The 576,716-nt window shown below is 45.5% G+C and overlaps 2 protein-coding genes and 2 long non-coding RNA genes across 6 annotated transcripts; 3 read left to right on the forward strand and 1 right to left on the reverse strand.

The window, feature by feature from the left end:
• Positions 1-112,398: 112,398 nt before the first annotated feature.
• Positions 112,399-114,779, reverse strand: LOC125515345. 2 transcript variants are annotated; one of them, XR_007286970.1, is made up of 3 exons: positions 114,212-114,779; positions 113,412-113,476; positions 112,399-112,690 (listed from the first exon to the last, which is right to left on the reverse strand). It is a non-coding gene; the product is annotated as an uncharacterized LOC125515345 (long non-coding RNA). The 2 variants fall into 2 exon arrangements; XR_007286969.1 differs by having other exon boundaries at positions 113,412-114,779.
• Positions 114,780-480,750: 365,971 nt separating this feature from the next.
• Positions 480,751-481,637, forward strand: LOC125514580 (dirigent protein 1-like). Its single transcript, XM_048679915.1, has one exon. The coding sequence runs from the start codon at positions 480,796-480,798 to the stop codon at positions 481,474-481,476; it is 681 nt and encodes a 226-aa protein (XP_048535872.1). The 5' UTR covers positions 480,751-480,795; the 3' UTR covers positions 481,477-481,637.
• Positions 481,638-505,227: 23,590 nt separating this feature from the next.
• LOC125512103 lies at positions 505,228-505,788 on the forward strand. Its single transcript, XR_007285213.1, has 2 exons — positions 505,228-505,368; positions 505,470-505,788. It is a non-coding gene; the product is annotated as an uncharacterized LOC125512103 (long non-coding RNA).
• A 48,228-nt stretch (positions 505,789-554,016) lies between these two features.
• LOC125513591 lies at positions 554,017-556,480 on the forward strand. Of its 2 annotated transcripts, XM_048678730.1 has the most exons (5): positions 554,033-554,907; positions 555,037-555,113; positions 555,192-555,252; positions 555,352-555,577; positions 555,666-556,480. In XM_048678730.1, exons 1-5 carry the CDS (start codon positions 554,520-554,522, stop codon positions 556,345-556,347), a joined length of 1,434 nt encoding a protein of 477 aa, XP_048534687.1. In that variant the 5' UTR covers positions 554,033-554,519; the 3' UTR covers positions 556,348-556,480. The 2 variants fall into 2 exon arrangements, with proteins under 2 accessions (XP_048534686.1, XP_048534687.1); XM_048678729.1 differs by having other exon boundaries at positions 554,017-554,907; positions 555,192-555,577.
• Positions 556,481-576,716: the final 20,236 nt, after the last annotated feature.

The following is a 576,716-nucleotide window of genomic DNA, read 5'->3' on the forward strand; positions in this document are numbered from 1 at the left end:
CTACATGTGAAGCGGAGTACATAGCTGCTTTGGAAGCAACAAATGAAGGAGCCTGGATGAAGGAGTTCATATCCGATCTAGGTGTAGTTACCTAGTGCATCGGTGAAGGAAATACGCCCTAGAGGCAATAATAAAGTTATTATTTATTTCCTTATTTCATGATAAATGTTTATTATTCATGCCATAATTGTATTAACCGGAAACATAATACATGTGTGAATACATAGACAAACATAGTGTCACTAGTATGCCTGTACTTGACTAGCTCGTTAATCAAAGATGGTTAAGTTTCCTAACCATAGACATGAGTTGTCATTTGATTAATGAGATCACATCATTAGGAGAATGATGTGATTGACTTTACCCATTCCGTTAGCTTAGCACTTGATCGTTTAGTATGTTGATGTTGCTTTATTCATGACTTATACATGTTCCTACGACTATGAGATTGTGCAACTCCCATTTACCGGAGGAACACTTTGTGTTCTAACAAATGTCACAACGTAACTGGGTGATTATAAAGGTGCTCTACAGGTGTCTCCGAAGGTACTTGTTGAGTTGGCGTATTTCGAGATTAGGATTTGTCACTCCGATTATCGGAGAGGTATCTCTGGGCCCACTCGGTAATACACATCACTATAAGCCTTGCAAGCATTGTAACTAATGAGTTAGTTGCAGGATGATGTATTATGGAACGAGTAAAGAGACTTTCCGGTAACGAGATTGAACTAGGTATTGAGATACCGACGATCGAATCTCGGGCAAGTAACATATCGATGACAAAGGGAACAACGTATGTTGTTATGCGGTTTGACTGATAAAGATCTTCGTTGAATATGTGGGAGCCAGTATGAGCATCCAAGTTCCGCTATTGGTTATTGACCGGAAACGTGTCTCGGTTATTTCTACATAGTTCTCGACCGCGTAGGGTCCGCACGCTTAAAGTTCAGTGACGATCGGTATTATGAGTTTATGTGATTTGATGTACTGAAGGTAGTTCGGAGTCTTGGATGAGATCGGGGACATGACAAGGAGTCTCGAAATGGTCGAGACGTAAAGATCGATATATTGGAAGGTTATTGTCGGTGTCAAAACCGGCGGATCTCGGGTAGGGGGTCCCGAACTGTGCGTCTAAGGCGGATGGTAACAGGAAGCAGGGGACACGATGTTTACCCAGGTTCGGGCCCTCTTGATGGAGGTAATACCATACGTCCTGCTTGATTGTTCTTGATGATATGAGTATTACAAGAGTTGATCTACCACAAGATCGTAGAGGCTAACCCTAGAAGCTAGCCTATGGTATGATTGTCTGTCGTCCTACGGACTAAACCCTCCGGTTTATATAGACACCGGAGGGGGCTAGGGTTACACAAGGTCGGTTACAAGGAAGGAGATATACACATCCGTATTGCCTAGCTTGCCTTCCACACCAAGGAGAGTCCCATCCGGACATGGGATGAAGTCTTCAATCTTGTATCTTCATACTCCAACAGTCCGGCCAAAGGATATAGTCTGGCGTGCAATATTGTCTTCGGCATTGCAAGGCGGGTTCTTCTCCAAATACTTCATGGAAGATTTTTGAACACAAGGATAGTGTCTGGTTCTGTAAAACAAGTTCCACACCCCACCGTAGAGAGAATAATATTTCCATAAAATCTAATCTGTTGACACGTTTTGGCAGCACAACATCACGTCACGGCCCGGTCCTTATTAGAACAGTTTTTCTCAACCAGCGTTGCGCATATTGCGAGGCGGTTTTTTTGTCACGTCTTGTCAAAGCAGAGATCGTGTCCCCCTTATTACGGGATTCTCATCAATACGGACGTGGGTAACCCAACCGTGCCTGTTGGTATGACTCCTAGATCTTAGGCAAGTCCAAAACGGCCACGAGGAGGACGCTTGATATTCACCCTCTTTATAAAGAGGATGAGGCTTTTTCTTTTTTCCCTCTCGTGCTCAATCAAATCCTTCCCCCGCCTCGAGTTCTAACACCCAAAGCTCAGGTCAGGCGCTTCGGACCTTCAACTATGTCCGGATCCAACCTTCAAGGTCGGTGGATGCCTTCCTCTGTCACAGAGGAGGACATCAAGAAGCTGAGAGAGGCCAGATATCTGACTGCCGAAATTTCACATAGGCTGCCTGCCTGAGGGCAGGTCATCCCTACTCCCGAACCCACCAGGAGTGTCGTGTTCATCTCCCACTTCCTCCGAGGACTAGGCCTTGCTCTGGATCCCTTTGTTAGGGGTCTTATGTTCTATTATGGGCTGGATTTCCATGATCTGGCCCCGGAATCCCTTCTTCACATCTCGTCATTTATTGTCGCATGTGAGGCCTTCCTCCGTAGTACCCCTCACTTCGGCCTATGCTCAAGACCTTCTATGTGAAGCCGAAGATGATCGAGGGGCGGCACGCAGGTTGCGGAGGTGCCTTAATAAGAAAAATCGCTGATGCTCCATGGCCAGAGGGTTCCTTCCTAGAGGTGTCCAGCTTGTGGCAGTGGGTGTGGTTTTACATCACAACTCCCCGAAGTGCCAAGTGGGCAGCCGCCCCCACCTTTCGCTCGGCCCCCCCATCGCAACTGATATCATGGATCAGCAGGGGGCTGAGCTGGGGTCCAGCAAAGGACGTGCCAATATTACAGAGCCGTATTCTAGATCTCTTTGAGAGAGATTTCAGTCTGGTTATGGTAATGCAAGTTATGCTAGTTCGTCGAGTCCAACCTTGCAAACATCGGCCCCTACGTATGTGGGAATTCAACCCGGAAGGACCGCGAGCTATTCAGCATTTCCTCAGCATGACGCTCGAAGAGATGTACAAATCGTTCTTCGGACCCCAAATAGAGTGTCCGGACACCACCGAGGATGTGGGTTTGAGCTGCAATCGCCCTACTACCCAAGTAAGCAATTCCATGGCCGAACCCGCTGTCCTTTTGTTTATCATGGCATCATTCTAAAGAGTCGCTCTTTGACCAGGATTGGATAATAATGGCGAAGATGATCAGGTGTTCGGCGCCCCTTCCTGAGGGCTTGGATAATCCGGTACTGGAGAAGATGCTCGAGCCGACGCCTTATCTAGTGCCCTCAAAGGACGATGAAGGGGGGAATAAAGAGGGTGAAAGAGGGCCTCACTCGCTACACATTCCAACCGGGGGAATGAGAGCCTCTGCGATGGAGGATAACCAGGGGGAGGAATATGACATTCTCTCTCCCCGGGGAAGGAAGAGGACTGCTGATACGTCTCCAACGTATCTATAATTTTTGAATGCTCCATGCTATATTATCTACTGTTTTGGGCAATATTGGGATTTATTATCCACTTTTATATTACTTTTGGGACTAACCTATTATCCGGAGGCCCAGCCCGGATTTGCTGTTTTATGCCTATTTCAGTGTTTCGAAGAAAAGGAATATCAAACGGAGTCAAAACAGAACGAAATCAACTGGAGAAGTTATTTTTGGAAGGAAACCTACCGGATAGACTTGGACCCTACGTCAGAAGATGAAGGAGGAGCTCACGAGGGTAGGAGGCGCGCCCACCCCCCTGGGGCGCGCCTCCCTGCCTTGTGCCCCCCCCCTTCGGTCCACCGATGTACTCCTTTCACCCATATATACCCACGTATCCAAAAACTTCCACAACACACAATAGATCGGGAGTTCCGCCGCCAGAATCCTCCGTAGCCACCGAAAACCAATCTAGACCCATTCCGGCACCCTGCCGAAGGGGGAATCCTTCTCCGGTGGCCATCTTCATCATCCCGGTGCTCTCCATGACGAGGAGGGAGTAGTTCTCCCTCGGGGCTGAGGGTATGTACCAGTAGCTATGTGTTTGATCTCTCTCTCTCTCGTGTTCTTGATTTGGCACGATCTTGATGTATCGCGAGCTTTGCTATTATAGTTGGATCTTATGTTTCTCCTCCCCCTCTTCTCTCTTGTAATGAATTGAGTTTCCCCTTTGAAGTAATCTTATCGGATTGAGTCTTTAAAGATTTGAGAACACTTGCTGTATGTCTTGCCATGGATATCTGTGGTGACAATGGGATATCACATGATTCACTTGATGTATGTTTTGGTGATCAACTTGCGGGTTCCGCCCACGAACCTATGCATAGGGGCTGGCACATGTTTTCGTCGTGATTCTCCGGTAGGAACTTTGGGGCACTCTTTGAGGTCCTTTGTGTTGGTTGAATAGATGAATCTGAGATTGTGTGATGCATATCGTATAATCATGCCCACGGATACTTGAGGTGACATTGGAGTATCTAGGTGACATTAGGGTTTTGGTTGATTTGTATCTTAAGTTGTTATTCTAGTACGAACTCTAGGGCTGTTTGTGACATTTATAGGAATAGCCCAACGGATTGATTGGAAAGAATAACTTTGAGGTGGTTTCGTACCCTACCATAATCTCTTCATTCGTTCTCTGCTATTAGTGACTTTGGAGTGACTCTTTGTTGCATGTTGAGGGATAGTTTTATGATCCAATTATGTTAGTATTGTTGAGGGAACTTACACTAGCGGAAGTATGAACCCTAGGCCTTGTTTCAACGCATTGCAATACCGTTTACGCTCACTTTTATCACTTGCTACCTTGCTGTTTTTATAATTTCAGATTACAAATACCTTTATCTACTATCCATATACCACTTGTTTCACCATCTCTTCGCTGAACTAGTGCACCTATACAATTTACCATTGTATTGGGTGTGTTGGGGACACAAGAGACTCTTTGTTATTTGGTTGCAGGGTTACTTGAGAGAGACCATCTTCATCCTATGCCTCCTACGGATTGATAAACCTTAGGTCATCCACTTGAGGGAAATTTGCTACTTTCCTACAAACCTCTGCACTTGGAGGCCCAACAATGTCCACAAGAAGAAGGTTGTGTAGTAGACATGAACTACCTCTGAAGATCCGAAAACTAAGGTTTCCAAACGGGAGAACAAATCTTCGCTAGAGGGTCCTGCCTCGGAGGGTATTCTTGCCACACAATGTCTGTGCGGGGATCAGCCCTCTACCGAGCTGTAAGTAAACAAAAAGTACTTAATAGTGAAAATATCCTACCTTACTTCCGAAGACAATAACCGATGCTTATAAATTGTAGTCCGGATCATAGCCCTTCTTGACAGAGTTCGTCTTCGGGGGATCTTCTTCCGGAGATGATGGAGAGCGAAACGCCTCCCCCTGACACCCCGCCTTATGAGGCGGGCGACCCTGAAGTGTCGTCGCGGAGGGTATCTGCGGATCCGCCAAGGCCAGAGGATAACCCTTTGGCCACACCCAGAATCCCCAGTACCCGGCTCTTAAGGAGAGCAGCAACAAGAGTCTGGAACAGTAGAGTGTGCGGTCGGACGCACTGAAGGATCTTCTGGGGCAAGCGGCCATCTCGGAAGCGCAACATACGCTGATGGGTACGGTAATTGAAAGGATTTCATCCACTGAAAATGGATTGCACGAAGCCTTTATGAGTCTGCTGAAAGGCTTTGAGGTACGTGAAATAGTGTATGTTTTTAATAGTACCGCACACGTTAGGTGTGCCCTATGCATATAGTAGCCCCTTAGACTCTGGTTGTCGTCGAGAACAGCGGCAACCCGAGGATCATATTCCCAGGTAATAACCCGACTGACTTTATGTGTAGGCGGCTGAGGCTCCGGTGGCTAGCCGAACTGATGGGTTTACCGAGCTAAAGAGGCAACTTGATGCGGCCGATGCCGATATCGTGCTTGTCAACCAGCGGCTTGACGAGGCACAGGGTAAGTGATTTCTCTGGTGATCGTCACATAATAAGAGGAGCATGATGCCGGTATCTTTAATATGTTGTGACTGCAGATGGAGCTGCCATCATGGAGACCCTTCGGGCGGAGCTTGCCTGAGCCAAGGAACAAGCAAGGAGTAGCAATGCGGCCGCTCTAAAGGCGGCCAAAGAGTCGAGGGACGAACAGGCTGCGCATTGCGAGAGCAAGGAAAGAATGGCCAAAATGGCTCAAGAGTTAAAAGATGTCGTTGACCTTTACCAGCTTCTTAAAGAAGAAAGCCGAGCGAGGGCGATGGGCCTGGAGAAGGCCCTGGTAGCTGCCAAGGAAGGCTTCTCCAAAATTAGAGCAACGAAGGAGGAGCTGCATCAAGCTACAGACATCGTGTCTGGGAAGCCCTTCTTGTTGCGGACTAAATTCGGAGATCTGAAGTATGCTCCTCTTGACCGACTATGGAGTTCTACAGACGCCTACGTGGATTTGGTTGCAAGTGCTGCTGATGTGACCGGTTACTTCAAGGATCAGAAAGATCACGAAGTGGAAAAGCTGTTCTGGTCACAGTTTCATGCTCCAGTCCGCCCGCTGCTGTTGAATGAGCGAATGGTCGAGTGGGCCGAGCTCCATAGGTTGTTCGGACTTGCCATGAGGTCCGTTGTGGATCATCTATGGCCGGGAGGGCCAAGGCCGAGTAGCTATTTTAGTTTAGTGCAACAATTCCTTGGTGCTGTGCCACACATCGATGCTATGAAGAGATCAGCGTGCATAGAGGGTGCGTGGATGGCCTTTGCCCGTGTCAAGACATACTGGGCGGAGATGGAGGCCACCACTGTTGCGACACAGGGTTCGGCCGTAGGCCGTGTGGCTGCCGACCACTAGTTTGAAGAAGTTCTTGAAGGCGCTCGTTCGATAGAGGCTCAGTGCTCGAAGAATATTATGTTCTAGTGACATGAACTTCCATTGTAAAAATAATGTTTTATTGAGTTATCAAGGCTGTATTTATACTTTTGCCCGAAGGTAATATGATGCCTCCTGTGCGGCCGTTTATGTATATATGTATATAACCTGAAAGTTTGCAGTCGTCGGACATAAGTCCCTTGAAAATTAGCCCGAAAAGCGTCCTCGAGCTCCTCCCAACTTCCAATTCAGTTTTCGGGGAGGCTTTTGAGCCAGTGCCGAGCTGGCCCTTTAAGCTTGAGGGGCAAGTATTTAATGGCATGGAGATCGTCACCGCGAGCCATATGAATATGGAGGATAAAGTCCTCGATCCAGACTCCAGGGTCTGTGGTCCTGTCGTACGCCTCTATGTTCATTGGTTTGAATCCTTTTGGGAATTCGTGATCCAGCACCTCATCGATGAAACATAGGGGTGTGCGGCACCCCTGTATTGGGATATGCCATGGTGTTCGGACGGTTGTAGTATTCGGTTTTGATTTTGTGCCGGAGTGCGCATCCTAGATCCATAGATGGATCTGGTCGCGCCGGATTTTTGGTGCAAGTTCTCACGTAGATCGTTTGTTGACTTATGTGCGACTTTGTTAGCCGCTCTATCGTGGTCATAAGGTGGTTGATCTGGACGGTTGGCCGTATCATTTTTTGGCTGTGTGGGCTCTAAGGCCTCATCATCGAATTCAGGTAATAGCTTGCGCTTTGGATAGCTATTTGTGTGGTAACTTCCACCATACTTTGTTTCATTGTCGAGCACTTTGTTCCACCTGCTGTTGAGCGTATCTTGTGCGGCCTTAAGCCTTTGCTTCTGCTTCTTCAGGCTCCTCGCTGTGGCAATAAGCCTTCTGCGGAGGTTCTCTTGCTCCAAGTGCGTTTCCGGGATGATGTGTGCATCTTCGTTCGGACTGGTTTCCTCCCCAGACGGGGTTTGATGAGGTTTATCCTTGGCGTCGCCATGTTCGGACGCCGGATCCGCACTATGTTCACCGTTTGCATCTTGATCGTGCTCTGCCACCGGGGCGGTGCAGTCGTTGTTTCTTCTAGAGTCGACTGGACTGTTATTTCCTCTTGTGCTGTTATCGCTGTTTTTGCTATGGCAGGACTTAGAGCGGCGCCGCTGACATTGGCGCTTGGTTTGCTTGGAGGGGGCATCCTCCGCTATCTCTTAGCCATTGGCCTCTTTGGGTGTATCCACCATGTATATGTCATGTGATGAAGTGGTTGTTCGGCACCCTGTGGGCGCTGGTTCCTGTTCGGCTCCTGCATCTTCATTCATGCCGTCGATGTCTTCGGAGTCGAAGTTAAGCATGTCAGTTAAGTCGTCGACAGTGGCTACCAAGTGGGTGGTGGGTGGGCAGCGAATTTCTTCATCGTACGCATCCCATTCTAGCTGAACGTCGTTTGGCCAAGGTTCTCCTGACAGGGAGAGAGACCTTAATGTATTTAGCAGATTGCTGAAAGGCGAGTGCTGAAAGATATCCGCGGAGGTGAACTCCATGATCGGCGCCCAGTCGAGTTCGACGGGCACGGATGTAAGCGGCTCGGAGTCCGTGGACGGAGATGAATCTAGTGGTTCGGCGACACGGCTCTCGTAAGGGGTAAAGTCAGCATCCGGCTCTATCGCCGCTGAGAGCGCGGCCTCCGTGGCGGGGTCTATCCCTCCGCTCTCGGATGGCACGATTTGCTCCGGATTGATGGCCGGAGTAGTTGCAGATACGATCTCCCGAATACTGTCTGACGCGATAGAGTTATGTGATGCTCGTCGTGACAGTGCAGCGCACCTGACACAGGCTCGAATCCGTCGAAGATCAAGTTACCGCGGATGTCGGCATTGTAGTTCAAGTTTCTGAATCTGACCTAATGACCAGGGGCGTATCTCTCGGTCTGCTCCAGATGGCCAAGCGAGTTGGCCCGCAGTGCGGAGTCGCCGAATACAAGGATCTTTCCGGGGAGGAAAACCTCTCCCTGGACCGCATCGCTACCGATGATCGAAGGAGCCATGAAGCCTTATGGTGGCGACACAGTGGAACTCTTAATGAAAGCACCAATGGTATCGTCATAGTCCAACTAATTCGAGCACTCTCGATGATGATGAGTCTGGCGCGCAGTATTGTCTTCGGCATTGCAAGGCGGGTTCTTCTCCAAATACTTCATGGAAGATTTTTGAACACAAGGATTGTGTCCGGTTCTGCAAAACAAGTTCCACACCCCACCGTAGAGAGAATAATATTTCCATCAATCTAATATGCTGACACGTTTTGGCAGCACAACATCACGTCACATCCCGGTCCTTATCTGAACCGTTTTTCTCAACCAGCGATGCGCATATTGCGAGGCGGTTTTTCTGTCACGTCTTGTCAAAGCAGAGATCGTGTCCCCCTTATTACGGGATTCTCATCAAGACGGACATGGGTAACCCAACCGTGCCTGTTGGTATGACTCCTAGATCTTAGGCAAGTCCAAAACGGCCAAGAGGAGGACGCTTGATATTCACCCTCTTTATAAAGAGGACGAGGCTTTTTCTTTTTTCCCTCTCGTGCTCAATCGAATCCTTCCCCCGCCTCGAGTTCTAACACCCAAAGCTCAGGTCAGGCGCTTCGGACCTTCAACTATGTCCGGATCCAACCTTCAAGGTCGGTGGATGCCTTCCTCTGTCACAGAGGAGGACATCAAGAAGCTAAGAGAGGCCAGATATCTGACCATTGAAATTTCGCATAGGCTGCCTGCTGATAACCCACAAGTATAGGGGATCGCAACAGTTTTCGAGGGTAGAGTATTCAACCCAAATTTATTGATTCGACACAAGGGGAGCCAAAGAATATTCTCAAGTATTAGCAGCTGAGTTGTCAATTCAACCACACCTGGAAACTTAGTATTTGCAGCAAAGTGTTTAGTAGCAAAGTAATATGATAGTGGTGGTAGCGGTAACAAAAGTAAAGACAGCAAAACTATTGTTTTTGGTATTTTGTAGTGATTGGAACAGTAGCAGCAGAAAAGTAAATAAGCGAGAACCAGTATATGGAAAACTCATAGGCACCGGATCTGTAGGGGATATTACCGCTGGCGTAAACCGGCCTATCTAGGCCGGGTCAACTTCATCAGTAGTTCAAGAGTGCTAAAGCCCAAGAAGACAGACGAGGGCCTAAGGCCCGTGGTCGGTTTTAGATTTGTAGTTGTAAACCGGCATTTGTATATAAACTTGTATTGTAAGTTAGGAATAAGGAGAGACCAACCCGGATACGAATATGGACCGGTGTTGGGACTCTATGAACCGACGGGCGTCACCCGTGTATATAAGGAGACGACCCGGCGGCGGTTCAAAGACAGACAACAACTCGAGACATAGGCAAAGCTTGTTTGCTCCCTAGTCATTGAAACACCATCAATTCCATCCCAACTAGACGTAGGCTTTTACCTTCATCGAAGGGGCCGAACTAGTATAAACTCTCTTGCGTCCCTGTGTCCGCTTTAACCCCTTCAAGCTAACCCGTCGTGATGGCTCCACGACTAAGTCCTTTCTCTAGGACATCTGCCGTGACGAAACCACGACAGTTGGCGCCCACCGTGGGGCTATCGCATGCTGGTTTCAGGTTCTTGGAGGGCCGCTTTGAAGGACTCGAGGGCTACGCTATAGGCCGGATGACTAAGAGTCGTCGCGGCAAGCTCTACATCGACGACGCAGGCTGGGGCCCTGAGGCCGGCTCAGTTGAGTACGGGTACCGGGTCCCCTTTGGTGGCATTCACGTTTTCATTAGCAAGATCAGTGAACCGGGCCCTGAGCCGGACATCTGCACCGAGCTCGTCGAGACGGCTCAGCGTGCGCGATCCGCCCGGGTTAAACCGGCCATGAACGTGCCTTCGTGGGAGTCATCCATGGAGGAAGTTATGAGGATGGATTGGAATCTCGCGGCAAGACCGTTGTTTGTTCCGATGACGAGTCATCGACCGGAGAAACCGAATCTCTTTATTAGCTACAAGATGGCCAGATTGGGGGCTGTTCTGATGGCGACAGTATTCCGGACCCCTCTGATCTGCCCAACCGAGTTGGAATATTCATGGCCGACACACAAGCAACGCTTCATTCTTCGATCGCTGCAGCAACAACCTCCGGTTCAGTAGCGGCGACGGCTGCCGGGGCAGGAGGCCCCGTGCGCCCGCCGGCTCAAGTTCTATCAGAGCTATTTGATGCATTGGCTGTGCTTATGGCGGAAGCTAATCCGGCGGATCAGGACGTCCACAACGCGGAGATTGCAAAGATAAAGGAACAGATCACCCAGGCCAAGGCGGATCTGGCAGCTGAGGACACCAGGATGGCCACAGAGCGGGCCGCTCTAGACGCACAAGCCTACAGGCTCATGTCGGACCAGAGCGTGTCGCAGGAAGTCATAAGGAGGAAGTACCGATCCCGTTTGCCTCCGGTTTTCGAGGCCAGAGACCTTTTCAACACCCCAGGAGCAGGAACCAGTAATCCGCTAGAGGGAAACTGGGCGGAAGCTCCTTGGACCAGAGCACCGGTTCAGCCTCGTCGGATGGACCCGCCTCGTCAAAACACCGTTATACCTCAGGCTGTTTTAACACCTCTGGGTCACTACTCCAACCCAATGGACAATCTTGTTGCCGCTGCTGCACGGCTGGAGGCCATTCCAATTGAAGGTGACTCGCCGCAGGCAGTAGAGACGCGACGGGTCAAGGAGCTTTTGAGGACAGCTTTGGTCCAACAAGAAGCATACTCGTACAGCCGCGACCGGATCCACTCAACCCCCCGTCCAAGCCGGAGCTACAGCAGACATATGGATGAACCGGCAGTGTCTAGTAATGAACGACGTGGAGCACCCCGTGGCAACAACCCGGCGGGTGATGCTGATAACGCTCAGGAAGTGGTGGACCGGGCCCGAGCGCGCAGGGAGGCCGAGTTAGCCGCACAGCATCAGGCTCGGCAGCTCACGCCGGTTCGTCCAACTATCTCGATCGTACCTGGTGTTACTTCTAGTTCTTTGGGGGTGCCTTGCCTTATCCCCCCTTTACGCAATGTGCGCCTTCCCAAGGATTTCAAACGCCCGCGCAAAGTACCAAATTACATGGCGGATCAACCTCCAGAGACATGGGTGGAGAGCTATGAGATGGCCATGGAGATGCTTGATGTGGATGACGCGGCGTGTGCGAAATACTTCACCATGATGCTTGAATGAACGGCCCGTACTTGGTTAAAAAGCTTGCCGGCTAATTCTATCAGTTCATGGGCCCAATTACGAGCCCGGTTTATCAGCAATTTCAAGGATACATGTAAACAGCCTATGCCGATAGTGGACTTAGCTGCCTGCGTCCAGGAGGAAGGAGAATCGACGACTCATTGGGTGCGCCGGGTTTCACAAGTGTTGCATTCATCAGACCGCATCAACGCTGACACCGCTGTATTAACCCTAGAAGGCAACTGCCGGTTTGGGCCCCTAAAGCTGAAGTTGGGACGGATGAAGCGTCATTGCACTGACATGGGGACCCTCATGGCTTCTTTGGTAAAGTATGCTGATTTTGATAGTACCAAGGATCCCGAGTCTGATGATGACAAGGCAGGGAAGGGAAAGAGGAACAGCAACTCCAAAGGTCAGCAGCATCACTGGGCAGGCAATGGTGGTGGAGGCAAGTGTAAAGAGGATGGTAACATGGACTTTGTGGCTAATACGAACACGCAGGACAATGGCCAGCGACGCAAGGGTAAACCGAAAAATCGCAATGGGGCACCCAACCCTAACCCGGACCGCCTAAACTATCTACTGAGCCAGCCCTGTCCAAGACATGGGACGAAGGAGGCGCTAGCAAACCACATTTGGAAGGATTGCTTCATTATGCAGGAGTTCAAGAATTCTAATGCTTTCCGGTATGATCACGGCTCCGGCTGTGGCTCAGGGTCCGGGCCGGGTTACGGTGGAGGAAATTCCGGTTCAGGATTTAACGGTAATCCGGGAGGACATAATAATCAAAATAGTCAGAACAACTAGGGTGGCTACAACCAACAGCAGCAACAGTCCGGTTACCAGAGCAACCCAAAGCAGTTGAACAGTGGGCAGCACCATGTCTTTACCACTAGCCTGGATAAGCGAGACCGGAAGGTTCAGAGGCGGGCGGTCAACTCTGTTGAACCGGCCGTGCCCCGTTATCTACGCTGGTCTGAACAGCCAATCATATGGAGCAGAGAGGATCACCCTCCCCAGGTTGATAATCCGGGTCAGTTGGCTCTGGTGGTGGCGCCTCAGGTGGGAGGTTACAAGTTCACCAAAGTGCTCATTGATGGGGGGAGCAGCATTAATACCTTGTACTATGAGACCTTCCGTCGTATGGGACTAACAGATAAAAATCTCAAACTGTCTAATACGGTGTTCCACGGTGTAGTACCTGGCAAATCAGCATATCATGTTGGTAAGATAGCTCTGGAAGTGGCCTTTGGGGATGATCATGATTCCAGGTCGAAGACATTGACGTTTGAAGTGGTGAAAATCCAAAGTCCATATGACGCCCTGTTTGGGCGACCGACCTACGCCAAGTTTATGGCATGGACCTGTTATGTGTATTTGCAGCTCAAGATGCCGGGTCACAAGGGGACAATAACGGTTCACGGAAGCCGTAAAATCGCTTTGTCGTGCGAGGAAGGAGATGCGGCCTATGCAGAGTCGGTTTGTGCCACCGAGGAGCTGAAGTATTATAAGGACAATGTTGATCCTGCGGACATGACTCCATTAAAGAAACCAACTACGGAGCATGATCCGGCCCTGAAGTTCAAATCGGCAGCAAAAACTAAGCTTGTTGACTTCATACCTAGTGATTCGTCCAAGCAGTTTAGCATCAGTGCCAACTTGGATCCGAAATAGGAAAGCGCACTCATTGAGTTCATCCATGAGAATCGGGACATTTTTGCATGGAAGCCCTTTGACATGCCAGGTCTACCGAGGCAACTCGCTGAGCACACCCTTAATGTGGATCCTAAATACAAACCGGTGAAACAGTTCCTCCGCCGGTTTAACGAAGAAAGACTCAAGGCGATTGGAGAAGAGGTAGCCAGGCTCTTAGCAGCTGGCTTTATTGTTGAAGTTTTTCACCCTAAGTGGCTTGCCAATCCGGTGCTGGTCCTTAAGAAAAACGGCACCTGGCGCATGTGTGTGGATTACACAGATCTTAACAAGGCTTGTCCAGCAGATCCTTTTGCCCTCCCCCGTATTGATCAAATTATTGATGCTACGGCGGGTTGTGAGTCTTTAAGTTTTTTGGATGCATATTCTGGCTATCATCAGATCAAAATGGCAGTTAAGGACCAGGAGAAGACGGCATTCATAACTCCCTTTGGAGCCTTCTGCTATGTGTCTATGCCCTTTGGGCTCAAGAGTCCCCAGGCAACTTATCAACGGTGTGTGCAAAATTGTCTTCACAAACAGATTGGCCGTAATGTACATTCTTACGTGGATGATATCATGGTTAAATCCAGGGAGAAGGAGACTCTGATTGATGATTTGAAAGAAACCTTTGATAACCTGAGGACATACAAGATGATGCTTAATCCGGACAAGTGCGTCTTTGGTGTACCGGCGGGCAAGTTATTGGGTTTTCTGGTGTCCAATAGGGGAATCTATACCTATACTAATTACAGACTCCCAAGAAATTCCCATGTTAATTAGATTTTATGGGCCGTTAATCTGGCGGGACCGAATAATTACAGACTCCCAAGAAATTCCCATGTTAATTAGATTTTATAGGCCGTTAATCTGGTGGGACCGAATTAGAGCGGTGTAGATTAATTATAATACCCTTGGCAAAAAAAGCACTCCAAAGGCCCACATATTGCTTTCACCGTCATATGAATAGAAGTAAAAACCTCTTAACTCAACTTATCCACGACTGCACGTCTAATTTGAAAGAGAAACTGCTAACTCAATCTATCTATAACTAACCCCTCAAAAAAAAACTCCACGGCCTCTTCCAATCTTTTACGGATGGAAATTGCTTCTCTCTCTTCTGCCATGGAGTCCATCGTGCTCCCATAGGATTTCTATCGTCTCTATCAAGCTGAAGCAAGCAGGTTGGGGTATGGATTCGGTGTGCCCAAAGATCTTATTCCATCGGAAAACTGTTTTTCTCATCTCGATCAAGTTCTTCCTACCACAATAATTGCAGGTCGTCTCTCTCAAGCGGAAGTAAGTAGGTTGGGGCATGGATCAGGTGCGCCCAAAGATCTTATGCCATCCAAACTGTTTTCCTCATCTCGATCAGGTTCTTTCTCCTATAAATTGAGGTTGCGTCTACCATTGCCGATGGATTTTCCACCCAGAGCTGCTATGTAGGCGTACAAGGTACAACCAAACACACCTCCTCCGCAAGCTCGATAATATAAGCCAGTTTGCTTGCTGATTACCAATGTTGCAGGGCTCAGTATCAAATATTAATCCAATGTTGGAGCATGCCCAACCTCGACGATACAGCCAGGTGCTGCTTTCGGCATACAATGCTAGCTTGATTACTTTCCAGCCGATTGGTGTTGAGAGGAGACGAAAATATATGGCTTAATTCGTGCATGTACAGAAGTGCAGGTTATTGGATCGATTCCACGGGAAGACACATGTATATGCAGCTAATCCCTTCGTTTCGCTCAGTAAAGTACATGCACAAGAGGTCACAATTTTTTTTGCCATGGAGTCGGATGTGTTTGGTTCGGTCAAACCAGCCTGTACGTGTGCGTAGTCTACAAGTACAACGAGGGAGAAATCAGTTGTGTATCTTTGGTTACCACTTGAAGGAGTTGTCGACAAAGGCCATGCAGACGATACAGCCAGGTGCTGTGTCTCGGCGATATAGATGTACAAGGCTAGCTCGATTACTTCGCAGCCGATTAGTGTTGGGACGAGACAAAAATATATGGCCGAATTCATGCATGTATAGAAGCACAGGCTGCTGGATCGATTCCATGGGGAGATACATCTATATGAAGTTAATCCCTTTGATCAGCTCAGTAAAGTACACGCACTAGAGGTCACAATACTATTTGCCATAGAGTGGGGCGTTCCAGGTTTAGTCAAACCAGTCTGTATGTGTGTGTACTCTACAAGTACAACCAGAGAGAACTCAGATTTGTATCTTTGGTTACCACTTGAATGAGTTGTCGAAAAATTAAGGCCATGCAAAAAAGAACGAGTTGAAAGGCATATGTATATGTATTATGTCCAGACTCCATCTTAATCAATCACGTTTTAGTTATCCCAAGGATAAAGCTGTATATGCCTATTATTTACGGGTTTATGTAGCCTGCATCTATGACTGATTTTATTCCTGAAGGTGTTTGCATGCTATATGCACAGTGATTAGATTTTGAAATTTCAAAGTTTATTTTGATCAGTGTCAGAATAAATGGTACCTCGACCATGGAGTGCTCCGGCAACCAGAGGTTTGTTATATTGCACCAGTATTTTGATATTTTTTACTGAAAGAAATGTTTGCATTATTTTTTCTGATTTATTTGCTGATAGACTGGAGCTATATTTGCTTTTGGACTGAAGTGCATGCATATACATCATCTGAAATAGTTTTAATTATTTGCTTTTGCCTTCTATATGCATGTAAAATGCACGGCTTTTGGGTAATGTTTCGTAGGGATGCATTGACTAATTGCCGCTTGATTAGGAGATGGTTATAAACTCAATTATGTGTTGACATGTTTTTGTTAGTACCACTATTAGTTTTTGAATGGGGAAACTTAGTTTTGTTTTCATGGCCCTAGCCCACACATAGTTCCTTAAGCAGAGCTTGTTTTCCTCCTTCCTTTTGATCTTACATCACATGAATCATGTCAATAAATTCTTATGCCTTCCTTAATTTCATGGGGGATAATATAATTGATATTATTGTAAGGTGGATTTTACCAATTTCGCCAGTTAGAGATGATACGCACGAACATGTTACCGTTGCAGGCTCCTCTTCTGCGTAGCAAACTTGATGTAGCACTATAATTATGAGATAATAAGATTCTCAACATACTTCTACTCCTGTGTGCCCCAGTAAGATTTCTTTAACCAAAGATAACAATTAGAAAATCACATTGGTTGTATTTCCTTAGTTATCTCAGACGTGAGTGAGGAGCTCATCTGACATATGCCAGTATTTTCATTTAGGTAGCACACTAATTTTCTATTAAAGGCATCGTGTTGTATCGCTACTGATTCTGAGATTTCTAAATACCTCCCTTTCTTCTTGGCTCGATGGAACCTTTTCCACAACTAAACATAATTTCTTTATGCGGTTTCGAAGGCACTATTGTGATGTTTCTTTTACATTGTTAACGTACAATACGATATTATTTCACTTTCATCCTCGAATAATTTACTATAGTTTCTAGGGAGTCCATCTGTTCATTGTGTTTATAGGGTTTGTCAATCATGTAAATCGTTTTTGCCTTCTTCTGGCCGGCTCAAATTTTCCTTATTTTTTATGCTATGAAAGTTCAACACACTGCTAGATGTTTGATCATCATCATCATAGCGACAAAAGTCCAATTAGTTACCACGGGCTTAAAAAATATCATATTTTAAGTAGATTATTTATAAACATTTTCGTCATGCATAGTCACCATTAACAATAGTTTAATTTCAAACAATAAAACAATAGTTAAATTTGATGATTGATATTAAAAAATGTTGAAAAACAATTATGTAGTTATGATATTACAAAACTATTCTTCGGGAAAATTTTACAATACACTTGGCCATTTTGAAAAAAGATATATAAACAGTTGATGCTTTGGACAAGTTTACAAGCACGTTTTATATGTGCCAACCATTAATTACAAGATGCTGCATAGAAACTCTATTGTTCTAAAGTTTATAAGACTAAAAATTGCATTATATATCATTCAAGATATATTAACATACATGCCAAATATTTGGGGAAATGGAAAAAAATTGCTTAACAGTCAGGAATTTGTGTTGTTTAAGCATATTTTAAATAGTTACATGTATAAAAGGTCGCACCATACGCATAAGAAAATCAGAAGTGTATTAGGCGGTTCTACATCGTTCCCAGATGAGACCAACAAACATATGATTAGGGTAATTTTTCATGCATGATTTGTCTTCATTTAGTAACTTTATTAAATAATGTGATACTATGTTATCAAAAAATATTAGCAGTGGCATTAGATGATGATTCCATCTAACATATATGCATACATTCTATGTAATTATCTGTGTTTCTGAAGGTATATCCTTGACAAAAATGACCAGTATAGTAGTTAATTTCAGAAAATGAGAACTTTTTTCATAATATAGATTGAAAGAAAAAAATTTACATAACTGCCCCATGCGTATGAATGGGACTCCCTAGAAATTACCACATTAATCAGATAATTAGAGCCGTTCATCCGATGGGACTGAGTTATTACGTTGCAGATTGTAAGAGAATTCTTTTCCTATAATGGCTCGATATTCTAGAGTTGAAACCGCCCTAACTCATCGCGCTTTAGACTATGTTTTCCAGATATTTTTTAATTAGTCACTTAAGGTTAATTATGCAGTTGTCACCTAAGAAAATAATAAAGAGGCAAATAAATTGTGTATACTATAAATATTGGCAGTTCTTTTTTTTACAGAACTTGCAAGTCCTTTTTGCATTAGGGAAACTACTTTTGAGTTCTTTTTACTAAATGAAGCAGCGGCTAGCACACTAAGATAAACCACTTGATCCTCCTTTACCAAAGTCGAACTGGTAAAAAGGCAACAACCTGTTTTTTGATAAATCTCAAAGTTCAAGTAAAATCAATCAGATTTTTTCTTCAAAAAGGATTTTGTAGCCCTGGCGTCTGCATTGATTGACGAACATGTCCACTTTAACGTGATAGGTCAAATACATGAATGACATATTCTTAATTACATACTTAATAAATTCTTATGATCAATGGAAAATAAAAATGATAAAAGATATGTCAATCCATCTAATCCAGTTATTTTTTGCATTACTATGCTATGATGGCTAACATAAATTGGCATTAGGGGAGAGTTAATTAAGTACCAATCACTATTTAATACAGTTCTGCAAACTATTTGAACAACAAAAACATAATTATTCAATAGTTATTTAGATCAAATGGTTGAACTATATTTGTGGTAAACATGTTCAAAAAAGGCAAAAGGGCATTTCAACATGATATATGGAAAGTACCAAGAATATTAAAATTATTAAACCACTAGCCCGTGCAAGTGCACGGGTTCACGACTAGTTGAGGCTAATCCGGAGAAGATCACAACTATCACCTCCCTGGCTAAACCGAAGTGTATCAATGATGTTCAACGCCTGGCGGGCCGGATTGCCGCGTTAAGCCGGTTTATCAGTCGTCTTGGTGAGAAAGCAATCCCTTTGTATCAGATGTTGAAGAAGACGGATCAGTTTGTCTAGAGTTCTGCTGCTGATGAGGCATTTGAGGACTTAAAGCGGCAATTGGCCAATCCTCCTGTGCTCACCGCTCCCATTGACAAGGAGCCGTTACTGCTATATGTTGCTGCTAATGCTCGGGCGGTCAGCGTGGCTATTGTGGTGGAGTGAAAGGAGGCAGGTAAGGAGCATCCGGTTCAACGTCCAGTCTATTATATCAGCGAGGTACTCATTAAGTCCAAGAAAAGGTATCCGCATTGGCAGAAGCTCGTGTATGGAGTTTTTATGGCAAGCCGGAAGCTTAAACAATACTTCCAAGGGCACCCAATTACGGTGGTTAGTTCTGCTCCTTTGGGGGATATCATCCAGAACCGGGAAGCAACTGGCCGGATTGCCAAGTGGGCTATAGAGCTTGGGCTGCACAGTTTGAAGTATGTGCCTCGGACGGCGGTTAAGTCTCAAGCAATTGTTGATTTCATCAATGATTGGATGGAAATGCAAGCACCTGAAGAAAAGCCGGATCACACATATTGGACCATCCATTTTGACGGATCCAGGCAATTGGAAGGCTCGGGGGCTGGAGTCGTATTAACTTCCCCACGAGGTGATAAGTTTTGTTACGTTCTCCGCTAATGTTCCCTTGTACTAACAATGCAGCTGAGTATGAAGCCTTGCTCCATGGTCTCCGGATGCCTAAAGAGATGAATCTAAGTCGAGTTAAGTGTTTCGGTGACTCGGACCTCGTGGCTCAGCAAGTGTCTGGCACTTGGGACTCCAAGGACCCACTCATGGCAGCATATCGTTGTGAGGTGGATATTGTTGCAGGTCATTTTAAAGGCTATCAGGTGGACCACGTGGACTGGCGGAAAAATGAAGCGGCGGGCACTTTAAGCCGGCTGGGCTCTCAGCGCAAACCAGTCCCGCCCAATGTTTTTCTGGATGTGCTGCACAACCCGTCGGTCAAGATCCCTGGTGAAGCGGATTTGGCTATTCCTGATCCGTAGGCTCAATTGGTGGCAGCTCTTCACGTTATTCCGGATTGGACGCTTCCTTACCTGGCGTACAAGAACCGGGGCGAGTTACCAGAGGATGAGACTCTGGCCCGACAGATAATCCGGCGATCCAAGTCCATGACTATTATCAACGGCGAGTTGCATCATTGTAGTGTGTCAGGGGCGTTTCAACGTAGTGTGTCTCCTGAAGAAGGCCGTGAAATTTTGCGTGAGATCCACGAAGGAGATTGTGGTCACCACGCCGGTTCAAAATCTCTGGTGGCTAAAGCGTTTCGCCATGGCTTCTATTGGTTAACTGCTCATGCTGATGTGGAGGATCTGGTCAGACGATGTGATGGTTGCCAAAAGTTTTCAAGACGTGCTCATGTACCGGCTCAAGAATTGAGAATGATTCCAATTACTTGGCCGTTTGCGACTCGGGGCTGGATATGGTTGGGCCTTTCAAAAGGTCCAAAGATAAGAAGACCCACCTCCTGGTGGCGGTTGACAAGTTTACAAAGTGGGTGGAGGCAGAACCTGTTAGCAAGTGTGATGCAGCCACGATGGTTCAGTTCATCAAAAAGTGATTTTCCGGTTTGGCTTTCCACACAGTATCATCACAGATAATGGTACCAATTTGTCCAAAGGTGCCATGAAGGAGTTCTGCGAATGGGAGCACATCCGGCTCGACGTTTCATCGGTGGCACATCCACAGTCCAATGGTCAAGCAGAAAGGGCTAATCAAGAGATCTTGAGAGGCATCAAGCCCCGGCTTATGGTTCCTTTGCAGAGAACACTGGGTTGTTGGGTAGAAGAGTTACCATCTGTGTTATGGAGCATCAATACTACACCCAATAGATCAACAGGATACACACTGTTCTTCATGGTTTACGTAGCGGAGGCGGTTCTCCCTAGTGATATCCGTCATGATTCACCCTGTGTGGCGGCTTATGTTGAAGCGGACAATGAGACAGCACGGCAAGACGCTTTGGACATGTTGGATGAAGAATGTGACATAGCAGCTGCTCGCTCGGCGATTTACCAACATGATCTTCGTCGTTATCACAGTCGCCGAGTCAGAACCAGAACCTTTCAGGAAGGAGATTTAGTGCTTCGGCTCATCCAAGATCAGACTGATATGCATAAGCTATCCCCACCTTGGGAGGGGCCTTTCGTGGTCAGCAAGAATCTGCACAACGGGTCATACTATCTGATCGATATTCGAGAGCATAAGGACTCACGTACATCAGAGGAGGAGACCAACAGGCCGTGGAACATAGCTCATCTTCGGCCTTACTATACCTGAGCCATTGGCTCTACTTATGTACATATTACGATGATGTATATATTATGATTAAATATAATAAACTGGAACCTCAGCTAAAGCGGGGTATCTGTTCTTTTACATCATGTGTGGTTACACGGAGTTGTTCTAAAGCGGCCTCCGGTTTACCCCTTGAGTTAGCTTTTTAAAAGCATCATGTTATATCACTTGGGGGTTTGGTCATGTCCGAACCAATACAATACCTCTTGATAGGCGAGAGCCACCAGATCACTTGGGGACTTGGTCACGTCTGAACCAGTCATGCCTCTTGATCGGCCTAAGGCCACAGAATCACTTGGGGGCTTGGTCGAACCCGAACCATTGCCATGCCACTTGATCGGCATAAATGCCATGGTTTCATTTGGGGACCTGGCTGACTAGAACTATAGTTACACCTATCGGGAGCTTGGTTGTGTTCGGCCATGGTAACGCCATTTGATCAGGTCAAAAAACCTTTTTTTTGCAAACGGTTTTGTCATTGCCTTTGCTTCACACTTTTCTTTGAAAGGTATTTCTTTCTTTTTATTGCGTTTTTAAACCGACAAAGTTTTCAACCGGTTCACACTGTCAATTGACGGAACATGGTTCATTTCAACCCGGAGACTATTTGCCCGATTTGATCTTTTTGTTAACATCCTCTTATGGAGTAACACGGTGTTTATTATAACCCGACACGGTTTACATGGTAAACCGGTGTCATATATATATGGGAGCTGCTATCTCCTCCAACAGTGTGGGTTTATAAAACTCCGTTTCAAGATTGGCCAAGCCAACTTCACGCTCAACAGTGGCAGGTATTATGTATCTCAAAAATTTGGTCATATACTTAAAAAAAATCGGATGTTTTGATTTCATGTATGCAGACATCATATTCCGCCTGACGGTACAACCGCGGTGGCACTTGAAGATTTTTTATTGCAGAAAGTACTTTGGAAAGTTCATCACCCAAAGGAAGAGCAAGTGGCAGCGATTATGCACGAAGCCATATCAACATCAAAAGTATCAGCTAGCCTATTACAAGGCAACACGGTGCCCACAATAAGATCATTGTTTTTCGCAAAGGAGAAGCAGTTTTAAACTGACTTCCAGTTCAAGCTTGGTCACCAGCCTGGCCTGATGGTTGTGGGTCATCCTGCGCCGCTTCAGCTTCAGTTTCTCTACCCAGCGGCTGGAAATCAATAGTTGTCTAGTCGATTCCCATTAATGCTTGAAAAACAGCTTCATCATGGATCAGCAACGACGGGTCAATATCGGGAGCGTAAGTATGCTTATGGATTGGAGGGATAAGATTTTCCCCTTCATGAATTGGTGCAGCTATTCGCTTGTTTTGATTGTCATATTGGGCTTGATAATGAGAAAAGTCTGCCTCTTCAGCCAATTGACAAGCTAGCGGACGCACCTCCCGGTTTATTGGTCGCAGATCCGCTTCACCAAAATCTGACCCATCTTCCTTCAAGCTGGGATAGCCCTGAGCCGCTTCAATAGGATCAAAATCTGGAACCCAAGCTTTTGCCCGGATTAAGGCATTGATCGCACCGGTTCGAGCAGCAGATTTCTTCAGCTCTTCAACCCGGGCAGGAGCACCGACAGTTTCATCAGAGTGTCCTGAATCAAGGTGGGCGCCGGCTTGTTGTGAGATGCAGTACAGATGATCCGCTGTGCACCAGTGTACAGTTGTTCGACCAACGTATAGGCGGCTTTCAATTTCTTCCGCACATCTGACCCCAAGTGACCAATGCGGGTCCCTGAAATATGATAAAGGGTTAACAAACCGGTAGCTCTGTAAGACGGCAGAATCAGTTCAGAAGTCAAACTGGCTTACCAAAGATAGTAGTGGTCATGGCATGCACATGCCGCTTTATGCTGGTCAGTTCATCCGCCACCAGTTTTAGTGCAGCCTTGGCATCTTCTGCTCGTTTGATTAAAGCGGATTTTTCAGTGGCCCAATCCGCCCGCTTCTTCTTGAAGTTCTCCTTAAGCTGTTCCATGGCGCTTAAAGCGCTGGTTAATTCCTCTTTTGCTTTGGAGGTTTCAGCTTGTTGGGATTTCAGATTATCTTGGAGATCGGCGACTTGGCTTTCTTTCGTCTTCAGCTCAGCCTGCATGCAGACAGTTATATGATTCAGCAAAATGGTACAAGGATTGAAGTACCAACCACATAACAAGTTATGCACTTGGCACTTGGGGGCTAATGCATATTTGATCTTCATCTTTCAATTGCTTACAAAGTCCCAAGATCAATACAAGTATTCAACTTGGCACTTGGGGGCTAATGGCTATTTGCTCGTATATATTCTGATGCGGCAATCTCAAAGTCCCGGTTTAACTACGCTAAGTTGAACCGGCCCTTGGGGGCTACATCAGCGAATTTCAAAGCATTAAGATTTATAATAGTAAGTCCCGGTTTGAAAGAAGATTACAAACCAGCCTTTGGGGGCTAGGAGAGTCAGCAAGAATTGAAGCATACAAGCAGGAAATAGCATATGGAAGTTACCTCATATTTATCTTTCATCATGTTAACCAGACCAGCTTCATAGTCACGACTGGTATACAGCCGGTTCAGGTAGCCGGAATGGATATCTTGGGCGTTCAGAGCAGCGTAAGTCGCCAGATCAGCATTCCACTTGCCTTTGCCAAAGGCAGCAAATTCTTCCTTGGCAGAATGTTTGGACAAAGCGACAGGATTGCTTGGCTCTGTATGGCCAGTGCCAGTAATGACAACCTCATCATCCTTGGTATCGCCGGTTTGCACTGGGGCTGTTGGCTTGTTAGTAGGCTTTGTTGGACCGGTGGATTTCTCAATCTGGATGGAGCTTGTGGGCTGATTGACAGGATTTGAGGTATCAATAGGTCTCTCTTCAGCAATAAGATCGTCGTCTTGCTGCGGTGGATCATTGGGTATATCCTCAGGAATAGCCGCTTCAAGATCTGGTGTTTTGCCCGGTTCAAGGACGGCATCCTATTCGGCCGCTTTGTCCAGGCGAGCCTTCTTGCTTGGCCTAGGCTTGGCCCTGAAAGGAATAACAAAATCAAATATAGCATATGTTCCAAGGCGATGTGCTGCAAATATTATGATAAGTATAGTTTACCCAAGCACTGTTTTGAGCGGTGGCAGCTGAGTAGCCGATGACTCGCCAGAGGATGAGTGGGAAGCAACCTGGTAATCGGAGTCAGATGGATTAAGAGGTTGACGAAAGCAGCCCGCTTTAGGACAAGCACTGACAAGCAAATTAGAGACCTCTGAACGGCGTTTCCGAACTGGACTGTTCGGTAAACCGGCGGAGGTAACTACCTGGCCGCTGTGCCGGGTTGTGCGACGAGCTTCATGCTGTTGGGTCTTCATAAGAAATTTGGGATCCAAATAAGCAAGAGGATGAGAAAATTTAACTTTCCGATTTGCTTGACGGATTTTTAGTGAAGGCAAAGGTTCTGAATCGGAAGAGAGAATAATTACCTCTGCAGCATCAGCATGGCTGGCTTCGGCATCATCCTGACAAATATCATCATCAATAAGACGCATGAAAAATAAGCCAAGTGAGTCAAGCCCTACCTCAAGGTCCGGATTATCCACATCATCATCAGGGGCCGGATTAGAGGATGCAGTGGTTCTTTTCCTTGGGACAGTCTTCTTCACAGCTTTAGTCTTTTGCCGGGTTGCCCTTTCCGGTTTGTCTGGTTTTTCTGGTTTCTCCTGCGGCAGTTTCTTGCTCCAAAACGGATCATTGCCCTGGTTACACAGACACTGATAGTAAAACAATGACAAGATATATCAACAGCAGATTCAGCAAAAAGAAAAATCAAACTCTTACAGCTGGCGGTTTGTTGGTGGCATAGAAGGGAAGCAGGCCGGTTTTAGCACAGATGTGTTCCGGTTCATTCACCATCTTATTCACAACCTCTGTGATTTCTTCATCGGTGAGCTGGATGTTGGAATGTCGCAGTGGATCAACAACACTGCCAGTATACTCGCACATCAATCCGGAGCGCTGACTAAGGGGCAGTATGCTCCATGATATCCAACAGCGGGTGAGATCAACCCCTGTTAAACCGTTGGCCATAAAGGCTCTGAGCTTCGACAGTTGAGGAGCATAATTGCTTCTCTCTTGGGCAGTCAACCTTTGCGAAAAGGGGTGTGTATTGCTGAGTCGCTCCGGACGAAAGCCAGGCAAGGGATTTTCACCAGCAGGGGAGGTGTCTTTGCAATAGAACCATGTTTGATTCCACTCTTTGGGGTGGCTGTGCAGTTTGGCGTGAGGGTATGTGACCTCTTTCCTTTTCTGAATCGCCACGCCACCCAACTCCGTATTGGAGCCGTCAGTAAACTCAGTACGGCGGTTTAGATGGAAACAGTCTCTGAACAATTCCACTGTGGGCTCCTCTTGAAAGAACGCCTCACAGAGCACTTGGAAGTGACACATGTTTGTAACAAAGTTGGGGCCAGTATCTTGTGGATGGAGTTGAAAATCGGCTAAAACGTCCCGGTAAAATTTAGAACCGGGCGGCTTAAAGCCCCAGGCTAAGTGATCTACGAAAACGATGACCTCTCCTTCTTGAGGTGTGGGAGGGCATTCTTTGCCAGGAGCCCTCCAATGGATGGTATCTTTGCTGCCTAAAGCACCGATCAGGACTAAATCGTCCAGTTGAGCCTCTGTGATGCGAGAAGGAACCCAGTTGCACTCATATACTTGCTTGGCCATGATGAAATCTACAAGGTAGATGATCCTGGTTCAAAAATGCATTGATTAAGGTACATTGGTATGTGCAATGTTAAACCGGAGACAGATCTATCTAAACCGGAGTTTTATGAAGCAAGAACAACTAGCGGTTCAACAAGGGGACTAATGGTATATACCGGTTTGGCAATTTTTTCTACAAAGTTAAACCGCCTGATCTAAGCATTGAAACAGCTGAGATTGCGGATGGATAAGTATGCAGAAACAGATTTCACAAGATTTCTCTACAGTGTTGGATCTGAAGCAAGTTCAGAAAATAAGAAAAATATTCAAAAGCTTAAAGCAGAACAGTATTGAATCAATGGGCAGAAATATATGTGAGATCTATGGTCTTGGGCATGAAACTAAAGGCGGATACTAAAAGCTACCGCTACACAGTGGAGGGGTTCACAGATGCATCCAGGAGCTAGTATATGAACACGAACAGGTGATGAACACTACAATAACACCAAACCCTAGAACAGATCTGTGTTGAGAAGAGCAGAAGGCTTAACAGAGTTGAGGAAGACGCGGAAGGTTGTCGCGGTGCTCTGGTGCGTTCAGGTTGATGCAGCGGCCAAGGTTGGTGCAGAAGTTGACGGCGGCGGCGGAGTTCCGAGGCTGGCGACGCGAGGAAGACGAAGAAGAAAGGCACGAAGGGGAGAAAAGAAATGATCCTTCGGTCCTATTTATAATGCAAAAGGACATGTGTCAGGTGCAACAATCAAGGGGCCATGAAACGGAGCTGTCACCTCGATTTCCGCAGATCTATTAAACAAGGAAGCATAATGGATAAGCTTGGTTATGACAGGTGACGTCACTCCAGTTTACAGCAATCAGAGAAGATGACATCATGGCGGTTTACCAATTTATGAGAAGATTTTGAAGATGAAGTTTTTGCTAAAGGATTGACATGAACCCGTTCAAATCAATCTGGGGCCTAATGTTGGGGATATTACCGCTGGGCGTAAACCGGCCTATCTGGGCCGGGTCAACTTCATCAGTAGTTCAAGAGTGCAAAAGCCCAAGAAGACAGACGAGGGCCTAAGGCCCGTGGTCGGTTTTAGATTTGTAGCTGTAAACCGACATTTGCATATAAACTTGTATTGTAAGTTAGGAATAAGGAGAGACCAACCCGGATACGAATATGGACCGGTGTTGGGACTATGTGAACCGACGGGCGTCACCCGTGTATATAAGGGGACGACCCGGCGGCGGTTCAAAGACAGACAACAACCTGAGACATAGGCGAAGCTTGTTTTCTCCCTAGTCATCGAAACCCCATCAATTCCATCCCAACTAGATGTAGGCTTTTACCTTCATCGAAGGGGCCGAACTAGTATAAACTCTCTTGCATCCCTGTGTCCGCTTTAACCCCTTCAAGCTAACCCGTCGCGATGGCTCCACGACTAAGTCCTTTCTCTAGGACATCTGCCGTGACGAAACCACGGTAGGATTAGTGATGGATAATTATGCCGGATGCGGTTCATCATGTAACAGTCATAACATAGGGTGACACAGAACTAGCTCCAATTCGTCAATGTAATGTAGGCATGTATTCCGTATATAGTCATACGTGCTTATGGAAAAGAACTTGCATGACATCTTTTGTCCTACCCTCCCGTGGCAGCGGGGTCCTATTGGAAACTAAGGGATATTAACGCCTCCTTTTAATAGAGAACCGGAACAAAGCATTAGCACATAGTGAATACATGAACTCCTCAAACTATGGTCATCACCAGGAGTGGTCCCGATTATTGTCACTTCGGGGTTGCCGGATCATAACGCATAGTAGGTGACTATAGACTTGCAAGATAGGATCAAGAACTCACATATATTCATGGAAACATAATAGGTTCGGATCTGAAATCATGGCACTCGGGCCCTAGTGACAAGCATTAAGCATAGCAAAGTCATAGCAACATCAATCTCAGAACATAATGGATACTAGGGATCAAACCCTAACAAAACTAATTCGATTACATGATAAATCTCATCCAACCCATCACCATCCAGCAAGCCTACGATGGAATTACTCGCGCACGGCCGTGAGCATCATGAAATTGGTGATGGAGGATGGTTGATGATGACGACGGTGACGAATCCCCCTCTCCGGAGCCCCGAACGGACTCCAGATCAGCCCTCCCGAGAGGTTTTAGGGCTTGGCGGCGGCTCCGTATCGTAAAACGCGATGATTTCTTCTCTCTGATTTTTTCTCTCCGAAAGCAAATATATAGAGTTGGAGTTGGCGTCGGAGGGTCTCCAGGGGGCCCACAAGGTAGGGGGCGCGCCCTAGGGGGGGGCACCCCCACCCTTGTGAGAAGGGTGTGGGCCCCCTGGTCTTCATATTTGGCGAGGATTTTTTTCTAAGACCTCCCATGGAGTTTCAGGTCATTCCGAGAATATTTGTTTTCTGCACATAAAACAACATCATGGTAATTCTGCTGAAAACAACGTCAGTCCGGGTTAGTTCCATTCAAATCATACAAGATAGAGTCCAAAACAAGGGCAAAATTGTTTGGAAAAGTAGATACGACGGAGACGTATCACCTGCCCGAGGGCAGGTCATCCCTACTCCCGAAACCACCGGGAACGTCGTGTTCATCTCCCACTTCCTCCGAGGACTAGGCCTCGCTCTAGATCCCTTTGTTAGGGGTCTTATGTTCTATTATGGGCTGGATTTCCATGATCTGGCCCCGGATTCCCTTCTTCGCATCTCGTCATTTATTGTCGTATGTGAGGCCTTCCTCCGCATTACCCCTCACTTCGGCCTGTGGCTCAAGACCTTCCATGTGAAGCCGAAGATGATCGAGGGGCGGCACACAGAGTGTGGAGGTGCCTTAATAAGCAAAATCGCTGATGCTCCATGGCCAGAGGGTTCCTTCACAGAGGTGTCTAGATTGTGGCAGCGGGAATGGTTTACATCACAGCTCCCCGAAGTGCAAAGTGGGTAGCCGCCCCCACCTTTTGGTCGGGCCCCCCATCGCAACTGATGTCATGGATCAGCAGGGGGCTGAGCTGGGGTCTAGCAAAGGACGTGCCAATATTGCAGAGCCATATCTGTGATCTCTTTGAGAGAGATTTCAGTCTGGTTATGGTAATGCAAGTTATGCTAGTTCATCGAGTGTAGCCTTGCAAACATTGGCCCCTCCGTATGAGGGAATTCAACCCGAAAGGACCGCGAGCTATTCAGCATTTCCTCGGCATGACGCTCGAAGAGATGTACAAATCGTTCTTCGGACCCCAAATAGAGTGTCCGGACACCACCGAGGATTTGGGTTTGAGCTGCAACCACCCTGCTACCCAAGTAAGTAATCCCATGGCTGAACCCGCTATCCTTTTGTTTATCATGGCATCATTCTAAAGAGTCGCTCTTTGACCAGGACTGGATAACAAAGGCGAAGATGATCAGGTGTTCGGCCCCCCTTCCTGAGGGTTTGGACAATCCGGTACTGGAGAAGATGCTCGAGCTAGCGCCTTATCTAGTGCCCTCAAAGGAAGATGAAGGGGGGAATAAAGAGGGCGAAAGTGGGCCTCACTCGCTACTCATTCCAACTCGGGAATGAGCGCCTCCGCGAGGGAGGATAACCAGGGGGAAGAATCTGACATTCTCTCCCCCCGGGGAAGGAAGAGGACTACGTCTGAAGATCCGGAAACTAAGGTTTCCAAACGGGAGAAGAAATCTTCGCCAGAGGGTCCTGCCTCGGAGGGTATTCTTGCCGCACAATGTCCGCGCGGGGATCAGCCCTCTGCCGAGCTGTAAGTAATCAAAAAGTACTTAATAGTGAAAATATCCTACCTTACTTCCGAAGACAATAACCGATGCTTATAAATTGTAGTCCGGATCGTAGCCCTAATCGACAGAGTTCGTCTTCGGGGGATCTTCTTCCGGAGATGATGGAGACCGAAACGCCTCCCCCTGACACCCCGCCTTATGAGGCGGGCGACCCTGAAGTGTCGTCACGGAGGGTATCTCCGGATCCACCAAGGCCAGAGGATAACCCTTTGGCTACCCAGAATATCCAGTATCCGACTCCTAAGGAGAGTGGCAGCAAGAGTCCGGAACCGTACAGTGTGCGGTCAGACGCACTGAAGGATCTTCTTGGGCAAGCGGCCGTCTCGGAAGCGCATCGTACGCTGATGGGTACGGTAATTGAAGGGATTTCATCGGCTGAAAACCGATTGCATGAAGCCTTTATGAGTCTGTTGAAAGGCTTTGAGGTACGTGAAATAGTGTATGTTTTTGATAATACCGCACACGTTAGGTGTGCCCTATGCAGATAGTAGCCCCTGAGACTCTGGTTGTCGTCGAGAACAGGGACAACCCAAGGATAAAATTCCCAGGTAATAACCCAACTGCCTTTATGTGCAGGCGGCTGAGGCTCCGGTGGCTAGCCGAACTGATGGGTTTACCGAGCTAAAGCGGCAACTTGATGCAGCCGATGCCGATATCGTGCTTGTCAACCAGTGGCTTGATGAGGCACAGGGTAAGTGATTTCTCTATTGATCGTCACATAGTAAGAGGAGCATGATGACAGTATCTTTAATATGTTGTGACTGCAGATGGAGCTGCCATCTTGGAGACCCTTCGGGCGGAGCTTGCCCGAGCCAAGGAACAAGCAAGGAGTAGCAATGTGGCCGCTCTAAAGGCGGCCGAAGAGTTGAGGGCCGAACAGGCCGCGCATTGCAAGAGCAAGGAAAGAATGGCCAAAATGGCTGTAGAGTTAAAAGATGTTGCTGACCGTTACCAGCTTCTTGAAGAAGAAAGCCGAGCGAGGGCGACTGACCTGGAGAAGGCCCTGGTAGCTGCCAAGGAAGCCCGCTCCAAAATTAGAGCGATGAAGGAGGAGCTGCATCAAGCTACAGATATCGTGTCTGGGTGGCCCTTCTTGTTGCGGACTAAATTCGAAGATCCGAAGTATGCTCCTCTTGACCGACTATGGAGTTCTGCGGACGCCTACGTGGATTTGGCTGCAAGTGCTACTGATGCGGCCGAGTACTCCAAGGATCAGAAAGATCACGAAGTGGAAAAGCCGTTCTAGTCACAGTTTCATGCTCCAGTCCGTCCGCTACTGTTGAATGAGCGAATGGCCGAGTAGGCCGAGCTCCATAGGTTGTCCGAACTTGCCATGAGGTCCGTTGTGGATCATCTGTGGCTAGGAGGGCCAAGGCCGAATAGCTATTTTAGTTTAGTGAAACAATTCCTTGGTCCTGTGTCGCGCATCGATGCTATGAAGAGATCGGCGTGCAGAGAGGGTGTGCGGATGGGCTTTGCCCATGTCAAGACATAATGGGCGGAGATGGAGGCCACCACTTTTGCGACACAGGGTTCGGCCGTAGGCCGAGTGGCTGCCGAGCACTACTTTGAAGAAGTTCTTGAAGGCTCTCTTTCGATAGAGGCTCAGTGCTCAAAGAATATTATGTTCTAGTCACATGTACTTCCATTGTAAAAACAATGTTTTATTGAGTTATCAAGGCTGTATTTATACTTTTGCCCGAAAGTACTATGATGCCTCCTGTGCGGCCGTTTATGTATATATGTATATAACCTGAAAGTTTGTAGTCGTCGGCTTCCTCCCCACGCATATAATGCGGGGGTGTTCGCAGAAAACGTGAATCTACATTTGATCCAACGTCTTGGTCCATTAAGGAGGTGGTAGCGCAGCGAATGAGGCAATCAGACTATATTGCTTTAACACTTTCACTTAGCCATAGGAGTTTGACGGTGGGGCTACTATATAGACCCTGGTACTTCTGCGCGCTCGTCCGAATATGGGGCGCGTACGTACATGACCGGGAAACGGCCCTTCGTTAATGCGGAGGAATCCCGAAGATTCCGCTGAGTCATTGAGTGGTTGACCAGTCTCTCGCTATATTATGACAGTCAGTTTTCGGCTTTCTCTACTGAGGTGCTCATCCGGATGAACCAGGGCACAGTCGCAGTAGTTCTCCTAGTGCTACCTTAGCCGATATAACGGAACGTAAGGTACCAAAATGTGGGAGCTGGGCAAACCCAACATTTGACCAAAGACATGATTCAGAGCTGATGCACATAGGGACAAACTCGCGACGCCGAACACTCCCTAAGGTGTTCGGTCTTTATAACATGTACCGGGCTAAACAATGCCCTTAATAATAAACCCCAAGTGTCCAGCTACGTGCAATATCCTGACGTGGCCACATGCCAATAACGTCAGCAGCCTTCTCAGTTGTGTGGAGTATCCGGAGGATGTGAGAAACAAGAGACAGTAAAAAAGGTTTACGCAGGGTCTTAATCTAAAAAGAAACCTTTGGGCGGGTCCCTGCTGCACGTCTGCGCATGTGTCTCCGTTGTGCCGTGTCCTGGACGGGTGTAGCACGATTGTCATCTATAAAAGGAAAGAACTTAGGTGAAAGTTACCGTGCCAAAAAAAAGAATTGGTTATTATCAATGAATTATCAAAATTCAAGACAAGTCAAGTTGAGCTGGGCTGGCCCTGATTACACGCGGGAAGCCCCTGGTATCGTCTATGAGGGTTTGATCATCAAACCAATCTCATGTATATGTGGTGGAGTGCCGGACTCGTCTAACTGTGTCCGTGGTCTTGACGACCTGTCATTTTTTCTGGTTGGTGAGGCCGTCTAGTTCGCGGCTGTTAAAGCTACCGCATCCTCTTCCGCACGTAAAAAACGTTCGGTATTTCCAATAACTGTGATGATGCCACATGGACCGGGCATCTTAAGCTTGAGAAAAGCATAATGCTGTATTGCACTAAAACGAGCGAAAACCGTTTTTCCGAGTAGTGCTTGATAACCACTTCGGAATGGAGCGACGTGGAAAGTTAACCTTTCGCTTCGGAAGTTATTTGGAGAACGGAATACAACCTCTAGCAGTAGAGAGCCCGTACAGCGGGCCTCTTGGCCTGGTATTACTCCCTTGAAGGTAGTATTACTGTGGCTTATTTGTGTCCGGTCTATCCCCATTTTACGGACTGTGTCCCGATATACCAGATTTAGATCACTGCTGCCGTCCATGAGGACTCGTGTGAAATGGTACACGTTTATTATTGGGTCTAACACCAAGGCCACCAGTCCTTCATGTCGGATACTTGTCACGTGATCCCTGCAATCAAAAGTGATCGGGCGGGCCAACCAGGGGTTGAACCTAGGGGTGACGGGCTCTATGGCGCGTGTGTCTCGGAGTGCATGCTTGCTTCTCCTCTTCGTCACATGGATCACGTTTACCGTTTTAACCTCTGGTGTGAACTTTTTCTGTCCTCCAGTGTTTTGCTGGCGAGGTTCATCCTCGTCTTCGCTTGGTGTCTCTTCCCCTTTGTGTTCGGTGTTTAGCTTACCGGCCTGCTTGAAGACCCAACATTCTCTGTGGGTGTGATTTGCAGGTTTGTCGGGGGTGCCGTGAATCTGACAGAGCTTGTCAAGAATCTTGTTTAGGCCGGATGGTCCTTCTCTGCTGCCTTTGAAAGGCTTTTTCCGCTGACCTGGTCGAGAGCCCCTGAATCCGGCGTTTACCACCGTATTATCTGCGCTACCTTCTTTATTTTGACGCTTGTTTTTGTTGTGTCGTGGTTTTCCATTGCCATCCCTGACTTCGGATGTGCTTGGGTCGCTGGTGCTGCTATGGGCTAACCAGTTGTCTTCGCCCGCTCAAAAGCGGGTCATGAGGCTTGTTAGGGCTGCCATTGTTCTCGGTTTTTCTTGGCCGAGGTGTCTGGCAAGCCATTCGTCTCGAACATTGTGTTTAAAAGCTGCAAAGGCTTCGGCGTCCGGACAGTCGACGATTTTGTTCTTCTTGGTGAGGAACCTGTTCCAAAGCTTTTGGGCGGACTCTCCGGACTGTTGGATTATATGACTTAAATCGTCTGCATCCGGAGGTCGGACATAAGTCCCTTGAAAATTATCCCGAAAAGCGTCCTCGAGCTCCTCCCAACTTCCAATTGAGTTTTCGGGGAGGCTTTTGAGCCAGTGCCGAGCTGGCCCTTTAAGCTTGACGGGCAAGTATTTAATGGCATGGAGATCGTCTCCGCGAGCCATATGAATATGGAGGATAAAGTACTCGATCCAGACTCCAGGGTCTGTGGTCCCGTCGTATGCCTCTATGTTCACTGGTTTGAATCCTTCTAGGAATTCATGATCCAGCACCTTATCGGTGAAACATAGGGGGTGTGTGGCACCCCTGTATTGGGATATGCGATGGTGTTCGGACGGTTGTAGTATTCGGTTTTGATTTTGTGCCGGAGCGCGCTTCCTAGATCCATAGATGGATCTGGTCGTGCCGGATTTTTGGCGCAAGTTCTCACGTAGATCGTGTGTTGATGTATGTGCGACTTTGTTAGCCGCTCTATCGCGGTCACAAGGTGGTGGATCCGGTTGATTGGCCGTATCATTTTTCGGCTGTGTGGGCTCTAAGGCCTCATCGTCGAATTCAGGTAATAGCTTGCGCTTTGAACAACTATTTGTGTGGTAACTTCCACCTTACTTTGTTTCGTTGTCGAGCACTTTGTTCCACCTGCTGTTGAGTGTATCTTGTGCGTCCTTAAGCCTTTGCTTCTGCTTCTTCAGGCTCCTCGCTGTGGCAATAAGCCTTCTGTGGAGGTTCTCTTGCTCCAGTGCGTTTCCGGGATGATGTGTGCATCTTCGTCCGGACTATTTTCCTCCCCAGACGGGGTTTGATGAGGTTTATCCTTGGCGTCGCCGTGCTCGGATGCCGGATCCGCACTATGTTCGCCCTTTGCATCTTGATCGTGCTCTGCCACCGGGGCGGTGCAGTCGTCGTTTCTTCTGGAGTCGACTGGACTATTATTTCCTCTTGCGTTGTTATCGCTATTTTTGCTATGGCGGGACTTAGAGTGGCGCCGCTGACGTCGGCGCTTGGGTTGCTTGGAGGGGGCATCCTGCGCTGTCTCTTCGCCATTGCCCTCTTTGGGTGTATCCACCATGTATATGTCATGTGATGAATTGGTTGTCCGGCGCCCTGTGGGCGCTGGTTCCTGTTCATCTCCTGCATCTTTGTTCATGTCGTTGACGTCTTCGGAGTCGAAGTTAAGCATGTCGGTTAAGTCGTCGACAGTGGCTACCAAGTAGGTGGTGGGTGGGCAGCGAATTTCTTTGTCGTCCGCATCCCATTCTAGCCGAACATAGTTCGGACAAGGTTCTCCTGACAGGGAGAGAGACCTTAATGTATTTAGCAGATCGCTGAAAGGCGAGTGCTGAAAGATATCCGGGGAGGTGAACTCCATGATCGGCGCCCAGACGAGTTCGACCGGCACGGATGTAAGCGGCTCAGAGTCCGTGGCCAGAGATGAATCCAGTGGTTCGGCGACACGGCTCTCGTAAGGGGTAAAGTCACCATCCGGATCTATCGACGCTGAGAGCGCGGCCTCCGTGGCGGGGACTATCCCTCCGCTCTCAGATGGCGCGATTTTCTCCGGATTGACGGCCGGAGTAGTTGCAGATTGGATCTCCCGACTACTATCTGACAATAGAGTTATGTCATGCTCGTCGTGACAGTGCGGCGCACCTGACACAGGCTCGACTCCGTCGATTATCAAGTCTCCGCGGATGTCGGCAGTGTAGTTCAAATTTCCGAATCTGACCTGATGGCCAGGGGTGTAGCTCTCGGTCTGCTCCATATGGCCAAGCGAATTGGCCCGCAGTGCGGAGTCGCCGAATACAAGGATCTGTCTGGGGAGGAAAACCTCACCCTGGACCGCATCGCTACCGACGATCGAAGGAGCCATCAAGCCTTATGGTGGCGACACAGTGGAACTCTCAATGAAAGCACCAATGTCGGTGTCAAAACCGGCGGATCTCGGGTAGGGGTTCCCGAACTGTGCGTCTAAGGCGGATGGTAACAGGAAGCAGGGGACACGATGTTTACCCAGGTTCGGGCCCTCTTGATGGAGCTAATACCCTACGTCCTTCTTGATTGTTCTTGATGATATGAGTATTACAAGAGTTGATCTACCACGAGATCGTAGAGGCTAACCCTAGAAGCTAGCCTATAGTATGATTGTCTATTGTCCTACGGACTAAACCCTCCGGATTATATAGACACCGGAGGGGCTAGGGTTACACAAGGTCGGTTACAAGGGAGGAGATATACACATCCGTATTGCCTAGCTTGCCTTCCACGCCAAGGAGAGTCCCATCCGGACATGGGACGAAGTCTTCAATCTTGTATCTTCATAGTCCAACAGTCCGGCCAAAGGATATAGTCCGGCTGTCCAGAGACCCCCTAATCCAGGACTCCCTCAGTTATATTCGGACACCGGAAGGGTTTCGGGGGTTACCTAATAAATACCGGAGTACCGGGGGTTACCGGACCCCCCTGTGGGCTTTATGGGCTTGCATGGGCCTTAGCGGAAATAGAGGGCAGCAAGGGAAGTGTGGGGCGCGCCCCCCAAGGCCCAAACTGAATTGGTTTAAGGCAAGGGGGGCCGGGCCCCTCTTTCCTTCTCCTCCTCTCCCTTTCCTTACTCTCTCCTACTAGGACTAGGAAAGAGGGGGCAAACCTACTTGGAGTAGGATTGCCCCCCCCCCTTGGGCGCGCCTCTCCCATTGGCCGGCCCTCTCCTCCTCCCCTCCTTTATATACAGGGGTAGGGGGCACCCCAAAGACACAACAATTGATCATTGATCTCTTAGCTGTGTGCGGTGCCCCCCTCCACCATAATCCACCTCGATCATATCGTAGCGGTGCTTAGGCGAAGCCCTGCGTTGGTAGCATCATCATCACCGTCACCACGCTGTCATGCCGACGAAACTCTCCCGTGAAGATTTGCTGGATCAAAGCTCGCGGGACATCATCGAGTTGAACGTGTGCAGAACTCGGAGGTGCCATGCGTTCGGTACTTGGATCGGTCGGATCGTGAAGACGTACGACTACATCAACCGCGTTGTGCAAACGCTTCTGCATTCGGTCTATGAAGGTATGTGAACACACTCTCCCCTCTCGTTGCTATGCATCACCATGATCCTGTGTGTGCATACGAATTTTTTTGAAATTACTACGTTCCCCAACATTGGCATCCGAGCCAGGTTTTATGCGTAGATGTTATATGGACGAGTAGAACACAAGTGATTTGTGGGCGATACAAGTCATACTGCTTACCAGCATGTCATACTTTGGTTCGGCGGTATTGTTGGATGAAGCGGCCCGGGCCGACATTATGCGTACGCTTACGCGAGACTGGTTCTACCGATGTGCTTTGCACACAGGTGGCTGGCAGGTGTCAGTTTCTCCAACTTTAGTTGAACCATGTGTGGCTACGCCCGGTCCTTGAGAAGGTTAAAACAACATTAACTTGACGAACTATCGTTGTGGTTTTGATGCATAGGTAAGAACTATTCTGCTCAGCCCATAAGAGCCACATAAAACTTGCAACAACAAAGTAGAGGATGTCTAACTTGTTTTTGCAGGGTATGTTGTGATGTGATATGGTCAAGACATGATGCTATATTTATTATATGAGATGATCATGTTTTGTAACAGAGTTATCGGCAACTGGCAGGAGCCATATGGTTGTCGCTTTATAGTATGCAATGCAGCCGCCCTGTAATTGCTTTACTTTATAACTAAGCGGTAGCGATAGTCATAGAAGCAATAGTTGGCGAGACGACAACGATGCTATGATGGAGATCAAGGTGTCGCGCCGGTGACGATGGTGATCATGACGGTGCTTCGGAGATGGAGGTCACAAGCACAAGATGATGATGGCCATATCATATCACTTATATTGATTGCATGTGATGTTTATCCTTTATGCATCTTATTTTGCTTTGATTGATGGTAGCATTACAAGATGATCTCTCACTAAATTTCCACATAAAAGTGTTCTCCCTGAGTATGCACCGTTGCCAAAGTTCGTGGTGCCGAGACACCACGTGATGATCGGGTATGATAAGCTCTACGTTCATCTACAATGGGTGCAAGCCAGTTTTGCACACGCAGAATACTCGGGTTAAACTTGACGAGCCTAGCATGTGCAGATATGGCCTTGGAACACTGAGACCGAAAGGTTGAGCATGAATCATATAGTAGATATGATCAACATAGTGATGTTCACCATCAAAATCTACTCCATCTCACATGATGATCGGTTATGGTTTAGTTGATATGGATCACGCGATCACTTAGATGATAAGAGAGATATCTATCTAAGTGGGAGTTCTTAAGTAATATGATTATTTGAACTTTAATTTATCATGAACTTAGTCCTGACAGTATTTGCATATCTATGTTGTAGATCAGTTGCTCGCGTATAGCTTCCCCATTTTTATTTATGATATGTTCCTAGAGAAAAGTATATTGAAAAATGATAGTAGCAATGATGCGGATTGGATCCGTGATCTGAGGATTATCCTCGTTGCTGCACAGAAGAATTATGTCCTTGATGCACCACTAGGTGACGGACCTATTGCAGGAGCACATGCAGACGTTATGAACATTTGGCAAAGCTCTGTATGATGACTACTTAATAGTTTAGTGCACCATGCTTTATGGCATAGAACCGGGACTTCAAAACGTTTTGAACACCACAGAACATATAAGATGTTCTAATAGTTGAAACTTGTATTTCATACTCATGCCCGTGTCAAGAGGTATGAGACCTCTGATAGTACTTTGCCTACAAGATGGAGGTGAATAGCTCAGCTAGTAAGCATGTGCTCAGAATGCCTGAGTACTACAATCACTTGAATGAAGTGGGAGTTAATCTTCCATATAAGATAGTGATTGACAGAGTTCTCTAGTCACTATCACCAAGGTACTAGAACTTCGTGATGAACTATAATATGCAAGGGATAACGGAAACGATTCCCAAGCTCTTCGTGATGCTGAAATCGACGACGGAAAAAATCAAGAAAAACATCAAGTGTTGATGGTTGACAAGACCACTAGTTTCAAGAAAAGGACAAAGGGAAGAAAGGAGAACTTCAATAAAAATGGCAAGCAAGTTGCTGCTCAAGTGAAGAAGCCCAAGTCTAGACCTAAGCCTGAGACTAAGTGCTTCTACTGCAAAGGAACTGGTCACTAGAAGTAGACCTAACCCTAGATACTTGGCGGATAAGAAGGATGGAAAAATGAACAAAGGTATATTTGATATACATGTTATTGATGTGTACTTTACTAGTGTTTATAGCAACCCTTCGGTATTTGATACTAGTTCTGTTGCTTAGAGTAGTAAACTTGAAACGGGGGTTGCAGAATGAACAGAGACTAGTTAAGGGCGAAGTAACGATATGTGTTGGAAGTAGTTGCAAGAATGATATGATCATCATCGCATACTCCCTATACTTTCGGGATTAGTGTTGAACCTAAATAAGTGTTATTTGGTGTTTGCGTTGAGCATGAATATGATTTGATCATGTTTATTGCAATACGGCTATTCATTTAAGTTAAAGAATAATTGTTATTCTGTTTACATGAATAAAACCTTCTATGGTTATACACCCAATGAAAATGGTTTGTTGAATCTTGATTGTAGTGATACACATATTCATAATATTGAAGCCAAAAGATGCATAGTTAATAATTATAGTGCAACTTATTTGTGGCACTGTCGTTTAGGTCATATTGGTGTAAAGCGCATGAAGAAAATCCATGCTGATGAGCTTTTGGAATCACATGATTATGAATCAGTTGATGCTTGCGAACCATGCCTCATGGGCAAAGATGACTAAGACTCCGTTCTCCAGAACAATGGAGCAAGCAACTGACTTATTGGATATAATACATACTGATGTATGACGTCCAATGAGTGTTGAGGCTCGCGGCGGGTATCGTTATTTTCCGACCTTCACAGATTATTTGAGCAGATATGGGTATATCTACTTGAAGAAACATAAGTCTGAAACATTTGAAAAGTTCAAATAATTTCAGAGTGAAGTGGAAAATCATCGTAACAAGAAAATAAAGTTTCTACGATCTGATCGCAGAGGTGAATATTTGAGTTACGAGCTTGGTCTTCAATTAAAACAATGTGGAATAGTTTCACAAACTCATGCCACCTGGAACACCACAGCGTTATGGTGTGTCTGAACGTCATAACCATACTATATTTGATATAGTGCAATCTATGATGTCTCTTACCGATTTACCACTATCATTTTGGGGTTATGCATTAGAGACAGCTGCATTCACATTAAAAAGGGAACCATCTAAATCCGTTGAGACGACACTGTATGAACTATGGTTTAGCAAGAAACCTAAGCTGTCGTTTCTTAAAGTTTGGGGTTGCGATGCTTATGTGAAAAAGTTTCATCTTGATAAGCTCAAACCCAAGTCGGAGAAGTGCGTCTTCATAGGATACCCAAAAGAAAATGTTGGGTACACCTTCTATCACAGATTCGAAGGCATGATATTTGTTGCTGAGAATGGATCCTTTCTAGAGAAGGAGTTTCTCTCGAAATAAGTGAGTGGGAGGAAAGTAGAACTTGATGAGGTAACTGTACCTGCTCCCTTATTGGAAAGTAGTTCATCACAGAAATCTGTTTTTGTGACTCTTACATCAATTAGTGAGGAAGCTAATGATGATGATCATGTAACTTCAGATCAAGTTACTACCGAACCTCGTAGGTCAACCAGAGTGAGATCTGCACCAGATTGGTACGGTAATCCTGTTCTGGAGGTCATGTTAATTGACCATGACGAACCTACGAACTATGAGGAAGCGATGATGAGCCCAGATTTCGCCAAATGGCTTGAGGCCATGAAATCTGAGATGAGATCCATGTATGAGAACAAAGTGTGGACTTTGGTTGACTTGCCCGATGATCGGCAAGCCATAGAAAATAAATGGATCTTCAAGAGGAAGACAAATGCTGATAGTAGTGTTACTATCTACAAAGATAGACTTGTCGAAAATAGGGTTTTGACAAAGTTCAAGGTGTTGACTACGATGAGATTTTCTCACTCGTAGCGATGCTTAAGTCTGTCCGAATTATGTTAGCAAATTGCCACATTTTATGAAATATGGCAAATGGATGTCAAAACTACATTCCTTAATGGATTTATTAAAGAAGAGTTGTATATGATGCAACCAAAAGGTTTTGTCGATCCTAAAGGTCCTAACAAAATGTGCAAGCTCCGGCGATCCACCTATGGACTGGTGCAAGCATCTCAGAGTTGGAATATATGCTTTGATGAGTTGATCAAAGCATATAGTTTTATACCAACTTGTGGTGAAGCCTGTATTTACAAGAAAGTGAGTGGGAGCACTACAGCATTTTTGATAAATATATGTGAATGACATATTGTTGGTCGGAAATAATGTAGAATTTTGTGGAAAGCATAAAGGAGTATTTGAAAGGAGTTTTTTAAATAAAGACCTCGGTGAAGCTACTTACATATTGAGCATCAAGATCTATAGAGATAGATCAAGACGCTTGATAAGTTTTTTCAATGAGTACATACCTTGACAAGATTTTGAAGTAGTTCAAAATGGAATAGTCAAAGAAAGAGTTCTTACCTGTGTTACAAGGTGTGAAATTGAGTAAGAGTCAAAGCCCGACCATGGCAGAAGATAGAAAGATAATGAAAGTCATTCCCGATGCCTCAGCCATAGTTTCTATAACGTATGCCATGTTGTGTACCACATCTATTGTATACCCTACACTGATTTGAGCAAGGGAGTACAATAGTGATCTAGGAGTAGATCACTGGACAACGGTCGAAATTATCCTTAGTGGAATAAGGATATGTTTCTCGATTATAGAGGTGACAAAAGGTTCATCGTAAAGGGTTACGTCGATGCAAATTTTGACACTGATCCAGATGACTCTAAGCCTCAATCTGGATACATTTTGAAAGTGGGAAAAATTAGCTAGAGTAGCTACGTGCAGAGCATTGTTGACATAGAAATTTGCAAAATACATATGGATCTGAATGTGGTAGGCCCATACACTACAGGAATCCAGCCAGTTCTTTGTCGTCTGCTTTTGGGTAGCTGATGGCAAAGAGCTTCTTTGCCGTCTGCTAGCTGACGGCAAAGAGCTGGCAGATGACAAAGTAGCTGATTCTAGTAGTGATAGACTAAACTTCTCTCACAAGCAAAACATGATCACACCTTAGTACTCTTTGGGTGTTAATCACATAGCGATGTGAACTAGATTATTGACTCTAGTAAAGCCTTTGGGTGTTGGTCACATGACGATGTGAACTATGGGTGTTAATCACATGGTGATGTGAACTATTGGTGTTAAATCACATGGCGATGTGAACTAGATTACTGACTCTAGTGCAAGTGGGAGACTGAAGGAAATATGCCCTAGAGGCAATAATAAAGTTATTATTTATTTCCTTATTTCATGATAAATGTTTATTATTCATGCCAGAATTGTATTAACCAGAAACATAATACATGTGTGAATACATAGACAAACATAGTGTCACTAGTATGCCTCTACTTGACTAGCTCGTTAATCAAAGATGGTTAAGTTTCCTAACCATAGGCCTGAGTTGTCATTTGATTAACGGGTTCACATCATTAGGAGAATGATGTGATTGACTTGACCCATTCCGTTAGCTTAGCACTTGATCGTTTAGTATGTTGTTCTTGCTTTCTTCATGACTTATACATGTTCCTGTGACTATGAGATTATGGAAATCCCGTTTACCGGAGGAACACTTTGTGTGCTACCAAACGTCAGAACGTAATTGGGTGATTATAAAGGTGCACTACAAGTGTCTCCGAAGGTACTTGTTGAGTTGCTGTATTTCGAGATTAGGATTTTTCACTCCGATTGTCGGAGAGGTATCTCTGGGCCCACTCGGTAATACACATCACTATAAGCCTTGCAAGCATTGTAACTAATGAGTTAGTTGCAGGATGATGTATTACGGAACGAGTAAAGAGACTTGCCGGTAACGAGATTGAACTAGGTATTGAGATACCGCTGATCGAATCTCGGGCAAGTAACATACACCGATGACAAAGGGAACAACGTATGTTGTTATGCGGTTTGACCGATAAAGATCTTCGTAGTATATGTGGGAGACAATATGAGCATCCAGGTTCCGCTATTGGTTGTTGACCAGAAATGTGTCTCGGTCATGTCTACATAGTTCTCGAACCCGTAGGGTCCGCACGCTTAAAGTTCGGTGATGATCGGTATTATGAGTTTATGTGATTTGATGTACCGAAGGTAGTTCGGAGTCCCGGATGAGATCGGGGACATGACGAGGAGTCTCGAAATGGTTGAGACGTAAAGATTGATATATTGGAAGGTTATATTCGGACATTGGAAGGGTTCTGGGGGTTACCAGATAAATACCGGAGTACGGGGGTTACCGGAACCCCCCGGGGGCTTAATGGGCTTACATGAGCCTTGGTGGAAATAGAGGGCAGCAAGGGAATTGTGCGGCACGCCCCCCCAAGGCCCAAACCGAATTGGTTTAGGTTAAGGGGGGCTGGGCCCCTCTTTCCTTCTCCTCCTCTCCCTTTCCTTCCCCACTCCTACTAGGACTAGGAAAGAGGGGGCAAACCTACTTGGAGTAGGATTGCCCCCCCCCTTGGGCGCGCCTCTCCCCTTGGCTGGCCCTCTCCTCCTCCCCTCCTTTATATACAGGGGTCGGGGGCACCCCAAAGACACAACAATTGATCATTGATCTCTTAGTCGTGTGCGGTGCCCCCCTCCACCATAATCCACCTCGATCATATCGTAGCAGTGCTTAGGCGAAGCCCTGCGTTGGTAGCTTCATCATCACCGTCACCATGCCGTCGTGCTGGAGAAACTCTCCTATGAAGCTTTGCTGGATCAGAGCTCGCGGGACTTCATCGAGTTGAACGTGTGTAGAACTCGGAGGTGCCATGCGTTCGGTACTTGGATCGGTCGGATCGTGAAGACGTACGACTACATCAACCGCGTTGTGCTAACGCTTCCGCATTCGGTCTACGAGAATACGTGGACACACTCTCCCCTCTCGTTGCTATGCATCACCATGATCCTGTGTGTGCGTAGGATTTTTTTTGAAATTACTACGTTCCCCAACAATCGGGTCCAATGAAAATCTTTTGTGACAATACTGGAGCAATTGCCTTGGCGAAGGAATCCAGATTTCAGAAGAGAACCAAACACATCAAGAGATGCTTCAATTCCATCCATGATTAGGTCAAGGAGGGAGACATAGAGATTTTCCAAATACATACGGATCTAAATGTTGCAGACCCATTGACTAAGCCTCTTCCACGAGCAAAACATGATCAGCACCAAGACTCCATGGGTGTTAGAACCATTACTATGTAATCTAGATTATTGACTCTAGTGCAAGTGGGAGACTAAAGGAAATATGCCCTAGAGGCAATAATAAAGTTTTTATTTATATTTCCTTATATCATGATAAATGTTTATTATTCATGCTAGAATTGTATTAACCGGAAACTTAGTACATGCGTGAGTACATAGAGAAAAAAGAGTGTCCCTAGTATGCGTCGACTAGCTCGTTAATCAAAAATGGTTATGTTTCCTGATCATAGACATGTGCTGTCATTTGATGAACGGGATCACATCATTAGATAATGATGTGATGGACAAGACCCATCCATTAGCTTAGCATTATGATCGTTTAGTTTTATTGCTATTGCTTTCTTCATGACTTATACATATTCCTCTGACAATGAGATTATGCAACTCCCGAATACCGGAGGAACACCTTGTGTGCTATCAAACATCACAACGTAACTGGGTGATTATAAAGATGCTCTACAGGTGTCTCCGAAGGTGTTTGTTGAGTTGGCATAGATCAAGATTAGGATTTGTCACTCGGTGTATCGGAGAGGTATCTCTGGGCCCTCTCAGTAATGCACATCACTATAAGCCTTGCAAGCAATGTGACTAATGAGTTAGTTACGAGATGATGCATTATAGAACGATTAAAGAGACTTGCCGGTAACAAGATTGAACTAGGTATGATGATACCGACGATCGAATCTCGGGCAAGTAACATACCGATGACAAACGGAATGACGTATGTTGTTACGCGGTTTGATCGATAAAGATCTTCATAGAATATGTAGGAACCAATATGAGCATCCTAGTTCCACTATTGGTTATTGACCGAAGATATGTCTTATCATGTATACATAGTTCTCAAACCCGTAGCGTCCGCACGCTTAACATTCAATGATGATTTGTATTATGAGTTATGTGTTTTGGTGACCGAAGTTTGTTCGGAGTCCTGGATGAGATCACGGACATGAGGAGGAGTCTCAAAATGGTCGATAGGTAAAGATTCATATATTGGAAGGTAGTATTCTGAGATCGGAATGGTTCCGAGTGATTCGGGCATTTTACCATAAAACCGAGGGGTTACTGGAACCCCCCGGGGAAGTGTTGGGCCAACATGGACCTAAGGTAGAGAGAGGGAAGCCCGTGGGGGGGGGGCGCCCCCCCTCCTAGGGAGTCCAGATAGGACAAGGAGGAGGGGGCACTACCTCCCCCCCTTCCTTTCCCTCTCCCTCTTGTTCCTTTTCCCTCCGGCGGAGAAAGGAAAGGGGGCTACTTGGACTAGGAGTCCAAGTAGGACACCCCCCATGGCGCGCCCCTCCTGGCCGCCGGCCTCCTCCTCCCCTCCTTTATATACGTGGGCGGGGGGCACCCCATTGGCACACCAAGAATTGTCTTAGCCGTGTGTGGTGCCCCCTCCATAGTTTACTCCTCCGGTCATAGCGTCGTAGTGCTTAGGCGAAGTCCTGCACGGATCACATCACCATCATTGTCACCACGCCATCGTGCTGATGGAACTCTCCCTCGACCCTCTGCTGGATCTAGAGTTCGAGGGACGTCATCGAGCTGAACGTGTGCTAAACACGGAGATGTCGTACGTTCGGTACTTGGATCGGTTGGATCGTGAAAACGTTCGACTACATCAACCGTGTTAAACTAACGCTTCTGCTTTCGGTCTACAAGGCTACATGGACCCACTCTCTGATACGTCTCCAACGTATCTATATTTTTTGATTGTTCCATGCTGTTTTATTATCAATCATGGATGTTTTATAATCATTTTATAGTCATTTTATATCATTTTTGGTACTAACCTGTTGAGATAGTGCCAAGTGCCAGTTGCTGTTTTTTCCATGTTTTTTACATCACAGGAAATCAATATCAAACGGAGTCCAAATGCCATGAAACTTCACAACAAATTTTTTGGGGCCAAAAGGAAGAAGTTGGGCCCTGGTTGCACCTAGGGGTAGTCCCGAGGAGGGGACAACCCACCAGGGCGTGCCAGGAGGCCCTGGCACGCCCTCGTGGGTTGTGCCCACGTCGGGTGCCCCATGGACCGCCTCTTTACTCTATAAATACCCCCAAAATCCCAAAACCCTAGGGGAGTTGACGAAATATTCATCTAGCCGCCGCAGAGTCCAGAACTGCCAGATCCAATCTAGACACCATCTCGGATGGGGTTCACCGCCTCCATTGGTGCCTCTCCGATGATGCGTGAGTAGGTCTTTGTAGACCTTCGGGTCCGTAGTTGGTAGCTAGATGGCTTCATCTCTCTCTATCTCTCTCTCTTGATTTTCAATACAATCGTCTCTTGGAGATCCATATGATGCAACTCTTTTACGGTGTGTTTGTTGGGATCCAATGAACTTTGAGTTTATGATCAGATCTATTTTTTATATCCATGAACGTATTTGAGTTTATTTGATCTCTTTTATGCATTCTCTCTTATAGCCTCATATTTCTTCTCCGATATTTGGGTTTTGTTTGTCCAACTTGATCTATTTATCTTGCAATGGGAAGACGTGCCCTGTAGTGGGTTCGATCTTACGGTGCTTGATCCCACTGATAGAAAGGGAACCAACACGTTGATACGTCTCCAACATATCTATAATTTTTTATTGTTCCATGCTATTATATTATCTGTTTTGGATGTTAATGGGCTTATTTATACACTTTTATATTATTTTGGGACTAACCTACTAACCCAAGGCCTAGTGCAAATTGCTGTTTTTTGCCTATTTCAGTGTTTCGCAGAAAAGCAATATCAAATGGAATCCAAACGGAATAAAACCTTCGTGAGAGTTATTTTTGGAACAAACGTGATCCAGGGGACTTGGAGTGGACGTCAAGAAACCAACAAGGAGGACACGAGGCAGGGGGCGCGCCCTCCACCCTCGTGGGCCCCTCGTGGCTCTACCGACCTACTTCTTCCTCCTATATTTATATTCATATACCCCGAAAACATCCAGGAGCACCACGAAACCGTATTGCCATCGCCGCAACCTTCTGTATCCAAGAGATCCCATCTTGGGGCCTTTTCCGGAGCTTCGACGGAGGGGGAATCGATCACGGAGGGCTTCTACATCAACACCATAGCCTCTCCGATGATGTGTGAGTAGTTTACCTCAGACCTTCGGGTCCATAGTTATTAGCTAGATGGCTTCTTCTCTCTCTTTGGATCTCAATACAATGTTCTCCTCGATCTTCTTGGAGATCTATTTGATGTAACTCTTTTTATGGTGCGTTTATCGAGATCTGGTGAATTGTGGGTTTATGATCAAGTTTAGCTATGAACAATATTTGATTCTTCTCTAGAATATTTTATGTATGATTGGTTATCTTTGCAAGTCTCTTCGAATTATCAGTTTGGTTTGGCCTACTAGATTGATCTTTCTTGCAATGGGAGAAGTGCTTAGCTTTGGGTTCAATCTTGCGGTGTCCTTTCCCAGTGACAGCAGGGGCAGCAAGGCACATATTGTATTGTTACCATCGAGGATAAAAAGATGGGGTTTATATCATATTGCTTGAGTTTATCCCTCTACATCATGTCATCTTGCCTAATGCATTACTCCGCTCTTATGAACTTAATACTCTAGATGCATGATGGATAGCGGTCAATGTGTGGAGTAATAGTAGTAGATGCAGAATCGTTTCCGTCTACTTGTCGCGGACATGATGCCTATTGAGGGAGTCCTGGATTAGGGGGTCTTCGGACAGCCAGATTATATCCTTTTGTCGGACTGTTGGACTATGAAGATACAAGATTGAAGACTTCGTCCCGTGTCCGAATGGGACTCTACTTGGCGTGGAAGGCAAGCTAGGCAATACGGATATGGATATCTCCTCCTTTGTATCCGACCTTGTGTAAACCTAACCCTCTCCGGTGTCTATATAAATCGAAGGGTTTTAGTCCGTAGGACACAACAACTACAACATACAATCATACCATAGGCTAGCTTCTAGGGTTTAGCCTCTCTGATCTCGTGGTAGATCTACTCATGTACTACCCATATCATCAATATTAATCAAGCAGGACGTAGGGTTTTACCTCCATCAAGAGGGTCCGAACCTGGGTAAAACATCGAGTCCCCTGCCTCCTGTTACCATCCGCCTTAGACGCACAGTTCGGGACCCCCTACCCGAGATCCGCCGGTTTTGACACCGACATTGGTGCTTTCATTGAGAGTTCCTCTGTGTCGTAGCCGTTAGGCTTGATGGCTCCTACTATCATCGATAGCGATGCAGTCCAGGGTGAGACTTTTCTCCCCGGACAGATCTTCGTCTTCGGCGGCTTTGCACTGCGGGCCAATTCGCTTGGCCATCTGGAGCAGATTGAAAGTTACGCCACTGGCCACCAGGTCAGATTTGGAAGCTTAAACTACACGGGCAATATCCGTGGAGACTTGATCTTTGACGGATTCGAGCCTGTGCCTTGTGCGTCACGCGGTCACGATGACTACGATTTAGCTCTACCAACGGACAGTGTTCAGGAGATCGCACAGGCAGCCGCTCCGACCCTCAATTCGGAGCCAATTGCGCCGTCCATGGACGGGTGGATAGACCCCGCCACGGAGGCCTTACCCTCAACGGCGATCGAGCCAAACATCGACCTTACCTTGCACAAGAGTCGTGTTGTTAAATTGCCAGATCCTTCTCCGGCCACGGACTCCGAACCGCCTGCGCCCGTTCCCATCAAATCCGATTGGACGCCGATCATGGAGTTTACCTCTGCAGATATTTTTCAGCACTCGCGATTTGGTGACATACTAAACTCATTAAGGTCTCTCTTCTTGTTAGGAGGATCCTGGCCGAACTATGTCCGGCAGGACTGGGATGCGGACGACAAAGAAATTCGCGGCCCACCCACCACCCACTTAGTAGCCACTATCGATGACTTAACCGACATGCTCGACTTTGACTCCGAAGACATCGATGGTATGGACGACGATGCGGGAGACGAAGAGGATCCACTGCCCACAGGGCACTGGACAGCCACCTCATCATACGATATATACATGGTGGATACACCCAAAGAAGGCAATGGCGACGAGATAGCGGAGGATGACCCCTCCAAGAAGCAACCCAAGCGCCGACGTCAGCGGTGCCGCTCGAAGTCCCGCCAAAGCAAAAGTGGTGATACCGGCACAGGAGATAATAACACTCCGGATAGTGCCGAAGACAACAACAATCCCCTCCAGCAAGATTTAGAGCAGGAGGATGGAGGAGCCAGCCCTCCTGAGAGAGAGGCAGATGGAGAGGAGGAGGATGATAATTACATGCCCCCCTCCGAAGATGAGGCAAGCCTCGGCGACGACAAATTCGCTATGCCAGAGGATCCCGTCGAACAAGAGCGCTTCAAACGCCGGCTTATAGCCATGGCAAATAGCCTTAAGAAAAAGCAGCAGCAGCTTCAAGCTGATCAGGATCTGCTAGCTGACAGATGGACTGAAGTCCTCGCGGCCGAGGAATATAAACTTGAGCGCCCCTCCAAGAGTTACCTAAAGTGCAGGTTGCTACCCCGACTGGAGGAAGAAGCATATGATGCGGCTGATCGGCCACCTCGTGGCCGTGATAGAGAGGCATTCCAGCCAAAAACTCAGCCTGCACCCCGACGCCATTCAAATAAAAAGGCATGGGGAGATACGCCAGACCTGCGAGACATATTGGAGGACAAAGCAAAGCATGCAAGATCAATCTACGGATCACGAGGGCGCGCCACTCTGCGAGACGAAAAACGTCACGTCGGATACAGTAAAAGCAAATCCGGCCGGGCCGAACACAGCGGGCAAGACCCATTCGAGCTGCGTCGCGATATAGCCCAATACAGAGGCGCCGCACACCCCTTATGCTTCACAGACGAAGTAATGGATCATCAAATCCCAGAAGGTTTCAAACCTGTAAATATTGAATCATACGACGGCATAACAGATCCCGCAGTATGGATAGAGGATTTCCTCCTCCACATCCACATGGTCCGCGGTGATGACTTACACGCCATCAAATACCTCCCACTAAAGCTCAAGGGACCAGCGCGGCATTGGCTTAACAGCTTGCCAGCAGAGTCCATCAGCTGTTCGGAAGATCTGGAAGCCGCATTCCTCGACAACTTTCAGGGCATTTATGTGCGGCCACCAGATGCCGATGACTTGAGCCACATAATTCAGCAGCCAGAAGAATCGGCCAGGCAATTCTGGACTAGGTTCCTAACAAAGAAAAATCAAATTGTCGACTGTCCGATGCTTTCAAACACAACATCCGCGATGAATGGCTAGCCCGGCACCTTGGCCAGGAAAAGCCGAAATCTATGGCAGCCCTCACGACACTCATGCAGAAATAACATATCAAAGAACCATGGTACTTCGGATACCAAGGACGGCAATAGCAGGTCACGTCGCAACAAACATAAGCGCCGCATTAACAGTGATAATAATGAGGATACGGCAGTCAATGCCGGATTCAAAGGCTCTAAACCCGGTCAGCATAAAAAGCCATTCAAACAAAGTACGCCGGGCCCGTCCAGCTTGGACCGTATACTCGATCGCTCGTGTCAAATACACGGCACCCCAGACAAGCCAGCCAATCACACCAATAGGGATTGTTGGGTGTTCAAGCAGGCCGGCAAGTTAATTGCCAAAAACAAGGACAAGGGGCCGCATAGCGATGACGAGGAAGAGCCCCGGCAGCCACACATCGGAGGACAGAAGAGGTTTCCCCCACAAGTGCGGACGGTGAACATGATATACGCAACCCACATCCCCAAGAGGGAGCGGAAGCGTGCGCTCAGGGACGTATATGTGTTGGAGCCAGTCGCCCCAAAGTTCAACCCATGGTCCTCCTATCCGATCACTTTCGATCGCAGGGACCATCCCACTAGTATCCGTCATGGCGGATTCGCCGCACTAGTTCTGGACCCAATCATTGACGGATTTCACCTCACTCGAGTCCTTATGGACGGCGGCAGTAGCCTGAACCTGCTTTATCAGGACACAGTGCGCAAAATGGGTATAGACCCCTCAAGGATCAAACCCACAAAAACGACCTTCAAAGGCATCATTTCAGGCGTAGAGGCCCATTACACAGGCTCAATTACACTGGAAGTGGTCTTCGGATCCCCGGATAACTTCCGAAGTGAAGAGTTAATCTTCGATCACTACTAGGAAAAGGCCTACTAATGGCGCACCGGTTTTGCCTACTAATGGCGCATCACCGGTGCGCCATTAGTAGCACGCCACTAGTAATTTTTACTAATGGCGCACCACTGGTGCGCCATTAGTATCTGGTATACTAATGGCGCACCATCCAGTGCGCCATTAGTATATAACACCATGCGCCATTAGTGTGCCTCCCAGGGGCCATATTTAACCATGTGCTTTGGCACACTAATGGTGCACTGCGGATGGATGCTCCATTAGTATACTTGGCATACTAATGGCGCACTCTGTAGTGATGCGCCATTAGTATGAATATTAGGTTTTTTTACTTTTCTGATTTTTGCACATGTTACAAAATATATTATTTGACAGAATATAGACAGTAGCACACAGCAACAGCAGATTCATCGAATACAATAGAAGATTAGTCTCCGAATACAATTCATCATATTAGTCTCCGAATTCAAAAGACCGAACAAAGATAAAACATTACAAGTCTCGAGACCGCGAGTATCGAGTTTGTCGGAAGTAATACTAATCCTAACAAGTCCTACTAATCATCATCATACAACTTCTACTCGTTATTCATAACAAGTCATACGATCATCATCTTGATAGTCTTCGAACCAACCCTACTTAATTGTTCTTAGCACATGATCATCAGTATTAGGCAGGACCTAAATACCCTATTTAAGCTAAAATAGCATAAAACAATATAGACCCTGACTCTCCATTATGGAGAATGGAGATCATCCTGTCTCCAATTCTTGCGCTTCGCTTCCTTTTGCTTCCAAGAAGCTCCTTACGACTGTCCATACATTTTTTCCATCCTTTGATTTTCATGTCTCCACTTCTTTTAGAAATCTCGTATGGACAGTTGAGATTCGTAGGACGACCTGGCTATATGTTCAAAACATTAACACTACCTTTCAGATACATCATATGAGGCACACAATTCTCTGGGATTATCTGTTGAAAAACATAGTAATAACTTCATAGTTAGCAATGATGTACTAGTTTTAGAAGTATGCAAAAGATGCATGGATGTCGTAATAGTAAAAATCTTACCAGGGTATCTCCATGGTAGTTACCATAGTTGAACACATGCACTAGTGGCACGTATTTACCATAATGTTGAGGAGTTTGATTGTAGATATTGTAATTCTCAATGTCAGTACAAAATCCGATCAAATGATTTTTCTCCTTGTAAGTTGTTAATTCGGAGCCATCGGTGTAGTGGGTTTTTTCTACCATCTCCCGCACATTCTTTGAACAATAAAAATAAGCTGTCAACTATTTTGAAATAAACAATATAAATTAGCTAATAACTATGTTTGAGAAACTCACATAGCGGTAGAACTGGAGGCGTATCAACAAGGACCCAAATGTCCATATTGTCTTGGTTGATGTCAGGATTACCAAGATCCATGGTGATAAGCATACCCTCATCAAAACCATACATCTTGCAAAATGCTTCCCAATTTTTGCAACCAAAATGGGTTACGCTCTTAGAATTATATAGATTTACTTCAAAGTCCACCTCGTGATGAGTCCTTAGGTGAATTTTCTTTGTTTCGGAAATTTCATGGTCTTCAAAATCCATCCTCTCCAAGACATAGCGTCTTGCATGGCATGGGATAAGCTATACTCGAATTGTAAAAGATGAAAATTACACGTTGAAATAGTTGAAGTCATGCTTAATTATGAAAATAACACTTGTCGTCGTTGTGTACCGTTTCAACTTCGAAGGTCTCCTCGAGCTTAATGCTGAAGCGCCGATCATCGTCCAAGTGAGGCATGTCGCACATACCTCGATCGTCGTGGCACCAGTCGCACTCCGCTGGGAGACTTTCGTCGTCCCTTTCGTCGTCCGATGATGATGATGACATATCCTACGTTCATAATTCAAAACTACATCATTTAGGGTTTGTCGACACCGAGGCATCCTAAAAGCTAAGCTTTTATCATTTAGGGTTTGTCGACGCCGAGGCACCCTAAAAGCCTAAGCTTTCATCATTTAGGTTCTTATCAACACCGAGGCACCCTAAAAGCCAAGGTTTTATCATTTATGGTTTGTCGACGTCAAGGCACCCTAAAAGCCTAAGCTTTCGTCATTTAGGTTCTGTCGATGTCGAGGCACCCTAAAAGCCTAAGCGTACATCATTTAGGTTCTCATCGACACCGAGGCACCCTATAGAAGCAAAGTTAAGTTTTCATCATTTAGGGTTTATCGATGCCGAGGAACCCTAGGTTGGGCCTAATCACTTGGCACTAATCACTTGGCTCTATTGCCACCTATGTTGGGTTTATCATCTAGGGTTTATCGATGCTAACGGGAATTCTAAGTTGGGCCTAATCACTTGGCTCTATTGCCACCTATGGTTTAATGCAGCAAGAATGGCGGGGCAGTTGATCCTACTTAATTAAGTACTAAGATACCCCGGCCAATGCATTAGTAGCAAGTACCCCATATGTCCGATTTTTAGCAAAGTCATGCTAAAATTCACGAAAAATTTCAGCATGACATTTGCTGAAAATAAGACATATGGAGTACCCGAATTTTCCGGAACGGAAGTTAATCGACATTCCGGCAAACTCAAGGGCCTCTCGGGGTACCTGCAAAATCATCACGACACGATGGTCGGAGACAAAACCCAGCAAACTAGCACCACAAAGTGCCTCTACTTTCATAGGGATGAAAAGGCCACAGACCATATGGTCCTCTGCTTTCATATGGAAAAAAATCAGCTCAACTTATGTGAGCTTCCATTCCAGATCTAATAGGTCACCCAACAAAAAATCATGAATAGTTTTAGATGAAAAAAATCATGGATTGCTGTTAACTGAAAATTAGTGAAAGAAACTGTTGCTGATCATGGATTACTGTTAATTAAAAATAGAGCATCTGGCTTGTCTTATCATGTTCACTAAGTCCACAAAAATGAATAGGTTCAGTAAACTTGAAGTACTCAAAACTAAACATGGTTTAGAGCTCACTACACTACACTACATCGTGCAATGGTTCAGACCTCACTACACTAGAACAAGCTCACTACACTACATCAATATAGTCCCGTTCCGTAGTGGTTATCATGCACTGCTCGGGCGAACCACATTTGCGAGATTCAATGCGGTACCGCATTATGCATACCTCAAGCTCAAGATGCCAGGACCTCGCGGGATTATTACAGTCAATGGAAACACAGAGCGCTCTCTCCGAACATAGGAGCACACTGCGGCCCTCACAGCAGAAGCGCAAAACAGCCTCTCAAGGCAATCCACTAGTTCGGCATTTCAAGACCCGGACACCTTCAAGCGCGCTCGGAGCAATCAGCAAATAGACCGCCTAGCGTGATCTGAGCTCGCGTAGCAATGTGGCCCCCACCCCATTCCCAGCCAAACGGCGAAACTCGTGCCACGCGTACATAATTACGCATTAAAAATACCATGGGCACAGGTGGGGAGGGGGCACAACTGCGGCACGCCCCAAGACGCGGCTTAAACCGCACTAGGGGCTTCCCGTTTGGTTATTTTTCTCTTTTTCAGGACCTTAATCTCTGGAAACCCTGTTCGGTAGCACTATTGTCGAACACATGATGCAACAACCAAGGAGGCAGAAAGCTACGTCACACCACGGAATTCCCAGGTGGATTACAATAACGAGCGAAACATTTGATTTAATACTATTCCTCAGCTTGCCCTTGGAAGGGACATCATCCCACTCTTTGCTTATCGCACTATCTGTATCATTCTGCTTTAACGCACCTTTTTGAATAAACAATGCATAACATCACGACTATTATTGCATTCTTGTTATATATATGTGTTCATTAACGACGCCTTGCAACCGTAAACTTTGGTACGGCCAATACACCAGGGGCTTACGTACCCCACAATATGGTGTGAAAAGTCCGAACACTTTCACAAGTGCGGCGCCCCGAACTTATAGCATTATATGCATCAGCTCCGAATCATGTCTTTGGTCGAATGTTGGGTTTTCCCAGCTCCTATGTTTTGGTACCTTACGTTCCGCTCTATTGGCTAAGGTAGCGCTAGGAGAACTACTGCGATTGTGCCCCGGTTTTGCCGGGCTTAGCACCTTAGTAGAGAAAGGTAAAATTGACTGTCATGATAAGGCGAGAGACTGGTCGCTGTTCGGCGAGGTTTTCGAGTCCCTAAAGACTTATGCCGGTTATGGCGAGGGGCCGGCCCTGACCGGCTTAAAGGCGTGTATCGCGCCCCGAATTCGGCCTTCTGAATACCAGGGGCTTCGCCGAAATTTAAAATTATAGAATTCTATGGCTAAGTGAGAGTGATAAAGCATTATTAGTCCGGTTGCCTTGTTCGTTGTGCTGAGCACCTCCCTCGAAGGACCCAAACATGGGAATAAGAGTGCTCAGGTTTATCCTGAACACCCCAGCACTCGTGCCATGGGGGCAGAAGCCGAGGACTAGCCATCTCTCAGATTGGATAAACAGCCAAACAGAAAGTAATATTTTAAATTCACACAAGCGTTGCATAGCGCATATGAAACAAGTTTTCATCATACTGGATCACACGAGCAAGTTTACTCAAATATACATCCTTTGAACATTCGTCCCCTACAAGACGGGCACCCTTCAGGACACCCTCATTATAAATCTCGGGGGTGCGATGCTCCTTGCCCTGCGGCGGCCCTTCCTTGATCAGCTTCACAGCGTCTAGCTTGGCCCACTGCACCTTCACACGGGCGAAAGCCCGGCGTGCACCTTCGATGCAGACGGACCGCTTGACGACCTCCAGCCATGGGCAGGCATATACAAGCCGCCTCACCAGGCCGAAGTAGCTGTTCGGAAGGGCGTCGCCAGGCCACAGCCAGACTATAAGGCCCTTCATGGCCTGTTCGGCTGCCTTGTGCAGCTCGACCAGCTGCTTTAGCTGGTCGCTCAGAGGCATCGAGTGTTCGGTCCCAGTATACTGAGACCAGAACAGCTTCTCCGTTGAGCTTCCCTCCTCAGCCTGGTAAAACTGTGCGTCATCCAACATGCTGCGGGGCAAATCTGCGAATGCTCCTCGAGAGCTCCGTATTCGGGTAAGTAATCGGTAATTTACTTTTACATGCTTGCTTTGCATATAGAATGCCTTACCCGCCACTATTTTCTTCATCGCATCAATCTCCTGGAGGGCCTTTTGGGCTTCGGCCTTGGCACTTTTTGCGCTCTCAAGGGCAGCGGCAAGCTCAGACTCTCGCGTCTTTGAGTCAAGCTCCAATGCCTCGTGCTTCGTCACGAGAGCCTGGAGCTCTTGCTGCACCTCGCCCACACGAGCCTCTTGTTTTTCCCGCTCGGTGCGCTCCTTGGCCGCTTTATCTTCGGCCTTGGTTGGCGCTTGCTTCAGGGTCGCCACCTCGGTCATGGCCCCTGGCAAATATACGATGATCCTGTCATTTTGCAATCGCGTCTTCTTTTATATGTACATATCTATAGACAGGGTATTACTTACCCTTGTTCTCCTCGAGCTGCCTCTTGGCAAGGCCGAGCTCTTTCTTGGACCCCTCGAGGTCCTGCTTCAGTATGGCGACCTCCGCAGTCAGTGTGGCGGACGCCAGCAGCGAGGCCTGCATACGCATATTGACATACTCATATTAGACTCCTGCGATGTTGTTTGATACTCTATTCGGCTTTTCTTTGTGAACACCGAATAAAGCATCAGGGGCTACTGTCTATGCGGTAATATTTTTCCTATATTTTAAAACACTTACCTCAAAGCCTGTTAGAAGGCTGGCACAGGCTTCAGTCAATCTGCTCTTGGCGGACTGAACCTTCTGGACCACCGCACTCATAATAGTACGGTGCTCCTCGTCGATGGAAGCACTGTGAAGCGCTTCCAGCAGATTGTACGGCACCTCTGGATGGACAGAGGTCACTGGCACAGGGGTCTTGCCCCTCTTAGAAGGAGGCTACCTGCCCGAGCCCGGAACCACTAGAGGTTCCGGCGCGGTGTTCAGCTCAGTGCCGAACTCGGAGCTCTTAGGGGCCTTGTCCCCTCGGCTCCCGGAGTCCGGGAGGCCGCCTTGAGGCGCCTCCGGGACTGTCTCCCCTTGACCCAGTGCCTCATGAGACAGCACCTCGGCGTCATCCGCAGGATAGGGGAAGGTGGCGGTCGGGACTGGATCGCTATCCATGTCCGACGAGCCCAGGGAGCCGTCCGATGATACATCGATACGGTCTTGGGGTGACCTGCATAATCATATTTTGGCGTTACGTGAAGTAGTGCGGTAAAGGAATACTATGACTTTCTCTCGTATCCAAATACTTACGACTTCCCCAGGGGCTGGGCAGCTACTCGTCTTCGCCGTCGGCGGCGGTGGTAGAGTAGTCCGGAAGGAGAGTTCTCCCCTTCTTAGACCCTTCGGCCTCCCCAGTTGGGGTGGCCTTCCTTTTCTTATCTCCCCCGTTGGAGGGGGAGCATCTTCTTATGCCTCCTCATCTTCGGGGGAGGATTGCACCGTAGAGTCCTCGGACGGTGAGTCCGATGACGCCTGGCGTCGGGAACTCTTTCGGGTTCCCTTGGCCTTCTTGGTCTTCTCCGGCACCGTATAAGGAGCCGGAGTCAACATCTTCGCCAGAAGAGCGTCTGCTGGGCCTTCAGGCAAAGGAGCCGGACAGTTGATCTGTCCGGCCGTCTCCTACCAGTCCTCTCAAAGGTACGGGAGTTTAGATCCCGCATGGAGTCAATCTATAAAAAATAAGTATCCTGTGAAAGGTAAAGCAGCTTACCGCACTGGCTTGGCGCTTCGCGCTGAATCCGCGATCCTTAGTAATGGGAGGGGGGACCTCGGCGCTTTTGAACAGCACCCTCCAGCCATCTTCGTGAGTTGTGTCGAAGAGCCTGTTTAGAGTTTGGTGCTGCGCCGGGTCAAACTCCCACAAGTTGAAGTCCTGTTGTTGGCACGGGAGGATCCGGCGGTGGAGCATGACCTGGACTACGTTGACGAGTTTGAGCTTCTTGTTCACCATGTTCTGAATACATATTTGGATTCCGATCAGCTCTCCCGAACTACCCCAGGACAGGCCCTTCTCTTTCCAGGAGGTGAGCCGCGTGGGGATGCCAGATCGGAACTCGGGGGCCGCTGCCCATGCAGGGTCACATGGCTCGGTGATGTAGAACCACCCTGATTGCCACCCCTTTATGGTTTCCACAAAGGAGCCCTCGAGCCATGTATCATTGGGCATCTTGCCCACCATGGCGCCTCCGCACTCTGCCTGGCGGCCGCCCACAACCTTCGGCTTGACGTTGAAGGTCTTCAGCCATAAGCCGAAGTGGGGCTTGATGTGGAGGAAGGCCTCGCACACGACGATAAACGTCGAGATGTTGAGGATAAAGTTCGGGGCCAGATCGTGGAAATCCAGGCCGTAGTAGAACATGAGCCCCCAGACGAATGGGTGGAGAGGGAATCCCAGTCCGCGGAGGAAATGGGTAAGGAACACTACCCTCTCATGGGGCCCGGGGGTGGGGATGAGCTGCCCCTCATCTGGGAGCCGGTGCGCGATGTCGTCGGGCAGGTATCCGGCTCTCCTCAGCTTCTTGATGTCTCCCTCCGTGACGGAGGAGACCATCCACCTACCTCCCGCTCCGGACATGGTTGGAGAAGGTTGAGGTGGGAAGTGCGAACTTGGGCGCTAGAGCTCGAGTGTGCGAAAACGGATGAGCAAAGGAGGAAGAAGGCATGGATGAAAAGGTGAATCCTTATCCCTTTATATGGGCAGACGAAACTAAGCGTCTCCACTAGCCTGGTAAAACTCGCTTATCCCCCAAGCGCTGTAATCGATGGCGCGGTTGGGTTACCCACACCCATATTGATGAGAATCCCATGATAAGGGGACACAATCTCTGCTTCGACAAGACGTGTCAAAAAACTGCCTCGCGTTATGTGCGGGGCTAGTTAAAGGAAACGGTTCGAATAATCACCGGGCCGTGACATAATGTCGTGTTGCCAAAACAAGTCAGGAAATTAAATTTGCAGAAATATTATTCTCTCTACGGTGGTATGTGGAATTTATTTTGCAGGGTCAGACACTATCCTTGTATTCAAATTCTTCTGTGATGTATTCGGAGGAGGAACCCGCCTTGCAATGCTAAAGACAATACTGCGCGCCGGACTCATCGTCATTGATGCCTGGTTCAGGGGCTACTGAGGGAGTCCTGGATTAGGGGGTCTCCGGACAGCCGGATTATAACCTTTGGCCGGACTGTTGGACTATGAAGATACAAGATTTAAGACTTCGTCTCGTGTCCGAATGGGATTCTACTTGGCGTGGAAGGCAAGCTAGGCAATACGGATATGGATATCTCCTCCTTTGTGACCGACCTTGTGTAACCCTAACCCTCTCCGGTGTCTATATAAACTGGAGGGTTTTAGTCCGTAGGACACAACAACTACAACATACAATCATACCATAGGCTAGCTTCTAGGGTTTAGCCTCTCTGATCTCGTGGTAGATCTACTCTTGTACTACCCATATCATCAATATTAATCAAGCAGGACGTAGGGTTTTACCTCCATCAAGAGGGCCCGAACCTGGGTAAAACATCGAGTCCCCTGCCTCCTGTTACCATCCGCCTTAGATGCACAATTCGGGACCCCCTACCCGAGATCCGCCGGTTTTGACACCGACACCTATATACAAGATCATGCCTAGATATTCTCATAATTATACATTTTTCTATCAATTGCTCGACAGCAATTTGTTCACTCATCGTAATACTTATGATATCTTGAGAGAAGCCACTAGTGAAACCTATGGCCCTCGGGTCTATTTTCCATCATATAAGTTTCCAATCTATTTTATTTTGCAAAAAAAACTTTACTTTCAATCTATATCATAAAAATACCAAAAATATTTATCTTATTATTATTATCTCTATCAGATCTCACTCTCGTAAGTGATCGTGAAGGGCTTGAGAACCCCTTTATCGTGTTGGTTGCGAGGTTCTTATTTGTTTGTGTAGGTACGAGCGACTTGTGTGTAGTCTCCTACTGGATTGATACCTTGGTTCTCATAAGCTGAGGGGAATACTTACGCTACTTTGCTGCATCACCCTTTCCTCTTCAAGGGAAAACTAACACAGTGCTCAAGAGGTAGCACACGTATGTATCATTTCTACTAAGGATGAAAAGATGGGATCTATATCTACCGCCATAGATAAACGGATCTTGTCTACATCATGTCATCATTCTTATTGCATTACTCTGTTTTTCCATGAACTTAATACACTAGATGCATGCTGGATGGCGGTCGATGTGTGGAGTAATAGTAGTAGATGCAGGCAGGAGTCGGTCTACTAATCTTAGACGTGATGCATTGCCTAGATATCGTCATAATTATTTGAGGTTCTATCTATTGCCCAACAGTAATTTGTTCACCCACCGTTTGCTGTTTTTCTCGAGAGAAGCCACTAGTGAAACCTACGGCCCCCGGGTCTCTTTCTCATATTATTTGCCTTTGCATCTACTTTTATTTGCTTTTATTTTCAGATATATTAATCCAAAAACCCGAAAATACTTTTCTGCACTTTATTTTATTTGCGATCTATCTATTCAATCTATCACAACTTTATCCCCCGTCACACGTCGTTTCTGGCACCGTTTCCCGAAAGGGATTGACAACCCCTTTAACACGTCGTGTTGTGAGGTGTTGTTATTTGTAGGCAGGGGATGTTTACGTTGTGTTGCTTGGTTCTCCTACTGGTTCGATAACCTTGGTTTCATATCTGAGGGAAATACCTACCGCCGTTGTGCTGCATCATCCCTTCCTCTTTGGGGAAATACGGACGTAGCTTCAGGTGACATCACTCTCCCCCTCTAGTTGTTATGCATCTCCTAGATAGATCTTGCGTGATCGTAGGAATTTTTTTGAAATTTCATGCTACGTTCCCCAACACTCCCCCCATAGCACGCGCCTCCTGGCCTACCTCCTCCTCCTCCCCTCCTTTATATAAGGGGGCGGGGGCACCCAAAAGGCACATCAATTGTTCTCTTAGCCGTGTGCGGTGCCCCCCTCCACAGTTTACTCCTCCGGTCATAGCGTCGTAGTGCTTAGGCGAAGCCCTGCGTGTATCACATCACCCTCACCGTCACCACGCCGTCATGCTGACGGAACTCTCCCTCGACCCTCTCCAGCATCAAGAGTTCGAGGGACGTCATCGAGCTAAACATGTGTTGAACTCGGAGGTGACGTACGTTCGGTACTAGATCGGTTGGATCGAGAAGATGTTCGACTACATGAACCGCGTTAACCTAACACTTTCGCTTTCGGTCTACGAGGGTATGTGGACACACTCTCCCCTTTCGTTGCTATGCATCTCCTAGATAGATCTTGCGTGATTGTAGGAAATTTTTCGAAATTGCATGCTACGTTCCCCAACAATTATTCTCATGAATAGTAGTGGGAGCAAACTCAACAAAATAGCTATCATGAGGTAATTGATTTACATAATCAATTTGAGCACTGAAATCATGATGACAAATTTCATGGTTATCATTATTATCTATAGCATACATGTCATCACAATAGTCATCATAAGTGGCAACTTTGTTCTCGTCATAATCAATTGAAACCTCTTCCGGAATAGTGGAATCATTACTAAATAAAGTCATGACCTCTCCAAACCTAGTTTTATCATTATAATGAGATTCAACACCCTCCAGAATAGTGGGATAATAATTATCTAAAGTTTTCACGCTTCCAAACCCACTTTCATAAATATTTCAATCATAATAACAAATTTAAACATCAAAACTTGGGGGACTAGAAATATCATCTTCATCAAACATAACATCCCCAAGCTTATGACCATGCATATCATTAGCATCATGGATATTCAAAGAATTCATACCAACAACATTGCAATCATGCTCATAATTCAAAGAATTTATGCCAAACATTTTATTGAATTCTTCTTCTAACACTTTGGCACAATTTTCTAATCCATCATTTTCAAGAAACACTTTATAAAGACAAAGAATATGAGGCAACCTCACTTCCATTTTTCTTCGGTGTAGTTTTCTTTTATAAACCAAACTGTTGATAAAATAAGAAACTAAAAGATTCAATCACAAGATCTAAATATATACCTTCTAGCACTCACCTCCCCGACAACGGCGCCAGAAAAGAGCTTGATGTCTACTACACAACTTATTCTGGTAGACTCGTCTTGGGCCTCAAAGCACAGAGTTTTGTAGGAGAGTATCAATTTTTTCCTCATGTGGATGACATAAGGTTTATCAATCCGTGGGAGGTGTAGGATGAAGATGGTCTCTCTCAAACAACGCTGCAACCAAATACAAGAAATCTCTTGTCTCCCCAATACACCCAATACAATAGAAAATTGTATAGGTGCATTAGTTCGGCAAGAGCTGGTGATACAAGTGTATTATGGATGGTAGGTATAAGTTTTTTTAATCTGAAAAAGCAAGGTAGCAAATGATGAAACGGAGCACAAACAATATTGCAATGCTTAGAAACAAGGCCTAGGGTTCATACTTTCACTAGTGCAATCTCTCAACATTGCTAACATAGTTGAATCATATAACAATCCCTCAACCTGCGACAAAGAGTCACTCCAAAGTTCTTATCTAGTGGAGAACATAAGATGAAATTGTTGTAAGGTACGAAACCACCTCAAAGTTATCTTGTCCGATCAATCTATTGAGCCATTCCTATAAGTGTCACAAACAGCCCTAGAGTTCATACTAAAATAACACCATATGGTACACATCAACCAACTCTAATGTCACCTAGATACTCCAATGTCACCACAAGTATCCCTGAGTTGATTATTCAATATGCATCAAACAACTTCAGATTCATAATATTCAATCCGACACAAATAACATCAAAGAGTGCCCCAAGATTCCTATCAGAGAAAGTAGGACAAAAATGTGCAACAACCTCTATGCCTAGATTACCCCAATGTCACGAATCCGCAAGTTGATTGCCAAAATATATATCAAGTGAATCAATAGAACACCCCATTGTCACCACGGGTATCCACATGCAAGACATACATCAAGTGTTCTGAAATCCAGAATATTCAATCCGATAATAGTGAAACCTCAATTCATCACAACAAGATAGAGAAGGAGAAGCACCATATGATCCAACTATATTAACAAAGCTCGCGGTACAAGAAGATTGTGCCAAATCAAGAACAAGAGAGAGAGAGAGAGAGAGATCAAACACATAGCTAATGGTACATACTCTCAGCCCCGAGGGTGAACTACTCCATCCTCGTCATGGAGACCGCCGAGATGATGAAGATGGCCTCCGGTGATGATTTTGCCATCCGGCAGGGTGCCCGAACAGGACTCCAGATGGATCTCTTTGGTACATAGGCTTGCAACGAAGGAGTCAAAGTTCTAGGGTTATTTCTAGGGTTTTCCCTTTTATAAGAATTTTTAGAGTTGGAATCTCACAAAAATGAACTAAGATGGGCCCATGAGGCACTTGGGCACGACCATCCCCCTGGGCATGCCCAGGTGGTCAGTGGGGCCCTCATGGCTCTTGTGGTCCTCCCACAAAGCTCCAGGGGTCTTTTTTGTTCAAAAAAACCGTCAAAAAGTTTGAGCCCATTCCAAGAACTTTTATTTCTGCACAAAAAGCAACACCATAGTAGTTTTGCTGAAAATAGCGTCATTCCAGGTTAGTTCCATTCAAATCATACCAAACCATATAAAAGTTTTGTAAACATGGCATGAATACTTCATAAACTATAGATACGGTGGAGATGTATCGACCAATCAAACGACCAAACGCGGTCATTTGGAAGGCCACCGACCATGATTTCCTTTCGTGTTTCAATAGAATTTCGCTTGATCTTATTTGGTTTGTTTCCTATCCTTTTTAAATTCCTTATCTCGTCAAAACTTGCGTCATCAGCCTTTTTATATGCAAAACTATTGCTCCCTCCTCTATCAAAATACATAAAACAATCTAGACAAAGTCTTCTTGAGTTTTGAAGTGCAGGTAGCCATGGCTCATTCGTGGGATGAGAGGCAAACCTCTTCTCAAGAAGGATGACTTGGAGCAGGAGGGATATTCTCCAGTAAGCATAAGGGAGAGGCTCCGTTGTTGCCGCGATTGGACCTCTTCCGAAGAAGATCCAGAGGAACCCCTTTTGAGGAGGAGGAAGAGGAAGATAAAGAGAAGGGCAAGAAACCGGCGACCATCCCCATGAACGCCATCAAGGCCATCATCAACGAGGACAAAATCAAGTGGGTCAAGGAGACTCCCGCTATCATGGGGAAGTGCAGTTTCAGTAACTTCCCTATCCATGATCTTTTTGAAGAATCCGACAAGATTGATCCGAGAGCGCGTGGGATGCACACCATTGGCACCTACATGCAATTTGGACCTCCTAGGAAAAGGCGTGACGCTGCCCCGGTGCAACCAAATCCACCCCAGGTAAAAATCAATAATTCAATAGTTGAGACTAAAGCTTTGACTGATAAGATCAGGGAGATGGAGGTTGCTTTGGCTGTCAAGACTTGTGAGGCTCTTGACACAAGCTTGAGGATCATCACCAACTAGGATGCAAGCCTTCGCATGTACAATTCTCGCATCACAGATTTGGAGGTTGCCAATAAGCTCTTGATTGATGCCCTAACCGGTGTCACTGTTCCACCTTTAGAAGAGAACAACGGTACCAATGAAAAGGAGACTAAATGAATCCAACTGGCCTAACATGTTAAGCTTGGGGGGGGGGGATTTAGAAGCTCTTTCTTGTTTCACTTATCATTATTATTTTTAGTTAAACTTTTTTGAAAGAGTTCTTTAGTTCGAGTTATAGAAGTACTATCATACCTTTTGGTGAAGTGGGAAGAGTCTTATCCGCCGAGTCATGGATGGTTTGATGAATAGTCCATAATGATCTTAATGAATTTGCTAGTATGGTTATACATCTTTGTGTGGTACACATCTTTTCATTTAGATGATGATTAGAAGTCTTCCACATCTTTAGTATCAATCGAGAATGAGAATTTAACAACTTGATGTGATGCATTGGAACTGGTTTCAGTTTATTTGGTGATTACCTTGTGAGGTTTCTTAAAACTAGTGAACGAAGTATGAAATACGGATAAGTTCTTGTACATAAAAAGAAAACATTATTGATTCAAGAAAACTTATGTAATTACCAATAATTGAACTTGGATGATTAAGCATACCCTTCATATCACCTCTCACAAAGAGAAAAACCTAGAGTGATATGGGGCAAGCTTAGCAATTCATGAAATAAAAAGGAGTGAAGATAAGAAAATGCAAGGTTTATTGTACTAAGGCTAGTCCGACTGAAAGAGGAGAATAAGGTATCACTTAAAGTTAGGAGGAGTCTCATTAATGATTGATAATAAGGTGTGGAAGCCTTCGTACACATTTGATCGAAATTAGGATGTGATGGTGCACGGTATAATTAATCAAATGATGCAAATTTTGGAGTTTTACTTTGGACCCATTCATTTGATTCATCCGCAGCTCATAACAAAGATGACCTCTTCATTACAAGCTGCGGTATTTTCTCGTGGATGAGCAAAACTTTAAGCTTGGGGGAGTTGATGAGTCCAAATTATGAGACCTTTTTACCGATATTTTTGTGCCTACTAGGTAGGCTTTGTGGAATTTTACCGCATTCACGCACTTCTTTTTGTTGATAATCCCTCGGGTAAAGGTTTTTGGAGCAATGTTCATTTATTGGAGAAAATCCCTAAAAATGGAAGTGGAATTACGTATTAAAGGTGATAAACAGTTTCCATAGAAGAATCAAGCAAGATGGCTGAAGAAACCTTCATCGTCGTGCTTACAGAGTGAACGACGACGTTCCATGTGACCACACATTCTCGCATGACCGGTCGTTTGGCGCGCCACCGCCTCTGGGAGATCAGCTATTTTCACCCCGTCGAAGCAGATCGTGGATGAGACGTGCAGAGACTCCAAAAACTCATCCAGAAAGTAGAACCCTAGCCACTGGAGCCCATCGGATGGGAGGATCAACAAGGAGAAGGAGGGGATTCTCCTCATCGCGAGGGGAGCGAAGTCATCATCACCACCTTCATCATCATCGTCTTCATCGTCATCATCATCCACATCCATATCATTTGCGTCATCAAGAACCCTAGTGGTTCTTTCGGTGTATCAGTTGATCTATTCATCCATGTATTTCATCACCATTACCATGATGATTGTCGTTCCCATGTGTGAGTAGACCCGTTGTCCCGGGGTATGGACGAACCCTAGTGTGTAATAGGATGTTTAATATTAGGATTTAATATCCTCTTTGCATGTTTATGTTGATAATCTTCTTGACGTTGGCTGAAGTCGACCATCCAATGTATGCCAACTCTAGACGGAAGGTTATTACTGTTGGCTAACTATGTGTTTGTGGAGTTGGGTGACGTGACATGCCCCTTCTCCCTTCGTAACGTATAGTTGCAACAGGGGTAAAACAGAGACCACTTTGGCTGCATCCACGGGGACCTCTTTCCCCTTAACCACCAATTGATAACCAGAGTGGGGAAGAACGATGGTGGCGTATGGAATACGGAGATACCATGAGTATGCATGTATCTGTACCGGCTCCGTCCACAAAGAGAAACATGTAAAGTGGCTTAGGAATCCGAAATAGCTTTGTGTTTAGGCACCGCCGTAGATGCACACTAGCGGGGATTCCGAACCCCTGGGAACTCTTTTAATCATTTGTCTCAAGTCTAGTCATTTTACTTGTTATTTATTTTAGCTCATTTATTCACCTTTAAACTTGCAACCTTATTATTATCATCACTACTCTTCTGGAATACTTACAATTTCTAGGCACATTATTTGCACCTTGTAAAGGACCAAAGATTGATTCATGTGCTTCCTGTGGGATCGATACTCTTAGAGCATCTCCAGTCATTCGGCCCCCCAAGGGGCTTGAAAGAGCGCCGCTTGGGGCCGCGCCGGCGTAAATATGGGTGTGGGTGCCGTCGGTTTTCCAACCGCCAACCCACGCCGAACCCAGACACCATTTTTTGAATTAAAAAGTCGGCCAAAGACGACACAGGTCGGGCAAAATAGGAAATTTTTCATTAATGTTTGTACATTAAAGTCTGAAAAACATCATATAAAAAATAAAACATGTGTAGCCGCCCCCCGCCCGCCCTACATGCTGAAGAACATGCTGAAGGCGTTGTAGTCCTTGCCGTCGCCGCCGCTGTCGGCCTCCTCCTTCTTCATGCCGCCACGGTCCTTGCTACTCCCCTGCCCTGCGTCCCCTTGGAGGACGGGCTTCGGTGGCCGCGGTGGCGCGTCCTCGTCACTGTCCTCGAGGAAGATGACGCCGCCCTCGTCACGGCCGCGGCGCTGGGCCGCAATCTCTTTGAGGGCGCGGCGCTGGCGCTTTGTCTCCGGTTTCATGTAGTCCTCGCACGCCCACTTCAGGGTGACCTCGTCGTCGATGGCCAGGTCGTCGTACTCATTCTTGACGGCGACGAGGCAAGTTACTCACATACCGTCAAATTCATACATGAAAGGAGCGTCCAATGATATAATTTTCACATTATACATCTTATATATTATTAATCTTGTCAATAGTCAAAGGCAATCTTAAAAATACATGCGAACCAACCTGTGGTTGGATAGTTAAAGGGACAGTGGTATCCCCAACCCACCAGGGTTCAAATCCTGGCGCTTGCATTATTCCTGGATTTATTTCAGAATTTCCGGCAATGCGCTTTCAGTGGAGGAGACGTTCCCGTTGACGACGAGGCGCCTACGGTGCCTTCGTAAATTTCAAGATGACATGATGGCTTAGTCTGTCGGAGGTGCTCATAGAGGTAGGGTGTGCGTGTGTGTGTTTATAGGGGTGAGAGTGTATGCGCGTATGTATGAGCGCTTGCGTCTGTACTAATGTTCAAAAAAAATCTCAAAAAATACATTAGGCCCTATATATATGGAAGGAGGGAGTATCTATTTTGAAATCACTTTATTATCCACACCAAGATTTATGTTTTTTTTTCCGATTTAGAGTAAACTTCTCAATTGAAATTTTGGAATATATGTACAACAGTAACTGCTCTCGGACTTGTGGGCCCTAGGCCATTAGCTAGGATTTTTTCAGGCCCGCTAAATCAACGGTGAGCGGCTCGTCACACTTGTCACAGACTTGTGGGCCCTAGGCCATTAGCTAGGATTGTTTAATGAAAAATTAAAAAAAACCAGTTTTATAGGTTTACGAGAACTGACAAAAGTTACTTTGTGAAAACTTCCCCTAAATTTTAGGCCATACCGTAAATCCCGTATCAAATCCCCCATAGGTCTTTAAAAAAGAGATTTTAGGGAGAGAAGTTTACAAGAGAATTTATTTTTCTTGAGGGGAGAGGTTTTCTAAGAGAGCGCTTGGAGTTGCTCTAAGCACCCACGTTGCTTTGTCCGTTAATCCCGTATCAAATCCCCCATAGGTCTAGCATTAATCGTGGCGGAGTAAAAAGAAAGCGTGTGCAATAAAGGAAATACTTATATAAAGAAACATAAATAGAGTAGGAGATCGTCTCGGGCATCTGTATAACTAAACCAGCCGTAAGAAATATACTCAATGAATCAACCATACCACCTCCCGAAAAATGAAAATAAGAATCATACCATTCGAGATTTCCTTCCTAAGAATTGATCATCAAATATTACATATCCTCCGGGATTCGCTAGTGCCCCCTATATAAACACCAGCACGCTTGAGAGATAATCAACTCCCAAAGAAAAACCATAGGATTAACCAAGCACCCCTCCTCAACCCTCATGGCGCGTGCCAGCAGCGACGCCCGGGCGGCTCTGTGCCTGGTGGCTCTTCTGGCCATGTCGTCTCTCATGTCCTGTCAGGCGGCCGGAAGAAACATAGGTAAACTTCTCCTTCGCCCGCTAAAAACTTCAGTCGATCTGTGTTTGCGCCATACGATGAGCTTGAAAGCTAACGGGGTGTGGCCGTCGTCGTGCACAGGTACAACCGGCGCCGATCCGACCACGAACTGCATACATGCTTTAGGCTGCGCGCCGCCGCCGCCGGGCAAGCCTGACATCGACATCTTCTGCAGGGCTTACTGCTACCAGCGAGGCTACGACCTGTTGAAAAGCTATTGCAAGCCGGACGGCGGCGGCACGTGCTGCTGCGTGAAGCCGTGAAGTAACGATGACACGGGGATGATTGAGCATCCAACGTCACATGTTGGATTCTTAATACGGCTGTATCTCCTTTGATAGGACATTGATTTTGCGGTCGTGTCTCTGAGGATCAATAAAGCTTTTTTTGCTGATTATCGTGTGCTATTTTTTAATTTGAGTGATTTGAAGATTGCTCACCACACTTGCCGATTATTGTGTGCTATATGAGCCTATGACAACGCAAAGATACATGAGTGAACATGGGTTGATATTCATCCAAATTAATAATAAATTCTAAATATAGCAAAGAAAATCAATGATTCGAATCTTCTTTTAGCAATTATGATCGACTGTAGTTTCGCGAATAAAATGACATGCATGTCTTGCCAAAAAAAACCCGAACCTCCAAATTGCTTCAAATAATTGATTTTGTGGGTCTAATTTTATCTTTTTTCCTAGAATACCATGGACGTCCTTTTTCGTACTACAGTTTTGCACATTCCCTGTTTCCCCATCAGTCACCCAACACCTAATAGTAAGGTTGTCCCCGAATTGCGCGGCTAGATTTTTAAGTTGTAGCATTTATTATGGCCATTTTTAAGTTGTAGCATTTGTTATGGCCATATCTGAAAATGCACATATTTGAAACAACCATCCAAGGACGGCCGTACCTGATGTCATAGCTAGGCTTTTGTCTAGACGCTCACGCTCTCATTGGATCGCACGAGGCGATCAAGGAAGGCGACGAGGGTTTCCTTGTGCGCCACCGGTGACGCCGCGGTTCCCTTTCTCTTCGTCGGCCGCTCCGGCAGCGGGAGGGAGGGGGAACCTCGGTTCTGTTCGCTTGATGGGTGTGTGGTAGGGTTAGGGTTAAGGGAGACGCTGTCAAGACTGTTGCGGTGGTGTCGCGTCGGAATAAATTTCTCCAGGCTCCGTTCGCGGTCAGGCGAGGCTTTTGCCTTCGTCTAGGAGCCAGCGGTGTTGGGGATTGTTGAATATATTGTGTACGTGTGTATTGTGTTTTGGGCCAACCTCCTAATTCCTCTGTGTAGTTGAGGTTATGGCCCCCTCTGTACTCATATATACGTGCCGGGTGCATCGATCGATCAATGCATTGTGTTGCACAGCCTATTCTTTCCCTTCCACATAGTATCGGTTTTTTAAGTTTCTTTCTCGCTTCCGCCACTGCCGCCGCCGCCGCCGCGCGTCTCCTCCGCGCCGCCGCCGCCGCCGTTCGCGCGCCTCCGCGCCGGTCGATCCCGCATCTCCCTGCCTCACGCGCGTAGCTGCCGGCTGCCGCAAGTCCCGATCGATCGTGTTGCATGCACGTTGCTTGATCGATCCCGCTAGCCTGCCTAGTGCGTACGCCTGCCTAGCTTAATCCCTTCATCTATTCTACTACTACACCACGGTGCTACTTCTTTCCCTACACGTTTACAAGCATAGTCTCCCATCTACTGGAGTTCTTGCTGGCACGCCGCTCGCGTGTTGGCCCGCTTCGCTCTCTAGCCAGCATCGTCCGCGCCCGCTCGCCAGATCGTTCGAGCCGCCTCTAGCCGCCGCCGCTGCTGGTCCGTGCTGCCGCCGCCGCCGCACCGAGCCGCCGCCGCCATCTGTGCCGCCATGACTGCGATGTTTTCTGCCACGTCGTCTTTCTTCAGCTACATGTATGCGGACGCGCCGGATCCCTTCTCCATGTCGTAGATTTTTCCGACAAGCCATCCGATCTACTTCACCGTGCCGCAGCAGCCGGCCCATGCCGGCTCCGTGGCTTTGCTCGCCACGCGGATGATCGGCGGCCATGCTCCACCCGCCCCTATTCAGCCCTACGGTGGCTTTGCCTCGTTGCCGGTCTCATCGTCATGGGACACCACTTCCTTGGCCGCCCTGCACTCGACCCCATCACCGGCGGCGCTTGGTACCGGCGGCGCTTGGTACATGGACTCGGGCGCCACCGCGCACATGACATCTCATCCCGGTACTCTAACCTCCCCCACTCCGGTTCATACTCCTACTTGCATCACCGTTGGCAACGGTTCGTCTTTACCTATCACACATGTTGGTCGTGCTTCGTTTCCTTCCACATCTGCACCTATCACTATGTCTGATGTTCTTGTGTCTCCTGATTTAGTTACGAACCTTGTATCTATTTGTCGTCTTGCCCGTGAGAATCCCATTACCGTTGAACTTGATGATGTCGGTTTTTCTGTGAAGGACGCCCGTACTCAGATGGTCCTTCACCGTTGCGATAGTCCCAACGAGCTCTATCCGGTGCACTCCTCCACCACCGCCTCCACCACCCCAGTCGCCCTCGCCGCGGGTGTCGACCTTTGGCATGCTCGTTTGGGACACCCGAACTCCACCACTTTGCGTCAAATACTTAAGAGTTTTTCATTCTCATGCAATAAGATCGACGACCATACTTGTGAGGCTTGTCGTCTTGGCAAGCACGTTCGTCTTCCCTTTAGCGCATCTACCACTATTTCCACTTTTCCGTTTCAGTTATTGCATAGTGATGTTTGGACATCCCCGGTTGCAAGCAACACGGGTTACCTATACTATTTGGTGATCTTAGATGATTTCTCTCATTATGTGTGGACATTTCCTCTTCGTCGCAAGTCCGACGCCCTTGCCACACTCACTGCCTTTTATTCCTACATCACCACGCAGTTCGGTCGTCCTATCCTTGCTTTACAAACTGACAATGGAAAAGAGTTTGACAACGCCGCTGTTCGTAACCTTCTAGCCTCCCACGGCACTATCTTCCGCCTCACTTGCCCCTACACGTCCCAACAAAATGGTCGTGCCGAGCGTATGCTTCGCACTCTTAATGACTGTGTCCGCACGTTACTCTTTCACTCTAACGTGCCTCCCTGGTTTTGGCCGGACGCTCTTGCCACTGCCACCCTCCTCATTAACATCCGCCCGTGCCGCCCATGCTGGAACTATGCCCCTCACCATCTCCTCTTTGGTGTGCCCCCATCTTATGATGGCCTTCGCATCTTTGGCTGTCTCTGCTATCCTAGCCTCGCCGCCACCGCGCCTCATAAGCTTGCACCTCGCTCAGTCGCTTGTATCTTCCTCGGCTACCCACCTAACACCAAAGGATACCGCTGCTACGATCCCGTCTCACATCGTGTATTCACCTCCCGGCACGTTTACTTTGATGAGACGGTGTTTCCATTTCAGCAGGTACCTTCCGTCGCCCCGTCGCCGCCGGCCACCGGCGGCCCTCCAGCGACCCCGTCAGGTGGACGGCCCCGCTCGATTCTTGGACCGCACCCCGGGCTTCAGCGGTCCTCCCGCCATGGGACGAGCTGCGACTCGCGCCCCCACGACGTCCTCGCTGACTCCGTCAGGGGCCTCGGCATCGCCCGCCTCGCCAGCATCTTCGCCGGCAGCCGCTACGTCGCCGGCCGTCCCGTCGCCGGTATCTTCACCGGCCACCTCGGACGCCGCCCTGTCGCCGGCTGTCTCGGCTGGCCCAGCCGCCTCGGGCGCCTCATGCAGCGCCCCCGCCTCGCCCGCCCCCACGCCTCGGGCGCTTCGGCGGCCTCGGGCGCCACTTCTTCACCGGCCGTCTCGTCGGCGGCTTCGCCGGCCACCTCGCCGGCTTCTTCGCCGACCGCGTCGCCAGTCGCCGAGTTGCCATCTAGCCCCGTCACTCGGGCTCGAGCCGGCGTTCATCGCCCGAGCCTACGGTACTCCAGCGACGAGTATCTTCTCACCGCCTCCACCAGTGAGCCGTCACCGATCCCTGCATCCGCTCGTGCAGCCCTTCGTGATCCTCACTGGCTTGCTGCGATGTAGGAAGAGTTCGATGCTCTTCAGCGGAACCGTACCTGGACACTGGTTCCTCGGCCTTCTCGCGCTAATGTCATCAGCGGCAAGTGGGTCTTTCGCCATAAGACCCGCTCGGATGGTACACTTGAGCGCTACAAGGCTCGCTGGTTGGTCCGTGGTTTTCGGCAGCGCGCTGGAGTTAACTTCACCGAGACGTTTGCCCCGGTTGTCAAACCAGGCACGATCTGCACAGTTCTCCAGCTGGCAGTTTCCCGAGGCTGGCCGGTTCATCAGATGGATGTCTCCAACACATTTCTTCACGGCCATCTTGAGGAGCAGGTTTACTGTGTGCAGCCGACCGGTTTCGTCGACGCATCTCTTCCTGGGCATGTGTGTTTGTTCTCCCGGTCTCTCTACGGGCTCAAGCAAGCACCTCGCGCCTAGTACTAGCGTATGGCCGGGTTCCTTCAGACACTTGGCTTCAGTGTCACTCGCTCGGATGCCTCGTTGTTTGTCTATCACCGTGGCGACACGACTGCATATTTGCTCCTCTACGTCGACGACATCATCTTGACGGCCTCCTCCGCAGCCCTTCTTCAGCAGATTACTCTCCGGCTGCGTGATGAGTTTGCCATCAAGGACCTGGGCGCTCTACATTATTTCCTTGGCATTGAGGTCGTTCACCGACCCGACAGCTTCTTTCTTCATCAGCAGAAGTATGCGCACGAGCTACTTGAGCGTGTCGGCATGCTCAACTGTCACCCTGTTGCTACTCCTGCTGACACGAAGGCCAAGGTTTCTGCTCTCGAGGCCTCTCCCGCGTCGGATGCTCCGTTCTACCGGTCCATTGTTGGTGCTCTTCAGTATCTGACTCTCACCCGGGCGGATTTACAGTATGTTGTTCAGTAGGTGTGTTTGCATATGCACGCCCCTCGTGACTCCCATTGGACCCTCGTGAAGCGGATTCTCTGTTACATCCGCGGCACGATGGCTTTTGGACTTACTCTCATGGCGTCCACTTCTCTGGAGATGATGGCCTACTCCGACGCGGACTGGTCCGGCTGCCCCGACACCCATCGGTCCACCTCTGGCTACTGCGTTTACCTCGGTCCTTCACTCGTCTCGTGGTCGTCCAAGCGACAACCTACGGTTTCACGCTCTAGCGCGGAGGCTGATTACCGAGCTGTGGCTAACGCCGTCGCCGAGTGCACCTGGCTATGACAGTTACTTCAGGAGTTGCATCATGACGTCTCCTAGGCTACAGTTGTCTACTGTGACAATGTTTCTGCGGTGTACCTTTCCGCCAACCCCGTTCATCATCGCCGGACTAAGCACATTGAGCTCGACATTCACTTTGTGTGCGAGCATGTGGCCCTTGGACGTATTCGGGTCCTCCATGTTCCGACTGCACAACAGTTCGCCGATGTGATGACTAAGGGACTGCCGACTTCCACCTTCAAGGAGTTTCGTTCCAGTCTCTGTGTCTCCAGCACCGCTTCTACTGCGGGGGGGGGGGGGTGTTGAATATATTGTGTATGTGTATATTGTGTTTTGGGCCCACCTCCTAGTTCCTTTGTATAGTTGAGGTTGTGGCCTCCTCTGTACTCATATATACGTGTCGGGTGCACCGATCAATGCATTGTGTTGCACAGCCTATTCTTTCCCTTCCACAGGGATCCCCGGATCTCATCGAGGTCGCGGGCTTTGGTGGCTGGAGGTCCATCGGCACTGGCCGTTTGGGTCCTTGGATGGGCGATGGATGCAGGGAGAGGAAGACCTTTCTTCTTCCTTGTTGGTATGATTTGTTGCTGCTATTCTTCTCCTTTCTCTGCGCCGATGCTGGTGGGAGATCCTGCTTTGTCCGGGTGGATGGCCCAGCCGCAGTGCTGGACCAGTCGGATGACTCGAGTTCTCTTTCTTCCGGAAGGGACACTTTTTGCGGTACTCAAAGCCATAGATGGCGATGGCTGTTGCAGGTGTGTTGGATTTATGTCCATGCCCTCTCAGCGCTGGTGTCAAGAATGGAGGAAGAAGCATGGTGGCAATTGTACCGTAGTCAAAGATGATGACCTGTTTGTGACTAGTTGCAGATCCTTCTGCTGCAGGGGTCTTCTCTCAAGATTCAGGAATGATGACACAGGGCTCCGGAGATATTCTTGTGTTATGGTTGTCTTAGGATACTCTAGGTGTTCATGGTCCTTTGTGTTTGCGTTTCAGTGTGCTTATAAGGGTCAACTACTTTGTACTGATTCATGATATGAATGAAAAAATTCTAAAAAAAATCCAAAGGACAGCCCTATCGTGGCGCACCATGCTCTGGTGCAGCACAAAACAACCACACAATATTTGGTCTTTTCTTCACCAAATTAGATCCAATGAAAAATTGCACATTCTAAAAGCAGCACCTAGTCTACGGACATCGCTGAATGCAGAGCTGATTTTACCATGGGTCTACCTAGATTATTCAACAACTATTTTGGCAACTTGATAGAATAAAAATGATAAGCATAGCAAAAATATTTGTGGCAACTAGATTTTATAAGCACTGATAAGCTTTATGAGGCAACATGACAACTAGGTAGAATAATAAATGACAAGCCATCAGAACATTGTGGCAACTGGATTTAGAAGCACCGACGAGCTTTATACAAGTACAATATCAGTAAATATGCCTAGTAAGTTATTTTTTGTCGGGCAAGTAATATGACAAGTGAATGGAACAATGTGGCAAGTACGGACCCAAATTTTTTTTGAAACATGTCGACATGGCATCTAGTTCCAAAGATCCGGCCGCGAGAATAGGAACGGTGAAAATAGATCATCAATCGAATTGACAATTTTAGAGATAAAACTTTTTGAATTTACAATATCAGAGGGAAATCTTAATGACGTCAAACATGCATGCATGGGAGAGGGGGGGATTTGCCACATCATGGCCATAATTGTAGAGCAAGTATAATAAGGTGAAGTAGATGGCCTATAAGGATTTACTTAATATATTCTTACTGAGTTGGAGGAGAAAGAAGTGGACAGAGGAGAAAAGCGGACTGTAGATTAATAGCCAGCTGCAACAAGTGCTCTTAAATACTTTATGAAGTGTAAGGTGGGCCATAGTAATACATATTTATAGCTAACTATTATACGTGCATGGTATAGGACTACCTATAGATGACATGTCAACAACGTATACCCAACAACCGGCTATACTATTTACCATGCTAATTAGTACTCCCTCCAGTCCTTTTTAGTTTGCATATAAGTTTTGTCTGAAGTCAAAGTATCTCTACTTTGACCAAACTTATAGAAGAAAATATCAACATTTACAATGTCAAATCAATATTATTAGATTCATTACGAAATGTAGTTTCATGGAATATATATTCGGTATGGTAGATGTTGATACTTTTTAATATATATTTGGTTAAACTTGGCAAAGTTTGACTTGACCCAAACCTAATATGCGGAGTAAAAAGGACAGAAGGGAGACAAAGGAATGCAAGGTTCCCTCTCCGGTCTTGCGTTCCTCTTCTTCCGCCTCCAACCCGTTTGATTTTTTTACCACCTCCCATGACTTTGATTTTTTCTTACCGAAGCATTGTTTGCTCACATGTTTATCAACCATAACCCTTTCCCCCTGGCCGTCTTGAACCGCTTCAACCATGGTCCAATCGCACAGATCTACCGTTTGGCACCATACGTGAACTGGTGTCACAACGAGATCGAGCGGGGATGGGTGCACCTCATGCATGACTGGGTCCAGAAGCTACTTCTGTCCTCTACGTCGAGGCGATCCGCTGCTGCCCCCGCCAACCTCGGATCCACAGCTGGCAAACACATCTCGAGATCACCATGCGCCTAGGTGTCACACCATGCCAAGGGCCATGACCACTACGATGAGGCTATGCAACTCACCTCCAAGCACAAGACCAAGGTAATGCTTGGCCATTCCATAAGCTTTGTGATGAACGTGTTTTCATTTAGTTTTCAAGAGGGCCATGTTGAAGATTTCAAGAACTTGATTTTAGGGTATGGCTATAGCTATTGGTCATGCAGTATTGTGAGGCTTGACAAACATACTTGTTCGACATAACTTTGATTTGTGCTCTCACAGGTAAAACCAATCTCCGTCCAATGCAAAATTGGCATAGCTGAACATGCTAAGGAGGGTAGGCTTATTACACTGGAGTTATCATGTCCAATATGGAGAAGAGGGTATTTATGTTATAAGGGCATGATTCCAAGGGGGTCATGAAAATTAATCAAGCATGTGAAGTAATGTTTATTTCCTTAAATTGGTTAAAATTCTCTATGCTAATGCCTAATTTATATGCTCAAACTTTCAAGTTTGGATGTACTTTTGTACTGGAAAGCTTGCATCAGTTGTTGTCGAAAGAAAATGCATTTTATGCTCTAATGGTTTTTTGAGATTATATAATACCGTAAATGCAATAACAATGGAGTCAGGCAACTAACTAATCTGTAGAAGGAGCTTCTACAAAGTAGTTAGTTGCTTGACTCCATTGTTATTATATAATAGCGTTAATGATTCATAAAATAACAAAAATGTATTGAATGCATAATAGAAGTGTATAGTGTTTTCCCTTGGAGACACTTGTATGGAGTCATATTGTAATCTTCTAGATTTATGTTCTAATGTTACAAGCCCAAAATAGTGAGTTTCATTTCACATATTACTATATAAGACTCGGCCTTGTTCACCGTTTTGTTTCCTATTTCGGTATAAAACTCAAAGCCCAATTTGTTTCCAACTAAGGACGAAAACTGCATTTGGATGATCATTTTCAATAAAAAAATGTTGTTGTTATTTTGTTTTTCATGTGCCCAATAGCTGCAACCTAATACTTGCCACGCCTTGATATTAGGCCATGCGGTGTTGAAGCTTGATACATCGGCGTATCTACTTTTCCAAAAACTCTTGCCCTTGTTTTGGACTCTAACTTGCATGATTTGAATAGAACTAACCCGAACTGACGCTGTTTTCAGCAGAATTGCCATGGTGTTATTTTTGTGTAGAAATAAATGTTCTCAGAATGACCTGAAAATCAATGAAGATTATTTTTGGAATATATAAAAAATACTGGCGAAAGAATCAAGGCCAGGGGGCCCACACCCTGTCCACGAGGGTGGGGGCACCTACCCCCCTGGGCGCGCCCCCTGCCTCGTGGGCCCCCTGACGCTCCACCGACCTCAACTCCAACTCCATATATTCGTGTTCGGGGAGAAAAAAGAGAGAAGGATTCATCGCGTTTTACGATACGGAGCCGCCGCCAAGCCCTAAACTCTCTCGGGAGGGCTGATCTGGAATCCGTTCGGGGCTCCGGAGAGGGGAATCCATCGCCATTGTCATCATCAACCTTCCTCCATCACCAATTTCATGATGCTCACCGCCGTGCGTGAGTAATTTCATCGTAGGCTTGCTGGACGGTGATGGGTTGGATGAGATTTATCATGTAATCGAGTTAGTTTTGTTAGGGTTTGATCCCTAGTATCCATTATGTTCTGAGATTGATGTTGCTATGACTTTGCTATGCTTAATGCTTGTCACTAGGGCCCGAGTGCCATGATTTCAGATCTGAACCTATTATGTTTTCATGAATATATGTGAGTTCTTGATCCTATCTTGCAAGTCTATAGTCACCAATTATGTGTTATGATCCATTAACCACGAAGTGACAATAATCGGGATACTTACCGGTGATGATTGTAGTTTGAGGAGTTCATGTATTCACTATGTGTTAATGCTTTGGTCCGGTACTCTATTAAAAGGAGGCCTTAATATCCCTTAGTTTCCAATAGGACCCGCTGCCACCGGACGGTAGGACAAAATATGTCATGCAAGTTCTTTTCCATAAGCATGTATGACTATATTCGGAATACATGCCTACATTACATTGATGAACTGGAGCTAGTTCTGTGTCACCCTATGTTATAACTATTGCATGAGGAATCACATCCGACATAATTATCCATCACTGGTCCATTGCCTATGAGCTTTTCATATATTGATCTTCGCTTATTTACTTTTCCGTTGCTACTGTTACAATCACTATAAAACCAAACTGCTACCGTTACTTTTGCCACTATTACCACTACTATCATATTACTTTGCTACTAAATACCTTGCTGCCGATATTAAGTTTCCAGGTGTGGTTAAATTGGCAACTCAGCTGCTAATACTTGAGAATTTTCTTTGGCTCCCCTTGTGTTGAAACAATAAATTTGGGTTGAATACTCTACCCTCAAAAACTATTGCTATCCCCTATACTTGTGGGTTATCAAGACTATTTTCTGGCGCCGTTGCCGGGGAGCATAGCTCTATTCTTTGAGTCACTTGGGATTTATATCTGCTGATCACTATGAAGAACTTGAAAGATCAAAGAACCAAGATTTTTCCCTCAACTACGAGGGGAGGTAAGGAACTGTCATCCAGCTCTGCACTTGATTCACCTTCTGTTTTGAGTAAACTTGCGACACCTACTGCTGCTATTGATTCCGATAGGTCGCATGTTATTGATGATGCCACTTCTGCTATGCGTGATATTTATGATGAAACTACTTCTATGCTTGATAATACTATGCCACTAGGTGAATTTCTGGATGAACAACTTGCTAGGGTTAGAGAGAATGAAATTATGAAAACTAATAATATTGATGGAAGTGATGATGAAGATTCTCCCCCTAGATATGAATTGCCTGTTGTGCCTAAGGGCTATGTTATGGATGAAGAAACTGCTAGAGACTTCTTAGTTTGCAGTGATAGATCTGATCTTAAGAAATTATTAGCAAAGCTTAAAGATAAGTCTTTGAATGCTAGAATGAAATATGACCCTGCTTTTGCTACTTCACCTATCTTTATTACTGATAAGGATTATGATTTCTCTGTCGATCCTGACTCAATTACTTTGGTTGAATCTGATCCTTTTTATGTCTATGAATCTGAAACTGTTGTGGCACATCTTACTAAATTAAATGATATAGCCACCCTGTTAACTAATGATGAGAAAACTCGCTATTACTTTATCCTTAAGTTGTTTCCGTTCTCATTAAAGGGTGATGCTAAAACATGGTTTAATTATCTTGATCCTAGTTGTGCGCGTAGTCCCCAGGATATGATTTATTACTTCTCTGCTGAATATTTCCCCGCTCACAAGAAACAAGCTCCCTTAAGGGGAATATATAATTTTGTGCAAATTGAAGAAGAGAGTCTCCCACAAGCTTGGGGGAGGCTTCTCCGATTACTTAATTCTTTGCCTAATCATCCTCTCAAGAAAAATGAAATACTTGATATCTTTTATAATGGACTAACCGATGCTTCCAGAGACTACCTGGATAGTTGTGTTGGTTGTGTTTTCAGGGAAAGAACTGTTGATCAAGCTGAATTGCTATTGAATAATATGTTGAGTAATGAAAATAATTGGACACTTCCTAAACCAACTCCTAAGCCAACTCCGAAGAAAAGGGGTATTCTATTTCTCAGTCCTGAAGATATGTAGGAGGCAAAGAAATCTATGAAAGAAAAAGGTATTAAAGCTGAAGATGTTAAGAATTTACCACCTATCGAAGAAATACATGGTCTTGATAACCCGACACAGGTAGTAAAGGTAAATTCTCTCTATATATTTGATAAATGTGAAATCCCATTTACTAAGTTTGCTAGCCAATTCTTGGATGAGTTTGATGACTTTATGGTTAAGCAAGAAAACTTCAATGCTTATGTTGGTAAACAATTAAAACGCAATGCTGATATGATTGAGCACTTGAGTGATTATATGTCTAGAGTTAAAGGTGAACTTAAACTTATTAGTAAACATGCTTCTATGGTTACCACTCAAGTAGAACAAGTACTTAAGGCTCAGAATGATTTGCTCAATGAATTAAATAATAAGAAAAATGATAATGTTGTTAGAGTTATGACTAGAGGGGGTAAAATGACTCAGGAACCTTTGTATCATGAGGGCCACCCTAAGAGAATTGAGCAAGATTCTCAGAGAGCTAATGTTGATGCACCTAGTTCTTCTAAGAAGAAGAGGAAGAAAAATGATTGGACCTTGCATGCTTCTAGTGAACCTGTTGTTGACACACCTGAGAATCCGAATGATATTTCTATTTTTGATGCTGAAACACAATCTGGTAATGAACGAAACTAGTGATGATGTTAATGATGGTGTTCATGCTGATGCTCAACCTAGCAATGATAATGATGTAGAGATTGAACCTGCTGTTGATCTTGATAACCCACAATCGAAGAATCAACGCTATGATAAGAGAGACTTTGTTGCTAGGAAGCACGGTAAGGAAAGAGAACCATGGGTTCAAAAACCCATGCCTTTTCCTCCTAAACCATCCAAGAAAAAGGATGATGAGGATTTTGAGCGCTTTACTGAAATGATTAGACCTATCTTTTTGCGCATGCGTTTGACTGATATGCTTAAGATGAACTCTTAAGCTAAGTAGATGAAGGATATTGTTACTAATAAAAGAAAGATACCGGAAGCTGAAATTCCCACCATGCTTGCTAATTACACTTTTAAGGGTGGAATACCAAAGAAACTTGGAGATCCAGGAGTACCAACTATACCATGCTCCATGAAAAGAAACTATGTAAAAACTGCTTTATGTGATCTTGGAGCCGGTGTTAGTGTTATGCCTCTCTCTTTATATCGTAGACTTGATTTGAATAAGTTGACACCTACTGAAATATCTTTGCAAATGGTTGATAAATCAACTGCTATACCTATCTGTACTTGTGAGGATATGCCTGTTGTGGTTGCAAACGTTACTATTTTAACGAACTTCGCTATTCTTGATATTCCCAAGGACGATAGTATGTCGATTATCCTTGGTAGACCCTTTTTGAATACTGCAGGGGCTGTTATTGATTGCAACAAAGGTGAAAGATTGTGGATGTCGCCTAGAGGGGGGTGAATAGGCGTTTTAAAATATTTACGGTTGAGGCTTGAACAAATGCGGAATAAATCTAGCGGTTAATTTGTCGAGCACAAAACCTACAACAACTAGGCTCACCTATGTGCACCAACAACTTATGCTAAGCAAGATAAACTACTAAGTGATAGCAAGATATATGACAAGAAACAATATGGCTATCACAAAGTAAAGTGCATAAGTAAAGGGCTCGGGTAAGAGATAACCGAGGCACGCGGAGATGATGATGTATCCCGAAGTTCACACCCTTGCGGATGCTAATCTCCATTTGGAGCGGTGTGGAGGCACAATGCTCCCCAAGAAGCCACTAGGGCCACCATAATCTCCTCACTCCCTCGCACAATGCAAGATGTCGTGATTCCACTAAGGGACCCTTGAGGGCAGTCACCGAACCCGTACAAATGGCAGCCCTTGGGGGTGGTCACCGAACCCGTACACATTGGAAACCCTTGGTGGCGGTCACCAGAACCTATCAAATTGCTCGGGGCGATCTCCACAACCTAATTGGAGACCCCGACGCTTGCTCGGAGCTTTACACCGATGACCCACAAGTATAGGGGATCTATCGTAGTCCTTTCGATAAGTAAGAGTGTCGAACCCAACAAGGAGCAGAAGGAAATGATAGGCGGTTTTTAGCAAGGTATTCTCTGCAAGTACTGAAATAAGTGGTAACAGATAGTTTTGTGACAGGATAAATTGTAATGAGCAACAAGTAACAAAAGTAAATAAAATGCAGCAAGGTGGCCCAATCCTTTTGTAGCAAAGGACAAGCCGGAACAAACTCTTATAATAGGAAAAGCGCTCCCGAGGACACATGGGAATATCGTCAAGCTAGTTTTCATCACGTTCATATGATTCGCGTTCGATACTTTGATAATTTGATATGTGGGTGGACCGGTGCTTGGGTGCTATTCTTACTTGAATAAGCATCCCACTTATGATTAACCTCTATTGCAAGAATCCGCAACTACAACAAAAGTATTAAGGTAAACCTAACCATAGCATGAAACATGTGGATCCAAATCAGCCCCTTACGAAGCAACGCATAAACTAGGGTTTAAGCTTCTGTCACTCTAGCAACCCATCATCTACTTATTACTTCCCAATGCCTTCCTCTAGGCCCAAATAATGGTGAAGTGTTATGTAGTCGACGTTCACATAACACCACTAGAGGCTAGACAACATACATCTTATCAAAATATCAAACGAATACCAAATTCACATGACTACTCATAGCAAGACTTCTCCCTTGTCCGCAGGAACGAACGTAATTACTCACAAAGCATATTCATGTTCATAGTCAGAGGGGTAATAATATGCATATAGGATCTGAACATATGATCTTCCACCAAATAAACCAACTAGCATCAACTACAAGGAGTAATCAACACTACTAGCAACCTACTAGCACCAATCCCGGACTTTGAGACAAGAATTGGATACAAGAGATGAACTAGGGTTTGGAGATGAGATGGTGCTGGTGAAGATGTTGATGGAGATTGACCCCCTCCCGATGAGAGGATCGTTGGTAATGACGATGGCGATGATTTCCCCCTCCCGGAGGAAAGTTTCCCCGGCAGAACAGCTCGGCCAGAGCCCTAGATTGGTTCCGCCAAGGTTCCGCCTCGTGGCGGCGGAGTTTCTTCCCGAAAGCTTGCTTATCACAGTAATATGGCTTAAGGCCATCTAATACGATAACACCGGAAGGCTTGGAAGATAAAGTGAGTCCATCAACTCCAACGGCATAACTGAGCTGCACGGCAACGACCTAACGAACCTTACTCCTCGTCTGAAAAGTCTGCAACATAATACGTTGCAGCCCGAAAACGGGTCATCACATGGAATATGCTGGCAAAGTAACATAGTAGAGCAAGAACAGAATAATGCTATCACTACATGCATATTTGGCTGGTGGAAAGCTCTATGGTTACAGTTTTGCGAAAAGCCAATTTTTCCCTACAACAAAGGAATAGATTTTAATTTAACTATCATGGTGCTTGAACAACATTGAGAATGTTCCTCCAACTCAATCCCAATTAAAGTGATTAACAACCCAACAATATTAGTTAAACATGATGAGATACTTGTGATAACCCAAGTACTAGATACTCAAGAATTGTCCATAACCGGGGACACGGCTAACCATGATTAGATTGTACACTCTGCAGAGGTTTGCGCACTTTTCCCCACAAGACTTGATCGCCTCCGTTGGATTTCTCGCACTACAGGGTGTTTGAGAAATGGATGAACGAGACGCAGTCTTTTAGAAACATTAACTCTCTACTCCGGACAGACCATACCAAACCTACATCCCACTACCTGCTGATCTGCCTCTTCAAGAGCTTCACGTAACTTACTCAACTATGCTAGAGCCTATAATAGCTTGTGGCTGCACACGGAAGTTTCTAGCATGAATCTTTTCAGTTCCCTTTGAGCCTGGGTGGCGGTAAACGGGAAGATCACACGGGTACTCCGGGATTTCCAAAAAAATACAGGCAACACTGGGTACTCCAGGTGCCTCAATCCACCCAGTTGTTTGATTAAGTTGCCACCTTAAGTTGAACCGTTAATTTGACAAGCTCACATCTGTCATGGATTTCACTCAAACCCAAACCACGTCTACGAGCAAAGCATAGCATAGTAATATAAGCAATGCGTAGAGTAACTCCCAAGGGTTTGAATGTAACAGGGCAATAGGTTCTACCTCATCAACTACTTCCCAACCCACAAGTTAATGACATCCTAATCATGCAATGTTTGAGGATTGGAACTAATGCATAAAAACTGGGTGATAAAGGGGTATGATCAAAGTGTTACTTGCCTTGCTGATGATCTGTGAGACCTAGGGACTCGTAGTAGCACGCTTCGCACTCCGGGTGTTCTATTGCAAGCAAACAATAGCATACATAAGTAACAAGCAACGATGCACACACAAAACTCAAATAAAAGAGGGTTGACCAGAAGTTTCAACTTAAGAACTCCGGTTCGCAAAAAGAATCAAATCAAACGGAGCAACGAAACTCAAACGGCGAAAGAAAGAAGCTTCCTTTACTAATCTGAAACTAGGTCAAATTTTACAGTAGCAAAAACTTGTTTGAGTTGGTTAAATGGAAAGAGGGTTTCGGGACGAAACTCTAGGCGCTTGAATCGCCTGATTCCGACTAACGAACGAAAAGATGAACAGAAACTAAGATCGGATCAGAACTCGCGATCAGAAAATCGTGGAATAAATTCGATAAAAGAAAACTCATGAACAGACTAACGAACGAGCGTTCATTAGCTGTAACTAACGGGCGAAAACAGTTCGTTAAAACGAACGTACGGACGAACGTCCGCTGACTAGAAGAACCGAGAAAAACCGGCGAATCCGAAAAAAACGAATCTAGGGTTTTTTTTAAAACCGAACGGTTTTAAAAAAACCGGCGGCGGAGTGTGGTGGCTACCTCCGGTGAGGGGGCTCCGGCGAGGCGGGGCAGCGGCCGGGCGATGGCTCGCGGGGCGGCAGCGCTCGGCGCTGGCGCGGGGCGGCGGCAGCGGCAAGCGGCAGCGGCGGCGGCTAGCGCGGGGCTGGCGGCGGTGGCGGTGTGGTGTTGGGGGCAGGGGTGGCGGCGTATATAAAGGGGCGGGGGTGGCGGCTTGGAGAAGGGGGCAAGGCGCGGCGAAGGAGGAGTCCAACTCGGACTCCGGTCCGAGTGGCGGCGGCGACGGCGCGCGCGCGCAGGAGGCGGCGGCGGCTGGGCCGGCCTGGCTCGGCAGGGCCTTAGGCCCAGTCGGGCGCGAGGAACCTTTTTTTAATAATTTCGCTGACCAAAATAAAATCATAGAAAAATAAATAAAAATCTAAAAATGCCAAAATAAATTTTCACTGTCTAAATAAAATATATTTTCTTGGCCCTAAAATGCAATTTTGAAAAACGTGCAATTTTTCTAATGCAAACAAAATTGCAATAAAATCCAAATAAAACAAATATTTGATTTTAATATTTTTTCCTCCAATATTTCAATTATCTTGGAGAAGTCATATTATCTCCTCTCATATATTTTAGTATGAAATATTTTTGGAGAGAAAATAATTAAAACCAAAAATCCTTGTTTCAAAATTTGATAAAAATCAAATTTGAAAAACGGGAAATCCCCAACTCTCTCCGAGGGTCCTTGAGTTGCTTAGGATTTTGAGGATCGCGAAATGAAATGCAAATAAAATATGATATGCATGGATGACTATGTATAACATTCCAAATTGAAAATTTGGGATGTTACAAACCTACCCCCCTTAAGATGAATCTCGCCCTCGAGATTCGGGTTGGCTAGAAAATAGGTGTGGGTGGTCTTTGTGGAGATCATCCTCTCGTTCCCATGTGGCTTCATCCTCGGTATGGTGGCTCCACTGAACCTTACAAAACTTGATAACCTTACTGCGGGTGACTCTGCTGGCAAACTCAAGAATCTTAACTGGTTTTTCCTCGTAGGTCAAATCATTGTCCAACTGAATTGCCTCCAAGGGTACTGTATCTCTTAGAGGTATATCTGCCATCTCAGCATGACATTTCTTTAGCTGTGAAACGTGAAACATGTCATGAACTCCTGACAATCCCTCGGGTAACTCCAATTTGTAGGCAACTTCTCCCATCTGTTCCAAAATATGATACGGTCCTACAAATCTCGGGGCTAACTTTCCCTTAACTCCAAAACGTTTCACTCCTCGCAAGGGTGATACTCGCAGATATGCTCGGTCTCCAATTTCATAGGTTAGCTCCTTGCGTTTTGAGTCAACATAACTCTTCTGCCTGGACTGAGCAATCTTCAGTCTATCACGAATCAATTTAACCTTCTCCTTAGACTCCTTGATCAAGTCTGGTCCAAACAACTGTCGGTCTCCTACCTCATCCCACATTTACGGTGTTCTGCACCTTCGTCCATACAGGGCTTCAAACGGTGCCATCTTCAAACTGGCTTGATAGCTATTGTTGTATGAAAACTCTGAGTATGGCAAATTGTCATCCCAACTAGATCCATAATCTAGCGCACAGGCTCTCAACATGTCCTCCAGAATTTGGTTGACTCTCTCTGTTTGTCCATCCATCTGCGGGTGAAATGCTGTACTAAACTCCAATCTCGTTCCCAAAGTCTGGTGCAACTGGTGCCAAAACTTTGAGGTAAACTGTGTTCCTCGATCTGATACGATGGTCCTCGGAACTCCATGCAGACATACGATCCTGGACATATATATCTTGGCCAACTTTGCACTTGTATAGGTGGTTTTCACTGGGATGAAGTGAGCTACTTTGGTCAAGCGATCAACTACTACCCATATGGAATCATATCCCGCTTTGGTCCTGGGAAATTCGGTGATAAAGTCCATGCCCAGTTTATCCCACTTCCATTGGGGTATCGGCATAGGCTGTAACAGTCCTGCTGGCTTCTGATGCTCTGCCTTCACGCGCTGACATACATCACATACGGCTACATACTCGGCAATATCCTTCTTCATACCGGTCCACCGGAAACGTTCCTTCAATTCCAAATACATATTGGTGTTTCTGGGGTGTATCGAGTATGGTAAGTCATGGGCCTCTTGAAGTATTAAGTTCCTGATCTCCTGGTTATTGGGCACATAAACTCGGTCCTCAGACCACAAGGTATCATGCTCATCCTCACGAAAACCTTTGGCCTTTCCTTTGCCCATCTTCTCCTTTATGTCGGCAATCTCTGTCATCCTTCTGAGCTTCCCGAATTTTGTCCAGCAATGTCGACTGGACCTCCATTGTTGCAATAAATCCTCTAGGAACAATCTCCAATCGAAGTTCCATGTTGTCCTCTGCTAATTCCTTCGGCAGTCCCTTGCTTTCAAGGATATTAGCATAACTCTTCCGGCTCAAAGTGTCTGCTACGACATTGGCCTTTCCTGGATGATAGTGTAGCTTCATGTCATAATCCTTTATAAGCTCCAACCATCTCCTCTGTCGAAGATTCAGCTCCTTCTGGGTGAAAATGTACTTCAAACTCTTATGGTCCGTGTACACATCACAATGGTTTCCAATAAGGTAATGTCTCCAGGTCTTCAATGTATGCACTACGGCTGCTAACTCCAAATCATGCGTGGCATAGTTCGACTCATGAGGTTTTAGTTGTCGTGAGGCATACGAAACAACTCTCCCGTCCTGCATAAGCACACATCCAAGTCCTAAGCGTGAGGCATCGCAGTACACTTGGAACTCCTTATGTATATCTGGCAGTGTTAGCACTGGCGCTGTAGTCAAATGTTTCTTCAACTCCTGGAAACTTGCCTCGCAATCTTCTGTCCATTTAAACTTAGTATCCTTCTTTAACAGTTCAGTCATTGGCTTTGCAATCTTGGAAAACTTCTCAATGAATCTCCGATAGTAACCTACGAGTCCAAGAAAACTACGGATCTCGCTAACTGAGGTGGGTGCCAACCATTCAGTGACTGACTGAATTTTGCTGGGATCTACTGATATACCTTCTCCAGATATTACATGTCCAAGGAACCCGACTTCCTTCAACCAAAACTCGCATTTGCTAAACTTAGCATACAACTGGTGTTCCTTGAGTTTCTCGAGAACTAAGTGCAAATGCTCCTTGTGCTCCTCCTCGTTCTTTGAGTATACCATAATATAATCAATAAACACCACAACAAACTTGTCCAAATACTCCATGAACACCTTGTTCATCATGCTCATGAAATAGGCAGGGGCATTAGTCAGTCCAAATGACATGACCGTGTACTCGTATAATCCATATCGTGTTGTGAACGTTGTCTTTGGTATATCCTTCTCTCGTATCTTCAACTGATGATACCCCGATCGCAAATCGATCTTCGAAAACACTTTAGCTCCTTGCAACTGATCAAACAGATCGTTGATCATCGGCAGTGGGTATTTGTTCTTAATAGTCACTTCATTTAATGCTCGATAATCAACTACCATCCTCAGGGATTGATCCTTCTTCTCAACCAAAAGTACTGGGGCTCCCCAAGGTGATGAACTTCTTCGGATGTACCCTTTCTCCAATAACTCCTTGATCTATTTCTTAATTTCTTCCAGATCATTTGCGGGCATCCGATAGGGTCTCTTGGATATTGGTCCTGTACCTGGCAATAGCTCTATCAAAAACTCAATGTCTCTATCCGATGGCATGCCTGATAACTCCTCTGGAAAAACATCCGGGTAATCCTTCACTACAGGCACTTCCTCCTGAACAACTCCTGTAAGGGCATTCACTTGATTCCTCCTAGGCACATGCCTAGATACATACTTAATCCTTTTCCTTCCGGGGTGGTGAGATAAATCGACTTACTAGCACAGTCAATGCTTCCTCCAAATTTTGACATCCAGTCCATACCCAATATCACATCCAATCCTTGTGATTCCAAGATAATTAGGTCGGACGGAAAAATATGTGTACCAGTGGTTAAGGGTATTTGGTCACACCATCGGCTAGCCATATACTCTGCTCTGGGTGAACTCACTAAAAGAGGGGTCCTAAGGGTTTGGGTTGGTAGTTTAAACTTATCCATGAATCCCCTTGATATGTATGAATGCGATGCACCAGTATCGAAAAGAACAAGAGCGGTAAATGACTTAACCAAAAACTTACCTATTACCACGTCCGGCTGCTCTTCAACCTCCTCCACATTAACGTGGTTCACTTGGACTTTGTTGAATGGGTTTGGCTTCTTCCCAGCGCTCCCATTTCCATTTCCATTCTTTCCTTCAGGGCACTCCGTGGCGTAGTGTCCAGTCTTCCCACACTTGAAACATGTAACATGACTTAAGTCCCTTTTGGCGGGTGTGGCTGGGTTGAGGCGGTTATGATTATTGTTGGTTCCGCTCCCATTCCCATTCTTAGAACCATTGTGGTTATGCGATCCTCCTCCAGTGTGGTTGTGACCTCCATGGTTATGAACAAGTCCTCCCGGGTTCGGGGTTAGGCGAGGTTTCTGCTGAGCTCCTGAGTTATACTTCCCCTGTCCATACTTCCTCTTGCGTCTCTCAATCTGCTGCTGCTTCCCTTCAATCATAAGAGCCTTATCTACCAACTCCTGGTAGCTGTTGAAGGTTGCTACCATCAACTGCATGCTCATCTCATCATTGAGCCCTTCCATAAACTTCTCCTGCTTCGCGGCATCTGTGGCCACATCATCAGGGGCATAGCGAGATAACTTGCTATACTCGTCCACGTACTGAGCCACAGTACGGTTCCCTGGCGTAAGTTGCGGAACTCCCGCTTCTTCATTTGCATAGCTCCAGTGGAGACATGGGCTATGCGGAAAGCTTGCTGAAACTGGTCCCAAGTGACATTGGCTATAGGAAAAGTGGCTATGTAATTCTCCCACCATGAGGCTGCTGGTCCATCCAATTGATGTGCGGCAAAGCGCACTCTCTCAGCATCTGTGCAACCTGCGGTGGTCAACTCCCTTCCAATACGGCGTAGCCAATCGTCCGCAACTATGGGCTCGGTGCTACTGGAAAACACTGGCGGTTATAACCTTAGAAAACGGGCTAGGTTGTCCACGGGCAGCGGGTTGTTGTTGTTGTTGTTGTTGTTGTTGTTGTTGTTGGTATTGTTGTTGTTGTTGCCCTGGTTCTGAACTAGCAATTGCATCAAAGTATTCTGCTGCTGGATCAACTGGGTGAGCTCCGGTGGGAAAGCAAAACCGGTGTCATGTCTCGGAGGCATTTGAGGGGTTTAGATGGAAGAGATTTAGAATAGAAAAGAGGTCTAATGAGAAAACACTACCCATATGCACATGAGACAAACATAATCATTTCACTCAATCAATCAAGCAAGGGCATACAAACGATCTAGAACTATCGCACAAGTGCTCAACTACTACTAAATACATGGGGAAATACTAGTGATATATGGTAGTCATCTAGAAATTTTGATCGATGGAAGACTCCATGATGTCTGCTCCAGCTTCATCTTCAAAGTCATCATCACTAGGATCGGAATCGGTGTCGTCGAAGATGATGTAGTCCTCGGGGCATATCTCCTTGGGTTCTTCTTCTTCTTCTTCTTCTTCTATTGGTGCTGGTCCTCCCATGAATACTCCGATCTTCTTGACTAAGTCGTCATTCTTCTTCAGTAGTGTCTTGATTTCCTCCTCATATCCATCGCGTGTAAACTTGAGTTCTTCCTCCAGCTCAATGATCCTAGTCTTCGCCTTCTTTAAGTCCATCATGTCCGCGCACATCTGGTTTTCCTGACGTCGGATGTGCTGGTTTAACTCCTGGATAAAAGCTGCAATGGATCTATCCTTCCTGGTGTTGATTACTTCCCATTGGTCATCCCGGCGCCCACATATTTGGTAAATAGTGTACTTAAGCTCCCTGTTGTAAACTTCTCCAATCCGTCCCATGGTAATGTGGGCTGCCATGCTCTTGCCTAGACTCCAGGTGGGTGCTTCGAAAGAAAACTCTATGGGTTTAGAAGTTGGCGAGAACGTCCTTCCTGGAACTTGTACTTGAATCATCCAGCGCTCCTATTTAGGTAAAGTGGCGTTGTATGTCCCGGTGAAGCTTGGTATTCCAATGTTCAAGTACCTAGTGACTTCCTTCAAGTGGCGTCCAAAAGGTGTGTCTTCATCCGGTTGTGCAAACTTGTTCTTCATCTCCGTCATCCTAAAGAGTAGAAAATGGAGAGGAGTCAAAAATCAGAAGAGAAGGGTGACCTAGGGTTCATCTTAGTGGTCGTGTCCTACACTCAGCGTGTGCTTTGATACCATCTTGTAGCGACCCGACCTCAGATGGTCAAGTCTCTGTGCTTCAGTGTCATCCCTGGATCGGTAATGGTGACACACACATTACTCGGAGGATTTATAACAGAGTAGCAATCACACACTTATTACATCGAATGTCTCAAGAGAGAACTTATTACAGTAATATGGCTTAAGGCCATCTAATACAATAACAACGGAAGGCTTGGAAGATAAAGTGAGTCCATTAACTCCAACGGCATAGCTGAGTTGCACGGCAACGACCTAACGAACCTTACTCCTCGTCTGAAAAGTCTGCAACATAATACGTTTTAGCCCGAAAACGGGTCAGCACATGGAATATGCTGGCAAAGTAACACAGTAGAGCAAGAACAAAATAATGCTATCACTACATGCATATTTGGCTGGTGGAAAGCTCTATGGTTACAGTTTTGTGAAAAGACAATTTTTCCCTACAACAAAGGAATAGATTTTAATTTAACTATCATGGTGGTTGAACAACATTGAGAAGGTTCCTCCAACTCAATCCCTATTAAAGTGATTAACAACCCAACAATATTAGTTAAACATGATGAGATACTTGTGATAACCCAAGTACTAGATACTCAAGAATTGTCCATAAACGGGGACACGGCTAACCATGACTAGATTGTACACTCTGCAGAGGTTTGTGCACTTTTCCCCATAAGACTCGATTGCCTCCATTGAATTTCTCACACTACAGGGTGTTTGAGAAATGGATGACCGAGACACAGTCTTTCAGAAACATTAACTCTCAACTCCGGACAGACCATACCAAACCTACATCCCACTACCTGCTGATCTGCCTCTTCAAGAGCTTCACGTAACTTACTCAACTAAGCTAGAGCCTATAATAGCTTGTGGCTGCACACGGAAGTTTCTAGCATGAATCTTTTCAGTTCCCTTTGAGCCTGGGTGGCGGTCCACGGGAAGATCACACGGGTACTCCGGGATTTCCAAAAAAATACAGGCAACACTGGGTACTCCAGGTGCCTCAATCCACCCAGTTGTTTGATTAAGTTGCCACCTTAAGTTGAACCGTTAATTCGACAAGCTCACATCTGTCATGGATTTCACTCAAACCCAAACCACGTCTACGAGCATAGCATAGCATAGTAATATAAGCTACGCGTAGAGTAACTCCCAAGGGTTTGAATGTAACAGGGCAATAGGTTCTACCTCATCAACTACTTCCCAACCCACAAGTTAATGACATCCTAATCATGCAATGTTTGAGGATTGGAACTAATGCATAAAAACTGGGTGATAAAGGGGTATGATCAAAGTGTTACTTGTCTTGCTGACGATCTGCGAAACCTAGGGACTCGTAGTAGCACGCTTCGCACTCCGGGTGTTCTATCGCAAGCAAACAATAGCATACATAAGTAACAAGAAACGGTGCACAAGCAAAACTCAAATAAAAGAGGGTTGACCAGAAGTTTCAACCTAAGAACTCCGGTTCGCAAAAAGAATCAAATCAAACGGAGCAACGAAACTCAAACGACGAAAGAAAGAAGCTTCGTTTACTAATCTGAAACTAGGTCAAATTTTACAGTAGAAAAAACTTGTTTGATTTGGTTAAACGGAAAGAGGGTTTCGAGATGAAACTCCAGGTGCTTGAATCGCCTGATTCCGACTAACGAGCGAAAAGATAAACAGAAACTAAGATCGGATCAGAAATCACGATCAGAAAATCGCGGAATAAATCCGATAAAAGAAAACTCACGAACAGACTAACGAACGAGCATTCGTTAGCTGTAACTAACGGGCGAAAACCTTTCGTTAAAACGAACATACGGACGAACGTCCGCTGACTAGAAGAACCGGGAAAAACCTGCGAATCCGAAAAAAACGGATCTAGGGTTTTTTTTTAAAACCGGCGGCGGAGTCCGGTGGCTACCTCTGGCGAGGCGGGGCAGCGGCGGAGCGGCGGCGCTCGGCGGCGGTGCGGGGCTACGGCGGCGGCGGCTAGCGCGGGCTGGCGGCGGTGGCGGTGTGGTGTTGGGGGCAGGGGTGGCGGCGTATATAAAGGGGGCGGGGGTGGCGGCTTGGAGGAGGGGGCAAGGCGCGGCGGACGCGGAGTCCAACTCGGACTCCGGTCCGAGTGGCGGCGGAGGCGGCTGGGCCTTAGGCCCAGTCGGGCGCGGGGAACGTTTTTTTAATAATTTTGCCGACCAAAATAATATCCTAGAAAAATAAATAAAAATTTAAAATGCCAAAATAAATTTTCACCGTCTAAATAAAATATTTAGAACGAGATGCACATTTTCTTGGTCCTAAAATGCAATTTTGAAAAACGTGCAATTTTTCTAATGCAAACAAAATAGCAATAAAATCCAAATAAAAGAAATATTTGATTTTAATATTTTTTCCTCCAATATTTCAATTATCTTGGAGAAGTCATATTATCTCCTCTCATATATTTTAGTATGAAATATTTTTGGAGAGAAAATAATTAAAACCAAAAATCCTCGTTTCAAAATTTGATAAAAATCAAATTTGAAAACCGGGAAATCCCCAACTCTCTCCGAGGGTCCTTGAGTTGCTTAGGATTTTGAGGATCACGAAACGAAATGCGAATAAAATATGATATGCATGGATGACTATGTATAACATTCCAAATTGAAAATTTGGGATGTTACAGGGTCCCACGAGGTAGGGGGGCGTGCCCCCCACTCTCGTGAGCAGGGTGTGGGCCCCCTAGCCTTCATCTTTGGCGAGGATTTTTCTTTACTTATTTTAAGATGTTCCGTGGAGTTTCAGGACTTTTCGAGTTGCGCAGAATAGGTCTCTAATATTTGCTCATTTTCCAGCCCAGAATTCCAGCTGCCGTCATTCTCCCTCCTTATGTAAACCTTGTAAAATAAGAGAGAATAGCCATAAGTATTGTGACATAAAGTGAAACAACAGTCCATAATGCAATAAATATCGATATAAAAGCATGCTGCAAAATGGACGTATCATACACCACAATGATTGACCTCCGAACACCACCAGCTGTCTAGGGCGCCCAGGCACCCAAGAGGAACAAGCTCAAGGGTACCAAGCACCCAATAGTAATAAGCTTCTCAACTTGTAACTTCCACGTATCACCGTGGAGAACTCAAACCGATGCACCAAATGCAATGTCAAGGGCACACGGAGTGCCCAAGTCCTTCTCTCTCAAATCCCACTGAAACAACTAATGTTAGGGAGGAAAATGAGAGGAAGAACAAGAAAGAGAACACCAAGAACTCCAAGATCTAGATCCAAGGGGTTCCCCTCACATAGAGGAGAAAGTGATTGGTGGCAATGTGGATCTAGATCTCCTCTCTCTTTTCCCTCAAAAACTAGAAAGAATCCATGGAGGGATTGAGAGTTATCAAGCTCGAAGAAGGTCAACAATGGGGGAAGAACACGAGCTCAAAGGATAAGGTTCATTGGGAAGAAGACCCCCTTTTATAGGTGGGGAAAAATCCAACCATTATGCAGCCCGCAGCCCGCATCTAGGCGGTACTACCGTTGATGGAGCGGTAGTACCGCTGCCACAGTGGTACTACCACTGTGGCAAGCAGGCAAGGGTCAACAAGGGCTAAGAAAGCAGAAGTACGTGCACAAGAATGGTACTAACGCCCTGCGGGCGGTACTACCGCTAGTGAGCGGTACTGCTGCTCCCTACAGCCGCTGGAAAAACAGAGGAGGGGCAACGAGCTATGCGGCAGTTGGAGCGAACGTAGGAGCGGTACTACCGCTTAACCAAGCGATACTACCGCGCCCTACTGCCGTCCCTACTACCGCTCCCCTGCGTGGTCTTTTACGAAAACCTGACACGAAAAAGTTGAGACCATAGCAGGGGCAGTAGTACCAGCGGTACTAACAAGCGGTACTACTGCTGATAGGCAGTACTACCGCCCTGGCCGTGGTACTACCACGAGAGGCTTTCAAGAATACCATAGAGAAAACAGAGGATGCAATAAAGCCTAAACTGCCACAACTTCTGCAGATGAGCTCCAAATTGAGCAAACTCAAGCTTGTTGGATAGAAGACAAAGAGAAGCATCCAACAACGGCTGGTAATAGTACAAAGTGGCAGGGGAGGTATGCCTAAGAAATAGAGGAGAGAAACCTCCAACCGAGAAGATCCTTCATAACCTCCACCATTGAAAACATCATAGAAGATGCATGTCTGAACTCCGTTCTCGATGAACTCGAGCTTGTCATGAAGATGACTATAAGCTCTAAAAACTCACAAAGAGAAGAACCAAACAAGAACCAAGAAAGATGATGCAGGGATGCAATGGTTTGAGCTCTCTATGAATGATACGATCAAGATACTTATCGAGAGCCCCCCTTGATAGTACGGTAATCGATCCTATAACCCAGTCTCCCAACTACCACCATGAGACCGGTAAAATAGAAAACCTATCTAGGGCAAACCTTTGCCTTGTGCATGATCCACTTGAGCTAGATGATGATGATGATCTTGTCCTCCTCAAGATGGACCTCCTTTCTCGATTGCATTGGGTCGATGAAGACCAGTTGATTGCTCCCCCATAAGCCACTATGGCTGAGCCAAGCTTCCGCACATCCTCACAAGTACATTGTCACCACAATGGACATCAAGCTTCAAGAACTTAATATCTTCGTGATGCTCCACTTGAACTTGCACACGGCAATCTTGATGACGATCACCACTTGGTGTCATCCTCTCCATGGGTTGTGTCGGGACCCCGATCCCAAGTCACATCGATCACTTTGCGGCCTCACGCACGGTATTCCCATGGGTGTCGCCTTACCCTGGCCCGGGACCGTTTGCGCCTTTTGGCTCACGTATATGATTGTGTCGCTAGCATCCATATGACAGAGAACCCGGGCCGACATGGCTAGTCGTGAACCCAAAGCGGCACTAACCTATGGGGACAGGCATACCTGATTCACATCGAGCATGTCGGTCAGCAGCGTGTGAATCCGGGCTGTAGCACTGGGCTAACAGGACTCCAGGGAACCCGGGCTATAGCAGGCTAGGCAGGACTCCGGATGTCACCGCGTGACATTTCCCGAAGGGACAGACACAGGAACGAAGTGAAACACATGCCGGCCAGTCAAGTGTCCTGAGCAGTAGTGCTGGGCTAGTAGGACTCCGATGAACCGGGCTATAGCGGACTACTATGGCTCAAGGAAGCACTAGACTACATTTCCCCATATGAGAGGCTGCCAAGGATAAATAACTAGATTGTCGGATCCCACACATAGCAATACACGTCACACGTACGCATAACATGCAAGTATGTGTTGTACAACATGGCATCATAACATAACGCAACTCATATAGCTAAAGGCCCAGAAGAGCCACATAGCATTAAATACAAATAGGGGCCACATGACCCATAATTTAGAGCATACAAGCAACGGAAGCATTACATGTCTGAGTACAGACAACTACAAAAGAAAAAGGCTAAGAAGCCTGACTATCTACAAGTCCCTCCCAAGGGTACAAGATCATAGCTGAGGTAACAAGCTACTCGTCAAAGTTCAAGCGGTACTACTAGTGAGACACATGTCTCACCTGCAAAACATAAATAAAGCAAACGTGAGTACAAAGGTACTCAGCAAGACTTACATCAGATCCTATCATACACGCATTTGTATCAAGAAGGTAATGTGGGGTTTAGTTGCAGCAAGCCAGCTTTGACTCAGTGGCTATCCTGTTCTACGACAACAAGAAACTTCTTTGAGGTGAGGCAGCGCACACGAGTCCACTAAACACCACATCAAATACACTACTATGGATTCATCCTCGTCTCCAAACGAGAAGGCCATCCATAGCACTCACACTTGTCTTGAGCATTTTAGAGTATCCACTTTAAGTTGTCTATGTACCACATAAGCATCCAAGTCCATAACCGAGGACACGGCTATTCCAATAGATCATGATAACCCTGTAGGGGTGTACTTCTTCACACACGCTCTCACCACTTATCACCATCTACACGTCATGTATCTCGGCAACCTTCAAATGGAAGCCTGGCGAGGGTGTCGGCCACGACGTGACTAACCACACAAGACTCTAGTCCAGGTTTATCGCCTATTCGGGTTCCATCCGCAAGGAGATCCGACCGGGGTGTCGCTCACGGCCCCAAACGATATGTGCAGGGTTCCCAAGCCACCTCGCCGGATGGATCTACGCTTGGTACACCGTGCCACTCGTGTCTAGTCTTCCCCAAGCCCACCTGGCCGGGTGCCACTTGGTAGACTACTAACACTACCTACAAACACCAGAAACTATTTGCGACTCCTGGACAGAGATCAAGTTGGCTAATAAGTCAAGAGGGGCACTTAAGCATTCCAATGTGTGGTAGTAGCTAGTCATTGGACAACATACACGGAACTCAGTGATTAAGGACGGTTCTAGTGAGACAACCCACCATGTACTCCTACATGGCCTCTCACCTCTACCTTTACCAAATCGTGTTCACACGCTTAACTCTCAGCACCAGAACATATCGTACCACTCCAATTCATTCCCGATGAATCAGACCTGAAACAACTCTAAGCAATAGCAGGCATGGCATGGCAAGAACACAACATGGCTCAATCAACTCCTACACATGCTAGTGGGTTTTAACTATTTACTGTGGCAATGACAGGTCATGCAGAGGAATGGGTTCAACTACCGCAGCATAAAGTAGCAGTTGAATCGTTGTTGTCCTAATGCAATAAATGAGAGCAGGACCGAGAGAGTAGGATTGTATCGGAATGAACAAGGGGGTTTGCTTGCCTGGTAGATCAACAAGGAAGGCACTACTCCTCAGACAGGTACTCTAGAAGGGTCTCCGGAGCAGGACCTATCGAGAAGGAACGGTGTCGATAATCAAACACAAGCATATGCAACAATATGATGCATGATCATGGCATGAGTATGTGATGTGCTTTGAGCTAATGCATTTAGCATTCTATTTGGAAGAGGTCCATTTGAACCAAAGGTTCAAATGCAACTCTAAAATAAATCTTTATAAATGCCAGTTATATGTTTTCACCTATACAGCAAGTATAAGTTGGTTAGACATGCATGAAACAGGTACATATGGATAGATTCAAATTTTTCTGATAATTTTTCATATATAAATTATTTCAATCTGAGCTACGGTTGAATTTCTATGAATTTTTGAAGTTTTGAATATATTCTGGAATTTCCTGATTTAATTTTAAACCAGAAAATGAATAACTGCGTCAGCATTGCATCATGCCTGCGTCAGCAGGTCAACGGAGCTGACCAGGTCAAATCTGACGTGTGGGGTCCAGATGTCAGTGACCGGTTAGTTAACAGGGGGTTATTAAAATAATCTAATTAAAGAATTAGGGCGCCTGGGCCCACTGTCAGCGTCAGGGATTAGTTAAACGATGATTAGCCTTATGCTAATCACCTGTCAGGACAGGCCCGCACATCAGGCCGGCTAGGGTCGTCGTCGGCGACCTCTAGACGCGGCGGCGGCCATGCTGCAGGGCACGGGGGCGGCGGCTGGGAGCACCGGGGCATAGCCCATGCTCTCCCGCATCTAGTGGGGTAGGTAGGAGGAGGAGGGGTGGCTGGAGACGACCGCGGCGAGGTCATCCGCGGCGGTCGGAGCTACGGGAACGGCGGGTTCGGTGCTACGGGGCACTAGGGGGGATGCGGTTGGGTGGAAACGAGGCACGGGAGGGCACTGAGAATGGCGGTGAGCTCGGTTGCGAGTGGCAGCTATGGCCACGGCGGCGACATGAACGGCGGAGCCGAGATCTCGGCCAAGGTGGCCGACAGGGCTAGGGGGCGCTCGAGCTACGGGGCTAGGGGGAGGGGGAAGGGGAGCTCACAGCGAACTTGAAGGCGTCGTCGGTGAGCTCGGGGAGGACCAGTCGGCGACGAATTTAGCGGCAGCGATCCGCGACTCCGACGAAGGGGATGACGGCGGTGGCGTCGCTGTAGTGCTCCTGGCGTCGTCGAGCTCAACGAGGAGGCGTAGTCGAGGGCGGCGGTGCTCCTGGACAGCAGCAAGGAATGGGGCGGTGGCGATGGTCGCGGTGGCTCACAGCGACGTGCTGCGGTGGCGTTCAGGCGCGGGAGAGAAGATGAGCAGAGGAGAGGAGAGAGTGAGGAGAGGCCAGGGGGCTCGGTGGAGCTCTCTGGGGTGGACAGCGCCGAGGGGAAGGGGGCATGCTGGCAAGAGCGTGGTGTGCATGCGCGCGCTCGCCGTGCCCTCCTTCGCCTCCTCCTGGCAAGGAGGAGGATGACTGGCTTGGCCAGTTGGGACGGGCCAGGCCGCACAGTGCTGGGCCAGCACAGGAGCTGGCCGCAGGTAAGGTCCAGGTAGGTTTTTCCATTTTTGTTTTTCTTTTCTATTTTTCTGACATTTGTTTGGTTTAATAAAAATACTAAACCATTTTATTTTCTTATGCCAATTTTTGCAGGGGCTAGTGGTATTATTCCGGAGCTCCTCAACTACTGGCATAAATTTTGGACATATATTATATATATCATATATATATATATATCCAAGCAATTAATTATTGCATTAATTCCAAATGGCCAAAATAAATAGTTATGAGCTCTTGAAAATATTTGTTTGAATTTTACCTCTAACCAATATTTTTAGAGAGCTACATGAACATTTTCTTGGACCTTTTGGAGCAATTTTTATCTGGGTTATTTCCGGAAATGATTCTGAGGGTTTCACAAATCCCCATTTCAAATTTAAATGGAATTTGAACATGATGCACAATTGATTAGCTGGTCTAGGTCATACCAGAACTAGGGATGTGACAACTCGCCCCCACTCGAAAGAATCTCATCCCGAGATTCAGGAGTCGGCGGAAAGAAAGTGGGGTACTCAAGTCGAAGACGATCTTCACGCTCCCAAGTAGCTTCTCTCTCGAAATGATGAGACCACTGAACCTTGAGAAACTTGATGTTATGACGTTGAGTGACACGCTCTGCTTGATCCAGAATGCGGACGGGGTACTCTCGATATGTGAGGTTATCTTTGAGATCAAGCGTTTCGTGGTCCACTCCGCGGATGGGATCCGAGAAGCAACGCCTGAAGTTGAGAGACGTGGAAGACATCATGAACTCGAGAAAGATGTGGGGGTAGTTCCAACTGGTAGGCAACCTCTCCTCGTTTAGCGAGAATGAGAAAAGGACCAATGTAACGAGGAGCCAACTTGCCCTTGATACCGAAACGATGGGTACCCTTCAAAGGGGTAACCCGAAGGTAAGCCTTGTCGCCAACTTCATAAGCCACTTCCTTATGACGACGGTCATACTGGCTCTTTTGACGAGATTGGGTTGTTTTCAAATTCTCACGAATGATGCGAACTTGCTCTTCTGCCTCCTGGATCATATCCGGTCCAAAGAATTGTCTTTCACCGGTTTCTGACCAGTTCAAAGGTGTTCGACATCTTCGTCCATACAGAATCTCAAAAGGAGCTTTCTTGAGACTGGATTGGTAGCTATTGTTATAAGCAAACTCGGCGAAAGGAAGGCACTTCTCCCAATCCATACCGAATAAGATAACGCATGCTCTAAGCATGTCTTCGAGGATTTGGTTGACCCTTTCCACCTGACCACTTGATTGAGGGTGGAAAGTGGTACTGAAGGAAAGATGGGTGCCCATGGCAGTTTGGAAACTCTCCCAGAAATGAGAAGTGAAAAGACTACCACGGTTTGAATTGATCTCTAGTGGAACACCATGAAGTGACACTATTCGAGAAATATATAAGTCAGCGAGCTGACTAGCAGTGATACTCTCTCGAACAGGTAGGAAGTGAGCCACTTTGGAAAGACGATCAATGACTACGAAGATAGCATTATTCCCTCTCTTGGTCCTGGGAAAGCCGGTGATGAAGTCCATACCAACTTTATCCCATTTCCATTTAGGAATAGCTAAAGGCTGAAGGGTGCCAGCAGGTCTTTGATGCTCTGCATTAACGCGACGACAAACGTCGCAGTTAGTAATAAACTGAGTAATTTCTCTCTTCATCCTAGTCCACCAGAACCTCTGGCGCAGGTCCTGGTACATCTTAGTACTACCGGGATGAATTGTGAAAGGAGATTCATGGGCCTCCTTAAGAATCAGTTGTCGCAGATGTTGATTCTTGGGAACCACCAAGCGATTCTCAAAGAAAACAACACCTCGATCATCCATAGAGAAACATCCACCAACTCCCTTCCTAATGTTTCTCTTGATGCGGATAACACCCCTATCAAACTTCTGATCAGTAATGATCTGATCCTCAAGGGTAGGTTTCGCCACCAAGGTAGAAAGGAATCCGTGAGGAGCAATGTGAAGGTTAAGCTTACATAATTCCTCATGGAGAAGTGGCTGGCCCTGTTGCAACAGATTTGTTGCAATAGGACTTACGACTTAGCGCATCAGCCATGACATTCCCCTTTCCTGGGGTGTAGGTAATTCCTAAGTCGTAATCTGAGATCAACTCCAACCAACATCTTTGCCTAAGGTTCAAATCTGGTTGGGTGAAGATATACTTGAGACTCTGGTGGTCGGTGTATATCTCGCAACGTTTACCGAGAAGGTAATGTCGCCATATCTTAAGTGCATAGACTACGGCTGCAAGCTCTAGATCATGTGTAGGATAATTCTCCTCATGTGGATGCAACTGTCGAGATGCATAGGCAATCACATGACGATCTTGCATAAGAATGCAGCCTAGTCCCTGTCGCGAGGCATCACAATAGATAAGAAAGTCCTTAGTGAAATCCGGTGGCACAAGTATGGAAGCAGAAGTCAGGCGTCTTTTCAGTTCCTGAAAGTTGTACTCGCACTATGGGGACCACTCAAAATTTTTATCTTTCTTGAGAAGTTCCGTGAGAGGTTTGGCCACTTTGGAGAAGTTCTCAACGAAGCGGCGACAATAACTAGCTAGGCCAAGGAAACTCCTAACTTGCTTAACCGTTTCAGGTGGAGTCCAATAAAGAACGGCTTGAACTCTCTCGGGATTGACAGCAATGCCCTTACCAGAGATTACGTGGCCGAGATAGGTTACTTCTGGCAACCAAAATTTGCACTTGGAGAACTTGGCATAAAGGCGGTGTTCTCTAAGTTTCTCTAACACAAGCCTAAGATGTTCGGCATGCTCTTCCTCGTTCTTCGAGTAAATAAGAATATCATCGAGGTAAACCACGACGAACTTATCTAAGTACTCCATGAAGATCGAGTTCATTAAGCGAGAGAATGTAGCTGGAGAATTGGTTAGACCAAAGGACATGATGGTGTACTCGTACTGACCATAACGAGTGACAAAAGCCATTTTAGGAATGTCCCCATTTCTGATCTTGATTTGGTGGTAGCCTAACCTCAAATCCATCTTGGAGAAGACTAAGGATCCAACAAGCTGATCATACATATCGTTGATCCTGGGGAGCGGATACTTGTTCTTTATCGTGACCAAATTAACGGGACGATAATCTACAACCATCCGGTCCATACCATCCTTCTTCTTGACAAAGAGGATGGGGCAAGCCCAGGGAGAAGAACTAGGACGGATGAAACCCTTTTGCAAGGACTCATCAAGTTGTTTCTTAAGCTCGGCTAGCTCTAAGGGTGCCATCTTGTAAGGTCTCCTAGAAATTGGGGTGGTTCCGGGGATAAGATCTATGACAAACTCTACATCTCTGTCAGGTGGAATACCTGGCAGTTCCTCTGGAAAGACATCCGGAAAGTCGCGGACTACCGGGTATCTTCAAGGTCAGGAAGAGGGCTGGCATTTAGAGAATAGAGTTGATGCTTTGCAATTTTGGTGGAGACAATGACTATCTTGCCAGAGGGGTGTGTGAGCTGAACAGACCTGGTGTAACAGTCAATCTTGGCATAATGAGCTTTCATCCAGTCCATACCCAAGATGATGTTAATATCTGAAGACTTAAGGGATATCAAGGAAGCTAGGAATACAAGTCTGTCAACATGTATTTCATTGCCATAACTTATCCTAGAAGTTTTCCACTTGGATCCAGGAGTTTGAATGAGTAGTGGGGAGGGCATATCACAAAATGACATGTCGTGCAAGTGGGCATAACTTTCGGAAATGAAGGAGTGAGATGCTCCAGTATCGAATAGAACCGAAGCTGGATGACAGTTGACAAGGAGTGTGCCAAGAACGACATCTGGATCATCATGAGCGTCTTTAGCTGAGATGTGATGCACATGTCCAAGTTCAGTGGGAGCTGACTTGGCACTGATAATCTTGCGTGATGGCTTACTACCACGGCCAACAGACTTCTCGGGCTGGGGTGGAGCAACACGGGTCTGAGTGCAAATACGGGCAATGTGGCCTGGCTCTCCGCACTTGTAACAATTCTTGGAGGTAGGACAAGGACCCGCATTGACAAGTGGTCTACCAATAGGCATGGGTGTAGCATACGGTTGAACTGGATGAGGTGCCACACAAGAAGGCCTTGGTGTATAACCGGGTGGAAGAGCGGAGTTCGGAACCCAAATCCGGTGCTTCTGAGAACTAGAACTGGAGGAAGAACCCAAATCACGGGTGTGCTTACGAGACTCCTGGTAAGTGAGTTGAGCTGTCTCTGCATTAATGGCCTTATTCACAAGAGCCTGGAATGTATTGCAATGGTGCAAGTGGAGATCACGACGCAACTTGGGGTTGAGACCCTCCCAGAACCTAGCCTGCTTCTTGGCGTCTATGGACACTTCTTCTGTAGCATAGCGGGCAAGGTTCTCAAACTCTCTACTGTAAGCATCAACAGCCATCTTACTCTGGGTGAAACTACAGAACTCTTCTCTCTTGCGGTCAATGAGAGCCTGAGGAATGTGATGCTCGCGAAAGGCCTCAGTGAAATCTCTCCAGGTGGTTATCTGGCCAGCTGGAAGCATAGCCTCATAGTTCTGCCACCAAAGACTAGCAGGACCTTCCAGGTGATATGTAGCATAGGTGACCTTGTCACTTTCATCTACGTTCGCAGAACGCAACTTGTGAGTGATACTACGAAGCCAGTCATCTGCATCGAGTGGTTCGATGGAATGATGGAAGGTAGGTGGTTTCAGACCAATGAAATCATAAATGGTCGCTGACTCCTTGCACTGGGTGCGGTGTTCTCCTCGATACGTACTAACAAGCGGTTGGTCTCACGCTTGTTCATCTCAACTTCTAACATGAACTTTGCCAACGAAGACTGATCGGGAGGATCCTCATCCCTACCATCTCCGTGGTTCCGGCTACGAGCAACAGAATTTCGGTTAACCGACAACATCCTGGAGAACGAAACCAAGGAAATAAGGATGGATTCAGCATCATCATAAGGATGTAGAATATAGTACGAGGAAAATACTATCTCTTGAACTCCTGGGACAATTCCGGCAGCATAACGGCAGTAGAATGCTCAAAATGAAACATTCTGCAAGGACGGGGTAGCACCAAACTCAACATCATCACTCAGGGTTCTGAGATATTACTAAGCAGACTACACCGGAAGTACTTGAAAACTGGAATATGACTCTGATCAACCAATCCTATGGGACTACGGAGTAGTAACACGTGATCCTGATAGACAGAAGAGGAAGCCTAGTTCCTTAACCCCGTAGGAAAGATAGGATGACTCAGATCAGAAGGCCAAGAGGTGAAAGGAGTAAAAAGAGCCTTATGTTCCCTTCCACAATCAATTCCCTTAAATAACTAAAGAGTTTCTAGACTCAACTTCGACCAGGTTGGCTTGTAAATCCTACAGGCAGTCAGGCTCTGATACCAAAGCTGTCGGGACCCCGATCCCAAGTCACATCAATCTAGCCGGTAACACCTCACATCACTTTGTGGCCTCACACACGGTATTTCCACGGGTGTCTCCTTACCCTGGCCCGGGACCGTTTGCGCCTTTTGGCTCACGTATATGATTATGTCGCTAGCATCCATATGACAGAGAACCCGGGCCGGCATGGTTAGTCATGAACCCAAAGAGGCACTAACCTATGGGGACAGGCATACCTGATTCACATCGAGCATGTCGGTCAGCAGCGTGTGAATCCGGGTTGTAGCACTGGGCTAACAGGACTCCGGGGAACCCGGGCTGTAGCAGGCTAGGCAGGACTCCGGATGTCACCACATGACATTTCCCCGAAGGGACAGACACAGGAACGAAGTGAAACACATGCCGGCCAGTCAAGTGTCCTGAGCAGTAGTGCTCAGCTAGCAGGACTCCGGTGAACCGGGCTGTAGCGGACTACTATGGCCCAAGGAAGCACTAGACTACATTTCCCCATATGAGAGGCTGCCAAGGATAAACAACTAGATTGTCGGATCCCACACATAGCAATACACGTCACATGTATGCATAACATGCAAGTATGTGCTGAACAACATGGCATCACAACATAACACAACTCATATAGCTAAAGGCCCAGAAGAGCCACATAGCATTAAATACAAACAGGGGTCACATGACCCATCATTCAGAGCATACAAGCAACGGAAGCATTACATGTCTGAGTACAGACAACTACAAAAGAAAACGGCTAAGAAGCCTGACTATCTACAAGTCCCTCCCAAGGGTACAAGATCGTAGTTGAGGTAACAAGCTACTCGTCGAAGTCCAAGCGGTACTACTAGTGAGACAGATGTCTCACCTGCAAAACATAAATAAAGCACACGTGAGTACAAAGGTACTCAGCAAGACTTACATCAGATCCTATCATACATGCATTTGTATCAAGAAGGTAATGTGGGGTTTAGTTGCAGCAAGCCAGCTTTGACTCAGTGGCTATCATGTTCTACGACAATGAGAAACTTCTTTGAGGTGAGGCAGCGCACACGAGTCCACTAAACACCACATCAAATACACTACTATGGATTCATCCTTGTCTCGTTACGAGAAGGCCATCCATAGCACTCACACTTGTCTTGAGCATTTTAGAGTATCCACTTTAAGTTGTCTATGTACCACGTAAGCATCCAAGAAGTCCATAACCGAGGACATGGCTATTCGAATAGATATTGATAACCCTGCAGGGGTGTACTTCTTCACACACGCTCTCACCACTTATCACCATGTACACGTCATGTATCTCGGCAACCTTCAAACGGAAGCCTAGCGAGGGTGTCGGCCATGACCTGACTAACCACACAAGACTCTAGTCCAAGTTTATCGCCTATTCGGGTTCCATCCACAAGGAGATCCGGCCGGGGTGTCGCTCACAGCCCCAAACGATATGTGCAGGGTTCCCAAGCCTACCTCACCGGATGGATCTATGCTTGGTACACCATGCCACTTGTGTCTAGTCTGTCCCAAGCCCACCTGGCCGAGTGCCACTTGGTAGACTACTAACACTACCTACAAACACCAGAAACTATTTGCGACTCCTAGACAGAGATCAAGTTGGCTAATAAGTCGAGAGGGGCACTTAAGCATACCAACGTGTGGTAGTAGCCAGTCATTGGACAACATACACGGAACTCAGTGCTTAAGGACGGTTCCAGTGAGACAACCCACCATGTACTCCTACATGGCCTCTCACTGCTACCTTTACCAAATCGTGTTCACACGCTTAACTCTCAGCACCAGAACATATCGTACCACTCCAATTCATTCCTGATGAAACAGACCTAACACAACTCTAAGCAATAGCAGGCATGGCATGGCAAGAACACAACATGGCTCAACCAACTCCTACACATGCTAGTGGGTTTTAACTATTTACTGTGGCAATGACAGGTCATGTAGAGGAATGGGTTCAACTACCGCAGCATAAAGTAGCAGTTGAATCACTGTTGTCCTAATGCAATAATTGAGAGCAGGACCGAGAGAGTAGGATTGTATCGGAATTAACAAGGGGGTTTGCTTGCCTGGTAGATCAAAAAGGAAGGCACTACTCCTCAGACATGTACTCTAGAAGGGTCTCCGGAACAGGACCTATCGAGAAGGAACGATGTCGATAATCAAACACAAGCATATGCAACAATATGATGCATTATCATGGCATGAGTATGTGATGTGCGTTGAGCTAATGCATTTAGCATTCTATTTGGAAGAGGTCCATTTGAACCAAAGGTTCAAATGCAACTCTAAAATAAATCTTTATAAATGCCAGTTATACGTTTTCACCTATACAGCAAGTATAAGTTGGTTAGACATGCATGAAACGGGTATAGATGGATAGATTGAATTTTTCTGATAATTTTTCATATATAAATTATTTCAATCTGAGCTACGGTGGAATTTCTATGAATTTTTGAAGTTTTGAATATATTCTGGAATTTCCTGATTTAATTTTAAACCAGAAAATGAATAACTGCGTCAGCATTGCGTCATGCCTGCGTCAGCAGGTCAATGGAGCTGACCAGGTCAAATCTGACATGTGGGGTCCACACGTCAGTGACCGGTTAGTTAACAGGGGGTTATTAAACTAATCTAATTAAAGGATTAGGGCGCCTGGGCCCACTGTCAGTGCCAGGGATTAGTTAAACGGTGATTAGCCTTATGCTAATCACCTGTTAGGCCGGGCCCGCACGTCAGGCCGGCTAGGGTCGTCGGCGGCGACCTCTGGACGCGGCGGCGTCCACGCTGCAGGGCACCGGGGCGGCGGCTGGGAGCACCGGGGCGTAGCCCGTGCTCTCCCGCATCTAGTGGGGTAGGTAGGAGGAGGAGGGGTGGCCGGAGACGACCGCAGCAAGGTCATCCGCGGCGGCCGGACCTACGGGAACGGTGGGTTCGGTGCTACGGGGCACTAGGGGGGCTGCAGTTGGGTGCAAACGACGCGCGGGAGGGCACTGAGAACAGCGGTGAGCTCGGTTCCGAGCTGTGGTAGCTGTGGCCACGACGACGGCATGAACGGCGGAGCCGAGCTCTCGGCCAAGGTGGCCGACAGGGCTAGGGGGCGCTCGAGCTACGGGGCTAGGGGGAGGGGGAAGGGGAGCTCACAGCGAACTTGAAGGCGTCGTCGGTGAGCTCGGGGAGGAATTTAGCGGCGGCGATCCACGGCTCCGACGAAGGGGATGACGGCGGTGGTGACGCTGAAGTGCTCCTGGCGTCGTCCAGCTCAACGAGGAGGCGTAGTCGAGGGTGGCGGTGCTCCTGGACAGCAGCAAGGAATGGGGCGGTGGCGATGGTCGCGGTGGCTCACGGCGACGTGCTGCGGGGAAGTTTGGGCGCGGGAGAGAAGACGAGCAGAGGAGAGGAGAGAGCTCGGGAGAGAGTGAGGAGAGGCCAGGGGGCTCGGTGGATCTCTCTGGGGTGGACAGCACCGAGGGGAAGGGGGGCCAGCCAGGCAGGAGCGTGGAGTGCACGCGCGTGCTCGCCATGCCCTCCTTCGCCTCCTCTTGGCAAGGAGGAGGATGACTGGCTTGGCCAGTTGGGCCGGGCCAGGCCGCACAGTGCTGGGCCAGCACAGGAGCTGGCCGCAGGTAAGGTCCAGGTAGGTTTTTCCATTTTTGTTTTTCTTTTCTATTTTTCTGACATTTGTTTGGTTTAATAAAAATACTAAACCATTTTATTTTCTTATGCCAATTTTTGCAGGGGCTAGTGGTATTATTCCAGAGCTCCTCAACTACTGGCATAAATTTTGGACATATATTATATATATATCATATATATATCCAAGCAATTGATTATTGCATTAATTCCAAATGGCCAAAATAAATAGTTATGAGCTCCTAAAAATATTTGTTTGAATTTTACCTCTAACCAATATTTTCAGAGAGCTACATGAACATTTTCTTGGACCTTTTGGAGCAATTTTTATCTGGGTTATTTCCAGAAATGATTCTGAGGGTTTCACAAATCCCCATTTCAAATTTAAATAGAATTTAAACATGATGCACAATTGACTAGCTGGTCTAGGTCATACCAGAACTAGGGATGTGACAGGTTGTATGATATATTCCTCTTTATGCTATCTCATGGGCACATACCTAACCCCACATAGAACTCTCACATAGACCATGGGTTAGTACACAAAGCTTAATGGACAACGCTTACCATACCATGGGATCACTTGATACCTCCCAGTATATCTTCTACGCTTTGTGAGTTGATCAACTTGATTCACTATTGACCTAGTCTTGATCAACCTTGAATCTTTCCAACTCTCTTCATTTGGATCATGTCTTGAAGGTAAACATGAATGATCACACAATCTTCTTCTTCAAGACATGCTTGCAATAAGCTCAACACTCACATGGGCAATCTTTGCATAATTCCTTACAAGCTCAACACTCACATGAGCAATCTTTACATAATTCCTTAATAGCACCTTGGTCAACACATAAACTCCTTGAAACTAACACATGGACATCAATAAATGCCTATGGACATATCCTTCAAATATAACTCAATGCAACCATTAGTCCATAGAGAATGTCATCAATTACCAAAACCACACATGGGGGCACCGCATGTCCTTTCAATCTCCCCCATTTTGGTAATTGATGACAATCACTTTCAAGAGAGTTTATATAAGGAATTATGCATCACCATGCAATGCAAAAACCAATAGTGCATGCATATGAGATGAAAATGCTAAGGAACAAAACCAAAGCAAGAGGAGATAACTCTCTAAAGTTCTCCACAAAACTCTCTGAAACTTCTCCCCCATTGGCATCGATTGCCAAAATGGGCGAAAAGCTTAGAAGGCCAATATAAAAAGTGTTCCTCCAAAAATTGGGTATTTTCAACAAGAGAGTGGCATGCCATACACATATCCAAAGTTAAATACTTGGAGGAACACAAACTATATTGAGGTACAAAGATTGCTAAAGAATGATATGCCACTAGGACATAACAAACAAATACACAAGCAATCAAGCAATCAAAAGATACCAATTGAAGCAAGCAATCAAAGGATCTCAATTGAACCAACTAGACCAAAGATCCTATGAGCCGCATGAATGAAGGATATTATGATATGCGCAAAGGAGTGTTCTAAAGAAACTAGAGAAGCTCCCCATGATTTGTGCACAAATAAGAAGTTGTATTTGAATACGAAGTGCACAAAATAGGATCATAGCTCCCCAGAATCAATAGAAACTTACAACAAGTGCAAGAGAGCATATAGGAAACAAGGCCTACCACTTGCAACAAACACATGGTTGAGCAACATTTAAAAGAGGAAACTTAAGAAAAGGCTCAACCAAAACCGATGTGTGTGAGTCAAGGCAATGCACTTGAGAATACTAATGTGCAGATGAGCATTAAGCATCAATATAGTCTTGAAAGAATGAGATACACGGTGCAAGGCCTGTCATTCCCACACACAACTAGCAAATGGGTTCACAAGCTCACTAAAGCATATAAGGAACCTATGCTTGTGACAACCCGTGGACAAGATAGAAGATGAAAGCCTCATCAAGACGAGGGATACCAAAAAGATGGCAAAAGCCTCGTTAAGACAAGCATGAGGAAAACAATCTTCACCACACAAGAGTGCAACAAGATGCACAGATAAAAGGTCCGCACTCAAGAAAATCCTTTCACTGAGCCACCTAGGAAACACAAAGGAAAGAAAGATGGTCGTGAAAGAATAAGGATATCCACTCAAGATGTAACCTTTCTCAAGTGTATAAGATTCTAGGTAGATGAATGATATCAATCCACAAAGAGGGGTGCACACAAGAAATGGTTAATCAAGGAAAGAACAATATATCCACAAGGAATTCATAAATATACCAACACTACAAGTGATCAGGCCTACTGTGACGAGCCAAAATATGTCATCGAATTGCTAATAACGTCACAAATTACCTTTTGGTGACGTTTTATGGACGTCACAAGCATCGTCACAGAATCCTCGTCATAGATTACTCCTAGTGACGGCGCACGCAAAATAATGTCACCAAATATGGGACCTTCGGTGACGTTTTCTAGAACGTCAACAAGTTGCTATTTCTATGACGGACAATTAATGTCACGTGTTAGGAGCAAATATGCCATATTATACCATATTTAGTGACCGGGCATCAACACCCGCACATATATTCCCACTACTAACGCCACTACTTTCATTATTGATGAAGACGACATCATCAAATTTCAAATAATTCACAATGAATTATCGAATCCGCTATATTTCAAATGCATATCACAAAAAGTATTTAATTCACATCACATCACATTATACGAATAAGTTAAGAGCCAAATCGCATTATAAATTGGAATTAAAGACAAATCATAGTATCATTTATTCCATCTGTCAGCCAAATCATCTTCTAAATAGAAATGGCAATAAAAAATATCACAGACTCAAGTTTGACACGAGAATAGATAAGATGAAAAGTAATATTTAGATAACTAAAAGACCACATATGTTGTCCTGATGATTGCAATGTATGATTAAACAACTATCTTTCTTTCACAAAATGATGGCCTTCATGCACCATCAGGTTGGACTGATTTGCTTGCTAGGTTGCTTGAGCCCTTAAAAGAAATCCAATCAAGGTATCCATCTCATGTTGCTTCTTTTGCCGGGCTTCATTCTTCTCTTGTTGGCTCTTCTTTGCATCTCTTCAAATTCTCTCTCTTGTGCTTCAAGTCTCGCGGCTAAATCCTCATGGTGCCTATAAATTGACGAAACATAACAGCGTGTTGCACCTTAATGAGATAAAAACATATAGATAACAAGGTATAAGAGTACCAGTAAGAAACTTACAATCTATCGAATTATGAATTAAGTGCATTAACTAGATTTGCGGGTATGCGGATGGGTCAATAAAACAGTAAGTTAGTTTAGCAGAACAAAAAGACACAAACTTGTATAAAAAATTTTCAGTCAAAATATTTTACATGGATCACTGCTGCACTTTTAACTAGTTTACCACTTATAGTTTTAAGTAGCATCTGAATGACTAGTGAGGGCACTAGGGCAGAAGATGGTAATGCACTATAGTGATCTGCTGAAGAAATTTCATAATTAGTTGCATAAGTATAGTTGTTTGACGCTTTGGTTACTACAGAAGTTTAGATCAGCACATCACAAAAAAAAGATCAGTAATGTACTACAAAATCACAGAGCAAAACACAAAAATATTTCTTTAGTAAGGAGTGACATCCATTCATCCATTCAACATATTGAACAATCTCAGAACGATGTAATATCCAAAGGTCATCACCCTACCATAGTAGGCCACCTTATTCTTATTAACTGTGTGTTTTCTCATCTCTGAAGTGATTCAAACATGCTATGAATTTGGTAGTTCATCACCGTATGTACAACTAAGTGCCATAAGCATCTAGTACTAGTACTGTAAACTACACTATTTGAATCGGTTGTGTGCTTACTCATCTTCTTCTGCAGCTACAGCTAATTGTGTACTCGCACTGCTGTTGTACGATGCTTCCTGAATCTAAATATAACAAATAAAAATATAAGTTACGGGAAAAGGAAGTACACGATGAGCTTAAATGTTAGGCATACACAACCAGTTAAAGAATTATCCAGTATTACATTGTAAGAAAATAGAAAGTGGAGAAGCAAGTAGTAAAACGAACAAGCTTCAGACTGTACCAACATAGCAAGGCCGATAAGATTATCTTGATATTGCAAACCCAACCTGATACCTACAGTAAGCAGTCGACTAATGCACCTACGTTTACGGAATAAAACAAAGAAGAGAAACAATATACTGACAAGTGTTCACATGGAGAAAAAATATTACAGAATAACATAATCCTTTTTTGTTTCGCTGAGCAGTATTAGCCCATGATAGGAGCCCTCAACATATCTTTACCTTGTTAACTTTTATCGCAGAATATTAATTTATTGTCCATAACTACTAATAAAAGGCAATTTCTAGTAAAGTTTCATTGTTAAATGTTAATACTCTGAACGTAGAGTCTAGTTACATATTAAATGTTCTGGAGACTACATGAACTTGAAGCTTAAAGGGGAAATGTGAGTTGAAATTATTCATTGTAGAAATTTAGAGACAGGGAGGAACATATACGCCTAAACCATACCTTTGAGAAGAACTGCCACTAGGAAAAGGAGATCTTAAATAGGTGGTTAGAAGAATCAAATTACAGATCAGAAATCTTACATCCGGAAATTATGGAAGAAATAAGGAAGCAGCGAAATATACCCTCGAATAGTTGGAAGGGGACCAGATCTAATGGTATTGCAGCGGGGTTCCTTGCAAAGTTTCTCACCTATCCCCTAGCCTCACTGCATCATCGTGTTGCCTCTCCCTAACCTGTTGTCTCCAGACGCTGGCATCTTGTTGGTCGCTGGACGAAACCAAACTTCTAAATCAGCATCTAATCTCAAGTAGTGGGTGATGGAGGGGTGGTGAGGCAATGTACAGATCTTGGTAAGGCACGAGGTGAGAAAGGAAGCTGGGGAAGGCGCTGGAGTGGGCGATGGTGACGATGAGGCGAGCGGCTATGATGTTGCCTGTAGAGGCTGGCGACTTAAATGACGCGGGTTGGCGGATCCGATCTTGGCCGGCGAGGCGTGGCGACCGGTCCTTGTGGAGAGCAAGCGCAGCGGCCGGGGCTTGATGGGAGGGCGGGTGAGCAGCCGTCATTGGAGAAGGATTACGCGGCTGGTGCCGCAGGGTGCGCCGGCAGCGTGATCCTCAAATCTCGCCGCTGGATGCAGTCGTGGGGGAGAGGGAGTGGAGATGGGGATAGAAATTGGAGGGAGATGGGGATAGAATGTGCGCAGCTGAAAAAACAAGGGCGGATAATTAATTGGATGCGGCAAAAATTTAGAAAAGTGGAGCGAAAAGTGTTTTTTAGTGGAAAGGGAATGATTTATTTTCGAGTTAAATATAGTACTCCCTCTGTCCGAAAATACTTGTCATCAAAATGGATAAAGGGGATGTATTTAGAACTAAAATACATCTAGATACATCCCCTTTTATTCATTTTGATGACAAGTATTTCTAGACGGAGGGAGTAGTATGTAAATGCAATGGCAAATGATTTAAACAGTGGTGTAACTCGTACAAAAACATTATGATGTGGTTTGTTCCATGTAATTTTTTTGAAAGAACTCTACCTAAATATATGTGGAAAGTTGTACATAGCGGCCTTATAATTCTGAAAAGAAGTACTTCAAAGTGGTAACAGGGACTTATTGTTTACATATAGCAATGTCAGAAGAGTGTACTCAAAGATGTGAAGTTATAGAGACATTTGTATGACACGGATATAGGCCAATGCTAAAATATATGAGATAAATGGCCTGAAATTCATCAAATTTGAAATTTTGAGATAAAACGAAACAACTGATGTGCCATATGCATCATCTCACAAACATCCATACCAAAAATTTCCATCCACTCTTATTTCCATTTTCTTGAGATAGAATGAAATAACTATAGCGCCATGGGCACCAGTTCACGAAAATACCAAATAACTTTCTTCCCGACCACTGTTCACTTCCATTAGACAGAACAAAATAAGTTAAGTGTTCATTAACATGTGAAGAAACTGGGGCGAGTCCCATTACAGACACCATTGCATGGGTCCTACCACTCAATTACTCGTGAAGCGGTTGTGGTAGGCCCCACTGCTAGACATTACATGGCGAAAGAAAGAACAGCACACATTCATATATATTCGTGACTCTAGTAGATCCATCATGGAAATTACTGAACCTCACAGAAATTGGTAACCAGGTGGGGCTCAATGGCCGCGTGATTCAGTGACATTAAACGTCACCGATTTGCTATAATAAGTGACGCCACTTACAAAATGTCACATATTAGGTATTTCTGTGATGTTCCCAACCATCGTCATCCGGATTTTCGTCACAGTATCTCAATTTTCTTGTAGTGTAATAAGATTGTTGCTTGAAAAGCATAGCACAAGGCTAGATATGGTCTTATTGTACATAAATGAAGTCCAACCACACATCCGTCAAAAACATCACAACTAGCAACAAGAGATCATCGTTGGGATGCTTTGAGAAAGGAACCAAGTATCACAAGATGGAATGAATATCATGCTAAGATGCAACCTACACAAGGTTGAACGCAAGAAAAGAATGCATGACGAGATACTTTTTACCGAGATATCATTGGAAGGATGTAATAGATACCAATTTAAAGGTAGATAGTAGTTCATTGGTCATCCTAGCTTGATTCCAATAAGCACATGGTGACACCACCTTCCTTATGAGTGAGCCGAGCATCCAATGCATCTCCAATTGATCCTAGAACAACAACACAACCAAAATGGTACCCAAACTCATTGGGACCAAATAGTTAGAGAACCGACAATACATAGGACAAGCTCCACATAAATATGTGCATATAGATATGAAAATGAATTTCATGCACATCTCATCCAATTTGAGACTTTGTGGAGTTTCCCTTATATATTGGTTCAAAGAAAGAAGGCATGCCAAAGAGACTCCATGAAGTTAATATGCATGCTCAAGACTTTCAAGAACCGATATCAATTGACAAGAAAAAAAATAAGGGAAAAAGGATACCAAATGAATACATCATCACTTGGAGTATATCAACTGAAAGACACATCAAGGAATGAGATATCCAGTGATACACACTAAAAAGATATCAAACTCCCAAAAGAGAGGATGGTTCCAAACAAACCAAGCTCTCTACAAAGTTTCATGATGGCACAAAGTACCAAAACAAAAACGGCTTGCCTTCCACCAATACACACTTGATAAGGATCGCAAGATGAGTGTTTTATTGAAAATAAGATAGCTCCCCCAAGACTAGTGCATTATAGAGAATTTGCATTTGAATACAAAATGCACAAGGTGGGATCACCACTTTCACTATATCTAGAAAACACACATACTTGATTGCTCAAGATAATCAAGTTGGAAGCACAACATATACAAACACATGCAGGGAACGAAACCAAACATGCAAAGGGGCAAGTAACTATCAATGTAAACACTTTAAGCATGAGTTACCGCAAGGAGGAACATTGGATATAAGATAGAAACTTGACAATCCGAATGATTTGGCTTGAGACAATAAGAATGATGAAGCCCCCTTAATTCTTCATAATGTAGCCAAGTCTCCAATGACCTCCAAGAACACCTATTGATCAAGTATGAGCTAGTTGGTCCCCAACCAAGTTGGGTCCTAAGAGGTTAGTCACAATAGGTTTGGCTACCCAAATGGTTCTTTGCTTGACACCACTTTGAGTACCAAAAAACTTGGCAAACACATTGCCAACCTTATCCTTCCCAAGAGAATAGATAATAATTGGGTTGGATAAGTTACCACTAGTTCATGAAGAAGCGACGTGACCTTTCTCACGACATAAGTAGCAACGTCTACTCTTCATTTTCTTCTCACTTGATTTCTCAACAAGAGAAGCATGAACTTGAGTCTTCTTGGGAAGTGGCCTTTCTTCAACTTGTAGTTGAGCATGAGATTGAACTTGTGGCCTCTTCCCTTGTTGCTTGTCATTAACGGACTTCTTCTTCAATGGGCAAGATCTAACATGATGCCCTTCAATTTTGCACTTGAAGCAAATAATCTTGGCCGAATTATTGAGTTGTTCTTGGCCCTTATTCTTGTTGCTCTTGGACATCTTCTTCTTATTGGAGTTGAATCCAAGTCCACCTTTGTAATTGGGGGATTTTTGCACACTCAAGATATTGTTGAGTGTGGATTTCCCTGCATGACACTTTTCCAAGTCTTTCTTCAAAGAAGTGACTTGGGCCTTGAGCTCTTTGATTTCCTCTACATGGTTAGTATCAACACAAGTACTAGAGGAAGTATAAGCTTCATTGTTAGAGCAACAAGGCAAGGAAAGTAATTCATCACTAGATGTATCAATGTTATGAGTAGATGAATTACAAGGACTAGCACATGGCAATATAGCATTTTGACTAGATGTAGTGCTTATGTCCACATGAAACTCACTAGATGTTACCTTAGTAATCATAGCCTCATGAGCTAACTTTAGCACCTTATGGCATACTAGAAGATCATCATGAGAGCTTGCAAGCTTTACATGACTTTCTTCCAATTTCCCATAATTTCTAGATAGCAACTCAAGTTGAGACCTTAGCTCAACATTCTCCTTCAAAATGGATGCTTCACTAGAAATAGAGTTAGTAGCACAAGCATCATCATTAACAACAAGAGGAGAAGGCAATGTGGCAAGCTCTTTTGAATATGAAGCTTTAAGTTGTGCATGAGACTCGGTGAGTTTGATGAGCTCACTCTTAATGACCCTTGAGCCATTTTAGAGGTGCCCAAAGTCCTCGAGGAGTTTAGCATGCGCAACTTCAAGCTTCTCATTTTTAGTTTCAAAAACATTGGCCACCTCAAGAACTCTATCATGAGATTCCTTCACTCTAGATAATTCTAGAGCAAAAGTCTCCTCAAGAGATTCCTTGGTGGTTTGTTCAAGTTCGAGAGCTTGGGAGAGGTCCGCGATCTCATTAGCGTAATCACGCTCATGACCTTCCATTTTATAAATGGTGACCTCATGGTCCTCAAGACAAGATTCCAACTCATCGATATATTTCTTGCCCTCAATAGCAATAGACATGATTTCCATGAAGTTGGAACGAGCAATTTTATTCTTAAGAAGAGCTTTAAAAATCATTTCCCCCTTAATTTTTAAGGAGTCAACATCATCATTCTCTTCATCATAATCAACATCATCATCACTCTTGCCATCATCAATATCATCACAAGATATATTGGGATTCAAAGTGGGAGATACCTTTAAAGCCTTGGCCATAAGGCAAAATGCAATAGATGATGGTGTAGGATCCCTTGAAGCACCATCCAAGACCACATCTTGTTCCATGGAGTGTTGGGTTTACTCTACATTGTTAGCACAACAACTCAAGGAAATACTGCATTTTTATCATGGCAGCAAGATATAGCAAGCATATCATCAAGAGATTTAGTCAAGCATTTTCTACATGATATGCAAGGACTATCAACACAAGCATGTGAAACATTTGGAGTGCTCGAAGTGCTAAAGTCCAAACACGAGCATTGAAATAAGAAAGTGATGAAGGATTATCAACAATAAGCCCACTATCATCATTGCAATGAACACCACTACTCACCATGTCATTACCTTGTGGCAAACCACATGAAGGTGAAGTAGAAGTTGAGAACGCAACACGACAGGAGGTGGAGGGAGAACAATCATCCTTACAAATCTTGGACACACCATATTTATCTTGAAGCTTTGTCCACAACTCATGAGCATCACGGAACGACATGAGTTGAAATAAAACTACATTGCTCAAAGCATCGAAAAGCACATTAGAAGCTTGAGCATTGAGATAAGAGTTTTTCTCATCCTCTAAAGATAATCTTTGGGGATCCTTTGGAGGTGGAAAAACCCATATCTACAATTCGCTCTAAATTTGGGTCCATGACCCTAAAGAGATTAAGCATGTTATGTCTACTACACAACTTTCTTCTTGTAGACGTTGTTGGGCCTCCAAGTGCAGAGGTTTGTAGGACAGTAGCAAATTTACCTCAAGTGCATGACCTAAGGTTTATCAATCTGTAGGAGGCGTAGGATGAAGATGGTCTCTCTCAAGCAACCCTGCAACCTAATAACAAAGAGTCTCTTGTGTCCCCAACACACCCAATACAATGGTAAATTGTATAGGTGCACTAGTTCGGCGAAGAGATGGTGATACAAGTGGTATATGGATGGTAGATAAAGGTATTTGTAATCTGAAATTATAAAAACAGCAAGGTAACTAATGGTAAAAGTGAGCGTAAACGGTATTGCAATGCTAGGAAACAAGGCCTAGGTTCATACTTTCACTAGTGCAAGTCCTCTCAACAATAATAACATAATTGGATCACATAACTATCCCTCAGCATGCAACAAAGAGTCACTCCAAAGCCACGAATAGCGGAGAACGAATGAAGAGATTATGGTAGGGTACGAAAACCACCTCAAAGTTATTCTTTCCAATCAATCCATTGGGCTATTCCTATAAGTGTCACAAACATCCCTAGAGTTCGTACTAGAATAACACCTTAAGACACAAATCAACCAAAACCCTAATGTCACCTAGATATTCCAATGTCACCTCAAGTATCCATGGGTATGATTATACGATATGCATCACACAATCTCAGATTCATCTATTCAACCAACACATAGAACCTCAAAGAGTTCCCCAAAGTTTCTACCGGAGAATCACGACAAAAACGTGTGCCAACCCCTATGCATAGGTTCATGGGCGGAACCCGCAAGTTGATCACCAAAACATACATAAAGTGAATCACGTGATATCCCATTGTCACCACAGATACGCACGGCAAGACATACATCAAGTGTTCTCAAATCTTTAAAGACTCAATCCGATAAGATAACTTCAAAGGGGGAACTCAATCCATTACAAGAGAGTAGAGGGGGGAGAAAACATCACAAGATCCAACTATAATAGCAAAGCGCGCGATACATCAAGATCGTATCACCTCAAGAACACGAGAGAGAGAGAGAGGGATCAAACAGATAGCTATTGGTACATACCCTCAGCCCCGAGGGAGAACTACTCCCTCCTCGTCATGGAGAGCACCGGGATGATGAAGATGGCCACCGGAGAGAGATTCCCCCCCTCCGGCAGGGTGCCGGAACGGGTCTAGATTGGTTTTCTGTGGCTACGGAGGCTTCTGGCGGCGGAACTCCCGATCTATTGTGCTCCCTGATCGTTTTAGGGTATATGGAGATATATAGGCAGAAGAAGTACGTCAGGGGAGCCACGAGGGGCCCACGAGGGTGGAGGGCGCGCCCCCCTACCTCGTGGCTTCCTTGAAGCTTCCTTGACGTGGTCTCCAAATCTCCCGGGTTGCTTTCCTTCCAAAAATAAGTTCCGTGAAGTTTCAGGTCAATTGGACTCCGTTTGATTTTCCTTTTCTGCGATACTCTAAACCAAGGAAAAAACAGAAACTGGCACTGTTCCCTGGGTTAATAGGTTAGTCCCAAAAATCATATAAAATAGCATATAAATGCATATAAAACATCCAAGGTTGATAATATAATAGCATGGAACAATCAAAAATTATAGATACGTTGAAGACGTATCAATATCCCCAAGCTTAATTCCTGCTCGTCCTCGAGTAGGTAAATGATAAAAACAGAATTTTTGATGTGGAATGCTAACTAACATATTTCTCTAAGTAATTCTTCTTTATTGTGGCATGAATGTTCAGATCCATAAGATTCAAGACAAAAGTTTAATATTGACATAAAAATAATAATACTTCAAGCATACTAACTAAGCAATCATGTCTTCAATGCATGAATGTTCAGATCCATAATAATACTTCAAGCATTCTTCTTTATTGTGGCATGAATGTTCAGATCCATAATAATACTTCAAGACAAAATAACATGGCCAAAGAAAGTTCATCCCTACAAAATTATATAGTTTGGTCATGCTCCATTTTAGTCACACAAGAATGCCCTCATCGTGCACAACCCCGATGACAAGCCAAGCAATTGTTTCATACTTTAGTAATCTTAAACTTTTTTCAACTTTCATGCAATACATGAGCATGAGCCATGGATATAGCACTATGGGTGGAATAGAATATAATGAGGGGGTTATGTGGAGAAGACAAAAAGGAGAAAGTCTCACATCGACGCGGCTAATCAATGGGCTAGGGAGATGCCCATCAATTGATGTCAATGCAAGGAGTAGGGATTGCCATGCAATGGATGCACTAGAGCTATAAATGTATGAAATCTCAACAAAAGAAACTAAGTGGGTGTGCATCCAACTTGCTTGCTCACGAAGACCTAGGGCACTTGAGGAGGCCCATTGTTGGAATATACAAGCCAAGTTCTATAATGAAAAATTCCCACTAGTATATGAAAGTGACAAAACAAGAGACTCTCTATCATAAAGATCATGGTGCTACTTTGAAGCACAAGTGTGGTAAAAGGATAGTAACATTGTCCCTTTTATTTATTTTTTATTTTTTTAGTTGGCCTTTCTCTTTTTTTGGCCTTTCCTTTTTTATTTGGCCTCTTTGTTTTTCTTTTTTGGGACAATGCTCTATTAATGATGATCATCACACTTCTATTTATTTACAACTCAATGATTACAACTCGATACTAGAACAAAGTATGAGTCTATATGAATTCCTCCGGCGGTGTACCGGGATATGCAATGAACCAAGAGTGACATGTATGAAAGAATTATGAACGGTGGCTTTGCCGTAAATACGATGTCAACTACATTTTCATTCTAAGCAATATGACAATGATGAATGTGTCATGATAAACGGAACGGTGGAAAGTTGCATGGCAATATATCTCGGAATGGCTATGGAAATGCCATAATAGGTAGGTATGATGGTTGTTTTGAGGAAGATACAAGGAGGTTTATGTGTGATAGAGCGTATCATATCACGGGGTTTGAATGCACCGGCGAAGTATGCACCAACTCTCAATGTGAGAAAGGGCAATGCACAGTACTGAAGAGGCTAGCAATGATGGAAGGGTGAGAGTGCGTATAATCCATGGACTCAACATTAGTCATAAAGAACTCACATACTTATTGCAAAAATATACAAGTCATCAAAAACCAAGCACTACGCGCATGCTCCTAGGGGGATAGATTGGTAGGAAAAGACCATAGCTCGTCCCCGACCGCCACTCATAAGGAAGACAATCAAATAACACCTCATGTTTCAAATTTGTTACACAACGTTTACCATACGTGCATGCTATGGGACTTGCAAAATTCAACACAAGTATTCCTAAAATTCACAACTACTCAACAAGCACAACTTTGATATCACTATCTCCATATCTCAAATCAATCATCAAGTATCAAACTTCTCTTAGTATTCAATGCACTTATATGAAAGTTTTTATTATATCCCTTTTGGATGCCCATCATATTAGGACTAGTTTCATAACCAAAGCAAACTACCATGCTGTTCTAAATACTCTTAAAATAATATAAGTGAAGCACGAGAGTTCATCTATTTCTTCAAAATAAAACTACCACCATGCTCTAAAAGATATAAGTGAAGTACTAGAGCAAACAACAAACTACTCCGATGAGTAGTTGAATAATTATGCAACTATGTGATGAATCTCTAACATTTAATAATTTCAGATATTGGTATTTTATTCAAACAGCAAGCAAAACTAAATAAAATAAAATGACGCTCCAAGCAAAACACATATCATGTGGTAAATAAAAATATAGCTCCAAGTAAAGTTACCGATGAACGAAGATGAAAGAGGGGATGCCTTCCGGGGCATCCCCAAGCTTAGGATTTTGGTTGTCCTTGAATATTACCTTGGGGTTCCTTGGTCATCCCCAAGCTTAGGCTCTTGCCACACCTTATTCCATAGTCCATCGAATCTTTACCCAAAACTTGAAAACTTCACAACACAAAACTTAACAGAAAACTCGTAAGCTCCGTTAGTATAAGAAAATAAATCACAATCATAAGGTACTTTAATGAACTCATTCTAAATTCATATTGGTGTAATATCTACTGTATTCCAACTTCTCTATGGTTCATACCCTCCGATACTACTCATAGATTCATCAAAATAAGCAAACAACACATCGAAAATAGAATCTTTCAAAAACAGAACTGTCTGTAGCAATCTGGATCAAACGTATACTTCTGGAACCCCAAAAATTCTAACATAAATTGTTGGACATGAGGAATTTATCTATTAAGCATCTTCAAAAAGAATTAACTAAATAGCACTCTCCAATAAAAAAATGGCAGCAAGTCTCGTGAGCGCTAAAGTTTCTGTTTTCTACAGCAAGATATCAAGATTTTCCCAAAGTCTTCCCAATGGTTCTACTTGGCACAAACACTAATCAAAACATAAAAAATCAATCATAACAGAGGCTAAATAAATTATTTATTACTAAACAGGAGCAAAAAGCAAGGAACAAAAATAAAGTTGGGTTGCCTCCCAACAAGCGCTATCGTTTAACGCCCCTAGCTACGCATGATGATTTCAATGATGCTCACATAAAGGATAAGAATTGGAACATAAAGAGAGCATCATGAAGAATATGACTAAGACATTTAAGTCTAACCCACTTACTATGCATAGGGATTTTGTGAGAAAACAACTTATGGGAACAATAATTAACTAGCATAGGAAGGCAAAATAAGCATAACTTTGAAACTTTAAGCACATAGAGAGGAAACTTGATATTATTGCAATTCCTCCAAGCATATATTCCTCCCTCATAATAATTTTCAGTAGCATCATGAATGAATTCAACAATATAACCAGCACCTAAAGCATTCTTTTCATGATCTACAAGCATATAAAATTTACTACTCTCTACATAAGCAAAATTCTTCTCATGAATAATAGTGGGAGCAAACTCAACAAAATAATTATCATGTGAGGCATAATCCAATTGAAAACTAAAATCATGATGACAAGTTTCATGGATATCATTATTCTTTATAGCATACAAGTCATCACAATAATCATCATAGATAGCAACTTTGTTCTCATAATCAATTGGAACCTCTTCCGGAATAGTGGATTCATCACAAAATAAAGTCATGACCTCTCCAAATCCACTTTCATCAATATAATCATCATAAATAGGAGGCATGCTTTCATCATAATAAATTTGCTCATCAAAACTTGGGGGACAAAAAATATAGTCTTCATCAAACATAGCTTCCCCAAGCATGTGGCTTTGCATATCATTAGCATCATAGATAGTCAAAGAATTCATACTAACAACATTGCAATCATGCTCATCATTCAAATATTTAGTGACAAACATTCTAATGCATTCTTCTTCTAGCACTTGAGTACAATTATCGGAATCCCTATTTTCAAGATAGATATTAAAAACATGAAGCATATGAGGTACCCTTAATTCCATTTTTTTGTACATTTCTTTTATAAACTAAACTAGTGATAAAACAAGAAACTAAAAGACTCGATTGCAAGATCTAAAGATATACCTTCAAGCACTCACCTCCCCGGCAACGGCGCCAGAAAAGAGCTTGATGTCTACTACACAATCTTCTTCTTGTAGACGTTGTTGGGCCTCCAAGTGCAGAGGTTTGTAGGACAGTAGAAAATTTCCCTCAAGTGCATGACCTAAGGTTTATCAATCCGTAGGAGGTGTAGGATGAAGATGGTCTCTCTCAAGCAACCCTGCAACCAAATAACAAAGAGTCCCTTGTGTCCCCAACACACCCAATACAATGGTAAATTGTATAGGTGCACTAGTTCGGCGAAGAGATGGTGATACAAGTGGTATATGGATGGTAGATAAAGGTATTTGTAATCTGAAATTATAAAAACAGCAAGGTAAGTAATGGTAAAAGTGAGCGTAAACGGTATTGCAATGCTAGGAAACAAGGCCTAGGGTTCATACTTTCACTAGTGCATGTCCTCTCAGCAATAATAACATAATTGGATCACATAACTATCCCTCAACATGCAATAAAGAGTCATTCCAAAGTCACTAATAGCGGAGAACGAACGAAGAGATTATGGTAGGGTACGAAAACCACCTCAAAGTTACTCTTTCCAATCAATCCGTTGGGCTATTCCTATAAGTGTCACAAACAGCCCTAGAGTTCTTACTAGAATAACACCTTAAGACACAAATCAACCAAAACCCTAATGTCACCTAGATACTCCAATGTCACCACAAGTATCCGTGGGTATGATTATACGATATGCATCACACAATCTCAGATTCATCTATTCAACCAACACATAGAACCTCAAAGAGTGCCCCAAAGTTTCTACCAGAGAATCATGACGAAAACGTGTGCCAACCCCTATGCATAGGTTCATGGGCGGAACCCGCAAGTTGATCACCAAAACATACATCAAGTGAATCACGTGATATCCCATTGTCACCACAGATACGCACGACAAGACATACATCAAGTGTTCTCAAATCTTTAAAGACTCAATCCGATAAGATAACTTCAAAGGGGAAACTCAATCCATTACAAGAGAGTAGAGGGGGGGAGAAAACATCATAAGATCCAACTATAATAGCAAAGCTCGCAATACATCAAGATCATATCACCTCAAGAACACGAGAGAGGGAGATCAAATACATAGCTACTGGTACATACCCTCAGCCCCGAGGGAGAACTACTCCCTCCTCGTCATGGAGAGCACCGGGATGATGAAGATGGCCACCGGAGAGGGATTCCCCCCTCCGGCAGGGTGCCGGAACGGGTCTAGATTGGTTTTCGGTCGCTACGGAGGCTTCTGGCGGTGGAACTCCTGATCTATTGTGCTCCCCGATCGTTTTAGGGTATATGGAGATATATAGGCGGAAGAAGTACGTCAGGGGAGCCACGAGGGGCCCACGAGGGCGGAGGGAGCGCCCAGAGGGGTGGGCGCGCCCCCTACCTTGTGGCTTCCTCGAAGCTTCCTTGACGTGGTCTCCAAGTCACCCGAGTTGCTTTCCTTCCAAAAATAAGTTCCGTGAAGTTTCAAGTCAATTGGACTCCGTTTGATTTTCCTTTTCTGTGATACTCTAAAATAAGGAAAAAACAGAAAACTGGCACTGGGCTCTGGCTTAATAGGTTAGTCCCAAAAATCATATAAAATAGCATATAAATGCATATAAAACATCCAAGGTTGATAATATAATAGTATGGAACAATCAAAAATTATAGATACGTTGGAGACGTATCAGCATGCGAATTACCCAAACATCAAAATTTGTGCCATCGAAACTGAGAGTGTCAGAGAATCCTAAACCCCTAGTCGACATCATTACTCTCTAGGCGGTTAAGCCTAACAAGAGAGACGAGGCTCTGATACCAATTGAAAGATCGTGGATGTCGCCTAGAGGGAGGGTGAATAGGCGTTTTAAAATATTTACGGTTGAGGCTTGAACAAATGCGGAATAAACCTAGCGGTTAATTTGTCAAGCACAAAACCTACAACAACTAGGCTCACCTATGTGCAACAACAACTTATGCTAAGCAAGATAAACTACTAAGTGATAGCAAGATATATGACAAGAAACAATATGGCTATCACAAAGTAAAGTGCATAAGTAAAGGACTCGGGTAAGAGATAACCGAGGCACGTGGAGACGGCGATGTATCCCGAAGTTCACACCCTTGCGGATGCTAATCTCCGTTTGAAGCGGTGTGGAGGCACAATGCTCCCCAAGAAGCCACTAGGGCCACCGTAATCTCCTCACGCTCTCGCACAATGCAAGATGTCATGATTTCACTAAGGGACCCTTGAGGGCGGTCACCGAACCCGTACAAATGGCAACCCTTGGGGGCGGTCACCGAACCCATACACTTTGGAAACCCTTGGGGGCAGTCACCGGAACCCATCAAATTGCTCGGGGAGATCTCCACAACCTAATTGGAGACCCCGATGCTTGCTCGAAGCTTTACACCACAATGATTGAACTCCGAACACCACCAACCGTCTAGGGCGCCCAGGTACCCAAGAGGAACAAGCTCAAGGGTACCAAGCACCCAATAGTAATAAGCTTCTCAACTTGTAACTTCCACGTATCATCGTGGAGAACTCAAACCAATGCACCAAATGCAATGGAAAGGGCACACGGAGTGCCCAGGTCCTTCTCTCTCAAATCCCACCGAAGCAACTAATGTTAGGGTGGAAAATGAGATGAAGAACAAGAAAGAGAACACCAAGAACTCCAAGATCTAGATCGAAGGGGTTCCCCTCACATAGAGGAGAAAGTGATTGGTGGGGATGTGGATCTAGATCTCCTCTCTCTTTTCCCTCAAAAACTAGCAAGAATCCATGGAGGGATTGAGAGTTAGCAAGCTCGAAGAAGGTCAACAATGGGAGAAGAAGACGAGCTCAAAGGATAAGGTTCATTGGGGAAGAAGACCCCCTTTTATAGGTGGGGGAAAATCCAACCGTTATGTAGCCCGTAGCCCGCATCTGGGTGGTACTACCATTGATGGAGCGGTAGTACGCTGCCACAGCGGTACTACCACTATGGCAAGCAGGCAAGGGTCAACCAGGGCTGAGAAAGCAGAAGTACGGGCACAAGAATGGTACTACCGCCCTGCGGCCGGTACTACCGCTAGTGAGCGGTATTGCTGCTCCCTACAGCCGCTGGAAAAACAGAGGAGGGCAACGAGCTGTGCGGCAGTTGGAGCGAACGTAGGAGCGATACTACCCCTTAAATAGGCGGTACTACCACGCCCTACTGCCGTCCCTACTACCGCTCCCCTGCGTGGTCTTTTACGAAAACCCGACACGAAAAAGTTGAGACCACAGCAGGGGCGTTAGTACCAGCGGTACTGACAAGCGGTACTACAGCTGATAGGCGGTACTACCGCCCTGGCTGCGGTACTACCGCGAGAGGCTTTCAAGAACACCACAGAGAAAATAGAGGATGCAATAAAGCCTAAACTGCCACAACTTCTGTAGATGAGCTCCGAATTGAGCAAACTCAAGCTTTTTGGATAGAAGACGACGAGAAGCATCCAACAACGACTGGTAATAGTACAAAGTGGCAGGGGAGGTATGCTGAGGGAGTCCTGGATTAGGGGGTGTTCGGGTAACCGGACTATACCTTCAGCCGGACTCCTGGACTATGAAGATACAAGATTGAAGACTTCGTCCCATGTCCGGATGGGACTTTCCTTGGCGTGGAAGGCAAGCTTGGCGATGCGGATATTCAATATCTCCTACCATTGTAACCGACTCTATGTAACCCTAACCCTATACGGTGTCTATATAAACCGGAGGGTTGTAGTCCGTAGGCAATCAACTCCATATGCAACAATCATACCATAGGCTAGCTTCTAGGGTTTTGCCTCCTTGATCTCGTGGTAGATCTACTCTTGTACTACCCATATCATCAATATTAATCAAGCAGGATGGAGGGCTTTACCTCCATCAAGAGGGCCCGAACCTGGGTAAAACATCGTGTTCCTTGCCTCCTGTTACCATCCGGCCTAGACGCACAGTTCGGGACCCACTACCCGAGATCCGCCGGTTTTGACACCAACATTGGTGCTTTCATTGAGAGTTCCTCTGTGTCGTCGCCTTTAGGCCCGATGGCTCCTTTGATCATCAACAATGATGCGGTCCAGGGTGAGGCTTTTCTCCCCAGACAGATCTTCGTCTTCGGCGGCTTCGCTCTGCAGGCCAATTCGCTCGGCCACCTGGAGCAGATCGAAAGCTACGCCCCTGGCCATCAAGTCAGGTTGGGAAGCTTAAACTACACGGCTGACATCCGCGGAGACTTGATCTTCGACGGGTTTGACCCACGGCCAAGCGCGCCGCACTATCTCGAGGGGCATGATCTAGCTCTGCCCCCGGACAGTGTCCTAGAGGTCGCGCACGCATCGGTTCTGACCCCTAACTCGGAGCCTATTGCGCCAATTGAGGATGAGCGGTTGGACGTCACCTCGGGGGCTGTGATCTCAAAAGCGATCGAGCCGAACGCTAGCCCCGCACTCTGCACGACCCGTGACTCCGAGGATCCGGACTCCGAACCCCCCGCGCCCCTGCCAATCGAATCCGATTGGGCGCCGATAATGGAGTTCACCGCCGTAGACATCTTTCAGCATTCACCTTTCGGCGACATCCTGAATTCTCTTAAGTCTCTCTCTTTATCAGGAGAGCCCTGGCCGGACTAGGTCAGCGAGGGTGGGATACGGACGATGAGGAAATTCAAAGCCCACCCACCACCCACTTTGTAGCCACTGTTGACGATCTAACCGACATGCTTGACTTCGGCTCCAAAGACATCGATGGCATGGACGAAGATGTAGGAGACGAACAGGAACCAGCACCTATAGGGCGCTGGAAGGCCACCTCGTCATATGTCATATATATGGTGGATACTCCAAAAGATGGAGATGGCGATGGAACAGTGGGGGAGGACGCCCCCAAGAAACAGCCAAAGCGCCGGCGTCAGCGGCGCCGCTCTAAATCCCGCCAAAGCAAAAACGGTGATTCCGGCACGGGAGATAATACTAGCCCGGATAGCACCGAAGAACACCCACCTCAGCAAGATTCGGCACAGGAAGATGGAGAAGCCATCCCTCATGAGAGAGCGGCAGACCGAGAGGTCGAGGATGATAACTATACGCCTCCCTCTGAAGACGAGGCAAGCCTCGATGACGACGAATTCGTCATACCATCAGACCCCACCAAATAAGAGCGTTTTAAACGCAGGCTTTTAGCCACGGCAAGCAGCCTCAAGAAAAAGCAGCAACAGCTTAGAGCTGCCCAAGATTTGCTAGCTGACAGATGGACTGAAGTCCTTGCGGCCGAAGAGTATGAACTCGAACGCCCCTCCAAGAGTTACCCAAAGCGCAGGCTGCTACCCCGATCAGAGGAGGAAGCACCTACATCACCAGTGCATGACATGGCAGACCGGCCATCTCACGGCCGGGACAGAGAGGCCTCTCGGCCCTCCAGCCAAGCCATGCCCCGACGCCGCTCAACTAAGGCACGGGAAAATGCGCCAGACCTGCGAGACATACTGGAGGATAAGGCAAGACAAATAAGATCGATCTACGGATCGCGCAGGCGCCCTACGGCATGTGACAATGATCTTCACTCCGGATACAACAAATCCGGCCGGGCCGAACACAACAGACATAGCTCTTCCGAGCTGCGTCGTGATATAGCCCAGTACAGAGGCGCCGCACACCCGCTATGCTTCACGAATGAAGTAATGGATCATAAAATCCCAGAGGGTTTCAAACCCGTAAACATCGAATCATACGATGGCACAACAGATCCGGCGGTATGGATCGAGGATTATCTCCTTCACATCCACATGGCACGCGGCGATGATCTACACGCCATCAAATACCTCCCGCTCAAACTTAAAGGACCGGCCCGACATTGGCTTAACAGCTTGCCAGCAGACTCAATAGGTTCTTGGGAGGACCTGGAAGCCGCATTCCTCGACAACTTCCAGGGCACTTACGTGCGACCACCGGATGCCGACGACTTAAGCCACATAATTCAGCAGCCAGAGGAATCGGCCAGACAATTCTGGACACGGTTCCTAACAAAGAAAAACCAGATAGTCGACTGTCCGGACATAGAGGCCCTAGCAGCCTTCAAGCATAACATCCGCGATGAATGGCTTGCCCGGCACCTGGGACAGGAAAAGCCGAAATCTATGGCAGCCCTGACGACACTCATGACCCGCTTTTGCGCGGGAGAAGACAGCTGGCTAGCTCGCAGTAACAACTTATCAAAGAACCCTGGTAATTCGGATACCAAAGAAAAAGTGGCAGGACACGTCGGAATAAGCAAAAACGCCGCGTTAACAGCGACAGCAATGAAGACACGGCAGTCAATGCCGGATTCAAAGGCTATAAATCCGGTCAGCGGAAAAAGCCATTCAAAAAGAATACTCAAGGCCCGTCCAGTTTGGACCGAATACTCAATCGCTTGTGCCAGATACATGGCACCCCCGAAAGGCCAGCCAATCATACTAACAGGGATTGTTGGGTGTTCAAGCAGGCAGGCAAGTTAAGGGCCGAAAACAGAGACAAGGGGCTACACAGCGACGACAAGGAGGAGCCCAATCTGCTGAACAACAATGGACAGAAGGGCTTTCCCCCACAAGTGCGGACGATGAACATGATATACGAACCCACATTCCCAAGCGGGAGCGGAAGCGTCCGCTACGGGACGTATACGCGGTGGAGCCAGTCGCCCCAAAGTTCAACCCATGGTCCTCCTACCCGATCACTTTTGATCGAAGGGACCATCCCACTAGCATCCGTCATGGCGGCTTCGCCGCATTGGTTCTCGACCCAATTATTGACGGATTTCATCTCACAAGAGTCCTCATGGACAGCGGCAGTAGCCTGAACCTGCTTTATCAGGATACAGTGCGGAAAATGGGCATAGATCCCTCAAGGATTAAGCCCACAAGAACGACCTTTAAAGGCGTTATACCAGGTGTAGAAGCCAACTGTACAGGCTCAGTAACACTTGACGTGGTCTTCAGATCCCCGGACAATTTCCGAAGCGAAGAGTTAATCTTCGATATAGTCCCATTTAGCAGTGGCTATCACGCCCTGCTCGGACGAACCGCATTCGCAAAGTTCAATGCGGTGCCGCACTACGCATATCTCAAGCTCAAGATGCCAGGCCCTCGAGGAGTAATCACGGTCAACGGAAACACCGAACGATCCCTCCGTACGGAGGAGCACACGGCAGCTCTCACAGCGGAGGACTCCATACTTGGGACGACCTGTTCGGCAATTTGACTGCAGCACAAACGATGCAAGCTCCAGGGAGGCAGACAAGCCATGCCGCATTATGGAACTCCCAGGTGGTCTCTGTTACGAGCAGTATACCTGTTTTAAATACAATTCCGCGGCCTGCCCCTGGTCAGGACATACTAAATAGTCCAGTATCTTTTGCTTACCGCACTATTTGTATCGTTCGGCTTTGATAAATAGCCTCTCTATAAACAATGCTTAGCTTCTTGTCTATTTTTTGCATTATCTTCTTTTCACATTTATGTTTATTAAATGACATGATTGCACCCGGACACCATGGTACGGCAAACACGCCAGGGGCTTCAGTACCCCTCATAATGGTGTGAGAAGTCCGTACACTTTCACAAGTGCGGCACCCCGAACTTATAGCACTATATGCATCGGCTCCGAATCATGATTTGGTCAATAGTTGGGTTTGCCCGGCTCCTATGTTTTGGTGCCTTACGTTCCGCTCTATCGACTAAGGTAGCACTAGGAGAACCACTGCGATTGTGCCCCGGTTCTGCTGGGTTAAGTACCTCAGTGGAGAAAGCTAAAACTAACTGTCATGATGTGGCGAGAGACCGGTCGCTGTTTGAGAGGTTTTTCGAGTCCCTAAAGGCTTATGCCGCTTCGAGCGAGGAGCTGGCTTTGTTCGGCCAAGGCGTGGATAGCGCCCCGAACTCGGTCTTCCGAACTAGGGGCTTCGCCGAAATTTAAAATTATAGAGTTCTATGGCTAAGTGAGAGTGTTCAAGCATTATAGTCCGATTGCCTGGTTCATTGTGCTGAGAGCCTCCCTCGAAGGACCCAACTATGGGAATAAGAGCGCTCAGGTTTATCCCGAACACCCCAACACTAGTGGCATGGGGGCAGAAGCCGACGACTGGCCATCTCTCAATTTTTGATAAACGGTCGCACAGAAAGTAATATTTTAAATTCAATAAGCATTGCTTAGCGCATATGAACAAGTTTTCAGCACACAGGATAAACACGAGCGAGTTCATTCAAAAATCACATCCTTGGTACATTCATCCGCCACAAGGCGGGCACCTGCAAGAACATCCTTGTAGTAGTTCTCGGGCTTGCGATGCTCCTTCCCCGGCGGCGGCCCGTCCTTCACAAGCTTCTCATCGTCCAGCTTACCCCAGTGCACCTTTGCACGGGCAAGGGCCCGACGGGCACCTTCGATGCAGACGGAGCGCTTGATGACCTCGAGCCTCGGACAGGCCTCCACCAGCCACCGCACCAGCCTGAAATAGCTCCCTGGCAGGTCCTCTCCGGGCCACAGCCGAACTATGAAGCCCTTCATGGCCTGCTCGGCCGCCTTGTGGAGCTCGACCAGCTGTTTCAGCTGGTCGCTCAAGGGCACAGGGTGTCCGGCCTCAGAATACTGAGACCAGAACACCTTCTCCGTCGAGCTACCCTCTTCAGCTCGGTAGAATGCGGCGGCGTCGGATACGCTGCGGGGAAGATCTGCGAATGCCCCTGGAGAGCTCCGGATTCGGGTAAGTAACAGGTAGCTCACTTTTATATTTCTGCTTTGCATAAAGAATGCCTTACCCGCTGCTATCTTCCTCATTTCCTCCAACTCTTGGAGGGCCTTTTGGGCTTCGGCCTTGGTAGACTTGGCAGCCTCTAGGGCCATTGCAAGCTCTTATGCTTGTGCCTTCGACTCCAGCTCCAAACTCTCATGTTTTTTCATGAGAGCCTGAAGCTCTTGCTGCACCTCGCCAACCTGAGCCCCAAGTCTGTCTCGCTCGGTGCGCTCCGCGGCCGTTTTCTTTTCGGCCTCAGACAGCGCCTGCTTAAGGGTCGCCACCTCAGTCGTGGCCCCTACAATAAGCAGTACAATCCTGTTACTCTTTTTGCAATCAAGCCTTTTTATAGGCACTTTTTCTGTAAGGTATTTCTTACCTTCTTCCTCCTCGAGCCGCCGCTTGGCAAGGCCGAGCTCTTGCTCGGTCCGCTCGAGGTCCTGCTTCAGGACACCCACCTCCGCAGTCAGTGCGGCGGTGGATAGCAGCGAAGCCTGCATACGCATATTGACTCTTTTTTAGACTCCTGTGAAATTTAATAGATCCTCTATTCGGCTTTTCTTTCCGAACGCCAAACAGAGCATCAGGGGCTACTGTCTATGCGGTAATATTTTTACATATTTTTACTTACCTCGAAGCCTGTTAGAAGGCTAGCGCAAGCTTCAGTCAGTCCACTCTTGGCGGACTGAACCTTCTGGATCACCGTACTCATAATAGTACGGTGCCCCTCGTCGATGGAGGCGTCGTCAAGCACCTCCAGCAGATTGTCTGACACCTCTGGTCGGACGGAAGCCGCCGGCTCAGAAGGCTTGCTCCTCTTGGGAGGAGTTCGCCTACCGCGGTCCGGAACTGATTCCGGCGCAGTGTCCGGCACAAAGCCGGACTTAGAGCCCTGGGGAGCCTTATCCCCTTCACTCCTGGAGTCCTGGAGGTTGCCTTGCGGCTCTCCCGGGACCACCTCCTCCTGCCCGGAGCTTGTCGCGACGCCACTTCGGCGCCGTCTACAGTGCGGGGGGAGACAGCTGGCGGAACGGAGTTCACATCCGATGAGTCCAGGGAGCCGCCCGACGATTCGTCGAATTCGGCCCGAGGCAGACTGCATAATTACATTCGACATTAGGGAAAGCTGTGCAACAAAGGAACATCATTAGTTACTCTGATATCCGAACTTACGATTTCGCTGGACGCTTGGCCCGGTTAGGCCACTCCTCTTTGCCCTCTTCGGCGTTGGGGGCGTAGTCCGGCGGAGGGGTCTTCCTTTTCCTAGACCCCTCGGCCTCCCCTGTTGGGGCGGCCTTCCTCTTCTCTCCTCCCTCCGCTGGGGGGGGGGAGAGTTTTCTTCTTCCTCCTCCTCGTTTTCGCGGGAGGAGGGCGTCTCGGACTCGTCAGATGACGAGTCCGACGCCACCATGTTGCGGGCACTCTTTCGAGTCCCCGGGGTCTTCTTCTTCTTGGCCTTCTTCTCCGGCACCACATAAGGCGCCGGAACCAGCAGCTTCACTAGTAGAGCTGGGGCTGGGTCTTCGGGCAGCGGAGCCGGACATTTAATCGGTCTGGATATCGCCCGCCAAGCCTGTCAAAGGTAAGGGAGTTTAGATCCAGCATAGAGTCAAACTATGAAAAAAAGAGCTTAACATCCTGTAAAAGGTGTAGATGGCTTACCTCGCTAGCGTGACGCTGCGAGCTATATCCGCGGTCCTCGGAAGCAGATGCGGGAGCCTCGGCTCCCTTGAATAGCATCTTCCAGGCGTCTTCGTACGTCGTGTCGAAGAGCCTGCTGAGGGTTTGATGCTGCGCCGGGTCGAACTCCCACAGATTAAAATCCCGTCGTTGGCATGGGAGGATCTGGCGGACGAGCATAACCTGGATTACGTTAACAAGCCGGTCTGGCTTGTTCACCAGGGACTGGATGCATGTTTGCAATCCGGTCACCTCTTTTTCGTCACCCCATGATAGGCCCGTCTCTTTCCAGGACATAAGCCGCGTGGGGGGTCCGGATCGGAACTCGGGGGCTGTGGTCCATTTCGGATCGCGCGGCTCGGTTATATAAAACCACCCGGATTGCCATCCCTTTAGGGTCTCCACGAAAGAGCCCTCGAACCATAGGACGTTGGCCATCTTGCCTACCATGGCGCCTCCGCACTCCGCCTGGCTGCCGCGCACCACCTTGGGCTTGACGTTGAAGGTCGTGAGCCAGAGGCCGAAATGAGGGCGGACGCGGAGAAAAGCCTCGCACACGACGATAAACGCCGAGATGTTGAGGCTGAAGTTCGGGGCCAGATCGTGGAAATCCAGGCTGTAGTAGAACATGAGCCCCTGGATAAATGGGTGGAGTGGAAAACCCAGTCCGCGGAGGAAGTGGGGGAGAAATACTACCCTCTCATGGGGCCTTGGGGTGGGGAGAAGCTGCCCCTTTTCGGGAAGCCGGTGCGCGATGTCCTTGGACAGGTATCCGGCCTTCCTTAGCTTCTTGACTTGGCCCTCTGTGGCGGAGGAGACCATCCACTTGCCTCCCGCTCCGGACATTGCTGGAGAAGGTTGAGGTGGGAAGTGCGGGCTTGGGCGCTGGAGCTCGGGTGCGCAGGAGATGGATAGGCAAAGGAGGAAGAAGGCATAGGTAAAAAGGTGGATCCTTGTCCCCTTATATGGGCGGATGCGGCACCTGCCTAGTAAAACTCGCTTGCCTCCCAAGCGCCGTGATAAGTGGCGCGGTTGGGTTACCCACATCCGTATTGATGAGAATCCCGTAAAAGGGGGTACACGATCTCTGCTTTGACAAGACGTGCCAAGGAAACCGCCTTGCAAAACACGCGGAGGTGGAAAAGTGAAAACGATTCGAGTAAAGGACTTGGCTGTAGTGTGATGACGCACTGCGGAATACATCAGCGGATTTGATTTGTGTTAATATTATTCTCTCTATGGCAATATGTGGAAGCTTATTTTGCAAAGCCGGACACTACTCTTGGTGTTTACAATCTTCTATGAAGGACTTGGAGGAGGAACCCGCCTTGCAATGCCGAAGACAATTTGCGCGCCGGACTCGTCGTCATTGAAGCCTGGTTCAGGGGCTACTGAGGGAGTCCTGGATTAGGGGGTGTTCGAGTAACCGGACAATACCTTCAGCCGGACTCCTGGACTATGAAGATACAAGACTGAAGACTTCGTCCCGTGTCCGGATGGGACTTTCCTTGGCGTGGAAGGCAAGCTTGGCGATGCGGATATTCAAGATCTCCTACCATTGTAACCGACTCTATGTAACCCTAACCCTATCCGGTGTCTATATAAACCGGAGGGTTGTAGTCCGTAAGCAATCAACTCCATATGCAACAATCATACCATAGGCTAGCTTCTAGGGTTTAGCCTCCTTGATCTCGTGGTAGATCTACTCTTGTACTACCCATATCATCAATATTAATCAAGCAGGACGTAGGGTTTTACCTCCATCAAGAGGGCCCAAACCTGGGTAAAACATCGTGTTCCTTGCCTCCTGTTACCATCCGGCCTAGACGCACAGTTCGGGACCCCCTACCCGAGATCCGCCGGTTTTGACACCGACATATGCCTAAGAAATAGAGGAGAGAAACCTCCAACCGAGAAGATCCGTCATAACCTCCACCATCGAAAACATCATAGAAGATGCATGCGTGAACTCCGTTTTCGATGAACTCGAGCTTGTCATGAAGATGACTATAAGCTCTAAAACTCACAAAGAGAAGAACCAAACAAGAACCAAGAAAGATGATGTAGGGATGCAATGGTTTGAGCTCTCTACGAATGATACGATCAAGATACTCATCGAGAGCCCCCCTTGATAGTACGGAAATCGATCCTATAACCCGGTCTCCCAACTACCACCATGAGACCGGTAAAATAGAAAACCTATCAAGGGCAAACCTTTGCCTTGAGCATGATCCACTTGAGCTAGATGATGATGATCTTGTCCTCCTCAAGATGGACCACCTTTCTCGATTGCATTGGGTCGATGAAGACCAGTTGATTGCTCCCCCATAAGCCACTATGGCTGAGCCAAGCTTGCGCACATCCTCACAAGTCCATTGTCACCACAATGGACATCAAGCTTCAAGCACTTGATCTCTTCGTGATGCTCCACTTGAACTTGCACATGACAATCTTGATGACGATCACCACTTGGTGTCATCCTCTCCATGGGTTGTATGATATCTTCCTCATTATGCTATCTCATGGGCACATACCTAACCCCACATAGAACTCTCACATAAACCATGGGTTAGTACACAAAGCTTAATGGACAATGCTTACCATACCATGGGATCACTTGATCCCTCTCGGTATATCTTCTCTGCTTTGTGAGTTGATCAACTTGATTCACTATTGACCTAGTCTTGATCAACCTTGAATCTTTCCAACTCTCTTCATTTGGATGATGTCTTGAAGGTAAACATGAATGATCACACAATCTTCTTCTTCAAGACATGCTTGCAATAAGCTCAGCACTCACATGAGCAATCTTTGCATAATTCCTTATAAGCTCAACACTCACATGATCAATCTTTACATAATTCCTTAATAGCACCTTGGTCAACTCATAAACTCCTTAAAACCAACACATGGACATCAAGAAATGCCTATGGACAAATCCTTCAAATATAACTCAATGCAACCATTAGTCCATAGAGAATGTCATCAATTACCAAAACCACACATGGGGCACTGCATGTCCTTTCAAAAAGCAATGTCACTTGTCATGTTAATGGTAATGAGCATACAGTACACTTTCCAAGGAAACAACCTCAAGTCCACAGTATCAATTCTATTGGAAAATTTTCAACAATCACTATTGGAGGTTTAGAATTTCCTCTTCCTACTGTCAAGAAGAAATATGATATTCTTATTGTTTGGGATGTGCATATCCCCGTTGAGGTAACCTAGTTTTATTCAAAATTTCTCCGGTTTCATGTTATTCGAAATGAGTTTGTTAACAAGACCCGATCAACCTTGTTAGTGGATTCCTTTTGGTAAACATGAGATGGATGAAGTTAGAAGGCACAACTCTCTGTACCCTCCTTTTACTTTCTGTTATTTATATTAAATAAAGCAAAAATAGTATTTTCTGCCTGTTTTCTGAATTATCCATGCAATAAAAAATACCCCGAAAGTAAAAGTTCTCCAAATGCCCTGAAAATTTAATATGATTTTTTCTAGATTATTTAAGAATATCTGGCACTGAGAACACACCAGGGGGACCCACCACGTGCCCACGAGAGTGGAGGGCATGCCTACCCCCCTGGGCGCGCCCCCTGCCTCGTGGACCCCACGTGGGTCCCCTCCAGTTATTCCAGCACCCACACACTCCTTCTTCATCCAGAAAAAATCATCCACCAGCTCAAACCCAAGTTCTAGCTCATCTTGCTGCCATTTTCGGTCTCCTTGCTCAAAGCTCCATTCACAAAACTGCTTTGGGGGATTGTTCTTCGGTATGTGACTCCCCAATGGTCCAATTAGTTTTTGTTCTAGTGCTTTACTTATTGCAAATTTTTGCTTCTTTGGTGACCCTGTTCTTGAGCTTGCATGTCAAATTTATGTGGTCAAAAGTAGTTCTAATGCATGATATAGCCTCTAGGCACTTGTAGGAGTAGTTGCTATCAATTTTATTGAGTTTGGTTCACTTTTTATTTTAAGTTACTAAAATTTTCAGAAATTTTCAGAAAAAGATGAAGAGACTTTTTAGGGGCTCATCGAGCCGAAGCTCTAAGGATAAGCAAAGCGAAGAAAATAAGAAGCCCAAGTATAATCTCCCTCGTACTGTGGAGGTTCGGCCGTGTGCATGGCCTTGTGATGAGTTCTTGAAAGAGGACGGGATCTATGAAGATTTTTATTATTTGGCTGAGAATGCAGGCCTCACCGACTTCCTCCACGACCAGCGCGAACAACTCACCAATATTTTTGTGCAAAATTTTCATTTCCATGCTAGGATATCACCACCTTCGGTGGAATTTTATTTATATGATGAGCATAAGGAGATGTCACTTTATGATTTTTGCCGGGTTTGTAGGATACCCTTTGAGGACAGCATAGAGGAACCACATCATAATGATGTGGAGGGATTTATTGATATGATTGTTGTAGGGGAAACTAGAAAGGTTTCCGATGCAAGAATCACTAGCATACATTTTCCTGTTCTGCGTTACTTCGCAATATTTGCTAGTAGATGTTTAATTGGTCGTGGGAACTGCAGAAACCTTAGTGCCCCTGATATTGTTATTTTGCTCCATGCCATGTTTCGTGATACTACTTTCAGTTCAGGTGCTATTGTTGCTAAACAGTTAAATCTAAACCATACAGAGGGCCCCGTCCTCAGAGGTATCTTTGCCTCGCCCTTGCTGCACACTTTAACATACCTATCAGGCATTTTGAGAAAGAGGAAAAGTTGCTGCCTCCTATTGTTCTAGGTTATAAGAGTATGGTAGCACATGAGTTTATTGTTAAGGATAAGAATAAGATACTTAAGCACAAATTAATATTTAGTAAAAAATTATTGTGAGATTATTACCTTGCATGCGCCCTCTTCGTTTAACATATTTTCAGGCACGCACCTCATTTTGCCTGAGGCCATTCATGCGTACCGGGGCCAGATGTCAGCTGCAGAGCCGAAGCCACCATCTGATCCTCACCGTCAGTCTGTTTATTAGTGGAATCGGGAGAAGATCGCCAGCCAGTGGCAACCTGAGGACCCTTCCCAGTACGACCCCAGCTACAGTTTTGATCCACGGGCATAGACCAACTTAGGCCAAAAGGCTAAGCTTGGGGGAGTACGTATTTCTCACCGACATTACATTTATGTTCACACACTCATTCTAGTTGTCGTTGCTCTTACTTTTTCATTGTATCATCCATGCTAGTTCATTTTATTTTTAAGCATTCTTCTTGTGTGTTTGAAAAACCTTAAGAAAACCAAAAGAATAGTTGTAGCTCTTAGCTAGTTTATTTTCCATGCCTATAGTAGCAGTAATTAAAAAAACCCAAAAAGATTTCTCGTTCTTATTTTGCTTGTTGGGAGCTTTCCCGCGTAAATAGTTTTGTTTCTTTTCTTTTTCTTTGGGGGTTGCTACCTCTTGAGCATGCGTTGGTTTTCCTTTGAAGAGGAAAGGGTGATGCAGCAAAGCAGCGTAAGTATTCCCCTCAGTTTTTGAGAACCAAGGTATCAATCCAGTAGGAGACCACGCGCGAGTCACCTCGTACCTACACAAACAAATAAGAACCTCACAACCAACACGATAAAGGGGTTGTCAATCCCTTCAGGGCCACTTGCAAGAGTGAGATCTGATAGAGATGATAATAATAAGATAAATATTTTTGGTAATTTTATGATATAAATTGAAAGTAAAGATTTCAAAATAAAATAGATTGGAAACTTGTATGATGGAAAATAGAGCTGGGGGCCATAGGTTTCACTAGTGGCTTCTCTCAAGATAGCATAAGTATTACGGTGGGTGAACAAATTACTGTCGAGCAATTGATAGAATTGAGCATAGTTATGAGAATATCTAGGTATGATCATGTATATAGGCATCACGTCCGTGACAAGTAGACCGACTCCTGCCTGCATCTACTACTATTACTCCACACATCGACCGCTATCTAGCATGCATCTAGAGTATTAAGTTCATAAGAACGGAGTAATGCTTTAAGCAAGATGACATGATGTAGAGGGATAAACTCATGCAATTTGATATAAACCCCATCTTTTTAATCTCGATGGCAACAATACAATACATGTCATTTCCCTTACTGTCACTGGGATCGAGCACCGCAAGATTGAACCCAAAGCTAAGCACTTCTCCCATTGCAAGAAAGATCAATATAGTAGGCCAAACCAAACTGATAATTCAAAGAGACTTGCAAAGATAACCAATCATACATAAAAGAATTCAGAGAAGATTCAAAAATTGTTCATAGATAATCTCGATCATAAACCCACAATTCATCGGATCTCGACAAACACACCGCAAAAGAAGATTACATCGAATAGATCTCCAAGAGAATCGAGGAGAACTTTGTATTGAGATCTAAAGAGAGAGAAGCCATCTAGCTAATAACTATGGACCCGAAGGTCTGAGGTAAACTACTCACACATCATCGGAGAGGCTATGGTGTTGATGTAGAAGCCCTCCGTGATCAATGCCCCCTCCGGCGGAGCACCGGAAAAGGCCCCAAGTTGGGATCTCACGGGTACAGAAGGTTGTAGCAGTGGAATTAGGTTTTCGTGGTGCCCTCTGATGTTTTCAGGGTACGTAGGTATATATAGGAGGAAGAAGTAGGTCGGTGGAGCCACGAGGGTGGAGGGCGCGCCCATGGGGGTAGGCGCGCCCCCCTGCCTCGTGGCCTCCTCGTTGATTGCTTGACGTCCACTCCAAGTCCTCTGGATCACGTTTGTTCCAAAAATCACGCTCCCGAAGATTTCATTCCATTTGGACTCCATTTGATATTCTTTTTCTGCGAAACACTGAAATAGGCAAAAAAACAACAATTTCGGTTGGGCCTCCGGTTAATAGGTTAGTCCCAAAAATAATATAAAAGTGTATAAATAATCCCATTAAACATCCAAAACAGAATATATAATATCATGGAACAATCAAAAAATATAGATACGTTGGAGATGTATCAAGCATCCCCAAGCTTAATTCCTGCTCGTCCTCAAGTAGGTAAATGATAGAAACCGAATTTTTGATGTGGAATGCTTCCTAACATATTTCTCAATGTAATTTTATTTATTGTGGCATGAATGTTCAGATCAGAAAGATTCAAGATAAAAGTTTAATATTGACATAAAAACAATAATACTTCAAGCATACTAACTAAGCAATCATGTCTTCTCAAAATAATATGGCCAAAGAAAGTTATCCCTACAAAATCATATAGTCTGGCTATGCTCTATCTTCATCACACAAAATATTAAATCATGCACAACCCCGATGAAAAGCCAAGAAATTGTTTCATACTTTTGATGTTCTCAAACTTTTTCAACTTTCACGCAATACATGAGCGTGAGCCATGGACATAGCACTATAGGTGGAATAGAATGGTGGTTGTGGAGAAGACAAAAAGGAGAAGATAGTCTCACATCAACTAGGCGTATCAACGGGCTATGGAGATGCCCATCAATAGATATCAATGTGAGTGAGTAGGGATTGCCATGCAACGGATGCACTAGAGCTATAAGTGTATGAAAGCTCAACAAAAGAAACTAAGTGGGTGTGCATCCAACTTGCTTGCTCATGAAGACCTAGGGCAATTTGAGGAAGGCCATCATTGGAATATACAAGCCAAGTTCTATAATGTAAAATTCCCACCAGTTTATGAAAGTGACAACATAGGAGACTCTCTATCATGAAGATCATGGTGCTACTTTGAAGCACAAGTGTTGAAAAAGGATAGTAACATTGTCCCTTCTTTCTTTTTCTCTCATTTTTTTTATTTGGGCCTTCTTTTTTTGGCGTGTTTTCTTTTTTTCGACCGGAGTCTCATCCCGACTTGTGGGGGAATCATAGTCTCCATCATCCTTTCCTCACTGGGACAATGTTCTAATAATGATGATCATCACACTTCTTTTTACTTACAACTCAAGAATTACAACTCAATACTTAGAACAAAATATGACTATGTGAATGCCTCCGGCAGTGTACCGGGATATGCAATGAATCAAGAGTGACATGTATGAAAAAATTATGAAAGGTGGCTTTGACTTAAATACGATGTCCACTACATGATCATGCATGGCAATATGACAATGATGAAGCGTGTCATAACAAACAGAACGATGGAAAGTTGCATGATAATATATCTCGGAATGGATATGGTAATGCCATAATAGGTAGGTATGGTGGCTGTTTTCAGGAAGGTATATGGTGGGCTTATGGTACCGGCGAAAGTTACGCGGTACTAGAGAGGCTAGCAATGGTGGAAGGGTGAGAGTGCGTATAATCCATGGACTCAAAATTAGTCATAAAGAACTCACATACTTATTGTAAAAATCTATTAGTTATCGAAAGAAAGTACTACGCGCATGCTCCTAGGGGGATAGATTGGTAGAAAAAGACCATCGCTCGTCCCCGACCGCCACTCATAAGGAAGACAATCAATAAATAAATCATGCTCCGACTTCATCACATAACGGTTCACCATAAGTGCATGCTACGAGAATCACAAACTTCAACACAAGTATTTCTCAAATTCACAACTACACAACTAGCATGACTCTAATATCACCATCTTCATATCTCAAAATAGTTATCAAGTATCAAATTCTCATAGTATTCAATGCACTTATATGAAAGTTTTTATTGTTCCTAAAAGAAAATTACCATTCTGTTCTAAAGGACTCTCAAAATAATATAAGTGAAGCATGAGAGATCAATTATTTCTATAAAATAAAACCACCACCGCGCTCTAAAAGATATAAATGAAGCACTAGAGCAAAAACTATATAGCTCAAAAGATATAAGTGAAGCACATAGAGTATTCTAATAAATTCCGATTCATATGTGTCTCTCTCGAAAGGTGTGTACAGAAAGGATGATTGTGGTAAACTAAAAAGCAAAGACTCAAATCATACAAGACGCTCCAAGCAAAACACATATCATGTGGTGAATAAAAATATAGCTCCAAGTAAAGTTACCGATGAACGAAGACAAAAGAGGGGATGCCTTCCGGGGCATCCCCAAGCTTAGGCTTTTTGGTGTCCTTGGATTTTACCTTGGGGTGCCTTGGGAATCCCCAAGCTTAGGCTCTTGCCACTCCTTGTTCCATAATCCATCAAATCTTTACCCAAAACTTGAAAACTTCACAACACAAAACTTAACAGAAAATCTCGTGAGCTCCGTTAGCGAAAGAAAACAAAACACCACTTCAAGGTAATGTAACGAACTAATTATTTATTTATATTGGTGTTAAACCTACTGTATTCCAACTTCTATGGTTTATAAACTCCATTACTAGCCATAGATTCATCAAAATAAGCAAACAACACACGAAAAACAGAATCTGTCAAAAACAGATCAGTCTGTAGTAATCTGTATCAAACGCATACTTATGGAACCCCAAAAAATTTAAAATAAACTGCTAGGCGTGAGTAATTTATATATTAATCATATGCAAAAATAATTAACTAAATATCACTCTCCAATAAAAAATGGCAGCAATTCTCGCGAGCGCTAAAGTTTCTGTTTTTTACAGCAAGATCAAAAAGACTTTCCCCAAGTCTTCCTAACGGTTCTACTTGGCACAAACACTAATTAAACACAAAAAACACAATCAAAACATAGGCTAGATAAATTATTTATTGAATAACAGCAAGGAAAAATATTGGGTTGTCTCCCAACAAGCGCTTTTCTTTAAAGCCTTTTAGCTAGGCAAAAGATTTCAACGATGCTCACATGAAAGACAAGAATTGAAGCACAAAGAGAGCATCATAAAACACGTGACCAACACATCTAATTCTAACATACTTCTTATGCATAGGCATCTTATAGTCAAACAAATTATCAAGGCAAGCAAAACTAGCATATGCAAGGAAGCGGAAAGAAACAATAGCAATCTCAACATAACGAGAGGTAATTTAGTAACATGAAAATTTTTACAACCATATTTTCCTCTCTCATAATAATTACATGTAGGATCATAAGAAAATTCAACAATATAGCTATCACAAAACATATTCTTAACACGGTCCACATGTATGCAAAGTTGACACTCTTCCAAAATAGTGGGATTAACATTAACTAAAGTCATGACCTCTCCAAACCCACTTTTATCAAAAACTTCATAAGATTGAACATTCTCCAAATATGTTGGATCTAAAGTTGACACTCTTCCAAACCCACTTTCAATATTATTGCAAACATTATAATCAATCTCATATTCATCATGGGGCTTAAATAAATTTTCAAGATCACAAGAAGAATCACCCAATCATGATCATTGCAACAAGTAGTAGACATAGCAAAACTAGCATCCCCAAGCTTAGGGTTTTGCATATTATAAGCACAATTGACATTAATAGAATTTATACTATCATCATTGCAATCATGCTTTCTATTCAAAGAGCCATCGTGAATCACTCCATAAAGTACTTCATCACAATTTTCAGATTCACGAATTTCAAGCAAAACTTCATAAAGATAATCTAGTGCACAAAACTCACTAGCAATTGGTTCATCATAATTGGATCTCTTAAAAAGATTAGAAAGCAGATGAGGATCCATAGATCTTAGGTTCTCTATTTAGCAATAAATAAACAACTATTCCAACCAAGCAAGCAAACAAGCCAAGTAAGACATCAAAGCGAATGGAAAGACGAACAGAAGAAGGGCGAATAAGACGGCAAGGGTGAAGTGGGGGAGAGGAAAACGAGAGGCAAATGGCAAATAATGTAATGCGAGGGATAAGAGTTTGTGATGGGTACTTGGTATGTCTTGACTTGTGCGTAGACTCCCCGGCAACGGTGCCAGAAATCCTTCTTGCTACCTCTTGACCATGCGTTGGTTTTCCCTTGAAGAGGAAAGGGTGATGCAACAAAGCAGCGTAAGTATTTCGCTTAGTTTTTTAGAACGAAGGCATCAATCCAGTAGGAGACCATGCGTGAGTCACCTCGTACCTAGACAAACAAATAAGAATCTCGCAACCAACGCGATAAAGGGGTTGTCAATCCCTTCACGGCCACTTGCAAGAGTGAGATATGATAGAGATGATAATAATAAGATAAATATTTTTGGTAATTTTATGATATAAATTGAAAGTAAAGATTGCAAAATAAAATAGATTAGAAACTTGTATGATGGAAAATAGACCCGGGGGCCATAGGTTTCACTAGTGGCTTCTCTCAAGATAGCATAAGTATTACGGTGGGTGAACAAATTATTGTCGAGCAATTGATAGAATTGAGCATAGTTATGAGAATATCTAGGTATGGTCATGTATATAGGCATCACATCCATGACCAGTAGACCGACTCCTGCCTGCATCTACTACTATTACTCCACACATTGACCGCAATCCAGCATGCATCTAGAGTATTAAGTTCATAAGAATGGAGTAATGCTTTAAGCAAGATGACATGATGTAGAGGGATAAACTCATGCAATATGATATAAACCCCATCTTTTTATCCTCGATGGTAACAATACAATACGTGTCGTTTCCCTTACTGTCACTGGGATCGAGCACCACAAGATTGAACCCAAAGCTAAGAACTTCTCCCATTGCAAGAAAGATCAATCTAGTAGGCCAAACCAAACTGATAATTCGAAGAGACTTGCAAAGATGACCAATCATACATAAGAGAATTCAGAGAAGATTCAAATATTGTTCATAGATAATCTTGATCATAAACCCACAATTCAGGGATCTCGACAAACACACCGCAAAAGAAGATTACATCGAATAGATCTCCAAGAGAATCCAGGAGAACTTTGTATTGAGATCCAGAGAGAGAGAGAAGAAGCCATCTAGCTAATAACTATGGACCCGAAGGTCTGAGGTAAACTACTCACACATCATCGGAGAGGCTATGGTGTTGATGTAGAAGCCCTCCGTGATCAATGCCCCCTCCGGCAGAGCGCTGGAAAAGGCCCCAAGATGGGATCTCACGGGTACAGAAGGTTGCGGCGGTGGAATTAGGTTTTCGTGGTGCCCTCTGATGTTTTCAGGGTACGTAGGTATATATAGGAGGAAGAAGTAGGTCGGTGGAGCCACGAGGGGCCCACGAGGGTGGAGGGCGCGCCCCCTACCTCATGGCCTCCTCGTTGATTGCTTGACGTCCACTCCAAGTCCTCAGGATCACGTTTGTTCCAAAAATCACGCTCGCGAAGGTTTCATTCCGTTTGGACTCCGTTTGATATTCTTTTTCTGCGAAACACTGAAATAGGCAAAAAAACAGAAATTTGGGTTGGGCCTCCGGTTAGTAGGTTAGTCCCAAAAATAATATAAAAGTGTATAAATAAGCCCATTAAATATCCAAAACAGAATATATAATAGCATGGAACAATCAAAAATTATAGATACGTTGGAGACGTATCAGGGGTCGAGAGGAGAAGACCACGATGAAAATGTTGAGTGGCTCTCTTATGCATTATTGTTGATCTAACAAAGAGCCCATATTACCTTGTCTTCTCCCATGTATTGAATGCTTGCAGATTCTAGCTTAGTCAAATGCACGTGCACTCTTATTATTATCCACACCATTCGGTCATGCAAGTGAAAGGCAATAATGACGATATATGATGAACTGATTGAGATGAGAAAAGCTGGTATGAACTCGACCTCTCTTGTTTTTGTAAATATGATTTGTACATTGTTCCTGATTCAGCCTATTATGAATGAAACATGTTTGCAATGACAATTAGAGATTATAGTTGCTTATGTCATGCTTAATTTGCTAGGAGTTTATAATGGTTTACCTTGCGTGCCAACATGCTATTAAAATGGTTGTGATGTGGTATGATAGGGTGGTATCCTCCTTTGAACGATTCGAGTGGCTTGACTTGGCACATGTTCACGCATGTAGTTGAAAAAAAATCAACATAGCCTCTACGATATTTATGTTCATGGTGAATTATATCCTACTCATGCTTGCATTCAGTGTTAATTAATGTTAATGCATGTTCATGACTGTTGTCGCTCTCTAGCTGGTTGCTTCACAGTCTCTTTCTAGCCTTCACTTGTACTAAGCGGGAATACTGCTTGTGCATCCAATTCCATAAACCCCAAAGTTATTCCATATGAGTCCACAATACCTACCTATATATGGTATCTACCTGGCGTTCCAAGTAAATTTGTATGTGCCAAACTCTAAACCTTCAAATAAACATTCTGTTTTGTATGCTCAAATAGCTCATGTATCAATTAGGGTTGTCTGTATCTTCCATGCTAGGCGGGTTATTCTCAAGAGGAGTGGACTCCGCTCCTCACTCACGAGAAAATGGCTGGTCACCAGGATCCCCATCCCATGCTCAAATCAAATCAAAATAATTGCAACCAAAACTCCCCCAGGATTGTTGTTAGTTGGAGGCACCTGTTTTTTCGGGCAAGCCATGGTTTGATGCTTGTTGGTGGTGGGGGAGTATAAACTTTACCATTCTGCTTGGGAATCGCCTATAATGTGTGTAGCATGGAAGATATCGAGATCTCTCAGTTGTTATGTTGACAATGAAAGTATACCGCTCAAAATATTTTTCATCTCTATTTCAAAATCGAGCTCTGGCACCTCTACAAACCACTCCTTCCCTCTACGAAGGGCCTATCTATTTACTTTTATGTTGAGTCGTCATCCTCTTATTAAAAAGCACCAGTTGGACAGCACCGCTGTCATTTGCATGTATTATTATTAGTTTACATTGAGTATGACTTGACTGGATCTCTTTTACCATGAATTACAATTTCCAGTCAGCCCTTGATCTTTAAAGGTGCTCTGCATTTATGTTTTGCAGTCTCAGAAAGGGCTAGCGAGATACCATCTTGTTATATCATATTATGATTGTTTGGAGAAAGTGTTTTCATCCGAGATTTACTATTATTGCTCGCCATTTGATTATGTCATTGATATGAGTAAACATGAGACCTAAATGTTATTGTGAATATGGTTAATTCATAATCTTTACTGAAAACTTGAATGTTGGCTTTACATATTTACAACAACAAGAGCAAACAGAGTTTGTAATTTTTTTATCACTTTCAGTTTGTCAAACTGAATTGCTTGAGGACAAGAAAAGGTTTAATCTTGGGGGAGTTGATACGTCTCTATCGTATCTACTTTTGCAAACACTTTTGTCCTTGTTTTGGACTCTAACTTGCATGATTTTAATGGAACTAACCCGGACTGACGCGTTTTTCAGCAGAATTGTCATGGTGTTATTTTTGTGCAGAAATAAAAGTTCTCGGAATGACCTGAAAATCAACATAGATTATTTTTGGAATATATAAAAAATACTGGCGAAAGAATCAAGGCCAGGGGGCCCACACCCTATCCACGAGGGTGGGGGCGCGCCTACCCCCCGGGCACGCCCCCTGCCTCGTGGGCCCCCTGACGCTCCACCGACCTCAACTCCAACTCCATATATTCGTGTTCAGGAAGAAAAAAATAAGAGAGAAGGATTCATCGCGTTTTACGATACAGAGCCGCCGCCAAGCCCTAAACTCTCTTGGGAGGGCTAATCTAGAGTCTGTTCGGGGCTCCGGAGAGGGGAATCCATCGCCATTGTCATCATCAACCTTCCTCCATCACCAATTTCATGATGCTCACCGCCGTGCGTGAGTAATTTTCGTCGTAGGCCTGCTGGACGGTGATGGGTTGGATGAGATTTATCATGTAATCGAGTTAGTTTTGTTAGGATTTGATCCCTAGTATCCATTATGTTCTGAGATTGATGTTGCTATGACTTTGCTATGCTTAATGCTTGTCACTAGGGCCCGAGTGCCATGATTTCAGATCTGAACCTATTATGTTTTCATGAATATATGTGAGTTCTTGATCCTATCTTGCAAGTCTATAGTCACCTATTATGTGTTATGATCCATTAACCACGAAGTGACAATAATCGGGATACTTACCGGTGATGATTGTAGTTTGAGGACTTCATGTATTCACTATGTGTTAATGCTTTGGTCCGGTACTCTATTAAAAGGAGGCCTTAATATCCCTTAGTTTCCAATAGGACCCCGCTGCCACGGGAGGGTAGGACAAAAGATGTCATGCAAGTTCTTTTCCATAAGCACGTATGACTATATTCGGAATACATGCCTACATTACATTGATAAACTGGAGCTAATTCTGTGTCACCCTATGTTATAACTATTGCATGAGGAATCGCATCCGACATAATTATCCATCACTGGTCCATTGCCTATGAGCTTTTCATATATTGATCTTCGCTTATTTACTTTTCCGTTGCTACTGTTACAATCACTATAAAACCAAACTGCTACCGTTACTTTTGCCCCATGTTACCACTACTATCATATTACTTTGCTACTAAATACATTGTTGCATATATTAAGTTTCCAGGTGTGGTTGAATTGACAACTCAGCTGCTAATACTTGAGAATATTCTTTGGCTCCCCTTGTGTCGAATCAATAAATTTGGGTTGAATACTCTACCCTCGAAAACTGTTGTGATCCCCTATACTTGTGGGTTATCAAAGCTGCTTTGAAGTGGAGGTAAAGATGGTTCTGAGCTGATGGAATCTTTTGGCTGATATGTACAATTCTACGTGGATGGCGATATCCATTTTTTGTTAATTCAAATGGATTACTCCATGTTATAAGAACAATTCATGTGTCTTACATCTATAGTAGGATACAATTTTTTATACTAGAATAGACAAGCTGATAAGTATAATTCACGAGGCTTTACAGAGTCACCGTTCCATTGTTTTGCTAGAAGATGGACATTTTTTGATAAAGGGCGTTTTTATTAACTTAAAATGTAGCATCAAGCAGATACAAAACATGATGAGTAACACCCAGCCTCTGCATAACAAGGATGTACACAGCCAAACACCAAGTGTCTGACAAAAAATAAAAATAAATGAGAAATCAACATATCGGCTAGAAGATGGACATGTTAATTTAGTTTCTACCAAATCCTCTTCAAAAGGCACCACACTACCAATAGTTGGTAACAATCCTGGTTTATTTGCAATTTTCAGATGACATTTTGCTCCCGATCATGAACCCTAGATTAGGCCGTATGCAGAAACTGCATGCTTCTATGTACACAAATAGAATAAATTACAATTGTAGGATTTAGAACTGGAGTTTAATCAACTGTCCCAAAACAACAAGGAGAAACCTTGTTTTTATTCTAAAATACGCATAAGCATGTGTATCAAACATTCATACAAAGAAGAGGGTAGAAGAACCCATCCACGAGTCTACAATAGCGCGACTACTTGCAATACATCCACGTAGACAACCGATGAAAACCCAGTGTCGAATCCTCTTTGAACTTACCCGCTAATTGCCACAACTTACCCACCACTAGGACCCTATCAATGACACCGTCCATAGATAGCGAGGTGTTTCCAAACATAATATCATGTCTACCGATTTTTCTTGAGTTTTTGCATGGGGCTTAGCAAAGTGCACCATCCCAACAGGCAGTCATCCATCCCTGCGTCCATTAATTCGCTATTACCCAAGACGACATCACTTCATGCTAGATGGATCGTGCAAAGACGCACGAGACCACCAAATGGTCAATGCTTTCTTGTTCCTTGTCACAAAGTGGGCAAGCTTCCTGATGCCGAAGTCCTTGGCTGGCTAGTCGATCCAAGGTCTGAAATCTGTTACGCAGGGCAAGCCACCAGGAGAAGATTTTGCATCGCAAGGGCACTCCGGATTGCCAAGTGAACATGGTTCCCAAGTCTTAAACTCTATTGATAAATTCGCTAGCGTATGTGTCGGTGTAAAAAAAGAGGGGTACACTTTTTGTACCCCTATAACTATGCACGGGCAGTCTGAGCCACGGGCACCACCACACTGAGCAAGGCAAGGGAGGTGAGCCAAGGTAAGGCCGAAGCTCAGGAGAAGCAGAACGATGCCAAGGCCAAGACCACAAAGAGCAAAGGGGACGAAGCAGACCCCCCCCCCCCGGCAAGATCCTTGCCGGGAGGCGGTTTTAGCAAACCCGGCAAGACCCTTGCCGTAGCAGCTCGCCCCACACCTACGGAGTGAGTCACCCTTGAGTCCACTGCCCCCATGGGGCAAGGATTCGGAAGACATCCCCGTAGTGGCATGCAGATCTTTGTGAAGGCATTCAAGATCAGATACACCCTTTAGAAAGATGATGATCCTTGGCGGGATCCCAGCCAAGGAGAACCACAAGGCCCCCGGCAAGAGCCTTGCCGGGGATGACAACAGGCGCCACGGCAAGACCCTTACCGGGGCCCCGGCAAGGCCCTTGCCAAGAACACCCGTAGGGCCACCATCAGGCCCACGCCAGTCAAACCTCCATCGCCGTTCGCATGCAGCTGCCGACTCAACCAGCTGGGCAGGCACCTGCGTGGCGGCATGCGGATCTTCGTGAAGACCCACCACTGCACCACCTCAGTTGCCTGCCTACCTACATGGCACCGCGGGTGCCGCTGGCCAGGGCGCGTGTCGACACGAGAGGGAGCAGCGACGGACGAGACAGGGCTCTCCCCCGTCCCCGATAAAGCAAGGACACCTGGGCAAGACGCATTAAATGCGCCTTGTCATGTAATGAGAGGGATAACCTCACATCACTGTACCCTTTCCACCTCCTGTGTGCCACTGTGGCAACCCCTTTCCTATAAAAGGAGGCCCGAGGTGACCAGGAGGAGGATTCGGCTTTTAGGAGCTCCCCACGCCCCATAGCTAGCTCAAGAACACAGATATACAATCCACCAAAGCAGGAGTAGGGTTTTACGCATCCTCGCGGCCCGAACCTGGATAAACGAACCGTGTGCTATCTGTTTGATCCGCTCTTCTCACGACCCCATGCCCCGCAACCGTAGTAGGGATTCTTGTGATCCCATAGGTGTCGTTCCCGCCGACATCTTTGGCGTGCCAGGTAGGGGGGGGGGCAGTTGTGAGAATCGGCCCTAGCAGTTAGCCCGGCACTCCTTCATCTTCGTGACCCTTGAAGAAGAAAGGAGGCCAGAAGATCGACACTCAAGCGATCGCAAACAGAAGCTAAGTTGCACTGAACCCTTATTTATGCTACCCTTCTTATTTGAGGTTATTCCCCCCCGGGGATATTTGCTTTGTATGAGAAACCTGCACGCAAGGGGTGCTCTACCACGATCAGCAACGCCCTTGCCCTGTTTCGAGTCCGCTCAACAGCTCAAGCGGCTGCGTCGAGAATGGCAGAGTAGCCTTCCGCGATCAGCAACGCCCCCGATTCTGACTCGAGTCAAACTCGACAGTTAGAGCGGCCGCGTTCAGAACAGAAAGGTGGCTCGTCCGGCAGCACGCGTACCCGGCTGGCCATGGGGATCCGTCCCCAAAATGCCGCTAGGGGCTTCCGCGCCGGCAAGCCTTCCCGATTGACGTAGGGCACGCATACAAAGAGGATTTGAACGGGGAAATAACATGCATGAAAATTAAGAGTACTTCAAAGTTATATTACATCACATGATAGGTGCGGTTCTAACTAAAGATAAAATTTGTCTTGGTCGGGAACCCGCAGCGGCGAAGAAGAATGGGATGCCTAATCCAGGCGCTGGCCTTCCACCCTCTTGATTTTGTCGATGCAGTCGGTGATGGGCTTGATGCGCTCCTTGAGCACCTTGAGATCAGCACCATCCGGCAAGCTCTTCATCGCAGCCGCGAAGTCAAGATCGGGATTCCAATATGCCATCTTGGTGAGGATCTTGGTCACAACCCTCCGGCAAAGTCGCCGGGCCTCCTCGGCCAGCGTGGCCGTCCTGTTGGAGTGAAGATAAGCCAAGGCTCCGAGGACGCCCTCGAAGAACAGGGTCAACTTGGTGTTGACGGTCCCGCTGCGCTCTGGGGCGTACCTCATGTGTGGCATCCCCATGGTGGCCAACTGCGAGGTGACCCTGCCGGCGACCTCCTCCAGACGGCTGATCCATCTGTTCTCGCCCGCCACATAATCCTGGTGGGAGGCGGCCTTGTTCGCCCGCAGCTGCTTCTCCTCCTCCAGGCTCCTGGTTAAGGTCTCATCCTGAGCCCTGCTCTCCGACAGCATCTTCTCGAGATCCTCCAGCTTCAGCTTGAGGTCTCTGACGGAGTTTTGCGCTTTGGAGAGCTCCCCAGCCCTGCTGATGACCGCTCCTTGCGCCTCCACCAAGGCGCTGTTGAGTGTGCTCTTCTCGTTGGACAGCTTGAGGGCCTGCTCCTTCAGCTCGTCCTGCGCCACCTCCAACTCCCTTACCTTGCCGGCATGGGCCAGAGCCTGGGCATTGAGTGCCTCCTTGTGCCTCTGCTCCAGCTCGTGAGTCCGCCGCGCGACAAGGGCCTCGAGCTCCTCATCCTTGCCACGGAGCGCTGCGGCAAGCTTCGCCTCACGCGCGGTGAGGTCCCCTTCCTAGGAATCCAGTGCGGCTTGATGCTGGTTCCGGACGGCCTCGGCCGTAGTAGCCAAGTTCACCGCCTGTTCCTGGGCCTTCTCGATGTCAGCCATCTTCGTGGTGAGCTCGACATTGCGCTTGGCCAATTCCTCCTGAAGGGCCCTCTGCTCCTCGCGAGTCTGGTGGAACCAGGTCTGCGTCTCAGCAACACGCGCCTTGAAATCCACCTCCGCCGGGTCCACCGTTGCCATCCTGGACTTAATCTTGTCCAGACGGACACGGTGAGCGCCTGGAGTTTTCGGAAGTTGGCCCCCATAGCGCGGAAAAGCTGCTCTTCCGGAGAACCGTCACCGCCAACGCCCGGCTCACCGACAACCTCAAGCCCGGTGGCGGCAAGCACCTCGCCGTCAAAGACTTCCCCTTCGGCGGGCGCCCGGGAACTTGACGCCCCTGGGAGGTGGACGAAAAGATCGTCGCCCACCTTCAGATACCTACCGGGGCCCGAGGTTGAGGAGGAGGGAGGCTGATCATCAACCGCCTCTTCCTCGGCGGTGGCCTTGCCGGCTTCCCCAGCAGGCCCATCGTTGGCGCCCTTGGCAGAAGCCTCCCCGGTCGCCTTGGCGGCCCCTGCCACGGTGTCCTCCGCAGCATCCTTGGCGGCCTCATCAGCGGCGACCTCGGCAGCGTCCTTGGCGTCCTCCTCAGCAATGTTCCCAGCAACGGTATCCACGTCCTCCATACCTGTTGGAGGAGGGTCTAGGTAGTAGTGGGAGCATGCAAGCCAAGAAAAGAATAAGGGAAAAACAGAGACGAAGGACAGGCAACTCACCAGTGCCAGGCTGTGAAGCAGAAGTCCCCTCTGCGCCAGCATTTGGCGCCGTGGCAGAGCCACCAGCGCCCAAGTTCCCCTCTTCCTCCATGGGTGTGGGCTCCGTGCCTGATGCCCTTGCCGGGGACGCCCCCCGCGGCGGCGTAGTCGATGGGGGTGGTGTGTTAGGAGTAGCCCTCTGTGGCTCCTCCTGCTGCCGCTCCCCTCCTGCAAACCCGGCAAGGTCAGCATCATAGCATCGAGCGCCTACCACATGTTGAGTAAGAAGAGGGTGGCGAACTTACGCTGGGGGCTGCACCGGGGGCTGTTGTCCGGGCTGCTCAGCACCAGCAGTGGTGTCTTTGAAGCCCCAGCCGGGGGCTGGCTGCTCGCCGAGGTCCTCGCCCTCTTCACCCTCTGGGCCAACGTCTCTGCATCCCTGCAAAAGCAAAAACGGATCAAGATGGGTGGCTTAATTCAGAGGAATGGAAATGACAGTAAGGAACGGAGTACTTACTCGTCATCCAGCTCCTCCTCTTCCACCAGTTTCCTTTTCCTCTCCGGGCTGAGAGGCCCGAGATCAAAAAGGAGCTCCACATCATCATCCGAGTCGACGCCTGCCGGAGGAGGCGAAGGAGGCGGCGGGGTTTGTGCGCGCCCGGATGAGGAAGGGGCTATTGTCTTCTTCTTCTCAGTGGCCTTCGTCAGCCTCTTGGCTGTTGTGGCCCTCGTGTGGCGCCCAGACCCCTCCAGGGTCAATTGAGGCCGCGCAGCCCTGCCAGACCGGACCGGCTCACCGGAGCTAGCCCGCCGCGGGACTCACCCTCTTCCCCTGGTTGGCGTCGAGCCTACCGCCACGTCCTCCTCCTCCCCCGATGACTCGTCGGCCGCATCTTCGACGAAAGGATATCCAGTGTCGGTGCTACTGACCTCCTCGGAGGCCGCCGCCCACCGGGTGAGCTCCTCTTCCTCCGCCGCCGTTGCGGCCTTGTCCTCCACGCCCCCGGCGCTGCCGGCCTCCATGGCAAGCTGTAGCTCCCTCGCCCTAGTGATGATGTAGTCTAGCTCTACCTGGGTGGTGTCCATGATAAGCCACCGCTCGGCGTCGGCATTGATGTACACCTCAATCAGGGTGTCGAAGAATTGCTGCACATCCTCGTCCTTTGGCTCCTCCCAGCTCAGGACAGGGCCGTGCGCATTACAGTCCGGCATCATGGCGATGATCTCGGATCGACGCGAATTGTTGCACAACGAGACCACCCCCGCTGGCAGCTTGAAAAATGGCCCCTTGAGGGCCTTGCCGACCTTTGCGGCAGCCCTCGCGGCCTTGCTGGTCCGCTCAACCTCGCCATCGCGACCCACATCAAGCTAGAAAAGCCGCTGGCAGAAGTGGGCATGCGCCAGCACTGTGAAGTTGTGATCGAGGCCGGGGCGGAGTCGCATAATGTTAGCCGGGTTCGTAAAGAGCCAAGTTGGCCTACCCTTGTTGTGCAACGGGGCAATCCGGCGGCGAATGAAGTCTGCCCCGATCATCTCAAGGGTGAGTCCGGCCTGGGTGAGCCGGAGAATCCTGGTGGTGGCAACGGTGAGCCTCCCATCGGCGGCGTCGACATCGCTCCAATCACTGCCATGGACCGGCGGGACTCGGCGGACCTTGCAGAATTCCGGCGGGTTTTCATCTTCAATCCAGCACCACCGGCCACGCCATTCCTCCCACCTCTCCTTCACGGCACCGTCCGGGTACGCCCCCTTGGATCTTGGGATCCAGGTGACGCAACCGGAGACGGCTCCTCCCGGCTGGATTCGAGGGAAGAAGTAATGGCGGAAGAGCGCCGTGTTGGGCTGCACCCCGGCAAAGCCTTTGCAAAGATGCACGAAGAAAGCCATGCACGCCACCGCATTCGGAGTAAAATCCAAGAGGTGAAAGCCGAAGGTGCGCATAACGTCGCAGAAGCAATCGGAGAAAGGAGGGCATAACCCGCAAGAAAAGTAATCAACGAAGAAGGGGTGCCGATTTGAGGCAGGATCAGCGCAAGCAGCAGGAATGATGCGCGTTGCCGGGTGTCCCGAATTCTCTCCCCCCATCTTCACTCCCCATAGGGGCCTGAAGGAGGCCCGGAGCTCTTGAACATCAACCGCCGAGGGGAAGAAGAAGGCAGACTTCGTCCGGTCCCCCGACAGCGTGCTCTCCGGCGGCTCCACCGTCCCGGCGCCCTTAGCCACCCCCTTGCCCTTGGCGAATATGGGAGCCATGGCGACCAAGAAGTTCAGAGGGCTGAGGAAGGGGGATGGCGAAGCAACGACGGCGGGCGATGGCAGAAGCATAGGAAGGAAGGAAGAGAGGAAACGGCGGCTCTGAGATTGGAAAAGGCACGAGGAAAGAGGAGAAAGTGAGCAGCGCGCCCGCGGTTATTCCTTCTTATGGGGGAAAAATGCGGGCCGCCTCCTTTCACATTAACTGTGATGTGACGCATGCCCACGGGAAACAGCCCCACGCATGCCGCCCACATCACACACGCCTCCCCACGCCACGCCACGCACGGGAAGCATGGGAAGCGCAGCGCGCAAAGAGACTTACCGCGGTAAAAACCACCCCGCCTGCCCGCGCACCATTTTATTTGGGCCTAGCCCAACAACACGATTGCGCTTACGTGTGGCCCAGACCCGGGGGCTCCTGTCGGTGTACAAAAAGAGGGGTACACTTTTTGTACCCCTATAACTGTGCACGGGCAGTCTGAGCCACGGGCACCACCACACTGAGCAAGGCAAGGGAGGTGAGCCAAGGTAAGGTGTAGGATCGAAAGTATGTCTAGAGGGGGGGTGATTAGACTACTTGACCAAATAAAAACTTAACCTTTTCCCAATTTTAGTTCTTGGCAGATTTTAGCTATCGTAGGACAAGTCAAGCAATCATCACACAATTCAAGCAAGCATGCAAAGAGTATATTGGCAGCGGAAAGTAAAGCATGCAACTTGCAAGAATGTAAAGGGAAGGGTTTGGAGAATTCAAACGCAATTGGAGACACGGATGTTTTTCCTGTGGTTCGGATAGGTGGTGCTATCCTACATCCACGTTGATGGAGACTTCAACCCACGAAGGGTAACGGTTGCGCGAGTCCACGGAGGGCTCCACCCACGAAGGGTAATGGTTGCGCGAGTCCACGGAGGGCTCCACCCACGAAGGGTCCACGAAGAAGCAACCACTCACGAAGGGTCCACGAAGAAGCAACCTTGTCTATCCCACCATGGCCATCGCCCACGAAGGACTTGCCTCACTAGCGGTAGATCTTCACGAAGTAGGCGATCTCCTTGCCCTTACAAACTCCTTGGTTCAACTCCACAATCTTGTCGGAGGCTCCCAAGTGACACCTAGCCAATCTAGGAGACACCACTCTCCAAGAAGTAACAAATGGTGTGTAGGTAATGAACTCCTTGCTCTTGTGCTTCAAATGATAGTCTCCCCAACACTCAACTCTCTCTCATAGGATTTGGATTTTGTGGAAAAAAGATTTGAGTGGAAAGCAACTTGGGGAAGGCTAGAGATCAAGATTCATATGGTAGGAATGGATATCTTGGTCTCAACACATGAGTAGGTGGTTCTCTCTCAGAACATATGAGTTGGAATTGTGTATGTGTTCTGATGGCTCTCTTCACGAATGAAGAGGAGGTGGAGGGGTATATATAGCCTCCACACAAAATCCAACCGTTACACACAGTTTTCCAATCTCGGTGGGACCGAATCAACAAACTCGGTCGGACCGAAAAGGTAAACCTAGTAACCGTTAGAGATTTTCGGTGGGACTGACATGCAACTCGGTAGGACCGATATGGTTAGGGTTTGGGCATAACGTAATCTCGGTGAGACCGATTACACAAACTCGGTGAGACCGAGTTTGGTAATAAGCTAACCAGAGAGTTGGTCAGGCAAACTCGGTGGGACCGATTTGCTCTTTCGGTGAGACCGAAAAGTTACAAAAGGGAAACAAAGACTTTACATTGCAATCTCGATGGGACCGATTCGCTCTTTCGGTGAGACCGAAAAGTTACGAAAGGGAAACAGAGAGTTTGCAATCCCATCTCGGTGAGACCGAGATCCCTATCGGTAGAACCGAATTGCTAGGGTTTGGCAGTGGCTTATGACAAGTGAAACTTGGTGGCGCCGGATAGAAAGAATCGGTAGGACCGAGTTTGGCTTAGGGTTTAGGTCATATGTGGATATGGGAAATTAGTTGAGGGTTTTGGAGCATATCACTAAGCACATGAAGCAAGAGGCTCATTGAGCAACACCTCATCCCTCCTTGATAGTATTGGCTTTTCCTAAAGATTCAATGTGATCTTGGATCACTAAAATATAAAATGAAGAGTCTTGAGCTTTTGAGCTTGAGCCAATCCTTTGTCCTTAGCATTTTGAGGGTTCCACTTTCACATCCATGCCATGCCAATCATTGAGCTTTCCTGAAATAGTCATCTTGGAATAGCATTAGCTCAATGAGCTATATGTTGTTATGAATTACCAAAACCACCTAGGGATAGTTGCACTTTCATAAGGCCGAAGCTCAGGAGAAGCAGAACGATGCCAAGGCCAAGACCACAAAGAGCAAAGGGGACGAAGCAGACCCCCCCCCCCCAGCAAGATCCTTGCCGGGAGGCGGTTTTAGCAAACCCGGCAAGACCCTTGCCGTAGCAGCTCGCCCCACACCTACGGAGTGAGTCACCCTTGAGTCCACTGCCCCCATGGGGCAAGGATTCGGAAGACATCCCCGTAGTGGCATGCAGATCTTTGTGAAGGCATTCAAGATCAGATACACCCTTTAGAAAGATGATGATCCTTGGCGGGATCCCAGCCAAGGAGGACCACAAGGCCCCCGGCAAGAGCCTTGCCGAGGATGACAGCAGGCGCCACGACAAGACCCTTGCCGGGGCCCCGGCAAGGCCCTTGCCAAGAACACCCGTAGGGCCACCATCAGGCCCATGCCAATCAAACCTCCACCGCCGTTCGCATGCAGCTGCCGACCCAACCAGCTGGGTAGGCACCTGCGTGGCGGCATGCGGATCTTCGTGAAGACCCACCACTGCGCCACCTCAGCTGCCTGCCTGCCTACATGGCACCGCGGGCGCCGCTGGCCAGGGCCGTGTCGACACGAGAGGGAGCGGCGACGGACGAGACAGGGCCCTCCCCCGTCCCAGATAAAACAAGGACACCTGGGCAAGACGCATTAAATGCGCCTTGTCATGTAATGCGAGGGATAACCTCACATCACTGTACCCTTTCCACCTCCTGTGTGCCACTGTGGCAACCCCTTTCCTATAAAAGGAGGCCCGAGGCGACCAGGAGGAGCATTCGGCTTTTTGGAGCTCCCCACGCCCCATAGCTAGCTCAAGAACACAGATATACAATCCACCAAAGCAGGAGTAGGGTTTTACGCATCCTCGCGACCCGAACCTGGATAAACGAACCGTGTGCTATCTGTTTGATCCGCTCTTCTCACGATCCCGCGCCCCGCAACCATAGTAGGGATTCTTGTGATCCCATAGGTGTCGTTCCCACCGACAGTATGTCGAACGGATGGAGTAAAATCCCGAGGCCTCCCAAGTCTTGCACACCGAATCCTAGACTCACTCCCGAAGGGGAGATCGCGTCCCACAATGCCAAGTACTCTGCCAGCTTCGCGGCCTCCAGATTTGGCCCCAAATCCAACGGCCATGCCCCGTACACCATGTCATGAACTGTCCTGGCAGCCCGCACCCGAGGTCCTCTTGCAAAGGCGCGGGGCAAATTCCTAGATCCGAAATCCATGCAACCACGTGTCTTCCCAACAGAACGAGGGATTTACCATCCCCCACATCCACAAAAACTACCGCGAGATACTCCCCCAAGATCTAACGTTGTCAGTTCCCCGCAGCCATAGCACGCACACCAAAAGCAATGTTCAACCATCTGAAATTAGGGAGCCCAAGCTCGCCAGTCCATTTGGGAAATTTTTCAACCATCTATGAAATCTTCATGATTCTAAACAAGCCTCTAATAGACAAAAATTTTGACCCTTACAACAATTAACTTACTTATTTGATTACCTTAGTACATGGGTGTTCACTCAACTTGGATGAAAAATTCACTTTGATCACTGGACTTAGAGATAGTACATTGTTTACGGTCACCAAGGTGGTTTTATTGAACAGAACTTGATATTTTTGTTCAAAGATGAACTCCACCAACTGACTATTATATGGTAGACACGACCGGTGTTGAACTACTAAGTTAAGTACGTCCTTCGTTGCATCACGCGATCAATTAACTAGTACACTGAAAAAGGCAAGACATAATCGAGGAGGCTATCTCATCTGCCCCCGTGTTAATAAGGAACTGATTAATACATGAAGATAAAAATGGGCAAAATTGATTCTACTAAAGTATTTGCCAGCACGCTGATAAGGAAAGGGTAAATACATGAAGATATAATGGGCCAAAATTAATTCTAAACTATTTGCCAGCACGTTAATACAGGAAATACTACCTCGCAAAAAAAGGAAATACTAAAATGACATTAAATCCATTCTCCTATCTCTATCTATATAAACACTAGCACGTCCTATTCCGGTGACATCGTCGCTACGGAAGGACACCGACGGTACAAAGAAAAGGATCGCCAACATGACGCGCACCAGAGACAACACTGCAGTTCTATGCTTGATGGCTCTCCTGGCCATGTCTACCACCATCATTTCCTGCCATGCAGCAGGTACGTACTCCCTATTTTCACAAATTTGAACTAAAACTACGACGAGTAATTTGAAATGAAGAGAGTACATACAAACAAAATGAATGCACAAACACAGTAAAATATGTCCATATACATTTAAATAAGAAAAAAGTCACTAGAACGTCCTATAATAGTGAAGGGGGTGACTAATTGTTTATTCAGGCAAAGTCCCCAGGTGATTTATTTTGCACTATATATTAAGTATTATGTGCTGACTGGGTCGTGCGTGCATGCGTATAAATAGGTACCACCAAGATGTGTGTACGGGCGAAAACCTGCGCGCCCACGCCGCCACCAAACTACGACGGAGTGTGCAAACTTTACTGCAGAACTCAGGGTTACGACATGGATGCAAGCTATTGCACGGCAGAGCATGGTGGCACGTGTTGCTGCATGAGGAAATAACTGAGAGCTGAAAATGTTAAGTCATAGTTTTTTTTGGTATTACTGCTTACTGCGTCAAAATATGTATTACCTCTGCCCCAAATTATTTGTCATCTGTATCTGTATCTAGACAGATTTAAAACAAGTAATTCAGGACGGAGGGAGTACTACAATATGTGATGCTTCCTCTAAGTAGTAAAACTTAATTATATGCTACATAAAAGAATTTGGTGAAACATGCATGCACTCGGTCACTCTCATGATTTCTTTTATCCTCAGAGAGCATATATCTGTTGCTTTTTCTTTGGGGGGGGGGGGGGGGTTTTTTTTTTTTTTTTTTTTTTTTTTTTTTTTTTGTATATCTGTTTATTTTATGTCTTGTTTGTTTTGTTTGAAATGAACATCAGAACTAAACTAAGTTGGGAACTTGCTAAAAGTAAAAAAGAGTAGTAAATAAGGAACTCATTACTATGGACATTCTCAGCAGGCTAACATCAATTTTTAAGATGTGTCTAGGGCTCATCTAGATGTGAAATAACTATGTCACATCTAAGTATGACATCAGCGTTTTTTGTGCCCTCTTTTTTTTTGAGAAACTTGTGCCCTCTTACTTATTTGTTTGTCTCAATTAATCACTCTAGCCCGGCAGGGAGCTAGCCCACGCGCACAATTCGACCTCCAAGACAAGTCTTGTAGGGAGCTTCTATGTGCCGCATTTTGTGGCTAATTGCGAGTGCGACGCACAGGAGCCGTGCGACTGGACCGGCTCATTGAGAGGCGCCCATGAACTGTGTTTACAGAAGTAAAGACATCCATCTCCTCAACGAGTGGTACTAGCCACTGGAGCTAATTGTTCTTTATGATTAAACGCGCATCATGACATTATTTAAGACTTACAGTTGTGGAGTATTCCATGTTGCATGTTATTTTCTACATGTATACATTTTTTAAAATTGAACACATTTCAGAAAACAAGAAACAAATTTTTGAATAAATGCAAACAAAATTTTAAATTCTAAAAAAGTTTTTATAAAACACGTATTTGTTTCGGAACATCAAACAGATTATAAAAAAATTGTGAACATTTTATCAAAACAAGAACCAATATTTGTGAAGGTGATTTTTTTAGTTTCGAACAATTTTTAAATTACTTGAACAAATTTTGAAATTTTATTTTTTTACTATAAATAAATAGATATTGAAATCCTGAATGTTTTTCAAAATAATGAACCAAAACCGAAGTTCCAAAAAGTATAGTCATTTGCGAACAAAATTTGTAGAATTCAACATTTTTAACAAAAGTGAAATCTTTTTTGAAATACAAACATTTGCTAATTTGTGAACCAATTTTAAAAACTCAAATATTTTGTCAAAACATGTACAGTTTTGAGGACTCTCAAATATTTTATGCGAACAAAAATTGGAACAAAATAGAAAATGAGAACATTTATTGAAATTATGAATAATATTTTAAAACAGGATAAAAAATTACAATTCACTGAATGTTTTTCAAACAATTTTTAAAATCACGAACATATTTTGAATTTTTAGACTAAATTTCGAAATGGAGAAAAAAATGAAAATCCCAAACAAATTTTAAATACGTGAACAAAAAATTGAAGAAAAGAACATTTTCTTAAAATCATAAACATACTTTGATATTTTAGAACAAATTTCGAAATGGAGAATTTTTTTGAAAATCCCAAACAAATTTGAAACGGGATCAAATTTTGAATACATGAACAAAAATTTGAAAAAGAGATCATCTTTTAAAAATTTGTGAACAATTTTTGGAAACAGGGAAATTTTTTGAAATCCCGGTCATTATTTAAAAAATACTTAAAATGAAAATAACATTCCGAACAATGTTTGAAAAATAGAAACATTTTTCAAATTTCCGAATTTTCTTTTAGAAATGTGAACATCTTTTGAATTTACGAAAAAAAATTGTAAACACCACCATTTTTGGAATATTGAATATATTTTTAAAGTATGAACAATTTTTTGAATTTCCGAACAAATTTTCAAATATGAACCTTTGTAAAAAAGAAATTAAATTTGAAAAAACGAATAAAGAAAAATAAAAGAACAAAGTAAGAAGCAAAAAAAACTGGTTCAGGGAACCTTCTAGAAGTTTCCCAAAACTAGAAAAAACGGCTGGGAAACTCAGGTTCCCAAAACCGGAAACACATTAATGGGTCGTACTAAGGTTACCGCTCGATCGCCGGCTCTGTGCGCGCAGGGACTATTTATCGCATTAAGCTATTCCACAAGGACCTCTCACGTCGACATGAACAGTGACGGACCGGCCCATTTAGCGTGCGCATATTCAAGAAAGAAAGGGAAAAATAGCTATACAGTCCACCTACGCACGTTACTGGATGTTCAAAGAATTCTATCCATCCCACTGCCAGTTTATGAGATGACAGATTTTGTGGCTTGGAGCTATCCAAAAATGGGTGTTTTTTTCAGTGAGGTCTGCATGTCATGCAGTTTGGGATAGTCAGTTCGAGCAACGTTTACAACATGTTGGCAACTCATCCTCAATTACGCCCATTTGGGAGTCTATTTGGTCTCTGGACTGCCCGGGTAAAGTCAAAATTTTCATTTGGAGAGCGCTCAATAGCTCAATTCCTTACCGTGCGAACTTGTCTGACAGGCATATTAAAATTTCACCACTTTGTCCAGTTTGTAAAAATGGCCCTGAAACAGTTCAACACCTTCTGTTTGAGTGCCCGGTGGCAGTAGAGGTTTTGAAACTGCTTGGTCTGATTGATGTGATAAAGCAAGGTTTGCTTATGGACAAATCTGGAGAGAGGGTTTTGGAGTTTCTTCTAAATCGGCCAGAGAACTATGTCCAGATCCTGGGACTGCCGAAACTAAAGGAAACAATTGCATCTTGCTGCTGATATTTGTGGTGGGAAAGGAGGAAGCATACGCATGGGGGAACACCGCAAACTGCACCCCAAGTTAGTCTCTCAGTTCGAGCAATGGCGGTGAACTTTATCTCAGCTTATTCACCTAAGGCACGGGTACGCCTTGATGGCTGGGTCAGACCGAGGCAGGATTACGTCAAGCTTAATGTGGATGCGGGCTTCGATGCTGACACGCTCGACGCCGCGGTTGGAGCTGTCATCCGAGATCATAATGGCAAGTTTATAGCGGCTGCAAATGAAAAGCTGAATATATGTTATGATGCACTCACGGCGGAAGCTATTGCGGTCAGGTTTGGTTTGAACTTGGCTCATACAGCGGGCTGCAATAGGATCGAAGTGAACTCGGATAATATGGAGGTAATAGCCGCGCTAAAGGAGGGCTATTCATCTTTAGTAGCCAGTGCCATCTTTTATGACTGCTATTTTATGTCTCTTGATTTTCCTCATATCTTGTATGAGCACAGCTGTAGAGAGAATAATCGTGTAGCCCATGAATTAGCTAGGCCTGCTAAGTTCTCCCCCCCCCTCATGTATGGTTGGATTCCCCCAGGGAAGTCTTACCGTTGATTGTCTCTGATGCTACTATTGTAGCAACTTAATAAAGGGGAGGTTTATGTCAAAAAAAGTAGGATCGAGGTATACTAGATGCTATCGAGCCGGTCTTCTCCATTTTCCTTTTTCTTTTGTTTCATTTTTTTGCTTCTCCCCTTTTTGCATTCTTTCTTCTTTCTTCTCATATTTGTTTCATTATTTTTTGTTTTTTTCTCTCTCCATTTTTTGTTTGGTTTTCTTTTTCTTTTTTATAATTTTGGTTTTCTTGTGTGTTTACTAATGTTTTTTTGTTTTCGTTCTACATTTTCGTACATGTCAAAAAAAAGTTTGTAACAAGTGATCAACATTTTTTGTATATAATTTCAACATTGTCTGGACGTTTTTTCAACACATTTCAAATACTTCTTCAACACTTCAATAGTTATTCAACATTTTTTAAATACTTGCTCAACATTTTAATACTCATTCAACATTTTCCAACTAATTGTTCAACATTTTTAATATTATTCAACATTTTCAAATACTTGTTCAACATTTTTAAATTCTTTTTTAACAATTTTTAAATAATTGTTCAATATTTTCATATACTCGTTCAACATTTTTTAATATCTAATCAGATTTTTCAAGTACTTGTTAAATATTTTTAATATTTATTCAATATTTTTTGAATAATTGTTCAACACTTTCAAATACTTGTTCAACATTTTTAATACTTATTGAACATTTTTTAAATTTGTTTTTATTTTTTATTGTAATATATAATTATATATTGGTAGAACATTTTAAAGTATAAAAATGCTTCCAAATTCGAATGATTGCTAGCTAAAAAATGTTCATTAATTTAAAAATTAAATGATTTCAAAAAAATGCTCATACATTTAAAAAAAACATTCGGCGATTTGAGAAATGTTCATGCTTTCTTAAAATGTTTGTTAATTAAAAAATTGTTTGCGAATTTTAAAAATGTTTGCGAATTTGAAAACTGTTCACAAGTTGATAAATTGTTTTACGAATCTTTAAAAAAGTCACCAATTCAAAAACATCATGATTTTGAAAAATGTTCATAATTTTGAAATGAATCGCAGATTTAAAGATTATCCATGAATTAAAAAATTGTTCTGTTATTTCAAAACATGTACATGGATTTGGAAATTATGCCTGTATTTCTAAAAGTATTCCAAATTTGCAAAAAAAAATGTGTTCACAATATTTTATTTTCCTCCCTATATTTCAAAAATTGTTCTCGAATTTCAATACCATTCTCGTATTTCAAAAAAGTACATGTATTTGAAAAAAATTGTTCATGAATTGGAAAATTTGTTCAGTATTTCTAAAAATCATGTATTAAAAAAGTATTCTCCTCCGAGTTGTGAGTCGATGGTGGGCATGTAACCGGGATGAAAACAAACTACGGACGCAGTTGCAAGTCGAGGATGGACTTGCAACTGGGCAACTACAACTACAAGCTCCACTTATGAGTTATGAGTGGACTTGCAACTGGGCCAACTTCAACTACAAGCCTACTTGTGAGTCACAGTTGGGACCCACTAGTTATATCTCCCCACACAAGTAAGTCTCCTTATCCTCCTTGACAACTGGGACCCACCCGGTCGAAGCGTACATAGCATTGTGTAAGTGCATCTAGTGCCACCCCTAGTTGGTTTTGGAGTATTGACGACAAACCTAGTTGAGGGACTAATGTGTTTGTGAGAATTGCAGGATAACACAGGTAGAAGTCCCTCATTGATTCGGTTTTCCTACCAGAGATGACCCCTAAAAATGTATGAAGACATTGAAGTCAAAGGTGGTATGTGAAGACATTCACATTGAAGACTATGACAAGAGAAGACATCGCGTGAAGACTATGGAGCGCGAAGACTTAGTTGTCTTCGTCGTTCTTTTTCTTCTTCTTGTTGAGTCATAGGAACCACCGTACTGTTAAGTGGGGTCCAAGAGAACCAGTCAGAATGACTGAAGTGATGCTTAACCAAAAATCCTATGTCTTCGAGTGAAGACTATGAGAGCAAATCTTGTCCAGAGTTGGATAAGTCAGCTTTGCTTGTAGCCCAAGTAAAGTTGCCGTGTGTGTTTGAAATCTGACCGTTGGAACACGTGTCAGTTCCTTAGTGACCCAAGGTCATTTCGGACAAATCAGGTCGGGTTGCCTAGTGGCTATAAATAGCCCACCCCCTACAACCATAAACGGTTGGCTGCTTAGAGTTAGAGTATGGCTTTTGTCGTTTGAGAGCAACCCACCTCGAAGCCTTTGAGAGAGAATTCCTTGTGAGGATAAAGCCCTAATCACCCAGAGCCGAAGAGTGTTAGGCATCACTTAAGTCTTCCTGTCTGTGTGATCTGAAGACTTATTACACTTGAGGACTGTGAATCCTCCAGCCAGTTAGGCGTCGCGTTCTGAGCATCCAAGAGTCATTGTGGATCGCCGGTGAACGAAGTCTGTGAAGGTTTGGAAGTCTACCTTGAAGACTTACCAGAGTGATTGGGCGAGGACTAGGTGTCCTTAGCTCAAGGGGAATAAGGTGAAGACGAGGTCTTCTGAGTTGAATCTCAGCCTCCCCAACCAGACGTACAGTTGTCACAGCAACTGGAACTGTTCCAACAAATCATTGTCTTCAACGAGTCACTGGTTTCATCCTTCCCTTCCCTTTGCTTACTGTTGGTCCTTGTGAAGTCATTGTATGATTGCATTATCTTTTTTTTTTCACTGAGTGACTACTTGTTCTGATTGGCTTCACAATATCTTCCTACCTGATCTTACTGCCTAGCTGCTATTAGTCATTATGCTTTCACTTCATTGAATACTTGACTATGGTTTGCCTAGTGTAGTCTATCTTCCGCTGCATGGTAATAGGTTTATTTCTATCGTTTGTCTTCAAAACTTCCATGTTTTGAAGACTTTCATAAAAATCGCCTATTCACCCCCCCTCTAGTCGATCACTAGCACTTTCAATTGGTATCAGAGCAAGGTACTCCCTTGTTCTGTGTGATTCGGTTTAACCACCTGGAGTTTTAGCTATGTCGACTGCAGGGATAATTAAGGTCTCCGCTGCTTGCCCCGTCTTTGATGGAACTGAATATCCCTACTGGAAGAATAAGATGCGCATGCATCTTGAAGCCATTGATGTCGACCTACGGTATGTCGTCAAGAATGGCGTTCCCAAGGCTGGTGAAGGTGTCACCGCTGCTGATGTCAAGAAGTTCGTTCAACTGGACTCCACTGCCAAGAACATCATCTGTGGTTATCTGGCCAAAGGACAGTATGGCCGCGTGAGTGCTTTGGAAACATCTAAGCTAGTCTGGGACTGGCTCTCCAAGGTCAATGAAGGCGTCTCAACCCAGAGAGATCAGAGAATCAGTGTCCTTCGCAACCTCTTCAACCGCTTCAAGAGAAATGACAATGAGAACGTCCAGCTCACGTTTGATCGACTCATTGACATCACTAATGAGCTTCAAGCTCTCGGCGCCACTGAGATCACCAAGCATGAAGTCGTCAAGACACTCCTGAGATCACTTGACAGCTCGTTTGACACCCTAGCCCTGATGATTCAAGAACATCCTGATTTCAAGACACTCGATCCGTCTGACATACTTGAGAGGCTCAACACACATGAGTTTCAGCTTTCTGAGAAAAGAGACATCTACGGTCCCAACTATGGGTGAACTCGTGCCTTGAAGGCAAAAGCTGTCTCCTCATCTGAAGAAGAATCTGACAGCAGTTCTGATGATCCTGAAGACATTTGAAAGGAGCTTGCTATGCTTGTGAAGAAGTTCCAAAAATTCACTAAGAAGAAAGGCTTCAGAAATTCTTCACGATCAAGCTCAAGAAATGATGAAGCTTCTGCTCATGACTACAAGAAGAGAACATGCCACAAGTGCAAGAAACCTGGCCACTACATCTTTAAGTGTCCGCAGTGGTACAATGAGAACAACAAGAAGAAGAAGATCAAGGAATATGACTCTGACGACAAGAAGAAGAAGAAATACTCAAAGTCTTCTTCCAAGTCTTCCTCAAAGTCTTCATCACACAAGAAGAGCTCATCTGGCAAGGCACGTGCGTTTGTTGGCAAGGAAATGGATTCAGAGGAGGAGTCCGCTTCTAAGGAGGCGGAGGTGGAGTCTGAGGAGGAGTCCGATTCTGGCGTTGCGAGTCTGGCTACAGCATACGTTGCCAAGTCCATCTTCAACACTGAAGACAATGACTTCATCACCGACACCGATACAAATGACAAGGACTACTCCGCTCCTACCTACTGCTTCATGGCACACGGTGCCAAGGTAAATACACGCACTGCTCACTATCAAACTTCTAGTGAAGATGACTCTGATTGTGGTTCCAAACCCAGCTACAAAACACTTTCTAAAATTGCAACTGAACAACAGAAAGCTATGGAACATATTCAAAAACTGTTAGACAAAAGCAATGATCTGTTAGACGCTGAAATGACTCGATCTCAGTCCTTAATTGAAGACATAAAAAATCTTCACGTTAAGTATGAGGAACTTGAAAGTCGTCATGAAACGCTCTCAACAACTCATGAAAAGCTTTCCTATGATTATCTTCAAAGAAAGCAAGATCTTGAGAAATTGAGAGCGGCTCATGAAGATCTTAAAAAGGAAAACGAGTCACTTCGCGCCGAACAGATCAGCTCCGCTCAGGAAGGATTTGAACCACCATGTGTTAAATGCATTGAGCGTGACAATGCTACTTCTGTTGCTGAGTGTTCTACTGCTGCTACTATTGCAATATCTTCAACTGTTGATGTGGTAACTAACCCCTCTGCTGAGGATACCACTGCTATTGCTGATGAGAATGCTAGGTTGAAGACATTGCTTGAAACAGGGATGTACAAAAGTCTCAAAGGGCATCAGACACTATGTGATGTCCTCAAAAGGCAGATCCTGAACCGAAACCCTAGGAAAGAGGGTGTTGGGTTCGAAAGGAAAATGAATGCTGATGGCTCTTACTGGAAACCTGAGCAGTACCCCAAAACCACATGGGTTGCTACAAAGGAACCTTCAGCGGATCCATCCACTCTATCTGGCTTCACTTGTGCTAATCCCATTGTTATTGATGAATCCTTTGATGCAAACTATAAACTGCTTAAGAATCAGAATGGTGAAGTGTTTGCCAGGTATATTGGTACTAACTGCAGGAATGGACCACCTATGAAGAAGATCTGGGTGCCGAAAAGGTGTTTGGAGAATCTTCCTGTGAATGTCATCATGACACCACAGGTGAAGAAGACAAACCCCAAACCACATGCTTCATACGGTCCAAAGGCTTCATACAGACAGAGTACTCACCTGAGTCGCACTAACGCAAATGTTTTGCAGGGAAACCATACTCAGGCCTGTGAATATGAGCGTGTTTCATCAAACCGCCATGTTCATAAGACCAAGAACTATTCTGCTTATTCTTATGAGTACTATTGTCCACCTGCAAGACTTTTTGCTAGGGCTCCAAAGCCAAAGTTCTCAGATGCTGCACTTAGACTCATTGCTTCAAAGCCACCCTTGAAGATGTGGGTGGCTAAGAAAGCTTAACTCTCTTTTGCAGGGAAAGGTCTCCAGCCGAAAACCAAAATCGTCTGACTCTACTGCTGGGGACCTTAAACATCTTGTAGGGCGCAAGATCAAATGCCCAAATGGTCTTATTATGTACTTTATTCCTGAATCGCTTGCTACTCGCCCTATCAGTCCAAATCTCTATCTAAGCTTTCATAATCCACTGGTTGTCAAATGTTTTTGCTTCACAATTCTCTTCGTGAAGCCTATCCCCCTAACTGCACTGTAGGGTACGACACCAGCTGCTTCAGAATGGATTATTGGTGGTGGGTGTACCAATCACACCTTCTTATGGACTCAACACTACGTCCATCTGACAAAAGTCACATCACATTTGCTGACACTGGTAAAAGCAAGGTATTGGGTCTAGGTGGAGTTGCAATCTCAAAGGATCAACACATGGATAAAGTCATGCTTGTTGAATCCCTTGGTTTCAACTTGATGTCTGTTTCAATGCTTTGCGATTTAAACATGATTGTGATGTTCGGAAAATATCGTTGCCTTGTACTAATGGAATCTGACAAGTCTCTAGTGTTTGAAGGGTATCAGAAAGATGATTTGTACATGGTAGATTTCTCAGCAGGACCACAACTTGCCATATGTCTTCTAGCAAAAGCTTCTGAATGCTGGCTCTGGCATCGGAGGCTAGGGCATGCTGGCATGAGGAACCTCCACACCCTTGCAAGGAAGAAGCATGTCATAGGCATCGAGGGCATCAAGTTCAAGAAGGATCACTTATGCGGTGCCTGTGAAGCAGGAAAGATGACGAGGGCCAAGCATCCCTCGAAGACAATCATGACAACGACTCAACCCTTCGAACTGCTCCACATGGATCTTTTTGGTCCCACTCATTACTCAACTCTTACTACTACTGCTTGTCTCTATGGCTTTGTCATTGTTGATGATTATTCAAGATATACTTGGGTGCATATAATCCTCTACAAGACTGAAGTGCAGGATGTCTTCAGACGCTTCGCCAATCGAGCCATGAACAACTATGGCGTCAAGATCAAGCACATCAGAAGTGATAACGGCACTGAATTCAAGAACACTGGTCTAGACACTTATCTCGATACTTTGGGCATTACACATGAATTCTCAGCTCCGTACACACCACAGCAGAATGGCGTCGTGGAACGCAAGAACAGAACACTTATTGAGATGGCCCGGACGATGCTTGATGAATACAAGACTCCAAGAAAGTTCTGGCCTGAAGCCATTGATACTGCATGCCATATCATCAACCGTGTTTATCTTCACAAGCTTCTCAACAAGACATCCTATGAGCTCCTTACTGGCAAGAAGCCAAATGTCAGTTACTTCAGAGTATTTGGTGCCAGGTGCTGGATCAAGGATCCACATCACACTTCAAAATTTGCACCAAAAGCACATGAAGGTTTTATGCTTGGATATGGAAAGGATTCGCACTCCTACAAAGTCTTCAACCTCTTTCATTATAAAGTGGTTGAAACAGTGGATGTGCGGTTCGATGAGACTAACGGCTCACAAAGAGAGCACCTGCCAAATGTGCTAGATGAAGTTCCATCCAGCGAATCAATTAAACTTATGGGAACTGGAGAAATCATACCTTCTGAGACTCAGCCTGAAGAGGAACTTATCATCTCCGCACCTGATCAACCTGAAGACAATGCTCAGCCTGAAGACAATCCTTCTAACGATGACAATGATCAGCAAGAGCAAAATCTTCGTCATGTACATCCTCGTGTCACAAATGAAGTACAGATTGAGAGAATAATTGATAGCATCAATGCACCAGGTCCACTCACTCGTTCAAGGGCAACACAGCTAGCAAATTTCTGTGGGCACTTCGCATTTGTCTCAATATCTGAACCCAAGAAAGTTGAAGAAGCCTTCATGGAACCTAAATGGATTCAAGCTATGCAAGAAGAGCTTCAACAGTTTGAGCTGAATAATGTATGGGAACTGGTTAAGCATCCTAATCCTCGCAAGCACAATATAATAGGCACCAAATGGATATATCGCAACAAGCAAGATGAGCATGGTCAAGTTGTCAGAAACAAAGCTCGTCTCGTTGCTCAAGGGTACACTCAAGTTGAAGGGATTGACTTCGATAAAACATTTGCTCCTGTGGCTAGACTTGAAGCCATACGCATACTGCTGGCCTATGCAAATCATCATAATATTCTTCTGTATCAAATGGATGTGAAGAGCGCTTTTCTCAATGGCAAGATTGAAGAAGAAGTGTATGTTGCACAACCGCCTGGCTTTGAAGATCCAAAACATCCTGACATGGTGTACAAGCTCAACAAGGCACTGTATGGCCTCAAACAAGCCCCTCGGGCTTGGTATGACACACTCAAATACTTCCTGAAGAGCAAAGGCTTCAAACCTGGTTCCCTCGACCCCACTCTCTTCACGAAGACATATGTTGGTGAACTGTTTGTGTGCCAAATATATGTGGATGACATTATCTTCGGCTGCACCAATCAGAAATACACAGACGAGTTTGGATACATGATGCAAGAGCAATATCAGATGTCCATGATGGGTAAGCAGAAGTTCTTCCTTGGTCTTCAAATACGTCAGCAACACAACGGCATCTTCATATCTCAAGAGAAGTATCTCAAAGATTGCCTGAAGAAATTTGGGATGCAAGACTGCAAAGGCTTCACGACTCCAATGCCAGCCAAACATCATCTGGGTCCCGACGACAATAGTAAAGAGTTCGATCAAAAGGTATACCGCTCCATGATTGGTTCTTTACTTTATCTATGTGCATCTAGGCCAGATATTATGCTTAGTGTTTGCATGTGTGCTCGATTCCAAGCGGCACCAAAGGAATCGCATCACTTAGCTGTGAAGCGAATTCTTCGATATTTGGCTCACACCCAAACATTAGGATTATGGTATCCAAAGGGCTCAGAGTTTGATCTGGTTGGATTCTCGGATGCTGATTATGCTGGTGACAAGGTGGATCGCAAGTCTACATCAGGCACATGTCATTTTCTGGGACGATCACTTGTATGTTGGTCTTCAAAGAAGGAGTGTATCTCTCTCCACTACTGAATCTGAATACACTGCTGCTGGATCTTGCTACGCTCAGCTTCTATGGATGAAGCAAACACTCAAAGATTATGGCATTCATCTGAAGCAAGTGCCACTCTACTGCGACAACGAAAGCACCATCAAGATTGCCAACAACCCAGTTCAGCACTCGAAGACAAAGCACATTGAAATTTGTCATCACTTTCTCAGAGATCATGTTGTGAAGGAAGAGATTGATATCATACACGTCAACACTGAAGAGAAATTGGCAGATATCTTCACCAAGCCCTTGGATGAGAAGAGGTTTTGCAAGTTACGGCGTGAGCTAAATATCTTGGAATCCTCAAATGTCCTGTGATCAGGCACACATCCTAACACTTATGCATATTGATGACTTAGATGTGCAACACACGAAGTAAAGTATATCTTCAATCAATGAAGACTTACATTCTAAGTGTGAATACATTAATGTGGAATTTGACTTCGGAGCGCCACGATAATTGTGCGCCGTGTCTGAGTCTAATACTTCCTATACGGTGGGTAACGCCACCACCAAATTTTTCTGTTTGAAGTGCTTCACTCATGGCGTTACGTTTGGTATGTCTTCACATTTGGTTTGGCTTCAATCTCAACTTGTCTTCATGATTATCTTCACTATGTTGATTTGACTGTCCTTCTCATCTATATATATATATGTACTAGTGTTCTGTCCTCTACAGCATTCACTTATAGCTATGTCTTCTTGTTGAATCTTTTGAACTAATTGAATGTGATCGGACCCTAACCTGTCTATGCTTTCTATCTCAAACTCTATCTCTCCAAATCATATGCATTCTATTGAAACTGTCGAATATCTTCTCTGCGTCCTTGTCAGCAGAAGATCCAGAGACAAACATTAAGTCTGTTTTCAATGCTAATTCCTTCACCTGAAACCCGGAGAAGTGGGAACGACCACCCGACAATCCAGGCATGCGTGGGAACATGGAACAACCTCCGATATGTTGCATGATGGCCACGTGTCCTTCAGATGTGAATCGCCAGGGGCACCTGTGTAATAACACTGTGCCGTCCCTGTCTCTATAAATACACGCCTCACCATAGTCATTATCCTTTCTTCCACTCTTGCACAAACCCTAGCGCCACCGCTCTCTCTCGACGACACCGGCGACGAAGGCTTAGTTGCCGCGACCTCACCGATGCCGTCTTCACGCCGGTCGCGGACATCGTCTTCTCCGCCGTCGCCGTAGGAGTCCTCCGTCGCCAAGTTAGGGCACGGACGATCGATCTGCTCGGCCTCCTCTCCCACTCTGTCTAGCAGTTCTTCATGTGGTAAATAAATCTTTTTTACGACCCCTTTGATTCTATAGATCCATCACTTTCTACCACAAGCAGTTTCTGTTCACACAAGTTGGATCTATTTCACACTGCATCTCATAATATGCCTAGTATGTTCACTTATGCTTCACAAAGTAGTTAGATTCCTCACTTGTACTTATTCGTGGATTCGTACAAATCTGGAACCAACTCTCTATCTATGAGTGAATGTCTTCGCACTATGAGGTCAATGTCTTCTAAACTGATTTATCTTCAAAATCTTCTGAGAATGCATATGACCTCTTCCCCTTCCTTCGCACCTTAATGCTGTCATAGGTACATGTCCGTGGGAGAATCCCTTGGTTCTCATAGTCTGCATTCATTTGCAGAATTCTTATAGCATCATATAAATTCTTCCGAAGCCAGTTCCTGTTTGACCAGCAAGTGGAAGCCTTTGAAACCTTTGAACGTGTTGAAACCATTCAGTTTGAAGCTCATGGCTACAGAGAAATCAGCAAGGAAGGGTGGCCGACAGCGTCGAGGGGGAACATCAAGAGATCTGCCTGATGACCTCTCAGAGCTGTACAAGACAGACCCAGAAGAGGATTACAATCAGCGCAAGACACGAATCCAATGGATTCGAAGGTACTGGGCTGAGCAATGGTTCAAGTACAGGTTTGTGACCCAGGAATATGCAGAGAAGAATGCCATCAAGCGACCATGGGGAGACATCATATACAGAAATCTTCAACCCAGGTCCAAAGATGAAGCCATTGAACAAGGCTTCTATCCCTGCATGGTCCGTGGACCATAGCCTGCAGATGCTGACCCATCGTCATTGCTATGGTGTCGTGACGACAATCTGTTCAAGCACAACTTCCAGTTTGCCAAGAATTCGGCTAAGCAGAACAAGAAGTCATTGGGACTAGACTTCAACCCTGGTCCTTCTGCTCCCCATGCCGATGACACCCGCGAAGCTGAAACCAATCTTGTTGGGCCCTTCTACAACCTGAAAGGTCTCATCACTCATATCATGGTTCAAGGGACAGCCGTGGATGAGCCTGCAGATGACGCTGAATCTGATGAAGCGCCTGCACCGCCGAAGCCAAAGAAACTGAAGAAGCCTAAAGCTTCAAAGCCTGCTCCTGCACCAAAGGTCTTACATGCGAAGCCACTGGCTACTGCACCTCCTGAAGACAGTGTGCAGTCTGAAGATCTATCACGTATCTCCAAGAAGACTGAGATGAGAAAGTGTACTGATCAGGCACTGACTGCTGCTACTATTCTGCGCAATGACGCCATTGATCTGTCCAGCGATGAAGATCTTGCAGATGACGCTCTTGAGCAACTGATCAAGAGCAAGGAAGAAGCAGAGATCTTCAATGATTTGCCTCTCTTTGATGTGGCAATCCTCCATAACTTCATTGATGAGTGGTTTGACACGCCCAACCTCAGCTTTGAAGATCTGCAACTTCCAATTGGCCTCAGTGTCGCCTTCCATGGCGCCATTGCTTCTGAGCTATCTCTAGCTCAGCGCATCATTGAACTGAAGCAAAAGATCGACTATGAGAAAGCTCAGTTCAAGAAGCACATGGCCAAGCTCAGCGTGCAAGATGTGAAAAACTTCAAGATTATGTTGCACGAGCTCAAGGAAGCCTTTCTCAAGAAGCGTGAAGAAGCTCAAGGTTCTCGTGAGCGCATGAAGAGCCTGGATGATAAGTGTGTGCAAGCCTACAATGAGGCTGAGAAGCGCAAGGCTCTTGGTCATCCTGTCATCGACCCAAGAATGGCTGCAAAGAAGAAGCCCTCAACTGACTAATCTTCAACTTCAAGGCAGGAAGAACCTCGCATAGTCTTCCCAAGCAGCATGACTGGCTCGAAGCCAAAGGTCGGTTCAACCGCTTCAGAACTGAAGAAGACGAGGACTGCTGAGGCTGAAGCCAGAAAAAGGAAAAATCCTGAAGCTTCTGATGTCGCTCCCTCTAAGAAGAAGCACAAAACCAAGAAGGATCGGGCTGCTTCCACAGAGCCCTTAGTTGTTGAACCTATCTCAATGGTTCGCCCTGCATCTGAACACCACGAGCGCCAACTGATTGTTCATGAGCCTACTTCCACAGAGGCTCCTGAAGCTGAAGACATTCCAGCAGTTGACCCCACCGCTGCTAAAGACAGTGGTCACCATGACAATGTTGAAGATGATGAAGTCCTTCCTCAGATCGAGCACCAACTGGTATCATCGCCTGTGCTTACACACAGCGAACTCATCAGCATTGGTCGTCCTCTGACGCCAACTGCTCAGGCTGCATCGTGGGCTGATCACCCACAGACACAAGACACTCCAAGCTTTCCCCAATCGCAAGCAACCCCATCAGTGCAAGAAGAAGATGACTTTGAGGCCCAGCCAACTCCATCTCCACAGGCATCACCAGCGCTACGCAGGCTTCGCAAAGGACCAAGGCCTCAAGTCCCTCTTTCGAGCGTTCCAGAAGGAGAAGTGCCCCACCAATCTGTTGCACGTCAAGTGTTTCTAGATGCCACTCCTACTGTGAATGTCTCCGAGTCTGAGGCTAAAGCTTCTGAAGACATTTCGGCTGCATCAGCCGACGACAAAGAAGAAGAAGAATGTGTCCCTACTCCCCCCATTACTGAAGAAGCTATTCTCGAGGAGAACGTGTCTGTGCCCGACCCTCCAGCTCATCAAGTGGAGGTTGAGAATCTTGAGGCTGCCACCACCAACACAAATGAAGCCAATGACGTAGTCATGGCTGAAGCAAATGTGGAGCCTGCACCAACCAATGTGCCAGAAGTCAATGAAGCCAATGATGCAACTGCTCCTGAAGCCTCTGTTGTGCAGCCTAACGCCTCTGTTAATGCCACTGCTCCTATTCCGCCACCTCGGCCACACACTATCGAGCAAGCATTCAACTATGGCCAACTTGTCACTGTCAAATGGCCTTTTCTGACTCCTCCGCCTGCTGCTGGTCCTTAGTTTGACTATCACGTTGAGCACAGGCCTCAGGTTCAGAAGCCAATACCAAGGTTGCCCAGGTTTCCAGGCACTGCATCTGCACCCGGATCGTTCAATATCAATGGCTTCAAGGCACACAACACCTTCTTCAATAGCGCCAAGAACCCCTACTCAAAGGCAAGAATATCTTCTGATCGGTTCTGGAGCTATCAGCAGCGAAGTTATTACTCATGCATTCTGTACAATCAAGGTCGCATTTTCCCACATATGCGTCTTGACACTGAAGCCATATCTGGTCTGCCCTGTTTGGAAGAAGCTCTGGATTGCTTCAGAGAGTCTGGCTTGCTGCAGCTCGTCACTGATAAGGAGCACTGGAATGAAGAACTGCCGCTCCAATTCTATGCCACTCTTCATATCCGTGGCTACAACAGGGATCCGAAGACTTGGGTTCTTGAGTGGATGATAGGCAATGTTCATCATGAAGCCAAAGCCTTTGATATCATTGAGCTTACTGGCCTGCCCACTCCAGGAGATCTGTATGAACCTTATTGTCAGCTTCACAGTGCTGCTATGGAAAGCATCTTCCACAAGCCTGAGCCCAATATGAGTCAGATGCTCAGCATGATGAAGCCTTTGCCTCCAGATGCTGAATATCCTAAGGAGTTCTATGTTGAAGACCTTGAGTATCTGCCACGTACCATCTATCACATCATAAGGCGAACTCTCTGGTCCATCAAAGGGCATTCTCCACATGCCAAGCTAGAAGGCGCAATGAAAACTTTGGTCTTTTATATTCTTGATGGAAAAAGCTTCAATGCACAAGATTTCTTCATTCGCCAGCTTGCTGCATCAGGATCTGACATTTTTGGCTTGAAGTTTTACGCTCCATGGATTATGCGGCTGATCAAACTACACTCAGCTGTCACCTATCAGCCCTCTGCTCGCAATCATCGGATCTTTCTTCCTGACGTTGATATGTCAGTTGAAGCCATCTATCCAGAGCCTGCCAAGGAGCCCCTTAGTCTTCAAAATGCTGAGAATCAAAGCTTCTCTCAAAACATTGAAGGAGTTCAAGCAGTCACTCGTGTTTATCCTCTGGCTGGTACTACACGTGCACCTCATCGTGCCCTCACTGAAGCCACTGAAAGCACCATTGCCCAACGGCCCAAGAAGCGATCTCATGTTCTCAATGACCGAGAGCTTCTGGTTACCCTTCATCAGAAATAGGATAAGCAACATGACTGGCTGAAGCACCAAATGCAAATCCTCTTGGTGGACGTAAACAGGATTCGCAATCTTGCCACCAAGAATGCCTTTGTTGCCCATGAAACCTGTCGGCGTACATGGAAAGGGCTGACGCTTATGTGCTCTAAGGATGATCTTCAAGAGGATGGCTTCTCTGAACGCTTCAAGTTTGACTCCACACCTCCAAGAAGGACTGTGCTGCGATGAACTCGTCTCTTGAAGACTCCGAGTTCTCTTCCTCCGCGGCAACTGTGAATGCCAGAGTGATCGATGATGAAGACGATGCTACTTCACCGCCTCCTACTTCTGCACGCATCGACACTGCCCCAAGTTCGTCTGCACCGCCTATCAACACCGAGGACCCTGCTGCTTCACCTACTCCTCATGGGAACGAGTAGATGCTCTATGTCTTCAAACCTTTTTCGTCCTTACTGACAAAAGGGGGAGAAGCATATGAGTTTGATAGTCTTCAAGCGGGTCCATATGGGGGTTGGTTTTATATTTTGCCTAGTGTTTACAACTCTTGCGTTTTGATACATTTGGTTCTTTGAGTTGTAACACTCAAACTCGATGGTCGTCTGCTACTTATTTGCTTTACTGTGATGCGATGATAAATTCCGCATGTGCGACGATAAATTCCGCACTTAGATCATTTTGCAGACGTCCATTTTTCATTATGCATGTCATTATCTTCACATACTTTTCATGCATGATGAATTGTCATCATAAGTTGAAGAGGATCTCCACAAGTACAACCTGCCATGTGCATTTGCATACCAAAAGCAATTACTTATATGCACATCTTCAGGGGGAGCCTTTTCCACTTATGAAGACAATAACCTATCCTTTACATATTTTATTCCCCGTTGAAAACTTCAACTAGTTTGTCATCAATCACCAAAAAGGGGGAGATTGTAAGTGCATCTAGTGCCACCCCTAGTTGGTTTTGGAGTATTGACGACAAACCTAGTTGAGGGACTAATGTGTTTGTGAATTGCAGGATAACACAGGTAGAAGTCCCTCATTGATTCGGTTTTCCTACCAGAGATGACCCCTAAAAATGTATGAAGACATTGAAGTCAAAGGTGGTATGTGAAGACATTCACATTGAAGACTATGACAAGAGAAGACATCACGTGAAGACTATGGAGCGCGAAGACTTAGCAGTTTTGTCGTTCTGTGTTTTTCTTTGTTGAGTCATAGGAACGACCGTACTGTTAAGTGGGGTCCAAGAGAACTAGTCAAAATGACTGAAGTGATGGTTAACCAAAATCCTTGTCTTCGAGTGAAGACTATGAGAGCAAATCTTGTCCAGAGTTGGATAAGTCAGCTTTGCTTGTAGCCCAAGTAAAGTTGCCGTGTGTGTTTGAAATCTGACCGTTGGAACACGCATCAGTTCCTTAGTGACCCAGGGTCATTTCGGACAAATCAGGTCGGGTTGCCTAGTGGCTATAAATAGCCCACCCCCTACAACCACAAATGGTTGGCTGCTCAGAGTTAGAGTACGGCTTTTGTCGTTTGAGAGCAACCCACCTTGAAGCCTTTGAGAGAGAATTCCTTGCGAGGATAAAGCCCTAAACACCCAGAGCCAAAGAGTGTTAGGCATCACTTAAGTCTTCCTGTCTGTGTGATCTGAAGACTTATTACACTTGAGGACTGTGAATCCTCCAGCCGGTTAGGCGTCGCGTTCTAAGCATCCAAGAGTCATTGTGGATCGCCGGTGAACGAAGTCTGTGAAGGTTTGGCAGTCTACCTTGAAGACTTACCAGAGTGATTGGGCGAGGACTGGGTGTCCTTAGCTCAAGGGAAATAAGGTGAATACGAGGTCTTCTGAGTTGAATCTCAGCCTCCCCAACCAGACGTACAGTTGTCACAACAACTGGAACTGGTCCAACAAATCATTGTCTTCAACGAGTCACTGGTTTCATCCTTCCCTTCCCTTTGCTTACTGTTGGTCCTTGTGAAGTCATTGTATGATTACATTATCTTTTGTCTTCACTGAGTGACTACTTGTTCTGATTGTCTTCACAATATCTTCCTACCTGATCTTACTGCCTAGCTCTATTAGTCATTATGCTTTCACTTCATTGAATACTTGACTATGGTTTTTCTAGTGTAGTCTACCTTCCGCTGCATGGTAATAGGTTTATTTCTATCATTTGTCTTCGAAACTTTCATGTTTTGAAGACTTTCATAAAAATCGCCTATTCACCCCCTCTAGTCCATCACTAGCACTTTCACATTGTCTGTCTGGTCGCGAACGTGTATGTACATACATGTCGATCGGTCTCTCTGCAAGGATGAACCGTGGCCGTGTAATGAACGGTAGCAGTTCAGATAGTTCCATCTAAGTCGTGTACACATATGTCCAGCCACGCTACAAAAAAGACGACCACGTAGATACATACAAGCATGGTCTCGAACGCGTACAACGAAGGTGTCGTCTTCATTGGCAGCCAACCGGTTGTGTCAGAACGGAGGAAACAACATTGTGTTCATCGATGGGTCAGAACGCGTCCTGTTCATCGACAGCCAACCAGCCTGGACGGAACAGCCAAAATGGGGTCTTGCTCATCGACTCAGGGTCTGGCGGACCGCAAAACCAAGAAAACGGAGTTTTCTTCGACCATCAATGGTCGAAACGGGGTCCTATTCGTCGGGAAGGGTCCGGTGTATAGTAAAACGGAGGAAATGGACTTCTCTTCGAGCGCCTACGGTCAAAACGGGGTCCTATACATCGGGAGATTGTGGCTTATCGCAAAACAGGACTCCACGGGCTACTGTTCATCCACCATCGACTTCGTCCAGCTTCCACGAGCTACTGTTCATCCATCGTCTACTATTCACCCAGCCTTCACCGGCTACTGTTCATCCAGCCTTCACGGGGTTCTGCTCATCCACCCAATCGGCTGGGGTGTGGCGGCCTCCTTGGGGCCCTATTTATCCAGCGGCAACCGTCTACGCTTGGTTAGGGTCCTATTCAACCAACCCCCACCGGGAACAGTTCATCCACAACCAACCAAATGCCTAGGTCGAGTCACCACATCTCGACTCGTTATAAGTTTTGGGCGTGCGGTAGCCACGGGCATTGTTCATCGAGAGGCAGCCCAACTGGCTAGCTACGTCTCGCACGAGTGGCTCGATCAATCGGCTTCGGTAAGCAGCATGCAACAGCGATTGATCGCTCGGGTTCATTTAACAACAACAACGAAGGAATCGCTCGGATTTAGTTAGCAGCGAAGGGATCGATCGGCTTTAGTACGTAGCTATAGTGTGATCGCTCGGGTTCAGTAAGCGAACGCCTTGCTCGGGTAACGCCTCCCACACAAGCGCGTATGAGGGAAACGCGCAAACTATACTGCATCGCTCGGCCCTGACCACCCACTGTAACTGGGAACTCCCCGAGAATTTCCTCGCCCTCATTTCTACCATGATTTTTTACGTCATGGACGGCCCGAAGAATGTCATCCAGGTGCGTCTCTGGCCCTCCCATGACAAAAATCTCATTTTCTGTCATAATTTTTAGTCATAAAAGTAGAAGTCCACCGCATCTATGATTATACGTATTTTTATCATAATTATCGTCATAGAAGTATCATAACCATGAAAGAAAAAGTTTTCGTTCGGGCCATAATGTCAGTGATGTGTCTTTTTTATATAGTGTACGACATGTGTCGCTCCTTACACAGCCATGGTTCATGAGACCGTTCGATCAGTATGTGCGTACATGTTTGTGACCAGATAGATAACGCTACGTACGCTTTGACCTTGTGGGTCCCAACTGGCAGGGGAAATAAGGAGGCACTACCTTCCGTGCAAAGATATAGCTGGTGGGTACCAGCTGTCATGTGGAGGATTCAATTTTTTTGCGTAATAAGGAGGCACTTTGTTGCGTGCAAAGATGTAGTTGGTGGGTCCTAGCTGTCAGGGAGAGGAATCATTTTTTCTCGTAATAAGGAGACACTTCCTTCCATGAGAAGATATATCTGTTGAGTCCCAGCTGTTATGGGGAGGATTCAATTTTTTCGCGTAATAAGGACTCACTTCCTTGCGTGCGAAGATGTAACTAGTGGATCCCAGCTGTTATGGGGAGGAATCATTTTTCTCTGTAATAAGAATGTAGTTGCATGCGTGCGTCCATCACCTGTGCGTCCCCACTATCAATTTCTCCATGTACAGTCCTATTCCTACGACTCTCGTTTGTTGACCATGTCACACCAAACACAACAAGGTGGTGGACGAGGGCGAGGCCCTGGACAGGAACGGTCCAAAGATGGGGAAGATGCGGTAATGGAGTCATAGATGGAGATGAGTAGGACGTACGAGCGTTGACTGGTTCGGGTGCGGCCTGGGGCTGCAGTCGGCAGAGAATAACAGGAGGGTGGAGGGATGTCCTGACCGGTGGTGGGGTAGCGCTTCTTAGCGAGGGTGCGGAGCAACGCCGCTGGCCACCAAAGGCGGGAGAAGGAGGTCTCGAGAGCGTTGGAGGAAGAAGACGAGGGATTGAAGATGCATGTCGGCCATTGGATGTACATCCAACAACTACATATGTCCGAATCATTTGTTGACTAAGTTGACAACGCCTTGACTAGGCTTCGACCTATTGGTCCACATGTCAGCCTCCTTGCGTGCGAAGATATAGTTGTTGGGTCCCAGCTGTTAGGGGGGGGGGAGATATTTTTTCTCGTGTAATAAGGAAGCACTTCCTTGCATGCGAAGATGTAGCTTTTGGGTCCCAGCTGTCACAAGGAGGAATCATTTTTTTGCGTAATAATGAGGCACTTGCTTGCGTATGGTCATGGAGCATGTGGGTCCCTACTGTCAGCCTCTCCACGTACATCCCTCTTCCGATGGCTGTCGTTTGTTGACCAAGTTGACCATGCCGCGCCGAGAGCACCAACGCGGTGGACGACGGAGAGGCCTAGGAAGGGAATGACCCGAGCCGAGGAAGACGCGACAGTGAATGACCACGCGGGGGGGGGGAGTACAAGGGTTGACTTACTGGTTCAGCTGTGGTGTGAGGCTACCATCGCCGTAGAATAATAGGTGTGGGTGAGTAGAGGGATGGCCTGGCCAGCGGTGGGAGTAGGATGGGGCGTTGAGGCCTGCATAGGCGCACAACCAGACATGGGAGGCAGGAGCAGGCGGTCCCGCTGACGCTGATTTGGATGGCTGGAGTAAACAGATCAGAGATTGAAGAAGCATCATGGTCGTTGGATTGACATCCAACGGCCACTGACGCTAGAATTGTTTGTTCATTATAAGTTGACAAAAGTTAATTTAGTAGGCCCACAAGTCAACCTCCAAATATGTGGCAAACATCATACATCCCATTTGCTATTGTGTTCAATAATTTACATCCCCAAAGTATGCACTCATTGCATGCATGTGAATGTAGAGTCTATCACATTCAATCATCACGAGGTGCTTCAAAATGACGAACTTTCACAACAGTGCATACTAAAGGAGAACACTTTTATCTTGATATTAAGTGGAGTGATCATCTTATAATGCTACCTTCGTTCTAAGCAAAATAAGATGCATTAAAGACAAACGTCACATGGAAGCAATATGTGACATGATATGACCATTTTCTTCTTATGCTTTTTATCTCCATCTCCAAAGCGTCAGCATAATCTCCATCATTACCGGCATGACACCATAATCTTCATCATCTTCAAGGTGCCGTCATGTAGTTGTCTCCATCAACTATTGCTTCTACAACTATTGCTAACTCATACTGATGAAGTAAAGCAATTACATGGCGTTTAGTGATTGACATGCATGTCATACAATAATATTAAGACAACCCAATGGCTCCTGCTGGTTGCCGTACTCATCGACATGCAAGCCATGAACTATTACAAAACATGATCATCTCATACATCACATATATCAAATCACATCTTGGACATACCATATAACATCACATGCCCCGCAAAAACAAGTTAGACGTCCTCAAATTTGTTATTGCAAATTTTACGTTGCTTCTAGGGGCAACGTGTAAGAACCGTTCTTAGCTACGCGAAGCCACAATAGTGATATACAAGTTGCGTTTTAACCTTCTACAGGGACCACTGTTGTCAAATTAGACTCAATTAAAGTGGGAGAGACAGACACAATACAAGTTTCATGTTAGTCACGGAACTGGTCTCTTGCGTGTCGACAAGTAAAGTTGGTCCGGGCCGCTTCATTCCACAATACTTTCAAATCCAAAATAACAAAGGAGGTAAGCAATCTGAACATCAACGCCCATAACCAATTTTTGTTCTACTTGTGCATAACATCTTCGCATAGGCCTAGCTCATGATGCCACTGATGGGGAACATTTCATGGAAAACAATTCCTATGGTTTCACCCAAGATCTAACCTAGGAGATGATAGTAACGAGAGGGGAGTGTGTCTACATACCCTTGTACCTGAAAGCGTTAACTTTATAATCAAATTGGTTGGCGTAGTCATACTCCCTTCGTGATCCAATCCGATCCAGCACCGCATGAGCGGCACCTCCGAGATGCGCACGCATAAGGCTCGATGACGTCTCCTCCTTCTTCATCTAGCAGGTGAGGGGGAGAGATAGATGGGATCTAGGCCAGCATGGCGGCATGGTGATGATGGTGGCAGCAAATCCGGCAGGGCTTCGCCAAGCGCGTACCAGAGGAGGAGATGGAGAGGAAGAGAGGGGGAAGTGGCCAACAAAGGGATGAGCCTCCCCTACATCTCCCCTCTATTTATAGAGGTGTGGGAGGTGGCCGGCCATCCCTAGCCCCTCCTCCAAGGAGTGGGGCAGCCAGGGGGAGGCTTTCCCCCCAATCCAAGTGGAGGTGCCCCTCCCCTTTAGGGTTTCCCCAACCCCTAGCCGCATGGGCCTTGGGGGGCTGGTGCGCCTGATCTATGTAGGATAGGGGCCCCCATAAGTCCATGCAGGCCTCCGGGACAAGTGGGCCCCTCTGGTGGACCACCGGAACCTTTCGGAACCTCCCGATACACTACCGGTAAATTCCTGAACCTTTTCAGAACACTGAAAACCACTTTTCATATATAAATCTTTACCTTCGGACCATTCCAGAGCTCTTCGTGATGTCCTAGATCTCATCCGAGTGTCCGAAAAATATTCGGTCTTGCCATTATGAATATCCCAATACTACCCTAGCATTACCGAACATTAAGTGTGTGACTCTACGGGTTCGAGAACATGTAGACATGACTGCGACACCTCTCCGATCAATAACCAATAGCGGGACCTGGATGCCCATAATGACTCCCACTTATTCAACGAAGATCTTTATTGGTTTGAACCACGATGTCGAGGATTCAGACAATCCCGTATACAATTCCCTTTGTCCGACGATATGTTATTTGCCCGAGATTTGATCATCGATATCACCATACCTAGTTCAATCTCGTTACCAGCAATTCTCTTTACTTGTTCCGTAATATAATATCCCCATGACTAAACACCAGTCACATGCTTTCAAGCTATTCATGATGTTGTATTGCCGAGAGGGCCTAGAGATATCTCTCCGTCACACGGAGTGACAAATCCCAGTCTCGATCCATGCATTCCAACAAATACTTTCCGAGATAATTGAAGAGCACTTTATGATCACCCAATTACGAAGTGATCTTAGATACCTATAAAGTATTCTGCTGGTATTAGGGAGTGGCATGATCTCATGGTCTAAGAACAGATAATTGACATGAAGAAAGTTGTAGCAATTAAACTAAGTGACACGATCATATGATAAGTTTATGATTGGTTCTGTCTATCACATCAATCTTCTAATGATGCGATCCCATTATTAAATGACACATCATGTCTATGATCAGGAAATCTTAATCATCTTTAATCAACAAGCTAGTCTAGTAGTGCCTCATTAGGGACATGGTGTTTGTTTATGTATCCACACTCTTGTATTTCAGTTTTGAGTCAATACAATTATAGCATTGAGAATAAACATTTATCAAGAACAAGAAATATGATAATAATAACTTTATTATTGCCTCTAGGACATATTTGCAATGATGAGGACATGAACTGTATCTCTTTTTTTATGTGCCTCAACTCATTTTTTTGGCGTTGTGTTAGGGAAGCTTGGGGGAATGGGTGGTGCCTGATACATCTCCAACGTATCTATAATTTTTGATTGTTCCATGCTATTATATTATCTGTTTTGGATGTTTAATGGGCTTTAATATACCTTTTTTATTATTTTTGGGACTAACCTACTAACCAAAGGCCGAGTGCAAATTGTTGTTTTTTTGCCTATTTCAGTGTTTCGCAGAAAAGGAATATCAAACGGAATCCAAACAGAATGAAACCTTCGGGAGAGTTATTTTTGTAATAAACGTGATCCAAGAGACTTGGAGTGGACATCAAGAAAGAAGCGAGGAGGCCACGAGGCAGGAGGACGCGCCCCCACCCTCGTGGGCCCCTCGCAGCTCCACCGACCTACTTCTTCGTCCTATTGAAAGTGCAACTATCCCTAGGTGGTTTTGGTAATTCCTAACAACATATAGTTCATTGAGCTAATGCTATTTCAAGATAAACATTTCAGGAAAGCTCAATGATTGGCATGGCATGGATGAGAAAAGTGGACCCCTCAAAATGCTAAGGATAAAGAATTGGCTCAAAGCTCAAAGCTCAGGACTCTACATCTTTTCATTTTAAGTGATCCAAGATCACATTGAGTCCACAGGAAAAGCCAATACTATTAAGAGGAGATGAGGTGTTGCCTAATGGATTTCTTGCTCAAAGTGCTTAGTTATATGCTCCAAAACACTCAACTGCTTTCTCACATCCACATATGTCCCAAACCAAAAGTAAAACTCGGCCCCACCGAAATTTTCTATCTGGCGCCACCGAGTTCAGTTGACATAGCCACTGCCAGAAACCCTAGTATTTTCGGTCTCACCGATAGGGATCTCGGTCTCACCGAGATGGGATTGTAATCTCTCTGTTTCCCTTCGTAAACATTTCGGTCAAACCGAGATGAGCGATTGGTCCCACCGAGATTGCAATGCAAACTCTCTATTTCCCTTTCATAACACTTCGGTCCAACCAAGATGAGCGAATCGGTCCCACCGAGTTTGCCTGAACAACTCTCTGTTAGTCCATTACCAAAATCGGTCTCGCCGAGTTTGTGTGATAGGTCTCACCGAGATTACGTTATGCCCTAACCCTAACGAAATCGGTCCCACCGAGTTGACATGTCGGTCCCACCGAGAATCCTAGCGTTCACATTTTGAACTAAATCGGTCTGACCGAGTTTCATGATTCGGTCCCACCGAATTTGGTGATTTGTGTGTAATGGTTAGATTTTGTGTGGAGTCTATTTATACACCTCCACCCCCTCTTCATTTAAGGAGAGATCCATCAGAACATGCCTACACTTCCAACATACGTTTTCTGAGAGAGAACCACTTACACTTGTGTTGAGGTTAAGATATTCCACTCCAACCACATAAATCTTGATCTCTAGCCTTCCCCAAGTTTCTTTCCACTCAAATCATCTTTCCAGCAAATCCAAATCCTGTGAGAGAGAGGTGAGTGTTGGGGATACTATCATTTGAAGCACAAGAGCAAGGAGTTCATAATCAACACACCATTTGTTACCTCTTGGAGAGTGGTGTCTCCTAGATTGGTTAGATGTCACTTGGGAGCCTCCATCAAGATTGTGGAGTTGAACCAAGGAGTTTGTAAGGGTAAGGAGATCGCCTACTTCATGAAGATCTACCCGAGTGAGGCAAGTCCTTCGTGGGCGACGACCATGGTGGGATAGACAAGGTTGCTTCTTCGTGGATCCTTCGTGGGTGGAGCCCTCCGTGGACTCGCGCAACCGTTACCCTTCGTGGGTTGAAGTGTCCATCAACGTGGATGTACGATAGCACCACCTATCGGAACCACGCCAAAAATCTCCGTGTCTCCAATTGCGTGTGCACGCTCCAAACCCCCCCTTTACCTTCATATGCAATTGTTTTACTTTCCGCTGCTATACTCTTAGAATTACATGTGTAGGTTGATTGCTTGACTTGTGCTAAGTTGCTAAAATATGCCAAGAATTAAAATTGGGAAAAGGCTAGATTTTTATTTGGTCAAGTAGTCTAATCACCCCTCTCTAGACATACTTTCGATCCTACAAGTGGTACCAGAGCTTTGGTCTCCATTTTCTTTGATTTCCATAGCTTTTGGTGGTCATAGCCTTGGTTTCACAACCTAGGAGAGTATGGCGTCTAGCGAGGGAAATTACCACCATAGAGGTCCTTAGTCTGATGGTACAAATTTTGCTAGTTGGAGGCATAAGATGAAAATGCATATTCTTGGACATAACCCCGCCGTTTGGGCTATTTTGTGTATTGGATTGCAAGGTGAAATCTTCGATGGGAGAGAACCAAACCGTGAAGCTACCGCGGAAGAGTTGAAGATGCTACAATACAATGCTCAAGCTTGTGATATTCTCTTCAACGAATTATGCCCCGAAGAATTCAACAAAATCAATCGTCTTGAGAATGCAAAGGAAATTTGGGATACTTTGATTGATATGCATGAAGGTACCGAATCTGTCAAGGAATCCAAATTGGACGTGCTTCAAAGTCAGCTTGACAAGTTCAAAATGAAGGATGGTGGAGGCGCCGCTGAAATGTACTCTAGGCTTGCTCTCATCACAAATGAGATTGCTGGCTTAGGAAGTGAAGAGATGACCGATAGATTCATCATCAAGAAGATCCTAAGAGCCTTGGATGGAAAATATGATACCGTGTGCACATTGATCCAAATGATGCCCAATTACAAAGATCTCAAGCCAACGGAAGTTATTGGAAGAATTGTTGCTCATGAGATGTCACTCAAGGATAAGGAAGAGCTTCACAACAAGTCAAGTGGTGCTTACAAAGCCTCGTGTGATGCTCCCACATCATCAAGTGAGAAGAAAACCTTCAATGAAGAATTGAGTCTAATGGTGAAGAACTTCAACAAGTTCTACAAGAGTAGAAGCAAGGAAAGAAGTTCCAAGTCAAGGTCCTACAATGACAAAAGATCTTCTAGTCATGAGCGCAATTGCTACAATAGTGGAAGACCCGAACACTATTCCAATGAGTGTACGGATCCCTACAAAGAAGAGAAGATTCTCCCTACAAAAGAAGAAGTAGAAGAGAAGAATCACCATCACGAGAAAGAAGGAGTAGAGATGATCGTTATGAACGAAGACCCTCTCGGAGAAGCAAGGACTTGGAAAGGAAGGACAAGGCATCAAGGAGCTACACAAAAAGAAGACATCAAGCTCATGTTGGTGAATGGGTATCCGGTTCCGACTCCGATGATCACTCCGAAGGAAGTTATCACTCCGACTCCGAATATACTCAAGATGAAGGCGTTGCCGGACTAGCACTTGTGACAACCAACTCCTTCGACATATTTGACTCACCAAATGAAGGAATTGGGAGATGCTTCATGGCTAAAGGTCCAAAGGTAACACACCCCGAGTATGTTGATTTCAATAGTGATGAAGATGATTTGCTAGGAGATGATGATTTACTTGTTGACAACTCTAGTTATGAAAACTATGATGAGCTTGCTATTAATCATGATAATCAAGATAAAACGAATGACGATGATAAGAAGGAGATTGAGCATCTAACTAAAGAGCTAAACACTCTTAAGTTAGCTCATGAAACTACCTTGGAAGATCATCGAGAACTTTTAAAGACTCATGACAAGCTACACTTTGAAAAGCTCAATCTTGAGCAAGAACATGAGTTTTTAAAGGCAATCAATGATGATCTTCGCAAGAAAAGTTCTTCTTACATTGCCAAGCGTTTACTCTTGTCTACTTACATGCCACAAGTTAAATCTAGTAACAAGAACAAGAAAGATTCTTCATCTAGTAGTAACAACAATCATGCTAAATCCAATGTTGTTGCTTCTAGTAGCTCTCTTGATTCCACTAATGATTCTCTTAGCCAAGTTACACTTGAGCAAGAAAATAGCTTATTGAAGGGAATTATAGAGAAAGGTGTTTACAAGAGCCTTGCCGGAAGTAAGCAATTTGAGGAAATTGTATGCAAGCAAGGAAGACATCGGAATAATCAAGGTGTTGGTTTTGAACGAAAGTTCAATGCCAATGGAGTTGAGTGGGAAGACGATCAATACCCCAAGACGAAGTTTGTTCCTCAACAAGAGAAGTATGATCCTACTTCTTTCAAAGGAACACAATCTCAAGATGATCTTCCACAATAAGACCACAAGGAAAAAGGCAAGGACAAGCTTCAAGAGGAGATTGATGCATTTGAAGAAGCACCCAAAGCCTTGGTTAAGTGGGTTCCCAAGACCACATCAAGTTCTACTCCATCAAGTACGACTACAACTCCAAGGATTCCCATCAAGATGGTGTGGATCACGAAGAAGAAGAACTAGAGAATTCTTGAGGGTGACTCCGCCAACATACTTCACTCATATCATTTTGGCGAGGACAAGTGCAAACAACTTCCATATCTTGCACTAGTTCAAGGAGTCACAAACCCTCTTGTCGGTAAGACAAGGGGCAAGGTAACGTAATGCTTCCATGGACATCATCTTGTGTACACATCACTCTGTGTCTATGGATATCCTTGTGTGCTCCTTGTGGGACTAACCCATGTAGGTATTGAAAGCGCAACTCACTCCAAAGGATTGCTCCGAGCGATGTACATAAACATTGAGCATCCACATCTTCAACACCTACATGAAGTCATCATCGACAAAACCCAAGGTTAGTTAATCCCTCTTAGGGGGGTTATCACATCTAGGGGGAGCTTTACTCTAATCAATTGAGTTAAAGCAACTCTAATGGTGTGAACACAACAATGCTTTATGTAAAAGTGGCATCGCCACTTGCGCTTAAACGATGAGTATGACCTACGATCAAATGTTCTCATTTGACTCCTAAGTCAATATACTCATATATAGATGACCTAGTCATCGCCAATTGCTTGATATATGCTAGAGTGCTTGTGCATGCTTTGTCACATATTTCTTTTGCCATCTTATTGTGTGAGAATGTTGGTTGCACACTTTACCCATTCGAGGACATCCATTTGTTGCTTTGATTGTTTGGCCTTTTTCTCTTTTGCCAAATGGATGGACAAGAATGCCTAAGAACTCCCACTAGCTATCTATGCTTTTCTCGTCTCAAACTCTATTCATGCTACATCACAAAGTTTGAACAAGTTAGATTCGAACCACTCCATGTGAGGAGCACTCGGAGTTCCCGATTCGTCATAGACTTAAACTTCCAAAACCTCTTTGTGTATCTCGGTCTGACCGATTCATCCTTTTCGGTCCTACTGAGATCACTTAGTTGATCTAGGTTTTCAATCTCGGTGCAACCGATTAGAACCTTTCGGTCACACCGAGTTGCAGTAACTGCCTGCAGTTTTGCATCTCGGTGCCACCGAGTTGTTCCACTCGGTCACACCAACAGGGTCAGGTTATATATACCGACGGACCAAAATTTGGAAATTTTTCCGAAACCCCTTCGCCCACGCATAACCTACTCTGCCACTTCGGGTCTTCGAGTCATCCTCTCGTCACCAGCTACCTCCCGCCGCTGGTCTCCACCGCCGTCAACGGATATCTGCCCCGCAGTTGCCGCCGTAGCAAGTTCGCCGCCGAACTAGGGTACGAACTTGATCTTTGTGCTAATCCATAACTCTGATTCTTAGCACATTTCTATGCCATGATTCTTGCCACGAATGAAATCATCCTGTCAAGTGAAAACATCCCATAGATTGGTTTTCAGGTTAGGTCTCCGCCGAATTCATCTTGGACCGACCGAGTTGTAGAAATCGGTCTCACCGATTTGGCTTAGGCCATTGGACACACGTTTTCGGTCTGACCGAAAATTGCAAATCGGTGTGATGGAAAAATCGGTGTGACCGAGTTCAATTCTCTGTGAAACCCTAGTAGTCTCGGTGCCACTGAACTGTGACTCGGTCTGACCGAGTTCACTAGTTTAAGTTCCAAAAACTGCTTCGGTATCACCGACTTTACAAATTGGTAGATCCGAAATGCTTTCTGTGAAGAAGTAAAACTAAGTTTTTGAGTCAATTGTTTTGCAAAACTCATGTACTTTGTGATGCTCATCTACTCTACCTCATCTATAATCTATTCACAGGGTCTGCTGACAGTTTGCCTGCATGATGTCTGACCAAAGTGATAGCCAGAACAAGTCTGAGGAGCAGGTTCAACTTAGTGAGGGCACTAGTCCCTCCAGTTCATCTGATGATGGCAGCCGGAGCACACCAAGTAACTTTCCAAAGGCAGCCACCAGCACAAGAAAGAAGACCTCAGATTCTGAGGATGAGGATTATGTGGCTGTTGAGGAAGAAGTCAGCTCTAAGAAAAAGGTGCTAAAAAAGGAGTATGGCTCAGCTGCTACAGTCAAGCCAGGAATGCATAAGAAGGCACCAGCAAAGAGAGTCCCATGTCTAAGGCCAGAGCATCCACTGCTGAAACCTCCAAGCCATCTGAAGAGGCAGTTGGAGAAGGCAAGAAAAGGAAGGAAAGGGTCAAGAAGACCACTGCCAGAGTGCTTGGCAGATCATCAATTATGAGAGATGATGATGAAGAGGAAGATGATGCTGCACCAGCACCCAAAACTCAAAGCTCATGGGAGATGCAATCAGATCAGGGGCTGCTCCATCTATGCCCAAAGCTACTCCCAAGGCAGCTGCTCCAGCTTAGAAGCCCAAGAGAAGCACTAGAAACATTTCTGCTGAAGAAAAGGACAAGGCCCCAGTGCATGAAGCTGCTGAAGAAGATGAAACTTAAGTGCTAAGGAAGCTGAAACCCAAGATCCCTGACCACAATGATGCACATCCAGTTGCAGAAAACATGAAAATTAGGAAGGATGCAGGATTGAGACTATGGGGAGAGTCTAATCCATATGCTATCAGGAGAAGAACTGTTGTGGACTACAGGTTTCACACTAAGGAACAACAGGACTTCTATGAGATAGTGTTACTTGACAAGAAACCCATTGTGTGTGACATGAAATGGGTAGGCTGGGAGTACATCCAGAAGAATGAAGATCACTATCATGGAGTGTATGACAGTTTTAAAGCATGTGGAGTTCATGAATTCGTTGCACAAAATCTCACCAAGTGGAATGATGAGCTGATCATGCAGTTCTACTCCACTACCCATTTCTATTAGGATGGGAAGATCGTTTGGATGTCTGAGGGTACCAGGTACCAGTCGTATGTTGATGAATGGGCTCAGTTGATCAATGCCCCAAAAGAAAGTGAGGATGACTTGGATGTATATGCTGAGAAGAAGAAAGACCACAACACAATGGCCAACATGTATAAAGAGATTCCAGATGCTGCTTTGGATACAAAAAAGTTTAGATCTGTCCACTACTTGTTGTCTGGTCTGCCTACCATAAACTAGATTCTGAGGCACACACTGCTATCCAAGTCAGGTGGTCACAAGATGATCAGAGGACATGCTATAAACTTGTTGCACATATTTGATGCCCCACAGAAGTTCAAGGTCATGAGTTTGATTGTTGAGACAATCAAGAGGACTGCTACTGACCAGAAGAGAAGTTGTGGGTATGCCCAACAAATTCAGGAGCTCATCAACTCAAATATGGGCACATGAACATATCTTTTGGATAAGGATCACCTTCCCATATACCCTGATTTTGAAGACAACACCGTGGTGATGGATGAAAATGAACCATCTTCAGCTCAAGCACATGAGAAGAGAGAGAAGGCAAGGGCAGAGAAAGCTGCAAGGATGCCAAGTGTGGAAGAGGCATCTCAGGCCTTCTTGAAGACAAAACAAGATCATCTTGGATATCTGATTCAAGCTACACAGAGGATTGAGAAGGGCTTGGCCACCCTGACTCAGAACTACGAGAGCTTGGAGAGGATTGTTGAGCAGAAGTTCTATGATCTGGATATCAAGGTAACTGAGATCCAAACTGCAGTTGAGCAGCTACATGAGGAAGAAGAGGAGAACAAGGGCAAGTCCACTACTGATGCTTTCAAGACAGTGCCACGAGGTCCAAGGTCTGATGCAGTGCCTGTGAAAAATACTCGAGCTTCAGTGTCAGCACCCGCAGCCACAACTCCAGTGCCCCCTTGGAGTTCTCTCTACACCACCTCCCGAAGATCAAGTCTGAGAGTCGTTTAGTGATACGTCTCCAACGTATCTATATTTTTTGATTGCTCCATGCTATATTATCTACTGTTTTGGGAAATATTGGGCTTTATTATCCACTTTTATATTATTTTCGGGACTAACCTATTGACCGGAGGCCAAGCCCAGATTTGCTGTTTTATGCCTATTTCAGTGTTTTGAAGAAAAGGAATATCAGACGGAGTCAAAACGGAACGAAATCAACTAGAGAAGTTATTTTTGGAAGGAAACACACCTGATGGACTTGGACCCCACGTCAGAAGATACGGGAGTTGCCCACGAGGGTGGGGGGCGCGCCCACCCCCCTAGGGCGCGCCCCCTGCATCGTGGGGCCCCCATGGCTCCTCTGACGTGCTTCTTCTACCTATATATCTCCATATACCCTAAACTTCCAGAACGAAAGATAGATCGGGAGTTCCGCCGCCAGAAGCCTCCGTAGCCACCAAAAACCAATCTAGACCCGTTCCGGCACCCTGCCGGAGGGGGCAATCCCTCTCCGGTGGCCATCTTCATCATCCCGGTGCTCTCCATGACGAGGAGGGAGTAGTTCTCCCTCAGGGCTGAGGGTATGTACCAGTAGCTATGTGTTTGATCTCTCTCTCTCTCTCTCTCTCGTGTTCTTGATTTGGCACGATCTTGATGTATCGCGAGCTTTGCTATTATAGTTGGATCTTATGTTTCTCCTCCCCCTCTTCTCTCTTGTAATGAATTGAGTTTCCCCTTTGAAGTAATCTTATCGGATTGAGTCTTTAAAGATTTGAGAACACTTGATGTATGTCTTGCCGTGGATATCTGTGGTGACAATGGGATACCACGTGCCACTTGATGTATGTTTTGGTGACCAACTTGCGGGTTCCGCCCATGAGCCTGTGCATAGGGGTTGGCACACATTTTCGTCATGATTCCCCGGTAGAAACTTCGGGGCACTCTTTGAGGTTCTATGTGTTGGTTGAATAGATGAATTGAGATTGTGTGATGCATATCGTATAATCATGCCCACGGATACTTGAGGTGACATTGGAGTATCTAGGTGACATTAGGGTTTTGGTTGATTTGTGTCTTAAGGTGTTATTCTAGTATGAACTCTAGGGCTGTTTGTGACACTTATAGGAATAGCCCAACGGATTGATTGGAAAGAATAACTTTGAGGTGGTTTCGTACCCTACCATAATCTCTTCGTTTGTTCTCTGCTATTAGTGACTTTGGAGTGACTCTTTGTTGCATGTTGAGGGATAGTTTTATGATACAATTATGTTAGTATTGTTGAGAGGACTTACACTAGCGAAAGTATGAACCCTAGGCCTTGTTTCAACGCATTGCAATACCGTTTACGCTCACTTTTATCATTAGTTACCTTGCTGTTTTTATAATTTCAGATTACAAATACCATTATCTACCATCCATATTGCACTTGTATCACCATCTCTTCGCCGAACTAGTGCACCTATACAATTTACGATTGTATTGGGTGTGTTGGGGACACAAGAGACTCTTTGTTATTTGGTTGCAGGGTTGCTTGAGAGAGATCATCTTCATCCTACGCCTCCTACGGATTGATAAACCTTAGGTCATCCACTTGAGGGAAATTTGCTACTGTCCTACAAACCTCTGCACTTGGAGGCCCAACAACGTCTACATGAAGAAGGTTGTGTAGTAGACATCATTTAGCACTATGCATTTTTGAACTTTTTGGTAACTTGTTGCCAAAGGGGAGAAAAATGTATAGATCATAGGCTTCGAGATAGAGTGTTGTTCTTTTTATCTCTCTTGCTATTTTGGTTGAACTTATTTATTGAGTGCTTGTGTGAGATACTTTATGTCCTTGTGAGATACTTGTTGATCATGTGGTTGATCATATGCTACATTAATGTTTGGTTGAATGATGCTATCCTTTACATTCCTTATATGATCATTCACTTGCTTGGTGATGAGTGCATGCTTTTAATCTCTATCATTTTGAGTGCTCCACCAAGATGTATGTGACATGGAAGAGTAACTCATGATCCTAATCGATTGTGCATTTGCATTAAAAAAAGCAAATTTTAAATAATGCACAAATTTAGAGGGAGCTCTTTCTTATCATATACTTCTCAAAGCGACGATGTCTTTTCAACCTTAATTATCATTTGTCGAAGCTTTAATCCATATGTTGTCATCAATTACCAAAAAGGGGGAGATTGAAAGTGCAACTATCCCTGGGTGGTTTTGGTAATTCCTAACAACATATAGTTCATTGAGCTAATGCTATTTCAAGATAAACATTTCAGGAAAGCTCAATGATTGGCATGGCATGGATGAGAAAAGTGGACCCCTCAAAATGCGAAGGACAAAGAATTGGCTCAAAGCTCAAAGCTCAGGACTCTACATCTTTTCATATTAAGTGATCCAAGATCACATTGAGTCCATAGGAAAAGCCAATACTATTAAGAGGGGATGAGGTGTTGCCTAATGGCTTGCTTGCTGAAAGTGCTTAGTGATATGCTCCAAAACCCTCAACTACTTTCTCACATCCACATATGTCCCAAACCAAAATTCAAACTCGGCCCCACCGAAATTTTCTATCCGGCGCCACCGAGTTCAGTTGACATAGCCACTGCCAGAAACCCTAGTCTTTTCGGTCTCACCGATAGGGATCTCGGTCTCACCGAGATGGGATTGTAATCTCTCTGTTTCCCTTCGTAACATTTCGGTCAAACCGAGATGAGCGATCGGTCCCACCATATTGCAATGTAAACTCTCTGTTTCCCTTTCGTAACACTTCGGTCCAACCGAGATGATCGAATCGGTCCCACCGAGTTTGCCTGACCAACTCTCTGTTAGTCCATTACCAAAATCGGTCTCACCGAGTTTGTGTAATCGGTCTCACCGAGATTACGTTATGCCCTAACCCTAACGAAATCGGTCCCACCGAGTTGACATGTCAGTGCCACTGAGAATCCTAACGTTCACATTTTGAACTAAATTGGTTTTGACCGAGTGTCATGATTTGGTCCCACCGAGTTTGGTGATTTGTGTGTAACGGTTAGATTTTGTGTGGAGGCTATTTATACCCCTCCACCCACTCTTCATTTAAGGAGAGAGCCATTAGAACATGCCTACACTTCCAACATACATTTTCTGAGAGAGAACCACCTACACCTGTGTTGAGGTCAAGATATTCCACTCCAACCACATAAATCTTGATGTCTAGCCTTCCCCAAGTTGCTTTCCACTCAAATCATCTTTTCACCAAATCCAAATCCTATGAGAGAGAGTTGAGTGTTGGGGAGACTATCATTTGAAGCACAAGAGCAAGGAGTTCATCATCAACACACCATTTGTTACCTCTTGGAGAGTGGTGTCTCCTAGATTGGTTAGGTGTCACTTGGGAGCCTCCGTCAAGATTGTGGAGTTGAACCAAGGAGTTTGTAAGGGCAAGGAGATCGCCTACTTCGTGAAGATCTACCCTAGTGAGGCAAGTCCTTCGTGGGCGACGACCATGGTGGGATAGACAAGGTTGCTTCTTCGTGGACCCTTCATGGGTGGAGCCCTCCGTGGACTCGTGCAACCGCTACCCTTCGTGGGTTGAAGTCTCCATCAACGTGGATGTATGACAGCACCACCTATCGGAACCCCGCCAAAAATCTTCGTGTGTCCAATTGCGTTTGCACACTCCAAATCCTCCCTTTACCTTCATATGCAATTGTTTTACTTTCCGCTGCTATACTCTTAGAATTGCATGTGTAGGTTGATTGCTTGACTTGTGCTAAGTTGCTGAAATCTGCCAAGAATTAAAATTGGAAAAGGCTAGATTTTTATTTGGTCAAGTAGTCTAATCACCCCCTCTAGACATACTTTCGATCCTACACCTATATATACCCATATACCCTGAAAACATCCAGGAGCACCACAAAACCCTATTTCCACCGCCGCAACCTTCTATACCCATGAGATCCCATCTTGGGGCCTTTTCCGGCGCTCCGCCGGAGGCGGAATCGATCACGGAGGGCTTGTACATCAACACCATAGCCTCTCCGATGATGTGTGAGTAGTTTACCGCAGACCTTCGGGTCCATAGTTATTAGCTAGATAGCTTCTTCTCTCTCTTTGGATATCAATACAAAGTTCTCCTTGATTCTCTTGGAGATCTATTCGATGTAATTCTTTTTGTGATGTGTTTGTCGAGATCCGATGAATTGTGGGTTTATGATCAAGATTATCTATGAATAATATTTGATTCTTCTCTAAATTCTTTTATGTATGAATTAATATCTTTGCAAGTCTCTTCGAATTATCCGTTTGGTTTGGCCTACTAGATTGATCTTTCTTGCAATGGGAGAAGTGTTTAGCTTTGGGTTGAATCTTGTGGTGTCCTTTCCCAGTGACAACAGGGGCAGCAAGGCACATATTGTATTGTTGCCATCGAGGATAAAAAGATGGGGTTTATATCATATTGCTTGAGTTTATCCCTCTACATCATGTCATCTTGCCTAATGTGTTACTCTGTTCTTATGAACTTAATACTCTAGATGCATGCTGGATAGCGGTCGATGTGTGGATGCAGAATCGTTTCGGTCTACTTGTCGCGGACGTGATGCCTATATACATCATCATGCCTAGATATTCTCATAACTATGCGCTTTTCTATCAATTGCTCGACAGTAATTTGTTCACCCATCGTAGAATTTGCTATCTTGAGAGAAGCCACTAGTGAAACCTATGGCCCCCGGGTCTATCTTCCATCATATTATTTTCCTATCAATTTTCTATTTCTATAATTGTTTATTTTGCAATCTTCATTTTCCAATCTGTACAATAAAAATATCAAAAATATTTATCTTATTATCTCTATCAGATCTTACTTTCGTAAGTGACCGTGAAGGGACCTTTATCGCGTTGTTGCGAGGTTCTTGTTTGTTTGTGCAGGTACTAGGGACTTGCGTGTTACCTCCTACTGGATTGATACCTTGGTTCTAAAAAACTGAGGGAAATACGTACGCTACTTTGCTGCATCACCCTTTTCTATTCAAGGAAAAACCAACGCATGCTCAAGAGGTAGCAAGTAGGATTTCTGGCACCGTTGTCGGGGAGGTTGCACCAAGTCAAGTCAAGATTTGATCTCCCGTCAACAAGCCATTTCTGGTGCCGTTGCCGGGGAGATCTACACACAAGTCAAGACATACCAAGTACCCATCACAAACTCTTATCCCTCGCATTACATTATTTGCCATTTGCCTCTCATTTTTCTCTCCCCCACTTCACCCTTGCCGTTTATTCGCCCTCTTTTCCATTCGCCTCTTTTTGCTTGCTTCTTGTGTGCTTATGTGTTGGATTGTTTGTCACGATGGCTCAAGACAATACTAAATTGTGTGATTTTTCCAATACCAACAACAATGATTTTCTTAGCACTCCGATTGATCCTCTTACCGATGCCGAATTTTGGGAAATTAATACTGCTTTGCTGAACCTTGTTATGAAAAATCCGTTTTTTGGCCTTCCTAGTGAAGATGCCACTACCCATCTAAACAGCTTTGTTGATTTGTGTGATATGCAAAAGAAGAAAGATGTGGATAATGATATTGTTAAATTGAAGCTATTTCCATTTTCGCTTAGAGATCGTGCTAAAACTTGATTTTCATCTTTGCCTAAAAATAGTATTGATTCATGGAATAAGTGCAAAGATGCTTTTATCTCTAAGTATTTTCCTCCCACTAAGATCATCTCTCTTAGAAATGATATTATGAATTTTAAGCAACTTGATCATGAGCATGTTGCACAAGCTTGGGAGAGGATGAAATTAATGATACGTAATTGCCCTACTCATGGATGATCATACAAATTTTTTATGCTGGATTGAATTTAGCTTCTAGAAATCTTTTAAATTCGGCTGCGGAAGGCACTTTTATGGAAATCACATTAGGAGAAGCTACTAAACTCCTAGATAATTGTGACGCCCCCGATTTGGCCGTACACTAATCATACACGCAAATGTGTACGATCAAGATCAAGGACTCACGGGAAGATATCACAACACAACTCTAGACACAAATTAAAATAATACAAACTTTATATTACAAGCCAGGGGCCTCGAGGGCTCGAATACATAAGCTCGAATACACAAGAGTCAGCGGAAGCAATAATATCTGAGTACAGACATAAGTTAAACAAGTTTGCCTTAAGAAGGATAGCACAAAAGTAGCAATGATCGAAAAGGCAAGGCCTCCTGCCTGGGACCTCCTAACTACTCCTCAAAGTCGAACTCCATGTACAAACATCCTCGGGATCCTCTGGCTCCTGGACTCCATCATATGATCGCAGTAACCGGGAAAAGGGGAAAAAGTAGGAAAGAAGTTGTGAGTACTCATCCAAAGTACTCGCAAGCAAGGATCTACACTACATATGCATTGGTATCAATGAAGTGGGTAGTATCTATGGACTGAACTGCAGAATGCCAGAACAAGAGGGGGATAGCTAGTCCTATTGAAGACTACGATTCTGGCAGCCTCCATCTTGAAGCATATAGAAGAGAGTAGATGGTAAGTTCACCAAGTATCATCGTATAGCATAATCCTACCCGGAGATCCTTCCCTCGTTGCCTTGTGAAAGAGCGATCACCGGATTGTATCTGGCACTTGAAAGGGTGTGTTTTATTAAGTATCCGATCCTAGTTGTCATAAGGTCAAGGTACAACTCCGGGTTGTCCTTTTACCGAGGGACACGGCTATTCGAATAGATAAACTTCCCTGCAGGGGTGCACCACATTTTCCAACATGCCCGATCCCCTTTGGTCGGACACACTTGCCTGGGTCATGCCCGACCTCGGAAGATCAACACATACGTCGCAGCCCCACCTAGGCACAACAGAGAGGTCAGCACGCCGGTCTAAATCCTATGCGCGCAGGGGTCTGGGCCCATCGCCCATTGCACACCTACACGTTGCGTACGCGGCCGATGAGCAGACTTAGCAACCTCCATTACAAAGGAAGTTGCGTTACGCGGTCCAACCCGGCGCGCGCCACTCAGTCGCTGACATCACGAAGGCTTCGGCTGATACCACAACGTCGAGTGCCCATAACTGTTCCCGCGTAGTTGGTTAGTGCATATAGGCCAATTCCAGACTTAGATCAAATACCAAGATCTCATTAAGCGTGTCATTTTGGAGTAATCGCGAACGCCGACAAGGGCCAGGCCCACCTCTTTTCTAGGCGGTCTCAACCTGCCCTGTCGCTCCGCCACAAAATAACAGCCGGGGGCTGTCGGGAACCCAGGCCCACCACTACCGGGATGGAACCACTTGTCCTGTCAGCCCCCACACCGAAATCACTCGCGGGCACTCTACGAGCCGACCCGACTTTAGTCACCAAATATCACATATTATGTATATAAGTATATACTCGTGATCACCTCCCGAGTCACCACGACCCGATAGTATAGCATGGCAGACGGACAAGAATGTAGGCCCATTGATGGAATACTAGCATCCTATACTAAGCATTTAGGATTGCATGTAAAGGTAACAACAGTAGCAGCAAAGACAGACTATGCATCAGGATAGGATTATCGGAAAGCAGTAACATGGTACACTACTCTAATGCAAGCAGTAGAGAGAAGAATAGGCGATGTATGGTGATCAAGGGGTGGGGGGGTTTGCCTGGTTGCTCTGGCAAGAAGGAGGGGTCGTCGTCAATTTAGTCGATCACGGGGGTATCAACGTTGGTCTCGGGGTCTACCGAAAATAAGTAACGGAGGGGCAACACAATAAATAACAAAGCAATCAAAGCATAACATGGCAATACGCGGTGCTAGAGATGACCAAACGCAATAGTAGGTGACACCGGCAAAGGGGAAAACATCTGGGAAAATATTCCCGGTGTTTTGCATTTTCGGACAGATGAAATGGAGGGGGACGGTTGCATGTTTGCTATACTAGGGACGTGTGGTGAACGAACGAACTGTTGCATACTCGGATTCATCTCGTCGTTCTGAGCAACTTTCATGTACAAAGTATTTCCATCCGAGTTACGAATTATTTTCTATTAATTTTCAAAGTTTTATTGATTTTTTGGAATTTTTTAACTAGTTAATTCAAACATTAAATATGTCAGATTACTTTTTATACCAACTAGCGATTAGCCTAAGTGTAAGACAATGGTGTCCAAGGGTCCTGTCAGCAGGCCAGTCAAACAGTTGACCAGTCAAACTTTGACTGGTCAACTAGGTCAACGGACCCACATGTCATGGTCTAAAATTTTAACAGATTTACTTGTTTAGTTTAATTTAGTAGTGATCCATTGTCATAGACTATTTACCTAATCAGATAAATAAAGCAATCCTAATTAGAGGGGATGCCACATGTCTTAGGGTAGCACCTGATTTAAGTAGTAGTACTGATTAGCCTAACTAGTAACAATATTAGCCCTAACTAATTCTTGGGCCGGCCACCCACACACACAGAACACACACGCCACGCACACCACACATCACACACTCAGCCATGGCCATGGGCATGGCCGATAGCAGCAGCAGGCATCACTAAGCGCATTAGCAATTGGCAACGTGCAGGAGCTATCAGCAGCAGAAGCGGCGCAGTACCACACAGATATAGTAGAGACAGTAGCGACAGTAGTCAATAGCAGCGGCATGTAGTAGCAGAAAGCAGTCATCTAAGAGCACAGCAGGCACGACAACAAGCAGCGCCGAGCGCGGCGTCGCATGCATGGACATCGCCGGCTAGCAACGGCGGACACGACCAGGATGCGGCCAGACGGCAGCAGCATGCGGGGAGCAGTGGCAGCGGATCAGCAATGGTAGCAGCATGCAGCAGCACTAGCAGAGCAAGCAGCGGCAGGGGAAGGCAGCAACATGTGATAGCAGAAGCAAGGCAGGCAACGGCGGGCGGGGGCGACGCAACTCGGCGAGGCCAGGGGCGAACGCGGGGAGTGGCGTTCGGAGGCGGGCGCGGCCCCGGGGTAGGCAGAGTGCAGCAGGTGATGTGACCAGCGCGTGGGAGCAGAGCTCCGGGCGCGGGTACCGGTGGAGGTGCTGCTGGACATCTCCGCACGGCTTGAGGTAGTCACGGTCTGCGGCATCGACGGTGGCAGAGGCAGACGTGATGACTTTGGTGTCGGGGCGAGGCGGGTCCATCGAGGGAGAGCGATGGGGAACGAGGGGCGCGAGGCATTTCCTAAACGGCGCTCTCTGCGCCCGATATAGTTCTTTGTGCAACGTGCAGGAGCTATCAGCAGCAGAAGCGGCGCAATACCACACTGATATAGTAGAGACAGTAGCGACAGTAGTCAATAGCAGCGGCATGTAGTAGCAGAAAGCAGTCATCTAAGAGCACAGCAGGCACGACAACAAGCAGCGCCGAGCGCGGCGTCGCATGCATGGACATCGCCGGCTAGCAACGGTGGACACGATCAGGATGCGGCCAGACGGCAGCAACGTGCGGGGAGCAGTGGCAGCGGATCAGCAATGGTAGCAGCATGCAGCAGCACTAGCAGAGCAAGCAGCGGCAGGGGAAGGCAGCAACATGCGATAGCAGAAGCAAGGCAGGCAACGGCGGGCGGGGGCGACGCAACTCGGCGAGGCCAGGGGCGAACGCGAGGAGTGGCGTTCAAAGGCGGGCGCGGCCCCGGGGTAGGCAGAGTGCAGCAGGTGATGTGACCAGCGCGTGGGAGTGGAGCTCCGGGCGCGGGTACCGGTGGAGGTGCTGCTGGACATCTCCGCACGGCTTGAGGTAGTCACGGTCCGGGGCATCGACGGTGGCAGAGGCAGACGCGATGACTTTGGTGTCGGGGCGAGGCGGGTCCATCGAGGGAGAGCGATGGGGAACGAGGGGCGCGAGGCATTTCCTAAACAGCGCTCTCTGCGCCCGATATAGTTCTTTGTGCAATCGGGCGCACACCCCTCCGTCCGCACTGGGCTGGCCCGTCTTACCTTTTTTTTTCTACTCTAAATTCTTTCAAAAAAAGGTGTGCGGGGGAGGATTCGAACCATTCACCCCACAGTCTCTTTACATGCGCAGTAACCATTGGGGACAACAAGCTTTGGTGATTGAGTGCATCTTTCACAGTTCTTCAAATAAAGAACGTGAACCTGTTTTCTTTTCTTTCTTTTTTTCGCCGGTTTTCTTCTGTTTGTTCTTTTTTCTATTTTGTGGACCTTTCGATTTCGCGAACATTGTTTTGTGAACCTTTTTTGAATTCGTTCAAAATCGATAAAAAATTTGCAAATCCGTTGAACATTTTCTCAAATTTGATGAACTTTTTTTTGTGAACCTTTTTTGAATTCGTGAACTTTTTTCAAAATCCATAAACTTTTTGCAAATCCGATGAACGTTTCTCAAATTTGATGAACTTTTTTGTGAACCTTTTTTGAATTCGTGAACTTTTTTTAAAATCCATAAACTTCTTGCAAATCTGATGAACTTTTTTTTGTGAACCTTTTGTGAATTCATGAACTTTTTCAAAATCAATGAACTTTTTTGCAAATCCGATGAACTATTTTCAAATTTTGTTGAACTTTTTCCGAAATTGATGAACACTTTTTAAAAAATGGACGAACATTTCTACAAATTTGATGAACTTTAAGTAAAATGATGAACTTTTTACAAATTTGATGAACATTTTTAAATTTGGTGAACTTTTTTTCAAGTTCAATGATCTTTTTTCAAGTTCAATAAGTGTTTTTAAAATAATTAGGAAATCCAATAAATAGCGCTAATATATTGGTTCTTATACACTTCGTGTTCATTTGTACTAACTAGCGGTTCCTTGTTGTAGTGGTTAGCGGAATGGTTCCTCCCTTGTAGTTTCAAGGCGTGAGTTCGAGTGACGGTACCGGTAGTTTTTTGCGTGTTTTATTCACGAGACATTTTTCCTTCTACAGCGTGTGGTGGGCTGGCCCATGAGGTGCGGCGTGCGAGCGCCAGCTTCCAGAACCGGCGCTTAAGGCGCCGGTTAGGAGCTCCCCGCGACGCGAGGGAGGGGATTAGGGTTTGAGAGGAGAGGCGTCGGGGGCTTATAGGCCTAGCGGGGCGCGAGATGGCTGCCACGCACGGCCTCGGACGGTGGATGGCCGCCACGGCCATCCCTGCCTCCTGTAGCGAGGTGGGAGGCAAGTGGGGTGGGCTGGGCTTGCCCTTTTTCTTAATGGGCCAAAGTGCCTAGTAGATTAGGTCCCCTTTTTCATTTTCTAATTTGGTTTTCTATTTATTTAGTTTTTTACATTTTACTTTTCACTCCATTTGACTTTTGTAAAATGCGGGACTTGCAAAATCAAATACTATGAAATATTTTGTACTGCCACAAAATGTTTCGAGGCTAGATGATTTCATTTGAATTTTACGTAAATACAAATGGATTAAATAGGCTCTTTTGGGCACTGTTCTAAATAGGTTAGGGGCAATTTAATACTCCAAATAATATTGGTTTTTCCAAGACAATTACTTAGTGATTATTTTCAAAATTATGAACACTTTAGTTTTGCCGTTTTGAAGAAATAATAATTTGACTTGTATTTGAATTTGAAATCTGAACTGTGGTTGAATGCAAGTGAGTATTAGCAACAGTACGAGTGATGACCTGGCACCATTAGCAGGGGATTACTGTAGCTTGACACTGTGGGTGTTACAAATCTCCTCCAGTACAAGAAATCTCGTCCCAAGATTTAGGAGCGTGAGTAAGGGGGACTAGGTTACGAAATTTTAATGGATCTTCTCGGTCTTGGTTGCTCTACTCGAACAGGTCGATCCATTACATTGACGTCTTCATTACTCTGGTTCCGATCATCATGATGAAGTCGGCATCCTTTCTTCAGGAACTCCATCGTACTTATGAATAGGTAACGGGGCAGCTCGACAACGACATAATGCTATAAGGGTAATAATCTGGGATTAACCCATGAACGAGCATATGAGTACCTCTCGAGTTGAACAAATAAAACACATCGAGGGTAAAGTACGAAGGTACAATAAGAAGTTTCAAGCAGCCAGGCAATCGTCCAATGCCTAGTCAGAAGGTGAAAGGGTCTCAGGGCAACGTGAATAAGTATTGCGTCTGATACCAGAATAGATCATTAGGAATGTGGCTCGCGAATTGCATACGAAGCCAAGCATGAGGATTAACTTTGGAAATAGGGTGTACAGGAGAGTCAGGTTTCAATCCTGTGAAACTGTGGGTTATGGGCCCACCATGTGGGTTAAAAGTAGGAAGGGCGATGACATCTTGCACGATCATGTAAGCAAGGCGTGTCAGAGGATAGTCTATCGGTTATGTCGGCAACAACATCGGTACCAAGGGCGAGGGATGAAGAGAACCATTTTCCTGCTCATTGAACGAGGCGGGCCAATAGGCAAAGTTCTCGTCCATCGGCGGTTACTGGAATCTCATCAACAGTAGAAACAGGGTATCACTGACAGAATTGTACACCGAGGTGTTTACATAAGCAGTGAATTATTACTGCTTAGATTATATAGATCACAAGAAAGGTCAAACAAACCAATGGAAAGGAAAATGTGATCATCAGGTTAAATAGAATAATGGAAAGGAAAATGTGTTTAAACACATATGTCAGGGGTATATCCTTCCCAAGGACAAGCAGAGCATGATACCCATGACAGGATATAACGTAGAAACACCTTTAAGAAAGGGGAGAGAAATTTTCATGACATTACCCATACAACGGTGTTTGGATAATTGATAAAGAATATTTAGCATGGCAATTCAAATGTTCTTATTGATGATCGGAGTACCACTGACATGGTTCGATATAGCATTGACATGGTCATCAGGTAAAGATCAGACTTAGGATACACAAATGATCCATCAGGAAAACTCATAGAATAAGTCTTACAATTTCCTCATGGAAGAATGGACAACCTTGCTAAAAAACAAAACTATAACAATAGGGCCTTCGGCCAGGTGTGCTAGGCAGGACATCACCTTACCGGGTCATATAAAGACCAATGTTATAACTCTTGGAAATATGTTCCAACCATCATATCTGACGGAGATTCAGATCTGATTGGTGTCAGGATACCTCAGACTCAGGATGCCTTAGAAGAAAAAGGTGTAACACAAATTGACGAGAAGACACTGTAAGATTCTCGGGAATGAACTATGGAAGCGAGTTTCGAAACAAAAGTTCATCATTAAACCAGGAGAGGATGAGGAGGTGGCTGATGGACTCAATGATAATTCATCGAGACTTCCAAAAAGATGGATTTCCACAATTGCGTGAACACGGAGATATCATTTGTCAGATCAAATGACTTAATGATGTATGCTGGAGGAAAACATACACAATTAAACATTGGTTGAAAGGTGCTCCCGAAATATGGGCTGGGTTGCACGACTAACGTCGGAATGGCGATTGAACAACCAACACACCAAATTGGAATTATTGTCCAATAACTCTGAAGCAATAGGATTGCTAGAGATATTAAATTCGCACAACAGAGTTCACTCAACAAGGGGACCAAGAAAAGGATGGTGGTCGCGAGAAGCATCACTGTATCACGAATTCTTAAGAGGTGGTGAAATTCTCACAACATTCTTGACATAAAGGAAGGTAACACTCCAAGGTAGAACATAAGATAATCTGGATAGCCAGGAACTCAAGGTACAGCCACAACACAAAAAAGTTTGTGTTGGAAAGAAGGCAAGGAAGTAGTCAATGAAAACAAAAAAACCAAGGGACAAGGATGCTATTTCACATGAAGAATTCAATAGATATCTCAGAATGTTGATGATGGTCATGACACATTTGTTGAGAGATTTCAAGATGTAATCGATCGGCGATGACATCAGGTCAAAGGAATGGTTAAGCGAACGGTTATTGAAACCAATGGTGCGACACAAACTCGAAACCAAGCTCGTTGTTCAAGGCGAAATGGTATGATGAGGAAGATCGACGTAAGCTTAGCTCATCGTCGAAAGTGATGCTCCGGGAATAAGGACCATGTATCATAGTTAAAATCATCACAATAATGATATAGCCAAATAGTGTAGGAATGACGTGATCGGCTACAAACTCGTAAGTAAAGAAGATTTATAATAGTTGTTGAACCGTAGTGCGGACTCGGTTCAGTTATCGGTGTCTTTGAGTGTTTAATAACTCAGAGCCCGTGAAAAATTGGATCAGTGAGAATGTAGTACTTGATGAAGAATTCATAAGAGGTTATGTAGTTCTTGATATTATCGAGGTACCAGAGGGTAATACTTGAAGGTAGGGCGGAATAGAGGTTAGACTAGTGTATTGATCTGCAGAAGACAAGTGCCTTTAACTTGACTGAGAATTGAAATCAAAGGAGAACAATATGGTCAAAACCACATTTGTAAATGATCAAACCACAGATACAAGATGAACTTATAACAAGGGGATACTTATTTTAAGAGAAGCTTCCATGATAAAGTATACACCGTGTCCATGGGCATGAACACAGGGTTCAAGGTCGACTCCCACTTGTTCAACGCATAACCTTTCATTCACTTCTCGTTTGGAAGAAGTTGTAGTATTGATATTTTATCTGGTAAAACACCAGAAGAGTATGACTCATGAAAACTCTCGGATTCCCACAGATTAAGGAAGGCACAGGTTCAACCCATCGGGGCATCTTAGGAACATATACCACAAACTTCAGTAGCAAATAACTCAAGCTCGGAAGTAGACCATGGTTGACAAGAGCAGTTGATACAACGTACAAAAGGCGTTATGTATTAGGGGGAGAACTCAAGGTTTGAGAATATGCTGGAACGGTCGGATAATAATCCACAAAAGGATCTGGAGGACCGCAAAGAATCGGATGTGAGTATCGATACTCAACCAGAAGAAGAAAGAATGCAAGGAGATCAGATTATAGAAACAACTGACTAATTCAATCAAGTGCAAAGGAATTATGATTTCCAAATCAAGAGAGCAGAAGCAAACGCTCTGATCAAGGATGGATAAGTTGAATAGGCTTAGGGGTACAATCGATGGCAATTTGATTAGTTGAGAACCAACTCATGTTTAAAATGACGTCTGAGCCGGAAGAATCAATTCTAGGATCTGGTTGAGGATTGCGAGCATTCACACTTATTGAGTCAATGGGCTCAAAATGATAGTGGCAAAAGATGCCAATAAGATTACTATACTTATGGGATTAACCATAATGCAAGCAAGCAAGAATTCCAAGAGCCATAAGCTCCCGAGGATTTTCGGAAGATCGAATGGTATTTCGAAGACCTTTGTGAAATACATGAATCAACTGGGATGAGCGGATACTCGTTAAGTGCGATAAATTATCCATAGGGGTATTCAGGTGGCAAAGAACCGCATGGCAGTAGGCACAAGGTATTCTCAGATCAAATAGAGAGAATTTCGGGGTATCTTGTAATAACAAGATCAACTGGGAATAAAAGTAAGAATGAAAAGTGTATGTATTTATCCATAGGGCTATTTCGATGGTAGGGAATTAAAAAGCAACGGGCACAAAGTCTCGAGAGAACATCGTAGAGTATGCTCGGAATCTTCTGGTGCAGCACACGGTCATCGGTAATAAGGTGCTCTCCGGATGAAAGTGAATCTTGATAACCCACGAGTATAGGGGATCGCAACAGTTTTCAATAAGTACGAGTGTCGAACCCAATGAGGAGCTAAAGGTAGAACAAATATTCCCTCAAGTTCTATCGATCACCCATACAACTCTACGCACGCTTGACGTTCGCTTTACCTAGAACAAGTATGAAACTAGAAGTACTTTGTAGGTGTTTTTGGATAGGTTTGCAAGATAATAAAGAGCACATAAATAAAAAGTAGGGGCTGTTTACATAAAGACAAAACTAAGTTAGTTTTAGTAAAGAGCTTTTTGTTATGAGAAAGTTATTTGTCCCTAGGCAATTGATAACTAGACCGGTAATCATTATTGCAATTTTATTTGAGGGAGAGGCATAAGCTAACATACTTTCTCTACTTCGATCATATGCACTTATGATTGGAACTCTAGCAAGAATGCGCAACTACTAAAGATCATTAAGGTAAAACCCAACCATAGCATTAAAGTATCAAGTCCTCTTTATCCCATACGCAACAACTCCCTTACTCGGGTTTGTGTTTCAGTCGCTCACGCAACCCACTATAAGCGAATCATGAATGTATTGCAACACACTACAGTGGGGATCTCGCACGCTTGCGCGACACGGAGAGCACCATAGGACACCACCAATAATAAAACATGCAACTCAAACCAATCTTGATCATCAAATAGCCAATAGGACAAAACAGATCTACTCAAACATCATAGGATAGCCATACATCATTGGGAAATAATATATAGTGTTGAGCACCATGTTTAAGTAGAGATTACAGCGGGTAAGAGAGAGGTTACACCGCTGCATAGAGGCAGGAAGAGTTGGTGATGATGGCGGTGAAGTTGTTGGTGAAGATTGCGGTGATGATGATGGCCCCCGGTGGCACTCCGGTGCCACCGGAAGCGAGGGGGAGAGAGCCCCCCTCCTTCTTATTCTTCCTTGACCTCCTCCCTAGATGGGAGAAGGGTTTCCCCTCTGTTCCATGTCCTCCATGGCACGGGAGGGGCGAGAGCCCCTCCAAGATTGGATCTGTCTCTCTATCTCTCTCTGTTTCCGCGTTCTCAGATTCTACCCTTTCACCGTTTCTTATATTCACGGAGATCCGTAACTCCGATTGGGCTGAAATTTTAACACGATCTCTAACCGGATATTAGCTTTCTTGCGGCGAAAGAAGGGCACCAACCGCCTTCCGGGGTGGCCACAAGGGTCAGGGGCGTGCCTGCCCCCCTGGGGCGCGCCCCCTGCCTCGTGGGCCCCTCGAGCATCGTCTCGCATGGATTTTTCTTCCCAAAAATCATATATATTCCAAAAAAATCTCTGTTAGTTTTTATTCCGTTTGGACTCCGTTTGATATGGATATTCTGCGAAACAAAAAACATGCAACAAACAGGAACTGGCACTGGGCACTGGATCAATATGTTAGTCCCAAAAATAGTATAAAAAGTTGCCAAAAGTATATGAAAGTTGTAGAATATTGGCATGGAACAATAAAAAATTATAGATACAACGGAGACGTATCAGCATCCCCAAGCTTAATTCCAGCTCCTCCTCGAGTAGGTACATGATAAAAAAGATAATTTTTGATGTGGAATGCTACCTAGCATAATCTTGATCACATATCTAATCGTGGCATGAAAATTAAGATACGAGTTATTCAAAGCAATAGTCTATGATTTGACATAAAAACAATAATACTTCAAGCCTACTAATAAAGCAATCATGTCTTTTCAAAATAACAAGGCCAAAGAAAGTTATCCCTACAAAATCATATAGTCTGGCTATGCTCCATCTTCACCACACAAAATATTCACATCATGCACAAACCCGATGACAATCCAAGCAATTGTTTCATACTTTTGACGTTCTCAAACCTTTTCAACTTTCACGCAATACATGAGCGTGAGCCATGGACATAGCACTATAGGTGGAATAGAATGGTGGTTCTGGAGAAGACAAAAAGGAGAAGATAGTCTCACATCAACTAGGCGTATGAACGGGCTATGGAGATGCCCATCAATAGATATCAATGCGAGTGAGTAGGGATTGCCATGCAACGGATGCACTAAGAGCTATAAGTGTATGAAAGCTCAGACTGAAAACTAAATGGGTGTGCATCCAACTTGCTTGCTCATGAAGACCTCGGGCGTTTGAGGAAGCCCATCATCGGAAAATACAAGCCAAGTTCTATAATGAAAATTCCCACTAGTATATGAAAGTGATAACTCAAGAGACTCTCTATATGAAGAACATGGTGCTACTTTGAAGCACAAGTGTGGTAAAAGGATAGTAACATTGCCCCTTCTCTCTTTTTCTGTCATTTTTTTATTATTTTATTTTATTTTTTTGGGCCTTCTCTTTTTTGGCCTTTCTCTTTTTTCTCTCTTTTTATTTTTTGGTCCGGAGTCTCATACCGACTTTTGGTGGAATCATAGTCTCCATCATCCTTTCCTCACTGGGGCAATGCTCTAATAGTGATGATCATCACACTTTTATTTACTTACAACTCAATATTACAACTCGATACTAGAACAAAGATATGACTCTATATGAATGCCTCTGGCGGTGTACCGGGATGTGCAATGATCTAGCGTAGCAATGACATCAAAAAATGGACAAGCCATGAAAACATCACGCTAGCTATCTTATGATCATGCAAAGCAATATGACAATGAATGCTCAAGTCATGTATATGATGATGATGGAAGTTGCATGGCAATATATCTCAGAATGGCTATGGAAATGCCATGATAGGTAGGTATGGTGGCTGTTTTGAGGAAGGTATATGGTGGGTTTATGGTACCGGCGAAAGTTGCACGGTACTAGAGAGGCTAGCAATGCTGGAAGGGTGAGAGTGCGTATAATCCATGGACTCAACATTAGTCATAAAGAACTCACATACTTATTGCAAAAATCTATTAGTCATCTAAACAAAGTACTACACGCATGCTCCTAGGGGGATAGATTGGTAGGAAAATACCATCGCTCGTCCCCGACCGCCACTCATAAGGAAGACAATCAATAAATACCTCATGCTCCGACTTCGTTACATAACGGTTCACCATACGTGCATGCTACGGGAATCACAAACCTCAACACAAGTATTTCTACTAATCCACAACTACCCACTAGCATGACTCTAATATCACCATCTTTATATCGCAAAACTATTGCAAGGAATCAGACATATCATATTCAGTGATCTACAAGTTTTATGTAGGATTTAATGACTAACCATGCGAATGACCAGTTCCTGTCATCTCTCTAAATAGATATAAGTGAAGCAAGAGAGTTTAATTCCTTCTACAAAAGATATGCCCACGCTCTAACAAATATAAGTGAAGCAAAAGAGCATTCTACAAATGGCGGGTGTCTATGTAAAGAGAAACAGGCAATCCAAACTTCAAATGATATAAGTGAAGCACATGAAGCATTCTATAAAGCCATACTCAAAAGATATAAGTGAAGTGCATAGAGAATTCTATAAATCAACCAAGGACTACCTCATACCAGCATGGTGCATAAAATAAAAATGAAAACTAAATGCAAAAGACGCTCCAAGATTGCACATATCGCATGAACGAAACGAATCCGAAAACATACCGATACTTGTTGAAGAAAGAGGGGATGCCTTTCGGGGCATCCCCAAGCTTAGACGCTTGAGTCTCCTTGAATATTTACTTGGGGTGCCTCGGGAATCCCCAAGATTGAGCTCTTTCCTCTCTTCCTTCTTCTCACATCGAGACCTTCTCGATCATCGAACACTTCATCCACACAAAACTTCAACAGAAAACTCGGTAAGATCTGTTAGTATAATAAAGCAAATCACTACTCTAAGTACTGTTGAAAACCAATTCATATTTTGTTTTTGCATTGTGTCTACTGTAATATAACTTTTTCAGGCTTAGTCCACTAATATAAATTCATAGTTTCATCAAAACAAGCAAACTATGCATCAAAAACAGAATCTGTCTAAAACAGAACAGTCTGTAATAATCTGAACATTCACCATACTTCTGATACTTGAAAAAATCTACCAAAATTAGGAAAAATAAAAAAATTGTATACAAAGACATTGCAAAAATAATCAGAACCATTTGACGTTCCAGCTAAAAATGTAAAATCGCACACTACAGCCAAAGTTTCTGTCCTGCATCGTACAAACCATCAAGCAAATGTAAACATCCTAAAGGCGAACTTTGGCACATTATTTTCATAATACAATGGAATTGTACAAGGGGATAAAATTTCTTTTGAAATTTTTTTGTAATCAAGATTCACAAAGTTGTCGTGAGCATGAACAAAGTTCAAGGAGCTCTCCCACTTCAACAATGCTTGTCTTTCTCACTTTCACTTTCCTTTTTGAAAAAGTTTTGGGTTCCCCTCTTTATTTTTGTTGTTTTTAAACTATATAAAAGCACTCAACAGAAATAAATGACTCTCTAAAACTTCCAGGTTGTCTCCATGGCAGCGCTTTCTTTAAAGCCATTAAGCTACGCATATAGTGCTCAAGTAGTGAATCCACCCGGATCCCAAGGTATATCAAAGCCAATTTTAATTAACAATGATTTTTAATTTAGTAGTGAGCACAAGGTAGCATAAATCAAGCAATGACGAAGTCTAACTCTCTTCCTATGCATCGGCATGTCATAAAAGAACAATTCATGCACACATAGTAAAGGCCAATGCATAGTATAAACAGTTTCTTGTAATTTTGTTCTACTGGAAACATAGAGAGGTGGAGATATAGTTCCTCTCTCATAATAATTGCAAGTAGGAGCAGCAAGCACATGCATATTATATCTATCAAAATCATCATGTGCAACGGTATAAGGCAACCCATCAGTATAATCCTTAATAAGGGCAAACTTCTACGATATAGTGTAGTTAGGAGAATTCAAAAAGATAATAGGACTATCATGTGTGGGTGCAATAGCAACAATTTCATGTTTAACATAAGGAACTATAGCAAGTTCATCTCCATAAGCATAATTCATATTGGCATCTTGGCCACAAGCATAGCAAGCATTATCAAAAAGGGATATTTCAAGAGAATCAACGGGATCATAACAAGCATCATAGCAATCATCCTTTGGTAAGCACGAAGGGAAATTAAACAATGTATGAGTTGAAGAGTTACTCTCATTAGAAGGTGGGCATGGGTAGCTAATCCGCTCTTCCTCCTTTTGTTCTTCGCTCTCCTCCTCATCTTTTTCATCCAATGAGCTCACAGTTTCATCAATTTCTTCTTCCATAGACTCCTGCAAAATATTAGTCTCTTCTTGGACATCGGGGTAGTCCTCAATATATGGTTCAACATAGGCATTAGAAGCATAATTATCATAGCAATATTTAAGTATGTCAAAATTTTCAGATTTGTAAAGAGTAGCATCATACGTTTCAATCAAAGAAGCAATTTCATAAGCACCCTTAGCATACGCAGATACGATTCCATTATCACTAAACTCACATTGATAGGGAAGGTGTTTCTTAGGGTTTTCAGAACAACAAGTAATATCATATATTTCGCATAAATTCCAAGCATAGCATTGCAAACTATGAATTTGACCCAGTAAAATTTTCCCTTTTTCAGATATTCGGTGTCGCACATAACAAGCATGCTCATCTAAGGATTTGCCCTCAACTAAGCTAGTTGGGGTTTCAGCACGAGCACATAGGGATCGAAGATGATCCAAGTAATAAGCTTCAGCAGTGTGATAGATTTTGAGTGGTTCTTCAACTATTGGTTTAGTAGGTACAACTAATATTTTTGGTATTTTGCGTTTCCTACCCATAACTAAAGATAGAAAACAACTAAGAACATTAAATAAAAATTACTTAGTGATAAAGCAAACAAGCACACAAGAGAATATTCACCCCACGCTATTGCTCCCCGGCAACGGGGCCAAAAAAAGGTCTTGATAACCCAGAAGTATAGGGGATCGCAACAGTTTTCGATAAGTAAGAGTGTCGAACCAAACGAGGAGCTAAATGCAGAACAAATATTCCCTCAAGTTCTATCGACCATCGATACAACTCTACGCAGGCTTGACGTTCGCTTTACCTAGAACAAGTATGAAACTAGAAGTACTTTGTAGGTGTTTTTGGATAGGTTTGCAAGATAATAAAGAGCACGTAAATAAAAAGTAGGGGCTGTTTAGATAAAGACACAACTAAGTTAGTTTTAGTAAAGAGCTTTTTGTTACGAGAAAGTTATTTGTCCCTAGGCAATCGATAACTAGACCGGTAATCATTATTGCAATTTTATTTGAGGGAGAGGCATAAGCTAACATACTTTCTCTACTTGGATCATATGCACTTATGATTGGAACTCTAGCAAGCATCCGCAACTACTAAAGATCATTAAGGTAAAACCCAACCATAGTATTAAAGTATCAAGTCCTCTTTATCCCATACGCAACAACTCCCTTACTCGGGTTTGTGTTTCAGTCACTCACGCAACCCACTATAAGCGAATCATGAACATATTGCAACACCCTATAGTGGGGACCCCTCACGCTTGCGCGACATGGAGAGCATCGTAGGACAGCACCAATAATAAAACATGCAAGTCAAACCAATCTTGATCATCAAATAGCCAATAGGACAAAACGGATCTACTCAAACATCATAGGATAGCCATACATCATTGGGAAATAGTATATAGCGTTGAGCGTCGTGTTTAAGTAGAGATTATAGTGGGTAAGAGAGAGGTTACACCGCTGCATAGAGGGGGGGGGAGATTTGGTGATGATGGCGGTGAAGTTGTTGGTGAAGATTGCGGTGATGATGATGGCCCCGGGGGCACTCCGGTGCCACCGGAAGCAAGGGGGAGAGAGCCCCCTCCTTCTTCTTCTTCCTTGACCTCCTCCCTAGATGGGAGAAGGGTTTCCCCTCTGGTCCATGGCCTCCATGGCACAGGAGGGGCGAGAGCCCCTCCGAGATTGGATCTGTCTCTCTGTCTCTCTCTGTTTCTGCGTTCTCAGATTCTACCCTTTCACTGTTAGTTATATTCCCGGAGATCCGTAACTCCGATTGGGCTGAAATTTTAACACGGCCTCTATCTGGATATTAGCTTTCTTGCAGCGAAAGAAGGGCACCAACCGCCTTACAGGGAGGCAACGAGGGTCAGGCGCGGCCCCCCTGCCTCGTGGGCCCAACGAGCATCGTCTCGCGTGGATTTTTCTTCCCAAAAATTATATATATTCCAAAAAAATCTCCATCAGTTTTTATTCTGTTTGGACTCCGTTTGATATGGATATTCTGCGAAACAAAAAATATGCAACAAGCAGGAACTGGCACTCGACAGTGGATCAATATGTTAGTCCCAAAATTAGTATAAAAAGTTGCCAAAAGTATATGAAAGTTGTAGAATATTGGCATGGAACAATAAAAAATTATAGATACGACGGAGACGTATCAATGAACATGAGATCCTAATGTTAGATTTAGTAAAATTTATTTAACCCAAATAGAAGGGAGATCGGAGTCCCAGAGTATAGACGAGGAATAAAAGATCGTAATACCACCCAATGGCGACGTGGGCCCATAGGCCGCATGCTACGTCTTGAGCTTGCGTTGGTTTTCCCCGAAGAGGAAGGGATGATGCAGCAGAGTAGCGTAAGTATTTCCCTCAGTTTTTGAGAACCAAGGTATCAATCCAGTAGGAGGCCACGCTCAAGTCCCACGTACCTGCACAAAACGATAGCTACTCGCAACCAACGCGATTAGGGGTTGTCAATCCCTTCAGGGTCACTTACGAGAGTGAGATCTGATAGATATAATATTTTTGGTATTTTTGATATAAAGATGCAAAGTAAAAAGTAAAGGCAAAGTAAAAAGCAAAGCAAGATTAATGTGATGGAGATTGATATGATGAGAATAGACCCGGGGGCCATAGGTTTCACTAGTGGCTTCTCTCAAGAGCATAAGTATTCTACGGTGGGTGAACAAATTACTGTTGAGCAATTGACAGAATTGAGCATAGTTATGAGAATATGTAGGCATGATCATGTATATAGGCATCACGTCTGTGAAAAGTAGACCGAAACCATTCTGCATCTACTACTATTACTCCACTCATCGACCGCTATCCAGCATGCATCTAGAGTATTAAGTTAAAAACAGAGTAATGCCTTAAGCAAGATGACATGATGTAGAGAGATAAATTCATGCAATATGAAATAAACCCCATCTTGTTATCCTCGATGGCAACGATACAATACGTGCCTTGCTGCCCCTTCTGTCACTAGGAAAGGACACCGCAAGATCGAACCCAAAGCTAAGCACTTCTCCCATGGCAAGAACTACCAATCTAGTTGGCCAAACCAAACGGATAATTCGAAGAGACTTGCAAAGATAACCAATCATACATAAAAGAATTCAGAGAAGATTCAAATATTATTCATAGATAGACTTGATCATAAACCCACAATTCATCGATCTCAACAAACACATCGCAAAAAGAAGATTACATCGAATAGATCTCCACAAGAGAGGGGGAGAACTTTGTATTGAGATTCAAAGAGAGAGAATAAGCCATCTAGCTACTAACTATGGACCCGAAGGTCTGAGGTAAACTACTCACACTTCATCGGAGGGGCTAGGATGATGTAGAAGCCCTCCGTGATGACGGCCCTCTTCCGGCGGAGCTCCAGAACAGGCCCAAGATGGGATCTCGTGGACATAGAAAGTTGCGGTGGTGGAATTAGGTTTTTGGCTCCTGTTCTGATCGTTTGGGGGTACGTAGGTATATATAGGAGGAAGAAGTACGTCGGTGGAGCACCGAGGGGCCCATGAGGCAGGGGGGCGCCCCCCACCCTCGTGACCTCCTCTTTGACTCCTTGGAGTAGGGTCCAAGTCTCCTGGATCACGTTCGGTGAGAAAATCACGTTCCCGAAGGTTTTATTCCGCTTGGACTCCGTTTGATATTCCGTTTCTCCGAAACACTGAAATAGGCAAAAAACAGCAATTCTGGGCTGGGCCTCCGGTTAATAGGTTAGTCCCAAAAATAATATAAAAGTGGAAAATAAAGCCCAATATAGTCCAAAATAGTAGATAATATAGCATGTAGTAATCAAAAATTATAGATACGTTGGAGACGTATCAGGCATCCCCAAGCTTAATTCCTGCTCATCCTCGAGTAGGTAAATGATAAAAAGAGAATTTTTGATGCGGAGTGCTACTTGGCATAATTTCAATGCAAATCTTCTTAATTGTGATATGAATATTCAGATTAGAAAGATTCAAGACAAAAGTTTATATTGACGTCAAAATAATAATTCTTCAAGCATACTAACAAAGAAATTATGTTTTCTCAAAATAACATGGCCAAAGAAAGTTATCCCTACAAAATCATATAGTCTGGCTATGCTCCATCTTCACCACACAAAGTATTTAAATCATGCACAACCCCGATGACAAGCCAAGCAATTGTTTCATACTCTAACTTTTTCAAAACCTTTTCAATCTTCACGCAATACATGAGCGTGAGCCATGGATATAGCACTATAGGTGGAATAGAATGGTGGTTGTGGAAAAGACAAAAAGGAGGGGAAGATAGTCTCACATCAACTAGGCGTATCAATGGGCTATGGAGATGCCCATCAATAGATATCAATGTGAGTGAGTAGGGATTGCCATGCAACGGATGCACTAGAGCTATAAATGTATGAAAGCTCAGAAAGAAACTAAGTGGGTGTGCATCCAACTTGCTTGCTCATAAAGACCTAGGGCAATTTGAGGAAGCCCATCATTGGAATATACAAGCCAAGTCCTATAATGTAAAATTCCCACTAGTATATGAAAGTGATAACATGAGAGACTTTCTACTAGTATATGGTGCTGCTTTGAAGCACAAGTGTGGTAAAAGGATAGTAGCATTGCCCTTTTTATTTATTTTCTCTTTTGGGCCTTCTTTTTTTATTTGGCCTTTCTTTTATTTTTTTATTTTTTTATTGGGACAATGCTCTATTAAATGATGATCATCACAATTTTATTTATTTACAACTCAATGATTACAACTCGATTCTAAAACAAAGTATGACTCTATATGGATGCCTCTGGCGGTGTACCGGGATATGCAATGAATCAAGAGTGACAAGTATGAAAAAATTATAAACGGTGGCTTTTCCACAAATACTATGTCAACTACATGATCATGCTAAGCAATATGACAATGATGAATGTGTCGTGATGAACTAGATGGTGGAAAGTTGCATGGAAATATATCTTGGAATGGCTATGGAAATGCCATAATAGGTAGGTATGGTGGCTGTTTTGAGGAAGGTATATGGTAGGTGTATGATACCGGCGAAAGGTGCATGGTATTAGAGAGGCTAGCAAAGGTGGAAGGGTGAGAGTGCGTATGATCCACGGACTCAACATTAGTCATAAAGAACTCATATACTTATTGCAAAAATCTAGAAGTTATCAAAGCAAAGTATTACGCGCATGCTCCTAGGGGGATAGATTGGTAGGAAAAGACCATCGCTCGTCCCCGACCGCCACTCATAAGGAATACAATCAATAAATAAATCATGCTCTGACTTCGTCACATAACGGTTCACCATATGTGCATGCTACGGGAATCACAAACTTTAACACAAGTATTCTTTAAATTCACAACTACTCAACTGGCATGACTTTAATATTATCACCTCCATATCTCAAAACAATTATCATGCTTCAATCTTTTCTTAGTATTCAACACACTCAAAAGAAAGTTTCACAAATCTTGAATACCAAGCATATTATTATTAAGCAAATTACCATGCTATTAAGACTCTCAAAATAATTTAAGTGAAGCATGAGAGATCAATAGTTTCTTTAAAACAAATCCACCACCGTGCTCTAAAAGATCTAAGTGAAGCACATAGAGCAAAATTATAACGCTCAAAAGATATAAGTGAAGCACATAGAGAAAAATTACATAACTCAAAAGATATAAGTGAAGCACATAGAGAAAAACTACATAGCTCAAAAGATATAAGTGAAGCATCTAGGGCAAAACTATTTAGCTCAAAAGATATAAGTGAAGCACATAGAGTATTCTATCAAATTTTAATTCATGTATGGCTCTCTCAAAAGGTGTGTACAGCAAGGATGATTGTGGCATACTGAGACACAAAGACACAAATAATACAAGACGCTCCAAGCAAAACACATATAATGTTGGTGAATAAAAATATAGCTCCAAGTAAATTACCGATGAAAGTGGACGAAAGAGGGGATGCCTTCCGGGGCATCCCCAAGCTTTGACTTTTTGGTGTCCTTGGATTATATTGGGGGTGCCATGGGAATCCCCAAGCTTAGGCTCTTGCCACTCCTTGTTCCATAATCCATCAAAAGAATTCACCCAAAACTTGAAAACTTCACAACACAAAACTTAAAGTAGAAAACTCGTGAGCTCCGTTAGCGAAAGAAAACAAAAGACCACTTCAAGGTACTGTAATGAACTCATTCTTTATTTATATTGGTGTTAAACCTACTGTATTCCAACTTCTCTATGGATTATAAACTATTTTACTAACCATAGATTCATCAAAATAAGCAAACAACACACGAAAAACAGAATCTGTCAAAAACAGAACAGTCTGTAGTAATATGTAGCTAGCGAAAGATCTGGAACCCCAAAAATTCTAAAATAAATTGCTGGACGTGAGGAATTTATCTATTAATAATCTTCAAAAAGAATTAACTAAATATCACTCTTCAAATAAAAATGAAAGCAGTTCTCGTGAGCGCTAAAGTTTCTGTTTTTTACAGCAAGTTCAACAAGACTTTCCCCAAGTCTTCCCAACGGTTCTACTTGGCACAAACACTAATTAAACACAAAAAACACAACCAAAACAGAGGATAAAATATTTTATTTATTACTAAGCAGGAGCAAAAAGCAAGGAATAAAAATAAAATTGGGTTGCCTCCCAACAAGCGCTATCGTTTAACGCCCCTAGCTAGGCATAAAAGCGAGGATAGATCTAGGTATTGCCATCTTTGGTAGGCAATTCTTCGATGAGGCATCTATTTCCCTTAGGAATTTCTTTCTTTCTAGTGATTATCAAACTTTTAGGCACAAGATCGAAAAATTCATTTGTAGCAATTGGTTCCTTAATGATAGCAAAAAGATTGGGATGAACACTTATAGATTTAAGATCCGCAATTTCCTTACTAGATTATTCACCCTTATTTTTAGGAACATACATAAGCTTGGCAATTTTAGTAGGAGGACTTGGAGTATTCTTTACGGAAGAAAAAGAGGTTCCCAAGTTTGTAATGATACCCTCAAGCTTATCAATTCTAGTAGAATCTAAGTTTATCTTCTCATTAACTATGGGTTCCTTTTCCTTAATATTTTTCAAAGTCATTCCTACCTTAGATCCATATTGAGTAATTTGATTGTGGATCTTTTTATCTAGATTTTCAATTAATTCGATAGTAGCAACTTTATTTTCAATAATTTCAAGTCTTTGGATAACATGCTCCAAAGTTAACATGGTTCCACTAACCAAAAGAGGTGGTGAGCCAAATAAATCTAACATAGCATTATAAGAATCAAAAGTATGGCTACCCAAGAAGTTCGGTAATGGTATCGAGGATATATCTATACCAAGGATTAACACCTACATAAAAATTGCGGAGAAGAACTAAGGTAGATTGCTTCCTGGTAGATCTATTTTGAGCATTGCAAATTCTATACCAAGCATCTTTTAGATTTTCTCCCTCCCTTTGTTTAAAATTTAGAACTTCACTCTCGGGAGACAATGGAGAAGATATGAGACTAGCCATGACGGCAAACAAACTAGACACGAGCAAACAAGAGGCAAGCGGAAAGGAGAGGGAGGATAGAGAGAGAGAGGGCGGATAAAACATCAAGGGTGAAGTGGGGGAGAGGAAAACGAGAGGCAAATGGCAAATAATGTAATGCGAGAGATAGGGATTGTGATGGGTACTTGGTATGTTGACTTTTTGTGTAGACTCCCTGACAATGGCACCAGAAATCCTTCTTGCTACGTCTTGAGCTTGCGTTGGTTTTCCCGGAAAGGAAGGGATGATGTAGCAGAGTAGTGTAAGTATTTCCCTCAGTTTTTGAGAACTAAGGTATCAATCCAGTAGGAGCCCACGCTCAAGTGCCTCGTACCTGCACAAAACGATAGCTACTCGCAACCAACGCGGTTAGGGCTTGTCAATCCCTTCACGGTCACTTACGAGAGTGATATCTGATAGATATAATATTTTTGGTATTTTTGGTATAAAGATGCAAAGTAAAAAGTAAAGGCAAAGTAAAAAAGCAAAGCAAGATTAAAGTGATGGAGATTGATATGATGAGAATAGACCCGGAGGCCATAGGTTTCACTAGTGGCTTCTCTCAAGAGCTTAAGTATTGTACGGTGGGTGAACAAATTACTATTGAGCAATTGACAGAATTGAGCATAGTTAGGAGAATATCTAGGCATGATCATGTATATAGGCATCACGTCCGTGAAAAGTAGACCGAAACGATTCTGCATCTACTACTATTACTCCACTCATCGACCGCTATCCAGCATGCATCTAGAGTATTAAGTTAAAAACAGAGTAACGCCTTAAGCAAGATGACGTGATGTAGAGAGATAAATTCATGCAATATGAAATAAACCCCATCTTGTTATCCTCGATGGCAACGATACAATACGTGCCTTGCCGCCCCTTCTGTCACTAGGAAAGGACACCGCAAGATCGAACCCAAAGCTAAGCACTTCTCCCATGGCAAGAACTACCAATCTAGTTGGCCAAACCAAACGGATAATTCGAAGAGACTTGCAAAGATAACCAATCATACATAAAAGAATTCAGAGAAGATTCAAATGTTATTCATAGATAGACTTGATCATAAACCCACAATTCATCGGTCTCAACAAACACACCGCAAAAAGAAGATTACATCGAATAGATCTCCACAAGAGAGGGGGAGAACTTTGTATTGAGATTCAAAGAGAGAGAAGAAGCCATCTAGCTAGTAACTATGGACCCGAAGGTCTGAGGTAAACTACTCACACTTCATCGGAGGGGCTAGGATGATGTAGAAGCCCTCCGTGATGACGACCCTCTTCCGCCAGAGCTCCGGAACAGGCCCCAAGATGGGATCTCGTGGATACAGAAAGTTGTGGCGGTGGAATTAGGTTTTTGGCTCCTGTTCTGATCGTTTGAGGGTACATAGGTATATAGGAGGAAGAAGTACGTCGGTGGAGCACTGAGGGGCCCACGAGGCAGGGGGCGCGCCCTAGGGGGGGCGCCCCCCACCCTCGTCACCTCCTCTTTGACTCCTTGGAGTAGGTTCCAAGTCTCCTGGATCACGTTCGGTGAGAAAATCACGTTCCCGAAGGTTTTATTCCGTTTGGACTCCGTTTGATATTCCGTTTCTCCGAAACACTGAAATAGGCAAAAAACAGCAATTCTGGGCTGGGCCTCCGGTTAATAGGTTAGTCCCAAAAATAATATAATAGTGGAAAATAAAGCCCAATATAGTCCAAAACAGTAGATAATATAGCATGGAGCAATAAAAAATTATAGATACGTTGGAGACGTATCATCGCACAGCCGTGTTAGTAAAACAGTTTTCATCGACTAGACTCAACTTCGGCCAAGGAGTGTGGAAGGGGGATTCCTACAGGCAGTTGGCTCTGATACCAACTTGTGACGCCCCCGATTTGACCCTGCACTAATCATACACGCAAATGTGTACGATCAAGATCAAGGACTCATGGGAAGATATCACAACACAACTGTAGGGGGTCCCGAACTGTGCGTCTAAGGCGGATGGTAACAGGAGGCAGGGGACACGATGTTTACCCAGGTTCGGGCCCTCTTGATGGAGGTAAAACCCTACGTCCTGCTTGATTGTTCTTGGGGATATGAGTATTACAAGAGTAGATCTACCACGAGATCAGAGAGGCTAAACCCTAGAGGCTAGCCTATGGTATGATTGTCTGTTGTCCTATGGACTAAAACCCTCCGGTTTATATAGACACCGGAGGGGGCTAGGGTTACACAAGGTCTGTTACAAAGGAGGAGATATCCATATCCGTATTGCCTAGCTTGCCTTCCACGCCAAGTAGAGTCCCATCCGGACACGGGACGAAGTCTTCAATTTTGTATCTTCATAGTCCAACAGTCCGGCCAAAGGATATAGTCCGGCTGTCCGGAGACCCCCTAATCCAGGACTCCCTTAGTAGCCCCTGAACCAGGCTTCAATGACGATGAGTCCGGTGCGCAGTGTTGTCTTCGGCATTGCAAGGCGGGTTCCTCCTCCGAATACACCACGGAAGAGTTTGAATACAAGGATAGTGTCCAACCCTGCAAAATAAGTTCCACATAACACCGTAGAGAGAATAATATTTCCACAAATCTAATTTGCTGACACGTTTTGACAGCATGACATCATGCCACGGCCCGGTCATTATTTGAACCGTTTTTCTTTAGCCAGCCCCACACATAACGCGAGGCGGTTTCTTGACACGTCTTGTCAAAGCAGAGATCATGTTCCCCTTATCACGGGATTCTCATCAATACAAACGTGGGTAACCCAACCGTGCCTGTTGGTATGACTCCTAGATCTTAGGTAAGTGTCAAACGGCCACGAGGAGGACGCCTGATATTCACCCTCTTTATAAAGGGGACAAGGATTTTTCTTTCCCCCCTCCGCGCTCAATCGAATCCTTCCCCCGCCTTGAGTTCTAACACCCAAAGCTCAGGTCAGGCGCTTCGGACCTTCAATCATGTCCGGATCCAGCCTTCAAGGCTGGTGGATGCCTTCCTCCATCACGGAGGAGGACATCAAGAAGTTGAGGGAGGATAGATATCTGACCGCCGAAATTTCGCATAGGCTGCCCGCCCGAGGGCAGGTCGTCCCTACTCCCGAACCCAACAAGAGCGTCGTGTTCGTCTCCCACTTCCTCCGAGGACTAGGCCTCGCTCTGGACCCCTTTGTTAGGGGTCTTATGTTCTATTACAGGCTGGATTTTCATGATCTGGCCCCGGATTCCCTTCTTCACATCTCGTCATTCATTGTCGTATGTGAGGCCTTCTTCCGCATTACCCCTCACTTCGGCCAATGGCTCAAGACCTTCGATGTGAAGCCGAAGACGGTCGAGGGGCAGTACGCAGTGTGCGGAGGTGCTTTAATAAGAAAAATTGCTGACGCTCCATGGCCAAAGGGTTCCTTTCCAGAGATATACGGATTGTGGCAGCGGGAGTAGTTTTACATCACAGCTCCCCGACGTGCCAACTGGGTAGCTGCCCCCGCCTTTCGTTCAGGCCCCCACCACAACTGATGTCATGGATCAGTAGGGGGCTGAGCTGAGGTCCAGCAAAGGACGTGCCAACACTGCAGAGCCGTATCCGAGATCTATTTGAGGGAGATGTCAGTTTGGTTATGGTAATGCAAGTTATGCTGGTTTGTCGAGTCCAGCCTTGCAAACGCCGACCCCTCCGCATGTGGGAATTCAACCCGGAAGGACCGTGCGCTATTCAGCATTTCCTCGGCATGACGCACAAAGGAGATGTACAAATCGTTCTTCGGACCCCAAACAGAGTGTCCGGACACCATCGAGGACGTGGGCCTAAGCTGCAACCGCCCCGCTGCCCAAGTAAGTAATCCCATGACCGAACACACTGTCCTTTTATTTATCATGACATCATTCTGAAGAATCGCTCTTGGACCAGGACTGGATAACAAAGGCGAAGATGATCCGGTGTTCGGCCCCTCTTCCTGAGGGCTTGGACAATTCGGTGCTGGAAAAGATGCTCGAGCCAGCACCTTGTCTAGTGCCCTCAAAGGAAGATGAAGGGGGAAATAAAGAGGGAAAAAGTGGGCCTCCTTCGCTACCTATTCCAACCGAGGGAGTGAGCGCCTCCGCGAGGGAGGATAACACAGGGGAAGAATCTGACATTCTCTTTCCCCGGGGAAGGAAGAGGACTACCTCTGAAGATCCGGAAACTAAGGTTTCCAAATGGGAGAAGAAATCTCCGCCAGATGGTCCTGCCTCGGAGGGTATTCTTGCCGCACAATGTCCGCGCGGGGATCAACCCTCTACCGAGCTGTAAGTAATCAAAAAGTACTTAATAGTGAAGATATCCTACCTCACTTCCGAAGGCAATAATCGATGCTTATAAATTGTAGTCCGGATCGCAGCCCTTCTCGACAGAGTTCATCTTCGGGGGATCTTCTTCTGAAGATGGTGGAGAGCGAAACGCCTCCCCCGGACTCCCCAACTCAAGAAGCGGGCGACCTTGAAGTGTCATCGCGAAGGGTATCTCCGGATCCACTAGGGCCAGAGGATAACCCTTTGGCTGTCCGGAATCCCCAGTATCCGGCTCCTGAGGAGAGCGACAGCAAGGGTCCGTACAGTGTGCGGTCGGACACGCTGAAGGATCTTCTGGGGCAAGCTGCCATCTCGGAAGCGCATCGTACGCTAATGAGTACCGTAATTGAAAGGATTTCATCTGCTGAAAGCAGTTTGCACGAAGTTTTTATGAGTCTGCTAAAAGGCTTCAAGGTACGTGAAATAGTGTATGCCTTTAACAGTACCACATACGTTAGGTATGCCCATGCAGATAGTAGCCCCTGAGACTCTGGTTGTCGTCGAGAACGGCGGCAAATAGAGGATCATAGTCCCAGGTAATAACTGGACTGCCTTTACGTGCAGGTGGTTGAAGCTCCGGTTGCTAGCCGGACTGATGGGTTTGCCGAACTAAAGCGGCAACTGGATGCGGCAGATGCCGACATCATGCTTGTCAACAAGCGGCTTGACGAGGCGCAAGGTGAGTGTTTTCCTGGCAATCATCACATAATAAGAGCAGCATGATGCCAGTATCTTTAATATGTTGTGACTGTAGATGGAGCTGCCACCGTGGAGACCCTTCGGGCGGAGCTTGCCCGAGCCAAGGAGCAAGCAAGGAGTAGCAATGCGGCCGCTTTAAAGGCGGCCGAAGAGTTAAGGGCCAAACAGGCCGCGCATTGCGAGAGCAAGGCAAAAATAGCCAAGATGGATGTAGAGTTAAAAGATGCTGCTGACCGCTACCAGCTTGTTGAAGAAGAAAACCGGGCGAAGGCGACGGACCTGGAGAAGGCCCGGGTGGCTGCCAAGGAAGCCCGCTCCAAAATTAGAGCGACGAAGGAGGAGCTGAATCAAGCTGCAGATATCATGTCTGGGAAGCCCTTCTTGTTGCAGACTAAGTTCGGAGATACGAAGTATGCTCCTCTGGACCGGCTATGGAGTGCTGCGGACGCGTACATGGATTTGGCTGCAAGTGCTGCTGATGCAGCCGAGTACTTCAAGGATCAGAAAGGTCCCGAAGTGGAAAAGCTGTTCTGGTCACAGTTTCATGCTCCAGTCCATCCGCTGCTGCTGAATGAGCGATTGACCGGTTGGGCCGAGCTCCATAGGTTGTCCGGACTTGCCATGAGGTCCGTTGTGGATCACCTGTGGCCGGGAGGGCCAAGGCCGAATAGCTACTTTATCTTAGTGCAACAATTCCTTGATGTTGTGCCCTGCATCGATGCTGTAAAGAGATCGGCGTGCATAGAAGGTGCGCGGATGGCCCTTGCCCGCGTCAAAACATATTGGGCGGAGATGGAGGCCACCACCATTGCGGCACAGGGTTCGGCCATAGGCCGAGTGGCTGCTGAGCACTACTTTGAAGAAGTCCTTGAAGGCGCTCGTTCGATAGAGGCTCAGTGCTCGAAGAATATTATTTTCCAGTGAAATGTAGTCCCATTGTACAAACAATGTTTTTCTGAATTAATCAAGGCTGTATTTATACTTTTGCCCGAAAGTACTATTATCCCTCCTGTGTGGCCGTTTATGTATATATGTATATAACCTGAAAGTTTGCAGTCGTCGGCTTCCGCCCCCACGCATATAATGCGGGGGTGTTCGCAAAAGATGCATATCCACACTTGATCCAACATCTTGGTCCGTTAAGGAGGTGATAGCATAGCGAATCAGGCAATCGGACTATAGAGCTTTAACACTTTCACTTAGCCATAGGAGTTTGACAGTGGGGCTACTATATAGCCCCTGGTACTTCTGCGCTCGTCCGAATATGGGGCGCGTACGTACATGACCGGGAAACGGCCCTGCGTTGATGCGGAGGAATCCTGAAGATTCCGATTAGTCATCGAGTGGTTGACCAGTCTCTCGCTATATCATGACAGTCAGTTTTCGGCTTTCTCTACTGAGGTGCTCATCCGGATGAACCGGGGCACAATTGCTGTAGTTCTCCCAGTGCTACCTTAGCCGATATAACGGAACTTAAGGTACCAAAACGTGGGAGCCGGGCAAACCCAACATTTGACCAAAGACATGATTCGGAGCTGATGCATATAGGGCCAAACTGGTGACGCCGAACACTCCCTAAGGTGTTTTGTCTTTATAACATATACCGGGCTAAACAAAGCCCTTTATAAGAAACCCCATGTGTCCAGGTACGTGCAAAATCCTGGCGTGGCCACATGCCAATAACGCCGGAATCCTTCTTGGTTGTGTGGAGTATCCGGAGGATGTGAGCAACAAGAGACAGTAAAAAAGGATTACGCAGGGTCTTAATCTAAAAAGAAACCTTTGGGCGGGTCCCTACTGCATGTCTGCGCCTGTATCTACATTGTGCCGTGTCCTGGACGGGTGTAGCACAATTGTCATCTGCAAAAGGAAAGAGCTTAGGTGAAAGTTGCCGTGCCAAAAAGAAGAATGAATTATCAAAATTCTAGGGAAACTTGGTTGAGCCGGGCTGGCCCTGATTACACGCGGGAAGCCCCTGGTATCGTTTTATGAGAGTTCGAAAACCAATCTCATTCATGTATGATGGAACGCTGGACTCGTCTAACCGTGTCCGTGGTCTTGATGACCTGCCATTTTTTCGGGTTGGTGAGGCCGTCTAGTGTGCGGTTGTTAGAGCCACCGCGTCCTCTTCCGTACATAAAGAACGGTTGGTATTGATGACACCTCGTGGACTGGGCATCTTGAGCTTGAGAAAAGCATAATGCGGTATTGCGTTAAAACGAGCGAAAGCCGCTCTTTCGAGCAGTGCTTGATAATCACTTCGGAATGGAGCGATGTGAAAAGTTAACGTTTCGCTTTGGAAGTTATCGGGAGAACCGAATACCACCTCTAGTGGTAGAGAGCCCGTACAGCGGGCCTCTTGGCCTGGTATTACTCCCTTGAAGGTAGTATTACTGTGGCTTATTTGTGTCGGGTCTATCCCCATTTTGCAGACTGTGTCCTGATATATCAGATTTAGATCACTGCTGCCGTCCATTAGGACCCTTGTGAAATGGTACCCGTTTATTATTGGGTCTAACACCAAGGCCGTCAGTCCTTCGCGCCGGATATTTGTATTGTGATCCCTATGATCAAAAGTGATCAGGCAGGCCAACCAGGGGTTGAGGCTAGGGGTGACGGGCTTTATGGCGCGTGTGCATCAGGGTGTGTGATTGCTTCTCCCCTTTGTCACATGGATCACGTTTACTGTTTTAACCTCTGGTGGGAACTTTTTCTGTCCTTCGACGCTTTGCTGACGAGGTTCATCCTCATCTTCGCTTGGTGTTTCTTCCCCTTTATGTTCAGCGTTTAGCTTACCGGCCTGCTTCAAGACCCAACATTCTCTGTGGGTATGATTTGCAGGTTTGTCTGGGGTGCCGTGAATCTGACAGAGTTTGTGAAGAATTTTGTTTAGGCCAGATTGTCCTTCTCTGCTGCCTTTGAAAGGCTTTTTCCGCTGACCTGGTCGAGAGCCCCTGAATCCGGCATTTACCGCCGTGTTATCTGGGCTACCTTCTTTATTTCGACGCTTGTTTTTTTTGCGTAGTGGCTAACCATTGCCATCCCTAACTTCGGATGTGCTTGGGTCGCTGGTGCTGCTATGGGCCAACTAGCTATCCTCACCCGCACAAAAGCGGGTCATGAGGCTTGTTAGGGCTGCCATTGTTCTCGGTTTTTCTTGACCGAGGTGTCTGGCGAGCCATTCGTCTCGGACGCTGTGCTTGAAAGCTGCTAAGGCTTCGGCGTCCGGCCAGTCGACAATTTGGTTCTTCTTGGTGAGGAACCTGTTCCAAAGCTTTCGGGCGGACTCTCCGGACTGTTGGATTATATGACTTAAATCGTCTGCATCCGGAGGTCGGACATAAGTCCCTTGAAAATTGGCCCGGAAAGCGTCCTCGAGCTCCTCCCAACTTCCAATTGAGTTTTTGGGGAGGATTTTCAGCCAGTGCCTAGCTAGCCCTTTAAGCTTGAGGGGCAAGTATTTAATGGCATGGAGATCGTCTCCACGAGCCATATGGATGTGGAGCATGAAGTCCTCTATCCAGGCTCCAGGGTCTGTGGTTCCGTCGTATGCCTCTATGTTCACCGGTTTGAATCCCTCTGGGAATTCGTGATCCAGCATCTCATCAGTGAAACATAAGGGGTGTGCGGCACCCCTGTATTGGGATGCGCCATGGTGTTCGGACGGTTGTAGTATTCGGTGTTGGTTGTGTACCGTAGCGCGCTTCCTAGAACCATAGATAGATCTGGTCGCGCCGGATTTTTGACGCAAGTTCTCACGTAGATCGTGTGTTGACTTATGGGTGACTTTGTTAGCCGATCTATCGCGTTCACAGGGTGGTGGATCCTGCCGGTTGGCCATACCACTTTTTAGCTGCATGGGCTCTAAGGCCTCATCGTCGAATTCCGGTAATAGCTTGCGCTTTGGATAGCTATTTGGATGGTAACTTCCACCATACTTTGTTACTTTGTTCCACTTGCTGTTGAGCGTATTTTGTGCAACCTTGAGCCTTTGCTTCTGTTTCTTCAGGATTCTCGCTGTGGCAATGAGCCTTCTGCGGAGGTTCTCTTGCTCCAAGTGTGTTTTTGGGATGATGGGTGCATCTTCGTCCAGACTGTTTTCTTCCCTAGACGGGGATTGATGAGGCGTATCTTTGGCGTCATCGTGTTCGGACGTCGGATCCATACTATGTGTGCAGTTTGCATCTTGATCGCGTTCTGCCACTGGGGTGGTGCAGTTGTCGTTTCTTCCCTAGTCATGTGGACTATTATTATCGCTGTTTTTGCTGTGGCAGAACTTCGAGTGGCGCCGTTGACGTCGGCGCTTGGGTTGCTTCTTGGAGGGGTCATCCTCCGCTTTCTCATCGCCATTGGCTTCTTTGGGGGTGTCCACCATGTATACGTCATGTGATGAAGTAGTGGTCCAGCGCCCTATGGGCGGTGGTTCCGGCTCGTCTCCGGCATCGTCGTCCATACCGTTGATGTCTTCGGAGTCGAAGTCGAGCATGTCGGTAAAGTTGTCGACAGTGGCTACTAAGTGGGTGGTGGGTGGGCAGCGAATTTCTTCGTCGTCCGCATCCCATTCTACCTAGACATAGTTCGGTAAGGGTTCTCCTAACAGGGAGAGAGACCTTAATGAATTTAGCACATCTCTGAAAGGTGAGTGCTGAAAGATATCTGCGGAGGTGAAATCCATGATCGGTGCCCCGTTGGTTTAGACAGGCACAGACGTAGGCGGCTTGGAGTCCGTGGCCGGGGATAAATCCAGTGGTTTGGCGACACGGCTTTCGTACGGGGAGAAGTCAGTATCCGGCACTATCGCCACTGAGAGTGTGCCTCCATGGCGGGGTCCATCCCTCCGCTCTCGGATGGCGCGACTTGCTCCGGATTAAGGGCCGGAGTGACTGCGGATGCGATCTCCCGAACACTGTCCAACGGCAGAGTTACATCATGCTCATCAAGACTGTACGGCACGTCCGACATGGGCTCGAATCCGTCGAAGATCAAGTCTCCGCGGATGTCGGCCGTGTAGTTCAAGTTTCCAAATCTGACCTGATGGCCAGGGGCGTATCTGTTGGGGAACGTAGCATAAATTCAAAATTTTCCTATGTGTCACCAAGATCTATCTATGGAGTCATCTAGCAACGAGGGAGGAGTGGATCTACATACCCTTGTAGATCGCGCGCGGAAGCGTTCAAGAGAATGGGGTTGATGGAGTCGTACTCGTCATGATCCAAATCACCGATGATCCTAGCGCCGAACAGACGACACCTCCGCGTTCAGCACACGTACGGAGCAGCGACGTCTCCTCCTTCTTTATCCAGCAAGGGGGAGGAGAGGTTAATGGAGATCCAGCAGCAAAACGGCGTGGTGGTGGAAGTAGCGGGATTCCAACAGGGCTTCGCTAAGCGCTGTGGGAGGAGGGAGATGTGTCACGGGAGGGAGAGGGAGGCGCCAGGCCTTAGGTATGGTTGCCCTCCCTTCCCCCCACTATATATAGCGCCAAGGGAGAGGGGGAGGGCGCAGCCTTGCCCCTTCCTCCAAGGAAGGGTGCGGCCAAGGGGGGGAGGAGTCCATCCTCCCCAAGGCACCTCGGAGGTGCCTTCCCCCTTTAGGACTCTGCCCTCCTCTTGTCCCTTTGGCGCATGGGCCTCTAGGGGCTGGTTCCCTTGGCCCATATAGGCCAAGGCGCACCCCCTACAGCCCATGTGGCCCCCCGGGGCAGGTGGCCCCACCCGGTGGACCCCCGGGACCCTTCCGTTGGTCCCGGTACAATACCGGTGACCCCGAAACTTGTCCCGATGGCCGAAATAGCACTTCCTATATATAATTCCTTACCTCCGGACCATTCCGGAACTCCTCGTGACATCCGGGATCTCATCCGGGACTCCGAACAACTTTCGGGTTACCGCATACTAAAATCTCTATAACCCTAGCGTCACCGAACCTTAAGTGTGTAGACCCTACGGGTTCGGGAGACATGCAGACATGACCGAGATGACTCTCCGGTCAATAACCAACAGCGGGATCTGGATACCCATGTTGGCTCCCACATGTTCCACGATGATCTCATCGGATGAACCACGATGTCAAGGACTTAATCAATCCCGTATACAATTCCCTTTGTCTATCGGTACGACACTTGCCCGAGATTCGATCATCGGTATCTCGATACCTTGTTCAATCTCGTTACCGGCAAGTCTCTTTACTCGTTCCGTAACACATCATCCCGTGATAAACTCCTTGATCACATTGTGCACATTATGATGATGTCTTACCGAGTGGGCCTAGAGATACCTCTCCGTCACACGGAGTGACAAATCCCAGTCTCGATTCGTGCCAACCCAACAGACACTTTCGGAGATACCTGTAGTGTACCTTTATAGCCACCCAGTTACGTTGTGACGTTTGGCACACCCAAAGTATGTTTACGGTATCCAGGAGTTGCACAATCTCATGGTCTAAGGAAATGATACTTGACATTAGAAAAGCTTTAGCATACGAACTACACGATCTAGTGCTATGCTTAGGATTGGGTCTTGTCCATCACATCATTCTCCTAATGATGTGATCCCGTTATCAATGACATCCAATGTCCATGGTCAGGAAACCGTAACCATCTATTTATCAACGAGCTAGTCAACTAGAGGCTTACTAGGGACATGGTGTTGTCTATGTATCCACACATGTATCTGAGTTTCCTATCAATACAATTCTAGCATGGATAATAAACGATTATCATGAACAAGGAAATATAATAATAACTAATTTATTATTGCCTCTAGGGCATATTTCCAACAGTCTCCCACTTGCACTAGAGTCAATAATCTAGTTCACATCAATATGTGATTAACACTCAAGGTCACATCCCCATGTGACTAACACCCAAAGAGTTTACTAGAGTCAATAATCTAGTTCACATTTACCATGTGATTAACACTCGATGAGTTCTGGGTTTGATCTTGTTATGCTTGTGAGAGAGTTTATAGTCAACGGGTCTGAACCTTTCAGATCCGTGTGTGCTTTACAAATCTCTATGTCATCTCCTAGATGCAGCTACCACGCTCTATTTGGAGCTATTCCAAATAACTGTTCTACTATACGAATCCAGTTTACTACTCAGAATAATCTGGATTAGTGTCAAAGTTTGCATCGGCGTAACCCTTTACGACGAACTCTTTTACCACCTCCATAACCGAGAAAAATTCCTTAGTCCACTAGTTACTAAGGATGACTTTGACTGCTGTCCTGTGATCCATTCTTGGATCACTCTTGTACCCCTTGACTGACTCATGGCAAGGCACATTTCAGGTGCGGTACACAGCATAGCATACTGTAGAGCCTATGTTCTTAAGCATAGGGGACGACCTTCGTCCTTTCTCTCTATTCTGCCGTGGTCGAGCTTTAAGTCTTAACTTCATACTTTACAACTCAGGCAAGAACTCCTTCTTTGACTGATCCATCTTGAACACCTTCAAGATCATGTCAAGGTATGTGCTCATTTGAAAGTACCATTAAGCGTTTTGATCTATCCTTATAGATCTTGATGCTCAACGTTCATGCAGCTTAATCCAGGCTTTCCATTGAAAAACACCTTCCAAATAACCCTAAATGCTTTCCAGAAATTCTACGTCATTTCTGATCAACAATATGTCAACAACATATATTTATCAGAAATTCTACAGTGCTCCCACTCACTTCTTTGGAAATACAAGTTTCTCATAAACTTTGTATAAACCCAAAATCTTTGATCATCATCAAAGCATACATTCCAACTCTGAGATGCTTACTCCAGTCCCTAGAAGGATTGCTGGAGCTTTGCATACTTATTAGCATCTTTCAGGATTGACAAAACCTTCCGGTTTGTATCACATACAACCTTTCCTCAAAAAACGTCGAGGAAACAATGTTTTGACATCCTATCTGCAAGATTTCATAAATAATGCAGTAATCGCTAATATAATTCCAACAGACTCTTAGCATCGCTACGAGTGAGAAACTCTCATCGTAGTCAACTCCTTGAACTTGTCGGAAAACATCTTAACGACAAGTCGAGCTTTCTTAATGGTGATACCTACCATCATTGTCCGTCTTCCTTTTAAAATCCATATGTACCTAACAGCCTTACGACCATCAAGTAGTTCTCCCAAAGTCTACACTTTGTTTTCATATATGTATCCTCTCTCGGATTATATGGCCTCGAGCCATTTTGGAATCCAGGCCCACCATCGCTTCTCCATAGCTCGTAGGTTCATTGTTGTCTAGCAACATGACTTCCAAGACAGGATTACGTACCACTCTGAAGTAGTATGCATCCTTGTCATCCCACGAGGTTTGGTAGTGACTTGATCTGAAGTTTCATGATCACTATCATAAGCTTCCACTTCAATTGGTGTAGGTGCCACAGGAACAACTTCCTGTGCCCTGCCACACACTAGTTGAAGAGACGGTTCAATAACCTCATCAAGTCTCCACCATCCTCCCACTCAATTCTTTCGAGAGAAACTTTTCCTCGAGAAAGGACCCGATTCTAGAAACAATCCCTTATTGCTTCCGGATCTGAGATAGGAGGTATACCCAACTATTTTGGGTGTCCTATGAAGATGCATTTATCCGCTTTGGGTTCGAGCTTATCAGCCTGAAACTTTTTCACATAAGCGTCGCAGCCCCAAACTTTTAAGAAATGACAGCTTAGGTTTCTCTAAACCATAGTTCATATGGTGTCATCTCATCGGAATTACGTGGTGCCCTATTTAAAGTGAATGTAGTTGTCTTTAATGCCTAACCCATAAAATATCGTGGTAATTCGATAAGAGACATCATGGTATGCATCATATCAATAGGGTGCAGTTATGATGTTCGGACACACCATCACACTATGATATTCCAGGCTGTATTAGTTGTGAAACAATTTCCACAATGTCTTAATTCTATGCCAAACTCGTAATTCAGATATTCATCTCTATGATCATATCATAGATATTTTATCCTCTTGTCACGACGATCTTTTAACTTCACCCTGAAATTACTTGAACCTTTCAATAATTCAGACTCGTGATTTATCAAGTAAATATACTCAACATCTACTCAAATCATCTGTGAAGTAAGAACATAACGATATCCACTACATGCCTCAGCACTCATTGGATTGCACACATCAAAATGTATTACTTCCAACAAGTTGCTTTCTAGTTCCATTTTACTGAAAACGAGGCTTTCAGTCATCTTGCCCATGTGGTATAATTTGCATGTCTCAAGTGATTCAAAATCAAGTGAGTCCAAACGGTCCATTTGCATGGAGATTCTTCATGCATATACACCAATAGACATGGTTCGCATGTCTCAAACCTTTAAAAAATGTGTGAGCCCAAAGATCCATCAACATGGAGCTTCTTCATGCATTTTATACCGATATGACTTACGTGGCAGTGCCACAAGTAGGTTGTACTATCATTACTATCTTTTGGCATGAACATGGGTACCACTACGATCGAGATTCAATAAACCATTCATTTTAGGTGTAAGACCATTGAAGGTATTATTCAAATAAACAGAGTAACCATTATTCTCCCTAAATGAATAACCGTATTGCGATAGACATAATCCAATCATGTCTATGCTCAACGCAAACACCAATCTCGATGGTAGGGGGAGCGTGCGATGCTTGATCATATCAACATTGGAAACACTTCCAACACATATCGTCAGCTCACCTTTAGCTAGTCTCCGTTTATTCCGTAGCTTTTATTTCGAGTTACTAACACTTAGCAACCGAACCGGTATCTAATACCCTGGTGCTACTAGGAGTACTAGTAAAGTACACATCAACACAATGTATATCCAATATACTTTTATCGACCTTGCCAGCCTTCTTATCTACCAAGTATTTAGGGTAATTCTGCTCCAGTGGTTGTTCCCCTTATTACAGAAGCACTTAGTCTCGGGTTTGGGTTCAACCTTGGGTTTCTTCACTAGAGCAGCAGCTGAATTGCCGTTTCATGAAGTATCCCTTCTTGCCCTTGCCCTTCTTGAAACTAGTGGTTTCACCAACCATCAACAATTGATGCTCCTTCTTGATTTCTACTTTGGTGTCAAACATCGCGAATATCTCAAGGATCATCATATATGTCCTGATATATTATAGTTCATCACGAAGCTCTAGCAGCTTGGTGGTAATGACTTCGGAGAAACATCACTATCTTATCTGGAAGATCAACTCCCACTCGATTCAAATGATTGTTGTACTCAGACAATCTGAGCACAAGCTCAACAATTGAGCTTTTCTCCCGTAGTTTGCAGGCTAAGAAAATCGTCAGAGGTCTTATACCTCTTGACGTGGGCACGAGCCTGAAATCCCAATTTCAGCCCTCGAAGCATCTCATATGTTTCGCGACGTTTCAAAACGTCTTCGGTGCCTCAACTCTAAACCGTTTAGCATTACGCACTGAACTATCATGTAGTCATCAAAACGTGTATGTCAGATGTTCGCAACATCCACAGACGACGTTCGAGGTTCAGCACACTGAGCGGTGCATTAAGGACACAAGCCTTCTATGAAGCAATGAGGACAATCCTCAGTTTACGGACCTAGTCCGCTTAATTGCTACTATCAACTTTCAACTAATTTTTCTCTAGGAACATAACTAAACAGTAGAACTAAAGCGCGAGCTACGACATAATTTGCGAAGACCTTTTGACTATGTTCAGGATAATTTAGTTCATCTTATGAACTCCCACTCAGATAGACATCCCTCTAGTCATCTAAGTGATTACATGATCCGAGTCAACTAGGCCATGTCCGATCATCACGTGAGACGGACTAGTCAACATCGGTGAACATCTTCATGCTGATCGTATCTACCATACGACTCATGCTCGACTTTTCGGTCTTCTGTGTTCCGAGGCCATGTCTGTACACATGCTAGGCTCGTCAAGTCAACCTAAGTGTTTGCACGTGTAAATCTATATTACACCCATTGTATGTGAACGTTGGAATCAAACACCCGATCATCACGTGGTGCTTTGAAACAACGAACTGTCGCAACGGTGCACAGTTAGGGGGAACACCTTCTTGAAATTTTAATGAGGGATCATCTTATTTACTACCGTTGTTCTAAGCAAACAAGATGCATAAACATGATAAACATCACATGCAATCAAATAGTGACATGATATGGCCAATATCATATTGCTCCTTTTGATCTCCATCTTCGGGGCTCCATGATCATCATCGTCACCGGCATGACACCATGATCTCCATCATCATGATCTCCATCATTGTGTCTCCATGAAGTCGTCTCGCGAACTATTACTTCTACTACTACAGCTAACGGTTAGCAATAAAGTAAAGTAATTACATGACGTTTATGTTGACACGCAGGTCATAAATAAATTAAGACAACTCCTATGGCTCCTGTCGGTTGTCATACTCATCGACATGCAAGTCGTGATTCCTATTACAAGAACATGATCATCTCATACATCACATATATCATTCATCACATCCTTTGGCCATATCACATCACATAGCATACCCTGCAAAAACAAGTTAGACGTCCTCTAATTGTTGTTTGCATGTTTTACGTGGCTGCTATGGGTTTCTAGCAAGAACATTTCTTACCTACGCAAAGACCACAACGTGATATGCCAATTGCTATTTACCCTTCATAAGGACCCTGTTCATCGAATCCGATCCGACTAAAGTGGGAGAGACAGACACCCGCCAGCCACCTTATGCAACTAGTGCATGTTTGTCGGTGGAACCGGTCTCACGTAAGCGTACGTGTAAGGCTGGTCCGGGCCGCTTCATCCCATGATGCCACCAAATCAAGATAAGACTAGTAACGGCAAGCATATTGAACAAAATCAACGCCCACAACTAGAATCTACGCAATAGACCTAGCTCATGATGCCACTGTTGGGGAACGTAGCATAAATTCAAAATTTTCCTATGTGTCACCAAGATCTATCTATGGAGTCATCTAGCAACGAGGGAGGAGTGGATCTACATACCCTTGTAGATCGCGCGCGGAAGCGTTCAAGAGAACGGGGTTGATGGAGTCGTACTCGTCGTGATCCAAATCACCGATGATCCTAGCGCCGAACGGACGACACCTCCGCGTTCAACACACGTACGGAGCAGCGACGTCTCCTCCTTCTTGATCCAGCAAGGGGGAGGAGAGGTTAATGGAGATCCAGCAGCAAAACGGCGTGGTGGTGGAAGTAGCGGGATTCCAACAGGGCTTCGCTAAGCGCTGCGGGAGGAGGGAGATGTGTCACGGGAGGGAGAGGGAGGCACCAGGCCTTAGGTATGGTTGCCCTCCCTTCCCCCCACTATATATAGGGCCAAGTGAGAGGGGGAGGGCGCAGCCTTGCCCCTTCCTCCAAGGAAGGGTGCGGCCAAGGGGGGGAGGAGTCCATCCTCCCCAAGGCACCTCGGAGGTGCCTTCCCCCTTTAGGACTCTCCCCTCCTCTTGTCCCTTTGGCGCATGGGCCTCTAGGGGCTGGTGCCCTTGGCCCATATAGGCCAAGGCGCACCCCCTACAGCCCATGTGGCCCCCCGGGGCAGGTGGCCCCACCCGGTGGACCCCCGGGACCCTTCCGGTGGTCCCGGTACAATACCGGTGACCCCGAAACTTGTCCCGATGGCCGAAATAGCACTTCCTATATATAATTCTTTACCTCCGGACCATTCCGGAACTCCTCGTGACATCCGGGATCTCATCCGGGACTCCGAACAACTTTCGGGTTACCGCATACTAATATCTCTATAACCCTAGCGTCACCGAACCTTAAGTGTGTAGACCCTACGGGTTCGGGAGACATGCAGACATGACCGAGATGACTCTTCGGTCAATAACCAACAGCGGGATCTGGATACCCATGTTGGCTCCCACATGTTCCACGATGATCTCATCGGATGAACCACGATGTCAAGGACTTAATCAATCCCGTATACAATTCCCTTTGTCTATCGGTACGACACTTGCCCGAGATTCGATCGTCGGTATCCCGATACCTTGTTCAATCTCGTTACCGGCAAGTCTCTTTACTCGTTCCGTAACACATCATCCCGTGATCAACTCCTTGATCACATTGTGCACATTATGATGATGTCCTACCGAGTGGGCCCAGAGATACCTCTCCGTCACATGGAGTGACAAATCCCAGTCTCGATTCGTGCCAACACAACAGACACTTTTGGAGATACCTGTAGTGTACCTTTATAGCCACCCAGTTACGTTGTGACATTTGGCACACCCAAAGTATTCTTACGGTATCCGGGAGTTGCACAATCTCATGGTCTAAGGAAATGATACTTGACATTAGAAAAGCTTTAGCATACGAACTACACGATCTAGTGCTATGCTTAGGATTGGGTCTTGTCCATCACATCATTCTCCTAATGATGTGATCCCGTTATCAATGACATCCAATGTCCATGGTCAGGAAACCGTAACCATCTATTGATCAACGAGCTAGTCAACTAGAGGCTTACTAGGGACATGGTGTTGTCTATGTATCCACACATGTATCTGAGTTTCCTATCAATACAATTCTAGCATGGATAATAAACGATTATCATGAACAAGGAAATATAATAATAACTAATTTATTATTGCCTCTAGGGCATATTTCCAACAGTATCTCTCAATCTGCTCTAGATGGCCAAGCAAATTGGCCCGCAGTGCAAAGCCGCCGAATATGAAGATCTGTCCGGGGAGGAAAGCCTCACCCTGGACCGCATCGCTAGCAATGATCGAAGGAGCCATCAGGCCATATGGTGACGACACAGTGGAACTCTCAATGAAAGCACCAATGTCGGTGTCAAAACCGACGGATCTCGGGTAGGGGGTCCCGAACTGTGCGTCTAAGGCGGATGATAACAGGAGGCAGGGGACACGATGTTTACCCAGGTTCGGGCCCTCTTGATGGAGGTAAAACCCTACGTCCCGCTTGATTGTTCTTGATGATATGAGTATTACAAGAGTAGATCTACCACGAGATCAGAGAGGCTAAACCCTAGAGGCTAGCCTATGGTATGATTGTCTTTTTTCCTATGGACTAAAACCCTCCGGTTTATATAGACACCGGAGGGGTCTAGGGTTACACAAGGTCGGTTACAAAGGAGGAGATATCCATATCCGTATTTCCTAGCTTGCCTTCCATGCCAAGTAGAGTCCCATCCGGACACGGGATGAAGTCTTCAATCTTGTATCTTCATAGTCCAACTGTCCGGCCAAAGGATATAGTCCAGCTGTCCGGAGACCCCCTAATCCAGGACTCCCTCAACAACTCTAGACACAAATTAAAATAATACAAGCTTTATATTACAAGACAGGGGCCTCGAGGGCTCGAATACATAAGCTCGAATACACAAGAGTCAACGGAAGCAATAATATCTGAGTACAGACATAAGTTAAACATGTTTGCCTTAAGAAGGCTAGCACAAAAGTAGCAATGATCGAAAAGGCAAGGCCTCCTACCTGGGATCTCCTAACTACTCCTCAAAGTCGAACCCCACGTAAAAACATCCTTGGGATCCTCTAGCTCCTGGACTCCATCATATGATCGCAGTAACTTGGAAAAGGGGAAAAAGAAGTAGGAAAGCAACTGTGAGTACTCATCCAAAGTACTCGCAAGCAAGGATCTACACTACATATGCATTGGTATCAATGAAGTGGGTAGTATCTGTGGACTGAACTGCAGAATGCTAGAACAAGAGGGGGATAGCTAGTGCTATCGAAGACTACGATTCTGGCAGCCTCCATCTTGAAGAATATAGAAGAGAGTAGATGGTAAGTTCACAAAGTATCATCGTATAGCATAAACCTACCCGGAGATCCTCCCCTTGTTGCCTTGTGAGAGAGCGATCACCGGATTGTATCTGACACTTGAAAGGGTGTGTTTTATTAAGTATCCGTTCCTAGTTGTCATAAGGTCAGGGTACAACTCCGGGTCCTCCTTTTACCGAGGGACACGGCTATTCGAGTAGATAAACTTCCCTGCAGGGGTGCATCACATTTCCCAACACGCTCGATCCCCTTTGGCCGGACACACTTGCGTGGGTCATGCCCGGCCTCGAGAGATCAACACGTCGCAGCCCCACCTAGGCACAACAGAGAGGTCAGCACGCCGGTCTAAATCCTATGCGCGCAGGGGTCTGGGCCCATCGCCCATTGCACACCTGCATGTTGCGTACGCGGCCGGTGAGCAGACCTAGCAACCTCCATTACAAAGGAAGTTGCGTTACATAGTCCAACCCAGCGCGCGCCGCTCAGTCGCTGATGTCACGAAGGCTTCGGCTGATACCACGATGTCGAGTTTCCATAACTGTTCCCGCGTAGTTGGTTAGTGCGTATAGGCCAGTGGCCAGACTCAGATCAAATACCAATATCTCGTTAAGCGTGTTATTTTGGAGTAACCGCGAATGCCGACCAGGGCCAGGCCCACCTCTCTCCTAGGTGGTCTCAACCTGCCCTGTCGCTCCGCCACAAAGTAACAGTCGGGGGCCGTCGAAAACCCAGGCCCACCTCTACCGGGAAGGAACCACCTGTCCTTTTAGCCCCCACACCGGAATCACTCGCGGGTACTCTACGAGTCGACCTGACTTTAGTCACCAAGTATCACATATTATGTATATAAGTATATACTCGTGATCACCTCCCGAGTGACCACGGCCCGATAGTATAGCATGGCAGACGGACAAGAATGTAGGGCCATTGATGGAATACTAGCATCCTATACTAAGCATTTAGGATTGCAGGTAATGGTAACAACAGTAGTAGCAAAGATAGACTATGCATCAGTATAGGATTATCGAAAAGCAGTAACATGCTACACTACTCTAATGCAAGCAGTAGAGAGAAGAATAGGCGATATCTGGTGATCAGGGGGGCTTGCCTGGTTGCTCTGGCAAGAAAGAGGGGTCGTCGTCAATGTAGTCGATCACGGGGGTATCAACGTTGGTCTCGGGGTCTATTGGAAAGAAGTAAAAGAGGAGGAACACAATAAATAACAGAGCAATCAAAGCATAACATAGCAATATGCGGTGCTAGATGACCTAACGCAGTAGTAGGTGACACCGGCAAAGGAGGGAAATCATCCGGGAAAGTATTCCCGGTGTTTGGCATTTTCGGACAAATGAAATGGAGGGGGACGGTTGCATGTTTTCTATGCTAGGGACGTGTGGTGAACGAACGGACTGTGTACTCGGATTCATCTCGTTGTTCTGAGCAACTTTCATGTACAAAGTATTTTCATCCGAGTTACGAATTATTTTCTATTAATTTTCAAAGTTTTATCCATTTTTTGGAATTTTCTTTAACTAGTTAATTCAAACATTAAATATGTCAGATTAATTTTTATACCCCCTAGTGGTTAGCCTAAGTGTAAGACAATGGGGTCCAGGGGGTCCAATCAGCATGCCAGTCAAACAGTTGACAAGTCAAACTTTGACTGATCAATAGGGTCAACGGACCCACATGTCATAGACTAAAATTTTCATAGATTTACTTGTTTAGTTTAATTTAGTAGTGATCCCTTGTCATAGACTATTTACCTAATCAGATAAATAAAGCAATCCTAATTAGAGGGGAGGCCACATGTCTTAGGGTAGCAACTGATTTAAGTAGTAGTACAGATTAGCCTAACTAGTAACAAAATTAGCCCTAACTAATTCTTGGGCCGGCCACCTACACACACAGAACACACAAGCCACGCACACCACACAACACACACTCAACCATGGCCATGGCCGATAGCAGCAGCAGGCAGCACTAAGCGCATTAGCAATTGGCAACGGGCAGGAGCTATCAGCAGCAGTACGTAGCGCTAGCAGCGGCAGCAGAAGCGGCGCAGTACCACACAGAGATAGTAGAGACAGTAGCGACAGTAGTCAATAGCAGTGGCATGTTGTAGCAGAAAGCAGTCATCTAAGAGCACAATAGGCACGGCAACAAGCAGCGTCGAGCGCGGCGTCACATGCATGGACATCGCCGGCTAGCAACGGTGGACACGACCAGGATGTGGCCAGACGGCAGCGGCGTGCGGGGAGTAGTGGCAGCGGATCGACAGTGGCAGCAACAAGCAGTAGCACAAGCAGAGCAAGCAGTGGCAGGGGAAGGTAGCAGCATGCGATAGCAGAAGCAAGGCGGGCAACAGCAGGCGGGGGCAACGCAACTGGGCGAGGCCAGAGGCGGACGCGGGGAGTGGCGTTCGGAGGCGGGTGCGGCCCCGGGGTAGGCAGAGCGTAGCAAGTGATGTGACCAGCACGCGGGAGCGGAGCTCCGGGCGCGGGTACAACAGGCTTCGGCCACAGCGCGCGTGAACTCATGAGGTGACACTACGGCGACGGATCGACGGTGTAAAGGCCGGGAATTAGAGTAGGTGCTCAGAGCGCACCCGAGGGCATGGTCGGGGAGGCCGGAGGTGGTCGGGATGCGGCGAATCTGACATCGGACGGTGGCGGACGTAGCGAGGAATAAGAGGCGAGGACGACCGTTGTGGGGGGGTGCTACCTCTTGAGCACTGCGTTGGTTTTCCCTTGAAGAGGAAAGGGTGATGCAGCAAAGTAGCGTAAGTATTTCCCTCAGTTTTTTGAGAACCAAGGTATCAATCCAGTAGGAGGCCACACACAAGTCCCTCGTACCTACACAAAGAAATAAGAACCTCGCAACAAACATGATAAAGGGGTTGTCAATCCCTTCACGGTCACTTACGAGAGTGAGATCTGATAGAGATAATAATGATAAGATAAGTATTTTGGGTATTTTTATGATATAGATTGAAAGTAAAGATTGCAAAGTAAAATAGACTGGAAACTTATATGATGGAAAATAGACCCGAGGGCCATAGGTTTCACTAGTGGCTTCTCTCAAGATAGCATAAGTATTACGGTGGGTGAACAAATTACTTCAAGCAATTGATAGAAAAGCGAATAATTATGAGAATATCTAGGCATGATCATATATATAGGCATCACATCCGTGACAAGTAGACTCACTCCTGCCTGCATCTACTACTATTACTCCACACATCGACTGCTATCCAGCATGCATCTAGAGTATTAAGTTCATAAGAACAAAGTAACGCCTTAGGTAATATGACATGATGTAGAGGGATAAACTCAAGCAATATGATATAAACCCCATCTTTTTATCCTCGATGGCAACAATACAATACCTGTCATTTCCCTTTCTGTCACTGGGATCGAGCACCGCAAGATTGAACCCAAAGCTAAGCACTTCTCCCATTGCAAGAAAGATCAATGTAGTCGGCCAAACCAAACTGATAATTCGAAGAGACTTGCAAAGATAACCAATCATGCATAAAAGATTACAAAGAAGAATCAAATATTGTTTATAGATAGAGTTGACCATAAACCCACAATTCATCGGATCCCAACAAACACACCGCAAAAAGAGTTACATCGAATAGATCTCCAAAAAGATCGAGGAGAACTTTTATTGAGACCCAAAGAGAGAAGAAGCCATCTAGCTAATAACTATGGACCCGAAGGTCTGAAGTAAACTACTCACACATCATCGGAGGGGACATGGAGTTGATGTAGAGGCCCTCCGTGATCAATGCCCCCTCCAGCGGAGCTCCGGAAAAGGCCCCAAGATGGGATCTCTCGGGTACAGAAGGTTGCGGCGATGGAAATTGGGTTTCGTGGTGCTCCTGGATATTTTCGGGGTATGTTAACATATATAGGAGGAAGAAGTAGGTCGGTAATGAAACTTTTCCACTAGTATATGAAAGTGACAAAATAAGATACTCTCTATCATGAAGATCATGGTGCTACTTTGAAGCACAAGTGTGGAAAAAGGATAGTAACATTGTCCGTTCTCTCTTTTTCTCTCATTTTTTTGTTTGGGCCTTCTTTTCTCTTTTTTTATCACCTCTTTTTTAATTATTTTTCGTCCGGAGTCTCATCCCGACTTGTGGGGGAATCATAGTCTCCATCATCCTTTCCTCACACGGGACAATGCTCTAATGATGATCATCACACTTGTATTTACTTACAACTCAAGAATTACAACTCGATACTTAGAACAAAATATGACTCTATGTGAATGCCTCCGGCGGTGTACCGGGATTGCGATGAATCAAGAGTGACATGTATGAAAAATTAAGCATAGTGGATTTGACACAAATATGATGTCAACTACATGATCATGCAAAGCAATATGACAATGATGATGCGTGTCATAATAAATGGAATGGTGGAAAGTTGCATGGCAATATATCTTGGAATGGCTATGGAAACGCCATAATAGGTAGGTATGGTGGCTGTTTTGAGGAAGATATAAGGAGGCTTATGTGTGATAGAGCATATCATATCACAGGGTTTGGTTGCACCGGCGAAGTTTGCACCAACTCTCAAGGTGAGAAAGGGCAATGCATGGTACCGAAGAGGCTAGCGTTGATGGAAGGGTGAGAGTGCGTATAATCCATGGACTGAACATTAGTCATAAAGAACTCACATACTTATTGCAAAAATCTACAAGTCATCAAAACCAAGCACTACACGCATGCTCCTAGGGGGATAGATTGGTAGGAAAATACCATCGCTCGTCCCCGACCGCCACTCATAAGGAAAGCAATCAAAGAACACCCCATGCTTCAAATTTGTCACATAACATTTACCATACGTGCATGCTATGGGATTTGCCAACTTCAACACAAGTATTCATCAATTTCACAATTACTCAACTAGCACACCTCTAATATTACCACCCTTATATCTCAAAACAACTATTGAGCATCCAACTTCTCTTAGCATTTAAAATTTATATTCCAATTCATGTGTCTCTCCCAAAAGGTGTGTACAGCAAGGATGATTGTGGTAATCTAAAAAGAAAAGACTCAAATCATAAAAGACGCTGCAAGCAAAACACATATCATGTGGCGAATAAAAATATAGCTCCAAGTAAAGTTACCGATGGACGAAGACGAAAGAGGGGATGCCTTCTGGGGCATCCCCAAGCTTAGGCTTTTGGTTGTCCTTGAATTTTACCTTGGGGTGCCTTGGGAATCCCCAAGCTTAGGCTATTTCCACTCATTATTTATTTATATTGGTGTTAAACCTACTATATTCCAAATTTTCTATGGTTCATAAACTCTATTACTAGCCATAGATTCATCAAAATAAGCAAACAACACACGAAAAAACAGAATCTGTCAAAAACAGAACAGTCTATAGTAACCTGTAGGTTTCGAATACTTCTGCAAAAATAATTAACTAAATAGCACTCTCCAGTAAAAAATGGCAGCAAATCTCGTGAGCGCTAAAGTTTCTGCTTTTTACAGCAAGATCGCAAAGACTTTCCCCAAGTCTTCCCAAAGGTTCTACTTGACACAAAAACTAAGTAAAATCATAAAGCCACATCTAAACAGAGGCTAGATGAATTATTTATTACTAAAAAGAATCAAAAATCAAGAAACAAAAATAAAATTGGGCTGCCTCCCAACAAGCGCTATCGTTTAGCGCCCCTAGCTAGGCATAAAAGCAAGGATAGATCTAAGTATTATCATCTTTGGTAGGCAATTCTTCAATAGAACACATATAACCCTTAGGAGTTTCCTTCTTTCTATTAATGATTAAGCTCCTAGGGAAGAAATCAAGAAAATCATTTGTTGCAAAAGGTTCCTTAATGATAGTGAGAAAGTTGGGGTGAACACTTATGGATTTGAGATCCGCATTTTCCTTACTAGAAGTTTCACCCTTATTCTTAGGAATGTACATTAGTTTGGCAACTCTGGTAGGAGCATTTGAAGTATCCCTTACGGCAGAAAAAGCGGACCCCAAGTTGATAATAATACCCTCAAGTTTATCAATTCTAGTGGAATCTTGGTCAATTCTTTCAATAACTACAGGTTCTTTTTCTTTAAAACTTTCCAGAGCAACTCCTACCTTAGATCCATATTGGGTAATTTGGTTATGGATCTTTTTTTTTCCAAATTCTCAATCAATTCAACAGTGGCAACTTTTTTTCAATAATATCGAGCTTTTGCATAACATGTTCCAAAGTTAACATAGTTCCATTAACCAGGAGAGGTGGTGTGCCAAACAAATCTATCATAGCATTGTAAGAATCAAAAGTGTGGCTACCCAAGAAATTTCCTCCGGTAATGGTATCAAGAATATATCTATTCCAAGGAATGATGCCTACATAAAAATTGCGAAGAAGAATGGAAGTAGATTGCTTCCTAGTAGATCTATTTTGCGCATTGCATATTCTGAACCAAGCATCTTTTAGATTTTCTCCCTCCCTTTGTTTAAAATTAAGGACCTCATTCTCAGGAGATAAAGGACTATCCATAATGACGAAGCAAGGGAAAGAAAATGCGAATAAAAAGAGGGCGAATAAAACGGCAAGGATGAAGTGGGGGAGAGGAAAACGAGAGGCAAATGGCAAATAATGTAATGCGAGGGATAAGAGTTTGTGATGGGTACTTGATATGTCTTGACTTGTGCGTAGACTCCCCGGCAACGGCACCAGAAATCATCCTTGCTACCTCTTGAGCACTACGTTGGTTTTCCCTTGAAGAGGAAAGGGTGATGCAGCAAAGTAGCTCTAACATCCCAAATTTTCAATTTGGAAAGTTATACATTAGATCATCATGCATATCATATTTTATTTTGCTTTTGGTTTTGATCCTAGAAAATCCTAAGCAACTCAAGGACCCATGGAGAGAGTTGGGGATTTCGTTATTTACATATTTGAGTTTTCTCAAATTATGTAAACAGGATCATTTGATTTTATTTATTTTATCATCAATTATTTCTATTACAAAAATATGAGAGAGGGAATAAAATGACTTTCCAAAATATAGAAATATTGAGGATTTAATAAAAAAATCAAATAAGATTTATTTCGGAGTTTTTCGGTATTTTTATTTGAATTTAGGAAAAATGCGTGTTTTTCAAAGTTGTAGTTTGGGCCTAGATAAATGTTCACTTTATCGGGCTTGATTTTAGAAACCCGGAAAAATTTATTTCGTGATTTTTGGAGTCCGTTTAGTATTTATTTTTATTTTTCTGCCGAGCGTAATTATTTAAAAAAACGAAATAGACTATGGGCCGTACCCGAGCGGGACTCCGCCCGGGGGCGCCTTTATATAGCGCCGCACCCGAGCCCCAGGCCCATAGCCGCGCCTGCGCCGAAACCCTAGCCCATAGCCGCAGCCGCCGACTCGTCGGAGTTGCACGCCGCCCGAGGTTCGCCGCCGACTCGACTTCCGTGCCGTTAAAAAAAATTATGTTCGTCGTTTTTTCTTTTTCGTCGGATTTTCCGCGGTTATTTTCTGATCGCGATTTCTGATCCGATTTTCGTTTTAGTATAACTTTTCGCTCGTTTATCGGAATCAAGCGGTTCAAGCGCCTGGAGTTTCGTCTCGAAACCCTCTTTCCGAATAATCAACTTAAACAAGTTTTTGCTACTGTAAAATTTTCCCTAGATCCAGATTACTAGAACAAAGTTGTTTTCTTTCGCCGTTTGACTTCTTTTGCTTCGTTCGATTTGATTATTTTTGCAAACCAGGGTTCTTAAGTTGAACTTTCTGGTTAGATCTTCTATTTGAGTTTTACCTGTGCATTAGATGAGTACTTATTGTATGCTTGTTTGATTTTCTGCGATAGAATACCCGGAGTGCGCCGCCTGTTACTTCGAATCTCTAGGTTTCGCGGATCATCAGCAAGGCAAGTAACACTTTGATCATACCTTTTTCTACCACCCAGTTTTATTGCATTAGATCAATCCTCACACATTGCATGATTAGGATCTAACTAAATTGTGGGATGGGAAGTAGATGAGGTAGTACCTATTACCCGTTTATTATCAAACCTTTGGGAGTTACTTCTACGTTTGCTTATGCCATGCTATGCTAGTAGACGTGGATTGGGTGAGCGATATCCATGACAGATGTGAGATTGTTAATTAAGGGTTTATCTAACGTGGCAACCTAAACGCACATCTGGGTGGATTGAGGCACCTGGGTATTCCAGGACTTGCCTGTTTTTCTTTTGGACCGCCACCCAGGCTCAAAGGGATCATGAGATTATTCATACTAGAAACTTCCGTGTGCAGCCACAAGCCATTATGGGCTCTGGCATAGTTGAGTAAGTCGTGCGAACTCTTACAAGGTAGACTAGCAGATGTAGGGGAAAGTAGGTGTACCGGTCTATCCATCGTAAGGTGCTAGCGCTTCTGAAAGACTGTGTCTCGGTCATCCGTTTCTCAAACACCATGTAGTGCGAGAAATCCAACGGAGGCGATCGAGTCTTGTGGGGAAAAGTGCGCAAACCTCTGCAGAGTGTAACAAACTAATCATGGTTAGCCGTGTCCCCGGTTATGGACATCTTGAGTATCTAGTACTTGGATTATCATGTGAATCTCAACATGTTACTCTAAAGTTAATTTTGTTGGGTTTAATGATTCTTAATTGGGATTGAGAATGTTGTCAACCATTCTCAATGTTTAACAACCACCATGATAGTAATTAATTTTATTCCTTTGAAGTAGGGAAAAATTGTCTTTACGCAAAAACTGTAACCATAGAGCTTTCCACCAACCAAATATGCATATAGTATAGCTGTTGCATTCCATTACTCTCTATGTGTTACCTTGCCAGCATATTCCATGTGCTGACCCGTTTTCGGGCTGCAACGTTAATGTTGCAGACTTTTCAGACGATGATTAAGGAGTTTTTAGGTCGTGGTTCTATACTCAGTGATGCCGTTGGAGTTGATGGACTCACTTATCTTCCAAGCCTTCTGTTGTTATCGTTATTAGATGGCCTTAAGCCATATTTATTGTAATAAGTTCTCTTTTGAGACACCCGATGTAATAAGTGTGTGATTGCTACTCTGATATAAATCCTTCGAGTACTGTGTGGTGTCAGCATTACTGATCCAGGGATGACACCGGAGCATAGAGATCAGACTGTTTGAGGTCTGGTCGCTACAGAGATGGTATCAGAGCACACACTGACTGTAGGACACGACCACTAAGCTAAAAGACCTAGATCACTACTCACTCTCTTCTCTTCTGACTTCTCATCTTTTCTACTCTTTAGGATGGCAGATGCAAGGAACAAGTTCACCCAACCAGATGAAGATACACCCTTTGGACGCCACTTGAAGGAAGTCACTAGATACCTGAACATAGGAGTATCAAGCTTCACGGGAACCTACAACGCCACTTTACCTGAAGAAGAGCGCTGGATGATTCAAGTTCAAGTTCCAGGAAGGACGTTCGTGCCAGTCACTGAGCCCATAGAGTTTTCTTTTGATGCACCAACTTGGAGTCTAGGAAAGAGTATGGCAGCTCACATCGCCATGGGACGCATTGGAGAAGTCTACCGCAAGGATCTCAAGGATACTATCTACCAGATTTGCGGACGCCCAGATGAACACTGGGAGATGATCAGCACCAGGAAAGATAGATCAATTTCAGCTTTTATTCAGGAGTTAAATCAGCACATTCGACGCCAGGAGAATCAGATGTGCGCCGACATGATAGATCTGAAGAAGGCTAAGACTAGAATCAAGGAACTGGAGGAAGAACTCAAGGCTACACATGAAGATTATGAAGAAGAAATTGAAGTATTGGTGGAGAAGAATGACGATCTGATCAAGAAGATTGGAATATTTATGGGAGGCCCGACACCAGTAGATGAAGACGAAGAACCCAAGGAGATTAGCCCGGAAGACTACATCATCATCGACGGCACCGACTCGGAAGCAGATAGTAGCGATGATGACTATGTTGATGAAGCAGGAGCAGATATCATGGAGTCTACAACCATAGAATATTTTTAGTAGACCACCTCATCAATAGTAGTAGTCCACCATGTAAATATAGTAGTCTGAGCACTTTGCGATAGTTAGATCGATTGTATGCCTTTGTTTGTTTGACTGAAGTGAATTGTTTGCTTTTTCCTCATGTGCATATGGGTAGTGTTTTCTCTTTAGACCCCCTCTATTCTTATATCTCATCTTTTCTAAACCCTCAGATGCCTCCGAGACGTGACCCCGGATTTGCCTTTCCGCCGGAGCTCACCCAGTTGATCCAGCAGCAGAACACCTTGTTGCAGTTACTAGTTCAGAATCAGAATCAGGGGAACAACAACAACAACCCACCACCACCACCACCTGTTGACCACTTAGCCCGTTTTCTTAGGCTGAATCCGCCGGTGTTTTCCAGTAGCACCGAGCCGATAGTAGCAGATGATTGGCTCCGCAGGATAGCTAGGGAGTTGAGCACAGCAGGATGCACAGATGCGGAGAAGGTGAAGTTTGCCGCACATCAGTTAGAAGGACCCGCAGCATCCTGGTGGGAGAATTTCAAAGCCACCTTCCCAGTCGACACTGTCACATGGGACAAGTTTCAGCAGGCTTTTCGTACTGCCCATGTTTCAGCAGGAGCAATGGCCATGAAGACGCGTGAGTTTCGTAACTTGCGCCAAGGAGGACGGACAGTTGGCCAGTCAAGGATGTTTTCAAGTGCCATTAAGTATAGGAAGGCATGTTTTCCCAGCGGATTTAATTATTCTGGAATCCCAAGGTCTGGATGTGATTCTTGGTATGGATTGGCTGTCGATGTATGGAGGAAACATCGATTGCGCCAGTAAGACAATTTTGCTCACAACGCCAGAAGGAAGAAGGATCAAGTATGTATCTCGACATGCGCCAAACAGGACACAGGTAAATTCCTTATCAGGAGTTGTGCAGGAGGAAGTACCAGTGGTAAAGGATTTTCCTGATGTATTTCCCGAAGTGTTGCCAGGCATGCCACCAGATAGAGATATTGAGTTCTTGATTGAGCTATTGCCAGGCACCGGGCCAATATCAAAGAGACCATATAGGATGCCAGCAAAGGATTTGGTGGAAATTAAGAAGCAAATTAAGGAGTTACTGGATAAGGGATATATTCGCCCAAGTTCTTCTCCTTGGGGATCACCAGTACTTCTAGTAGAGAAGAAGGATGGATCGTTAAGGATGGTTGTTGACTATCGAGGATTGAATGAAGTAACAATCAAGAACAAGTACCCGCTACCAATGATCAATGATCTGTTTGATCGATTGCGAGGAGCTAAAGTGTTTTCCAAGATCGATTTGCGATCAGGGTACCATCAGTTGAAGATTCGAGAGCAGGACATACCTAAGACAGCATTCACCACAAGATATGGACTGTATGAGTATACCGTTATGTCATTTGGTTTGACTAACGCGCCTGCCTATTTTATGAACATGATGAACAAAGTGTTTATGGAGTTTTTGGATAAGTTCGTCGTAGTGTTCATTGATGATATCCTGGTTTATTTGAAGAATGAAGAGGAGCATAAGGAGCATTTGCGTTTGGCACTTGGAAACTCAGAGAACATCAGTTATATGCCAAGTTCAGAAAATGTGAGTTTTGGTTGAAGGAAGTAGGATTCCTCGGACACGTTATATCTGGAGAAGGTATAACAGTAGATCCCGCTAAAGTTGAAACCGTGACCAAGTGGGAAGCCCCAACGACAATTGGAGAGATCCGGAGTTTTCTGGGACTCGCAGGATACTACCGGAGATTTATTGAGAACTTCTCAAAGATTGCGAAGCCTATGACGGAGTTGTTGAAGAAGGATACTAAGTTCAAATGGACTGAGGAGTGTGAGGCTAGTTTTTAGGAATTGAAGAAACGCTTGGTTACCTCACCGGTGTTGATTTTGCCAGATCAAACCAAGGATTATGAGGTGTATTGCGACGCTTCATGTCGAGGACTTGGAGCAGTGCTTATGCAGGAAGGGAGAGTTGTTTCGTATGCTTCACGACAACTGAAGCCTCACGAATTGAATTATGCCACGCATGATTTGGAGTTAGCAGCCGTAGTGCATGCATTGAAGACATGGAGACATTTCCTCATTGGAAACCATTGTGAGGTGTACACGGATCACAAGAGTTTGAAGTACATTTTCACGCAGAAGGAGTTGAACCTCAGACAAAGGAGATGGTTGGAGCTCATCAAGGATTATGATATGAGATTGCATTATCATCCCGGGAAGGCTAATGTAGTAGCTGATGCATTAAGCCGCAAGAACCATGTCAATACGTTAATGACGGGAGAAATACCCAAGGAGTTAGCAGAAAATCTTCGTGAACTATGTTTGGAAATAGTTCCGAGAGGCTGTGTAGCAGCATTAGAGATTCAGACAACTTTGATGGATAGAATCAGAGAAGCTCAGAAAACTGACAAAGAGATTGCCGCTATAAAGGAGAAAATGAAAGAAGGAAAAGCTAAAGGATTTCGTGAGGATGAGCACGACACCCTATGGTTTGAAGACCGTGTTTATGTACCCAATGACCCGGAGATCAGAAAGTTGATTCTGCAAGAGGCACATGATTCACCGTATTCGATTCACCTAGGAAATACCAAGATGTATTTGGATTTAAAGGATATTTTCTGGTGGACCGGAATGAAGAAGGATATTGCGGAGTATGTAGCAGTTTGTGACGTATGTCAGAGAGTAAAGGCAGAGCATCAAAAGCCAGCAGGATTGTTACTACCATTGCCGATACCCGAATGGAAGTGGGATAAGCTAGGCATGGATTTTATCACGGGATTACCAAGGACTCGTTCAGGCTATGACTCGATTTGGGTTGTAGTCGATCGATTGACGAAGGTAGCTCATTTCATCCCAGTAAAGACCACTTACACCAGTGCTAAGTTGGCAAAGATATACATGACCAGGATCGTATGTCTGCATGGAGTTCCGAGGAGTATCGTATCACATAGAGGAACCCAGTTTACCTCAAAGTTCTGGAAGCAGTTGCATGAGACTTTGGGTACTAGGCTAGAATTTAGTACAGCTTTTCATCTGCAGATAGATGGACAGACCGAGAGAGTCAATCAGATTTTGGAGGATATGTTGAGAGCTTGTGCGCTAGATTATGGATCTAGTTGGGACGATAATTTGCCATATGCAGAGTTCTCTTACAATAATAGCTATCAGACCAGTTTGAAGATGGCCCCTTTCGAAGCTTTGTACGGAAGGAGGTGCAGGACACCGTTGTCGTGGGACGAAGTTGGAGACCGCCAGTTGTTTGGACCAGATCTGATTAAAGAGTCTGAACAGAAGGTGAAGTTGATTCGCGATAGGCTCAAGGTAGCCCAGTCCAGGCAGAAGAGCTACGTAGATTCTAAACGCAAGGAGACAGTTTACGAAGTTGGAGACACAGTTTATCTTCGAGTATCCCCACTTCGAGGGATTAAGCACTTTGGAGTTAAGGGGAAGTTAGCGCCACGATTTGTAGGGCCATATCGAGTTTTGGAGCGTATGGGAGAAGTGGCCTACAAGTTGGAATTACCAGAAGGATTGACAGGAGTTCATGATGTGTTCCATGTTTCTCAGTTGAAGAAGTGTGACGCGGAGATGGCTGACATACCTTTGAGAGACACAGTGCCATTGGAAGCAATTCAGTTGGATAACAATTTGACCTATGAGGAGAAACCAGTCAAGATTCTCGAGTTTGCCAGCCGAGTTACTCGCAGCAAGGTTATCAAGTTTTGCAAACTTCAGTGGAGCCACCACACGGAGGATGAAGCCACCTGGGAGCGAGAGGAAGATTTTCTCAATGACCACCCTCACCTATTTCCTAGCCAACCCGAATCTCGAGGGCGAGATTCATCTAAAGGGGGGTAGGTTTGTAACATCCCAAATTTTCAATTTGGAATGTTATACATTAGATCATCATGCATATCATATTTTATTTTGCTTTTGGTTTTGATCCTAGAAAATCCTAAGCAACTCAAGGACCCACGGAGAGAGTTGGGGATTTCGTTATTTACATATTTGAGTTTTCTCAAATTATGTAAACAGGATCATTTGATTTTATTTATTTTATCATCAATTATTTCTATTACAAAAATATGAGAGAGGGAATAAAATGACTTTCCCAAAATATAGAAATATTGTGGATTTAATACAAAAATCAAATAAGATTTATTTCGGAGTTTTTCGGTATTTTTATTTGAATTTAGGAAAAATGCGCGTTTTTCAAAGTTGTAGTTTGGGCCCAGATAAATGTTCACTTTATCAGGCTTGATTTTTGAAACCCGGGAAAATTTATTTCGTGATTTTTGGAGTCCGTTTAGTATTTCTTTTTATTTTTCTTCCGAGCGTAATTATTTAAAAAAACGAAACCGACTATGAGCCGTACCCGAGCGGGACTCCGCCCGGGGGCGCCTTTATATAGCGCCGCACCCGAGCCCCAGGCCCATAGCCGCGCCTGCACCGAAACCGTAGCCCATAGCCGCCGCCGCCGTCACCGGACCCGTCGCCGACTCGCCGGAGTTGCATGCCGCCCAAGGTTCGCCGCCGCCTCGACTTCCGTGCCGTTAAAAAAAATTCTGTTCGTCCTTTTTTCTTTTTCGTCGGATTTTCCGCGGTTATTTTCTGATCGCGATTTCTGATCCGATTTTTGTTTTAGTATAACTTTTCACTCGTTTATCGGAATCAGGCGATTCAAGCGCCTGGAGTTTCGTCTCGAAACTCTCTTTCCGAATAATCAACTTAAACAAGTTTTTGCTAGTGTAAAATCCCTAGATCCAGATTACTAGAACGAAGTTGTTTTCTTTCGCCGTTTGATTTCTTTTGCTTCGTTCGATTTGATTCTTTTTGCAAACCAGGGTTCTTAAGTTGAACTTTCTGGTTAGATCTTCTATTTGAGTTTTACCTGTGCATTAGATGAGTACTTATTGTATGCTTGTTTGTTTTCTGCGATAGATACCCGGAGTGCGCCGCCTGTTACTTCGAATCTCTAGGTTTCGCGGATCATCAGCAAGGCAAGTAACACTTTGATCATACCTCTTTCTACTACCCAGTTTTATTGCATTAGATCAATCCTCACACATTGCATGATTAGGATCTAACTTAAATTGTGGGATGGGAAGTAGATGAGGTAGTACCTATTACCTGTTTATTATCAAACCTTTGGGAGTTACTTCTACGTTTGCTTATTATGCCATGCTATGCTAGTAGACGTGGATTGGGTGAGTTATCCATGACAGATGTGAGATTGTTAATTAAGGGTTTATCTAAGGTGGCAACCTAAACACACATCTGGGTGGATTGAGGCACCTGGGTATTCCAGGACTTGCCTGTTTTTCTTTTGGACCGCCACCCAGGCTCAAAGGGATCATGAGATTATTCATACTAGAAACTTCCATGTGCAGCCACAAGCCATTATGGGCTCTGGCATAGTTGAGTAAGTCGTGCGAACTCTTACAGGGTAGACTAGCAGATGTAGGGGAAAGTAGGTGTACCGGTCTATCCATCGTAAGGTGCTAGCGCTTCTAAAAGACTATGTCTCGGTCATCCATTTCTCAAACACCATGTAGTGCGAGAAATCCAACGGAGGCGATCGAGTCTTGTGGGGAAAAGTGCGCAAACCTCTGCAGAGTGTAACAAACTAACCATGGTTAGCCGTGTCCCCGGTTATGGACATCTTGAGTATCTAGTACTTGGATTATCATGTGAATCTCAACATGTTACTCTAAAGTTAATTTTGTTGGGTTTAATGATTCTTAATTGGGATAGAGAATGCTGTCAACCATTCTCAATGTTTAACAACCACCATGATAGTAATTAATTTTATTCCTTTGAAGTAGGGAAAAATTGGCTTTACGCAAAAACTGTAACCATAGAGCTTTCCACCAGCCAAATATGCATATAGTATAGCTGTTGCATTCCATTACTCTCTATGTGTTACCTTGCCAGCATATTCCATGTGCTGACCCTTTTTCGGGCTGCAATGTTAATGTTGCAGACTTTTCAGACGACGATTAAGGAGTTTTTAGGTCGTGGTTCTATACTCAGTGATGCCGTTGGAGTTGATGGACTCACTTATCTTCCAAGCCTTCCGCTGTTATTGTTATTAGATGGCCTTAAGCCATATTTATTGTAATAAGTTCTCTTTTGAGACACCCGATGTAATAAGTGTGTGATTGCTACTCTGATATAAATCCTTCGAGTACTGTGTGGTGTCAGCATTACTGATCCAGGGATGACACCGGACAACAGAGATCAGACTATTTGAGGTCTGGTCGCTACAGTAGCGTAAGTATTTCCCTCGGTTTTTGAGAACCAAGGTATGAATCTAGTAGGAGGCCACACAGAAGTCCCTCGTACCTACACAAACAAATAAGAACCTCGCAACCAACGAGATAAAGGGGTTGTCAATACCTTCACGGTCACTTATGAGAGTGAGATCTAATAGAGATAATAATGATAAGATAAATATTTCTGGTATTTTTATGATATAGATTGAATGTAAAGATTGCAAAGTAAAATAGATTGGGAACTTATATGATGGAAAATAGACCCGGGGGCCATAGGTTTCACTAGTGGCTTCTCTCAAGATAGCATATGTATTACAGTGGGTGAACGAGTTACTGTCGAGCAATTGATAGAAAAGCGAATAATTATGAGAATATCTAGGCAAGATCATGTATATAGGCATCACGTCCGTGACAAGTAGACCGACTCCTGCCTGCATCTACTACTGTTACTCCACACATCAACCGCTATCCAACATGCATCTAGAGTATTAAGTTCATAAGAACAGAGTAACGCCTTAGGTAAGACGACAGATGTATAGGGATAAACTCAAGCAACATGATATAACCCCATCTTTTTATCCTCAATGGCAACAATACAATACGTGTCGTTTCCCTTTCTGTCACTGGGATCGAGCACCGCAAGATTGAACCCAAAGAAAAGCACTTCTCCCATTGCAAGAAAGATCAATCTAGTAGGCCAAACCAAACTGATAATTCGAAGAGACTTGCAAAGATAACCAATCATGCATAAAAGATTTCAGAGAAGAATCAAATATTGTTCGTAGATAGACTTGATCATAAACCTACAATTCATCGAATCCTGACAAACACACCGCAAAAAGAGTTACATCGAATTGATCTCCAAGAAGACCGAGGAGAACTTTGTATTAAGATCCAAAGAGAGAGAAGAAGCCATCTAGCTAATAACTATGGACCCGAAGGTCCGAAGTAAACTACTCACACATCATCAGAGGGGCCATGGAGTTGATGTAGAGGCCCTCCGTGATCAATGCCCCCTCCAGCGGAGCTCCGGAAATGGCCCCAAGATGGGATCTCTTGGGTAAAGAAGGTTGCGGCGGTGGAAATAGGGTTTCGTGGTGCTCCTGGATGTTTTCGGGGTATGTGAACATATATAGGAGGAAGAAGTAGGTCGGTTGAGCCACGAGGGGGGAGGGCACGCCCAGGGGGGTAGGCGCGCCCCCTGCCTCGTGGACACCTTGTCCATTTCTTGACGTCCACTCCAAGTCCTCTGGATCACGTTTGTTCCAAAAATCACGCTCCTGGAGGTTTCATTCTGTTTGGACTCCGTTTGATATTCCTTTTCTACGAAACACTGAAATAGGCAAAAAAATCAGCAATTTGCACTGGGCCTTGGGTTAATAGGTTAGTCCCAAAAATAATATAAAAGTGTGAAATAAAGCCCATTAACATCCAAAACAGATAATATAATAGCATGGAACAATGAAAAATTATAGATACGTTGGGGACGTATCAGCATCCCCAATCTTAATTCCTGCTCGTCCTCGAGTAGGTAAATGATAAAAACAGAATTTTTGATGTGGAATGCTTTCTAGCATGTTCTTCAATGTTTTTTTATCTATTGTGGCATGAATGTTCAGATCCGAAAGATTCAAGATAAAAGTTTATTGTTGACATAAAAATAGTAATACTCTAAGTATGCTAATCAAGCAATTATGTCTTATCAAAATACCATAGCCAATGAAAACTTATCCCTACAAAATCATATAGTTTTTCCATGCTTCATTTTCGTCACACAAAATGCTTCCCTCATGCACAACCCCGATGACAAGCCAAGCAATTGTTTCATACTTAGCCTTCTCAAACTGTTTCAACTTTTACGCAATATATGAGCGTGAGCCATGGACATAGCACTATGGGTGGAATAGAATATAATGATTGAGGTTGTGTGAGAAGACAAAAGGGAGAAAGTCTCACATTAACGCGGCTAATCAATGGGCCATGGAGATGCCCACCGATTGATGTCCATGCAAGGAGTAGGGATTGCCATGCAACAGATGCACTAGAGCTATAAATATATGAAAGCTCATCAAAGAAACTAAGTGGGTGTGCATCCAACTTGCTTGCTCATGAAGACCTAGGGCATTTGAGGAAGCCCATCATTGGAATATACAAGTCAAGTTCTATAATGAAAAATTCCCACTAGTATATGAAAGTGATAAAATAAGAGACTCTCTATCATGAAGATCATGGTGCTACTTTGAAGCACAAGTGTGGAAAAAGGATAGTAACATTGTCCCTTCTCTCTTTTTCTCTCATTTTTTTGTTTGGGGCTTCTTTTCTCTCTTTTTTATGGCCTCTTTTTTTTAATTATTTTTCGTCCGGAGTCTCATCCCGACTTGTGGGGGAATCATAGTCTCCATCATCCTTTCCTCACATCGGACAATGATGTAATGATGATTGTCGGTGTCAAAACCGGCGGATCTTGGGTAGGGGGTCCCGAACTTTGCGCCTAGGCCGGATGGTAACGGGAGGCAAGGGACACGAAGTTTTACCCAGGTTCGGGCCCTCTTGATGGAGGTAAAACCCTACATCCTGCTTGATTAATATTGATGATATGGGTAGTACAAGAGTAGATCTACCACGAGATCGGAGTGGCTAAACCCTAGAAGCTAGCCTTTGGTATGATTGTTGTTCTGCTTGTTGTCCTATGGACTAAAACCCTCCGGTTTATATAGAGACCGAAGAGGGTTAGGGTTACACAAAGTCGGTTACAATGGTAGGAGATCTGCATATCCGTATCGCCAAGCTTGCCTTCCACGCCAAGGAAAGTCCCTTCCGGACACGGGACGGAGTCTTCAATCTTGTATCTTCATAATCCAGGAGTCCGGCTGAAGGTATAGTCCGGCCATCCGGACACCCCCTAATCCAGGACTCCCTTAGTAGCCCCCGAACCAGGCTTTAATGACGATGAGTCCGGCGTGCAGATTGTCGTCGGCATTGCAAGATGGGTTCTCCTTCAAATTCCGTGTACCTGTCGAATAAAGTCCGGTTTCTTGTAAATGTTGCGCTCCTCGGCTTCTATGCCCAATAATGGCCGTCTCCCACGTGTCAAACGAATATGAAAAGTCTGAGTGTTTTTACATCCACACCCCTAGCCGCGTAAATGAGCCGCCCATTTAAGGGGACGAGGATTTAGATCCAAACCACACCTTCTCCCCTTCGCGAGTGTTCATCAGAGCGCATCCGACAAAGGTCCATACCACCATGGCCAGCCGTCGCAACTCCTCCTTTCGCCCCTCCAGCCCTCAGCCTGGATATTGGGAGAGATGCTCCATCCCGCATGGCAAGCTAGTGACGCTCTAGACCAAGGGATTTCTCCCCCCGGCCTATATGGTCCCGGTTCGAGCCGGTCTTGCCATCTATAATGGCGGAGAGTAAGCGGAGAGTGCCCCTAATCCCTCCAAAGGAGAGCGGGTATGCTTCGTCCCTTATTTAATAAGAGGGCTCGGATTTCCAATCCATCCGTTTCTCCGGGGGCTCCTGGAGTTCTATGGCATCCAGCTACACAATCTTACGCCTGCCTCCGTATTGCATATCGCGGGCTTCGTAGCCCTCTGCGAGCAATTCTTGGGTGTTGAGGATCATTTCGGGCTGTGGAAAGAGCTATTCTGCCTTGTGCCCCGCTCTCAGAAGGGGTCGATATATCAAGTGGGTGGAGCCGAAGTGTGGCGCATCGCCGGGACCGGATATCTATCCGGAACCCCAAAGAAGGCGTCCGAGGACTGGCCTTCGGAATGGTTTTACATAGAGGACGTCCCGCTGCCGGATCCTGTCCGGATCGGCATCCCTGAGTTCGACAGTGCTCCACTAAAGAAGCGCCTAAGTTGGCGTCCACGGAGCCCTCAGAGGGAAAGTGATAAGGACGTCCATTACCTGATGAGCCGGATAAGATTGTTAGCTCATTCCGGACTGACCATGATCGGGGTCATGGCCGCATGCATCATGCGAGGGGTGCAGCTGCTACAGTACAGAGGCCACCCCATGTGGGATTTCAACGGGGAGGACGACGCCACCCGCTACGGCCGTAAGGGACCGGATTCGGCTGCGGCCCTAACAAAGACCTTGTCCGGTTTGTACAAGGGAGAGGAGGAGGAATTTCTCCGCATCAACCAGCAGGGTGGATTTTCTATGTACAATCCCCAAAGCTGGGTAAGTGGTTTACTTGCCCATCCGTTTTATATTCCCATTATTAAATATTCAGTCTAACGACTTTAACGCAGGAACTGCGCCAGGCTGTTAAAGAAATAAACAGCCCTCCTCCACAACCCGAGGACCCAGGACGGTCCCTCGACCCGGCCTCTCAAGAGGATCCAGACTTATCTGTGGAGCTGATTGATGGAGTGTTTCATCAATTGAGCAAGGACAACGCCTTGGTGGCCATTACGGCCGATTACCCAAGGATAATCCCGGCCTCCCAGCTAACTGAGATCGAAGTCCCAGTACCCCGAATAGGGGTCCGCCCTCTCGTGTTTTCAGTTTCCTGATTACAACCGAGCTTTGCAGGGGAGGTTTTTGAGACCGGAGGCCGAACCTGCGGCGACAAGCCAACGAGGGGCCGCAGGGCCCCGTGGGCAGAAAAGAGGTGCAGTCCGGATCGAGACATCACCGCAAAGGTATGGCACACCCCCTTATCCCAGGTGTTATACCTTCAAGGCATGTTAACATTCTTGCTCTCTTCAGGACAAAGAGACCTCGCCGGACTATATCCGGAGAGGCTGCCAATCGCGCCTCCACCAGCCAGGCTCCAAAGCCTGGTCCGGAGGCGGAGGCGAACACAAGGCACACACCGGACACTCCTCCGACGGAGGACGTGGACAGGTTGTCTGCCACCAACTCTGAGGTGGAGAGTGCCATGAACCACAGGCGTCGCCGGACAATTCTTTGCGACGCTTGTTTCTCCCGAGAGGCATTAGATGCCTTCAATTCAGGAGATGTGTACCTCCGTGCCACTCAAAATGGTCTAGCCAGAGCCACGGAGCAATATGTAAAAGACATACGGGTAAGAAAATTTTGGTAATTATATATATATATATATATATATACCAGTAGCCCCCGAGACTTGCACTACTAGGAAAAGGCATGCTAGTGGCGCACTGAATTTGCCTTCTAATGGCGCACTACCGGTGCGCCACTGGCATCACGCCATTAGAATTAAATTCTAATGGCGCACCACTGGTGCGCCATTAGTATCTGGTGTTCTAATGGCGCACCACGTAGTGCGCCATTAGTATAGCCTGCAGTGCGCCATTAGTATAGCCTGCAGTGCGCCATTAGAATGCCTCCCAAGGGGCCATATATACCCATGTGCTTTGGCATTCTAATGGCGCACCAGCAGTTAATGCGCCATTAGTGTGATGATCACAGTGCGCCATTAGTGTCTTGTGTGCTGCGCCATTAGTATGAATATTAGGTTTTATTTTTTTTTTTGCTTTTCTGATTTTTGCACAGGTTACAAAATATATTATTGGACAGAATATAGACAGCAGCACACAGCAACATCAGATTCATCGAATACAATAGAAGATTAGTCTCCGAATACAATTCATCATATTAGTCTCCGAATTCAAAAGACCGAACAAAGATAAAACATTACAAGTCTCAAGACCGCGAGTATCGAGTTTGCCTTCACATTACAAATCGATATCGATCATCTAAACTACCATCACATAGAAGAGAGCTGTGGTCATCACGATGAGCACCATCATGATCAAACTGGTCTTCATCTGGTTCCTCCAACGCTCCCTCCTCTCTCCCACTAGATAGCGGGCGTATCTACATTCGGCCTCCACCCTAGTGGTGTACCCTTTGTAATTGTTACCGCTGAAACGATGAACCTGTCTCCGACACTCCTCCCAGTCGTCGTAGACTCTGGGAACCTTACCCTTGTACATGACATACGACGGCATCTCTATGCACAAGCCAAACAACACACAATACATAAGCAATATGTAAGTATGCAACAAAAGGATTGGAAGAGAAAAGCAAGACATTAATAGCACGATTCATGGTCCTACTAATAAATAGCATTGATTACATCTAAGTTGATCGACTGTCCAAACCAAAGAGACATACGAATTCATTAAAGTATAATTACAACATGAGCCAATCAATGTTTCAGAACTACACATCACTACTTTCGACTCGACTCATCGGACAGGAGCGTGGATGAAGCCGCCGTCTGTCGTGATGGTCATGAAATCGCGGTCGTTGTCACCCTGCATTTGTAGCGTTTCATCTATCTCACTGTTGGACGGTTGATATCTTAGGAAGAACTGCCCCGAGGTATGAAGGACATCTTGATGGATGATGTCCGCAAAATCCGACTGGATGCGAAAGAATTCTTGTCTGAGGTCCACGTCCTGGACTGCCGACAAGCTCGCGGCCCAATCTTTGAGATTATCTGGTAGCAGATGTTGATGATGGTCCCTTACGATCGCCCGCATGTGATGGAGGGTGTAGTAGGCATCCTTCTGACCGCCAGGCGGCTGCTTGACGCAGCAGAACTTCGTATTGTGTGATAACATGTGCTTGCCGTACTTACGAACTGCCCTGGTGAAGGTGCCTCCAGATTTGGTGTAGCCGGGGAGAACATCATCAAGAACTTTCTTGACATTTGTGTAGTCTATGTTGGAGTTATGGTTCGGGTCGAAATACGTGGCCATGGAATATTTCGGGCTTAAGAGGATGAGTGTGCAATGTGTGTCACTGCACAGAACACGGAATGTTAGAAAAAAAAGAACGATCGAAATCTAAGAAATCATATGTTACGGGGCGGTTAAGGGATGACTTACTCAGGAAAGTAAGCCACAAGGAAGTTATCCTTATCTGGGTTTGCCAGAATGACTCCTTCGAGGTGTGAACTCGCAACTTGGCGGTCCCCAGCGCTGCTCAAGTGCTTGGCACGCATGTAGAAGGGGTCGACTATCACGATGTCCGGGGTCTTGTCTCTAATGATCCGCATCTCCATACTCAGCGAAAACAGCCGAACGAAGGTGTAGTGTAGCAGATGAAGGTTAAACATAGCAAAGATGTCATCAAACCGCAGGACGATCGTACCCCCGATGTCGCCATCCACAAAGCCCTTGCCCTCTGGCACCTTGGCCACGAAAACCGGGTATGCCACATCCTTCTCTCTGAGACGCCGCTTCTCCAAAGAAAGAACATTGTCGTGTAGACTCCGCATAGCACCGGTTGCAGCATTCAGCATATTTGGCGGTAGAATCGCCCTACCCGCCACATGCACCCTCCTCGAGATATCCTTAGGTGAAGGTGGCCCGTCCTGAGCACGGATCGAACTCGGTGCCGGCTGGCTCGCACCGGCGCCCTTGTTAGTCTTTCGTTTCCGTCCCTTCTTCTTGATCTCCTGTAATGGGACCGAGTTCTGCTCACAGACCACCTTCTTGAGCGTGTTGGGGCTGATAATATTTCGCACCTCAGCTATCTGAGGCTCGGTGAAGGCGGGAGCTGGAGGCGTGTCTTGAGAACTGAACGCCAGACGACGCCTGTTGCAATTGGATTTCTCCGTCGTACCAGCTAGATCGTGGTGGTCTTGGTTGGGTTCTTGAGAAAGAGGCCCGCATAACTCGTCAGCGTACCCATGTTCGGCAAAGTACTTATCAACGTTGGTAAATGTACCGTCGTAGTTGTCGTCGCCGTCCGGATCCTGTGCCATAGTGCTGTCCGGATCCTGTACCATAGGGATGTCCGGCAGGTCCGGTAGCGTTGCGACGTTCTTGCCATGGCTTGGCGCCGGCACGACTGGCGGTCTTGTCTATGGGGTGGTGTCCCCCGCCCCAAAACGAATCTGGCTCTTTGGCCAAAGCAGGGGCCAGTTTACGCAGGCGCTGAGGGTCATCTCATCTTCTTCGTCGGCCCCAGCAGGTCGAATCGGAGGTAACAGGTCGTCGCAGCCTGGCAGCACCCGAACCACTTCAACCCTATACATTGTGGGTGGCATCGGATTACCGTGGAACATGGGGTTGCCCGATTGAACGATTCTGCCCTTGGCGACATCGACCAACTCGGCGCCCACGAAGTGCAGAAGAGTGCAAGGAACGTCGGCGGTGCCCTGCGAAAACATGTACAAGGCGTCAGGGATGCCCAGTCAAAGGCAAGGAGATGAAGTCATCGGCCGAGAGGCTTAGTTACCGTGATGCCGTCGAGCTCGGCTAATGTCGAGGCACCGCCAACAGCGGGCGTGCAACTGACAGAGGGGGCGCTTGTTGGCGAGGTGCCGGCCGGCGTACACCCGGGTGCATTAAGCTCCAATGCCCGTGCCGGCGCCGGAGACACGAATACCGCCTCCGCCGGAGACACCAATGGCGCCGCCGCTGGAGACACCAATGGCGCCGCCGGAGACACCAATGGCGCCACCTGCATGCTGTGCAAGTTGCTGGCCGTGAAGCTGGGAACCGGGGTAGGCCCCTGTTGGCCGCCCGCAATCCACGTCGTCAGCCCGTGAATCAACGTAGGCACCATGGCGTTGAGCGTCATTCCAAGTTGTTGTTGCACTTGCTCTTGGACAAGCTCCGAAATCTGCGCCACTTGTGCCTTGAGTTCTTCAACCTCGCGCGTCTGGCTTTCCGAGCTAGTCTTTTTCTCCTTCCGCACACCAGCGGTATAGTATGACCCCCATTTTGTGGACAAGCCTTTGCCGGCCACACGACCAGCTGACGTCGGCTTAGTGAGCTTATCCTTGTTTTTCATTACGTTCAACGCCCTATTTAAAGGGGTGTCAAAAGGGGAGCTCTTAGACGACCCCGCGCTACTGCTTTCAGTGTCCCGTGAAAGGAACGTGAACCATTTAGAAATATTGGGGATTAATTAGAGTGCAACCATATGGAGCTAATTACGCGGGGGTGTATTCCTTACCAGAAGAAGCTCAAGCGCCCTGGTCTTTGGATCCGTGGTAAGCTCCTTTGTTATTGGGTCCTCCTTGTACCGGGCCCTGACATAGTTCCTGGTCTACTTGTCACCGCTGTATTTCTTGAAGCAGGGCGGTAGGCCTTGCTCAGCACGCTCCGCGTCCTCCTTGTCCCATATAGGCTCCGCCACTCTGTAACCGCCGGGACCGAGTTTGTGTTCCCCTAAGTTCAACTCCCGCATTTCTTTCCCCCACTGATTTGATTCGGAGGTTGCACTGCTCTCGCACTTGATCTTGAACTCCTTGTACTCATCTTCGCTCATCAAAGGATATTTCGCCTTGATCTTCTCATAACTATCACCTTTATCAATCATTCTATTCACCGCGCTTCTCCAAGTAAACAGGGTCGTGCTCATCTTCGTGAGGGCGGCACTGTTCACTTTATCCCCTGAGAGGCGTGTATTTTCAAATTCGGGGGGGAACTTGTATCGTTCGTGCAGCTTCGTGAACAGGAGGTTGCGCTAATTCCCTCGGTCCTTATGCCTAAGGTTCTCGGTGTTGATCGAGACGGTGCTCCGAAGAATGCACCCGAGCTGAACCGAGTACCCCTTGACTATATGTTTGCGCTCCTTGGATTCCCGTCGGAGTCCACTTGAGTGAATTCCTCCTTGAGGGTGCGGAGCGCATTCAGGCGCCGGTCCTTCCTTTGCTTCTTCGGTTGGCTGCCATCTGTGTGTGCGCCGCCATCATCAGTGGTGGCATCCTCGGCGGCACCATCAGTGGTGTCATCCCCGATGCCACTAGGGGTTGTGTAATCAAGATCAGTGTCTTCCGCGGCGTCCTCATAGCGGTGGGGTTGTTCCTCCATCTCCTGGGATAGCTCCCAGAATTGCTTGCCGCCCGAACCACCGGCCTCATCGTTGTGGGCCATGTTTCGCTCTAAATAGGAAAAAAGTTTGGTCAAAAAGTTGGTTATTGTCAAGGAACAAGATCATGGTCTCATCATTTAGGGTTTGTCGACACCGAGGCACCCTAAAAGCCTAAGCTTTCATCATTTAGGGTTTGTCGACACCGAGGCACCCTAAAAGCCTAAGCGTACATCATTTAGGTTCTCATCGGCACCGAGGCATCCGGGGCAGCCAAGTTAAGTTTCATCATTTAGGGTTTATCAATGCCGAGGCACCCTAGGTTGGGCCTAATCACTTGGCACTAATCACTTGGCTCTATTGCCACCTATGTTGGGTTTATCATCTAGGGTTTATCGATGCTAAGGAGAATTCTATGTTGGGCCTAATAACTTGGCTCTATTGCCACCTATGGTTTAATGCAGCAAGAATGGCAGGGCAGTTTATCCTACTTAACTAAGTACTAAGATACCCCGGCCCATGCATTAGTCGCAAGTACCCCATATGTCCTATTTTTAGCAAAGTCATGCTAAAATTCACGGAAAATTTTAGCATGACCTTTGCTGAAAATAGGACATATGGAGTACCGGAATTTGCCGAAACGGAAGTTAATCGACATTCCGGCAAACTCAAGGGCAACTCAGGGTACCTGCAAATTCATCACGACACAATGGTCGGAATCAAAACCCAGCAAACTAGCAAGATGATCATCATCTTTGCAAGACAGTAGCTCAAGTTTTTGACAGTAGCCTCTGAAGAAAACAGCATTGCAACATTCAAGTTCACAGGATAAAAAAATCATCCACATTCACCAACCCACATGATGTTAAAACCCACATGAGCTGTAAACAGACTTAAAAAACCAACATGATGTTATAACTGTATACACTCAAAATGATGATACCAAATGGGAAGGAAAATTGTATCACTCTAGATTAGTGTAGCCACTATCTAACAAAACCAGAATGTTAACAAAATTACACCATGATGATACCAAATTCTTGTAGCAGTACAATGAGTTCACAGGATAAAAAAAATCATCCACATTCACCAACCCAAACTGGTGGAGATACAGCTAACCAGAACCTCCCAGGTTTCTTCCATTTTATTTTTCCCACCATATATGTTTTTTGATTCATGTCATGGTACTTGCTGTCAAACCAAGTATTTTCTTTCTACATAATCTGGGAAGTTTCCTTCTTACTGTCTCACTATCTTACTGTCTCGCTACAAAAAACTAGTATGCTTAGTTGAGACTAGTATGCTTAGTTGCATTATGACAGGCAAAAACTACAAATATTTGTGTTTTTAGTTGAGCAATGCAGCGACAGTGTGATGGGCAAGTTTCAGCTGGCAAAGTGTCACGATTCAGACAACAGAGCAGCTAAGCATAGAAAATGGATAGTTTAGTCAGTATACTAGTACTCTTTAGAAAGCATGAGACATATATTACCTGGAGGAGACTTCGTCGGAGAGTTGCCTGTGAATTGAAAATACAACGAGATCAGCAAAGGACAGTAAGATATATACTGAAATTATCATAACAAAATGCCAGCTACTGCCATGGTCAAAGAATAGATTATGATAGCTGGACAAGTACAGGTCAAACTAGATAATTTTCAGAACCGGTTTAACCACCGCAGGATAAAACAATGCATCCAAGACTGGGCTTAGACTAATATCCTCATAGCATAATCTGACATCAAGCAAATAATATAAGAACAGTGAAAATGTATGTTCACTGCAAATGAATATGGACCAAGTGTTCACATTCTTCGAGTAACAAATATTCATCTACTCATTTGTAGATACGTAGGAGTAACAAGACTGCACTTGCCAATAATGTTTTATTTATGCTTCCCAAGGACCAACTCCTAAACTGAACACAAAAAACTGTGTGCACATCTGCAAGTTGTAGAAGGAAAAGGTGCAACACTAAAAAAACTATCAAACTAACAGATGCATTAATCAATTATGGACTTCTTACATGTTACATCTATCATTATGGACTTCTTACATGTTTCATATTGTTGCATGAATCCAAATTCACTGGAATATTTTTGCATGAAGCAAAAGAGGCCCTGGGCATCCATCCAACACAGCTAAACAAAGAAAATGCAGTTCCATGCTTTCACAATACAATTCTCTTCAGATTTCTTATTAAGAGACAACAAGATACTTGTCACTGAAATTTTCTTCAGATTTCACAGTACTGAATTTCAATGGGAAAAATTCTTAGTACAGTTCAATCTCAGGGAATCAAATATGAGAATCAAATATGGGTCATGCAGTTCCACTATCTGTATAAAGAACCATCGGTGGCGCTCCACTAAGAACCATGCCGCCGGCTGGTGCCGAGGATATGGGGATTGCCAGTGGGAGGAGATGGGATTGGGGTAGGGTCGCCTCACTCACCTGCTGGCTAGCGCGCCGGCGTCGGGGAGAGGCGGGCGGGTTCGGGTGGCATGAGCAAGGAGGTTGGTCGGTGCGGCGGTCCTCGATATACAGTGGCGGTCCTCCTCGATCTGCGGCGGCGGTCCTCCCGGCCCGAGAGTCACTTGGCAGCAGCAGCTTCCCAGCCCGTCGGGGCACTCCTCCCTGGTCCGGACTGGCCACGCTGCTCGGGGACGGCGAAGGAGGTGAGGGGGTGGCGAGGGGGACGGCGAACACGGGGGGGCAGCGGGTGAGATCGATGAGGCAGGGGAGAGATTAGAGAGATTGGGGATTTAGTGTGGGGGGAAGCTTTCTAATGGCGCACCACCCCCTCGTGCGCCATAAGTACGACTATTCTAATGGCGCACCACCCCTCGGTGCGCCATTAGAATTTTGTTTTAATCTAGCCCACTAGCCATATCTACAACCTAACCCTATCTACAACAGAACCCACCCACTAGCCCGATTGGTCAGCACGCAGCACACACACCAGGAGGTCCTGGGTTTGATTCCCAGGCTCCCCAATATTTTTTTATGCATTTTAAATGCTGTTTTTTATATTTATTTGTGTTTAAATATGTTCAAACTTGTTTAAATCATAACAGTAATATTTTTTATAAAAACAGTAATAATTTTTTAAAAAATATGTTCAAATTTGTTACTTGAAAATATCATCGGCGGCGGCGGTGGAGCGGGGGAGGGTGCGGGGGGTGCCCTTTGGCGGCGGTGGAGAGGGGGAGGGTGCGGGGGGCCGGGTGCTCATCGGCGGCGGTGGAGCGGGGGAGGGTTGCAGTGGGTAGTCGGCGGCGGTGGAGCTAGCGAGGGAGGGTGCGGGTGGGATCGAGATCGAGATGGAGGGGGAATCGAGATCGAGATGGAGGGGGATCGAGATCAAGTGTCCTCATGAATTCAAAAAGTTCCCATGAAATTTAAAAATATTCATGATATCAAAAAGATCCCATGAAATACAATCGAGAAATGAAGACTACGATTTAAATACAATCGATCTTAGCTAGCTATCTGTTCACAATCTTCTTGCCCTTCTTTTTCGCAAATGGAGTTCTTCTGTGGAACGGACGTCCTTTAGGTAGGGTGGTCCAGCTTCTTCTTGTGGTGTGTGCTGCTACTTCATCATCGTCGTCATGTTCGATCTTCGGGTCGTCGTACTTGTCGAAGTCTTGCTCATTGGCTACTCCATCCATTCCGATGATCTTCCTTTTGCCTCTGCTCACGACAACACGACTGGGCTTTGACGGGTCGGTAATGAAGAAGCATTGGTCCACTTGGGAAGCCAGTACCCATGGCTCATTTTTCACGGTGACGTTTGCGCCCGCGGTCTTGGATTTGGCTTCGGGTATAACCATGGTGGTGAAATACCGGTCTTCTTTTAGGACGCTCTTGGCCCATCTGACACGGAACATCGGGACCTTCTCCCCAGCGTAGCTCAGCTCTCAGATCTCCTCGATCCTTCCGTAGTATCTGTCCTTGTCGTTACCGGTGTAGGATTCCATCGTTACCCCGGAGTTCTGATAACCATCGCTCTTCATGTCCTTGTCCTCGGTGTAGAATGTGTAGCCGTTGATATCGTACGCCTCATAGGTTATCAGGTTGTGCTCGGCGCCCTGTGACAAGGCGAATATGAGTTGTTCTTCCGCGGAAGAATCCTCATGTAAAGGGTACGACAGAAGCTTCTGCTTGAACCAACGCGTGAACATGAGTTGTGCTCTTTGAGTATATCTCCGTCCGTCCTCTGTTGGCCTCGGTCATTGTACGTCTTCTCAATAAAGGTTTTGTGCTCTACCACCCAAGGATCGACCACGTCTATGTGTTGTAGCGCGACTAGGTTTGCTCTTTCAAAGTCGGCGAGTCGACCCTTGAAGTCGACATGCATTTCGCGGCGACCCTCATGGTGACCCCATCCAGCGAGCCTGCCGAGGTGCCTGTTGACGGGCAGACCAACGGGGTTCTCGATGCCTAGATAATTCGTGCAGTAGGAGATGCACTCTTCGGTCAGAAAGCCCCTGGCTATACTTCCCTCTGGACGTGACATGTTGCGAACGTATCCTTTGATGACACCATTCATCCTTTCAAACGGCATCATGCTGTGCAGGAACGTCGGCCCGAGTTGGATGATATCCTCCACGATATGGACTAGCAGATGCACCATAACGTTGAAGAAAGCGGGCGGGAAGTACATCTCAAGCTCGCATAGTATCACCACGATCTCTTCCTGTAGCCTTCTAAGTTGCCTCACGCCAATCGACTTCCGAGAGATGACGTCAAAAAAGTTGCATAGGCCAAATAGCGTTTCACGGACGTGCGCGTCCATGATCCCACGGATTGCAACTTGAAGTATCTGCGTCATCAGCACGTGACAGTCGTGAGACTTCATCCCGCTAAACTTCTGCCTCGCTGGGTCTAGGTATCTGCTTATCTTCCCCGCGTAACCGTAAGGAAGTTTTACTCCTAGGAGGCAGGTGAAAAACTGCTCGATCTCCTCCTGACTTAGAGTGAAGCACGCGGGAGGGTAGTCATTTCTGGTCTTCTTGGCCTTTTTGCCTTTGCGACGACTTTCTGTGTCCTGCTTCGCCTCATCATCATCATTAGCATGAAGCTCCTGCCTGATGCCCATTGATTTCAAGTCTGCCCTTGCTTTCGGCCCATCTTTGGTCCTCTCTGGCATGTTAAGTAGGGTACCAAGCAGACTCTCGCACACGTTCTTCGTGATATGCATGACATCAAGGCCGTGAGTCACACGGTGGATCTTCCAGTACAGCAAGTCCTAGAAAACAGACCTCGTTTTCCATACCTTCAGCAGCGGCTCTGGCGCCTTTCGCTTCTTTTCTGGCTCTGGCGCCTTTTGCTTTTTTCCCGGCAGTGGGCAGTCTTTCCAATTTTTCAACAGCTCGTCTATTTCCTCGCCGCTCCTCGTACACGGGCATTTTCGGGGTTCAGTTTCACCATCGAACAAATCCTTGCGTTTCCTCCATGGGTCATCGTCGCGAAGCCACCTTCGATGTCCCATGAACACAGTTTTCGAAGACCCGGGATCTCTATCTAGCTGGCGATACGTTGTGTCATCCATGCACCTTACGCATCCAGAAAATCCGTGGACTACCTGCCCCGCGAGATATCCGTAACCGAGATAGTCGTGCACCGTCATGAGCAGTGCGGCTCTCATAGGGAAATATTCTTTCTCTGCGGCGTCCCACGTATTGGTTGGCGTTTTCCACATCGTGTCTAGCTCCTCCTTCAGCAGCCCCAGATACAGATTGATGTCGTTCCCTGGTTGTTTCGGCCCTTCAATTAGCATACTCATGTGAATGTACTTCCTCTTCATGCACAACCAGGGGGGAAGGTTGTACATCCACACAAACACAGGCAAGGTGCTATGTGTGCTTCTCTGGCTGCCAAACGGATTGACTCCATCGGTGCTCGCGCCCAGCACGATGTTCCTTGGATCCTTCCCAAATTCTGGGTATTCGAAGTTCAACGCTTGCCACTGACTCGCATCCTTAGGGTGACTCAGCATCTTGTCTTTTTTATTTATCTCCGGATCATTTCCGTCATCTTCCCGCTTCTTCTCCTCCCTATCCGCGTGCCAACGCAGGAGCTTTGCTACCTTAGGGTCCGCGAAATACCGCTGCGGACGAGGAGTGATCGGGAAGTACCACACCGATTTTCGAGGAGCTTTCTTCCTCTTCTTGTATCGAGTGACGCCGCACACCGGACATATGGTAGACTCCGCGTGCTCGTCCCGATAAATGATACAATTGTTCATGCACACATGGTATTTCACGTGCGGTAAATCCAGAGGACACACAATTTTCTTCGCCTCCTCGAAACTGGTCGGGCACTTGTTCCCCTTGGGAAGACGTTCGTGCCAGAATGACATGTTCTCGTCGAAGCATGTGTCGGTCATTTTGTGTTTTACCTTCATCTCCAGTGCCATGAGCGTTACTTTCAGGCGGGTATCCTCGGGCCTGCATCCTTCATAACATGGAGTAACCGCGTCTATCTCCAGTTGATCCAGCTTGGCTTTCTCTTGGGCGGCAGCTCTTGCGTTATCCGTCTGCTTGAGAAGCAGCTCTTGAATATGAGGGTCCTGCACCCAGCCTCCATCGTCGTCTGCTCCGGCATCTTCATATTCATGATCATGCCCTTCGTCTTGATCTTCCTCATCATCATGTACGACATCTTCTACATGATGACTGTGTACAGCATCACCGTCGTGATCATGTCCTGGAGATTCTTCGTCTTCTTGCCCGCCCTCGCCGCGGTGGTACTTGTCTTGTTGCCCTTCCTCATTTCTTGCCCGGCCCCCATGGACGACTTCATAGTCATCTTCATCACCTTGCCACCGATAGCCATCCATGAGACCACGCAAGAGCAGGTGGTCCCGCACCTGCCCAGAATCCGGGTCCGCAATAAGGCTCTTCAGCTTGCATCTTTGACACGGACATCTTATCTCCGTCTCGTTCTTTTGAAGCATCTCGGCCTTCGTGGAGCTCAAAAACCTATTCATGATGCCTTCAGTCATCGTGCAGGCCATGGTCGCCTGCGGGGTAGAGTAAAACGATATTTTAGAACCAAGAAAAAAAATTTGGCATGACCTTCCCTAAAAATAGGACCAAAAAGAATGTATAGTGCCAAAATTCTTGCCGAAACGGAAATGAATCAAAACACTCCGGCAAAATATTGGCAACTATCGCATTTCAAATACCGGTACCTTCAAACACAAACATATATGCAACACCACAAACACATGCAACACCACAAACATACATAGATCTAGTTAGGCCACAAAAAGTGCATGTGCACGTTGTTGGAGCGAGCTAGGGAGAAAAAAAGTAGATCTACAACATGAAGATAGCTTTCCCCTTACTTACCTATCAAAAAAAGGTAATTTCACCACTTAATTTTGATGAATCTATGGTGGAAATGAGGTGAGGAGGAGGAGGCAGCCGAAAGCTTGGAGAAGGAGGTGGAGGGAATGAAGTGGGGAAAGTGAGTGGGTAGGTGTGGGGCTGTCCAAAATATCTTGTTGGGGTCCCAGGTTACTAATGGCGCACCACCAGCAAATGCGCCATTAGTAACCCTGGTTACTAATGGCGCACCTGCAGGTGGTGCGCCATTAGTAGTTTTGCAAAAAAGTAAAAATATATATATATATATACTAATGGCGCACCAGGTAATAATGCGCCATTACTAGTTTAAACTAGTAATGGCGCACTGTGAAACGATGCGCCATTAGTAGTTTTGCAAAAAAAAGAATAAAAAAATTACAGTAATGGCGCACTGTCTGCCTGGTGCGCCATTACTAGTTAGAACTAGTAATGGGCACTTCGACCTGATGCGCCATTAGTTTGTATGGAAAAATGGAAAAAAAATTAATACTAGTGGCGCACCCTGTTTCTGGTGCGCCATTAGTGTCTTCCACACTAATGGCGCATCACCAACCGGTGCGCCATTAGTATATAGTACTGGCGCATTGCTTCCATGGTGCGCCATTAGTATCAATCCTATCTATAGCCCTTGTCCTAGTAGTGTTGAAACAGTTAGAATAACTGCTTTAAGGATCATATGTTATGCAGGTTCTTACAGAAAAGAATTCCCTACTGTCCCAGGAGCTGGAAGAGTGCAAAGCCCAACTTGAGGCCGCACTAGCCGCGGCAGGGGAGCCCAAGGAGACCCCCTCTGGTAATATACACTTCGAAAGATAAGTATTTTGCGAAGCACGACATGGGTGCGAATCTGACAAATGAAATTGCAGATGGCGCCGGATTGAATCCGGAAAGGCAACACCTCCTACGCTAGCTGAAGGCTGGTGAGAAGGTGCTGACAAAGGTGAGGCGGGAGAAGAACGATCTCCAAGATGCCAAAACCAAGATGGGCGTCGAGCTGAAAGATGTTCGTGCCCAGCTGTCAGACTCCGTTAAGGAGAATCAGCGGCTTCAGCGCGGCATATTTAGTAAGTGCTTGAACGAACCTTTGGAGAAAAGAAAGTTCGGCGGGGAAGTCGACTAACAGAGTAATGTCTGTAGGTGTGCTAACAGGTCGTCCTGCAGAGGAGATGCCCGGTTCTATGGGTGACCTTCTTCCCGAGCTCTTGCAACTACTCGAGCGAGTTCGGAAGGCGATGCGAGGCATCGCCCAGGCCCTGTGGCCATCCATCTCCGTGCCCGATGGTCTTGGAGAGCTTGCGGAGAAGCTAAAGGGAGCACGGCGGCGCTTCCGATTGTGGAAGATACGGCCTGCCGTCAAGGCGCTAGGGAGGCCTGGGCCATGGTGAAGATGCGGTACACAAAGGTTGACCCCAACCACATGGCCAAGGTCGGTCCTGTGGGGCCCGATTTGAAGGAGATCCCTGTAAGCTTAGTATACGGCCAAGTAGAATTGGCCGCAAAGTATTCCCAGCAGGACTATAAATTAGATAGCCTGATAGATGGTATTGAAGAGGAATATAATCAGTCAGAATGACTATGTAATTTAATTGACATTTATAATGCCTTCTAGCCGGATTGTAGATCGTTTGTCATGGCCGACCTTTTCGCTTCAGCCTCGGGACCTGACAGTCCGGAGTGTGTCCGAATTCCCATGCGGTTATATAAGAACCGGGGAATGCATGGAGACCAGGCGTAGGGGTCATTAGTGCATGAACAGACAAGTGCCCGACTAGTTATGTTATATTACATGTTTAGTAAGAAACATCTTCCAGGGAGAATAGTTCCGTTAGGGGTTCCTTTCCCTGGGAGGCATGCCCTAAAGTGCATGCCCATTCTACGAAAAAAACGCAGGAAAAAGCATCTGGGGGTCCATAAATAAATAAGTAAAAAGATCATCTTTTAGGTCACCGACCGAATATTCCCTTAAGAACGCTAGCTTTCGGCTTCACCCAGTCTGAGGTACACATCCGGCTGATCCGCTAGTAACAATCGCAGAGGTGCTCCCTTTACCTCCTAGCCGAATAATCGGGAACGTAGGGGTAAGCACAGGAGCCAGGCAACCCAGCTTGGCCAAAACTTAAGTCATATCGATGCATATAATGGTGAAATAAAAGGTACACGCGGAAGTGTCACACATGTGTTGGGCATGAAGCCCGTATAAATAAGCTTCTGGTAAAAGAAGCCCCCAGGTTTAATAAGTGCGAATAGCACGTCATTTGATGAGCCTTTAAGGCTATAAGAGAAAGGAAGAGGAGAAGGAGAGAAATGTAAGACAGACAATATATAAAAAATGGACAGAGGAAGGAGACGAACATAGAGTCCGGCGCTAGGCATAGAATCTTCGGAGACGGGCTGCGTTCCATATGTTCGGCTCGAGTCGGTTATCCGATGCATCTCGCAGGTGGTACGCTCCACCAGTCAGGACTTGGTCAATTATGAAGGGACCTTCCCACTTGGTTCGCCAATGTTTGGCGCGGCCAGGACTGGGTTTGTTGCCAATATGGCTTTTATTTCGTCGAGTCCGGCCGTGGCTGCATCCGTCCATTCGAAGTGTTCGGTGCGCCGAAGGAGGCGGTAAAGGGGTAGGGCCTTTTCTCCCAAGCGGGAGATAAAGCGACTTAGAGCCGCCACGCATCTGGTTAACTTTTGTATTTGTTTGAGGTCCTTTGGGATATCCAATTGTGACAGAGCTCGGATCTTGGCTGGATTTGCTTCAATTCCTCTACCAGATACAATGAAGCCCAAGAGCTTTCCGGCTGGGACGCCAAAAACGCATTTTTCCGGGTTGAGCTTGATGTCGTATGTTCGGAGGTTATCAAATGTGAGCCTCAAGTCATCTACTAGAGATTCGACATGTCCGGTTTTGACGACCACATCATCTACATATGCCTCCACTGTTTTGCCAATCTGGTTTGCCAAACATGTCTGAATCATGCGCTGATATGTTGCGCCGATGTTTTTGAGCCCGAAGGGCATTGTGTTGAAGCAGAATGGGCCGTATGGTGTAATAAATGCCGTTGCGGCTTGGTCTGATTCTGCCATCTTGATTTGATGGTAGCCGGAATATGCGTCGAGGAAACACAACGAATCGTGTCCTGCGATAGCGTCGATAATTTGATCGATGCGGGGGAGGGGGAAGGGATCCTTTGGGCAAGACTTGTTAAGGTCTTTAAAATCAACGCACAGGCGCCAGGATTTGTCCTTCTTTGGTACCATCACCAGGTTTGCTAGCCAGTCCGGATGTTTTATATCTCCGATGAATCCGGCCTCCAATAGCTTTGCTAGCTCCTCTCCCATAGCATGTCTCTTAGGTTCAGAAAAATGCCGAAGAGCTTGTTTGACAGGTTTGAATCCTTTTAGGATATTTAGGCTGTGCTCGTACAGCCTACGTGGGATTCCTGGCATGTCTGAAGGGTGCCAGGCGAAAATGTCCCAGTTCTCTTGTAGGAACTCTCGCAGTGCGGTGTCTACATTAGGGTTTAACTGTGCCCCGATGGAAGCTGTTTTATTGGGGTCCGTTGGATGGACCTGGAATTTGACTATTTCGTCCGCCGGTTTAAAGGAGGTGGACTTGGATCTTTTGTCAAGTACCACATCATCCCTATTCACCGTGGAGCGCAGCGCAGTCAGTTCCTCAGCCGCTAGGGCTTCGGATAGTGCCTCGAGGGCTAGTGCGACTGTCTTGTTTTCGGCGCGGAGTGCTATGTCCGGATCACTAGCGAGAGTGATGATCCCTTTAGGCCCGGGCATCTTGAGCTTCATGTACCCGTAATGGGGTATTGCTTGGAAGATTGTAAACGCTTCCCGCCCTAACAGAGCGTGATAACCGCTGCTGAACGGAGCCACATGGAACGTGGCCTCTTTGGACCAGTAATTATCGGGCGTGCCGAACACCACATCTAGTGTGATTTTTCCTGTACAGCGCGCTTCTCGACTGGGGATTATTCCTCTAAAGGTTGTGCTGCTTCGCTCAATGCGGTTCCAGTCTATTTCCATTTTTTGAAGGGTTTCTTCATAAATGAGGTTCAATCCGCTGCCGCCGTCCATGAGTACCTTGGTAAGACGAAAGCCATCCACTATTGGACTGAGGACCAATGCGGCTCGTGCTCGGGCAGTTCGGAATTTAGGTTCATCACTGGCGTTAAAGGTAATAGCCGTGTCACTCCATGGGTTTATTGTTGCTACTTGGTAGACTTCGGCAAGGCTGCGGAGTGTCCTTTTTCGCATATTATTTGATGCGAAAGTCTCGAAGACTGTTAATACCGTATTGGTGTCTCTGGGGTGGCTTTCTGTGGCCTCCGGAATTAGGAGATCTTCGCCAATTTTGGCCACCTGCCGGAGTATCCAACATGCTCTAAGGTTGTGAGTTGGTGTGGCGTCCTCTATACTATGAATTTTACAAGGTCCATTAAGCCATCCTTCTAGTACGGTTCCATGCCCTGTAGAGGGTTTTTGCTTTTTGGTGTTTGACCCGGGTGTCTGGCGATGATGCACCCTTTTATTTCGGACTGGGTTTGTATTCAGGGCCGGATCGTCCCAAAATTTTATTTTGGTTTTCCAAACGCTTTCCATCGCACAGTATTTTCGTACAATGGACGCCAAGTCAGCGAAGCGTGTAATATCACGGCGACTTATGGCGTTGAGGATTCCCTTGTCCGTGCAATTATTGCAGAAGATTGAGATTGCGTCTTCCTCGCGGCAGTCCCTTATCCTGTTCCTAACCAGGAGGAATTTGGCCCAGTAATGATGTACTGTTTCTTCGGGCACTTGCCTGATTTGGGATAGATCGCTTATGTTTGGGTGGGTGGGTGGAATTAAATCCGAAGCCTCACCCTATCTGAGGCTCAGAGGTCGAGGAATTTCTGAACTCGAAAATTTGGATTCCTGGATGTTGTCCAATGAATCCAACCTGTCGCCTAACTCTGAGTTCAGGTCTTGAGTGATATCCTCCCCTCCGCGGGTATCCGTCTTGGAGGGATCAGGAATCCGGACGTAGCTAGTCCTTAAGATAGATGAAGGGTCGCCGCACTGTCCCTCTACCACGGCAACATGATGGGTGACTTGGGGAGAGTTAATCTCTCTCAGATCGGGCTTAGGCCCAATCTGGTCATAATCCGTAGCGACTCCCAGGGCGGCGATGCGATCCAAGAGCTCGTTTATGGAGGAGAGCTCCATTGGATCTAACTGCTCGGCGAGTTCCGAGCTGACATGAAGATTGTTTTCGATGGCTCGAGAGGTCATCATCGGCGCAGAAGCCGAACAGGCGGTCATGAGAAAACCACCTAGCCGGAGGGTTTGGCCGACAGCCAAAGTTCCCTTAGCAACGGTGCCGTCTTTAAAGACGGGGCGAGGCATCCTTCCTGATGGCGACGACACAGAGGAACTCTCAATGAAAGCACCAATGTCGGTGTCAAAACTGGCAGATCTCGGGTAGGGGGTCCCGAACTGTGCGTCTAGGCCGGATGGTAACAGGAGGCAAGGGACACGAAGTTTTACCCAGGTTCGGGCCGTCTTGATGGAGGTAAAACCCTACGTCCTGCTTGATTAATATTGATGATATGGGTAGTACAAGAGTAGATCTACCACGAGATCGGAGAGGCCAAACCCTAGAAGCTAGCCTATGGTATGATTGTTGTTCTGTATGTTGTCCTATGGACTAAAACCCTCCGGTTTATATAGACACCGGAGAGGGTTAGGGTTACACAAAGTCGGTTACAATGGTAGGTGATCTGCATATCCGTATCGCCAAGCTTGCCTTCCACGCCAAGGAAAGTCCCTTCCGGACACAGGACGAAGTCTTCAATCTTGTATCTTCATAATCCAGGAGTCCGGCTGAAGGTATAGTCCAGCCATCCGGACACCCCCTAATCCAGGACTCCCTCAATGATCATCACAATTTTATTTACTTACAACTCAAGAATTACAACTCAATACTAAGAACAAAATATGACTCTATGTGAATGCCTCCGGCGGTGTACCGGGATTGCGATGAATCAAGAGTGGAATGTATGAAAAATTAAGCATAGTGGCTTTTCAACAAATACGATGTCAACTACATGATCATGCAAAGCAATATGACAATGATGATGCGTGTCATAATAAATGGAACGGTGGAAAGTTGCATGGCAATATATCTCAGAATGGCTATGGAAATTCCATAATAGGTAGGTATGGTGGCTGTTTTGAGGAAGATATAAGGAGGCTTATGTGTGATAGAGCGTATCATATCACAGGGTTTGGATGCACCGGCAAAGTTTGCACCACCTCTCAAGGTGAGAAAGGGCAATGCACGGTACCGAAGAGGCTAGCGATGATGGAAGGGTGAGAGTGCGTATAATCCATGGACTCAACATTAGTCATAAAAAACTCACATACTTATTGCAAAAATCTACAAGTCATCAAAACCAAGCACTACGCGCATGCTCCTAGGGGGATAGATTGGTAGGAAAAGACCATCGCTCGTCCCCGACCGCCACTCATAAGGAAAGCAATCAAAGAACACCCCATGCTTCAAATTTGTCACATAACGTTTACCATACGTGCATGCTATGCGACTTGCCAACTTCAACACAAGTATTCATCAATTTCACAATTACTCAACTAGCACCCCTCTAATATTACCACCCTTATATCTCAAAACAACTATTGAGCATCCAACTTCTCTTAGCATTTAAAATTTATAACCAAAGTAAATTACCATGCTATTCTAAAAGACTCTCAAAATGATATAAGTGAAGCATGAGAGATCAATTATTTCTATAAAATAAAACCACTGCTGTGCTCTAAAAGATATAAGCGAAGCACTAGAGCAAAAATTATCCAACTCAAAAGATATAAGTGAAGCACATACTGTATTCCAATAAATTCCAATTCATGTGTGTCTCTCCCAAAAGGTGTGGACAGAAAGGATGATGGTGGTAATCTAAAAATCAAAGACTCAAATCATACAAGACGCTCCAAGAAAAACACATATCATGTGGCGAATAAAAATATAGCTCCAAGGTTGGAAAAAGCGGTAGGCGTAAGCGAGGCGGTTAGCCTTCGCCTAGTGCCTAGGCGGTGCCTAAGCGCCCTAGGAGCGGCCTAGGCGGTAATATAGTTTTACTCGTAGTGTATTTATGATTATTATATGGGTGTTGATATTAGTTTAGGGAATATAAATAAGTTAATTACCGTCTACTGCCATTGGAATATCACCCGTTTGACATATCAGTGCAGTATGTGGCATGATTTCTTGCTTGGGTAGGCAATTCCTTGCTTGCCCTGCCTAGACCTCCATTTATGCCCTAGGCGAGGCGTTTGGCCATTGCCGAGCGCCTAGGCGTGCCTAAGCGCCTCCTAGGCACTGCCTTTTCCAACAGAGGCTCCAAGTAAAGTTACCGATGGACGAACACAAAAGTTACCGATCCCCGAGCTTAGGCTTTTGGTTGTCCTCAAAATTTTACCTTGGGGTGCCTTGGTAATCCCCAATCTTAGGCTCTTGCCACTCCTTGTTCCATAATACATCAAATCTTTACCCAAAACTTGAAAACTTCACAACACAAAACTTAAAAGAAAATCTTCGTGAGCTCCGTTAGTAAAAGAAAAACAACCACCACTTCAAGGTACTGCAATGAACTCAGTATTTATTTATATTGGTGTTAAACCTTCTATATTCCAACTTTTCTATGGTTCATAAACTCTATTACTAGCCATAGATTCATCAAAATAAGCAAACAACACACGAAAAACAGAATCTGTCAAAAACAGAACAGTCTGTAGTAATCTGTAGGTTTCGAATACTTCTGGAACCCCAAAAATTCTAAAAGAAATTGCTGGACGTGACGAATTTATCTATTAATCATCTTCAAAAATAATTAACTAAATATCACTCTCCAGTAAAAAATGGCAGCAAATCTCGTGAGCGCTAAAGTTTCTGTTTTTTACAGCAAGATCACAAAGACTTTCCCCAAGTCTTCCCAAAGGTTCTACTTGGCACAAACACTAATCAAAAGAATAAAACCACATATAAACAGAGGGTATATAAATTATTTATTACTAAACAGAATCAAAAAGCAAGAAACAAAAATAAAATTGGGTTGCCTCCCAACAAGCACTATTTTTTAACGCCCCTAGCTAGGCATAAAAGCAAGGATAGATCTAAGTATTATCATCTTTCGTAGGCAATTCCTCAATAGAACACTTATAACCCTTAGGAGTTTCCTTCTTTCTATTAATGATTAAGCTCCTAGGCAAGAAATCATGAAAATCATTTGTAGCAAAAGGTTCCTTAATGATAGTGAGAAAGTTGCGGTGAACACTTATGGATTTGAGATCCTCATTTTCCTTACTAGAAGTTTCACCCTTATTCTTAGGATCGTACATTAGTTTGGCAACTTTCGTAGGAGTTGAAGTATTCCTTACGGCAGAAAAAAGCGGACCCCAAGTTGGTAATAATACCCTCAAGTTTATCAATTCTAGTGGAATCTTGGTCAATTCTTTCATTAACTACAGGTTCTTTTTCTTTAAAACATTTCAGAGCAACTCCTACCTTAGATCCATATTGGGTAATTTGGTTATGGATCTTTTTGTCCAAATTCTCAATCAATTCAACAGTGACAACTTTATTTTCAATAATATCGAGCCTTTGCATAACACGTTCCAAAGTTAACATAGTTCCATTAACCAAGAGAGGTGGTGTGCCAAACAAATCTATCATAGCATTGTAAGAATCAAAAGTGTGGCTACCCAAGAAATTTCCTCCGGTAATGGTATCAAGAATATATCTATTCCAAGGAATGATGCCTACATAAAAATTGCGAAGAAGAATGGAAGTAGATTGCTTCCTAGTAGATCTATTTTGCGCATTGCAAATTCTGAACCAAGCATCTTTTAGATTTTCTCCCTCTCTTTGTTTAAAATGAAGGACCTCATTCTCGGGAGATAAAGGAGTAAATAAAGAACTAGCCATAATGATGAATCAAGCGAAAGAAAAGGCAAACAAAAAAGAGGGAGAATAAAACAGCAAGGGTGAAGTGGGGAAGAGGAAAACGAGAGGCAAATGGCAAATAATGTAATGTGAGGGATAATAGTTTGTGATGGGTACTTGGTATGTCTTGAATTGTGCGAAGACTCCCCAGCAACGGCGCCCGAAATCCTTCTTGCTACCTCTTGAGCACTGCGTTGGTTTTCCCTTGAAGAGGAAAGGGTGATGCAGAAAAGTAGCGTAAGTAATTCCCTCAGATTTGAGAACCAAGGAATCAATCTAGTAGGAGGCCACACGCAAGTCCCTCGTACCTACACAAGCAAATAAGAACCTCGCAACCAACGTGATAAAGGGGTTGTCAATCCCTTCACGGTCACTTACGAGAGTGATATCTGATAGAGACAATAATGATAAGATAAATATTTTTGGTATTTTTATGATATAGATTGAAAGTAAAGATTGCAAAGTAAAATAGATTGGAAACTTATATGATGGAAAATAGACCCTGGGGCCATAGGTTTCAGTAGTGGCTTCTCTCAAGATAGCATAAGTATTACGGTGGGTGAACGAATTACTGTCGAGCAATTGATAGAATTGAGCATAGTTATGAGAATATCTAGGTATGATCATGTATATAGGCATCACGTCCGTGACAAGTAGACCGACTCCTGCCTGCATCTACTACTATTACTCCACACATCGACCGCTATCCAGCATGCATCTAGAGTATTAAGTTCATAAGAACAGAGTAACGCCTTAGGTAAGATGACATGATGTAGAGGGATAAACTCAAGCAATATGATATAAACCCCATCTTTTTATCCTCTATGGCAACAATACAATACATGTCGTTTCCCTTTCTATCACTAGGATCGAGCACCGAAAGATTGCACCCAAAGCTAAGCACTTCTCCCATTGCAAGAAAGATCAATCTAGTAGGCCAAACCAAACTGATAATTCGAAGAGACTTGCAAAGATAACCAATCATGCATAAAAGATTTCATAGAAGAATCAAATATTGTTCATAGATAGACTTGATCATAAACCCACAATTCATCGAATCCCGACAAACACACTGCAAATAGAGTTACATCGAATTGATCTCCAAGAAGACCGAGGAGAACTTTGTATTGAGATCCAAAGAGAGAGAAGAAGCCATCTAGCTAATAACTATGGACCCGAAGGTCTGAAGTAAACTACTCACACATCATCGGAGGGGCTATGGAGTTGATGTAGAGGCCCTCCGTGATCAATGCCCCCTCCAGCGGAGCTCCGGAAAAGGACCCAAGATGGGATCTCTTGGGTACAGAAGGTTGCAGTGGTGGAAATAGGGTTTCGTGGTGCTCCTGGATGTTTTCTGGGTATGTGAATATATATAGGAGGAAGAAGTGGGTCGGTTGAGCCACGAGGGGGAGGGCACGCCCAGGGGGTAGGCGCGCCCCCTGCCTCGTGGACACCTCATCCATTTCTTGACGTCCACTCCAAGTACTCTGGATCATGTTTGTTCCAAAAATCACGCTCCCGAAGGTTTCATTCCGTTTGGACTCCGTTTGATATTCCTTTTCTACGAAACACTGAAATAGGCAAAAAATAGCAATTTGCACTAGGCCTTGGGTTAATAGGTTAGTCCCAAAAATAATATAAAAGTGTGAAATAAAGCCCATTAACATCCAAAATAGATAATATAATAGCATGGAACAATAAAAAATTATAGATACGTTGGAGACGTATCAGCATCCCCAAGCTTAATTCCTGCTCGTCCTCGAGTAGGTAAATGATAAAAACAGAATTTTTGATGTGGAATGCTTTCTAACATGTTCTTCAATGTATTTTTCTCTATTTTGGCATGAATGTTCAGATCCGAAAGATTCAAGATAAAAGTTTATTGATGACATAAAAATAGTAATATTCTAAGTATGCTAATCAAGCAATTATGTCTTATCAAAATACCATAGCCAAAGAAAACTTATCCCTACAAAATCATATAGTTTGTCCATGCTTCATTTTTGTCACACAAAATGCTTCCCTCATGCACAACCCCGATGACAAGCCAAGTAATTGTCTCATACTTGGCCTTTTCAAACTCTTTCAACTTTTACGCAATATATGAGCATGAGCCATGGACATAGCACTATCGGTGGAATAGAATATAATGATTGAGGTTGTGTGAGAAGACAAAAAGGGAGAAAGTCTCACATTAACGTGGCTAATCAATGGGCTATGGAGATGCCCACCGATTGATGTCAATGCAAGGAGTAGGAATTGCAGAGCAACGGATGCACTAGAGCTATAAATATATGAAAGATCATCAAAGAAACTAAGTGGGTGTGCATCCAACTTGCTTGCTGATGAAGACCTAGGGCATTTGAGGAAGCCCATCATTGGAATATACAAGTCAAGTTCTATAACGAAAAATTCCCACTAGTATATGAAAGTGACAAAATAAGAGACTCTCTATCATGAAGATCATGCTGCTACTTTGAAGCACAAGTGTGGAAAAAGGATAGTAACATTGTCCCTTCTCTCTTTTTCTCTCTTTTTTTGTTTGGGCCTTATTTTCTCTTTTTTATGGCCTATTTTTTTAATTATTTTTCATCCAGAGTCTCATCCCGACTTGTGGGGGAATCATAGTCTCCATCATCCTTTCCTCACATGGGACAATGCTCTAATGATGATCATCACACTTTTATTTACTTACAACTCAAGAATTACAACTCGATACTAAGAACAAAATATGACTATGTAAATGCCTCCGTCGGTGTACCGGGATTGCGATGAATCAAGAGTGACATGTATGAAAAATTAAACATAGTGGCTTTGCCACAAATACGATGTCAACTACATGATCATGCAAAGCAATATGACAATGATGATGCGTGTCATAATAAATGGAACGGTGGAAAGTTGCATGGAAATATATCTCGAAATGGCTATGGAAATGCCATAATAGGTAGGTATGGTGGCTGTTTTGAGGAAGATATAAGGAGGCTTATATGTGATAGAGCGTATCATATCACAGGGTTTGGATGCACCGGCAAAGTTTGCACCAACTCTCAAGGTGAGAAAGGGCAATGCACGGTACCGAAGAGGCTAGCGATGATGGAAGGGTGAGAGTGCGTATAATCCATGGACTGAACTTTAGTCATAAAGAACTCACATACTTATTGCAAAAATCTACAAGTCATCAAAACTAAGCACTACGCGCATGCTCCTAGGGGGATAGATTGGTAGGAAAAGACCATCGCTCGTCCCCTACTGCCACTCATAAGGAAAACAATCAAAGAACACCCCATGCTCCAAATTTGTCACATAACGTTTACCATACGTCCATGCTATGGGACTTGCCAACTTCAACACAAGTATTCATCAATTTCACAATTACTCAACTAGCACACCTCTAATATTACCACCTTTATATCTCAAAACAACTATCGAGCATCCAACTTCTCTTAGCATTTAAAATTTATAACCAAAGTAAATTACCATGCTGTTCTAAAAGACTCTCAAAATGATATAAGCGAAGCATAAGAGATCAATTATTTATATAAAATAAAACCACCGCTGTGCTCTAAAAGATATAAGCGAAGCACTAGAGCAAAAATTATCCAACTCAAAAGATATAAGTGAAGCACATAGAGTATTCCAATAAATTCCAATTCATGTGTGTCTCTCCCAAAAGGTGTGGACAGAAAGGATGATTGTGGTAATCTAAAAAGCAAAGACTCAAATCATACAAGATTCTCCAAGCAAAACACATATCATGCGGCGAATAAAAATATAGCTCCAAGTAAAGTTACCGATGGACGAAGACGAAAGAGGGGATGCCTTCCGGGGCATCCCTAGGATTTCACTTTTGGTTGTCCTTAAATTTTACCTTGGGATGCCTTGGTAATCTGCAAGCTTAGGCTCTTGCGACTCCTTGTTCCATAATACATCAAATCCTTACCCAAAACTTGAAAACTTCACAACACAAAACTTAAAAGAAAATCTTCGTGAGCTCCGTTAGTAAAAGAAAAACAAACCTCCACTTCAAGGTACTGCAATGAACTCATTATTTAGTTATATTGGTGTTAAACCTACTATATTACAACTTTTATATGGTTCATAAACTCTATTACTAGCCATAGATTCATCAAAATAAGCAACCAACACACGAAAAACAGAATCTGTCAAAAACAGAACAGTCTGTAGTAATCTGTAGGTTTCGAATACTTCTGGAACCCCAAAAATTCTAAAAGAAATTGCTGGACGTGAGGAATTTATCTATTAATCATCTTCAAAACTAATTAACAAAATATCACTCTCCAGTAAAAAATGGCAGCAAATCTCGTGAGCGCCAAAGTTTCTGTTTTTTACAGCAAGATCACAAAGACTTTCCCCAAGTCTTCCCAAAGGTTCTACTTGGCACAAACACTAATAAAAAGCATAAAACCACATCTAAACAGAGGGTGGATGAATTATTTATTACTAAACATAATCAAAAGGCAAGAAACAAAAATAAAATTGGGTTGCCTCCCAACAAGCGCTATCGTTTAACGCCCCTAGCTAGGCATAAAAGCAAGGATAGATCTAAGTATTATCATATTTGGTAGGCAATTCTTCAATATAACACTTATAACCCTTAGGAGTTTCCTTCTTTCTATTAATGATTAAGCTCCTAGGAAAGAAATCAAGAAAATCATTTGTAGCAAAAGGTTCCTTAATGATAGTGAGAAAGTTGCGGTGAACACTTATGGATTTGAGATGCGCATTTTCCTTACTAGAAGTTTCACCCTTATTCTTAGGAACGTACATTAGTTTGGCAACTTACGTAGGAGGATTTGAAGTATTCCTTACGGCAGAAAAAGCGGACCCCAAGTTGGTAATAATACCCTCAAGTTTATCAACTCTAGTGGAATCTTGGTCAATTCTTTCATTAACTACAAGTTCTTTTTCTTTAAAACTTTTCACAGCAACTCCTACCTTAGATCCATATTGGGTAATTTGGTTATGGATCCTTTTGTCCAAATTCTGAATCAATTCAACAGTGGCAACTTTATTTTCAACAATATCAGGCCTTTGCATAACATGTTCCAAAGTTAACATAGTTCGATTAACCAAGAGAGGTGGTGTGCCAAACAAATCTATGATAGCATTGTAAGAATCAAAAGTGTGGCTACCCAAGAAATTTCCTCCGGTAATGGTATCAAGAATATATCTATTCCAAGGAATGATGCCTACATAAAAATTGTGAAGAAGAACGGAAGTAGATTGCCTCCTAGTAGATCTATTTTCCGCATTGCAAATTCTGAACCAAGCATCTTTTAGATTTTCTACCTCTCTTTGTTTAAAATTAAGGACCTCATTATCGGGAGATAAAAGAGTAGATAAAGGACTAGCCATAATGACGAGTCAAGCGAAAGGAAGGGCGAACGAAAAAGAGGGCGAATAAAACAGCAAGGGTAAAGTGGTGAAGAGGAAAACGAGAGGCAAATGGAAAATAATGTAATGCGAGGGATAAGGGTTTGTGATGGGTACTTGGTATGTCTTTACTTGTGCGTAGACTCCCTAGCAACGGTGCCAGAAATCCTTCTTGCTACCTCTTGAGCACTGCGTTGATTTTCCCTTGAAGAGGAAAGGGTGATGTAGCAAAGTAGCGTAAGTATATCCCTCAGTTTTTGAGAACCAAGGTATCAATCTAGTAGGAGGCCAGACGCAAGTCCCTCGTACCTACACAAGCAAATAAGAATCTCGCCACCAACGCAATAAAGAGGTTGTCAATCCCTTCACGATCACTTACGACAGTGAGATCTGATAGAGATAATAATGATAAGATATTTTTTTTGTATTTTTATGATATAGATTGAAAGTAAAGATTGCAAAGTAAAATAGATTGGAAACTTATATGATGGAAAATAGACCCGGGGGCCATAGGTTTCACTAGTGGCTTCTCTCAAGATAGCATAAGTATTACGGTGGGTGAACGAATTACTGTCGTGCAATTGATAGAAAAGCGAAAAATTATGAGAATATGTAGGCATGATCTTGTATATAGGCATCACGTCCGTGACAAGTAGACCGACTCCTACCTGCATCTACTACTATTACTCCACACATCGACTGCTATCCAGCATGCATCTAGAGTATTAAGTTCATAAGAACAGAGTAACGACTTAGGTAAGATGACGTGATGTAGAGGGATAAACTCAAGCAGTATGATATAAACCCCATCTTTTTATCCTCGATGGCAACAATACAATACATGTCGTTTCCCTTTCTGTCACTAGGATCGAGCACCGAAAGATTGCACCCACAGCTAAGAACTTCTCCCATTCCAAGAAAGATCAATCTAGTAGGCCAAACCAAACTGATAATTCAAAGAGACTTGCAAAGATAACCAATCATGCATTAAAGATTTTAGAGAAGAATCAAATATTGTTCATAGATAGACTTGATCATAAACCTACAATTCATCGGATCCTGACAAACACACCGCGAAAAGAGTTACATCGAATAGATCTCCAAGAAGACTAAGAAGAACTTTGTATTGAGATCCAAAGAGAGAGAAGAAGCCATCTAGCTAATAACTATCGACCCGAAGGTCTGAAGTAAACTACTCACACATCATCGCAGGGCCCATGCAGTTGATGTAGATGCCCTCAGTGATCAATGCCCCCTCCGGCGGAGCTCTGGAAAAGGCCCAAGATGGGATCTCTTGGGTACAGAAGGTTGCGGCGGTGGAAATAGGGTTTCGTGGTGCTCCTGGATATTTTCAGGGTATGTGAACATATATAGGAGGAAGAAGTAGGTCGGTTGAGCCATCAGGGGCCCACGAGGGGGAGGGCGCGCCCCTGCCTCGTGGGCACCTCGTCCGTTTCTTGACGTCCACTCCAAGTCCTCGGGATCACGTTTGTTCCAAAAATCACGCCCCCGAAGGTTTCATTCCGTTTGGACTCCGTTTGATATTCTTTTTCTGGTAAACAGTAAAATAGGAAAAAATAGCAATTTGCACTGGGCCTTGGGTTAATAGGTTAGTCCCAAAAATAATATAAAAGTGTAAAATAAAGCCCATTAACATTCAAAACAGATAATATAATAGCATGGAACAATAAAAAATTATAGATACGTTGGAGACGTATCAGCATCCCCAAGCTTAAGTCCTGCTTGTCCTCGAGTCGATAAATGATAAAAATAGAATTTTTGATGTGGAATGCTGTCTAGCATGTTCTTCAATGTATTTTTCTCTATTGTGGCATGAATGTTCAGATCCGAAGGATTCAAGATAAAAGTTTATTGTTGACATAAAAATAGTAATACTCTAAGTATGCTAATCAAGCAATTATGTCTTATCAAAATACCATAGCCAAAGAAAACTTATCCCTACAAAATCATATAGTTTGTCAATGCTTCATTTTCGTCACACAAAATGCTTCCCTCATGCACAACCCCGATGACAAGCCAAGCAATTGTTTTATACTTAGACTTTTCAAACTCTTTCAACTTTTACACAATATATGAGCGCGAGCCATGGACATAGCACTATCGGTGGAATAGAATATAATGATTGAGGTTGTGTGAGAAGACAAAAAGGGAGAAAGTCTCACATTAACGTGGCTAATCAATGGGCTATGGAGATGCCCACCGATTGATGTCAATGCAAGGAGTAGGGATTGCCTTGCAACGGATGCACTAGAGCTATAAATATATGAAAGATCATGAAAGAAACTAAGTGGGTGTGCATCCAACTTGCTTGCTCACGAAGACCTAGGGAATTTGAGAAAGCCCATCATTGGAATATACAAGTCAAGTTCTATAATGAAAAATTCCCACTGGTATATGAAAGTGACAAAATAAGAGACTCTCTATCATGAAGATCATGGTGCAACTTTGAAGCACAAGTGTGGAAAAATGATATTAACATTGTCCCTTCTCTCTTTTTCTCTCTTTTTTTGTTTGGGCCTTCTTTTCTCTTTTTTATGGCCTCTTTTTTTAATTATTATTCATCCGGAGTATCATCCCGACTTGTGGGGGAATCATAGTCTCCATCATGCTTTCCTCACATGGGACAATGCTCTAATGATGATCATCACACTTTTATTTACTTACAACTCAAGATTTACAACTCGATACTAAGAACAAAATATGAATCTATGTGAATGCCTCCGGCGGTGTACCAGGATTGCGATGAATCAAGAGTGACACGTACGAAAAATTAAGCATAGTGGCTTTGCCACAAATACGATGTCAACTACATGATCATGCAAAGCAATATGACAATGATGATGCATGTCATAATAAATGGAACGGTGGAAAGTTGCATGGCAATATATCTCGGAATGGCTATGGAAATGCCATAATAGGTAGGTATGGTGGCTGTTTTGAGGAAGATATAAGGAGGCTTATGTGTGATAGAGTGTATCATATCACAGGGTTTGGATGCACCGGCGAAGTTTGCACCAACTCTCAAGGTGAGAAAGGGCAATGCACGGTACAGAAGAGGCTAGCAATGATGGAAGGGTGAGAGTGCGTATAATCTATGGACTCAATATTAGTCATAAAGAACTCACATACTTATTGCAAAAAGCTACAAGTCATCAAAACCAAGCACTACGCGCATGCTCCTAGGGGGATAGATTGGTAGGAAAAAGACCATTGCTCGTCCCCGACCGCCACTCATAAGGAGACCAATCAAAGAACACCCCATTCTTCAAATTTGTCACATAACGTTTACCATATGTGCATGCTATGGGACTTGCCAACTTCGACACAAGTATTCATCAATTTCACAATTACTCAACTAGGAGACCTCTAATATTACCACCTTTATATATCAAAACAACTATCGAGCATCCAACTTCTCTTAGCATTTAAAATTTATAACCAAAGTAAATTACCATGCTGTTCTAAAAGACTCTCAAAATGATATAAGCGAAGCATGAGAGACCAATTATTTCTATAAAATAAAACCACCACCATGCTCTAAAAGATATAAGCGAAGCACTAGGGCAAAAATTATCCAACTCAAAAGATATAAGTGAAGCACATAGAGTATTCCAATAAATTCCAATTCATGTGTGTGTCTCCCAAAAGGTGTGGACAGAAAGGATGATTGTGGTAATCTAAAAAGCAAAGACTCAAATCATACAAGACGCTCCAAGCAAAACACATATCATGTGGCGAATAAAAATATAGCTCTAAGTAAAGTTACCGATGGACGAAGACGACAGAGGGGATGCCTTCTGGGGCATCCCCAAGCTTAGGCTTTTGGTTGTCCTTGAATTTTACCTTGGGGTGCCTTGGTAATCCCCAAGCTTAGGCTCTTGCCACTCCTTGTTCCATAATCCATCAAATCTTTACCCAAAACTTGAAAACTTCACAACACAAAACTTAAAAGAAAATCTTCATGAGCTTCGTTAGTAAAAGAAAAACAAACCACCACTTCAAGGTTGTCGGGGGTTCGGTGCGACATATGCCAACGGATGGCTTATCATGGTGGGGGCGAGTAGAACGTTGCCGGTGCCTGGAAACGGGATGAGGCGAAGACATGCACGCTGGCGAATCTTACCCAGCTTCGGGGCTCTCCGGGGAGATAATACCCTACTGCTGCTCTGCGCGCTCTCCGCATGATCACTATGGTCAAGTGTTTACACGGTTGCTCCTTGAGCTGTGTATGTGGTAGGAGAGGGCAAGGCTAGCTCTCTCCCTCTATCTGGTGAGGTATAGAACTACTGGGATCCAACCCTTTGCATGGGTGCCCTGGGGGGTTTATATAGGCCTACCCCCCAGGGGAACAATGGTAATGTGACTGGGCGCGGGCCCAGCCATCAGTGTCTCCGACCTCTGACTTCTCCGCCGACTGCTGGGGCCCGCCGACTGTTGGGCCCCGCCGACTAGTCTGGTACGGAGTCGACAGGCCGCGTCCGCTGCGGGCGGGTCTTGCCGGCTGCTGATTACTGTAGCCGTGCTCCTGATGATGCAAGCTTGGTCATGGGGTCGTGGCAACAGCCCCGCCGCCTGGCGGGTGATAACTGTGGCCACTTCCCATCTCTTCTTGATTAATAGCGCATGGGCCCGGGGGAGGGCTCGGCCGACTCCCCCGGGCCGACTCCCGTTGGGTTCGACTGGCGGTGCCCCCGCCATGTCCCGAGGTCTCGCTGGCTGGTGGGCCCTGCTGCCTCCAGGCCGTATAGACAAGCCGTCGCGGGCGCAGGACCAGGTACAGTGGTGCTGATGTCAGGGCCGGCTGGGCAACAGAGCCACGCCGTGGGGAGATCTTCCCAAGTACGGCGCGCTGTAGCCATGCCTGCCCTTGGTAAGGGGCGGGGAGTGGGCTTCATTGTAGCCACGCCCCTGCCACGTCCCCCTCGATGAGGTCACGGTTTGTTGGAGTCGCCGGCCAACTCCCCAAAGCCGGCTTCTCTGGAAGTCATCCCTGGGACTCGGCCGTGAGCGGGCAGTCGGCCGCCTTGCCGTAGACTCCCCAGGAGGCGGCTCTTCGCCATGTGGTCTTGAGGGGCGCAGCCTGCCCCGATGTCTTGAAAGGTCGTGGGGCTCGGGTTGGCCTACCCGTGGCCCATTTCTCCGACAGTAGTCCTCGAAGCTGGTGAGGCGCCGCGGACGATCGGCAGAGAAGCCTCAGTAGTTTCTCTTTCCGGGCGCAACTCATGGTCTTGATTGACTTCCGCCGGGCTGACTAGAAGGAGTCGGACTAGCCCAACTCGGACTTACTCAATTCTGACTTGCTCGGTAGTTCAAACGTCGCAGCGCGATTTCAAGTGGCGTGCTAGCTAAGCTTCCAGGCCGCCGCCCGTTCCTGGCCTGTCACACGAGGGCACGTGGCCAGGTCGTTCTGCCATCCCACGTGCGTGACAGAACAGGCCCATAAGCAGGGCCCGCCACTACCGCAACTCGGCGCCCGAGCGGATCCGCTGCGGCCCTGGCGGGCGGTTGGGATTCCCGTGAAGTTACTGCGCGCAGTAACTTTACGTGGATCGTGGGGGTCGTGGGGCTGCGGGCGCAGTAAATCCCCATGTCCGCCCCCTCGGCTTTGCAGCCCATAGGACTATAAGTAGGGGGAAGAGGGGGGCACGCGCGCCCCTCCTTCCCACTACCCCTTGCTTCTTCCTCCTCGCAGCTCCTCACTCTCCTGCTTCCTCTTCTCTTCTTCGCCTTGCCGCACGCCCAAGCTCCGGCGAACGCCGCGGCGACAGCTTCGCGATGAGCTCTTCCTCCGCGGCCGCGCCTCCCCCAGTGCGCTCCGGCACCTGGGACGGCTCCGAGCTCCACGAAGACCATATCGAGTTCCTTCGCCGGACCCGTCGGCTCCCCGGCGAGGATCGCGTGCAGGTGCGTCTTGCACCGGAGAGGGAGATTTCCCCCGCCCCGCGGGAGGGCGAGCGGGTCATCTTCCGCTCGCACTACCTGCGCGGGCTGGGGCTGCCGGCGAGCAGCTTCTTCCGGTCGTTCATGGAGTTTTACGGACTCCAGCCGCACCACCTCACCCCCAACACAGTGGTGCTGCTGTCCGCCTCCGTGGCTCTGTGCGAGGGATTCCTTGGAGTCCTCCCCACCCTCGAGCTCTGGGGGGAGTTCTTCTTCTCCAAGCTCGGCACCCAGGCTGCGGGCATGCCGGCTCAGTGCGGCGCCTTCATCGCCGTGCGAAGGATAGGAGACGACAAGCACTTCCCCTCCATCTCGCTGCTGAAGTCGGTGAAGATGTGGCAGCGGTCCTACTTCTACGTCAGGAACGTCGCCACGAGGGGTGACTGGGTTAATCTGCCGGCTTTCGAAGCCGGCCTGCCGGCTGGCAGACTGCCCAACTGGTCGTACCGGGCCAGGTCGCTGATGCCTGCGGGAGCCGGCGCCATCACGCGACTCCGAGTGCTGACGCAGTCGGAGGGTCTGACTGGCCCGGACCTGCTGGCCGCCTTCGTCTCGCGCCGAGTTCTCCCACTCCAAGGCCGCCCTCACCTGATATGCCAGATGAGCAGGGGCCGCGACCCGAGTCGGATGTGCACCAAGGACATGCCTCACGAAGAGGTGGCCCTGATGGTGAACTACCTCTCGGACAGCAGGCTCTCGGAGGACTGGCGATTCGGCAAGGAGCCATACTCCCGCGCCAACCCCCCGCCCGTGGTGAGTCGCCTCTCTTTTCCTTAGATTGTCTTCTTCTTGCTGAGTCTTGTTCTAATCAGTCTGCTTTTTGGTTAGAATCCCCTTCTTCACCCACCAGCCGGCACCCCGGGGCCGGCCCGTGAGTTTGCCGCCGATCGGGCGGAGAGCGACGTCGACAACCCCGATCTGGGGGCGGCGGCTCTGGAAGATGACACCGAGGGAGGAGGAGGAACGACAGGCGACTTCAGGCCCTCGGCTACCTTTGCCGACTGGCCTGAAGACGACGCCGAGGGAGGAGTCGCGCCTCACCATCGGCCAGGAGCCAGCCAGCCGGGCGCGGGCTCTTCTGCCGCGTCGGGCGCTCCGGGTGGCGGGAAGAAGCGCCGGGCTGCACCGACTTTGTTTGGCAGCCGGCTAAAGAAGCCCAAGGGCTCGGCTGCGGCGACCCGGCGGGACGAGGCAGCCGCGAAGGCCATCCGCTTCCGTAAGGAATTGAAGAAGCCGTCGTTGGTCTCTGCGTGAGTATTCTGACTTCAAAGTTTATTCTTTCTTCGTGTTTTGTCTGAGTCTCTGCTCGCCCTTCTTTCTTTAGGGCTCCCCTCTCTCTTGAGCGGGTCGCCGCTGCCTCGTCATGGGGTCAGTGGGGACGTCTGCCACCACTCGGCGGATAGACCCCGCTGCCGACCTCCGGGAGTCGACGGAGCGGAATACGCAGGAGAAGCGCAATGAAGAAGAAGCCCTCGACCTGGAGAAGGCGGAGGCCGACAGGGCGGAGGCCTCCGCCAAGAAAAAACTAGCGGAGGACGAAGCCACCGCCGTGGCAAAGCAGCGGGCTGAGGAAGCCGCACGCCGCCAGGCGGCCTTGCTTGTTACCCCGCTGAACTCTGCGCCGCTGCCGCCGGAGTTCACGGGGCAGACTGGAGGAGCCGGCAAGGAGAACCTCGTCGAGGAGAGGGAAGGCGGCGAGCCCTCTACTCCGGGCGCGAACGTTCCACCGCCGTCTGAAGGCGTGCGAGGCGAGCAGCCAGCGGACCCTTCGGTGCCGCCGACCGAAGAAGAGGCCGTGGCGAGGCTACTCCTCGAGGTCGGCTCGCGAGCGCGCCGTCGTCTGGAGAAGGCGACTTCGGCACCCCGCCCTCTGGAGGCCGGCACCGCCAGCTCCATGGCTCCAGATGCCGAGGCGACGAGCGCCGCACCTGTTGGGTGGGTGCGGGGAGGCGGCACAAGGCCGCTGAACCGGGCGCTCCTGGACGTCCAGGCGAAGCTCCGCGCTGAGGGCGATGCCCTCCAGAGCTGCACCAAGGCGTTCCTAGCGTCGCAGGCGGCCGTCCGGGTATGTCTTTTCTTTGGGCCTTTATTTTTCTTGTTCCTCCCTGTGGGGGCGCGCCAGCGCACCCACTGGGTGTAGTCCCCGAGTTTCGGGTCGGCTGCTGAGCAGGCGGTCCGGAACTCCAATTTTATGAACTTCTGGGTACTAACTTTGTCTGAAATGCTTGTTGCAGGACTACCACAACCTCCGCGTCACCACCTTCAACCATAATGTTGAAGAGTTGGGCAAGCGGACCGCTGGCTTGGCGGAGAGCCAGAGTAAGTCCTCCTCCTTTTTCTCTTCTCTGCGGGGGCGTGCTAGCGCACCCGTGGGCTGTAGTCCCCGAGATTCGGGCCGACTGCTGAGCAGTCGGGCCAGATCTCCACGGCGACCTACTTTATTGACGACTGCTGTCTTTCTTTCTTTCCTTCAGGGGCCAACGCTGCTCTTCAACAGTAGCTGAGCGAAGCCAACTCCGCCCTGCTCGCCAAAGGGGAGGAGTGCAGCAAGCTCGCCGCGGAGCGCGATCTGCTGACCACTCAGTTGGCAGAGCAGAAGGGGCTGCTCGCAAAGTCGCAGAGGGAGGCGGAGGAGACGGAGGCCGCCCTCCTGGCCGAGTTCGCGAGTGAGCGCTCGTCTTGGTATGACAAGGAGGCGATGCTGTCCTTCGGCTTCCACGAGATCGAAGACATCGTTGATGGTGAGTCTCTTTGTTTTCTTTCTTTGAGCCGCCGACCTAGGTCGTGCCGACTCCTGGTTTTTGACTCGCTTTTTTGTTTCTTCGTGTCTTTTGCAGACTTCTTCCCTGGGCAGTCTCAGGCCGCTATCCAAGCCATCGAGGCCGATCGTGCAAGTCGGAGGGCGAAGGGCGCAGAGATCACCGCCGATGCCCCCTGAACTCTTGATGAGCACATCTTGAGTATCGAGGCTCGCCTCCGACCGGCTCACCGGATGCTGCGCCGGCTTCAGCGCATCGGCGCCTAGGCGATCTCTGCCCTTTGGCCGGATATGCAGGCTCCGCGCACCCCCAGCCTGACGGCCAACTGGTTGAAGGTCGCGGCTGGTCGCCTCGAGGCCTGGAAGGGCTCTTCGGCCCGGGCTGGAGCGCGCCGGGCCTTGGAGTTCGTCAAGGCATGGTACCCGGGGCTAGATCTAGACCGGTTGGCCATGCTTCGGTCGGAGGCCTAGCCGGAGCTGGCGGCTACGGAAGACGCCCTCGTCAAGCCTGCTGCGGCGATCGCCGAGTACATCGACATGAGCATCTTCTTCCCCGAGCTGTCTGAAGACGGTGAGGAGGTCCCGCCGGACTGGTTTGGGATGAACCCAGACTACGGCGAAGACTCGGCGGAGGTGATCGGCTCCAGCGTCGAGGAGGACGACGAGGCGGAGGATAAGGGCGAGGCGGAGGCACCAGAAGACGGAGCAGACGGCCAGCCTCAGCCCGACCGCGCCTCCAGCAATGAGCCGCATGCGACCGATCTGACTGCTGCCGGAGGCGATCAAGCCGAGACCAGCCGGCCGACCGCCCCGACGACTGACGCTGGCGCCTCCTCCGACCCCCCGACTCCGTTTGCCGCCTCCTAAGCTGCCGCTGTGTCTTTTGTTTTATCTGCTTCAGTAGTCTTTTGAAGAACTTGTTAATTCGCACAATTCCACCCGTGGGGTGTACTCTGAACCTCTGCTTGACAATTCGGCCAAGGGCCTGTGTTATATAGATATGTCTATCTTTTCTTGCTCATTGTTCTTTTGGCTGTTTTCCTTTGCCGCTTTCTCCTAGTTGCCTGCCTTGCCAATCGGACAGCCGCTCTGCAGACTGTTGCTGGGTCAAGTGCTAGGCTACTTTGGGAAAGCAGGTACTTAGCCGATTTTAAGATTGTTTGAGCAAGTTGGATAGAAAACGACAATCCGACTGTCCAAGAGTCAGTTTGCGAAAAGGGCTTGGAAGCCGTCTTGAGCTATGTTTTACGCTTTGAGTCCCTAGCCATTTTTCGTGCGATCACCCATTCTACCTTACCTCTGCCCACCGTACAGTCGCTCTGCGAGCTGCGGCTTCTGACAGAAGACGGCTTAGATGTTACACACTACTTGTCCGGCTGCAGGAAGCATTTCATAGTGCAAGGCGGCAAGTCCCGGGCCGACTTGTCGAGCCCAATGCCAAGAGGCATGACAAAGAGTAACATACTTGTAGGCATAATTTTTATCGTATAGACAAAAGAGGGCAGTCCCCGAGCTCGTCTCGGGGGCCCCGAAGTCTTGGTACTTTAATACAAAGGGTAGCGTGGTACATACTGCATCAACTGTAAAATCTTCAGAGAAGATTTGCATTCCATGGCCACTCTGTCTCCTTGCTAGAGTCGTCCCTCTGGCGTGCTCGGGGCTTCTGAGCGTCGATCAGGTAGTAGGAGTCGTTGCCTAGTACTTTGCTGATGATGAAAGGGCCTTCCCAAGGCGGCGACAGCTTGTGCTGGCCGGCTGTTCGCTGGATCAGCCGGAGTACAAGGTCGCCTTCTTGGAAAGATCTTGGCCTGACCTTCCTGTTGTGGTATCGGCGCAGGCTCTGCTGGTACATGTTGGACCGGCTGAGTGCCAACAGCTAACCCTCTTCCAGCAAATCGACGCTGTCTTGTCGTGCTTCTTCTACTTCCTCCTCGGTGTACATGGTGACTCGTGGGGAGTCGAACTCTATGTCGTTGGGATGACGGCTTCGGCACCGTAGACGAGGAAGAAGGGCGTGAAGCCAGTTGACTTGTTTGGAGTCGTGCGCAGACTCCAGAGGACGGTTGGCAGCTCGTCGAGCCAGCAGCCAGCCGAGCGCTCCAGAGGCTCGATCAGCCGAGGCTTGATGCCGGACAGGATGAGGCCGTTTGCTCGCTCCACTTGGCCGTTTGACTGCGGGTGGGCGACGGACGCTAGGTCCAGTCGGATGCCCTGTGTTGCGCAGAAACGGGCCAAGGCGCCTTTGGCAAAATTTCTGCCGTTGTCGGTGATGATGCTGTGTGGTATGCCGTACCGAATTGTGATATCGATGATGAAGGTCACGGCAGTCGGACCGTTCAGTTTCTTGATTGGCTTCACTTCCACCCACTTGGTGAACTTGTCCACTGCGACAAGTAGGTGAGTTAGACCACATCGTGCTGTTTTGAATGGTCCCACCATGTCTAGACCCCAAACTGCGAAAGGCCAACCAATGGGGATGGTCTTGAGTGTGGAAGCCGGCTGGTGCGGCTTGGAGCTGAACTTCTGGCACCCTTTGCATTTTTGGACCAACTCCTTGGCCTCTTCCAAGGCAGTCGGCCAAAAGAAATCGTGCCGAAATGCTTTGGCGATGAGTGCTCTTGAAGCCGCATGGTGGCCACATTCGCCTTGATGGATGTCTTTGAGGATTGCCTAGCCTTGCTCTGGCTCTACGCAGCGCTGGTAGACACCAGTGACGCTGCGCCTGACCAGCTCTCTGTTGATTATGGTATAGGCTGCTGCCCGGCGTTGTACTTGCCGAGCTGAGGTCTCATCAGTTGGTAGCTCTTTGTTCACCAGAAATTTGAGGATGGGCTGGGCCCATGAGGGTGCTGCTATTTCGTCGACTATCAGAACTGTGACTTGGACGAGGGCGGCTCGGCTGGGAGGCGGCGGGCTGGAGTCAACAACCCCTTGTTGGGCTGATGAAGTCCCCAGGCCGACTTGCTCGGTCCTTGGGCCGAGTTCTGGAATCTTCAAGTCCGTCACCGCAGTCCCCGGGCCGGGATCGACTGTGGGAGCTCTGTAGTCGCCCGCCAAAGTCCCCGTTCCGACTGCTGGAACTCTGGAGTCGGGTCCGCCGTCTTCGGGAGGAGCCGGCACAAAGATGGAGTCTGATTCTGGTGAAGGCTTGACAGACGGCTTGAGGAGGCGTTGAAGGGCGACGCCAGATGGTATTGCTTGGCGGGTAGATCCAATTCGTGCCAACGCGTCTGCTTGGTCGTTGTCGTTTCTTGGCACATGGAGGAACTCGCACCCTTCGAAATACCCGCTGAGTTGCTGCACGAGGAAACGGTAGCTCGCCATGTTTGCGTCTTTGGCATCCCAGTCGACAGACGACTGCTGGATCACTAAGTCCGAGTCGCCATAACACAAGATCCGGCGGATGCCAAGTTCTATGGCAAGCCGGAGCCCGTGAATGAGCGCCTCGTACTCGGCCACGTTGTTGGAGGCGGCAAAATGGATTTGCAGTGCATATTTGAGCTTGTCGCCTTTGGGAGAGGTGAGGACGACGCCGGCTCCCAAGCCAGTGCGCATCTTGGAGCCGTCGAAGTGCATCCGCCAATGGGTGGAGTCAGGTGCTGGAGGCAGGTACTGGGTCTCGGCCCAGTCGACGAGGAAGTCGGCCAGTGCTTGTGATTTGATAGCGGTGCGGGGCTGGTAGTAGATGGTGCAAGGAGCCAACTCTATGGCCCACTTGGCCACTCGACCAGAGGCATCACGGCTGCCGATGATCTCGGCAAGCGGAGCCGTGCAGACCACCGTGATTGGATGTTCTTGAAAGTAAGGCTTCAATTTCTTGGACGCAAAGTGCACGCCATAGCACATCTTCTGGTAGTGGGGGTAGTTCTGCTTGGAGGTCGACAGTACCTCGCTCAGGTAATATATTGGTCTCTGGACAGGTAGCGCCTTGCCTTCCTCCTTGCGCTCTACTACAATGACTGTGCTGACTACTCGGCTGGTGGCGGTGATGTACAGGAGCATAGGTTCCTTGGGAGTCGGAGCCGCCAGGACGGGTGGAGTAGTCAGCATCTTCTTCAACTGGTGGAAAGCTTCGTCCGCCTTATGGTTCCACTCAAAAAAAGTGGTCTTCTTCATGAGTTGGTATAAGGGGAGAGCTTTCTCGCCCAGCCGACTGATGAATCGGCTGATGGACGCCAAGCAGCCAGTGAACTTCTGCACATCCAGCAGTCGGCTAGGTACCTCCATTCTCTCGATGGCCTTGATTTTTACTGGGTTGCATTCTATGCCGCGTTCAGAGACCAGAAAACCTAGCAGCTGGCCGGCTGGTACTCCGAAGACACACTTCTCGGGGTTGAGCTTGATCTGGAACCGGCGCAGGTTCTCAAAGGTCTCCTTGAGGTCTTCCAGCAATGTTCCTCGCTTTTCCGTCTTCACCACCACATCGTCCACGTAAATGTGGGCGTTCCTACCGAGCTGCTTGAGGAGGCACTTCTGCATGCAACGCTGAAAGGTGGCGCCGGCATTCCTCAAGCCGAACATCATGGTGAGGTAGCAGAATGCTCCAAATGGCATGATGAAGGCGGTCTTCAATCTATCAGCTGGGTTCATCTTGATCTGGTGATATCCTGAGTACGCATCCAAGAAACTCAACAGCTCGCATGCGGCTGTGGAGTCTATCACCTGATAAATTCTCGGCAGAGCAAACGGGTCCTTGGGGCAGGCCTTGTTGAGGCTCGTGTAGTCAATACACATTCGCCATTGCTTGTTCTTCTTTAGCGCCAGGACTAGATTTGCTAGCCACTCCGGGAAGAAAACTTCCATAATGAAGCCGGCTGCTAGGACTCGGGCTATCTCTTCTCTAACAACTCTTCTCTTCTCTTCTGATAAGCGGCGCAGGGGCTGCCTGACCGGCTTTGCATCAGATTGGACGTGTAACTTGTGCTCAGCGAATTCCGTCGGCACACCTGGCATGTCTTTGGGAGACCATGCAAAGATGTCCTGATTCTCACGGAGGAAATCGACGAGCTCGCCTTCCTATTTGCTGTCGAGGTTTGCACCTACGACGGCGTACCTCTCTGGGTGTTCCGGATCCAAGGGTATCTTCTTTGTCTCTTTGGCCGGCTTGAATGAACCTTCGGCTTCCGACTCCTTCGGGTCGGGTGATATCTCCGGCTGCTTGCCGGCCATCGCCACAGCTTGCTCAAGGAGTCGCTTCTCGGCCGCAATCACCAGGGACTCGGCCAGCCGACTGCTCTCGGCCGCGCAAGCGGACGACTTCTGGTAGTCGCCGGCCACAGTCAGAATTCCCCTGGAACTGGGCGTCTTCATCTTGAGGTATGCGTAGTGGGGGACCACCATGAACTTGGCCAAGGCGGGCCGGCCAAGTAGCGCATGGTATGGGTTCTCAAGGTCCACCACCTCAAACCAAACAGACTCTCTTCGGAAGTGATCTTTGTCCCCAAAGAGGACGTCAATCAGGATCTTGCCGATTGGTGAACAAGAAAGCCCAGGAACAATGCCGTGGAACACAGTCCGGCTGTTCTGAAGCTATCTCTGCTTGATTCCTAACTTCTCCATGGTGTCCTTGTACAGGATGTTGATGCTGCTGCCCCCATCTATCAGAACTCGCGAGAAACGCGCGGCCCGCTTGTCTGTGGCAAAGGTGGCGTCCAGGACCAAGGCGTAGGAGCCCGGACTCGGCATCACTTCTGGGTGGTCAGCCCTGCTCCAGCTGATGGGCCTCTCTGACCAGTGCATGAACTCTGGCGTCTCTGAGGCTACCGCGTTCACCTCTTGTCACTGCAGCCGCCTGCTGCGTCGATCGTCAGCCACACTGGTGAACACCACATAGGCTCCGTGCTCTTCAGGGTACTCGTCTTGTACTGCGTCGACTGGCTTGACTACCGGCTGCTGGGGCGGAGGCTCAGACGGCTGCCCAGCAGGCGGGGGTGGCAGGAGGCCGTCTCCCTTGGCGATCCTGGTGAGCCAGTGGCACTTCCGGGTGGTGTGATTTGATGGCTTCGCGCCGCTGTGGAACTTGCAACGTCCATCCAAGGTCTGCTCATAGGAGAAGGCCGGCAACCAGTTCGGCTTGCCGCCTTTCTGTCGCTTGGGTGGAGGCTGCTCTTCTGGCTGCTGGGCTTCGACGGTCGCGACCTGTCGGCTGCTGGAAGCCGGCTGCGGGGCCTTGCGCTTGTGGTCGCCCTGCTATTGTCGCCGGCCGGCGTCTGCTGACGGAGTTCTTGGAGCCTGAGGAGCTACCTTGCCAGTCGTGCTGATTTGAATTTCCGTCTTCATGGAGGAGTCGGCCGTAGCGTACTTGTCCGCTATGATCAGCAGCTCGTCGAGGGTTTCTGGCTCGTCGCAGAGGAGCTTGTGCTTGAGGAGGGTGCCTTCTCGGCACCCGGCTGTGAAGTACTCGATGGCCTGCACCTCGTGCACGCCCTCGCAGGAGTTCCGGAGCTCAGCCCAACGTGTGAGGTAGTCGCGAGTCGACTCATCAGGACCTTGCACGCATAGGGAGAGCTGGCGAGGCTTGGGAGGATGCTTGTACGTGCTGGTGAAGTTGCGAACGAATGCTTCGGTGAAGTCGACCCAGCTGTTGATGCTGCGGGGCTTTAGGCTGTTCAGCCATGTCCGAGCCGTGCCCTGGAGCATGAGCGGAACGTACTTTACGGCGACACGCTTGTTGCCATTTGCTATGCTGACAGCCGTGGAGTAGTCGACTAGCCAGTCTTCTGGCTTCACGGAGCCGGTATACTTGGGCGTGTCTCTTGGGAGCGTGAACCCTCTGGGAAAGGGCTCGTCCCGAATGCGGGGCCCGAAACAAGGCGGACCCAGCTTGTCTTCTTCTTCCAGCGCCAGGGACCGGTGAAGTCGGTCGATCCGGTGGCGAGCGTCATTCTCCCCAACTCCCTCTCGGCGGCCAAGGCGGTCACCGGGAGTCGGATGGTCAACAGGCGGCGGGGAGACTCGCCTCTCCTTGCGAGGAGGGGAGGCGGACAGTCGCCCCGTCATTCCACTGCTCTCGGGCGGCCGTCTCGGTCGCGCTCTATGGTAATCTGAGTCTGACTGTGGCTGACAGCCGGCTCCTTGTCCTTCCTTCCTCGGGTACCGCCGGTCGGCGTCCGAGACGTCGCACCTTGATCTCGGTGCGGGTCGTCGTTTGGCCGCTGCGGTGCCTCCGTGTGGCAGACGGCCTCGTTCTGCGCGGCAGCCGCGTCGAGGAGCCGCTGGACTCGCTCCATCATGAGGCGGCGCTCTTCGCCCTCGAAATTGTCCAGCTCATCCGCCGCTGCCTGGGCGGCCCGAATGTTCTCCGCTGGCGTGGCATACACGGGGCGGCTAGCCCCTATTGGGGAACGTACCAGAAATTCAAAATTTTCCTACGTGTCACCAAGATCTATCTATGGAGAAACTAGCAACGAGGGGAAGGAGAGTGCATCTACATACCCTTGTAGATCGCTAAGCGGAAGCGTTCAAGAGAATGGGGTTGAAGGAGTCATACTCACCGTGATCCAAATCACCGGAGATCCTAGTGCCGAACGGACGGCACCTCCGCGTTCAACACACGTACAACCCGGTGACGTCTCCCATGCCTTGATCCGGCAAGGAGAGAGGGAGAGGTTGAGGAAGACTCCATCCAGCAGCAGCACAATGGCGTGGTGGTGGTGGAGGAGCGTGGTGATCCAGCAGGGCTTCGCCAAGCACCGCGAGATGTGAGGAGAAAGAGAGGTAGGGTTGCGCCAGGGAGAGGTCAGAAAACTCATCTGTTGGCAGCCCCAAGTCCTCAAGTATAAATAGGGGAGAGGGAGGGGTGCACCCCACCTAGTGTTCCACCCAAGGGGCGGCGGCCAGCCCCAATCCCATCTAGGGTGGCGGCCAAGTGGAGGGGAGAGGGAGGCGCACCAGGCATGGGCCCTAAGGCCCATCTGCCCTTAGGGTTTGCCCCCTTCCTCCCCTTAGGCGCCTTGGGACCTTGTGGGGGGGCGCACCAGCCCACCTGGGGCTGGTCCCCTCCCACACTTGGCCCATGCAGCCCTCCGGGGCTTGTGGCCCCACTTGGTGGACCCCCGGGACCCTCCCGGTGGTCCCGGTACGTTACCGATAAAACCCGAAACTTTTCCGGTGACCAAAACAGGACTTCCCATATATAAATCTTTACCTCCGGACCATTCCGGAACTCCTCGTGATGTCTGGGATCTCATCCGGGACTCCGGACAACATTCGGTAACCACGTATATCTATTCCTTATAACCCTAGCGTCATCGAACCTTAAGTGTGTAGACCCTACGGGTTCGGGAACCATGCAGACATGACCGAGACGTTCTCCGGTCAATAACCAACAGCGGGATCTGGATACCCATGTTGGCTCCCACATGCTCCACGATGATCTCATCGGATGAACCACGATGTCGAGGATTCGATCAATCCCGTATACAATTCCCTTTGTCTAGCGGTACGATACTTGCCCGAGATTCGATCGTCGGTATCTCGATACCTTGTTCAATCACGTTACCGGCAAGTCTCTATACTCCTTCCGTAACACATCATCCCGTGATCAACTCCTTGATCACATTGTGCACATTATGATGATGTCCTACCGAGTGGGCCCAGAGATACCTCTTCGTTTACACGGAGTGACAAATCCCAGTCTCGATTCGTGCCAACCCAACAGACACTTTCGGAGATACCTGTAGTGAACCTTTATAGCCACCCAGTTACGTTGTGACGTTTGGTACACCCAAAGCATTCCTACGGTATCCGGGAGTTGCACAATCTCATGGTCTAAGGAAATGATACTTGACATTAGAAAAGCTTTAGCATATGAACTACATGATCTTGTGCTAGGCTTAGGATTGGGTCTTGTCCACCACATCATTCTCCTAATGATGTGATCCCATTATCAACGACATCCAATGTCCATGGTCAGGAAACCGTAACCATCTATTGATTAACGAGCTAGTCAACTAGAGGCTTACTAGGGACATGGTGTTGTCTATGTAACCACACGTGTATCTGAGTTTCCTATCAATACAATTCTAGCATGGATAATAAACGATTATCATGAACAAGGAAATATAATAATAACCAATTTATTATTGCCTCTAGGGCATATTTCCAACAGTCTCCCACTTGCACTAGAGTCAATAATCTAGTTCACATCGATATGTGATTAACACTCAAGGTCACATCCCCATGTGACTAACACCCAAAGAGTTCTGGGTTTGATCATGTTATGCTTGTGAGAGAGGTTATAGTCAACGGGTCTGAACCTTTCAGATCTGTGTGTGCTTTACAAATCTCTATGTCATCTCCTAGATGTAGCTACCACGTTCTATTTGGAGCTATTCCAAATAACTGTTCTACTATACGAATCCAGTTTACTACTCAGAATAATCTGGATTAGTGTCAAAGTTTGCATCGGCGTAACCCTTTACGACGAACTCTTTTACCACCTCCATAATCGAGAAAATTCCTTAGTCCACTAGTTACTAAGGATAACTTTGACCGCTGTCCTGTGATCCATTCTTGGATCACTCTTGTACCCCTTGACTGACTCATGGCAAGGCACACTTCAGGTGCGGTACACAGCATAGCATACTGTAGAGCCTACGTCTAAATCATAGGGGACGACCTTCGTCCTTTCTCTCTATTCTGCCGCGGTCAGGTTTCGAGTCTTACTCAATGTTCAGACCTTATAACACAGCCAAGAAGTCCTTCTTTGCCGATCCATTTTGAACTCCTTCAAAATCATGTCAAGGTATGTGCTCATTTGAAAGTACTATTAAGCGTTTTGATCTATCCTTATAGATCTTAATGCTTAATACTCAAGTAGCCTAATCCAGGTTTTCCATTGAAAAACACTTTTCAAATAACTCTGCATGCTTTCCAGGAATTCTACATCATTTCCGATCAACAATATGTTAACAACATATACTCATCGGAAATTCTATAGTGCTCCCACTCACTTCTTTGGAAATACAAGTTTCTCATAAACTTTGTATAAACCCAAAATCTTTGATCATCATCAAAGCGTATATTCCAACTCCGAGATGCTTACTTCAGTCCTTAGAAGGATTGCTAGAGCTTTGCATACTTGTTAGCATCTTTCAGGATTGTTAAAACCTTCTGGTTGTATCACATACAACCTTTCCTCAAAAAAACGTGAGGAAACATTGTTTTTGACATCCTATCTGCAAGATTTCATAAATAATGCAGTGACTGCTAATATAATTCCAACGGACTCTTAGCATCGCTACGAGTGAGAAAGTATCACCGCAGTCAACTCCTTGAACTTGTCGGGAAACATCTTAACGACAAGTCGAGATTTCTTAATGGTGACATTTACCATCATTGCCCGTCTTCCTTTTAAAATCCATCTGTACTCAACAACCTTATGACCATCGAGCCGTTCTGCCAAAGTATACACTTTGTTTTCATACATGGATCCTCTCTCGGATTTTATGGCCTCGAGCCATTTATCGGAATCCGGGCCCACCATCGCTTCTCCATAGCTCGTAGGTTCATTGTTGTCTAGCAACATGACTTCCAAGACAGGATTACGTACCACTCTGAAGTAGTACGCATCCTTGTCATCCTACGAGGTTTGGGAGTGACTTGATCCGAAGTCTCATGATCAATATCATAAGCTTCCACTTCAATTGGTGTAGGTGCCACAGGAACAACTCTTTGTGCCCTGCTATACACTAGTTGAAGTGACGGTTCAATAACCTCATCAAGTCTCCACCATCCTCCCACTCAATTCTTTCGAGAGAAACTTTTCCTCGAGAAAGGACCCGATTCTAGAAACAATCCCTATTGCTTTCAGATCTGAATTAGGAGGTATACCCAACTGTTTTGGGTGTCCTATGAAGATGCATTTTATCCGCTTTGGGTTCGAGCTTATCAACTTGAAACTTTTTCACACAAGCGTCGCAGCCCCAAACTTTTAAGAAATGACAGCTTAGGTTTCTCTAAACCATAGTTCATACGGTGTCATCTCATCGGAATTATGTGGTGCCCTATTTAACGTGAATGTGGTTGTCTCTAATGCCTAACCCATAAACTATCATGGTAATTCGATAAGAGACATCATGGTATGCATCATATCCAATAGGGTGCAGTTATGATGTTCGGACACACCATCACACTATGGTGTTCTAGGCTGTATTAGTTGTGAAACAATTTCCACAATGTCTTCATTCTGTGCGAAACTCGTAATTCAAATATTCATCTCTATGATCATATCATAGATATTTTATCCTCTTGTCACGACGATCTTTCAACTTCACCCTGAAATTACTTGAACCTTTCAATAATTCAGACTCGTGATTCATCAAGTAAATATACTCAACATCTACTCAAATCATCTGTGAAGTAAGAACATAACGATATCCACTACACGCCTCAGCACTCATTGGACTGCACACATCAAAATGTATTACTTCCAACAAGTTGCTTTCTAGTTCCATTTTACTGAAAACGGGGCTTTCAGTCATCTTGCCCATGTGGTATGATTTGCATGTCTCAAGTGATTCAAAATCAAGTGAGTCCAAACGGTCCATTTGCATGGAGTTTTTTCATGCATATACACCAATAGACATGGTTCGCATGTCTCAAACTTTTCAAAACGAGTGAGCCCAAAGATCCATCAACACGGAGCTTCTTCATGCGTTTTATACCGATATGACTTACGTGGCAGTGCCACAAGTAGGTGGTACTATCATTACTATCTTATATCTTTCGGCATGAACATGTGTATCACTACGATCGAGATTCAATAAACCATTCATTTTAGGTGCAAGACCATTGAAGGTATTATTCAAATAAACAGAGTAACCATTATTCTCCTTAAATGAATAACCGTATTGCGGATAGACATAATCCAATCATGTCTATGCTCAACGCAAACACCAATCTCGATGGTAGAGGGAGCGTGCGATGCTTGATCACATCAAGCTTGGGAAAAACTTCCAACACATATCGCCAGCTCACCTTTAGCTAGTCTCCATTTACTCCGCAGCCTTTTATTTCGAGTTTACTAACACTTAGCAACCGAACCAGTATCTAATACCATGGTGCTACTAGGAGTACTAGTAAAGTACACATTAACACAATGTATATCCAATATACTTCTATCGACCTTGCGGCCTTCTCATCTACCAAGTATCTAGGGTAATTCTGCTCCAGTGGTTGTTCCCCTTGTTATAGAAGCACTTAGTCTCGGGTTTGGGTTCAACCTTGGGTTTCTTCACTAGAGCAGTAGCTGATTTGTCGTTTCATGAAGTATCCCTTCTTGCCCTTGCCCTTCTTGAAACTAGTGGTTTCACCAACCATCAACAATTGATGCTCCTTCTTGATTTCTACTTTTGTGGTGTCAAACATCACGAATATCTCAAGGATCATCATATATGTCCCTGATATATTATAGTTCATCACGAAGCTCTAGCAGCTTGGTGGTAATGAGTTCGGAGAAACATCACTATCTCATCTGGAAGATCAACTCCCACTCGATTCAAATGATTGTTGTACTCAGACAATCTGAGCACAAGCTCAAGAATTGAGCTTTTCTCCCTTAGTTTGCAGGCTAAGAAAATCGTCGGAGGTCTTATACCTCTTGACGTGGGCACGAGCCTGAAATCCCAATTTCAGCCCTCGAAACATCTCATATGTTTCGCGACGTTTCAAAACGTCTTCGGTACCTCAACTCTAAACCGTTTAACTGAACTATCACGTAGTTATCAAAATGTGTATGTCAGATGTTCACAACATCCACAGACGACATTCGAGGCTCAGCACACTGAGCGGTGCATTAAGGACATAAGCCTTCTATGAAGCAATGAGGACAATCCTCAGTTTACGGACCTAGTCCGCATAATTGCTACTATCATCTTTCAACTAAATTTTCTCTAGGAACATATCTAAACAGTAGAACTAAAGCGCGAGCTATGACATAATTTGCGAAGACCTTTTGACTATGTTCAGGATAATTAAGTTCATCTTATGAACTCCCACTCAGATAGACATCCCTCTAGTCATCTAAGTGATTACATGATCTGAGTCAACTAGGCCGTGTCCGATCATCACGTGAGACGGACAAGTCATCATCGGTGAACATCTTCATGTTGATCGTATCTACCATACGACTCATGCTCGTCCTTTCGGTCTCTTGTGTTCCGAGGCCATGTCTGTACATGCTAGGCTCGTCAAGTCAACCTAAGTGTTTCGTGTGTGTAAATCTGTCTTTACACCCGTTGTATGTGAACGTTAGAATCTATCACACCCGATCATCATGTGGTGCTTCGAAACGACGAACTTTCGCAATGGTGCACAGTTAGGGGGAACACTTTCTTGAAATTTTAATGAGGGATCATCTTATTTACTACCGTTGTTCTAAGCAAATAAGATGCATAAACATGATAAACATCACATGCAATCAAAAAGTGACATGATATGGCCAATATCATTTTGCTCCTTTTGATCTCCATCTTCGGGACTCCATGATCATCATCGTCACCGGCATGACACCATGATCTCCATCATCATGATCTCCATCATCGTGTCTCCATGAAGTTGTCTCGCCAACTTATTACTTCTACTACTATGGCTACCGGTTAGCAATAAAGTAAAGTAATTACATGGCGTTGTTCAATGACATGCTGGTCATACAATAAATAAAGACAACTCCTGTGGCTCCTGCCGGTTGTCATACTCATCGACATGCAAGTCGTGATTCCTATTACAAGAACATGATCAATCTCATACATCACATATCATTCATCACATTCTTCTTGGCCATATCACATCACATAGCATACCCTGCAAAAACAAGTTAGACGTCTCTAATTGTTGTTTGCATGTTTTACGTGGCTGCTATGGGTTTCTAGAAAGAACGTTTCTTACCTACGCAAAACCGCAACGTGATATGCCAATTGCTATTTACCCTTCATAAGGACCCTTTTCATCGAATCCGTTCTGACTAAAGTGGGAGAGACTGGCACCCGCTAGCCACCTTATGCAACTAGTGCATGTTAGTCGGTGGAACCTGTCTCACGTAAGAGTACGTGTAAGGTCGGTCCGGGCCGCTTCATCCCACAATACCGTCGAAACAAGATTGGACTAGTAACGGTAAGCATATTGAACAAAATCAATGCCCACAACTACTTTGTGTTCTACTCGTGCATAGAATCTACGCAATAGACCTAGCTCATGATGCCACTATTGGGGAACGTAGCAGAAATTCAAAATTTTCCTACGTGTCACCAAGATCTATCTATGGAGAAACCAGCAACGAGGGGAAGGAGAGTGCATCTACATACCCTTGTAGATCGCTAAGCGGAAGCGTTCAAGAGAACGGGGTTGAAGGAGTCGTACTCGTCGTGATCCAAATCACCAAAGATCCTAGTGCCGAACGGACGGCACCTCCGCATTCAACACACATACAGCCCGGTGACGTCTCCCATGCCTTGATCCAGCAAGGAGAGAGGGAGAGGTTGAGGAAGACTCCATCCAGCAGCAGCACAACGGCGTGGTGGTGGTGGAGGAGCGTGGTGATCCAGCAGGGCTTCTTCAAGCACCGCGAGATATGAGGAGAAAGAGAGGTAGGGCTGCGCCAGGGAGAGGTCAGAAAACTCATCTGTTGGCAGCCCCAAGTCCTCAAGTATATATAGGGGAGAGGGAGGGGTGCGCCCCACCTAGGGTTCCACCCAAGGGGCAGCGGCCAGCCCCAATCCCATCTAGGGTGGCGGCCAAGTGGAGGGGAGAGGGAGGCGCACCAGTCGTGGGCCCTAAGGCCCATCTGCCCTTAGGGTTTGCCCCCTTCCTCCCCTTAGGCGCCTTGGGCCCTTGTGGGGGGCGCACCAGCCCACCTGGGGCTGGTCCCCTCCCACACTTGGCCCATGCAGCCCTCCGGGGCTTGTGGCCCCACTTGGTGGACCCCCGGGACCCTCCCGGTGGTCCCGGTACGTTACCGATAAAACCCGAAACTTTTCCGGTGACCAAAACAGGACTTCCCATATATAAATCTTTACCTCCGGACCATTCCGGAACTCCTCGTGATGTCTGGGATCTCATCCGGGACTCCGGACAACATTCGGTAACCACATATATCTATTCCTTATAACCCTAGCGTCATTGAACCTTAAGTGTGTAGACCCTACAGGTTCGGGAACCATGCAGACATGACCGAGACGTTCTTCGGTCAATAACCAACAGCGGGATCTGGATACCCATGTTGGCTCCCACATCCTCCATGATGATCTCATCGGATGAACCATGATGTCGAGGATTCGATCAATCCCGTATACAATTCCCTTTGTCTAGCGGTACGATACTTGCCCGAGATTCGATCGTTGGTATCCCGATACCTTGTTCAATCTCGTTACCGGCAAAACTCTTTACTCGTTCCGTAACACATCATCCCGTGATCAACTCCTTGATCGCATTGTGCACATTATGATGATGTCCTACCGAGTGGGCCCAGAGATACCTCTTCGTTTACACGGAGTGACAAATCCCAGTCTCGATTCGTGCCAACCCAACAGACACTTTTGGATATACCTGTAGTGAACCTTTATAGCCACCCAGTTACGTTGTGATGTTTGGTACACCCAAAGCATTCCTACGGTATCCGGGAGTTGCACAATCTCATGGTCTAAGGAAATGATACTTGACATTAGAAAAGCTTTAGCATACGAACTACATGATCTTGTGCTAGGCTTAGGATTGGGTCTTGTACATCACATCATTCTCCTAATGATGTGATCCCGTTATCAACGACATCCAATGTCCATGGTCAGGAAACCGTAACCATCTATTGATTGACGAGCTAGTCAACTAGAGGCTTACTAGGGACATGGTGTTGTCTATGTATCCACACATGTATCTGAGTTTCCTATCAATACAATTCTAGCATGGATAATAAACGATTATCATGTACAAGGAAATATAATAATAACCAATTTATTATTGCCTCTAGGGCATATTTCCAACAGCCCCAAACAGGCTGGCGATGGCTACGCCGCGCTGCTAAACCGCGCCAAGGCGGCTGGGCCCTGCCGGAGCCGGCGAGCCGCCAACAGCGCGATCCATCTCCCGCTGGTAAGCTTCTGAAAAGCGTCTCATGCTGGCTAGCTTCTTCGCGCCTTCAACAAGCTGAAGGCGGCGCGCTTCTAACGTCTCTACATCAGCATCTTCTGGAATGGGCGCAGCTAGGTCTTGCAGCGCTGCGCCGAGTGAGTCAGGCGCCCTTCCACCAGGGAACTCGTCATGACTGATGACCAGCACCTCAGTGACGGTGCTCCCGTCGCTCTCCGCGTGGGGGAGAGGTTCGTCGTAGACCACCATGTTGGAGGGGAAAGCGTCGACCGACACGGTGTCGGAGTCGACCAGCATCGGGTCGGTGGAGCCTACGGACTCCAAGTCTACGGCAGGCTCGCCGGAAACGTGGAGTTGATCGAGGAGGCCCGCGAGGAGGTTTTCGGGGCCGCCTACGCCTGCGTCGGACACAGGTTCGTCGGAGAGGCGGACCTCACCGACAAGTTCGGCCAAGGAGCTGGTTGCGCAGGCGATCTCCACGCCGCGCAGCGCGCCGACGCAAACTTCGTCTGGCGTGCCTGGCTGGCTACGCTCGCCAAGGAGGAAAAGGGTTCCCATCCAGAATAGATCTCCGGACGGCGGTGCACCATGCCCCACGGTGGGCGCCAAATGTCGGGGGTTTGGTGCGACATATGCCAACGGATGGGTTATCATGGTGGGGGCGAGTAGAACGTCGCCGGTGCCTGGAAACGGGATGAGGCGAAGACATGCACGCCAGCGAATCTTGCCCAGCTTCGGGGCTCTCCGGGGAGATAATACCCCTACTGCTGCTCTGCGGGGTCTCCGCATGATCACTATGGTCAAGTGTTTACACGGTTGCTCCTTGAGCTGTGTATGTGGTAGGAGAGGGCAAGGCTAGCTCTCTCCCTCTATCTGGTGAGGTATAGAACTACTGGGATCCAACCCTTTGCATGGATGCCCTGGGGGGTTTATATAGGCCTACCCCCCCCCCAGGGGTACAATGGTAATGTGACTGGGCACGGGCCCAGCCGTCAGTGTCTCCGACCTCCGACTTCTCCGCCGACTGCTGGGGCCCGCCGACTGGTGGTCCCCGCTGACTGGTCTGGTATGGAGCCGACAGGCCGCGTCCGCCGCGGGCGGGTCTTGCCGGCTGCTGATTACTGTAGCCGTGGTCCTGATGATGCAAGCTTGGTCATGGGGTCGTGGCAACAGCCCCGCCGCCTGGCGGGCGATCACTGTGGCCACTTCCCATCTCTTCTTGATTAATGGCGCGTGGGCCCGGGGGAGGGCTCGGCCGACTCCCCCGGGCCGACTCCCGTTGGGTCCGACTAGCGGTGCCCCCGCCGTGTCCCGAGGTCTCGCTGGCTGGTGGGCCCTGCTGCCTCCAGGCCGTACAGACAAGCCGTCATGGGCGCAGGACCAGGTACAGTGGTGCTGATGTCAGGGCCGGCTGGGCAACAGTGCCACGCCGCGGGGAGATCTTCCCAAGTACGGTGCGATGTAGCCATGCCTGCCCTTGGTAAGGGGCGGGGAGTGGGCTTCATTGTAGCCACGCCCCTCCCCCGTCCCCCTCGATGAGGTCACGGTTTGTTGGAGTCGCCGGCCGACTCCCCAAAGCCGGCTTCTCTGGAAGTCGTCCCTGGGACTCGGCCGTGAGCGGGCAGTCGGCCGCCTTGCCGTAGACTCCCCAGGAGGCGGCTCTTCACCCTGTGGTCTTGAGGGGCGCAGCCTGCCCCGATGTCTTGAAAGGTCATGGGGCTCGGGTTGGCCTACCCGTGGCCCATTACTCCCACAAAGGTACTGCTATGAACTACCCGTGGCCCACTACTCTATTACTAGCCATAGATTCATCAAAATAAGCAAACAACACACGAAAAACAGAATCTGTCAAAAACAGAACAGTCTGTAGTAATCTGTAGGTTTCAAATACTTCTGGAACCCCAAAAATTCTAAAAGAAATTTATGGACGTGAGGAATTTATCTATTAATCATATTCAAAAATAATTAACTAAAAAACACTCTCTAGTAAAAAAATGGCAGCAAATCTCGTGAGCGCTAAAGTTTCTGTTTTTTACAGCAAGATCACAAAGACTTTCCCCAAGTCTTCCCAAAGGTTCTACTTGGCACAAACACTAATCAAAATCATAAAACCACATCTAAACAGAGGGTAGATGAATTATTTATTACTAAACAGAATCAAAAAGTAAGAAACAAAAATAAAATTGGGTTGCCTCCCAACAAGCGCTATCGTTTAACGCCCCTAGCTAGGCATAAAAGCAAGGATAGATCTAAGTATTATCATCTTTGGTAGGCAATTCTTCAATAGAACACTTATAACCCTTAGGAGTTTCCTTCTTTCTATTAATGATTAAGCTCCTATCCAAGAAATCAAGAAAACCGTTTGTAGCAAAAGGTTCTTTAATGATAGTGAGAAAGTTGGGGTGAACACTTATGGATTTGAGATCCGCATTTTCCTTACTAGAATTTTCACCCTTATTCTTAGGAATGTACATTAGTTTGGCAACTTTCGTAGGAGGATTTGAAGTATTCCTTACGGCAGAAAAGCGGACCCCAAGTTGGTAATAATACCCTCAAGTTTATCAATTCTAGTGCAATCTTGGTCAATTCTTTCATTAACTACAGGTTCTTTTTCTTTAAAAAATTTCAGAGCAACTCCTACCTTAGATCCATATTGGGTAATTTGGTTATGGATCTTTTTGTCCAAATTCTCAATCAATTCAACAGTGGCAACTTTATTTTCAATAATATCGATCCTTTGCATAACATGTTCCAAAGTTAACATAGTTCCATTAACCAAGAGAGGTGGTGTGCCAAACAAATCTATCATAGCATTGTAAGAATCAAAAGTGTGGATACCCAATAAATTTCCTCCGGTAATGGTATCAAGAATATATCTATTCCAAGGAATGATGCCTACATAAAAATTGCGAAGAAGAACGGAAGTAGATTGCTTCCTAGTAGATCTATTTTGCGCATTCTGAATTCTGAACCAAGCATCTTTTAGATTTTCTCCCTCTCTTTGTTTAAAATTAAGGACCTCATTCTCAGGATATAAAGGAGTAGATAAAGGACTAGCCATAATGACGAATCAAGCGAAAGAAAAGGCGAACGAAAAAGAGGGCGAATAAAACGGCATGGGTGAAGTGGGGAAGAGGAAAACGAGAGGCAAATGGCAAATAATGTAATGCGAGGGATAAGAGTTTGTGATGGGTACTTGGTATGTCTTGACTTGTGCGTAGACTCCCCAGCAACAATGCCAGAAATCCTTCTTGCTACCTCTTGAGCACTACGTTGGTTTTCCCTTGAAGAGGAAAGGGTGATGCAGCAAAGTAGCGTAAGTATTTCCCTTAGTTTTTGAGAACCAAGGTATCAATCCAGTAGGAGGCCACACGCAAGTCCCTCGTACCTACACAAGCAAATAAGAATCTCGCCACCAACGCGATAAAGGGGTTGTCAATCCCTTCACGGTCACTTACGAGAGTGAGATCTGATAGAGATAATAATGATAAGATAAATATTTTTGGTATTTTTATGATATAGATTGAAAGTAAAGATTGCAAAGTAAAATAGATTGGAAACTTATATGATGGAAAATAGACCCGGGGGCCATAGGTTTCACTAGTGGCTTCTCTCAAGATAGCATAAGTATTACGGTGGGTGAACGAATTACTGTCGAGCAATTGATAGAAAAGAGAAAAATTATGAGAATATGTAGGCATGATCATGTATATAGGCATCACGTCCGTGACAAGTAGACCGACTCCTGCCTGCATCTACTACTATTACTCCACACATCGACCGCTATCCAACATGCATGTAGAGTATTAAGTTCATAAGAACAGAGTAACGCCTTAGGTAAGATGACATGATGTAGAGGGATAAACTCAGGCAATTTGATATAAACCCCATCTTTTTATCCTCGATGGCAACAATACAATACGTGTCGTTTCCCTTTCTGTCACTAGGATCGAGCACTGAAAGATTGCACCCAAAGCTAAGCACTTCTCCCATTGCAAGAAAGATCAATCTAGTAGGCCAAACCAAACTGATAATTCGAAGAGACTTGCAAAGATAACCAATCATGCATAAAAGATTTCAGAGAAGAATCAAATATTGTTCATAGATAGACTTGATCATAAACCCACAATTCATCGGATCCCGACAAACACAGTGCAAAAAGAGTTACATCGAATAGATCTCCAAGAGAGAATTGAGGAGAACTTTGTATTGAGATCCAAAGAGAGAGAACAGCCATCTAGCTAATAACTATGGACCCGAAGGTCTGCGGTAAACTACTCACACATCATCGGAGAGGCTATGGTGTTGATGTAGAAGCCCTCCGTGATCGATTCCCCCTTCGGCAGAGCGCCGTAAAAGGCCCCAAATGGGATCTCACGGGTACAGAAGGTTGCGGCGGTGGAAATAGGGTTTTGTGGTGCTCCTGGATGTTTTTAGGGTATATGGGTATATATATTGGAGGAAAAGTAGGTAGGTGGAGCTGTGAGGGGCCCCGAGGGTGGGGGCGCGCCCTCCTGCCTCGTGGCCTCCTCGCTTCTTTCTTGATGTCCACTCCAAGTCTCCTGGATAACGTTTGTTCCGAAGGTTTCATTCCATTTGAATTCCGTTTGATATTCCTTTCCTGCGAAACACTGAAATAGGCAAAAAAAACAGCAATTTGCATTGGGCCTTTGGTTACTAGGTTAGTCCCAAAAATAAAAAAGGTATATTAAAGTCCATTAAACATCCAAAACAGATAATATAATAGCATGGAACAATCAAAAATTATAGATACGTTGGAGATGTATCAAGCATCGCCAAGCTTAATTCCTGCTTCTCCTCGAGTAGGTAATGATAAAAACATATTTTTTGATGTGGAATTCTACCTAGCATAATTCTCAATGTAATTTTCTTTGTTGTGGCATGAATGTTTAGATCCGAAAGATTCAAGACAAAAGTTTAATATTGACATAAAAATAATAATACTTCAAGCATACTAACAAAGCAATCATGTCTTCTCAAAATAACATGGCCAAAGAAATTTATCCCTACAAAATCATATAGTCTGGCTATGCTCTATCTTCATCACACAAAGTATTTAATCATGCACAAGCCCGATAACAAGCCAAGCAATTGTTTTAAACTGATGTTCTCAAACTTTTTCAATCTTCACGCAATACATGAGCGTGAGCCATGGATATAACACTATAGGTGGAATAGAATGGTGGTTGTGGAGAAGACAAAAAGGGGAAGATAGTCTCACATCAGCTAGGTGTATCAACGGGCTATGGAGATGCCCATCAATAGATATCAATCTGAGTGAGTAGGGATTGCCATGCAACGGATGCACTAGAGCTATAAGTGTATGAAAGCTCAACAAAAAAACTAAGTGGGTGTGCATCCAACTCGCTTACTCACAAAGGCCTAGGGCATTTTGGGGAAGCCCGTCATTCTAATATACAAGCCAAGTTCTATAACGAAAAATTCCCACTAGTATATGAAAGTGACAACATATGAGACTCTCTATCATGAAGATCATGGTGCTACTTTGAAGCACAAGTGTGGTAAAAGGATAGTAACATTGTCCCTTCTCTCTTTTTCTCTCATTTTTTTATTTGGGCCTTTTCCTCCTTTTTTATGGCCTCTTTTTTTCTTTTCGTCCGGAGTCTCATCCCGACTTGTGGGGGAATCATAGTCTCCATCATCCTTTCCTCACTTGGGACAATGCTCTAATAGTGATGATCATCACACTTTTATTTCCTTACAAGTCAAAAATTACAACTCGATACTAGAACAAAATATGACTCTATGTGAATGCCTCCGGCGGTGTACTGGGATATGCAATGAATCAAGAGTGACATGTATGAAAGAATTATGAATGGTGGCTTTGCCACAAATACGATGTCAACTACATGACCATGCAAAGCAATATAACAATGATGTAACGTGTCATAACAAATGGAATGGTGGTAAGTTGCATGGCAATATATCTCGGAATGGCTATGGAAATGCCATAATAGGTAGGCATGGTGGCTGTTTTGAGGAAGGTATATGGTGGGTGTATCGTACCGGCGAAAGTTGCGCGGTACTAGAGAGGCTAACAATGGTGGAAAGGTGAAGAGTGCGTATGATCCATGGACTCAACATTAGTCATAAAGAACTCACATACTTATTGCAAAAATATATTAATTGTCGAAACAAAGTACTATGTGCATGCTCCTAGGTGGATAGAATGGTAGGAAAAGACCATCGCTCATCCCCGACCGCCACCCATAAGGAAGACAATGAATAAATAAATCATGCTCCGACTTCATCACATAACGGTTCACCATACGTGCATGCTACGGGAATCACAAACTTTAGAACAAGTATTTCTCAAATTCACAACTACTCAACTAGCATGACTCTAATATCACCATCTTCATATCTCAAAACAATCATCAAGTATCAAACTTCTCATAGTATTCAATGCACTTTTTATGAAAGTTTTTATTATACCCATCTTGGATGCCTATCATATTAGGACTAAATTTATAGCCAAAGAAAATTAACATGCTGCTCTAAAAGACTCTCAAAATAATATAAGTGAATCATGAGAGATCAATAATTTCTATAAAATAAAACCACCACCGTGCTCTTAAATATATAAGTGAAGCACTAGAGCAAAATTATCTAGCTCAAAAGATATAAGTGAAGCACATAGAGTATTATAATAAATTCTGATTCATGTGTGTCTCTCCAAAAGTTGTGTACAGCAAAGATTATTGTGGTAAACTAAAAATCAAAGACTCAAATCATACAAAATGCTCCAAGCAAAACACATATCATGTGGTGAATAAAAATATAGCCTCAAGTAAAGTTAAAGATGGACGAAGACAAAAAAGGGATGCCTTCCGGGGCATCCCCAAGCTTAGGCTTTTGGTTGTCCTTGAATTTTACCTTGGGGTGCCTTGGGCATCCCCAAGATTAGGCTCTTGCCACTCCTTATTCCAAAATCCATCAAATCTTTACCCAAAACATGAAAACTTTACAACACAAAACTCAACAGAAAATCTCATGAGCTTCGTTAGTATATGAAAACAAACCACCACTTCAAGGTACTGTAATTAACTCATTTTTTATGTATATTGGTGTTAAACCTACTTTATTCCAACTTCTCTATGGTTCATACCCCCCGATACTAGCCATACATTCATCAAAATAAGCAAACAACACACGAAACACAGAATCTGTCAAAAACAGAACAGTCTGCAGTAATCTGTAGGTTTCGAATACTTATGTAACCCCAAAAATTCTTAAATAAATTGTTGGACGTGAGGAATTTGTATATTAATCATATTCAAAAGGAATCAACCTAATCTCACTCTCCAGTAAACAATGGCAGTAAATCTCGTGAGCGCTAAAGTTTCTGTTTTTTACAGCAAGATCGAAAGACTTCCCCCAAGTCTTCCCAAAGGTTTTACTTGGCACAAACACTAATTAAAAACATAAAACCACATCTAAACAGAATATATAAGAATTATTTATTACTAAACATGAACAAAAAACAAAAAACAAAAATAAAATTGAGTTGCCTCCCAACAAGCGCTATCGTTTAACGCTGCTGGCTAGGCATAAAAACAAGAATAGATCTAGGTATTGTAATCTTTGGTATGCAATCCATAAGTGGCTCTCAGAATAGATTAATAAGGTAATTTAGTTTTCTTCCTAGGAAAGTGTTCCATGCATTTCCTTAATGGAAATTTGAATCTAATATTTCCTTCTTTCATATCAATAATTGCACCAATCGTTTTAAGGAAAGGTCTACCAAGAATAATAGGACAAGTGGGATTGCAATCTATATCAAGAACAATGAAATCTACGGGCACATAATTCCTATTTGCAACAATAAGAACATCATTAATCCTTCCCATAAATTTCTTAATGGTGGAATCCGCAAGATGCAAATTTAAAGAACAATCATCAAATTCATGGAAACCTAACACATCACACAAAGTTTTTGGAATCATGGAAACACTAGCACCCAAATCACATAAAGCATAGCATTCATGATCTTTAATTTTAATTTTAATAGTAGGTTCCCACTCATCATAAATTTTTCTAGGGATAGAAACTTCTAATTCAAGCTTTTCTTCATAAGATTGCATTAAAGCATCAATGATATGTTTGGTAAAAGCTTTATTTTGACTATAAGCATGAGGAGAATTTAGCATGGATTGCAACAAGGAAATACAATCTATCAAAGAGAAATTATCATAATTAAATTCCTTGAAATCCAAAATAGTGGGTTCATTGCTATGTAAAGTTTTGACCTCTTCAATCCCACTTTTACCAATTTTTGCATCAAGATCTAAAAACTCCGAATCATTGGGACACCTTTTAACTAAAGTTGACTCATCTCCAGTCCCATCATTATCAAGATTCATATTGCAAAACAAAGATTTAATAGGAGACACATCAATCACTTTTAGATATTCATCCTTATTATCATGAAAACTAGAAGAACACGCCTTCACAAAGCAATCTTTCTTAGCACGCATCCTAGCGGTTCTTTCTTTGCACTCATCAATAGAAATTCTCATGGCTTTGAGAGACTCATTGATATCATGCTTAGGAGGAATAGATCTAAGTTTCAAAGAATCAACATTAAGAGAAATTCTATCCACGTTCCTAGCCAACTCATCAATCTTAGAAATTTTTTCTTCAAGCAAGGCATTGAAATTCTTTTGCGAAATGATAAATTCTTTAACACTAGTCTCAAAATCAGAGGGCATATTATTAAAATTTCCATAGGAGTTATTGTAGGAATTACCATAATTATCAGAGGAATTACTAGGAAACAGCCTACGATTAAAGTTTCCTCTATACGCGTTGTTACCAAAATTGTTCCTACCAACAACATTCACATCCATAGATTCATTATTATTCTCAATGAAAGTAGACAAAGGCATATCATTAGAATCAGAAGAAACACTCTTATTAGCAAACAATTTTAGAAGTTCATCCATCTTTCCACTCAAAACATTAATCTCTTCTATCGCATGAACCTTTTTACTAGTAGATTTTTCGGTGTGCCATTGAGAATAATTAACCATAATATTATTGTAACACCCGCAGTGTCAAGCTACAGTAATCCCTTGTTAATGGTGCCAGGTCATCACTCTTACTGTTGCTAATCCCCACTTGCATTCAAGCACAGTTTAGATTTCAAATTCAAATACAAGTCAAATTATTATTTCTTCAAAACGGCAAAACTAAAGTGTTCATAATTTTGCAAATAATCACTAAGTAATTGTCTTGGAAAAACCAATATTATTTGGAGTATTAAATTGCCCCTAACCTATTTAGACCAGTTCCCAAAATAGACTATTTAATCCATTTATATTTAGGTAAAATTCAGATGAAATCGTCTAGCCTCGAAACTTTTTGTGGCAGTACAAAATATTTCATAGTATTAGATTTTTCAAGTCCCGCATTTTACAAAAGTGAAATGGAGTGAAAAGTAAAATGTAAAACACTAAATAAATAGAAAACCGAATTAGAAAATGAAAAGGGGGACCTAATCTACTAGGCACTTTGGCCCATTAAGCAAAAGGGCAAGCCCAGCCCAGCCCACTTGCCTCCTACCTCGCTACAGGAGGCAAGGGTGGCCGTGGCGACCATCCGCCGCCCGAGGCCGTGCGTGGCAGCCATCCCGCGCCCCGCTAGGCCTATAAGCCCCCGACGCCTCTCCTCTCAAACCCTAATCCCCTCCCTCGCGCCCCTCGTTCCCCATCGCTCTCCCTCGATGGACCCGCCTCGCCCCGACACCAAAGTCACCGCGTCTGCCGCCGTCGATGCCGCGGACTGTGACTACCTCAAGTCGTGCGGGGATGTCCAGCAGCACCTCCACCGCGCCTCCATCGACTACGCATGATGGTTCGGACCGGGCCCCCTGATACGTCTCCAACGTATCTATAATTTTTGATTATTCCATGCTATTATATTATCTGTTTTGGATGTTAATGGGCTTTATTTTACACTTTTATATTATTTTTGGGACTAACCTATTAACCTAAGGCCCAGTGCAAATTGTTGTTTTTTTCCTATTTTAGTGTTTAGCAGAAAAAGTATATCAAACGGAGTCCAAACGGAATGAAACCTTCGGGAGCGTGATTTTTGGAACAAACGTGATGCCGAGGACTTGTAGTGGACGTCAAGAAATGGACGAGGTGTCCATGAGGCAGGGAGTGCGCCTACCCCCTGGGCGCGCCCTCCCCCCTCGTGGGCCCCTCGTGGCTCAACCGACCTATTTCTTCCTCCTATATATGTTCACATACCCTAAAAACATCCAGGAGCACCACGAAACCCTATTTCCACAGCCGCAACCTTCTGTACCCAAGAGATCCCATCTTGGGCCTTTTCCGGAGCTCCGCTCGAGGGGGCATTAATCACGGAGGGCCTCTACATCAACTCCATGGCCCCTCCGATGATGTGTGAGTAGTTTACTTCAGACATTCGGGTCCATAGTTATTAGCTAGATGACTTCTTCTCTCTCTTTGGATCTCAATACAAAGTTCTCCTCGGTCTTCTTGGAGATCTATTCGATGCAACTCTTTTTGCGGTGTGTTTGTCGGGATCCGATGAATTGTGGGTTTATGATCAAGTCTATCTATGAACAATATTTGATTCTTGGAACAAACGCTATCCAGGAGACTTGGAGTGGACATCAAGAAAGATGCGAGGAGGCCACGAGGCAGGAGGGCGCGCCCCCACCCTCGTGGGCCCCTCGCAGCTCCACCGACCTACTTTTCCTCCTATATATATACCCATATACCCTAAAAACATCCAGGAGCACCACGAAACCCTATTTCCACCGCCGCAACCTTCTGTACCTGTGAGATCCCATTTGGGGCCTTTTCCGGTGCTCTGCCGAAGGGGGAATCGATCATGGAGGGCCTCTACATCAACACCATAGCCTCTCCTATAATGTGTGAGTAGTTTACCGCAGACCTTCGGGTCCATAGTTATTAGCTAGATGGCTTGTTCTCTCTATTTGGATCTCAATACAAAGTTCTCCTCAATTCTCTCTTGGAGATCTATTCGATGTAATTCTTTTTGCGGTGTGTTTGTCGAGATCCGATGAATTGTGGGTTTATGATCAAGATTATCTATGAACAATATTTGATTCTTCTCTGAAATCTTTTATGCATGATTGGTTATCTTTGCAAGTCTCTTCGAATTATCAGTTTGGTTTGGCCTACTAGATTGATCTTTCTTGCAATGGGAGAAGTGCTTAGCTTTGGGTTCAATCTTGCGGTGTCCTTTCCCAGTGACAGCAGGGGCAGCAAGGCGCGTATTGTATTGTTGTCATCGAGGATAAAAAGATGGGGTTTATATCATATTGCTTGAGTTTATCCCTGTACATCATGTCATCTTGCCTAATGCGTTACTCTGTTCTTATGAACTTAATACTTTAGATGCATGCTGGATAGCGGTCGATGTGTGGAGTAATAGTAGTGGATGCAAAATCGTTTCGGTCTACTTGTCGCGGACGTGATGCCTATATACATGATCATGCCTAAATATTCTCATAACTAAGCGCTTTTCTATAAATTGCTCGACAGTAATTTGTTCACCCACCGTAGAATTTTGCTATCTTGAGAGAAGCCATTAGTGAAACCTATGGCCCCCGAATCTATCTTCCATCATATTATTTTTCTATCAATTTGCTATTTCTATCATTGTTTATTTTGCAATCTTTATTTTTCGATCTATACAATAAAAATACCAAAAATATTTATCTTATTATCTCTATCAGATCTCACTTTCGTAAGTGGCCGTGAAGGAATTGACAACCCTTTTATCGCGTTGGTTGCAAGGTTCTTATTTGTTTGTGCAGATACTAGGGACTTGTGTGTTACCTCCTACTGGATTGATATCTTGATTCTCAAAAACTGAGGAAAATACTTACGCTACTTTACTGCATCACCCTTTTCTCTTTAAGGAAAAACCAATGCATGCTCAAGAGGTAGCAGTGCCTTTCCAACTTCCCTCTACCAGGGGCCAGCTTCGTGCAATTACCAGGCCCAAAAGTTGATGTGGGTGAAATTCGAGGCCTTGGCAAGGACGTTGCGGTGTAGTGGAAACAACGTAGTTATTGAACACTCTTTTCCCACGCATGGCACTAATGCTATCTTCAACATCTATGGTTTCCTGCAGCAATGGATGCCCCTGAGCAAGCGGTGTGATTGACTAGCCATCGATCCCTTGACTAGGAACTACAAGGACCTAGCTTTCCGTCTTATTTTAGTCTTTGATCCTCCTTGAGGCCGGTTCTGTGTTTTGGGCTTGTATTAAGCTGACGCTTCAGCATGTAGTCTATTTCTATTCCTCTTTGAGCTTCTACATTTTCTTTTGCTCTTTCGTCATCAATTAGATTTGCTAGTATGCTGTGATTTGTTTTATCCATAAAGCGGGGTACTAGCCTCTTTCATTAAACTCGTTAATACAACAGAACATATATTTTTATGTTAAGTGGCAATATTTTTTGGCACCTCAACCCATCTATTCGTCTAATCGACCGAACCCTACCTATAGGAGACAATAACCCTAAAATAGATTTGTTTGTTTGTTTTACTGTATTATATGAACATTCACTATGCAACATGAGGGAAGGAGGCCTTGAAGGTCTCCGCTCGACCTTCACTGCGTGAGCTCATCATGACACAAGCATTTGTGGCTGCCATCTGGGATAAAGGAGGAGGAGAAGAGGAGCAGAGCTAGAGTGAGAAGACACGGCCAAGGGGAGGAGCTATCGCAGGATAGCAGGAGTCCCTGCTGGGAGGAGTTGGTAGCTTTGTGTGGTGCTAGAGGTGCAGGATGAGGACCCGGGACATGTAATCCTGGCCATTGGTCGAGACCATGCAGACGACACACAAAGGGGCTAAAGCGAATCAACTGGATAATCTGTATCATTCACCGAAATTAAATGCACTCATTTGTTTACCAAAATTAGGTATTCTGCCATGCTCGATATCTATGAACATTAATACAATATTTTTACAATTAGCACTGATCGATTCTAGAATTTGCCCATTGATACATGAATAATTTTCCAATTCGCTCTTTGCTCTATATAAACACAAGAGAAACATGCATGATGAAATAATACTTCCATCGGTGACACCACCGATTACCAGTGACACTAGAAAAATAGCAATAGCTAACTACAAATTCTCGCAAACAAAAGAAGAAGCAATACCCAATGGTTAGCTTCTCATGGGTCATGGCTCCTACCAGAAGTAACACTCATCGGGCCTGAACGCAGCGGCATCTGGACGCTGCAATCTGACTACACGCTTTTCTCCTAGCGATCTGCGCATGGTCGGGCGTTAATTGGCATTACGAGTAAAATACCAGTCATAAGTCTGCAGGGTACCTGACTTGGCAGACGAAGCAGGTCCACAAAAAGGTTGACACGGTCTGAAATATTCTAATTATTTACTGTGGCGGGTGGTTGGAGGTTGTGGATGATCTGCTCCGTGCATGCCAGCGTGTTGTTCTTGTCTATGCCTCGTACGCACTTGTCAGGTCGCCATCACACTCATGCTTAGTACATCGTTGTACTGCTAATGGAAAATCTAGGCTTCGTGTTAAATTAATACGGAGTAGTTCTTACATGGCAGATCTCTAATTTTATTCAGTAGCGGTCAGACGCGGCTTGCACGAGTACCACAACGAGCATGAACACGCATAGCATTTGTGTGTTTTTGGTTCGCTGCGTGCCTGCGTACGTCCTGCAGTGCTTCCGCCATTCTGAACCTGACATTGTTGCCGCCCCCAGCAGTTTGGATTAGCAGATTGATGTCCACTCCTGTGATGAAGAACGCGTACTGATCCTCCCAAAGCCAAAAATCATATGGTCCGTGGTGCTGCGCGTCCCAAACGAAAATGACATGTGCATGTTAAATCAACAAGCTAGTTACTTACTGATTGACTCGGGCACTTGTAGAAATGGATGCCAGGGAGCACAAAGTTGTACTGGTGCGTGCTCTTCTATATAGCTGGTAAAAAAAAATTACGTCCTACACTATCGCAATGGCACACAACAATAGTATCTGCGTTCATACTGCCAGAATCACGAAGGCCCACGCCTGGGGCAACTGTCGGCTCTATACTGACATTTGCAGCATGCATTTGCTTTTGTGTCGGGTTGTACTGCCTATAATACATATATATACGCTACAAAACGATGTCTAACACCCATATACTCTAACTAGCAGCCTACTCTGATCCGAATCACAAAGGCCTGCGCGCCGGTTGATGGCGTGGGATCAGATGCCGCCAGTGCTGTACTTCCCTCATCGGGCCTTGTGTTTGGTGGCTGTCCTTGTCATGTCTACAACCCTCTCGTCCTGTCATGCAGCAGGTTTATATGCGTCCTATTAGGCCCTCCACTATGTTACCGGTGCTAAATTGCTGAAAAAGGTGCCACATCATCATGGATGCCAAATAAAAATTGTATGGCACCGGGCTCACAGCGTAGGGCACCGCTCGATCTAAAAGAAGGCGACCCCACGCAAAAAAATAATCACGCCAGAGTGCCTTTGACCGAGTTCTTCTTCTCCTCCAAAAAATCCCCTTCGTTTATCCAATCCAAATCAGAAAACATTGTGCAGCCCGGGCAGAGGAAGACGACGGGACGGGAGTGGGTGGAGGTCGCGAGCAGAACGACCTTGCGGTGGAGGAGATCGAGCGGGTCGGAGCGGGACGACCTCGCGACGGAGGTCGCCGGTGTTGGGCTGTGCATAGATGCTGTGCGGGCTGGCCGGTCTCGCGTCCAAGGGCGGAGGTCGGGGGCAGGCCGAGCTCGCGGCCGGAGTTGACGGCGTCGGGCCACGCGCAGGTGGTACGTGGGCTGGCTGAGCTCGCGTCCAAAGGCGGAGGTCATGGCCGGAGGTGGTGGTCGAGGGCTTTGGAGTTGAGCGTTGGAGGTGCGCAGCGGGGAAGAACGAGAGATAGATCGTTCAATCATTTTTTTATTGGCTTGGTGAATTTGGCGTCGGAGCAAGTAGCTGCTCCGATGCCCTGAATTTTTTTTGCGGCACCGGCTGTGCAACGTAGGGCATAGATGCCAAATACCCCAAAACTGAATTTGGCACCGATTTTGGTCCACTTAGGCCTTCCACTATGTGTTATGTGTTAGGTGCCAAAACTTTGAAAAGTTTGCTACATACACATCTATGTCAGATATAAAATATTTAGCACCGCTCACATCATGTTGAGAAGTTAGCATGGATTGAAGCTTGGACCCACATACATAAAATAGTATAGACCAGGCCAAGACACCCCACTGTCAGCGTCTCTCCTTCCTGGCTCACTGCCCTCCTTCCTGACTCACTGCAGTACGACGCCTTTACTTTATTTGCTCGATGGATTTGGCTTCGGAGCAAGTAGATGCTCCGGTGCCCATGAATTTTTATTTGGCATCGGCTTGACAATGTAGGGCATCGGTGCCAAATATCCAAAAAACAAATTTGGCATCACTTTTGGCCTACATAGTGGAAGGCCTTAGTGGAAGGCCTTAGTTTCGCTCTGTGTTCATTCTCCCTTTCCTGCACACAATTTTGGATGTGTAAAACGAATCACCTGTTGATCGTCTGTTGCGTACTGACCTGCTTCATTGTTCATAGGTATAATAGATGATTCACCGAAGCTATGCGTAGCCCAGAAAGCTTGCAATCCGAAGTGGTCCATAGAACCCTGGGGCAACTATGTCTGCAAGGTTTATTGCGGACACCAAGGTTATGGCGAGGATAAAAGCCACTGCACACCAGACGGTAGCGGCTTTTGCTACTGCGAAAAGTAATGTAAGCCTGTAGGTTTTCTATGCCGTAGATCGAATGGACCAGTGCATGATGATGGAGATGATATGCTTTGTCATTTGCTACAACGATACTTCAGAGAGAGGGGAAACTAGTTTTTATGCACCCCCAAGGAATTTTTTTTGGAAACCACCTCATATATTAATTAACCAACAGAGTTATTACAATCACTCATTACAAAATTCACCACACAGGCCGGAACATCATTAACAAGAATACCGTCTGACCTATTATCAAAACTATACTTAGCAATAAGATGAGCCACCACATTGGCTGAACGGTTAATCTTTGAAATTTTGACCATAGGTAGCATCTTGGTGATACTCATTGCTTCCTTCTTCAAATCAAATAGCGCTGACCTGTCAAAACTTTCCTTTGCAAGAGACGCAGCAACAAGCACACAATCAGTCTCTAAAATTATAGGGTTGTAGAGCGTAATACCTATATAGAGACCAGCAATGCAAGCCCGAAGTTCCGCTTCCTCCGCACTTTTACAACACCCAATGAAATCCCAAGAGGAGACAATGACATTTCTAGAGGAGTCCCTGGCCACCACACCCACACTTGCAGCGCTAATGCTCTCCACAAAGCTTGCGTCGACATTTATCTTGATATAATCCGAAGGAGGGGTTGCCAAGCCACCTGAGTTCCCAATGTATTAGGAACAGATTTTAGACCAGGAGCGGTACCTTTTCCTTTATTCTTCGAGTCCACCAGTGGATAGGAATGGCAAGCAACAAACGACGACCAGTAATTATCCACAAAACTAGCAGAGCCTGTGACAGATTCCTTCCCCTTACCAAAAATCAAATCATTTCTCAAATGCCAGGCTCTTCAAAAGATGAAGATAATTCTGTCACGCATCAGAAGACTCAATTGATCCAGAAGGATAAGAAACCAATCACACCCAGTATACCTGAACACCTCCTTCGCAGGTAATTCCCAAGTGTCCCTCATGGCCATACGCAAAGCATAAGCCTTTGGACAGTGGACAAGCGCATGAAACGTACTTTCATCCTCCACTCCACAAATTGAGCAAGTACTAACCGTAGCTTGGTGATGCGCCACTCTGTTAACCTGGACATCCAAGCTATTGGTAGCTATCCTCCACGCAAAAATACGAATTTTCTAAGGAACATTGTCTTTCCAGATCAAATCCCAAATTTTTCTCTCCCCCCTCATAGCCCTACTATGTTGCCCCTCATCTTCTTCTTTTTCCTTAAGATTGAGCGCAAGCTTGTACGCACTTTTAACCGAGAACAACCCATTCTTCTCAAAATGCCAAGCAACAAAGTCAGCATCCCCTACTGATTGAATGCGCAAACTAAGGATCTCCTCCGCATCATGCGGGTAAAACAGATGCTTGACCAAATCCTCATCCCATCTCCTAGGACCACTCAAGATCAAGTCAGATACCCTTTAATTCTGGTCATGTTCTTCCTTGTAGTAACTTTAAGCCGGGAGGTTCTAGGGAGCCAGTTATATCTCCAGATATTAATATTAGACCCATCAGACACTCTCCAAATTACTCCTGATTTTAGCAGATCCAATCCATGCACAATACCTTGCCAAGAGAGAGATGCCGATTATGGAAAAACAGTATCAAGGAGATGCCCCCCCCGGGGGGGGGGGGGAAATATTTTGCCTTGATCGCCTTGGCGCACAAGGATTCAGGGTTAATCACCAACCTCCAGGCCTGCTTAGCTAGGAGAGCTTGATTAAATAATCTGAGGTCGCGAAATCCCATGCCTCCCTCACCCTTGGGCCTAGTCAATTTATCCCAAGCCAGCCAATGAGTTCTCCTCCTATCCTCCTCATCACCCCACCAAAAATTCCTAATAATCTGCGATAATTCCTCACAAAGTGACGCCAGAAATTTAAAGATGCCCATAGCATACACCGGAAGGGCCTGCAAGACAGATTTAATCAAAGTTTCCTTCGCCCCACAAGACGCATATTTTTCGATCCAATCCGAAAGAATTTTGAGAGCTTTTTCTTTGGTAGATTGAAATTTACCCGCCTTCATTCTCCCTTGAGGCACCGACAGTCCAAGATATTTGTCCTCAAAACCCTCAACGGTGATGCACAAGATTACCATAACAGCCACTTGACATTCCATACTGCAGTTCTTCCCAAACATAATAGAACACTTACCTGGGCTCAATAACTGACCAGTGCCCTTTTCATAAGAGGCAATAACATTTTTAATTACCAACGCTTGATCAATAGTTCCCTTGAAAAATAATAGGCAATCATCGGCAAACATAAGATGGGAAACACCCGGGGCATTCCTATTAACCTTGAAGTCCAGAAGAGCACCTCTAGAACATGCATCCTGAAGCAACAGAGATAGCGCCTCCGCCACAAACAAGAATAAATACGGAGATAGAGGATCCCCTTGTCTAATACCACAGGACGGAGAGAATGATTCCAACAGTTGGCCATTGAAGCGAACAGAAAACTTGACTGATGTAACACAAGCCATAATCCATTTTATCCACCCCGGAGCGAATCCCAATGCCCCAACATGCTCTTCAAAAAGTGCCAGTCGACCATGTGATACGCCTTTGCCATATCCAATTTATAAGCATAAAATTCACCCCGGCCGTCCTTAAGCGTGCTCAAAGAATGCATACATTCAAAGGCTATAAGCGCATTATCAGAGATAAGTCTCCCAGGGATAAAAGCACTTTGGGATGGAGAGATCATACCATCAAGAAGCGGTCTCAATCTGTTAACGAGGCATTTAGAAATAATTTTATAAATAACATTGCACAGACTAATAGGCCGGAACTCTTTAATCGACTGGGGGTTCTTCACCTTAGGAATTAGAACAATAACCGTATCATTTACACCCTCTGGCATGACCCCAGTGTCAAAGAACCTTTTTACTACACGAATAATATCTTCTTTGAGCAATCCCCAATTCCGCTGAAAAAACCTTGCAGGAAAGCCATCTGGACCTGGAGCTTTAAGGGGTCCAATTTGAAAAAGGGCGTCACTGATTTCTTCATCCGAGAACGGCTTACATAAATCATCATTCATCTCGTCAGTAACAATTGGGTTGACAAGCGGAATAATAAGAGAAGGATCAACCATACCATTGCAGGTGTACAAATGCTTAAAAAAGGAATTAGCGATTTCATGTATTTCATCCACATTCTCAGTAACTGTACCATCGTTCCTCCTCAGCCTAGAGATATATTCTTTTTGGACCTCCAGGAAGCCTTTGATCGAAAGAATTTTGTATTCCTATCCCCCCATTTAATTTTATCAATCCGAGATCTTTGTTTCCATAATATCTCTTCTTTAAAAAGAAGCTCATCCATGCCCTTGAGAATTCTTTTTCTTTCCAGCATATCATCGTGATTATTCCTTTTATAGAGTACATCAAGTCTCTTCCTAGCCTGCTCAAGTTTCTTGGGAATATATCCAATGTACTTCCTACTCCAGGCATGCAATTTACCAAGCACACTATTCAAATTGTTGGCCACATCCTTCAGATCTTGAACATACGTACCTTCATACCAGGAAGCTTTAATCTGATCCTCAAAGACCATACCCTCCCTTTCCCAGTAGGCTTCATACTTCAATTGTTTAATTAATTTACCCGAACGAGGAAAACTCATCAATTGAATGAGCAGAGGACAATGATCTGACCTTGAACTAATAATATGAGAAATCTTGCACTCTGGGAATAACGAAGACCATTGGGGTCAAGCCACCGCACGATCCAGTCTCACCTTGACATTTTTGTTGCCGTCTTGTTTGTTATTATATGTCCAAGGAACACCATGAAAGCCCAAATCAAAAAGATTACAGTCAGAAATCAGTGATGCGGACCTCTTATGACGAGAAAAATGCTCATTCTGCCACATCGCTTCATTAAAATCCCCAACATAAACCACGGCCCAACACCGAGGGGTTTAATTCTTCGCAAAAGATCCCACATGACATACCTTTGACTTGCCTTAGGCTCCCCATAAACAAATGTACTTCTCCACTTTGTGCCATTAGCAGAGCAAATATACATGTCAATGAAGTGCTCACTATACTTGTTCAATTCCAGAGTGTACATATCATCCCAGAACACGGCCAGCCCACCACCTTTGCCTTCAACTGAAACGGTAAACACATTTTTCATACCCAAACGGAAACGCAAATATTCCACATAATCTTTATTTTTCCTAGTCTCGGAAAGAAAGATAACATTGGGTTGATGCGTCTTAGAGAGACACACAAGCTCTTGAACTATACACCCTCGACAGTTCCAGCTTAAGATTTTCATGGCTCCTGACGGGCGCTCACATCCGCACCCGTAAGTTGACCGGCATCCCCAGGGCCGGTAGCATCCTTAGATGGTTCACCTACAGTTCTCCCCTCACCTACAGATTCCCTCTTTTCCCCCTGCATCACTTCCTCTCCCCCATCCACTTCCCTAGTTACATGAGTGACTAAACCATCTACCCCTACCACAGCCTCAACTCTCTCAACACAAATTCTCTTACAAGAAGAAAACTCAATGCTCTTAGAACTAGTGCTATTCATGTTGATGATGAAGTCTTGGTCATCTGGACGACGCTTCTTGGACACCCCAGAACTCTCAAGGATGCCCACGAAAGCAGCTTTGCGGTTGGATAGCTCAGTCCCACTGTTCGGCGGCGTCGGCACACCGAACATGGCATGTTTGACACCTGCGTACTGCACCACAGCACGCTCCTCGCGCTCCTCTCTATGGATACGCTTCCAGCGTCCCCAGATTGTCTTGGCGCCGTTTGCGTCGAAGCTCGGACGCTTTCCTCCATGAGCCGGCTTTGCTAGACCCTCCACCGGACCATCCTCAGTAGCCCATTAGGCGCCATTTGCTGGACACCAGGAACAGCCTCAGTTGGCTGCACCACGTCCTCCACAAGTGGTTGCAACCCACCATGCTGGCCCACGGCCACACCCAGGTTGGAGTCGAGGGGAACGGCTGGGCCTTGCTCCGGCAACACAGCCTGACTAGGGGCACCCTTGTTGGTGGCGTTGGTGTCCCCAGCAGCCTTCCCGGAAGACTCCATGTCCAGAGTTGCATGGGGAGCTCTCTTGGACCCTGAGCCAGCTAGAACTGGCCTCCCCTCCTGGGAGAACCCCAGCACGCGCAGCCCAGGGTCCGGATTCGTCGTGTGGTCGCCCCAGCCTCTCCGAGCCGTGCTGAAGTCTGAAGCACCGGTCCTGCCGCCACGGACAGGTTCTGGACAGCCATAGCGACCACCGAGATCACCTTATCTGGTAGCCTGGAGTTCTTCATGTAATCCTCATCTTCACTGGCCCCCGGCTTGCTCCAAAAATCAAGGTTCCTTCGAGCCGCCCCACCCCATGCTGGCGCCTTGAGCTTGATGGAGTAGTTGTTCATGCGCTGCTCTAACGGAATGCTGCAGTACTTCGCCGTCATGTGTCCCACAACGCCACAGCATAAGCAAAAGTTAGGCAATTTCTCATATTTGACTTTGAAACTGATTTCCTCAGTGGTACCGAAAGGGATGAAGCCTACGGTCTTCCTCAGCGGCTCTTCCACCTTGTGAATGACCCGGACACGGAGATGTTCGTCGACGATCTGCTTGTTTTGATGCGACACAGCAACCACCTTCCCGAGATGGTCACCCAGAATCCAGCCCGTGGCCTCGGTCTTGATCGTCACCGGGAGGCCATGAACTTGCACCCAGACCATGAATGAGTCCAGACGGACATCTTCGGCATTGCTTATGCCATCGAACTCCGCGATCAACACGGCGTTGTTCCTGAAATGCCATGGACCCGCGCGAAGCACATGCTTCAGGCCCCCTCCTCAGAGAAGGTGATGACGAAGCGGCCATCATTGCATGTGACCTTCTGGGCCACCGCATTGCCCCGCAGCCGCCACGAGCCACGAAGCTCGCTGACGACCACCTTGTGGTCGACCGGGTACGGCAAGAGGACACGGGCCACCGCAAGCTTCCCCGCCACCGCACGCACAACGGCCTCCATGTCGATGACGGCCGGCTCGTGGACCGTCCTTCGTCCCGCCAGCGCCTTGCTCTTGCTAGCTCTCCGGAGAGAAGGAGGATTCACCGTCGTCGCAGCGAAGCCAATGGTGGCCGACGGCATGACAGTGGGAGCCATGCCAGAAGGCCCTCCCACCTTAGCCCTCCCCTGAAGTGGAGAAGGAGGAGCCGGAGGCAACGCCTGATCAGCCAGCCCCTCCCCTGCACCCCGGAGAGCAGGCGTAGTTGGAGATGCGAGCGTCCCTGACGGAGCAGACAGACCAAGGGCGTCCTCCAGCCCCTCGATGCCGCTCCCTGCAACCAAGGCTGGCGAGTCCGAACCAGCACTGCCCGCTGCAGCAGGAAGACCAGCAGGCGAGGCCAGCGAACCAAGGCCCGACCCTTGCCCAGAATCATTGCCGGTCATGTCCATCGCCGCGGAATTGTGCTCCCCCATCGAGCCCTGGAACACAAAGATAGAGACAGAGGCAGCAGCGAGAGAAGGTGTACTAGGATGAACAGGCTTGGTAAGAGACCCACTGATTTCTCTCTTGAAATACACTTTCTCCTCCTCAAATTTCGCCCACGAATCCACGAATTTAACCCCCAAATTACTCATCACGTGCTGTCCGTTTCCATCCTGATTCAAAACTAAATTTATTCCAAATGAAACTGACGGAAATACCTGACCTTTACTCCCCCGACCTTCAAACCTTCCGGCGGAATCAAGGGTCGAAATCCCCCCCATTGCAGCCACTGAAGCCACGGTATCCTTTGCATCCAAACCTCCTCTAATCTTGATCGGATCTTGCTTGGAATTGAAGAACGCCGACGCTTTGGCCTGCAGCCGCCGGACACACTGCTCCGGATCGCGCGCTCGACGGAGGATCTCCCTCCCCCGCCGCTTGAAGGTGCTCCAGTCCATAGAGGAGAGGCCACCCAACTCACCAGCTTCCACCTCCCGGGTCTGCACCGGGCACCTGGCCGGCGGCACCGCCGCAATGGCCTCTCCCTCAGTTCGCCTTTCCCATCGCCTGGGAGCTTCGGTCAAAGCGATCCAAACCCATTAACCGAAGGAAACATGGGCCATGCACCCCCAAGGATTTGGTTGTATCCTAGAAAACAAAGATTGTAATGGTTGATTTAGTTATATGTTTTCCTACCCTCCACTCATAAAAGAAGAAAAAAGTCCATTTTACTATCCTGAATAAAGTTGGTGGTTCACTCTAAGCCCTGATCTATTTTTCTGTTCCTTTTAGCCCCCAAACAAAATCATACCGGACGAAATACCCCCCCTGGCTGGTTTGTCACCCCCTTCTGCTGACGTGGCTCAAGTCAACGGTGGTTTTGACCTTGGTGGGGCCCTCTTGTCAGGCACGGCTGAGATAGAGCTGCCGCTTCGTTGGCCTCGCCGTTGCCCCCGCTCGGCCCCGACGCCGGCCGGCCGCCGGAGCGTCGTCGCCCGAGCCTAGGCCAGCCCTGCGCCGCCCTGCCCTTGTCCCTCCTCTTCCTCCCTGACTCTCCCGTCTCTCTCTAATTCCTCTCTCACGCAGGAGCTTCTTCCGTCGGTCATGGCGCCGCCGCCGTCGATTTGCTCCGTCCGGCGACCTCCGAGCGACCTCCCCTACCTGCCCATGTCCGGATCCATCCATTCCCGTCGTCCGCCGGCCTCCCCTACCTGCCAACCGCAGTCGCCGTCGCCGTTAACAGCGCCATGGAGCACTTTGCGCCGACGCTCGAACGCCAGGGCCGACCGCCTCGGAGCCACACGACGCCGGTCGTCCTTGCGGTGTCCTGCTACCTCCCCGCGTCCGGATCCGTGCCCCTGCGCCGCCCCTCGCCCGGATCCAGCGGGATCCGCGAGTCCCGCCGCCGACGTCCCGCATCGCGCCCAACCCCATCCAGCTCCAGCACATGGCCACCTGACGAGGGGGACCCACCTCCAGGTCAAATACCACCCTTGACCGTGCCCACGTCAGCTTCCGGTCTGGGCAAACCACTCAGGGTTTTTTTTTCCGGTATGGGATTGTTTAGGGGGGTAAAGGAACCAAAAAAAAGGTCAGGGGGTAAAGTGAACAACCAACTTTATTCAGGGTAGTAAAATGGACTTTTTTCTAAAAAGAATAGTGGACAAACTTATGATCGCCATGAAGCACCAGAATAAACCATAACTATCAGTTGGAACAATGATACAAATCAGAATAAAATCAAATTGATGGTAGGATGATTCGTGACTATTCTCTGAAAAGGATAACAGGAAATAATACTTAAAATGCACATTACTCTACTCAAGATGCTTTGTATACTCATCACAAAACTTGCAGGGTTCATTATGACAGGGGATTTTGCTCATGGAGCTAATTTTTTAGTAGGGATTACAATCCGGGACAGAACGAGGGTAATGAATTGGCAAGAATGTTAGACCACAAAGAAGCTATGACATCTCATTCAAGTTGTTCTAGCCTATTTCTAGGACTTCATACCTTGGGCCTTTATGTTCATAATCACTTCATGCTTGATTTTGGTACTATAGAAAACAAATATTGATCGAACCTATATTTCCGAATGTGTAACATCCCAAAATTCTAAATTTTGGAATGTTATAATAAATAGATAGATTTGATTGATTGTTTGATTGATTGACTGAAAGTGAGTGAATTCGAAACTTTTTGAAAGTTAAATGAGAGGGAATAAAAGGACTTTCCCAAACTTTCATTTTTGCCTTTATGCTCTCCGTGAATTCAAATACTTTTTCATCACGAAACCCTGGAGAGAAGATGACATGACTTCTTCCATTTATTAAATGATAAGGGGTGTTGAAAATATTTGAATTTCATTTGAGAATATTTCCAATTCTGAAACTTTAGGCAACTCAATGATTTTCACGAGAGAAGATAACATGACTTCTTTAAATTATATGAAATATGAGTTGGGAGTTTCAAAGAATTAAATTCAAAATTCTTTTGAATTTATTTTCAATTTGGAGTTATTTGAGTTTTATTCAAATTATTTTTCTCCAAAAATAAAATATATGGAAATTAGGGTAACATGATTCCCTACAATAGAAAATTGGAGAAAAATTAATTTGAAATCATTTTGGTATTTTAAAAATGTTTTTTGTTGGATTTTAATAGACCAGTAATACTCTTTGATTTATCTGGTTTTGTGAGGATTTTATTTGGCATATTAAAAATGTCCATGTTGTAGAAAATATTTTTCTGAAAATGTTGATATATTATATGCCTATATAATATTTTTAGTTATTTTGTTTTTATTATTTTAGTTCTCTGAAAAAAGGGTTTATTAAAAAAAAGAGCTTCCCTCCGCCGACTGGGTCGGCCCAGCTCCTGCCAGGCCGCGGCCCAGCCCAGCTCCTCATCGCCTCCGTCCCCGACCGGGAGACCTCCCGAGTCCGCCGCCGCGCCATGGCCGCCGTGGTCGCCCCGGCCTCCTCCTTGCCCCTCGCCCACGCCATTGCCTCGCCCTCCCCCTATAAATCCCGCCGCCGCCGCCTCTCCTCTCCTCCTCTCGCATCGCGCCGCCGCACCACGCCGACCACCACCGCCATTGCCGGACGCCGCCGCCGCTGCTTAGCCCGCGCCGCCTCCGCCGATCCGCTGCCGCGCCGCACGCTGGAGCCGCCCGCGCCGCGCCCCTCCGCTGCCTCGCCGCGCGCCACCTCGCCGCGCGCCACCTCGCCTCGCTCCTCACCGACGCCCGCCGCCGCGGGAAGCCGCCGGAGATCCGCCGCCGGTTTTCCGACGGGAAACCGCCTCGACCGGTAAAACCCGCACAAAAACCCGATCCGGTTTTCCTCGGTTTAGCCGGTTTTATTTTTTTTAGTTAGGTCTTTTTTTAGAGAGCGTTCACTGGGTAGGTTTAGAAAGCGGACGTTCACTTTTTAGCTTTTTCTTCTTCTGTTAGTTTTAGATAGGGACCTCTTTGTAGTATTTCTTTTACAGATTAGTCCCTCTGCTTCAAACCTCTACAACTTTTTACCCGTTTATCCAAATCCAATGAAACCAACGCCCACGTCTTTGTTATGATCCCCTCTATCCAGTAATCCAACTCAAACATGTTTTTGAAAAGTTTAAAATTTGAATTAGATCTGATTTGAATTCAAACTTCGTTTGATCATAACTTGAGTTTCATAGCTCCGTTTCAGTTGATTCTTTTTGCAAATCGAAGCTCTTGACCTAAACCTTCTAATAAGGCCAAATTCACATAATTTTGGTACTGTTAGAAATTGTTTTATGTTGCAAGAGTTATTTGCTTGGTTTTGATGTTTCCGAATCGTCTTCTTCGTTCTTTCTAATCTTTTGAGTGATTGCTTATGTGTGGTTACTACTGTTTTCTTACGATAGATTGACCGGAGTGTGACGAGTAGATCTATCAAGAGTTTTGAGTGTGAATCATCTTCATCAACATTGCAGGCAAGTTCACACTTTGATCATATCCCTTTTATCACCCAGTTTTTATGCATTAGTGCCAATCCTCAAACACTGCATGGTTAGGATGTCATTAACTTGTGGGTTGGGAAGTAGATGACGGGGTAGAACCTATTACCTGCTTATTATCAAACCCTTGGAAGTTACTATTATGTTATGCTTACATTGCCATGCTATGATCGTAGACGTGGATTGGGTTTTGAGAGTATTTCATGACAGATGTGAGGGATTATGGTTAACTAAGGTTTAACTTAAGGTGGCTACTTTAATTCACATCTGGGTGGATTGGTTGGGGCACCCTGGGGATATACCAGTGGACTTGCCCGGACACCTGGGGAAATACCAGTGTTGTCTTAGGAGATCCCGGGGATATACCGTGTGATCATCCTATGGTTCGCCACCCAGGCTTAAAGGGATCATAAGATTATTCATGCTAGAAACTTCCGTGTGCAGCCACAAGCTATTATGGGCTCTATCATAGTTGATTAAGTCATGTGAACTCTTACAGTGGTAGACTAGAAGATGTAGGGGTTGTAGGTGGTACGGTCTACCCATCGTAAGGTGCAAACGCTTCTGAAAGACTATGTCTCGATCATCCGTTTCTCAAACACCTTGTAGTGCGAGAACCTCTGCAGAGTGTACAAACTAATCATGATTAGCCGTGTCCCCGGTTATGGACATTTTGAGTCTCTGGTACTTGGATTATCTTATTGATCTCATCACGTTACTTTAAATTAAGTTTGTTGGGTTTAATGATGTTATTTAATTGGGATTGAGAATGCCGTCAACCATTCTCAATGTTCAACAACCACCATGATAGTTAAATAAAATTTATTCCTTTGCAGTAGGGAAAAATTGGCTTTTCGCAAAAACTATAACCATAGAGCTTTTCCTCCAGCCAAATATGCATGTAGTGATAGCCATTGTTCATCATTTCTCTCTATGGTGTGAATTTGCCAGTACATTCAATGTACTGACCCTCTGTGGCTGCAACGTCTCATGTTGCAGGATTTCTTACGACGAGTAAGTGATACGTTAGGGTTACGATTTCTACACTCAACATTGCCGTTGGTGTTGATGGGAATCCACAACCTTGTTACTTCCGCTATTTGGATTGAGGTAATAGTATTTACATTACTTTTACATGTGATTTACCTCTGTTATAAATCCTCGAGTACTGTGTGTGTCAGCATACCGATCCAGGGATGACACTTAAGCACAGAGACTTGATCCATTCGGGTCGGGTCGCTACAGAATGGATACAATCTACTCATGTCAAGAAGGCATATCGGTTCTTATCTTCAATGAGTGGCCCCATTTTCAATGCGGGTCAAATCCTATCGTTGCCCAGATTGTTGAACGTTGTTAATAAGTAGTAATTCTCTTTTCTTAACAATAGGACCTAGGGATTTCTTGGTTCATCATGCTATTTCTCTAGGTTCACATACAACTAAATTGATTTAGTGAAGGGCATTTTAGATGCGGGTGTTTCATATTAGACTAGGGAAATAGGAATTTTGAACTCCGTTTTTATTTAGTTCGCATATTAGCTTTGGTCAAAGTCAAGCTTTGTAAACTTTAGATGCGGGTGTTTTAAAATCCCTAGTGTTTTCATGATTTTGCATGGACACACCAACATCACTAGCGTTTGCGTTGGGCGGAAAAAGCCATCAGCCAACGCCATGGCCCATGGCCCATGGCGTTTCCCTGGTCCAAACATCATGGACTATGGCCTTTCATCCTAGACAGAGACACCAATGCTCTTGGAGGAAACATTGAGGCAAAACGCCATAGACCATGGTGTTTCCTGCACAATGGAAACACTAGGGATGTTGGTGTGACCAAAAAGAGGCTAGATCTGAAGAAAAAAATCCATCCAGGGTCAATTCATGTTAATCTTCACGTTTAAGGTCAGAATGGTGATTTCGGCCCCATTGGATGCCATTCTTTTATTTTGAAAAAAACACCCCATATATTAATTAAGCCAATGAAAGGTTCTTACAATCATTCGTTACAGCATACACCACGCAGGGCGGAACAAAATTAAAAAGAATCTCATCGGACATAGAACTAAAGCTAAACTTAGCAATCTCATGTGCCACCCCATTGGCAGTCCGACTTATCTTTGCAATATGAAAATTATGGATCATCCTAGATATACTCAAAGCCTCATCCATCAAATCAGCCAGAGGGGACATGTCAATCTTCTCATTTGCATGAAACGAATGTACGAAAGCACAATCAGTCTCTAAAATAATAGATTGGGGAAGGGTGATACCTATATAAAGTCCTGTGAGGCAGGCGCAGAGCTCAGCTTCATTCACACTGGAACACCGATCAATAAAGTCCCACGAAGAAACAATAATATCTCTAGAAGAATTACGAGCTACGACCCCCACACTGGCTGCATTAGTACTCTCCACAAAACTGGTGTCAACATTGATCTTGATATGATCATTAGGGGGAGGAGTCCAGACCACATGATCTTTTAACGGTGCATAATCCTCTACAACTCCACTCACCTTCTCCTTGCCTTTGTTGCTAGCGTCCAATCTAGCGGTGTCATGACTAGACGTGAAGGTGGTCCAAAAATTATCCACAAAATGTGCAGAGGCATTAACGGATTCTTTCCCGTTTTCAAAAATTAAATCGTTTCTCAAATGCCATGCTCGCCAGAAAAGAAACATGATTTGTTCCCTCTGCCGCAAACCCAATTGCGCCAGCAAAATCAATAACCAATCTGGTCCCGTGCACTTGAAGAACTCTTCATCCGGAATATTCCACCGCTCTCTCACGGCCATTCGAAGAGCACGAGCTTTAGAACAACTCACCAGAGCATGAAAGATGTCTTCATCTTCAACCCCACAAATAGAACACATCCCTGAATCAGTCTGATGGTGCTTAACTCTATTCATTTGGACCGCCAAGCTATTGGTAGCAGCTCGCCACGCAAAAATCTTGATTTTCTGAGGTATATTAGCCTTCCATATTATCTCCCAGATCCCTCTTACCCCCTCTGGTTCGCCACTACATTGGCCACCATGATCCTGGCTATCCTTCAAATTAAGCGCAAAATTGTACGCACTTTTAACAGAAAATATACCATTCTTCTCATGGTGCCACGCAACAAAATCCCCATCCCTAGAGGCCTAAATACGAATCTTAAGAATTTCCTCCGCATCATGTGGATAGAATAGATACTTGATCAAATTTTCATCCCAACACTTACGCCCGCTCATGAATAAGTCAGGTACCAATTTTAACCTGCTATTATGCCTTCTAGCTGAGATTTTTAGGCCATGCCTCCTAGGTATCCAATTATCCCTCCATATATTAATACTAGATCCATCACATACCCGCCAAATGACCCCCTTCTTAAGAAGGTCCAGACCATGTGAAATACCTTGCCAAGTCACAGAACTAGCATGCGGAAACACCGTATCAAGAATATGTCCCTGGGGGTAATACTTTGCCTTCATCAATTTCGCACATAGAGAATCCGGGTAAACCAATAACCACCATGCCTGTTTAGCCAGAAGAGCTTGACTAAAAATCCTGAGATCACGGAAACCCATTCCACCCTTACCTTTAGGTCTTGTTAGTTTGTCCCGCGCCAACCAATGATTTTTTCTTCTTTCTTCTTCGTCTCCCCACCAAGAGTTCCTTATAATATGGGATAACTCCTCACAAAGGGAAACTGAAAATTTGAATATCCCCATAGCGTACATAGGAAGAGCCTGAATTATTGTTTTGATTAAATCTTCCTTGACTCCACAAGAAGCATATTTTTCAATCTAGTCAGAAAGCCTTTTCAAAAACTTATCTTTAGTATACTGAAACATACCGGCCTTCATTCTACCCTCTGGTACTGGTAATCCAAGATATTTATCCTCGAACCCCTCCATAGTAATTTTTAAAATAACCATGATAGTCACTTGTTTCTCCAAGCTGCATTTTTTCCCAAACATTATGGAACATTTATCAAGGCTTAACATCTGTCCAGTTCCCTTCTCATACACCGTCAGAATATTTTTAATTGCTAAAGCTTGATGAAAAGAACCCTTGAAAAATAGCAGACTATCATCTGCAAATAGCAAGTGAGAAATACTAGACACTCGTCTAGTCAGTTTGAATTCCTGGAGAACTCCCCTAGCACATGCGTCATTGAGCAACAAAGAAAGCGCCTCTACCACAAATAGGAACAAATAGGGAGATAAAGGATCTCCCTGCCTGAGCCCTTGAGAAGGTGAGAATGACTGCAACAATTGACCATTAAATCGCACCGCAAATTTCACCAAAGTAACACATGCCATAACCCATTTAATCCATTGCGGTGCAAAACCCAACGCCCCCACCATACTTTGCAAAAATTGCCAATCCACACGGTCATAGGCTTCGGCTACGTCCAACTTATAAGCACAATATTCCCCTCTTAAATCCTTAAGCGTACTTAACGAATGCATACATTCAAAGGCTATAAGAGCATTATCAGAAATTAACCTTCCTAGAATAAACACACTTTGGGTAGGGGAAATCATACCATCAAGGAGCGGTCGCAACCTGTTAACAAGACACTTTGAAATAATCTTGTAGATAACATTGCACAAATTGATCGGCCTGAAATCTTTGATTGTTTGAGGATTCTTGATCTTCGAGATGAGAACAATAGTAGTATTATTAATACCATCAGGCATAATTCCAGAATTAAAAAATTGCTGCACAACCTTGACAATATCATCTTTGATTAGCCCCCAATTCCGCTGAAAAAACCTTACAGGAAAGCCATCTTGCCCTCGCGCTTTTAACGGTCCCATTTGAAAAAGGGCATCACTTATTTCTTTTTCAGTAAAAGGTTTGCATAAATCATAATTCATGTCATCGGTCACACGGGGCTTGACTAATGAAATAATGTGGGATGGATCGACCGAAGCATCCCAAGAATAAAGTTGTTTAAAAAACAAGTTTGTGATACCTTTCATTTCCTCCAAATTTTCCGTGAGACAACCATCATCCTTCCTCAGAGCCGAAATAGATTTTTTTGCTCTCCAGGAAGCTTTTCGCTGAAAATATTTTGTATTACGATCTGCCCCTTTAATCTTGTCCAGACGAGATCTCTGCTTCCACAATATTTCTTCCCTGATAAGAAGTTCATCCATCTCCCCTAGAATATTCTTTCTTTCCAACACAGCAGAATGATCAGTTCTATTTAACAAAATGCCAAGTCTCTTACGAGCCCATTCAAGTTTCTTAGGTAGATACACAATATGCACCCTACTCCAACCATGAAGAGATTTCATTATTTTTTCTAAATTATTGGCAACATCTTTCAGATCCTTAATATCTGATCATCTATTCCAACAATCATTAATCTGTTCATCCAAAACACGACCTTCCGTCTCCCAGTAAGATTCATATTTCAACTCTCTAGCAAACCTCCCCTCCCGAGCATTACCCATCAACTCAATTAAAATGGGACAATGATCAGATCTGGAGCTAATAATATGGGAGACCTTACATTGGGGGAAAATAGAAGACCAAAGAGGACATGCCACTGCAAGGTCAAGACGTACCTTAACATTCTTGTTGCCCTCCTGCATATTACTATATGTCCACGGAGCACCTTGAAAACCCAAATCAAATAAATTGCACTCCGATAGGACTTCACGGAAATCAGCCATGAGTCTAGGAAATCTCTTATGACGAGAGAAATGTTCATTTTTCCACATAGCTTCGTTAAAATCCCCCACCATAAACCACGGTCCAACACCAAGAGGTTTAATCCGCCTCAAAAGATCCCACATAACATAGAGAAAATTCTTTATTTGACACTGTCTTAAAATCTGGTTTCTCATTTGACACTGGAATTTTTTTTCTTCCCTATTTGACACTAGTCCTAAATTTTATTCCCTATACGACACTTCCATCCATTTTGAGCCTAAATGATACCTGAAAAGACGATTTTGCCCCTCATGCGGTATGTGTGTGCACGCGCGTGTGCTATTGCATGTGTGGGTGCACGCGCACATGTGTGCTGCTGCTGCATGTGTGTGTGCATATGTGCTGCTGCGTGTGTACGTGCGCGCGCGCGCGCGCGTGTGTGTGTGTGCTGTTGCATGCCTATGTGCTGCCTGTGTGTGTGATGCTGCTGCGTGTGTGTATGTGTGTGTGTTGCCTGCGTGTGTGTTGCTGCGTGTGTGTGCGTGTGCATGTGTGTTGCTGCGTGTGCGTGTGTGTGTGCACGCGCGCGTGCGTTTTGTTGCGTGTGTGTTGGTGCATGTGTATGTGTTGCTGTGTGTGTGCTCCTGCCCTCGCACTGATGCTGCGTGTGTGCGCTATTGCCCCCCACACACATACCACATGAGGGGCAAAATAGTCTTTTCAGGTGTCATTTAGGCTCAAAATGGACGAAAATGTCATATAGGGAATAACATTTAAAACTTGTGTCAAATAGGGAAGAAAAACTTTTCCAGTGTCAAATAAGGAAGCAGATTTTAAGATAGTGTCAAATAAGGAATTTTCTCCATAACATACCTCTGGCTCGCCTTAGGCTCTCCATAAATAAATGTGCACCTCCACTTTGTACCATCACCCTTGTTGACGTACATGTCCACAAAATGTTCACCATATTTGTTCAGTTCACAAGAATATGCTCCATCCCAAAACACGGCTAAACCTCCACCTTTACCATGGCTAGAAACAGTAAACACATTAGTCATACCCAACCGGTACCACAAAAATTCAACATACTTTTTATTTTTCCTAGTTTCAGAAAGAAAGATAACATTGAGACGGTGCGTCTTAGTCAGACAGACAAGCTCCTGAACCGTACGAGGTTGTCCCAGCCCTCGACAGTTCCAACTGAGCATTTTCATGGCTCCTGACGGGCGTCATCAAACGTGCCTGTCAGTTGACCGGCAGCCCCAGGGCCGGTTGCTTCCTTAGGATTGCCACCTTCCTCTTTTTCCTCTCCTATAGATTCTCTCCTCCTCTCCTGAAGATCTTCCTCTCCCACATCTATCTCTTTAGTTACATGAACCATAGCCCCATCTCCACCTACTACAGCCTCAACCCTCTCACCACACACTCTTTTACAAATTACAGAGATGTCATTTTCACTCTTGTACTCTAAACTCTCAGAGCTATTGCTATTCAAAGTAAAAACTAAGCCTTGGTCTTCAGAACGACGCCTCTTACTTCCTGCAGTACTCTCTAGGATGGCAATATAGGCAACCTTTCGACTAGATAACTCGCTGCCACTATTTGGGGGAGTGGGAAGCCCAAACTGGACATGCTTGGCACACACACCATGAACAGAAGCACGCTCCACTTGCTCCTCTGTGTACAATCTTTTCCAGCGGCCCCATTTTGATTCAGCTCCATTTTCATCAACATCCAGCCGGGAAGCACTCCCAGCCAAACCAGCAGGGACGCCTGTAGAGCCACCACCAGCCGTCAACACCTTTGCCGCAACCGGAGGTAGAGCACCTCCGCCCAGCAGCACAACCGGACGAGCTTCCGGCTGCGTCCTAGCAGAAGCGAACTTGCCAGCTGCTGTACTGGGATCAGTCAGCGTGAGCCGCCCCACCTGGACGGCCCCTGACCCCAGTACACACTCGTCTTCTTGACCAGCTTGAGTGGAGACTTCCATGCTGCTGCCTTCTTGACCACCCGTCATCGGAGCCAGCAAGGGCGAGGCCGCCACCGACAGCTTCTGTACCGCCGTAGCCACGGCAGTGACTTCCTTTTCCGGCAGCTTGACCAGCTCCGGGTTGTCGTTGTCCTGAAGATCCCGGTCGTCCCAGCGACCTCCCAAGCTGAGGTGCCGCCGACCAGGGCCGCCCAAAGCTTGCATGGTGCTCCAGAAGGCCGGCGCCTTGATGTCATTGGATAACTTAGGCTTCCGAAGTTCCTTAGGGATGTTACAAAATCTGGCAGTAGTATGCCCCAACAAGCCACAACAAAAGCAAAAATTTGGCAATTTTTCATACTTAACATCATACAGGATCTCTACTTTACTGCCAACCGGGGTCATGTCGATGGTCTTCCTCAGGGGCTCTTCAAGGAGATGCTCGACCCGGACACGGAGATGCTCGTCGATGATCTTTTTGTTTCGGTGGGCCACCACGAGGACCTTTCCAAGCTTGCCGCCCAGGATGTAGCCCATCTCCACCGTCTTGATCGGTACTAGAAGGCCCTAGATTTGTGCCCATAGCTTGATGGAATTGAGGCGCACGTCAGCCAGATTGCCGTCTCCGTCGAAAGCCGCTAGGATGACAACATCATTTCTGAAATGCCATGGCCCATCGTGCAGAACGTGATGTCGATCCCCACCCTCCGCGAAGGTGATGACGAAACAATGGTCGTCGCTCATGAAGCTCGTTGACGACCGCCTTGGGGTCGACCGGGTATGGTGAGAGAACCCGGGCGACCGCAAGTTTGCCCGCCACCGCAGGCAGCGCCGCTTCCATGTCGATGACGATCGGCTTGTCGTGCATCCTCGAGAACATGGCCGCCTTGCTCTTTCCGCTCCTCCGGGGCGGGGGAGGCGCCGCCGCCGCAGTGAACCCAAAGGCGGCATTCGGCGTAACGGTCAGAGCCAAGCCAGATGACCCGCCCACCGTAGCTTTCCCCTTCTCCATCTGAGGAGTTCCTGGGGCAGCCTCGACGATTGCTGAAGAAGGCAGCTCCTCTCCCCTTGCCTCACAGACCTCGGTACCGTCCAAAGAGACAGCACCAATGATCGAGAGGGGAGCAGTAGCGTTCGCAGCAGACATGGAAGGAGCCGCCGCTCCCTCCTGACCGCTGCCCATCTCAGTGCTCGATGCCATCTACCCCTGACACAGAGAAACAGAGGAAACAAGAGGCACCGAAGACACTAGCAGTAACCCAGAAAATTGATATTGCCTCCGCTGATTCCCACCCTTCAAATAATCCTCTCCTTCCCCAAATTTCACCTCGGAATCACCGGAGTTAAAACTCAAATCAAACTGAAATTGTAACTCCTCCCTACACGGATTCACCAGACAATCAATTTTATGCGAAACTGCCAAATTATCTCCTTTACTCACCGAATCAGTAACTGTTTTGGCGGAATTTGGGGTCGGGAACGTTGGCCCCGTCGTTGTTCCCTTATTCTCCTTCAAATCCCCCTTGAAATCTTCCTTGCCCAACTCCGAATTGATGAACTGGTCTACTTTGACCCGCATCTGCCTCAAGCACCTCTTTGGATCTCACGCACGTCGCAGGATTTCCATCCCCCGCCGTCGTAAGGTGCTCCACTCCTCGCCGGAGTAGCCACCCACCTTCCACCGGTTCTCCCGCTGGGGCAAGCCCAGCGCCAGATCCGGCACCATTGCCGCCATGGGCGGCACCAGCGATTCACCTAGGTTGTCGCCAGAGCGAGGGCATTTTTTTTACACCCCCAGACTGCTGGAGTGCTAGTTGATGTTGTACGTCGCGCTCCGGGGATTCCTGCTTTCGCTAATAGTCATGGGATGCCATTCTAATTCAAGCTGCCAATGTTTAACTGTTACACGTGAAGGAAATATGCCTAGAGGCAATAATAAAGTTATTATTTATTTCCTTATATCATGATAAATGTTTATTATTCATGCTAGAATTGTATTAACCAGAAACTTAGTACATGTGTGAATACATAGACAAACAGAGTGTCACTAGTATGCCTCTACTTGAGTAGCTCGTTGATCAAAGATGGTTATGTTTCCTAAACCATAGACATGAGTTGTCATTTGATAAACGGGATCACATCATTAGGAGAATGATGTGATTGACTTGACCCATCCGTTAGCTTAGCATGATGATCGTTTAGTTTGTTGCTATTGCTTTCTTCATGACTTATACATGTTCCTATGACTATGAGATTATGCAACTCCCGATTACCAGAGGAACACGTTGTGTGCTACCAAACGTCACAACGTAACTGGGTGATTATAAAGGTGCTCTACAGGTGTCTCCGATGGTACTTGTTGAGTTGGCATAGATCGAGATTAGGATTTGTCACTCCGATTGTCGGAGAGGTATCTCTGGGCCCTCTCGGTAATGCACATCACTATAAGCCTTGTAAGCAATGCAACTAATGAGTAAGTTGCGGGATGATGCATTATGGAAACGAGTAAAGAGACTTTCCGGTAACGTGATTGAACTAGGTATTGAGATACCGATAATCGAATCTCGGGCAAGTAACATACCGATGACAAAGGGAACAATGTATGTTGTTATGCGGTTTGACCGATAAAGATCTTCATAGAATATGTAGGAGCCGATATGAACATCCAGGTTCCTCTATTGGTTATTGACCGGAGACGTGTCTCGGTCATGTCTACATAGTTCTCAAACCCATAGGGTCCGCACGCTTAACGTTCCTTGACGATCGGTATTATGAGTTTATGTCATTTGATGTACCGAAGGTAGTTTGGAGTCCCAGATGAGATCGGGGACATGACGAGGAGTCTCGAAATGGTCAAGACGTAAAGATCGATATATTAGACGACTATATTCGGACATCGGAAAGGTTCCAAGTGATTCAGGTATTTTTCGGAGTACCGGGGAGTTACGGGAATATGGGGAAGAAGTATTGGGCCTCATGGGCCAAGTGGTAGAAGAGAGAAGGCAGGGCGCGCGGCCCCCCTAGCCCAAACCGAATTGGACTAGGGGCCAGCCCCCCTTTCCTCCTTTCCTCCCTCTCCTTCCTTCTCCCCTTCCCCCTTCCTTTCCTCCTCCTAGTAGGAGTAGGAAAGGGGAGTCCTACTCCTACTAGGAGGAGGACTCCTCCTCCTGGCGCGCCCTACAGGGGCCGGCCGTCCTGCCCCCCTTGCTCCTTTATATACGGGGGCAGGGGGCACCCTAGAACACACAAATTGATCATTGATCCCTTAGCCGTGTGCGGTGCCCCCTCCACCATAATCCACCTTGATCATATCGTAGCGGTGCTTAGGCGAAGCCCTGCATCAGTAGCAACATCATCACTGTCATCACGCCGTCGTGCTGATGGAACTTTCCCTGAAAGCTCTGCTGGATCGGAGTTCCTGGGACGTCATCGAGCTGAACGTGTGCTGAACTCGGAGGTGCCGTACGTTCGGTACTTGGATCGATCGGGTCGTGAAGACGTACGACTACATCAACCGTGTTCTCATAACGCTTCCGCTTACGGTCTACGAGGATACGTGGACGATACTCTTCCCTCTGGTTGCTATGCATCACCATGGTCTTGCGTGTGCATAGATTTTTTTTGAAATTACTGCGTTCCCCAACAACACGCACCCCTATGGATAATTACTCTATTAGGGGACATGGATGGGACAATTCTAATGTCCATGAAAAGTTGTTAGTTAAAATACCTTATCCAGCAAGATATCATTACCTGTACCCTGTTACCCGCCTTACTCGTGAAGGCTTTATATGTGAACCCTAAACTTAGACCCTAGGTAGTTCCGACAATACCCACCCTAGGTAATTCAAAATTTCTACCATCGGAGCTATTTGGCCCAAAAACACCATAGAAAACCTAACCTAGTCACAACACATGCCCCAGAAGGCCTTACATGTTTATGCTACTGAATGTTGTTGCTCATTCTGAGTATGGGTTTCCCCATTGGGATGAAAAACCCGACGGCGACGGGGATGGGAATATTTTTATCCCCATGGGTGTGGACGCGGATGGGGATAGGCATGGGGAGGCTGTCATGGGGACAGATATGGGAGTCTAATACCCGTTTGGATATTCCCCATTGCCAGCTTGAATTCCAATGGAATAAGACACAAACCCAAAACAGACCAAAAGTACTTAAATGATGCAGGAGTCCTCCCATCGGCAAGGGCCGGGATGACCGCATTTTCTTGCCGCTCACTGCCAAACTGCCGCTGCGACATACATGTGAGTGAGCATTCATCTGAGATGGGCTGGCCCATTTTACCATCGACTTGTAAATTCTACAGAATTTGATTTTGGGAACCTTTTGAAAGGAACCTGGCCGGTTTTAATAACTTCGTAGAAGGTCCATGAACCGCTTTTATGGTTTTTCCTTTTATTTTTTTTCTTTTTTGCTTCCTTTTTGTTTGCATTTTTCCTTTTTCTTTTCCAGGTTTATGTAACTTTTACAAAAAAAATCAGCAATTTGAAATATTTATTCAAAATTTCAAAAATGTTCATGGTATCAGAAAATATTCGGAAATTAATAACATTTAAAGTTTTGTGAAAGTTGTTCATAATTTAAAAAGTGTCCTATTTTCAAATTTTGTTTTGAAAATAAATAAAATGTCCAAGTTTTCTAAGATGTTTGGGAATTTCAAAAAATGTTCATATTTTCTAAAAATTGTTCAGAATTTCAAAAAATGTTATAGTTTTCAAATTTTATTCACATATTAAAATATTTTTTTGCTTTTAAAAAATGTTTTGGAATTAAAAAATGATCACATTTTAAAAAATGTGTTCCGATGTCTGATATTTTTTCCACAAATTTTAGAAATAGTTGTACTTTTGAAAAATGTTCATGAATTTTAAAAAGGTTTAGATTTTCGAAAACTATTTGAAATAGAAATGAAGACCAAAACGAACTGTTTCGCTAGCGTAGACGAGCCGCTACAGCGAATTGGGTAGTGGTAGAAAATCACGCTGCAATGTCGAGCAAGGCGCTGCAAATGGGCCAGCCAAGTTGTCACACCTGATGTGAGTACATGAGTGGACTAGATAGGGGATGAGAGTGTGTGGGCCAGAGCCCAGTGGATGTAATGGGCCGCTTGTGGCCAGCGTGTGTGTGGGTGGACTTGTACTTAAGCGGTGGCCACAAACGAGAGAGGCGGGAAATGAAATACGATATGGATTCTCTCATCCCCTTTTCCTCCTCTGCTCACCTACCTGCTTCCTCTCTCACCCGATCCCCTTCCCCTGTGCGATCGATCCCTCCCCAGGGTTCCTCGGTCGTCACAATTGGTATCAGAGGCCACGGAATTTTCTTCTCCGCTGCCGATCCGCGTCGTCGCCCCACATCCTCTTGGTAAATCGGTAACACCCACCGCATCAGGTGCGGATTCGCTTCGGTGAATTCGCGCGAAATCCTGTGCGGGGTTCGATTTGCTCGGAGCGGGAGCAACGACGCCATCCAAGGCTTCCGCGCAGACGCGACATTTCATGGCCGCCATGGAGAATCAGACAACCAACCTCTCGGCCCTCATGGAGAAGTTGCTGGAGCGCTTCGATGAGGAGCGCGCCGAGGCAGGGAAGCGCGCGGAGGTGCAGGCCACCTTCAACAGCAAGGTCTCTCAAGAGCTCGCCAGCCTCTCCAAGAAAATCAGCCTCACCCAAGCCGAGGTCGATGACGTGCGGAAGGGGGCCTCCTCTTCGCCCTCGTCGGCCCTCTCCGCCAGATCCGACGTCGACAACCCGACCATGACTGTGCCACCACCACCACCGCCGCCGCCACTGAAGCCGCGTGTCGCTCCACCTCCGAACGCGCTGCCACAGCCGCATGCGCTGACTGGCGGCCAGCCGCGCGCCTGTCTGATCAACGACGAACCGCCGCTGCTTCCAGTACCAGAGCAGCCGCCACCACCAGAGCGCGCTCATCACTAACAACCGTGCGAGGATTACTTCACCAAGCCACCGAAACACAACTTCCCTCGCTTTGATGGGGAGTACCCGCGCGTCTGGCTGGATCAGTGCCTGGCATATTTTGAGCTCTACCGCGTGCCGGAGCACAGTTGGGTGACCACCGCAGTGCTCTATGTGGAAGGGCACGCTGCACTCTGGTTACGCGTGTTTCGGCAACAACATCTGGTTCTCCGCTGGGATATGTTCAGGCACGCGATTGAGGAGGAGTTTGGACCGGACGAGTTTGAGTCCCTGATGCACAACCTCTTGCAATTGCGGCAGACTGGCAGCGTGATGGAGTACAGGCAGCAATTTGAGGTTCTCATGTACAATTTGCTGGCTTTGGATGCAACCTTGAGTCCAAAATTTTTTGTTACACAATTTCTGCTGGACCTTAAGGATGAGCTGCGCTCTGCCGTACGCCTTCAAGCACCCAACAGCATCACCCGTGCCACAATTTTTGCAAGAATTCAGGAGGAGGAGTTCGCAAATCTGCACCCCATGTCACGACCATTGCCAGCAGGTCGACCACCTCCACTACCCCACTCTGCACCAACTCCGGGACACTCACCGGCAGCTGCAACCGTTGTGCCAGTGGGGAACCCACCCAAACCGATCGCCGCAGCCAAACAAGCGGCAGATGACTTCGGCAGAGAGCGGCAGTTACAGGATTACAGGCGCCAGCATGGCCTGTGTTTCCACTGTGGCGAGAAGTACTCCAGAGAGCATCAGTGTAAGCGATCAGCTCAGCTACTTACCATTGAGGTTGGGGAATATGGAGAGGTTCTGTCAGATGATGCAGTGCGCGCCCTGGAGATGTTAGCTGAACCAGCGGTGGCTGACGCCGCATGCTGCCTACTGTCAGCGCACGCTGCAGAGGGCACGGAAGTAGCAGAAACCATCAGACTTCGCGCTACTGTGGGCGGACAGACAATGTTGTTACTCGTCGACTCCGGCAATACACACAGTTTCGTCAGCACGGCTTTTGCTGAGCGGGTGGCGACTTCGACAACCAAGATGCCGACAGTGGCCGTTCGTGTCGCCAACGGCCAACGGTTGACCTGCACAGCTATGGCACCCCAATTCCGCTGGACCATTCAGGGTCATGACTTTGCCACTGATATGCGCCTGTTGGAGTTGGGCGTGTATGATGTCGTACTGGGAGTCGACTGGCTTGCTCAGTATAGCCCAATGAAATGTGATTGGAATCTGAAACCGATGGAGTTCGTCACGGAGGGAACCACAGTACAGTTGTTCGGTGTGCGCACGGAGGAGCAGCCTACGCTAGTGGCAATGGATGCTGCTATGCTTTGGCAACTGCAGGAGGCCAACGAAATTTGGGGCGCGGCTCTGTTGGAAATTCAGGCCCCCGCATCACCTCAAGAAGAACCTATTCCCTCGATCATCCAACGGATACTGACAGACTTTCGTGATGTCTTCGAGGAGCCAAACACATTACCTCCTCGTCGACAATACGATCACGCCATCACTCTGGAACTGGGCACAACACCAATCAACTGCAGACCATACCGGTATTCGCCACTGCAAAAAGATGAGATCGAGTGACAGGTTGCTGAAATGCTCCGCAAGGGCCTCATCACCCATAGCATGAGCCCGTTTGCTGCGCCGGTCCTGTTGGTCAAGAAAAAGGATGGATCCTGGTGATTCTGCGTGGATTATCGAAGATTGAACGCAGTCACTATCAAGAAAAATTTCCCCTTCCGGTTATCGACGAGTTACTGGATGAATTGGCGGGGGCGGCATTCTTCTCCAAGATCGATTTGCGTTCAGGTTATCATCAGATCCGCATGCGGGAGGGTGATGAAGCAAAGATGGCCTTCAAAACTCATCACGGGCACTTCAAGTTTCGCGTGATGCCGTTCGGAGTCACAAATGGACCTCCAACATTCCAATGCCTCATGAATGCTCTCCTCTCTGGACCGTACCGTAAGTATGTCATAAGTTTTCTGGATGACATTCTGGTGTTCAGTCATACATTGCAGGAACATGTCGAGCATTTGCGCACGGTGTTGACTCTCTTGCGACAACATCAACTGTACGCCAAGGAATCCAAGTGCTCATTTGCCCAACCTCGCATCGGATACCTTGGCCATGTGATTTCCATGGAAGGCGTGGCAACGGATGCCAGCAAGACCAGCGCCATGTGTTCATGGCCTACACCAACAAATGCCACGGGGCTGCAGGGATTCCTAGGTCTCACTGGGTACTATCGCAAGTTCGTTCCAAGATACGGGATCATCGCCAAGCCACTCACGCAGCTGCTCACTAAGAAGGGATTTCTCTGGTCTGAACAAGCCCATGTCGCCTTCGACCTCCTCAAGCAAGCTATGGTCAATACCCCGGTCTTGGCACTACCGGATTTTTCACGCCCGTTTTCCATCGAAACGGATGCTTGCGACACCGGAGTGGGCGCGGTGCTGGTCCAAGATGGTCACCCAGTGGCATACCTCAGCAAAGCATTGGGGGTCCGCAATCAGCGTCTGTCCATTTACGAGAAAGAGTTTCTCGCTGTCATCATGGCCGTCGACAAATGGCGTGCCTATCTGCAGAGAGCCCCCTTCGTCATTATCACTGATCACAAAAGTTTGTGCAGTTTGGGAGATCAACAGTTGGAAACAGAGCTTCAGCGCAAGGCTATGTCAAAAATGGTGGGGTTACAGTTCTCCTTCAGATATCGCCGGGGCCAAGACAACGGCGCGGCTAATGCCTTGTCCCGCGTCGGCCACTTATTGTCTGTCGAAGCACTGTCCGTCTACCAGCCCCAATGGCTCCAAGAGGTTGCTAACTCTTATGAGACAGGTCCCGACGCGCAAGCCATGCTGCAGCGGTTGGCCCTGTGCAGTCCAGATGACCAAGGTTACGAGCTACACCAAGGGGTGATTCGCCATCATGGCAGACTCTGGATCAGAGCGAACACTGCCCTACAGACCAAGCTGATCAGTGCGTTTCACGCGAGTGCGGTCGGAGGACATTCAGGAGCCACGGCCACTTATCAACGCCTCAAGAAACAATTCACTTGGCGTGGTCTCAAACCGGCCGTGGAAGATTTCGTGAGACAGTGTACAGTCTGTCAACATGCGAAGTCTGAACATATCTGGACGCCGGGTCTGCTTCAGCCACTACCAATACCCACTCAGCCATGGAAGAATTTGACAATGGATTTCAACGACGGATTGCCGACATCCGATGGATACGAGGTGATCGTGGTCGTCGTCGACCGGTTCACCAAGTATGCGCACTTTGTGCCACATCGTCACCCATACACTACTACTACCGTCGCGCGTGCCTTCTGGGACAACATCATCAAGTTGCACGAAGTGCCCCATTACATCATCTCTGACAGAGATAGTGTCTTCACCAGTAAAATGTGGCGGGCAATACTTGATGCTGCTAGTACAAAATTGAGTTACTCCACGGCCTACCATCCCCAGACCGATGGGCAAAGTGAGCGGGTGACCAGTGCCTTGAAATGTATCTTCGTTGTGCTGTCCACGAGACACCCAAGCAATGGCCCAAGTGGTTGTCAACCGCGGAGTTCTGGTATAACACAACCTACCACTCCTCCCTCAACACTTCACCATTTCAAGCATTGTATGGACAGGAACCAAACCTGGGAGGTTTGCCTACCTTGGCCACCAACTTACCTGAAGATGCAGGACTGGAGTTCGATTGGGTGACGCACCATACAAGGCTGCGTGCCCAGCTCTCGCGCGCGCAGAATCGGTGCAAGCAGAAGGCCGACAAGCACCGCTCTGAGCGTTCCTTTCAAGTGGGAGAACATGTTCTGCTCAAGCTACAACCCTACACTCAATCAACTGTCGCCAACCGCCCCTGCCCCAAGTTGGCATACAAGTTCTTTGGGCCATTCACCGTCGAGCAGCGCATCGACACCATGGCGTACAAGTTGGCACTTCCAGAGGACAGCTGCATTCACCCGGTTTTCATGTATCCCAGCTAAAGCCGTTCACACCAGATTACTCTCAAGTCTTCTCCGAGCTACCACGCACTCCAGACCTCACTGCTGCTCCATTGCAGCCAATTACCATCCTCGCCCGTCGCCTCGTCAAGAAAGGTAACTCCTCGGTGCTGCAGGTTCAAGTCCAATGGTCCTCATTGTCGCCAGACTCTGCAACCTGGGAAGATTACTCCGTGCTGCGTCACCGTTACCCAACGGCTCCTTGCTGGGATGAAGACAGCGCTTCCGCTCAAGGAGGGGCGAATGTCACACCTGATGTGAGTACATCAGTGGACTAGATAGGGGATGAGAGTGTATGGGCCAGAGCCCAGTGGATGTAATGGGCCGCTTGTGGCCAGCGTGTGTGTGGGTGGACTTGTACTTAAGCGGTGGCCGCAAACGAGAGAGGCAGGAAATGAAATACGATCTGGATTCTCTCATCCCCTTTTCCTCCTCTGCTCACCTACCTGCCTCCTCTCTCACCCGATCCCCTTCCCATGTGCGATCGATCCCTCCCCAGGGTTCCTTGGTCGTCACACAAGTCGACACCCTTGTGTGCGCCGCAGCTCTATTTGTCGACAAACGCATGCAAATAGGAGCTCATGGCATCCTGAGAACTCCTAAGCAGCGCTCTCAGGGGCGGTTAAAGCTAGTGTCGCTCGAAGGCGCGCCTAGCGGGTTGGGCCATTAAATCTTCACTCGATTGAATACGACACTTGAATAAGACATGATGCAGTTGTTCCCTCACTCGCATCTCGTTGGTTGGTTGTTTGACCATCTGATAGTTAATCATTGACTTTTGAGTGTATGCACTTCATCCAACAGGAAAAGAACCAGGATAATAGCTTCTGTGCTTATAAACTTGATTTATCTAAAGCATATGATCGTGTGGATTGGGACTTCTTGAAGCAAATGATGGAAAAGTTAGGCTTTGCTCGCCAATGGGTACAGTGGATTATGACTTGTGTTACCTCCGTGAGATACTCAGTTAAATTTAATGGAGCCATCTTGGATTCGTTTGCACCGTCGCATGGGCTTCGGCAAGGTGATCCCCTTTCTTCGTTCTTATTCTTATTTGTGGCTGATAGTTTGTCGGCGATCCTCAAGAATGGGGTGGATACAGGTGCGCTTGAGCCAGTAAAAATTTGCAGAGGTGCTCCTGGGATCTCCCATCTTCTCTTCGCAGATGATACACTGTTGTTCTTCAAGGAGACTCATGAACAGGCCAGTTTTGTTAAAGAGGCCATTGCTAGTTATGCACTAGCAACTGGGCAGCACATAAACCCCCAGAAATGCTCTATTCAATTTGGAGAGAGCTGCCCAGAAGCTATACAGCAGGAGGTTAGACATGTTCTGGATGTTATTCAAACTGATTTTGAGTCCAAGTACCTAGGAATGCCCACCCCTGATGGAAGGATGCATAAAGGAAAATTTCAAAATTTGCAAGAAAGGCTCACTCAACGAATTTTAATATGGGGTGACACCATCACTCAAGCTGGGAAGGAGGTTTTTATCAAGTCGATCGCACAAGCAATACCCACATATATCATGGGAGTGTTTAAACTTCCAGCATTGCTGTGTGAGGATCTCTCGAGGCTAGTACGAAACTTTTGGTGGGTCTCAAAAGAAGGGAAGAGGAAGGTGCACTGGATGTCGTGGGACAAGATCATCGAGCCCAAGTGTAGAGGGGGAATGGGTTTCTGTGATTTCCGTTTGTTTAATCAGGCCTTGCCAGCGAGGCAAGCATGGAGGCTCCTCACACGGCCCGAGTCTTTGTGTGCTCGAGTACTCAAAGCAAAATATTATCTTAATGATGCTTTGGAAGATACGGTTTTTTCAGGTAATGCTTCTTCGACATGGCACGCGATCCACTACGGCCTCGAGCTGCTCAAGAAAGGCTTGATATGGCACGTCGGGAACGGGGAGCATATCCACATCTGGAGGGACCCTTGGCTCCCCCGACCAGTGTCTTACAGGCCGGTGACACCAAGGGGTACGTGTCGTCTACGGCGTGTGTCAGAGCTCATGGCTGACGACGGAAGATGGAATGGGGAGCTACTGCAGCGCCACTTCCTTCCCATGGATGTATCCACTATCATGCAAATCAAATCATCGGCGCGCCGCATCGACGATGTTCTTGCCTGGGCGCCTGACCCCAAGGGAGTCTTCACCGTTCGGAGTGCTTACCGCCTTGCTCTCGACGAGCAAACCAGCACATCTTTGTGCACCACGAGCAGGGCACCGGACGGCACCCGTGCTGTATGGGAAGCATTGTGGGGGTGCCCTGCCCCTTCTAAGGTACGCGTATTTGCATGGAGGCTTGTTACAAACTCGCTTGCTACCTTGGAAAATAAAGCTAAAAGGAACATTATGAAATCTGATATATGTGCGCTTTGTGGTGTGGAACGTGAGGACACTTTCCACGTCTTCTGCAGATGCCCAATGGCCCGGGGCCTATGGCACGCGATGAGCGAGCACTAGTGCATGCCGCGGCTGGAAGACATCAAGCACAGTGGACCGGAATGGCTACTGCACCTCCTCAATCAGTGCAATGATGATGAACGACTACCAGTCCTCATGACACTCTGGAGAACGTGGCATGTCCACAATGAGATATCCCACAACAAGCCAGCTCCTCCTATCGCTGTGTCATGGAGGTTCTTGAATAGCTACATTGATTCATTATTGTGCATTAAGCAGCATCCGGAAGCAAGTATTGAGAAGGGCAAGATGGTGATCACCAAGGAGCAAGACGGCCGGTGCCGCGCTAGCAGGCCACCACCAGCACACTCTGTTGATGCACCTGCACGCTGGAGCCGGCCGCCGGAAGGATGGAACAAGCTAAACATTGATGGGGCTTTCCATGTGGAGGATGGAACTGGTGGAGCTGGAATTATATTACGTAGTTCTGAGGGCAACATAATTTTTTCATCTTGCCGGTTCCTGCACACCTGCTGCAGCGCGCTCGAAGCTGAAGTCGCTGCCTGTGCAGAAGGCTTGGCTCTTGCTCTGGAGTGGAGTAAGGAGCCGTTCATCCTTGAATCAGACTGCTCCGTTGCTGTCAACATGCTAAAGGATGGGGAACCAAATAGGTCCCCGATGGCAGCCATGGTGGAGGAAGCAAAACTACTACTGAAATCTGGACGTGAAGTTGTGCTGTTACATGTGAGACGAGGCCAAAATCCTGTAGCTCACACCCTTGCTCAGATGGGCAGGGTTTCTTCTCGCACTGCCGTCTGGCTCCGTCACGGACCAGATGAAATTAGCCAGTTGTGCCAGTTAGATTGTAATGAACCTCCTTGATTAATGAAAGGTTACTTTTTCCGCAAAAAAAAGAAAGAAGTTCATAAAAGTTGGGCAAAATCATAAAACTAAAGAGTCTAGAAAAAAAATGTGAAAAATGAACTAAAATTTGAAAACGTTTGGAAAAATTAAAAAAATGTAAAAATTAAAAAGTTCACGAATTTGAAAAATGAATCATAAATTTGAAAAACTTCACAGATCTGAAAAAGTTCATGAATTAGAAAATACAAATTTTGAAAGTTGAGAAAGTTCAAGAAATTTGAAAATAGGTTCTCTAAATTAAAGAAAGTTCAGAGTTCATGAAAAATGACAAAAGTTCATAGGTTGAAAGTAAAGGTCATGAATTTGAAAAAAGTTGGCAGATTTTGAAAAAGAAATCATGGATATGAAAAAAAAACTTGCAATTGAAAAAACGGGTTTGAAAAAATTCAACTGGTTTTGTTTAAAGGTTAATGAATTTGAAACGAAAATCATGAATTTGAATAAAAACGAATTGATACATGTTTCACACATTTGAAAAAAAAAAGGAAAAATAAATAGGACTAGAAAAAACAGGAAAACAAAAAACCAAATAAAACAAACAAAACCAGTCCCAAACCTCGAACAAAAGGGCTGGAAGCTTCTAGAGGCTTCCAAAAATTGGCCTAGGAAGCTTCTCGCAAATTACCAAAACCGGCTTGGGGAGCTTCCTCTTGTCCGGTAAGATTGGCCAGTCCATTAAAATCGAGTGAAGGTAGGGTGTGTGTGTGTTGCATACGAAAAGGCCTTTAATGGGCGCATAAGGCGCCGAATAGGATTTGGTTGTAATCCTAGCCATTGATTGAAGCCACGCACACTGTTTGCGGAGGGGCTGAAGCGAATCCGCCGAATGATATGTATCATTTACCTAAATTAATTGCATTCAATTTCTTTTATACTGGAATAAATTGTCGTATCATGCACGATATCAATGAACATTAATGCAGGATTTTACAATGGGCACTAATCGATTCTCCATAAATTGCTTATTGATACCGGTATCAATTCACTTTTTGCTCTATATAAACACCAGCACAACATGCATGAAACATTACTTCCATCGGTAACATCTACCAAACCCAACGGTGATCATGTGTGCAAGGTTGATTGCGGACGCCAAGGTTACGACAAGGATAAAAGCTATTGCGCACCAGACCGTAGTGGCATTTGCTGCTTTCAAAAGTAATACAAGCCGTCAATCTAAAGGATCCATTTAATTTGGATGGAGATGATATGTTTTTGTTATGTGCTAGAAAGTTTTGGGCAGTGAAAGGGGAATAGTTAGGCGAACCTATACATCACACTTCTGTTCCCATTGCAACACGATATATGTTGTCGGACTCAAGGCGAGTCTGTCATCCTTGTGCTAGCGTGACCTCTTTCTTGTTCCAATGATGCCAACCACAAACCGGATTATATGGCTCTCTTCTTGTGTCAGAGCGCCCCTCCCCTCTCCCCATCCGCCCCTGCCGCTCCACCGGCGTTCGCCCAGGCCGCAGCCGCACCCCCTTCGTGGACGAGTGCTCGGGCCGCGTCCTTCCCTGCATCGCGCTCCGGGACCATGCGGGATCCGCGGAGGACCTCATGGCGGGGTTCATTAACCGGATCTCGGGGCGGGTCTTCCCATGTGTAGCGTTGATGGCTGCGGACGAAGATACGGCTAATCGGGTGAGTTTTGACTCCTCTACGCCTTCCGCTTCCAAGGTCCTAGCTGGCTTGCAGCCGGCGTGCGCAGCTCCTTCCTCTTCCTCCTCGGCTACGGTGGTGGCTCGCGACAGGCCTTCTCTGAGGTCCATTATTGTTGCTCCTGCTCCAGTGATTCCCTCTGCGTCGGCCGCGGATACTGGGCAGGCTCGCGTGCCTGAGACTCGTCTGGTGGCGCGCCCTCTAGCCTCTGCGCCGGCTAACCGCGCCATTACTCAAGAAGATGAAGATGGTGAGGGTCGTGAGTGGGTGGTGGCAGCGTCTCGGCATGCGCGGCGTCTGGCTCGGCGCCAGGCGGATCACCGCCCGCAGCGAGTAAATGATTCGCCCCGCCGCAAGGATCAGCTCGACCACGCTCGTGCCGCTGCTGCCCGGGCATTCAAGATCCGCTTTGGCAACTGCTGCTATCGCTGCCTATCATCTCACCACGAAGCTTTTGATTGCAGAGATCCACAAATTTGCTACACTTGCAAAAGGACCGGGCATCTCGAGCGCTCTTGTCTAGTTCGCCTTGCCAAGACAAGAGCTTCAGCTGCGTCCACCCCTACCGCCTGCCTAACCCCTGTTCACTCCCAGCCGCCAGTGGTGCCTTCTGCTGCTCGCTCTCCTTCGCCTCTTGTCAACCATCCCGCCGCTCGGCCACCCCCGCCACCCGCTGTCCCGCGGGGTGGGCTACCTGTGGTCGCCATGGACTACATCTTAGGTGCTCCTGAGCGCCGGTCGGCCATGTCAAGCTGCACGGTGGTCAGCACACCGGCAATGGAGGAGGAGGCATTCCGGCTTAGGACGCTGTCGCTGCTGCTCACCGCCACGAGCGACTGCTCTGGCATCTCTCCGGACATGGTGGTGCGGGTGGTGGAGCGTGATCACCGTTTCCCTGCTGGAGACGTTGTGGTCGCGCCCTGTTTCCCTGAGGATTTCATCATCACCTTGGCGGATCGTGTCCAGTGCGACCTGGTCTATGAAGGCCGCTTCATCGAGGTCGCTGGGGTGAAGTTTCAGCTCCGCCCTTGGTTCCCGCCGCTGGGCGGCCACAAGGTGTGGAGGTTCTACTGTCGTGTCGCTATCGACCGTCTGCCGTTGAACGCCTGGGATTGGGACAGTGTCCAGGAGGTGATTGGGAAGAACTGCTGGCTGGACCTCATCGAGCGCCAGTCAACCACCAAGAGGAACAGGTCAACGTTGTTTGCTTGGCTCTGGACTTGGAATCCGGATCAGATACCCCGAGCCTCAGACTTCAATGTGATCCATCGTCCTGATATTGTTCGCCCACGGGACTCGCTGCCGGAGGGGGTGCCGGCGGAGGAGGGGAAGGAAGGCCCCCACTTCCCGGTCCTCATCCACTTGGATGTCGTCAAGGATTACACGCCACTGCCACCGTCCACGAGTCTAGCCGAGGAATGGCCTCGCATACACTCACAAGGGATGGAGGATGGATGTGAAGGATGGAGAGGGTAGAACCAGAGCTGCCTCGACGGCCAGCTCCTACATCGCTGGCCGGCGTAGCAACGACGACCATGACGATGGATTCGGTGGTGGCCGCGGGAAGAGGGGTAAGAGAGGAGGTGCGCGCAGAAGCTTCTAGCAGGGGGTGCGGGACCAGGCGCAATGCAGGGATACTGCTGCCTATGCTCCGGCTCCCCGTGGCCGGCGCTGCCAAGTTGAGGGGCGTGGCTCCTTCCCAGGTCGTCGTTTGTCTGCCGTTAGAGGTGCGGACCCAGGCCCCTGCTGATTCCCAACGCCGGCAAAGCCCGGCAGCATAAGACAGGGTGTATGTCACTCCATTGCTGCAGGTGGTCCAGGGAGAGCGTGGCTCCGGTTCTAGGGAACAGGCCGACCAGCAGCAGCTCACAAATGAGTAGATCAATGACGCAGAGCAGCCGCACTCTGACCAGCAGCAACGCTCGGTTGAGGAGCTCAGTGATGCCTATAGTCGGCCTGCTTTGTCGGCTGGACAGGTTTTGCCACCTCAGGAGCTCACGGACCATGCACGGAGGCTCTCTGTCCTTGTGATGGAGAAGGAGGATGGGGGCATGCAAGACTGGAGCCTTGCACCCACACCTGGTGGTCTGATGCAGCTCTTCTCCCCATCCCGGCAGCAGCAGCCCGCCCCTTGGGCTAGCAATGTGGTTACTGATGCAACCTCCATTACCGCATCAGGGGTGACCTCCTTCTTCCAGCAACGTACCAGCTATGAGTTGCCCCCCTACCGCCTTCTTTGGACGCTTGCAACCTCTCTGCCTGGGATCTGCCTCCCCCAGGACTGCCAGCGATGGCCTGGGACCTACCTGTTTTTTCCCAGAATCCGTGCTGGCTACCAAGCTGGGTAGAGATGCCTGTGACGAACCCAAGCTGGGCCTCTGGACCAGAGGTGGTGTTTGGGCCGGGGATTCAGGCTTCACAGCAGGACCATCCCCCTCCTGGACTGGACTGGGCTGACAGACACAGGGATGCGGGATCATTTGGCCAGCAATCCATTGAGGAACAGCGAGCGAGACGAGCGCTGGTGGAGGCAAACCTTTCCGGTCCAGGCTTGGTTTCAGCGATCACGACAAGGGTGGATGCTTTACACCTGGATGAGTAGAGGCAGTTCATTGGAAAAATTGCTGCCCTCTTGTCCTCCTCCATCCTAGGCTCCCCTCCAGTTTCTGCTCCCTCGCCTCGCAAGCTGGAGAACAGCCTGCTGGGGGTGGTCAGGGCCTCGCAGCAGAGTTCCAGGCTCCAGAGGATGAGTTCCACCATGTCTTCTTCAAGAAGGTTACAAGCAACAATCAGCGTCAAGCTGGGTTTCATCAAACGCCCTGAAGATTTCAACGATGACACTCTACTGTCGTACCTTCAGTTCTTCTACGCGCCCATGCCATCAGAGAACATCATCAAGCTGGCGGAGATCGCCGGCCTGACGTCCCCATCTCAGCTATAGCTTCCGGACGCCGAGCTGCAAGCGATCCTAGAGGAGCTCGCATGCCAGGCTGCTTGAGCTTCCTTCGTTTGACCATGTCTGCGCTGTCGCATCTTAGTTTCCAATGATTTGGTGCCCTCTGAATCTTAAGTTTACTGTTGGGCACCGTTGGGCTGCCATGTATCCTGTTTGCCTGGGTTTCACCCACCCAGGCTTGATCTTGTGGACCTTTATGTTTTCTTATGATTAGTTCTCTATCCATTGCTAGCTGGAATGTGCGGGGGCTGAATAATAGGGCGAGGCGAGCAGCGGTACGCGCCTTACTTGATCAGCTCTCTTGCTCGATCGTCTGTCTGCAGGAATCAAAGCTTGACCAGGCTCCTGATGCTGACATCACTGAAATAACCGGGCATGTGTTTGATAAGCATGTCATGCTTCCAGCCGACGGCACTCGCAGTGGAGTGTTGCTCTGTTGGCGCTCGAACCGCTTCTGTGTGTCTGCTGCCGATGTGCGCAGGTTCTCGATAACAGCCACGTTCACTCCAACTGGAGCCCACGGACTTGCGGCGTCTTGGACGCTAACCACGGTTTACGGACCTCACGACTACGAGCGAAAGCAAGCTTTCTTGAATGAGCTAGCTGATATTCATAACACCGTGCAGGGGCCATGGTTGATTACAGGGGATTTCAATCTGATCACGGATCCAAGAGACAAAAACAACAACCGAGTCTGCCGTCGATGGATGAACAAGTTTCGTCGAACTCTTAATAGATCAAGTCTCCATGAATTAGCCTTGATTGGCAGACGATACACGTGGAGTAATGAACAAGACTCCCCAACGCTAGTTAGACTAGACCGTGCATTCTGCAGTGTTGATTGGGAGCTCATGTTCCCGGCTGCTAAACTGCTTCCGCAAGCTTCGTCGATTTCGGACCACTGTCCGCTACTGCTCCGGAATGACGAGATAATCAAAACAAAGAGAAGATTCAGATTTGAAGCATATTGGCAATATATCCAGGGTTTTAAGGAGGTCGTCCAGCAATCCTGGGCTTGGCCGGTCAGTGACAGATCTCCCATCACAAGTTTTAACACCAAGCTTTGGCGCCTTAGTAAAGACCTTAGAGCCTGGAGAAAATCGATCGTGGGCGACCTCCAACAGCATCTGCACCTGGCCAATGAAATTATCTTGCAACTGGACACCGCTCAAGATTTCCGGGCCCTCTCCTCGGACGAGCGCGACCTGCGTTCCAAGCTCAAATCCAGAACGTTGGGGTTGGCTGTCCTGCTCAAAATCAAGTTACGACAGAGAAGCAGGGTGCTTTGGCTTAAGGCCGGATACGCCAACACTCGTTTCTTCCAGCGGAAAGCAAATGCTAGGCACACTCGCAACACAATCCACAGCTTGAACGGACCATCGGGACCGGTGTCGAGCACCGTGGCCATGACTGATTTGGCCTAGCAGCACTTCACGCACATTTTCGGCATCGAACAACGAATCCCTTCTAGTCTCAACTGGGATGAACTTGGGCTGGATCACGCGGATCTCTCGGACATCGAAGGGACTTTTTCAATGGATGAGGTCAAACAAGCGATCAATGACATGCCATCACACAAAGCACCCGGGCCGGATGGGTTCTCCAGCGGATTCTATAAAATTTGTTGGGAGATAATCAAGGAGGACGTGCTTGCTGCACTGCATCAATTACACCAACTAGATATTAGAGGTCTTGCTCGTGTAAACAAGGCGTTCATTGTGCTTATCGCCAAGAAGCAAGGTGCCACAAATATCTCGGACTTTAGGCCGATCTCCTTGATCCATAGTCTGGTCAAACTATTCACCAAGCTGCTCGCTCGGCGGCTTGCGCCCAAAATGTCCGAGCTTGTTCATCACTGTCAAAGTGCGTTTATCAAAAGGAGATGCATCCAGGAGAACTTCCTCTATATTCAGAACACAGCCAGATACTTCCATAAGGCAAAGAGGCCGGCCATCCTGCTCAAATTAGATATTGCCAAGGCCTTCGATTCTATTTCCTGGACATACATTCTAGACATGCTGCATGCTAGAGGATTTGGCGCTCGCTGGCAAGACTGGATCGCCATGATCCTTCGCACATCATCTTCACGGATCCTTATTAATGGCCAGCAATCTTAGGACGTGTTACATCGCCAAGGGCTAAGGTAGGGCGACTCTTTGTCCCCCTTCTTGTTCATCCTGGCCATGGATCCCCTTCAGCGAATTCTGAGTATGGCCACCGAAGAGGGGGCCCTTTCCAAGCTGCCTGGACGAAGGAATTTGATGCGCTGTGCATTCTACGCCGACGACGTCGCGCTGTTCATGAACCCAACTGAGAGAGATGCACGTATGATCAAGATGGTTCTTAGCTGCTTTGCGGATGTCTCGGGCCTGCACACCAACATGAGCAAGAGCGTGGCGCTACCCATCCGGCGTGCGGGTCTCGATTTGCCCCTGATACTGGCCCCTCTCAGCGTTCAAATTAAGTCATTCCCGACCACCTACCTTGGCATGCCGCTATCACTACGGAGCTTGACCAAGGTTGATCTGGACCCTCTACTGTCAAAGCTCGGGAACAAACTATCCTTCTGGAGAGGTGGACTCATGGCCAAGAGCGGTCGCCTTGTGCTTCTCAAATCAAACCTCACGGCCCTCGTAATTTATATGATGACGGTGCACCGGCTGCCAACCTGGGTCATCAAGCGCATGATTCAGCTTTGCCGTGCCTGGCTCTGGAACGGTGGCTGTGGACGGCTTGGCAGGAGTCGTCTAGACCTTGGGTGCAGGGTCCATTGCCGTGTAATGACACTGAGAGAGCGCTCTTCTCCATGGCCACCAACATAGCGCTTGGGGATGGCGCTTTGACGAGCTTTTGGCACGACCGATGGCTGAACGGGCAATGCCCCAAGACAGTCGCCCCAACACTATATCAAATATCGATTCGCAAAAACAGGACTGTTAAGGAGGCGATGACAGGGGAGTCGCGGCTCTCGGATTTGGCGAGAGGACTTGCAGAACATATGACGCCAGAACTCGTAAAACTGGCTGCCTTGTTGGATGAGGTCGACCTACGCCCCGGGCAGCAGGACAGAATCACTTGGCGCCTCTCGGCAGATGGCGCCTACTCTGCTAGATCGGCCTACCAACTCCAATTTGTAGGCTCCATTCCCCTGGATGGGTTTGAGCTGATCTGGTCGGCTTGGGCACCTGGGAAGTGTAGATTCTTCATTTGGACTGCAATCCTGGGAAAGATACTAACAGCAGATGCATTACTCCGCCGCGGTTGGGAAAACTCCTACTTCTGTCCACTCCGTGAACGTAACTTAGAGACCCCCCTTCATCTGCTTGTGGAATGTCCTTGGGTCCGCGATATTGGAGCTCTGTTGCATCGCTTGCGAGCATTCCATCGCTCAAGCCATCCACCTGGTCTGATTGCACCACTGTCAAGCTTTGGATGCATACTTGTGTCCAACAAGCATCGACCGGAAAAAAGGGCGCCTTGTCGCTCGTGCATCTCGTCTCCTAGGAGGTGTGGCGAGAGCGGAACGGATGCCTGTTCCAGAAAGAGCTGATGCCCAAAACAGTCCTAGTGCGCAAGATTGCAGAGGAGATCCATCTTTGGAACATGGCCGGAGCCGGCATTCCTTTTGATCCGGGCTGAGTAGATTGCTTTTCTTCCTCTTTTCCTTCTGCACCTAATTCTTTGTTTTCTGGTGCTTGCCTTTTGGCCTGTCTGTACTTGTGCTCTTCCCCTGATCAATGAATTTGGCAAAGCTTTTGCCAACATTCAAAAAAAACAAATTATCTCATAATTCTAATCGCATGGTCATGCTTATCTTGATCGGATCACACGAGGGGCTCAGAGTATATCTCTCCTGATCGAAGGGGCAAATCCCATCTTGCTCGACCATGTCTCGCAGCATGTGTCTGGACAAGACCGAAATCTACCTTTGTAACTATCCAGTCACGAAGTAGTGTTTGGTCGGCCCAAAGCAGACATGTCACAATCCCGAGTGCATGCGTCAGCTCAAGTCCGGACATAAAACGTATGTTGTACTAGAGACTCACAGATAACATATCGCTGCGTCTCGTAGTCGGGTTTGTTCGACTACCAGATCCTTCCGAGTCCATATTGATAACACCTTTTCGACTAGGGACCTTTTATGACAGTCATCATACAATGTATAGTCCCACAAACAAATCAGGTACTTGCTGATACACATCATTGATAACACCAAGGACTATCTTCATTCATAAATACATAGGAAATATCATTATACATGATTGCCTCTAAAGCATATCTCGAACACATACACACGCGCGTACATGTACACATGCATGTGCGTACACGCACACACGGCGCACACACGCAGCACGCACATACACGTACACATCACACACGGGCCCACTAGTCATCGAGACAAAAATATAAAGGGGCCACCTTTACAAAGCCTTGCCAAAGTTTAGCAAGTGCCCTTTGGGTTTGCAAATATGCAAAGTGGGATGGAAGATTTAGCAAGCTTTTATACGCATGGTTTTTCTCTCGTCCCTGGCGGCTAGAACCCTAGCCGCCGCCAGCAGGCCAATCTTCCAGCGCCGTCCTCCGGCGGCTCCTCTCTGCCGGTGACCTCGGTCGTCGATGGTGAGGGGGGTTGCCGGATCCACACGTGTGAATCGTTTTTACTCCCTCGTAGTCTAAGTTTTTAGGTTGTTCATCGTCTTGGCTTCGACGATGATGATGAAGGACTGAATAAAGATTTTTTTGGATCTTTCCCTGACGAGGCCATCGGTCCTATGGTTGGTAATGTATTTGGAAACCAGTCTGTCCAAGCAAGGATGGCGTGGCGGCGGCGGCATCCTCGTGGTGGACCCGTGTACTCGAGCTCCGCTGTTGCGACGACGTTTTTGCTCCAGTATCGGCGCTGAGCTTAGGAGGTGGTCTAGGAGCGGATGGAGATTGTGGTATGCATCAACGACATTTGAAAGACGGAACGTGTGCTGAGTTCGTGGTTTGTGGATGGCAAGTATAATTTCCTCCTTTTGGCATCTTAGCCATGGTGGGGTGCCAGATCTAGAGTTCGGTGACGTGTCCAATATGTTGCCCCGGTCTGATTCATTTAACGAGAAGAGATTCACTTTTGATGAGCTACTTTGAAGATTCATAAAGTTATATATCAGCGATGGAGCCACATCAAGGTGATCCGTCATTAAAATGGAGCAAAGACGGGGTGTGTATGTTGCGTACGAAAAGGGGACCTCTATACGCCGCATTATGCGGCAGGAAGTCAAGGCTTTGCCTAGGGCAGTATTCCGACTGGGCTGGCCAACACATGAGCTGCGAGCGGTGTAAAAAAATAAGACAAAGGCAGAGCCTCACGTACGATTTCGATCCCACGATAGTTGTGCTGCAAACACAGGTAGCTAGCCACTGCGGCTTACTAGTCTTAGTGGTACACATGCAACGCAAATACTTTAACACTAGATATATCGGCTGATCGGGTTATTTTCCTTATTTTAGTCATTTCTTGAAAGTACTAAATAAACACATTTTAAATGATGAACGTTTTGGCCAAGCACGCACGAGTTTGAAAAGTTGTGACATTTTTGGAATTTTTAACGAAATTTATAAAATGGTATTAATTTTTGAAGATGTGTACAAATTTTGAAAAACAGGAACCTTTTTCGCAAAATGTGAAAAATATTTGAATTTGTCAACGAAATTTAAAGCATGAATTTTTTTTGGAATTTCTGAACAACTCTTGAAAAACAGGAACCTCTTTTTAAATACCGATCAATTTAAGACAATCCGGAACAAGTTTCAAAAACAGTGAACAATTTTTTACTTTGTGAACATATTTCCAAAATAGGAACATTTTATGAATTTGTGAACAAATCTTGAACAACAGGGATATTTTCTAAAAACTCTGAACAATTTTTGAATTTCTGAACAAATTTTCAAAATGGGAAAATTTTGAATTTCTGTACAAATTTGGAGAACAATTTTTTGAAAAATCATACAAATTTTCAAAATGAGCAACTTTTTTGATTTGTGAACAAATCTTGAAAAACATGGATATTTTGAAAAAACCCGAATAATTTTGGAATTTATGAATAAATTTTCAACACAAGAAACCTTTTCATTTTTGAACAAATTTTGAGAACAGGAATTTTTTTGAATTTGCGAACAAATTTGGAGAAACATTTTTTTAAAATTTAGATTGTTTTTAGAATTGTGAATCTGATTAATTTTTTAAAACACAAACAACCGTATTAATTTGAAACAATTTTTGAAAAAACTGTTTTTTTAGAAAAATGAAATCTTTTGAAACTCTAAATTTTTGAAAACACGCAAAATTTCAATTGCCGAACATTTTTCTGGAATTGCGAACAATTTTTGGAAACTTGAACAAAAATTTGAAACCTCCAAACATCTATTGAAAACATTAACAAATTTGGAATTCTGTTGAAGTTACAAACAAATTTTGCTAGTGTGAACAAAATTTGGAATTTTGGAACATTTTTAGATTATGAACAAAAAGTTGAAAAAAACATATTTTTTTAATATGCGAACAAAATTTTGAAACTACAAACATTGTTTTAAAATGTGAACAAATTTTTGAAACTACAAACATTGTTTTAAAATGTGAACAAATTTTGAAAACAATAATATTTTTGAAATCCAAAATATAATTTGAAAATTTCGAAAAACTTTGATAAGAAAATTGAACTTTAAAAAGAAGCAGCGAAAATAAATAAACCAAAAATAAAAGAAAAAGCAACAAAAAAAGAAAAAAAAAGAAGATAAATGTAATATACAAAAAAAGAACAGAAAAATACACCGGAAAAGGAGAAAAAAGAACCCAGAAACCTGTAGCATAAAAAAATCAGGTGAGACCGGTTCTGGGAACCATCTAGAAGGTTCCAAAAACCAGTTGCCTCCCACGTTCTGAGAGGGCCGGCCCAGATCACGCGCTCATGCGGTTCTCCTGTGCATTATGTCGACACTTCGACGCGACGAGCGGTAAATAGGAAATCGCCACGAAAAGGCATTTAACAGGCGCATAAGGCATCTCTCAAAAACAAAACAGATGCATAAGGCGCCGAATAGGATTGGGTTGTAATCCTAGCCATTGACTGAGGCCACACACACAGTTTGCAGAGGGCTGAAGTGATAAGTATCATTTACCTAAATTAATTGCATTAAATTTCTTTTATACCGGAATAAATTGTCTTATCATGCACGATATCCATGAACATTAATGCAAGATTTTACAGTGGGCACTAATCGATTCTCCATAAATTGCTCATTGATATCGGAATTAAATCGATTCACCTTTTGCTCTATATAAACACGAGCACAACATGCATGAAGCATTACTTCCATCGGTAACATCTACCAGTGACACTGGAACGAAAGCACTAGCTAACTACAGTACTTCTCACGAAGAAAAGAAGAAGCAATAGCTTGCTGATAGCTTCTCATGGCTCCTATCGGAAGTAACACTCGGGCCTTGTGTTTGGTGGTTCTCCTGCTCATGTCTACCACCTTCTTGTCCTGTCATGCATCAGGTATACATGCTTCTTAGTTTCTTTGTATATCGATTTCCACTTTCATGCACACACTTTTGGATGCTCAAAAAGAATTACCCTGGTGATCGACCATGTGCGCTGACCTGCTTCATTGTTCATAGGTACAACAGGTGGGTGGACGAAGTTCTGCGTAGCCGAGAAAGCCTGCGCACTAACGGCAGGACCCAAGGACGATCATGTGTGCAAGGCTGATTGCGGACGCCAAGGTTACGACAAGGATAAAAGCTATTGCGCACCAGACCGTAGTGGCATTTGCTGCTGCCAAAAGTAATACAAGCCGTCAATCTGAATTCTGAAGGATCCATCTAATTTGGATGGAGATGATATGTTTTGTCATGTGCTAGAAAGTTTTGGGCAGTGAAAGGGGAATAGTTTGCTATGCACGCTGGGATTTAGTTCATGCAGAAACAATCAATAAACTATAATGGTTGTATCCGAGAAAACAAATACTGCACTTGTTGAATTATATGTTTTTCCTACCCTTCCTCTCAAAAGAGCAACAAACAGTCCTTTGATCGCCACGAACCACCCGAATAAACCATAACTATCAGTTGGAATTTGGAACAATGGTACAAATCTTCACAAGAAAAAATAATTAAAGGTGATGGTAGGATAATTTATGATTACTCTTCGAGAAACATAGTGGAAAAAATAATTAGAACGTACATGTGCTGTTTCATATGAGATTAATAAAATATATATATATATATATATATATATATATAGAGAGAGAGAGAGAGAGAGAGAGAGAGAGAGACTAGGAGCGGACGGGACTAAAGTTGCGCCAGAAGCGACACCCTTTAGTCCCGGTTGGTGTTTCCAACCGAGACTAAAGGTCCATCTTCAGTCCCAGTTTAGACATGAACCGAGACTACAAATTTGCCTATATATACCCTCGCCCCTGCCCTTCCTCTCCTCTGTTTTTTCCTCATAGAAAGTGGGAGGTGTGCTCTACTTCGTTCTTCATGCCTATGCACATGAGGTATTCGATGAAATGCCTGAGAGCATGATGCCAGTTGAGTTCACACAAAACAAACATAATATGCGGTGCCCGAGCCACACTTAAGCTTTCTCCTCTTTCTTCTCCTCTATTCTTCCTCCAAACCCGTCCCCGTACCCACCCTCAATGCCATCGATCGCCCGCGTCGATCTCGTCGCCGGCACCATCGTGGTGAGCCTCTTGTTTTTATCTTTTTTTAAAGAAAAAATTCTTACTTGTATGATTTAGATAGCTACTTGTATAATTTTCTTGTATTATTGTTTGTTATTATATAGTGTCATGGTTTTGATATCCGCCCCTGTCGGCTCTCGTCTAGTCTATGATTCGGATGTGGTATATTATCTTTTATGACTCTTTGTTTCATTTAGTGTTTATGACAATTATGCCGACCCACTTGACATAAATGTTTTTATCTAGAAGGTATGTGAACCGAAAATTCCAACCAACCCTCTTGTCGAGAGGTTAAATTTGGTTGAAAAACAAAAAAATATTTGAAAGAAAAATTAAAAAGAATTAAAGAAGAGAAGATGATATTGGAGTTGCATGTTGCCGATGTCGTCGATCTACACAAGATCCAGGACGCAATGCGCTTGAAGATTAGAAAGATTAAAAAGTATGCCATTGATAAAGAGGCTTGGTATCATTACGTTGTTGGATCAATTGTTACCTTAGTTACGATTTTGATCACATTTTTTGTTGCATTTAAATGTTTTACATGGTTTTATGTTAGTTTCAATGTATGTTTTAATTAGAGGCTCTAGATAGTTATATGTTGTTTTATGAGAACTATGTATGAACTTTATGTTTTTTTTGCAGTAATAACATTTTATCAGTACTATACTTTGGTTTTAATGTGATGATGAACTTGTATTAATTTGGTCATTTCTCCATTCATGATGTTCTATAATGGTTTTTGATATACTTAATTATATAATGCAGATGAACCAGCAATGAATGTACGGTGACCGACGCACTTCCGGGTACATCACGGGTCTGCATATTTTATCGATGTGGCTAAGGCAAACAGTCTGAATGGTTTTATGTATTGTTCATGTGTTGTCTGTGAGAATACGAAGGATTACTCTTCCTCGAAAATCCTTCACACTGACCTGCTTAAGAGGGGTTTCGTGCCCCACTATAATTGTTGGACCTAGCAACCGATAGGTATGGCTGTTGACTTCTCAGCCATTTGCAAAGATATTTTAGTAGTTGTGAGTTTATTCAAGTCAAGTCTTTTATATAGAGAGAAATGTATAACACTAACACCAGCTCCTAAATCACACAAAACAGTTTTCACATAATTCTTTTTGATAGAGCAAGGTATAGTTGGTATTCCTGGATATCCAAGTTTTTTAGGTACTCCATCTTTAAAAGTATAATTAGCAAGCATAGTGGAGATTTCAGCTTTCGGTATTTTTCTCTAATTTGTGATGATGTCTTTCATATACTTTGCATAAGGAGGCATTTTCAAGATATCAGTCAAGCGAGTACGCAAAAAGACTAGCCTCATCATTTCAGCAAAGCGTTCAAATTCTTCATCATCTTTCTTTTTAATTGACTTGGGTGGAAAAGACATAAGTTTTTTAACCCACTGTTATCTTTCTTTATCGTGTTTTCTAGCAACAAAGTCTCTTTTATCATACCTTTTATTCTTAGGTTGTGGGTTATCAAGATCAAAAGGTGGTTCTATCTCAACATAATTGTCTGGTTCTTTTTCATTATTTGGTTGAGTGTCTTCATGAACATCAGCATTATCTTTTTCATTATCACTAGGTGAGTGTTCATTAGCAGATTGAGTTTCAGCATCAGATATAGAAGTTTCATTTTCATTATCAAGAGGTTTCTCTATTTCAGGTTCACTAGAAGTGCGCAAAGTCCTATCATTTTCCTTTTTCTTTTTCTTTTTCTTTTTAGAAGGACTAGGTGCACTAGTGTTGGCTCTTTGTGAATCTTATTCAATTATTTTAGGATGTCCCTCAGGATAAAGTGGTTCCTGAGTCATTTTACATCCTCTAGTTGCAACTCTAACAGCAAAGTCATGCATATTATGATTCATTTCATCAAGTAATTCTCTTTGTGATTTAGCAACTTGTTCTAACTGAGTTTGAACCATAGAAGCATGTTTTCCAACACCTCTAACATCATTTGAAATTCTAAATAACAAGTCACTCAAGCAAGCAATCATATCAGAATTATATTTCAATTATTTCATAACATTTGCATTGAAGTGATCTTGTTTTTTAATGTAGTTTTCAAACTCATAAAGGCATTGGCTAGGATGCATATTGTGAGGATTGTCATTATATTGAACTTCATTAAAGAATTTACCTCTACCACTGAGGGTGTCCTGGATTAGGGGGTCTCCGGACAGCCGGACTATATCCTTTGACCGGACTTTTGGACTATGAAGATACAAGATTGAAGAATTCGTCCCGTGTCCGGATGGGACTCTCCTTGGCGTGGAAGGCAAGCTTGGCAATACAGATATGTAGATCTCCTCCCTTGTAACCGACTCTGTGTAACCCCAGCCCCCTCCGGTGTCTATATAAACCAGAGGGTTTAGTCCATAGGACAATATACGATCATACCATAGGCTAGCTTCTAGGGTTTAGCCTCTAAGATCTCGTGGTAGATCAACTCTTGTAATATTCATATCATCAAGATTAATCAAGCAGGAAGTAGGGTATTACCTCCATCGAGAGGGCCCGAACCTGGGTAAACATCGTGTCCCCCGCCTCCTATTACCATCCGCCTTAGACACACAGTTTGGGACCCCCTACACGAGATCCGCCGGTTTTGACACTGACATTGGTGCTTTCATTGAGAGTTCCACTGTGTCGTCATCATAAGGAGGGATGGCTCATCTCGTTGTCAAGAACAACATCACCTCTGGGGGAGCCCTGGCTGTAGGCCAAACTCTCCGACTAGGCGGCTTCGTCATGACCGCCCGCTAGGCCGCTGCACCGACGATGACTTCTCGGGTCATCGAAAATAGCCTTCACATTGGCTCGAAATTCACCGAGCAGATGGATCCAATGGAGCTCTCCTCTTTGAAAGATCTCTTGGATCGCATCGCCGCTCTGGGAGTAGCTACGGACTATGATCGGATTGGGCTTAAACCCGACCAAAGGGAGATTAACTCTCCGCTGGTCACCCATCAGATAGCGGTGGTGGAGGAGCAATGCGGTGATTCTTCCTCTATCCTCAGGACGAACTATGTCTGGATTCCCGAGCTCTCCGAGCCGGATACCCGTCCACGGGAGGACATCTCCCTAACCCTGAACCTAGAATCAGGCAGCATGCCGAACCCGCGAGGCAACATCCCGGAGCCCGAACTTCCAAGATCGGAAACTCCCCCGCCCCTGGGTCTCAGATTGGGTCAAGGTCTGGACTTAAATCCACCCACCCACCCAGATATAAACGATCTTTCCCACATTAGGCAAGAGCCCCAAGAGACAGTACATCACTATTGGGCCAGATTCCTCCTTGTAATGAACAAGGTCAAGGACTGTCGCGAGGAAGACGCTATTTTGTTCTTTTGTAACAATTGCACGGACAAGGGAATCCTCAACGCCATAAGTCGATGTGACATAGCACACTTCGCTGACTTGGCGGCCATAGTACGGAAGTACTGTGCGATGGAAAGCTCCTGAAAAACCCAAACAAAATTTTGGGATAATCCGGCTCTGACAAAACCCCCAGTCCGAACTAAAAGGGTGCACTCTCATAAGTCGCCCGACTCAATTACAAAGAATCAAAAGCCCACTACAGGGTGTGGAACTGTATTGGAGGGATGGCTTAACGGGCCCTGCAAAATTCATAGTACAGCGGATACCATACCAACACACAACCTTAGAGCATGTTGGGTACTCCGGCAGGTGGCCAAGAGCGGTGAGGATCTCCTCATTCAAAACACTGCAGAGCACCATCCCGTGGATAACAATATAGTATTGACAGTCTTCGAGACATTCGCCTCAAATAATAGGCGTAAGAGAGCGCTCCGCAGCCTTGCCGAAGTCTGCCACGTGGCAGCAATAAATCCATGGAGCGACACGGCTATCACCTTCAATGCCAGTGACGAACCTAAATTCCGAACAGCCCGAGCACCAGCCGCCTTGGTCCTCAGTCTAATTGTGGACGGCTTTCGTCTTACTAAAGTGCTCATGGACGGCGGCAGCGGATTAAACCTCATTTATGAGGAGACTCTTCAAAAAAAGGAAATAGACGGAAACCGTATTGAGCAAAGCAGCACGACCTTCCGAGGAATCATCCCCAGTCGGGAGGCACGTTGCGCTGGGAAAATCACACTAGATGTGGTATTCGGCACTCCGAAGAATTATAGGTCCGAAGAAATTACATTCCAAGTGGCCCCGTTCAGTAGCGGATACCACGCCCTTCTAGGGCGGGAGGCATTCCTGATCTTCCAAGCCATACCCCATTACAGGTACATGAAGCTCAAAATGCCCCGGCCCAATGGAATCATCACTCTAGCTAGTGATCCAGACATAGCACTCCGCGCCGAGAATAAAACAGCCGCACTAGCCCTCGAGGCATTATCCGAAGCCCTTGCGGCGTAGGAATTAACTGTGCTGCGCTCCACAGTGGACAGGGACGAAGTGATACTCGACAAAAGATCCAAGTCCACCTCTTTTAAACCAGCAGATGAAATAGTCAAATTCCAAGTCCATCCAACGGACCCCACAAAAACAGCATCCATCGGGGCACAATTAAACCCTGCTGTAGACGCCGCACTACGGGAGTTCCTGCGTGACAATTGGGACATATTCGCCTGGCATCCTTCAGACATGCCAGGAATCTTACGCAGGCTGGCCGAGCATAGCCTTAACATTCTAAACGGATTCAAGCCGGTCAAGCAGACTCTTCGGTGTTTCTCCGAACATAAGCGACAAGCCATGGGAGAGGAGCTAGCCAAGTTACTGGAGGCCGGATTCATTAGAGAAATAAAACATCCAGACTGGCTAGCAAACCTGGTAATGGTACCAAAGAAGGACAAATCCTGGCGACTATGTGTCGACTTCAAGGACCTTAATAAAGCTTGCCCAAAGGATCCCTTCCCCCTCCCTCGCATCGATCAAATTATTGACGCCACCGCAGGACACGACTCATTGTGCTTCCTCGACGCATACTTCGGTTACCACCAAATTAAGATGGCGGAGTCCGATCAAGCCACAATGGCATTTATCACTCCGTACGGCCCCTTCTGTTTTAACACAATGCCCTTCGGACTCAAAAACGCCGGTGCAACGTATCAACGCATGATTCAGACATGTCTGGAAAAGCAGATCGGCAAAACAGTGGAGGCATACGTAGACGATATGGTTGTTAAAACCAGACACGTCGACTCCTTAATAGACGACCTGAGGCTCATGTTCGACAATCTCCGAAGATACGACATTAATCTCAATCCGGCAAAATGCGTTTTCGGCGTACCCGCCGGAAAGCTCCTGGGCTTCATCGTCTCCAGTAGAGGAATTGAAGCAAATCTAGTTAAGATCCGATCTCTGTCGCAGTTGGCTATCCCAACTAACCTCAAGCAAATCCAGAAGTTAACTGGATGTGTGGCGGCCTTAAGCCACTTTATCTCTCGATTAGGAGAAAAGGCACTCCCACTTTATCGCCTTCTTCGGCGCACCGAACACTTCGAGTGGACGGACGCAGCCACGGCCGGATTGGAAGAAATAAAAGCCATCCTGGCCACCAACCCAATCTTGGCCGCGCCAAATGTCGGCGAACCAATGCTGTTATATATAGCGGCAACTCACCAAGTTGTAAGCGTAGTGCTCGTCGTCGAACGAGAGACGGACGGACATAAATTCCCACTTCAAAAGCCGATATATTATGTATCCACTGTCCTCACTCCATGCAAATCACGGTACCCACATTATCAAAAGATAGCATACGCGGTATTCATGGCATCCCGGAAATTACGACACTACTTTCAAGGGTGTTCAATTACGGTGGCCTCAGAAGTACCACTCAACGACATAATAAACAACCGCGATGCCACGGGCCGGATTGCCAAATGGGCTATTGAGCTCCTCCCGTTCAACATAACATATAGACCACGCCGAGCCATTAAGTCGCAAGTACTGGCCGATTTCGTCGCCGAGTGGACAGAAGCCGAACTCCCTAAAGAGTACGGTGCATACTCCAATTGGATCATGCACTTTGACGGCTCTAAAATGCTGGCTGGTCTGGGGGCTAGCGTCGTCCTGACGTCCCCCACCGGAGATACAGTCCAATACGTACTCCAAATACTATACACAGACTCCAACAATGCAGCCGAATACGAGGCCCTATTACATGGTCTCCGGATGGCAGTTTCCATGGGCGTTCAACGCCTGGAGGTGCGTGGGGACTTGAACCTCGCAATATCTCAAATAAATGGAGACTTCGATGCCAAGGATCCGAAAATGGCGGCATATCGCAACGCCGTCCTCAAAATGTCAGCTCGGTTCGAGGGGCTTGAATTCCACCATGTGGCTCGGGAAAACAATCAGGCGGCGGATATCCTCGCCCGGATCGGCACTAAGCGCGATCCTGTCCCACCTAACATCTTCTTGAAAAGGCTGTTTAAGCTATCCGTGGTATGGGAAGGGGACACCGGTAACAATAGTCCGGACCCGGCCACAACACCAGATACCGAACACTCTGACACAATCGGAGGCTCTGCCATCGAAATAACACCTTCAATCCACGTGATAATGGCCATCATCGCCCCGTGGACAGAACCATTCCTGGCCTACCTAACCAGGCAGGAACTACCCGAGGACCAAAATGAGGCACGCTGCATAGTGCGGCGATCTAAAGCCTACAAGGTCCATGAGGGAGAGCTTTATAACAAAAGCACTACCGGAGTCCTTCAAAGGTGCATCTCCGAAGAGGAAGGGCAGAAGCTTTTGGCAGAAATCCATGCTGGACTCGGCGGACACCATGCCGCTGCCTGGGCCCTTGTAAGCAAGGCCTTCCGTACAGGTTTCAATTGGTCGACGGCCCGAGCAGATGCACAGGATCTGGCCCAATGTTGCGTTGGTTGCCAGCTTTTTGCAAACCAAAGCCATATGCCGCCTACCGCTCTCCAAACAATCCCCATTACTTGGCCCTTTGCGGTCTGGGGGCTTGATATGGTCTGACCCCTCAAAGGGGGAATCCATAAGAAAAAATACTTACTGGTCATGGTGGATAAATTCACCAAATGGATAGAAGCCAAACCCGTTAAAACGACTGAATCCGGACCGATGATAGACTTCATATCTGGGTTTGTACACTGTTATGGCATCCCCCACAGCATCATCACTGACAACGGCACAAACTTTACAGCCGACGAGGTCAAACTTTGGTGCAGCAACATGGGCATCAAGCTCGATTATGCTTCTGTCTATCACCCGCAAACTAACGGTCAAGTCAAGCGAGCAAATGGTCTTATCATGAGCGGCATCAAACCCAGATTAGTGCGGTCCTTAAAGGAATCAAACACGCACTGGGTAGAGGAGCTCGACCCCGTACTATGGGGGCTGCGGACCACGCCGAATCGCACTACTGGATACACACCGTTTCTTATGGTGTACAGCGCAGAGGCGGTTTTGCCTTGCGACATAATTCATGACTCACCTCGAGTGCGCATGTACGAAGAAAAAGAGGCCAAGCTCGATCGGCAGGACAATTTGGACGCCCTGGAGGAGGAGCGCGACGTGGCAAAAGCCCGTTCCACATTCTATCAGCAACAGGCTCGAAAGTACCAAAGCAGAGAAGTACGGGCCAAAACCTATAAAGTTGGCGAACTAGTTCTACGCCTGCCGGAGAAGAAAAAGAACAAGCTCAAGCCCAAATGGGAAGGTCCCTTCATTATTGACCAGGTTCTGACCGGTGGAGCGTACCGTCTGCGGGATGCATCGGACAATCGACTCGAGCCAAACCCATGGAACGTAGCCAGACTCCAAAGATTCTACGCCTAGTGCCGGACTCTATGTTCGTCTCCTTACCCCCGTCAATTTTTTGCATATCCGTTATCTGTCTTTTCTCTCTTCTTTTTTCTTCTCCTCAAGGCCTTAAAAGGCTAACTTGTGTCTTGACTACACAATCTTGACGCGCTAACCGCACTCATTATACCTGGGGGCTTCTTATATAGAAGCTTAATATAAATATTTTTCTGGGCTTTATGCCCCACACATATGTTATTCTTCCACATGTACCTTTTTTCGCCATTATATGCATCGACATGACTTAAATTTTGGCCAAGCTGGGTTGCCTGGCTCTTATATTTATGCCCTACATTCCCGTTAATTCGGCTAGGGCATAAGGGGAGCACCTCTGCGATTGTTACTGCCGGGTCAGCCGGATGTGTACCTCAGACTGGGTGAAGCCGAAAGCTAGCATTCTTAAGGGAATATTCGGTCGGTGAACAAAAGATGACTTTTATTTATTTTGATACATGCCCCGAGATGTTTATAGCCTACGTCTCTTTTCGCAGTTCGGACATGCACATCAGGGCATGCGTACCTAGGGAAAGGAACCCTTAATAGAACTATTCTCCATGGAAGATGTTTCTTACTATCCATGTAATATAACATAGCTAGTTGGGTACTTGTCTGTTCAAGCACTTATGACCCCTACGCCTAGTTTCCACGCATACCCTGGTTTTTACGTAACTGAGCGGGTATTCGGATACACTCCGGACTATCAGGTCCAGAGGTCGAAGCGAAAAGGTCCGCCATGACAAATGATTTACAATCCGGCTAGGGACATTATATATGTCACTTAAAGTACACAGTCACTAAGACTGACTAAATTCTTTTTCTATACCATGCAACAGGCTGTCTAGCCTACAATCCTGTTGGAAATACTTTGCAGCTAATTCTACTTGGTTATACACCAAACTGACGGGGATCTCTTTCCCATCGGGACCCACAGGTCCGACCTCGGCCATGTGGTTTGGGTCAGCTTTGGTATATCGCGTCTTCACCATGGCCCAGGCTTCCCTTGTACCTTGTCGGCAGGCTGATATCTTCCATAATCAGAAGCGCCTGCCGCGCTCCCTTGAGCTTCTCTATAAGCTCCCCCATGCCTCCTGGTGGGGAGGCGGATGGCCACAAGGCTTGGGCAATACCCTGCATCACCTGCCGAACTTGTTCGTGCAGTTGTGAGAGCTCTGGTAGAACATCACCCGTAGACTCGGGCATCTCCTCCGTGGGACGACCCGTCAGCATACCTGTAGACATAACTCTGTTAGCCGGCTTCTTCCCCGAACTCTTTCAAAAGTTCGTTCAAGCACTTACTGAAAATGCCGCGTCGAAGCCGTTTATTCTCCTTCACAGAGTCCGCAAGCTAGGCTCGGACATCTTTCAGTTCCACGCCCAGCTGGATATTAGCGTCCTGGAGATTGTTTTTCTCCTGCCTGACCCGTGTAAGCACGCGCTCGCCAGCATTTAGCTGTCGATTAGCACGTTGCGCATTCTCCGGCACGGCCTCCGGATTCACTCCGGAGTCATCTGCAACATCTATTGTTAGATTTGCATGCATGCCACATACTATCTGGTACCTGTCATTCTTTGCAATGGAAACAAGTGTTGCCAGAGGGGGCCTTCTCGGACTCCTTCAATGCGGCAACCGCGGCCCGTAGCTGGGCTTTGCACTCTTCCAGCTCTTGAGACAATTGGGTATTCTTCTCTGTAAGAACCTGCACAAATAATGATCCTTAGATCAGTTGTGTCAACTGTTTCAAGTCTGAGGGGCTATTGATATATATAATCGTCAGATTTTCTTACCCTTATATCCTTTACATACTGGTCCATGGCTCTGGCAAGACCGTTTTGAGCAGCACGGATGTACGTGTCTCCTGAGTTGAAGGCATCGAACGCCTCTTGGGAGAAACAAGCGTCACAGAGTACGGCCCGACGACGCCTGTGATCCATGGCGCTCTCCACTTCGGAAATTGTAGTGGATAGTCTGTCTACATCCTCTGTAGGAGGAGCATCCGGCGTTCGCCCCGTGTTAGCTTCCGCCTCTATGTCCGGCCCTGGAGCCCGACTGGTGGAGGCGTGATCGACAACCTCTCCGAATATAGTCCGGCGAGCGTTTTTCATACTAGGAAACATGGACGTCATTATATTTTAAGAAAGACGACAACCACGGAGCGAGGTTCTGTATCATACCTCTGTGCCAGCGTCTCAGTCCTAACCGCCTTCCTTTTTAGCCTACCCGGCTTCGGTGTCCCTTGTTGGCGAGTCACTGCAGGTTCGGCATGGGGTCCCGAGGGCCTTCCCTGTAAAACACCATATGTGTACGGTAGGTGAAGTGCATAAAAGGGATCCTTCTCGGAAGTTGGGACTCCGGTTTTTCTTACATGCGATGCAGGGAGTAGCCCAGGATAGTCGGCTATGATGGCCACCATGGCATCATGGCAGCTCAATTGATAGAATGTCCTGTCGATCAGCTCCACAAATATGTCCGGATCCTCTTCGAGTCCGGGATCGAGGGCCCGGTCAGGGTCCTCCGGTTGTGGAGGTCGGCTGTTGACCTCCCTTACAGCTTTTCGTAGTTCTTGCCATGAAACGACAAGGTGAGTATTTATGACGAAGAATGCGGGAAGGTTGGGAGTAAAAAGTGACAGCTCACCTAGCTTTGAGGGTTGTACATGCAGAATCCATCCCGTGGCTTAATACGGATGAACTCCTCTTCCTCTCCCTTGTACAAATCGGACAAATTTTTTGCTAGAGCAGCAACTGAGTTCGGTCCCTTACGTCCGCAGCGGGTGGCATCATCTTCCCCGTTAAAGCGCCACATGGGGTGCCCTCGATATTCAAGTGGATGCACCCCCCGCATTATACATATTGACATAACCTCGATTATTGTCAGTCCTGATTGAGCCAGCACTTTTATCCAGCCCATCAGGTAAAGGACTTCTCCGTTATCTTCCTCCTGAGGGCTCAGTGGGCGCCAGCTTCGGCGTTTCTTCAAAGGGGCATTGTCGAACTCGGGAAGACCCATCCGAATAGGATCTGGAAGGGGGACGTCCTCCATGTAAAGCCACTCCAAAGGCCAGTCTTCGGATGTCTTCTTCGAGGTACCAGACAGGTATCCGGTCTTGGCGATGCGCTATATTTCGGCTCCGCCCACTTGATATATTGACCCCTTTTATGTACGGGGCACAAGGCAGAATAGCCTCTTCCACAACTCGAAATGAGCTTCGTAGCCCAGAAACAGCTCACAAAGGGCAACATAACCAGCGATGTGTAATATGGAAGCGGGGGTGAAATTATGCAACTGGAGGCCATAAAACTCCAGGAGTCCGTGGAGGAACGGATGGATTGGAAATCTAAGTCCCCTTAGTAAATAAGGGACAAGGCATACCCGCTCCCCCTTGGAGGGATTGGGGAAGCTCTCCGCTTGCTCCCCGCCATTATAGGTGGCGAGCTCGGCTCGAACGGGGACCATATACGCTGGAGGGAGAAATCCCTGGGTTTGTAACTCTACTAATAGGCTGTGCGGGACGGAACACTTCTCCCAATCAACGGGCTTAGGGCTACGGGAGCGGGAGGAGGAGCTGCGATGGCTGGCCATGTTGGAATGGATTTTTCCGAGCACGCTCCGATGGATACCCGCCATGGGAGGATGGTGTGGTCTGGATCTAAGAATCCTCGTCTCTTTAATAGACAGTTTACTTACATGGCTAGGGTGGCGAATGTAAAAATGCCCTGGCTCCTTGCATTTGCTCGACACATGGAAGATAGCCCTTATTGGGCGCGGAAGCCAAGAAGTGCAACATTTATGGGGAGCCGGACACTACTTAGCAGATATTCAGAATTTGGAGAAGAACCCGCCTTGCCATGCCGAAGACAATCTGCGCGCCGGACTCATCATCATTGAAGCCTGGTTCGGGGGCTACTGAGGGAGTCCTGGATTAGGGGGTCTCCGGACAGCCGGACTATATCCTTTGGCCGGACTGTTGGACTATGAAGATACAAGATTGAAGACTTCATCCCGTGTCCGGATGGGACTCTCCTTGGCGTGGAAGGCAAGCTTGGCAATACGGATATGTAGATATCCTCCCTTGTAACCGACTCTGTGTAACCCTAGCCCCCTCTGGTGTCTATATAAACCGGAGGGTTTAGTCCGTAGGACAACATACAATCATACCATAGGCTAGCTTCTAGGGTTTAGCCTCTACGATCTCGTGGTAGATCAACTCTTGTAATACTCATATCATCAAGATCAATCAAGCAGGAAGTAGGGTATTACCTCCATCGAGAGGGCCCAAACCTGGGTAAACATCATGTCCCCCGCCTCCTGTTACCATCCGCCTTAGACGCATAGTTCGGGACCCCCTACCCGAGATCCGTCGGTTTTGACACCGACAACCACCTTAGGCAGTGGTGGTGTATTAAGCCCATGTATTTCTTCAATAGGAGGTAAATGTTTTAAATCTTTAGCTTATTACCTTTTTCCTTCATAGATTTCTTTGCCTCTTGCATATGTCCAGGACTGAGATATAATATACCCCTCTTCTTCGGAGTGTTTAGCCGGTGGTTCAGGAAGAGTCCAATCATCATAATTTTTCAATATATTACTCAGTAATTCTTCAGCTTGAGCAATAGTTCATTCCCTGAAAACACAACCAGCACAACTATCTAGGAAGTCCCTAGAAGCATCGGTTAGTCCATTATAGAAGATATCAAGTATTTTATTTTTCTTAAGAGGATGATTAGGCAAAGCATTAAGTAACTGGCAAAGCCTCCCCAAGCTTGTGGGAGGCTCTCTTCTTTAGTTTGAACAAAGTTAAATATTTCCTGTAAGCCAGCTAGTTTCTTATGAGCGGGAAAATATTTTTCAGAGAAGTAATAAATCATATCCTGGGGACTACGCACACAAGCAGGAGCAAGAGTATTGTACCAAGCTTTAGCATCACCCTTTAATGAGAAGGGAAATAATTTGAGAATAAAATAATTCCGAGTTTTCTCATCATGAGTAAAAAGGATGGCTATATCATTCAACTTAGTAAGATGTGCCACAACAGTTTTAGTTTCATAACCATGGAAATGATCAGATTCAACCAAAGTAATAACTCTGGGTTGATAGAGAATTCTGTAGCATCTAGAAGTAGATGTGTCTAGAGGGGGGTGATTAGACACTTAGTGCTAAAGTTGCAATTTTTAAGCTTTTTCGGTTTAAGTGGAGTTTAGGCACAATTTCAACACACACAATACATATCAAGCAAGCATGCAAAGAGTATATGAGCAGCGGAATGTAAAGCATGAAACTTGCAAGAATGTAAAGAGAAGGGTTTGGAGAATTCAAACAAAATTGAAGACACGGATGTTTTTCCCGTGGTTCAGATAGGTGGTGCTATCCTACATCCACGTTGATGGAGACTTCAACCCACGAAGGGTAACGGTTGCGCGAGTCCACACAGGGCTCCACCCAAGGGTAACGGTTGCGCGAGTCCACACAGGGCTCCACCCACGAAGGGTCCACGAAGAAGCAACCACCCACAAAGGGTCCATGAAGAAGCAACCTTGTCTATCCCACCATGGCCATCGCCCACACAGGACTTGCCTCACTAGCGGTAGATCTTCACGAAGTAGGCGATCTCCTTGCCCTTACAAACTCCTTGGTTCAACTCCACAATCTTGTCGGAGGCTCCCAAGTGACACCTAGCCAATCTAGGAGACACCACTCTCCAAGAAGTAACAAATGGTGTGTAGGTAATGAACTCCTTGCTCTTGTGCTTCAAATGATAGTCTCCCCAACACTCAACTCTCTCTCATAGGATTTGGATTTGGTGGAAAGAAGATTTGAGTGGAAAGCAACTTGGGAAGGCTAGAGATCAAGATTCATATGGTAGGAATGGAATGTCTTGGTCTCAACACATGAGTAAGGTGGTTCTCTCTCAGAACATATGAGTTGGAATTGTGTGTGTTCTGATCGCTCTCTCCACGAATGAGAAGAGGAGGTGGAGGGGTATATATAGCCTCCACACAAAATCCAACGTTACACAAGTTTTCCAATCTCGGTGGGACCGAATTAGAAAACTCGGTCTGACCGAAATAGTAAACCTAGTGACCGTTAGGAATTTCGGTGGGACTGACATGCAACTCGGTAGGACCGATATGGTTAGGGTTTGGGCATAACGTAATCTCGGTGAGACCGATTACACAAACTCGGTGAGACCGAATTTGGTAATTAGCTAACCAGAGAGTTGGTCAGGCAAACTCGGTGGGACCGATTTGCTCTTTCGGTGGAGACCGAGTGGAACTCGGTGAGACCGAAAAAGTTACAAAGGGGAAACACTGAATTTACATTGCAATCACGGTGGGACCGATTGCTCTCGGTGGACCGAAATAATGCAGTGGGTATCAGAGAGTTTGCAAGCCCATCTCCGTGAGGCCGAGATCCCATCGGTGAGAACCGAATTGCTAGGGTTTGGCAGTGGCTTATGACAGGTGAAACTCGGTGGCGCCGGATAGGAAGAATCGGTAGGACCGGGTTTGGCTTAGGGTTTAGGTCATATGTGGAAGTGGGAAAGTAGTTGAGGGTTTTGGAGCATATCACTAAGCACAAGAAGCAAGAGGCTCATTAAGCAACACCTCATCCCTCCTTGATAGTATTGGCTTTTCCTAAAGACTCAATGTGATCTTGGATCACTAAAATATAAAATGAAGAGTCTTGAGCTTGAAGCTTTAGCCTATCCTTTGTCCTCAGCATCTTGAAGGAGTTCCCACAACCTTTAGTCCATGCCACTCCATTGTTGAACTTATCTGAAACATGCTAGATCGAAATGTTAGTCCAACAAGAGATATGTTGTCATCAATTATCAAAACCACCTAGGGAGCACTTGTGCTTTCAATCTCCCCCTTTTTGGTAATTGATGGCAACATACATCAAAGCTTTAGATAAAGATATAAAGAACAACAAGTAAAGCTTTGGAAGGACATGTAACAAGCATAGGCTCCCCCTACATGTATGCACTCATGTAAATATGAAATATAGAGACATGTGAGAGCATAATCATGACAGAGTAGGCAATGTGTTACATTCATCTTGGCCATATGCATCAGAGCAAAAGATTATCAAGGAAAATACCTTCATGCTCATGAGTCCTTCTTGCAAACAGTATGTACATAAGCAAGAACTCCTCATACTCATGATTTTGATGCATATACTTACCTTGTGGTCTTGTGTTGGCTTAGGATGGAATGAACCTGCACAAACAAAGTTAGATAACACAGGTACATCCACTAGCCAGAGCAAACAAAAGAAACCACAAGAATACCAAGACTAGGATGACATGTAGAGAGTGAGTACTAGGTACCACATTAGATTCAACATGTCCCCAAGAATAAAGATATGCAATGAGTTTGACTGATTTCTTTCCCTTAGGTGTCTTGCTCCCCCTGAATCTTACATGGGATATTGGGAGAAGATAGGAAAGGGAAAATCAGAGCTGAAGGATACAAATGGATAGAGCTTAATGCAAATACATGTCTTTCCCCCAAAAAGACATGTGACATCTCTCCTCTTGAATGTCAAGCATCTGGGATCCTTGAGTATTTCTCTCTCCCCTTGAGGTCTCTCTCTCCCCCTTAATATTTTCTCTCTTGTAGGTTTGGTCCTTGAGACTGTTTCTCTCCCTTGATGTGATCTCTCTCTCTCTCCTACAAGCTTTGATGTGATCTCTCTCTCCCCCTTTGACATCAATTTCCAAGAAGGTTTCTCCTGGAATCCGTCGAATAGGTTTGGTCCTTGAGATTCAGCACAAGGCAGAGGATAAAATTGTGATGCTTGTAGAGGACAAGATTCATTGAGTGGAGCTGGATCAGAAGAAATGTAGAACAAGTGGAAAACTGTTTTTCTGATTGCAAAGTCGGTGGCACCGAGTGGCATATTTCGGTGGTACCGAAAAGATTTGGTTGGACCGAAAATTGCAAGTCGGTGAAACCGAGTTTACACAGAGAAAAACACTTGTCACCTCAGCTCACTAGACATGTAGGATCTCACAAAGATTTGCAATGAATTACCTGAAGGATTTGCAAGGAATTTGATGCAGAAATATGCAGAACAAGAACAAAAAGGAAAAGAGTGAAAGTTTCTAGATGAAGTTTTTTTGTTTGAAAGAGAAGGAAACAAATATGCAAGGGAAAAATGCAATAACTCAGAAAAGAACACAAGAGAACTTCATCTAGAATTGGGCGGTGACATAGTCACCTATGTTAGAGTATATTGACTTAGGAGTCAAGTGAGAAAACTTGATCATAGGTCATACTCATCGTTTAAGCTCAAAATGGGGTTACCATTTTTCGTTTAAGCATCTTGATGTATTCACATCTTGTTGAGTTGCTTTGACTCATGTCTTGGAGTAAAGCTTCTCTAAGATGGAATGACATACCTTAGGTGGTGATGTGGTTCTTGCTCATGTAGTTGAACTTGTGTGGGTGCTCAAGGTTGATGTAGTTCATCAAGAGTTGGGAGCACCACTTGGAGTTTGAGTTCATCTACCTACATGGGTTAGTTCTTGCAAGGAAGAGCACTTGTGTATCCAAAAATGACAATCATGAAGCTTAACATAGAATTTGTCAAAGGATATGTTTGAGTGGTTTTGTGCTTCCTTGTCTTCAACCACTATTGCGTAGAGTCTTGGTGATGTAGAGATTGCTCAAGATATGAGTGAGTCGCAATCTCATGGAATTAGATTCAACCAAGCATCTACATGGGTTAGACAACATGCAAGGTGCAAATATATCCAAGACATAAGATAGTTATCATAAGAGATACATCATGGATTAGTCATAAGCTCATGTCTTGCATGTATCCAATGGAGTTTCTACTCCAAGTTCGAAGCATCAATGATGTTCAATTCTCCTCTCAACCTGCAAAACACTTTCACATCAAGAGGTTTAGTGAATATATCTGCTAATTGCTTATCGGTGCGAACATGCTTAAGATTGATGTCACCCTTAGCAACATGATCTCGAATGAAATGATGACGAACTTCAATATGCTTAGTTCGAGAATGTTGTACAGGATTATGACCAATTTTGATAGCACTTTCATTGTCACAAAGCAGTGGAACATGTTTCACATAAATCCCATAATCTTTAAGAGTTTGGGTCATCCAAAGTAATTGAGCACAACATGAACCAGCGGCAATGTATTCCGCTTCGGCGGTGGATAAGGATACTGAGTTTTGTTTCTTGGAAGACCAAGACACAAGAGATCTACCAAGAAATTGACAAGTACCCGAAGTGGACTTTCTATCAACCTTGTCTCCGGCATAATCCGAGTCAGAATAGCCAACAAGATCAAAAGAAGACCTCTTAGGATACCAAATGCCAAAATTTGGTGTATGGATTAAATATCTCACTATCCTTTTCACAGCCTTAAGATGACAATCTTAAGGAGCAGCTTGATATCGTGCACACATGCACACACTTAGCATAATATCGGGACGTGAAGCACATAGGTATAACAATGAACCAATCATAGAGCGATAAACCTTTTGATCAACCGGTTCACCATCTTTGGTCAAATCATTATGTCCACTAGTAGGCATGGGTGTAGACATACCTTTGCATTCTTGCATATTGAACTTCTTGAATAAGTCCTTGGTGTACTTTGTTTGAGAGACAAATGTACCTTCCTTAGTTTGCTTGATTTGCAACCCGAGAAAGAATTTGAGTTCACTCATCATAGACATCTCAAACTTCTCTGACATTAGCTTTCCAAACTTTTCACTAAAGAGAGGGTTAGTTGAACCAAATATGATATCATCAACGTAAATTTGGCATACAAATAGTTCTCCATTAACCCTTTTAGTGAAAAGAGTAGAATCAATTTTACCAATTTCAAAACCACTTGTAGTAAGGAACTTGGTCAAGCATTTATACCATGCTCTAGGAGCTTGTTTAAGACCATAAAGAGCTTTGTGAAGTTTGTAAACATGATTTGGTTTCTTAGGATTGACAAAGCCGGGAGGTTGTTTGACATAAACTTCCTCCTCTATTTCACCATTTAGAAAAGCACTTTTAATGTCCATTTGGTACAAGGTGATATTATGGTGATTAGCATAGGCAAGTAAGATGCGAATGGACTCAAGTCTAGCAACGGGAGCATATGTCTCACCATAGTCCATACCTTCGACTTGTGTCTAACCTTGGGCGACGATACGTGCTTTGTTGTGAACCACTTGTCCATCTTCATCTTGCTTGTTACGAAACACCCATTTGGTACCAATGATGTTGTGGTTGTTGTCGGGCTTCTCGACCAATGTCCAAACTTGGTTTCTCTCAAAATTATGTAGCTCTTCATGCATAGCGTTTATCCAATCTGGATCTTCCAATGCTTCTTCAACCTTCATAGGTTCAATGCTAGAGATGAATGAATAGTTTTCACAAAAGTTAGCTAAACGAGTTTTTGAGCGAGTGATTCTCCCGGTTTGTATATCATTGAGGATTTGCTCGACGGGATGATCTTTGGCAATTCTTGCTCGAACTCGTGAGAGCTTTTGCTTGGGTCTTTGTTGAACATCTTCTTCATCTTGTTCTTCTTCTTGGCCTTCTTCATTGTTGACGTCGTCGTTCTGTTGTCGTGGTGGAGAAGGAGGTTGTTGATGTTCGTCTTGACGTATTTCCTCGTTTTCTTCATCTTGATGTGTCCCACTTGTGGATGCTTCCGTGTCGATTCTTGGTTCACCTTGTCGTGAAGTAGAAGCTTCCACTTGGACGGATGAAGTACTCTCCTTCACCTCCGTTGGACAAATTTTGCCAATGGACAAGTCTTGAATTGCTTCTGAAGGGTCTTTGTCTCCTACATCAATTGGCAATTGCTCTACTTGCGAGCCATTAGATTCATCAAACTTCACATCTACCGTCTCTTCAACCTTTCGGGTGAAATTGTTGTAGACACGGTAAGTGTGAGAGTTTGATCCATAACCAAGTAGAAAACCTTCATGAGATTTAGGAGCAAACTTTGAACGACGATGCTTATCAAGAATGTAGCACTTTGAGCCGAATACTCGAAAGTATCCAACTTGAGGCTTGTTACCGGTGAGGAGCTCGTATGCCGTCTTGCCGAGTAGCTTGTGAAGATATAAGCGATTTGTTGCGTGACAAGCTGTCTCAACCGCTTCTTCCCAAAAGTGCTTTGGCGTCTTGTATTCATCAAGCATCGTTCTTGCCATTTCGATGAGCGTCCGGTTCTTCCTCTCAACAACTCCATTTTGTTGAGGTGTGTACGTAGCCGAGAACTCGTGTGAAATCCCTTCTTCATCAAGAAAGGTGTCCACATTTGTGTTCTTGAACTCCGTTCCGTTGTCACTCCGAACCTTCTTGATCTTCACATCAAACTGACTTTGGGCTTTCCTAGCGAAGTTTCTGAAGATCTTCTGGACCTGCGACTTGTCATTAAGAAAGAATACCCACGTAAACCTTGAAAAGTCATCAACTATAACTAGACCAAAAGAATTTCCACCGAGACTCTTGTAGGCGTTGGGACCAAAAAGATCCATGTGAAGTAGCTCGAGTGGCCTCCTTGTGGTCATGATGTTCTTCACGGGATGTCTTCCTCCAACCCGTTTACCTGCTTGACAAGCACTGCAAAGTCTATCCTTATCAAATATGACATCGTTGACTCCAAGGATATGATTTCCTTTAATAAGCTTGTCAAGGTTTCTCATGCCAACGTGACCTAGTCGTCTATGCCACAACCAACCTTTTGAGGATTTAGCAACAAAGCAAGTTTTAGGTTGTGCCTTTTTAGAGAAATCGACAATGTAAAGATCACCTCTACGCATACCCGTAAAGACCATTTTATGATTGTCTCAACGAAATACTTGGCAATCTACCTCAGTAAATAGGACATTCAAACCGAAATCAACAAGTCTAGATACTGAAAGCAAGTTGTAGCCAAGAGATTCAACGAGCATGACATTTTGAATGGAACTATCATGTGATATGGCCACCTTACCAAGGCCAACCACTTTACCCTTTGAATTATCACCAAAGGTGACATATTTTCGAGGGCCGTCATTTTCAGCAAGCTCACGAAACATCTCTTCATCTCCGGTCATATGATCAGTACATCCACTATCAAGAACCCATTCCTTTCCTCCTGATTCATATCCCCGAAGAATTGCCATAAGACCAAAATGTCTCATTGCATCATCAAGATCGAATTCACTATCATCATCATCATAATATTCATGTTCATCATGATCTTGTGATTCATCATTTCCTAGAGAGGGTAATTCATCAGATAAATGATCATCAAAGTGGTCACTTTTATGAATTCTTATAGCTTTGAGTATGATATCATTAATGATTCCAACATCTCCTTTAGCATGCTTAAGATTGGCAAGTTCAAAAAGACATTTACCAAAACCGGGATCACTAGAGTTCATCTTACTCAAGGCAATAGATTTATGGAGAATTTCATCCAAAGTTTTCAAGGAATGATTGGGAAATCGTTCCTCAAGAAATTTCCATATAGTATAGGCACAATTTTGAGTAGGCAAGCCAGCAATCAAATTTTTGGGCAATCCTCTAATGATGAGCTCAATAGTTCTAAGATTGTGAATCATGTCAATGTCCTCATCTAGGGTGGGATGCAAAGGATTAATATGAGGTGCACAAGGGCTAGCAATATACTTGTTCAGATGATATTGATTGAAGATTACAAGCATCTCATTTTTCCACTCATGAAAATACTCTCCCTCAAGAATGGGCACTCTATGTCTAAGACTCCCTAATGTAGACACATCCATCTTCCTCCAATGGTGATCAAACCAAGGCAATGGAGACCAAAGTTCTGATACCACTTGTAGGATCTAGAAGTAGATGTGTCTAGAGGGGGGTGATTAGACACTTAGTGCTAAAGTTGCAATTTTTAAGCTTTTTCGGTTTAAGTGTAGTTTAGGCACAATTTCAACACACACAATACATATCAAGCAAGCATGCAAAGAGTATATGAGCAGCGGAATGTAAAGCATGCAACTTGCAAGAATGTAAAGAGAAGGGTTTGGAGAATTCAAACGCAATTGAAGACACGGCTGTTTTTCCCATGGTTCGGATAGGTGGTGCTATCCTACATCCACATTAATGGAGACTTCAACCCACGAAGGGTAACGGTTGCGCGAGTCCACACAGGGCTCCACCCACGAAGGGTCCACGAAGAAGCAACCACCCACAAAGGGTCCATCGAAGAAGCAACCTTGTCTATCCCACCATGGCCATCTCCCACACAGGACTTGCCTCACTAGCGGTAGATCTTCACGAAGTAGGCGATCTCCTTGCCCTTACAAACTCCTTGGTTCAACTCCACAATCTTGTCGGAGGCTCCCAAGTGACACCTAGCCAATCTAGGAGACACCACTCTCCAAGAAGTAACAAATGGTGTGTAGGTAATGAACTCCTTGCTCTTGTGCTTCAAATGATAGTCTCCCCAACACTCAACTCTCTCTCATAGGATTTGGATTTGGTGGAAAGAAGATTTGAGTGGAAAGCAACTTGGGAAGGCTAGAGATCAAGATTCATATGGTAGGAATGGAATGTCTTGGTCTCAACACATGAGTAGGTGGTTCTCTCTCAGAACATATGAGTTGGAAGATGTGTGTGTTCTGATGGCTCTCTCATCGAATGAGAAGGAGGTGGAGGGGTATATATAGCCTCCACACAAAATCCAACCGTTACACAGTTTTCCAATCTCGGTGGGACCGAATCAATAAACTCGGTCGGACCGAAAATGTAAACCTAGTGACCGTTAGAGATTTTCGGTGGGACTGACATGCAACTCGGTAGGACCGATATGGTTAGGGTTTGGGCATAACGTAATCTCGGTGAGACCGATTACACAAACTCGGTGAGACCTAATTTGGTAATTAGCTAACCAGAGAGTTGGTCAGGCAAACTCGGTGGGACCAATTTGCTCTTTCGGTGAGACCGAGTGGAACTCGGTGAGACCGAAAAGTTACAAAGGGGAAACACTGAGTTTACATTGCAATCTCGGTGGGACCGATTGCATATCTCGGTGGGACCGAGAATATTGCAATACGTAACAGAGAGTTTGCAATCCCATCTCGGTGAGACCGAGATCCCTATCGGTAGAACCGAATTGCTAGGGTTTGGCAGTGGCTTATGACAGGTGAAACTCGGTGGCGCCGGATAGGAAGAATCGGTAGGACCGGGTTTGGCTTAGGGTTTAGGTCATATGTGGAAGTGGGAAAGTAGTTGAGGGTTTTGGAGCATATCACTAAGCACAAGAAGCAAGAGGCTCATTAAGCAACACCTCATCCCTCCTTGATAGTATTGGCTTTTCCTAAAGACTCAATGTGATCTTGGATCACTAAAATATAAAATGAAGAGTCTTGAGCTTGAAGCTTTAGCCTATCCTTTGTCCTCAGCATCTTGAAGGAGTTCCCACAACCTTTAGTCCATGCCACTCCATTGTTGAACTTATCTGAAACATGCTAGATCGAAATGTTAGTCCAACAAGAGATATGTTGTCATCAATTATCAAAACCACCTAGGGAGCACTTGTGCTTTCAAATTCATAATCCTTATCATCAATAAAGATAGGTGAAGTACCAAACTTAGGATCACATTTCATTCTAGCATTCAGAGATTTTTCTTTATACTTGCATAGTAATTTCTCTAGATCATCTCTATCCTTACAAGCAAGAATATCTCTAGTTGTCTCCTCATTCATAACATAACCTTCCGGTACCTTAGGCAATTCATATCTAGGAGGGCTAGTTCTAGCAGGTGTTTCAGGAGATTCAGTTTCAAGCTCATGATCAGATTCAACAACATCGTGTTGTATAACTCTAGTAATTTGTTTATCAAGAAAGTCACCAAGTGGCACATCATCATTATCAAGCAAGGTACTAGCATCATCATAAGCATCATTCATAGTAGAAGTAGCATCATCGATAACTTGCGACATATCAGAATTAATAGCATGTGGTGGTGTTGCAAGTTTACTCATAACAGAAGGTGAATCTAAAGCAGAACTGGTTGGCAGTTCCTTATCTCCCCTCGTCCTTGAGGGAAATAACTTAGTCTTTGAATCCTTCAGATTCTTCATAGTGATAATATGATAATAATCCCAAGTGACTCAACAAATATAGCTATGCTCCCTGGCAACGGCACCAGAAAAAGGTCTTGATAACCCACAAGTATAGGGGATCGCAACAGTTTTCGAGGGTAGAGTATTCAACCCAAATTTATAGATTCGACACAAGGGGAGCCAAAGAATATTTGAAGGTATGAGCAGCTGAGTTGTCAATTCAACCACACCTAGAGATTAATTATCTGCAGCAAAGTGATCAGTAGCAAAGTAGTTTGATATTTTTGACAATGGTGACAGTAGTAACGGTAACAGTAACAGTGATGATAGCAGTAGTAACTTAGCAGAAACAATATAAAATAAATCCGTAGGCATTGGATCGTTGACTTGTTGGATGATATTCATCATGAGATAGTTATAACCTAGGGCGATACGACACTAGCTCCAGTTCATCAAAATAATGTAGGCATGTATTCCGTAAATAGTCATACATGCTTTATTAAAAGAACTTGCATGAAATCTTTTGTCCTACTCTCCCGTGGCAGCGGGGTCCATATTGGAAACTAAGGGATATTAAGGCCTCCTTTTAATAGAGAACCGGAACAAAGCATTAACACATAGTGAATACATGAACTCCTCAAACTACGGTCATCACCGGGAGTGGGCCCGGTTGTTGTCACTCCGGTTGCCGAATCATAACACGTAGTAGGTGACTATAACTTGCAAGGTCGGATCTAGAACATGGATATAATGATGATAACATAAACGGTTCAGATCTGAAATCATGGCACCCGGGCCCAAAGTGACAAGCATTAAGCATAGCAAAATCATAGCAACATCAATCTAAGAACACAGTGGATACTAGGGATCAGGCCCTAACAAAACTAACTCGATTACATGATGAATCTCATCCAACTCCTCACCGACCAGCGAGCCTACAAAGGAATTACTCACTTCCGTTGGGGAGCATCATGGAATTGGCGATGGAGATGGGTTGGTGATGATGAAGGATGAAGATCTCCCTCTCTAGAGCCCTAAACAGACTCCAGATCTGCCCTCCCGAGGAAGAACAGGGCTTGGCGGCGGCTCCGTCTCATGGATCGCGATAATTCTTTCTCCCTGATTTTTTTCTCCGAAAATAGGAATTTATAGTGTCAGGGTTGAGGTCTGTGGAGCCACCAGGTGGGTACAACCCACTTGGGCGCGCCAGGAGAGGGTAGCGCCCCCTGGTGGGTTGTGCCCACCCAGGGGCCCCCCTCTGGTAGGTCTTGACTCCAGAAATTCTTATATATGATATACAAATTCCTTGCAAAGTTTCGTTCCATTCCAAGAACTTTTATTTCTGCACAAAAACAACACCATGGTAGTTTTGCTGAAAACAGCGTCAGTCCGGGGTTAGTTTCATTCAAATCATGCAAATTAGAGTCCAAAACAAGAGGAAAAGTGTGAGAAAAAGTAGATACGTTGGAGACGTATCACTGCTTTGGAAGTAGCTAATGAAGGAGTCTGGATGAAGGAGTTCGTATCCGATCTAGGTGTAATACCTAGTGCATCGGGTCCAATGAAAATCTTTTGTGACAAAACTAGAGAAATTTCCTTGGCGAAGGAATCCAAATTTCACAAGAGAACAAAACACATCAAAATAAGCTTCAATTCCATCCGCGATCAAGTCAAGGAGGGAGACATAGAGATTTGCAAAATACATACGGATCTGAATGTTGCGGACCCGTTGACTAAGCCTCTTCCACGAGCAAAACATGACCAGCACCAAGACTCCATGGGTGTTAGAATCTTTACTATGTAATCTAGATTATTGACTCTAGAGCAAGTGGGAGACTGAAGGAAATATGCCCTAGAGGCAATAATAAAGTTGTTATTTATATTTCCTTATATCATGATAAATGTTTATTATTCATGCTAGAATTGTATTAACCGGAAACTTAGTATATGTGTGAATACATAGACAAAACAGTGTGTCCCTAGTGTGCTTGTACTTGACTAGCTCGTTAATCAAAGATGGTTAAGTTTCCTGACCATAGACATGTGTTGTCGTTTGATGAATGGGATCACATCATTAGAGAATGATGTGATGGGCAAGACCCATCCGTTAGCTTAGCATAATGATCGTTAATTTTTATTGCTATTGCTTTCTTCATGACTTATACATATTCCTCTGACTATGAGATTATGCAACTCCCGGATACCGGAGGAACATCTTGTGTGCTATAAAACGTCACAACATAACTGGGTGATTATGAAGATGCTCTACAGGTGTCTCCGAAGGTGTTTGTTGGGTTGGCATAGATTAAGATTAGGATTTGTCACTCCGAGTATCAGAGAGGTATCTCTGGGCCCTCTCCATAATGCATATCACTATAAGCCTTGCAAGCAATGTGACTAATGAGTTAGTTGCGGGATGATGCATTACAGAACGAGTCAAGAGACTTGTCGGTAACGAGATTGAACTAGGTATGATGATACCGACGATCGAATCTCGGGAAAGTAACATACCGATGATAAAGGGAATAACGTATGTTGTTATTGCGGTTTGACCGATAAAGATCTTCGTAGAATATGTAGGAACCAATATGAGCATCCAGGTTCCACTGTTGGTTATTGACCGGTGATGTGTCTCGGTCATGTCTACATAGTTCTCGAACCCGTAGGGTCTGCACGCTTAACGTTCAATGACGATTTGTATTATGAGTTATGTGTTTTGGTGACCGAAGTTTGTTCGGAATCCCGGATGAGATCCCGGACATGACGATGAGTATCGAAATGGTCGAGAGGTAAAGATTGATATATTGGATGATGATATTCGGACACCGAAATGGTTTCGGAAAGGTTCGGGTATATTTCGGAGTACCGAGGGGTTACCGGAACCCCCCGGGGAAATATTCACTACAAAAAAAAGACACATCCGTGACATTTTGGGCCGAACGAAAAAAATTATGTCATACTTATGACACTTCTATGACGATAATTGTGACAAAACCCGGTATCATCATAGATGTGGTGGGCTCCTACTTCTATGACAAAAAATCATGATAGAAAATGGGCTTTTCGTCCTGGGCGGGCCGAACACGCAGCTGGATGACATTCTTTGGGCCGTCCATGACGGAAAAAACCATGGTAGAACCGAGAGCAAGGAAAATATCAGGGTGTTCCCGGTTACGGTGGGTGGTCGGGGCTGAGCGATGCACGGAGGTTTGCGCGTTTCTCTCGTACACGCACACGCGTGGGTGCGAGGCATTGGGCTCTAAATGAACCCGAGCGAGGCGTTTGCCTACTGAACCCGAGCGATTGCACTGCAGGCTACGCGTTACTGAACCTGAGCGATCGATCTATGGCTGCTAACTGAACCCGATCGAGCGATTCCTTCGCTACTGCTGCTAACTGAAGCCGATCGATGCTGCCTCTGGATAAACAGTGAGCGTTGCTGGGGGGTTTGGATGAACAGTTACTGGTGGGGGTGGATGAACAAGACCCCGTGGTGTTGCCTCTGGATGAACAGGACCCCGATCGATCGAGCCGGTTGGGGCTGGATGAATAGGACCCTGTGGAGGGCTGGATGAACAGGACGACCCCGTGGAGGGCTGGATGAACAGTAGACGATGGAGGGCTGGATGAACAGTAGCCCGTGGAGGGGTGGTTGAACAGGAGCCTGTGTGGAGAGGGTTGGTTGAACAGTATCCGGTGGAGTAGCTCATGGTGGAGGCTGGATGAACAAGAGCCCGTGGATGAACAGTCGCAGGTGGAGGCTGGAGGAGGTCGACGGTGGATGAACAGTAGCCCGTGGAGGCTGGAGGGGGTCGAGGGTGGAGATGAACAGTATCTCATGGAGTCCCGTTTTGCGGTACGCCACACCCCTCCCGATTAACAGGACCCCCGTTTCGACCATAGCGCTCCAACACAAGTCTGATTCCTCCATTTTGCGGTACGCCACACACCTCCCGATCAACATGACCCCGTTTTGACCGTAGGAGCACTACTAGGAAAAGGGCTATAGATGGAAATGACACTAATGGCGCACCAGACATGTGGTGCGCCATTAGTATATACTAATGGCGCACCATGTGTTGGTGCGCCATTAGTGTCCAAATACTAATGGTGCACCACATACACGGTGCGCCATTAGTAACAAATTTTTTTTCATTTTTTTCAAAACTAGTAATGGCGCACCACATCCGCGATGCGCCACTAGTAAATTATTTTCAATTTTTTTTCCAAAATTTTTTATTGATTTTTTCAAAACTAGTAATGGCGCACCAGTGGACAATGCGCCATTACTAGTTAAAACTAGTAATGGCGCACTGTCACTAAGTTTTTTTTTAAAAAAATCCAGAATTTGTTTTATTGTTTTTTCAAAATTAGTAATGGTGCACCGTGGGTGTGGTAACTAGTAATGGCGCACTACCTCCACGGTGCGCCATTACTAACTTGGCCCAAAACTAACCGAATGCACCCCCCCCCCCCCCGTGGACCGCCTTTTTAGTTTTAAAAAAATAAAAGAAAATAAGTTTCCTATGTGATATGTGGTCTAGTTGTTGGGAAAATTTACAAATATGAATTTCTACTTTATTTGCAAAATCTCTCTGAAATTTATAAAATGGGCATAACTTTTGCATACGAACTCGGGTTAAAAAGTTTTTTATATGAAAAATCATCTACTCGAAAAGTTAAATCCAAATTTAACTGGGGGAACCCCGTTAAACATTTTCAAAATCCCCAAAAACCTAACAGAAAAAAGTTACGGGGCTTTTAAGATCCGGAGGTGAAAAAATTCAAAAAAATTCAAACTTACTAGTGGCGCACCGCATGCTAGGTGCGCCACTAGTAATAGAAAAAAAAATTGGTCTCGAAAAAAAATTGAATTATTTTTCAAAATATGATACGTAATATGACCAGGAAGTTTGAAATATTTTTTCAAAATTTCATCATACTCATGAACATGAACAAAGTCCTAGATATGAGCAAGGTTTAATAGGATTGATATGATAGATATATCAACAAGTGCCTGTGAAGTGAGGCGGTGCTGGGGTTGGATAGAACTATGAAGTTAAGCGTGCTTGGACTGAAGTAGTGTGAGTGCTTGGGCTGGAGTAGTGTGAGGATGGGTGACCTTTCGGGAAGTTTGACCACAGAGTGTGATTTGACCTAAGATTAAGCATATTGACTCGAGATTAAGCCATAGTGACCCGAGATTAAGAAAAAAATAAAAAAAATAGAAAAATTTGAAAAAATTTGAAAAAAATTTATTACTAATGGCGCACCACTAGTGCGCCATTAGTACGCAAAACTGGTGCGCCATTAGTAGGCCTTTTCCTAGTAGTGGAGGTCCGTTTCCTCCATTTTGCGGTACGCCAGACCCCTCCCGATGAACAGGATCCCGTTTCGAATATGGCCGGTCGAACGCAAGGCCGCCATAGTGACCCGAGATTAAGAAAAAATTTAAAAAATTGAACTTTTTTTTAAAAAAAATTGAAAAAAAAATTTTAAATTTTTTTTTGAAAAATTTTGGAAAAAATTTATTACTAATGGCGCACCACTGGTGCGCCATTAGTACGCAAAACTGGTGCGCCATTAGTAGGCCTTTTCCTAGTAGTGGAGGTCCGTTTCCTCCGTTTTGCGATACGCCAGACCCCTCCCGATGAACAGGATCCCGTTTCGAACATGGCCGGTCGAACGCAAGGCCGTTTCCTCCATTGTGCGGTACGCCAGGCCTCGTTTCCATCGGCTGTTCCATCCAAGCCCTCCCGATGAACACGACGACACACTCCGTTCTGACCCAGCCGGTTGGCTCCCCATGAACACGGCGACGACGCTGTTTCTCCGTTCTGACCCAGTCATGTACACGAGCCCTGGCCGTACGTATGCGTGAGTAGGCGTTCGAGACCCTGCCCGTATGTACGCACGTGGCTGTATTTTCTTTCTTGCACACTAGCCGCTGTACGTACGTGTACATGCTACATGCGCGCCTCTACTACAACACGTGCACGCCTCTACATGGACCAGTATGTACGTATATGTTCGCGACCAGAATGACAACGCTACGTACACTTCGACCAGGTGGGTCCCGACTGTGAGGCACTTCCTTGCGTGCGAAGATGTAGCTGGTGGGTCATAGCAGTCAGGGGGTGAATCGTTTATTTTTTGACCGGAAGCACTTCCTTGCGTGCGAAGATTTAGCTGGTGGGTCCCAGCAGTCAGGGGGGAAATGTTTTTTTCGTGAAATACGGTGGCCCGTCCGGTGGGTCCCCGCTGTCAGGTGGAGGAATAATTATTTTGCGTGTAATGAGGAGGCACTTCCTTGCGGCTGCCGTGGACCCAACTGTCAGCCTCTCCACGTACAGTACTCTTTCGATGGAAGTCAGTCGTTGACCACATTGACCACGCTGTGCTGAGAGCATCACGGCGGTGGACGACGGCGAGGCCTAGGAAGGGGACGACGTGGAGCCGGGGAAGACGCGGCAGTGGATACCCACGCGGACAGGAGTACGAGGGTTCACTGGTTCGGCTGCGGTGTGAGGCTGCCGTCGCCGTAGAATAACAGGGGGTGTGGGTGAGTGGAGGGATGGCATGGCCAGTGGTGGGAGTAGTAGGGGACGGTGAGGCCTCTGTGGCAGCACAGCCGGCCATGGGAGACGGGAGCAGGCGGCACGACCGGCGCTCCTTTCGGCAGCTGGAGCAAGAAGACCAGAGGTTGAAGAAACACGACGGCCGTTGGATGGACATCGTACGGTCACTGCAGCTAGAATCGTTTATATTGACTAAGTTGACAAAGCCCTTGGTATGTGTCAACTTAATAGGCCCACAGGTCAGCTTCCGAAATGGTGCGCCCCAGATGTCAGGGGGAGAATTATTTTTTGGGCGGGTGCAGCTAGAATATCCGAGATTGAAGAAGAAGCACGGCATCCGTTGGATGGACATCTAACGGCCACTGCTGCTAGAACTGTGTGTTGACTATAAGTTGATAAAGCCTTGCATATGCGTCAACTCTCATTTTTTTGAGGGGACGCGTCAACTTAGTAAGGCCACAAGTGTGTGTCAGAAAACTTATAGTCCATTTGAGATTTGTAAGAATGTACAGTCAATTTTTGAATTCTAATGAAATTTACTACAACGCATTTACAGTTTGTTGAAAGTACAGCCTATTTCAACCAACCGTTCAAAACATAATTTAATAAAATTTTCCACATTTTGATGATATCCGAAATATTTTATCCCAAAATTTCTAGTCATATTAAATACAATTTCAATATAAATTTATATTACGTAAAAATCCAACAAAACATTGCGCTCGCAACAATTAATGGAATTAAAAAAATTAATATCCAAAAGTAATATTTTATAAAGTAATTACGTGTTTGATGCATTTTTTATAGTTACTGCCCAGTTTTTATAATTACATCCCATTTATTATTTCTTAAAGCCCATTTTCTTGTTAAGAAGGATTTGCAGCCCAGCGGGGCGGAGAATAACAACTTGACTTTGCCTGGGTATTCCTCAAAAATAGTATAGCTGGGCTAGCCATTTTCAGCTTGAAAAAAATTAATATCAGGGCTGGATATCTGTCCTGGGCTAGACGGGCCACAACGTGCCCAGTTAATACCTGCAGTGATGTTTTTGTTGTTGTTCAGAGGAGAAAAATTAATATCTGGGCTAAACATCGCTCAAGAAAAACTCTGCAGTGCTCACACCTCAAAAACACAAATACTGCTTGAGCTGTTTGGTCCCAGCTGTCGGCCGCTTTTTATGCAATTCTCTTGTTTATTGACTACATAGGTTGACAATGGTGTGGGATCGTGATGTCAGGAAACCAGGAGGAAGCAAAAAAAATATAGTTTTATATCTCTCCCTAATAATAAAGAACGGATTGACTTTGTCGGGTTCACCGTCATAATACGCTTATTCCCATGAATTTACACTTTCATTTTTCACCTATATTATTTTCTACGTCCGAGTTGGTACTATTGCTTCTTACCATCGAAATTCCGGCCGCTCAGATCGAACACAAGCGACCTACAGCATATTGGGCTTCAATGTGTTCGGCCCAACAAACAAATCGAATGAAGAGACCGACTAGAAGACGAATCAGAGGCCCATAAAAAACAAGACAAATCCGAACACGTCCTCCGCTCCTAAGTCGGTCAACACGCACATTCTTCTCTCATCTCCCACCCCGCAGAAAAATCCAATCTCCACGGATCCATCACCGCCACCATACCAAGATCCGATGAGAGAGTGATCATCCCGGACGTGGGCGACCATCTGGAACATGGAGCTGCCATGAAAACGCTCGGTGTCATGGAGTGCGAGGTCAAGGTCCGCTACCTCAGCCACGAGCCCATGATCTCAACTTGAGCTTGTCGAGGCAGATGTTTTGCGAGCTGCTGGCGCGCTGTGTCCAGCCCCAGCGCTAACGATAGCCTGATCATCCCAGCAACCGAGGTAGCCAACCGGCTTGGCCTTTGCCCTCGCTGCGCCACCGTCGGAGTGCGCGGCTGCGGTGGAGTAACTCTACAGGGCGTCTGCACAGAGACCGACAGGAGCTTGTGAAGAGCCATGACTGTGATCGATAGCAGCAATCGCGATTTTGAATTCTTCTTTCGTTTCCCTTTGAGTTGATGGGGGCTAGATGTACTTCAGACAAGGCTTCAACAAGGAAGAGTGGAAGACCACTAATACTTTTTAGTATTGGATGATGTAGTGTACTATCTATCTATCCATTCAAGAAAATTGATGGTGATGGAATCCGCGTGTGTGCGTGTGTGGCTGTGCCTCTGGTCGCTCGATGGTTTTTCGGGTTCAGTGAAGTAAGAAACTGTTGGTCCTATTCTGAATTCTAATAATGTTGATCACCAGGGAGAGAGAGATCAGAGGACGGATGGAAGGGATGGCAACAACGTTATATTCAAAAGGGAATAACGCTGGAATACCTTGCTGTTGCTACCTGTCAGAGTGCATAATTATGAAGTAAATTACTCGGCACTGCTTAGTTGTCAAACTTGACAGTTGCTAAGACCTTCTGTCGACAAGATACACAAACATACAATTGCATGGTAAGTTAACATCTTCTGATGGATTTTGTTTGCCTTTCTTGACAAGAAAACTATAACTATTTCCTTATAGTTTATCAAAGGTAATCTGCCAGCGACGCAAGAAGTATGTTCATTTATTTCATGTGGACTAACTTATTGGATGATTTTATTCATTTCTTATAGCTTCACTCAAATAATTCTACCTATATTTTTGGGTAATTCATTTCATCCAATAGTTGATAGTTGCTTCATTATTACAAAAAATGATCAGACCAGGAAAAGAGATCTTATGATAGTTTTTTCGTTATTACGAAAAATTCATCAGAGAGAAAAATAAATCTTATCTGAAGTTTGATCTTTTCCCTATTATCTGAGAAAAGATCTCCCTAGATTGCGGATGCAATCGTGGCATGAGATTATTAAGAGTGAAGACATGCATATGGGTTCTTTCCACTGGCACATCACTCTGTAATGAAAAGAATAGCATCATGTTTTATGTACCCAACTATTGTTCTCCAAAACTAATCAAATTATTTGCTTTCTACAGGTACTATGTAGACTATTCAAAAATGTCATATTCATGAAACTAGCAGAGGATAGACATTAGGAAAAATGAGAGATGAGGTGAGTTTTTGTTGTTCACCATCCAATTCAAGCATCACACAAATTAAGCATTACTATTCAAAGGATGCAGAGTTAACCTATTCATCCTTTCTAGAGGAATTAATAAGTTAAAATTTGTGTCCCGTTGCAACACACGGGCTCTTTTGCTAGTACTAATAAGGAGGCACTTGCGTACGTGCAGCTATGGCCCTGGTGGGTTCCCACTGTCATCCGCTCCAAGTAAAGTCATCTCCTCATCCTCATGTCCGTTGACCATGTTGACAATGCGAGATGGCGGTGCCACGGCGAGCACAACAACTCGAGGGAAGACGGAGAGGGCCCCGCGGGCCCTACGAATGGTTTGATACAGTGCCCGCTGCTCATTCGGGAAGCCAGGATCATAGGGCCTCATGTCCGCGACGGCATTGTCGTTCGCTTGTTCACCGGTGCTCGTTGAGGAGACGGAGGTTGCAGCACATGTCCTCCTGCATTGGTAGCTCTTCCGCCATTAGGGCATCGAAGTGCGGCCGCACCTGCTCTATGGTGAACATGGCATGAACTGGCTTGGACAGTGGCGCCGGCTCCTGGTCGGAAGCTACGTCCATCGTCTGATTGTCGTCGCTCAGCTCGGCAAGCTAGCTGGCGAGCCAACATGTCCCGCTGCTGGACCGACCCGCTGCCAAGCACGAGTCTGACTACCCTGGCCCACCCAGACCGCCTCCCTCGCCTGCACGCTTTCCGCCCGAAACGGCAGCGCCACTCGCCCAGCTTCCCGGTGTAGGCGATTGCTCCGTCTTCAAACGACACAACTGCCGTCCGTCCGTCCTTCTGCCGCCCACATTAATGATACGCGGTTGCCGTGGCGGCTACTCCGGTGCCACATGTCCGTCCCTCCGCCGCCCACCATTGCTATATAAACTGCTGCGCCGGCCATAGCCACAGTCATCCGCATCCGTTCCCTTTCTCCTATCCACACCACTACTGCCCACCATGGCTTCCTCGCGCTCCAGTGCTCTTCGGGATGGGCGGACGACGGAACAGAAGGAAATGGCAGCCATTGCTGCCGACTAGCTGGCCGACAAGTAGCCGGAGGACGACGACGTCCCAATGGATAACATGGTAGTCGACGATCCGGTGCCAACCCCCTCCTCTGCGCCATTCTCGCTGATGCATTGCACCATGACCATCGGCGAGGCCCGTGCCCAATATATGGACACGGTGAGGTAGAAGTGTAAGGAGCAGTTCCGGGAGGCGCAGGCCGCCGCCGCCTATAACCACCATCTCCTCCAGGAGCACCTGCAAGCGGAGGAGCAGATCGCCGCGGAGCGGGCGGAGCAGGAGGCACTGCTCGACTCGTACCGCTCCGCCCGCGAGGGCCGCCTCGAGCGCTGGCGGTACCGCATGCGGGTGGCAGAGGCTGCGGCCGCCTAAAAAGAGGGCGATGAAGCGGGCCAGGCACTGTTTGGCGAGACCGAGGACGAGGCAGAGGACAATGCCGGCTCCGACGAGTCCCCGCTCCGCTGGTGTCGACGAGGCCCTGCTCCGCCGAGGCCCCGCGGATCCAACAACGAGGCAGAGGACACCGCCGGCTCCGCCGAGGCCCCACCCTACCGGCAACGAGGGGGAGGATTTCCCCCGCTCCGCCGAGGCACCACCTGCCGGCAACGAGACATAGGACATCGCCGGCTCCGCCGAGGCCCCGCCCTAGTGCCAACGAGGTCGCGCCACACAGAAAACGAGGAAGAGTATAACACGGTAGGTCGCCGCCGCTCGGGTCCAAGTAAGGCCACCGCTGCTACCCTCCGGTTGCTGGCACTGAGCTGTACATCATGGAGAAATTCTATGATTACAGGATGATTGAAGAGCGCTCCGTGGTTGAGCAAGCTCATGAGATACAGTCATTTGCTAGAGAACTTGAGCACTTCAGATGTATGCTACCGGACAAGTTTGTTGCCGGAGGTATCATCACTCAAGCTTCCCCCTTTGTGGATCTCATTGGCACTCTTGATGTGGAAGAAAAGGCGAGAGCAAAGGACACACGTGCTCAAGGAATTGAGGGAGGATCTAGTGCCAATCTGGTACAGAAGAAGAACTTCCAGCCCCACAAGTTCAAGAACAAGGGCAAGTTTGGTGGTAAAGCAAAGTTTGATGGGAAGAACAAGGTTGTGCAACACACGAACTTCAAGAAGAAGAATGACAAGAAGAAAGGTGTTTGTCATGTGAGGATCCTGATCATTGAGCTCCTAGTTACCCTAATCGCTATGACAAGCTAGGCGGGTTGACCACTGGTGGCCGGTTAGCTTCTTGGCGGCGACGTGGAGTCAGAGAGCTATGTTGGAGAAGGACGCTGCTTCTACTTAACTTCTGGTGCAGTTGGCTGACTGACACGTGGGCCCAATAGGCATCTGGGCCACATGTCAGTTACGCAACTGCACCTACGGTTAAGTCACTGAAGCTTCTATTCGGCTCAGTCGGACACAGGTGGGTAGCTTCGGTTAATTAATTATACATCCAACACACCCCTTTTTAGTTGAAGAATGTATGAAATGTAATGAAATCTGACATGTTTATATGAAATCCGACCGTGTATGAATGAATTTATTTCGATTAGTTCGAATTCTTGTATCACTGGCATTGGATGAACATGCAAAACAATACGTACTAGCATTATTCCCAGGGAGATCACCTCGTTTGCAGCAATTTCACATGTACTCCCTCCAGTCCTTTCTAGTCTGCATACAAGTTTTGTCTGCAGTCAAAGTGTCTCTACTTTGACCAATCTTATAGAAAAAAGTATGCACTTTCACAATGTGCGAAGTAAAAAGGAACAGAAGGAGTACAAAGAGTTTGAGCAGCTTTTTAGCGTTCCTGTACATTGCAATCAAACACACAAGCCTGGCAATTCATAGAGAACATTCAAAACAATCGACGATTATGCATCTCAGCGATTCACATGTCAGAGCCAATATTTACTTCGCAACTAAAGAATAAAGAAAAAGTGGATCGACGCTGCTGACAGCAAAGGGCGTCCCATTCGAAAATATCAAACGCATGTCTTCTTGCTAAAATCAATGAGTAAAATTTTACAAGGTTGTCCCATTCCAAAATATCAAATGCCTACAATTGTGGAATGGGCTGGATTTGCCATCAGTTCGGACATTGACATGGCACCTCGTGCTAAATAAACCAGCTGTTCTTCTTGTGTGCAGTTCCATCAAAATCAACCAAATTCGCTCGACACCTCCTTTCTTGTGGTGGAAATGAATGATTCGATGTATTCATGAACATTTTGTGCAGTTCCCATTGAAATCAAGCTGAGCACCCCTTTTTGCACAAATACAAAAAAGTGATTAGTATAAAGAAAACTGTACTATGAATTCACAGTTTAAACAGGCACCTACATGGTCCATGTAGAGCACACTTTTAGAAAAATGGGACTCACCGGAAATAATCCTAGAACAACATTGTACTCGCGCATCACAGCAAGAAAATGGAGATTTGTCAGTCCTTCTGAGCTGAAGTTAGTTTGGTCTTGTGGGGGGTAATGTAAGCATCCTTCAACTTCTCCTTCTGATGAGATGATAGACATGGCTTCTTCATCCTGGCATAATCGGAACTAGTCACTTCACGTACTCCATATTCTTCTTCTTCAGAGGAGGATGATCCTATTGTGCAAATACAAGAGGACAACTAAATGCTAGCATCCCTATTTGCTCGAAAAAAAGGAAAGGAAATATTTAAAACAACACAGATGAAGCACTTCTCAAGGACAATACCACTTTTTGATGACAGTATCTAAACAGTAGCACACCACCAATAGAGATGACAAAGCTCAATCATATGGATGAAATCAGTGGGCGAGTACCAACCTTTGTCAGGAGGCTTATTGTGTAGAGCATATAGATGAAGCACTTCTCTGGAACCATCTGTTGCTATCTACTGTGGTGGCCATGCTTACTATATACTCCTCGATTAGTTTAATGTTTCCAACATCTTCTTGTGTAGTTCCACTAAAATATATGGTATCTTCAAAGAAGATCCCTATTTGCACATGTAGAGATAATTATGTATTACATTAAGAGTGGCATCAAATTAGTGGAAAAACAATTGCTTGTTCCAGCCATAGCAATAAATTAAGATGCAAAACTATATCATTACTTGTGTCATCATAGTTCTAGTGCTTCATTACAGCGCCGGGAGTTGATTTTTGTTTTTCTTCCGCTTGTTCTTTCCCTTCATCTCTTGGTTCAATAACAGACAAGCTTCGCCTTCAATGTAATATTTGGCATGTCAATTAGGTTGCACAAGTATAGCACTAAACAATGACATTACTTTTCTGATGAAAGTGGCAAAATACAGGCCAACAGTTGTGAAATATCCTTATCTTACCTCAATGGGATATTACGGTGCACATACAGATTGGAAGTCTCATCTCCATTTGTGCAGTTCACTAAAATCAAGCAACATTACCGTACAAGTAGCACAACATATGAAAAGCACACTGCAGAATCATGTGAAAGAAGGCTAGTACTGACCTCTCATGACGTGGGATTCAAACAACTCACAAGAAGAAGATCTGAACCAAATTTGCCAACACAGATAGGAAGTAAGATCTCCTCTTCTGCAGTTCCACTAAGATCCAGCAATCAAGCAATGTTGTCGGTGTGACATTTTGGTTGAACTGCACAGAACACTCTTAAAACAAAAGTATTTTGTGCAGTGCAACAAAAGGTCACAATGGCAACAAGGTGAAGTAGATAACCCTGTTTACATAGAGGTGCAAAGGAAACAACTAGTGGTCAATAACGGTGGATGACATAGAAGCCAACAAAAAGAAGCATCTACCTTATCTAAATGGGAAAGAAAGCAAGACAGTAGCATTTCTCAAACAGTGGCATTGATTAATATTAACATAGATATTATATTAACAATAAAATTCGTTAAACATGTAATTTGCTTTTAACTGTGGCATTGCATCAATTTTCCATCGGCATTATTAGAGGGTGTTTGTTTACAGGGACTAAAAAACTCCGTGTCAGTCCCATCTAAACCAAATAGGAGGGACTTTTAGGTACTAAAAGTGGGCATTTGGTACTAAAGAAAGAAGACCCCGAGGGAGAGTCTTTTTGGGACTTTTTCCAACAGTTGCCCCTGCCACACATCGCACCTTGTGTCTATTAGTTCATTACTAGGGGTAACATGGTCTTTTAGCATGCCATTTAATAACTTCTAGTCCATGTTTAGTCCCTGGAACCAAGAAGGTAGGGACTAGGGAGTTTTTAACCAAACATGGCCTTAGATTAACAACAGCTAAAGAGTTGCACGGGACAGTGGACGCACCAGCACCATGTGCATCTACCGATGTACTGGGGTGATGCACAGTCTGTTGCAACAAAGAACAAACAACCAAGGAGAATATTTGTGTTGGTCCCGGTTCTGTTATCTTTAGACACCTTTCCCTATGTGAGCGCAGCAAATCTAGTCCTGCTCAAACTCTACAGCCTTGTCCCCCAAAACAAAAGATCAATTCGTTACAGGTGTGCGTACTGCTTTTGTCATTGTTTTCCCTTTTCGACCAACGTAGGTGCTGGATAGCCAGTCTGTAATAGTACTTTCCCCCTTCCTTTCCTCTTCGAACCACGTCCTATATTTATTCTATACAACTTTCCCCACTACTTTCCCCCATTCTTTTCCTCCTTGAACCACGTCTTAGATTCATGCGATACAACTTTCCCCACTACTTTCCCCCTTCCTTTCCTTTTTGAACCACGTCCTAGATTCATGCTATACAACTTTTTCCACTACTTTCCCCCATTCCTTTCCTCTTTGAACCACGCCCTAGATTCATGGTATACAACTTTCCCCACTACTTTCCTGTTTGATCCAACACCTAGATTCGAGTGTAGAAGCGGAAAAAGCCCACATGCAGCTAGAGCAATGCATGTGGAATAAGTAAATTATACCTTAAGGTTCTTGGGGTGTGGTTTGGTGGGCGACCGGAGGCCGTTCGGCCCACACTATGTACGGCGGCGAAGAAGTAGGGGTCAGAGGCCCTCCCGCGCCGCCGCTAGGTGAAAGTGAATAGCTGTGCCGGTAGTGGATTCCCTCCCTCGCCGACGGCGACAGCGTTAAGCCCCCTTCCCTTCCCGGCGGACGGATCCTGCCGGCTCTTTGACCAGCAGTGAGGGGAGAGAGAGAGAGGCCAACGGAGTCTTGTTTAGATCTGGAGAGGGTGAGAGAGTGTGAAGAGAGCAACTACAACCAGACCAGCAGTGAGGGGAGAGAGAGGCCAACGAAGTCTTTTTTAGATCTGGAGAGGGTGAGAGAGTGTGAAGAGAGCAACTACAAGCGCCGAGGCTCCAGCGTGTATATATATACTGGAGAGAGAGTGAAGAGTGCAGACCCTATAAAACAAGCGCCGAGGCTGCAGCTGATCGTATAGCTCCGTATCCATCCATTTTGAGCAGTCAAAGAATCCTCCTGGCACGAATTATGCTCAAGTGTAGTTATCGAACCCGAGACCTCAAGTTTGATGAGCGAATAGGCTAACCAGCTACACAACCCTCCCGTTATGTTCAACGAGAGGAAAATAACCTTTTATACATTCCTGCATTCGTGTGACAAGCATGCCGTGTGTTTTTTGTGTGGGAGTCATTGGGATTTAAATCATAATCGTGTCATGTGGCTTTGGTGGTAAGACTATCCATAGTGGTGCAGAAATAATGCAGCCTTAGTCACCTTACCTCTCTCCACGTAGTACGTTGGGTTCCACCAGTCAGAGGGTGAAACAAACAAATGAGTAAGAAAAATTAAAAGCGCCAACGGTGTATCTTACCTCACACATCTCGCTACTGCTCGGGAACACTGTCCAATTGATCCCTTTGTTCGCTCATGTACTATTTTAAGTGAATCCTTATTATAACATGCACACAATTTTGGGCACTTGTATTCGACCTAAGTCAGTGTGCCACCATATCTCGTACGACTCCCTCCGTCTAGGTGTAATAAGTCACGTTAGAAGGTGCAGCGGGACCAAGGTGCAAGCAGATTGGAGGAGAAGGAGAAACTTGACCGGTCATTCCTCCAATCAAAGCCCTGATTTTTGTCTCTAAACACAACAATTAATCCAAACAACTAAGAGATGCCATTTTAGCTACCATGCAGGGCCACGTATTAACTCGCATGCAAGCCGACTTTGATTTCTTGATTGATGAACGCGTAGTTGCGCTCCATGCATTGGGTTTTCGGGGGAGATAACAAGGCAGAGTAAGGAGCGTTTGGTTACATTGCTTAGTCTGGTCATAGTGGTGAGTAACTTGGACTAGAAACATGCATATGTTACTAGTCTATGTTACTACTACGCAAAGTTTGCCATCGGAAGCGAGCCGATCTGGCTCTCCTGAGCTAGCAAGGTTTTTCTGGCCCACCCAAGCTAGCTGGCGTACAAAAGCTAACATATTTTAACAGTTCCAAACGCCTAACCTTGCCTGGCTATGCTATAAGCTGTTCTTGCTAAGGATCCAAATGCTCCCTAAGTAACAACGCTTTCTAGCAACAAGGCCAGGAGGGGATTGAGATGCGAAGTTAATGGACAACGCCTAAACATTTTGGGAATATCTGATTTCCGTAAGATGACTTAACACCTAGACGGAGGGAGTACTACTCCTCAGTCCAGGTTTGATGGAATATTTGTCACCTCTTCGCTTCTTGTACGTACTCCATTTGTATCTCACTTCCTATGGCTTCGCACTCGCATGATTTTCCTATTCTATGAACATGTGTGTGCATGTGTGTGTGTGTGTGTGTTTAACAACATGTGTGTGTTAGAGCGACAGATCGACCTACTCCTACAGAGAGATGGTGTGTAGTGTACGATTTTAGCCGCGAGAGTCGGTGCATCCTCTTGTTTCCGGGCGTCCGATAGGGACAGGCGGACAGCTGCCACGCCCGCTCCTGACCAGCCTGGCCCACCCAAAGCCCCTCCATCGCCCGCGCGCGCTTCCCTCCTGAAATAGTTAGCGCCACTCCATAGAATCGGTGCCACATTCATGCCCGGGCAGAGCGGACGTGACCTATCACTGGCGCCTGTGTTGAAGGGAGAAGCGGATTCAAGAGTGATGGTTGCTTCATCCGTCCAACTTACTGCTGGGTCTATGTGATTTGACGGCTCATTGGTCATTATTACTGAGGTGGTAGGACTGCTGGATGTCCCATGCTTTTGGCGAAAGGAGGTACTACGAGATTACAATTTTCTCCATTCTTACGACGGAGGAGTGCAAGAGCAGTGAAAACACGTAGGCTCAGTGATTACAGGGCCCACCTCACACTATCACCATATTTTCTGGACACCGTGCGACCCCTAACTCTTTACATAGTACTCCCTCCGTTCCTAAATATAATTCTTTGTAGAGATTCCACTAGGTGGACTACATACGGAACAAAATGAATGAATCTACACTTAAAATGCATTTATATACATCCATATGTGGTTCATGGTGAAATCTCTACAAAGACTTATATTTAGGAACGGAGGAAGTACTAGTATAGTACGTACTGTAATATATCAGCGAGATAGTACAATGCTATGAAGCTTCCAGGTTCTGTTACATGTATCTTGCGTCTAAGGTTGCCCGTTGCAACATTTCATCAAATACAAAGGAGACTAACATGCATGCCATTGCATCTCAATGATTGACAGATCATAGCAAATATGTACTCCCTCCGTTCCAAAATAAGTGTCTCAACTTTATGCAGGGGGTGTTTGTTTCCAGGGACTTTTTAGTGTAGGGACTAGAAAAAGTCCCTCTTAGATACTTTTTAACCAAACACGAGGGACTACTAGGGACTAAAACTTGCTTTTTGGGACTTAATGAAGAAGAATCTCAAGGAGAATCTTTTTTGGGACTTCTCCAACAATGCCCCTCCCTGCACCCATTGCCCTGCCGCCCCATGGTGTTGTTTGGTTGTTATTTTTCTGTATACTGGGGGTAACATGGTCATTCAATAACCTCTAGGGAGGGACTAGGGACTTTTTAGTCCCTGAAAACAAATAGGGAGGGACTTTTTAAGGAGTAGGTACTTTTTAGTTGGGACTAGAAAAAGTCCTAGGACTTATGAACCAAACATGGCCTCAATATGGACTACATATGAAGCAAAATGAGTGAATCTACACTCTAAAATACGTCTATATACATCAGTGTTTGGAGTATGTACTAGTAGTTCATATTGAAATCTACTAAAGGACATATATATTCCAAACAATATGATAATCTCTCTAACCAAGGTAGTAGGGACGAGGAGTAAATGGAGGGAGTAGTAAAATTTTCTCCTCGTCCCGCGAGCCACCGCACGCATGGGCGAGGGAGCGGGCGTAAGGCGTACAGTACTACTACTAGTAAGCAAGCTTCACCTGATCCTGCGAGCCACCGCGCCCGTGGGCGGGGGAGACGGCGTACTAAGCAAGCTTCTCCTCGTTCTATGAGTTGAAGGGACACATCAAAAGTACTCCAGTGTATAGAGCCTTGCCTCTAAGGTAGGCCCCACATAGTTTGCCTTTTTTTAACATAACGCGTGAAGTCGCAACTTGTTTGTTCACCCATGGTAGAGGATCCTCCCTCCATCTAGTGGACAACTAGTACACGTGTCAAATTACCACGTGGGCTGCCTTTTCGTACAGAAATGAGCTCCACTGTGTACCTGCGCGGGTGTGGTTGGGAAAGAGACGGGAGTACGTGCGCCGTGCATGCACCTCTTCTCTTCGTGCACGTCCCCCACCTACGTGGGTGTGTGTGAGAGATACAAAGCTAGACAAATGGCTTGTGCATTCGTGAGTATTTTTTGTTTTTTGGGGGGAGGTTTATTTCATAAATGTATTTGTGGGAATATGTGTCGATGACATCTCAAAAAAAAATTTGCATGCAATGTGTGTGAAATGGAGGCCTATCCATATCATATATAGAGGGTCGGACGATCCATGAGAAGAGATGGAGGGGTCATAGATATCGATAGAGTCGAAGAGAGGATCAAGTGGGTGGAGTGAGATCGATGAAGAGAGCCATCGAAATTGTGTGTGTGCAAGTCAAAGATATAGGGCGGCTGACCTACCAGAACGTCAGAGGGCACAGGTCAAGTTTGTGTGTGGCAGGGAGACATGACTAGAGCGCTCGATGTATTGGTGTGTGTGTGGGAGGGGGTGGGGGCGAGGGTAGGCAGAGGCCTAACTATAGAGGTAGAACGACTCGTATATGTGTTGAGAAGGAGAGATCCAGCTATGTCTTGAGGGAGATCGGTCGACATCCATACATAACTGAAGGACATGAAATAGGATGGGACAGAGAGAGAGAGAGGAGAGAGAGGGAGGGAGAGGGGTAGAGTGCTGGATGGGTGATGGAGTTGCTTCTCGAAGATGGTGGGAGTGGCCTACTAGACAAATTGAGGGTGGAACTGCAATATTATCAAAAAGAGTGGGGATGTGTTTCTGTGTGTGCCTGTGCGTGATAGATCTGTCGGGACGCATCCATGGATGATGAAGGGGAACCATGTGTTTGGTATGCAAACCTAACTAGATCGGTAGATCCATTGCTGTTTGTCGTAGGAAGGGAGAGACTTAACTAATGAGGTAGATCGATCGGCGCGTGGGGAAAAACGAGTTATAAGGACCTAGCTAGCTATATGTATAGCGGGAGATCGGTCGGTGTACATCCATTTGTTAGAGGCAAATAAGGCCCGGCGAGATGGATAGACAGAGAGAATGGAGCTAGGAGGTGGTGCGAGAGGCCCAAGTACTAGCTAGATAGGGGGAGGAGTGTGCGGTTGTGAGATCGATGAAAAGAGGGGCGAGAGTTTACACGTGTGTGGGACCGTATGAGAGACACGAGGCAAGGACACATAAAGGAGGAGATTGAAGGTGCGTGTGTATGTTGTAGGAAGACATCACTGGAGAGGTTTATCGATCAGTGCGTGTCGGAAAGGAGTTGTGGAGACTGTTGGAGAATGACCTAAAGAAAAAAAAATGAATGTGTGCGATGGATAGAATGCTGAGGGAGGGGGGCGAGGAGGGCATGTGCATGCACGAGACAAAGTTAGTGGTAGCTACAAAGGTTAGAGGATTATGTGGGTGTAAGAGACTAACAAAGATCATAATTTGATATGAAAGTGGATTCATATATTTGAATAGGAGATCATAGTGTTTTAAACATATGCATGCATGAATATAGCGGTGATACGCGTGTTGTGGTTTTGCACATGTTATACCATAATGTGATAATGCATGGCGTTTGCAACTCACAGCTAAATGTCGAACAATCTAAACCATACTATACATCGAACAATCTCACATTTTATTTGAATTTGTGATAATGTATGGCGTTTGCAGCTTACAACTAAATATCGAACAATCTAAACAATACTATATATCAAACATTATCACATTTTATTTGAATTTGTGGTAATGTGTGGTGTTTGCAATTCACATCTAAATAATTGTAGGCGTAGGGAGCGGGGCACCATACATAATGTGATAAACACATTATACATATGAGACATGGTTTAGATTATGAAGATCTAGCTAGAGCTTGAAATGTACTATGATTTGAAATCAACATAAAGTGGATTCAAAAAATTGAGTTCGAGGTCATATAGTACACATAGTTCATATGTAACTCGAGACTAATCATGTCGTGTGCTGTGAAGATAATACACAAACGATGGTTTAACTTGACAATAATGATGATTGTAGATCTTATTAAAACAGAGAAACAAATTCAAATGCTTTGACTTCACAACAATCATTATTGTAGATCTTATTCAGATAAAGAAACGAATTCAAATTTAGTTCATATTGAAGCTGTAGTATATACGTTTGGAATGCACTAAAACGTTCATTTGAGTAGTAGGTTGCATGCATTATACACGTAGCGAAATATTTTAATCGAACATAACATGAATTCAAAGTTTTGAATGACATTTGTAGTGCAAATTGATTTGGTATAGTACACGTTAGGCTTGCCCGGAAATTCCATCCCGCGCCTTGTTAGCCCGAAATATTTAAGATATATCTTTGTGTCGTTGTGCTCCGACAACACCCTCCATCTCAACCCATGCCTTGCTATTCCAAAATTACAACGCGCGCGAAAACTCCCACCTCCTGTAATATCCCGACACGCGAAATGCCTGTCATACCCCTAAACCAAAAGAACCGCCTCAAATCGGTGGGGGTAATTTCATAACTTATCCCACATCTCGGACAAGCGCGTCCCTAAGCCATGGTTCCCTACTCCCATCCCATCCGTCCACCCATTCGTACACCGAGGCCGGGAAAAGCCGCGAAGCCCCACACCCTCCTCCGTCCGCCACCCAGTCAGAGCCTCTTCCCCGACGACGTCATCCACAGCAACACCTGACGTCCCTCATCCACCGTACCGGATGAGGATCCATCGTCGATCTGGTCGTCCCGCCGGTTCAGCCACCCCGTCCTCCACCTCCAAGGAGCTGCCCCGATGTTCCCCTCGTCTTTCGCGCCACCTCCATTCCCACACCACCGTCTTCACCTACACCACCGGAAGAGCATCATCATCACCATTTCCTCGGATGAAGCTGCGTCCTAATCGGCTCCATCCACGGTTGTACACTAATCGCCGCATTTTCTTCTTGATTCGATCTCACGGTGCTGCCGACGGTCGGTCCCGAGCCGACACGGCGCGGCTCCATCCACGGCGGCGTCGTCGGCCACTTCCTCCACGGCGTCGCTCCCTCGGTGGAGATGTCCACATCAGTAGGGGCTGCTGCTGCTTTAGCTCTCGCTCGCGCTGCTGCTCTGCTCTTGCTCTCGGCCCCCTGCCTTGTCTGCTTTTGCTCTTGCTCGTGCTGCTGCTCTTGCTCTTGCTCTTGCTTGCGATGCTGCTCCAATTTAGCTACACTTCAGTCGACTGAATTGACTTTTGGGTCAGTCGATATTCAGGGGGTGGGGTGGGGGGCTCGTCGGAGTTAAGGAAGAACCAGCCGCAGCGGGGAGGGGGGCTCGCCGGAGAGGTAGCCCACTATCTATCTTAGGGTTCAGGGTGGGGCCGGTTGTCGCCGACGGTGGTGGGGCGGTGGCATGGGGATCGTCGGAGAAAAAACTCGGCACGGGGGGCCTAGAGGGATGGTCGGGGCGGCGGCAGACCGGCGATGGGGAGTGTTTTCGGGGCGGGCGGGGCGGCGCACCACCGGCCGCGGGCGGCAGGGGGGCGGCTGTTCGGCCGGTGGTGGCTGGCGGCTCAGGGGGGGGGGTTGAGGTTGAAGATGAACTACAGGCCCTTGATTTCGTATTCAAGGGCTGCAAAATCGACTGTCCAGAGATGAAAAAGTCAGTCGACTGACATGTAGCCTCACCTCTAGTGCATTCAGTTTCGACAGTAAAATTCAGTTTCAACAGCAAAATCCAGTTTCGACTGTTAATTAAGTTTCGACAGTTAAATTCAGTTTCGAGAGTTAAGTTCAGAGATGAGCGGCTGATGTATTTTACATCTAGCACTTTATGGTTATGTATTTTACGTCATCTATTGGAGATGATATTAGAATTTCACTCAGGTTAACGTTGTCTCTCTTGTCCTGCTTCAGCCTCGGCGTCGTACAACTCACCGGAGCTGCTCCAACGATGAAACCCTCCATCACAGCGGAGCAGTACCTCAGGCTCCATCTCTAGATGCCTAAGATCTTCTTCCCCTCCTCCGGCTGCCAAGTCAGCCGGAGCATCCTCACCGTCCAACCCAATCACGCTGAGATTGAAATGGCTTCGCTAAAGAGGTTGTACACTTGTTGCATCTCTTTTTACTCTACATCTTATATATAGTATCCACTAAGCACACGGAGTAACGGGAAATATGATTATTTTATCCTACTATATGACAAGCAGTGAGGTACCAGGCAACTTAGCTATCCGTGATGGACTCTCTTGAACGCCATCATTATTTATCTCTGCGCGTCTGAGCTGCGCATTTGTCGATGGCCCTGGGAGTTGAGCTAGTAGGGCAGTGTCCTGGGTCCAAAGTAATAGAAGTAGCACAAAAACATTTTTTAGTGTAGGCTTTTCCTTGCTTAAGCCTGCCTACTAGAATCGCCAGTGCTTGAAAGGAAAAGTGAATGAAAAAAATAGGAATTGGAAAGTTTCCTATGGTACTACTTTTCATGAATTTGGTGCAAAGGAATGGAGCAAAGGAAAACTGTAGGATTTGTTCCTTTAGTGTCTCCTTGAAAGAAAAATCGTAGGAATTTTAATTTCCACTTGTCCTCCTTTTCAAATTCCTATTCATGAAGCACAAGACTAAGAGATAGTAGCATAATAGCATTATAACCGTACATTTTCTTGTGGTTTGACTTAATCTCACCATGCTTCTTTGCATCCTGTGTTCTTCCAGTTCTTGTGAACCAAACACCCAGATTGGCAGAAATCCCGTGTTTTTAAATTCTCTGTTTTGCACGTGCATTGCTATCCTATTCCTGTCTATTTCCTATCCCTGCATTGTTAGAATCCTAAAATTCAAACAAGCCCTTACACAATTACTTCTATTACAGATATGTGTCAAAGAAAACCTTGTGTGGTTTGCCCTGCTCCTGCGGTGTTGTGTTCCACCCCAGCTCAGCTACTCCAACGACGGAAGGGTTCACCACAGCAGGGATCCGCTCTCCAGACTGTCTTTCGCCGCCTCAGATCTTCTTCCCCACCGCCAGCAGCCACGAAAACTGCATTACCATCATCAACTGAGCAGATGACCTTGAGGACTACACGGGTCCGCAAGAGAGGTCGCACTCTTCCGTGTCTGCTTAAGTTATTGATACGTCTCCAACGCATCTATAATTTTTGATTGTTCCATGCTATTATATTATCTCTTTTGGATGTTAATGGGCTTTATTTGACACTTTTATATTATTTTTGGGACTAACCTATTAACCCAAGGCCCAGTGCAAATTGCTGCTTTTTTGCCTATTTCAGTGTTTCGCAGAAAAGGAATATCAAACGGAGTCCAAACGGAATGAAACCTTCGGGAGTGTGATTTTTGGAACAAACGTGATCCATAGGACTTGGAGTGGACGTCAAGCAACCAACGAGGTAGCCACGAGGAAGGGGGCGCGCCTACCCCCCTGGGCGCGCCCTCCCCCTCGTGGCTCAACCGACCTACTTCCTCCTCCTATATATGTTCACATACCCCGAAAACATCCAGGAGCACCACGAAACCCTATTTCCACCGCCGCAACCTTCTGTACCCAAGAGATCCCATCATGGGGCCTTTTCCGGAGCTCCACCGGAGGGGGCATTGATCACGGAGGGCCTCTACATCAACTCCATGGCCCCTCCAATGATGTGTGAGTATCTTACCTCAGACCTTTGGGTCCATACTTATTAGCTATATGGCTTCTTCTCTCTCTCTTTGGATATCAATACAAAGTTCTCCTCGATCTTCTTGGAGATCTATTCGATGTAATCTTGTTTTGCGGTGTGTTTGTGGAGATCCGATGAATTGTGGGTTTATGATCAAGATTATCTATGAACAATATTTTAATCTTCTCTGAATTCTTTTATGTATGATTGGTTATCTTTGCAAGTCTCTTCGAATTATCAGTTTGGTTTGGCCTACTAGATTGATCTTTCTGGCAATGGGAGAAGTGCTTAGCTTTGGGTTCAATCTTGCGGTGCTCGATCCTAGTGACAGAAAGGGAAACGACACGTATTGTATTGTTGCCATCAAGGATAAAAAGATGGGGTTTATATCAATCATATTGCATGAGTTTATCCCTCTACATCATGTCATCTTGCTTAAAGCGTTACTCTGTTCTTATGAACTTAATACTCTAGATGCATGCTGGATAGCGGTTGATGTGTGGAGTAATAGTAGTAGATGCAGGCATGAGTCGGTCTACTTGTCACGGACTTTATACCTATATACATGATCATACCTAGATATTCTCATAACTATACTCAATTCTATCAATTGCTTGACAGTAATTTGTTCGCCCACCGTAATTCTTATGCTATCTTGAGAGAAGCCACTAGTGAAACCTATGGCCCCGGGTCTATTTTCCATCATACAAGTTTCCAATCTATTTTATTTTGCAATCATTACTTTCAATTCATATCATAAAATACCAAAAAATATCTTATTATTATTATCTCTATCAGATCTTAATCTTGCGAGTGTCCGTGAAGGGATTGACAACCCCTTTATCGCGTTGGTTGCGAGGTTCTTATTTTTTTGTGTAGGTACGAGGTGACTCGCGCGTGGTCTCCTACTGGATTGATACCTTGGTTCTCAAACACTGAGGGAAATACTTACGCTGCTTTGCTGCATCACCTTTTCCTCTTCAAGGGAAAACCAATGCATGCTCAAGAGGTAGCAAGAAGGATTTCTGGCGCCGTTGCCGGGGAGATCTATGCCAAGTCAAGACATACCAAGTACCCATCACAACTCTTATCCTTCACATTGCATTATTTGCCTTTTGCCTCTCGTTTTCCTCTCCCCCACTTCACCCTTGCCATTTTATTCACCCTCTTTTCCTTTCGCCCTCTCTTTCCATTCGCTTTTCCTTCGCTTGTTTGCTTGTGTGTAGGATTGCTTGCTTGTCACGATGGCTCAAGATAATACTAAATTGTGTAAATCTGCCAATACCAACAATAATGATTTTATTAGCACTCTGATTGCTCCTCTTACCGATGCTGAATCTTGTGAAATTAATACTGCTTTGCTGAATCTTGTCATGAAAGATCCGTTTTCTGGCCTTCCTAGTGAAGATGCCACTAGCCATCTAAACAACTTCGTTGATTTGTGTGATATGCAAAAGAAGAAAGATGTGGATAATGATATTGTTAAACTTAAGCTATTTCCGTTTTTGCTTAGAGATCGTGCTAAAGCTTGGTTTTCATCTTTGCCTAAAAATAGTATTGATTCATGGAATAAGTTCAAAGATTCTTTTATCTCTAAGTATTTCCCTCCCGCTAAGATCATCTCTCTTAGAAAATATATTATGAATTTTAAGCAACTTGATCATGAGCATGTTGTACAATCTTGGGAGAGGATGAAATTAATGATACATAATTTCCCTACCATGGATTGAATTTATGGATGATTGTACAAAAAAATTATGCCGGATTGAATTTTGCTTCTAGAAATCTTTTATATTCGACCACGGGAGGCAATTTTATGGAAATCACTTTAGGAGAAGCTACCAAACTCCTAGATAATATTATGGTTAATTATTCTCAATGGCACACTGAAAGATCAACTAGTAAAAAGGTGCATGCAATTGAAGAGATTAATGTTTTGAGTGGAAAGATGGATGAACTTATGAAATTATTTGCTAATAAGAGTACTCCTACTGATCCCAAATTTTGCCTTTGTCTACTTTAATTGAGAATAATAATGAATCTATGGATGTGAATTTTTTTGGCAGGAACAATTTTGGTAACAATGCGTATAGAGGTAATTTTAATTCTAGGCCATTTCTTAGTAATTCATCTAATAATTATGGTAATTCCTACAATAATTCTTATGGAAATTATAATAAGATGCCCTCTGATTTTGAATCTAGTATTAAAGAATTTATTAGTTCGCAAAAGATTTCAATGCTTTGATTGAAGAAAAATTGCTTAAGATTGATGAGTTGGCTAAGAACGTGGATAGAATTTCTCTTGATGTTGATTCTTTGAAACTTAGATATATTCCACCTAAGCATGATATCAATGATTCTCTCAAAGCCATGAGAATTTTCATTGATGAGTGCAAAGAAAAACCGCTAGGATGCGTGCAAAAAAGGCTTGCTTTGTGAAAGTGTGTTCTTTTAGTTTTCATGATAATAAGGATGAAGATCTAAAAGCGATTGATGTGTCCCCTATTAAATATTTGTTTTGCAATATTAATCTTGATAATGATGGGACTGGAGATGAGTCAACTTTAGTTAGAAGGCGTCCCAATGATTCGAAGTTTTTAGATCTTGATGCAAAAATTGATAAAAGTGGGATTGGAGAGGTCAAAACTTTAGATAGCAACGAACCCACTATCTTGGATTTCAAAGAATTTAATTATGATAATTGCTCTTTGATATATTGTATTTCCTTGTTGCAATCCGTGCTAAATTCTCTTCATGCTTATAGTCAAAATAAAGCTTTTACTAAACATATCGTTGATGCTTTAATGCAATCTTACGAAGAAAAACTTGAGTTGGAATTTTCTATCCCTAGAAAACTTTATGATGAGTGGGAACCTACAATTAAAATAGAAATTAAAGATCATGAATGCTATGCTTTGTGTGATTTGGGTTCTAGTGTTTCCACGATCCCAATAACTTTGTGTGATTTGGTAGGTTTCCGTGAATTTGATGATTGTTCTTTAAACTTGCACCTTGCGAATTCCACCATTAAGAAACCTATGGGAAGAATTAATGATGTTATTATTGTTGCAAATAGGAATTATGTGCCCATAGACTTCATTGTTCTTGATATAGATTGCAATCCTTCATGTCCTATTATTCTTGGTAGACCTTTCCTTAGAACGATTGGTGCAATTATTGATATGAAGGAAGGGAATATTAGATTCCAATTTCCGTTAAGGAAAGGCATTTAACACTTCTCTAGAAAGAAAATTAAATTACCATATGAATCTATTATGAGAGCCACTTATGGATTGCCTACCAAAGATGGCAATACCTAGTTCTATCCTCACTTTTATGCCTAGCTAGGGGCGTTAAACTATAGCTCTTGTTGGGAGGCAACCCAATTTTATTTTTTTATTCCTTGCTTTTTGTTCCTGTTTAGTAATAAATAATTTATCTAGCCTCTGTTTTGGTTGTGTTTTTTGTGTTTAATTAGTGTTTGTGGAAAGTAGAATCGTTGGGAAGACTTGGGGAAGTCCTTTTGATCTTGCTGTAAAAAACAGGAACTTTAGCGCTCACGAGAATTGCTGCCATTTTTTTACTGGAGAGTGATATTTAGTTAATTATTTTTTCATATGATTAATAGATAAATTCCTCATGTCCATAAATTTATTTTAGAATTTTTGGGGTTCCAGAAGTATTCGAAACCTACAGATTACTACAGACTGTTCTGTTTTTGACAGATTCTGTTTTTCGTGTGTTCTTTGCTTATTTTGATGAATCTATGGCTAGTAATAGAGTTTATGAACCATAGAAAAGTTGGAATACAGTAGGTTTAACACCAATATAAATAAAGAATGAGTTCATTACAGTACCTTGAAGTGGCGGTTTGTTTTCTTTTACTAACGGAGCTCACGAAGATTTTCTTTTAAGTTTTGTGTTGTGAAGTTTTCAAGTTTGGGTAAAGATTTGATGGATTATGGAACAAGGAGTGGAAATAGCCTAAGCTTGGGGATGCCCAAGGTACCCCAAGGTAAAATCCAAGGACAACCAAAATCCTAGGCTTGTGGATGCCCCGTAAGGCATCCCCTCTTTCGTCTTCGTCCGTCAGTAACTTTACTTGGAGCTATATTTTTATTCGCCACATGATATGTGTTTTGCTTGGAGCGTCTTGTATGATTTGAGTCTTTTCTTTTTAGTTTACCACAATAATCCTTGATGTACACACCTTTTGGGAGAGACACACATGAATTGGAATTTATTAGAATACTCTATCTTTTGAGTTGGATAATTTTTGCTCTAGTGCTTCGCTTATATCTTTTAGAGCACGGCGGTGGTTCTATTTTATAGAAATAATTGATCTCTCATGCTTCACTTATATCATTTTGAGAGTCCTTTAGAACATCATGGTAATTCACTTTGGTTATAAATTTTAAATGCTAAGAGAAGTTGGATGCTTGATAGATTGTTTTGAGATATAAAGGTGGTAATATTAGAGGTGTGCTAGTTGAGTAATTGTGAAATTGATGAATACTTGTGTTGAAGTTGGCAAGTCACGTAGCATGCACATATGGTAAACGTTATGTGACAAATTTGAAGCATGGGATGTTCTTTGATTGCTTTCCTTATGAGTGGCGGTCAGGGACGAGCGATGGTCTTTTCCTACCAATCTATCCCCCTAGGAGCATGCGTGTAGTGCTTGGTTTTGATGACTTGTAGATTTTTGCAATAAGTATGTGAGTTCTTTATGACTAATGTTGAGTCCATGGATTATACGCACTCTCACCCTTCCATCATTGCTAGCCTCTTCGGCACCGTGCATTGCTCTTTCTCACCTTGAGAGTTGGTGCAAACTTCGCCGGTGCATCCAAACCCCGTGATATGATACCCTCTATCACACATAAGCCTCCTTATATCTTCCTCAAAACAGCCACCATACCTACCTATTATGGCATTTCCATAGCCATTCCAAGATATATTTCCATGCAACTTTCCACCATTCCATTTATTATGACACGCATCATCATTGTCATATTGCTTTGCATGATCATGTAGTTGACATCGTGGCAAGGCCACCATGCTTAATTTTTCATACATGTCACTCTTGATTCATCGCAATCCCAGTACACCGCCGGAGGCACTCACATAGAGTCATATTTTGTTCTAAGTATCAAGTTGTAATTCTTGAGTTGTAAGAAAATAAAAGTGTGATGATCATCATTAGAGCATTGTCCCACGTGAGGAAAGGATGATGGAGACTATGATTCCCCCACAAGTCGGGATGAGACTCCGGACGAAAAAATGGGAAAAGAGGCAAAAAGAAAAAAAAAGAAGGACCAAATAAAAAAGAGAGAGAATGAGAGAAAAAGATAGAAGGGACAATGTTACTATCCTTTTTCCACACTTGTGCTTCAAAGTAGCACCATGATCTTCATGATAGAGAGTATCTTATTTTGTCACTTTCATATACTAGTGGGAATTTATCATTATAGAACTTGGCTTGTATATTCCAATGATGGGCTTCCTCAAATGCCCTAGGTCTTCGTGAGCAAGCGAGTTGGATGCTGATAACCCACAAGTATAGGGGATCACAACAGTTTTCGAGGGTAGAGTATTCGACGCAAATTTATTGATTCGACACAAGGGGAGCCAAAGAATATTCTCAAGTATTAGCAACTGAGTTTTCAATTCAACCACACCTGGAAACTTAATATATGTAGCAAGGTATTTAGTAGAAAAGTAATATGATAGTAGTGGTAACGGTGGTAAAAGGTAACGGTAGCAAAAGTAATATTTTTGGTGTTTTATAGTGAGGATAACAATAGCAACGTAAAAGTAAATAAGCGGAGAACAATATATGGAAAAGCTCGTAGGCATTGGATCGGTGATGGAGAATTATGCCGGATGCGGTTCATCATGTAACAGTCATAACTTAAGGTGACACAGAACTAGCTCCAATTCATCAATGTAATGTAGGCATGTATTCCGAATATAGTCATACGTGCTTATGGAAAAGAACTTGCATGACATCTTTTGCCCTACCACTAGTAGAAAAAGGGGCTTTGGTCCAGCCAGAAAAGAGCATTAATCCCGGTTGCATTACGAACCGGGACTAATCTGAGCATTAGTCCCGGTTCAAGCGGCGAGGGCACCATACAAGCATTACTCACGGTTCAAATGGGACCTTTAGTCCCGGTTCGTAGCACGAACCGGTACTAAAGGGTGCGATGCCCATTAGTACCGGTTCGTGGCACGAACCGGTACTAATGGGGTTGAGACCTTTAGTACCGGTTCGTGCCACGAACCGGTACTAATGGTGAAATTTTCAAATCCTACCCCCCCCCGGTGCATCGCCTTTTCAGTTTTGTAAAAAGCAAAAGAAAATGATAGAGACTTCAAAATTTAAAATCCTTCGAGTGGTAGGTATGTTACTACATCTACTAGTTAGGAAAATTTAAAAACTTAAATTTGGACATGTTTTGCAAAAAATGTAGGGAAAATGTAAAACGGCTATAACTTTTGCATACGATGTCGGAAAAAACGTATAATATATCAAAATGTTCGGAACGAAAATCCGCATCCGATGGAGACCGCCTACGGCCTGTTTGCAAATTTTTAGAATCCTCATATTCTAAAAGGAAAAAAGTTATGCTCAAATTTCAGTTTTTTTGAATTTTTGTTAAATCTGGTCAAACTATGGTCAAACTACTTATTCAAGAAGTATTAGTGTTACTAAATAATTATTCAAGAATATTAGTGTTACTAAATAATTATTTCAGTTTTTTTAATTTTGGTCAACTATGGTCAAACTGTGGTCAAACTACTTATTCAAGAAATATTAGTGTTACTAAATAATTATTGATTTTTAGAACAATAGTTTCAAACTCAAACAGTGAAATGTGTGACTTCATGCTCAAGCTAAATTCCTGAGGGTTAATAGGATTGCCATCTTACTATTGTCAGGAAAACAACAAGTGCAGACTTGGAAACGAGGGAGAATAGAACCCGGAAGTTAAGCATGCTCAGGCTGGAGTAGTGAGAGGATGGGTGACCGTTCGGGAAGTTAGATGGTTTGGAACGATGAGGGGTGATTAGAGATTAAAGGTTAAATTGAGCAGTGATGAGGGGTGATTAGAGATTAGAGGTTAAAATAATTGAGAAATTTGAAATTCAAAAAAAATTCAAATTTTTTTTCAAAAAAATCATAAAATATCCTTTAGTACCGGTTGGTGTTACCAACCGGGACTAAAGGTGGACCTCTAGGCAACGGCCACGTGGAGGGCCTTTAGTCTCGGTTCCAGTTAGAACCGGGACTAAAGGGGGAGGCTTTAGTACCGACCCTTTAGTCCCGGTTCCAGAACCGGGACTAAAGGCCCTTATGAACCGGGACTAAAGGCCCTTATGAACCGGGACTAAAGGCCCTTTTTCTACTAGTGTACCTTCCCGTGGCAGCGGGGTCCTAACGGAAACTAAGCAATATTAAGGCCTCCTTTTAGTAGAGTACCGGACCAAAGCATTATCACATAGTGAATACATGAACTCCTCAAACTACGGTCATCACCGGGAGTGGTCCCGACTATTGTCACTTCAGGTTGCCGGATCATAACACATAGTAGGTGACTATAGACTTGCAAGATAGGATCAAGAACTCTCATATATTGATGAAAACATAATAGGTTCAGATCTGAAATCATGGCACTCGGGCCCTAGTAGCATTAAGCATAGCAAAGTCATAGCAACATCAATCTCATAACATAGTGGATACTAGGGATCAAACCCTAACAAAACTAACTCAAGTACATGATAAATCTCATCCAACCCATCACCGTCCAGCCAGCCTACGATGGAATTACTCACGCACGGCGGTGAGCATCATGAAATTGGTCATGGAGGAAGGTTCGTGATGACGATGGCGACGGATTCCCCTCGCCGGAGCCCCGAACGGACTCCAAATCAGCCCTCCCGAGAGAGTTTAGGGCTTGGCTGTGGCTCTGTATCGTAAAACGCGATGAATCCTTCTCTCTGAATTTTTTTCTCCCCGAACACGAATATATGGAGTTGGAGTTGAGGTCGGTGGAGCTACAGGGGGCCCACGAGGCAGGGGGCGCACCCAGGGGGTAGGGCGCGCCCGCACCCTCGTGGACAGGGTGTGGGCCCCCTGGCGTGGATCTTTCTTCCAGTATTTTTTATATATTCCAAAATAATTCTCCGTTGATTTTCAGGTCATTCCGAGAACTTTTATTTCTGCACAAAAATAACACCATGGCAATTCTGCTGAAAACAGCATCAGTCCGGGTTAGTTCCATTCAAATCATGCAAGTTAGAGTCCAAAACAAGGGCAAAAGTGTTTGGAAAAGTAGATACGACGGAGACGTATCATATGCACACCCACTTAGTTTCTTTGATGATCTTTCATATATTTATAGCTCTAGAGCATCCGTTGCATGGCAATCCCTACTCCTTGCATTGACATCAATCGGTGGGCATCTCCATAGCCCATTGATTAGCCGCGTCAATGTGAGACTTTCTCCCTTTTTTTCTTCTCACACAACCTCAATCATCATATTCTATTCCACCCATAGTGCTATGTCCATGGCTCTCGCTCATATATTGCGTAAAAGTTGAAAGAGTTTGAAAATGCTAAGTATGAAACAATTGCTTGGCTTGTCATCGGGGTTGTGCATGATGAGAGCATTTTGTGTGACAAAAATGAAGCATGGCCAAACTATATGACTTTGTATGGATAAGTATTCTTTGGCTATGGTATTTTGATAAGACATAATTGCTTGATTAGCATACTTGGAGTATTTCTATTTTTATGTCAACAATAAACTTTTATCTTGAATCTTTTGGATCTAAACATTCATGCCACAATAGAGAAAAATACATTGAAGAATATTCTAGAAAGCATTCCACATCAAAAATTCTGTTTTTATCATTTACCTACTCGAGGACGAGCATGAATTAAGTTTGGGGATGCTGGTACGTCTCCAATGTATCTATAATTTTTTATTGTCCCATGCTATTATATTATCTGTTTTGGATGTTAATGGGCTTTATTTTACACTTTTACATTATTTTTAGGACTAACCTATTAACCCAAGGCCCAGTGCAAGTTACTGTTTTTTTGCCTATTTCAGTGTTTCGCAGAAAAGGAATATCAAACGGAGTCCAAACGGAATGAAACCTTCGGGAGCATGATTTTTGGAACAAACGTGATCCAGAGGACTTGGAGTGGACGTCAAGCAACCAACGAGGTGGCCACGAGGCAGGGGGCACGCCCTCCCCCTCGTGGGCCCCTCGTGGCTCAACCGACCTACTTCTTCCTCCTATATATGTTCACATACCTCGAAAACATCCAGGAGCACCACGAAACCCTATTTCCATTGCCGAAACCTTCTGTACCCAAGAGATCCCATCATGGGGCCTTTTCCGGAGCTCCGCCGGAGGGGGCATTGATCACGGAGGGCCTCTACATCAACTCCATGGCCCCTCCGATGATGTGTGAGTAGTTTACCTCAGACCTTCGGGTCCATAGTTATTAGCTAGATGGCTCCTTCTCTCTCTTTGGATCTCAATACAAAGTTCTCCTCGATCTTCTTAGAGATCTATTTGATGTAATCTTATTTTGCGGTGTGTTTGTCGAGATCCGATGAATTGTGGGTTAATCATCAAGATTATCTATGAACAATATTTGAATCTTCTCTGAATTCTTTTATGTATGATTGGTTATCTTTGCAAGTCTCTTCGAATTATCATTTTGGTTTGGCCTACTAGATTGATCTTTCTTGCAATGGGAGAAGTGCTTAGCTTTGTGTTCAATTTTGCCGTGCTCGATCCCAGTGACAGAAAGGGAAACGACACGTATTGTATTGTTGCCATCGAGGATAAAAAGATGGGGTTTATATCATAGTGCATGAGTTTATCCCTCTACATCATGTCATCTTGCTTAAAGCGTTACTCTGTTCTTATGAACTTAATACTCTAGATGCATGCTGGATAGCGGTCGATGTGTGGAATAATAGTAGTAGATGCAGGCAGGAGTCGGTCTACTTTTCACGGACGTGATGCCTATATACATGATCATACCTAGATATTCTCATAACTATGCTCAATTCTATCAATTGCTCGACAGTAATTTGTTCACCCACCGTAATACTTTGCTATCTTGAGAGAAGCCACTAGTGAAACCTATGGCCCCCGGGTCTATTTTCCATCAGACAAGTTTCCAATCTATTTTATTTTGCAATCTTTACTTTCAATTTATATCATAAAAATACCAAAAATATTTATCTTATTATTATTATTATGCCTATCAGATCTCACTCTTGCAAGTGGCCGTGAAGGGATTGACAACCCCTTTATCGCGTTGGTTGCGAGGTTCTTATTTGTTTGTGTAGGTACGAGGTGACTCGCGCGTGGTCTCCTACTGGATTGATACCTTGGTTCTCAAAAACCGAGGGAAATACATACGCTACTTTGTTGCATTGATAGGTCTCCAACGTATCTATAATTTTTTATTGTTCCATGCTATTATATTATCAACCTTGGATGTTTTATATGCATTTATATGATATTTTATATGATTTTTGGGACTAACCTATTAACCTAGAGCCCAGTGACAGTTTCTGTTTTTTCCTTATTTTAGAGTATCGCAGAAAAGGAAAATCAAACGGAGTCCAATTGACCTGAAACTTCATGAAACTTATTTTTGGACCAGAAGAAGCCCACGGAGTATAGGAGATGGACCAGGAGAGTCCCGGGCTGCCCACGAGGGTGGGGGCGCACCCACCCCCTGGGCGCGCCCCCTGCCTCGTGGACAGCCCGGAGATCCACCGACGTACTTCTTCCTCCTATATATACCCATATACCCTAAAAACTTCGAGGAGCAGAATAGATTGGGAGTTCCGCCGCCAGAAGCCTCCGTAGCCACCGAAAACCAATCTAGACCCGTTCCGGCACACTGCCGAAGGGGGAATCCCTCTCCGGTGGCCATCTTCATCATCCCGGTGCTCTCCATAACGAGGAGGGAGTAGTTCTCCCTCGGGGCTAAGGGTATGTACCAGTAGCTATGTGTTTGATCTCTCTCTCTCTCTCTCTCTCTCGTGTTCTTGAGGTGGTACGATCTTGATGTATCGTGAGCTTTGCTATTATAGTTGGATCTTATGATGTTTCTCCCCCTCTACTCTCTTGTAATGGATTGAGTTTTCCCTTTGAAGTTATCTTATCGGATTGAGTCTTTAAGGATTTGAGAACAATTGATGTATGTCTTGCCGTGCTTATCTGTGGTGACAATGGGATATCACGTGATTCACTTGATGTATGTTTTGGTGATCAACTTGCGGGTTCCGCCCATGAACCTATGCATAGGGGTTGGCACACGTTTTCGTCTTGACTCTCCGGTAGAATCTTTGGGGCACTCTTTGAAGTTCTTTGTGTTGGTTTGAATAAATGAATCTAAGATTATGTGATGCATATCGTATAATCATACCCACGCATACTTGAGGTGACATTGGAGTATCTAGGCGATATTAGGGTTTTGGTTGATTTGTGTCTTAAGGTGTTATTCTAGTATGAACTCTATGATAGATTGAACGGAAAGAATAGCTTCATGTTATTTTACTACGGACTCTTGAATAGATTGATCAGAAAGAATAACTTTGAGGTGGTTTCGTACCCTACCATAATGTCTTCGTTCGTTCTCCGCTATTAGTGACTTTGGAGTGACTCTTTGTTGCATGTTGAGGGATAGTTATATGATCCAATTATGTTATTATTGTTGAGAGAACTTGCACTAGTGAAAGTATGAACCCTAGGCCTTGTTTCAACGCATTGCAATACTGTCTGTGCTCACTTTTATCATTAGTCACCTTGCTGTTTTTATATTTTCAGATTACAAATACCTTTATCTACCATCCATATACCACTTGTATCACCATCTCTTCGCCGAACTAGTGCACCTATACAATTTACCATTGTATTCGGTGTGTTGGGGACACAAGAGACTCTTTGTTATTTGGTTGCAGGGTTGCTTGAGAGAGACCATCTTCATCCTACGCCTCCTACGGATTGATAAACCTTAGGTCATCCACTTGAGGGAAATTTGCTACTGTCCTACAAACCTCTGCACTTGGAGGCCCAACAACGTCTACAAGAAGAAGGTTGTGTAGTAGACATCATGCATCATCCTTTCCTCTTCAAGGGAAAACCAACGCATGCTCAAGAGGTAGCAGTTATGCATCACTTAATATGATGACATGCTACTTTATCATTGTGTTCACCTATTAGACTCCGAGTCAGGTCCAAACTTATGCTGAAACTTGAGTTGTTAAATGGTTGTGGGGTACATATTGGGGCAGCAATCAGTACTATCTGTCTACTATCTGGTTAATCTCGAGTGTCTACTATGAGTTTCATGTTGGGTGCAAACGAACATTAAAGGAGCCATTATCTGTATTTTTTAACTAAAGCTATTATCTGCCTGCTATCATTGGTTTTGGATCTATCCACAGTTTGCTACCATCACTCTGGATTTGTGCATGCACTCCTTACATAATCTCACTATGTCTTATTCCTATGCATGTCAGTTATTGTACACAATGGAACTGAACATGTAGAGAAAAAGAGACAAGCCTTGTGTGGCAATAAAATTTCATGCAGATGTCGCTCCATGGTGGGAGCAAAGGCAGCCCCCCTCCACCCATTTTGGAGCGTAATCAAGAGGAAGATAACTGTTCTGAGGGGGGTTCGGAAGCAGAATACCACTCCTATTTACCCCATGAGGTCTTCGCTCTAACTTGGCATGCTGATGTTGGTAATATCATGCATATGGTGCCTTGCATTGCTTACTGTATACATCAAAGATGTCATCTGCTTAGTTTAGACATGCTTTGTGTCAATGCCATCTGTTTAGTTTCTTTATCGTATATGTGAATCATGCAATGCCATCTTGTTTAGCCAGGCATCATATATGTGAATTTTGCAATGCCACCCTGGTTAGCCAGTCATCTTATATGTGAATTATATCATGACATCTTTTTTTTATTACGTGTTAAATTTGTCAACAATTTTAGTACATTCAATTACTCTTCCTGTGCATCAGCCATTCGGCACGGTCATGGAAAAATCTAGAGTGGAAACAAGGTCTTCATAGCAGACAATGCTATCTGACAAAGCGCATGTCTTGCTGGTTACAGATAGCTCCTCAGAGGAGGATTCAGAGATAGATGACCAGTCCTATCCCCCCCCCGAGGTGCATGCTCTAACTTGGCAGGGTTATGTTGCTCATATCGTGTGTACGGTATCTTGCATTGCTATGTCATTTGCCTAGTTTAGACATGCTTTGTGTGAATGCCACCTGTTTAGTGTCTAATTACCATATATGTGAATTATGCAATGCCATCTTGTTGCAAGACATTATATATGTGGATTATGCAATGCTATCTTGTTGCAAGGCATTATATATGTGAATTATGCAATGACATGATGTTTAGCCAAGCATCATGTATGTGAATTATATCATGCCGTCCTTTTTTGTATTTCTCATTGCTTTTGTCGACAATGTTTGTATATTCAACTGCTCTTCCTGTGCATCAGCCATTTGAATTGGTGAGGGAGAAATCTGGAGTGAAAACAAGGTCTTCAGAGCAGACAATGCTACCTGCTGAAGCAGATATCTTGCTGGTTACAGATAGCTCTTCAGAGGAGGATTCAGAGGCAGATGACCAGTCCTATTATCCCCCTTGAGGTGTACGCTCAAACTTGGCAGGGTTATATTACTCATATCATGCATATGTTGTATTGCAATGCTTAGTTTTTACATCATATACACGATATTGAATGCCATCTCCTTAGTTGACACATCATATATGCGATTGCCCTCTGCTCACTTCCTTAGTATATAAATCATATATTTGAATTATATCATGCCATGATGTTTACATAGACAGCATGTATCTGAATTATGGCATGCCAACCCATTTTCTAAAGACATAATATAGTTATATCATCTCATCCTGTTTACATAATATAGTCATCATATTTTGAAGTATGTGATTCTATCCTGTTTAGTTATCCATCATACATGTGAAATTGTGTCATGCTATCCTATTTAATTAGCCATCATATATGTGAAATTATGTCCTGCTATTCTCTTTGGTTAGACCACATAAATGTGAATTATTTCATGCCATGTTTTCTTCCCTACTATCCATTGCACCTGTCTATCTTACAATGTCTATACATTCAATTACTTTTCTTGTTTATCAGCCATTTCAACTGGAGGGGGTGATGGCAGTATCTGTGGGAGTAAAAACACGATCTTCAGAAAAGATTGTGCTACCTGTCGATGGAGATAGAACCACGGTTGTACTTTCCCAAGAACCAGCCCCACCACACATAACCCAGACTCACGCAGATTGTACCCCTACCTAGTTGGACAGAGAACCAGCTACACCCCTTCTAACCCCAACCCCAGCAGATAGTAACCCAGTTCCCGTTGACACAGCACCGTCTCCACCACAGAGCACCCAAACACGAGCAGTTAGTAAGGCAACTGCAGTGCCCAAAGCACGAGGACCACCACTCTGAACCCCAAGTCAACGCTTAAAGTAGAAGAAGAATTGTTCTCAGGTCAGGTTCTGTAGCTATGGTTCATACTACTTGCTCTTGCATCACTGTATTTACTCATACCAACTAATTTCAAATTTGAAGGATGCAATTGAAACTCCAATAGCGCAACAGGTATGTTTTAAACCTGTTTCTTTAACGTGTTTGCTGTTGTAACTTGCTCTATGTTAATTTCAATTTCAATTGAATAAACAATTATGTCTCATACCATGCACATTACAAGTGTTGTTATTGCTGTGTAGTTTCCCTCACTTATATTTTGTCTATGCTGCTTTGTCTTAAATAGATATGATTCAAACTGTATCTATCTTGATTTGGCAACATAAACTAGAATGATATAGACTATGCAGTGACCATACTACATAGATATATGTTTGTTTCATGTTGTTATCCTGTCCACCTTACTATTGAACTGGTTTGCCAAAATGAGTTTCATATACTACATTGTAAACCAGTGATGTGTCTGTTTGTTTCTCTTTTCGAACGCGGATAAAATATTGGAGAAGAGTACCCCGTTATGCAATGGTAAAGGAAGTAATGCAGATAAGGTTCAAGATAGTGAGACATCCCTGTTGGTCTCCAAGAAAGCTGATAAAAACTATGTTGAAGACACTGAGACAACCCCAAAGTCCTGTCTTGATGTAGTGTTCGAGTTACTGGCTACTACTGCTGGAACCAGCTCTTCGAACTCGCTGCCTGAATCAGTTCGACTTCTTGAGTCTCAACTTCAAGTTGAAAGACATCGATTAGATGATATGCGACAGGAAGCCGAAGGACTGAGGAAGTCCCTGCAAAATTCAGATGCATACTTTCCGGTGCAACAGCAAGTGATGGAGGATTTAAGCGCCAAACAAGAGAAAGTTAATAAGCTTGCTAAGCATCTTGCCAGCATTATGGGTACCCAGGATATTGTTTCTTGAGCTCTTATGAAGTGGTTTCAGTTCTGGACTTGTTTTGCTGCGGCGTTTATATGCTGCTTTGTTCCCTATATTTGCACTGCTGGCAAACTTTGATGCCCAGTGAATGTAATAAGTGTAATAGCTGTGATAGCCTAGCATAAGTTGCTTGCTGATTTATTTCCTTATTGTCTTGTTTATTTGTTTTCTTGTAGTCAGTGCAGTTCTTTTTCCGCGATTTGCTAGTGGCCACAATAACCTATTTTTTAAAACTAGGCCACAATAACCATGGCCTACATATTTACTGTAGTTAACATGGGCCTCCTACGGGCCGTAGAAACAATGGGCCTTCTACGGGGCGTAGAAACAATGGGCCTTATACGGGCCGTAGACAGAATGGGCCTTCTACAGGCCGTATCATCAATGGGCCTTCTACGGGTCATATCATCAATGGGCCTTCTCTGGGCCGTATGATCAGTTGGCCAAACATGGGCCAATAACAGACCACATTATGGCTGTAAATGGGCTAGAGTTGAAATCGTCCGTTCATGGGCCGACCATAACGGTCCGTCGTTAATCGGCCGTATTTGATGACACTATGAAAACAGCCCAACATATTAATAGGCCACAAACGGGCCGACTGTAACCACGGGCTGAATTTGGCCCACAAGCAGAAAATGACAGTAACAGGCCGTAAGTAAACGAATACTGAAAATGAGCCCAAGAATAAATGGGCCCTGAGAAGGCCGAAAGATAACACGGGCTGAAAAAGTCCCAATGGCATAATGGGCCGTTAATAGGTATAAAGTGATACACTATTCATTATGGGCCAGTTTCACCACGTGCTGTTATTGGGCCAAGGGTTACTAAGGGTCTCATATGGGCCGAAAGATGTCATGGGCCATACATGGGCTGAAAGTTAAAACATGCTAGAATTATATTGGACGGCCCAGATGACGCTACTGTGCCTAATTCGGATAGACCGTAAACGGGCCCTGGGTTAGTGGGCTATAAATGGGCTATATGCGAACAGGTCGTTAACAGGCTTGCCGTGGGCCGGTCCGCCACCTTTTGACCAAGTCAAACGGACCAGCCTTTTCACAGGAATGGGCCTCTGTTGGGCTGTGCCATGTGTCGACGTATCATAGGCGCTTTGGGTCCATTGAGTGGATGACATCTGTCCCAACGGTGAGCCGACACGTGTTTCCTCCAGCCAATGATGATTTTACACGTGGAAAATCCCCATTGGTCGGGGCTGTTAACGGGTTATCGGATCCAAAACCGGACCCGATAGCTTAATGGTGTTCCGTTACAGTGGATGCCACGTGTCAGTCACCCTTGAAGAAAGCACTTCTGTGACGTGCGATTTATCGTCATGGAAGTGGACACTTCCGTGATGATAATTTTGGTAATGTCATGGACACTTCTACGACATCACAGATATGACTATCTTGATTCTGCCATAAATATGGCATGGATGTACATGCATGACAGAAAACGTGACCTACTGTGACAAACACGTATCATCACGGAAGTGTATTTTTTTGTAGTGATTGGGCCTACATGGGCCTTAGTGGAGAGAGAGGGGAGCCCGCAAGGTGTGGCGCGCGCCCCCCTCCAAGGGAGTCCGAATAGGGCAAGGAGGAGGGGGCGCGGCCCCCTTTCCCTCTCCCTCTCCCTCTCCTTCCTTTTCCCCCTCCGATGAGAAAGGAAAAGGGGAGGGGCGAATCCTACTAGGAGCGGAGTCCTAGTAGGACCCCCCCCCATGGCGCGCCCCCTTGGTGGCCGGACTCCTCCTCCCCTCCTTTATATACGGGGGCAGGGGCACCCCATAGCACAACAGTTATTCTCTTAGTCGTGTGCGGTGCCCCCTCCACGGTTTACTCCTCTAGTCATATCGTCGTAGTGCTCCGGCGAAGCCCTGCGTGGATCACAACACCATCACCGTCACCACGCCGTCGTGCTTACAGAACTTTTGCTCGACCCTCTGCCGGATCAAGAGTTCGAGGAACGTCATCGAGCTGAACATGCGCAGAACTTGGAGGTGCCGTACATTCGGTACTAGATCGGTTGGATCGTTAAGACGTTCGACTACATTAACCGCGTTAACCTAATGCTTCCGCTTTCAGTCTATGAGGGTACGTGGACACACTCTCCCCCTCTCGTTGCTATGCATCTCCTAGATAGATCTTGTGTGATCATAGGATTTTTTTTGAAATTGTATGCTACGTTCCCCAACAGATACGTCTCCAACGTATCTATAATTTTTTTATTGTTCCATGTTATTATAGTATAAACCTTGGATGTTTATTATGCAGTTATATATCATTTTTTGGGACTAAATATTAACTTAGTGCCAAGTGCCAGTTGATATTTTTGCTTGTTTTTGGTTTTCTAGGAAATTAGTACCAAACGAAGTCCAAATGCCACGAAACTTTTTGATGATTTTTTCTAGATATAAGAGACACTAGAAGCTTCGAGAGGACACCAGAAGGCGAAGGAGTGGGCCACAAGCCACCAGGGCACTCGCAGGGGGGTCAGCGCGCCCTGGTGCCTCGTGGGCCCCTCATTCCTCCGTTTGACCTAATTCCGACTATAAATTCTCTAAAATCGGGAAGCCAACAAAGAGCCACCCAAAATAGTTTTTTCGCCACCACAAGTTCCTGTTCTTGCGAGATCTCATCTGGAGGCCTTTTCCGGCACTCTGCTGAGGGGGAATCGATTACGGATGGCTTGTACGTCAACCTTGCTGCCCCTCCGATGATGTGTGAGTAGTTTACCACAGACCTACAGGTCCATAGCTAGTAGCTATATGGATTCTTCTCTCTCTTTGATCTTGAATACAATGTTCTCCTTATGTTCTTGGAGATCTATTCGATGTAATTCTGTTTTGCGGTGTGTTTGTTGGGATCCGATGAATTGTGGGTTTATGATCAGATTATCTATGAATATTATTTGAGTCTTCGCTGAACTATTTTATGCATGATTATTATAGCTTTGTATTTCTTTCTAATTTACCCGTTTGGTTTGGCCAAATAGATTGATTTATCTTGCAATGGGAGAGGTGCTTTGTGTTGGGTTTGATCTTGCGGTGCTCAATCCTAGTGACAGAAGGGGACATGACACGTATTTGTATCATTGCCATTAAGGATAAAACAATGGGGTTTATTCACATTGATTGGATTTACTTTGTCTACATCATGTCATCTTGCCTAAGGCATTACTCTGTTCTTTATAAACTTAATACACTAGATGCATACTGGATAGCGATCGATGTGTGGAATAATAATAGTAGATGCAGGAAGCAGTAGATCTATTTGTCTCGGATGTGATGCCTATGGGCGTGTTTGGTTGGTTGGCTTGCACCTAGCTCGCACCGGGCATGCAATATCCAGGCTGTTTGGTTCCCCGCGTGGCATCCTCAGCCTGGCCCGACTGATGCAAAAGGAGGCCTCTCAGCCAGGCTCGTGGGAATGTAGGAATCAGGCGTTTTCCTCGTGCCGACCCAATTGATACAAATCGCCTGCACCCGCAATGCTGGCGTGGGGTAGCGATTCTCTCGCAGTCATGGGGGTCAGCGCGTCCCCTCACCTCTTTCCCCTCAGTTTCTTATCTTTCCCCGCTTGAGCTCTCACTTCACCGTTCGTCGCCGTCCTAAAATCCAAGACGGAGATGGTCGAATCCCTATCGATATCCTCTGTCGCCAACTCTTCCTTCCTAGCGATTGTTGCTCTACCAAATCCACACCCCCATCCATGGCAGCGGAATGGGTGCCTGCCAGAGGCCGCAGCCAACGCCACCTTCCAGACGCCCCTTGCTCTCTCGGATCTACACCCCATCCATCGGAGCGGGGTGGATGGTAGCTAGAGGACCAGGAGGTGCCAGGTCGTCTATGCATGGTCCCATCTAAACAGAAGCAGGAGCCGCCCAATGTCTCCTCCCATGTTCATGCAAAATTTTCTTGCATGATCTTGTGATTTGCTCATGGACGGTGTGTGTGCTTTACATACTTGTTCCAGATCTTGTATCTGGCCTTCCTAATATCTTAGTCTTCATCTTGTTTTTGCTGTGAATGGTGACTGATAAAAGAACAGTGTTCAAGAAATCGTTAACTGGTAGCTGCTCGGTCGGTTTAGGAGTAGCAATTAATCAGTGAATCGGCTTATTAACTGGATTAATCGGTCAACCATTAATCGGTAGATTGAATAGGAACTTGCCAACATATATCTTGAATTTTTATTTATTATACCATACTCTCATGCTCCCAACTATGTAGTATAGCAAAACATGCTGCCATACACATGTGAAAAGCATAGTGAGGAGGTAAAATTATTAATTATAGCTATTAAGGAGCAGGATGGGGCTGGAAGGGGTTAAGGGCCAAAATTTTGGGCTTTATTTGCACACCCATTAATGGGCCAGCAGAGATTAATCGACATGAATATTGGTTAATCGGTCTAACTGGCCAATTAATCGGCCTGACAAGTTAACGCGATGAATATGTGTTATTCGATTCGGCCATGCTATTGGTAGCGATTAACTGGCCCGTTAACTGATTAATCGGGTGAATTCTTGAAAAGTGCAAAAGAATGTTCAGTTAAATGCATGTCTTGTGTCTACTTTGCAGATTGAGACCGGAACAACAGGTTAATGCGTGGTTCAGATTTGTTTTACTTGAGAAATCTATGATAAATAAAATTGACATTGTTTTTTATTTCAGAATTTCTAATGCAGTCTACCAAACAACATCTGTTGTGTACAACATCTCTCATGCACATATATCTTACAGTCCACCAAACATACATATCAGTTCTATTTTGCATTAGCTCAACCAGGCTAGGCTCAGCCAGGATCCTCCATGCGATGCAGGGTGGAGCTACTCAGGCAACCAAACATGCCCTATACTTCACATGCATGCATGACACTAATGTGGCAGAACCACTCTCTCTATTCCCTCGCACAATAAATCCAACCATTTCTTTCACCTTGTCTTTTTAATCATATATTCTTTTTTGGAACTTTTTTTACATTTGAACTTGTTGCACCAAAACCTTTAAAATGAGATCAATCTTGGATATTTTTCAACCGTGTTTAATTTTGAATATATATTTCACATTTTGAAACGATCAGTTTTACAATGATACATTACAATTTCACTTTCGGTAGTTACTATTTCAAAATTTAGAACCTGCATTTCACTTTCCACCGGTTCGTTTCACAAAAAAAACATCTATGTCAATTGCATAATTTTCAAATAACATATTTCACTCGTTCGAAATAAACTATTACACATGTCGAAATAATCAGTTTCACAATGATACACTAGAATTTCACTTTCTGTAGTTACTCTTTCATAATTCAGAACCTACATGTCACTTTTCACTCGCTTGTTTGACAAAAATCACATCTATTCAATTATATAATTTCGAAATAACATATTTCACTCTTTCAAAATAATCAGTTTCACATTGATACATTATAATTTCAATTTTGGTGGTTATAATTTCACAATTTAGAACCTACATTTTACATTCACTGGCCTATTTCGCAAAACTCACATCTATTTCAATTATACATTTTCTAAATAACATATTTCGCTCTTTTGAAATAATCAGTTTCACATTGATACATTATAATTTCACTTTTTATGGTTACTATTTCAAAATTCAGAATCTACATTTCACATTTCACGGGCCCATTTCACAAAAATCGCATCTATTTCAATTTCACATTTTTCATATACATTTTGCACTCTTTTGAAATAATCTGTTACAAATTTCAAAATAATCAATTTCAAAAAGTTGACATTTCAATTTCGTATTTGGGTTAAATATGTTTCTAGTGAAATAGGTTGCCTTAACATATATCTATTGAAATAGTTCATTTTTCTTTTTTTTTCCTAGTGAAATAGGGACATTGAAATTTAAACATGTTTGAAATGTATCCAAGATTGGTCTTATTTTAAAGGCTATATATATATATAGTGTTGTTATTCATCACCCAGGGTACAGAATAAGTTATTATTCACCCGAGGTAATCTTACGATCATTTCATAATTAAATTACATCTGGAATTCAAATAGTTACATTCCTATTGATTCACTACGTAAAATTTGGTATAAGAAAATAAAAATATATGTCATAAGACAAGAAAATTTGGAGTTTATGTATATTTTACACTATGTTTTTATGTTTGTAATTTTAGATAACATCAAGTATTTTTTACGACGATTATATATTTTCTTACGGTCTCTTTTTACGTCAGAAATAAGACAAAACTTATGGAACATAAAATTACAGTGCATTGGTGGTAAAATAGAAGGGGGTGCAGAATAACTATTCCTCACCCAGGGTGATGAATGGACAATCCCTATATATATATATATATATATCAAATAGGAACTTATAATTTAAAGATATGGACAATTTAGTTTAATAAAGATAAAATAAATGGTTAGATTTAAGAGAGAGAGAGAGAGCAAATTGTTACATTCCTGCCATGCATGCATGCGTGCAAATGAAAAATTATGAGGACCACTAGTGGTATTCGGTGTTGTATACGTACTGTATAGCATAAAATGAGAATAAAGTGGTTCCAGCCGCACGCATCTTGACGCGCACAACGGATGGCGGGTTTCTTGCCGATAGGTAGTGTTAACGCGCAAAAAACATTTGTGGGGAGAGAGCACTTGCATGCAAAATCTTTATGCCGAGAGAGTGGGACATCACTTGCATGCAAAATCTTTAACGTCAAGCTGGAATAGTATAAGAAAATAAAAATATATGTCATAAGACAAGAAAATTTGGAGTTTATGTATATTTTACACTATGTTTTTACGTTTGTAATTTTACATAACATCAAGTATTTTTTACAACCATTATATATTTTCTTACGGTCTCTTTTTACGTCAGAAATAAGACAAAACTTACGGAACGTAAAATTACAGTGCATTGGTGGTAAAATAGAAGGGGGTGAAGAATAACTATTCCTCACCCAGGGTGATGAATGGACAATCCCTATATATACATCTAGGCTATTCTGTTACTAGTAACAGAATATTATTCTGTTACCCTTTTTGAACTGACGGTTTCAGATGGTTGTACTGATGTTTTCGAAGCGGTTAAACTGATGCTTTCAGTTGTGTTTAACAGATCGTCTTCTTTAGTTCAAAAACTTTTTTGTAATTTTTTTGTCGGAACGTGGCGTGTAATATATCGTTGGAAAGCTCTTGACAACCATATTTCAATTATATTGAACGTTTTTGCAAAATCATTATGGTTTAAGAGCAGTTTTGAAAAAAACCATTTTTCAAAACCGAAAACGTGAATCGTATTTTGGACTCAATTTTCAAACGGTTTGTTGGAATTGAGCAAATAAGATGGCGTTGGAAAACTGGTGAAAATCCGCATCTTCCATATATGTATTGTTTTTTCTAATTCTATATGATTTAAAAGTAATTTGAAAAACGGTGAAATTCTTGGCGAAACGTATTTTCGCGATTTTTTTGCAAACGGTTAGTCGGATTGATGCAAACGATATGGCGTTGGAAAGCTATGTAAAATGCGCAACTTTTTCGTATAGAAATGTTTTTCTAATTCCTTATGGTTTAAAAACGAATTCGAATACGGTCAAATTTGATTTTGAACGCGATTTTTTTAAAAAGTTTGTCGAAATATGGCAAATAATATACCGTTGGATAGCTATCGAAAATGCGAAACTTAGTCATGTTGAACATTTTCTCTACTTCGCAACCGTTTAAGAGTAATTTTGAATACGGCATGATGGATCCTGCTGTTTTCTAGTGTGAAAAACAGAGTAGTCGTACTGATATATATGTATGTTTGTACTGAGCTATTTTTTTGTAGAGTAATTTTGAATGGTTCCGAAAAAGGGTACTTGTACTGATGCTTGCATGGGTGTGTGCTAAGCGTGTTTTCACTAATTAGACTTTGCTCTGTTTTTTTGGTAATATTTTTCTCGTAAGTTTTCAACGGTTTACTGTATCGTCGCCCCTGTACTTGTATGGTTTGTATCATCGAACTGAATGATATTTTATTCAAAAAGAAATGTGTTTGTTTTGTTTCCTTTTTTAACTCAACATTTTTTTGACAACGTTGTTTTGAACTTCTCTCATTTTACGACTTGTACTGAGGTACTTACTAAGCAGGATTTTCATGCGGTTTCTTTTTTTGCTATAACTTTACAATTTGAATTTCTGCCATTTCTTTTATTCCGAACGGACCACCATTTTTAACTCGTACTGAGGTACTTACTATGCCCGAACTGGGGTGGCTGTCGCGTGTCTTGGCGTGTTTTGAACTCGATGATATTTTTTCATCAATTTACTGCCCATTTTTTCATCACACTTGAGAGAGTGATTAATAGGTTTACTTACTAGCCAGTAACACATGAACTCCTCAGGCAATAATACATGAACTACTAGGAACATAAATTTTCACCGAGCACTTGAAAACATAAAACATTACATAAAAAAGAAGCACCGAACAGTGAATGTAAAAATAACTCCCACATCCATCATATACTGGGAGCTTCCACTTGAATAGGAAAATTTGTTTATCCCTCACCAATTAAAACACGGAACCTGAAGAAAAGAAGTATTGCTTTCTCATTGACATAATAACAAACAGGAGCACAAAATCATAGCTTTTCATCAATGTCAGCATGATGCATCGTTGCATTTTTCGTTGTTGTTGTTGTTGTTGTTGTCTTCCTTGACTATTGAAAGTGCTCTTCTTGGTCATTTATTGTCATGGAAAATAACGCCTGAAAGTGCTCTTCCAGGTCTCCACTCTCCCGAAATCCCTAAAACATTAAAAATCAACAGATTTACACAACAAATATAGAAATGCACAAATGAATCTCCTCCTCAAGATCAGTGATGAAGGATGCAATAAATATCATCACACGTGTTATGCATGTTTAGGTAAACGGAGATGGCAACTTTCTCCATATAGTTACTTCTAGCTCCTAGCAAAATTCGTAAAATGGAAGGCAGATAGGTCTAGCTACTCTATTATGAAGCTCACCTTCATACTTGAGAGACCAATGAACCACTGATGAAGGGGCTCCCTGGGGCCGCTCCCTATATCCAGCCGAAGAAAGACCGACGACAATGGCGCATGAACCAGTACGATTGTTGTGGGGCAGGACGATGACAACCTGATCATTGAAAAATCCAAGGCAGAGCACGGAGTGGCCTGCACGCAGCTCTTCTCGTGAACGGCGGTGGATGGTGTAGTTGTACTGACGAGATGAAGATCCTCACCCTCCTGCTGCTGAGCACTACGTCACAGAATACCAACTACCATCAGTTGTAGTTAAAGCACTTACTGAAAAGGTCCCATTGGCATGCCAAAGTTTCTTATTTACTCGATATTCTGAAAAGATCAATACCAAGACTAACATCATAACTGGATTTTTTCTAATGGATACATACTGATGAACTACTACAAGTCTTCTTGTTGAACTGTCCTTGCTGTTCATGATGTTTTTTCTTTTTAAAAAATTTAACTAAAGAGTACTCCAAATGTGGTGGGGTTTTTTTTAAATATATGAACTTTAAGGAAAAGAACGCCTGAACGTTTGAGACGGTAGTGTGTGAACTTCTCGATGGAACATTTTATTTTAAATGTTTGTGCGATCAAAACTACAAAAAGAGTGGGAAATAGGATGTGCACTTTCCTGTACAGCAAGTTTGAACTCCCTGTCAAATGATTTGTTTTAGTAGCAGAAAAAATTGGCTGAACCACTTACATACAAAACTGAACCTAATTCAACCTTCACACATCGAGAAGTTTGAACTTCACTCAAAAATTTAAATAGTTCAACCAAATACATACAAACAGAAAAGATGATATAATTTGTCTTGTTTTGCGAACACTCAAGCAAGAAGCAGTTGAACATATACGAAGATACGAGGATGAGATGACGAAAGTTGACCTTTAGTAGATGGCAAAGAACAGCCGACGACATCAGTTGTTTTTTCCTGAAAACACACAACACTTTTTTGGAATGTATCAGTACAAGCTGAGATTTTAAGAAGTTGTACTGTTAAGCAGGAGGTCCTCAACCCCGTGACTCCTCCAGCGGGCTTTTATATACCAAGAATCCATCTTCTCGCCAGTCCAATTCATGTACTATGAATGGAGGAAGGAAGGATCAGCAAGTTCATTGTTTTCAGGCACTAAGGATCCATGAAGTTCAAAACTATAGGAAACTAGAGGAAAGGCTCTAACCTCCACCAAGTGCAGTAGCCGAGCCACGCTGCAGCAGGAGAGCGGCAACATGCTCGAACGAGCGTTGCTGGTGGGAACCAGCGGGATCCAGATTGTTGTTTTTGCGATGAATGGCCTGCAGAGGTGGCGTTGAACGGCCTGCGGCAGTGGCTGTGATCGGCTAGGGCGCACCTAAAGACATGCCAACATAAAAATATATATCTTAGTGTTACAAGAGATAATACAAGCAAAGATGCATTCCAGTTATACGAGCAAATGAAAAGAAATTCAGCCATACAAGCCTAATGAGTTATTGTTGTTTGTATTGCCCAAAAAGAAATGAAAAATCACATGTAATTTCCAGGAGGGAAGAAAATTTTGAACTCTTTCGCAAGTATATGTGATAAACAGATACAACGTATCCATTGAACTGATATGTTTTTTGTCAATAAACTTTTGTGATATAGGAACTTGAATTTGTACCAATAGTTTATGTTTACCATGTCAAAAGCAAACAACATGCATATATATATTGATCTGCTAGTGAACACATAAACAAGCACGACACCAACATACAACAATGGCTATATCTCTGATGCAAACTTAATTTGAGCAAAAAATGTTCATCTTTTGACACCTCGAAACCACTAGCTACATTTTTTCTTCCAATCTTTGAACTGAGCAAAATTACAATTTTGTTTGCTCCCAACCTCTTGCATATATATTTTCGAACTGATTTTTTTCTGTCATTGAACTGGTGTAATTTTTATATTTCAATTTTTGTAAAATATGTAGTTGAACTTATAGATTTCCATTTGTAAGTTTTGCTCTTATAAATATCATGTGTGTTTGTTTACGTACTGAAAATAGAATACATAGTGAACTTAACAATATGGAAACAACAATACTTCCTACTTGTTCTCTTTTTGTTGCCATATAGTTAGAGCTTACAGCCACATGAGCAAAATATTTTATCGTACTTTGTAATAATCTGACATATAGTATAAAACCAAACTGGGTTTTAACACATACAATTGAACTTTTTCTATATGTTTTTTTGAACTGATGGCATATATACATGGTGAACTATAGAGCATCAATTTGGTAGTAAACAAGATTCACATTTTCAGAATCAGGAGATGCACCGAACTGATTGTTCTAGGTACGATGAACTGATTTTGTAGATAAAAATCTAGTTTTCTAGGTACGGTGGACTGCAGGAGCAAAACGGGACACTTTGATTGAAAGTGACTGGTTTCTTCAATTGAGCAGGCGCCCGAGCGGCGTGGTGCTAGGGGCGGTGCGCGGCGGCAGACTGCTGCTCGCGACTAACTCGACCATCTCGACGCCATGGGGTTGAACTGAGGAAAACTATGGGAGTAGGGAGCATCGACCGCGGTGGGTCTTGGCGCATACCTAGGTGAAGCGGCAAGATTGGCTGCTTTGGGCCCAGGGGTTGGAGGCCGTCTTCAGCCATGGCGAGCACCGGGGTGCGCCTACCTCAGTCGTGGAGCATCTTGCGCCTCCACGCTTCCCCGCCGCACTGGGCCCCTGCAACCATGGGCGAGATCCAGGAGGTTGGCCGCGGGCGCCATGTCCGGGGGGCAGGCACATGCGGCTTCCTGAGGCCCGAAGATGGTGGAGGCGGGGCGGCAGGCGGATTCGGGGAAGAAGGTGGGGATGGGGCGGCGACCGGAGATGGTGGAGAAGGTGGGGGTTGGGTGGTGGCCTGAGACAGGGAAGAAGGTGGGGATGGGGTGGCGGCCAGAGATGGTGGAGAAGGTGGGGGTTGGGCGGTGGCCTGAGACAGGGGAAGAAGGTGGGGATGGGGGGCGGCCGGAGACGGGGGAGAAGGTGGGAGTTGAACGCCGACGGGAGCCAGAGAGATGAGGTGGAGGTGGGGCATCGACAGGGTTGGTGGGTTTAGTGGAAACTACAGATCACACACTTATAGTGGCCAGGGGTAACAGAATAATATTCTGTTACTAGTAACAGAATAGCCTTGTCCTATATATATATATATATATATCAAATAGGAACTTATAATTTAAAGATATGGACAATTTAGTTTAATAATGATAAAATAAATGGTTAGGTTTAAGAGAGAGAGAGAGAGAGAGCAAATTGTTACATTCCTGCCATGCATGCATGCGTGCAGATGACAAATTATGAGGACCACTAGTTGTATTCGGTGTTGTATACGTACTGTATAGCATAAAATGAGAATAAAGTGGTTCCAGCCGCACGCATCTTGACACGCACAACGGATGGCGGGTTTGAAAGTGCGTTATATCGACTAAAGGGGGGTGAATAGGCGATTTTTATGAAATTCTTCAAAATGTGGAAGTTATGAAGACAAACAGTAGAGATATGCCTATTACTATGCAGCGGAAGTTAGACTACACTAGGCAAGCCATGGTCAAGTATCAACAGAGTGAAAGCAGAGTGACAAATAGCTGTAGTGTAATTAGGATCAGGTAGGAAGATACTATGAAGCCAAACAGATCATACACTCACGTTGTGAAGACAAAAGATAGAACAGACACGCAATGACTTCACAATGAGGGATCAGTAAGTAAAAGGAAGTGAAGATGAAACCAGTGAGTCGTTGAAGACAATGATGTGTTGGACCAGTTCCAGTTGCTGTGACAACTGTACGTCTGGTTGGAGCGGCTAGGTATTTAAACCTTAGGACACACAGTCCCGGACACCCAGTCCTGAACACGCCGCTCAGGACACCAAGTCCTCACCGTATTCTCCTTGAGCTAAGGTCACATAGTCCTCGCCCAATCACTCTGGTAAGTCTTCAAGGTAGACTCCCAAACCTTCACAGACTTCGTTCACTGGCAATCCACAATGTCTCTTGGATGCTCTGAACGCGACGCCTCACCGTCTGGGGATGCACAGTCCTCAAGTGTAATAAGTCTTCAAATCACACAGACAAGAAGACTTAAGTGATGCCCAATGTTCTCTGGCTCTGGGTGGTTAGGGCTTTATCCTCGCAAGGAATTCTCTCTCAAAGGCTTCGAGGTGGGTTGCTCTCAAACGACAAAAGCCGTACTCTCAATCTGAGCAGCCAACCGTTTATGGTTGTAGGGGGTGGGCTATTTATAGCCACTTGGCAACCCGACCTGATTTGTCCGAAATGACCCTGGGTCACTAAGGATCTGACACGTGTCTCAACGGTCAGATTTCAAACTCTCATGGCAACTTTACTTGGGCTACAAGCAAAGCTGACTTGTCCGGCTCTGGACAAGATTCGCTCTCATTGTCTTCACTCGAAGACATAGGTTTTTGGTTTAGGCATCACTTCAGTCATTCTGACTGGTTCTCCTGAACCCCACTTAACAGTACGGTGGTTCCTATGACTCAACACAAAAGAAAGAGAACTACGAAGGATCTAAGTCTTCGAGCTCCATAGGCTTCATAACATGTCTTCTTTTGTCATAGTCTTCAATGTGAATATCTTCATATACCACCTTTGACTTCAATGTCTTCATACATTTTTAGGGGTCATCTCTGGTAGTAAAACCGAATCAATGAGGGACTTCTACCTGTGTTATCCTGCAATTCTCACAAACACATTAGTCCCTCAACTAGGTTTGTCGTCAATACTCTAAAACCAACTAGGGGTGGCACTAGATGCACTTACAATCTCCCCCTTTTTGGTGATTGATGACAAACTAGTTGAGGTTTTCAACGGGGAATATAGTCTGTGAAATTGTAAAGGATAAGGAATTGTCTTCATAAGTTGCAAGGGCTCCCCCTGAAGATGTGCATATAAGTTAATTTGCTTTTGGAATGCAAATGCACATGGCAGGTTGTGCTTGTGGAGATCCACTTTAGCTTATGATGACAATCCACTATGCATGTGAAAGTATATGAAGATAATGCATAATGGAAAATGGACGTCTGCAGAATGAGACAAGTGCGGAACTTATCGTCGCACATGCGGAATTTATCTTCGCAAAACAGGGTGGCAAACAAGTAGCAGACGACCATCTGGTTTAAGTGTTACAACTCATAAGAACCAAATGTAGCAAAAAAACGAGAGTTGTAAGCACGAAGCAAAATATAAGGCACCCGCCCATATGAACCCGCTTGAAGACTATCAATCTCATATGCTTCTCCCCCTTTTGTCAGTAATGACCAAAAAGGTTTGAAGACATAGAGCCTCTACTCGTTCCCATGAGGAGTAGATGAAGTAGCAGGGTTGTTGGCGTTGTTTGGCGGTGCAGAAGAGCTTGGAGGTGCTGAAGCAGGTGGCGGTGAGGTAGCATCGTCTTCTTCCTCAATGATTCTGGCAGTGACTGTGGCAGCAGAGGAAGAAAACTCAGAGTCTTCAAGAGATGGAGTCCCCAGCAGCACAGCTCTTCGAGGAGGTGTGGAGTCAAACTTGAATCTCTCAGTGAAGCCATCCTCTTGAAGATCAGCTTCAGAAAGCATCATCGTTAGCCCTTTTCATGTGCGGCGACAGGTTTCATGGGCAACGAAAGCATTCTTGGTGGCAAGATTTCGGATGCGATTTACATCCAGCAAGAGGCTTTTCATCTGTCTCTTCAACCAGTCATGATGCCTATCCTGCTTTTGATGAAGGGCCACAAGAATCTCTCGGTCGTTGAGAACACGAGTGCGCTTCTTGGGTCTTGAAGCAGTGGCACTGTCAGTGGCTTCAGTTGAAGCAGGGTGTGGTGCACGTGTAGTGCCAGCCAAAGGATACACCCTGGAGATGGCTTCAACACCTTCAACGTTTTGAGTGAAGCTCTGGTGTTCTGCATTCTGAAGACTCAGAGGTTGCTTGCAGGTTCAGGATAGATGGCTTCAGCAGAGGTATCCACATCAGGCAAGAAGATCCGATGGTTGCGGGCTGAGGGGTGATACGAGATGGTAGAGTGAAGTTTGATCAGCCTCATTACCCAAGGAGCATAGAACTTTAGACCAAACAGATCTGAGCCTGATGCAGCTAGTTGGCGTATGAAGAAATCCTGTGCGTTGAAGCATTTGCCATGAAGGATACAGAATATCAGAGTCTTCATTGCACCCTCGAATTTGGCATTTGGAGAGTGTCCTTTAATGGGCCAGAGAGTCCGCCAGATGATGTGATAGATGGTCCTGGGCAGGTACTCAAGGTCTTCAACGAAGAACTCTGTGGGATAAGGAGCATCGTGGGGCAATGGCTTCATCATGGGGAGCATCTGACTCATATTCGGTTCAGGCCTCTGAAATATGCTCTCAATAGCTTCAGTGTGTAGCCGACAGCCTTGCACGAAGAATTCGCCTGGAGTGGGCAGGCCAGTGAGCTCAATGATATCAAATGCATTGGCTTCGTGATGAACGTTGCCGGTCATCCACTCCAGGACCCAAGTCTTCGGATCTCTGTTGTATCCTTTGGTGTGCAGTGTGGCATAGAATTGTAGTAGGAGCTCTTCGTTCCAATGCTCTTCATCAGTAATGAACTGTAGCAGACCCACTTGTTTGAAGCAATCCAACGCTTCCTCTAGACAGGGCAGACCAGCAATAGCTTCAATATCAAGGCGCTTGTGCGGGAAAATGCGACCTTGGTTGTACAGTATGCAGGAGTAGTAGCTGCGCTGAGGATAGCTCCAGAACCTATCTGATGAAATCCTTTCCCTTGTATAGGGGTTCTTGGAGCTATTGAAGAAAGTATTATTTGCCCTGAAGCCATTGATGTTGAAGGAGCCAGGTGCTGATGCAGGACCTGGAAACCTTGGCAATCTGGGGATTGGCTTCTGGACCTAAGGCCTGTGCTCAACATGATAGTTGAATTGGGGACCTGCAGCAGACTCAGGAATAGAAGTTGTGGGTTCAGTGGCTTCGCTGTCGTCTGAAGCTTTTGCCGGGGAGGGCTCCACATTAGCTTCGTTGTTGGTTGTGGCAGCCTCAAGATTTTCATCCTCCGCTTGACTAGCTGGAGGGTCGGTCACAAGCACGTTCTCCTGGAGAAGTGCTTCTTGGTGGAGCAGAGGAGTGGGCTCTTGTGGTGCTTCTTCTGCGGCTGATGCAGCCGGAATGTCTTCATCATAGACTTGAGGCCTTGGACCTTTGCGAAGCCTGCGGAACGCAGACGACGCCTGTGGGGTTTGAGTGGGCTGGGCCTCATAGTCTTCTTCCTCTTGAGGGCGATCCGCCCATGAAGCATTCTGTGCAATTGGCGTCAGTGGACGACCAATGCTGATGTGTTCGCTGTGTTCTAACTGAGGAAGGGCTGCATCATCTTCTACATTGTCACGATGACCAATGTCTTCAGCAGCGATGGGGTCAGCTGCTGGAATGTCTTCAGCTTCAGGAGCCTCTGTGGAAGCAGGCTCATGAACCGTCAGTTGACGTTCTGCGTCAGGGTGAACCATAGAACTAGGTTCAACTATCAAGGGCTCTGTGAGAGCAGCCCGAGATTTCTTGATCTTTCTCTTTTTCTTGCTGGGGGCAGTAGGAGAGGCTTCAGAGCTTTTCCTCTTCCTGGCTTCAGCCTCAGCAGTTCTTGTCTTCTTGAGCTCTGAAGCTGTTGACCGGCTCTTTGGCTTCGAGCCAGTCGTTGCAGTTGGGAAGACAAGCGGAACTGCTTCCTGCCTTGGTGCCTCTGGTTCAGCTGGAACAGTCTTCTTCTTTTTCTTTGCGGCCTCTTGGGGTCGATGCCAGGACGCCCAAGTGCCTTGCGCTTCTCAGCCTCATTGTAGGCTTGCACACATCTGTCCGCCAGAGACTTCATCCGCTCACGTGAACCCTGAGCTTCTGCATGCTTCTTCAGAAAGTTTTCCTTTAGCTCATGCAACATGATCTTGAAGCTCTTCACTTCTTGCACGCTGAGCTTGGCCATATTCTTCTTCAACTGAGCCTTTTCATGATCAATTTTCTGCTTCAGTTCAACAATGCGTTGTGCAATGGCAAGTTCTGAAGCAATAGCACCTTGGAAGGCGACACTTAGGCCAACGGGCAGCTGTAGATCTTCAAAGCTGATGTCTGGTGTGGCAAACCACTCGTCAATGAAGTTGTGGATGATGGCGACATCAAAGAGAGGTAGATTGTTGAAGACTTCTGCTTCTTCTTTGCTCTTGATGAGTTGCTCAAGAGCGTCATCTCCAAGATCTTCATCACTTGACAGATCAATGGCTTCACTCTGCAGGATGGCAGCAGCTGTGAGCTCTTTGCCAATGTGAGACGGAGGCATCTTGTCCTTCTGGTGCCTTGAGACGCGTGATAAGTCTTCAGACTTCTCACTGTCTTCAGGAGGTGCAGCCGCCAATGGCTTCGCCTTTGAGATTTTTAGTGAAGGGGCTGGCTTTGAAGCTTTTGGCTTCTTCAACTGCTTCGGCTTCGGCACTGCAGGCACTGCAGGCGCTTCATCAGACTCCGTGTCAGCTGCAGGCTCATTCACTGCAGTCCCTTGAACCAAGATGTAGGTGATGAGGCCTTCAAGGTTGGCATACGGACCGATGACATTGGGTTCTGCTTCTCGTGTGCCATCTGCCCTTGGTGCTGAGGGACCAGGGTTGAAGTCTAACCCAAATTTCTTCTTGTTCTGCTTCGCTGAGTTTTGGGAAAACTGGAAGTTGCGCTTGAACAGATTGTCGTCACGACACCAGAGTAGTGACGACGGATGTGCATCATCAGGCTGTGGCCCACGGACCATGCATGGATAGAAGCTTTGGGCAATAGCTTCATCTCTGGACCTGGGTACAAGGTTCTTGTATAAGATGTCTCCCCACGGTCTTTTGATGGCACTTTTCTTAGCATACTCTTGGGTTGTGAAGCGGTATTTGAACCATTGTTCTGCCCAATAGCGTCGAATCCATTGGATTCGGGTCTTGCGCTGCCCATAATTCTCTTCAGGATCTGTTTTATACATTTCTGCCAGTTCATCAGGCAGATCTTTGGATGTTCCTCCACGTCGCTGTCTGCCCCCTTCCTTGCTTCTGTTTCTGAAGCCATAAATCTTAACTTGGAAGGCTTCAAGACGTTCAAAGGTTTCAAAGGCTTTCTTTTGCTGGACCAACAGGAACTGGCTTCAGGAGAATTTATGTGGTGCTGTAGGAATTCTGCAAATGAATGCAGACTATGAGAACCAAAGGATTCTCCCACGGACATGTACCTGTGACAGCATTAAGGTGCGAGGGAAGGGGAAGAGGTCATATGCATTCTCAGAAGATTTTGAAGATAAATCAGTTTAGAAGACATTGACCTCCTCGTGCGAAGACATTCACTCATAGATAAGAAGTTGGTTCCAGATTTGTACGAATCCACAGATCAGTACAAGTGAGGAATCTAACTACTTTTTGAAGCACAAGTGAATATTCTAGGCATGTTATGAGATGAAGTTTGAGAGAGATCTAGTTTGTGTGAGCAGAAACTGCTTGTGGTAGAAAGTGACAGATCAATAGGATCAACGGTGCTGTAAAAAGGCAGCTTTATTTACCACACTGAGAACTGCTAGACGGAGCGAGAGATGAGGCCGAGCAGTTCACTCGTCCGTGCCCTAACTTGGCGACGGAGGAGACCTACGGCGACGGCGGAGAGGACGATGTCCGCGGTCGGCGTGAAGACGGCGTCGGAGAGGTTGCGGCAGCAAAGCGCTTCGTCGTCGGCGTCGTCGAGAGCTAGCGGTGGCGCTAGGGTTCGTGCGAGGGTGGAAGAAGAGATAGTTACCGCTGTGAGTGAGTATTTATAGGCACAAGGGCGGCACTGTGCTATTACACAGGTGCCCCTGGTGATTCGCATCTGAGGAACGCGTGGCCAGTTTGCGGAAGTTTGGGGTTTGTTCCACGTCCCACGCACGCCTGGATTGTCGGGTGGTCGTTCCTGCTTCTCCGGATTTTATGTGGAGGAATGAGCATTGAAAACAGACTTTATGGTTGTCTCTATATCTTCTGCTGACAAGGACGCAGTGAAGACATTCGACAGTTTCTATAGAATGCATATGACTTGGAGAGATAGAGGTTGAGATAGAAAGCATAGAGAAGTTGGGGTCCGATCACATTCACTTAGTTCAAAAGATTCAACACGAAGATATAGCTATAAGTGAATGCTGTAGAGGATAGAATACTAGCATATATATATATAATCAACATAGTGAAGATAATCATGACAATATGTTGAGTTCGAAGCCAAACCAAATGTGAAGACATTGCAAGGTAACGCCATGAGTGAAACACTTCAAAATAGAACGTTTGGTGGTGGCGTTACCCACCGTATAGGAAGTATTAGACCCAGACACGGCGCACAATTATCGTGGCGCTCCGAAGTCAAATTCCACATTAATGTATTCACACTTAGAATGTATGTCTTCATTGATTGAAGATATACTTTACTTTGTGTGTTGCACATCTAAGTCATCATATGCATAAGTGTTAGGATGTGTGCCTGATCACAGGACATTTGAGGATTCCAGGATATTTAGCTCACACCGTAACTTGCAAAACCTCTTCTCATCCAAGGGCTTGGTGAAGATATCTGCCAACTGCTCTTCAGTGTTGACGTGTATGATATCAATGTCTTCCTTCACAAGATGATCTCTGAGAAAGTGATGACGAATTTCAATGTGCTTTGTCTTCGAGTGCTGAACTGGGTTGTTGGCAATCTTGATGGCGCTTTCGTTGTCGCAGTAAAGTGGCACTTGCTTTAGATGAATACCATAGTCCTTGAGTGTTTGCTTCATCCACAGAAGCTGAGCGCAGCAAGATCCAGCAGCAATGTATTCAGATTCAGCAGTGGAGAGAGATACACAGTTCTGCTTCTTTGAAGACCAACATACAAGTGATCGTCCCAGAAAGTGACATGTGCCTGATGTAGACTTGCGATCAACTTTGTCACCAGCATAATCAGCATCCGAGAATCCAACCAAATCAAACTCTGAGCCCTTTGGATACCATAATCCTAGAGTTGGGGTGTGAGCCAAATATCGAAGAATTCGCTTCACAGCTAAGTGATGCGACTCCTTTGGTGCCGCTTGAAATCGAGCACACATGCAAACACTAAGCATAATATCTGGCCTAGATGCACATAGATAAAGTAAAGAACCAATCATGGAGCGGTATACCTTTTGATTGAACTCTTTACCATTGTCGTCAGGACCCAGATGATGTTTGGCTGGCATTGGTGTTGTGAAGCCTTTGCAGTCTTGCATACCGAACTTCTTCAGGCAATCTTTGAGATACTTCTCTTGAGATATGAAGATGCCATTGCGTTGTTGTCGTATTTGAAGACCAAGGAAGAACTTCAGCTCCCCCATCATGGACATCTGATATTGCTCTTGCATCATATATCCAAACTCTTCACTGTACTTCTGATTGTTGCAGCCGAAGATAATGTCATCCACATATATTTGGCACACAAACAGTTCACCATCATATGTCTTCGTGAAAAGAGTGGGATCTAGGGAACCAGGTATGAAGCCTTTGCTCTTCAGGAAGTATTTGAGTGTGTCATACCAGGCCCTAGGGGCTTGTTTGAGGCCATACAGTGCCTTGTTGAGCTTGTATACCATGTCAGGATGTTTTGGATTTTCAAAGCTAGGCGGTTGTGCAACATACACTTCTTCTTCAATCTTGCCATTGAGAAAGGCACTCTTCACATCCATTTGATATAGAAGTATGTTATGATGATTTGCATAGGCCAGCAGTATGCGTATGGCTTCAAGCCTAGCCACAGGAGCAAATGTTTCATCGAAGTCAATGCCTTCCACTTGAGTATATCCTTGAGCAACGAGATGAGCTTTGTTTCTGACAACTTGACCATGCTCATCTTGCTTGTTGCGGTATATCCATTTGGTGCCTATTATGTTGTGCTTCCGTGGATCAGGACGCTTGACCAGTTCCCATACATCATTCAGCTCAAACTGTTGAAGCTCTTCTTGCATAGCTTGAATCCATTCAGGTTCCATGAAGGCTTCTTCAATTTTCTTGGGTTCTGATATTGAGACGAATGCAAAGTGCCCACAGAAATTTGCTAGCTAAGTTGCCCTTGAAGGAGTGAGTGGACCAGGTGCATTGATGCTATCAATTATTCTTTCAATCTGCACTTCATTGGCAACGCGAGGATGTACAGGGCGGAGACTTTGCTCTTGCTATTCACTGTCGTTGTTGGAAGGAATGTCTTCAAGCTGAGCAATGTCTTCATGTTGATCAGGTGCTAAAATGATAAGTTCTTCTTCAGGATGAGCTTCAGAAGGTATAATCTCTCCAGTTCCCATTAGCTTGATTGATTCACTGGATGGAACTTCATCTAGCACACTTGGCAGCTGCTCTCTTTGTGATCCGTTGGTCTCATCGAACCGCACATCCACTGTTTCAACCACTTTGTAATGAAAGAGATTGAAGACTCTGTAGGAGTGCGAATCCTTTCCATATCCAAGCATAAAACCTTCGTGTGCTTTTGGTGCAAATTTTGAGGTGTGATGTGGGTCCTTGATCCAGCACCTTGCGCCAAATACTCTGAAGTAACTGACATTTGGCTTTTTGCCAGTAAGGAGCTCATAAGATGTCTTGTTCAGAAGCTTGTGAAGATAAACACAATTGATTGTATGGCATGCAGTGTCAATGGCTTCAGTCCAGAATTTTCTTGGAGTCTTGTATTCATCTAGCATCGTTCTGGCCATCTCAATGAGTGTTCTGTTCTTGCGTTCGACGACGCCATTCTGCTGTGGCGTGTACGGAGCTGAGAATTCATGTGTGATGCCCAAGGTATCAAGATATGTATCAAGGCCAGTGTTCTTGAATTCAGTGCCATTGTCACTTCTGATGTGCTTTATCTTGGTGTCGTAATTGTTCATAGCTCGATTGGCGAAGCGTCTGAAGACATCCTGCACTTCAGTCTTGTAAAGGATTATGTGCACCCAAGTATATCTAGAGTAATCATCAACAATGACAAAGCCATAGAGGCAAGCAGTAGTGGTAAAAGTTGAGTAGTGAGTGGGACCAAAAAGATCCATGTGAAGCAGTTCGAAGGGTCGAGTAGTGGTCATGATTGTCTTCGAGGGATGTTTTGCCCTCGTCATCTTCCCTGCTTCACAGGCACCGCATAAGTGATCTTTCTTGAACTTGACGCCCTCGATGCCTATGACATGCTTCTTCTTCGCAAGGGTGTGGAGGTTCCTCATGCCAGCATGCCCAAGCCTCCGATGCCAAAGCCAGCATTCTGAAGCTTTTGCAAGAAGACATACTGCAAGTTGTGGCCCTGCTAAGAAATCTACCACGTACAGATCATCTTTTCGATACCCTTCAAACACTAGAGACTTGTCAGATTCCATTAGTACAAGGCAACAATATTTTCCAAACATTACGATCATGTTCAAATCGCAAAGCATTGAGACAGACATTAAGTTGAAGCCAAGAGATTCAACAAGCATGACTTTATCCATGTGTTGATCCCTTGAGATTGCAACTCTACCTAGACCCAATACCTTACTTTTACCAGTGTCAGCAAATGTGATGTGACTCTTGTCGGATGGACGTAAGGTTGAGTCCATAAGAAGACTTCTTTTGCCAGTCATGTGATTTGTACACCCACTGTCAATAATCCATTCTGAAGACTTTGAAGACGCTGGTGTCGTACCCTACAGTGCAGTTAGGGGGATAGGCTTCACGAAGAGAATTTTGAAGCAAAAACATTTGACGAACCAGTGGTTTATGAAAACTTAGATCCAGATTAGGACTAATAGGGAGAGTAGCATGCGATTCAGGAATGAAGTACATAATGATGCCATTCGGGCATTTTATCTTGTGCCCTATAGGTTTTTTAAGGTCCCAGCAATAGCGTCAGAAGATTTTGGTTTTCTGCTGGAGACCTTTCCCTGCAAAAGAGAGTTAAGCCTTCTTAACCACCCACATCTTCAAGGGTGGCTTAGAAGCAATAAGTCTAAGTGCAGCATCTGAGAATTTTGGCTTTGAAGCCTTAGCAAACAGTCTTGCAGGTGGACAATAGTACTCATAAGAATAAGCAGAATAATTTTTGGTCATATGAACATGACGGTTTGATGAACCGCTCTCATATTCATATGCCCGAGTATGGTTTCCCTGCAAAACATTTGCGTTAGTGTGACTCAGGTGAGTCCTCTGTTTGTATGAAGCCTTTGGACCGTATGAAGCCTTTGGTCTGAGGTTTGTCTTCTTCAAGTGAGGTGTCATGAAGACATTCATAGGAAGATTTTCCAGACACTTTTTTGGAACCCAGATCTTCTTTATAGGCGGTCCATTCCTGCAGTTAGTACCAATGTACCTGGCAAACACTTCACCATTCTGATTCTTAAATAGTATATAGTTTGCATCAAAGGATTCATCAATGATAATGGGGTTAGCACAAGTGAAGCCAGATAAATTGGATGGATCTGCTGAAGGTTCCTTTGCAGCAACCCACTTGGTTTTGGGGTACTGCTCAGGTTTCCAGTAAGAGCCATCTGCATTTATTTTCCTTACGAACCCAACACCCTCTTTCCTAGGGTTTCGGTTCAGAATCTGCTTCTTGAGGACATCACATAATGTCTGATGTCCTTTAAGACTTTTGTACATCCCTGTTTCAAGCAATGTCTTCAACCTAGCATTCTCATCAGCAATAGCAGTGGTATCCTCAGCAGAGGGGTTAGTTACCACATCAACAGTTGAAGATATTGCAACAGCAGTAGCAGTGGAACATTCAGCAACAGAAGTAGCATTATCACGCTCAATGCACTTAAGACATGGTGGTTCAAATCCTTCCTGAGCGGAACTAATCTGTTTGGCGCGAAGTGACTCGTTTTCCTTTTGAAGATCTTCATGAGCCGCTCTCAATTTCTCAAGTTCTTGCTTCCTTTGAAGATAATCATAGGAAAGCTTTTCATGAGTTGTTGAGAGAGTATCATGATGATCTTCAAGTTCCTGATACTTAACATGAAGATTTTTTATGTCTTCAATTAAGGATTCAGATCGAGTCATTTCAGCACCCAACAGATCATCGCTTCTGTCTAACAGTTTTTGAATATGTTCCATGGCTTTCTGTTGTTCAGTTGCAATTTTAGCAAGTGTTTTGTAACTGGGTTTTGAATCACAATCAGAGTCATCGTCACTAGATGTTTGATAGTGAGTAGTGCGTTTGTTTACCTTGGCACCGCGTGCCATGAAGCAGTAGGTAGGAGTGGAGTAGTCCTTGTCATTTGCATCGGTGTCGGTGATGAAGTCATTGTCTTCAGTGTTGAAGATGGACTTGGGGACGTATGCTATAGCTAGACTTGCAATGCCAGAATTAGACTCCTCCTCAGACTCCACTTCTGCCTCCTCAGAAGCGGACTCCTCCTCTGAATCCATTTCCTTGCCAACAAACGCACGTGCCTTGCCAGATGAGCTCTTCTTGTGTGATGAAGACTTTGAGGAAGACTTGGAAGAAGACTTTGAGTATTTCTTCTTCTTCTTCTTGTCGTCAGAGTCATATTCCTTGCTCTTCTTCTTCTTTTTGTTCTCATTGTCCCACTGTGGACACTCAGAGATGAAGTGGCCAAGTTTCTTGCACTTGTGACATGTTTTCTTCTTGTAGTCATGAGCAGGAGCTTCATCATTCCTTGAACTTGATTGGGAAGACTTTCTGAAACCTTTCTTCTTCGTGAATTTTTGGAACTTCTTGACAAGCATAGCAAGTTCCCTTCCAATGTCTTCAGGATCATCAGAACTGCTATCAGATTCTTCTTCAGATGAGGAGACAGCTTTTGCCTTCAAGGCACGAGTTCGCCCATAGTTTGGACCGTAGATATCTCTTTTCTCTGAAAGCTGAAACTCATGTGTATTGAGCCTCTCAAGTATGTCAGACGGATCGAGTGTCTTGAAATCAGGACGTTCTTGGATCATCAGGGCCAGGATGTCAAACGAACTATCAAGTGATCTCAGCAGCGTCTTGACAACTTCGTGTTTGGTAATCTCAGTGGCGCCGAGAGCTTGAAGCTCATTTGTGATGTCAGTGAGTCGGTCAAATGTGTGCTGGACATTCTCATTGTCATTTCGCTTGAAGCGGTTGAAGAGATTGTGAAGGACACTGATTCTCTGATCTCTCTGGGTTGAGATGCCTTCATTGACCTTGGAGAGCCAGTCCCAGACCAGCTTGGATATCTTCAAAGCACTCACATGGCCATACTGTCCTTTGGTCAGATGACCACAGATGATGTTCTTGGCAGTAGAGTCCAGTTGAACGAATTTCTTGACATCAGCAGCAGTGACACCTTCTCCAGCCTTGGGAACGCCGTTCTCGACGACATACCATAGGTCGACGTCAATGGCTTCAAGATGCATACGCATCTTATTCTTCCAGTAGGGATATTCAGTTCCATCGAAGACGGGGCACGCAGCGGAGACTTTGATTATCCCTGCAGTCGACATAGCTAAAACTCCAGGTGGTTAAACCGAATCACACAGAACAAGGGAGCACCTTGCTCTGATACCAATTGAAAGTGCATTATATCGACTAAAGGGGGGGTGAATAGGCGATTTTTATGAAAGTCTTCAAAACGTGGAAGTTATGAAGACAAACAGTAGAGATATGCCTATTACTATGCAGTGGAAGTTAGACTACACTAGGCAAGCCATGGTCAAGTATCAACAGAGTGAAAGCACAGTGACAAATAGCTGTAGTGTAATTACGATCAGGTAGGAAGATACTATGAAGCCAAACAGATCATACACTCACATTGTGAAGACAAAAGATAGAACAGACACTCAATGACTTCACAATGAGGGATCAGTAAGTAAAAGGAAGTGAAGATGAAACCAGTGACTCGTTGAAGACAATGATGTGTTGGACCAGTTCCAGTTGCTGTGACAACTGTACGTCTGGTTGGAGCAGCTAGGTATTTAAACCTTAGGACACACAGTCCCGGACACCCAGTCCTGAACACGCAGCTCAGGACACCAAGTCCTCACCGTATTCTCCTTGAGCTAAGGTCACATAGTCCTCGCCCAATCACTCTGGTAAGTCTTCAAGGTAGACTCCCAAACCTTCACAGACTTCATTCACTGGCAATCCACAATGTCTCTTGGATGCTCTGAACGCGACGCCTAACCGTCTGGGGATGCACAGTCCTCAAGTGTAATAAGTCTTCAGATCACACAGACAAGAAGACTTAAGTGATGCCCAATGTTCTCTGGCTCTGGGTGGTTAGGGCTTTATCTTCGCAAGGAATTCTCTCTCAAAGGCTTCGAGGTGGGTTGCTCTCAAACGACAAAAGCCGTACTCTCAATCTGAGCAGCCAACCGTTTATGGTTGTAGGGGGTGGGCTATTTATAGCCACTTGGCAACCCGACCTGATTTGTCCGAAATGACCCTGGGTCACTAAGGAACTGACACGTGTCTCAACGGTCAGATTTCAAACTCTCATGGCAACTTTACTTGGGCTACAAGCAAAGCTGACTTGTCCGGCTCTGGACAAGATTCGCTCTCATTATCTTCACTCGAAGACATAGGTTTTTGGTTTAGGCATCACTTCAGTCATTCTGACTGGTTCTCCTGGACCCCACTTAACAGTACAGTGGTTCCTATGACTCAACACAAAATAAAGAGAACTATGAAGGATCTAAGTCTTCGAGCTCCATAGGCTTCATAACGTGTCTTCTTTTGTCATAGTCTTCAATGTGAATATCTTCATATACCACCTTTGACTTCAATGTCTTCATACATTTTTAGGGGTCATCTCTGGTAGTAAAACCGAATCAATGAGGGACTTCTACCTGTGTTATCCTACAATTCTCACAAACACATTAGTCCCTCAACTAGGTTTGTCGTCAATACTCCAAAACCAACTAGGGGTGGCACTAGATGCACTTACAGGGTTTCTTGCCGATAGGTAGCGTTAACGCGCAAAAAACATTTGTGGGGAGAGAGCACTTGCATGCAAAATCTTTATGCCGAGAGAGAGGGACATCACTTGCATGCAAAATCTTTAACGTCAAGCTGGAATAGTATAAATTGTCAAATATTTTTTATTGATGATTTATCTTACATAGTGTTATCCAGTTAGCTATCCATTTTACGTTGATGAGTTCATCTCGCCGAGAACTCAGAAAGTAGATCGCCTGTTGCAGGTTTGGACTAGTTGGCATGTTATGAGATGAGACACGCATGTGAAGATGGCCAGAGTGTGCATGTACATCTTGTTGGGGAACGTAGTAATTTTAAAAAAATTCCTACGCACACGTAAGATCATGGTGATGCATAGCAACGAGAGGGGAGAGTGTTCTCTACGTACCCTCGTAGACCGAAAGCGCAAGCGTTAGCATAACGCGGTTGATGTAGTCGTACGTCTTCACGATCCGTCCGATCCAAGTACCGAACGCACGGCACCTCCGAGTTCAGCACACGTTCAACTCGATGACGTCCCGCGAACTCCAATCCAGTAGAGCTTCACGGGAGAGTTTCGTCAGCACGACGGCGTGGTGACGATGATGATGTTCTACCGTTGCAGAGCTTCGCCTAAGCACCGCTACGATATGATCGAGGTAGATTATGGTGGAAGGGGGCACCGCACACGGCTAAGAGATCAAGAGATCAATTGTTGTGTCTATAGGGTGCCCCCTGGCCACGTATATAAAGGAGTGGAGGAGGAGGGGGCCAGCCAAGAGAAGGAGGCGCGCTCAAGGGGGGGGGGAATCCTACTCCAAGTAGGTTTTGGCCCCCTTTCCTATTCCAACTAGGAGAAGGGGGAAGGAGAAGGTGGGGAGAAGGAAGGAGAAGGGGGGCCGCGCCCCCTTCCTTTTCCCAATTAGGATTGGGGCAAGGGGGTTGCGTGCCACCTCCTGCTGCCTCTCCTCTTCCACTACTTTGGGCCCATGAGGCCCAATAACCCCCGGGGGTTTCCGGTAACCCCCCGGTACTCCGGTATATATCCAATAACCCCCGGAACCATTCCGGTGTCCGAATATAGTCGTCCAATATATCAATCATCATGTCTAGACCATTTCGAGACTCCTCGTCATGTCCGTGATCACATCCAAGACTCCGAACAACCTTCGGTACATCAAAACTCATAAACAAATAATATAACCGGCATCGAAACGTTAAGCGTGCGGACCCTACGGGTTCGAGAACTATGTAGACATGACCGAGACATGTCTCCGGTCAATAACCAATAGCGGAACCTGGATGCTCATCTTGGCTCCCACATATTCTACGAAGATCTTTATCGGTCAGACCATATAACAACATACGTTGTTCCCTTTGTCATCGGTATGTTACTTGCCCAAAATTCGATCGTCGGTATCTCAATACCTAGTTCAATCTCGTTACCGGCAAGTCTCTTTACTCGTTCCGTAATACATCATTCCGCAACTAACTCATTTAGTTGTAATTCTTGCAAGGCTTAAGTGATGTGCATTACCGAGAGGGCCCAGAGATACCTCTCCGACAATCGGAGTGACAAATCATAATCTCGAAATACGCCAACCCAACAAGTACCTTTGGAGACACCTGTAGAGCACCTTTATAATCACCCAGTTACGTTGTGGACGATTGGTAGCACACAAAGTGTTCCTCCGGTAAACGGGAGTTGCATAATCTCATAGTCATAGGAACATGTATAAGTTATGAAGAAAGCAATAGCAACAAACTAAACGATCAAGTGCTAAGCTAACGGAATGGGTCAAGTCAATCACATCATTCTCCTAATGATGTGATCCCGTTAATCAAATGACAACTCATGTCTATGGTTAGGAAACATAACCATCTTCGATCAACGAGCTAGTCAAGTAGAGGCATACTAGTGACACTCTGTTTGTCTATGTATTCACACATGTATTATGTTTCCGGTTAATACAATTCTAGCATGAATAATAAACATTTATCATGAAATAAGGAAATAAATAATAACTTTATTATTGCCTCTAGGGCATATTTCCTTCAGTCTCCCACTTGCACTAGAGTCAATAATCTAGTTCACATCGCCATGTGATTTAACACCAATAGTTCACATCACCATGTGATTAACACCCATAGTTCACATCGTGATGTGACCAACACCCAAAGGGTTTACTAGAGTCAATAATCTAGTTCACATCGCTATGTGATTAACACCCAAAGAGTACTAAGGTGTGATCATGTTTTGCTTGTGAGAGAAGTTTAGTCTACGGGTCTGCCACATTCAGATCCGTATGTATTTTGCAAATTTCTATGTCAACAATGCTCTACACAGAGCTACTCTAGCTAATTGCTCCCACTTTCAAAATGTATCCAGATTGAGACTTAGAGTCATCTAGATCAGTGTCAAAATTTGCATCGACGTAACCCTTTATGACGAACCTTTTGTCACCTCCATAATCGAGAAACATATCCTTATTCCACTAAGGATAATTTTGACCACTGTCCAGTGATCTACTCCTAGATCACTATTGTACTTCCTTGCTAAACCCAGTGTAGGGCATACAATAGATCTGGTACACAGCATGGCATACTTTATAGAAACTATGGCTGAGGCATAGGGAATGACTTTCATTCTCTTTCTATCTTCTGCCGTGGTCGGGCTTTGAGTCTTACTCAATTTCACACCTTGTAACACAGGTAAGAACTCTTTCTTTGACTGTTCCATTTTGAACTACTTCAAAATCTTGTCAAGGTATGTACTCATTGAAAAAACTTATCAAGCGTCTTGATCTATCTCTATAGATCTTGATGCTCAATATGTAAGCAGCTTCACTGAGGTCTTTCATTGAAAAACTCTTATTCAAGTATCCCTTTATGCTATCCAGAAATTCTATATCATTTCCAATCAGTAATATGTCATCCACATATAATATCAGAAATGCTACCGAGCTCCCACTCACTTTCTTGTAAATACAGGCTTCTCCAAAAGTCTGTATAAAACCAAATGCTTTGATCACATTATCAAACCATTTATTCCAACTCCGAGAGGCTTGCACCAGTCCATAAATGAATCGCTAGAGCTTGCACACTTTTTTAGCTCCCTTTGGATCGACAAAACCTTCCGGTTGCATCATATACAACTCTTCTTCCAGAAATCCATTCAGGAATGCAGTTTTGACATCCATCTGCCAAATTTCATAATCATAAAATGCGGCAATAGCTAACATGATTCGGACAGACTTAAGCATTGCTACGGGTGAGAAGGTCTCATCGTAGTCAATCCCTTGAACTTGTCGAAACCCTTTCGCAACAAGTCGAGCTTTGTAGACAGTAACATTACCGTCAGCGTCAGTCTTCTTCTTGAAGATCCATTTATTCTCAATTGCTTACCGATCAATGGGCAAGTCAACCAAAGTCCAAACTTTGTTCTCATACATGGATCCCATCTCAGATTTCATGGCATCAAGCCATTTCGTGGAATCTGGGCTCATCTTCGCTTCCTCATAGTTCGTAGGTTCGTCATGGTCAAGTAACATGATCTCCAGAACAGGATTACCGTACCACTCCGGTGCGGATTTCACTCTGGTTGACCTACGAGGTTCGGTAGTAACTTGATCTGAAGTTACATGATCATCATCATTAGCTTCCTCACTAATTGGTGTAGGAGTCACAGAAATAGATTTCTGTGATGAACTACTTTCCAATAAGGGAGCAGCTATAGCTACCTCATCAAGTTCTACTTTCCTCCCACTCACTTCTTTTGAGAGAAACTCCTTCTCTAGAAAGGATCCATTCTCAGCAACAAATATCTTGCCTTCGGATCTGTGATAGAAGGTGTACCCAACAGTTACTTTAGGGTATCCTATGAAGATGCACTTCTCCGACTTGGGTTTGAGCTTATCAAGATGAAACTTTTTCACATAAGCATTGCAACCCCAAACTTTAAGAAACGATAGCTTAGGTTTCTTGATAAACCACAGTTCATACGGTGTCGTCTCAACAGATTTAGATGGTGCCCCTTTTAATGTGAATGCAGCTGTCTCTAATGCATAACCCCCAAACGATAGTGGTAAACCAGTAAGATACATCATAGATCGCACCATATCTAGTAAAGTACGATTACGACGTTCGGACACACCATTACGCTGTGGTGTTCCAGGTGGCATGAGTTTGTAAAACTATTCCACATTGTTTTAATTGAAGACCAAACTCGTAACTCAAATATTCGCCTCTGCGATCAGATCGTGGAAACTTTATTTTCTTATTACGATGATTTTCCACTTCACTCTGAAATTCTTTGAACTTTTCAAATGTTTTAGACTTAAGTTTCTTCAAGTAGATATACCCATATCTGCTCAAATCATCTGTGAAGGTCAGAAAAATAACGATACCCGCAGCGAGCCTCAACATTCATCGGACCACATACATCTGTATGTATGATTTCCAACAAATCTGTTGCTCTCTCCATAGTATCGGAGAACGGCGTTTTAGTCATCTTGCCCATGAGGCACGGTTCGCAAGCACCAAGTGATTCATAATCAAGTGGTTCCAAAAGTCCATCAGTATGGAGTTTCTTCATGCTCTTTACAACGATATGACCGAAACGGCAGTGCCACACATAAGTTGCACTATCATTATCAACTCTGCATCTTTTGGCTTCAATATTATGAATATGTGTATCACTACTATCGAGATTCATCAAAAATAGATCACTCTTCAAGGGTGCATGTCCATAAAAGATATTACTCATATAAATAGAACAACCATTCTTCTCTGATTTAAATGAATAACCGTCTCACATCAAACAAGATCCAGATATAATGTTCATGCTCAACGCTGGCACCAAATAACAATTATTTAGGTCTAAAACTAATCCCAAAGGTAGATGTAGAGGTAGCGTGCCGACCGCGATCACATCGACTTTGGAACCATTTCCCACGCGCATCGTCACCTCGTCCTTGGCTAGTGTTCGCTTAATCCGTAGTCCCTGTTTCAAGTTGCAAATATTAGCAACAGAACCAGTATCAAATACCCAGGTGCTACTGCGAGCTCTAGTAAGGTACACATCAATAACATGTATATCACATATACCTTTGTTCACCTTGCCATCCTTCTTATCCGCCAAATACTTGGGGCAGTTCCGCTTCCAGTGACCAGTCTGCTTGCAGTAGAAGCACTCAGTTTCAGGCTTAGGTCCATACTTGGGTTTCTTCTCCTGAGAAGCAACTTGCTTGCCATTCTTCTTGAAGTTCCCTTTCATTCCCTTGGCCCTTTTCTTGAAACTAGTGGTCTTGTTAATCATCAACACTTGATGCTCTTTCTTGATTTCTACCTTCATCGATTTCATCATCATGAAAAGCTCGGGAAACATTTACGTCATCCCTTGCATACTATAGTTCATCACGAAGTTCTACTAACTTGATGATGGTGACTAGAGAATTCTATCAATCACTATTTTATCTGGAAGATTAACTCCCACTTGATTCAAGCGATTGTAGTACCCAGACAATCTGAGCACATGCTCACTGCTTGAGCTATTCTCCTCCATCTTTTAGCTATAGAACTTGTTGGAGACTTCATATCTCTCAACTCGGGTACTTGCTTGAAATATTAACTTCAACTCCTGGAACATCTTATATGATCCATGACGTTCAAAACGTCTTTGAAGTCCCGATTCTAAGATGTTAAGCATGGTGCACTAAACTATCAAGTAGTCATCATATTGAGCTAGCCAAGCGTTCATAACGTCTGCATCTGCTCCTGCAATAGTTCAGTCACCTAGCGGTGCATCAAGGACATAATTCTTCTATGCAGCAATGAGGATAAACCTCAGATCACAGACCCAGTCCGCATCATTGCTACTATCATCTTTCAACTCAGTTTTCTCTAGGAACACATATAAAACATAGGGAAGCAATAACGCGAGCTATTGATCTACAACATAGATATGCAAATACTACCAGGACTAAGTTCATGATAAATTAAAGTTCAATTAATCATATTACTTAAGAACTCCCACTTAGATAGACATCCCTCTAATCATCTAAGTGATCACGTGATCCATATCAACTAAACCATAACCGATCATCACGTGAAATGGAGTAGTTTTCAATGGTGAACATCATTATGTTGATCATATCTACTATATGATTCACGCTCGACCTTTCAGTCTCAAGTGTTCCGAGGCCATATCTGCATATGCTAGGCTCGTCAAGTTTAAGCCGAGTATTTCTGCGTGTGCAAAATTGGCTTGCACCCGTTGTAGATGGACGTAGAGCTTATCACACCCGATCATCACGTGGTGTCTGGGCACGACGAACTTTGGCAACGGTGCATACTCAGGGAGAACACTTTTATCTTGAAATTTAGTGAGAGATCATCTTATAATGCTACCGTCAATCAAAGCAAGATAAGATGCATAAAAGATAAACATCACATGAAATCAATATAAGTGATATGATATGGCCATCATCATCTTGTGCTTGTGATCTCCATCTCCGAAGCACCTTCATGATCACCATCGTCACCGGCGCGACACCTTGATCTCCATCGTAGCATCGTTGTTGTCTCGCCAATCTTATGCTACCACGACTATCGCTACCGCTTAGTGATAAAGTAAAGCATTACAGGGCGATTGCATTGCATACAATAAAGTGACAACCATATGGCTCCTGCCAGTTGCCGATAACTCGGTTACGAAACATGATCATCTCATACAATAAAATTTAGCATCATGTCTTGACCATATCACATCACAACATGCCCTGCAAAAACAAGTTAGACGTCCTCTACTTTGTTGTTGCAAGTTTTACGTGGCTGCTACGGGCTTAGCAAGAACCGTTCTTACCTACGCATCAAAAACACAATGATAGTTTGTCAAGTTGGTGCTGTTTTAACCTTCGCAAGGACCGGGCGTAGCCACACTTGGTTCAACTAAAGTTGGAGAAACTGACACCCGCTAGCCACCTGTGTGCAAAGCACGTCGGTAGAACCAGTCTCGCGTAAGCGTGCGCGTAATGTCGGTCCGGGACGATTCATCCAACAATACCGCCGAACCAAAGTATGACATGCTGGTAAGCAGTATGACTTATATCGCCCACAACTCACTTGTGTTCTACTCGTGCATATAACATCGACGCATAAAACCTAGCTCGGATGCCATTGTTGGGGAACGTAGTAATTTTGAAAAAAAAAATCCTACGCACACGCAAGATCATGGTGATGCATAGGAACGAGAGGGAAGAGTGTTGTCTACGTACCCTCGTAGACCGAAAGCGGAAGCGTTAGCATAACGCGGTTGATGTAGTTGTACGTCTTCATGATCTGACCGATCCAAGTACCGAACGCACGGCACCTCCGAGTTCAGCACACGTTCAGCTCGATGACGTCCCGCGAACTCCAATCCAGTAGAGCTTCACGGGAGAGTTCCGTCAGCACGACGGCGTGGTGACGATGATGATGTTCTACCGTCGCAGGGCTTCGCCTAAGCACCGCTACGATATGATCGAGGTGGATTATGGTGGAAGGGGGCACCGCACACGGCTAAGAGATCAAGAGATCAATTGTTGTGTCTATGGGGTGCCCCCTGGCCACGTATATAAAGGAGTGGAGGAGGAGGGGGCCGGCCAAGAGGAGGAGGCGCGCCTAGGGGGGGGGCAATCCTACTCCAAGTAGGTTTTGCCCCCCTTTCCTATTCCAACTAGGAGAAGGGGGAAGGAGGAGGTGGAGAGAAGGAAGGAGAAGGGGGGCCGCGCCCCCTTCCCTTTCCCAATTCGGATTGGGGCAAGGGGGTTGCGCGCCACCTCCTGCTGCCTCTCCTCTTCCACTACTTTGGGCCCATGAGGCCCAATAACGCCCAATAACCCCGGTGGGGTTCCGGTAACCCCCCGGTACTCTGGTATATATCCGATAACCCCCGGAACCATTCCGGTATCCGAATATAGTCGTCCAATATATCAATCTTCATGTCTCGACCATTTCGAGACTCCTCGTCATGTCCATGATCACATCCGGGACTCCGAACAACCTTCGGTACTTCAAAACTCTTAAACTCATAATATAACCGTTATCAAAACGTTAAGCGTGCGGACCCTACGGGTTCGAGAACTATGTAGACATGACCGAGACATGTCTCCGGTCAATAACCAATAGCGGAACCTGGATGCTCATATTGGCTCCCACATATTCTACGAAGATCTTTATCGGTCAGACCGTATAACAACATACGTTGTTCCCTTTGTCATCGGTATGTTACTTGCCCGAAATTAGATCGTCGGTATCTCAATACCTAGTTCAATCTCGTTACCGGCAAGTCTCTTTACTCGTTCCGTAATACATCATTCCACAACTAACTCATTTAGTTGCAATGCTTGCAAGGCTTAAGTGATGTGCATTACCGAGAGGGCCCAGAGATACCTCTCCGACAATCGGAGTGACAAATCATAATCTCGAAATACGCCAACCCAACAAGTACCTTTGGAGACACCTGTAGAGCACCTTTATAATCACCCAGTTACGTTGTGACGTTTGGTAGCACACAAAGTGTTCCTCCGGTAAACGGGAGTTGCATAATCTCATAGTCATAGGAACATGTATAAGTTATGAAGAAAGCAATAGCAACAAACTAAACAATCAAGTGCTAAGCTAACGGAATGGGTCAAGTCAATCACATCATTCTCCTAATGATGTGATCCCGTTAATCAAATGACAACTCATGTCTATGGTTAGGAAACATAACCATCTTCGATCAACGAGCTAGTCAAGTAGAGGCATACTAGTGACACTCTGTTTGTCTATGTATTCACACATGTATTATGTTTCCGGTTAATACAATTCTAGCATGAATAATAAACATTTATCATGAAATAAGGAAATAAATAATAACTTTATTATTGCCTCTAGGGCATATTTCGTTCACATCTATGCTATGCTAGGTGTTTCTAACAAAAGGAGTAAGAAATATGTCTTATTTCTTAGAACCAACATAGTCAACATTCCAACAGCAATCGCAGCAATTGGAGGCGCGCTTGACAGCCGATTACATTCTGAAGGGCATGTCGAGCTAGATTATGTGACTTTCTATTCGATTCGACTCTCTTCTCCCTCGAGAAAACAGATACCGCGTTGGTTTTTCTCACAGCGGCAATGCTAGACCCAAATACAGCGAAACAACAACTTACCAAAAGGTCCACCAGGCACAAGAAAAACTAAGGGGGCTGAGGGCATTTCTCCCCAGGCACAAGAATAATTGATCAAACCTTTTTCCATGGATGAAATTAAAAATGTGGTTTTCTCCATGGAAAAGAGTAGACGTCCAGGGCCAGATGGATTTGCTATTGAATTCTATCAAAAAAAATTGGGAGATGGTAAAAAATGACCTGAAAAATATATTAGATGATTCCATAGTGGAAAAGTTGACCTAGCTAGACTCAACTATGGAATCATTACCTTGGTCCCTAAGGTGAAAGATGCTAAACAGATTCAAAAATTCAGACCCATTTATCTGCTGAATGTTAGTTTCAAAATCATTACTAAAGTCTTGATGAATAGACTAAGTAAAGTGGTTAATCCTATAATCTCTCCTATCCAAACGGCCTTTGTCAAAGCCAGGTACATTATGGAGTGGGTGGTTATCTTACATGAAGCCTTAAATTCTATCCATACTAAAAAGCAAAATGCTATGCTATTCAAGGTTGACTTTAAAAAGCATATGATAAGATTAAATGACCTTTTGTCCACAAAATGTTTAGATTAAAATACTTCTCTCACAAATGGTGTGATTGGATGATGCACACCATGAGAGGAGGTCAAATGGGGGTGAAAGTTAATGATAGTGTGGGACATTTCTTCAAAACTTTCAAAGGACTTAAGCAGGGGGACTCTCTTTCTCCTCTACTATTCGATCTAGCAATAGACACCCTAGCCATGATCATGGATAAGGCTAGGATTGAAGGATATATAAAAAGGGGTCCTCACTGAGGTTCATGACAATGGGGTGAATATGCTACAATATGTTGATGACACTATATTCCTGTTATAGGATGATGAGAAATCAGCTAGAAATCTCAAATTTATACTAACTGCTTTTGAGCAAATGTCTGGGCTGACAATAAATATCCACAAAAGTGACATATATCTCTTTGGGGAAGAAAAAAACAAAAGTGATCTTTATCAAGAGATTTGTGTTCTTGGTGAAATGCCTCTGAAATATCTTGGCCTACCTGTCCATAATAAAAGAATTAGGAATAGCATGTGGAAAAATGTGACCAAAAAAATAGGAAAAAAAGTGCTTGTTGGCAAGGCAGATTGCTCAATATAGTTGGTAGAGTTACACTGGTGCAATCTTGCCTTACCAGCATACCCATACATATGATGTCATTATACCTACTCCCTGTTGGAGTTAGGAAAAAAGTTGATTTCTATAGAGCTAGGTTGGTGTGGCAAGCTGAATAAGATAAAAAGGAAATATCACTTAGTCAAATGGAAAACATGCTGTCTTCCAAAACAGCAAGGGGGTTTGGGAGTTACCAACCTTGAAATCTTTAATGTTGGTTTACTTGCCAAGTGGATATGGAAACTGGAAGATGAAGATGGACTTTGGCAAGACATAATTAGATCCAAATATATTAAAGATAAATGTCTATCTGGGATTAAACATAAAAATGGAGACTCACAATTTTGGTCAAGTCTTCTTAAAATCAGGAAATTTGTTTATCCTCATATCAAAAAAAAATTGGTGATGGTAGAAATACCAGATTTTGGAAGATTGGTGGATCGATGATAAACCCTTGAAGGAGGCCTACCCTTCTCTTTATTCCATTAGTAATGATAGAAACATATATGTCAATGAGGTAGTGGACAGAGGATGGGGGCGTTCTCTTTCAGAAGAACCCTTTGGGGGGATTTTGAAAAACTTTGGGACAATCTAAAAAAGAGGTGTGAGGAAATTTTGATGCATGGAGGAAGGGATAAGCCTATGTGGTTGCTATCTGCAAATAGGAAATTTTCTGTAAAATCTCTTTACTTACATCTCATTAAAACTGATGTGGGATTCCCACAAAATTTCCTGTGGAAAGTGAAAGTACCTGCGAAAATTAAATTTTTCCTGTGGCTATTGACTAAAAGAAGTATTCTAACTAGAGATAATCTGCTAAAGATGGGCTGAAAGGGGGACAAGCAATGTGTGTTATGTGGAAAACAGAAGAACATTGATCACCTCTTCTTTTCCTGTTATGTTGCTAGGCTCATTTGGAGCCTGGTTGGGTGTGCTTTTGATTTAAAACAGATCCCGAGGGACTTGAATGATTGTTTTGAAAGTTGGCTTAAGAAATTCAATAAAAATGAAAAAAGGCTGGTATTGACTGGCACTTCGGCCCTGCTCTGGGCGATCTGGAATTGTAGAAATGATATTATCTTTGGCGAGAAACACATAAATGATCCAATTGAGATCACCAAAAAAAACGTGTAATTGGATCACTGACTGGGCTGTTTGCAGAAAAAGGACACAAAAAACGTTGATGCTGGGAGCAAGACTCATCGAACAGGTGGCAAGTGAGATATACAGGGCTTCACAGGGGTGGCGTTTTGGCGTGCTAAGGCTACAGATGTGACGATGCATGCTCCTCCAGGAAGATGAAAAACTGTTTCAGTTCTTGTCGTCTGCTCTCTTAGAGCTTGGTCTCCTTTTGGTAGATGTGTAATAGGTTGCTTGCATGCACGTGCTCTATCTAGCGCGAGGGTAGCTGCTAGCGGGGGCTGGATATTTCTCTAGCTGTGTTGGCTGTGTTAGTCTGTTATCGACCTCTTGTACTGGACTTCTGTTGGTTTCTCTAATGGAAATCGGAGGGGAAACCCTCTTTTACTCAAAGAAAAAAAAAACCAGGCCTGTCCAAACTCTCGACGCACCTCAACGCAGGATTTCCTGGGAGCTTACTGTTTTAGGTGATTTCACGAGCTAGATTACATATGTTAAACTTCCCCAACATCTTTTTGCCGAAAAACCTTCTCTAAAATTGACAAGTCCATACAAAAAAGTGGGGGAGGAATTCGCCTGGGATGAAAACGTGAAAGCAACAGACAGAAGGAAAAGGTGAAATGGAAGCCTTCTCCTCACACTTGGTAGCTACTACTAGATTGTTGGCTTTGAGTGGCTTAGCAGCAACGTGGCAGGAGATTCAGAGAGCCCCTGGTCATACATATCTTGTACGCATGGCTACCTGGCTTTGCGTAACGCAAGTATGCTCGACTGCTGCGCATGGCAAAACAATGGTCACCCTGCCTGTACCAGGTGCAACAGGAATAGTTGGTAGGCTGAGCCGCTGCCCATGGCGACCATCGTCGGCTATATGTATATATACAGCTCGTACCATGAAGTCCATTCATCGTTCCACATGATACATCCTACAATTACGTCCGCAATTATCGCATCAATGCCTCGCGTCCTCTTCCTCGTTGGTTTGACCCTCGCCTTGGCGACCGCGACGGCTGCCGCGCGGAGCCGGCAGATCCACCTGCGCTTCTACATGCACGACATCACCGGCGGCCCGGGACAGACGGCGGTGCAGCTCGTGAAGGGGCCCGGCCCCGCGCACCCGTTCATGCCGGGCGCCCACTTCGGCGACACGACGGTGATCGACGACGCGCTGACGGAAGGCCCCAGCGGGGCATCGCGGGCCGTCGGTCGCGCGCAGGGGTCGTACATGCTGGCGGGACTCAAGGAGCCCGTGCTGATGGTGTCCATGACCGTGGCGCTCACGGGCGGCCCGTACAACGGCAGCACCATCGCTGTGGTGGGCCGGGACGACATCTCCGCGGCGGTCAGGGAGCTCGCGGTCGCCGGCGGCACGGGCGCGTTCCGGAAGGCGACGGGGCACGTTCTGTGGCGGACGGCCAGGATGGAGTCGCGCGATCACATGGTGCTGGAGCTGGACGTCTACGCGACCGTGCCGGCCGCTGTTGCTGCTCCGATCGACGGGCAGCGTGAGGCCGGCGTTTTGAATATTTAGTGAAGAAGGACAAAATTAAGCTGGGTTAGAATAAGCGCAATGTTTGAGTATTCTTTGTGTTCGTGATTCACACGCATATTGTTTCGAATTTTTTATCCGATTTTATTGTTTAAAATAAAGAAAAACAGAGTAAAGAAAGTGGTTTCTATTTCTTTGATTCATGCTCATAAAATTGACAAAGAAGCAGCTAATTCTAAGCAGACCAAAAAACACATTTAAATCTGAAACTTTGCAGGTCAACATCACAAAATTACTACCATGTGCAGTTCTTCTTTTGGATTTTTTTGGGCACAATAGAAATATATAGAATGATAAAAAATATTTTAGATTTATAACTTGACAAATTTATGTTGCATGCAAAAGCTGAATACATTTTATACACCGACTGGTACTTGTGTGGCGTTGACCTGCAAAGTTGGAGGTCAAATATTCTCTTGTTTGAGAGAGAGAAAATTCTAAATAAAAATAGCACAGATCTTGACGTAAAGCAGGATGATCCATACAGAAGGTGTAGCTGGAAAGCATAGAAAATCCACGCTCAACCAGCACCGCATGGTGCGACCCGGCGATGGTGTCCTGGTGCTGTGCTGGTAGTGACGGATCTGAAGAAGAGCATGTGGGAGAAGGCAACTCTGCGTCGAGCATGACCAGCTGGATGAGAGAACGAAGCTTCCATGTGCGGAAGATGAGGCAGAAAAGGAAGGCATTCCTGTGCCGGCCATGATTGAGGACTCGAGAAAGAAGATTCCATCTGTGGAAGACGCGGAAGAAGAGGTTTCGGCTATGTCTGTGAAGTAATAAGTACTAGATCGCAGGCGTGGTCACCGTGATCACTCCCATGTCGGGCTGCGGAGCTCGTACCTGGACAGAAACCCAGCGAAATTAGGATCTCGCCGGAAAGGAAAGGGATGATCGGCTTCCGCCCAGAATGGGGCGTTGATGCAGGGAGTTGCCAGGAATGAATAATTCCCCTATCGACGTATTCCTCTCTCTATATAAACTCCAGGACATGCCCTGAAACATGAACACCGACGTTGACACCAGAAGAGGAAAAGGAATAGCTTAGCTGCTTCTCACCATGGCTCCTCTCGGAAGTAACACTCGCCAGGCCTTGTGTTTGGTGGCTCTCCTGCTCATGTCTACCACCCTCTCGTCCTGTCATGCAGCGGTGTAACAGGCCTGATCTACCTCAGCTATCTACTACAATCAGATCTAGGAGGAAGGAGGAGTAAATCGGGATCTGGAGAGGAAGGAGAGGAAGGGGAATAATTGGAGGAGGAGCAGCCTCTCTCTCGTTTGCCAGTTGTCCCAATAGTCGATACCAAATCCGTGGCTCAGCCACCTACTTAACCCATTGCGAGCACGCAGGCTACGCTTGGCCCAACTACACACACACTCCATCACTCCACAAGGCCAGCTGGCCCAACTGCATCAGAGCCCACCACGGCTGGTGGGGTCGGTATGTCAGGTGTGACATTCTCCCCTCCTTGAGTGGCGGCTTGTCCCCAGGCCGCTGTTGACGGAAAACGACGACGAAGCTCGACGGGGTCCTTCCAGGTAGCCAGCGACGGAGGCAGTTCCGACCACCGCACCAGGAACCGCGGCTGGAGTTCACCTTTGACGCGCACCAGCTTCTGATCATGTATCGCCACCGGATGGTGTTCTGCCTGCAAAATGGAGTTAGCAGGTGGTAGCGACGGACTCACCCGAGCATCTGGCCCGATCATCCGTTTCAGTTGAGACACATGCACCACTGGATGTATTCTACTGTCTTCAGGCAATTGGGGCTTGTAAGCTACCGCTCCCACTCTGGCCAGGATGCGATAAGGTCCATAGTAACGGAATGCCAGCTTCTAGTAAGGTCGTTGCGCCACTGATGTTTGGATAAACGGCTGCAGTTTGAGGAATACCATGTCTCCCACCTCGAACGAACGGTCTGTGCGATGCTTATCGGCTTGCTTCTTCATGCGGTCCTGTGCGTGCTTGAGTTGTTACTGTAGGTGCTCCATCATTACCTCTCTTTCATGCAACCAAGCTGCCAGATCAGGAACTGAACTTTCTTCCACTTGCGTAACTGCAAACTCTCTCGGTAAGTGCCCATAAATCACTTCAAACGGAGTGCGCCCCAACGATGAGTGGAAAGCGGTATTGTACCAATACTCTGCCAAAAACAGCCACTTGCTCCAATTTCCCGGGCAGGAGTGAACCGCACAGCGCAGGTATCCTTCCAAACACTGGTTAACTCGTTCCGTTTGTCCGTCAGTCTGCGGGTGGTACGAAGAACTGAGGCGCAGCTGGGTTTGTGAGATCTTGAACAGCTCCTGCCAGACTGCACTTGTGAAGATACGATCTCTGTCCGAGATGATGGCCAGAGGAAGCCCGTGCAATCGAAAGATATTCTTCATGAATGTTGTCGCCACTGTCAGCGCAGTGAAGGGGTGGTTTAGTGGCGCGAAGTGAGAATATTTCGAGAACTTGTCCACCACCACCAGAATCACATCGTATCCTCCCGATTTAGGCAGCCCTTCGATGAAATCCAGAGATACGACAGCCCGCGGTCGTTTAGGTATCGGCAGGGGCTGCAACAACCCCGCTGGAGAGACGCACTCAGTTTTAGCTTGCTGACAGGTTACACAGGCGCGGACGAACTGTTTGATCATCCCTTTCCAGAAGAACAGATTTTTCACCCTATGATACGTGGCATAGAATCCAGAATGACCCCCCACAGCGCTGTCATGTAGTGCTCTGATCAATCACTGTTGCACTTCCAGATCAGCCCCGATCCAAATATGCCCTTTGTAGCAGATCACTCCATCTTGTAAGGAGTAGTCTGCGTCGCTAGATGGGTCCAAGGCCAATTGTTCCAGTTTGGTTTACACAGCTTTGTCCTGACGATAGCTAACTGCTACAGCTTCCAGCCACGACGGTCGACAGACCGATACTGCCGCCAATTCCGACCCCTCTTCTTGATCTCTCCGCGACAGTGCATCAGCCGCTTTGTTAGTGACACCCACTTTGTATTGTATCTGGAACTGCAACCCAACCAATTTGGTGAAGGCTCTTTGTTGGATTGGCGTGTTCAACCGCTGATCTGTCAAATGCAACAAGCTCTTCTGATCGGTACGCACCAAGAACTCAGCGTGCTGTAAGTATGGCCTCCAATGATCGACAGCCATCATTAGTGCCAAGCACTCTTTCTCATAAGCCGAGAGACCAATGTTACGGGGTCCCAAGGCTTTGCTCAGATATGCCAACGGATGTGAGTCTTGCATTAGGACAGCCCCAACCCCTGTAGCGCTTGCATCAGTTTCCACCACAAACTTCTTGCGAAAATCTGGCAAGGCTAGAACTGGAGCTTGAATCAGTGCTTTCTTCAACTCCTGGAATGTTGTGTCAGCCGTGGGAGTCCAAATAAATAATGTCCCTTTCTTCAGCATGTCTGTCAGTGGCCGGGAGATAATACCAAAGTTCCTAACGAACTTGCGATAATATCCTGCTAGTCCCAAGAATTCCCTTAACTTGCGAACAGATTCCGGGCGCGGCCAATCACGAACTGTCTGGATCTTCTCCTCCAATGTGGCCACACCAGAGCTGCTGATTCGGTGTCCCAGATAGTTGATTTGCTGTTGCGCGAAAGAGCATTTTGATAGCTTCGCTTTCAGGCCATGCTCTTCCAGCAGTTTCAGCACCTGCCGCAGCAGCATGACATGCTTCTCTAGTGTTGACGAGTGGACTAAGATATCGTCCATAAACACCAACACACCGTGGCGGAGCAAGGGTTCAAACACCAAATTCATGCCTCCCTGGAAGGTCGGTGGCCCCCCCGTGACTCCATAGGGCAGGACCCGGAATTGATACTGGCCTTGGTGAGTCTTGAAGGCAGTTTTAAATTCATCCTCTTCGCGTAATCGTATTTGGTGGTAGCCCGCACGAAGGTCCAATTTGGAAAACCAGCAGGAACCCGCCAATTCGTCCAGCAGCTCATCAATCACTGGCAAGGGGTAAGTGTTCTTGACCGTTATCGCATTGAGGTGGCGATAATCAACACACATGCGCCAAGTCATGTCTTTCTTCTTCACCAGCAACACTGGCGACGAGTACGGGCTGGTGCTAGGCACTATTAGCCCCGCCTGGAGCATCTCCTTCACTTGTTTCTCGATCTCGTCTTTTTGCTCAGGTGTGTATCTGTATGGTCTTATGTTAACTGGCTTGGCTCCCGGCAGAATAGGAATCGTGTGATCCCACGAGCTATGGGGAGGCAGCCCCGTAGGTTCCTGAAATACTGACTAAAATTCTTCCAACACCTCTTGCACTTCAACTGGGATGTGCTCGATTACCACTTCTGCCTCCACTGCATATACGCATACGATATGAGCCACTGAATTACTGGCCTCAAGATCAGCCAACTGCGCACAAGAAATCTGTTGCACTTCCTGAAGCTGACTCTGCACCCCTCTGAGTTCAATAGGCTGCCCTTTGTGCGTAAACTGCAATCGTTTCTCTGCCCAATCAATCCACATCGGACCGCAAGCTTCAAGCCAATCAATGCCTACTATCATATCATAGCAGCCCAACGCCAAGACCTGCAAGTCAGTCGCAAATTCATGCCCCTGTGTCGCCCACTTGCACCTTGGAATGCTGCCTGAACAAGAGAGCGTTCCTCCATCCGCAATCTTAACTGGAACAGTGGCCATCGGCTGTACTGATAACTGCAGCCGCTCCACTACATCCTCACCGAGGAAGCTATGCGAGCTTCCTGAATCCACCAGGATCAAGACTTCCTGACCACAAATGTTCCCCAACAACCGGACCGTGCGCGGTGTAGTTTGGCCGGTAGTAGCCACCTTGGAGATACACATGAGGACATCATCATCTGAATCTGAATCCTGAACTGGTTGCCCCCTTTGATCAGCCTGCAACAGCTCCAACAGCTCCTCCACAACATGCAATTGCACTGTCGGTCCACACTGATGCCCTTGCCCCCACCTTTCTCCACATTTGAAACACAAGCCCCGGGCACGTCTGTAGTTTCTCAACGCTGCGACACGATCGTCCCCCCGTGCCAATCGCTCTGGTGGGTGCGCTGCTTCCACTCCCCGACGATCCTCTGCCGCTGCTGGTTGCACCACGGGAATGGGGCGACCCAGTGGTGCCCCGCCCGCCAGAAGTGGACGAGGTTTTTGCTGATTCTGGGGAGCTTCGTATCGCCTTTGATCCCGATGAGGCATGGCATCCATCAAATCTTCCTGCAAAGAAGCCAGGGAAAAAGCGGAGTCCAAGTCCTTTGGCTGGGGAAGAACAACGCCCATACGAATCTGTTACCTGAGCCCTTCTAAAAATTGTGTAGTGAAGAAAACATGATCAAATGCAGGGTTATGCGCTAACAACTGATGCATGAGTTCCTCAAATTGATGCATGTACTCACTAACTGTGCCAGTTTGTTTAAGAGTTCGAAACTGACGCAGATACACTTGGTACTGTTCTCTGCCAAATTAACCACAGAGAGCTGTACACAATTTCTCCCAAGTCAAATTGCTACTCTTAGCCTCCTGTAATTGCAGCCAGCGAGCAGCGTTTCCCGTAAAATGCAGGGTAGCTACCCGAACCCAAAATTCTGGTTGAAGCCCATAAACATCAAAGTACTTTTCGCAGCGAGTCCGCCAAAACTATGGATTATCCCCATCAAACGATGGAAAATCCACTTTAGGCAGGGAGCAACTCGCCGGAGTATGCTGTGCGCGTGCATCGTACTCTCTATACTGACCTACAGAACCCAGGGCAAGAGATTTAGAGGCAGGGTCAGTTAGAGACGTATTGTTGACCGGAGGCGGCAACTGGGTGGTGACTACCCCGTAAACCGAACCCCGAAATTCTCGACGTCGCCGTGGCCACTTGGCCCGTGGTGCTCGAGGTTGCTGGTATTCGGCGTGCCCGTCTTGAGCCCCACCAGATCGGCTTCCGACGGCCCACATCCGCCGCGGCTCCGGCGAGATCCACCGTGGGACCCGTCGATTCCGCCAGCGCGGGGTGGAGGGCGATGGGCCCCACTTGCGTGCGGAGCTCATCGAGCTGGTTCTGCAGGCTCATCACCGCTGGACGCCAGAGCTCGAGGGAGGTCTGGATCGCATCCAGCCGGGCATCGTTGGCCGCGCGGCTCTTGTGGACGGACTTGACGAGTGCGGCGAGCTGCTTTTCCATCGCCGCCGTCTTCAGCGCCTGCTTGGTGGCGTAGCGCGGTCGGGGATAGGCCGTCTCCAGATCGTCTGACCTCTGATACCAGATGTAACAGGCCTGATCTACCTCAGCTATCTACTACAATCAGATCTAGGAGGAAGGAGGAGTAAATCGGGATCTGGAGAGGAAGGAGAGGAAGGGGAATAATTGGAGGAGGATCAGCCTCTCTCTCGTTTGCCAGTTGTCCCAATAGTCGATACCGAATCCGTGGCTCAGCCACCTACTTAACCCATTGCGAGCATGCAGGCTACGCTTGGCCCAACTACACACACACACTCCATCACTCCATGAGGCCAGCTGGCCCAACTACATCAGAGCCCACCACGGCTAGTGGGGTCGGTATGTCAGGCGTGACAAGCGGGTATGCTTCTCAGTTTCTCTCCGATCCACTCTCCCTTTGATGCACACAATTTTGGATGTGCTGCATGCTGACACGCTTCATTGTTCATAGGTATAGCAGATGGTTCGCAGCAGTTGTGTGTAGCCCAGAAAGCCTGCAAGCCGAAGTGGTCCATAGAACCCTGGGGCAACTATGTCTGCAAGGTTTACTGCCGAGTCCGAAGTTTTGACGAGGATAAGAGCCACTACGCGCCAGACGGTAGTGGCTTTTGCTGCTGTGATAAGTAACGTAACCCTGCAGGTTTTCTACGCCGTGGATCGATCGGAAGGATCCATTCTTGAAGATGGAGATTACCTTTTTTAATCGGTCATGTGCTAGAGCAATATTGGGCAGTGAGGGGGAGGCTACTTCGTGAAGAAACAATCAGTAAACTATAATGGTTATATCCTATAATAAAAAGATTGTAATGGTAGATTTATATGATCACCATGAAGCTCCGGAATAAATCATTAAGTTGGAACAATGATGCAAATCAGGAGGAAAAAAATAAAGAGTGGTGGTAGGATGATTCAAGACAGTTGAAAAAGTTAGCAGAATAAAATAACTCAAATGCACATGGTCGTTAAATAGCAAGCGAAAATAAAAAATATAAATAAACTCTATAAATTCAAGGTGTAAAAGAGACTTCGCTCGGTTGGCTTCTTCCATATGAAGAGGAGCCTATGCAGTCGCTTTGTATGCAAACCGCATGTGTGATCTACTCGCCGGAATTGCTCACGCTCGTCATGGATTTGTATGAATCGAACTAGTAATTTGAATTTTGGTAGAGTAAACCACCCAACCTCCCGCACCTCTATCCGATACAAGCCACCGGCCTCAGCCGTCCAAATCTTAGCCAACCCCTCTCGAGGGAGAGAGATGTCTATTTAACGTTACACCCGATCAACGGGCCCAGTTCGGGCCTGCAAGCCACTGGGGAAGATTCTTGGGCCGTGAAGACTTGGGTCGTAGCGCGGGCTCTGCATCTTGCTTCCTGTTTGTCGGCAACGCCTTGATCTGCTACAGTGCTCTCTGGTGTGTCTTCAGTGTCGATGCCTGCAGGGTTGCTGACATCCCCCCTCCGTTGAGGAACGGCTTGACCCCAAGCCGGAGCCCGGGGGAATTGTTGCTTGAGTGATTCCAGGTCCTCCCATGTCGCAGCTTCAGGAGTAGAATCGCTCCACAGGATCAACCCTTGTGCGACGGTGCGCTTGCCCTTCTGCCGCACACGCTTCTGAAGCACCCGGACAAGAATCTGCAAATGAGAGTTAACAGAGGGTAACCTGCTTGATATAGGACAGGTCGGTGCAACCACTTTCTTCAGCTGTGAGACATGGAAGACTGGGTGTATCCTGCTGCCCTCCGGAAGTTCTAACTTGTAAGCCACCTCCCCAATTCTGCCCACTATCTTGTAAGGACCATAGTATTTGTAAGCCAACTTATGATTTGCTCGATGCACCACTGAAGACTGGACATAAGGCTGCAACTTAAGGAAAACCAGCTCGCCCACATCAAAAACTCTCTCAGTCATGTGTTTATCTGCTAACTGTTTCATTCTCTGTTGAGTTCGCAGCAAGTGTTGCCTGACAGACTCAACTACAACATGTCGATCTTGCAACCACTGTTGAATGTCCAAAGGAGGAATTGTGTCTGATGGAGAAATGCCAAAATACCTGGGAGGTTGTCCATACAAAACTTCAAATGGTGATTTCCCCACAGCAGAATGCCAATTGGTGTTGTACCAAAACTCACAGAGCGACAACCATTTACTCCATTTAGTAGGGTGAGAACTGATGAAACTCCGCAAATAGCACACCACCTGCTGATTAACTCACTCAGTCTGTCCATCGGTAGTTGGATGATAAGCCGAGCTCATATTCAAGTGAGTTCCAGTTCTGTTAATAAGAGTCTGCCAGAATTTACTGGTAAAAACAGGATCCCTGTTAGAGACAATGAGTTCAGGCATACCATGTAGTTTGTAAACATTATCCAGGAAAATCTCTGCAACCTTTTGAGAAGTAAACGGGTGTCGCAGAGCCATGAAATGACCATATTTGGTGAATTTGTCAATAACCAACAGAATGCAATCAAACTGGCAGGAAACTAGCAACCCAGTAATGAAATCCATAGTAACAGTTTCCCAAGCTCGTTTAGGAACAGGCAATGGAGAAAGAAGACCTGGATAATGTACTCGTTCAGCTTTAGCTTGTTGACAAACCTGCAAGATTGCACCTTGTTCCTGATAAAAGCTTTCATGCCAGCCCAACGAAACAGGGAATGGATCCTGCTGTAAGTAACTGGAAACCCTGAATGTCCTCCTACAGGACTGTCATGGAATGCAGAAAAGATCTTATGCTGCAGTTCCAGGTTTTTAACAATCCAAATACAACCTTTATACCTCAAGAGACCATGCACAAGCTGATAGTTAGGTTTAGCAGCTGGGTCCATGGACAGTTGCTGCAAAATTTTAGTAATCTTGTCATCATGAGCATACTGTTAACAATTTCCTCTAGCCACACTGGTTGAGCTCTGGATATGTGAAAAACTTGAGGGTGTGGTTTCCTAGAAAGTGCATCAGCTGCAGTGTTGTCAATCCCTTTCTTGTAAACAATTTGATAGTTCATTCCCATTAATTTTGTGAGAGCTTTCTGTTGCCAGACAGTGTGCAACTTCCGATTTTGCAAGTGTATCAAACTTCTTTGATCAGTTTTAATAGTAAACTGCTGCATTTGAAGATAAGACCTCCATTGTTCTACAGCTAATAGAATAGCCATATACTCCTTCTCATACACTGACAGTGCTCTATTTTTAGGGCCAAGAGCTTTGCTTACATAAGCTAGTGGATGTCCTTCTTGCATTAAAACAGTTCCTATTCTAGTGTCACATGCATCTGTTTCAATCACAAAGGGCTTATCAAATTGTGGCAATGCCAGTACTGGTGCTTCCACTAGGGCCTGCTTGAGTGTATTGAAGGCTACATCAGTAATTGAAGTCCACAAAAAAGGAACCCTCTTCTTTAACAGATCTGTCAGGGGCCTGCTAATAATACCATATTGTTTAATAAACTTCCTATAATATCCACTGAGCCCTAAGAATCCTCTGACTTCCTTGACATTGCTAGGAGTAGGCCAGTTCTAAACTGTCTCTACCTTGGTAGGATCTGTTGAAACTCCCTCAGCACTAATGGTGTGACCCAGATAATTGACCTTTTGTTGGGCAAAAGCACATTTAGTGAGTTTAACCTTCCATTGATCAGCTCTCAAAAGACAGAGCACCTCTTTGACATGTTTCAAGTGCTCTGCATATGTTTTGCTGAAAACCATTATATCATCAAAGAAACAGAGAGTAATTTTCCTGTTAGTAGGAGTGAGTGTAGTATTCATAGCCCCCTAGAAAGTGCCAGGTCCTCCAGCAAGCCCCATGGCCAATACAGTGAATTCATAATGACCATCATGGGTTTGGAAAGCAGTTTTATATTCTTCTCCTGGGGCTAGTCGGATTTGATGATAACCTGCTCTTAAATCCAGTTTAGTAAACCAAGCAGCTCCTGACAACTCATCTAGCAACTCATCAATAACTGGCAGGGGAAACTTGCCCTTAAGAGTGATGGCATTTAACATTCTGTAATCAATCACCAGCCTCCACTCTCCACCTTTTTTCTTAACTAGTAGTATTGGAGAGGAAAATGGACTGTTGCTAGGCCTGATTATTCCAGCTTTGAGCATTTCTTTAATTTGTTTCTCCAGCTCATCCTTGAGTTGTGGCAAAATTCTATAAGGTCTCATGGATATGGGCCTTGCCCCTGGAATAAGAGGAATTTTATGATCACAATGCCTTCTGGGAGGAAGCTCAGTTGGTGTAGCAAAAACATCAGCAAATTCCTCTACAAGCAATTGCATCTCTGGAGGTATTGGATCTGATTCTCCCATCTGAAGAGCAGAAAGAGCTACACAGGTACAACTAGATTCTTCAGAAGAAATTCCTTGCAGAGTGACAGTTTGGCCCTCCTTAGTAAATGACATCCACCTTTCTACCCAATCAACATACATTGGACTATGTTGTGCAAGCCAATCCAATCCCAGTATTCCATCATAGGTCTATAATGCAATAATCTGAAATCAGAGGAAAAACCATGGCCATTGCATTGCCAGTTACAGTCATTTATCTGATGTAGACACTGGATTGTTGTTCCACCTGCAACAGTAACTGTGATAGGTTTGATAGGAGAAACACCCTGAATAGAAGAATACTTGGCATCCAAGAAGGAATGTGTACTTCCAGAATCTACTAGGAATTGCAGTACTTGGCCTTGTAGTACAACTTCCAGTTGCAGCACTGGTGCCTCTGGTTCCCCGCCCAAAGCTGCTGCAGACAGCTTGATAGTGTGGACTGAGGAAACTGACTGTTGATCATTATTAGATTCAGACTCTTCACTGTAACTGGACTGCATTTGTTCAATCATTTCTTGCACAAAATGCAACTGAACTGTAGACTTACAGACATGATCCTTTGCCCACTTCTCTCCACACACGAAACACAAACCCTTAGATTTCCTATAGTTTCTTAGAGCTAACCATTTATCCTCAGTTGGAGTACTTTTAGCAGCGTCCTTCCTCTCCTCTGGTGGCCTGCCCTTACTGTTGCCATAAGAAGGAACAGTAGTACTTCTCCTAGACACTGATCCTGATGAATTACTGAGATTTTCCCCCAATTCCTCATGCAGTAATGCCAGTTCATAGGCTGCATCAAGGTCTTTGGGTTTCTGTAATGCAACAGCTATCCGAACTCCGGGTTTCAACCCATCCAGGAACCTGGTAGTGTAATGGAGGGAGTTTGGAGCGTCCTCATATGCTGTTAACTGATCATAAAGCTCTGCAAAACGTTCAACATAATCCTCCACAGTGCTGTCCTGAGCGATGCGAAACAGTTTTCTAAGAAGCGTCTGATGCTGGTTGCGACCAAACCTGCTCTGCAAAGCACTACAAAATTCAGTCCAGGATGAATTTGGCATGCGTCGCTGAACAGACTCCAACCATCTGGCTGTCGTGCCTTCAAACTGAGCTGTTGCCAGGGAAATCCATCGGTGTTGTGGTGTGTTACATAGGCGAAACTGGTCCTCACACTGATTTTTCCAGAGACGGGGATTGGAGCCATCGAATTTGGGCATTTCCAGTTGAGAAGAAAAGGATGAATGATCAGAAGCATCCACAGACTGAAATTCACGGGGCGAAAAAATTCGGGGGGACTGTAGTGAATCACGCGCACCTCTGACCGGAGGAGGTACATAAACATTATGTGCCTTCCCCCGGTGTTCGTTGTCGAAGCCAAGGGCGTTGGTCATGCATCCATGATCCCGCCCACCACCACGCGAGTCTTGGCTGGAGTCGGCCTTCGGATCCGGCTCAATCTCCTCGTGCTTGTACAGATCCGTCCTCAATTGCTCCAGGTCGAGGGCGATCTCGTCCCGGATGCGGTCCGCCCGCACGGTCATGAGCTTGTCGAGGGTGGTGTTGTTCACGTCAATAATTTTTCTCATGGACTGGAGGAGCGTCTCACCTTGAGTCTTCAGCTTCCGATCCAGGTCGTCGGCGAACTCGTGAAGAAGCAGCTCGTAGACGGAGCGGCTCTCGGGGCTGAGTTCCTCCATCGCCTGGCGTCGCCGTCGGTCGCTGTAGCGCGTGCGGTGGGGGTGGATTGGTAGCTCCGGGACGGAGGCTCTGATACCAGATGTGAGCTACTCGCCGGAATTGCTCACGCTTGCCATGGATTTGTATGAATCGAACTAGTAATTTGAATTTCGGTAGAGGAAACCACCCAACCTCCCGCACCTCTATCCGATACAAGCCACCAGCCTCAGCCATCCAAATCTTAGCCAACCCCTCTCGAGGGAGAGAGACGTCTATTTAACGTTACACCCGATCAACGGGCCCAGTTCGGGCCTGCAAGCCACTAGGGAAGATTCTTGGGCCGTGAAGACTTGGGCCGTAGAGCGGGCTCTGCATCTTGCTTCCTGTTGTCGGCAACACCTTGATCTGCTACAGTGCTCTCTGGTGTGTCTTCAGTGTCGATGCCTGCAGGGTTGCTGACATCATGTGTTGCTGACGATTGGGATGGGAGTTATTTTCTCTCTCCCAACTCTCCCCTATTCCAGTTAAAGCTTTGAAATTTAAATTTTAAAAAGCAAAATCTCAAAAGTTAAAAAAATAGTAAATGTTCAATTTTTTTTGTAAGTTTATGTTCCCCAAACTTTCATCCATTTTCACCCGTTCCTGCCATCGCTTGCGAGTAAGATGGCCCCTTTTCCATGATACAAAATCTTCCATCCCATGAAATTCGTCATGACTTCATCTCAAAATGAACGTCTTATCAAATTAACATCATCACCTTAATTGTCAAATCTAATATTTTTTTGGTGACTTATCTCACAAGTCGTTAATTTGATAAGAGGTTTTTTTTGGTCATGAGTTCATCTTGGCGTGGGCATGAAATTCATATATTTGATGAGAAAAAAAATGTTGCCACTAGCTTTTAGGTGATGTCATTGTAGTTGTGATAGTTACGAGTATACAAAACTAGAGAGGTGGTATTCAAGTGTTAAAAACAAGAACTGGTATCAACACGTACATGTATCATAACGTTAGTCTTACATTTGTGTACATTGATGTTCACTAACCTGGCAACAAAGTTAATATAATGTAGCAAATAAGTACTTAATAACCTTTTTGACTAGCACTCCCTCTGTTTCTAAATATAAGCCCTTTAGACATTTTAATATGGACTACATATGGATGTATATAGACATATTTTAGAGTGTAGATTCACTCATTTTGCTCTGTACGTAGTCCATATTAAAATCTGTAAAAGGTCTTATATTTAGGAACGAAGAGAGTAATAGTTAATAACTTGACAAGTAAATACAATAATCTATATCTATACCAATATAAAAAGATACAAGGGGTGGATCCAATTAATCTTGACCATTAAACCATGCCAATCCAACGATTGCTTCAATGGTGAGCGCAAAATATGTTTAACATGAAATTAATATCATAGCAAATATCAATCCATGTGCTAATCACATAATTACGTGTAATTGATGTCATACCTAATATAAACATGAATTCATTCCTGATATAAATATGCAATTAACACACAATTAATATCCTACCTAATATAAATGTGCATTTATTTCTCTTTCTAATATTAACGTGCGTTGCACCTACACATTTACTGGAGTAGTATGGTAAAATAGATGAAAAAGTTGCCCAAACATAACAACATGGGATCTTATTTCAAATATCTCATCTCAACAATGCCAATGGTGAAAACAGATCATCAATTGGATTACCAGTATGAGAGATAAACATTTTAAAAATTCAAACATTGAAAGTCTTTGCTAATGCCATGCTTAGACTTTTCTAAATGCATGTGTGCATATGCAAAAATGGGGAGAGTGAAGGTTTCACACCATATGACCTAGGTGCAACGCCATTGCCCGCTCCAATAACAAGGGAGAACCAACCAATTGTTGGGTGGATAGGAGGGTGAATTATGCCAGCCTACCAAAGAAACAACCCCAAGTTTAGCGCATTTCTTTATCTTGTTATAAGATAGATTATTCTTTAGTGAGAGACGGGTGCTCCCATAGATGACGAGGCGCCTCATCAATCTTGATGCTCGTTAGCATCGATCTTTAATAGACTACATATGAGGATACGCATGGCATGATGGTGTGTATGTGTGTGCGCATTTATACTATACTAGGTGTTTTCTAACAAAAGTAAGAAATATATCTTAATTAAACAAAAGGAAATTGCACTTCAATCTGATAGAAAAACTAACGGTCGTTCTTTTCAAGCGCAACAAGCTAGCCACACTACGGGGAAAAAAGGCGAGTACCCAATACACTCGACTTATGCTGAAAAAAACTCGGTTTATATATAAGCTGAGTAAAACTTCCGGCTGACTAAGGACCGACTTGTAAGGTATAAACCGAGAGCCATGGACCAAACTCTCACCTCTAGTTATCATCTCTTATATATAAGCCGAGTACTTATAAGTGGCTCACGGGTCAATAAAGTAACATCACGGCATATCTTACCTATTGCGACACATACACAACACTCACTTCTAGTTATAATGCGTGAAATTTTTATAATGATTTAAGCGAAAGGATGGAAATTTTTTGAAAGTTACATATTTTAAATATATGACCCGTTTTTAATATTATTTGAACACTTTTAAGATGAAAAAATTCCTTTTAAAAACATATGTTTCTTTAAAAAAATCATGAACATATTTTTTGAAGTACATGAACACTTTTTAAATATTGTGGATTTATTTTGAATGTACGAACACTTTTTAAACTACTTGAATATTTTCTAAAAAATGTGCGATTTTTTTGAAGTACATGATTTTTTAATGTGCGGACACTTTTTATGACCAGATTATATATAGTGTTTTTGCATGCATGGCTTACAGATGCATATCTTTTTTCCAATGTAGTAGTTCAATCATTGGCCAGTTTAGAGAAAGGTCAATTGTGATAGTGGTGTGCACAAGATGGGGTAAATATGTATAACTTAAGTATTTTGGTGACAGTAAGAGAAAGTAAAATAATTGTATTTGCGCACGAAGGATAAAAGGATAGTTGTCTGTGTGATGTGTTGGAGGTGAAAGAAATATATTTATCAACTATATGGCATCTGAATTAATGCAATACTCCATCTTATTACTTAATACCTCACGATGTATGTTTTGGTACGGTCTTTGGGTGGAGTATTAGTTATAGATGAGTTGGTTATTTAACCGGTCTAAGATTCATGGACGTGTTGCCTATGCAATATCATCGCACCATATCATATGATGTTTCATATTTTTATTTCTCATTCATTACACATAGCTACACTTATATTTGTATGATCTTACAACTTTGACAGATGCTACTAGTGAACCTATGATCCCAATCCAATTTTCGTCATAAAAACAATCGCCATTTTAATTTTACATGCACTTTTATTTTCTGCAATTAATTATTCTAAACATACAAAGGCACTTCCAACCATATAATATGCTCATATCTTGTTGCAACTAGAAAACTAGTGAGATTGACAAACTCGTTGTAATTGTTAGGAGCAGAGGAAGCTATAAATTTTTTTGTAGGGTTGGTCATTTAACCTGATAATGTTGATTCTAGGGATTAAGAACCGTGGTTTCTTAACCGGGGGAAACTTACCACTTGCTTCAAACCCTTTCACTTGGGGGGCGGGCAACTTTGCTACCAAGAGTGAATACCTAGAGAAACATGTAGTGGTCTCTTCACATCCCCTCCATTGATGCATCAAGTTGTTTTTCTCATGCTTGTATCGGTTCATGGTGTCTTGGATCTAGCTTTGGTAGACTTTTTAGAGAATGATCTATAATTTTATTCAAACTTGACAAACATTGCAGATAAAATGGTTTAGGCCACATATCAGTGAAACTACAAAGTAACCCATGCAACTAAAATATAGAATGAATTTTCTTATAAACATATTCTCTGCGATATCAATCTTTGCAATGGGAGATTCTGCCAAGACTTCCGTAAAGAGACCGCAATCATATCAGAGTAGCAATACCTCCACTCGAACAATTGCATGAACACGACTACCTTCATAGCTTTCATAAACCCTCTTGAGTCACCCATACAAAAGGATGGGAAGTCATGAGAGTTGAACTTACTTGGGTCGCACCTTGATCCAGCAAGGAGGAGGGAGAGGTTGAGGAAGAGGGCTCCAACAGCAGCACGACGGCGTGGTGGTGATGAAGCTGCAGTACTCCGGCAGGGCTTCGCCAAGCTCTTATGGAGGAGGAGAGGTGTTGGGGAGGGGAGGGGCTGCGCCTTGGATGTTGTGTGCAGCCCTCCCCTCACCCCTCTATTTATAGGGGAAGGGGGAAGGGGGCCGGCCCCCTCTAGATGAGATCTAGAGGGGGGCGGCAGCCAAGGGGAGGGGGGCTTGCCCCCCAAGCAAGGGGGCGCCCCCCCTTAGGGTTTCTCCCAACCCTAGGCGCATGGGCCCTAGGGGGGTGTGGCGCCCCAGCCCACTTGGGCTGGTTCGCTTCTCCATACAGCCCATAAGGCCCTCCGGAAGAGGTGGCCCCTCCCGGTGGACCCCCGGAACCCCTCCGGTGGCCCCGGTACAATACCGATATGCCCCCAAACCTTTCCGGCGACCGTATGACAACTTCCCATATATAAATCTTTACCTCCGGACCATTCCGGAACTCCTCGTGACGTCCGGGATCTCATCCGGGACTCCGAACAACATTCGGTAATCACATACAAGTCTTCCTAACAACCCTAGCGTCACCGAACCTTAAGTGTGTAGACCCTACGGGTTCGGGAGACATGCAGACATGACCGAGATGACTCTCCGGTCAATAACCAACAGCGGGATCTGGATACCCATGTTTGCTCCCGCATGCTCCACGATGATCTCATCGGATGAACCACGATGCCGAGGATTCAATCAATCCGTATACAATTCCCTTTGTCAATCGGTACGTTACTTGCCCGAGACTCGATCGTCGGTATCCCAATACCTTGTTCAGTCTCGTTACCGGCAAGTCAATTTACTCATACCATAATGCATGATCCCATGATCAACCACTTGATCACATTGAGCTCATTATGATGATGCATTACCGAGTGGGCCCAGAGATACCTCTCCGTCATACGGAGTGACAAATCCCAGTCTCAATTCGTGCCAACCCAACAGACACTTTCGGAGATACCTGTAATGTACCTTTATAGTCACCCAGTTCGTTGTGACGTTTGGCACACCCAAGGCACTCCTACGGTATCCGGGAGTTGCACAATCTCATGGTCTAAGGAAATGATACTTGACATTAAGAAAAGCTACAGCAAATGAACTACACGATCTTTGAGCTAAGCTTAGGATTGGGTCTTGTCCATCACGTCATTCTCCTAATGATGTGATCCCGTTATCAATGACATCCAATGTCCATAGTCAGGAAACCATGACTATCTTTTGATCAACGAGCTAGTCAACTAGAGGCTCACTAGGGACGTGTTGTGGTCTATGTATTCACACATGTATTACGATTTCCGGATAACACAATTATAGCATGAACAATAGACAATTATCATGAACAAAGAAATATAATAATAACCATTTTATTATTGCCTCTAGGGCATATTTCCAACAGGTCAAACATACCAAACCTATAAAGACACAAACTTACTGGCTCCATATGGTGCCGATAAGACACCTCCATAGCAGGAGCACTAGAATACTGTTACTCTCAACAACATCATCAGTCCACCAGGACCTTTATTATAAAACTATAATAATTATGCAAATTGAACTTATGAATACGCCTAGGAAGATCCAAAGCCCCCTGAACTCGGAGCTTGACGACTGGAGACAAGGGGGAGTGGACAATGTTTCCTCATGGTTGCCCTCCTCAAACCTAACTTCTCGTTCGCCATCCCCGTGATGTGATCCTCGAATGAGTATGCAGTGGCGGAGGCTGAGTGACCAAACTAGAGATCGACTAGCTTGTCTAAATTATGGATTGTTGTAATAGTGTTTTAGCCTTGTTTTTTGCCGATTAGCAAGGCAACACTACTCATATTTAATCGATAGTCAAAGTTTTAGGAAGAGGAAGAAAAGTTCTCTAATAGATCTCTCTTCTCATGAGAGAAGGGAGCCCCTTTTATGCAAGTGACTCCAGTGCCACACAGCTCACAACTGACACTTTACAAGACCACACTGGCCTAACTGGGATCCAATACATGATCTATCAAGCTTTGGGATTCAATGAATTCATTAGGGGGGGGGGGGTCTGCCAATTTTTCTATGTTACGTCGGTTTCTTCATTTTTTTCTATTTATGTCTTTTCTTCCCTTCGTTTCCATTATCCTTTTTTACTCCTTTGTTTTATTTTGTTAAAAAATAACATATGAAGATTTTTTTCCTAAAAACATAAACTTTTTGAACACATGAACTTTTTAAGCTCGTGTTTTTCCTCTAAATACACAACATATCTCTCTGGATATATGAACTTTTAGTACATTTATTAACATTTTGTGTAAAACATGAATTTTTTCAAAAATAAGATGGTCATTTTTTAAATATATTTCATTTTAACGTTTGTAGTACATAGCTTTTTCTAATCTTGGATTCATAGCACGGAAAAAAGATGCACATAACTTAGAATGGACTGAAAAAAGGAAATAACAGCACACTACCAAAAAAACCCGTGCACACGCATATGGGGCCGGCACAGCACACCCGGTGGCAAATCTAAATGGTTGGTAGGATGGGTCTAGGCCACCCTGTGATTTCCCAATAGCCTTTATATCACAACATATAAGGGCCCATTGGGCTGGTTTTGCCACTTATCATTGCACTTTTTTTTTTGAAATGTATCATTGCACATTTCGGTGATTCACTGCTATTCGGCATTTCCTAAACAGCGATCATGGTGCCCGTTACAGGTCGAATAGTATGAGAAAATTTCTTATTTGACACTATTTTAAAATTTGCTTTTTTATTTGATATTGGAAAAAAATTCCCTATTTAACACAAGTTTTAAATTTTATTTCTTATATGATATTTCTGTTCATTTTGAGCCTAAATGACACCTGAAAAAACTTTTTTGCCACCCATGTGGTATGTGTGTGGGGGACAATAGCGCACACACGCATCACCAGTGCAAGGGCAGGAGCACACACGCAGCAACATATACACATGCACCAACACACACAACAACAACAACACGCACGCGCACGTGCACACACACGCAGCAACACACATGCACGCGCGCACACACGCAGCACACACACACACATACACACACACGCAGCAGCAGCACATAGGCACGCAACAGCACACACACGCGCACATACACACGCAACAACACACACACACGCACGTACACACGCAGTAGCAAACATACACGCAGCGGCACACATGCACACACACATGCACCAGCAGCACACATGTGCGCGTGCACCCACACACGCAACAACACACACGCGCACACACATACCGCATGAGGGGCAAAATCATCTTTTCAGGTGTCATTTAGGCTCAGAATGGACGGAAGTGTTGTATAGGGAATAAAATTTAGGACTAGTGTCAAATAGGAAAGAAAAACTTTTTCAGTGTCAAATAAGGAACCAGATTTTAAGACAGTGTCAAATAAGAAATTTTCTCGAATAGTATAGAGCGCACACGCCCATGTACAATAGGGATCCGGCTTGCCTGCTCCTTCTCCATGCTCCCATCCGTGCTCCCACTTCATCCTACGGTTGTCTTTTTTCCTCTTTCTTTCTAATCTAATCATCTCCCCCCTGATTTTAAGGGGGTGGGGCCGGGCCTTATTTGTCCAATCAAATCAAGCCACGTACACGGGAGCACGGATGAGCACACGCCGGGGGAGCAGGCAAGTCTCGTCCGTACAATAGGTCGAGTAACAGGCTGGCCCATTGTCTTTTTTCCTCTTTCTTTTTTTAATGTCTTTTTCCCTCTTTCTTTTCTTAAATTCCAACCAGGCCTGTTGGATGCAGTTTTTTGGTTTTGGAATGTTTGGTTGTGTGTAAATATTATTGAGCCTGTACGGTGCTTAAAGCACCTTTGGGACCAAGCGATGCAGCTCAAGCTTATGTGGTGGCTCTCGTGGTGGCACGTGTCATGCTCCACTCACCTTCCTAATCACGTTCACATGATCCATTGTAATTTACACAACAGTGCTTCGATTCGAAAAAAGCTCTACACATAAAAGATGTGCATTGACTATGAGATTCCATTCAGTCGATCAGTTTCTAATTTCATGGACTCTATATCTTAAATTTTGTGCTAATTTTTGGAGGGCTTTTAGATGAATTTCAATAAAATCTCCGCACCCAGTCGGCCGTTTGAAAAAAAAATTTACCACCAGCTTCATCGCACCATTTCACATGACTTCTCTGTTGCACATTTTCTGTTTTGAACATCGTAGACGAGTAGATCTACATCTCTTATTATACCACAGAAACATTTTCATGTGTGCATGTTATGAAAACCGAGAGAATTTTGGCAGAATCTTCACACCCAGTCGTTTGATCGATTTTTTTTTAACCACTAGCTTCATTTTGCCATTTCACACAACTTTCTAGTGGTACAATTTTTTCGTTTCGACTATTGGAGACGGGTAGATCTACATCGCCCTACTAAGTGTACAAACGTGTCACAAATGGGCATTAGTCAACTGAAAAACGATTCATGCCCAATAGGTCTTGTGACCGTTGGATGAGGATTCGAGGGCTATACCACACCTTTTTCTACCTTCATCCGGTCCTTCTCTTCTTGCTTCAACACCCCGTTTCCGCGTGAGGTAAGTTCCTCACATAGATAAAGGTGAAATTAATGATCTGAGCGTACGGAAGCAAAAGAGCAACATGTTGTATTTGAGAGGAAAATGCTCGTAGAGAAATAATCGTGTGTGTTTCTTCTCAGCCCAGTAGAGGAGGATGCATGCTACCAAACTACTTTTTTTTTGCGGGTGAAAACTTGTATTATTCAATCACAAAATCCTTACAATCATCAAAAGCTAAAGACAAAGCAACTTCTCGGCCAGACCCTAACCAAGTCATAGTTCTACCCTCACCTCTAGCAAACTTAGCTAAACTATCATTAACATTATTCTGAGTACGATTAACATGAGTAATACAAGAATCACGAAGAGACAAGAGGTGCCTAATTTCCTTAATGAGAGAAGCGTAGATTGATCTATCCTCTTCCCGGTCTTGGATCAACTTGACAGCAACTATAGAATCCATCTCAATTATGATAGGTAAGTCACTTCTTTGTAGGGCGAAAGAGAGACCTTCCATGCACGTAGCTTCGAGCGCCTCACGACATGAAAATAGCACCCTACAGGATGAGAAAATAATCTTGCCCTTGACATCTCTTAGAACCATACCCGCACTGGCAGTACCATCCACAGCAAATGAACCATCAGTATTTAATTTAACCCAACCACTAACAGGGGGACACCACTTGGGTTGTACCTCTTGCATCATTATCGCATGTGATTGATGCACCGGTTTGCCATATGAAATTACCACTTTCCCTTTGGACGGATCAGAAGATAGCTCAGTTTTGATACCAACCAAAGAGTCCAAATAACTCATAATGAATGTTCTACACGCTTCCATAGGGGAGGGGGTTTGTGGTATCAGAGCAACTCTAGCAGACCCCGCATTCCGCCTTGACCCATAAAATAACCGCCAAAATGCGTGTTGGGTGGAAAAACCAGCCCGATTAGACCCCGCATCCCGCCCCGGCCCGCAAAAAAATTTAGGGGGCGCGGCAAAATCCTGACCCCAATCGGGGAATACGCCCCCCCCCCCCCGCGGCTGCGGTGCCCTGCATATAAGCGGAAGCGGTTGGTGGGGGACATTTCAGCCCGCGCTTTCCCCACCAACCACCTCTCCTCCCCCCTCGCGCCGCCGCCCAAGATTCTGGCGAAAACCGTCGGCAGGAGCACATCGAAAGGCCGCCACGCGCACGAGACCTCCTCTCCCTCCCCCTGCATCCGTGGGCGGCCGGATTTGCGGATCTGCGGCACTTCATCGCGGGCCGCCGGATTTGGCTTTCCCGGCCGCCTATTTGGTGCGCCAAGCGATGGAGTGGTCGGGGAGCCTCTCCCGCAGCCCCGGCAAGGGCGCATCGTCGCATGCAGGCTCGGATTCGTCCGCCCACCGCCGTCGACGGTTTGCGGGTATGGATTCGTCTGGCCGTCCACCGGGCTCGGCGCTCGCACAGCATCTCGGCTTGCCAATGATGCTCATCCAGTGCGACGACTGCACGCAGACAGTGCTGCGGCTAACTTCGGGCACACCGAAGCACCCTGAATGGGTGTTCTTCAAATGCGAAAACGACGGGGTACATGGACTTGCGGTAGCTCATTTGATAGCTCATTCTTCAATTAGTTCAATTGCGGATCCTCATTTCGAACATGGTAATTCGTTTGTGTAGGACGATGGATGCTCATTTTGGTTTTGGAAAGGCCAATACATTGATTTATTGATAGACAAAAACTTAATAGATGTTGGTGCACTCTTTAGTAAAATCGAAGGCAATGATGCGGCTGCATGTGCAACTAGAGGGGAAGCAACGTCTACTTCTTTCGAACCAAAGATGAAGAAAGAAGAATGCAAAATCAAGAATCCACAGATCAACAACGAATGCATGGAGAAGATATTTGTCCAACTAATGGGAGCAGTTATGGAAGTTGGGAATCTTCCAAAATGCATACTTGTGATTCTTGTTTTCTTTGGTCTTGCTATTCTAGCAAAGATTTGATGATGTCTTTTGTATCCAATGTTGTTGAAAAAGCAAAGAAATGCAATATGCTAGACCAAATTAAGGTGCAAATTTAATTTTTTACGGGCCGGGAGAAGCTGCGCCAGATCAAACACCGCAAAACCGACCCGTAAAAAGCATATTCTAAGAATATCCTTTTTACGGATCCATTATGTGAGGTCTGCAACTACAGCCGTCCGTGCCAGCCCGCAAAGACGTTTTTCTGCGAACTGCAAACACGTTTTGCGGGCCGGAAGGAAGCGGGGTCTGCTAGAGTTGCTCTCAGAACCAGGCCCAACTCAGCCAAGCTCACCACAAACATGAAAATGTTGCAGGCGATCAAACGCATCCTATAAATTTTAAGACATGTTTTTGTCTTCAAGCATCAACTATCACACTCGCTGGGGTGGGGTCAAACACTCTGGTAATAGCACTGCTAACCTCTGCTCCAGCACTGCTAGCCGCAAACATCTCGTAAAATAGGAACGGTTGAGATAATGAACACCATGTAGCTCGTCCTACATTGCAATTTTCCGGTGTGTGAATTGCAGCTGGTCCAAACATCAATAGAGGATCTACAAAAATCAATATAGGATATACGAAAATCAATACAGGATCTACGAAAATCAACTATCACTCAGGCTGTGGGCGATTGTGTCATGTCCGTATCTACGAAAATCAATACAGGATCTTTATAATTCTCTCCAAATTTTTCTCGTCAATATAAGAATAATTCTGTGATTTTGTTTTCCCCTATATAAACAACAGCACATCCATGGAACATCTACCAACTACCATCGACACAGGAAGGAAAGGAATATAGCTAACCGCTTCTCATGGCTCCTACCAGTAGCAACGCTCGGGTCTTGTGTCTGGTGGCTCTCCTGGTCATGTCTACCACCTTCTTGTCCTGTGATGCAGCAGGTATATATTCCTCCTATTAGTTTCTCTCTAGCGTATCCTTTATCCCTTAAAGTACCTTGCTGGTCGACAGTTGTGTGCTAACCTGCTTAATTGCTCTCTAGGTGGGTGGACGAAGTTCTGCGTACCCGAGAAAGCCTGCCAGACCCCAGCAGGACTTCAGGGCGACTATGTGTGCAAGGTTGACTGCGGACGCCAAGGTTATGATGAGGATAAAAGCCATTGCGCGAGTGGCATTTGCTGCTGTGAAAAGTAATATAAGCCGTCGATATGTTTTGTTATGTGCTGGAACGATTTCGCGTAGTGAGGGAGACTTATTTTCTATGCACACCTAGGTTTAGTTCATACAGAAACAATCAGTAAACTGTAATGGTTGTATTCTTGAGACAAATTCTGCAATGGTTGATCTATATGTCTTCCTTCTTTTGTGAAAGATTTATTTATTTTCCCTAGCCCTCCAATCAAAAGAAAAAGGAAAACGCTAACCTTCATCCGGCTGATGCACACACAACATCCACCGCCTACGTAGCCGTCAGATTGATTTTGATCGGGCGCTTGCACTGGCGACAAGTCCCGTGCGGCTAGTTTTTTTTTTTGCAACAAGCGTCTTGTTTCAAAAGCTTTCTATAACAGAGATCTTGTTTCAAAAGCTTTCTGCAACAGAGATCTTGTTTCAGAAAGAAAAAAAAGTGTTTGGTGGTGAAGTTTTTCTTTCGGCAACAGGGTCTAGTTTCAAAAAGTTCTACAACCGAGGTTTTGTTTCAGAAAGAAGAAAAATAGTTCGGCGATGAATATTTTCTCTTCTACAACAAGGGTATTGTTTTAAAAACATAGTCCCGGTTGAAGAAAGTGCAGAATGAGCGTCCCGCGTTAAGAGTGTACAAGGGCAAACATTGCAACACGACACATGTTTCACAAACATGGCTTTGGTTGCAGAAATCGCCAGAGGAGTGCCCGGCGTGAGAGTTCATCGTTGTCGTGCTGAAGTAGAGGCATCTACTTGGGGTGCTCGTTCAGAGGAGGCGCGACGAATCCGACAGCCGCCGATGCTCCATGGTCGAGGCACCCAGGCCATGGCGGGGCAGTGGTGTTGTCTCAGTGAAGCGTTGCAACAAGGTACTTGTTGAGCGCAACAAGCTAGATGTTGCGGAGGCGCCCAGTTGGTTGGGACGGTAAATCGTACGGTTGTTTCGGGCGGCATCCGGCGGTTGCCGAGGCGGCTGATCGTATCGATTTATCACCCGGCGGATGCGTAGCATTGCCCAAAGAAAAATCAAACAAACCTTTGATGGCTATGAAGCACCGAAATAAATCTTAACTATCAGTTGGGACATGGGACAATGGTGTAAAGCCAAAAAATCTAACAATGGCAGGATGGTTCATGACTATTCTTGCGAAAAAATAGTGGATCCAATAATTAAAATGTATAGAGGACGTTTCATTTGAGACAAGCAACAAAGCAGAAAATTAATTTAAACACGTGTTTGCAAATAAATAAAGGGTCTGTCTAGGACACATCTAGATGTGACATAGTTATGTCACATCTAAGCTGATATTCACTTTGTTTGTGGTCTATTTTTTGTCTTTGTTTTTTTTGTTTCTTGTTGCTGCATTATGTATTTGTGGGAGCTTAGATGTGACATTCTTAAAAAACATCTAGACGTGAATTAGTCAAACTGAGACAAAAAATATAGACAACACATGCAAAAGTACTTTCTCACGTGCTGGCATCCCAATGATATTTTTCTACAACAGAGAGAGCACGTTCATGCATACAAATTCTTGTAAACACATGTTTTAAAATAAATGAAGGACAGCAAATATACACAACGTACGCTTGCAAAAGTGCTTTCTCACGTGGTGGCATTCCAATGACATTTTTCCAGAACAGAGAGACCACGTTCATCCATGCAAATTCTTCCATCTCATTATTGCTAAATCTGAAGAATAAAAATCAATGATCTCGCAAATGGTTAATTCAATCAGGATCTATCTTTGATGGTGAGTTTATTTTGACGAGTGCTTCAAAAGGAGATCCTATCTTGTAATATTTTGACGAATTTAGCAATTAAGTTATGTCACCGTATCTTGTCATGTTAGTAGTAAATATCCACGATGATAGCTACATGTAGTTATCGGATAATAATGTGTATGCTTTTACACATTGCAATGTAATGCAATGCTAGAGGATCAGTGTCCAAGTGTTAACCACAAGTAAGAAGTGGTATCAACAAATACAGGTGTCACGAAGTAAGCCTGCACCGGTGTACATTGATGTTTTTTTTTACCTTGGCAACTGTTAATACAATCTAGCAATCATGTACTCCCTTCGTCCCATAATATAGGAGCGTTTTTGACATTGTTAAAAACACTCTTATATTATGAGACGGAGGAAGTAGTTAATAAGCTGACAAGTAACTACAATAATCTTATAACACCCAAAGTTATAAAAAAATGTCAACATGAGATTTTGTTTTGAAAATCGCATCTCAACAATACAGTAGTTAGAATGGGTCATCAATTGGATTACCTACTCAAAAGGTACTTTTATTCGTCACAAAAAAGTTAAAACATGACTTGTCTTTTGCTAATGCCATGTTTGGACTTTTCTAAATGCATGCATGCATATGCGAGAGAGGGGAGAGAGAAGGCTCCGCATCATACGGCCTAGGTATGGATTCATTATAAGGACAGTAAAACTAGGCCTAAACGGAGCGCTCTCAGCGATTAGCGTTGTCGGCCATCCCTTTTCGCGATCTGGACGTTCCTGACAGTCAGATCTCGTGTGAAAAACAATATGTCCCGCATTATATGTAATCTGGCCAAGCTGTCCTGTAGGCTGCTGTTCCAGAGGCCAAAAGCAAACCCTTTGGTTAACTGGGCCGTCGGGCAGCCCATTCTAGCCCATACTATTCGCTAAAGGGGGTGAAGGAGCAAATTCTCCTCTCCCTCTGGTCATATATCCCTGTCCCTTTCTCTCAAAAAAAAAATATATCCCTGTCCCTTCAAAAAAAAAATCGAGAGAAAGGTTGGGGACGAGGCTTGCGACAGTGACCGCACTCCAGCCGCCGTTCCTTCTTACTCTGCTTCGGTCTGATAGTCTGCTCGGAAGAGGAACCCACCACTGAACCACCCAACCCCAGCCCAGCCAAACCCCGCTTTCTTTCTTCTTCTTCCTCGATTCCCCCGTCTCCCGAGTCCCACATTGATCGCCGCCACCGCCGTCCCCACATACCGGCAACCTCGCTCCCGGACTCGCCCCTCTCCCGACCGCAGCTGTGCCTACCCCACCCCTTCCCTCACCTTCTCGCCCAGATCAAGTAGCGGGTCAAGCGGGGAATGCTTGCGTGACGAGGAGGAAGAAACTGCAAACTAGCAAATCTTCACTTTGTTCGTCCTCCAACAATCAGTTGTTCATCCTCCCAATCTTCCACTCACCTTCGACATGAACAGAGGAGCGAAATATGGAGGCGCGATGAGAACATAGCAGCATGGAGGCGGATGAGACAGAGGGGCCGTGGAGAGGATTGTGCGGCCGCCTAACCAGGATGCGGAGCGAGGGACAAGGAGGAGGCAAGGAATCCATAAAAAAACACTCTTGAGGATCCGGACAGCCTCCATCACAGTCGGCTGCTTGGGCTTCTCCTTGGTCGGGTAAGGCTCGCCCGTGGGGACTGGCAGCCCATGGACGCCGACGACACTAACAAAGCCGCATATCATAACGAGAGAGCAGATTTGCTGGAGGGGGGAGAAATACCATTCCTAATCGTTGCTGATTTTTATGTCCTGTTGATTACTAGTAAAGCACATTTTTTGTGTCTTTGTGTGTCGGTAGCAACAACAGCACATTACAACGAACTTTTACGTTCCTCCCCCTTTTTTGTATTGTAGGTTTGATTTGGTTGTGATAGAGAATGGGAGGAAGGAGAAGATGCCTCTGGACTGCTGAATCCCTTCGTGTAGCTTGGTAGATTTTTAGAGAATGATCTATTATTTTATTCAAACTCGATAAAACATTATAAATACAATTTGTTCATACCATAGGTCGATGCAACTATAAAGTAAGCCTATAACTAAAACTACAATGATTTTTTTCAAAAAAGAGACACCTTCTCCGTGGTATCAAGCTTTGCAATGCAAGGATTGTGAAGCCTTTTGTAAAGTGACTGGTATCATATTGGAGTACCAACACCACCACTCACACCTGCACAAACACAAACTACCTTCATAGCTTTCAGAAAGCCTCTTGAGTCACCCTATGAAGTCATGAGTGTGGAACTTACATGGGATCGTCGATGGTCTTCTAGAGGTCCAGAGACATCGAACTACAAGATCTTCACTAAAACGCAAAAGAAGAAGAACTTCCAAAGTCAACCAATAAAAACAACACAATCCAGGAACACAAAGTCATTAGATCCATTTGAATGGATCTGCGAGACTGCGAGAAGGCGAGAATATATACCTACAATCACAATCCACATGATCAGATATACCAAACATGTAGAGACATGAATTCTAGCCCCATGGTGCCGCTCGATAAGACACCTTCATAGCAGGAGAAGAATACGAATATATTTACACTCATCGACAGCACCTCGCCCAGATTTTTTTTATGAAGATCGTAAAATCACGCTCATAAAACTTCTGAATACATCTAGGAAGATCCAAAGCTCCCCTCGGCTATAGAAAAGGGGGAGCCGAAAAGGTTTGGTGGTGCATGTCCTCCTAACACCTAACTTCTCATTGCCCATCCTACTGTTGTTATCCTCGAATATGTAGGTAGTGGAGGAGGCGGCGCAACCCAACAAGAGAATGGCTAGCCTGGCTAAATTATGGATGGTTGTCATGATGTTTTATCATAGTTTTTGCTGATCAATAGGATAACGCTCCTTCTAATTAGTCAATAGGCAAAGCTTTCATGAATGGGAAGAAATGTTCTCAATATAGTTCTATCTTCTTAGGAGGGCGAGGAGCGCCTTTTACGCAAGGGAGTGCCATGCTACATGGCTAACAACTCACACCTTTTTTTAGGCGCAACAACTGACAACTTAGCCCCTCAAAAAATTATGACACCTTAGAAAACCGCAATAGCCCAATTGGGATCCAACCAATTATCTATCCAACATTGGCCTTTAATCGGTTTAGCAGGGAGGTGAAAGATTTTTTTTGCCTTTTCCCCCTTTTCTTTTCCTTTTAAATTTTTTCCTTATTGTCCCTTTCTTCCCTTCAGTTTCCTTTTTGCACTCCTTTATTTTATTTTGTTTTAAAAAAACTGACAAGAAGGCTTTTTTCATATGTGAAAAATAAATAAAAATATGAACTATTTTTGTTCTAAATACACCATGTTTCTCATATATAAACATTTTGTGTAAACACATTTTACAAAAATAAATGAACATTTTTAATATAAATAAGTTATCTTTTCACTATATACCTTTTTCTTCTTAGATTCACGTCACAGAAAAAGGCCCGATTTTTTTATTAATAATAAATAATAATGCTGTAATTCCGAAACTAGTATTGATAAGTTAGAATTTCAAGAAATAGGAAGGACGCCATCAATAGTAGCGTCCAGACCTGGTCGCTGTTGCAAACCACGTCTACACCTGGATGCTATTCTTAGCAACGTCCAGTGTTTGGTTCAACCTAGCCTAGAAAAGTTCTCGCCTTCGTCCGACCTAAGGGCAACTCCAACGCGGCAACCTAAACTGATACAAATTTTGTTCATTCTTTGTTCATTTGGATCGGTCAACCACGTCAATTTCCGTTTTTGTCCGCCGGTCCGAAGATGCTCGGACAAACATATTTCACATTTGCACTGGATTTTGATTTTTTAATAAAACAGCCAACAGAATCCAATTTACATTAATGAAAACTAAAAAAATATTAAATTAAAAGATAAAATAAACAGTTAGCGGTGGGCAGTGGATCATCGTCATTTTCTTCCTCCTCCTTGGCCAGGTCGACGTAGACTGGCGTCTCCATCCACGGGAACGCCTGCTGGATGGCTGGCAACGTAGCCACTTGCTGCACCACCAGCTGATGCTTCTTCTGCCGCTCGGCCTTCATCGCCTGCTCTGCAACCTACCACTCGGCCTCCTCGTCTATCGTGCCCATCCACACGGGCATGCATGATATACGATGGCAACGTGTTCGTCCACGACCATTGCCCAAGCCATGGCCATGGCTCCTCCTCCATAGGCTTGGGCGCAAGCGGTGCTAGGGGCGGTGGGGGCATGTTAGCCTCCACTCTAGCTGCCATTCAACCAGTGCATGTGCAAGGCTAGGCCACTTGGCGAGCTCCTTGCGCTCGGCCTCCTCAATGGACCTCCTTGTGGCCTCCTCGAGAGCCACAATGTAGGCCTCCTAATCCTCCCCCCTTCACCATGACCGACGGTGATGGTGGATGGTGCACAGGACGCATCCTTGTAGCACGACTGACAACACTGGTCGTGCTCAGTGGCGAACTACGCATCCTAGTTCGGCGAATCCATTTTGGACGCTGGGTTGCGGTAAAGGTCGTCCGAGAGTAGACACGACGATGGTGGATCTCCATCAGCTGCGTGCGGCCTGAGTCCGGCACAGTCGGCACCAGAACCCTATCGAGGTTGAGGTGCCACCCATGCGGCAGGTTCACGTTGGGCTACGACACCGGCACACCATGCTTCCAGAAGTGCTGGCAGTGGTGCACTGACACGTAGAGGCAAAAGCACGACATCCGACTCAAGATCAACTTATCTATTATCATAAACTAGCCAGTTACCAATTGTATTTCCCAAAAGTAACAACCTAGCCAAATATATAATGTACGTTTGTAACCATTGAATAAATTATACACAAGACTAGACAAAGAAGATTCAACGAGGCCATGGAACAACTCACATGCTCCAACCATAGGTCTAGTGGATGATCCTAATGATGAGCGAATGATTCTAATGACAAGCAGCTAGTGAGATGATGTTGCTCATGTGATGATTGATGATGTCCGTGCTGGAGCTTGCTTACCACCTAGAAAGGTAAGAAGCGATGGCTGCAGGTGTATTAGAGTATATAGGTCATGAAATCTCTATCTATCATAGTAAAACGACTCGGTTGAGTCTAATCAAAGCACCAATGAAAGGGCAATGACTGGACGCCATCCGTACTAGCGTCCAGACCTGGACGCAGTTAGCAATAGAGTCCATCCTGGACGCTGTTATTCCTGACGTCCTTCCTATTTTTATAATTTTCACCAGCCCTTACCAGTTTCGGAATTACAGAATTATCATTTACTATTAATAAAAAATTCGGGAAAAAGGCAGACATAAAATAGAAGTGGTTGAACAAAAGAAAATTCAGGAAATAACCATGCACTCCCTGCAAATTTGTTTTTTACCGTGTACATGCATTCCTGGAAACGGTCCTAGAGGCAGTTTCATCTTCCTAGATGTGTGAAGGAGGATGGAGGGATGTACGGTTGTCCATAGCAGCACAATTACCCAGGACGGCCCTGAGGGGAGTGACATCCCAGGCCGCCAAAATCTAGGAGACCTAAAATTTTTAGGACTGACCCATGACAAAACCAGAGTACCATCATCTGCATGTTGTTGCTCTTCAAGGAGAGCTCCTATTTTCCGCCTGCAGGCGGAAGATATCTAGGCCTGCACTGAAGGCAGGCGTGATGGGCCAGCCCATTCTTCACCGGAGCTGTTTTTCTTTTATTTCTCTTTGGTTTTTAGTCCATTTTATTAAAAACCGGCTTGTTATTTATTAGGATCTGGTATTTAAAAACTTACTGAAAATGGAAACAAAAATTTACAAAATTATTCAGTATGTGTGTGTGAAAAATTTTAGTGTATATCAAACAAAATTCATCATCTATTAAAAAACTGTTCAATGTGTATTAAAAAAATATTTGATGTACAGAAAAAAAGTTGATCATATATTAAAAATAGTTTGATGCATAGAAATTTTTTTCATCATATATAATAAAATAAGTTCAGTGTACATTAGAAAAGGTTCACCGTGTATTAAAAAACTGTTCAATATGCATTAAAATAATATTTGATGTACACAACAAAGTTTACCGTATATCATGAAATAATTAAGGGCATATATGTCGGAGTAGGCGCCGGTGATGGGCGAAGCGGACGCCGGCGTTCGGGTGAAGAAGAAATGGCAGCAGCAGCACGCAAACGGGCGGAGTAAGGAGCTAGCGAGGGCCTACGCGTCACGGTAAGGCTAACGGAAACGCGTGCGTGGCCATTTGGTCACCGGAGCTACACCGACGAGCAAACGAGGCGGCGGCGCGCTCGGTCACGGTGGGGACGACGGCTAAGGGCACGGAGCTACGAGGAGAAGAGAGCGGAGGGGATGGGGAGCTCACAATAGAGCTGCAGGGAACGACAGTGGGCCCGGGGAGGACCGGTGGTGGCGGATCGAAGACGGCAGAGGCGGATGCCGTCGGGGAAGAAGAGGTCGAGGGCGACGGTGGAGGGGCACAGAGTGTAAAACAAAGGGTTTATGGTTTGTGGCACACCTCCAACATGGGGTGGCCTTTGTATTATATAGGGGGTACATCATCATGTACAAATACAATTACAACTATAATACATGTAGGCCCAATATATACAGAGTCTAACACCCTCCCTCAATCTCAGCCGTGCTCAGAAGAATTAACTAGGTTGAGATTGCACCTACAGCCTTCAAACTGAGGAAGAGACAGTGGCTTGGTGAAGATGTCAGCAAGTTGATCCTTTGAAGGGATGAACTTGATAAGAAGCAGCTTCTGGGCAACACGTTCTCTGACAAAGTGGTAATCAACTTCGATGTGTTTCATCCGGGCATGGAATACTGGATTGGAAGGCAAATACGTAGCACCGATGTTATCACACCAACGAACAGGAGGTTGCTCCTGAGAGATCCTCAACTCTCGAAGCAAGGACTGTATCCAAATCAGCTCAGCTGTGGCATTTGCAACTGCTTTGTACTCAGCCTCAGTGCTACTGCGGGACACTGTTGCTTGTTTACGAGCACTCCAGGCAATCAAGTTAGCACCAAGGAACACTGCATAGCCCCCCGTTGATCGCCTGTCGTCCGAATTCCCAGCCCAATCTGCATCAAAGAATGCGGAAAGAGCTCCAGAGGGCGCGGGTTGCATATGCAAGACATAAGAAGTAGTCAACCGAATATAGCGTAATATACGCTTAACAGCAGTCCAATGAGACTCTCGAGGTGCATGCAGAAACTGACAGACGCGGTTGACAGCATAAGAAATATCTGGACGAGTGGTAGTCAAGTACTGCAGACCACCAACAATACTGCGATACTCAGTGGTCTCCTCAGCTCAAAGAAGTGAACCATCAAAAGCAGACAATTTGTCAGTAAAAGACATAGGTGTAGTAGCAGTCTTGCACTTGAGCATACTAGCACGTCGAAGAACATCAAGAGAATACTTCTGTTGAGTCAGTGACAAACCAGAACCAGAGTACGAGACCTCCAGGCCAAGAAAGTAGTGTAGCTTCCCAAGATCCTTAACCGCAAAATCAGCACACAAGGAAGAAACCAAGCAATCCGCAGCAAACACCAGGTGCTGGCAAGAATGATGTCATCAACGTAGACCAGCAGATACATAGTAACTGTAGGACGCTGAAGAAGAAATAGCGAGGTGTCAGCCGTAGATGGAACAGAACCATGAGCCCGAAGAATGGTGCCAAGACGTGCATGCCAAGCACGCGGAGCCTACTTCAGACCATAGAGCGCCTTAACAAGGTGACAGAGATGCTGCGGACGAGCTGGATCAACAAAACCAGGAGGCTGACGCATATAGACCTCCTCCTCTAGTACACCATGAAGAAAAGCATTCTGAACATCAAGTTGGCGAAGGGACCATCCACGAGTAACAACCAGTGAGAGCAAAAGGCGAATGGTAGTGGGTTTAACCACCGGACTGAAGGTATCCTCATAATCAAGACCAGGACGCTGTTTGAATCCTTTAGCAACCAGGCGAGCCTTGTATCGCTCAACAGAACCATCGGCATGTCTCTTGACCTTAAAAACCCACTTGGAATCAATAACATTGACACCCGCCTTGGGAGGAACTAAACACCATGTACCATTCTGAAGAAGAGCTTGGTATTCTTGTTCCATCGTAAGACGCCAGTGAGGAATGCTCATAGCTGCCTGAAAATACCGTGGTTCAGCAGTAGGGTCCGCCTGTGCCTGCGCCATGCAAGTCGCAAGCCAGGCAACAGTACCATCCGTGCGCTTCTTCGGTTGAAACACAGCACTCTTGCTGCGTGTATGAGGACGCTGAACAGGAGCCGGGGCCGGTGGTGGTGAAGGCTCCAGCGACAGTGGTAATGAGACCGCAACCGCAGGAGAGGCCAACGGCGAGGTAGCCGGTGGAGGCGTGGACGACGTCGACGCAGCAGGAGTCAGCAGCCCACTGGAGGGCAAGGCCGGCCCAGGCGAGCTCGGCGTAGAGGGCCGCACAAGCGAGGCCGGCACATGCAAGCTCGGCGTAGAGGACCGCACAGGCGAGACCGGCCGAGGCAAAGTCGACCCAGATGAAGTCGACCCAAGTGAGGCTGGCCCAGGCGAGGTCGACGTGGAGGGCCGGGCGGGCGACGCGACCGGCGGAGGATTCCCAGGCAGGCCGGCCCAGGGGTAGGAGGCGAGGCGGACGGTGTGGAGGCCGCAGGCGCTGGCGGGCAGGCTGCATGGGGCATGCAGGCACTCGGCTGATCGACGTGAGGAGTCGGGGATGGGGAAACTGCCGGTTCCTCCTCGTCCAGAAGCTGCAAATGTGCACCCCTCCCAATACCTGCACCATGGTTAGACAACAAAGAGGACAAATGTGCAGCATCTACAAATTGATCAGGCAAGGTAGTTGATGAGTGCAAAGGCGGTGTGGAGGCGACGACAGAGGTGGGAAGCGCAGAAAAGGGAAAAACATGTTCATCAAAAACAACATCACGGGAAATATACACACGATTATACGGAACATGAAGACATTTATACCCTTTGTGAACAGAACTATACCCAAGGAAGACACATTTTTTGGATCTAAACTCAAGCTTGCAATTATTATAGGGACGAAGGTGTGGCCAACATGCACAACCAAACACCTTAAGAAATGTATAATCAGGAATTTGACCAAGAAAGAGTTCAAGTGGAGTTTTCATATGAAGGAGTCGCGAAGGAAGCCTATTTATAAGAAAACAGGCTGTAGTGAAACCATCACTCCAAAACCGAAACGGAACAGATGCATGAGCTAGCAAAGTTAACCCAGTTTCAACAATATGACAATGCTTACGTTCGGCTGAACCATTCTGCTGATGTATGTGTGGGCAGGACACACGATGAGCAATCCCAAGTTTTTCGAAGAAAGTGCTAAGATTGCGGTACTCACCCCCCAATCCAATTGTACATGAATGATCTTATGATTGAGAAGGCGCTCAATATGTGCTTGAAACTTAAGAAACACATCAAAGACATTAGACTTGCGTTTAAGAAGATATAACCAAGTAAACCGACTATAAGCATCAATGAAACTGACATCATATTCATGACCACTAACAGATAGTTGGGCAGGGCCTCATATATCTGAAAACACAAGCTCAAGAGGAGTTTTGACTATATGATTGGAAACAGAAAATGGTAACTGGTGACTCTTGCCTTGTTGACAGGCATCACAGATAGCAGCATCATTATTTCTAGATTCTGACGGTAGCTCATGACGGTGGAGAACATGGCGAACAATGTGTAATGCCGGATGACCAAGGCAAGAATGCCATAATGTAGGAGACACGCGAACTCCACTGAAGACCTGAAACTCAGCAGCAGCAGGAGGAACAGCGGTGGGCGCATCCAGTGCATACAAGCCTTGGCGAAAACAACCTCTAAGAAGTATGTCCCTCGTAGCTCGGTCCTTAACAAGGAGATGAAACGGGTGAAACTCACAAAAGACATTATTATCCTGAGTAAGTCTAGGAACAGAGAGTAAGTTACGAGTAACAGAGGGAACACGAAGAACATTTTTAAGATGCAAATTCCTAGAGGTGTTTGTGAGAAGTGATGTCTGACCAATATGAGAGATGTGCATACCTGCCCCATCCGCTGTGTGAACCTTGTCGTGGCCATGGTAGGGGTACGGAACGCTGAGCTTGCCCAGTTCATTCGTCACGTGGGCTGTAGTGCCAGTATCCATGAACCAAGAGGGATCAACAGGATATGAGGGCGTATGCCCCTGCTGCGCCATGAGGACTTGGCGATCATTGCCCTTGCCGTTGTTGCCGAGGCCGAGGAAGTCGGTCTTGAAGCAACGATCACAGCGAGAGGCGACATGCTTCGGCAGGCCACAAAGTTGACACGACTGAGCCGCACCACAGGCAGAACAACATGCACATGGACAACCATCAATGATGACCACAGAGGAGCCAGGGCGCGACGGCGGCTGCTGACCCGAGGATGCACCGCCGGGTTTTCCCCCTCCCCCACCCGAGGGAGCCGAAGAAGGGCCACGGCCACCTCCTTTGCCGCGGTACGCAGCGTTAATAGAGGGGTCCGCGGAGATGTCCGGGCGGTGTGCGTTGAGTCATTGCTCCGTCGAGAGGAGGCGGCTGTAGTGGTCCTGAGGACGGATATGAACCTTGCGTTCATTGATCACCTCCGCCAGGGAGTCGTAGTCGCTATCAAGGCCCGCGAGGATGTAGGCCGTGAACTCAGAGTCGTGAAGAGGCTCTCCAATGGACGCAAGATGTCAGCCAACTTCTTGATCTTGTTGTAGAAGGCGGTGACAGTACCACCGTCCTTACGGGTCTCGGCAAGCTTCGTGCGGATGGACATGACCTGCGTAGTAGACTGAGATGAAAAGCTCGACTCCAGGATGTCCCACACCTCATGAGAGGTCGCGGCGAAGACAACCAGCCCGGCAACACCCTCCCCCAGGGAGGATTGTATCGCCGAGAGGATGGCTTGGTCCTGAGCAATCCATGCGCGAAACACCGGATGATGCGGCGGTGGACACGGCAGGGTACCATCGACGAAGCCCTCCAAGTAGTGGCTGTGAAGTAACGGAAGCACTTGTGCATGCCAGTAGAGGTAGTTATCCGGCTTGAGCTTCACCAGGAGGAGGTGCGAGAACAGGAACGGTCGCGAGGAGATCGCAGCCAAGGCAACTTCAAGGTCCATGTAGGGTGGCGGCGCGGACGGAGGCTGATGTTGCGTGCCATACGCCGAGGTGTCGTACGACGAGGGTGCACCATACGCCGCCGGTGGGCCATACTGTGAAGAGGCCACAGGGTCACTGGGACCAGGATACGCGCCATATGGAGGATGCGCTGCTGACGGAGGACCGTACGGGGCACCATACAGATGAGGACCACCATAGCCGACGTAGGCCGCAGGTGGGGCGTCGGCAACAGAGTAGCCTGCTGCGGTGTAGACGGGGGCAGTAGGAGCAGGCACGACCGGGCGCATCATCGGATGCGAGACGGCCGAGTGCGGTGGCACAGGTACCATAGGGTACGTGGCGGCCGGGAGCAGCGATGGCGGCGGGAGCCTCGCAGATGCAGCGGTCGATGAGAAGTTGCCGGCATGCATGAAGGCGACAGGGCCGGCGTATTGGGAGCCGGCAGATCGCGTCGACAGGGGGGCAAGCGTGCCCTCCGTCGTGTAGGGCGCAACTCCTCCATAGAGGAGAGCCGCGAGCGACGGCGGCAAAAACGCATGATCGACAGGAACCACAGCAGCGGTGGCGGCAGTTGAGGCGGCGGCAAGTGATGAAGCTATGTACCTAGGGTAGGGTCATGGACCTGTCCAGCATACCCTCCCCAAGGACATCTTTACAAAGAATCATAAGTAGTCAAAGAGAAACCATCATCCACTCGACTGTGGAGATGCGCTCACTCGACCACCTTGAAGACACTCGACCACCAGAAGATGAGGAACCCTCCACTCTGCAACGGTCAGGACTTAAACCATAGCATTATGAGCATTTATGACACTTTACTGTAGATGTTACGAGTAACGCCTTTCCTTTATGAGCATTGAACCCTATGTAACGGAGGGGAGCTGGGGTCCTGGCGCACTCTATATAAGCCACCCCCTCCTCTGGGATAGGGGTTCGCACTTTTGTAAACTCACACACACATATAATCCAGTCGACCGCCTCAGGGCACCGAGACGTAGGGCTGTTACTTCCTCCGAGAAGGGCCTGAACTCGTAAAACTCGTGTGTACAACTTCTCCATAGCTAGGATCTTGCCTCCTCATACCTACCCCCATTTCTACTGTCAGTCTTAGACCCACGACAGTTGGCGCCCACCGTGGGGCAGGTGTCTTAGCAACTTATTGGAGAAGTTGCAATTTTTTCGATCCCCATCATCATGGTTCCAGGCGGAGGTTTGGCTGAGGGCTGCGAGATCCGTCTCGGCGCGCTCGTGTTTGTCGCCGACGACTCCGTTTGGCGTCAGGAGGCACCACTCGACGTCGATGCGCTCCCTACCCGCGGGGCGACGCACTTTCACGCGTGCGTCCGTGGCATCCTCCTGCGGCAACCGTCGACCCAGTACCAGTCGACTCCTACGGCTTTCCCCCTCCCTGCGACCTGCCGGAGCTAGCGCACCGGCCGGTCGAGGATTCAATGATGGGTGAAGCATGCGGTGGCCCGCCAGTCGGCCACCCCTCAAGTCGCGGCGCTCGAGCCCGACGAGTCTCTCTACGGCCTGTTCAATCTGTCGACTGGCTCCGGAGAGACTGCATCCGAGTGCGGCAGCAATGACTCGGCAGCGGAAGTCCTAATGCTCAATGGACCACGCGGTCCTCCTGGCTTCGATCATGAAGACGGAGGTGACGGGAACGGCGATCTGTCGCGCGTTCACGAGGAGTACCGCCTCGAGCCTCTCTCCTCGCAGCAGAGAGAAGAACTTCGTCGCCGAAACATGGATGCCCTGCATACTCCTATAGTTGGAGAAACGCCCGAGGCCCAGGCCTTGGAACAGGCTCGCTTGGCCAATCTGGCTGAGCGCACTCGGCTGGAGAACCTCTAGCGCACACTCGACGATCGCGCTCGTCAACGTGCTCCTGAGTCCAGCTGACGCCAACTTTTTCCACCTCCGGCTCAAGTATACCGGACATCGATCCAAAACCTAGCAGCTGCTGCCCGGATAGCAGAGTCGATTCAACCTTCCCAGTCAGAAGCTGGCCGAGGTCTGGCGCAGATCAGGGCCTTGCTCCGGGCAGCAGGAGAGCAAAATACGGCCGTGTCTCAGTCGCGGGATAGGATCCATAGCAGATCTATGGTCGCAGATACGGTCCAGTCGGCCCATAGCCCGAGATCGCCCCCGAGGCTTGAGGGACGTGGAGAGCGGCGTGATCAGTACAGAAACCAGGAGCAGTATGATCATCGAGTGCCCACGCCTCCTCCAAGGAGTGGGTCATACGTGCCACGGCCACATGAAGACAGGCGCCCTAACAGTGTCAGAAGGGGTATTCCAGTCGACCCCAGGGAGCCAGGATTTGATGCGAGATCTATTCTCGTACCAGGCTTGGTCGACAGAAACAGAGCTCACCGAGATGGCCATGACAGAGGCCCGCAAACCAGCAATAGGGTGCATGTCTCTGGCCCAGAGTGCTTCAGCAGAGCTATCAAAGCTGCAGTGATTCCCCCCAACTTCAGGTTGGCGACCGGAGTCAGTAAGTTCACCGGAGAGTCCAAGCCTGACACCTGGCTCGAAGACTACCGAGTGGCCGTCCAGATTGGTGACGGCAATGATGAGGTGGCCATGAAACACCTTACTCTGATGTTGGAGGGCTCGGCTAGGGCGTGGCTGAATCAGTTGGCACCTGGCAGCATCTATACTTGGGAAGATCTCACCCGAGTGTTTGTCAGAATGTTTGAGGGTACTTGCAAGCGGCCAATAGGTTTGCCAGGATTACAGTGTTGCCGAATGAAACTTTGAGAGATTATATCCAGAGGTGGATCACCCTGCACCACACGGTGGAAGATGTGTCTGATCATCAGGCAATTTGTGCTTTCAAGGAAGGCGTCGGGTAACGGGAGTTGAATCTGAAATTCGGTCGGACAAGAAACATGACTCTGACTCGGATGTTGGAAATCGCCACCAAGTATGCCAATGGTGAAGAGGAGGAGCGACTGTGGAGCGGCAAGCACAAAGTAGTCGCCCACGAAGCCGGAGGAGGAAACTCCAGTCGGAAACAAAAACGCAAGGCCGAACCAGCTGCTCCGGGTGAGGCCTTGGCTGTAGTTCAAGGAAAGTTCAAGGGGAAGCCCAAAGGGCCGTGGAACCCCAAGAAAGTAAAAGATCAAGATGGAAATGACGTGTTAGATCTGTCGTGCCATATCCACACCAAAAAAGACGAAGAAGGTAATTTCATTTACCTGAAGCATACCACTCGACAGTGTCGGCTCCTGATCCAGCAGTTCCGAGAGAAACAGCCCAAGGAAAAGGAGAAGGAGGCAGACAAGGCTGAGAGTAAAGGGGAAGATGATGATGGTTGTCCTCACGTGAATTCCACTCTGATGATTTTTGCTAATGTTGAAAATAAGAGTCGATTGAAAGTCATCAACAGAGAAGTGAACATGGTCGCTCCGGCGACACCCAGTTACTTGAAATGGTCGCTGACTGCCATTATGTTCGACCAGTCTGATCACCCAGCGCACATCGCCACCCCTGGGAGGCAAGCACTGGTGGTCGACCCGAAGGCACTTGACTGACAAAGGTCCTGATGGACGGTGGCAGTGGCCTGAACATTCTGTATGCAGAAACATTGAAAGGAATGGGCATTCCGATGTCCAGACTCAGTGAAAGTCATATGAGTTTCCATGGGGTCATCCCAGGCAAGAAGGCTGCGTCCCTCGGTCAGATTGCACTCAACGTGGTTTTCGGTGATGCCAAAAATTACCGCAAAGAAAAGTTGACGTTTGAAGTTATGGATTTTCAGAGTGGGTATCATGCAATTCTGGGCAGGCCAGCTTATGCATGATTCATGGCTCGACCTTGTTACGTGTACCTCAAACTGAAGATGCTTGGTCCCAGAGGAGTGTTCACTATCTCTGGTAATTGGAAAAAGGCGGAAGAGTGTTTCCAAAAGGGCTCAAAGATCGCCGATGCCCAGATGGCCATGGTAGAATTGCAAGAATACCAGAAAAATGCAGACCCGAGTGACTTGCTGCGAGCCAAGAAGCCAGCCACGAATTCAGCATTCCAGTCGTCTAGCAAGACGAAGTCTGTTCACATTCACCCGACGGACCCCAATGCAGCTCCGACCCACATTTCGACCACACTCGACTCCAAATAGGAAGAAGCGCTCATCCAGTTCCTCCGTGAGAACTGGGACATCTTTGCATGGAAGCCTTCTGACATGCCAGGTGTTCCCAGGGGACTGGCTGAGCATCGTTTGCGAGTCGACCCGAAAGTGAAACCAGTCAAAGAGCATCTCCGACGGTCCACCGTCCAGAAAAGAAAAGCAATTGGCGAAGAGGTGGCTCGGCTTTTGGCAGCTGAGTTTATCCGAGAGATTTACCACTCTGAGTGGTTAGCCAATGTTGTCATGGTCCCAAAGAAAGATGACTCACTCCGCATGCGCATCGATTTCAAGCATATCAATCGGGCCTGCCCGAAAGATCACTTCCCACTCCCTCGCATCGATCAGATAGTCGATTCGACTGCTGGGTGCGAGCGTTTGTCCTTTTTGGATGCCTACTCCGGGTACCACCAGATCCGTCTATACGGACCCGACAAAATAAAGACAGCTTTTATCACCCCGTTCGGGTGCTTCTGTTATGTCACAATGCCATTCAGCTTGAAGAACGCTGGAGCCACATTTATGCGGATGGTTCAGAAGTGCCTGCTCACTCAGATCAGTCGGAATGTGGAAGCATACATGGATGACATTGTGGTCAAGTCACATAAAGGTTCCGACCTGCTGACCGACCTCGCTGAAACCTTTGCCAACCTCAGAAGGTATGATATCAAGCTCAATCCATCAAAGTTCACGTTTGGAGTTCCAGGCGGAAAGTTACTCGGTTTTCTTGTTTCCGAATGAGGAATCGATGCTAACCCAAAGAAAGTAGGCGCTATACTCCGAATGAAACGCCCTGTGCGTGTGCATGATGTCCAGAAGCTTACTGGTTGCTTGGCCGCCCTAAGTTGATTCATTTCTCGCCTCGGTGAAAAGGCGCTGCCTCTTTACCGACTGATGAAGAAATCAGATAAGTTCAAGTGGACTCCAGAAGCTGATGCAGCATTTGCAGAGCTAAAAGCCCTGCTTTCCACCCAGCCGGTGCTTGATGCTCCAATCAGCAAAGAGCCTCTTTTGCTTTATATAGCAGCCACTGGACAAGTCGTCAGTACAGTACTTACGGTCGAGCCGGAAGAAGAAGGAAAAGCATACAAAGTTCAATGCCAGTTTATTATATTTCTGAAGTCCTGACCCCGTCAAAGCAGAGATATCCTCACTATCAGAAGCTTGTCTATGGAATTTACATGACCACGAAGAATGTTGCACACTACTTCTCAGATCACTCTATTACAGTCGTCAGCGATGCTCCATTGTCAGAGATTCTGCACAACAGAGATGCAACTGGTCGAGTGGCAAAATGGGCGATTGAACTCCTTCCCTTGGATATCAAGTTTGAGGCAAAGAAAGCTATCAAGTCCCAAGCAATAGCAGATTTCCTCGCCGAGTGGATCGAACAGCAACTGCCGACTCAAGTTCACTATGAGCACTGGACCATGTTCTTTGACGGATCCAAGATGTTGAACGGTACTGGTGCTGGAGTAGTTCTGGTATCCCCCCGAGAAGACAAGCTCAGATATGTCCTCCAGATTCACTTTGATTCCTCCAACAATGAAGAAGAGTATGAAGCACTCCTGTATGGGTTGCGCATGGCCATCTCACTCGGCGTCCGTCGCCTCATGGTCTATGGCGACTCAGATTTGGTAGTTAATCAAGTGATGAAGGAGTGGGACATCAGAAGCCCAACCATGACTGGTTACTGTAATGCGGTGAGAAAGCTTGAGAAGAAGTTCGAGGGGTTAGAACTCCACCACATCCCCCGATTGAAAAATCAAGCAGCCGATGAATTGGCAAAGATAGGTTCCAAGAGAGAAGCCATTCCCAGCAATGTGTTCTTGGAGCATATTCACATGCCGACAGTTCAGGAAGACCCTTTCATTGAAGAGCCCCCACGACCCAAGAGCGCCACGGATCCGACTGAAGTCGAGGTCCCAGCTATGGTCGACCTAATCATGGAGGTTCTGGCCATTACTCCCGACTGGACGGTGCCCTACATTACGTACATCCTCAGGAAAGAGCTCCCAGAGGATGAAGAAGAAGCTCGACAGATCGTCCGCCGATCCAAAGCTTTTACTGTGATAAGAGGGCAGCTGTTCAGAGAAAGTGTGACTGGAGTCGGTCAGAAGTGCATAACACCATAAGAAGGTCGAATGATCCTCAATGACATCCACTCGGGGACCTGTGGCCACCATGCGTCCTCTCGGGCCATCGTGGCTAAAGCATACCGAGCTGGATTCTATTGGCCACGAGCAAATGAGATGGCGAAAGATATAGTTGACAGATTTGAAGGCTGTCAATTTTACTCCGATATGTCTCACAAGCCAGCGTCAGCCCTGAAGACCATTCCCCTCGTCTGGCCCTTCGTTGTTTGGGGACTGGATATGGTCGGACCGCTGAGGACCGGCAAAAGCGGCTTCACTCACGTGCTCGTTGCAGTCGACAAGTTTACCAAATGGATCGAAGCCAGACCTATCAAGAATCTTGACGCTAGCACCGCTGTCAGTTTTATCAGAGAATTGACATTCAGATATGGAGTCCCACACAGCATCATCACGGACAACGGATCGAACTTCGATTCCGATGAGTTCAGAATTTTCTGCGCCTCTCAGGGCACTCGAGTCGACTATGCTTCTGTTGCTCACTCGCAGTCGAATGGACAAGCAGAAAGAGCCAATGGCCTAATTCTCAAAGGACTGAAGCTCCGACTGATGCGTGATCTCAAACACGCAGCAGGTGCTTGGGTTGATGAACTTCCGTCAGTTCTGTGGGGTTTAAGGACAACTCCTAATCGGTCGACTAGAAGAACTCCTTTCTTCTTAGTCTATGGAGCCGAAGCTGTTCTGCCAAGTGACTTGCTCCACAACGCACCCCGAGTTGAACTCTTCTCCGAAGCAGAAGCAGAGCAGGCCCGGCAAGATTCAGTCGATCTCTTAGAGGAGGAAAGAGAGATGGCCTTGATCCGCTCGACCATTTATCATCAAGATTTGCGTCGATTCCACGCCAGGAATGTGAGGGGTCGGGCCTTTCAAGAAGGAGACTTGGTTCTTCGAGTGGATCAGCAGAAACCACACAAGCTCGCTCCAACTTGGGAAGGCCCCTTCATCGTCACCAAAGTTCTCCACAACGGAGCATACCATCTTTATAGTATCGAGCATCAGAAAGATGAGCCACGGGCTTGGAACACGGAGCTGCTCCGCCCCTTTTATACTTAAACACTCTTTCGAATAAAATGTAATAAGCGACACCTTTTGTAATTCATTTATCAAAGACAAGAGCTTACGGTTCTCTCATTTGATTGTGTTGTTCTTATTTACTCCTGAAATACCCCAGTGGGTGGGCTTAGTCGCGAATCCGTTCCGCCTAAGTTCGAAAAAAATCCTACTGAGTGGAGAGCAATCCTCCCACTCGGGGGGCTTAGCTGCAGTCGAGCACTCGCCTAAGTTCTCTCACTAAGAGGCTTAAGGGCAGTCGAGCACTCGCCTAAGTTTGAAAAAATCCTACCGAGTGGAGAGCGGTCCTCCCACTCGGGGGCTTAGCTGCAGTCGAGCACTCGCCTAAGTTCTCTCACTAAGAGGCTTAACGGCAGTCCAGCACTCGCCTAAGTTTGAAAAAATCCTACCGAGTGGAGAGCAATCCTCCCACTCGGGGCTTAGCTGTAGTCGAGCACTCGCCTAAGTTCTCTCACTAAGAGGCTTAACGGCAGTCCAGCACTCGCCTAAGTTTGAAAAAATCCTACCGAGTGGAGAGCAATCCTCCCACTCGGGGCTTAGCTGTAGTCGAGCACTCGCCTAAGTTCTCTCACACTAAGAGGCTTAACGGCAGTCCAGCACTCGCCTAAGTTTGAAAAAACCCTACCGAGTGGAGAGCAGTCCTCCCACTCAGAGGCTTAGCTGCAGTCGAGCACTCGCCAAAGTTCTCTCACTAAGAGGCTTAACGGCAGTCCATCACTCGCCTAAGTTTGGAAAAATCCTATCGAGTGGAGAGCAATCCTCCCACTCGGGGGCTTAGCTGCAGTCCAGTACTCGCCTAAGTTCTCTCACTAAGAGGCTTAACGGCAGTCGAGCACTTGCCTAAGTTTGACAAAATCCTACCGAGTGGAGAGCAATCCTCCCACTCGAGGGCTTAGCTGCAGTCGAGCACTCGCCTAAGTTCTATCACTAAGAGGCTTAACGGCAGTCGCGCACTTGCCTAAGTTTGAAAAAATCCTACCGAGTGGAGAGTAATCCTCCCACTCGAGGGTTTAGCTGCGGTCGAGCACTCGCCTAAGTTCTCTCACTAAGAGGCTTAACGGCAGTCCAGCACTCGCCTAAGTTTGAAAAAATCCTACCGAGTGGAGAGCAATCCTCCCACTCGAGGGCTTAGCTGCGGTCGAGCACTCGCCTAAGTTCTCTCACTAAGAGGCTTAACGACAGTCTAGCACTCGCCTAAGTTTGAAAAAATCCTACCTAGTGGAGAGCAATCCTCCCACTCGGGGGCTTAGCTGCAGTCGAGCACTCGCCTAAGTTCTCTCACTAAGAGGCTTAACGGCAGTCCAGCACTCGCCTAAGTTTGAAAAAACCCTACCGAGTGGAGAGCAATCCTCCCACTCGGGGCTTAGCTATAGTCGAGCACTCGCCTAAGTTCTCTCACACTAAGAGGCTTAACGGCAGTCCAGCACTCGCCTAAGTTTGAAAAAACCCTACCGAGTGGAGAGCAGTCCTCCCACTCAGAGGCTTAGCTGCAGTCGAGCACTCGCCAAAGTTCTCTCACTAAGAGGCTTAACGGCAGTCCATCACTCGCCTAAGTTTGGAAAAATCCTATCGAGTGGAGAGCAATCCTCCCACTCGGGGGCTTAGCTGCAGTCCAGTACTCGCCTAAGTTTGAGACCCATTCCTATCCGCAAGGACAACGAGGTGCAGGTCGACTGCAACCTTCTCCTTCGGAGCTACGGCACAAATACAACGTCCGATCCATCCTTATCCGCAAGGACGACGAGGTGCAGGTTGACTGCACCTTCTCCTTCAGAGCTGCGACACAAATACAACGTCCGCTCCATCCCTATCCACAAGGACGACGAGGTGCAGGTCGACTGCAACCTTCTCCTTCGGAGCTGCGGCACAAATACAACGTCTGCTCCATCCCTATCCGCAAGGACGAAGAGGTGCAACAAACACAAGCACATTCGGAGATAAACCAAATTCAGATAAATACTAAAAGGTTCCAAGCAGCGAATCAAAGGTACTCGGGCACCAAGCCCGAAGGAGTTTAACGGTTACAGAAACCACTCGGCATTCCGAGGCAAATTTAAAGCGTATCCAAGTTTCATAAGATTGTTCACTCGGCCGGAGGAGGGCTGGCAGGCTCCACGAATGAGTCCAGATTGATCCCATTAGCGGTCCGAGTGGCGGCAGCAATGAAAGTCTCCATGAAGGACTGGAAGTCGTGCTTTTTGGTGTTAGCGACTTTGACCGCAGCCAGCTTGTCTTCGCGAGCCTCCTTGCAATGGACTCGCACCAGGGACAGCGCCACATCAGCACCATACCGGGCGGAGGATTTCTTCCATTCTTGCACTTGGTCAGGGATCTCGTTCAGTCGACTCATCAGAGATTCCAGATCATTCTGAAGCGTCGCCCCCGGCCAAAGCGTCGAGTCGATTCGAGAGACAACCTCCTTCAGGCGTGCGAGGTAGCTTGTGGCGCTGGCGATACGGGACTCCAGTCGGAGCACGTTCATCGCAGTTTCGTCGCAGACCGAGGAAGCGATAGGGTCCAGACCTGTCTCGACCCTTCCAGTTTCTTCGTCGAAGTCTTGACAGAGTTCTGCAGCCAAAAGTCAGTTCATCAACCGAGCAAAATCCGATTGCAAGCATCAACACAGTCGGATTAAAACAAATACCTCCCAGCACGAGATAAAACTTCTTGGCGAGGGTCCTCAGATAAGCTTTTGTGTCATTCCTCTTGCGGATCGCAGACTCCAACTTTTCATTCAGGACGACCTTATCCTTCTTCAGGCTGGTCACTTCGCAGTTAGCTTCATTAAGACAAGATGTCAGTCTAGTCACCTCTCCTTCAAGCGTTCTGACTGAAGCAAGCTTCTTGTCGGCGAGAGCGGTTTTGTCTTGGGCTGCTTTTTGCGCGGCGGCGAGGTCCGAGTCCTTCTTGTCCAGAGCCAACTTCATTTTCTCTACAAAAGAAATAATCGAATCAAAAAGGAGATCAAAGAGATATATTGAAATTCAGTCGGCAATCAGTTACCTTCCATACCAGCGGCCTCGTCTTGAGCTTTTTTTAGATTTTGCTTAGCCAATTCCAAGTCTAAGTTGAGTTGCCTCTGTTTCTCTTCGAGTTCGGCAAACTTGGAGATAAGAGTACAAGACTTCTGCAGGAGGCAAGAGACAGATCAATCGATAGGTTCGAAGGCAGTTCATTTCTGAGTGAATAAAACCTAAAGAAGTGGACAACAAGCTGTTTAGACCCCAGTCGACTGCCAGCAGTCGACCGCGGTCTCGGGGACTACACCCAATGGGAGCACTTGGCGTGCCACCGGTTCTGATCCGACTCGACCGACCCGCCGGAGTCGAGTGCAAGGAGTAAAAAAACAGTTGCGCCGTCAAGAAAGAAGAACTCAGACCACTGTCGATTGCCAGCAGTCGACCGCGGTCTCGGGGACTACACCCAGTGGGTGCACTTGGCGTGCCCCCACCGGTTCTGTTCCCACTCGCCCAGACCGAGTGGAAGAACGAAACTACCAAAAACGACAGCAACACCCAGTGGGTGCTCTAATTCAACGCGAACAACAGGAGATTGTGCAGAAGAAGATTTTTCGAGAACAAAAACAGTCGGAAATTCTACTCACCTGGATGTTGGCCCGAAGGGCGGCACTAGCGTTGTAAGCAGCCTGACTGCTCTCGTGCACTATCTTCACCCGCTCCATCATCATATCAGCCTGTCAGATGGCTTCCGTAGCCGCTTCCGACTGGTTGTCTAGGACGGGGTAGCTGGTGAAAAAATGTGCAGACGACCCAGGTGCGGCTGCTTGAGGCTCCATGGTATGGAGTTGGATAGTTGAAGGAACCACAGGCGCGGTCGACCGTGTGGGATGCCCACTCGGCAAGGGTGCAGCGAATGTCACAGTGGCCATGCTCGCGTCTTCAGCTTGATGGACGGGAGGCGTTGCAGCTGGTTCTTGCCGAGCCACCCTGCCAGTTGTTACCTTCTTACTCTTCCTAGGCTTAGGAGCCACATCTTCGTCATCGTCCAGAAGATCAATGATGTTGGGTGGAGCTGCAAGACAGAACATTCGACCCCAAGTGAACCACTCGACCCTAAAAGGATCAAGAATCGAAATCGCAAGAGTTCATACCTGGGTTAGAGGTTACTGCATCCTCCATTTCCTCGTCCCGGTACTGGTATGAAGAGGTCCCTAACATAGCAGCACTGCAAAGGCCCGCATTCAATCGGTTACACCCAGTTAATCGAATCCACATAAAGGACAAGTCAGATGGTTACCCGGAGATAGTAGGAACGGTCACTTCGATCCGGGGCAAAGCTTTGGGCGGTTTGGAAGAGATGGCTTTCGGCACTTTCGGCGCTGGAAGCGGCGCGGCCTTGGATTGCTTTGGAGGCTTCTCAGTCGGCGTCGGGGAAGATGTCCTGGGGCGCTTCGAGGATTGCCCGATCGGCGCAGCCACCAAGTCTGGAGCGCGTGCCGGGTCATGAGTGTGCTTGGACCTCCTCTCCCTGCGAGGAGGCGAGTCGACTTCTTCCTCATCGGTCGATTCATCGCTCTCCTCGTCCTCCTCGGCTTTCGAATGCTCCTCGCCGCTCTCGCCCCCGCTCCCTTCTTCTTCAGTGCCTGGGTCCTGCACTCCGTTGGGCATCGAGTACATTTCAATGAGGGCCTGAAAGGATAACAATAAAAAGACATTCAGTCGACCAAAAACGGGACATCACGTGGTGAATCGGAAAGATACTTGATAAAACAGAAATATACCTGCTCCGGCTGGTGCGAGTTGTCGAATGGAATCACCCTCCTAGATCCCCGAGGGTTGTCTTTCTTGCCAGTGATTCTCCTCAACCAGTCCTCCAAGATATCCTCGCTAACCTCCTCCGGGTGGATCCGAGTGGTATCCTCGAGCCCAAAGTACATCCACATCGAATGATCGCGCGCCTGAAGAGGTTGGATGCGTCGACCGAGAAAGACCTCCAGCAGATCCATCCCGGTCACTCCGTCACGGAGAAGCTGGACGACCCGTTCAACCAGCTCCTTGACCTGCGCCTTCTCTTCTGGAACTACCTTCAGGGGAGCAGGCTTCTCCACTTGAGCCAAGGAAAAAGGAGGAAGTCCAGTCAATTGGCCAGGGGTTGGCTGATCCTTGCAGTAAAACCAAGTCGATTGCCAGCCCCGGACCGAGTCAGGAAGGATCATGGCTGGGAAAGTACTCTTGCTCCTCACATCTGGATCCCCAGACCACCGCACATCTGGATCACCCGCGTCCTCTCGTCACTCGACTTGGCCTTTTTGACCGACTGGGAACGACAAGTGAAGATGTGTTTGAAAAGCCCCCAGTGCGGTCGACAGTCCAAGAAGTTTTCGCACATGGACACGAAAGCGGCCAGATAGACTATGGTGTTCGGAGTGAAATGGTGGAGCTGAGCCCCAAAGAAGTTCAAAAAAACCCAGGAAGAAAGGGTGGGGAGGCAGTGAGAATCCGCGATCTATGTGGGTCGCGAGGAGGACACACTCACCCTCTCTAGGCTGCGGCTCGGTTTCGTCCCCTGGGAGCCGAGCCGACTTGTGAGGGATCAATCCCCCCTCCACCAGGTCATCGAGGTCGTCCTGCATGATTGCCGAGCGGATCCAGCCTGCCGGCAAGCGAGACCTCGACGAGGATCCGCCCCGGCTGGTCCGCTTGCCCTTCGCCTTCGCGGTCACCTTCTTCATGCGTGCCAGCGCCGCCGTCTTATCCTTCCCCATGGTGGAGGATCAAGCTCGAGCAGAGGTACGGCGAAAGAGAATGGCGGAGAGATCAGGAGAAAGAGAAGAGAGAATGGAAGCGTGCGGAGCAGAGGCCTGGCCCGAGACCTTTTATAAGGCCTTCCATCGAGTGGCTGACTGGTGGACCCAAGCGATCTAAACAAATCCTGCAACAGCCGCGCGCGCAGTACGTGGCGAAAAAGGTGGCGCGGGGATCGAGGAGACTTGCCTAATCCGTCCCGATAACCTCGGTTCCTCCCGTGTGCGCACTTCCCAAAATTTGAATCCCGTGAGATCCACGGAGAGCAGAACAACCTGTCAGACTGAAGACAAACACCCTCTACATCATCATTCGGAATTCTACCATGAAAGTTCACTCGACAACAACCAAGAATGGACCAAGGCGATTGAGAAAGGAGTCGACGTCGTCACCTCAACTCATTGTTTCAGGACAAGGCATATTCATAGCACAAAGAGTGGGTCGGAAGTGTTCTCAACCCCTTCCTCACTCAAACCCTGATCCATTCGGGGGCTAATGATGAAGCTATGTACCTAGGGTAGGGTCATGGACCTGTCCAACATACCCTCCCCAAGGACATCTTTACAAAGAATCAGAAGCAGTCAAAGAGAAACCATCATCCACTCGACCGTGGAGATGCGCTCACTCGACCACCTTGAAGACACTCGACCGCCAGAAGATGAGGAACCCTCCACTCTACAACGGTCAGGACTTAAACCATAGCATTATGAGCATTTATGACACTCTACTATAGACGTTACCAGTAACACCTTTCCTTTATGAGCATTGAACCCTGTGTAACGGAGGGGAGCTGGGGTCCTGGCGCACTCTATATAAGCCACTCCCCTCCTCTGGGATAGGGGTTCGCACTTTTGTAAACTCACACACACATATAATCCAGTCGACCGCCTCAGGGCACCGAGACGTAAGGCTGTTACTTCCTCCGAGAAGGGCCTGAACTCGTAAAACTCGTGTGTACAACTTCTCCATAGCTAGGATCTTGCCTCCTCATACCTACCCCCCATTTCTACTGTCAGTCTTAGACCCACGACAGCGAGGGCCGCTGCTAGAGCAGCAGCGGTGTCGGCGGATGGGTCCGATGGGGCGGCGGCGGAGCGGAAGACATTAGGTTAGATCGCTAGGCGCGATACCATGTAAAACAAAGGGTTTAGGGTTTGTGGCACACCTCCAACGTGGGGTGGCCTTTGTATTATATAGGGGGTACATCATCGTGTACAGATATGCTACCTCTTGAGCACTGCGTTGGTTCTCCCTTGAAGAGGAAAGGGTGATGCAGTAGAGCAGCGTAAGTACTTCCCTCAGTTTTTGAGAACCAAGGTATCAATCCAGTAGGAGACCATGCGTGAGTCACTTCATACCTACACAAACAATTAAGAACCTCGCAACCAACGTGATAAAGGGGTTGTTAATCCCTTCACAACCACTTGCAAGAGTGAGGTCTGATAGAGATGATGATAATAAGATAAATATTTTTGGTATTTTTGTGATATAGATTGAAAGTAAAGATTACAAAATAAAATAGATTGGAAACTTGTATGATGGAGAATAGACCCGGGGGCCATAGGTTTCACTAGTGGCTTCTCTCAAGATAGCATAAGTATTACGGTGGGTGAACAAATTACTGTCGAGCAATCGATAGAAAAATGAATAATTATGAGAATATCTAGGCATGATCATGTATATAGGCATCATGTCCGCGACAACTAGACCGACTCCTTCCTGCATCTACTACTATTACTCCACACATCGACCACTATCCAGCATGCATCTAGAGTATGAAGTTCATAAGAACAGAGTAACGCCTTAAGAAAGATGACATGATGTAGAGGGATAAACTCATGCAATATGATATAAACCCCATCTTTTTATCCTCGATGGCAACAATACAATACATGTCGTTTCCCCTACTGTCACTGGGATCGAGCACCGCAAGATTGAACCCAAAGGTAAGAACTTCTCCCATTGCGAGAAAGATCAATCTAGTAGGCCAAGCCAAACTGATAATTCGAAGAGACTTGCAAAGATAAACCAATCATACATAAAAGAGTTTAGAGAAGAATCAAATATTGTTCATAGATAATCTGGATCATAAACCCACAATTCATCGGATCTCGACAAACACACCACAAAAGAAGATTACATCGAATAAATCTCCAAGAGAATCGAGGAGAACTTTGTATTGAGATCCAAAGAGAGAGAGAGAGAAGAAGCCATCTAGCTACTAGCTATGGACCCGAAGGTCTGAAGTAAACTACTCACACATCACCGGAGAGGCCATGGAGTTGATGTAGAGGCCCTCCGTGATCGATGCCCCCTCCGGCAGAGCTCCGGAAAAGGCCCCAAGATGGGATCTCTCGGGTACGGAAGGTTGCGGCGGTGGAATTAGGTTTTCATGGTGCTCTTGTATGTTTGCGGGGTACGTGGACTTATATAGGAGGAAGAAGTAGGTCGGTGGAGCAACGAGGGGCCCACAAGGGTGGAGGGCGCGCCCAGGGGGGTAGGCGCGCCCCCTGCCTCGTGGCCTCCTTGATTGTTTCTTGACGCCCACTCCAGGTCTCCTGGATCAAGTTTGTTGAGAAAATCACGTTCCCGAAGGTTTCATTCCGTTTGGACTCCGTTTGATATTCCTTTTCTGTGAAACACTGAAATAGGCAAAAAACAACAATTTGGGCTGGGCCTCCGGTTAATATGTTAGTCCCAAAAATGATATAAAAGTGTAAAATAAAGCCCATTAACATCCAAAACAGATAATATAATAGCATGGAGCAATCAAAAAATATAGATACATTGGAGACGTATCAAGCATACCCAAGCTTAATTCCTTCTCGTCCTCGAGTAGGTAAATGATAAAAAGGAATTTTTGATGTGGAATGCTTTCTAACATATTTCGTAATGTAATTTTTCTTTATTGTGGCATGAATGTTCAGATCCGAAAGATTCAAGATAGAAGTTTAATATTCACATAGAAATAATAATACTTCAAGTATACTAACTAAGCAATCATGTCTTCTCAAAATAACATAGCCAAAGAAAGTTATCCCTACAAAATCATATAGTCTGACTATGCTCTATCTTCACCACACAAAATATTTAAATCATGCACAACCCCGATGACAAGCCAAGCAATTGTTTCATACTTTTGATGTTCTCAAACTTTTTCAATCTTCACGCAATATATGAGCGTGAGCCATGGATATAGCACTATATGTGGAATAGAATGGTGGTTGTGGAGAATACAAAAAGGAGAAGATAGTCTCACATCAACTAGGCGTATTAACGGGCTATGGAGATGCCCATCAATAGATAACAACGTGAGTAAGTAGGGATTGCCATGCAACGGATGCACTAGAGCTATAAGTGTATGAAAGCTCAACAAAAGAACTAGGTGGGTGTGCATCCAACTTGCTTGCTCATGAAGACCTAGGGCAATTTTGAGGAAGCCCATCATTGGAATATACAAGCCAAGTTCTATAATGTAAAATTCCCACTAGTATATAAAAGTGATAGCATAGGAGACTCTCTATCATGAAGATCATGGTGCTACTTTGAAGCACAAGTGTGGAAAAAGGATAGTAACATTGTCCCTTCTCTCTTTTTCTCTCATTTTTTTATTTGGGCCTTCTTTCTTTTTTTTCTTTTTGGCCTCTTTTCTCTTTTTTTTCGTCCGGAGTCTCATCCCGACTTGTGGGGGAATCATAGTCTCCATCATCCTTTCCTCACTGGGACAATGCTCTAATATTGATGATCATCACACTTTAATTTACTTACAACTCAAGAATTACAAATCAATACTTAGAACAAAATATGACTCTGTGTGAATGCCTCCGGCGGTGTACCGGGATGTGCAATGATGCATGAGTGACATGTATGAAGAATTATGAATGGTGGCTTTGCCAGAAATACGATGTCAACTACATGATCATGCAAGCAATATGACAATGATGAAGCGTGTCATAATAACGGAACGGTGGAAAGTTGCTTGGCAATATATCTTGGAATGGCTATGGAAATGCCATAATAGGTAGGTATGGTGGCTGTTTTGAGGAAGGTATATGGTGGGTTTATGGTACCGGCGAAAGTTGCGCAATACTAGAGAGGATAGCAATGGTGGAAGGGTGAGAGTGCGTATAATCCGTGGACTCAACATTAGTCATAAAGAACTCACATACTTATTGCAAAAATCTATTAGTTATTGAAACAAAGTATTACGCGCATGCTCCTAGGGGGTAGATTGGTAGGAAAAGACCATCGCTCGTCCCCGACCGCCACTCATAAGGAAGACAATCAATAAATAAATCATGCTCCGACTTCATCACATAACGGTTCACCATATTTGCATGCTACGGGAATCACAAACTTCAACACAAGTATTTCTCAAATTCACAACTACTCAACTAGCATGACTCTAATATCACCATCTCCATATCTCAAAACAATTATCAAGTATCAAACTTCTCATAGTATTCAATGCACTTCTATGAAAGTTTTTATATTATTTCTAAAAGCAAATTTCCATGTTGTTCTAAAGGACTCTCAAAATAATATAAGTGAAGCATGAGAGAACAATTATTTCTATAAAATAAAACCACCGATGTGCTCTAAAAGATATAAGTGAAGCACTAGAGGAAAAACTATAGGGCTCAAAAGATATAAGTGAAGCACATAGAGTATTCTCATAAATTTCAAATCATGTGAGTCTCTCTCAAAAGGTGTGTACAGCAAGGATGATTGTGGTAAACTAAAAAGCAAAGACTCAAATCAAACAAGACGCTCCAAGCAAAACACATATCATGTGGTGAATAAAAATATAGCTCCAAGTAAAGTTATCGATAGACGAAGACGAAAGAGGGGATGCCTTCCGGGGCATCCCCAAGCTTAGGCTCTTGCCACTCCTTGTTCCATAATCCATCAAATCTTTACCCAAAACTTGAAAACTTCACAACACAAAACTCAAAATAGAAAATCTCGTGAGCTCCGTTAGTGAAAGAAAACAAAACACCACTTCAAGGTACTGTAATGAACTCATTCTTGATTTATATTGGTGTTAAACCTACTGTATTCAAAATTTTCTATGGTTTATAAACTCTTTTACTAGCCATAGATTCATCAAAATAAGCAAACAACACACGAAAAACAGAATCTGTCAAAAACAACACAATCTATAGTAATCTATAGCTAATGCAAACTTGTGGAACCCCAAAAATTCTAAAATAAATTTCTGGACGTGAGTAATTTATATATTAATAATCTGCAAAAATAATTAACTAAATATCACTTTCCAAATAAAAATGGAAGCAATTCTCGTGAGCGCTAAAGTTTCTGTTTTTTACAGCAAGATCAAAAAGACTTTCCCCAAGTCTTCCCAACGGTTCTACTTGGCACAAACACTAATTAAACATAAAAAACACAACCAAAACAGAGGCTAGATAAATTATTTATTACTACACAGGATAAAAATCAAGGAATAAAAATAAAATTGGATTGCCTCCCAACAAGCGCTATCGTTTAACTCCCCTAGCTAGGCATAAAAGCGAAGATAGATCTAGGTATTGCCATCTTTGGTAGGCAATCCATAAGTGGCTCTCATAATAGATTCATATGGTAATTTAACTTTCTTTCTAGGGAAGTGTCCCATGCCTTTCCTTAATGGAAATTGGAATTTAATATTCCCTTCCTTCATATCAGTAATTGCACCAATCGTTCTAAGGAAAGGTCTACCAAGAATAATAGGACATGAAGGATTGCAATCTATATCAAGAACAATGAAATCTACGAGCACATAATTCCTATTTGCAACAATAATAACATAATTAATTCTTACCATAGGTTTCTTAATGGTGGAATCAGCAATATGCAATTTTAAAGAACAATCATCAAAATCACGGAAACCTAGCAAATCACACAAAGTTTTTGGAATCGTGGAAACACTAGCACCCAAATCGCACAAAGCATAACACTCATGATCTTTAATTTTAATTTTTATTGTAGGTTCCCACTCATCATAAAGGTTTTTAGGGATAGAAACTTCCAACTCAAGTTTTTCTTCATAAGATTGCATCAAAGCATCAACAATACGTTTAGTAAAAGCTTTATTTTGATTGTAAGCATGAGGAGAATTTAGCACAGATTGCAACAAGGAAATACAATCTATCAAAGAGCAATTATCATAATTAAATTCCTTGAAATCAAAGATAGTGGGTTCATTGCTATCTAAAGTTTTGACCTCTTCAATCCCACTTTTATCAATTTTTGCATCAAGATCTAAAACCTCCGAATTTTTGGGACGCCTTCTAACTAAAGTTGACTCATCTCCAGTCCCATCATTATCAAGATTCATATTGCAAAACAAAGATTTAATAGGGGACACATCAATCACTTTTAGATCTTCATCCTTATTATCATGAAAACTAGAAGAACACGCTTTCACAAAGCAATCTCTCTTAGCACGCATCCTACTGGTTCTTTCTTTGCACTCATCAATGGAAATTCTCATGGCTTTGAGAGACTCATTGATATCATGCTTAGGTGGAAATAATTAAGTTTCAAGGAATCAACATCAAGAGAAATTATATCCACGTTCCTAGCCAACTCATCAATCTTAAGCAATTTTTCTTCAATCAAAGCATTGAAACTCTTTTGCGAAGTAATAAATTCTTTAATACTAGATTCAAAATCAGAGGGCATCTTATTATAATTTCCATAAGAATTGTTGTAGGAATTACCATAATTATTAGAGGAATTACTAGGAAACGACCTAGGATTAAAATTACCTCTATACGCGTTATTACCAAAATTGTTCCTACCAACAAAATTCACACCCATAGATTCATTATTATTCTCAATCAAAGTAGACAAAGGCATATCATTAGGATCAGTAGGAGCACTCTTATTAGCAAACAATTTCATAAGTTCATCCATCTTTCCACTCAAAACATTAATCTCTTCAATTGCATGCACCTTTTTACTAGTAGATCTTTCAGTGTGCCATTGAGAATAATTAACCATAATATTATCTAGGAGTTTGATAGCTTCTCCTAAAGTGATTTCCATAGAAGTGCCTCTCGCGGCCGAATCTAAAAGATTTCTAGAAGCAAAATTCAATCCGGCATAAAAATTCTGTATAATCATCCATAAATTCAAACCATGTGTAGGGCAATTACGTATCATTAATTTCATCCTCTCCCAAGATTGTGCAACATGTTCATGATCAAGTTGCTTAAAATTCATAATATCATTTCTAAGAGAGATGATCTTAGCGGGAGGAAAATACTTAGAGATAAAAGCATCTTTGCACTTATTCCATGAATCAATACTACTTTTAGGCAAAGAAGAAAACCAAGCTTTAGCACGATCTCTAAGAGAAAACGGAAATAGCTTAAGTTTAACAATATCATTATCCACATCTTTATTCTTGTGTATATCACACAAATCAACAAAGTTGTTTAGATGGGTAGCGGCATCTTCACTAGGAAGGCCAGAAAACAGATCTTTCATGACAAGATTCAGCAAAACAGTATTAATTTCACAAGATTCAGCATCGATAAGAGGAGCAATCGGAGTGCTAATAAAATCATTATTGTTGGTATTGGTAAAGTCACAGAATTTAGTATTATCTTGATCCATCATGACAAGCAAGCAATCCAACACACAAGCAAACAAGAAACAAGCAAAAAAGGAAAAGAGAAAAAGAGAAGGGGAACAAAAAAAGAGGGCGAATAAAACGGCAAGGGTGAAGTGGGGGAGAGGAAAACGAGAGGCAAATGGCAAATAATGTAATGCGAAGGATAAAAGTTGTGATGGGTACTTGGTATGTCTTGACTTGGCGTAGATCTCTCCGGCAACGGCGTCAGGAATGGCTAGTTGTCGGGAGATTAAATCTTGACTTGACTTTGCGTAAGCCTCACCGGCAATGGCGCCAGAAATCCTTCTTGCTACCTCTTGAGCACTGCGTTGGTTTTCCCTTGAAGAGGAAAGGGTGATGCAGTAGAGCAGCGTAAGTATTTCCCTCATTTTTTTAGAACCAAGGTATCAATCCAGTAGGAGACCATGTGCGAGTCACCTCGTAGCTACACAAACAAATAAGAACCTCGCAACCAACGCGATAAAGGGGTTGTCAATCCCTTCACGTCCGCTTGCAAGAGTGAGGTCTGATAGAGATGATAATAATAAGATAAATATTTTTGGTATTTTTATGATATAGATTGAAAGTAAATATTATAAAATAAAATAGATTGGAAACTTGTATGATGGAGAATAGACCCGGGGGCCATAGGTTTCACTAGTGGCTTCTCTCAAGATAGCATAAGTATTACAGTGGGTGAACAAATTACTGTCGAGCAATTGATAGAAAAGCGAATAATTATGAGAATATCTAGGCATGATCATGTATATAGGCAGCACGTCCGCGACAAGTAGACCGACTCCTACCTGCATCTACTACTATTACTCCACACATCAACCGCTATCCAGCATGCATCTAGAGTATTAAGTGTTGGAAATATGCCCTAGAGGCAATAATAAAAGCATTATTATTATATTTCCTTGTTCATGATAATTGTCTTTATTCATGCTATAATTGTGTTATCCGGAAATCGTAATACATGTGTGAATAATAGACACCAACATGTCCCTAGTAAGCCTCTAGTTGACTAGCTCGTTGATCAACAGATAGTCATGGTTTCCTGACTATGGACATTAGATGTCATTGATAACGAGATCACATCATTAGGAGAATGATGTGATGGACAAGACCCAATCCTAAACATAGCATAAGATCGTATAGTTCGTTTGCTAGAGTTTTCCAATGTCAAGTATCTTTTCCTTAGACCATGAGATCGTGTAACTCCCGGATACCGTAGGAGTGCTTTGGGTATACCAAACGTCACAACATAACTGGGTGACTATAAAGGTAGACTACGGGTATCTCTGAAAGTGTCTGTTGGGTTGACACGGATCGAGACTGGGATTTGTCACTCCGTATGACGGAGAGGTATCACCGGGCCCACTCGGTAATGCATCATCATTATGAGCTCAAAGTGACCAAGTGTCTGGTCACGGGATCATGCATTACGGTATGAGTAAAGTGACTTGCCGGTAACGAGATTGAACAATGTATTGGGATACCGACGATCGAATCTCGGGCAAGTAACATACCGATTGACAAAGGGAATTGCATACGGGGTTGCTTGAATCCTCGACATCATGGTTCATCCGATGAGATCATCGAGGAGCATGTGGGAGACAACATGGGTATCCAGATCCCACTGTTGGTTATTGACCAGAGAGCGATCTCGGTCATGTCTACATGTCTCCCGAACCTGTAGGGTCTACACACTTAAGGTTCGGTGACGCTAGGGTTGTAGGGATATGTATATGCAGTAACCCGAATGTTGTTCGGAGTCCCGGATGAGATCCCGGACGTCACGAGGAGTTCCGGAATGGTCCGGAGGTAAAGATTTATATATGGGAAGTCCTGTTTCGGGCATCGGGACAAGTTTTGGGGTTATCGGTATTGTACCGGGACCACCGGAAGGGTCCCGGGGGTCCACCGGGTGGGGCCACCTGTCCCGGGGGGGCCACATGGGCTGTAGGGGGTGCGCCTTGGCCTACATGGGCCAAGGGAACCAGCCCCAAGAGGCCCATGCGCCTAGGGTTACAAGGGGAAAGAGTCCTAGGAGGGGAAGGCACCTCCTAGGTGCCTTGGGGGGGAGGGAAACCCTCCTTGGCCGCCGCCCCAGCCTAGGAGATTGGATCTCCTAGGGCCGCCCCCCTTGGCCCTCCTATATATAGTGGGGGAAGGAGGGCTTTTCTTCCATGCCTTTGGTTGCCTCCTTCTCCCTCTCCAACACCTCCTCCTCCTCCATAGTGCTTGGCGAAGCCCTGACGGAGTACTGCAGCTTCACCATCACCACGCCGTCGTGCTGCTGCTGGAGCCATCTTCCTCAACCTCTCCTTCCCTCTTGCTGGATCAAGAAGAAGGAGACGTTACGCTGACCGCACGTGTGTTGAACACGGAGGTGCCGTCCGTTCGGTGCAAAGATCTCCGGTGATTTGGATCACGTCGTGTACGACTACCTCATCCCCGTTCTTTGAACGCTTCCGCTCGCGATCTACAAAGGTATGTAGATGCATCCGATTACTCTTTGCTAGATGAACTCATAGATGGATCTTGGTGAAACCGTAGGAAAATTTTTGTTTTCTGCAACGTTCCCCAACAGTGGCATCATGAGCTAGGTCTATGCGTAGTTCTTCTTGCGCGAGTAGAACACAATTTGTTGTGGGCGTAGATGTTGTCAACTTTCTTGCCGTTACTAGTCTTATCTTGCTTCAATGGTATTGTGGGATGAAGCGGCCCGGACCAACCTTACAGGTACGCTTACGTGAGACCGGTTCCACCGACTAACATGCACTAGTTGCATAAGGTGGCTGGCGGGTGTCTGTCTCTCCTACTTTAGTTGGAGCGGATTCGATGAAAAGGGTCCTTATGAAGGGTAAATAGAAGTTGACAAATCACGTTGTGGCTTTCACGTAGGTAAGAAAACGTTCTTGCTAGAACCCTACTTCAGCCACGTAAAACTTGCAACAACAATTAGAGGACGTCTAACTTGTTTTTGCAGCAAGTGCTTTGTGATATGATATGGCCAAAGTTGTGATGAATGATGAATGATCTATATGTGATGTATGAGATGTTCATGCTATTGTAATAGGAATCACGACTTGCATGTCGATGAGTATGACAACCGGCAGGAGCCATAGGAGTTGTCTTTATTTTTTGTATGACCTGCGTGTCATTGAGAAACGCCATGTAAATTACTTTACTTTATTGCTAAACGCGTTAGCCATAGTAGTAGAAGTAATAGTTGGTGAGCAACTTCATGGAGACACAATGATGGAGATCATGATGATGGAGATCATGGTGTCATGCCGGTGACAAGATGATCATGGAGCCCCAAGATGGAGATCAAAGGAGCTGTGTGATATTGGCCATATCATGTCACTATTATTATTTGATTGCATGTGATGTTTATCATGTTTTTCATCTTGTTTACTTAGAACGACGGTAGTAAATAAGATGATCCCTCACAACAATTTCAAGAAGTGTTCTCCCCTAACTGTGCACCATTGCTAAAGTTCGTCGTTTCGAAGCACCACGTGATGATCGGGTGTGATAGATCCTTACGTTCACATACAACGGGTGTAAGACAGTTTTACACATGCAAAACACTTAGGGTTAACTTGACGAGCCTAGCATGTGTATAGACATGGCCTCGGAACACAGAAGACCGAAAGGTCGAGCATGAGTCGTATAGAAGATACGATCAACATGAAGATGTTCACCGACGTTGACTAGTCCGTCTCACGTGATGATCGGACACGGCCTAGTTGACTCGGATCATGTTATACTTAGATGACTAGAAGAGGGATGTCTATCTAAATGGGAGTTCATTGAATAATTTGATTAGATGAACTTAATTATCATGAACTTAGTCTAAAATCTTTACAATATGTCTTGTAGATCAAATGACCAACGTAGTCCTCAACTTCAACGCGTTCCTAGAGAAAAACCAAGCTGAAAGACGATGGCAGCAACTATACGGACTGGGTCCGGAACCTGAGGATCATCCTCATAGCTGCCAAGAAAGATTATGTCCTACAAGCACCGCTGGGTGACGCACCTGTTCTCCCTACAGAACAAGACATTATGAACGCTTGGCAGGCACGTACCGATGACTACTCCCTCGTTCAGTGCGGCATGCTTTACAGCCTAGAGCCGGGGCTCCAAAAACGTTTTGAGAGACATGGAGCATATGAGATGTTCCAAGAGCTGAAAATGGTTTTCCAAGCTCATGCCCGGGTCGAGAGATATGAAGTCTCCGACAAATTCTTCAGCTGTAAGATGGAGGAAAATAGTTCTGTCAGTGAGCACATACTCACTATGTCTGGGTTACATAACCGCTTGACTCAGCTGGGAGTTAATCTCCCGGATGATGCGGTCATTGACAGAATCCTCCAGTCGCTTCCACCGAGCTACAAGAGCTTTGTGATGAACTTCAATATGCAGGGGATGGAGAAGACCATTCCTGAAGTATTTGCTATGCTGAAATCAGCAGAGGTAGAAGTCAAGAAGGAACATCAAGTGTTGATGGTCAATAAAACCACTAAGTTCAAGAAGGGCAAGGGTAAAAAGAACTCCAAGAAGGACGGCAAGGGAGTTGCCGCGCCCAGAAAGCAAGCTGCCGGGAAGAAGCCAAAGAATGGACCCAAGCCCGAGACCGAGTGTTTTTATTGCAAGGAAAGTGGTCACTGGAAGCGGAACTGCCCCAAATACTTAGCAGACAAGAAGGCCGGCAAAACAAAAGGTATATGTTATATACATGTAATTGATGTGTACCTTACCAGCACTCGTAGTAGCTCCTGGGTATTTGATACCGGTGCAGTTGCTCACATTTGTAACTCAAAGCAGGAGCTGCGGAATAAGCAGAGACTGGCGAAGGACGAGGTGACAATGCGCGTCGGGAATGGTTCCAAGGTCGATGTGATCGCCGTCGGCACGCTGCCTCTACATTTACCTACGGGATTAGTTTTAAACCTCAATAATTGTTATTTAGTGCCAGCTTTGAGCATGAACATTGTATCGGGATCTCGTTTAATTCGAGATGGTTACTCATTTAAATCTGAGAATAATGGTTGTTCCATTTATATGAGAGATATGTTTTATGGTCATGCTCCTATGGTAAATGGTTTATTCTTAATGAATCTCGAGCGTATTGCTACACATATTCATAGTGTGAGTACCAAAAGATGTAAGGTTGATAATGATAGTCCCACATACTTGTGGCACTGCCGCCTTGGTCACATAGGTGTCAAACGCATGAAGAAGCTCCATGCAGATGGACTTTTAGAGTCTCTTGATTATGAATCATTTGACACGTGCGAACCATGCCTCATGGGTAAAATGACCAAGACTCCGTTCTCAGGAACAATGGAGCGAGCAACCAACTTATTGGAAATCATACATACTGATGTGTGCGGTCCAATGAGTGTTGAGGCTCACGGTGGCTATCGTTATGTTCTCACCCTCACTGATGACTTGAGTAGATATGGGTATGTCTACTTAATGAAACACATGTCTGAAACCTTTGAAAAGTTCAAGGAATTTCAGAGTGAGGTTGAGAATCAACGTGACAGGAAAATCAAGTTCCTACGATCAGATCGAGGAGGAGAATACTTGAGTCACGAGTTTGGCACACACTTAAGAAAATGTGGAATAGTTTCACAACTCACGCCGCCTGGAACACCTCAGCGTAATGGTGTGTCCGAACGTCGTAACCGCACTCTATTAGATATGGTGCGATCTATGATGTCTCTTGCCGATTTACCGCTATCCTTTTGGGGGTATGCTTTAGAGACTGTCGCATTCACTTTAAATAGGGCTCCGTCGAAATCCATTGAGACGACACCGTTTGAATTATGGTTTGGTAAGAAACCTAAGTTGTCGTTTCTGAAAGTTTGGGGATGCGATGCTTATGTCAAGAAACTTCAACCTGAAAAGCTCGAACCCAAGTCGGAAAAATGCGTCTTCATAGGATACCCTAAAGAAACTGTTGGGTATACCTTCTACGTCAGATCCGAAGGCAAGATCTTTGTTTCCAAGAATGGATTCTTTCTAGAGAAAGAGTTTCTCTCGAAAGAAGTAAGTGGGAGGAAAGTAGAACTTGATGAAGTGTTACCTCTTGAACCGGAAAATGGCACAACTCAAGAAAATGTTCCTGAGGTGCCTGCACCTACTAGAGAGGAAGTTAATGATGATGATCAAGATACTTCTGATCAAGCTCCTACTGAAATTCGAAGGTCCACAAGGACACGTTCCGCACCAGAGTGGTACGGCAACCCTGTCTTGGAAATCATGTTGTTAGACAACGGTGAACCTTCGAACTATGAAGAAGCGATGGCGGGCCCGGATTCCGACAAATGGCTAGAAGCCATGAAATCCGAGATAGGATCCATGTATGAAAACGAAGTATGGACTTTGACTGACTTGCCCGTTGAGCGGCGAGCCATAGAAAATAAATGGATCTTTAAGAGGAAGACAGACGCGGATGGTAATGTGACCATCTATAAAGCTCGGCTTGTCGCTAAGGGTTATCGACAAGTTCAAGGGGTTGACTACGATGAGACTTTCTCACCGGTAGCGAAGCTGAAGTCCGTCCGAATCATGTTAGCAATTGCCGCATTCTACGATTATGAAATATGGCAAATGGTCGTCAAAACGGCATTCCTTAATGGTTTCCTTAAGGAAGAATTGTATATGATGCAGCCGGAAGGTTTTGTCAATCCTAAGAATGCTGACAAGGTGTGCAAGCTCCAACACTCGATTTATGGGCTGGTGCAAGCATCTCGGAGTTCGAACATTCGCTTTGATGAGATGATCAAAGCGTTTGGGTTTACGCAGACTTATGGAGAAGCCTGTGTTTACAAGAAAGTGAGTGGGAGCTCTGTAGCATTTCTCATACTATATGTAGATGACATACTTTTGATGGGAAATGATATAGAACTCTTGGACAGCATCAAGGCCTATTTGAATAAGAGTTTTTCAATGAAGGACCTTGGAGAAGCTGCTTATATATTAGGAATCAAGATCTATAGGGATAGATCGAGACGCCTCATAGGTCTTTCACAAAGCACATACCTTGATAAGATATTGAAGAAGTTCAATATGGGTCAATCTAAGAAGGGGTTCTTGCCTGTGTTACAAGGTGTGAAATTGAGCTCAGCTCAGTGTCCAACCACGGCAGAAGATATAGAAGAGATGAGTGTCATCCCCTATGCCTCAGCCATAGGTTCTATTATGTATGCCATGCTGTGTACCAGACCTGATGTAAACCTTGCCGTAAGTTTGTTAGGAAGGTACCAAAGTAATCCCGGCAAGGAACACTGGACAGCGGTCAAGAATATCCTGAAGTACCTGAAAAGGACAAAGGAAATGTTTCTCGTTTATGGAGGTGACGAAAAGCTCGTCGTAAAGGGTTACGTCGACGCTAGCTTCGACACAGATCTGGATGACTCAAAGTCACAAACCGGATACGTGTATATTTTGAATGGTGGGGCAGTAAGCTGGTGCAGTTGCAAGCAGAGCGTCGTGGCGGGATCTACATGTGAGGCGGAGTACATGGAAGCCTCGGAGGCAGCACATGAAGCAATATGGGTGAAGGAGTTCATCACCGACCTAGGAGTCATACCCAATGCGCCGGGGCCGATCAAGCTCTTCTGTGACAACACTGGAGCTATTGCTCTTGCCAAGGAGCCCAGGTTTCACAAGAAGACAAGGCACATCAAGCGTCGCTTCAACTCCATTCGTGAAAATGTTCAAGATGGAGACATAGAGATTTGTAAAGTACATACGGACCTGAATGTAGCGGATCCGTTGACTAAACCTCTCCCTAGAGCAAAACATGATCAACACCAGAATTCCATGGGTGTTCGATTCATCACAATGTAACTAGATTATTGACTCTAGTGCAAGTGGGAGACTGTTGGAAATATGCCCTAGAGGCAATAATAAAAGCATTATTATTATATTTCCTTGTTCATGATAATTGTCTTTATTCATGCTATAATTGTGTTATCCGGAAATCGTAATACATGTGTGAATAATAGACACCAACATGTCCCTAGTAAGCCTCTAGTTGACTAGCTCGTTGATCAACAGATAGTCATGGTTTCCTGACTATGGACATTAGATGTCATTGATAATGAGATCACATCATTAGGAGAATGATGTGATGGACAAGACCCAATCCTAAACATAGCATAAGATCGTATAGTTCGTTTGCTAGAGTTTTCCAATGTCAAGTATCTTTTCCTTAGACCATGAGATCGTGTAACTCCCGGATACCGTAGGAGTGCTTTGGGTATACCAAACGTCACAACATAACTGGGTGACTATAAAGGTACACTACAGGTATCTCCGAAAGTGTCTGTTGGGTTGACACGAATCGAGACTGGGATTTGTCACTCCGTATGACGGAGAGGTATCTCTGGGCCCACTCGGTAATGCATCATCATAATGAGCTCAATGTGATCAAGTGGTTGATCACGGGATCATGCATTATGGTATGAGTAAATTGACTTGCCGGTAACGAGACTGAACAAGGTATTGGGATACCGACGATCGAGTCTCGGGCAAGTAACGTACCGATTGACAAAGGGAATTTGTATACGGGTTGCTTGAATCCTCGACATCGTGGTTCATCCGATGAGATCATCGAGGAGCATGTGGGAGCCAACATGGGTATCCAGATCCCGCTGTTGGTTATTGACCGGAGAGTCGTCTCGGTCATGTCTGCATGTCTCCCGAACCCGTAGGGTCTACACACTTAAGGTTCGGTGACGCTAGGGTTGTATGGATATGTATATGCAGTAACCCGAATGTTGTTCGGAGTCCCGGATGAGATCCGGGACGTCACGAGGAGTTCCGGAATGGTCCGGAGGTAAAATTTATATATGGAAGTCTGTTTCGGCCATCGGGACAAGTTTCGGGGTTATCGGTATTGTACCGGGACCACCGGAAGGGTCCCGGGGGTCCACCGGGTGGGGCCACCTGCCCCGGGGGCCACATGGGCTGTAGGGGGTGCGCCTTGGCCTACATGGGCCAAGGGCACCAGCCCCAAGAGGCCCATGCGCCTAGGGTTTCCAAAGGGGAAGAGTCCCACAAGTGGAAGGCACCCCTAGGTGCCTTGGGGGGGAGGGAAACCTCCCTTGGCCGCCCCCCCTAGGAGATTGGATCTCCTAGGGCCGGCGCCCCCCCCTTGGCCCTCCTATTTATAGTGGGGGAAGGAGGGCTTTTCTTCCATGCCTTTGGTTGCCTCATTCTCCCTCTCCAACACCTCCTCCTCCTCCATAGTGCTTGGCGAAGCCCTGACGGAGTACTGCAGCTTCACCATCACCACGCCGTCGTGCTGCTGCTGGAGCCATCTTCCTCAACCTCTCCTTCCCTCTTGCTGGATCAAGAAGAAGGAGACGTTACGCTGACCGCACGTGTGTTGAACACGGAGGTGCCGTCCCTTCGGGGCTAAGATCTCCGGTGATTTGGATCACGTCGTGTACGACTACCTCATCCCCGTTCTTTGAACGCTTCCGCTCGCGATCTACAAAGGTATGTAGATGCATCCGATTACTCGTTGCTAGATGAACTCATAGATGGATCTTGGTGAAACCGTAGGAAAATTTTTGTTTTCTACAACGTTCCCCAACATTAAGTTCATAAGAACAAAGTAACGCCTTAAGCAAGAATAGAGTAACTCATGCAATATTATATAAACCCCATCTTTTTATCCTCGATGGCAACAATACAATACGTGTCGTCTCCCCTACTTTCACTGGGATCGAGCACCGCAAGATTGAACCCAAAGCTAAGCACTTCTCCCATTGCAAGAAAGATCAATCTAGTAGGCCAAACCAAACTGATAATTCGAAGAGGCTTGCAAAGATAAACCAATCATGCATAAAAGAGTTCAGAGAAGAATCAAATATTGTTCACAGATAATCTGGATCAGAACCCACAATTCATCGAATCTCGATAAACACACCGCAAAAGAAGATTACATCAAATAGATCTCCAAGAGAATCGAGGAGAACTTTGTATTGAGATCCAAAGAGAGAGAAGAAGCCATCTAGCTACTAGCTATGGACCCGAAGGTCTGAAGTAAACTACTCACACATCACCGGAGAGGACATGGAGTTGATGTAGAGGCCCTCTGTGATCAATGCCCCCTCCGGTGGAGCTCCAGAAAAAGGCCCCAAGATGGGATCTCTCGGGTACAGAAGGTTGTGGCGGTGGAATTAGGTTTTCGTGGTGCTCCTGGATGTTTGTGGGGTACGTGGACTTATATAGGAGGAAGAAGTAGGTCGGTGGAGCAACGAGGGGCCCACGAGGGTGGAGGGCGCACCCGGGGGGAGTAGGCGCGCCCCCTGCCGCGTGTCCTCCTCGATTGTTTCTTGATGCCCACTCCAAGTCTCCTAGATCACGTTTGTTGAGAAAATCATGTTCCCGAAGGTTTGATTCCGTTTGGACTCCGATTGATATTCCTTTTCTGCGAAACACTGAAATACGCAAAAAAAACAACAATTTGTGCTGGGCCTCCGGTTAATAGGTTAGTCCCAGAAATAATATAAAAGTGTAAAATAAAGCCCATTAACATCCAAAACAGATAATATAATAGCATGGAGCAATAAAAAATTATAGATTCGTTGGAGACGTATCAAGATACAATTACAACTATAATAGATGTAGGCCCAGTATATATAGAGTCTAACACAGAGGTTGAACTCCAAGGTGCAGGCGATGCGTTAGAGGTCGGGACAGCTCGCGGACGGGGTTTCAGGCGCCGGGGAGGACAGTGGCCATGCGGATCACAACGGGCACGGCGACTGCGGTGGTGGTCGTTGCGGGTCGAGAGAGAGCGGCGTGAGGGGAAGGGGGAGTGAGCTAGGGTTCGGAAAGGGAGCGAGAGGGAGCAATGGGGGCTCCTCTTATCCATCCGGGGGGACTATAGCGGCGAGAGGGGAGGGGGGTCGGGCGCTGGCCATGGCCTTTGGCCTCTCCATGTCGCTGGCGGGACGTAGGGGAAAGGCCAGCCCCGGTGGACTGGGCCGCATTGTGGCCAGCAGGCCGCAAGTGCACAGTAGGTTAGAACTTTTTCCTTTTTTCTATTTTCTTATTCCATTTTAAAACAAATTAGTTTTATTAAATACAAAACTTGCACCTAATTAAGTATATTAAAGGAGGCCACTACGACAAAAATTTTGGCACCAAAATAAAATAGTTTAGAATTTTTACAATTTAAAAAGCAATTAAATTATTGTTTAGGCCATTGTTTTAAATATTGTAGGGCACTAAAACACTTTATAAAAATATTGGTTCACTTCCATAATTAGTTATGGATTATTTGCAGCATTATGAGCAATTTAGTTTTCATGTTTGAGAATTTCTGTAATTCACTTAAAATTTGAATTTGATTTCAAGTGGAATTTCAAATGAGATATTGATCAAAGATGACTAAGCACTATTTTAGCAAAATTATTAGCTTAACCTCAGGGGTTACTGTAGCTCATTAGTACAGGGGTTTTACATGTTCATCGGATCCCAATAAACACACCGCATAAAAGGATTACATCACATCGATCTCCAAAGAGAACATTGTATTGAAGAACAGAGAGAGAGAGAGAGACATCTAGCTACTACTATGGACCCATAAGCCTCGTGAGGAACTACTCACACATCATCAGAGCTGCAGCAAGGTTGATGTAGAAGCCCTCAATGACCGATTCCACCTCCAGCAGAGTACCGATGGAGGACTTTATATGGATCATGGAAGAAAAGAGGCTTGCGGCAGTGGAATAATTGTTTCGAGTATCACTCTGGTGGTTTCTGGATTTTAGGGAATTTATGGGCCTGGAATTAGGTCAAACGGAGTTGCGAAGGGGCCACAAGCTCAGACGGCACCCCTTGGGGGCGCGTTGTGTGAACTTGTGCCTCTCTCGTGCGAGATCTGGTCTCCCCCAAAGGTTCTAGGGTCCCTCCTGGTCTAGAAAAAATTACCGTAAAGTTTCATCATGTTTGGATTTCGATTGGTGCTATTTTCCTGCGAAACCATAAAATAGGCAAAAATAGGAACTTGCACTGGGCACTAGGTTAATAGGTTAGTTCTCAAAAATAATATAAAAATGCATATAAAGCATACAAGATTGATAATATAATAACATGAAACAATAAAAAAATATAGATACGTTGGAGACGTATCAATTATGTATGAACTTTTGCATATCTTATAATAATATTAAGTATTATCCTTGTGTTTTATGAAGTTGTCCACTAAATCCTCTCATGTCCAGTCTAGTTTCAATCTAAATTGTGATAAGCACTACCATTTCATCCAGTTTCAGATGGTGACCATGCCAGCGGCATGTTATTCGGGTGGTCACGACGACAAAGGCATCACGAGTCCATGGGCTCAATTTTTTCTTTCTGCTAATGGGTTATTTTTGTACCTGTCAAGTGGCCCTACACAGCGGAGGTGATAATTAAGTGTAATTGTAAGTATATATTTTGTGTTTTGGCTCCATGCCGATAATTTTAATATAAGGAAATGAGATCTCAAAAAATATAAGGTTTGCCAACGTTTCATGTTTCGTCACCAGGGTTTTTGTCACTGAATAGAGCAAATTTTATAGTGAGAGGAGTGCTGCCAACGCTGGCGAGCTAGTAGCGCGGGAGACGAAATGGAATCAGCAGTAGGCGAGAGGAAGAAGAAGCAAAGAACAAAGAAGAAAAGAAACGTGAAAGAGATGAAGGGCGTCTAGCTTGAGGCCCGCCTAGCATGCGTGCCAGCCTGTCTCCGCGTGAAAATAAGGAAGCGAGCGAGAGGGACAGGTCGAACGCTCGGCCGGTCTGTCGGCGCAAAGGGTTTCCCCCAAATTTAACAGCTTGTTGAGAATGGAATTTTTTTTATCAAAACCACGATTGATGGGTACCGTACGTAGCAAATCTGGAATCTGGACTCATACAACAGTTTTCTTTTTTTCTTTTTGAAAGGCTCATGCAACAGTACTACACGCAGAACGACAATTTAATTAGATATCTTCGTTTATCCTCAAGAGTAGAACTTCTCCACCGTCCAACGCCTAGCTTCTACGAGTCATGAAAGGGAGCAACAAGCTTTACACGGTTATGTCACATGACATGGCACGCTTAACTATATATTCAACTATAGGCACCGGCCGACTGCTGTGCTCGTTCGTCAGTGTCACAGAAACGGGTGGTCTTAATTCCTTTTTCCCTTTCTAAGCTTTCCACCCATGTAAGGAGGGTCGCAGGCATGGATGCCGTGACAAGCAACCACATTCTGCCCGTTCGTGTGATCGCCGTATCCCTTTTCTCCGACGCACCGCATGCATGATACCTACGTCTTTCTACCCTCAAACCGCCCAAACGACCAACAGCTAGCGAACCAGAAGGTCTATTTTACATGTCATATTTCTTAGGCCGTATGTGCGTACGTGTTTATTTTCCTCTAGAGTCATCTTGAATCTGATCAACGTATTAATGGATCATGCGATTATGCAAATGAATACAGTAGCTATAGTGCTACCCATGTTAGAGAAAAATCTATAGCTATATAGCATCTGGACTATACATAAGGGGCCCTTTGATTCAAAGGATTTTTAGAGCATTAGAATCCTTTAAAAAATCTACGTTGGCTGTTTAATTCGTAAGATTCAATCCTATATTTTTTTCCTAAGAATTCATTTGTACTACATTTCATAAGAAATCTAGCATCTGTTTGGCTTTTAGGCCATGGAGGTGTGGAGGTCCCCAGGCGCCGCCCAGCGGGAGTGCCCCTGCTCTTGTTCTTGTTTGGTTCAACGTTTCGGTTGGAGCTGTGTGATGGTAGTGATGTCCCCTAGTATGAATAATGTCTCTCACACCTAATCCCCGCCCTGATGATGAGTTTAGCATCGTCAGAAGGCATGTGAAGGCGTGTCTTCATCGGATCTCACGAGATTCGGCCGATGCTGGTCTTCGATGGATCTATTTGGATTTATGTTTACAGGTTTGATCCTTCCGACCTACGCTTCTCTTCACCGGCGACGATTGTTCTTTTATTGCGCTGGTCTTGTGGGGCCTTAAACACAAGACTTTCTAACCGTTTACTACAATAAAATAAAATTCTAGTGCGCTCGTCCTATGGCTCCGGTGAGAGAGGCGTGATGAGTGATGACGACTTGTAGTCGTCGCTAGGTAGTTCACGACATATTATGAATAGATCGGAAATTTCTCCCGCAACAAGAAAATTTCTTGAAAAAATCCTTTATTTTTTCCAATTATGCCATCAAATAATCTTAAATCATATAGGATTCGAATGGGCATGACATTGTTTTTCTGTTCCTATAATTTTACAATCGTGAGAATTAAAAATGCAATACAGGTTTTTTTTTGAGGTTATGCAATACAGGTTTGGGGTGTAATAAATACACGGGCATGTATGTCATGAATTGACCAAAGACAAGACGCACATATCTGCCCCTTTTAGCTCATTAATCAAATAGCCAGCCAAAAAGCCGGGGCAGGCAGCAGTCAACTACCAAAGCTTTGTTTCCATTTCACGGAGTGGCAGTTCAGATCCACACGACAAGGGGGTCAGTGTCCCAACCCAAAAGAAAACTAGCGCACAAGATGCTTTTGGAGTCAGAGCCAGATTGGCAGATTGGGTCACATGAGCTACCCCATCCCGCTCGTGCATGCAGCCTAGCCAACTGCAGGAAAGAGAGAAAACTTATGACAAAGATCTCACTGGCTCACTGCTGCTGTACCTGGGTAAAGTATGCTTGGAACATTTAGCTCATGAACTTAACCAAAAGCTTCTGTCTTTGCCTACCAGCTTTGTAGCTTTTGTGGCTGTACCTACTTACTCTGGTAGTATGACTCATGCCTACATATATAGCTACCAACCAGACCCAAGGAAAGGGTCCAGAACTAAGCACATCATCTGTTGCTTGGTAAACTGTTGAAAACCAGTCAATGTACAAGGAGAATGCCTGTCCAATTCCCTCATATTTTATTCCCACGTCACTAGATTGTTTATGCTTCCTCTCCTCTCACACACCAGTGGTACAGTACATATCAATGTTTTAGTATGCTTCATATCATTGTTCCCCAATATCCCTAGGTCTCTTCTTCCTTCCCCTTTCCTACTCCCGCCTCCACGATTCTGATCCAGTCCAGGCGGTGTAGATCGAGAGAGAGAATTGAAAGAGGGAGTGAGAGCTAGCTAGTATATTTAGTGGAAGAAGGAAAGATGATAACTAGGGAGGAGGAGAGGATTATTGGAGATGTGGAGGACAAGCAGGTGCTAGCTAAGATCACCATGGATGACAGGAAGAGATCCATGAGCGGGAGGACGCTGGACCTCAATGAAGGCATCGATATGGAGAGCGATGATGGAGAAGTCGGCGACGACAACGATGAAGAGGAGGAGGATGGAGGTAGCACCACCGATGTTGCCGGGAGCCGGAGCTCCAGCAACAACAGCAGCACCAACCATGCTTCGGAGACCCAACAGGGTACCGGGGCCGGCGAGCATAGGGTGCGGCAGTACAACCGATCGAAGCTGCCTCGGCTCCGGTGGACGCCCGATCTTCACATGGCCTTCATACGCGCCGTCGAGAGGCTTGGTGGACAAGAGAGTAAGTACTAGAACTTTTTCATGCAATAATTACTTGTGATGATCGGTTGTTTGCTCGTGAGATTCTATGATCATGTTTCGTTTCATTGAATCTGATTAATTTTCTACCTTCGATTTCTTGTTCATATAGGAGCTACTCCTAAGCTGGTGCTTCAGATGATGAATGTTAGGGGGCTCAGTATTGCTCATGTGAAAAGCCATCTGCAGGTAAATCATGTCGTGCAAAATTCAATTAGTTCGCTTACTTCGCATATCACTCTCGGTTTATGATCTATTTACTTTCAGATGTACCGAAGCAAGAAGCTAGACCACCACGGTCAACGGATCAGGGGAGCCATCTCCTCAGGTTCTCATCAATCCCAAAAATTTCGATCTAATTCACCTAAAACACTTGTGCTGATGAGAGGGTATTCTTCTTCTACATGTGGGCATGTGGTGAGCGCAGTATTTTCACCTATGGATTTCCACTCAATGAGAGGCGATCGACGCTTTCATGACATGCTCCTCCAAAGAGCTGCCGCCCTCTCCTCAACGGCGGAGCGCGGCGGCTTCTTCGTGTCACGGAACGGCGGCGGAGGAGGAGGGAACACCAATAGCCGCCTCTACGGGATTCTCCAACACCAACACCGGCCATCTCCGATGCAATCTGGCTTCAAGAACGGCAGTTTCAGGTAAATTCTATCACTAGACATGTAAACCTAGCCATTGTGCCGAGACGATCGATAGATCGAAACCCTAATTCATGAAGAACATCTGCAGGAATCAAGACTGGGCGTTCGACCACCGTGACATGATGGCCAGGAATGATGTGAAGGCCTCCTCGACCACGTCGCACTTCTTCGCGTCCTCGTCGGTAAGGAGGTGGCCATTAACCTCCGCAGTTGCGGGAGCCGGCGAGCAAAGGCGAGATGAGAGCTTTGGTTACTTTACCGGCCACGGCTCTGGGCCGCTCTCAAGGGCCATGGCAGTGGCACCGGCGACGTCGGTCGTGCCAGGAGAAGGTAACCATCGTCTCCCGTTTAGATGGCACGGTGGCGATGGCGGCAAGGTTGCTAAGGCCATATCGTCAGATCCCGTGATGATCGTCGAAGCCCTAGATTCCCAGAAGCAGAAGCATCTTGAGCAACAGAGGGCTCTGATGACACCAGCCGACAAGGTACGGCTTCCGGTAGAGACGCCGGAGTTGGAGCTCAGCTTATCTCCAGCCACGGCAATCGACGCCACAGATGGGACACCGAGCAAGAAGAGGAAGAAGAGCACTGCTGCATCGAGCGAGCAAGAGCTGGAACATGCCAACAAGCTGTCGATCTCGCTCTCGCTCATGCCACCTGCAGCTTCCGTGCCCATGCAGCGGCAGGAAAAGACAAGAGGGGGCAGCGTGGAGGCCGTTCTGGGGCAGAGTACTTTGGATCTGACCATGTCGATCAAGGCATTGGAGTGAGATCTTTCAAGTACTTTGTGTCGAGGGTTGTCCAAAAATTGCACACTGATCCATGCGATCAGTTGAGATTGTTAATTTAACCTTTTGTCCTCTACCAGTACATACGGAGATATATGTCATGTTTGTTGGTAAATTTGTCTATGGAGTATGGACAGCCTCTCCGATCGGTACGTGGCCACATGATCCATGCCTTGTTCTCTTGTGTGACAATATCTTCGGGAAGCTAAACCTATCCAGAGACAAGTATCCATTGCAGTTGCAGTGCCAGTTCTTTTGGGGCTTATGAGTGTCAGTCAAAATAAGTTGCCCATATCCAGTTTATTCTGGCAGCCGAAGCTAAAACTTTAGTCTAGAACCTTATTAGTTAACCCTTAAGCCCCAAAAGAACACGCCCTTAAGCTACACGCAACCATTTTTATTGTGAAATCTTAATCTTGAGGGTTTGCCCGACGGAAAAAAATACACATGTCAGCACTAAATGCAGCAGTAATCTTATGGTAGACTGTCATCCAAATTAGTCGGACAAAGTCATTGTTTACATCTTCAAGTGGCTACACACAATAGCGGATCCAGAAAAATCGGATGAAGGGGGCCAAGTGTTGCTAAGCCTTGTTGGGGAGGGCCAGTCCATGAAAATACATATCATTGTTTACATGCATATTAGGCTTAAATCGGTGATGTTAGGGGGGCAGGCCCTACTGGTCCCCCTGTCTCCGCCACTGTGCACACAGAGGCCAGACTCCCATGCATCTATATACTACAATGACCATCGCATACAGTTCCAGTGGGCAGTCTTGCAGACAACCAGGACAAGCTTGAAACTCTAATGTTGTTGAAACCAGAGTTATTAAGAAAAATCTTATAATAACACAATACAAAGAACCCAAATGGCCCGAATATGAACCTTAAGTTGTGCGCTAGCCCAGCAAACTAGTTCCAACCATATTCGGGATACTAACTGAGGTAGGTTAAAAGCCATGTGAACTGTCCATAATATCTTGGACGATGGATCGTCCCCTCAAGAAACCACTCTAGCTGATGGAAATCAATCCATGCATCTTCGGAGCTAGACGGCTGGCAAGCACTTCGCCAGAGCCTACATCGAGCGAACAAAAGCTCAATTTTCTTCAAGATGGACATCGCCAAAGTATTTGACTCAGTTAGATGGCATTACCTACTTGATGTTCTCTAACACGTGGGATTTTCTTGTAGGGACCTTATTGCACTCTATTTGGCCACAGCCTCCTCATGCATCCTGCCCAATAGAGCTCCTATAACTCACACTTTACCACCCAACAGGATTGCGGCAGGGTGGCCCGCTCTCCCCCTTCCTCTTCTTGTTGGCCATCGACCCACTTCAGAGGATCCTTGAGTGTGCTACTGATGTGGGCATCCTCAGCCCTATTGCTCACCGCCACGCCTTCATCCGAGTCAGCCTCTATGTTGACGATGCAGCCTGCCTCCTGAACCCCATCAAGCACGAAGTTGATGCGCTGCACTCCATCCTTGAGACTTTTGGAGGTGTTTAAGGATTGTTAATCAACTTTGCTAATAAATTGGTCACCTTCCCAAATTGCTATGACGGTCAAACTATGGCTATTGCTCTTGCTGTTTTCGAAGGGGATTATTGACTCCTTCCCAAGAAAATATTTTGGCTCCCACTTGTTGGGCTAAGTCCCTCCACATGGAGGCGTGTTAGCAGCCCAACATCAGCCCACGCAAGTCCAACAATGTGAACTGTTGATCTTCATTGCATCCAATGGTTGTAGTGTTCCCTGATGAAGGGAGCAAGGAGAAAACCCTAGCCACTCCACCCCTACTGGTGGTGGCTGCCATTCATGAGAATGTGAGAGCACACACAAGAGAGGAACACAACCTGTGAGAGAGAGAGGAAGAAGAATAAGTGGAGGTTTTGTCCTGATTTGCTGCATCTGACTAGACAATGTTCAAGCTGGTGATTGGAGGCTCAAACGTGCTTGGATTACTTACTTTGACTACTTCGATCTGGTTAGCTGGTTTGAGGATTGGGTTAGTGGAGCATCAGATTTGAGAGTGGTTTTGTTAGCTCTGACTGCTATAGTTTTAGAACAGGGTAGTTTTGGGGGACGAGCAGTTTTAGTGCGCAAACGGTGGCCAATTTGGCTGAAATTTTGAGGGGATCTCAAGGACTTGTGTGACTACTTGTCTGCCAAATTTGGTGTTCTTTGGTTTTGTAGTTTATAAGATCAGTTTGCAAAACACTGAAGAGGATAGAATATGTGTAAACTCTGCTTTGCTGAAATCTTGCCTCTTGTGATTGGTGTTGATGTTGCCAGTTGGCAACATGGAGAGTGTGTTGTAAATCTCTCTAGAAGTTCTAGATAAGATTTTGTACTCACTATTCTTATAGTGAAGTTTTGTGGACCGGTCGGTCCACAGCCGTAGTTTTTTAATCCTCAAGTTGAGGAGGTTTTTCCACGTCAAATCATGTGTCACATGTGCATGTTGTTTGTGTTCTTCCGTTGCTTACATGTTGGTTGAAGTTGTCCTCAAAGTTCACTACAGGTGGAGGGGGTGTGTAGTGTGCATATTTGTCGTGTCGGTGATTTGTGCACTGCATTATTGTTTTCCAGAGCCCAACAAAGTGGCATCAGATTCTTGGTTTGCTTGTGCAAATTGCTGAGTTTCTTATGGTGAAAGATGGAAGTGGATACCAGTAGGATGATATCTTTGAATGTCATAAATTATCAAGCATGGAAGGGAAAGATGGAGGACTTGTTATATGTCAAAGAATACTGGAAGGCAGTGTTCTCCACTGAGATGCCAGAGGGCATTCAGGAAGGTCAGTGGAAGGTACTTCATCGCCAAGCTTGTGGGTTTATTCGGCAATGGGTCGATGACAATATTTTGAACAATATCATTGATGAGACACATGCACACACCTTATAGAAGAAATTGGAAGGGTTGTTTGCCCGGAAAGTAGGTACAAAGAACATGTTCTTGATCAAACAATTGATATGTTTGAGGTACAAAGAGGGCATTCTAAGTGTAGATCATGTGAATACATTAATTCCACGGCATTATAAATTCAGCTTTCTTCTTCTTCTTCTTCTTCTTCTTCTGAGCAGTAGCAAGATCTCTTGGTGCTGCTAAGATCTCTTGATACATCCTGATGTTTGCAAAATGTCGGTAAGATCTCTTGATACATCTTGTGACTTTTATTAATGATTTTTTCAGGAATGTTTGGGCCTTCACTTTGAGGACCAAAGATCACTAGGTGTATTCAAGCAATTCCAAGCCTCGGTTAACAGAGAAACAGATAAGAAGATCAAGTGCATTCGCACTGATAATGGAGGAGAGTACATTGGGCCATTTGATCCATATTGCAAGCAGCAAGGTATTAGGCATCAATTTACTCCCTCGAAGACAGCACAACCGAATGATCTTGCTGAGAGGATGAACAGGACAATTATGGATAGAATTAGATGTTTGATGTGCAAAGCTACGTAAACACTTTTGGGGTGAAGCTTGGATGACTGCAGTTTACCTTATTAATCTCTCACCAAGTTATCCTTTGAGGGAGATGTTCCTAACATGGTTTGGTATGACAAGGACGTCTCATATGACCACATGAAAGTTTTTGGGTGCAAGGCCTTTGTTCATATTCCTCAAGATGAAAGGTCAAAGCTTGATTGGAAGACATGACAGCGCATCTTTCTTGGCTATGGTGGTGATGAGTTTGGCTACAAGCTACTTGACCCTGTATCAAGGAAAGTTGTGAGAAGTCATGATGTTGTGTTTGTAGAAGACCATACAATTGAGGATATTGTGAAGACAAAGGGGCATGTTTCTCCTGAGCAGTAGCAAGACATGATTAATTTTAACCCAGTTCCTTCAGCTCTGATACGTCTCCAACGTATCTATAATTTATGAAGTATTCATGCTATTATATTATCAACCTTGGATGTTTTATATGCATTTATATGCTATTTTATATGGTTTTGGGGACTAACCTATTAACCTAGAGCCCAGTGCCACTTTCTATTTTTTCCTTGTTTTTTGAGTTTTACAGAAAAGGAAAATCAAACGGAGTCCAATTGATGTGCCAATTTTTGACGATTTTTTATGGACCAAAAGAAGACCCCAGAGTAAAAGAGTTGGGCCAGGAGAGTCCCAGGGCTTCCACAAGGGTGGGGGCGCCCCCCCCCCCCCCACACCCCCAAGTGTGTGGACCTGCCTCGTGGACGCCTAGGGCACCTCCTTGACGTGAGACCGACGCCAAAAATTCCTATAAATACAGAAACCTCGTAAAATTAACCTAGATCGGGAGTTCCGCCGCCAGAAGCCTCCGTAGCCACCGAAAACTAATCTAGGCTCTTTCTGGCACCCTGCCGGAGGGGGCCATCATCACTGGAGGGCATGGAGGAGGATCCCGGAGGGGCCATCATCACCATGAAGGCCAAGGACCAGAGGGGGAACCTCTCCGCATCCAGGGGGTGGCCATGGAGGAGGAAGCACAAGGGGGATAACCTCTCCTCCTCTCTCTTGGTGGCACCGGAGTGCCATCGAGAGGGGGATTATCGCTGTGGTGATCGTCTTCATCAACATCACCATCATCATCACCATCCTCATCTCTTTTACGCGGTCCACTCTCCCGCACCCCGCTGTAATCCTTACTTGAACATGGTTCTTTATGCCACATATTATGATCCAATGATGTGTTTCCATCCTATGATGTTTTGAGTAGATATCCTTTGTCTTTGGGTTGATTGATGATCTAGATTGGTATGAGTTGTATGTTTTACTTTGGTGATGTCCTATGGTGCCCTCCGTGTCGCGCAAGCATGAGGGATTCCCGTTGTAGGGTGTTGCAATATGTTTATGATTCGCTTATAGTGGGTTGCGTGAGTGACTGAAACACAAACCTGAGTAAGGGGGTTGTTACGTATGGGATAAAGAGGACTTGATGCTTTAATGCTATGGTTGAGTTTTACCTTAATGATCTTTAGTAGTTGCGGATGCTTGCTAGAGTTCCAATCATAAGTGCACATGATCCAAGTAGATAAAGTATGTTAGCTTATGCCTCTCCCTCATATGAAACTGCAATAGTGATTACCGGTCTTGTTAACAATTGCCTAGGACAATTCCGCACACCGATCCATCATTATTCCACACTCGCTATGTATAATACTTAGTAATATATTCTAACTTTATGATAACAACACCTACTTTCATATTTTAGCTCTCCGATATCATACAAAGTTATCCACTTCATACCCACAACGTAGTTTTATTTCTCGTTTCTAGTTGGAAGTAAATGTTCGGTGTACGTAGAGTCATATCAGTGGCAGATAGGGCTTAAGAGAATATTGATCTTACCTTTAGCTCCTTGTGGGTTGGACACTCCATACTTATCACTTCCACCTTTGGAAATTGCTATGATGATTCCTTGCACTTGGGGATTATCAAGCTCTTTTCTGGCGCCGTTGCCGGGGAGCAATAGCGTGGGGTTGATATTCTCGTGTATGCTTGTTTGCTTTCTTCACTAAGTAGATTTTGTTTTTTCTTTTTTGTTTCTGTTTATTTGTGGTGAAACATAAAAAAATTAAAAGAATGAAAATACTAAAAAAATACTTGCCTCTCATGCCTAAAAAGTTTTTCAAAAAGAGAAGTGATTGGAAAGTTATGCATTGAAGAAGTGAGGGTCGACCTTGAGCACTTGTGTTCATGCTCACGGAAACAATGTATAATTTTTCATGGAAGTTTCTCTGCAAATAATTATCCCCTTATATGTATCCATTGTATTATAAAAATAATGTGCCGAGCTTTGGTTTTAGGATGATTAGATTGCTTGTTTGGTATGTGCAGAACAAAAACAGAAACTTTGGCTGTAGCGTGTGATTTTACATTTTTTACTAGAAAGTTAAATGGATATGAAACTTTTTTCACTTTACTTCTGTAAAAAAATTCAAATTGTAAAATTTATTTCATAATTTTTGGAGTGACAGAAGTTTACTAAACCTCCAGATTACTACAGACTGTCCTGTTTTAGACAGATTCTATTTTTCGTGTGTTGTTTGCTTATTTTGATGAATCTATGTGTAGTATCGGGGGTTATGAACCATGGTGAAGTTGTAATACAGTAAATATAGATCTAATATGAAATTGGAATGAGTTTGCAACAGTACCTAAAGGTAGTGATTTGCTTTATTATACTAACGGATCTCACAAAGTTTTTGTTAAAGTTTTTTGTGGATGAAGTGTTCGAAGAACGAGGAGTTACCGATGTGAGAAGAATAAAGAGAGGCAAGAGCTCAAGCTTGGGGATGCCCAAGGCACCCCAAGTAAATATTCTAAGGATACTCAAGCATCTAATCTTGGGGATGCCCCGGTTGGCATCCCATCTTTCTTCTTCAACAATTATCGGTATACCTCGGTTTTTGTTTCGTTCACATGATTTGTGTCCTTTGTTTTTTTTGTTCTTCCTTTATGAACCATGCTAGTATGAGATAGCCCTTCACTGATTTATAGAATGCTTCATGTGCTTCACTTATATCTTTTAAAGTATGATCTTATAGAATTGCTCTTTGTGCTTCACTTAAATCTTTTGAGTATGGTTTTATAGAATGCTTCATGTGCTTCACTTATACATTTTGAGCTTGGACATTGGTTAGTTTATATTAATTGTAGAATGCTCCATGAACTTCACTTATATCTTTTGGAGTATGAATAATACTATCATCTAAAGCGGGTTTGGAAGAGTGTCAACTCTAGGAACTAGTGATCCCGCTATTCCGAATGAGAAGAATTTCGCTTATGTGGAGAGTAGAAAAATTTCTATGCTTGTAGATCATGAAAAGAATGCTTTATGTGATGGTTATGTTGTTGAATTCATTCATGATTCTACTGAAAATTATTATGAGGGAGGAATATATGCTTGTAGGAGTTGCAATAATATCAAGTTTCCTCTCTATGTGCTTAAAGTTTTGAAGTTATCCTTGTTTTTCCTTCCTATGCTAGTTGATTCTTGTTCCCATAAGTTGTGTACTCACAAAATCCCTAGGCATAGGAACTGGGTTAGGTTTAAATTTTCTAGTCCTATTCTTCATGATGCTCTCTTTATGTTTCAATTCTTATCTTTTATGTGAGCATCATTGAAATCATCATGCCTAGCTAAAAGGCATTAAAGAAAAGCGCTTGTTGGGAGACAACCCAATATTTACCCTTAATGTTTTTGTGTGTTCTCATGATTAAGATACTGTATTAATCATGTATTATAGCTTTTGTTTCAATAAAGTGCCAAGTAAGACCTTCGGGAAGACTTGGGTGAAAGTTATTGTGATCTTGCTGTAAAAAAACAGAAACTTTGTGCTCACGAGATTTGCTGCCATTTTTTATTGGAGAGTGAGATTAGGTTGATTCTTTTTGAAGAAGATTAATAGACAGATTCCTCACGTCCACCAATTTATTTCATAATTTTTTGAGTAGCAGAAGTATGGTTAGTGTTCAGATCATTACAGACTGTTCTGTTTCTGACAGATTCTGTTTTCATTGCATAGTTTGCTTGTTTTCTAGTTTCCATGACTTATATTTCTCAATATAAATTGTAGAAATGATATGGTACAGTAGGCATTGTGTGAGAACAATTATGAACCTTGTCTTTGACAGTACCAAAGTGAATGGTTTACTCTTTATCATACTAACCTATCTCACGAAGTTCCGTTAAGTTTTGTGTGATTGAAGTTTTCAAGCTTTGGGTGAGATATCGATATGAGGAGAATAAGGAGTGGAAAGACCCTAAGCTTGGGGATTCCCGAGGCACCCCAAGGTAATATTCAAGAAAGACTCAAGCGCCTAAGCTTGGGTATGCCCCGGAAGGCATCCCCTCTTTCGTCTTCAAAACTATCGGTATACCTTACTTGGAGCTATATTTTTATTCGTCACATGATATGTGTTTTTCTTGGAGCGTATTTTCAATTTTATTTGCTGTTTGAATAAAATCATTGGATCTGAATTATTAAATTAAAAATAATCCTCCCATGGCTAGTTAATTATTTGACTACTCAGTGTCCTTCACTATTATCTTTTGGAGTAGTTTGTCATTTACTCACGTGCTTCACGTATATCCTACGAGTAAATGGTTGAATAATTGAATATCATAAATCTGCATTTATATATGTTTCATATGTTTATACCATGGGGAGTAATGACTTTACATAGAATAAGTATAGGTAGTAAACTTATTGAAAGTTAGCAAGCGTAGAATTGGTCACTTGAACAATTCATGAAAGAATATTGAAGGAAGAGAGATTTCACATATAAATATACTATCCTGGACATGTTTTGTAATTTTGAGCACTCATTAAAATATGACATGCTAAAAGGTTGATGTCGGACAAGGAAGACAACGTAATGGGTTATGTTTTCTTATATCCGAAATAAAGTATATTGTCTTGGATCATCCAACATGTTGAGCTTGCTTTTCCCCCTCATGCTAGCCAAATTCTTTGCACCAAGTAGAGATACTACTTGTGCTTCCAAACATTCCTTAAACCAGTTTTGTCATAAGAGTCCACTATACCTACCTATGGATTGAGTAAGATCCTTCAAGTAAGTTGTCATCGATGCATGCAATAAAAATTACCCTCTAAATATGTATGATCTATTAATGTGGAGAAAATAAGCTTTATACGATCTTGTGATGTGGAAGAAATAAAAGCGGCAGACTGCATAATAAAGGTCCATATCGCAAGTGTCAATATAAAGTGACGTTCTTTTGCATTAAGATTTTGTGCATCCAACCATAAAAGCGCATGACAACCTCTGCTTCCCTCTGCGAAGGGCCTATCTTTTACTTTTATCTTCTACCATATGCAAGATTCATGGTGATCTTCACCTTTTATTTTTACATTTATCCTTTAGCAAGCACATTGTGTTGGAAAGATCCTGATATATATATCCAATTGGATGCAAGTTATCATGAACTATTATTGTTGACATTACCCTTGAGGTAAAAGTTGGGAGGAGAATGTCTAAGCCCCTATCTTTCTCTCTGTCCGATTAAAACTTTGAACCCATAAATATCACATGAGTGTTAGCAATTGTGAAAGACTAAATGATAGTTGAGTATGTGGAGTTTGCTAAATCAAAGCTCTGACATAGACCCTTCCTGAAAATAAGATGAATTGCAATTGTTTGATGACTAAGAATATAGTTTGTTAGTTTCAAGAGAGTTTATGATCTATACTTTAACATGTGAATAGCTTGTTACTTGATCATGAAAAGTTTTATGAAAATGAGCTACTGTTATGATATATAATGATGCTAGAAAAAGTGATTGGAACTATCATTGATGAAACTGTTGACGCTCAAAATTGGCACAGTCATAAAATTAGCATAGGTTATATCAAGAAAAATTTAAACTTATGATTGGAAGTCACCTTGGAATGTCTCTCTTCGAGAAGATCAAGATGGATATCAAGATAGTCTAAAACGGAGCTCGAACTCAAAAGTTATGACAAGTTCAGAGATGCTCATGTTGACACCAGAGTAAAGATGGCCTCTGGTGGAATCTGTTTCAACATGAAAGTTGTGCGTCTCGTTGAAACGATTGATTTTGATATAAAAATCGTCTTAATCCGAGTTCGTATGCAACCTGTGGAGGCAAAACAAGGTCAGAAACAAAAGCTGCAGAGTCATTTCGGATCGACCGAGTTGATTTGATCGGTGAGACCGAGTTTGTCTGAAAATTTACCAGAGAGTTGGCAATGTTGACTCGGTAGGACCGAAGCAAACTAATCGGTAAGACCGAAATTGATCCAGAAAGTTACAGAAAGTTGACCACGTTCACTCGGTGGGACCGAAGCAAATCAATCGGTGAGACCGAGATTGATCCGGAAATTGCCAAAGATTCCTATCCGAGTTAGGTTAGGGTTTTTGATGTTCTGGACGGAATTTTTAGTCCTTTTCTTGTACGGGAAGTCCAGCCGCCTCTTATATATATGTTGGGGGTGACGGCCGATTGAAACAACACACAATCGAACAAATCTATCTACATCTTTTACCTTTACTTTTCCTTCTCCCTTGTTCTTCTTCTTCCTCGTTCTTCGTTCGTTCTTCTTCATTGTAGGGCGGCGAACCTCGAGGCCCTAGGGGCGATCAGGTCGACCTAGGGCAGTTCATAGCCGCTACGCGCCCTGACGGGGTCCCTCCCGGGCGTGTGGGGTTTCGGGTCCTCAAAAGCGCCCGCCGGATTGTCTTGCGTACCGCGCTTCCGGCAGGTCTCCTTCGACGTGAGCTGCGGTGCATCACCCCCGGCGTCGAGGGTACACGGTGACGTGTTCGTGTGCGAACAGAAACTTATGCACTTGCTAGCATTCACACTTCATAAATTATTTCTTTTATCATTTACCTACTCGAGGACGAGTAGGAATTAAGCTTGGGGATGTTGATGTGTCTCCAACTATAATTTAGGAAGTATTCATGCTATTATATTATCAACCTTGGATGTTTTATATGCATTTATATGCTATTTTATATGGTTTTTGGGACTAACCTATTAACCTAGAGCCCAGTGCCAGTTTCTGTTTTTTCCTTGTTTTTGAGTTTTAAAGAAAAGGAATATCAAACGGAGTCCAATTGATGTGCCAATTTTTGACGAATTTTTATGGACCAAAAGAAGACCCCGGAGTAAAAGAGTTGGGCCAGGAGTGTCCCGGGGCGTCCACGAGGGTGCCCCTCCCAGGCGCGTGGGCCTGCCTCGTGGATGCCTCGGGCACCTCCTTGACGTGAGACCGATGCCAAAAGTTCCTATAAATACAGAAACCTCGGAAAATTAACCTAGATCGGGAGTTCCGCCGCCAGAAGCCTCCGTAGCCACCGGAAACTAATCTAGGCCCTCTCTGGCACCCTGCCGGAGGGGGCCATCATCACCGGAGGGCATGGAGGAGGATCCCGGAGGGGCCATCATCACCATGAAGGTCAAGGACCAGAGGGGGAACCTCTCTCCATCCAGGGGGGCCATGGAGGAGGAAGCACAAGGGGGAGAACCTCTCCTCCTCTCTCTTGGTGGCACCGGAGTGCCATCGAGAGGGGAATCATCGCCGCGGTGATCGTCTTCATCAACATCACCATCATCCTCACCATTCTCATCTCTTTTACGCGGTCCACTCTCCCGCACCCCGCTGTAATCCCTACATGAACATGGTGATTTATACCACATATTATGATCCAATGATGTGTTTCCATCCTATGATGTTTTGAGTAGATATCCTTTGTCTTTGGGTTGATTGATGATCTAGATTGGTATGAGTTGTATGTTTTACCTTGGTGCTGTCCTATGGTGCCCTCCGTGTCGCGCAAGCATGAGGGATTCCCGCTGTAGGGTGTTGCAATACGTTTATGATTCGCTTATAGTGGGTTGCATGAGTGATTGAAACACAAACCCGAGTAAGGGGGTTGTTGCGTATGGGATAAAGAGGACTTGATTCTTTAATGCTATGGTTGGGTTTTACCTTAATGATCTTTAGTAGTTGCGGATGCTTGCTAGAGTTCCAATCATAAGTGCATATGATCCAAGTAGAGAAAGTATGTTAGCTTATGCCTCTCCCTCATATGAAACTGCAATAGTGATTACCGGTCTTGTTAACAATTGCCTAGGACAAATCCGCACACCGATCCACCATTATTCCACACTCGCTATTTATAATACTTAGTAATATATTCTAACTTTATGATAACAACGCCTAATTTCATATTTTAGCTCTTCGATATCATACAAAGTTATCCACTTCATACCCACAACGTAGTTTTATTTCTCGTTTCTAGTTAGAAGCAAATGTTCAGTGTATGTAGAGTCATATCAGTGGCAGATAGGGCTTGAGAGAATATTGATCTTACCTTTAGCTCCTTGTGGGTTCGAAACTCCATACTTATCACTTCCACCTTTGGAAATTGCTACGATGATTCCTTGCACTTGGGATTATCAAGCTCCAGCTCCAGTGCAAGTTGAAGCAGATGCAGAATATGTACAAGATGATGTACATGGTGGTGCAGGTGAAGAAGATGCTCCCGAGCAGCAGCAAGAGTATGATACTGAAGTTGATGATCCGGATCACTCCTACTTGTGGAATGTGTTGGGATTTCCCCGAAGAGGAAGGGTGAAGTAATATAGTAGCAAAAAGTATTTCCCTCAGTAAAGAACTAAGGTTTATTGAACCAGTAGAAGAATTATCCAAACAACCTTTAGCAGTACCTCCACACACAAGAGCAAATACTTGCACCCAACGCAGGCAAGAGGGTTGTCAACCCCCTTGTACTCATTAATTGCAAAGATCAAATATGATAGTAGGAGATATATAAATTGCAAAGTAAATAAATTGTAGCAAGGTATTTGGGGTTTTAGTAATATGATTTAAATAGACCCGGGGTCGTAGTTTTCACTAGAGGCATCTCTCTCATAAGAATAATGATATGGTGGGTGAATAAATTACTATTGGGCAATTGATAGAATAGCGCATAGTTATGTTGTTATTCATGGCATGATCAGTACATAGGCATTACGTCTATGACAAGTAGGTTGACATCCGTATGCATCTACTACTATAAGTCCACCCCTGGACTGCTATCTAGCATGCATTTTGAGGTATTAAGTTCATAACAAACATAGTAATGCTTGGAGCATGATGACATAATGTAGACAAAATAAGATCAACTAATATGATCAAACCCCGTCGTTTTGTCCTTAGTAACAACAATACAAATATGTGTCTCGCTACCCTTCTGTCACTAGGTGAGGACATCGCAAGATTGAACCTACTACTATGCACCACTTCCACTGAAGATCTAATCATTAACTTGGCCAAAGATAACTCATAAATCGGAAAGCATTACATAGCTATAACAATCACACATAATAAAGTTCACATTATATAACTAAATTACTTTCAATGAATAATGTGATCACAAACCCACAATTCATCGGATCCCAACAAACACACCGCACAAAAGGATTACATCATATCGATCTCCGAAGAGAATATTGTATTGAAGATCGTAACGAGAGAGAGAGAGAGAGACATCTAGATAATCACTATGGGCCTATAGGTCCTATGGGGAACTACTCACACATCATCGGAGATGCAGCAAGGTTGGTCTAGAAGCCCTCCGTGATCGATTCCTCCTCCGGCAGAGTACCGGCGGAGGCCTCCAGATGATATTGTGGAAGAACAGAGGCTTGCGGCGGCGGAATAATTTAGAGGGCACGAAAGGCCCTCTACCGCCAGCAAAAAAATACGATGAAATAGGGTCACCCTGTCGGAACCCCCATGTGGGTTTAAATCCTCAAGCTTATCATCATTGAATAAGACTAAAAAGGGCACGGAGCTTACCATGCCCATGATAATGTTAACCCATCTCTTCATGAATCCCAACTTTAGCATAATAGCTTTTAAATAACTCCACTCCACGCGGCTTATGTCTCTCGGCCTTATTTCTTTTCATAAAAGACCAGGGACAAAAGGCGGACTATTCTTCAGAAATAAACTCAATAACCTTGGAGGTGATCTTATGAAGCACATTGCACAAACTAATAGGCCGGAATGGAAAAGTAACATTGGGTTTTTACTTTGGGAATAAGAACTAGAATAGTGTTGTTAATCTCATCCATTTGCATAAGATCTCCCTAGGGTCTATTTGGTTGGTGTCCTCAATGATTCCATCGTAGTTTGGCCTGGAAACCTTGATGTGTCATAGCCTGGTCCAAAACATGAAAGGGTCATTACTATAGCCCACGTGACCCCCACTACTAGGGAAAATCCTAGTAGTAGCACGGGTTTTGAGACTATAAGCAGCGCAGGTGGCCGCGCTACTACTATGGCACTAGAGCTAACTGTTAGTAGTAGCACGGTCTATACTCGTGCTACTACTATTGACTATATTAGCGGTGCTTTTCGGGAACGCACTACTATTAGTTAGCAGTAGCGCTTTCCTATCTCGGCGCTTGTAACGCCTGGATGATTAGGCTACAGTAAATCTCTGCTAAATATGGCACGTCACCTGGGTCATTGTTTAATCTCTCGTCGGTTCAAAACTTTTCAAATTCAAAATTTAAATAATGTCAAACAACAAATGGTTTCAAACATTGAAACAAAAATGTTCGGTGGGTGCCAAATTTTGCACTGGTAATTATTATGGAGAAAAATCATTTTTAGAAAATGCCGAAATATTTTAAAATGATTTAAAATAGAAAAGAAAATAAATAAAAAGAAAAAAACAAACAAAACAAAGGGGAACCCCCCCAAACCCTAACCGACATCCCCCCACTCGCTCTCTCCCTCTCCCCCACCACTCTTGATCCCATCTGGATCGGGGTGGGGAGCAAACCACGTCGCAACCGCCGATTTCCGTCGCCACCGCCGCGACGCCGTCGCAACCTCGCCGGCCTGCCTCCTCATCGTCGGCCTGCATCTCGTCACCGCGTCGCCGTCGTCTCCGTCTCCTCCCTGCGCCCCACTGCCCCTGACCCTACGACCCCGGTGAGGCCACAGCCTCCACTCCCTCCTCTCTGTCTGGCGTCGCCTCCCGTTCGTCCCCGCGCACTAGCACGGGCCGCTCCGCCCCTGACCTCCCCACACATGCCCACGCCGTGCGTCGCTGCCTCTGCTGGCCACCGCCCCGCTCGCTCTTTCCGTGTGCTCGTGCGCCGCACGCACGCACCGCCGCGGAGCGCGTCCCTGCACCGCGGTCACCGCGCTTGACCGCGCGCCTCACGCGACCCGTGTTGCTGCGGCCTACAGTCGCTGCTGCGCTACCACCGCTACTGCTGCCTGCGGCTGCAACCGCGCGCCCCGCACGCCTCCGCCCTCGCCTACACGCGCTACTCGCCGTCGCCCGCGCTTAGTGCCTCCGCCGAGCTCGCGCCTCCCTACCCCGCCGTGGCTCGCCGCTCGCCGGCCCGACCACTCCGTCCGGCCGCGCCTCGCTGTGCGTCGAAGCACGCCGGCCCGCGCCTGCGCATCCCGCCATCCCGCACTCACCATCGCCGGCCCCGCTCGCGCCCGCTATCGCGGCCACCTGCAGCCACCACCGCACCACTAGTCGTCGTCGTCGCTCTGGCCAGCCAGCGCCCGGCCCCGCCCGCGCCGCGGCCGCCCTCCTCGCCGGCGCTCCCGTTCGAGCGACGCCTGCGCCCGGCGCTCGCACCCAACCGGGTGCTCCCCCACAGACGAGCGCCAGTTCAGGCCACGCCCGTTAGCCCCGCGCCCGATAGGCCCTCTATGCCTATGGCACAAGGGCCCCACGGCCACATAATGTTTAAATATAATAATAATAATAATTTAATTAATTAATTAATTAAAGAATTAATTAACTTAATTAATCCTGATTAGATTAGCCTAATTAATTAATTAACCTGACTAATCTGTAATTTAAACTAATTAATTTGGTTAATTAGTTAACAGAGTATGACAATGGGACCCACATGTCAGTTTGACCCAGTCAACACCTCTGTTGACTGCTGACGTCATGCTGACGCCAGCAAGCACTATTCTAGATAATGTTGAATTAAAATAATTAAATAAATCCTAAAAACGATTTAAATCCTTTAAAAATTAATATAAAATAAACCGTAGCTCGAATGGAAAAACTTTGTACATGAAAGTTGCTCAGAACGACGAGACGAGTCCGAATACGCAGCCCGTTCGTCCGCCACACATCCCTAGCATAGAAAACACACAACTTTACCCTCCAATTCATCTATACAAAAACGCGAAACACCGGGGATATTTTCCCCCTTCGCCGGTATCCCTCATACTGCGTTAGGGCACACCTAGCACCGCTCATTGTCATGTCATGCATCGTTATGCATCTGTTTGCATCGTATTCATTGTTTCTTCCCCCTCTTCTCTTCGGTAGACTACGAGACTGACGCCGTTGCTGGTGCCCCGACCAACTACGTTGTTGACGACCCCTACTTGCCAGAGCAACCAGGCAAGCCCCCCCTTGATCACCAGATATCGCCTATTCTTCTCTCTACTACTTGCATTAGAGTAGTGTAGCATGATACTGTTTTCCGTTAATCCTATTCTGATGCATAGCCTGTCATTGTTGCTACAGTTGTTGATACCTTACCTGCAATCCTAAATGCTTAGTATAGGATGCTAGTTTATCATCAGTGGTCCTACATTCTTGTAAGTCTGCCATGCTATACTATCGGGTCGTGATCACGTCGGGTGTTGATCACGGGTATATACTATACATATTACACATGATACATGTTGTGACTAAAGTCGGGTCCGCTCGTTGAGTACCCGCGGTTGATTCACGAATTGGGGGTTGAAAGGACATACTTTCTCGATGGCCCTATGTGTGGATCTTTGTGGCGGAGCGACAGGGCAGGTTGAGACCACCCAGGTGAGTGGGCCTGGCCCTGGTCGACGTTCACGGTTACTTCAAGATAACACGCTTAACGAGATCTTGATATTTGATCTGAGTCTGGTCACTGGCCAATACGCACTAACCAACTATGCGGGAACAGTTATGGGCACTCGACGTCATGGTATCAGCTGAAGCCTTCGTGACGTCAGCGACTGAGTGGCGCAAGCTGAGTTGGACCGTGTAACGCAACTTCCTTTGTAATGGAGATTGCTAGGTCTGCTCACCGGCCGCGTACGCAACGTGCAGGTGTGCAATGGGCGATGGGGCCAGACCCCTGCGCCATAGGATTTAGACCGGCGTGCTGACCTCTCTATTGTGCCTAGGTGGGGCTGCGACGTGTTGATCTTCCGAGGCCGAGCATGACCCAGAAAAGTGTGTCCGGACAAAGGGGATCGAGCGTGTTGGGAAATGTGGTGCACCCCTGCAGGGAAGTTTATCTATTCGAATAGCCGTGTCCCTTGGTAAAAGGATGAGCCGGAGTTGTATGTTGACCTTATGACAACTAGAACCGGATACTTAATAAAAACACCCTTTCAAGTGCCAGATACAACCCGGTGATCGCTCTCTCACAGGGCGGCGAGGAGAGGATCGCCGGGTAGGATTATGCTATGCGATGTTTCTTGGTGAAATTACCATCTACTCTCTTCTACATGCTGCAAGATGGAGGTTGCCGGAAGCATAGTCTTCGATAGGACTAGCTATCCCCCTCCTATTCCAGCATTCTGCAGTTCATTCCACATATACTACCCCCTTTCATTGATACCAATGCATATGTAGTGTAGCTCCTTGCTTGCGAGTACTTTGGATGAGTACTCATGGTTGCTTTGCTCCCCCTCCCCCCCTTCCTCTATTCGATTGTTGCGACCAGATGTTGGAGTCCAGGAGCCAGACGCCACTATCGATGATGACTGCTACTACTCAGGAGGTGCCTACTACTACGGTTTAGGAGGTCCCAGGCAGGAGGCCTAGCCTTTTCGATCGTTGCTACTTTTGTGCTAGCCTTCTTAAGGCAAACTTGTTTAATTATGTCTGTACTCAGATATTGTTACTTCTGCTGACTCATCTATGATCGAGCTCTTGTATTCGAGCCCTCGAGGCCCCTGGCTTGTAATATGATGCTTGTATGACTTATTTTATTTGTAGAGTTGTGTTGTGATATCTTCCCGTGAGTCCCTGATCTTGATCGTACACGTTTGCGTGTATGCTTAGTGTACGATTGAATCGGGGCGTCACAACGCTACTGCCGTATCTTTCATCATTTCCCCCCTGCTTCCTACCCCGTTTCAGTTTCAATAAGCTACAATTTCCAGATATTTCCAAATACTAGGTACTACTAGATATCAATTTCATAAAGAATTATAGGTACTAGGTAGTACTAGATAACAATTTCATATATAGTCAACATGCATCCTCAAGTAGTACTAGGTAGTCTTACAGCCACACATATATAGCAGTTCTACTGGGTATATATAGTCATACAGCTACACACACATATGTAGTTCTAGATGATATTAACGACGATCATCATCCTCAAGCCTGGGCGGTGGGTGTTCCTGATAGTAATTAGGATGGCCTGTCCAGCACGAAGATTCTTGCCAACGAGGAATCTCTTCCACCCAACCGAGTTTAAGTGTGTGCGACCGTTCGTGTCCATGCTGTAAGTACAGGTGGTGAGGAGCCCCTTGCGGTAAGGCGTAGCCCAGCTGAGCCTTCTTCATCAGGCTCGATACCACAACTCACAGATAGGCTCTTTGGCAATTTCTGAATAATAAAAACATATCAATTAATAAATAGCCTCGCACATACTCTTGCAAATATATTTCTATTAAGTATAGATTTCTACACTATCAAAAGACACAGTACTACACATGCATTTGTACTAAGCATGAATTCTACTAATAAGTATATATGGATTATCTGCACTATTAATAGTTCATTGGAATCTACACTAATAAGCATGTGATCGGACTATACACTAAAGCATATCATCGACTAGATTCCACACAACATATCATTGGACTCTACACTAAGCATATCATCGGATAATTTGCATTTGTAAGTATAACAATAAAGCATATATATATCATCAAATTACTATAGTTAGTATAACATACCATATCATGCCGATCGACCATGGTACTTGTCAGGCGGGTCATGAATGGCACCCCAACAAAGTCATCACGTGGCGGAATTATGTTCCATAGGTTGCACACCTCCTCCTCGCTCAGCCTCATTCTTTGAGCTACAATGGCTTCATGAAGTGGGTCATCATCATCTTCATCGAGTGGGTCCTCATCATCTTCATCATCTTCCACCAGGTTGATATAAATGATAGCCAGCTTGGGTCTTTCTGCTCTGAAGGAGAAGCTGATCAACTCACCACTAGTAAGACGCATGCGGTCGAGGAAATGGGCCCGTCCATCTCCTCCAATCTACGACATATTGCGTCCTTTCTCGACCTCCATAGTGTAGGGGCCCCCAGGAGCCTCAAAGGTCATAGTGTCTCCAGTCAGCTTGTTGAACTTCAACCTCACATTGCATGGGACGATCTGTGTACAAAAAGCAAAATGACACAGTGCATTAATGCCAACACTAAAAACAAAATAGTTGTTACATTTCATATAATTTCTTACCGCCGCATGACGAAAACTCGGCTGGAAGTAGATGCCAAACAGCTTGCCAGTTGCAAGGCTACTAGCGCACCTTGACTTGCACAGTCGACATGGTGGTGGTGGTGGTCGCGCCATTTTCCTAAAGCAATATGATCAAAAATATGAACGATCCACTTCACAGGAAAGGAAAACAATAACTTAGCATGGGATGATCATCAAGCTCAACATGCAAACCAACATACCAAACTAGCATCGACTATTAAACCCTAGAAACTATCCTATATCAAAGTTTTATATATGACCAGAGGCTTATATCAACTAACAACTATCAACTATGTCTAAATTTTTATTAATCAGTTAATCATATCAACTATCATCTCTCTCTCTCTAAATGTTGCATATCAACTAGCCTACTAAATCAACTAAATCAACAAGCCTACTAAATCAACTAGCCTACTAAATCAGCTAAATCAACAAGCCTACTAAATCAACTAGCCTACTAAATCAACTAAATCAAAATGTTCTAAATCAACTAGCCTACTAAATCAAGTAAATCATATCAACTAAATCAAAATGTTGCATATGAATTAGCCTACTAAATCAAGATGTAGAAGGGAGGAGGGGTTGTGGATGGAGGAGTGAGGAGGGAGAAGGAGGGGCGACTGGAGGAGGGAGGAGGAAGGAGGACGGAGGAGGAAGGCGGAGCAAGGAGGAGCCATCCAGCGGCGAACGGAGGAGTGGTGGGAGGACGGAGGAGGAGAGGCGGGGAGGAGGGCGGCCGGCGAAGGATTACCGAGTCCAGGGAGGAGGAGGAGGTGACGGCGACGCAAAGGGAGGAGGGGTAGGCGAGGGCGGACGGCGAGGGCGAGGGCGGACGGCGAGGGCGAGGGCGACTGGCGGGGGAGGACCGGCGTGGGAGGGATTGAGGGGGGAGATCGAGTGAGTGTGAGTGGAGAGAGGAGAGTGAGGGGCGGCCGGTTGGGGAAGATAGAATGGCTTAGCAGTAGCGCACTATAGAGAAATGCGCTACTGCTAAACGAACTAGCAGTAGCGCCTTACAGCCAAAATGCGCTACTGCTATGTGTAAACATGTAAAAATATACATCAAAAATACATTGATCATCAATGATCTTTTTGTGTACAATCTGAATTGTCAATATGAGTCCTCGCCGGTTTTTAAAAACCGGAGAAGACTCATATTACGGTCACAAATTCTACACATAGAGTTCAATGAACACCAAGTGGTTATGATAGTTTGAGAAGTAACATATTTAAGGTGGTAAAAAACCTGTTCGCGGAGCGAGGTGGGACTAAATCTTGTAGTAAACTTAGCAGTAGCGGTTA

Source organism: Triticum urartu, chromosome 6, assembly GCF_003073215.2.
Source record: "Triticum urartu cultivar G1812 chromosome 6, Tu2.1, whole genome shotgun sequence".
NCBI classification, from domain to species: Eukaryota; Viridiplantae; Streptophyta; class Magnoliopsida; order Poales; family Poaceae; genus Triticum; species Triticum urartu.

Excerpts from the sequence above, each read along its gene's own strand:
- LOC125514580 (XM_048679915.1), top strand. The coding sequence starts at position 480,796 with ATGGCGACCATCGTCGGCTATATGTATATATACAGCTCGTACCATGAA.
- LOC125513591 (XM_048678729.1), top strand. The coding sequence starts at position 554,520 with ATGATAACTAGGGAGGAGGAGAGGATTATTGGAGATGTGGAGGACAAG. Across the intron at positions 554,908-555,036 it reads GAGGCTTGGTGGACAAGAGA|GAGCTACTCCTAAGCTGGTG; the intron begins GTAAGTACTAGA and ends TTGTTCATATAG. Across the intron at positions 555,578-555,665 it reads TTCAAGAACGGCAGTTTCAG|GAATCAAGACTGGGCGTTCG; the intron begins GTAAATTCTATC and ends GAACATCTGCAG.